Source organism: Lutra lutra, chromosome 1, assembly GCF_902655055.1.
Source record: "Lutra lutra chromosome 1, mLutLut1.2, whole genome shotgun sequence".
Lineage (NCBI taxonomy): Eukaryota > Metazoa > Chordata > Mammalia > Carnivora > Mustelidae > Lutra > Lutra lutra.
Window position 1 is genome coordinate 164,636,229 of NC_062278.1, and position 558,953 is coordinate 165,195,181.

Sequence of the window (558,953 nt, forward strand, 5' to 3'; positions counted from 1 at the left end):
ATAAATAAAAGCTAAATAAGTTTCTTGACAGTTTTGCAACCTAGGACCGGCTTCTTCTTAAGCCAAGTCTCCCTCTCTCAAATGTAAACATCCAGAAGGTTGGTGCCTGTCTCCCCTTCTCCCAGGAGTTTAAAGCCAGGCCCCAAGATGCAACTGCCTGCTTGTCAGGGGATAGGAAGAATTTTACTTTTCCTTTGGATAAGGACAACTAGCTTGTGTATGGTGGTTTGTGCCTGCCGGGCTGTAGGAAATGGTAAGCTTTGCGATCTCTTTAGTAGATCGCCTGAGAGGCACATCACAGATTGGTTCAATGCTTGTGCAATAACGAAACTGTTTTCTTTCTCTTCTCCCTTTGTGGAGAGGTTTTCTGGGTTTACAAGAGTTTGTCATTATTTTCCCAATAGTATGTCACTATGTGTGTGTTTATACATGTATAGCACTGACTGGTGTGTGTGGGGGGGGCGGAGGCAGGGAATGGGGATATGTGGCAAGAATCCTAAGAAACTGGTACAGCACATCCCTCCAGGACTCTGGAACTGGGAGACTGGGATCAGAGACAGAAGGGAGAAACCATACTTTTTTTAATATACTCTGTGTGGCAACTGAACTAAGCACATACTTTGTCTTTCAGAAAGATGCATAATTTCCCATCACTTTGTACTGCCTGCTGGAGGTTTTTCTCTATATGATTAATGAAAATTGACCCAATAGCAGCTCCCTACAGCACCCTACATGCTCCAGTCATTTAACCTCCGAAGAGCCTGCCAGCCCTGTGAGGTAGTTGCCGCTGTTATGTGCAGTATTTTAGAGACAGGAAACCTGATGCTTGTCCAAGGTCACAGGGTTGGGGACACACTGACTCGGGATTCACACCCAGACCGGCCCCTGTGTGCCAACCACATGCCCGGTGTCCCTCCAACTCGGGGTCTTGGTGGCAGCACCCATCAGCTGCTTCCTGGGGACCTAGAGCCGCCAGCCTGGCAGCTCTGGCTCTGTGCTGGGAGCCACCAGACCAGACTTTCGCAGTCCAGAGTTTCAGCTCTCCTGGCTCTCCCGCGCCTGGTCCAGCCCAAGTTCTGCCTGCCGTGGTTGTGGGTCAGACAGGAGCCAGCTGCCAGGTGGGATGTGAAACTCAGTGGAGTCAGGACTCCAGAGCCAAGAACACTAATTACATCAGGCTCCATGGAGAAGGGAGGTCGAGCTGCCAGGATTGCTCTTTGGTTCATTTAAAACCAGAAAGGAGGAAGGATGGTAGCATATTGAGCAGGAAAACCCAAGGGCCACCTGGAAAACAGACTTGGATCTGGTGGCTCCAGCCCCAGACCCCTGTCTGCTCAGGCAGGGAAGGGATCACTGTCCCGTGGATAAGGGCTGCTCTGCCCAGGCGTCAGGTGCCAGCTAGCAAGGGTCAGCTCAGCCAGCGCCACACCTCCCGCGCCACCTTCTGGGGGTCTTACTGCGCTGGGGCTTCAGGCCAAGCCCCTCCTGGGGCGCTAGCCCCGCCCCGCCCCGCCCCTCTCCCGGAGCCCGCGGCTCCCCCAGGGCTGCAGCCAGCAAGAGACAAGCGGTCAGTGAAGCAGCTCCTCCCCCTGGTGGCTGCACCGGATGCCTTCCGGCGCCCGAGCCCCAGACTCCAGAACCAGGCTCGCTCCCCAGGCCCCGGCAGTCAACTTGCAGGTGCAGAGCCCGCTCCCGACACACCCCCGACCGCGGGGATCAGGAGAAGCAAGATCAGGAGTGACGAAGTGCCTTAGACGTCGTCTGGAAAGAGGGCACAGAAATAAGGTCTACAAAGTGATAAGCAAAAAAGCTGGGGGGGAAAACAAAAACAAAAAACGAGCAAGAGGGGTGAGCTGATGTCACAGAACGGGAAACCTGAATGGCTCATAAGCAAATGACAAGGTGCTCAGCCTCACTAGAATTCAGAGAAAAGCAATTCCGGCCCAGAAGAGATGACTTCGCAACCCCGCATTGGCAGAAAGCAGATGGCAAGAACGAGAAGGCTGTCCTGACCCCGCATGGCCCCACCCCCACTGCCCCACCGGGCACTTAGGGGAAGCCTCTTTGGAGCATGGCTTGGTGCGGGACATCTCCTAGGTGCACACCGGCGAGAAACCCTTGTCCACCAGGCATTTACAGCAGCACTCTTTGTAGTAACCGGCAGGGTGTCAGAAAATGACCCCTATGTCCCTCAACAGGAAGAATGGATGGCTTCTCTAGGTGCCTTCAACCCTCTGTGGAAGTTAGAACAAACCAGAACGTTCATATCTGTGTGGATAAATCTCAGAAACATTGTATTGAATAAAAACAAGCAAATAGAATTATAGATCCCACAGGAAACTATTTCCATAAAGCTTAAAACATGCAAAATGATGCTGTCTATGGCTTAGAGATGTGTACATATGTCATAAAAGTTGGGGTGCCTGGGTGGCTCAGTGGGTTAAAGCCTCTGCTTTTGGCTCGGGTCATGATCCCAGGGTCCTGGGATGGAACCCCTGCAACGGGTTCTCTGCTCAGCGGGAAGTCTGCTTCCCCCCCCTCTCTTCCTGCCTCTCTGCCAACTTGTGATCTCTGTCTGTCAAATAAATAAATAAAATCTCTAAAAAAAAATAAATAGCACAGATGACAAAGATCCACAATGATCTCAGATAGGGTTGTGTGTGGGGAGAGAGAGAAACGTGATGGAGAAGGACCCAAAGCAGACTTTAGGTTCATCAGAATGTTTCCCAGACTTCAAGGATTCCCAACCAAGTACATGCCACAACGTCAGGATTTGTTTAGCCGAGTGATGGTCACACAAGTATCAGTCGTATTGTTCCCTATGTTTTCCTATCTATTTAAAATATATTTTATAAGTGTACAATATATTTTTAAAACATGCTTTGGAGTGGGACCTACATAGCATTCCCTGGATTTGACCCTAGCCTCCCACCCCCGGCTGTGTGACATTGGCCCAGCCACTTAACTTGTCTGAATCTGAGCTTCCTTTTCTGTATTAAGAAGATAGTAAGACTACCCTGTCAAAAGAAATGATAGGGTCAGTCATTGAGCAAATCATATGGCTCGCCTGCCACTGGCCAGGCACACTGCTTGACCATTCCAGGTTGGCTCAGAGGACAGGACAGCAGGACCCCACAGGAGGCCAAGCGGGTGGCTCAGGAGACCCCTAGTCTCCCACCTTGGGGGCCCACCAACAATAGTAGGCGGCATACCAAGATAAAAGCTCACCAAGCCCTCTGGCAGAATAGTCACTTCTTTTTCAATTCCCTTACAGTCCTTCCACATGTGTCCAGGAGACGTCTCCGTGGATCTAACATGCTTCCTATTTCTCCAACACAAGCTCATCTCCCTTTATACCAGAAAGATCGCAGGCCCCAGCCTTAGAGTCTCTGTAGGCAGACATCTAGGGAAAACATAACGGTCCTACTGGTTTCCCCTCCTCTCCAAAAGTAGGGCATTCCTCTGAAAACTCACACAAGACAGAATGGCTTAAAGCAAGGAGCAATCACCATTCATTTATATGGAAAATTTTTTAGCATATCCAGATTCAAAAAGTAAACTCTCTAAGGCTTTTCTGATACCTCAGGACATGTCTTGCTAACGGATGCACAGAGTGAATCGAGATAAGGCGCAGATGCTCAGGGATACGGGCTTGATGCTGAGACGCTGAGCAGAGATCTGGCAGAGGGCGCTGGGCGGCACCTGTCTTGCTGCTCTGAGCAATTATTCTATCATTAGAATCATAGGAAAGAAATCACAGGAGGGAAACACAAAAGAAGTTCTGGAGAATCCTGAGCTTGCAGAAGCTCTCTCCAAAGAGCCAAAGCAAAAGGGCTTCAACAAACAGGAAGTAGGGTGTGCATTTCGGATGAAGAGGACAGGGCATTTGAATTGCATTAAAAATGCAGTCCTTGCACTGAAGCCTCTACCGTAGGCTGATAGAAAGAACTCTCTAACAGTGCAGAGTCCCAGTCAGAAAGTCTAGGGAGAAGCCTGAGGATATGCATTTTTCTGTGTACCCTGCCTTCTCCCTAACCCCAACCCTTTCTCTTCTCTCTCTCCACACCCCATCCAGACTCTCCGGCAGGTACTACATGGAACCTGCTTTGAGAAACACTCCAATAGCAGTCTGTCCCTGTGGCCACTCCCAGTCAGGCCAGTGGGACTTCTGAAAAGTCCACAGTGCCAGAATCTTTGTGTATGGGCCTGCCATCCCCTCATCCCCTAAGATCATGAGTTCCTTGAGGATGGGGACCCAGGTCTGGTCACCTCACATCCCTGGCCTAGTTTGCGCAGTCTATAACAGGACTTCATACATGTTTGTGGCAGAGGAAAGGGGTCTCTTGGAGTGACACACCGCTTTGCCCCTGGCTTCTCGGCTTGCCTCTCCTGATGCAGAATTTCCACCCTGTGCAGGAGCTGGGACAATAGTTATTTTCAGTGTATCATGCCTAAGGGAGAGCCTCTACTCCATGAACGGGAGCTACATGGAAGAAAGGAGCCTTTAACTTGCGGCCACACTCATCTAGAATTTAGCCTCTGCAACAGGTAGCTGAGAGGCAGGGAGAGGTTCGGGTGCAGAAGAGTTAACACTGAAGTCCTCGCTGCTTTGGAAAGGGCTTCTTACAAAGTTGTCCTTGCCCAGCATCTGGCAAGTTGGGTTTGGAAGGTCCCCACTCCCCGGACTGATAAGACTGGCTCATTGTGCCTCATTGTTTATGCAAACCCACATGCTTTACGCCGAACACCTGACTTCCTTCTCAGAGTCTAGAATTTTGCTATGTGCTAGGCAGAAGCTACCTACGTGACCAATCTCCAGTAAAAATCCTGATCACTCCATCTCTCCTGAGCGCCCCTGACTGGTGGCATCCCTCACGTGTGATAGAGGACATTGATTGTGTCCTGTGTGACTCCGCTGGGAAGCTGGTGCCTGTTTCCACTGGGATCCATCCCCCCCCACCCACCTTCCTGTGTTCTTTGCTGACTTTGCTTTGCCTTCTTTGACTGTATAAGTCCCAGCCATGGTATGAGTACTGCTAAGCTGTGTGAGTCCTTTCAGCAAATCACAGCATCTGGGGATGGTCTTGAAGACCTTCTGACATAGGACTGATAAATGCCGGCAGCCGGCCCCTCCCAGGGAGAAACCAGAACCTTGAACTGGGAGCTGGGAGGAGCTGGATCCTGGGTTCTGGCTGCCCCACCTGGAGCAGAGCTTCTGTTGTCAAAGCTAAGAGGGTCGGGGAGGGAAGGAGTCGTGGTTCAAATGTCACGGACTCATTGTTCTTACCCTGTTTCAGGAGGTTTTCTTGAATAAACGGTTCTTCCTTTGCCATGTGCCCTTAAGACAATTTCCAGAGCCTTTAAATGATTTCTTAAAAGATTTGCCCAGTCTTGCTTTTTTAGTGGATCTAAGGAGCTCCTCGCGCTTCCATTCCAGAAATGGAACTCTGAGCATTTTTTAAATAATTTAAAGTTTTTTAAATGGGGCCAATATCTCTAAAAATGCAGAGAGTAATGTAACAAACACTTATCTTTGACAAGGTGAACAGTTGGCCACATCCGCTTCATTTCTCAGCCTCCCCAAACCCATTTTTCTCTCTCCCTTCCCCGAGGTAAGCACTTCCCTAAAGCTGGCATGAATCCTTCTCCTCCACATTTTTACCCATTTACTGCACATATATTATAAATATTATATCCTGCGTGTGTGTATTACCATCAGCAAAACCGAGTATCATTTTGTGCTCTAAACTTCATACACATCTTATCAGATTTTACATGCAGATCTGCAACCTGATATTTTCACTCGCCATTACAAGTATGAGATTTATCCCCGTGAACCCATGACCCACGTAGGTCTAACTCCTCTTCTAACTGCTATAAAGTACTCCCGTCATACCAAATGTAGTCATCTATTTGGCTACTGATGGTTATTTAATTGATTTCCAATTCTCTGCCAGTCCCAGCCAAGCTTCCTGGTCACCCTCAAGGGGCAGGTGCTTCTCTAGGGCAAATATCCAGGTGGGGACCACTGAGTTGTGGGCTCTCTGCATCTCAGCCTGCAGCCTGTATTTCCAGATGGGGCCAGAGTCACTTTATCAAACCTGGACGTGAATGGAGCTCCTTCTGGATGACAGGCGCCTTCTGAGGGCCCATACCTGCAGACACTTTCACCTGTGATTTCTTTAAAGTTCTTGAGTGAAACCAAGACCCCCAAACCAATCAATCATCCAAAACCATGAAGGAACCCAGACCCTACAAGGGAGTGGCAGCCATTGTTTGCACCACGCGTTCAGAACCAGACACGTGCCCTGTTACACCACCTTCCAACAACGGCCTAAAGAGCATTTTCTACATTTTGTTGTAGCTGAATCTGAGGACCAGGAGAAGCTGTTGGCTCGAGCAAGGCCACCATGAACAGAGCCCGGCCAATAACCAGACACACACCCCCAGGAGTTCTTTAAGCAGCACCCTGGGAAGAAGGAAGGAGAACTTGAACCCAAAGTGGCCAAGTTCACCTGTCATGTAATAGCTCCCTTTGGAATACAGCTGATCAAAAATAGTTACTTACGCATCCTGCCAATAGTCCTACTCCTGGGAGTATATGTTTTTTAAACAAAATAGTGCATACACCTGATCAAAAAGAGTTACTTACGCTTCCTGCCAATAGTCCTACTCCTAGGAGTATACATTTTTTAAACAAAATAGTGCATGTATCTACCAAGAATCATGTACAAAAAAGTTCATGCCACTCTTCATTATAGCCCAAAAATGGCAACTACCAAAATGCCCTTTGATGGTAGAATGGACAAATATATTTTGTATATACACAACAACATACTACACAGCAAAATGAATTAATAAACTAGGGGCGCCTGGCTGGCTCTTGATCTCAGGGTTGTGAGTTCAAGCCCCACATTGAGGATAGAGATTACTTAATAAAATAAAATCTTAAAAAGGAAAGGAGGAAGGGAGGGAGGAAGGAAAAAATAAACAAAATCTTTTAAAAAATAATTAATAGACTATAACTATAAGCAACAATATGGTTGAATCTCACCAACAAAATGTTGGTGAATGAATCTCACCAACAAAATGAAGAAGACAGACACAAACGAGTATATATAGCAATATTTCCTTTCTGTAAAGTCTAACAATAGGAAAAGTCATTGCACAGAACAAAGATCGGCAAACTACAGCCCACAGACCAAATGCTGCCCAAGACTCTGTTGTAAAGTTTTATTGCCATCCAGCCAAGTCCATTATTTACTGTTGCCCTGTGGCTGCTTTCTTGCTACAAGGACAGTATTCAGTAGCTGCAACAGAGACCCTCTAGCCTAAAAGGCTTAAGCTATTTACTGTTTGTTCCTTGCAAAATGTTTTCCAAAGGGCAGGGTAGTAGCTATCCTTAAAGAGGTGGTAGGGACTAGAATGGGCTTCAGGGGCCCTCTGAGGTACGAATCATGCTTCTTTCTCTTGAGCCGTGTGCTGGTCACGTGGTCGCATTCACCTTGGAAGACTTCATTTCGCTCTGAGCTCATAATTTACACACTTTTCTGTATATCTTTTACCAAAAGTTCACCCCAGAATTCTCTCTGCTCCCTCAGGACACTCCTCAGAAATGAGAATCAAAGAATTAAAAAAAAAACCCACTAGGCCAAAGAGAACAAGAAAGAGATGGTAACAGGGGAAAGATGTGAATGGAACTTCCGAATCTGGAAAACAGACAAACACGGAGTCATTTCGTCTTCCTCTCTCTGTCTGTTGTGTGCAAGGATGGGGCATGCAGAGGGGGAAGCGTGAGAACTGGAGTGCCACGTCCCTGGGAAGGCAGGCTTGTGCTGGGAGAGGCTGAAGACAGGAGGATCAGGGGCCAAAAATGTCCTTCATCTATTGTCGCCCTTGCATGAGTTGGGCTGCTCTGTAGAAATCTGGGTTGGAAATCAAAGTCTGTGCGGGCATGCCTCCCCAGCCCTCTCACCTGGGTGACTGACCTCCCCAGACAGGAAAAAAGACGTTGCCTCGGGATAGGTTTGCCCTATTTAGCAAATTTTAAAAAACAAGATACACAACTAAATTTGAATTTCCGATAAACACCTAATAATTTTTTTTAGTATAAGTTTGTCCCAAGTGTTGCATAGGACACCATCCTAAAACATTCACCATGGTTTCTCTGAAATTCAAATTTAACTAGGAATCTTGCGCTTTATCTGTAGACCACACTACATCTAGGGACATGAACAAGGGGACCCTGGATGGGGCACAGAGGCCCAGCAGAAGACAGGGGTTTGCAAGAGAGCCTGAAGTCCCGAGCCTCTTCCCCCACTCACCTACCAGACACCCAGCTGCCAGGGCTGCACCCCACCCTCCCATTTCCACTAAAGGATTCTGGAGGAAAAGAAGTAGACACACATGAAGAACCAGCCATCAGAATGACTTCAGACTTCTCAACAGCAGTGGGGACAGCTTCAAAATTTTGAAGAACAAGTATTTCTAACCCAGATTTCTACATAGCAACCAAGCTTCCCCACAAGAGTGAAATAGGGGTGCCTGGGTGGCTCAGTGGGTTAAAGTGTCTGCCTTCGGCCTGGGTCATGATCCCGGGGTCCTGGGATGAAGCCCCACATCGGCCTCTCTGCTCGGTGGGGAGCCTGCTTCCTTCTCTCTCTCTGCCTGCCTCTCTGCCTACTTGTGATCTCTGTCAAATAAATAAATAAAAATAATTTTTAAAAAAAGAAAGTAAGATAAAGACTTTTCAGTCCCCCAAGGACCCACACAGCATGCCTTTAAGATGTGAGAGAGGAAGTAGTCCACCAAACCAGGAAGTTCACTGGGAAAGGGGAAGGCTTAATGTCCAAGAAATGAGACTCAGCCCTGAGGAGGCATAAAGGGACATCTCTGTGAGGAGATGGGCACCAGGACACCAGTGGGCTGCAGGCCAGAAGGACTCTAGTCCAAATAGGAATCCAACGAGCAAGAGGGACATCTAAGCAAAGACCCTTACAGGGTACCTGATTCTTCCCTCTACATTGAGCGTTGTCACTGAGCTTGTCCAAGAATGTGAGGATAAGTGAGAGACTGGCACTTACAAAGTCAAACAAATGAAAAAAGTAGTTAACTCGCAGAGGAAAACATGTGTGAGGAAGGAAATGGAATCATAAAACACTATTTTGCTGGGAACAACAGGTACGTAGTTGTGATGACAGTAGCATCAAGCTGACCAAAATGGGGACACAACTATATTGGGAACAAACATGGTGGGGTTGGTGGGGGATGTGGAAGAAGGCGGAAGAAAGCAAACCTAATCTTCAATGCGAGCAAGTCAGTAGAAAGGGTCTAAAGTTGGGGCAGCTGGGTAGCTTGGTCAGTTAAGCGTCTGCCTTCAGCTCAAGTCATGATCTCAGGGTCCTGGAATCGCCTGCATCAGGCTCTCTGCTTGGCGGGGAGCCTGCTTCTCCCTCTCCCTGCCCCTCTGCTTGCTTACATTCTCTCTCTCTCTATCTCTGTGTCAAATGGATAAATAAAAAATCTTAAATAAATAAACAAACAAAAAACTTTTTAAAAAGTCTTCCAGGAAAAAGAAGCACGATCTGAGGAGAAAACACCAGTGGAGTTCACATACTGGGCAGGGCTGGAGGCCATCCAAGGTCAGGTGGATTCATGGTCAATCCAGTCTGCCCAGTCCCATTCAGCCATGGACCAGCGCAGGGAAAGCATAGTTGAGATTTTACCAGACACATGCTTTGAAAGACAGAGGTGCGAGGGCATCGGTTCTTTCTTGTGCTTTTGTATTTTTGTATTTTGTTTTGATCACCACAGTAAGTCTGAAGATTTACAGAAAGGGTCTTTAAGGGAGGAAGGGTGACCTTTCTTCCTTCTCCCTTCCTGCGGGCTACCCTGCAGGAATAGGGCTGGCCCTTGAGTAGCCACATTGGACCACGAGGCGCCACACGTGGCAGAGCCCTAAGATAGAAGGAGCCTGGGTATCTGAAACCATGCAGCCTGGCAGGGACCCTGGAAAGGCTACTTCCAGACTTCTCAAAAATGAAAGAAATTAATCTTACATGGATAAGCTGCTTCTATTGGAGGTTTTCGGTAATAAGCAGCCAAGCCTAACCATAACTGAACACAAACACCATCGAGGACCATTGAGCAACAGACAGGAGAGCTTTAGAAGCCTGTGGAAGGTGAGCTGGACATGCCACTAGGAGGGAGAAGGAGCAGTTAGAGATGCATGTGTCCTGGCAGACAGTGAAATGCCCAAACAAGGGCGGGATGGGGGAGAGGTCAGTATTGGGGTGGAGGGGATGATGACAAGGGGACAGGTTAAAGTTTCCAAACCTGGGCATTGTCAAAGTGATGGTTGGATTAAGCACAGTTAGGAAACAGGACAAGGAAATTATGAAGCAAGATAATGACCTTGATTTTCCTTTCTTATTCACGTCCTAATTTTCTGATTTCTTTTTAGACCCATGCTAATTTTCACTGGGCTCATGTTAATGAAGAGCTGCTTTTAACAAAACTCCAGGGGCAGGGTGGGTAATTTGGGGGGCACAGAGAGGAGCTATTAATTATGAACTGCTTTAGAAAGTGCCCAGTGTGCTAAGGACTTTACACACTTACGCTCACCGAGCTCTCGCAGCCCCGTGGTGAGGGAGTCCTATTCCATTTTTCCTCTGTACTGGTTCAGGAGATTCTGATTCACAGGTTGAGTTGCTTGCCTACTGTGTCAAAGTTCATCAAACCTGGGTTTGAGGCTGGGCCTTCTGACTGCAACACCTGAGCCCCTAATTCCAACAGCATAAGACTCTCCCTTAGATTTATCTCTCTGGGACTTTGTCCCAAGCCTCTTCTTTAAGGGGACAGTTATGGAGGCATGACCTCAGATTCAGCAGACCTGGGTCCCAGCTGTGCTGCAAAGGTAGCTAATTCTTCCTATGATCCTATCAGCTAGGTTCCCCCAGGATTCCAGGAAGCAGATGCTGAAATAGAGATAGGAGCACGCTATCGGGGGTAATTCCTGGGATGGGGCAGGGAGGACCCTTGGACCTGGCAGAGGTAGAAATAGAAGGCCCTTGAATCACAATATCCCTAGGAATGGACTTGAGCCATGCCAGGAGACCACTGCTTGGCTCAGAGGCCGGGGCAGCCCTGCAGGAGCTCACCGCAGGAGGTTGGCGGCCACCCACTGCTCAGGGAGCTCTGAGCACCCATCTCTGCCCTCTGTACTCCTCAGCATGGCCTGCACCAGCAGGGAATCTCGGTCCTTCTACTACCATGAGGGAGCCGAGAACTACTGACTCCAGACTGCCCCCCTGAATGCTGTGTCTCACCCCAAAGCTGTAGGCTTAGAAACAATTTGAGTAGCCAAAAGCTGGGAGCACCCCAAATGCCCATTGACAGGTGATAGATAAACCAAGTGTGGTTTATACACACAATGGAGCAGTGTTCACCCTTGAAAAGGGCGACTTTCTAACACAGGCTACAACACGGATGAAACTTGGACATTACGCCAAGTGAAAGAAGCCCACCCCAAGAGGATAAACACTCTCTGATCCCACTTACATGAGGTCCCTGTAGTGGTCACAGTCCTGGAGACAGTAGCGGGGTGGCTGCCAGGGGCGGGGGCAAGGAGGGATTGGGAATTACTGTGTAATGGGGTCCGAGTGTCAGTTTGGGAGGGCAAGAAAGTTCTGGAAACGGATGGTGGGCATGGTTGCACAACAGTGTGAATGTGCTTAACACCAGCGAACTAGATGCTAAGAAATACATTCCTTTCATGCATCCGGGTAAAACAGTTAAGTTTAATGTCATGTGGATTTTACCATTATTTAAAATAAACTAAGAAACGATGTTGCCTCCTCTCAGGGTTATTGTGCAGGCCACATTAAAGGAGGTAATAGACATTAAGTTGCTGGGCCAGGCGTCCTGGCTCAGAGCAGGTGTCTGTCGGTGTAGACCGCCCCTCCTACCCAGTGGCTCCATTGTCCAGCCCGGCACAGTGAGGGGAGAGGGAAGAAGCAGGCCTTTGATAAGAGGTCGCACCAGGACCTCTTGACCCACAGGGGGACCTGTCCACCAGCCCACAACAGACCAGCTTTTCCATGGGGCACCTCAGGGCTGGTTTGAGGCCTGCAGGGGAGACCCTAGGAACTGCAGGCAGCCAGTGACCGTTTCCACTAGCGCCCCCTGCTGCCTCCCTCTCCTCTCCAAGTCAGCGCAGGGCAGGGCCTGGGAGCCCTGTGGGAACAGCTGGTTTGCTCCACCCACGTCCTAGGTACTGGTTAGTCCCACCCACCTTAAGGTCCTCCTGAACACGCAACCCTCTACAACCTGTGCAGAGAGTAACTTCCTATGGTTTGCCTTAATACCGATTCTCCCTAAAGGCAGAACGTGTCAGCACCGGCCACATGTCCCCAGTGTGGGCAGGCCAAGGCAGCAGACAGGGGCATGTGAGCAGGGCCCGCTCAGGAGGGCCCCACAACAGGTGGCCGAGTGACGGTCCCTTCATCCTGGGGGTCTCATCCTCACGTGGGGAGGGGGCAGCCCATGCTTTTCCCCTCATCCTGGGAGGGGTGCCCCAACCAGGATATCAGGGTGGGAAGGCAGGTACAGTGGGAAAGAAGGGGCAGGAGACCAGAGCAGGAAGTAGACAAGCCTGTCATGGGATCACACAGATTCTCCCACTTCCCGCAAACCCAGGAGAAACTACTTTTTATCTTCCTCTCTAGAACTGACCCAGGCTCCTGCACAAGCTCCAGCTCATGGGGAGGAGGGGGGCGGAGAGAGGGACGGGGTTGGGGCAGGGGGAGCCATTCAGATAGTGGGATGGTTTTCCTCTGAACTGGAAGTTTAAACAAGTCCTCTGTGCTCCGTCTCTAGGTAGAATCACTCCGGCACCAGGTTCCTGTCCTCCCTTCCCGGCTCTGGTGGGGTACAACGGTGGTTGGTTCAGGCTGCCTCAGAGGACAGGCAGCCTCGGACCTGCCTGTGGCCTCTAGCGCCCCTGCTGTCCAGGTGAGGGATGCCCCTGGCTGTCCCATCCCCAGCTGGAGTGGAAGGCCAGATAGTTCCTGTTTTCCTCTCCTCCCTCATCCTTTCTCTCTCCCCTTCCCCTCTGCCCTTCCCCTCCCTCCCTTCTCCCCCCTATCCTCTGCCCACCCTCCTTGCTCAGGGCCCAGTATGTCCCAGATAGTCCATCCAGCCCCGCTTTGATGTGGGGTCCGTCGGACCCTGCCGGGTCAGGCTTACTGTCCTTCAACTCAGGGCCTGCTCCCCCAAAAGACTGGAGGAAATCTCAAGGGTGCTAAGGAGCCCCTCGCACTGCCCAAGGTATGTTCCACCTTGTCAGCATGCTGCCCATCCCCCCCATCCCCCCCCAGAAGGACCCCTCAAGGTACCCCCGCAGGGGGACAGAGACCGAGCTCTTTCCCCACCCCTCCCTCCATCCCTCTCCTCTCCACCCTCCGCTGGCCTCGCAAAGCAGGAGGGCCTCTTTTTCATGAAATTAGACTGAACACTAAGACTCTGGCCCAGCCTCACAGGTAGGTGTCCCCCCAACACGGAGCAGGTTCTCAGCTGCCTGCCAGTCTGGATTGGTGACACGGGAGCTAAATGAACTAGAAAACCCTTTCTCGCTCCATAGTGCTGGCTTTCAAGCCTATTGTCTCACTGCAAACATCTATTTTTCATATCAGAACATGAATGTAACCATCTTTTTCCTTTGGATACTTTTTTTTTTTTTTTTTTTTTGTCAGAGAGTGAGAGAGAGCGAGCACAGGCAGACAGAATGGCAGGCAGAGGCAAGCAAGGAGCCCGATGTGGGACTCGATCCCAGGACGCTGGGATCATGACCTGAGCCGAAGGCAGCTGCTTAACCAACTGAGCCACCCAGGCGTCCCACCTTTGGATACTTTCTGTAGGAATTCTGATCTCATCCCAGACAGACCTCCCCAGAGAGAAAGCTGTGGGCTCAGTAGTCAAAAGGGAAAGACAAAGACGTCAACATTTTTCCAAGTATGACCTCCGTGCCTGGTTTCCCATTGTTCTCCATTGTTCCCCAGCCTTTGTTGCTTTTGGAAGAGCAAGTGGCAATGGATATTGAGAACTGGGAGCCGAGCCTGAGTGGGGCTGCGTCTCAGACCCTACAACTCGTAGCAGCCTTGCTTTCTTCAGCCCTTCACCTGTGCAGCAAACATTGACAGACAGCGGACAGACAGACAGAAGACCCCCCAGTGCTGAGAGCTCCCATCCCCTAAACATGAGACCTCCCCACACAACCCAGTAGAATGCCATCATCCTGCAGAAAACCACAGGCCCCAAGCACCAGAAGGATGCTATGTGGGTGGGTGGGGGAATATTCTAGAAGGCTTGGGAGCTGGCCTTGTCAACAAAGTCACCCTAATTGCTAGATGCATGTCCATGGCCCTATTTTTTACCTCGCTGAGAACTATGGGGCCTTTTTTGTTTAAAATATCACGAGGCTGGGGTGTCTGGCTCAATTGGTAGAGTTTATGACTCTTGATCTCAGGGTTGTGAGTTCAAGCCCCACACTGGGTGTAGAGATTACTTAAAGATAAAATCTTTAAAAAATAAAATAACATACCATCTGACTGATATCATTTGTTAAGAGTCAAACTAGGTACAGTCTGTCTTCAAGAAATGTGTTTATATGGATCAAAGGGGAGCCTGGGTGGTTCAGTCCTTTAAGTGTCTGACTCTTTGATTTCAGCTCAGGTCCTGATCTCAGAGTTGTGAGATGGAGCCCCGCACTGGGCCCTCTCTCTAAAAAACAAAATAAAGTGTTTATTGCTTTGACCTAGAAATTCTCACTTTGGGGATTCTATCCTAATGACTTAACAGGATATGTAGGCAACATTTTAGTCATGAAGACATTCATCCCAATGTGACTGGGATTTATAAGAGGGAAAAAATGTGAGCAATCTAAATCTACCATTTCAGGGAAATCTTTCCATAAACCGTGGAGGCTCCTTGGCTGTTCCTCCCATGGGCATAGTATTAATATGAAGCTAATGAAAAAACTGTTAGTGACAGGAGGAAAATAATGTGTGAATTATTGAAAATATTTAGAGGACTCATTTAAATATTAAGATACTTTAAAATTTACAATGATTTAAGAGATTATATAACAGCAATATACAAAATAATATGTGGTCACAATTATATTAAAAGTAGGTAAGGAAGAAAGACAGCGGAAACCAACTCACATTAGAGTCTCTCCCAATGGGTTATTAAAGGAGATTCTCAACCATGTGTTCGTATTTTTATGTATCTTCCAATATTCTCTAATGCCCTGAATTATTTTATAATTGGAAAAAAGCGAACCAGCTGTGTTCTCTGATTCCTGAGGCCCTTCGGAGTCTTTCTGAAGAGACAGGTCAAGCCTGAGTTGGTGCCTCATGACTCCCCTCGTATGCAGACCCCTGCTAACTGGGCTACGGGTGGCTGCCAGGACTTGGAATGTCACACAAGCAAGGTGACAACAGGGATTGGTTTTGCACTATTGTTTGGCACAGAAACCTTGCCTAAAGGGTGATGTGGTTAAATTTACCACGTTGCTCGTGGACCAACTCAGATGGAAATCGAGGAGAACAGATGGAGAGAAGCACACAAATCCTAAGCACCCAGAGGGGTGGATTTCCAAACGTGCGCACACCCACTGCCCAGCAGCAAGAATAAGAATCAGATCGTGACCAGCCCCCTAAAACCCCCATGTCCCTTCCCAACCACTGCCCTAATGCCCGAAGGTAGTCACTACCCTGAATTTATAATATCGTGGATTACCTTTCTATGTTCTTTTGGGGGGGGGGTAGGGGCAGGGAGAGGGCAAGAGAGAATATGGGGCTCAATCTAACGACCCTGAGATTATGACCTGAGCCAAAATCAAGAGTTGACCGCTTAACCGACTGAGCCACATGGAGTCCTCAGCCCCTGTGTTGGTCTGACTAGCCCAAGTCCACCATGCTGCAAGGAAGCCCAGGCCACACAAAGCAGCTGCAAATACTTCTGCTCTGTTCCACAGCCCCTGTGGAAGCACCAGCTGACGGTCAGACACGGGAGTGAGAAGGAATCCAAGTGAGTCCAGCCCCCGGCTGTCAAGCCATCCCTAGCCAGGATGACCTGATAGCTAGGGAGATACATAGCTAGGTAGATAGATAGATAGGATAAACAAATAAATAAATTTCAAATGAATTTCAAATTCAACAAATACTTCTTAGGATATGTCTCACAATTCCTTGTTGTTGACCTGAAATTCAACTTTATTTTTTTTTAAGATTTTATTTATTTGAAAGAGAGATCACAAGTAGGCAGAGAGAGGCAGGCAGAGAGAAGCTGCTCAGCAGAGAGCCCGATGCGGGGCTTGATCCCAGGACCCCGAGATCATGACCTGAGCTGAAGGCAGAGGCTTAACCCACTGAGCCACCCAGGCACCCCTGGAATTCAACTTTAACTAAGTGTCCTGTATTTTATCTGGCAGCTTGGCCCCCAGCGGCCAAGTTTTCCCAGCAGAGGTCTCAAACACAGAGGAGCAGAGCTGAGCCATTCCCACAGTGACCTGCCCAAATTCTCAGAACTTACTTGCACAGCAAAATGGTTGTTTTAAAATGCTAAGTTTTGATGTAACTTGTTCTTCAGCAAAAGTAATTATATTAGAGGAGGGCCTGGATGGTTCAGTTGGTTGGGTGGCTGGCTCTTGGTTTGGGCTTAGATCGTGATCTCAAGATCATGATCATGATCTTATCAAGATCTTATCAAGATCAAGATCATGATCAAGATCTTAGATCATGATCTCTTAGGCCATGAACTCAGGTGGTGAGTTCCAGCCCCATGTAGGGCTTGGTGCTCAGGTGGCAGTACGTGTGAGATTCTCTCCCACTCCCTCTCCCTCTGCCCCTTCCACTCATGCTCTCCCCCCATCAAATAAATAAATCTTTTTTTAAAAAGTTGTAAGAAAACAGAAAATGGAGAGGCAATTAATACAATGCCACAGGGGAGCAAACAGATCAATCCAAGAAGAGGGACTCTCTCCAAGAAGATATGGCCCCTTCTCTGCCACAGGTCAATGGCATGGACACATCTACAGGTGGGGGAGGGAGGGTTCGAATTGTTCCACCGATTTTTCTGTTTCTTTGTGAGCTCTCTGGCATCCTTGCCCATCCAGGCCAAACTTATGGAAGGCATATACAAGTTGACCTCATGGTTCGCAACAAGAGCCTTGGAAATTAAAGTCATTACCGGTGTAACACTTCATTTATTCCTAACATGGGAGAATAAAGATTCTCTAGTAAGCGTAATTACTAGACCAACAGTATTTAACTGATACCGTTGAGAAATACATAAAATCACATGTGTGACTAGATCATAGTGAACTGCGCTGTGAGAGCTCTCTCGTTAGTGACTTGCTTTATTTTTATCAGAGTGAATTCACCCTTTGCACTCTGAAGGCGGTTTCTTGGGAGGGAATGAAGGTGTTACAGAGGGTAGATGCAAGGTGCTGCCCACAACCCAAGGGACTCCCACCACCCACAGACATCTCGGCAGAAACAACACTGGGACTAGGTGTTCTGGAGGTCTGGAGTTTATCTTACGATCAACACACTTTTGTATCTGGGACCTGAATTTATACAAAATACACCTTACAATCCCCTGTAAGAAAGCCTAACTACTGTACTAAACTGAAACCCCCGTTTTGGGTCTCGTGGTCATCAATATGACTACTCGTTATAGATTCCCTTCTGCTTGCCTTAGGCTTGGTTTGCTCTCACTTTTTTGTGTTTCTCTCAGAAAGAATCATCTCAATTGTCCTATCTTTGTGTTTGTGGATTCTTTCTCCTGCAGTTGAAATCTGCTGTTGAGCTTCCCTGTGGATTTTTTTTTTTTTTTTCATTTCAGTGACTGTGTTGGGGTCCTTTATCAAAGGAACGAGACTGAGACAAAGTGAAAGCTACACAAAGTTTTATTCTATGCAAAGCATTAGAAGTCAGACTGACCAGCCAGGGCTGCCTCCGAAGAAAGCGATGACCCCTCAGTCTTACAGGCTAGTTTTATAGGGCACAACCGCAGACCTCTACGTATGTGGCTTTGGCTGATTGGATGTTTCCACCTGTTTAGCCTTGTTTTAGGTGTGTGTTTTACTAACAGTTACCAGAAACCAATATCAGTAACTGCTGAGGCGTTTATCAGACAACAAAATGGCTACCTAGGCAACATGGACACTATGGCTAAGCAGGCCCAGGAAGGCCCTAGGGGTTTAACAGGTTTTAACTTGGAATCAGCCCCAATATTCCCCCCTTTTCTTTAGAGATTAGTCAATTTCTTGACTCTTCAGCCAGTTCTATGTCCTCCTTTTGTAAGGGGTTATATTGAGTTTGTAGGACTAACATTTTATCGCCCCAATTCTTTTTTTGTACAAATAACATTAGGGCATTAATAATGCAGGGGCCAAAAAGTAACACTAGTATTAGTAAAACCAGGGGGTCTGTAATTGCTGATATTAGGGAAGTCATCCATGGAGACCAGTTGAACAAACTTTTATATCATCCCTGGGAGTTCTTGCATTGTTGTTCGCACTCATCTACCCAGAAGCAGCATTTCTCTCCCAGGGCTATGCAGAGCGCCCCCTTCTTTAGGAATAGGATGGAAACCACATGCTTTGTTCATTTTATCCCTGCAGTAAGATGTTGGAATCCCTCGGGTCCTTCATAGGATGACAGTAAACAGTCCTTTCTAATAAGGCTCCAAGTTTTCCACTTGGTGGTGGCATATCCAAACCAAGTCTCTGGGTTGGTAAGGATGTGGTTCCACCTCTGTCTCCGTCTCAGTGTAGGCAACTCGGATCCCTGCGTGGGCTCTTTTTAAGACAGACTGTAGTGCCTGCAGTGACTGGAGTACAGACTGATCATTTTTGCTAGGGTAACCTCTTGTAGCTGTGGGCAGAATGGAGGGGGTCTCCCAAACATTATTTTAAATGGGGTAACCTTGTTTAAGTACGGTGTACACCACGCCCTAAGGAGGGCGAAGGGAAGGAGATCCACCCACCGCCAGTTTCCAGAATTAACTTTGTCAAGGTTTTTTTAAGAGTTCGGTTTATTTTCTTTACTTGTCCAGAACTCTGGGGCTGGTAGGCACAGTGTAGTTTCCAATTAGTGCCCATGGCCTTGGCCAATGTCTGTGAGACTGAACTCACAAATGCAGGGCCATTGTCTGTCCCAATCGCAAGAGGCAACCCAAACCTAGGAATTATTTTTTCTAGTAGTTTTGGGTTTTTTTGGCTACCACTCCTGCCGTCTCATGTTTGGCAGAAAAAGCCTCTACTCAGCCTGAAAAGGTATCCACAAAAACTAATATATACTTGTGTCCATATTTTCCTCATTTTATCTCTGTAAAATCCACTTCCCAATAAACTCCTGGTTTTCTACCTCTTTCTCTTTTTCTCTTCCCATCTTAGTTTCTCCCGCATTTACCGCCTGACATTGAGCATATCTATCAACCACATCCTCAGCCATACGCCCTAAAACTGCTTGCCCTGAAACTGCTTGCCCATGAGCTCTTTAAGCTTGCATGTTTCTAAATGAGTGCCCTGTTGTATTTGGCTTACTAATTTTTCCTAGTCTTCAAGGAAGAATTACCTTTCCTGTTTTAGTCTTACACCAATCCCCTTTATAGTCTAATTTAGTCCATTTTTGTAAATATTTTTTTTAAAGATTTTATTTATTTATTTGACAGAGAGAGATCACAAGTAGACGGAGAGGCAGGCAGAGAGAGAGAGGGAAGCAGGCTTCTTGCTGAGCAGAGAGCCCGATGTGGGACTCGATCCCAGGACCCTGAGATCATGACCTGAGCTGAAGGCAGCGGCTTAACCCACTGAGCCACCCAGGCGCCCGATTTTTGTAAATATTTTAAATCTTTCTCTGAATAGTCTGGTTTTTCTGGTAGGGCTGGAGCCAGGAGTGTAACCAGCTCTTGCACTGTTTCTCGGGCTATTTGTTTTGTGGCTCCATCTGCTAGTTGGTTTTCTTTTGAAACCAGATCAGTCCCCTTTTGGTGCCCCGGGCAATGCATAACAGCCACCTCTTTCGGGTCCCAAATAGCCTGGAGGAAAGCCAATATTATTTCTCTGTTTTTAATTTTTTTTCCTTCTGCTGTTAATAGGCCCCCTTTTTTTATACAATTTTTTGGGGGCCCAGGAGGGAGAGTAGGGTATAGGGGTTAGGCACCATCAGGTGGATATATTTAACCCATTTGTTGATTTCCTGCAAGTTCTGAACAGGTAGGTACTCCCCAGTCTCGGCCTTTTAGACGGGGCAGCAAAGGTGTGTTCCATGGAGACTTGCAAGGAACTAGGATCCTGTCTCCTTGGAAGAAGTTAATGTGTTTTCTGATCCCTTCCTTTGTTTCCCAGAGGAGGGAGTACCATCGGACGCGAACAGCTGTGGCCATCGCTTTTAACTGTATCACTACTGGAGGCCGTCACTTGGCCAGGCCACCGGGCTTTCCTTCTGCCCAGACTTCAAGAAACTCGATCTGTGGGGTTTGGTGAAGGCTTCCCTCCCCTGTCTCCTCTGGTTTTGAGACTGGCTCATAAGGTAAGTGTTTATCTACTGCTGCCACAAGCATCTGCACAATGGGCTGTCCCAAAGTCACAGTCATGTCTCCTTCCAAGAACTGAATGTCAGCCCATAGTTTGTGGAGGAGATCTCTTCCCATCAGGTTATACGGGGTATTAGGGAGGACCAAGAATCGATGCTGGACCTCTCCCAAGGCCAAATTTAAAGTCCTTTTTGTTATTCATTTATGTCTTTTTGTGCCATTTGCCCCTTGTACCAGACTTCCTCTCTAGATAGTTTTTCCATAGGCTTTAGTTATGATGAAAATTGGGCTCCCTCTCCACCAAAAAAAAATCAATTGATTTTCCCCTTACCTCAATTTTAGCCCGAGGTTCGGGGAGGGGCTCCGAAACATGGCCCCTTCAGTTTTTGGTGGCCAGCATTGCTGTTTTTCTTTTAGGGCACTCCTTGGTCCAGTGTCCTTTTTCTTTGCAGTAAGAACATTGGTCTGAATCTAAGTCTTTCCGCCTGCTTTTTCTGTGCTTAGGCTTTTCTTTTCACTGACCATCTCCTACCTGCCTTTTCCCTTTTTACTGACCTCTTTTCCCCATGTAATGCCAAAACCTTAACTATTTTTCTAGTCTGTTTTTTATCTTTTTATGTATCCCTGTTGTTAAACATTTTTTCTGCTATTTCTACTAACTCAGTCAGGTTTTTCTTTTCAAATCCTTTAATTTTCTGAAGTTTCCTCTTTATATCTGGGGCTGGCTGACTGGCAAAGGCAATACTTATTGCCCTCTGATTTTCGGGTGCCTCAGGGTCGATCGGGCTATACATTTTATAGGCTTCAATAAGCCTTTCTAGAAAAGCCCCTGGAGACTCATCCTTACCTTGAGTCACCGCACTAATTTTAGATAAACTTACGGGTCTCCTCGCAGCCACACGGAGGCCTCCCAGCAGAGCCTGGAGGTAGAAACGTAGGCTCTCCTTACCTTCATCAGAGTTTGGATTCCAGTCAGGGGATTCCTTTGGGCAAGAGTCTTCCATTCACCGGGGATCAAGGTCCCATGTTACTAGTTCTGGAAATTTTTACCCATTTTAGTTTAATATATTGTATACCTGTATTTTGTCCTGAAAGTCCTTTATATGAATCTCCTTGAAGATGAAATTTATTTTACAAGAGAATCAAGATTTTGTTCAAGATTTAAATCTTGGGGAAGTTGTTAAAACCTTTTAAAACACATGCCTATATAGGATTACAGATGTTTAAGATCTGATAAAACAAAACATAGAAACTGGTTTCTCTGGGCAGGCAAAGAGAAAACCATTTACATTTTCTTCTCAACAGCAGATTAATTAATTCTAAGAAAACTTTTCCCTTTTAAACAGAGAGAAAACTAGCTTTTTTATACTAGTGTCTCTCTTTTTTTCTTTTTTTATTTCAATCTTAGTCTGTCCTGACCATACCTAAAATTTTTTTTTCTGAAGATTTACCTTCACAAACCTTTTACAACTTTCTTTTGCATTCAGGTTTTGTCCCAAGCCATTTCCTTTCAAACAACCATCTCATTTAGGACAAAATTACTTTTTATCTTTACCAAAATGCATTTCCATTCCTTATCTTTCTTACATATCTGCTTTCCCATATACAGAGTTGTTTCCCTTATTTTCATCAGTCTTACAGTTAGCAGAATTTTGTACTCTTAGAAACAACTTAATCTCTAGTGAAGATTAAATATAAACCAATTGTGAACTGTTACAACAGAATTCTTTAGATGGCAAATTTATCAATCAGTTAAGCGCAAAACATGTTTACCAACAGATTTAAATATTCTTAGTTTTTTTGAAGTAAGAAGTCAAAAGTACAAACCTACATCAAGTACTCAATGTTTTATCATTTTATCCCATTTAGTTAAGACTTAGATGTCCATAATTTAATTCCATTTGTTATCCAACCAAAACTTTAAACTTTCAGGTTGCCAAAGACTTTGAAAGCTATTTTAATAATTACCCATTAAAACTTTGAGATAGACAATTAGCCATCAGTTCAGTTATTTCTTAGCTAACAGATTTTAACAAATAACATGAGCTTATTTGACCTTCAGTAAACTTTGATTGAAGTTTCACGTTTACTGCTGTTAACTTTAAAAACATGTCTATCTTAATTAAACCAACAAACTTAACTTAGTTCGAATACTGATTTACGTTTCATCTGGGCCCACTCCACTTTTAATGTTTACCTGAGACACGGGTGGGAAGATCTGGAGTGGGGGGGGTATGTCCAGGGGCTGCTTTTCTTGCTCCTTGACAGTGAAGAGGGAAGGAGCCATGGTGCAGGAAGCACTGAGGATGGTCTAGAGGCCAGTTATGTAGGCTGCACCCAAGTTGGTGCAGAAACAGAAGGGGGAGACAGAAGAACAAAGTGCCGCCAGAAGGCAGAGAAAGGGCTCCCAGCCTTAGAGGCCATCAGCCCCAACAGAGGAATAGACACCATGCTTTCCCGCCAGCAAGGGGGGAGGGGCTAGGCAGTCCACATCAGGCCAGAGAAGACAGGGAATTTCCCTGAAACAAAGGGAGTTTCGGCAGCTGCTTAGGAATATTCCTTAAAGTCTCTGTCTCGAGTTAGACTAACCACAGTTGGCTTCAGTTATAGCCATTAACACAAGAAATGAGTAAGGGAGAAGCCCCACATCTATTAGGAGGAACAGAGAGATTAAAGTCAGAGTCCCCTTACTCTCTGCTTGCCCCAGTCCTTCAAACACAACAAACAACATAACAGACAACAAAAAGACAAGACAAAGACAACCACAGACCCAGCGGCCAGTGGGGATTTCTTGGTCCCCTGCAAACACCCGCTGATGGGGATTTTCTCGGTCCCCTGACTGCCTAGGGGGACCCATACCCCCCGGCTATCTCCCAGTGGAGGGATGGGGCATCCCTGCATCCATTCCAGCCCTGGGGAGCAATGCTGCATCCAGGTTCTCCCTGGTGGGCTATACCCTGAAGCTCTGCAACCAGACAGACAGACCAGATCTCACAGAATAAAATCTCGAGATCTTACCTCCAGAGGCTTTTCCCAGAAATTCTGATGCTGACTCAGTTCTCATCATTTGATCCCAGACGAGCCCCCAAATGTTGGGGTCCATTATCAAAGGAACGAGACTGAGACAAAGTGAAAGTTATGCAAAGCTTTATTCTATGCCAAGCATTAGAAGTCAGACTGACCATCTAGGGGAACGAGACTGAGACAAAGTGAAAGCTATGCAAAGTTTTATTCTATGCCAAGCATTAGAAGTCAGACTGACCGGCCAGGGCCGCCTCCGAAGAGAGCGACGACCCCTGGGTCTTACAGGCTAGTTTTATAGGACACAACCACATACCTCTAGATATGTGGCTTTGGCTGATTGGATGTTTCCAGCTGTTTGGCCTTGTTTTAGGTGTGTGTTTTAGTTACGGTTTAGTTACGGTTACCCGGAACCAATATCAGTAACTGCTGAGGTGTTTATTAGACAACAAAATGGCTACCTAGGCAACATGGAGTCACTATGGCTAAGCAGGCCCAGGCAGGCCCTAGGGGTTTAACAGGTTTTGACGTGGAATCGGCCCCAACAACTGTATTTATTTTACTCCATAATTTCTATTTTTGCAATTTCCAGCTCCTTACTGATATTTTCTATGTGGAGAGATAGTGTTCTCCTAGTTTCTTTTTAATTTTTTAGACATGTTCTAACTCTGTTCATGTTGAGAAGAGCTGATTTAAGGTCTTTGTCATGGAAGTCCAACATCTAGACTTCCCCAGGAACAGCTTCTATGGATTGCCTTGTTTACTGTGTATGAACGGTATTTTCTCTTTCTCTCTCTCTCTTTTCTTTTCTTTCTTTTTTCTTTATTTCTCTTTCTCTTTCTCCCTTTCCTTCTTCCTTTCTTTTCTCCTTCCTTCCTTCCTTCCTTTTTATCTTCCTTCTTTATGCATGTTTTCAAATCTTTGTTGAAAATTGGATATTTTTTTTCATCTTTTTAAAAAATTTTATTTATTTATTTGACAGAGAGCAAGAGGGAGAGAGCACAAGCCTGGGCAGGGGCAGAGGGATAGGGAGAGGGAGAAGCAGAATCCTTGCTGAGCAGTGAGCCAGACATGGGTCTTGATCCCAGGACCCCAAGATCATGACCTGAGCCAAAGGCAGATGCTTAACCAACTGAGCCACCAAGGTGCCCCGAAAGTGGTATATTTTAAACAATATAATGGGACAACACTGGAGGCAGATTTTGTCCCTCCCTAGGGCTTATATTTATTGTTGTTATTGCTTGTTTAGTGGTTTATATGAACTAATTCTGTCTTCTTTGTTGTGGTGTGACCACTGAAGTCTGATGAGTTAGCTGAGTCATCAGCCCTGTGGTTAGCTTAGTGGTTAGTGGTCAGTGTCAGTGGATTAGACAGGGATTTCCTTAAGCACATATTCTCACAATCTACACAGAGGGGTTCTCTGCATGGGCAAACCTTCAACATTCAGCTGGTCAGAGGATAACTCCACCTGACCTTCCACTTCCTGCTGGGGTAGATACTCAAGGTCAACCAGATATTAGAGTTTAGGGCCCTTCATGTCTTTGCTGAGCACATGAACAGCCATAATCACGGGCATGCTCAACCCATGCATGTGGCCTTCTGGATTTGCAGGAATATTTCAGAGCTTTTCAAAGCTGCTGTGAAGGACCATTCCCCAGTTCTGCCCTTTAAGCTTTTCGGCTAACCTATTACTTGTCTCAAGTGTTATTTGCTACTTCAGGCAGTTGTGAAGTTGAACACTTGCCTGTACATGTTACTGGGGAATGTCCTTAGGGAAAAGGTTTTTGGCACTGGGGGTTGCTGAGCTCCAAATCAAGTCAAATAAAGTGGGTCTTTCAAGCGGGGCCTTCTGGAGACCCTCCAGACAAGTCAAATATTGGTAATTCTCTTGGAATGGGGCTTCCAAGGAGCTCCACCCCATTCTTTACCCTCCAGTGACTGCCAGGCTATTGGTTTTCATCATGACTGCACCTCCTGGTCTTCCCCGTTACTGGAGAGTTGGGGGCAGCAGGGAGAGGAGGACAGGCACATGAAAACACCACAAAGCTCACTACTTTTTATCATGATCCAGCTGTTTTTCTTGAATAAATGCTCACCCAGATTGTTGCAAGCCATTGGCTACTTTTCAGAGCTCCGAATAAGTTGATTTTTTTTTTTTACCATTTTTGGCAGTTTTCTTGTTTCTTTCATGAAGGAAAAAATTGGGGGAGGTCTTTACCAATTGCACTGACATCATTAGAAGTACAGGTTTAACTACCATGGATATTGTTTTTTCAGGCGATGTCAAGGTAGTAAAGGGGACAGGAAATTACCAGAGAAAGACATTGACAGCAACAGGAAATGAGAGCTGCCACAGGAAGAAAATGCAGACATATCACTCTGAGCCAGCAGTGTGGGGAAAAGGACTCCCATCTATCAATTGCTCTTGAGTCTATTCTTATTTCATCCCAGGTATATTAGTTTGTTAAGGCTGCCACAACAAAATACGGTAGACTGTGTGCATTAAGAGACATTTACTTCTCATGGTTCTTGGGGGAGGAAGTCGATGATCAAGATGTCGATAGAGTTGGTTTCTTCTGAGTCCTCTCTCCTTGGCTTTAAGATGGCTGTCTTCCTGCTGCCTCCTCACATGACCATCCCTCTATGCGGGTGCTTACCCAGGGTCTCTCCATGTATCCACACTTTCTCCTCTTACACAGACACCAGTCAGATGATGGGTGAGGTCCCACCCTAATGGCTTCATTTTAACTCATCAACACTTTCAAGGTCTTACCTCCAAATACAGTCGCATTCTGAGGTACTGGGGGCTGGTCAGGGCTTCTGCATAAGAATTTGGAGGGGGGGGGGCGCCTGGGTGGCTCCATGGGTTAAAGCCTCTGCCTTCGGCTCTGGTCATGATCCCAGGGTCCTAGGATTGAGCCCCATGTCAGGCTTCCTGCTTGGCGGGGAGCTTGATTCCCCCTCTCTCTGCCTGCCTCTCTGCCTGCTTGTGATCTCTATCTGTCAAATGAATAAATGAAATCTTAAAAAAAAAAAAAGAATTTGGAGGGAATGAATAGTCTTGTCAACAAATGGTGCAGGGACAATTGGATATCCACATGCAAAGCAGTAAAGATGGACCCCTACCTCACACCACAAACAGAAATTAACTCAAAATGGATCTGAGAACACTTAGAACACTATAAAACCCTTAGAAGAAAATGGGTGTAAATTTTCTTGGCCTTAGACTAGGAAAGAATTTCTTATGGTATCCAAAGCACAAGCAAAAAAAGAAAAATAGGTAAATTAGATTTCCTCAAAAGAAAAAACTTTTGTGCTTCAAAGGTTACCATCAAGAAAGTGAAAGGACAATTCTCAGAAGGGGAGAAAATATTTACAGGTCATATATTTGTTAAGGGACTTGTATCAAAAATCTATTTTAAAACTTTTGTAACTCAAGAGTAGAAAGGCAACTCAATTTAAAAGTGGGCAAAGAGGGCACCTGGGTGGCTCAGTGGGTTAGGCCACTGCCTTCGGCTCAGGTCATGATTTCAGGGTCCTGGGATTGAGTCCCGCATCGGGCTCTCTGCTCAGCAGGGAGCCTGCTTCCCTCTCTCTCTCTCTCTGCCTGCCTCTCTGTCTACTTGTGATCTCTGTCTGTCAAATAAATAAAATCTTTAAAAAAAAATAAAAAAAATAAAAGTGGGCAAAGAATTCGAATAGATGTCCTCCAAATAAAATATACAAGTAGCCAAAAAGTGTTAAAAAGAAAATTCTCAGGATCATTAAAGATGTTCACATCACTAGCCATCAGAAATGGAAATCAAAACCTCAACAAGACACCACTTTACACCCACAAAGATGGTAATTTAAAAAACAGACAATACTAACCATTGGGAAAGATGTGGAGAAGTTGGACCCTTGTACATAGCCAGCAGGAATGTAAAATGGTGCAGCTGCTTTGAAACATAGTTTGGCAATTCCCCAAAGAGTTCAACATGATGATACCATATGACTTAGCAATGCCACACCATGTATACATAACTGAGAGAACTGAAAACAAATAGCAACACAAAACCCATGCAGTGACAGCTAATGAGTATGAGGTTTCTTTTGGGGGTGATGAGAATATTCTGAAGTCAGGTAATGGTGATGTTTGTACGAACATGAGAATATATTAAAAGCCACCTTCAATGGGTGGACTTTACGGTCTTTGAATTTTATCTCACTGTACCTCTAGAAGACCAAATAGATTCTGTCATGTTTCTTTCAAGGTAAGGTGGACACTAGGACCCCTCTCATGGGGGTCCTCTCTGACTTACTCCCCAGCTGCACTTACTCCCCATCCAGGGCCTCCTCTGACTTACTCCCCAGCTGCACTCTTGAGAACGGAGGTTGCCATTAAGTTAGCTGGACAAGTGAGGAGGCATGCTGAGCTTTTTATAAGCGTCATATCGAGTACCACACCAGTGCTGGCTTGGATCTGACATCGGGACAGGGGATGTTTCCCCAAATCTAAGTGTTGAAGGCCAGAGATAACCACTGCAAATGGGTTTATTTGTGATTGATAAACTGTTTTCTTAAAAAGTATCTGGAATTAATTTGTTTTGAAACAAACGACTTTGTGAGGACTCTTGGCCCTCAAAGAGGTGTTGATCAAGACATCCTGTAGGGCACCAGAGTGGCTCAGTCGGTTAAGTGTCTGCCTTCAGCTCAGGTCCTGATCTTGGGGTCCTGGGACCAAGTTCCACATCAGGCTCTCTTCTCAGCAGGGACTCTGCTTCTCCCTCTCTCTTTCAAATAAACCAATAAAATCTTTTAAAAATCCTGCAAATAAGAGACAGCAGACAACTAACTCTCTTTGAGGCCAACATGGTTGGAACAAAAGTGCTTGAGGTCCTTTCCAAAATTATGAGCTTCTATTTTCACAGGAAAAATCCAAGAAGCAGTACCATCTGACCTTGACAGGACCCTGGAAGATGTCTGTGCTACCACACTCAGATTGTGTCTACTGAGTAAATAAATAAACCACATCCTTCCAAAGCTTGTCAATCTGACACATTTCGCAATTGCTATATTTGCTTCAAATTATTTGGAAGAGGTAGAAGATGCTCCAGACTGTTTATGTTTCTGTCCCTTTCCTAGAGCCTAAGGAGAGTAAATGAGACAGCTGGTAATAGTCTCAGCTCCAGGGTTCTGGTAGGCAGTTTTTATTGGGGGGGGGGTTGGAGATGGTTTTTAAAACTGAAATGGTCTGTCCTCTCCCTCTGCCTCCCCTCCCCTCACTGGAAGACTGTAGTAACTGTGGATCCTGAGATTATTTTTACAATGCTGCAGCGAAGTATCTCCAAAGGATATGGTTTCCATAGGTTTGGGTCCCTGAGTCATTCAGTAACACTGGACAAGTTCCTTAACCTAAGTCACAAAGTTCTTTGCAAAATAGGTTAATAATACCTGCTTCACAGTGTCAGTGAGGACTGATCAGTGCACGTGAAACAGGACTGCTGCACTGCCACCCCCAGGTGACATCATCCTCATCGGAGTCTGTGACTGGCCTGATGGGGAGGCCAGTGGCCCAGCCTGTGTGGCCCTGAGAGGCATTCCTACCTAACAGTGCACACGGTGCACAGCAAACAGTAAGTGGTAGCGAGTGCAGTAATGATTATTATAGTCACTTTTTCTTGCAAGAAAGATGAATTTGCCTCTGGATGCTTCATAGAGGCTTGGATTAATAGCAAAAAGGAAATTAGCAAGCATTAGGCTGTCCAGACCTGTTATTTTGTTAGGTGTTCTCATGTGTGTTATTCCACTTAACCTTCACAACCACTCCATAAGGATATTATCAACTCTCTTTGACTGATTAAAATCTGAACTCAGGGGTGCCTGGGTGGCTCAGTCAGTTAAGCATCTGCCTTTGATTCAGGTCATGATCCCAAGGTCCTGGGATCAAGCCCCACATTGCAGGGGGGAGTTTGTATCTGATCAAGGGAATGTCTGCTTCTCCCTATCCTGCCCTTCTCCCCTCTCCTGCTCTCTCTCTCTCTCGTTCACGCTCTCCCTCAAATAAATAAATAATCTTAACAAATAAAATAAAATTTTTAAACATAACAAAATAAAAAAAGAAAGGAACAATTTCCTCCACAGAAAAGAGAAAAAGAACACATTCCATTTGGCAAATCTCCAATCCAAAACTCAAACTCTAGACTTGTATCTAGGGTAATTCCTATGTTAACATCCTACACCACGGTTGTCTCCCAATATCCATTCTCCCCTTCGTCCGAGGTAATTCTGATTTGTAGCCAGTACATAACTTTCTAGGAAATGACTACATTTCTCAGCCTCCTTTTAAGTGTGGTCACATGACCAGGTGTTAGATAATGAGATGTGAACTGAAGTTATGTGCTCAACTTCCAGGTTGTGTGTTAAAAGGGAAGGCATGCTGGGGCTCCTGGGTGGCTCAGTGGGTTAGGCCGCTGCCTTCGGCTCAGGTCATGATCTCAGGTCCCTGGGATCAAGTCCCGCGTCGGGCTCTCTGCTCAGCAGGGAGGCAGGGAGCCTGCTTCCCTCTCTCTCTCTCTCTCTGCCTGCCTCTCCGTCTACTTGTGATCTCTGTCAAATAAATAAATAAAATCTTAAAAAAAAAAAAAAGGGAAGGCATGCCAGATGTAGATGCAGTGATGTGCCATGATGGATTTTGTGGACAAGGATGCCACTCTAATGGGAGGGGAGCGATAAGACAGGCAGAGCTTAGTTCTATACTGCTACCCAGGCTTCCTTTGGTTTATTGTACTGTCTTTTGGAATCTCTGCAGCAAGAGCCAAATTTACATCCTAAGTAGTACAGTAACAAACTTGCCAAAAGAACAAGCCCCCTCCATTCAATCTTTCTACTTCTTGAACCACCACTCCTCCTTCTCCTCACCCTTAGATATGGGTGATACTCTCACTCAGGGTCTTTCCTTATATCTGGTTTCTCTCTGTACTTTGTTCTTTGGAAATCTCATCTACTCTCATAGAAGAGGACTCCAAACCCTTCTAACCCTAACCCATCTCTCAACACCAGCTCTGCTTACCAACCTCTCCTCCCTGATATGTACCACCAGCATATCAAACTGTATGTTTAAAATCAAGCCGTGGTTCTCTCTCTCTTTCTCACACACACTCATACACTTGCCCACCCACCATGGAGGTGAGGGTAGGCAATCTGTTCTTTTCCTGATTCCTTTGATTTAGTAAGTGGAGCAAATGACACCATCATCCTGCCAGAATCCAGGCTTAAAACTCTAAAGCAGGGGCCCCAATTTCAAAACCTCATAGAGAGCAGGCAAGTAACAGGCAAAGGTAGAGATGATGGAGAGCTGAAGAGGTCAGGACTGACTTAAAGGGAGCAAATGCAATGTGGCTGAATTCTCACAGGTTGGAATGTAGATGCAATGCTGCAAGGTCTTCTGATTTTTCAAGAGAAGTAAAAAATTTAGATTTTATGCTGTATGCAATCTCTCTTGATTTGTAAAAAGACAACAAAAACTATCTCCCGCAGAGATAGGCAAAATATAGTAATATAAATATACAGATCAATATGCAAATCAAAATTTCAAAACATGTCTTATGCTATTTTCCAAATAAACTATATTACAAAATGACTTGTTAAAATATAGTTTGTGGCTTTGGAGAGCAGTGTGGAGATTCCTTAAGAAATTAAAAATAGAGCTTCCCTATGACCCTGCAATTGAACTACTAGGTATTTATCCCAAAGATACAGATGTAGTGAAAAGAAGGGCCATCTGTACCCCAATGTTTATAGCAGCAATGGCCATGGTCGCCAAACTGTGGAAAGAACCAAGATGCCCTTCAACGGACGAATGGATAAGGAAGATGTGGTCCACATACGCTATGGAGTATTATGCCTCCATCAGAAAGGATGAATACCCAACTTTGGTATCAACATGGATGGGACTGGAAGAGATTATGCTGAGTAAAGTAAGTCAAGCAGAGAGAGTCAATTATCATATGGTTTCACTTATTTGTGGAGCATAACAAATAACATGGAGGACATGGGGAGATGGAGAGGAGAAGGGAGTTGAGGGAAATTGGAAGGGGAGATGAACCATGAGAGACTATGGACTCTGAAAAACAATCTGAGGGTTTTGAAGGGGCGGGGGGTGGGAGGTTGGGGGAGCCAGGTGGTGGGTGTTATGGAGGGCACGTATTGCATGGAGCACTGGGTGTGGTGCATAAACAATGAATTCTGTTATGCTGAAAAGAAATAAATATATACATATAGTTTGTGGCAAAAAAATAATTTATCAGATCATTCCAGTAAGGGTAAATCATTTGTTTATATTTGGAAATTATTCACCTTTTGGTGCAGCTGTCACTAAATTTTATCCCGTATAAGTCATGATTTGACATAAGGAGCAACATCACATTCTTCCAGCAACTTCTCCATTAAATTGATAATCACTAGATGAGTTAAATAGACAGATTTTCTCAACATCAATGATAGTTCAGTGTTGAATCCTCAGCTTCTGATGAATAGCAGTTACATTTAAACATTTTCCAGACTTCGTCTGAGGCTCTTCTATAGTCAGTAGTTATGCTAGTGACTAAATCACAAAAGTCATTTGTTGAAATACCTTTTAGTGAGTTGGCTTAATTGTTCACCCTCAAACTTCAGAACTGCACAAACCAGCTGGCCAAATTTCAGTTAAAAAAATTGAAAAGTTCATTACATTTTTCACATTTGTCCTCAAATACCTTTTCATATTATCTGTTGGACAATCTTAACAGTTTTTCAATTGAAATTGGTACTTTGCTTAGTTTCAAACAGTATACCTATTTTTTTTTTTAAATATCTCTACCTTCCACTTCTGTTTCAAAGTTTCCTTTATCTCTTTATGTTATGGACAGAATGTCTCCCCAAAATTCATATTGAAGTCCTACCCATCTCTTTAACGTGATAATTAGAGTTAGATAAAGACACAACATGGAGGTCATAATGATTAATGTTCTATTAAGAGTCACTGGAGAGGGGCGCCTGGGTGGCTCAGTTGGTTAAGTGTCCGACTCCTGACTTCAGCTTAGGTCATGATCTCAGCGTTGTTGACATCTCTGGTTCGTGACACTGAACACCACGTTGGGCTCCGTGCTGTGCGTGAGGCCTGCTTGGGATTCTCTCTCTCTCCCTCTACCCCCTACCCAACTCATACCCTCTCTCTCTCTCTCTCAAACAAAAAAACAGTCACTAGAGACCTTGTTTCCTCTGCTCTCCACCATGCAAGGATGCAAGGAGAAGTCTGCTGTCTGCAACCCTGGAAGAGGGCTCTCACCGAAACCTGCCCCATACTGGCACCTTTATCTGACTTCTAGCCTCTGAAATTGTAAGAAATACATTTCTGTTGTTTATGAGTCACTCAGTCTGTGGCATTCAGTTATAGCAACCCTAACAGACTATGACAGTTTACATACATCCTCCTGTTTCATCTATAGTTCACTAAAATATCAGCCACAATAATTAAAGCATTTTTCTCATTAAGCTGAAACATATTTTGACATTTCCGTGAAAAATATCATTTATTAAAGCCAAAACACTTCAAACATGTTTTTGAAATCACTAACCACTCTGTTTTCTCTGACAATGAATATACAGAATTTACTGATTTCCAAACTGCTTTTGAAGCTCTAGCACTTCAAGCTGTCCATCAAGGTTTGATTTTCTTTATGTAATTTGCAGTTCTTTCTGATCTTTATTTGATGTGTGATAGTAAATACAGCATATTGAGGAAAACATGAGAATTACTTGACTTATATCTCGTATTGCTTTACCCAAAATTAGTTAAATTTGATAACTTAGTGCCAAGTTAATACATCCAATTTTTTTCTAAACTTTTGGCTGAAACCCGAGACTCTAATATTACACTGGTACTTTTTGTACAAAATCCAATGACTTTTTTTTTTAATTGTCGTACAATACTCCAATGACATTTTTATGGAAATATTTTTCAATGAAATATAATTTTTCTTGCCCAATACAAGTTTCTTATATTGAACTTGGGAAAAAAGTTCAATACACTGTATTAAATGTGGTTCTCAACACCATCAGATCAACAAAAACCCTTATCTTCAAAACCACAAAATTTGTATTATAAGCAAATTATCCAAACACCTTAAGTAAAACAAAAGAAGTTTCTTTGATGGTGATTTAAAATGATCTGCCTGGGTAGAAGGGCTAGAGGTTCAATCAACTGCCAATGGCCAATCATTTAATCAATTATGCCTATGGTAATGAAGTCTCCATAAAAACCCAAGAGGACAGGTTTGGAGAGCCTCCCTGTTGGTGAAACATGTAGATTCAGGGACAATGGCCCACCTGGAGAAGGCAGAGAAGCTGCGTGCCCTTTTCCACATATCTTGCCCTATGCATGTCTCCCATCTGGCTGTTCTAAGTACTCCTTTTTATAATAAACTGGTAATCTAGTATGTAAAAAAATTAAATGAACTGCCTTGATTTGTTTTCCAAAAAGTTTTCTCATCTATGTTTTGCAACAAGTGGGTCCATAGTACCCAAATCCATATCAATAGTGTTCCTTTAGAAATTCTATTAAAGGGGCATCTGGGTGGCTCAGTGGGTTAAGCCACTGCCTTTGGCTCAGGTCATGATCTCAGGGTCCTGGGATTGAGTCCCGCATAGGGCTCTCTGCTCAGCAGGGAGCCTGCTTCCCTCTCTCTCTCTCTCTGCCTGCCTCTCTGCCTACTTGTGATCTGTTTCTGTCAAATAAATAAATAAAATCCTTAAAAAAAATTCTATTAAATATTTTCATAAAAATGCCCAGTTATATAGTGTCAAAGATTTCACTTGAACAAGTTTTAACAGCATCCTGATGAATTAAACATTTAGAATTTAATCTTTAAACACAAAACTTTTTTTTTTTTTTTTACAAATTCTAAAGAGAAATTTTAATAATTGTGGACTATTTTGCCTTTTGTCAATCTGTCCCAAACATTCTTTTTAGGTTACTAAAAAATTAACTTTTAAAAAAATTAACATATAACATATTATTGTTTCTGGGGTACAGGTCTGTGAATCATCGGTCTTACACAATTCACAGCACTCACCATAGCACATACCCTCCTCCCAATGTCCACAACCCAGCCAACCCCTCCCTCCTACCCCATCCCCCAGCAAACCTCAGTTTGTTTCCTGAGATTAAGAGTCTCTCATGGTTTGTCTCCCTTCGTGGTACCATCTTGTTTCATTTTCTCTCTCCCTAAACCCCACAACCCCCCGCCCAATCTCTCAAATTCCTCATATCAGAGATATCATATGATAATTATCTTTCTCTGATTGACTTATTTCGCTAAGCATGATACCCTCTAGCTCCATCCATGTCGTCGCAAATGGCAAGATTTCATTTCTTTTGATGGCTGCATAGTATTCCATTGTGTATATATGCCACATCTTCTCTACCCATTCATCTAGTTGATGGACATCTAGGTTCTTTCCATAGTTTGGCTATGGTGGACATTGCTGCTATAAACATTCGGGTGCACCTTCCCCTTCAGATCACTACATTTGTATCTTTAGTGTAAATACCCAGTAGTAAATACAAAACTTTTGAGCACTATTTGCACCCAACTTTTCTGTCACTACCAAGTGACAGAAGTCAAATTCTTGGTTGGAAAAAAATCAAGTTATTTTTCATTCCAGATTACTAATTTTATATAATAAAGTTTATTTAATATTAATATTTAATATTTAAACTTTAATAATAAAGTTTATTAATATTTAATAACGTTATTTAATATTTAATATAATTTAATAATTTTGTGCAGATTCTTGCACCACACCAAAACGGACAACAGGTGTTAGGCCGGGATTCACTACTATTATAGTTCCTTCTTTGTCCTGTGAATTAACAAGATTCGTGTTTATTATATATAAAAGTCTTAAAATTTTATCTAGATTTTCTCTTCATTCTAGGTATTGGGTTTTAATATTTTATAAATAACACCGTAAGTGTATAAAACACTGCACAACTACTTTCAAAAGAATTACAAAGGGCCAAGAATAAAATTATTTTAAGCCAGTGATTCTCCTGAAGCGATCAGTATTTTGTTCACATGAGCAACTTAGCCAGTCCCTTCAGTGACACAGATTAAACTATGTCATGAAGATTTCTTGGATGTAGCTATATCATTAATACCATTTCCAATGGTACTAATATCCTAAAACTATCACCAGTGAGTTTATATTAAAATTTATATTAACTAATTGTAACACCACAATTACTATAATACCCTTTACTATTAGGTACTTCAATATTTTAACCATCAGTATGGTTCAGGATGCATACTGACTAAATCAGCTCTGGTCTGTCTGCTGGATTTAGTCCAGGGGCTACAAGTTTAGCCTCTGACCAAAACTCTAGAAGAGATTATCACTGGGTCCTCCATTTCAGAAGCAGCTCCACAAGCAGCCTCCGTGGTCACTTTTTTTGTGCGGTGGATGAATATCTATCACATGCTGTCACACCTGCACCATTTCACTAATTAAAGTTACCGGCCTGCCTCTGGTAGTCATTGTTAACTTCCCACCTCTGGGTTTGGGTCTCAGAAAAAGGCTCTCTGTCCTACCAAAATTTCTGAGGTAAAGATTTGCAAATCCTGGCTACACCCTAGAAATGGGAGGGAGGGGGCAAATAGAAATAGCAATCCCCAAATTAATATTACCCAAGAAGCATCTTGCCACATCTGCACCTCCAACTTAGATCAGTCCAGGTCATGATTTAGTTCCCTGAAACCTTCCCTAATCCCCAGCCAGCATCACCCACCTCCTCTTCCTCTAAATGATCAACATAAAGTCTCTCTCGTCTGTTTTAGAGCACTCACCACATGCTACCCTGTAAATTATACATGGCTCGAAAATAAATTCAATTCTCCGTCTAGCATCCCCACCCACTGTCCCCCAAGAACGTTAAATAATATTGTTTCCCTTCACATAGCCTTTGCTGCAGCCAAACAGGGCATTTTCCCCCATAGATCTCAGGCGGTCATACCGCCATGCCTTGCTCAAAAGGTTTCCTCAACCTGGTGCACCTTCCTCCCTCATTTCTTGTCGCCAGAATCTGTCAAGGTTTAGCACAAAATCAACTTTCCTGGGAGGCCTTCCTGGATTCCCCAGCCCATTTCCTGAGCTGTCCCAGTTCTTCTCTGATCCTATCTTCCAGGAATTCATCCCATTCGTCCTCAGATGGCAGGGACTCGGCAGGAGTCATTGCCGAGACCCCGTGCCCAGGGCAAGCCTCCGGGTTTGCTGAATGACTCAATAAACGAGGGTGTTCCGTCGGCCTCACCAACCAGGCACCTACTAGGAGCCGGGCATTTCAGCCTGCGCTGGGACACTGGCTCCGGATCAAAGGAGCTTACGTTCTATTCACTAAATCAGAGTTCTAAGTACTATGAAGGGCATAGAGTTGACCTGGGACACCGCCTTACTCGCAGGGCTTTGGGCGCAGCGGCTACTGCCCTTTGCCTCAGTTTCTCCACCAGACCGCAACGCCCGGCCTCTGTAGCCCTTTCACACCCTCCGCCCGCGCGTTCCCGCTTGGCCAGGGCTGCGCAGCCGCACACTCCCAATCCCGGCGTGGCCCGCGCCCCGCCCCGCCCCGGCGTCTCGCACCCTCTTCCCGGGAGGCCCAGGAGCCCCGCTGCATGCCGGGAGTTGTGGTCTCGGCGGCGACGGTGAGGGTCCGCGGCTGGCCCACAGCGCGTGGCAGGAAGCGGAAGCAGCCTGCGTCCCGCCCCCAGCTCCGCCCCGCGCCGCGCCGCGCCGCGCCGCGCCGCTCGCCGCGGTGCTAGCACTGACGTGTCTCTCGGCGGAGGTGCAGCGCTCCGGAGCGGGCTGGGCCGCGGACAGCCTCACCTCACTTGGAGTGGAGCGGAGCCGAAGGGGGACCCGGAGCCCGAGCAGCCGCCGCCATGGCGAGTGAGTCCCTCAGGGCAGCCCCGGCAAGGCCGGGAAGGATCAAAATGCCCCTTCCCTTCACCGGTCCAGACGAGCGGCCACCCTCCAGGCCCGCCCGGCTCCCCTAGACCGTGGCCCGCGCCCCCGGCCCTTCTTGGGGGTGCCCGCGAGCCCCCGTGCGCGGTCTGCTCCTCTGGTCCCTGCTCCTGCTCACGCTGGGCGGAAGGCTTCCCCAAGGGAGCGGGGAAGGTTTTTACGTGCCCTAACTCTGCTTTTGTCTCTCCCATCAAAGTCAAATTTCTGGAAGTCATCAAGCCCTTCTGTGTCATCCTGCCGGAAATTCAGAAGCCGGAGAGGAAGGTAAGTTCCCGAAATCGCCGTCCACCGAGGTTTCATGAACTGTCTGGGCGCCCGAAGTTTACAGTACAATTAAAAATGGCTTCAGCACGCCAGATGGGAACTCTGTTTCGCACCCCTTCCTCCTGGCGTGTAGCGGTGTGTACTCCTGAGCTCTGTCGGAAGGTGACCTGGTTGTGTGGGAATTTCCACCGAAATTATGGTGCTGTATTTGGAGCATCTTTTGAGGATATTACTCCAGCAAACAAAGCCTCCGGTTTGCTCGGTCCCAAAAGTGGAACTCGGAGATGAATGAATAAGGCCCCAGAAGCCTCAGGATACTCGGATTGAGTTTCCTTTCCTTCTCCACCTCCAGCACGAGCGCTTCGTGGCTGGGTTTTTTTCTCCCCCCAGGAGGTTTTGGTATGCATGTGCTAACAGGAGGTAAGAGCAGTCCCTTTATCCTGTGCAAATGAGTTAGGACTCTGACAGTCTGCATAAAAGGTACAGAGAAAAAGGGCGTTTTTGTGAACCCTGCTTTTTACAGCAGACACATTAAAACATGAGAAGATAAAAATGTAGAACCTTTATCAGAATTTCCGCTCCTACACAGCTACAGCCCAGGATAGCAAGTTTTGCCAATGCTGGTGTAGCGGTTAAACCGTGGGAAAGTTTTATTTAGATTCTTGCATTCAAGAGAATGAATAGTGAAAGATTTTTGCCTTTAGATTCTTTTACGACTGTTGTTCATGAATTCACATACACATCTTTGTATTAACGTCAATATGGACACTTACATTCTTGAAGCCTCCCCCTTTTTTTTTTTTAACTTGAAATCATTTTGTGTAAGTGTTCCACACACGTGCCCTTTTCAATGGGCAGAATACAAAGTTGTCCCTTCTACCCCAACTCCCTAGCATAGCAGAAAGGGTATATGGCTCTGGAGATAGACAAGCCTGGGACCCACCCTTCACAAACCTTTTAATAGCTGTCTGACCTTGACCTTGTAACTAAGTGTGGTAGATGGAGCAGTGAAAATATGTGCAGGTTGTAGCAGTGGCTCAGGAAGGGATTAATTCTGGAAGATGTGGTTTCTAGTGGTTTTAATGGAAGAATAGAAGTTTGGGGTTTTTTGTGGGGTTTTTTTTGTGTTTTTTTGGTTTTTTTTGAGGGGAGGGAAAGGAATTCCAGGTATAAAGAATATATGTGTGGAAAGCAGACAAGCAGGTGGGAGGGTGTTAGCTGTCGTTCCATATTGCTAGAACATAAAGGGTGATGGGGAGCAATGGAAGGGCCAGGTGATGAGAAAATGTTTAGAAGTCGGTAGAAGATGAGAGTTGTCTCAAAGCTTTTGTAACACAGGGTATATGGGGTGGGCTCCCTGCCTCTCCAGCCCCAGTACTTATTATTACATTGTTTTACCCTTAATTCTTAGCAAATACACTGTCGAACTATCACCTATTGCAAATTAGTTAACCTACAGCATTGCAAGATTTTATCAATTTCAAAAGCTTTTTGATGAGAAGTGATTGTTGGCTAATTCAGCAGCTATTTCAAAGGTAAAGAGCTATTTCAAAGGACTCGGATCAAGAGCTTTTGAAGTTTTGCTGTTGAATTTGGCTGCATCCAGGAGAGGAGACTTGGTTATTAAGAAATGAGGAGTCTTATAAAAATCATCTACTCTTTTTTCCCACGAAGAATCCTTTCAACACAGGCCTGTTGTGTTCCTGGTTAGCTGGAAGTGGTGTTGCCTTCCCTTGGCCTCCTAATTTCTTGGTTTGGTGAGATGACAGATGGGAAGGGGAGCATTCTCAAGAGGAAGGAGGGTTCTGTGACTTCACCCCAGCTTCATGTGGGGTGTCATACCCTAAGTGCCCGCCACCTTTGTGTGGTGGTCTCCTTGGGGCCTGCCTGAAGTGGCAGTCATGGAAGACCTCAACTTCTGTTCTGACCAGAGAGCCAGACTCTTTCTTGGAGCTCATGTAGACTTGGGACTACTTCTCCCATCCAGTTAAAAAGTACTTTTTCAGAGTACAGTTCTATTCACTTCATGCTGTCACTCACAAGGTATTTTTCCATATCAAAATCCTCAGTCCACACAATAGTTACAGTGTTTTTTTAAGCCCTTTAAACCCCTTCTTGCAGGATAGGCAGGAAGTACTAGGGAAGGCAATCAGTTGAGGCAGAACACCTGGAAAAGCTGCCAGCTCTACTTGGTACCAGTGGGACCTTGGGTGGGGATTCTAAATTTTCCTGATGGTACTCACTTGTCATCTATAAAATAATTCCCAGTAGTCACTTGACCTACATGTGTACCCACGGAGATGTGAAAAGTAGGTGCTGTTAGTAGGCACTGAGTAGGTTAAAGGTGTAACTCTCCCTGCCTCCCCCCCCAGTATTTTTTATTACATTGTTTTACCCTTAATTCATAGCAAATACACTGTCGAACTGTCACACATTGCAAATTAGCCACAGAATTGCAAGATTTTATCAGCTACAGAACCTTTTTGAATGATCACTATCTTTGGCTCCTTGTAAGGTCTGATCTGTTTTAGGAATCCCTTGCTGTTGCAACATTGTTCCATCTGGGGTCTGATCCTAAACTGTTAATTCTGGTGACTAAGAGCACAGGTTTTGCACTCAAAACTCACTTCAGCTGTGAGATTTGGGACACGTTAGCTTTCCTAAGACCATTCTCTCATTGTAAAGATAACATTAAGTGACATGAGGCTCCAATGAAATCGTACGTGAAAGGTCTCTGTATGCCTGTCTTGTACGTAGAAAGCCTGCAACACACATCCTTCCATTTCAGTGCTTATGTTTGGCACTCGGTTTGGAGTGTTCAAGGCTCACTTCTCTGGTGAACCAGAGAAAGGGGTCTAATTCGAGTTCATGTCTATGAACTTGTCTTTGTAAATACTGCCTTAATGCATTGTCTTCCACTATAGATTCAGTTTAAGGAGAAAGTGCTGTGGACCGCAATCACCCTCTTTATCTTCTTAGTATGCTGCCAGGTAAGCGCAGTTCCTGTTCCAGAATTGGGGCGGGGCGAAGAGCAGGCTGGGGGTCAGCGTGCTGACTCCTTTTCTCTGCTTGTTTCCAGATCCCGCTATTTGGTATCATGTCTTCAGATTCAGCTGACCCTTTCTATTGGATGAGAGTGATTCTCGCCTCGAACAGAGGTAGGACTCTGGCCATCTGTACCTCTCTCCAGTGTGGATTTGACTGGCCTCCTTCGGTTAAATTACAGGCTTCGGCTTTATGTGGAATTCAGAGTGTTAGGGAGGAATGTTAGCGTGCTGTGCTGAATAGCCTGAGCAGATGGCCAATTCAGCGCTGCGGCATTTGAATGCAACACAAAACCTGTAAGAACAAGATAAGTCTAGGTCATGGAGGATAAAAAAAACATGGAAAAACTAGAATTTTTTAAACAGCTGAAATGATGACATTCGTACCGGTCTTTCTTCTGTTTTGATAACATTCTTTAGAATATGTAACTTATTTCTGAGCTACATCTTCATATCTATAGGTTGTATATACGTGTCCAAAAAAATATGTAACGGTGTTTTGTATACTCTAACCCATTTACCTATGGGTGGGGAGGATTTGAACATTTATGTTGATACTGCTTTTGATTAACTCGCTTTCTAAACATTTCAAATTAAGTTCTAAATCAGTTGGAAGTATAGCTCATTTTAGCATAATGGAAATAGAGGTTTATTCACAACTAGATACAATGGTGCAGACCTTCTTTCCAAACTCCGGAAATTATTTGAATGTTATCCTTTTTTTATTAACTGATGAAGAGATGAACCTTATCTCTGTAAAACCAGAATGTATCTGTTTGGGGTGAATTTAAAGGCTGTCGTCTATTTAAATGCCACGTGACTTCCTAAACAGAATAAGATGTTGCATGGCAGAGTGAATAGAATGAGTTGAATTATACGCTAATCGTTGATATTTGGGGATTAATTTTGAAATTAAATGCTGCTAGCAAACTGAAACACATCAGATTTGTATACAGGGCACACCGTTGAATTTTGCTCATTCATTTTCTTAATATTATGTGTTGCTTTTCCAAGCTCATACTGGCTGTGTTTTGCCTTGCTCTTTCTTCAAGGCACATTGATGGAGCTGGGTATCTCTCCCATTGTCACCTCCGGCCTCATCATGCAGCTCTTGGCTGGTGCCAAAATAATTGAAGTTGGTGACACCCCAAAAGACCGAGCCCTCTTCAATGGAGCCCAAAAGTGTAAGTGAGATTTTGAATAATGTTCAGATGTCTGCAGGTGAGAATTCAAATTTGCTCTGAAGTTTAGGGCATCAAAATAGGTTTTTTTATACGATGTAACCTCCTTGGCCCACCAACCCTGTAGGTGTACTGTGGGCTATGTTAACGAGAGAGCACTTAGATAGAGTCGATGAGGCGGGGTGGTGGGTGTCACCGGGTGTCATGGAGTGGAAGGAGCAGGGCTTGGAGGTCTCGCCCTCCACCAGCCACAATTTCCTTACCACTTAGAAGGAAAACTTCAGAGCTATTTTAAGACTTCATTTGAATAGTGTGTATAAAACCTCTTTCAGCGCCTGGTGCACAGTAGCTACCCAACACGTGGTATTTTCTCTCTGCTCAGAGTTTGGAAGGATTCCACTTAGGGGATAGGGATCCTTTCTGTCCAGCTCTGTGGTTTCCTAGCTCTGTGACCTGGGATGAAGTTAGATGACGTCTCTGAAGTCTCAGTCTTTTCATCTGTAACAGTGAGGATAATGTATTGCTTTATAGCAAGTAATGTGTTACTGGTAATAGTAACCAGTTCTCAGAATGAACCACGTGCAGCCTCTGGTTGTAAAGCGAAATGCATTAATTAGGAAATGACATTTACAGTTGCCTGCACAGCCTTGTTTTATTCCACACCAGCATGTTTTAGAGATCTTCTAGAGTTAGTAGGTGAAATGACTGAGCAAGAAAGACTAATCCAGTTCAGAGTTGTCAGTATCAGATACAAATCAGGATGTAAAATATACACATGTATTATTTTTCAAAAGCACAAATTAGCTGTTTTCTCTTTATTCTTGAACAGTTTTTTGAAATTTTTCTGTCTCAAGATATCTGTTTTATTAGGCACTTTTTTAAAAAGTTAAATAGAAATTATTTGATGGGCATTTTGGAATAAAATTGTATTTCATGCACAAACTAAGCAGAAAAGCTGAAATTGAATCCCAAACCCATCTAGTATTGTGGAACCAATAAAAACATGTGGATTCCACTGTGCCTAACAACAGAGACTAATGAGCTACAAGAAACAAAGATGTGTGCATACAAAAAGGAATGTACCTCGTTGGCCAGAAGAGCTTTGTGGCTGAGGAAACGGAAGTAGTAACTAAATTGACTGCTTTGTGAGTTTTTCCTTTAGAACTATATTAACTACAAGCTGAGAAGGGATCATTTTATCCCAGAGATAATATTCAGTGTGCTGGACTCAGACCCAGATGATAGGCCTGGGCATGTATTCAAGTTAGGGAGCTCTCCAAAGCCTAAGTGACCTGACTTGAGTTTGGGTGCTGCGCGTTGACACCATCACCGAATCACATGCCTCTGGATGTCATCTTCCCTTGCTCCCTGACTCTCCTTTCATAAGAACTAGATTAATGGGATGCCTGGGTGGCTCAGTTGGTGAAGCATCTCCTTTGGCCTCAGGTCATAATCCCGGGGTCCTGGAATCCAGCCCCGCATTGGGCCCTCTGCTCAGTGGAGAGTCTGTTTCTCCCTCTCCCTTGCTTGTGCTCTCTTGCTTTCTCTCTGTCAAATAAATAAATGAAATCTTAAGGGAAAGAAAGAAAAGAACTGTATTAGTACATTTCAACTCTTTCTCCTGCCGTCACTGAAAGGAAAGTGATTTTGGAGAAGCTGGAATTGAAGAGGTTGCAGGCTTTTGTTAGAAGGCATTTGAGTACTTGTACTCAGTACTCTTGTGCTTTGGCCATGGAGCTGCTGAGAGTTCCTGGATTGAGCTCCTCGCAGGCCATGCCTGCATTCTACATCTCCCATCATCGTCCTCCCCAGTGCCTGGCACACAGTAGGTGTTCCAGAACTGTTTTCTCCAGACCGTGTAATGTCCCACTTTGAGAAGACCGTTTTCTTGTGATTCCAGTATTTGGCATGATCATTACCATCGGCCAGTCCATCGTGTACGTGATGACAGGAATGTACGGAGATCCTTCGGAAATGGGCGCTGGAATCTGCCTGTTAATCACCATACAGGTCAGTGCGGCTCTAACGTGTCCCTCCTTCTGAGTAGCTCCTCACACTTAGACTTCCCAAATGACAGATCTGAGGTGGGCATAACAGAAGCATGAGAAGAAGCCAGGGCCCCTGTGGTGGCCTTTCCGAGTTCACCAGAGAAAGGCTCTACTGTCCAAGGTCTACCCTGCCTTTAGTGTTGAGAAGCAGAAAAGCTTGGTATTGCAGAAGGAAAGGAACAGGCCTTTGAAGAACAGTAATGTGCAGTCTGTCTGGGTTGCTTTATTTTATTTTTTCTTTTTAAATTTTCACAGCTCTTTGTTGCTGGCTTAATTGTCTTACTTTTGGATGAACTTCTGCAAAAAGGATACGGCCTGGGCTCTGGGATCTCCCTCTTCATTGCCACTAACATCTGCGAGACCATCGTGTGGAAGGCGTTCAGCCCCACCACTGTCAACACTGGCCGAGGTAAGGGCCCTGGCCTTCCCTGGGGACAGGATTTAGTAGAAAGTACCAGCATGTGCAAGGCAGGAAACAGAAGTTCCCCCATTCCCAGGAAAAATCAAGTTGGTTTTAGGTACATCTCTTCTGATTTTCCTGTGTGTATCTGCAGAGTTTCTGTTTTTTGTTTTTTAAAGTGATCTCTATCTATAGAATTTTTAAAACACAGATAGGTCTGTGCTCATAAAGATGTCCAGCTTGCATTTTTTGTGTATTTCATGAACACTTGCCATGTTAGACTACATAATTTTGCCTCGTTTTCCTCAGCGCAGTGTGGACTTCCATTGCAAGGATGAGGCAGCATTTATTATAGTCTTTTGACGGACATAGAGGTTGTTTCCAGTGTCACTGTTGTTGCAACAGTGAAATAGTGCACATCCTCACAGGTTCATCTTTTCTTGGCAGTCGCTCGCAGTGATTAAGCAGAAATTATGGAACCAACGCACTTGCTCCGATCTGGAGCAGTTTTGGGAGAGAGGCCTGAACTTGGAGCTCACTAGGTTTAGGTCCTGGCTGTTGCTGGTAGAGGTTAAATGGCCTTGGGCACATTCCTCTGCATATCAGCTGTGGGTGCCAGGATTAATGAGAAATAATATGAAATTCTGTGAGGCCTGGCTCAAGAGTAGATGCATGTTACGTGTGAGTGTTGTATGTTATGCCTACAAAGAAGAGAATCTTGTTACAGGCAGTGTCTTTAATGAAACTTCCTAAATATTTAGGGAAGTGTGACTTACAAGGAAAGGAAAATCAGGTTTTTTCATCACTAAATATGTTACACACTCCAAGGAGACTCACGAGAAATAAATATTCGTGCGTGTTTGAGTATTTTTCTTCGAGATGAATGCTGGAAACAGTCTCCGGTGTCCAGAGACCACAATATCTCACTAGTGATCCTCGAAGCAGGTCCCTGGACAAGTGAAGGCCACAGGCACCCAGTAGATTACAAGGGAACCACAATATCTCACTAGTGATCCTCGAAGCAGGTCCCTGGACAAGTGAAGGCCACAGGCACCCAGTAGATTACAAGGGAACCACAATATCTCACTAGTGATCCTCGAAGCAGGTCCCTGGACAAGTGAAGGCCACAGGCACCCAGTAGATTACAAGGGAAAGAGCGTAGCTTGACATAGGAACTGTCAGAAGAGCCTCGGAGAAGAGGGACTTGGTTCCTCCCCGGGTACCTCTGGAATTGTAGGAAATTCAGGACAAATTGGGAGAAAGGAGAGGGTGGAAGGTAATATTTTTCAGGGATGGGTGTGAAAAGGCAGGCGGGAGGAAGGATCATAGGGGTTCAGGGGTGTGAAGACTGTCACTGTAACTGGCCTGGGGGCAGAAGTCTGAAGTCTGAAGATGCGGCACCAGAGTTGGGGCCGGGAGGGGAGGAGTCAGTAAAGGTGCAGAAGCCCCAGCCGAGGAGCCACCTTCTACTGGGGAGCTGGCCAGTGAGGCAGTGGGGGTTGGAGCATGGAAGGGGTGATTCAGCCTGTACTGGAGGGGAAGACAGGCGGAGAACACAGCCCGGTGGCTGTTCCATTGTCCAGCTTTGGCCAGCCAGCCGGTCGTGGAAAGCACAGACCGAGGCACGAGGTGCTAAGAGCGTAATAGACGGGATAGAGGAGGTTCTTTCAAGGGTGATGGAAAATCACAGAGCAAAGTTGGGTTTGTTTCTGGCTTTAAAAGTGTGGGCTGTCGGCTGGTCGTGTTTGAGACTGAGCCGGAGAGAAGCGCAGCTGGGAGGGGTCACTCCAAGCCGCTCGAGTGGCCATTGAGTGTTGCCATGAGAGCTGTGGGTTCAGGGGAGAGGGAAGAGTGGGGTCCCGAGGACTGGACCCTGGAGGAAGGCACAGGTCACGAATGTCACAGATCTGTGAAGGGCAAGTGGGAACAGCTCAGATGGGATTAGTGGGACCGTGCAGGTACAAAGCTGCCTCTGTGCCTGAAGTAACTCTTCGCACTTGGAAGTTCTGTCTTGTTCCCAGAGATGCAACAGGTGGCAAATTTTAAGAAATGATGTTAAAAAGTAGGAGAACTAGAGCTTACCCTTGGCATTGCCCTTCACTCAACAAATACTTTACCTGACATCTGTGAAGGGTCAGGCACTGGGAATACGGAGTGAGCTGAGTGTTCCACATAGCAGGTGTTGGAACAGATACCCAGGGGACCAATGAGGCAGAGAAAGAAGATGGAGATGCTGGGAGGGTTGTCACAGGGTTAGTCTGGATGATCAGGAAGACCCCCTCCCAGCATCCCCCTACCTTGGAGCAAAGTCCTGCAGAGGGTAGGGAGCCTTGCAGCTCTGTGGGGGAAGAATGTCCCATTTAGAGGGAACAAGCAGCTGCAAAGGCCCTGAGGGAGGAGTGTAGTGTTCAGGGTCAGCATGTGTGGCTGGTGCAGAATGAACAAGGTGGAGAGGAGTCGGAGCTGTTGTCAGAGGTACGGGAGTGGGGGGCGGTGTGGACGGAGGGCAGAAGGGAACAAGTCCTTCCTCCCCGGCAGCTGGGGCAGCGGCCTCTGAAGGCCTGTCCTGGCTCCTGCTCTGAGATCCCTGAACCCTGTGCCCTGGGAAGGCAGTATTGTCACAAGCCTGGGAGTGGGGGTGCATGGGGACTGAGCACAGCATCACAGGGTGAGGTAAGGAATTACAGACCGTTGGAACAGTGTTTCTTTCACAGAAGCCACATTCCAGAAGAGGTCAGTGGTGGTCCCCATTGGAAGGTTGGCCTGAAGCATCCTCTTTTTTTTTTTTTAAAGATTTTATTTATTTATTTGACAGAGAGAGATCACAAGTAGGCAGAGAGGCAGGCAGAGAGAGAGAGGGGAAGCAGGCTCCTTGCTGAGCAGAGAGCCCGATGTGGGGCTCGATCCCAGGACCCTGGGATCATGATCCGAGCCTAAGGCAAAGGCTTTAACCCGCTGAGCCACCCAGGTGCCCCCTGAAGCATCCTCTTAAAATGGTTTGGGAACAGAGCAGGTAGTGCCAGCCACCATGTGTTCAAAACTTGAGCACATGCAGGACAGTGCCAAGGCACACCTCATACCACTGTTACTGGTACCTCCAGCCACCCTCAAAGACCATGGTTCTAGACACAGCAGTAGCTCAGGCATGCAGGCTGCCTGAGTATGTCATGGCGTAGACTGTCGTGGGTTAGCAGAGATTACACAGTAACGCAGCGTTCTTGTTATCTGCTTTAGCTTTGGTTTGTTTAACTCTATAAACTTCCTGAAAATTAAGACACCTCTAGGCCTTACTAATGCCCTGTGTGCCCCAAGTTCCTCTCACTTGTCCCTCTGCTCCCTGCTCCTCAGGTCAAGTACCCAGTCTCGTTCTTTCCCTTCAGTCTTTGGGAAGCTCAGTCTGCTTCATGGCTGTGGTTTCCCGGCTCATACTGGCTGCCTCCTTCCACAGCCTCTCGGGGTAGGGTATCAGCTCAGACTTGGATCAGCCATGCGGGGGGCACACATGTGGTCCTTTACACTTGACCATCAGTGTCAGGAGCAGAGCCCGAGCCCCACCTGCCCATCAGAGCCGCAGATGCTCGGACTGCCCAGGCATTTCCAGGAAGAGAATCTGGCAGTGTGGAGGACCCCTTCAGTGTAGGGCCCCTTCAGCCAGAGTTCAGCAGACCCCGCCTTTATGGTTTTGTAACTGATCGTCATGCCACATGTCCAGTAGCCGTTGACGACTCATGCTGAAGAACTGAGATGAGTTAAATCAAAAGGTAGAATAGCCCTTTCTGCAGGTTTGCATTATCTACAAAAGCAGTAGATGAGAGAACTCTCTCCCTGGGGTTATGGGAGTGAGCACTGTGAAGGGTAGGACTTCGTCTTTTTAGCTACTGAGAAAATCAGTAGAGCCAAATTTAGTTGGTGGTTTGTTTGTTTACCACACACATCCTCTCCTTCACCAACAGGAATGGAATTTGAAGGCGCCATCATTGCGCTGTTCCATCTGCTGGCCACACGCACTGACAAGGTCCGAGCCCTTCGAGAGGCCTTCTACCGACAGAATCTTCCCAACCTCATGAATCTGATTGCCACCATCTTTGTCTTCGCAGTGGTGATCTATTTCCAGGTGCGTCCAGATCCCCGTGTACCAAGTTTTAATGGTCTGCCTTTATGTGTCAGCATGCCTTGGCTTACGCATCCCTCACCCACACCCTGGCGGGGCCTGTCCCATCCCATTGTATTGAAATGAGATGGCGTTTAAAGGACGTAAAGCCCAAGGCGAGCAGGATAGGTGCCTCCCACCGAGTCAGGGGACTTGCAGGAACACACGTGAGGCAGAGCTAGTATTTCTGGAATCGTGTTCCTTTGGGTTGGGGCTGTCAGCAGATAGAGAAGATATTAAGTTTTAGTTCAAGAGAAGTGAAAAGCAAGCAGACTAACACCTTCTCTCTATCTTACCCAGTTTGTACCATAATTGCAGGCAGGAGCCTCATCTTGGAAAAGGCTTTCCTCTTACCTTTCAGATGATTCGTCTGTGTCACTTGCTTCTGAACAAGAGAGTGGCACTGCTGGTCACTTTTCTGTAGTCGGGCTAATCTTTGTATTTTTTGATCAGCCACTTTGTATTCTAATATTTATTGACAAGAAGAGACAGCAGTTGAGAGAGTAGTTGAATGCTTGTTGGAAAGGTATTTAAACCAGGCAAGCGCTTTTTCCAAGGAGCAAATGACTCTGTTCCTTTGGCTGAGACTCAGATGCCTCATTACCAATAAGTGGACTCTTTAGGGGCTTGGCAAGTATGCGTTTGGAGCATGAAGATTTTTTTTTTTTTTTAAAGATTTTATTTATTTATTTGACAGACAGAGATCACAAGTAGACAGAGAGGCAGGCAGAGAGAGAGAGAGGAGAAAGCAGGCTCCCCAGGGAGTGGAGAGCCTGATGTGGGGCTCGATCCCAGGACCCTGGGATCATGACCTGAGCCGAAGGCGCCACCCAGGCGCCCCGAAGAATTTATTTTAAATCTTACATATTCTGAGTCCTGTTCTAGGCGTTGAGAGTTTGTGAAAATGATATAAAAGAAACCCTTCCTCCAAGGGTTTCTGAGGGAGAGGTCATATTCATAGAAAATCTTGGCTTTGGGGCACCTGGGTGGCTCAGTCAATTAAGCGTCTGCCTTTAGCTCAGCTTCAAGGCTCACAGCAGGCTCCTTGCTCTTCAAGGAGCCTGCTTCTCCCTCTCCCTCTGCCTGCCACTTCCCCTGCTTGTGCTCCCTCTCTGTCTATCCAATAAATAAGATCTTAAAAAAGAAAAGAAAAAGAAAAGCTTGGCTTTTCTGTGTATTATCGGAAACCTCTTAAACAGCTGTTCTGGGATGCGAGGTAGATGCTGTGGTGGCATGGGTCTTGGGGCCACTGAAAGTATAGGCAAGAGAAGCACTGCTAGAACTTGAGCATGTGTTCTTCAGGCTTTTCTAGTATATTCTATATAGAGCTGGATATAATGTGCTGGATTTTGGTTTCTGACAAAAGTAGGATTATCTCTGCTGGGCTTTGGTGCAGTTTTAAGCCAGTATTTCTGGGACACCTTTTTTTTTTTTTTTAAGATTTGTATTTATTTGAGAGGAAAGAACAAGAGAGAATGTGAGAGCACACGAGTAATGGGGAGGAGCAGAGGGAGAAGGAGAAGCAGGCTCCCTGCTGAGCAAGGAGCCCACCATGGGGCTTGATCCCAGGACCCTGGGATCATGACCTGAGCTGAAGGCAGACATTTAACTGACTGAGCCACCCAGGCACCCCTTCTGGGAACCTTCTGTTCCGATGCCCTCAGGTGCAGAGGTGGGTAAGGCAGGGGAACCACAGCCCTGGAAGCGATGCTTGTAGCCGGCTCCCTGGCAGCTGTCCCCAGCCGGGCTGGGTTTCTGGGCAGTGAGGCAGCGAAGGGCGTTCCACTCTGTTTGGTGTCTCAGGGCTTCCGCGTGGACCTACCCATCAAGTCAGCCCGTTACCGAGGCCAGTACAACACCTACCCGATCAAGCTCTTCTACACCTCCAACATCCCCATCATCCTGCAGTCCGCCCTGGTGTCCAACCTGTACGTCATCTCCCAGATGCTGTCCGCCCGCTTCAGTGGCAACCTGCTGGTCAGCCTGCTGGGCACCTGGTCTGTAAGTACGGCTGCTCGGGGCTAAAACCGTCAGTTTTAGCGCAGGTTGCAGGCTGTGCACCTGTGCGTCTCACTATGAGCACGTATTTCATCCATAGGTATTTGCTGATCATGCCTTTTACACATTCAGCATGTTCAGTTCCCTTTTTATTGAGGGAACTGTACTATGGGCCCTTGAGCAAAATCGTCATCTGTGTCATCTGCTCAAAACCATTTCTGTCCTGATGCGGAGGTACAATGAAGCGGCCTTCACAGGCTTTGTGCGTAACCTTTCCAGGATACTTCCTCCGGGGGCCCGGCACGTGCTTATCCTGTTGGCGGCCTGTGCTACTACCTGTCCCCGCCAGAATCCTTTGGCTCCGTGTTAGAAGATCCCGTCCATGCCGTGGTGTACATAGTGTTCATGCTTGGTTCGTGTGCGTTCTTCTCCAAAACCTGGATTGAGGTCTCGGGCTCCTCTGCCAAAGATGTGAGTATATAGAAGTTACAGCGAATTTCTTGAGAGGAGGTTAATCCAGGAAACAGTAGTCCTCACCCATTCGGGGTCTGAGGGGTCTCCACCTGTCTCCTCTTGCTAAGAAAGTGGTCTGTGGACACCCGCAGATGCTTCATGCTCATGGTGGGGCAGTTGTGAACCCTCGGTGGCCAAAGATGAACGCCAGCAGGAAGCCAGCGCTGTATTGGGGAAGCTAGAGCCACAGTGTGCGGTCACACTTCGCCCCGTGACTTCTCTGCGGTGAAGTCAGAGTTACCTGTGTGAGGGCTTAGGGCGCAGAAGAGGAAAAGCTGCGAGTGTTGAGCCCCACCAGGAGGCATCCACCTTCCTTCAAGTTCAGGTCTCCGATTTAACGGTGTCTCCTTGGTGGGTGTCATGCAGGTCGCAAAGCAGCTGAAGGAGCAGCAGATGGTGATGCGGGGCCATCGAGAGACTTCCATGGTCCATGAGCTCAATCGGTGAGTGCTGGCCCCCGGCCCTCAGACTCCGAATTTGTGGTTTCCTTCCACACCAGGTATCCTGATCTGGCTTAGGGGTTTCCTATCCGTTAATTCCTACCCTTGGGTAACGAGGTAGAAAAGACCCCTGTGTCTCTAATTCCTCTACGCTCTTGCTTGATGCTGGAGACTGGGGATAGGGTAATAAAAGCATGCCGTCCCTCTCCTCAAAGAGAGAGCCGCCAGGGAGTGAGACAGAGGCATGTGGCTCTGCGGGTACAAGAGGGTGTGGTAAGGATATGGGCAGCCAGCTGGCTGCTGGGGAAAGGGGCAGTGTCCAGGGTCCCTTTAGGAGACCCAGTGCTAGAGGCAGAGCCACCAGAGGGAGGGCCAGCTGACTGCTGAGAGGCCGCGGTGGGAGTGTGGGCTGGGGGCAGGAGGGCTCCAAGTGCTGCAGGAACCTGGGGACGCAGAGGAGAGGCCGGCCGCAGCACTTGGTGACCAGCTGGGTGTTGCGTGCAGGGCAGAAGAGAGCTCTAGGCTGGCCCTTGGGGTGCTCATGGGGGATTTGGCTGTCTGCACCTCCTCTCCACTTACCATGGAGCTGCCTCGGGCAGCAGGGGTGGTGGTGTTAAGTATCTCAGGCTTTTCAAGCCTGTCGCGACTACTCGTTTCCTCCACCACCACTGGGAAGCGGCCGCTGACAGTACCTACATGGATGAAGGGGCTGTGTTCCCACAAAACTGTTCCCTAGGTCAGGGGGCCAGCCAGGCTTGTCCCGCTGCCCATAGCTTGCTCGCCTCACCTGAAGGAAGCAACCACGGGAAAAGCCAGTGTTTCAAGTTTCAGGTTGTTTTCAGATCTCTAGAGGGGTGGTTTGCAGTTTCATTCGTTCAATTCCTCTGCGGCCTCTTGATTTACACCCACCATTCAGTCCTAACAGATTGCACGCCACTTAGGAAATTTTAAATTTTCTACTAGCCACTTTAATTAAAAAGGTAAAAATATACATGAAACTCACAAAACCTTGTGTGTAGGCTATATCTTAAAAAGAAAGTAAAACGAATCTGAGTAAATTTAATGATATATTTTATTTAACTCCCCATGTCTAGAATTTAATTTCAAGTTGTAGATAACATGAGGAAAAGCATCGTAAGATATCTTATATTCCTGTCTTCAAAACCTCATGTGATGTCTTTAGCATCTCGATTTGGAACTAGTCCCATTTCATGAGCGCTGTGTGGCTCATGTGGCACCTACTGTGGCACCACAGCCCTAGTCCAGACCATCAAGGTGTGTGAGTGGTGAAGGTTCAAGGAGGTAGTGGAGTGACCCTGGAGTCAGGATCTTAAATCAGATGTGGGCATGTCCGAAGCCCTGGTCCCTTCCCGAGGCCAGGCCGGGGCTAGGGGTCTGCATGGTGGCTCATGGCTCATCGGCCCCCTGTCCCTCAGGTACATCCCCACCGCCGCAGCCTTTGGTGGGCTGTGCATCGGGGCCCTCTCCGTCCTGGCCGACTTCCTGGGTGCCATCGGGTCTGGAACTGGGATCCTGCTCGCGGTCACGATCATCTACCAGTACTTTGAAATCTTCGTGAAGGAGCAGAGCGAGGTCGGCAGCATGGGGGCCCTTCTCTTCTGAGCCACGTCTCCCTGGACCAGGAGAGGGGCCCTGCCTGGAGTTGCAAGGGAGGGGGACAGTGAGGCCCGTGGGGTGCTCATTGCAGGAGTGCTGCTACAGCACCGGGACTTTTGTTTAATAATGTTTTTGAATTTCATACTCTTTCATTCCACTTTGTAAAGTGCTAGAATTTTTCCAGTTTGAAATTTTGCTTTTTATGCTGGCATTGGCAGAAAGAACGGTAGGAAGGAGGTTTTATGGAGCTGACTGACAGAGGTGGGGACGGCAAAGGACGGTCCCCAGGTAACTTTTTTTTTTAATCTTTGCACGTGCTCAGTGCCGTAGGCGGCTGCAGTGGTCTGAGCTGTTCCCCTAGCATGGGAACTTTTTGAATAGAAGCACAAACCTCGTAGCTGTGTCTCCGTCTTGGCCATAGGGCACGAGGCTGAGAGCAAATCATGTTTTCTGGTGGACATGACTCACTGGTGAGTCCCTATCACAATCAGGGGTTAGAATACCTGGCTTCAAACTGTTTCTCTGGAAGACACCATTGTTTTCCCCTTTTATAAGTAGTTTTTTAGGAACAAGCCTCTTCGAAAGAAAGGGATGGGTTTTCCAGAAGACACTCTTGGGCCGTCTGTTAATTTTTCTGCATGTGCCTGTTGGCTATTCTCGTTGACTGTTCTGGTTGGGCTTTTGAGGCTGAAGAGCACGGAGTCGGCTTGGCTCCATCGTGTCTGGCTGGCTGTCATCGGTTTGTGTCCTCTGATGGAGCGAGGCCAGGATTCTCCAGGCTTATGGAGTTGGCGCCTGGCCCAGACGGGTGGACGCTGCGTGACCCTTGAAGTGACGTGTGTCTGTACCATCCTTCCGGTTGTCGCCGGACGGGCCTCCCGCTCGCCTACAGCAGCCCTCACATGGAAAGACGGTGGCTTCACTTTTACAGGCCACTGTGCCTTCCAGGCTGAGAACGTCCCATCATGTTTATAGCACTTTGCTTCACTGTGCCTAGGACCAAATGCATGTTAAGTAAATGACCAGATTCCACCTGTCCTCTAGCTTCAGTCAGCACCGCCCCGCAGAGAGGAGGGTGCAGGCCCCACATCCGTGGCAAAATCAGGGTCAGAGAGCTTAGGTCTTTGTTTTTGTTTTTGTTTTTTAGTAAGTTGCTCCAGCCTGTGACTGGAAAAGACTCATGGTGATGTCTAGAATGAGTTCTGTTTGTGGTAACAGGGGACCTAGGGTTTAGGCAGCGGAACCTTTTCCGAGGCCGGCAGGGAGGCTCCTCGGACAGGCGGTGCTGGCAGCAGGGACAGCAGAGTCGGGCACCACAAGCCTGAGGAATTCTCCCTGGAGGAAGCCCCAGCTCTAAGGAAGCACCCGGGGCCCTGCGGAGAGAGATGCCCCACCAGCAGCCGGCACACGGTGGCCTTCGAAGCAGAGCCATGGTCACGACTCAGTAGAGCTGAGTCTGAGCTCCTAGGACACCTCACTCACAGCGCTAACCAGGGAACAGACCAACCGAGGGACAAGAAGCGACTTGCCCGAATCCACCTGGCAAGTCAGCAGCAGAAGCAGGATGGGCCCGACAGGTCTGTTGACCCCTCAGTCCAGGGCATCCCACCATATCACACGTGGCCTTGTCAGACCCAGTCCTGAGCAGAGACTCGATGCTCCCCCCGCGGCACGCCATCTGCTCAGCCCCACCCGTGGTTACGCTGTGGGCACCAGCCTTATGGGTGGGGCCCTGCGTGGCTCGTGCTCTGTGGTCTGTGATCACAGTGGGTAGGGGCTGACCCCAGCTTCCAAGGGACTGTCACTGTGGACGCCAAAATGGCATAAATGAGTTAAGGTGAATAAGTGACAAATAAAGCCAATTTTTACAAGCCACTTGGTCACGTTCTCTTGGTTTACAGCTCCCAAGAAGGCCGGTGGATGCAGAGCTGGGGTGTGTGAGGCATGGTCGAGTCCTGCTTTGGCACAGGGCACCCTAGGTCTCCCTGGGATGGAAGTGCCTCCTCAGGAAGGCATTTTGCCTGGGAAGCTGCCTTCTGGTGGCGTCTGCTGCATTCCCTGGCTTCCGGTGAAGTGAGACGCAGATGACTGGCTGCTGCAGGGCTGGCATTCGGGCAGCCCCAAGGCCCTCCCAGGAACACGGGAGGGGACTGGCGTCTCACTTGTGACTATGGCCCACCACGCTATCCCTGTGGCCCACACCACCCCATCCTTGCAGCCCAGGCCAAGGGGTACCGTGGCCCTCGGCTGCAATGGTGGGCATGCCCGCACATCCAGTCCCTGACCAGCCAGACCCATCACAAAGCCAGGAGGGTTGCCACCCTGCCCTGGACCCTAGCATCACGTGGATGGTGGTGGCAAACAGCAGCTATGCAGGAGTCTTCCTGAGGGTTTCCACTCTAATGAGAACAGCAGACCATGTTTCCAGGATGACATGAGGAAAACACTTCCCACTCACCTAGACCTGGATTTAGAAGCCAACATGCTTGTCGCAGACAAGGCCTCACCTCAAACCCTCCACCACTGCCGCCAGCTGGTGCTTCTTCAGTGACTCCCAAGTGACAGGTGAGCAGGGCCTTCCTCCTCAGCTGGGTGTCCCAAGGACAGCCTTAGGCTTTGTCTTAGAAAACTTCGGATTTCCGAGATGGCCTTGGGCCAGGGCACTGAGACCACGAGAGGGACGGGTTGGAGCCTGGCCCTACAGAAGCCACCTGTTGATGCTGCACCAAGGCTGCCCCCAGACAGGGTGTGTGGCCCTCTGTCCCATGCTCCCTCCCCCCCGCTGGCCACAGGAGCAAGCTCGGCCCCAGTCTGGAGCTGGACAAGCAGCCACTGTGGAATGTCGAGCCAGGCAGGGGGCCAGGCTCTGACCCCCAGGGAGGCACCGCCCCCTTCTTCACTGCCAGGAATGTGGTTCCGGGTACCAGGCTCTGCCTCTGCTCACCACGCTGCTACACGTGGCCTCCTCCCACCCTCAAGCCGCCAGAGGCCTCTGGGGAAACAGCTCTTCCCCATTTGGTACAGAAATGGAGATGCAGTGTGCCCAGCTGTCACATAGCCACTTTAGTGGCAGTGTCAGGACACAAAGTCCAAAGATACTGTTCCTGCCCCACATTCCTGCGAAGCTCTGGGTCTGCCTGTGGGTACCTCTGTGAATGGTATTGTTGGAACCAGGAATGAGGGGCTTAGGAAACCTGCCACATTCCCAGGAGCTTCCCCATGCTGACCTTATCTGGGAACCCAGAGGGAACCCGCCCTTGTCCGGGGCATCCTCGGGCCCAGCTGGTGCCCCTGCTCCAGTACTCTACCTGTTGACACCCCTGCCCCATGCCCCACCCCATCCTGCTCCTGCTGAGAGCCTGTCCTGGGCCCAAGTCCCAGCCAGGCTGAGAAGTCAAGAACTCAGGCGCAGTGGGGAAGACAGACAAGCCTCTGATCCCTGCCTGGAGAGGTAGCCCACGTTCTAGGGAAGAGCGTGGCTTGCTGAGGGCCAGGGCTGGGCATGTGACCACCGTCCAAGGATCAGCAAAAGCTCTAGTACGAACTTTAACACCCACCAGTGCCTGGTTCTGGAGAGTCCCAGGAGTGCCCCCTTGGTGGCAATGTCTTCCTCACTCCCCTACCCCAAACATTCTGGGGCTTTCCATCACCCTGCCCCAGAACTTTTGGCCAGCACACCTCTACATCACCCACTCCTTTCCTCTCAACACGCATCATTGAGCCCCTGGGGGTAAAGAGGTGAGGATTTAATTGTACCCTCGGAGAACTCGCGCCCCAGCAATGTGCATTCTGCAAAGTCTACTGGGCCTCCAGGCTCTCCCCAGTCTCTCTCAGTTTTTGTTGGCCTGGCAAATTCCTGTTCACCCTTCAAAACCCGGCTCAATAAAGCTAGAAATGTCTAAATGCCCATCAGAAGGGGACTGGATAAATTCTGTTCTGGACTAGAACTTGGAGGACACTCCGTACAGGCTAGGAGGAGATTCTCTAAGATGTGCTATTTTTTTTTTGAAGATTTTATTTATTTATTTGACAGAGATCACAAGTAGGCAGAGTGGCAGGCAGAGAGAGAGAGAGGAGGAAGCAGGCTCCCTGCTGAGCAGAGAGCCTGATGCGGGGCTCGATCCCAGGACCCTGGGATCATGACCTGAGCCGAAGACAGAGGCTTTAACCCACTGAGCCAACCAGGTGCCTCCAAGAGTGCTATTGAGGGAGAAGAAAACTGCCAAGAAGCAGAAGAGCGTGTGCCACTCTGTGTTTAAGATGTTGGAGGGGGGTAGATCGTGCATCGGGAGCAGGTCTAGCAATTTCTCGGGAATCTGAACATACACTCTTCCTACCTACACCTGGCTCTTCCACTCCTGGGTATTTACCCAAGAGAAATAAAAATCTGTGCTTATACAAAGACTTCTGTGAGAATGTTTGGGGCACCTGGCTGGCTCAGAGACACCTCTTGATCTCCGGGTAGTTGAGTTCAAGCTCCGTGTTGGGTGCAGAGATTACTTAAAAACAATGTACATCGCATGCACATTCTTTAATACCATTCGCTATTTTATGAGAATATATTTGATGAATATTGGAAAAGAATTAAAAATAAGACTGGCATCTCTAACATTTTCCTCCTTAAAAGAAATAGCTTATTCGTGAAAGCTGAAAAGTGAGAATGGGCCAAACAGCCAACAGGTAAACGGATGAGTAAAGGGTGGTTCACCCAGACAGCGGCATCTCCAGAAATCAGGACAAACCGCTGATGCACACCGGGGGCGTGGGTGAATCCCAGGAGCAGGGGCCTGAGGGACTGAAAGGAACCAGTCACAAGACAGCACACACACCACGCGATCCCAGTCCTAAGAAGTCCCAGAGCAGGGCAAGTTTATCTATGGTGAGAACATCCTGAACGGTTTCTCTCTCTCTCTCTCTCTGTCTCTAGTGTGTTTGAGACTCCAAAGAGGCACCAGAGAGCTTTCTGGGGCAACAGTAACATCTTTGATAGGGGTTTGGGTTTCATTTGTCAAAACTCGATGGATTGGTCCACTTAGGATTAGTGCATTTCACGGTGTATAAATTAAACCTTAAAAGGAAAACACGGGGTGCCTGGGTGGCTCAGATGGTTAAGCATTTGCCTTCAGCTCAGGTAATGATCCCTGGGTCCTGGGATCAATCCCAGCATTGCACTCCCTGCTCAGCAGGGAGCCTGTTTCTCCTTCTACCCCTCGTCCTGCTCGTGCTCGCTCTCTCTCAAATAAATCTTTAAAAACACACACACACAAATACTGAACTCTAGGTCGCTGTATGTATGCTACAGTATTTAGGCATGAAGTGTAATGGCCACAACTTGATTTGGAATGAATGAAAAAAGATTAGATGGAGTTGGATGCAGGGAAGGCTGGAGAGCGTCTCGATGATATGGCTAGTCACCGTACAGTTCCCTGCAACCTTTTACATTTGAAATTTTTTCGTACACATTGGGAAGCACACTATGCACGTGGCACTGGGTTGTACACAGAGAATATCTCTGGAGGGTTATGCCGGTGTAAGGCGGGCTGCTTCTGGAGAGGGAAGACAGGATGGCTGAGGGCAGGGGGACAGGAATATTCTTCACTGTGCACTCCTTTTATTTTTTACATTTTGAACCATGATCTAAATTATCCACTTAAATATATATGGATATATATATTTTTTGTTATTGTTATATATTTTTATATAGTTTTTTAATTATATATTGTTATTATTATTATTAATCCCAGCTCAATAATCTTTCCCTGGCTGCCCTATTCTCACAGCCACTTTTGGACAGACACTCTCTCCCTGCCCGCCCTGGCCTTGGCCTCCATTGCAGGGAGGCAGGCTGGGCAGCTGTGGTTCCGCTGGGATCTCAGACCCTAAGGCCAAGCCCGCCACCCTCCAGACCGGGCATGAGGCGCGACGGTGGGCAGGCGCTGCGCGCATCTGGCCGCGCGAGGGCACTGTGGCTCCGCGGTCACGGGCGCAGCGCCGCGGTGGGGAGGCTCTCCAGAACGCCGGGAAGCGAAAAGGGAGAGGGACTGGCGTTGTCCCCAATGTCGCTCACCCCTGAGACATGGCCGCCCACCAAACAGGCCGCAGCTGGGCCCTCCTCCCGCGCTGCCTTCGGTCACTCCGGCCACTCGGGCTTCCCACCTACTAGGCCCCCTGTCCCTGCTATCCCTGGCCTAGGGCGGCTGGCCTCACCCTGAGCTCCGGTCACCTCCTCTGGGAAGCCCTCCTAGCGCCTTTCTTAGCACCAGGCCCACGGCTCCTTCCTATCAGTTTATCGGCGAGTGGGTGTCTCTGAGGCTGACTGTCCCAGGCGGCCTGGCTCTTTCCCCAGGAGAGGCGGGGGGACAGGTCACCTCCAGCGCATCAGTGGACTTCGGCGCTGGCAGTCCGCCGGCTCTTCTCCGCAGTCACCTGCTGTGTCGGGGGCAGGACAGACAGGATGAATGAACTCAGGATGCCGAGCTGAAGCGGGGCGTCCTGGATTGGGGGTGTCGCTCAGGGGAGCTCTGTGAGTGTACCCTTCAGGCGTAGGGCTGAGGCGGGAGGCACAGGGGCAATCACAAGCCTTACGATTTGTCCCCTGGGCCATGCGGATCTATGCGAGCATTTTGAGTAGGGGTCTGACTGGGTCACACCTGGGCATTTCCAAGATGGCTGGGACTGTGGGGATAGACCTGCAAGGGCCGAGGGGGCTGGTGGCCCTGGTGGCAGAGGCCTGGGACAGGTAGGGGCAGGGAACCGAGGTCACATAATCTGTCTCCCCGCCAACTCCCAGCCCGCAGGGCGCTAACAGCCGGGGTCATGCAGGCTCCTGTATGACGGAGGCACGTGGGCCAGAGCAGGGCTTAGCGACACCTCTGTGCCCGCTGTGCACATCCTTGCCCCAGCCCTCGTGACTGGGTCCCCCACACGCGTGTCCTGGGTCCTGCCTGGACCGGTGCAGACGCGTGACCAGCGTGTGCCCCCGACCCACACTCTGGCGCTCCTCGGTGACCCCCGCATCCCGGTAGAAGAGTGCGGTGTGCGGGGCGCGAGGCCCATGGCAGGTGGCACGCCGGGCTTTAGGGGCCCCAGCCGGCGGGCCCCAGCCCGCAACCCCCGCCACCGCCGCGCGTCCCTCCGCTGCGGGGTCCACGCGCCCGCGCCCTCCCCGCCGCTGCCCGCGTCCCCATTAATCACGCGGCGCTGACGGCGCCGATCTGCGCACGGGCGGCGTGACGGGGACGGTGACGGCGGGTGACGGAGCGGGCAATCGGCGGGCGCCCATCGGCCCATCTTATCGCGCCGGCCCAGCCGCCGCCCGCCGCGCGCCGCCCATTGATCGCGCCGGGCCGGGGCCGGGGGTCAGCGCGGGCCGGGCCGGCCTGACAGCCGCATCCATCGCGGCCCAGACGCGCGCTGATGGCGGCACGGGCGGCGCGGCCTGGCCATTAATCACTGCGCCTGCCACCGAGTGACGGGGAGGGGCGACGGGGCCAGCCGGGCCGACAGCCAGCCCCCGCAGCCGGCCCACCCCTTCCCCGGCCCCTCGGCCCCGCTGCGCTGCTGTCCCTGCACCCTGGGCTGCCCAGTCACCCTGCGCCGGCCTCCCGCAGGTCCCCGGGGAACAGCCGTCCCGGGATGGATGGGAGGGGGAGGCGTGGTGGGGCCCCAGCAGGTGGGCCCAGGTGGATGGACCCCGGTCTGCTACCCGGCTGGACGGTTTCCCAGAGACCAAAAGGTAGGGTTGACCTGGTTGAGTGGTTGTCACTACTTGGCAGGTACAAGGGGGCAGCCATTTCTCCACTCCCACTGCTCCCACCTTGGCTGGTCCTCGCTCAGGGGTTGGGGAGCCCAAGGGGCCCAGTGAGGGGCAGCATATTGTTTCTGGAAGTTGTGGACACCGAGGGAATCGTGTGCCCTGACCGGTTCTCAGCTCCGGAGCTTGTTTGGCCCTGAGCAGGGGCTGGTTCTTCTGGGTTTAACAGAAGGGTCCATCCACCTGGGATTTCTAGGCCTTTTCAAGAGGGCGGCCTGAGATGGGGAGGGGTGGAGCCTAGCCAGCTTCTGCCTCCTATTGGACACACTGTGACCTTCTCTTTTCCCAGGAGGGACAGGGATTGGGAGCTCCCTGAATTTTACTATCTGGAGTGACTGAGGCAAACACACACCACCTCACCATGTCCCCATACCCATCATCTACTGGGATAGACTGCCCCCATCTTCTAGAGGAGGAAACCAAAGCTCAGAGGACCAGAAGGGCCGAAGGCCTCATCAGGACCAAGGGCCAAACCCAATCAAAGCCACATCCCTGTGTGCCATGTCCCCAGAATCCGCTTGCTCCTGTCTTCCACCTGTCGCCTGTCTGGGACCCCTCAAGCAGTTGCTGCTCAGGTGTGACCAGCTGACATCCCAGGGCTGGCTGTGGCAGGCACGGAGAACCATCAGGTGACCAGTGTTTACTGTTTTCCTGGTGGAAGCCTGCTGACCCTGAGGTCAGAAATGGAGGCCAACAGGGAGTCCGCCCCCACTGTTGTGCAGCTGTTTTATTAGAAAAACGTTGAGGAATGTTTGCTAACCAAGATGTCCCTTTCTGGTGCAACACCAGCATCTATCTATTCGGTTCTAAAAACACAGTATCCTATGAACCAATTTAGGGAGGGCACCCTAAGAGGTGTGATGGTATTTGGGAAGGTATTTGGGCTGAGAAGGAGGGGGACAAGCAGTCTTCCCAGCGAGGGCTGGGGACATTGTCTTTCAGGAGCCCTTCTGGCATTCACATGGCATCTCCAGCATCTCCAGGACCATTAGCACAGGACGGGGAGCTGGGATTTACATGCAAACACTCCTTCCCCTCAGCCACCCAATTGGCTTGCTGGGGGGCCCCCAGGAGAGTCCCAGCCCGGAGCTTGGAATACCAGCCTCTTCTAGGATCAGCCCCCACCCTGACTCACTTTAATATTACCACAATTTTTCACACTGGAGCTGAAATCGTGCAAAAAATGGGGCTGCTGTAATTGTTGTTAGATTGTGTGTCAGCCTGATAAGATGTAACAAATATTTTCCTCCCCACCAGGGTCTGTTTCCCTCTTGGTAATGGATGGAGAAACTTCTCATAGTCCGCGAGGGATCGGTCGTAAAAACTTCGCCTGGAAGATTAATGTAATAATCACAGGCCTTGCTGGAAAAAATAGGAGGAAAATTAAAATAACCCAACCTTCCTACCTATCCAGAACCATCTCCCTCACTGAAGCACAGATGAGTGAGGTGGGCCAGCTCCTGGGCACCACCAAGGCCAAGATCCCAGAGGGCTGTGACCACACCCCTTCCCCCATCCCTCCTCACTTGGACTGACTCTAGGACCTAATAGGTCTTCCCACACCTTAGGTGTCATTCTTCTTTTCTACCACAGCTTGGGTTGGGAGGCAAGAGGCCAGAGGCACAGGCACAAAGACAGAAGATCTGGGTAGCCTGGGCAAGACTGCAGTGCTCAGCCCTGATTTCAGGAAGCGTCCCACCATCTCCCGACTGGACCGGGTCTCCCCCCACCCCACCCCCCAAGGCCCCATGCAGGCACCTCCCTCGGGGTCCAGGCCCACAGAAGATCCACTCTGATCACACAGCTTAGCTGGGTCCTTCCTGGGGATGAGTGTGGTCAGGGGACTCTTGGGGAGCTAGATGGACACCCATGTCTGCTCTCCTGCCTGGAGTGGTCTAGACATGCTCAGGTGGCTATCACTCATGGGACAGCAGTTATGCCTGCCCCACAAGGCCCTCAGGGCTGACTAGGATTAAAGCCCTGACTGGATCAAGATACCCATCTTGGTGGGTCCCCTCTCCTGTCCTCTGGTGGGCAGAAAGCCAATACTGAGCCTTCACTGAGGCACCACTTCTGTGGCTAAGCCGGCCGACGAGGACTGGCCGGGGCAGGGGCAGAAAGCTGTGTTCACCCTACCAGATGAGACGTCCCACTGTGGCATCTGTCCGTCAGGGCTGCCGCTGCTCCTTCCTCTCAAAGGGCTAAAAGCTCCACTCAGTGGGCTGTGTCAAAGGAACACAGGAGCTAACCGGAAGAGCTCTCAAGGGTCGAAGCTGAACCAATCGGAGCCACAGAACAGATAACATAGTACCAGATTATAACCCCAAGTGTATGATAAATATCCCGGATTCATCTGGATACAAGTGATTGAGTAAATACACAAATGGGAGCGAATGGGGAGACCAGTTACCTCCTGTGCAGAATGCCAAATAATTTATCCAGATGTCCAGCTCTCAGGAGCCTGGGTGGCTCAGTCGGTTAAGCGTCTGCCTTCAGCTCAGTTCATGATTTCAGGGTCGTGGAATTGAGCTCAGCGGGGTGTCTGCTTCTCCCTCTACCCCTCCCCCCTTGTCATGCATGCACACTCTCTCTCTCAATAAATCTTAAAAAAAAAAAAAAAAAAAAAGCGGGAGATGGAGCAAAACTCCCCAGCCTTACATGTGGGCTGTGCTTAGTGACTCCTTCCAAAAAGGACACTACGGAGCGCGTGTGTGACCACAGCCAGGTGACTGCGACCAGCCATTGACAGGGGAAGGTCACGCTGATGCACACCCTTGGTGTGGTGTGATGGCAATGGCACTGCACCTCTGTGGTCTGCCACCAAGAACCCAAAACCCTGAGAAACCATAAGGGACACATCAAACCAACCGCGCTGTGGGATATCCAACAGAACGCCCAACCGGCACGCTGCTCTCCGTTAAGGTAGTGAAAACAAGGAGCATTTAAGGAACTGTCCAAGCCAAGAGCAACTGAAGAAGGTGTAAGGGTGACATGTACTGTGGCATCCTGGGCGGGATCCCGGGCCAGAGGAGGCTGTTCCAGAACCCAGGAAGGGTGAGCAGGGTACAACATATGAACACTGGCTCCCTAGCTGGGACGAGGAGCCATCCAGCCCTGCAGGATGTTAACATGAAGGAAAGCGGTGATGGGGAGCTGGGAGCTCCCTATTCTACCTTCACAACAACTCGGGGCCTCTAAAACTGTGCCAAAGTGCAAAGTCTATTTGTAAGAAAAAATTACGAGACAGGTCATCAAAATAACCTCGATTTATTAGAAAACATGCCAGGTGAGGCAGGGTTCCTTCAAAGCAACAGCAGAAGTTAGGATAATTTAAAAAGCAATCCTTTCCACACCAAGCAGGTGCTGCCCAACACGGCCGAAGGGGACAGCCCGTGCACAGAGCCAGCCTCCTGCTCGCGGGTGACACCCAGCCAGGCATGCCCGGAGTCTCTTGCAGAACACCCAGGCCGTCTCACTTCATGTACTTATCCTGCTGGTCAGCCAGGATTTTGGCCGAGGACTTGGCATCATAGAAGAGCTCGCTGATCTCCTCGACGTGCTCTTTCTCGATACTGTCCTTCCCATTGATCTTGGCCAGCAAGTTGGCTGGGGTCAGCAGCTGCACTGAGTACCTAGAGTGATGGGGGCCAAGGGCAGGGGTGAGACAGGGCCACAGGTGGGAGCCCTCTCACCACACCCACAGGACCTGCCACGGTGACTCCATGAGAGAGAAGTCACCAGCACAACACATCCTAGCCCCTAAATCTCTGTCGGCCTCAAAGTCCCCCGTAACTGCAGTAACAGCACTGCTCTTCCGGGAGACTGAAGGAGCCCCGGGCGGCTCAGCCGGTAAAGCGTGCAGCTCTCAATCCCGGCATTGTGAGTTCGAGCCCCATATAGCTGGTAGAGATTACTTAAAACCAAAATCTTTCTGGGATGCCTAGGTGGCTCAGTTGGTTAAGTGTATCTTGATGTCAGCTCAGGTCTTGGTCTCAGGGTCATGAGCTCGAGCCCTATGTTGGGCTCCACACTGGGCATGGAGCCTACTTAGAAAAGTAAATAAATCTTTTTAAAATTTTTTTATTTATTTTTTATTTATTTATTTATTTTTTTTTAAAGATTTTATTTATTTATTTGACAGACAGAGATCACAAGTAGGCAGAGAGAGAGAGAGAGAGAGAAGCAGGCTCTCTGCTGAGCAGAGAGCCCGATGCGGGGCTCGATCCTAGGACCCTGGGATCATGACCTGAGCCGAAGGCAGAGTCTTTAACCCACTGAGCCACCCAGGCGCCCCAATAAATCTTTTTTTAAAAAGGAGGGGGAATCACAGACTGTGGGCACACAGGTGCAGGCCAGGAATGCTAAGGCCCAGACCCAGCACACGGCAGGCAAATGAACACACAGCCAACTAAAAGCACGTTCCCCACATGAAGACATGAAACTCCGGGAGTTCTCAGAGCACCGCTCCACCCAAATGAAATGGCTCGCAGTTCTGCCTGCACCTTGGAGCAACCAACAGACTCAAAGGGAAACAGAACTAGGGACTGGTTAGGGGCTGGGAGGTCACGGTTTCATAAGCACTAAGACGGACATCCTACAGGCAGTGGGCTTTGGACCACTGGTGAACAGTTAGGAGAGCAATCCACACTCGTCCTTCCCCCTCACTTGCACCCCCTCCCTGCCCCCCCACAGCCTGGAGAAGAGCCCCAGGGGAGGGGCCAAGCAGGGCCTGGCCGCTGAGCCATGTGCCTTGGACCCTGATCTCTGGGTCGTCTGTCACCTGCACCAAGGAAGCTAGCAAGCTCTCCACACAGGGGAGCATCCGCTGCAGGACAAGGGGACCTAACCCATTACTCTAGCTCTATGAACCCCTTCACTGGAATATTCTGCATTTGAAATCACAGTGCCCAGGACAAGCCCCATCAGAGCAGTGAGGACAGACGTGGTCCTGTGTCCTGAGAGAGGGACTTGCCTTTATGTCCCAGAATGCAGCCCCTGGTGGCCCCCCCCAGGGTTCTTGGGCAGGCCCCAGCAGGTAGGAGGCAGGTGGGGAGCAGCTCCAAGCAGATGCGCTCACCTCAGAGTCGTCTTGGTACCGATCTCCCCCAGGTGGTTCAGCGCCTCCTCGCTGATGTTGATTCCTTCTGTCTGGGCTCGGATTTTAATGATCTTTTGGAGGAGAAAGACTATGATCAACAGCAACCGGCCTCAAGTGTCCCCTTTATCAAGTGCTTTAAAAGCGACCTTGTCTCATATATCTTGTCCTGCACCACCGATGCCAAAGAGGCCCAAACCTCTGGAGGGGCAGAGAGCTGGCCTCCACCTGGGGCTGCTGGCCTGGCACACCTTGGGGCACAAGCCACCCCACGCCCTTGTGAAGAGCTCACAGCTGGGGCTGGCAGTGCCTAGACGGCAGCTGGTACCCCTGGAGGTGTACACCAGGGGGGCTCAGCTTCCATCTCTCCAGCCTCCCTGATGCAGTCAGTCCCAGGATCTGGAGAACACAGGCCCCTCCGAAACCTGCCTCCCTCCAGGGCTCTAACCTTCCTCCCCAGCCTGGGCACCACCACCTATGAGCACTCAGGCAGGAAGAGACATTTTTTATTTGCTTGATAAATACGATGGTTAAATAAATCAAAAAAGTTACTTTTAAAGATTTACCAGCCCTCATAACATCACCGGGAGATATCTAATCTCTCATGGAGAGGCTGACGCTCGCTGCGGTGTGAGGACCCCGGGGAAGCTGGAGGGGAGGCGGGCCGGCGGCGGGGCGGTGGTAACACACGCGGCCCTGGGATCCTGCGGGCGCGCCGGCGCTGAGTGATAAGGGGCAGCCGGGATAATGATGTTGTGTGTTGGGGAGCCGAGATAACTCGAGGACTTCGAGCCTCATATAATACGGGAATTTTTCACTTTGGCAGCTTCGTAAACAAGATATCAAGAAGCCCTTGTTTAAATTAAAGCCATAAAAACAGCCGAGGTAGAGGCATAGGAAATGGGAAAGACTGAGACCTCGGCTAAAGCCTTGCAAGGGGCAGAGAGGGAGGGGCGGTTTAGGAGCCAGATTCCTCACACCCGGCCCGTGGCTCTGGGGCAGAGACCTGCTGGCAACTCAGTGCCTGGGAACTCCGGTGAGGGCACCTCGCAGGTCAGCTGCCGTGACCGGGAAAAGTCGTGCTCCCGAGGGAAACCGGGTCCTGCAAAACTGGACCAGGCCAGGGGCCACGCAAGCCAGGGAAGGTGGCCTGTCTGCCGCCAGCCACTGGTGCCACCAGGGCAGAGGGCAGGTAGTTGTAGGGAGGTTTCATTCGGTCCAAAGAGACTCCAAACTTAGACTTCTGTATGAAATGTCCCAATTTCTAAATGTTGGCAACTTGTTTGAGTCATTCACAATCACAGCACTGGCTACAAAGAACTTCTCATTCAGCCAGTGGGCTGCTGGCGTCTGACCTCCAGCGAAAGACTCTGCTGTGCATGAGGAGTTCCACCATCTAGGGGATAAAGCTAAATGCCGCTGAGAAGAGGGAAGTTACGGGATGGTCGTAAGGATGGCACAGAACGGAGCAGGAAGAGCGATCCCTGCTCCTGGCTCCGGCCACAGGAGGCCTCTGACCACGACAGCCAGAGCCAGGCAGGTTTGGGCTCTAACAGAAAAGGGCTCTTCCCTGACAGCTGGGGATTAAGGAAGACTCCTGGTCCTGCCAAGAAAAATGTCCCAGGGGGGCCTTCAGAAACTCTAGGGAGATGCAAATACTGAATCAGGAAGCCTTCAGTATTACTGAGGGGAGTACATTCAGTGATACTGAAGGGGAGAGCTTCAGCCCAGAGCATCTGGCCTTCAGCAAGTTGCCCAGCATTCAAAGTCGGGCTTCAGGAATGTCAGGGCTGCTCTCGAGAGAGAGAGAGAGAGAGAGAGAGAGAGAGCAGGTCAGAGCAATCCCAAGAGCTTCTGCTTCAGACTGCTCGGAAACGGACAGTTCATAAATTAGATCTTTAATCATTTAATAACCTGCAGGGATAGTTTATGAGGGTGTCGGTACTGATGGCAGAGTACACAAGTTACATTTACTTTGTTTCTTTAAAAACCTACCCAGGCTAAGTAAAAATGCTGAGGTTATCCCTTGAACCCACCAGAACAAATCAATGTGCATCCGGGCAGCTGGTCTGACCTCTGCTCACCCAAGAGAAAGCCTGAGAAGAGGCCCTCCTGACTCCGCCAAGAAGGGAACCAGCCCAGGAGCCAGAGGCACAGCACGGAACATTCCAGGACAGCTCGGACCCAGTATTCCAGGGTCGAATGGAGGCAACAAAGGTGAACTGGCTCTGCATGGAGTCCCAGCTCCGCAGCTTATCTCTGTGACCACAGGACCCTCGCTGTTCGGGAGCCTCAAAGCCTGCTTACTGGGAGCTGCTGTAAGGCCCCCAGCGGGTGACAGTGAAAACCTTTAAGCCATTAGTAGCTGTTAATAACTGCGCTGGGACAAAGAACGGGCTCAGTTACTGTCACTTAGTCCTCACAAAAACCTGGAAAAGAGAAAGCAGACCTTCTGGAGGATGAATAAGGCCAAGGATCACAGAGGTGCGCCAATGGCTGAAGTCACTCGGCCACGAAGCACCTCGAGCAGGTGGGGCTGCCTCTCCTGGCAGGATGACTCTTGTCCCCACAGCAAGGATGGGGGTGGCGATCAACTTTTCCTTTGCTTCTGCCTCTGCTTCTGTTCAACAAATGCTTTGCCTTCAACCCAGTTTTCACCCAGGAGCTAGAGACCACGATCTGGTGACAGGGCCCCAGTAAGGGACACTCTTGTCCCAAACGTGCCCACAGCCACCCTGCACTACTACCACGCTGGCGGTCTCCAGCTCTATCACCATGGCACTTGGCAGGTGCTGGTCAACAAACATCTGAGGGGCCAGGCTGGGGGGCCACAGTGAGCAGGGGGGCCACCAAGGAGTGCCCTGGAGAGGCCCTCAGAGCTCCAAAAGGAAAGGCCCTGCTGACAAACTGCCACAGGGAGTCCACCCCTCAAATGAGCTATTTCTAGCAGGCGGGAGCTGGTGGCGCAGTGAAGAAGAACATGGGCTTCCGGACCAGGCAGCCTGGGCCCCAGTTTGTCAGTCCTGTCACTTACTGGCCACTGACAAGCATTATGAACTTGGGCAGACGAGTGGGCCTCGGTGTCTGCATCCTCATCTTTAAGAATGACAGTGATAACAGCTCTCCCAACTCACAGGTACTGGGGATCGAATGGAATCCTGCTGGCTAAGTGTGTCCACAGGCCCAGCATGACATCCAACAAAGAGGGCCTGCGCTCTGTGAGAGGCGAGGGTGCAGGCAGGGTCCGCTGAGACATTAGTGCAGCCCTGGTCCACCTGGTCTGTGGCCACATGGAGCCCACAGTGAGAGACCCGTGCTGGCAGCGAGACCCTCCAGCACAAGGATGGGCAAGGCAGGGCAAGAGCACGGCAGTGCTGCCCCAGTGGGACACCAACCTAGGGTACAACCCACTGCTGGGCATGTGGCCTGGACTCTGCACCCAGGACTTGCCACTCAGGGACTGAGCCATCCACAGGAAGAGAGGGGATCCAGGACTACCTGGCAGTACCAGGAAGGGGACTAGAAATCTAACTGTAAAGCACCTGGGCACATGGTACTCCAAATCCAGATCAAGCAAAAGATGAACCCTATGGGGAAAGCTGGGATGGAGCCCCTTTGGGGTAAGGCCCGACCACAGACACCTGTCATCTCCCACCCTCAGGCCTAACACAAATTTAGGTCGCAGAGAATTCTGAGCATACGCTCTGTGTCAGGTATACCTCCTTCAGCCTCTTATAGGTTGGTTTTGGGACTACCACTTCCAGGTGCCCCTCTAAGCTGGGACCCCGCGTCACCATCATTTCTATGGCCTCCACAGCCCCCAGGAAACCCACCACTAATCACACTGGTTGCAGCAGACAGGCTCTCATGCTGCTCCAGGTTCTGTGCCCTGTCGGAGCCAGCCTGCTGTGGGTTCTGGTGGGACCGGGCACTTGGCTTTGCCTAATCAGCAGAAGAGCCCTCGGACAGGGCCTGGCCTAGACACCAAGAGTGATCACTAAATCATATCTTACTGCCTCTGTCCTACAGCTGGTGGCCTCCCTAATGGCTGTCATCAAGCTAATTTTTTCACAATCCCTTTCCTAAAGTTTATCAGAATGGCTACAGTAGCAAAGACAAGGGCCAGGACCCATAGATGGCTAAGGTTTTGGGACACCTAAGGCATAGTCTCAGCCCACCCATCTTCCGGATGGGAGGACTGAAGCCCCGGAGTACTGCAATTTGCCCAAGGCCAGCAGCTAAGTGCCAGGACGGTGGCGGGAGCCAGGTCTGCTCCATGGAGACCTTTCTGTAGAGCATCGGGGAATGCTAGGAACAGATGAGGGGGGAAGAGGGAAGGGTTGGGAGGGAGTCTCACCTGTTTCATTTCCTGTGGGGTATACAGCATGGTCCGGATGATCATCACACGGTCCAGAAGGTCAAGGGGGATGCCATGAGGAGAGGTGATGTCCTCAGTACCCCTGCAAGGGCCAGAATGATCACATCACCCAGGCCTCTCTGAGACCAGAAACTGGAGACTGGAGACATGGCTGAGGTACTCACCATGACACTGTAGGCAATTCACATCCTCAGTCGACGCATGACCACAGAGTGAACCAACTAACATTCAGGTGGCGTCAAAAGCAACTTCGTTGTAGCAAATATCAATACAACAGGAAATTGGGGAAAGAGAAAAAAAGGCCACCTAAAATCCTATTGAAAATACTCATATAGGGGGTGCCTGTGTGGCTCAGTGGGTTAAGTCTCTGTCTTCAGCTCAGGTCATGATCTCAGGGTCCTGGGATCAAACCCCACATCAGGCTCTCTCAGTGGGAAGCCTGCTTCCCCCATCTCTCTCTGCCTGCCTCTCTGCCTACTTGTGATCTCTGTCAAATGAATAAATAAAAAAATCTTTAAAAAAATAAAATAAGTAAAATAAAATACTCATATAAGGGCGCCTGGGTGGCTCAGTGGGTTAAGCCTCTGCCTTGGGCTCAGGTCATGATCCCAGGGTCCTGGGATCGAGCCCCGCATCGGGCTCTCTGCTCAGCAGGGAGCCTTCTCCCCCCACCACTGCCTGCCTCTCTGCCTACTTGTGATCTCTGTCGAATAAATAAATAAAATCTTTAAAAAAATAAATAAAATAGTCTTATAGATATTTACCAAATTTTCATAGAGATACCTTTTTTTTTTTTTAAAGATTTTATTTATTTATTTGACAGACAGAGATCACAAGTAGGCAGAGAGAAAGAGGAGGAAGCAGGCTCCCCACTGAGCAGAGAGCCCGATGCGGGGCTCGATCTCAGGACCCTGGGATCATGACCTGAGCTGAAGACAGAGGCTTTAACCCACTGAGCCACCCAGGCGCCCCTCATAGAGATACCTTTATAAGTCACATTAAGTGTGTAGTTTTGGGGTTTTTGTTTTGCTTTTGTCCATGTTGCTTCAGTCTTAATAACCCATCAAGGGGGCACCTGGGTAGCTCAGTCAGCTAAGTTATCTGCCTTGGGCTCAGGCTGTGATCCCAGGGTCCTGGGATCGAGCCCCATATCCCCACATCGGACTCCCTGCTCCCTAGGGAGTCTGCTTCTCCCCTCTGTCTCTGCCCCTCCTGACTGCTCGTGCGTGCACATGCTCTCTCTCATTATCTCTCAAATAAAATCTTAAAAATAAATAAATAGCCTATCGAGTATTTTCCTTAACCCAAACCGTTGGGCATTTAGGTAGTTTCCAACTGTTGCCATTATTAATGATGTTTGATAAATAATTTCATGCATACAGCCATGAACATTTCCTCAGCAACTCTGAGTGCCTGCTATAATCCTGAATACGTCTGAGAATCTCCACGGCTACACGAGTAATCTGATCTCAGTGCACTGTAGCCAGCACCGGGTATGCTAATTCTTAAATATTTTGCTGCTTTAATGGTTTAGAAAAAGAAAGGGTGACACTTTGTTTGAATTTACATTTCCTTGACTACTAATGAATCATTTCAATGTTTCCCTTATATCCATTAATTATTTTCTTTCTTTTTGGGAACTGTCTAATCATGTCCTTTGTGCCTGTTTTTCTCTCGAATCCTTAGCCAAGTCATAGGAAGGGTGGCCCAGGAGGGAGCCCTTCCAACCTAAGAGGCCACGAGACACCAGCTACCCAAGAGGACATGTGCCAAGCAGAGCTGGCGGCACATAAGGCCGGCTCCAGCCGCTGTGTCTGAAGCCCAATGCACTAGGTGCCCCTGCCCCAGCCTCCGGGAGTCATGGCGGCAGCCACTCCATGTCAGCACTGACTCTAGCATTCCTGAACTTATCCCAGACTGCACAGTCTACCATCGTAACTCATCAGTAGAACACAGAACAAGGCAGGTCATTTGGGTTTAGTTGTTAATATTATCAGAATATTCAGTTTCAGATATAAGCGAGCTTTCAAGAAATAGAACTTCAGTAAAGAAATCTAGCTGTTGAAATTCTAGCCAGTCAGTTGAAGTATAAATGTATACTGACTATCGCAGGCCTAAAACACTTGGAGGCACACTACAAGAGCGTGCTAAGTGAAAGAAGCCCGTCATAAAAGTGCAGATGTTGTAGGATTCCTTTGGGGGAATAGGGAGAAAAAGAAAATTCATAGGCACAAAGTACAGTGAAGGTTACTGAGGACTTGGGAATGGGGAAGCCTGGACTCACTGCTTAATGGGCACAGTGTTTGCAGAGACGGGAACGTCTTCAAGACAGGTGTATACTTAAAAAGAACTCAAACTGCAAAAAGAACTCAAACTCAAAATTTCCATTACAGAAATTTTCCCAAAATAAAAACAATTCAAAGAAAGAATAAAACGTTTAAAATAAAAACATTTAATGAGTAATTGTTACATCTAACATGAAAAAACAATTAAGACCTTTAAAAATAAACAGGGAAATAGACTAGTAGCAAATATAAACTTCAGAGAAAACAAATCTCACCCATCAAAAGATATTTCCAAAATAACAAGGAAGATTATAAAGATTAAATTCTATCATGACTCAACTCTCAGTGTTTGGGATGCCTATGATCTTCACATTCAACTTCGTATTCAAAATAACCTTTGAAAACGACAACTGATTTTCAGGTATCTAATTCTGTTTAGGTGGCAAGTTTGGTTTTTTTAAGTTCTACTTGGGATTTCTCTTAAGAATTCTTTAAAAGATCTCAACTTTGACATGTTAAATATCCTAAACTCTGTAACACTCATGGTCAATCATCTTCGATTAGGTTGTAATAACAAAGACAAAAAGTCTGAAGGAAAAAAGGTTAAGGGCATCTGGGTGGCTCAGTGGGTTAAGGGTCTGCCTGTGGCTCAGGTCATGATCCTGGGGTCCTGGGGTCCTGGGGTCCTGGGATCAAGTCTCACATCACACTCCCTGCTCAGCAGGGAGTCTGCTTCCCCCTCTCCCTCTCTCCCTCTCAAATAAATAAATAAAATCTTAAAAAAAAAAAAAAAAAGAAAAGAAAATTCTTAAAAGAAGAAGAAGAAGAAAAGGTTAGAAGAAAAATGAAGTACGTCTAATCAAATGTCAAAATTTCTCATGGGGGCTTGAACCACAGCAGACGAGGGGAGCAGCTGCAAACCACCAGCACTGCAGAGCAGTCCCTGGGTCTCCACGAGGTCAGCCTGGATGAGTGAACTTATGTGAAGATGAGAAACAACACAGAGCTTCGAGACAGATTATATGCTTCTCATCAACATTTAAATGTGGTATTAAGAGATGTGGGAGAGACTGTGACTACCACAGAAATTAATGAGGACACATGCGAAGAGACAGGTGAATCCACAAACTGGAATACTGCGATGCTCTTCGTCTACGCAGACCGTGTTGCACAAGCTGCCCCTCCACCAAAAGCCGGCTGGGACAAAGAATTTACCATGCAGGGGACACAGGAGAGTTTGTAATGACTGCCTTCTTAAGTACAGAAGACACTGAAAAGAGAAAACTGCATAAATTTTGATATTAAGAACCAAGGATTCTTCTACTCCTGAAATGAGCTGATTTGCAGATAACCTACAAATTCTTTTTTTTTTTTTAAGATTTTTTTTTTATTAGAGAGAGGGAGAGAGAGTGCACGAAGAGAGTGCACAAGCAGGGGGAGCAGCAGAGGGAGAGGGAAAAGCAGACTCTCCACTGAGCAGGGAGCCTGATGGGGGGCTCGATCCCAGGACCCTGGGTTCATGACCCAAGCTGAAGGCAGACGCTCAACGAAATGAGCCACCCAGGCGCCTTAACCTGCAAATTCTTAAGCTAAAGGGCATCTTTACTTTTCTCCAACCTTTCCAATAAAGTCATTCACCAAAACTCTTTTTCTGGAGCTGATCTGCTCCAGTTTTGTTTTTTTTTTTCCCAGATAATTTCTGATTTTCTTCTTTAAATTTAATTTGATATTCCCTTTTTTATGCAAGAAAAAAAAAACAAGAAAAAGAAAAAATTCTCATGGTTTTGAATCCACAAAACCAAAAATTTAAACAAGAAGTTCCACTTAAAGAGTGCCGAGAAGGGCGCCTGGGTGGCTCAGTTGGTTCAGCCTCTGCCTTCAGCTCAGGTCATGATCCCAGGGTCCTGGGATTCAGCCCCGCATCGGGCTCTCTGCTCAGTGAGAGCCTGCTTCTCCCTCTCCCTCTGCCTGCCTCTCTGCCTACTTGTGCTCTCTCTCTGTCAAATAAATTTAAGAAAAATCTTTGGGGAAAAAAAAAAAAAAAAAGAGCGCCAAGCATTCTTCAGGAATTAAAGCTGAAACATTTGTCCAAGCTCTGAATATTAGGTACAAAGTTTCTTTTAAGAGACATATTAGTAAAAAATGGTTTCTGGGATTCTTTTCTGCAAAAGTCCCACAAAAGGGTCTGTCACATCACTTGCTAAGTGGGTGAGGGAACTGAAGCGCCTCTCTCCCAGTGCTGCCTGCATGGGTGGTGAGCCCGGAAGGAGCTCTCAGTGCAGAGCCCTCACTGCCTGATGAGGCTGCCATAATTGTCATATCACCAATAATAAACTGTAATAATTACATTTTGGTTAAAACTGCAGATTCGTTCTTGTACCCAGAGGCTCCTTTCCAGCTCTGGTGTCAGCCCAACAGGCCATTTGACAATTGCTCAGATTGCGTTAATGCCGTGCCTCTTCCATAGATGCAGTTTTGTGCTGCGACGTCACAGGCCTAATTCTCCTAGGACTCCAACATGGCCTGTCTGCAGAACAAGGTCACCACGCATCTAGAAATGTATCCTACAGCTACACCTACAGGTGCAAAGGGTTGACTCCTCTGTGAATGCCTCTATCTAACGACTACAACTCAGGGCTCACCCGCTGACACTGCGGACATTGTAGACCAATTAATTTTGTAGGGGCTGCTCCTGTGCATTGTACAGGATATTCAGCAGCCTCTCTGGCCTCAACCCACCAGAAGCAGCAGCATCCACAGTCGTGACAAGTCAGAATGTCGCCAGCGGAGAATCACTGCCTGACTGCTGCTTTACATGACCCTGCAGCTGCAGGGACACAGACACCACAAAGCTTTTCTGATGACAGGAGACACAGCAGACCCGGGCAGGGAGCTAAGAAGGAAACCATTTGCTTTTCTGAGGAGGCTGCCAGGGAGATTCAGTGACGAACAAGTGGTCCCGAGACAGCCAGACATCTACATGCAAAGGAGTGAAGCTGGACACACCTCTTATACTACACACAAAACTGACACAAATGATCACTAACCTAAATGTAAGGGCTAAAACTACAGAACTCTTAGGGGAGATCACAGATCTAAGTATCTGTGACCTTAGAAGGTTTCTCAGATATGAGACCAAAACACACAAGCAACCAAAGAAATAACAGAAAAACTGGACTGCATCAAAACTTAAAGGCACTATCAAGAAACTGAAAAAAACACCCACAGGATGGGAGGATATATTTGCAAATCATACATCTACTACAGGTCTAGTATCCAGAATACACAAAGAATTTGCTAATAAAAAGACAACCCGAACAACAAAAAAAGAATGGGCAAATGATAGTAATAGACAATTCTCCCAAGAAGATATGCAAATGGCTGAAAACACATGAAAAGATGCTCAAACTCAACAGCCAGATGCCCGTCAAAACTACAGTGGATCACCACATCACACCGCTTGGAAGGCCAGACTGTAAAAGAACGTACTAAGCGTCGTCTAGGATGTGGAGAAACCGAACCCCTCAGACGCTGCTGGCGAGAACAGTGCAGCTACTGTGCAACAGCCCGGCTGTTCCTTGAGAGGTTAAAAGGAGTTCCCATCTAACCCAATAATTCTACTGATAGGTATGTCCCCAAGAAAAATTAAAACCGAAGTCTACATAAAAAGTTGTACACAGATGTTCAGGCAAGAGTATTCATAACAGCCACAGAGCGAAACAACCCAATCACCCAATGTCTATCGACTAACAAAACGGTCAATGTGCGACTAAACGTTCCATTTTGGAATACTATGTAGCCTTAAAAACCCACAAAGGCTGACACGGGTTATGGCACGGACGGACCGTGAAAACACTATGCTCCATGAAAGAAGCCAGGCACCAAAGAGCACAGGGTGTGCGGTGCTGTTCATACAAATTGTCCGGAGAAGGCAAATGCATAGAGAAACTAGATGAATGGTTGCTGGGGGCCGTGGGGAGGGAGCGTGGGGGAAACCAGCTGGGGGTGAGGCGTGGCAGCAGGATCACTGTTGGTGGGTGAAGGATTTCTTTCTGGGGTGACAAAAATGTTCTAAAATGGATAGTGGTGATGTCTGGACAACTTTGTGACTAAACAAAAAAATCCCCTGAACTGTACACTTTAGATGGGTGAATCGTACTGTATGTGACTTCTATGTCCATTAAGCTGTTTTCTTCAAATGTATCCTCTTCTGCCTCAGGAACACACTGAGTGGAGACCATCCTGTTTCTTAAGTTTTGCTCTTTGGTGCAACACCGTGACTTGCGGAGAGAAACTCCTGCAAAGACTCCTTAACCCCGGGAGCTATTCCCCACAAGAGAAGAAGACCTCCCAAGTCTGGGGAGCTGGGACCAAGGCCAGGCTCTCATTTAATGGCTGAGGGTCCTGGCACAGAAGGGCCTTCTTAAGGCGGCAAGGGAGGGTGCCCAGGGGTGCCCAGGAGAGCCTGAGGCCTCAAGGTGCTCCTGTAGGAATGGCTCCCCCTCTCCTGTGCACAAGGAGACAAGACCTAGAGGAAGAGGGGGCAGTTTGCACTTTCACAGCCATTTCCTGATGGTGGCGGCAGTGACCTGCACCAGCTCAACCCCTCTTCACCCCCCACACCATCAAGAAACAATGCAGAAGAACAGGGGTGGCAGGAGCTTTGGAGCCAGCCGACCCTCAGACTTGTGGCCCTTTCATGTCACCTCCTGTGTGACCTTATTTCCACCTCCCTGGAAATAAGGTCACCTGCCTACAGAATCGTCAGGATGCTTGAGATTGCATGGGGTAACCTATGTAGAGTGCTGTGGACCGTTTTGGGCACAGAGAAAGCACTCAGTTACAGGCAGCTCTCTCCCTCCTCTTCCCTTTCCTTTCAAGCTCTGAAGGTCAGACACAGTTTTGAAGGGCAAGGAAGGTCAATAGTTCCCTCTAGAAGTAAAGTCTACAGGGAAGCAAGTCAGATGTTGCCCAAACTGTGCCAATATTCCAGAAATGTCATCACTTCACATCTTGTTGGGAGCATGGGCTCTGAAGTCCAACACCCTAGATTCAAATCCCAGCCTTATTGCTGAGCTGTATGACCTTGGCCAAGTCCCCCATCATGGTGGAGCCTCGGTATCCTCATCTGAACAGTGAGAACACCGGTGCCTTCCTCAGTAAGTTGAGGTGTGACCAGCAGTGTGCACAGAAGGTTCAAAGAATGGGGCGCCTGGGTGGCTCAGTGGGTGAAAGCCTCTGCCTTCGGCTCAGGTCATGATCCCAGGGTTCTGGGATAAAACCCCGCATTGGGCTCTCTGCTCAGCAGGGAGCTACATCCCCTCTCCCCCTTCATCTGCCTGCTATTCTGCCTGCTTGTGATCTCTGTCAAATAAAAAAAAAAGGTGCAAAGAAGGAACAACTCAGTATATGCTGGCTCTTATTTCTACTGTTGCTAACTGCACATCATTCTCAGCACTACAACAAAATCCCTACCAGCTCCAGGGCTTCGCACCAAAACCCTCATCTAGAACAGATGCCCCGATTCTGGTTGCTTCAGCAGAGCTGCAGAAAGCACCACTCCGAGCACCTTCCTCCCACTGGGGTGACTGCAGTCTGGCAGCCGTGGGCAGTCAGAGCCCCCAGCAGCCCTCGGTGAACTCTCTCTGGGGATGCTGGGGCCAGTTTCCCAGGTTTCGGGCTGACCAGAGCTCCATCCCCACTGAGCATGTCCTGAGTTCAGAACCACCTTCCTGGGTACTTTGTCCTGGGTGGGACGGGTCTAAGAGAAGGTACTCTGAGTCCTAAGAGTCTGCTCCTGTCAGAAGATGCTAGGGTCCACGGGCATCTGCTGGGCTGGGTGATCTGCTGTGAGACAGAGGAGCCTGTTAGCAGACCTCCCCAGCAGGGGGCGCCATCGGCCCAGGCTGAGCCTTTCATCAACTTCCACACTGAAGCCAGGCCTGACCAAAGCAAGCACAAGTCCAGCAAAGCTACAGGGTCTATGCGACAGGGGTGCCAGGCTCGCGAGGCACCAGGCCACAAACCAGGATTCCAGAGGCTGCCCAGGCAGCCAGCTCCTCTCACCAACGGCTAGCCTGGCCCTGGAGCAAGCTGCCTTCTCCCCAAGAACGCAGAAAACACCTGGGATGATGGTCTTGTCAAGACACCAATACAGGAATTCAGAGTGACTACAAGCTGCTTCCACATGAACTTGAACCATGTAAGCAAATCCTAATTCTGTGCCAGAGCGATCACCTGAGAGGTGAGCTGCCCCTGAGCCAGCAGCACAGCTCTGGAACAATCAACGGAGACAAAGCCCTGTCAAGAGCCAGCTAAAGTCCTGGATACGACCCACCTTCATTCAGAGGCCAGTCTAGGTGAATCAGCAATTTGGGTTCCTAACTTGGTCTGACTCCAGGTCTGTGCTGAGATACCCATGGGCCTTGGGGTCTCTTTCTAGATTCCTACCACCCCTACTGCCGGGAGCACCCCGTGAAGAACAGGGCTCTGTTCTACACTCTCCCTGGCAGGCTTGGAAAGGGCTTCTCGCTACCCCGCTTCATGCCCCAGCACTGTTGGGACCAGGCCCCTGCATTCAAGCAGGAGCACAAAAAATCAGAAGAGCGAGAAAACTACCAAGGACGGGGCCTTCGAGAGCTTGGAAGATAGTGTGTTGTCTGGGGTTCACCTGCTCGTTTGCAGAGTACTCAGGAGAAAAACAATCTCCAGAAAGTCCTCTGACCTTGAGCATCATGCAGGCATGTGCCTTCCAGGCCTCAACATCTACCCTTCCCAAAGGCAGGCCTAAGGGGGGTACTGGTGGGGGAAGGGGCAGGCACCAGTGTGGCTCCAGGAAGGTCTGGGACAGAGAGAAAATCCTGGTTTTGTTATTGCTTTCATTATCAGAAGGCTCCAGGTCCTCAGCCGATCTTTCGAATCAGGAGTTATTCTGCCATTCTGTTTCTTCATCTAAAACACAAAGCCACGAATACTTACCCCCCACAGCTAGTATGAGGATAGAAATTCACATACGTAAGGTCACTCTAGGCCAGCCTGTTGACCTTGCCTTTGCTCATTCCAACGGAATGACCGAATCACACCACACTGTAACCCCAGAAACCATGCAGGAGGCCCTCATATTTAGTTAACAGGTGACTGTTGCCTTTGGTGGCCATGATGGAACGTGGCTGATGCATGAACTGCCTGTGAAGACAAGCCACTTTGGCGGGTTGCTCTCAGAATGAACATGATCTCCCTTCACCTTCATCCTGACTCATGACATTATGGGTTGAAAGTGATCCCAGAGGAAAACATGAATCCAGATGGAAGGCGGAAAAGCCCCACAGCCAGCAGGGAGCCACCCTACCTGATGACACAGTTGCCTCGGTTGGATGCAAAGATGACAATGGGGGCAATAGAAGATTCCAGGGCCCGGTGCAGGTAGGTGAAGCACTCGATGTCCAGCATGTGGACCTCATCAACAAAGAGTACGCCTGGAACCAGCTCGGCGATGCCCTGATCAATGTACTTATTCACCACCTTGTTAATCTCCCCTCGAAGTTTGTCTAGGAGACAGTAAGAAGACATAGGCAAGGTCAGGTGGGGAAGAGGTCACCTCTTCTCCTCTTCCCCCAGCCCAATCTGATCCAAAGCCAAGTGGGGGGCCCACTTTAACTGCTAACTATACGATCCCAGGCAGGTTACATCCCCACTTCAGTGTCATGATCTGAAAATGGGGATAATCACCACGGAGAAGTCACAGAACTGGCAGCCTCCCTTGCCAATAGGTTATTAAGCCCGCAAATGGCTTTTACAGTTTTGCAGAGGCGTGCATCCCCTGGTCACTCTCCACTTTGCCTTATTACTCACACCTGCCCACCCAGGGCCCTGCCACATCCCAGAGACACAGAAGTTGGGGAGCCCTGCGTGAAATGAGTTTTCATATGTAAATTGTCCTATTCTGCACTCAGCAAATGACACTTTCTTTTGGCCCTGTAGGACAAAGCTTAGGTTAATTAACTTTCAATCAAGTGCCTAGATGGAGGAATCAGGTGCGCACAGAATCCTTTCCGGAAAGAAGCCTGTGAGGAATGCAGGTTTTGAGGAAAGGTCCAACTTCAGAGCTCTAGGGGGATGGTTGTCTCAAGAGTTACATGAGGTCAGCTAAGGTCACCTTTCTCGTTCTCCGAGCCGGCCCCTGCACTTCCACGAGGGAGCTGCTCACAAATACAGAGCATGAAGACCTGCTGCTGCATCTCCCACCAAAGCCAGGAGGCTGGGATGCGCAAAAGAGGAGGTCATGGTGGAAACACAGAAACTGCTCTTGGCAACTCTACTAGAAAGGTTTCAGATCACGCCACTGCCTCACACGGAACAGACAACAGAGGCTTTAATGTCTCACATTTTAAAGTGACAGAGCTATAGGTGGGGCTTCGAAAAAAAGACGGATATAGCAGTTGGGAAGAGAAGCAGGGTACACTCAAGGTCCACAAGGAAGCAGCAACATTCCTGCCAGGCTCTGGGAGGTGCCCAAGCAGCTGAGCCGGGCAGGCTGCGAGCGGCCTTGTAGCTACAGGGTGAGGGGACCTGGGACCGAGGCCGTGGGGCCTGCTGTGCTTGGGAGTGCCTGGCAGGAGCCATCCTGCACAGCCGGAGTGATACCATCCCCGTTTCCAGGACCTCAAAGGGACCAGAGATTGCCACAGTCTCCATCTTCAAAGAAGAGAGCGAGGATACTGAATGCACTCAAGAGGGTGTGCCAGCATCCGGGCCAGATGGCATATGCTATGCTCTACTGAGAGCAGCCTAAAGCAGCTGTAGACAGCAAGGGGTAACTCAGGCTCCGAATGACAAGGAAGAAAGAACCGGTCCCAAGGCATTTCCTCAGGTCCAGAAAAGCCTTACACAGTACATCAGAATCCAGGGCCCTAGGTTCTGGTTTTTGCTCACAGGCCTTGCTATTTCTCTTACCTGTGATTTCTGTCTTCTTCGGCTTCATTAGCTGGCCCATCATAGACAGGATGTCTTGTCCCCCCTGCAAAACAGAAGACTCACAGAGTCAGTCCTGCTTTCTGAGGCAGCTGCAGAAGTTTCACTGCCACCATCACCACACTGCTTCCCAATGTCAACCGGACACGGGCTCCTGGGTGTGGAGGCCCCAGACACCCTCACGGCAAAGCGTGAGGAGCTTCTAAACACAGAGGAATTTTTAAGAGGCTCCCCTTGGCCTGCAAGAAGGAGCACAATTTCTTCATGGGAAGTCCCAGCTCTATGAGGCCTGCCCCAATCTCCTTCTCCAGCCCGTATCCTTTTCAGATCCCGAATTCCCTGATTAGCACACAGGACCATACCCTTCTCTGAACACCCGTGCTCTTGTACGATTCAGTGCTTCTGCATTCTAGTCCGCCTGCCAGGAAGCACGGTCTCTCTTCTGGGAAGCTCCAGTCACCCATCAGAGCTCAGGTCAAACACCCTCATGGGGCATCCAACGCCTACCCTCTGCTGATGCTCTGGTTCCCAAGGGGACGAATGGACTGTTGTGGGAAGCAACTCATCTGTGTTCCCACGCCTCCCCTCTCTAGACTCGACTGCACAGTCACGTTCAGTGAGTCCTGGCCTAGAGCTGCGTGGTCGGGAAGCTGACCCCGCAGGACGGCCGGCTGCTAACATGCTCACCACCCACCTCGCCCTCCCACCAGCCCCTCCCAGTGTGGGCCACAAGAAGAGGGGCTGTTCTGTCACCTGCCTAGCATTTCGGCAGCGCATTCTGGCCAGGCTCGGGGACAGAGGTGGAGGTGCTCACTGAACGCTCAGCTATAAATGTAGTGAGTGTTTCCTGAGAACCTGCAACATGTGATGCCGCAGGGTAGGAACCATTAGGCTCGCTTCACAGAGGAGGAGACTCAAAACCAGAGCGCCCTAAATCACAAAAACCCAGGGACACCAGCGAGGTAAACGGCCGAGCTCATTAGCATCGGAGGGACACAATCCCTGAATTCCAACTCTTGGTCTAACCAAGGTGAAGGCTCCCGGGAGACTGGCTTGGGGACAGCAGTTCCACACATGGAGGGACCTGTTGTCTCCAAAATGATTCTTCAGCAATCCACTGGCCAGGGCTCTAAGCAGCTAAACACCCAGGAATCAACTTTTCGGTCAGAAAGCCTATTCCCTGCTAGTGCAGAGATGGACTCTTTAAGGATGAAGAGGAAATCACACTGAAGGACTACCAGCAGAGGAGAGCTGCGGTTTTACAATCATACATCTCGCAGAGACGTCATAGTCATACTGTACTTGCCCCACATTCTACTAGTCAAGGCATAAGGACCCATCCAGTTGGCATGAGGAGCAGACACAACTCCCGCTCTGAGCTAAAACACTGAAGATTTGCTAAGCAGGGGGAAAGACACAGCTTTGTCAGGCTTTCAGAAATCCTGCAAAGGGCTCAAGAACACTCCTGCCCTCCACCATTAACGCCCAGAGAATCGCAGGCATGAGCCCGCTTGCTGGAGGGAAGCCACGGAAGAAGCTGGCTAGCGCCGGGCCAGAGGCTTGGCTGGGACAAGAAACAATACACATGAAATCATCTGTGACTAGAGCATTTGAATTGGAACAAAGGAGTCCCTCGTAGCTCATGTCAATGTTAATTGCTGAACATTACAGATAGAAAAGGACCGTCTGCCCTAAGAAACGGCAGCAAGACTGACAATTCATTCCCAGAGCTTCCACGCGCACACAAAAGGGCTCGTGCGCCAGGTCATGCCGGCCTCAAAGCGGTACCTGCGGCCGTGCGTTGGCCACATCCAAGTCGTGCAAGGTCACATCCTGGATGATTTCTTTCTTCTTGTGCACATCCCCCTTTGGCAAGGGGACATACTCTTCTGCTTCAAGGTCGAATTCGGTGGCGTAGGTATCACACCTGCCCTGCCTCTGCAGAAAGAAAGAAACCTGAGTGCCCGGTGAGTGGTGGCTGCCAAGTCCCCAAATGGCAAAGCACTAAGTGAGATAAAAGTCTCCATTCCCAGCCACGGGCCTGACAGCCTACTTGACAAACTCCAAGTGCACCCCACGCCCCCGCTGCCAAGAGAAGGAAGCTATCTGCTCATCACCGGGCTCCAAAAACCCAGTTGAAAAACACCCGATACTTTCTCCAAGAATCTTTTCCCCCACTCTCTTTCTTTTAACTGTATGCAATTCCTGATAAAGGGCAAATCCAGTAGATTAACTGGAGACAGAGGGAGCCGTTCAGACTCTTTTGTAGGTGGGGATTTATCGTATGATATGAAGTATTATGCTCATCCATTAAACAGTGAGGAACACTGTACAGGACACTGAAAATCAGATATAAAAAGAATGCCAACTAATGCAGCATTCCTTTCCACATGCATATATCTTGAGAAGAAAATACCAAAGAGATAAAAGGAAGATTAAACACACTGCACACTTCAATTTGAAAATGACTACAGTTGTTCTGCTTTCTCAGCCGGTACTCCCCCTCTAAACAGGCTTTAGTATTTTTCGAACAGACTGTCTGTTTTAATCATGAGAAGGTTAAAGAATGAAGATAAAGGGAAAGCAAACTTTATTCAACGTGGAGGGGCAACTGCTGACCTTCCCTCAGCATCCCCACCAGACGCCAGCCCCTCCCCGCACCCCATACCCCCTGAAGACAGCACCCCCACCCCCCCTGCCCCCATCACCTAGGCCTCCTCATGCGAACCAAGAGTGATGTTACCTTCACGGCCCCGCTGTTGGCTTCAATATAGATCACATCTCCAGCCTCTACCCGTTCTTTCTGCAAACTTTCAAAAATGCTGGGGTCCAGCTTAAAAGAAAAAAACAAAACAAACCCAAATACATTTAACTCAGGGAACTGTAATACATACAGTATCTATTTCTGACATGCTGTAAGGCCCCTTTCCACAAGAGACTTGAGGTAGCTGATGACTATGGAGAAAGTGTATCTGTGCAGGGGTTGGGTACGTGTGTGCATCTGTGGATATGTGTGTGTGTGTGTGTGGATGTATGAGACAACTGGCTTTGGGGATGTGTGTCCTAGAGACAGCAGGAGAGTGAGTGCACACAAGGGGAACACGAGGAGAGACCCGTTATCCTCCTTCCTCTTACTCCTGAGGTTGCAAACTGACAAATATGGCTCTGATTGCTTTCGGGTGAGGTCCGCACTGTCTGCGTGATCACAGGCCCTATGACCCCTTTTGAGATTGTGCTCCCTTCAGCTCCTCTCCTCCTCACCTTGGGTGGGGGTAGAACTTCCTGCATGTGAAGCACCTACTGGAACCTGCTTGCTCTTCGTGGCTGGCACTTGGTGGTCCTCTGATTTTGGACAAGGCTCTCTGAGCCTCAGTTTCCTCATGTGTACAACAGCACCCAGGTGTAAACATCCAGAGGGAAACACAAAGCAAACCTTCTGATCCAAATCTCTGTCCGCTCCCCAGGGCCTGCCTGCTTACACCTCCAGGAAAGGAGGAAAGCATATTTTTGACCACAGCTTTTCTTCTGGTTGTCCAAATTCAGGCTATCCTTCATGTTCAATATTCTAAAACAGCATCTTTTGTCAGGACTCAGGATTTGAACATAAGTTTCCATTAAACTTCAAGGAGAGCTGTTTTTCTCAAACTTTATATTTATTTTATAATGTGAAAAAGACTTGGGCTTTGTCTCAAACAAAATTAGAGAGTAAAATTCAGGACTCAGTGAAAGAAGCCAGACACAAAAGAACACATGCTGTATGATTCCATTGATACTGAAATGTTCAGAAAAAACAAATACATACAAACAGAAAGTGATCAGTGGTTGCAGGGCATGTGGGTGGGAATGGGTGCTACTGTCACCGGGCAGGAGGTTTCTTTCAGGGTGATGAAAATGTTCTAAAATTGAAAAAAAAAAAAATAATAATAAAATAAATAAAATAAAATTGGACCGTGGTGCTACCTGTACCATTATGTAAATAGACTAAAATTCCTAGAGTTGTATGCTCAAGATGGGTGAATTTCATTTAAAATTAAAACTCAATAAAGCTGTTAGAGACAGCAATCACAAGAGTAAACCCGGGGCTCTGTGTCATTGGCAGGGTAGGGCCCCGGCAGCCTCCTAGAGCATAAGAACAGTGCTTGGTAAGCCCCTGATGCAGGGCCTGGCACGAGCGAGGCGCACAATAATGATGGCAAGTATGATCATTCTCCTTTGTAATTCAATACCTACACCAAGGATCTGAGCTCCGTTTGTCCAAATACCTTGTACATACACTCAAAGTAACTAGAAGTACTCATTTGGGAAGAAAGAAAAATTTGTTTTCTCCCTTAGGTTATCTTCTTGAAGAAAGTGTGCAAAGCAGCCCGGTGGAGAGCTGGAATGTAAGCTGCGTGCCTTACTTCAGCTCTCCTACACTGGGGAGTATTCCTTTTTTTTTTCCTCAAGCATTTTAATATTGGTTAATTTCCCAAATGAATTGACTGAAGATGTAATTACTGGAGAAGCGGCAGATCCTACCAAGAAATCTAATTAATACAGAATGGGAGAGATGAGGGGGAGGTTTAAAAGAGATATTTGCAGAGGCAAGCTCCTGAGATGGAAACCCTGTTAGGAAAAAGAAAAATGACCCTCTGAAGAAGTGACATTTTTATGATCTCCATAAAGCAGTGACCAAAAAACCACCTTAAAGAATCAAAGAACCATAAAATCCATAAAAAAACATAAAAAAAGGAGAGTGAAGATGGAGAAATTATATGGTCAATCTACCACAGTTCGCAGAGGGGCAAACGGAGGCCCAGAGAGCTCGACTGACTCCCAAAGGTCCCCCAGCAAGTTGGAGGGTGGACAGCATAACAGCTGAGACTCGGACAGTCCGCTCTGCCACTTAAGCAGCTGTGCAAGCCTAGGATAAGCGCTTAACCTCCTGATGAGGCCTCGGTTCCTTCATCTGGAACATGAGGGAAATTACACACACGGCACACATACATGTAGAAAGCTAGACATGACAACAGACGAAATATCTGTTAAAGCACTTAGCCTGGGCCTGGCACACCCAGCAAATAAGAGCTGAGATGCTATTATAATTATTATGATATTGTTTATTATAAATAAGGCAAAGCCTAGGGGTGCCTGGGTGGCTCAGTGGGTTGAACCTCTGCCTTCGGCTCGGGTCATGATCTCAGGGTTCTGGGATCGAGCCCCACATCGTGCTCTCTGCTCAACAGGAAGCCTGCATCCCCCTCTCTCTCTGCCTGCCTCTCTGCCTACTTGTGATCTCTGTCCGTCGAATAAATAAGTAAAATCTTTTAAAAAATAAATAAATAAATAGATAAGGCAAAGCCTACAATCCCAATTGTGGCGTTTCTCTAACTGAAGGCTCTCACAATAACATCAAGAGTTACCACTTCTCAGATAACTAGGCGCTACCCCAAAGCTACAACTTCTATATCCTTCTAAGAACTCTACAAGATAGGCAATCATTATCCCCACTTAATGGATAAAGAAACTACTGCTCAGAGATTAAGTCACTTGCCAAAAGCCACACTGGTGTCAGCAGCACAGCCTGGTCTCCTTTTCAGACTTTGCCGCACACTCCAAACCACACTCCTCCCCTCACTGGGCACCCCTATACCCAAGGCTGACAGGACAAGTGTCCGAGGAGAGTGATGGAGGGCCTCCCACACCGCCACCACTATGGCTTCTCCACAAAGCCCTGGCTGAGCAGAGTCAACTGAGGCCACTAAAGTTTCTAGGCCCTGACACATAAAAGGAACTGCAGTCAGAATTCTGTGTTTGGTCCCTTGGGATGTCCATCCAGCATCTGTTCTACAACTCTTACCAGATGACTCAATGCTGCTTCTTTCTGTGAGCATGAACATTAATCCGCAGGTTCAGAGACAGGGCCAGGGCCTTTGACACATGGTCAGATTATGGAATATAGGATGGCAAAAGGTAGACACGACTAGCCACACAGCTCACGTTTTAACTTACTGCGTCCTAGGAGTCAATGGGAAAAGTAAGAGCTATCCTGACTGGATCTTCTTGTGTACTCACCCTGTTCTAGGTAGTGCTTAATACACATAACATTCCCAAACAGCCCTCTGATATATGATCACCCAGACCATACAGAGAAAAGTGAGACACAGAGAGGTTACATCACTTGAACAAGGCCACACAGTACTGAGAGATTCTGAGGCAAGACAAGAGTCCACACACAGGTACTCACTTTCAACTGTTTGGTTCCTTTGGCTGTTTTAAGTCCTATGATCACATGGCTAATGGTTTTGCCATACCCTCCCATGGGGTTCTCTGTCTCACATGGAGTCAGCTCTGTGACTTCGCCTTCATAAACCTCCTTGGTCTCCTTTATCCGCAGCCCTGGAAGAGATGGCAGGTGAGCCCTGGTGAAGCACAATTCTCTCTCACATATTCACATTCTCTCTCCTTACTCAACAGCCTTTTTAGCCACAAAACTTCCGTGTCACCAAGACCGACAACTCAGCCTTACTAATGCCCACTCAAGGGTATCACTCTGGGTAGAAAAACACTACAGACATAAACGTAACCTGGAGGAGCTCTTCAGAATGTGGAAAAAATTGTATTTCAACTTTCCAAAAGAATTTTCTAGGTTCAAATCTAGAACTACAGAGACAAGCTAGCATTCTCAAAGTTGTTTCTGACATCGGCTACACCTTCACGGGGAGAAATTCAGCTTTCATCTCTAACCCAGTCTCTGAACCCAAACCCTTCTACTCCACTAGAGCAGCAGCCTCCTATGCCCTCGTTTTCTGCCAATTTTGACTCTCGAAAAAAATTTAAAACCAATGGAATAACTACCCACATCCTTGTGACACAATCAGGCCTAAGCTAGGTATAATTAGAGGTCCGTGCCAACAGCGAGTGATATGTGACCTGCCCGGTGCCCCAGGCCTTTGGCTGACCCTCAGGGCACACCCAAAGAAAGACCCAGTTTGTCATTCCATATTTGCAATGGGTTGGTTGTTTTACAAGTTTTCCAAGGCCACAATTTCCAAAGCAAACCCTCAATAATAAAGCACAATTTTCAGATTAGAATATTAACAGCGAAGGCAAATGTCTCTCCTTGTTCTAAACATCAAGCACATTAGCTGTTCGATAAATGTTGTCAGACAAACTAAGAACTATTAGCAAATTGATTTTTAAAAATTTTTTTTATTTATTTGTCAGGGGGAGAGAGAGCGAGAGAGAGAGAGAGAGAGCACGCACAAGCAGGCAGAGAGGCAGGCTGAGGCGGAGAGGGAAGCAGGCTCCCTGCTGAGCAAGGAGCTCCATGTAGGACTCGATCCCAGGATCCTGGGATCATGACCTGAGCCGAAGGCAGTGGCTTAACTGACTAAGCCACCCAGGCGTCCCAGCAAATTAATTTTTAGAACAAGATCTCAGTGCCTTTTTATTAAATGTTTTCACTGCCTGAAGTACTTCCCTCCTTTTTGGCTTTGCCAACTCCCCAGTTCAAATACCTACTCCTTTCTTTCTTTCTTTTTTCTTTCTTTCTTTCTTTCTTTCTTTGACAGACAGAGAAAGCACAAGCAGGGGGAGCAGTAGGCAGAGGGAGAGGGAGAAGCAGTGGGGCTTGATCCCATGACCCCAGAATCATGACCTGAGCCGAAGGCAGACACTTAGACTGTTCCACCCAGGCGCCCCCAAATACCTACTCCTTCTAGAAAGCCTGCCTGACACACCTTCTTCCTTACCCTCCAGATGACTCCCATGGCAACCTGTGCCTCCTACCCAGCACTCATACATGGGACTGCTGGCACTCAGGAAACCCGACTCTCCCTCTGCTAGACTGTCAACAACAGCCACACACATAAGTGAATGAATGGAGGAAGTTACTTGAGGGGGTGGGAGGTGTCATCAGGCAGAACATCTAGTACCCAAGAAATAGGTCTACAGATACTTCCGCACATTCTCTGTAATGAGCTCTCTAAGGAGGTTGCCAGGTGATGCAAGCCCGGGTCCACCATAATACCCCCAACACTAAAACCGAGGTCTAGTCTGGATCAAACCTTTCTGACTCCTCCCAAGTAAACACAGGCATGTCCCTGCTCACTGGTGCAGGGGGACAGGGAGGAGTGACTGGAGGGGGCACAAGAAGCTTCTGGAGTGCTTTTCTAAGGAGCTTCTCAAGTTCTAATGTGTCTCTTGATATCAGTGCTGGTTACATGAGTGTGTTGGCTTTATGAAAACTCATTGAGCTAAACATCTAGGATTGTGGTTTTGTGTGTGTGTGTGTGTGTGTGTGTGTGTGTGTACACACCCATACGTATATATTATGTTTTAATAATATGCTAAAATAACAAAAAGAAGATTGGGTTTGTCTAACAAAGCATGATAATTAACAGTAAGTAAAGGTTTCCTTACAACAAGTAAACAACTGTATACCACTGAACACCGCTTCTCTGAAAACACATGTGCACACACAAGCTCTCCCAAATTCCCAAAGTCTCGGTGTCAAGGGACACAAAATGCTTTTCTCCAAAACCACAGAAGTATTACAGGTAAGTAAGCCAATAAATCTGTTTTCCAAGGATTCTACACCAAAACAAAATCATTTTCTTTTTTTTTAAATATTTTTATTTATTTATTTGACAGCGAGAGAGAGCAGAAGCAGGCAGAGCAGCAGGCAGAGGGAGACGGAGAAGCAGGCTTCCCGCTGAGCAGGGAGCCCAAGACGCAGGGCTCGATCCCAGGATCCTGGGATCATGACCCAAGCCGAAGGCAGAGGCTTAACCCACTGAGCCACCCAGGAGCCCCAAGAAAATCATTTTCAATCACTGTACTTGCCATCAATCCAGAGGCAAGGAGGGAAACATCCTTGAGTCAAACTAGTTGAAGATGCATCCAGAAGGAGTCCCTACATTTAGGGAAAGCTGCAGGCCACACCAGGAGGAGCACGCTATAAACCTCTAACTGTGGCGGCCTGCATAAGTGGCCTTCCCACCCGGTCTACAGAGGGCACACGTGTCACTACCTCATTTCATCCTACACTGGAATCATGAGGACGAGAGGAGGGGCCAGGACATCCCAACCCAGCCCTGTGAAACAACCAGAGTCAGCACTCCAATGTCCTTTTACAGATTTGACAGAGGGAGGTCAGCTCTAAGAGATGGGGTCAAGGGTCCTTTCCTCCCTCACAGTAGACCCCAGACTAGAGTCCAAGTCTTTGGCTCTGACACCAGCTTCTTCCCACCACGCCACACCACACCACACACCACAGGGCCCCAGTGGCTGACAACCTTTCCCACAGCACTCGGCTCTGTCCTTTCCCCTTCAGGTAACATGTGCCCACTGACCTCAGGAGTCCCTTTCTGCCAGCCCCTGGGTGTGAGCCTAGTCTCCATCTAATTTATGCTTTGCCCAAAGGAAAAAACAGAAATGTAAGGGAAACCCATAGTTAAAAAGATATAAAGAGGGCGCCTGGGTGGCTCAGTGGGTTGAGCCTCTGCCTTCGGCTCAGGTCATGATCTCAGGGTCCTGGGATCGAGTCCCGCTTCGGGCTCTCTGCTCAGCGGGGAGCCTGCTTCCGCCTTTCTCTCTCTGCCTGCCTCTCTGCCTGCTTGTGATCTCTGTCAAATAAATAAATAAAAATATAAAATATATATATTAAAAAAAAGATATAAAGACACATATCAACCAAATAAGGGTCTATCATACAGACCCTTATTTGTATCCTGATTCAAATAATAATTCAAAAAATTTTCAAAAAAGGAAAAACACACTAACACGGGACAACTAGAAATCTGAACACTAAGTAGTTATTTGATGACATCAAGGAATATATTGTTCATTTTTTCTAGGCATGACAGTGGTACAGTGGGGTTTTCTTTAAGTCCTCATTTTGTAAAGATGCATGTGGAAATATTTATGGATGAAAAAGTAGGTCTGCAATTAACTTCAAAGGACCTGGGAGGGGAATGATGGGGGCTATAGATCAATCAAGATTAAGTATGAGCTGAAGCCTGGTGATGGGACCAGGAGGGAAGGTCATCACTTGACTCCTTTTTGTACATTTGAAACTTGCCGAACCAGAAGAAAAAAAAGAAAAAAGCAATGAAATACTGTTCTACAACCTACAGTTAAAAGCTAACCATGTGAGCTTATGAGGATTAGAAGAGCAGGAAGATTTCCACTGCAAATAGAGGTGTAAACTGATACAAATACTTTAGACACAACATGGTATCATCTCCTAAAGTTGAAAGCATGGATACCTTATATTCCTGGAACTCCGCCCCTTAAGGTATATACGCACCAGGTATGGGCGTGCTACGTGCAACAATCCTGATGAATCTCACACACCATCCCAGACCACCTAGTACCCAAGTATTTTGGAAAAGTTATTTTATGGAAAAGAAGCCAAGCACAGAATATATACTCCTATACCTCCTGATTACATATATGAGGTTCAGAAACAGGCATGACTACTATAATGTTAGAAGTAAGACAGTCATTAATTTGGAAAAGGAAGGACGGAGATTGGGGGTGGACACAAAGGGTACTTGGGGTATTGGCAATTCTCTTTCCTGAATGGGTGCTGACTGCAGGGGTTTTCAGTTTATGATAATTCACTGAGCTATACACTTATGATCCATGCACTTTTTTGTTATGTACACACAAAATGACCAAGTCACTTTAAAAAAGAAAAATTTAAGTAATACTAGTGAGACCTGGCAAAGGAGGAACACTGATGGCTTGCATTTAGAAAACAGTATTCTACAGCTCAGCTGGAGTCTACATCATCGTTCTCTCACTCTCCAGCATCACGACAGGCCTCTACAATTCTTCAGGCCCTGGCTGGACTCAGACCATTTGCCTCTGAATCTCAGGGGTTGGGACTGCCATCATCATTCATTTCAAGCTCCCCCAGTGATTCTAATGTCCAGCCACAGCTGCAAATCACTCATTTTAGGAGTAAAGAACTCCATCCTACGCACAATGTAGGGCCGTAAACTGCTTCTGATGACAGGAGGCCCAGATACGGTTCAGGTGTGCTCACCACCAAGCCACCTCTGTTCCGATATGGAAACAGCCCAATGGCACAAAGAAACACGGCCAACGGTGTCAGACACTTTCGATCACTTCCCACTTTTAAACGTGCTTGTTATCTTATTACTGGGTCGGTTACCTTCTTTCCCCAGAAACCCAACCAGGACAAAGGCTCTGAGATGTTAAAGTTAAGGAGACGTTCTGCTCTACCTTCATTCAATCTGATAGCCTACAAATGGAAGTTTTGGAATGGCCCCAAAAGAGAGGCTGTGTTTCATTCCTGCCTTTCCAAACTCTTAGTTCCTAAACATCAAGACAAAAATTTTTGAAACCTACATGAATGTATCAGAAGACTGTGACATACTCGGAAAATTCTATACTTTTAAAATGAACATTGATTTTTTTTTTAAATCAAAACTTTTATATCCCACAGAGATAAATGCCTTCCAAAGGAATGCTCCCTCTATTTCCTGTTAATGACCATGACATGAAATTCCTTGAGTGGGGAAGAAAGGCATTCCCGTCTCTCACTAGTCCCCGTATTTGTTTAGAAGTCGCTGTGTGCTGACAAGCAGGCAGGGGATGTGGTTGACGGACAATGAAAGCGGCTGTTAGCCAGGGCAGGGGCCGAGCTGGCGCTATCTCTGGCAACGGCAACACAAATGACACAGGTTTCATCTGCTGGCTCAGGTTTCTAAATCCCTGACAGGGACCTTCATCACGTCAAGGAAACAGCACAGACTCCTTGCTTTTTATTTCTGGTCAGCTTACCGCTTCCTCCCCACCCCTCTGCCAACTTCACAGGAATTCAAAGGCTGAGGAAGATGGGCAGGGTTCCTTTTTGAAGATAGTCAATGGCCTGCCTTTTTATTCTGTGGCAGGATCAAGAAATTCTCTTTACCTCACTGCCATCAAAAGAACTGCACTGCCGCCTCCCCTCAAAAATGGCGGATCACAAAGCAGATGCCCAGGAAATGTACCTCTATTTTTTCCAATTTAAAAGCATTAAAGTTACTTTTAAGTGACCTAAACACATGCACGTATGTAAAAGTCAGTTTTGTCAGATTTTGTTGATGTCAGAAAAATACTTTTCAGTAAATAAAAATACATCTTAGATGTACTCGGATATTTGAGTCAGTTATAGTATCTTACAGTTTATCTCATGAACTAGTAGTTGAACAAAATCTTTGGCACATGTTCCCTGAGGCTTTTGTTTTTTAAGATTTTATTTATTTATTTGACAGACAGAAACACAGCAAGAGAGGGAACACAAACAGGGGGAGCGGGAGAAGGAGAAGCAGGCTTCCCGCTGAGCAGGGAGCCCGATGTGGGGGTCGATCCCACCCTGGGATCATGACCTAAGCCCAAGACGCTTAACCACTGAACCACCCAGGTGCCCTGTTCACTGAGTTTTTAAAAAGGACTCAGAAAGATTTTAAACCCTGAAAAGGGTCTTGCGAGCCATGTCCACTGTTATTGAAGATATGATGCAAAGTTCAAAGACAGCAGGACACGCTAAGAACACCGGCTGAACCTCACAAACATGAACACTGCTCAAAAAGCTACACCTGCAGTAGGTTCCATTTAGATAAAAGGTAAGGGGCAAAATTCAGCCCCACTGCTGTTACCGGCCCTGATGCACACAGAAGCGCAAACACACAGTTCTGGCACCCTGCGGGTTGGCGTGGGAGAGGTGAGGGGCTATGGCCAGCCAGGGCCTGGCAACAGCTGCGTGCTGGCCCTACTCTGTACTGCGAGCTGACTGGTGACTGTGTTTACCTCATAATTAATTGTTAAACTACATGTGCGTTGCACCTACTTTTCTATATGTACATGGTATTTCAGTTTAAAACAGCCACCAAAACAAATGCAGTGTTTCCAGTAACAAAGATTTCCAGCAAGGAATATTTTGCAGTTTAAAAAACCCCATATCTACATAACACAAACCTTAGCCTACAGACACGGCTCACAATCCCTCTGGCTTAGAACAAGAGCCCTACACTGGGGTGCTTGCAGGGACACGGTGAATGTCCAGGAGCAGCGCAGGGCCCCCCGGGGCCAAGCCCACTCTGCCAAGGAGCGCCTCTCAGCCCCAACCTGGCTCAGCCCCAACCTGGCTGTCACTCACTGTGTGGGAATGAATGCTTCTCTCCAAAAGCCAGAAAGGAGGATTTTATAGGACATTCCCCAACTTCTAAACACTGGCAACTAACTCCAACTCTGTGGGGCGCCTGGGTGGCTCAGTCATTAGGTGTCTGTCTTCAGCTCAGGTCATAATCCCAGGGTCCTGGGTTCGAGCCCCACATTGGGTTCCCTGCTCAACAGGGGGCCTCCTTCTCCCTCTCCTGCTCCCCCTGCTTGTGTTCCCTCTCTCTCTCTCTCTCTCTGTCAAATAAATAAATAAATAAATAAAATCTCCAAAAATTAAAAAAAAAATAAAAGCCCTGTGTAAACCAAACAAAGTATATCTATTACCAGAAACACACTGAGGGCTATCTTTAGCTAAAGGCTTCTGTTTTCCACCAGCTTTACAGTCCATCCCCTTTCCTCATTCGGAAAAACTTTACTATGCATCCACTCTGTGCCAGGAACTGGGGCTGCAGTGGCTATTCTATCCACAGCAGACATTTAATAAATACCCAATCTGCTCCTCTCCATTCTTTCCCACCCCCCAACATGGCCACCTCTCTTTCTTACATACCATCTAATCCTTCAGGGAATTCTGTCAGCTCTACAACCCACTACATCCAGAATCTGACCACTTCTTATCACCTCTGCCATCACCACCCTGGCCCAAGCCCCCACCATCTGCTCAGACTCCTCACAGTCACCCTGCTGCCCCCCTCACTCTCCCCACCGTCCACTTTTCCAGCCCCCAGCCAGAGGGATTCTTGGACAACCAAAACTACTCTCCAACTGCTTCTCCTTTCACTCAGCGAAAAATGCAAAGCCCTAATCATGGCCTCAGGCCCTACATGATCATACCCCTGACCTAGACTTTAGCAGTCTCGAGGCAAGGACTGTGGACTAGACAAATCTACTCTTTCTTACTTTCTTCATTTCCTCAAAGTTTTCTAGCAATTTTCCTTCTTAAGAATGTTTACCTTGGGGGCACCTGGCTGGCTCGGTTGGTGAAGTGTTTGCCTTCAGCTCAGGTCATGACTAGGGTCCTAGGATTGAGCCCCGAGTCGGGCTCCCTGCTCAGCAGGAAGTCTGCTGCTCCCCCTACCCACCTCTCAACTTGTGTTCTCTCCCTCACGCTTTCTCTCAAATAACTAAATAAAATCTTAAAAAAAAAAAAAAAGACTATTTACCTTGTTTTGACAACCAAAGGGCCTGGAAAACTGTACAGGCACTCTGACAAGTGTTCATAACCCATGACTCAGCAACTGTATCCTAAAGACAGATGCCCACGTATGCAGACAAACATCAAGTAGTTTCTGATATCTTAAAAGGAATAAGCTATTTCTACACAGATATGAGGGAAGCTGGGATTTTCCCAGAGCTAGTGCAACAAAAATGGGGCAAGGAGACTGACCCAGACATCCTGGCTGACAAGAAGTAAATATTTGGGAATGGCCATTTTCTTTTCACAGCATGGGTTCTAGAACCAGATACAGGTTCAGACTGCAGTCCTGCTACTTACTAGCTGGGTGACTGTAGACAAGTCATTTAACTTTCTGAAACTCTGTTTCATCAGATGCAAAATGAGTCAGAGAACTTTCTCTTAGGAACAAAAGGCTATAATCAATGTTGGAGGAGCCCAGCATAGCACAAGCACTTGATATGGTTGCTCCCAGTCCCACGAGGGTGGTACCATAAGCCTGAAATCTCTGCCTATCCCCACATGGTTTCTGCACTCTCTGACAGGCCACAATTCTGGCTCGATATCCAGGATCAGGGGCATTCCAGCATCACGACACACAAAGCTTTTGGCTTAAGTCCAAGCCTTTTCAGTGGACAGTCATCTCTAAAAGCATAAGGCTGCCAGGAAAATCTGACTTGTTTTCTAAAAAAATCACTTCACAGCCACATGTATTTTGTCAGGTGAGAAACCCCAGCCCCAAGCCAGGGCCCACACATTTGCCAATTGCTAATTGAGTTAGAAAAGTTGGGTTCTTGTTTGGCTTGCAGAGATAACACTAATGATGCCAAAAGAAAAATGGTAGTACAGCAAATAAAAGTCATAAAGGCATTCATACAACAAAGCGGCTTCAGAACACTGGGCAAGTGAGAACTCTTGCCACAGACGCGATACTCACCAATGGCTCTGCGGAAGTTCTCCATTAGCACCTCCGTCTTCTTGATCTCTGTGGAGTAAACTTCACTTCCCACCATCGGGCAGAAAGGGACCTTACTACCCAGCTCCTGAGCAATAGCCAGAGCTAGAGCTGTCTACAGAAAAAGTGGAAATGCACTTGTTTTACATTCTTGAAAATAGAATAATTCAGAAACATATGCTATTAAAAAAAATATGAACCAGGAAAAACTGAAAATCTAGTCCTAGTTGTAACATCATTTGACGTTTTTCACACAATAAATGCTGAAAGACTTCAGTGGACAGGCAATTTATAACCCAAATGGCATCTTTAATCATCCCTGTAATTACAACAGTTAACACTCACTGACACTTACAGCGTGGCCCCAACTCTAAGTGCTTCACGTGACCCTCTACTCACCCTACGAAGTGGACACTAAACTCTCCCCACTTTACAAATGAGGAAACGGAGGCATGGGAGAGATTAAATAACACATCCTGGGAACCATAATCTAGAAAATGGCAGAGTGGGAACTTGAGTCTAGCAGTAGGTTCCAGAGATTGTGTTCCCGTCGTAATCAGTAGTCTTCTAAAACACTTTCCTCAGTATCAAAACAGGGCCCTGTCCTAATTGCTCTAAACACTACTCCAGGGTGGTTGTTTTTTTTTTTTTTTAAAGATTTTATTTATTTATTTGACAGATCACAAGCAGGCAGAGAGGCAGGCAGAGAGAGAGGAGGAAGCAGGCTCCCCGCCGAGCAGAGAGCCCGATGCGGGGCTCGATCCCAGGACTCTGAGATCATGACCTGAGCCGAAGGCAGCGGCTTAACCCACTGAGCCACCCAGGCGCCCCTCCAGGGTGGTTTTTATAGGCACAGGAGGACACCAACCTCCAGCCCATCAGAAAACCACTCATCAAAGAATGAATCACATGGCATTCGCTTTGTATTAAGTGGCCCGCACACGGTGAAGAATGACATGGGAGCTAAGTTCTGAAGTTATGAGCTGGTCCTAGGTTACACTTGAACATGCCCTTGTAAACTACAAACTGACTTTGAGTCAGAGAGCTACAGTGGCAGATGCTAAACACAGGCAGACTTAACAGTTGCACGGTCATGTATCGAGTATGAAAGTCCAAATTACCAGAGCTGGTACAGGACAGGGAAATGCCATGGGGTCTGAATGCCTGTTTTCATCTTTGCTCAACTTTGAAACAAGAGCCTGAGTAAGGTCAGTTTCCAAGGTGTACAGACTAAGCAAGCAAGCAAGCGTGCACTGAACAACAGAGTAAATCTCTGAAACTGTATTTTAAAACTGGCCCAGTATTGGTTCCTCTTAAAAGGAGCCTTTTCAATGCCATTTCAGTGGTAGTTTTAAGACGGTAGAATATGTTAGAGGATCAGCATGTAGCGTAGCACAAAAAGCACTGGCGGGGGTCACCTGGGTGGCTTAGTCAGTTGAGCAGCTGCCTTTGGCTCAGGTCCTTCAGCTCAGGTCGTTGTCCCAGGGGCCTGGGATCGAGCCCCGATGGGCTCCCGACTCAGTGGGGAGCCTGCTTCACTCTTCCTCTGCCCCTCCCCGTGTGTGTGTGTGTGTTCGCTCGCTCTCAAATAAATTTTTAAAAAATTTTTCTAAAAAAGGACTAGCAGGGGCGCCTGGGTGGCTCAGTGGGTTAAAGCCTCTGCCTTCGGCTCAGGTCATCTCAGGGTCCTCGGATCAAGCCCCACATTGGGCTCTCTGCTCAGCAAGGAGCCTGCTTCCTCCTCTCTCTCCGCCTGCCTCTCTGCCTACTTGTGATCCATCAAATAAATAAATAAAATCTTTAAAAAAAAAAAAAAAGGACTAGCAAGGGCGCCTGGGCGGCTCAGTCGTTGGGCAGCTGCCTTGGGCTCAGGTCATGATCTCAGGGTCATGGGCAGGAAGCCTGTTTCTCCCTCTCCCGCTCTCCCTGCTTATGTTCTGTGTCTGTCTCTGCCAAATAAATAGGTTAATAAATCTTAAAAAAAATTAAAAAAAAAGGAAAAAAAGGCATTAGCAGGCAGGGCAAAAACTGGGTTGTAGTCCCCATTCTGCAACTAATTTTCATGGCAAATCTCTGGTGCTCGATTTCCCCACCTGCCAAATCGAAGTCCTAGGTTAAATCCTAAGTCACCAATCAGTCGCCCACAGCCTGGTTCTGTTTCACCCTGCTGAGTCTCATACGTGTTTTTAAACTCAATTTGTTGCCCGGTTTTTAATGTTGGGAAATTTCACATAAAAATCCAGGTATTTGCTTCTTTTGAGGAATGAGGTCTATCCACAGTGAGCTCTCATTACCATGTCATGGCCCCTGGTGTGGGTCTCTGGAACAGCTGCCACCTTGGGTGAGGGCAGGCGACTCTGGCCTCTCTCGTGCTTGTACTCAGGCACTTCCCTCACCCCCATGACCTGAGGGGGCATCTGAGTTTATGCCCTTGGGGCCGACACCTCTAAAACTGTTTTTCTCTTGGACTCTAAAAGCAAAGGGAAAGTCTCTGGAGCGTGACAGGGTACAGTGTGAGAAGCAGACTCTAGTACCACATCTACCTTCTATTCAAACCCACCTCCTTCTCGGCCACTCCTCTCTCACCCAGGTTATCTCCACAGGCCCTGCCTCCACACCTTCAGCTGTGAACTTCAAAGACAGAGACTATATCTAGTTCAATGGCATCCCCCCCATCCTCTACCTAATACAGAAGAGATGATCAGTATCCTCCCACTAAAGTAAGACAACTACTTGGTTAAGAAGTGCTTCAGGTGTGTCTAGTTTCTTCCATTTAATGGTTCCCAGAAGGTAGGTATACAATATAGCTACTACACCCACATCTGTGCTAGATGGTGCTCGATCACTTGCATGAGGTCTCACTGAATCCTCCCAACTAGCCTATGAACTTGATGATCTAGTATTTGATACTGTATTTGATAGATTTAGAAACTGAAACACACAAACAACTCACCCCAGGTCAGTTACCAAGCAGCAAAGCCAAGATGCAAACCCCACACCCCAAGATATGATTTCTTTGTGAGCACCCCGACGTAAGTGGCAAGCGGCACACAAAAAAGAGGCCGTTGCCAAAAGAACTCTGAAGAAACCAATTTTCAATCTGATCTGAACATCTCCTTTCTCCAGGGCCTAAATATAAAGCCCCATTATTAATAACGTGAGGTCCTCAAGAGTGGATTTTCCAGACGAACCATGTATCTGCAGCTCTAGAACAAGCACATTTCTGCCTGCCACTTAGCGAAGCTGCCTGAACCATGGGTCCCACAGTGCACTGTAAAGTAGGAGAGTTACCACACACCTTCATACACGTGGAAAGGGACTACAGTGCTGAGAACTTCTCTTATTTCCTAGGAGGAAAATGCTACCATATTACAAAAGGAACAAAGGAGGCACCTGGGGACTCAGTTAAGCCTCCAACTCTTGATTTTGGCTTAGGTCACGATCTCAGGGTCACGAGATCAAGCCCGGAATCTGCTTGTCCCTTTCCCTCTGACCCTCCCCAGCGCTTGCACTAGCACATGCGCTTTTGCTCTTTCTCTCTCTCAAATAAATAAATAAAAGGAATGAAGAATTTATGCTACCAGGAATATGACACACCAGAAAGAGCCACGAAAAAATCCTTCCTGTTACAAAACACCGAGAAATAAAGAAATAATAATAAAAAATCCAGGGTAGTAAACTACCGTCACCTGGAAAGTTCAGAAGGTTTGACAGAAAGGAGAAGCTTCAGCAAGATATAATGGTAAGAGAAAGCCCTGGATAAAACGGAGGCCCGAGGGACCATGCATGAGTAGAGAAGTTGAGCCGTAACAAAAAACACCCGGACGTACAAGGTATAAACTTATCCATCCTGCCATGGCTCTGGGTGAGGAGAAAAGTCTCCACAGCATGCTTTCAGCCTTCAGATTAGTCTTTACAAGGCTCACCAGAAAACCCATGCCACAAAATTCACTGCAAGTGCCCTGGGTAGGGCAGTCGGGCCCCTCACAAGCACTCTCAGAAGAAGCCTCGCAGACTTGATCAGCCAAACATGAGCTCATAAGCAGACAGAAAAAAATGAAGACACTGAGTCATGAACAAGGAATAAGAGGTTATCAAAAATAGCCAGATTAAAAAAAAAAAAATCCATATTTTGAAGGAAAAAAAAATTCGAACTTAAGAGAGGGATATTCCTTTTTTACCAAAAACAAAACCAAAAGCAAGCTAATACATGTGGAATGACAGATTTGGAAAATCACCGTTTAGCAACCAGCCATGTGGTAACTGATACAGCAATAACCATGAGGGAGGGCTACACCCTTACAGTGAAAGGATATTCGCAACATCTCAGTGCGCCACTTCCGATTACTAATTAATTACAAAGGGAACCACGACCTTCACAGCAGAACTTGGCCTCTGGCCCACCTGTCCTGTCAGCTCCTGCTGGATGCAGTGGGATACAACATCGCCAGTGCAGGGTTCCATTAAGTGTTTAATGTTTCCTACTGATGAAACAATCAGACAATCACTGTAGGCAGCTATAGGACCTTCTTACAAAAGAACTGTCCTGGACTCCTTCAAACTGCCGATGTCAAAAAAGAAAACAAAATGAAGAAAGGCCGGGGAGGGTAACTGCTTAGGTAAAAAGAGACTAAAGACACAATTATATTCTGAATTTAAAATATAAAAAATGAAACAACCCCAACCTGGAATGACTTGGAGAAATTTTAATATACACTAGGGATCAGCTAATCATGTTAGCAACATTAAATTTTCTTAGGCGGACACTGGTACTTTGGTGTCATAGGAGAATGTCTTTGCACTGACTTTCACATGGTTCAGAAATAGCGAAAATGCAAATGTTACAAAATATTTACAATTACTTACTTACATGTGGGGTATAAAGGGGATCATCATCCCATTCTTCCAACTCTGTTTAGGTTTCAAATTTTTCAAAATGAAAAAAAGAAGAATATTCCATGGGTTGAATTAAACAGCAGCTTAGTTATAGCCTACAAAACAATTAGAGTGGAACAGAGGTCTAAAGAATTGCTCAGAATGCAGCAGAGCCAGAAAGAGAGAAAATATGAAAAAGAGGCTGAAAGACAAAGAAGACAAAATTAAGACGCTCTGGCCCAGGGTTTCCCAATGTTGGCACTACTGGAGCTCTGTGCTGGATAATTCCTTCCTGTAAGGTCCATCCTGCGCACTGCACGGTGTTTGGCAGCACTGGTGGTCTCCGCCCATGAGATGCCAACTGCAGTCCCTGCCTAACCAGCTTCTGACAACCAGGACTGTCTTTAGACCTGGCCAATGTCCCTTACAGGGCAAGACTGCCTGGGGCTGAGAACCTCTGCAATTAGACATCATCTGACTGGAGTTCCAGAAGAGCACAAGGAGAAGAAGGAAAGTCAGTGTCTAAAAAGAGGTGAACCTCTTTTTAGAGGGCACCTGGGTGGCTCAGTGGGTTAAGCCGCTCGCTGACTTCGGCTCAGGTCATGATCTCAGGATCCTGGGATTGAGTACCGTATCAGGCTCTCTGCTCAGCAGGGAGCCTGCTTCCCTCTCTCTCTCTGCCTGCCTCTCTGCCTACCTGTGATCTCTCTATCAAATAAATAAATAAAATCTTTAAAAAAATAATATAAAAAAAATAAAAAGAGGTGAAACTGTAATGGTACTGCACCTCACAGTGACGAGGCATCAAGAGACACATCTCATAGTGAGATACCAAAACCAAAAATGTCTCAGAAACAGCCAGGAAGACAAAATCCTCAAAACTAGACTTTCAAAAGCAAAAAGAAAAGCCAACAGGTAGCAAGCATCAAGAGAATACAGAATACAAGAGAAAACAGCTCTCCAAAAAATTATATAGCCAACATAAAGATCTTTCAAAACAAGGGCAATAGGGACACCTGGGTGGTTTAGTCATTGAGCATCTGCCTTTGGCTCAGGTCATCATCCTGGGATCCTAGGATCAAGCCCCGAATTGGGCTCCGTGCTCGGCAGGAAGCCTGCTTCTCCTTCTCCCACTCGCTCTGCTTGTATTCCCTCTCTCGCTGTGTCTCTCTATCAAATAAATAAAATCTTGAAAAAACAAAACAAACAAAAAAACAAGGGCAACAAAATACTTAGGAACCTGAGCTGGCTTCCAACAAACTTCTAGAAGCAATTTCTAAATGATGTACTTTTAAGAAGAAGAAAAATGGAGGGAGAGGGAAGGTCTCAGATATAAGAAGGAACAGTAAGCAAATAAATGGTAAATACATTGAACAACCGGATGTTGCCTGCAGCGAGATCATTAAAGCTCACAATTACATGGCACTTGTTTTTTTTTTTAAACATTTTTTTTTTTAAAAGATTTTATTTATTGACAGAGAGAAATCACAAGTAAGCAGAGAGGCAGGCAGAGAGAGAGGAGGAAGCAGGCTCCCTGCTGAGCAGAAAGCACGATGTGGGGCTCGAACCCAGGACCTGGGATCAGGACCTGAGCCGAAGGCAGCGGCTTAACCCACTGAGCCACCCAGGTGCCCCTAAACATTTTTTTTAAAGATTTTATTATTTATTTGACAGAGAGAGAGATCACAGGTAGGCAGAGAGGCAGGCAGAGAGAGAGGAAGGGAAGCAGGCTCCCTGTTGATGCAGAGAGCCCAATGTGGGGCTCAATCCCAGACCCTGAGATCTTTACCTGAGCCGAATGCAGAGGCTTTAACCCACTGAGCCACCCAGGCACCCCTTACAATGGCACTTTAAAAGCTCCTCACGAATACAGTACTTCCTCCTCTGTTGTAAGAACCAGTATAAGATATACCATCAATTCAATCACATGATTCAAAGTGATAATTCAAGTCATTATCTCACAACTGACCACTGTCTGAAATGAGGCGCATGCTCCTTCCGTAAAGGTGAAGATCCCTCCCTCGGGTCCCCACGGCAAGTCAACACCAGAGCTGGAATTTAAAGCTTATGTCCTTTACAAACACAATTCCAAGCTCCTACATTCCCACAAGTGGCCCTGTTGAGGAACACGCATGACTCGGACTGGGGACTCTGGTCCATTTCGTGTATCTGCCCAGTCCTCTCACAGACCCCCAACAAGCCTACTTGCCTCCTCTGCCTGGAAGCCCCTTCTCTCCCCCTGCAAAGCCAACTCTCTCCCAACCCTGCAGGGCAAATGTCAAGTCTGGACCCTTTCTGCTTTACCAGGCCTCAGTACTACCTCCAGCTCACATCGGCTGCATTTAAGACATTAAATATATAATCGTATATTTATTATGATTACATATTAAAAAGTATAGGTCAGTATCTCACAGCTTAGTGGTCAACTGAAGTATTTTGTGCTGTCATGGTTTCCTCTCTCTGCCCTGGACACTGGAAGCCCCTTAAAGATAAAAAGCATCTAATTCCTTTCTTCTTTCTTTTTTCACTATTCCTCACACAACCTTCAAAAAAGTGGACACTGACTGATTTTCTTTCCCTCTCAAGTAAGATGTCATCCCCAAGATTTAATGAAGTCCTAGGCCAACAGAAATATATTTCCAAGGCAAAGGAGACTGGAAAGAGATAAAGGACAAATTCTAGACACAATGGAGGCCCCTCCAAAGACTTCATCTTCTCTTCTTTGGAGGTCAGCCAGGATAATTTGAATTTTAGGAGCACGGATTTTAGATACTCAATTGTATTATTGCACATTAGTTTTGCAAATATACATATAACCAATTTAGCTAAACAAAGACTAGTTAAGACACGAATTCAATTTGGCTTAAACATTAAGATCATTCTCTTGGGTAGATTTGAAAAATGAAAGAAAATGAGTACCTTGCCATTCCAGGAGGTCCTGCCAACAAGACAGCTCTTCCAGCCATTTTCTTGCTTTTGATTAATTCTAATATCACACCACATGCTAGACACCACAATAGAAAGAAATAATAAATCAGTATTAAATGTTCACATGGGGATAAAGTCCAGTTTCTGGTCCAAACAATTCACATACATTCAGCCAACACCAAGCGCCACTACACTGCAGGCAATGTTCTAGGTATTGGGAGCAGTGGAGGGTGACAGAAAAGCAAGCCTTGTGGGTCTTGCAGCTTATGGTCTAAGTGGAAGGGACACACACAAAAACATGGTAGACAATCACTACTATAGGAAGCATGGGTGGCTCAGTAGGTTAAGCCTCTGTCTTCTGCTCAGGTCATGATCTCAGGGTCCTGGGATCGAGCCCCACATCGGGCTCTCAGTTCAGCAGGGAGCCTGCTTCCTCCTCTCTCTCTGCCTGCCTCTCTGCCTACTCATGATCTCTCTCTCAAATAAATAAATAAAATCTTTTTTTTTTTTAATCACTACTGTTAAAAAAAAAAAAAAAAAAGGCGGGGGGGTGGTAATGATCTGGGAAGGCCTCTCTGAGGACACTGTATTTGATATATGAAGCTCTGGGCAAAGAGGAGGCAGTGTTCCAGACAAAGGAAACCGCAAAATCAAAACGCAGGAATGAGCTTGGCATATCGAAGGGACAGAAAGGCTGCAGCGACCAAAGCATAGATAAAAGGAGAATGGGAAGATGAGGTTCAAGAGGCAGGCAGGGACCGGGACTCACAACAGGATTTCAGTCCATAACAAAGTTTGGATTTTAATCTACATGTAATGGGAAGTCACTGAAATGGTCTTAGGCTCTGCACCCCATGATGATTTCTTTTTAAAAGACCTTGATGGTGCTATGTAGAGAATGGTTGGTAGGAGTATTAGAGGGAGCAGTGATTTCTAGCTTGGGGGCCAAGGATAGACTCCAGGGACCCACACACATCCTGAGATTAGGAATAAAACTGAAAACAAAACTGTGTACATACGTTCCAGGGAGGAGAGTCACAGCTTTCACCAGAGTCCCCAATTAACCCCATTAAGGGTTAAGAATCAAGCATACAGTACTAGTTGGCCATCAGTTAACTCCCAGAATGTTGCAAAGCAAATGCTGCACTGAGGTTAAACTGAGAGCACCCTAAGATTAATCGAATGTCTTTCAAATCCTCAAGAGTAAATTACTTGGGGCACCTGGGTGGCTCAGTCGTTAAGTGTCTGCCTTCAGCTCAGGTCATATCCCTGGGTCCTGGGATGGAGCTCAGCATTGGGGTCCCTGCTCAGCAGGAAGCCTGCTTCTCCCTCTCCCACTCCCCCGCTTGTGTTCTCTCTCTCTCTCGCTTTCTGTCAAATAAATAAAATCTTTTTAAAAAAAAATTTTTTAAGTAAATTACTTGATGATTTGTTGTTAAACCTTAAGTTCATACTAACTCTGAATACTATTAAGCCATTTACAACACATACATACATATACATATATAAATATGTGTGTGTATATGTGCAAAATTCCACAAATGGGTTACTGATTTTTATATATTTAGAATATTTAACTTTATACAAAGAAAGCTGAGAGTCACGCTTACTGAACACATATCTCAGGACTATAAGGTGGTCTTACATTGACTTAATAACCTAATATATGACTTAGGGCAGGCCAGAGCTCTTCTCTCTGGGTGGTGACAGAGTCTTGGTGAACACATCTTATCTCCTCTACCACTGCCTTCCCATGGGGACTATGGAGAAGTACCTTGGTCCCACACTTCCACAGCCATTCCAAAAATGTGGGTTTAAAGAATACGTGTGGACGGCTGTATTCCATTTTGGGCTCAGTTGGAAAAGAACAGCGCCCTGAAGAAAATCCATAAGCTACTTTTCAGCTGCTGCCATTTCTAAGAAGAAAGTAGGCTACCCACTATGGTCCTTTCCCTAGAGCCCTGTGATATTATAATCCTCAGCATTCCTTGGGGAAGAAACTTTCCAAAGCGTGGATGTGTACTCTTACTGAAACTCTAGGACCTCTTCCATTTACTCTCTCTCTCTTTAAGCTCCAAATCCTTTCCAGTGAGATGTGTTCAGTGAATTCTAAAATTTAAAAAGAACTGGAAAGGCCTTTAAAAGATCACCTAGTCTAACTCTCTTCATTTTTCAGATGGGAAGATATTAAAAACCAGGGAGACTGCTGATATGACAAGAGTCATGCCAGGACCCGGAAGCTGCAGTGGGATGCCTATTAATTCAATAATAAATAAATACTGAGTCCTGATAATGGGTAAGATTTGGGTATTAATAATATTTAATCAATTCTCTTGTCAGGAAGCTCATATTCATCATCTCAGATGTTAAGAGCACGGATACTAGAGGGCGCCTGGGTGGCTCAGTCAGTTAAGCATCTGCCCTCTGCTCAGGTCATGATCCTGGGGTCCTGGATGGAGTCCTGCATCAGGCTCCCTGCTTAGCAGGGTGTCTGCTTCTCCCTCGCCCTCTGCTCCGCTGATTTCGCTAATAAATAAAATCTTTTTAAAAAGAGAGAGAGAGAGAGAAAAGAAAAAGAGCATGGATTTTGGAATCAGACAGGCTTGGGTTTAAATCCTGCCTCTATCACTACCCTCTGAATGACCTGAATGACCTACCTACCTAACCTGTGTGAATCAAATCTCCTCCTCTGAAAACAGTTCATAATAGTGGCACACACTAAGGGCTTAAGGGTAAAGTGTACCACTGTCTGCAACTTACTTTGAAATCCAAAAGTAGATTGATGGATGGATAAATGAACAGATGTAGGATAAACCAACAGAGTAAAATGTTCATTCTAGTATTTAGGCCCGTAGGTATTCACTATACAAGTCTTTTTCTTTGTTAATGTCTGAAAAGAGGCAGAGTAAAGTAGGCCACAATTATCAGGGTGGAGGTTGAAAACTGGACAACGGAATAAAGCTGCCTGGTACACAGCAAACATTCAGCCAGCATTAGCTATTTTCAGTAACAGATCCTCAGTAGCAGAAGCTGGTAAACAGAATTTCAAAGTCCCCCTGACCCCAGTCAATGTTTCTTCCTTTTTTTTTTAAAGATTATGCTCAAAGAGAAACCAGAGGCCTTTTCTTTGGCCCTTTCTTCTAGCCCAAACGGGCTAGGGAGGCAACAGTCTTAACCTGGTATTAAGTGCGGATGTCTGTAGCTACTAAACCACAGCAAGGCCAAGGGGCATGGATCTCACCTTAGAGCACAGAAGGCTAAAATGCGGCTGTAATATCATAGGGAGAGCACTGATTTGAGAGCCAGCAATGCCTGTGGATACAAATCCCAGCGCCACCATTACTAAACTGAGTGGCAAATGGGTAGGTGCAGTGACCTCAAATGGGAACCCTCAATTTTTTCATCTGCAATAAAATAATACAAAGAGCTTGAATGGTTTCATGGTTATAATGTAGGTAAAATGACTTGGCATCATTGCCACTTAAGAAAAGTGGATTTGATTGGAATGGTCAAAAAGGACGCTGCAGCGTGGTTGAAGCAGACTGCTCCTCTCCCTAATTCTCATTTCCCTCCTTCAGCCCCCCAAGCCCTGGGAACCAAAGTGAGTTTTCTAAGGTTGATCACTTCCCTACTTTAAAATCCCCATGGCTTCCCAATGCGTTCACAGAAATCCAAATTCCCTACCATGTCCGACAAGGCCCTGCGGGAACTGACCTCCACCAAAACGTAGTAATTATTCTATTTACCGGTTAAACGTTTACCGTCTCAAACCACACTAAAATGTAAGCTCCAAGAGAGCAGGGACCTTAACTAACTTCTTCCCAGCTTATCGCTGCGTCATGAGAGCAAGGCGCAGAGGAGGGGATTCAACAGCGATGTTGTCAGTAAGGTGAACCGCCCGTGAGGGGTCATCACCGGTTCTCCTGGAACTGCCCCTCTCCCAATCCCAGCGCGGACCTCCCTCGTCGTCCCCCGCCCCATAATCCATTCTCACCGCCCTAAGGAAAGGTCGGCGGGACATCGAAGCGCGCCCCCCGCCCTGAGCCCCCACTTCAGCGGCCTCTCAACTCCCCGGCCCGCCACACCTCTCGCGCGTTCTCCTGGCCCACGAGCCCCGAGGCCGCTTGCTTAGCCAGGCCGCTCTCGTCCAGCCCCAGCCCCTTTACGTGGCTGTGGGAGGCGATGCGCTGCGTCTTCGTGGTGCTCTTCACCTCCTCAATCTTCATCTTGCAGACGCAGGGAGCCAAAACCAGCGTGGAAAACCGAGAGGGAGCACCACACGCCCCGCACCTGGGTTACCATGCGGCTGTTACTAGGGCGGTTTGTCAAGGCCCGCCTTACTCGGCGATCCATTGGCGAGGGCGGGAACGCCTCCGCTCTCCATTGGCTCTTGGCTGTGCCCATCGAGGCTGCCGGTAGGGCTCCGCCCACCAACTTCCGGCTGTGTCTCGGGGTTGGCTTCCCCCGCAGCCGGCACTTCCTGCTCTGGTCCTAAGGTGAGAAGGGAAGGGATCTTATCCCGGGTTTGATAGTGCGGCAGTTGAAGTGGGGTCCTGGAGTCGGGTTCCTAATCCTGCCATCCTATCATCGCATTTGAACGTCATACCCTTCAGCTCAAGTTATTACCTCCGATTTGGAGATGAAGAAAACAAGTTTAGAGCTTAAGTTTTGACTTTTGCTTCCTTAACAGTTTTCTGACTCCCAAGCCTTTGCTTTGCCTCCGTCGGGAGGCCCCGCTCAACCAACCCCTCCCACCCTGGCTCTGCTCAGGATCCTCCCTGGAACTGTCTTCCTCAGCTTCTCCTGGCTTCCGTCCTCTCCCTTTATTTAAATGAAGTTGACAGTGAATATCATGTTTCCAAAACTCTACCTCCTTGTGAGGTAGTCCAACTCCTAATACAGATGGAGATGCAGGCTGAAGCACAGTAACTTGCCCCCACGTAATCACATCACTGCACAGCAAATAATCAGAACTGGAGAGCTTGACTGTGGACTTGAGTTTCCACAGCCTGTATCATCCTCATCCCATCCAACAACCTCAGATGATACAGTCAGCAATTGTCAGATTTGACACTCCCTAATGATATTCACACTCCCTACGATGTACTCTCCCCATCCATCCATTCAACAAACATTTGTTAGTACCTGCTATGAGCCAGACGCTGCAATGCACTAGGGATGACAATCTCCAGCATTGACAAGGGAGATTCTTAGGAAACTTGCAACGTGAGATGTGCAGGGACAGGTATATGCACCTGGTGTGCAGCCCCCAGAGCAGGGCCACCAAGAACAGTCTGGAGAGCCAGGGAAGGCATCACCAGGAGAGAGGACCTGTGCCAGATCCTGACCAATGGGAAGATGTCCTCAGGAGTAGTTGGTATGTTACTATTTTACAGATTAGTAAACTCAGGTCCAGAGAAAAGGAGGGACTTGCCTAGAGCTTACGAGAGCTTGAATTAGGTTTGAAACAGACCTGAAGTCAAATCCTACTGTAGTAGTTTCTGACTCTCACATCTTGTATCTATCCATTATTTTTGAATCTAGGTTTCTATTTGCAAGATTATTGGGTCAATGTTTGTCTCTCCCACTAAAGTGGAGGCATTGTGAGAGTGTAGACCACATTCATATTCACCATTTTAACCCAAGTGCCTGGCGCATAGCCTGGCTCATAATTAAGTCTTATGAATTCAAATAAGATTCAATACCAACACATACACTGTTAAGTCATGCAGTTTTGCTGCATGTATTTTAAACACTGGGTTTTGTGGGACTTGGTAATGATTTCTGTCCATGAACAAAAGCTTTTGTCCTTTTCAGAGCACGAAAGAACCAGGCAAAGCCTTGGAAGGCTGAATTTTTTACTGGTGGCCTATGTATGTATGATTTCGTCAACCCTAGGACTCTCAAGAAGGTTGCTTAGCACCTCATTGACTTTTTTCCTAGTCATAACTCATAAATAAGGAGCAATTCTTTTCACACCATAGAGATAAAAAGCTTTCCCCCAATTAGTATTCAAAGTGAAGCATTCTGTAGGACTAACTTCTTTCTTTCTCCTAACTTCACTGTTAGGAGAGAAGACCTTTTCTACATTTAGTATTTTAAGCCCCAGACTTTGGCATGAAGACGATTTCCTTCCAGAGGAAATGGGGAGTGAAGGTTGGGGAATAAGGATTTTGGAGCTCAGGGGAATCACTAGGAACACTTGATCCAGTGATTTTAAACCCACATTCTGTGGGGTTGTAGAATTCCTCTGTGGCCAGTATGTGGGGAGAAAGGGAAAGCTGAGGGAGCCAGATGCCATGCTCATGCCCACCTCCCCTTCCCCTAGAGCTGTTCCATCATGGATCTAGTCCAGCATTCTAATCTTGAAGATGAAGATACTGAGGCCCTCAGAGGAATGGAGTTTGTCCAAGATTACAGATCGAGGAAGTGCCTGACAAAGCCTAGACCCCACATCTTGGTGTAGAAAAAAGCCAGGCCTGGTGGCAGAGCCAGAAAGTCCTTTCATTTCAACAGATGACTGTGCAGCAAGCCAGTGTCCAAGATACACAAGGTGAGTAAAGGACAGGTGAGGCCCACAGTAGTGGACATATTTTAGCTACTCAGCATCCATCCTGCTTCTTCTGGTTACCATCAGTCTAACTTTCTTTAGAGAACAACCAGTCCCTACTTTGAATCCAAGTGGTTTGGATGGGTTGATCCCACCCATAGCTTTGTTTCAGGAATGGATACAGGACCCTGGCCTGGCCTATCAAAGTATCCCAACCCCCCCCCCAATGATGATTGTTTCAGAAAAATGAGCAGGCAGACCAATAACACTTGCGTCCTGGTATTTTTACTGGAAGTATCAAGAAAGAGACTTGAGGGGTGCCGGGGTGGCTTAGTCGGTTAAGTGGCTGCCTTCGGCTTGGGTCGTGATCCCAGGGTCCTGGGATCGAGTCCCACATCGGGCTTCCTGCTCAGTGGAGAGCCTGTTTTTCTCCATGTCCCTCTGCCTGCTGCTCTGTCTACTTGTGCTTTCTCTCTCTCTGTCAAATAAATAAATAAAATCTTAAGAAAGAAAGAAAGAAAGAAAGAGAGAAAGAAAGAAAGAAAGAAAAAGAAACTTGAGTCATGGGTTTCCAGGTCATCTTTGCCACTTTATGGGAAGACTCTGCCTGAGAATGAAGTCACAAAGGAAAAGAAAGCTGGTAGACATTCCTAATGAAATCCTTTATATTCTCAGATTCCGCCTTGCCCTACTTGCAGTGTAAATGACACTGATATTGGGACTTAAAATAGATTGAGTTACGTTTCTATCCGTGGGTACTGAAAATCCTTATCAATGCAATGACATATATACAAGTCATTGTGTGGACTGCTACATTCCAGCACTGGGCTGTGGGACACTCCCAGACCTGCCAGCATTCTCATTCCCTCACTTCCGTGACCCTTGCTCTTTCATCTCCAGTTCTTGACTCCACTCTTCTCCACTCCAAGCTTGATCATCTCAGCTACTTGTTTCTCAACCCCCTTCTGCTTCTTCTTTGCTTTGGCTTCTTTCACACTTGACCTTTGAACCCAGAAGCCCAGGTCAAGCCTGCCCCTGCCTTCACTGCTGCCTCCTGAAGGCAGAATAAAGAACTTGGTAATGAACTCTCACACGTGTGATCAAGGGTACAAAGACCATTCAGTGGGTCAATGGGAAAGGACAGTCTCTTCCACAAACTGTGCTGGGGAAACTGGATATTCAAGTGCAAAAGAAAGAAGTTGGTCCCTTATCCTACAAAATATACAAAAAATTAACTCAAAATAGAGCCCAAACCTGCTCTAAGGAACTTAACCTATAAAACTCTTAGAAGAGGCACACCTGGCAGCTCAGTCAGTTAAGTATCTGCCTTTGGCTCATGTCATGGTCCCAGGTGTCGGGATCAAGCCTGGAGTTGGGCTCTCTGCTTGTGGGAAGCCTGTTTCTCCCTCTCCCTCTGTACCCCCCCACCACCAACCACTGGTGCTCTCTCTCTCTCAAATGAGTAAATAAAATCTTCGAAAAAAAACTCTCAGAAGAAAACATAGTGGTAAATCTTCATAACCTTGTATTTGACAATGGTTTCTCTTTTTTTAAAATTAGATTTATGTATTTATTAGAGAGAGAGAGTGAGAACAGGGGGAAGGGCAAAGGAAGAGGGAAACTCTAAGCAAATTCCATACTGGGCCCATAGCTGGATGTGGGGCTCAATTTCATGACCTGAGCTGAAGCCAGGAGTTGGATGCTCAACTGCCTGCACCACCCAGGTGCCCCAAATTTGGCACCGATTTCTTAAATATGGCACCAAAGGCATAAGAAACTAACAAAAAAATAGAGAAGTTGGACTTAATCAAAATTTGAAACTTTTGTGCATCAAGGACTCTCTCGACAGAAGTGAAAAAATAACCCACAAAATAGGAGAAAATAGTTATTAATCACATTATTAATCACATTATTATATTCTTTATATTATTATATTCTTTATTTATATATTATGTTATATTCTCTTATATTCTTTATATTCTCTCTTTATATATCTCTTTATATTAATCACATTAGTTATTAATCACATTAATCTTCAAAGAAGAAGAAGAACAAGAACACGTATCTGATGAGTGTTTAATATCTAGGAAATAGAAAGGGCTCCTATAAGTCAACACACACAAAAAATGAACAACCCTTTAAAAAGTGAGCAAAGGGGAGCCTGGGTGACTCAGTGGGTTAAAGCCTCTACCTTCGGCTCAGGTCATGATCCCAGGGTCCTGGGATCGAGCCCCGCATCAGGCTTTCTGCTCCTTGGGGAGCCTGCTTCCTCCTCTCTCTGCCTGCCTCTCTGCCTACTTATGATCTTTGTCTGTCAAATAAATAAATAAAATCTTTTAAAAAAAAGTGAGCAAAGGACTTGATAGACATGTCTCTCAAGAAGATACACAGATGTCCAATAAGCACATGAAAAGATGATCCATATCATTGGTCATCAGGGAAGTACAAATCACTGAGATGCTTCTTCACCCCATTAGGGTGGCTATCATGAAGAAGAAGGAGAAGTTGGAGGAGGAGGAGGGAGAGGTGGTGTGGGAGGAGGAGAAGGAGAAGAACAAGAACAAGAAGGGGGGAGGGGAGGAGGAGAAGGAAGGAGGAAAGAAGGGAAGGAAAAGAAAGAAACAAAATAACAAGTATTGGCAAGGATATGGAGATGTTGGAACCCTTGGGGATTGCTGACAGGAGTGCATAATAGCACAGCTGCTATGGAAAACAATTCATTGCTCCTCAAAAAGTTAAACACAAATTTACCGTGCAACCCAGCAATTCCACTCCTAGGTACATATTCCAAAGAACTGAAAACAGTAACTCAGCAGATAGCTGTACACCAATGTTCATAGCAGCATTGTTCACAGAAGCTGTGATATTGTGATTTATAATAAGAAATACATATTTGGTCTGGCAAAAAAGAAACAAGAGACCCAAAATAGAGTCACTTGTGTTAAACCCCATGGCAGCAAACCAAGACTAATACTTAACTTAATTGCAGTTTCAAACCCTTCCAGAAATATGATTTTAACCAGTCAGTCTGGGATTATCTGGTTAACACTACTGAGATAATCTGCGTTATAGACCCCTGTCTTCCCCCACAGGAAGGAGACATGGCCTGAAACAATCCTCTCCTTCCTAGAAACTTTCTTTTTCTGTCCCCTTCTTCCTATAAAAGCCTTTCATTTTGTACAACTCCCTGGAACTCCCTTCTATGTGCTAAGATGGGATGTTGCTCAATTCATGAATCATTAAATGAAGCCAATTAGATCTTCAAATGAATTTTGTTCTTTAACAGGTCTTTGCACTGTTTCTGGCATCAAGCTCCTAAAGCCCTTGGTATTTCCTAAGTTATGAAAGCTCAAATGTCTATTATGTTAATAAGGTGACTTTTGGACTGCACCTTATGATGGGGGCTGGTTACCAGGAGAACCAACCAAGGGATTAAAGGGTCGGCACTTTCAATCCTACCCCCTGGCCTCCAGGGAGATGAGAGGGGCTAGAGGTTAGATCAGTTGCCAATGGCCAATGATTTCATCAATCATGCGTACATAAGCCTCCAGAGAAACCCAAAAGGACAGGGTTCAGAGAGCTTGATGAACACATGGAGATTTGGGGAAGATAATGTGCTTACACGGTGGGAGCTTTCCCCATACCTTGCCCTGTGTGTCTCTCTTCATCATTGATCTGTATCATTTGATATCCTTTGCAGTATTAAAAAACAAAATTCAGGGGCGCCTGGGTGGCTCAGGGGTAAGCACTGCCTTCGGGCTCGGGTCATGATCCCAGGTCCTGGGTTCAAGCCCCCCGTCGGGCTTTCTGCTCGGCGGGGAGCCTGCTTCCTCCTCTCTCTCTTGCCTGCCTCTCTGCCTACTTGTGATTTCTCTCTGTCAAATAAATAAATAAAAATCTTAAAAACAAACAAAACAAAACAAAATTCAACTGAGCACATTTTAAAGATGTTACTGGCTAGATTCAACAATTCATGAATCGGGCAGCGCCCAGTTAACAGAAAGGATCTCTGAGGAGCTGCACAAAATGAAAGACTTTTTAGGCAGAAGGGAGAAGGAATAAGGATGTCCCAGTTTAAAAAAAAAAAAAAACCCCAAAGTGGGTTGGTTATTGCAAGGTTACATGCTTTTAGGGGATGCAGGCTCCAACAGCCAGATTATCTAGCACCGATCAGACGATTCCTGATCATTGGTTTAAAATTCTATTTCTAGGGAACCTGGGTGGCTCAGTCAGTTAAGCGTGCTACCTTCAGCTCAGGTCATGATCTTGGGGTCCTGGAATAGAGTCCCTCGTTGGGCCTCCCTGCTCAGTGGGGAGTCTGCTTCTTCCCTCTCCCTCTGTGCTCTCTCCCTTTGTGTTCTCTCTCTCGTTCTCCGTCAAATAAATAAATAAAATCTTAAAAAAAAAAGAATTCTATTCCTTGGAGGACCAACACTAATTAAGTCTTGGTTTGGTGATGTGGGGCTTGGCATGTGAGTCCACTGGGGGCTTGTTGTCTTTAACAGTTTTCCCCTTTTTGATCAGATTCTCAGCCCACCCAAAGGATGTAATCAAAATGTAAAGCATTAGTGCTACTCCCAGCTACTGCTCTAGAATCCTGTGTTTTGCTGAATCTTGTATGGTATTCACAGGTCACATGTCAGGTTTACATTCTTTAGGTCTGTTGTTCTCTTTGTTCCTTACTGGCAGTGGCTGGGAACTCGCATTTAAAGCTTTGGAGAATATGGCACACCAAGGAGACTACTATGCCTTATTATAAAACAGGATAATTCCCCAATGTGCGGAGTGCTCTTCAGAGCCATGGTACCAAAGATCCCAGCCAATCAGCATCAAATAAGTCAAATACCCAGGTGAAAGAACCACTTTAAAAACTAATCGTCTTGGGACGCCTGGGTGGCTCAGTTGGTTGGACAACTGCCTTCGCTCAGGTCATGATCCCGGAGTCCCGGGATTGAGTCCCGCTTCGGGCTCCCAGCTCCCAGCTCCATGGGGAGTCTGTGTCTCCCTCTGACCTTCTCCTCGCTCATGCTCTCTCTCACTGTCTCTCTCTCAAATAAACAAATAAAATCTTTAAAAAAAAAAAAAAACTAATCGGCTTTGTTCACTGATCTTGCATTCCTACATCCTCACCAGCATTCAGCGTTCGGGAATGATGCCCCTTTCCGGTCATTGCCAGCCTAATTGGGATCCTTGTTATTTCAGCCTGAGGCTGATTTCTGGGGACGGAGCAGACAGATAATTTTGCTTGTAACTTAGAGGTGGTACAAAGACCTAAAATTAAATAATTTTATTGATTTTTATAGTAGGAACATTACTCCCTTTCTAATTCTCTTTCAACAAGTCTTAGGGCAAGAGTATAACTTTAACCCTTTTCTACCACTTGCTCATCTCCCTAAGGACTCTGCAACCAAGGGTTTTGTTCTGCCTACTTATTGCAAGTGATAGTTTTCTGACGTATAGGCAAATCCTTTGATTTAAGTTGAAAAGCAGGTTACTTTAAAGGAACATGTTAAGAGGTAGGTGGTACCTGGATGGGATATAGATTGTGAAGATGGTGCACATCACTGGGGCTGAAGGAAACTAACAGAACAAGGATCAGCTGGCCGGGAACAGAAGGGTCCTGCATTCCTGGCAGCACGGAAGCCTCCTACTCTGGCTTCAAATCCTGATGTTTTCTGAGCAAGTTATCTCTCTAGGTCCACTTCCCTGTGCCATCAGACAGCAGTAACAACACTCACATATAGGATTACTAAGAAAATTAAACAAGATCTTTTACATGGCGCTCTAGTGTCGGGAAGGGCACAGAAAGTAGTATCAGAGCCTTGGAATACAAAGGGATGGACTTTTGTCTCCCCCTTAATATTTTCCTTCTCTGTGTGTGTCCTGGACTTTTTTTGCCATGCTTTTTTAAAATTTTTTTATTTTTTATAAACATATAATGTATTTCTATCCCCAGGGGTACAGGTCTGTGAATCGCCAGGTTTACACACTTCACAGCACTCACCATAGCACATACCCTCCCCAATGTCCATAACCCCACCCTCCTCTCCCAACCCCCCTCCCCCCAGCAACCCTCAGTTTCTTTTGTGAGATTAAGAGTCACTTATGGGGGGCGCCTGGGTGGCTCAGTGGGTTAAGCCACTGCCTTCGGGCTCGGGTCATGATCCCAGGTCCTGGGTTCGAGCCCCACATCGGGCTTTCTGCTCAGCGGGGAGCCTGCTTCCTCCTCTCTCTCTGCCTGCCTCTCTGCCTACTTGTGATTTCTCTCTGTCAAATAAATAAATAAAATCTTAAAAAAAAAAAAAAAGAGTCACTTATGGTTTGTCTCCTTCCCAATCCCATCTTGTTTCATTTATTCTTCTTCTACCCCCTTAACCCCCCCCCCCATTTGCATCTCCACTTCTTCATATCAGGGAGATCATATGATAGTTGTCTTTCTCCGATTGACTTATTTCGCTAAGCATGATACCCTCTAGTTCCATCCACTGTCGTCGCAAATGGCAAGATTTCATTTCTTTTGATGGGTGCATAGTGTTCCATTGTGTATATATACCACATCTTCTTTATCCATTCATCTGTTGATGGACATCTAGGTTCTTTCCATAGTTTGGCTATTGTAGAGACATTGCTGCTATAAACATTCGGGTGCACGTGCCCCTTCGGATCACTACGTTTGTATCTTTAGGGTAAATACCCAGTAGTGCAATTGCTGGGTCATAGGGTAGTTCTATTTTCAACATTTTGAGGAACCTCCATGCTGTTCTCCAGAGTGGTTGCACCAGCTTGCATTCCCACCAACAGTGTAGGAGGGTTCCCCTTTCTCCGCATCCTCGCCAGCATCTGTCATTTCCTGACTTGTTAATTTTAGCCATTCTGACTGGTGTGAGGTGGTATCTCACTGTGGTTTTGATTTGTATTTCCCTGATGCCGAGTGATATGGAGCAGTTTTTCATGTGTCTGTTGGCCATCTGGATGTCTTCTTTGCAGAAATGTCTGTTCACGTCTTCTGCCCATTTCTTGATTGGATTATTTGTTCTTTGGGTATTGAGTTTGCTAAGTTCTTTATAGATTTTGGACACTAGCCCTTTATCTGATATGTTGTTTGCAAATATCTTCTCCCATTCTGTCAGTTGTCTTTTGGTTTTGTTAACTGTTTCCTTTGCTGTGCAAAAGCTTTTGATCTTGATGAAATCCCAATAGTTAATTTTTGCCCTTGCTTCCCCTGCCTTTAGTGATGTTCCTAGGAAGACGTTGCTGCAGCTGAGGTCGAAGAGGTTGCTGCCTGTGTTCTCTTCAAGGATTTTGATGGATTCCTTTCTCACATTGAGGTCCTTCATCCATTTTGAGTCTATTTTCATGTGTGGTGTAAGGAAATGATCCAATTTCATTTTTCTGCATGTGGCTGTCCAATTTTCCCAACACCATTTATTGAAGAGGCTGTCTTTTTTCCATTGGACATTCTTTCCTGCTTAGTCCAAGATGAGTTGACCATAGAGTTGAGGGTCTATTTCTGGGCTCTCTATTCTGTTCCATTGATCTATGTGTCTGTTTTTGTGCCAGTACCATGCTGTCTTGATGATGACAGCTTTGTAATAAAGCTTGAAGTCTAGAATTGTGATGCCACCAACTTTTTTGCCACGCTTTTTTTCAGCAGCAACAGTACCCCAGGGAACCCACAGAAACTTTAGGGAGTAGAGGCGGAAGTCAGGCTGGAGACAGGGTCAGGTTAGCAAGGGCTAGTCCTCTGTATCCTACTGTAACTCTTCTGGGGAACAGGTTTTCCATTTCGGCAGGCATGTCCCACTGCAATGGGGGAAGCTAGTGGCATCTACCGAGTCCCAGTGTCAGCCTACGAAAACAGCCAGAGCCTGCAGCTCCTGAGGGCTTCTAGGGCTCTGTCCTACTGGTGTCAGATGCACATTGCAGTCAGAGGTCAGGGTAGCCTGCATGAAAGCAGCAGGTCTGAGCAGAAGACAGGCACTGAGTTTGTTTATGGTGTAAGTCTTAGTGATCCTTAGGTCTAAGATGTGGAGCAAGCCTGGTAAAAGCCTCTGATCAGTTGGGAGAGAATTAGAAGATACTCATTTGTGTAATAAAGATGAAAATAGACTCAGACCTCCAATTAAATGCTTGCATTCATTTCCTTTTGCTGGGGCAACAAATTAGCACACACTCAGTGGCTTAAAACAACATTCATTCTCTTAGAGGTCCGGAGGTCAGTCTCCAAAATGGGTCTTAGTGGGCTAAAATCAAGGTGTTGGTAGAGCTTCTTTCCTTTCTGGAGGATCCACTGCAAAATCTTTCTGGCAAATCCACTGCCCTGCCTTTTCCAGCCTCTGGAGGCTGCCCACATTCCTGGGCTCGCATCCATCTTCCATCTTCAAAGACAGTTATGGCCAGTGGAGCCTTTCATGACACCATCTCTCTGATTCTGACCCTCCTGCCTCCCTTTGAAAAGGACATTTGTGATTTGAGCAGGCCCACAGGATAATCCAGGATAACCTTTCCTTTTCAAGATCCTTCACTGAGTCACACCCGCAAAGTCCCTTTTACTATGTGGGGTAAAAGATTGTAGGACAGGGATATCTTTGGAGGTCCATTATACTACCCTAGCCAGGCTCCGCTCCTGGGAGCCCACCACAGCCCAGACTGATTTCTACAGGTTGTAGTCCGGTGTCAGGGGACACAATTTTGTATTGCTTGCCCTGGGAAACAATTCCAGGCTTTCCTCCCGTTGTGCCAACTGGATCGCATGCTCCCTACCCAACAGTTGCTACCGCCGGACCTGAGTCTTAGGCTCACGCTGGAAGTAGAGGGGAGGCAGTCTCCACAGTGACCTGGAGAAGAGGCGGTGTGATGCCTCCAAGGAGAATCAAGGAGCCTTTCAGAAAAGGAGGGAGTAGATTCTGGCCAGTATAGACTATAATAATCTTGTAAAACATTATCATGTCCATGCATGGATGGAAGAAATGGTCACACAGCCAGCATGAGCTAGGGCTCTGATCTGAAACTATGTGGGACCAATTCTTGCCAGGACACCCTCTTCCTCACCCTGTGGCTAGTGGCATCAACAGATCTGTTTAGTACTGGGAATGGCATGCAGCACAGCTGATGGCCCAAGTGACAGTCTTATCTGAGGTTAGTACGGGGCATATTGAGGAAGGTACATGGTTAACAGAATCGCTGGCAAGGTAGTTACCCTCAGAGAAAAGGGAAATTTCCATTTCACTCCTAAAAGAATCTTTAGAAGCCAAAACCTAAATCAAAGAGCAAAGTATAATAACTTCCTCTGGGCAAATTTATAATTAATCCTGGATTAATTGGCCTTAATGAAGTTGAATTAATTACTAGCTGCTTGTAAAGAACTTTGAACTACCTTAGTACAAAATGGCATTAAAGAAACAGAAAGGAACCAGCATCGCATTAACATTAAGAACAAATCCCAAATAATCACAATTCTGCAGGCGTTTTCCTGCCAATCACTTCCCAGGGACCGTGCCCAGCCTGTAGAACTGTATGAGACCCAGCAGTCTGCTGCAGAGGGGCTTGTATTTGTGGGCTAGAGGTTTGGGGGGGGGGGTGAGTCCAGTCAAGAAACACTTAGGGAACATTTGCCTGTGTCAGACCCTGGGCAGTCAAAGATGTGTAAGGAACCCTCAGCCAACTAGGATTGGGGGTGGCAGGGGCTGGGAGGACTTCAGAGCACCAGACTGGCCTAAACCAAACTCAACTCAGTGGGATGGATGTCAGGATAGACAACTTTGCAATAGTGAGGCATAGTGTGATTTTTATCTTGCTGGCAACAACATCCCTACTCCCCCCAGCCCCGGCCCTTGGAGTGACCTAATGACTGACACCTGCCTAGCAGAGCATTTTATGTCTGTGCTTGGTGCAGGGACACACAACTTCATCTGGGACACTGAGACTCAATGTGGGGACTTGCGGTTGCTGAGGATATAAGCTTGATGGAGCTGGCAGCTATCCTGTCATGAGGAGAGAGCCTGCCTGCAATGGAAACAACCCAGAGGGGTGAAGAACAAAGCTGGTGGCTTTGTGTCATCGTCTGAGCCCCCAGATGAGGCTGACGTGAAGATGAGCGCTTCCTCTAGACCTTTTAGTTTGGTCGATTTATTGAACTTAGCAAACACTAATACAACAATTACTCTATGCCAGGCGTTGTTCTAGGTTCTACACAAATACCAATTCATCTAATCCTTGCAACCCTGGGAGTTAGGGACTCTTATGTCCTATGTCACACATGACAGAACAGAGGCACAAGAGGTTTTGTAACTTTCCCAAGACTACGCAGCTTTCAGGTGGCAGGGTAGGATTCAAGCATGAGCGGACAGCCCCTGGTGCCTGTGATTTTAGCAATAGTGAATAGCCAGTGAATCTCCTTTTATTGTTTTTCGCTTTTGCTTCAGTCAGTTTCATGGAGGATTTCTGTCATTTACTAAAACTGTGACTAGTGAGGGAGATATGGAGGAAGCTTCCAGAAGGTGTGCCAGGCAAAGGGCATAGCTGGTGAGCGAGTGCAGGGCAAGCTGGATCAGCATTGTCCATTTGCAGGATCGCAGAGGTTCACGATGGCCGGACCAGAAAGGGGTGGGCCTGGGGCAGGTGGTGAGAAGTCCATCCACAGGCAACAGTGCGGAAGCATTTACGACTCTTCCACTGACTAAAAACAAAAGGATCTTAGTCCCACTGGTTCCTTTAGGACATTATTTTTATATTTAAAAAATATTTACTGGGGCACCTGGGTGGGTCAGTCGTTAAGTGTCTGCCTTCGGGTCAGGTCATGATCGCAGGGTCCTGGGATCAAGCCTGGCATTGGGCTTCCTGCTCTGCAGGGAGCCTGCTTCTCCCTCTCCCTCTGCCTGCCATTCTGCCTGCTTGTGCTCACTTGCTCTCTCTCTCTGTCAAATAAACAAATAAAATCTTTTAAAAAATATTTACTTATTTATCAAATAGGTAATACTTTGGTCTAATTTAAAAGTCAAAAATATCGGTGCATTTCTAGTAAAATGTCTTCCTGTCCTTTGACGGATGAACGGGTAAGCAAATGGTGGTCCGTCCACTCAGTGGAACACTGCTTGGCAATGAAAAGGAACTCAGAGTGTGGTTACATGCAGCAACATGGATGAATGTCAAATGATTATACTAAGTGGAAGAAGCTAGACTCAGAGGCTACCTACTGCCTTCTTCTATATATATATTATTCTGTGAAAGGCAAGTCTTATAGGAACAGGGACATAGATCAGTGGCTTCCAGGATTTAAAGGTATGGGAGGGTTTGATCCCAAAGGGGTTACTCAGAGGGTTGTGGAACTCTTTGTATCTTGACTGTAGGGGTGGTTATGAGCCGGCATTTGCCAAAGTTCATAGAACCATCTGCCAAAAAGAGTGAATTTTCCCGTTGCCGTGATCCAGGTAAGAGAAGACCGCTTTAGCCAAGTGCTAACAGGTGGTTGGATTCTAGGCATTAAAGCAGCAGGATGCTTTCATGAATTGGAAGCATCTTGGGTTGAGCCAGGGTTTGCTGCCTGAGCACCTGGGAGGAGGTTAGTCCTCACGAACTGAGATAGGGCTGCTGGTGGGATGGGGAGAAGCGGAGGATGAGACAGTTCATTCCTTATATTCAGTTTGAGGTATCTGTTAGACATTCGGGTTGCATATATAAGCTGTACATTTGAGAGTTGATGGCTCTTAGAGTCATGGCCAGTTCAAATGATTTGGATCACCAGGGAATGAGTGCAGAGAGAGGAAATAAGAGGACTGAGCTCTAGGGACTTCCTGGGTCCATCTTCTGGGATACGCTGGTGTGTATGCCTTGCAGGGCTGTTCTATACTGTTAAGCAAATATAGAGAGGGTGTGCCTTTCTCATAAGAGTAAACATATTATACATATGGGTGTGTACCTTGCTTGTTTTTCAGTTACCAATATGTCTTAGACATGGTTCCCAAGTGGTATAGAAACATTGTTTTTGTTCTTTTTGAGGGCTGCATGATATTCCATTTGGTGGACATGCCATAATCTCTCTCTCTCTTCCTGTTTAACATTTTTACTATGGGGCGCCTGGGTGGCTCAGTGGGTGAAAGCCTCTGCCTTCGGCTCAGGTCATGATCTCAGGGTCCTGGGATCGAGCCCCACATCGGGCTCTCTGCTCAGCAGGGAGCCTGCTTCCCCCTCTCTCTCTGCCTGCCTCCCTGCCTACTTGTGATCTCTCTCTCTCTCTGTTAAATAAAGAAATAAAAAATCTTTAAAAAATAAAATTTTTATTATGGGGGCTCTTGGATGGCTCAGGCAATTAAGTGTCTGTCTTCAGCTCAGGTCATGATCCTGGAGTCCTGGGATGGAGCCCCATGTAGGGTTCCCTGCTCAGCAGGGAAACTGCTTCTGCCCCTCCCCCTGCCCCTTCTTTCCCACCTCCTCTTTCTAATAAATGAATAAACAATATCTTTTAAAAGTAAATAAAATTTTTATTATGGAAAATTTCAAATGTATAAAAAAACTAGACAGAAAAATAGAATGAATCCTCTCCCCACTCTGACCCATTACCCAACTTCAACAGTGATCAATGTGGCTAATTTATTTCATCTGGACCACAATACGCTCACTTTCTTCCAAATTATTGTTTCTTGGTAATTTGTTATTTTGATGTAATTGCAAACTTACCCTAACATCTATTTTTTTTTTAGTATATGTGTTCCAAAGTGAGCACCATAACATCTATTTTTAAGGATATTTCAATTGTGTATAATAATTTATTGCTGTAAACAGTATAGTAAAGAAATACTACAACATGCCTATTCACAAAGAACACATTCCTGGGTGCCCCAATGGACAAAGTTTGGGAACTGGAATGCTTTCAGAGCATCTCTCTTAAGAAATGGGTCCTGAGCACCAAACACAAATCCCAGCATTGCGAAGATCCTTTTGTTGGGAAAGTCTCCTGGCCTTGGCCTCTACATTTCTGTTATGTGTGTCTTCTTTTTTTAAAGACTTATTTATTTATTTATTTGAGAGAGTGAGAGACAGGGAATGAGCAGGAGGGACAGAGGGAGTGGGAAAGAGAATCTGAAGCCGATTCCACACTGACCATAGAGCCCAATGAGGGGCTGGATCTCACGAACCTGAGATCGTGACCTGAGCTGAAATCAGGAGTCGGATGCTTCACCAACTGCCCCACCCAGTGCCCATGCCTTTCCCTTTCTGGCCCCAATTCCAGTGTGTGGGTTTTCCCACATCACCAAGCAATTGTCTAACACCAGCTGGGTGTTGTTAAAAGACAGAAACTTAAACATATTAGCAATTTATAAGAGTTTGAGCAAAAATTGATTAGAAGAAGGCAGCACCCTATCTAGCAGATAGAAAAAAGCACAGAGGAGCTGTATGAAAGACTTGTATAGGCAAAAGGGAGCAGGAACAAGGAAGTCATACTAGGCGAAAAAGATGGTTGGTTATCACAAGGTTGCCAAAGTTACTTTCCTTTAAGAGATGATGAGAATCTAGTAAGCTGATTACCTAACTAGTGCTGATCAGGTGATTTCTCATTGACTGGTTTAAGATTCCACTTCTGGGAGAGCTGAAATTGTAATGAAGTTATTAGTTCTCAGCTCGTTGACATAGGGCTTTGCATAAGTGACTCCATTTTGGGCCAGTCGTCTTCCTTTTACTTGTGTCGTTGGGGTTCAGGGCAGACTGCCCCCATTATGCCAGTTTGACTTTTGGATTATTTTGAATTAAAGTTCCTTAAGAAACAGTGCAATAAGGACATCATGATCCTCTTTTATCTCCCTGAAAGCAAGAAATAAATTTCCCATGTGAAGGGTACCTGGGCAGAAGACATCCTTATCACCAGAGATAGGGAACTGAGGGTCCAGAATGCTGTATATATAAACCTTGCTTACTCCTTCACTACTTTGCTACCCCAAGCTCCAACTTTTTTCTCTTGTCAATTCTTCACAGATTTATTATTTCTTTATCTAAAAGGTAAAAAAAGCTGCCTGCTTTGGTTACTTCTTTGAGTCTTATATTCTTATGAGTTCTCATAGGTACAACACTAAATTTGCTTAGTTAGCCTGTGACTCCCTCTTATGTCAATTCAATGATTAGGCCGGCCACAGAACCTAGGTAGGAGGAAGGGAAAAGTTTTTCCTCCCCTACAGTGTCCTACAATTCAACTCAATTCTGCCACTATTTACCTGGAGATCAGTTCCACATGTTAAGGGTTCAGCCGTATGATACTGCCTCCACCCCTTCAGAACCCAACAGGAAACTCAGGTTGTCACCTGTGCTTCTGAGGACCAGCTAGCTATAGATGGGACGTTCCAATGATCCTCTCCTCAGCTTCAGTTAATTTGCTACAGCAGCTCACAGAACTCAGAGAAACAACTTAATGGATTGCAAGTTCATTACAAGAGGATTTAACCCAGGAACAGCCAGGTGGAAGAGATGCATAGGTCAAGGTATGTGGGAAGGGACATGGAGCTTCCATGCCTTATCTGAGCTACCTACTTTCCTTGAACATCCAAGCTCTCTGCTGAACGCTGTCCTTTTGGGTTTTTAGGGAGGCTTCATGACCCAGGCATGATTGAATAAGTCGTTGGCCATTGACGACTGATTGACTCTCCAGTTCCTCTCTTCTCCCTTCTCCAAAGGTTAGGGGGTAGGACTGAGAGAGTTCCAACTCTAATCACTCAGTTGGCTCCCCTGGTGGCCAGCCCCCAATCTTAGGTGCTTTCCAAAAGTCACCTCAGGAACAAAACAAAAGATGTCTTTCTCACTGTCATCACAGGAAATTCCAAGGGTTTTTGGAGTTCTGTGTCAGGAGCAGGAGGAAGACCAAATAAATATTTCTTACTATAAATCACAATATCACAGCCTATAACTGACTCTCCAGAGCTTTTGCCTGTGATATTTTAGAAGACCACAGGTTGACTAAAACCATACATGGAAAGACATTTTCAGAGTAAGCTTACCATACAGTGTCTTCTCTTTCTGTACTGCTATTTTGTGTGCAGGCACCTAGCAGTAACTTTTCCACAGGTGAGTGCCATGTGCCTGACAAACAGAAGTGGCCCTTCTCTAAACCCCTGCCCTAAGTCTTCACTCTGTGTTGTGCGTGTGTCTCCTAGAGCCGCATTGCATGGTGTTAGCTATCCCAACACGTGTTCTCCTCTTCTCTGGGATGCATGGGGGATTGAACAAACCATGTCTGCTCCTCTCAGGGACTCTGTTGCTAATATAGGGCCTGTACCCCAGGAGGCATCAGGGAGCAGTTACTGCTGAGTATGACTATACCCTGCTCATCACAGAGGGCAAACTGGCCGCTAGGCAGAACTGAATGGATTTTGTGCTTGGCTACCCTTAGTGTTTAAATGAAAAGCTAAATTAGTGGCTGACATGTAAAAGATTGCATATAGAAATTTCATATAGAAACACTCTCTTCTCTTGAAAAATGGGAAGATGGGCCATATTGGGCTAGTGTTCTTGCCATTCCTACCTTGTATCATTTGGCTGGAACTGAGCGGTGGCTTCCTCAAGGCAGGATGCTGTTCTGATCTCCAGTCTCCATACTCAAGGGCATCTTAAGCCCTGCTAATCTCTCTTCTTGAGTCATCAGCCTAGCCAGTGAAGACCCCTGTTGGTGACCCCTGGCTGTCGGCTGTGGCTGACAAACCTTTTTAGTGGCTCCAGACACTTCAATAATCGTGGGAGAGTCCTGTACCCTCTCCAGTAGGAGCACATAGCATAACATTTTACATACTATCGGGGGCTCTGCAGCCCCTCCCAAGGCCAGGCTGCAGACTTGCAGGGCCAGAACTCCAGGGTCAGAGATGACATCTTTTTCTGCCACCTTCCAACAGTCTTTTGCAGAATCCCCCGGCTGGCTCCTGCTCAACATTCCAGCCTCAGCTCTGTCAGCAACTGGAGACAGGCCTTCCTTGGCCATTCATTGTAAAATTAGCTGCCCTCCCTTCTCTTGGCGCGCTAGTCCTTTTAAACTCTGCTTTAATTTTGCCTGGAAGTCTTCCTCTCTGAAATGGTCTGGTTCAGACGTTAGTTCACCTGTTTACTGTCTGACCTTCACCCCCGCCCCAATACAGTGTAACACGGAGAGAGCACCGTCTGTATCCCAGCGCCGTGAATAAGCAGTGCCTGGTACCCACTAGGCACGTAATAACAGCCTTTCGAATGAATGGATGGACGGGACGGATCCCCCCGTTCTCAATTTCCTTGAGGCATCGGGTGGCAGGAGCCAGGTGAGACAACAGCCCAACAGCCGGCGACCTCGGCCAAGTCCCGACCCTGGAGCCCCCTCCTGCTGCGCGGTACCAGGCAGCGCCCGCGGACGGCGAGAGGGCGGAAGCTTCGAGGCCGGAACGGGCGTGCCCGGCGCGCGGGTTGCGGGGGGGCGGCTTAACCGGCCGGACCGCAGCGGCGGCCGCGGGAGGGGAGGGCCTGCGGGCGGCGGCGGCGGCGGCGGCATGGCAGGTCGGCGGGTGAACGTGAACGTGGGCGTGTTGGGCCACATCGATAGCGGCAAGACGGCGCTGGCGCGGGCGCTGAGCACCACGGCCTCCACCGCAGCCTTCGACAAGCAGCCGCAGAGCCGCGAGCGCGGCATCACGCTTGACCTGGGCTTCTCGTGCTTCTCGGTGCCGCTGCCCGCGCGCCTGCGGGCGGCGCTGCCCGCGTCCCCGGCGGCGTCCGGAGCCGAGCCCGAGCCCGGCGAGCCGCAGCTTCAGGTCACGCTGGTCGATTGCCCCGGGCACGCCTCCCTCATCCGGACCATCATTGGCGGTGAGCGCGGGCCGGGGCGGGAGCCGGGCTCGGGGACGCTGGGCGGAGCGGCCGGGCCCCGTGTCCGAGCTCGCCCGAGCCGCTGCCGGGGAAGGGGGACCGTCTCACCTCCCGGCAGGGCCCCGCCCAGGACGCGAGAGGTGGACGGGGCTCGCCCGAGTCCCCGCGGGCAAGCGATCGGGGGTTCTGGGACCCGAACTCGCGGCCGGCTGACGTGGAAGCGCTTCCCACCCAGCACAACCGCGCAGGAAGGTGCTTCCTTAGTGTTGGGTTTATGGTTTTTGGTTTCTGTTTTCAAGAGGAGTTTGTAGTACACGAACAAGTCAGAAAACTCCAAAAGACTGCCAAAAGGGTCTATATGAAAAGTGCCAACAGAAGAAGTCTGCACTCATCCGTTCTTTGGTCTCCTGGTTCCCATTTCTAGTCAACCACAGTCAGCCGCTGTCCCAGTTCCTTGTGTCATTTCAGAAAAACTCCACGTAAAGACAAGCATACCCGTGTTGTACGTAAACCCCCTCTTCTTTCTCTTCACAAAACGGTAACGTCTACACTGTTTTAGTCAACACCAAGGTCTCCATACCTGCACACAAAAGCTATATTATTATTATTTCTTAGAGAGGGAGAGAGAAACCTAAGCAGGCTCCACGCCCAGCACAGAGTCCCGGTGGCGCTCCATCTCAGGACCCTGAGATCATGACCTGAGCAGAAATCGAGTCTTAGCGGACTGAGCCACCCAGGCTCCTCAAAAGCTATATTATTTTTAAGGGTCATGTAAAAATCCCATCGTACAGCTGTGCCAACGTTTTCTTAACTCTTAATGAAGGACACTTAAACATCATTTTCAGTTTTGGCTAATGATGCTTCAGTGAATTTTCTAGAACAAGACTGGTGGGGGTGCTGATCTGGCTGTAGGGTATGCTGCTGGAACTGAAACTGGCTTGGGCAAAGAGCACATGCATTTTCAGTCATGAGAGGTACTGCCAAAATGCCCTCCAAAGATGTTCCATTTAATCAATTTTTAATTACAAGGTAATACATGAATACGTTCTGCTTGTGAAGAAATAGAACTTTTCAGATTAGGTTAAGGTCCGGTAATGGTCCCTCCTCTTTCTCCAGAGGAAGCCACTATTATACCTTTGTAGCTTACTTTTCTGGGTACGTTTTTACTGCAATTAAATCTGTGGACAGGGCTTTAAAACATGCTCTGTTTTTAGAGGAAAATGATAAAATAATAGAAGCGTATGGCACAAAAAGGTAAACAGCTAAAAGAAGTCTCTTCTTCACTGCTGACCCAAGTATTTGGTTACTTTCCTGTTTTCCACTGCCTTGTCTTTCCTTCCAATTCTCTACACCTACAAGCACATACGGGAATATATATTGGGCAGATGGTTTTATTGGCTTGGTGGCAGATGGCCTCATTGGTCGCTGGGCATACTGGGTCCCAACTGTAGTGATGAGTGTATTAAGTACTTTAATCTTTGTTACCTCCCGGCTGTTCCATGTTGTAGGCAGTCAGGTCATTTCCCCATTTACAGTAGAGGAAGTGGAGGCTCAAAGGAACCTGCCCAAGGTCACACGGCCTAAAGTCTTCTACTCAAGTTGTGTGTCTGTCATCAGATGAATGTTAAGGGTCCTGTGATCCTCTCTACTCTTTTCCCCTTTCCTTAACAATTCTGTTTAGTCGAGTCCAGGTACATCTTCAGACATATACTCTGAGCCAGTCTGGGTTGGAGATGGAAGAGCCAGGTTAAAGTAAAATAAGAAGTCACTTTTAGGGTTTTTTTGTTGTTTGCTTTTTTAGTAAATAGTGTAGGTGAATAGTAAAGGGCATGCTTTTGAAGTAAGAACTGGGCAGGAGACCTAGCTTTTCCCTATACTAACTGTGCCCTTTGAACGTGATTTTGGGCCTTCCAAACACTGGCAGATAGCAACCACACAGCTCTTTATTGGCTTTGCTTTTCTGCCATGTTTGCCACTTCCCCGGGCAGACTCTGCAAGGAGTGCAGTGGTTACCATTTAATAGTTGAAGAAATTGGGATATAGGGAGGCTGCTGGTAAGTGGCACACCAGGTCCCCCTAGTCCCAAAGCTGGAGCTCTTTGCCATGCTTCCTCAGATCACTTTGTACTTCCCCTGCACCCCTTCTAATATATCCATTTATAGAGAAGCACTTTGTAGGACAAAATGTTTCAGGTGCCAGCCTTATCCTATATAACCAAATTTTAATGACTCTTAAGAACTTGGCAAGTCCTTAGTTTAGACGGCAAAACTGTAAAAGAAGAGGAATATTTTCTCTTCTTATAGGTACATCGTGGCTCTTCTTTTCTCTCATCTCCTGAGTGAGGAGACTTTCTGTACCTTCTTTTCTTTTTTTTTTTTTTAAAGATTTTATTTATTTATTTGATAGAGAGACACAGCGAGAGAAGGAGCACAAGCAAGGGGAGTGGGAGAGGGAGAAGCAGGCTTCCTGTGGAGCAGGGAGCCCCATGCGGGCCTGGATCACCAGGACCCTGGGACCATGACCTGAGCTGAAGGCAGATGCTTAACAACTGAGCCAACCGGGCATCTCTTTCCTTACCTTCTTACAGGCTTTAAAATGCAACCTGAACACAGTGGGATGGTGAGACCACGGCTGCCACTGTCCTTCTTTCCATAGATCAGATTCTCACCCTTTTCAGAGAAATGAGAAAAAATGAGGGAAAGGGTGCCCACATTTGAGTACCTGTTCTGGCCCACGCCTATTGCTAAGAACTTGCATTTGTGCAGTAGCCCCAAGTGGTGGGAGTGTTAGGCCTATTTTTCTGATAAAGGAACTGAAGCTTGGAAAGTATAAAGTACCCTGGGCTGGTGTTTACCTAACTCTGCCTCCCCTAACCTGGGTCTGGTTAACACCTTTAGTTATCCTCGTGGCTCATAGATCCATAGCCGTCTTTGCCTTTTTGAGATGGCCCCAGAGGCCAAATCCCTGCCTCTGACAGCTGCTCTCCTACAATGCTGGACCTTCTCAGGGACTGCCTGCCCTCCTCTTCCTGCTCCTCCATTTCCATACAGCAGGCCGAGAACTCTCATGTCAGCCCTCAGCTTCAACACTTCCCAGCGGCTCCTCTTTGTGCTTAAAATGCCAGCCTCTTCTCTGTGGGCTGCAGAACCCACGATCTGGCCTCCGTCTTCCTCTGAGCTCATCCCTTGCTCCCGACCTTCAGTCTCACTGCCCTCGTTTTTACTTATTGAATGGGCTAGTTTTGCACCTGCTGTTCCCTCTCTTTGGTACATCCAGCTCCTCCTTCATATCTCAGCTCGAGTGTCCTGTCGAGAGGGCTCTTCTGAGCTGCCCAGCCAAAGTATCCTCAACTCTCTGCCCCATGTGCTTTCTCATGTCCCTATTTTACTGCCTTACAACCCTTTTCAGTATCTGATAACTCTCTGTGTGTTTCCTTGTTGACTGTCTCTGTCCTCCATGAGAGCAGAGTAGGAATCATGCCTGGCTTATTTACCAGCATATTCTCAGCGTTTGGGCCAGAGCCAGGTGTGTGGTAGGCATTTGGTAAGTCTGAATGGGGGAAGCTGTGTCCCACTTCCTGGGCTGGATGGTAAAAGTGAGCAAAGAACTTTCTTCATGGGTTAGTGGACAGAAAGCAATCAGCATGGGGCCTGGCTTATAATCGATACATTATGCATGTTTCTTATTTCTCTAGTCTAGGAGCTAATGGCAGAGCTAGGGAGAGGGCACTGTCCAATGTGCCGAGTGACCTATCAGAGCTTTTAGCATACAGGATAAAAGCAGGAATAACTCAGCTTTGCTGGGCAGTGGGGTATAGGGCATGATGGGGGGAAAGAAAAGCTTTCCTGGCGGAGGAAACGCTTGTTCAGGGCTCTGTAGCTTAAACCTTCCTTTTTGTCTGTTCAGACTTAGAGGTAATGACCAGCATTTAGTTGTGGCTAGAAATCAGCATGGGGTGTGGGGAGGTGTGATGAAGATGAAGGTAGAAGGGCTGGTGGGCCAGAGCCTCTAGAGTGCTGAGTGTTGTTGAACTTAGATTAGGTTAGGCCCTTAGCATAGATTTCTTTCTTTCTTTCTTTCTTTCTTTTTTTTTTAAAGATTTTATTTATTTATTTGACAGAGATAGATCACAAGTAGGCAGAGAGGCAGGCAGAGAGAGGAGGAGGAAGCAGGCTCCCTGCTGAGCAGAAAGCCCGACGCGGGGCTCGATCCCAGAACCCTGGGATCATGACCAGAGCCGAAAGCAGAGGCTTTAACCCACTGAGCCACCCAGGCGCCCCTCTTTTTTTTTTTTTTTTTAAGGTTTAATTTATTTGACAGAGATCACAAGTAGGCAGGGAGGCAGGCATTGGGTGGGGGAAGCAGGCTCCCTGCTGAGCAGAGAGCCTGAAGCGGGCTCGATCCCAGGATCATGACCTGAGCTGAAGGCAGAGGCTTAACCCACTCAGCCACCCAGGAGCCGTATCTTAGCATAGCTTTCTTCTAAGGGCCTTGGCGGCGTTTTAAAGCAGGGTTGTGACAAGATCAGGCCTGAGCTTTAGGATGATGCAAGAGTCCCAGGCAGGCAATGCACCTGCACTTGGAATTGCTGGAAGACTGGGGTCTTGTTAGAATTCCTGGCTTGTTGTGAGTGATTTAGACCCCTTGCTGAATACATTAGCCCTAGTAGAAGGAAATGAGAATGATTGTCTCAGTTCTATGATGATATCTCTGAAGTTTAATATATCTTATATTAAAGCCAGTTCTCGTTGATTCTCTTGCTACCCCCCCCAAAGTATTTTCGCTACCCAAAAGATTCCTTTCTTAGCTTAGAGAAAATTGGGCTTTATCTGCTTGATCCATGTGGCCATAGAGAAAACTCCGTGGTACCAGGGGGAGGTTAATAGTGACAGTAGTACTTAGCTTTTATTTAGTGCTGCCCTTAAGCTGTTTTTTCCCCCCATTTAACACTCAAAGCAATCTGGTGAAGTAAGAGGTGATATTCCCATTTTACAGGTGAAAAAGCAGGCTCAGAGAGGTCAGGTGGGGAGCACAGTTCCTAAGTGTCAGGGCTGGGTTTGAACCTGTGTTGATCTGACCACACAGCTCCTCCTCAGGCATTCTCAATGGGAATGAAAAAGTGTATCCGTCCACTCAGGCCCCCTATAGTAGTGTTTCAGGGCAGTATTTTTCTCTAATCCATTTTGGAGTATAAATCTTTCAGGGCTAGAACTTCAAAAAGATTCAGTAATGTATGTTTTAAAGACTTGGGTGGGGGTGAGGGACTTGGACCCATCCTCAATCTAACTCTGGCAGGAAAGAGGAGAGCTGAAAAATGCTGGTATCTTGGCTTGGCAATTTATAGTCCTCTTGTGGCTGCTAGGATTAACAGTGTATTGTCTCCTGGTCTTTTGTTCCAGTTGTTAATGAACAACAGCTCTTCTGCCACGACTTGTCGCCCTGATCCCTTCCCTCCTCTGCCCACCATTTAAGTGGTGCTTCCTGCCTGGCTTGGACCCTCTCTGGGTCCCTAGGTCTTTCCCTAGCTGAAGCTGATGAGAGCTGCCACAGCCTTGTAAGTCTGACTCAGTTACTCTCTTTGGAGGGAAAACATTCAGCAAACCCCCCTGGGGATATTAGTCTCTGCAGCCTGGGAGGAGACCCTCTTTGTAAAACTTAAGCTACTTTGCCTTCTGTTTTTCCAGCTCTCTGCGCTCTTGGTGCCGATGCAGAGAAAGTGCTTGTCCCTTTGGCTTGTTTTATTAAGTCAAGCAGGTTTTTTACATTCCCGTTTGGGCACCTGCACGTAATGCCCAGAAAGCAGTGCAGTAGTCACAGAAGCCGAGACAGCAAGGGGCCTGGTGGTACACGGAATTTGGGCATTATGCTAGTGTAAAACCAGCCAGCCACACAAAAAAACCGATTTTGGTCTTCTTTACCTCAGTCTTTTTATGAATCTGCACAGCAATACATTGTTATGGTCTGGTGTTCATATATATGTGCCCTAAAATATTGGGACGTATTTAAAGGAGTTGATACAACTGGAAATGCTTCTTTAACCTAAACTTCTTTAGCTCCTAGAATCTTCCAGGCCTTGCTTCCCTGTATCTTCATGCTCACTCCAGGAGCGCTGCCTTTGATTTTTTCTTCTTTGTTAAAAGGTGATGTTACCGTAACAGAAGATTCTTGTCTGCGATGCCAATTCTGGGATGCCTTCAACCCCTGAGTGAAGTGAACCCTGACACTGGTGTCTCTTGTGTTAACGTGCTGACAGCCTCTCTGTCCAGTAGGGAGTTGGCTGCATGCAGTGCCCAGTGTGCCTGTTTTCAAACACAAGTTTTCTGTTCTGTCTGCTACCTTGTCACTCTCTGACCCCTCCCGGTCTCCTTCCAAGTTGGAGCGCCTTTTGCTGTCTCTAGGAGACTCTCAAGTTCAGCTTTGTCTGTAGCCGTGCGCCTGGTGCTGGATGGCAGGTGACTTTGCTTTGGTTTGGGTGACAGTGTGGAGGTAACATAACATCGGAGATGCAGCTTGAGTTTAAATTAATGCAGAATATTCGAGCAGGAACCAACAGGAAAGAAAAATGGAAGCAGGTAGTCATATTTCATTCTGTGGGGTACATTTTTCTTCTCATGGGGCTTGCCCTTGAGAACAAAACATATCAAATGTTAAATCAAAGAATATTTTTGTAGTCATGCTAGGAATAGAAAATAATGCAAAGACTTTGCCTTCTGGAGGGAAATATTTTGCTGGAAGGTTATAATCAAAGTCAGAAGGAAATCATGGCTACAGCTTTTGGTAAAGCTGTAATCATTTAAAATTAATTGCTTTTAAGCAATTTTTACTTAGCATCTCCTTTGTTTTCTATCTTCTTTGTCTCCTGGGTTTTTCTTCAAAAATCACTTCATCCAGGTTGGAATAAGATTTGGGCAGGCATCCCAGGAAACAACCCTTAAATTAATCCCTGAGACATATTCCCTGCTCAGTCGTTTTTTTTGTTGGCTAGAGCCTCAGACAGGCTAGGAGTGAGGCACCCTTGTCTTGGAGCGTGGGTCCGTTCCCTTTGACCAGCAGGCCTTTCAACTTGTGCTCAAGGTGACAGTGTCTGTAGCACTGGTGCTGGGTGATCCGGCAGCCCTTGTCCTGGTGAGGTGGAGCCTGACATTTCTGAGATGACCTCAGGGTGGGGCGAGGAGCAGGAATGAACCCTCCTAGGGTCAGATGGCACCTTGTGTCTTTCCTGCTCTGCTGTAGTGGCTGGCTTCTCCTTATTCAAGTATTCCTTTTAGTCTAGAAGTATCTAAGGGACAGAGACAACATCTGAATTATGTCAGTAGCTCTAGGGCCAATCCAGGGCCTAGCACATAGTAGATACCCAATAATGCCTGTAAACATTTTTATTGAGATATAATTCACATACCATAAAATGAACCCATTTAAGTGTATACTTTGGTGGTGTTTAGTATGTTCCCAGAGTTGCATAGAGCCTTTGCCACAAACCAAGTTGAGAATATTTTCATCAGTACAAAAAGAAGCCCCAGGGCGCCTGGGTGGCTCAGTGGGTTAAGCCTCTGCCTTCGGCTCAGGGTCCTGGGATCGAGCCCCGCATCGGACTCTCTGCTCAGCAGGGAGCCTGCTTTCCCCTTCTCTCTCTGCCTGCCTCTCTGCCTACTTGTGATCTCTGTCTGTCAAATAAATAAATAAATAAAGTCTTAAAAAAAAAGAAGAAGAAAAAACCCCAGGCTTATTAACAGTCACTCTCCATTCTCCCCTCCCCTAGGCCCATGCAACCACTGATTTACTTCATGTGCACAGATTTGTGTTTACTGGACATTTCATAAAAATGGAATCATCCAGCATATGGCCTTTTGCATCTGGCTTCTTTTGATTGGTGTGATGCTTTCAAGGTTTTCCATGTTGTAGCATGGAGTAGATACACGTCATTCCTTTTTTAGAGAAATTTTAAAAAAAATTTATTTTTAATTCTGATAAAGTAAATATTACATAAAATTTGCCATCTAACCATTTTTTTTAAGGGGAGGAGAGAAAGAAAGGGAGAGAGAAAGGAGCAGGGAGGGGTAGAGGGAGAGGGAGAGAGAGAATCTCAAGCAGACTCTATGCTCAGCAGGTAGCCCATCACGGAGCTCGATCCCAACACCCTGAGATCATGACCTGAGCCGAAATCAAGAGTCGGATGCTTAACTGACTGAGCCTTTTGTGCGTTCCAACTGTTTAACAATTTTTAAGTTTACAGTCCAGTGACATCCATCTCCAGAACTCTTGATCTTAAAAAACTGAAACTTTAGGGGCGCCTGGGTGGCTCAGTCGGTTAAGTGTCAGCCTTTGGCTCAGGTCACGATCCCTGGTTCCTGGGATCAAGCCCCGCATTGGGCTCCTTGCTCCACAGGGAGCCTGCTTCTCCTGCTTCCCCTGCTTGTGCGCATGTGTGCACTCTCTCTGTTAAATAAGTTAAAATCTTAAAAAAAAAAAAAACCAAAACTGAAACTCCGTAGCCATTAAACAGTGACTTTCCCTTCTACCTCCCCAGCTGTATTCATCCCTTTTTACAGCTGAGTAGTATTCTAGTATGTGTGTATACTGTTTTTTAACCTGTTCATCTTCTGAAGGACATTTGGATGGTTTCCACTTCTTGGTGATTATGCCTAATCCTGCTGTGAGCATTTGTGTACAAATCTTTGTGTGGACACATGTTTTTATTCCTTGGCATATACCTAGGAATGGAATTACTGGGTCACAGGGTAGCTGCTTCTACTTTTCTACATATATTGTACACTCTGTTTGGATGTGAAGGCAGATACAGACGTGCCTGTCTTCAGGGAACTCAACGGTCCAGAAGACCAGGGAGGAGCAGGAGGCAGTGCCAACAGCCAGTTAAGATGGAGAGTCATAAGGGCTTCATAAAGAGGAGCTTAGGATATGAGTGCCTCTGCCTGGGACAGGCAGGAAGGGCATCCCTCAGGAGGGGACCCTGGGCAGGGCCTGGAAGGATGACCTAGAGGTTTCCAGGCAGAGGACAAGAGAGGGCAGAGCAGACCCAGGGTGCAGCCTGAGCAGTCGGAGGTATGAGAGCAGATCTGGCTCAAGAAGCAGGCAGGCAGTCAGTGGGGGAAGTGGGAGGAGGTAAGGCCAGGGCATAAGGGTCATGGGCAAGTTAGGAGGAGGGGCTGTCTTGTCAGAGCTTTGAAGGATGGCTGGGATTTTCCCAGTGGGAATAGGAGAGGCTTTCCCGCTAGAGGACTCAGAGTGAACAGGGACATAGGGGCAAAGGGAGGGCAAGAGTGTGGAGCTCACAGGGAGGCAGCAGGATATGAGGCCGAGCTGCAGAGACCCTGGGGCCCCAGAGCTCAGGAGCTTGGAGAGCCTGTAGTTGGAGGCAGGTGGATGGTTTTTTTGTTTTTTTTTTTTAAAGATTTTATTTATTTATTTGACAGAGAGAGATCACAAGTAGACAGAGAGACAAGCAGAGAGAGAGAGGGAAGCAGGCTTCTTGCTGAGCAGAGAGCCCGATGCGGGACTCGATCCCAGGACCCTGAGATCATGACCTGAGCCGAAGGCAGCGGCTTAACCCACTGAGCCACCCAGGCGCCCGAGGTGGATGGTTTTTAAGCTGGGAGATCCTGCTGGCTTTTGAAGAGTCGGAGGAGAGGGCTTGTGCCAAGTGCTCTGGGGCCATGCATCCCTCTCCTTATTCTGACGGAGGCTTCCAGAGCCAGCTAGAAGAGGGAGGGAGAGCAACCACAGGCAGAATGGACACTGTGAAGAGGGATGGTGTGGCTCTGGGGGTGCAGACATGGCAGTGCAGACTGGGGGCTGAGGCAGGTCTGCCTCTCTCAGGGAGAGAGGGGGAATGGACACTTTGGGAACTTCTGCTGTCTCACTGGCCACAGTTCTAGGCCCTTTATTATCTCACTCCACCCTGCCAGCCAGGGGTGGGAGAGTTTCCCTCTCCATTGTACAGCCCACACAGGCGAGAGTCCAGAGGTCAGTAACTGGCTCAGCAGGGGTCTAATCCAATTTGATTTCAGAAAACCTGGGTTGCTGGGAAGCTGCTCTCAGACCTTAGTTCACGCCTACTTTGGAAGGAACTATGGCTCCTGAGGAGCGGTTTATATACAAGTCAATTTGTCAAAAATAGAGATTTCAGCTTCCATTCTCCCCTGGATTATTTGAGTTTTGTTTTTTTGTTAATTGGGTCTTTTATTTTCTTGTGCTGTGCGATTAGGCTCCTGCTGCTTTGAAGTGGCCTTGGTTGGGTGGGGAGAGAGTGGAGAGGACTTAGTTAATGTGGTGATCCTCTCTTGGCAGGAGAAGAAACAAGTTTTGCTGTTAAGAGAGAAGTTGACTTTCCCTCTTTCCCTATCTCCTGTGTTGTGATGATGCCTCTCTTGTCTTGGGGCCTTCAGGAAGACTAAGATAATTTCCTTTGTCTCTAACCTACTTCCTGAGGATATTTATTTGGTGGCATACACAGGTGCTACCTAAAGATAAACCTGACTTTTTTCTTTTAAAATTAGTGCTTGAAATTGCTAGCATTGACCTGCGTGGCCTCAGGAACCTGCTCTAGCTGGCCTCCTGGCTTCATCCTTTATCATAGATTTATTGGGGTTGCTTAAAGCTCAGCGAGGGTCAGTGGCTTGACCTTGGTCATCTGACACAGGGACTAGAGCTCTGCCTTCCCAGTTACATTGCAGTGTGGCACTTAAGAAAATAGCTCTGCTTGTGGTCATTTCTAGGTGATTTTCAGGGCCTTATGCCATAAGCACCAAAGACCCTCGTGTGTGTGTGCACATGTGTCTGCTCAGTGTTCCTTAGTCTCTGAAATGATGACCCAGGGCATGTTCAGAGATATTCCTCAGAACTTATGCTCTAGAGAAAAAAAGACTACAGAAGAAGACCTCCATTTCTTGAGCATTTGCACAGGCAAGTAGGTAAAGACCAGGAAGGGAAGCTGGTGTTCGCCAGCACAGACCTTGTGCCCATCAGCCATCAGCGTGGCTAAGAGAAGCCTGATGGACACTTTGACTGCGAGGGACAGTTTTTCCAGAAATCTCTGCAGGGCCTTGCTCAGCACTGTCCGACAGAGGGGATGTGATGATGGGAACGTTCAGCATGGCGGCTCTGGGCACGTGAGGCCAATGAGTACTCGCGCTGTGGCTAGTGCAACTGAGCAACTGGACGTCTTAATTAAATTTCATTGGAAAGTTCTAGACCTGTGGATCCATCTGCTTATTGGGCCAGTTTCCTCATCAGTGAATATCACAGGCCTCAGACCCCACATCTTCAAGACCTCCCTCTTTACTTCCTTACCTTCCTGGGGAATGATACCTCCACTCTCCTGAGGCACGACCGTTTCTTTTCCTCTCTTCTCTTCTCTCTTCCTCCCTTCCATCTTTGCTTTTTCCCTTCCTTTTTTCTTTTCTGTTTTTTTCTCTTCTTTCTTTCTTTCTTTTAAAGATTTACTTATTTATTTTAGAGAGAATGTAAGTGGAGGGGGCGCAGAGAGTATCCCAAGCAGACTCTAAGCTGAGCATGGAACCCCGTGTGGGCTGGGGGGTTGGGCAGTGGCGATCCCATGACCCTGAGATCATGACCTGACCCAAAACTGAGAGTCAGATGCTTAACCGACTGAGCCACGTAGACGCCTCAGGGTATGACCTTTGAAATTATCCTCAGTGTGTCCTCCTTCATATGAGTTGGTGACCAAGTCTTGTCGCTCCTGCATGTCCTCTGACCTGTGTGTCCTTGCCATCACTGCAGCTGCTCCCTTAGGACAGGCCTCCATTGGTGCCCAGCTGGATGAGTACAGTGTTCCTTCACGGTCTCTCTGATTCCAGCCCCCCCCTTAAAACTATCCTCCCCTCTGTAGCCAAGAACTTTTTCTAAATTGCTAATGTAGTTATTTTACCTCCCTGTTTTAAAAGTCTTGCATTGCCCTCCATTGGCAGAAAGGCCAAATTCCTCAGCATGTCTGATATCAGCCCTTCATGATGGCTCCGTGTCTCTCTGTCTCTCTTTGTCTCTCTCAGGACTCCTGGCTTAACGAACTACTTGCAGGTCTCTGGACAGATCACACTCTCTTGATGGCTGTGTCATCAGGCAACATGCCCTTCTCAGGGAAACCTCAGTGTTGGCTTTCCCCAGCCTCTATTAGGTGACCATTATTCGAGGGCCTCTGACATCCTATATATACCCTAGGATCTCATTTTCTCCCCATTGGTTGTCATTTTCTGTTTACCGGGTTATGTTTTCCACTGGACTTGATCCCCTTTGAGGGCAGGAGCCTGTTATCATTCACCTTCGTGTGCAGGGGCCCAGGACCTGGCCTGGCCCCGAGTCAACCTTTGGTGCATGCAGATACGAGTGAATGAACGAACGGCTGGATAAGGGGTCATTTCCCACTGCCTGCAGCACTGACCCACCCTCTTGGGGGGCCTGGAACCAGTGGCCACACAGAGTTCACAGTGGAGGAAGCCTGCCTTGAGGTTAGACAAGTTCATCCTTCAGTGGAAATTCAGTCCTCGTATTTCATTTTCAGGCCACTTTGCGTAGCAAAGTAGTTTAACTCGGAGCAGATTTCTGCCGTGCTGATGGTTAATTTCATGGCCCACAGAGGGTCAGCACACTAATGCCGGGAACACGGTGACCTCAGTGCAGCTCACCGCACACGGTGAGGGCCCGGCAGCCCTGTTGTTTTAGAAGCAGTTTTCAAACATCCTTCAACGGGCTGATTCTGAGTTAACAGGGGTGACCTTTTCAAGACCATTTTTAAAAGCTGTAACATAGATCCCTCCCAGACCGTATATTTTCCTTTCTCCACGCAGTTCAAAGGGGCTGGGTTGTCTCATAGGTTTTTGCCAGCAATCTTCAGCTTGACCCTGGTTGTTTAAGTCTGCCGGAGGAAATTTGAACAAACTTGTACTTTGGTAATTCTTCTGCCTCTGTGAACCTTTAACCTTAAGGTTTCTTTCAGAGCCGGGGGCTGCATTGTCACCAGTCGTCCCTGCTGGGGCTTTCAAAGGGCATTGTCTAGTGCGTCTGTTTTCACTTTGCTACTGGAGTTCTTTTGAGGAAGGGTATTAATTCAGACCTGATTCTGAGACAGGACGAGGACTTTTAAACTTGCCCCAGAGCTTGGATATGGGGAAATGAGCATAATGCAAGCCTGTGGCCCGTGCCAGTGATGTTCTGCAGATAGGCTTCGAAGGTGAAGGGAGAAGAGGCCCTCCAGAGGTGGATTGGGCACGTTAGCTGTCCAGTGGGTGACCCTGGCTCTGCCTGGTCTGGCTTGACAACCTGACAGAAAGAGGTTCCTCTCTCTGATGGTCAAGCTTTGGGCCCAGAATTCCTCCTGAATGTATGCCTCCTGGAGCACCAGTTCTTATGAACCTGGGAGGGCAGATGTGAACTTGGGGTTCACATACTATTACAGAATACTTGAAGGATATGACACTTATGGGGAAAGAGAAGAGGGCTCCCTGAGGCAGGAGGGTAGGGATGTGGTGGTGCTGTTCCCGCTGGCTGCCCCCAAGACTCCTGAGTCACCTTCAACAGATAGCTGATCTCACCGTTTAGTTCTTCATGTGTTCTCTTGAGGGAAAGCCCAAAAGACACCTGAAAATGTGCAACATCACAGTCCTAGGCCCCTGTGGCCTTCGGGGGCTGGTGTCTGGGCTGTTGCACTGTCAGAGACCTGACGTTCCTGGTCTCTACCCGGGCAGCAACTTGTTTGTTCTGTCACCTACTCTTGCAATAGGCTGGGGGCTGTCTGAGCACCTGGCCTGGTCCCTCAGCTTTCTTTCATTTCTTTCCCCAAGATTCTAGTGTCCTAGGGGGCCCCTCTCCGTCAGATCAGACACTGTAGAAGGAAAGTTGTGTCATTCCATCGATCAGTTCATTCAGCAGGTCCAGAGTAATCTAGAGCTGGGAGTTGGGTTTGGTTTCCATTGGTGGGCAGGGAAGAAGGCTGAGCACCTGGGAGTGGGGGAGGCAGGTGCCACGGAAGTAAGCGGGATCGCGCAGCCCTGGACATTGGGACACTGCTACGAAGGACAGTGCACAATGCCCAGAGACGACAGGTGGATGTGCGGGGCCTCTTTTATCTGGAGGCTGGGGAAGGCCTTTCTGAGGAAGTTATGTTTGAACAAAAATCGGAAGGTTGGACAGGAGCCGTGGCAGCCCCTGGAGTGCTGGGAAGGAGTGGCACGCGTGAGGGTTTTGAGACGGGAGGAAGGTGGGGACTGTGGTACAAGTGAGCGGGTCACTCTGGCTGACTGTACGGAGCTGTTTTCCACAGCAGACCCCCAGTGTGGGGCTGGTGTGTTGGACGAATGCGTATACTTGAGCCGCAGGCAGCTTCACCGTGGCTGGAGGATAAAGGATCTGCATGTCTTGTCATTCTGAGGTGAGGGCCAAGAGCAAGGAGGAGGGACACCACCAGCCTTCTGGAGGTGAATGGTCTCCGTGTGGCTGACCTTTGGCTTTTACCCACCCTCAGAACTGTCCGTTTCTGGTGCCCCTCATTTTCTTCCCATGGTAGAGGGAGGGGCCGAAGTGGGCATAGGAGTTGGCAGATAATCATGGCATAAAGTGAACCAGTCTTCCCTTCTCTTTGCTTGTGTTTGGCCATTTTACATTGACTGCTTATGAACTATAAGCCCGGTGAAGGTTAAGGATACATTCCTAAAGCACTAAACCAAGCACTGGACATCAGAGACGGTTAAGTGAAGTAGCTGAAGTCGCCGGTACCCAGCCCACCTTCTGAGACCTGGTCACAGCCCATGGAACACATGCCCCTAAATCTTTATCTCCATCCCGTTTCCTTTGGGGTACCTGTTGGATTAAAGGTAGTGCATTGGGGGCAGATTTTTGCCTTCTCTTTCTCCACCAGAAATGAGTTGAGCAGGAGATCTGGCCCATCCTGGATTGTGCCTAGAAGGGTACAGGGGTGGTTTCAACATTTTGATGGTTTGTGGTTCAGAACTGAAACTGGAGACCCATTTAGAGAAGACCAGGACCTTTCCCTGGAGGTTCCTGCCAAGGAGGCCTGGCCTGGCCCCAGACTTGAGTGGGTATTTTTCTGCCTTTGATTTTTCTCAAGTTGTTTAATAAGGGACAGTAGTAGTTCATGTCCTTTAAAGCTCTCTTGAGATACCAATTTGGTCTTCTGGGGATAGCCATGTCCCCAGGTTGGAGGAGAATGTTTCCAGGTGACTCTAACAGGTTGGGGTTTGTCAGAAAGAAGCAGACCATATCACTGAACCTTGGGGGAGTCCTTTGAGAAAGAGCAACCTGGGTTCTTCTTGCCTATTTTCCCCCCTCTGGAATCAAATGGAATCTCTTTGCCTGGCAGATAATTCCCAGATTAAAAAAACAAAACAAAACAAAACAAAAAACACTGTATACTTGTTATTGTAGATTCATTATCTGTTCCTAAAAGTTTTTAGAAGTACATAATGAGAAAACTTGTCACAGTAACCAATAGTTTCTTTTCGAGGAATGAATATTTTCTAGGAAAGATAAGAGGCAGTTATTTTTGGTTTGATTTCTTCAGCTGAATCTTTCTCTCTTCCTCTTTATCTCAAAATCTGTCTCAGAAGGCAATCTGGGGACATTTTAGCAAGCGCCCTGGTAACAGATGTGTGTCATCCTTTTCCTGACACATCTGCAGGCCCCGAGAGGCAGCTGTACAGTTGCAAGCCGGCCCCAGGGCGGTAGGTGGAACCCATCTCCACACCGACTCCGGGACTGTTCGGTGCACAAGAGGGCAGTGTTTGCTTACGGTCCTGGATGGAGATGATCAGTGTGTAGGTTAGCAGGTCAACATAGTTAGAATGACCTCGGACTTTTTCAAGACAAAATAAACCGTAAGCCACAGCCATGATGGCTTCCCATAGATGCCTTTCAGCGCCCGACCCTTCCGAAAAATAGCTGCTTGCTATCTTTTCTTTCCCTAAAAAGAAAAATATTTTTACTTTCAGCGTTTATTTTTTATTTTTTTTTAATCAAACGAAAGTACGGTTTGCAGCCTTGTACCTACAATGGCAGAGGTTAAAGAGTGTTGCGAAAGCAAAACCACTGCTTTCTAATTAAAAACCATATGGAAAGGTTTTTGTTTGAAGCAAGGGGTCAAATGTATATTCTGCCCCCTTCACATCAGTGTAAAGATTATCTGACTTAACTTTGAAAACATTTGAAGACGTGGGCTTCAGTTATCAACCTTTCTCTGCAAGTTCATGGTATTAACCAGAGCAAGGCATTTCCAGGAGAGAAAAAAGGTGATCTCCCTGCCTCCCGGGGGCACAATCTACTATTTGAAATAGGCCATGTCCGCTTTTGTATAAGGATTGGCCTGCGTTCAACTCTCCCGTGCTCTTCGGTACAGGCTTTCAGGCCAGAAAGATGTGTATTAATGGGCAGCCCCTGTCCCGCTGGATTGCATTCTGTGCCAGAGTTGGGGGCTCGCACCTCTTCTGTTCCCCCCATCCTGGAACCGCGGGTCCCAGGTACCTGCCACACGTTAACACTCGTAAAAGCTTAGCGTATAGCAACAGTGGCCGCCAGGGCCAGTGCCCTGAGGAAATGCCAGAGATGATGGCGGGCAGGATGGTGAGGTGGAAGGGACTGTGCATTCCAGTGGCAGTGCCCCTTCACCTCTCTGAGCCCGTTTGTGGACCCAGAATGCAGGTGGTTATCTTGCTTGGGGTGGTTGTAGCTGAAAAATGGCCGTAAAGCTTGTGGCACGTAGTAGGGAGCAGTTACTGTGATGTTGATGCCTCTGGCTCTCACCCGTTTATAAGCCCGTGGGCATGGGGGATTGTTGGACATGACGCTAGGGACACAGGCACGGACGGTCGTCCTTTTATTTGATTCACTAAGCGTGTCTGTTGCTCAGCCCCTCTTAGCATCTGCAACAAGACAAAATGAAATCTAGGTGGGTGGGGGGAGTGCTGCGCTGCCGCCTCAATCCTCTGATAGCCATCAAGAAAAGCTGGGTTCCCAAGCTTAGCCCTATATGAAATCAGATGTCTTCTTCTAATCTTTTCTAATCGCAACATAAATCTTCCAAAGTGAGTGTGTCTATAAGATAGATGCCGTGTACCCTACGGAATATATTAGTATTTGTGACATCCTCACGGTCGTTAATTGATCAGTGGGATTTCATACAGAATTTGAATTTGACAGCACGGAGGGAGGAGAACCATGGGTGGCCTTCTTGTTTGCTTCCCCATGAAGCTCCTGTCCTGGCTTTTATTAGAAGGGTCTGGGTAGGAAGGGAAGGTTTTTGAGCTGCAGGCTTTCAAAAGAGGCTCACGCCATGTTTTTCCAGGAACATAATTTCTGAAAAATGCCGGGGCCCTCAATTTCCAAAGCAGCCTAGTTTGTAAGGGGAATGAAAAGTTGTTTCTGTGTGTGGATTCTGGGTTGTTTTCCATCTTCACTCCCTAAGGCAGGGTTGGCAAGCGGGGAATGGGACAGATGTTCCTTGGTAGTAATTTCCAGTCAGATTCTTGAATGCCTTGTATACTCTGGGTCACCGTCAGCTCATAATGGAGCAAAATTGAGTGAGAATTCCTGCAATGAAAGACGTGAACGGCACACCGGCGAGATATGATGGTAGAGATAGAATGCATTCTGTGAGAAAATATTTCCAGTGCTATCTGTAAAATTCAGATTGAATAACCATTCTGAAGTGCTCCCTTTTAAAAGAGTTTCCTTCCACAAGCATTGCAGGCTGAGTAAATACCAATAATTTTTATTTCCCTTCTCCTTATCGTTCCCCCTACTGAAATGTTCCTGCACAGCCTATCTGGTCTTTTCAAGTGAGCATCAAATGATTAGTGTCAGCTTCCAATTTGAATTATGATCTGCATTTCAGAACACAAACTGCTTCGCGTTTGCATTTGGAGGTAATTATCAATATTTACCAATACCGTGGAAGAGTTGGAAGTAGAGGAAGTGCCTCTGGAAATGGAGTCCCCAGATGAAGATAGCGCCGGGGGTGGTTTGTGCCCGTGTGTGGAGGATGGCAAATGGGCTCAGAGGCCTTTCTCGCTCCAGCCTGATCCACAGTCTCTCGGTTGGATGAGGGTTGCCACGCGCATCCAACTGCACAGCGGTCTTTTGGGGTTGGGAGCTCTGAAGAGGGTGGGAAAGCTGTTCCTGCCTCCTGTAGAAAATGCTTGCTGTGACCTCTGCTGTCAGAAGCGGTCCCCTCTCTTGTTTCCTCAGGGGCTGCCCATTGGCCTGGTGGGAGTGCCCTCTGGTGAGAAGGTCCAGAGAAACTGGAAGGCTGCTTTGAGACCTTTGTGGCCTGAGCCCCCCGCCCCCCCCAGCAGCCTAGAAAGCAGATGAACATGAGTAAAATATGCTGACATCCCGCATAAAATACAGTTTATACATACGGCTGTCTGCATTGACTCCTCAGTGTACCGCTGGCATCTTCTGTCGTAGCAGACATCTAATTCAGCTTGGAGTAATTCTAGTTTTTACCATTTGCTTTCTGTATTTTGGAGCCAGGAAACGTTTTTAAGTTTGCAAACACTGTAAACTTTGGTCCGTTGCTTGTCATGCCTAATTAATAGCTGCCTTTGGGAAATCCAGAAGGAGGTTTCAGACTTCGTCTCACGGAACTTCCCGGAGTGAAGAGGCTGCAGTGCAAAGGCCTGTGCTCCAGACTCAGAGAGGCAAGATTTAAATGGGGGATTTTGGCCCTTCTACTAGCTTACTGTGTGACTGTGGACATTTTGCTTTTCTGAACCTTAGTTTCTTTGCCCATTTGAAAAGAATAATGCCTACCTCTGGAGTTTGCTATGGAGCTTAGCAGTAGCAACTGTGATGCAGTTAGCCTCCTGGGTGCCTGGTAGAGGTGCAGGGAATGGAAGCCGCGCTCACTCGCTCACTGCCACTGTGGCCTGTGGACCGGCACTGGGAGGCTTGGCACTGGAGCGCCTCTGCTTCTGAGTTCGCTGGGGAGAGTCAAACACCCTCAGCATTGCAGACAGCAGGAAAGAGCACTGGAATTATGCAAGAGCTATGTTTCAAAGAAGGAAATGAAATTCTTGAATTTTTTAAGGCAAAGAAGAGGAGGGAAAAAAATAGATTCATTGTTTTACTTGGCTTTTCAACAGGATGCAGGACAAAGCTGGCCTCTCTCCTGTCTAATGTCATCATCGGCATTCTTTCTTTCTCTTTTTCTTTCTTTTTCTTCTTCCCCTCCTCCTCCCCCTCCCCTTCCTCCTCTCCTCTCCTCCCCTTCCTCTTCCCTCCTCCCACTTCCCTCTCCCTCCCCCTTTCCCCCCACTTCTCCTCCTCTTCCCCCTCCTCTCTCAACTTGTACTGCAACAAAACCCCCTTTTCTCCCAAGTCATTTTGAGGTTCCGAGCCTGGGATTAAATCTCATGCTGTGGAGATGCTCTATTGCTAGGAATAGTTCCTCTTTCGTGGTCTCTAGTCTTAAATTCTTCACTATTTCCTGTTGTTTTTTCCCCCCCCCTCCAACGAAGGTGCCAGGTGCCAGCCCCATGGCTAGTTTCAGAGTACAGGCTGTACAGACGGGCAAGCAGGAGCTCTCGGCAGTGTGCTCTCATGGTCCCACTGCTGTGCAGCCAGGGTCGTAGGTGATGGGGCAATACGGTGAGCAAGGTTTGAAGGAAGATGGGCACGGGGATGGAAAGTGGGACTGACCTCTGGTGAAGCTGGACTGGTGTCAGGCCAGGTGGAAGCTGACAGATGCTAGAGTTGAGGGGGGAAGCTCTTTGGGAGGGCTGATAAATTCAACAGCTGCTCACCGTTTAATGAGTACCAGCAATGTGGGCTCTGCCATCCTGACACAGTGCAGGCTTTGGAAAGCCCTAGGAAAAGACATGGTTCCTGCTTTGGGGAATCTCAGTGCTGGGAGAAGCTTGCTCAGCTTGTTTTCACAACTTGAGAGAATGTGGGTTCAGCGGTGAGCCCCGGAGGAGGCCCACGGTTACTCCTCTAGCACCAGTCATGTGCTCATTGCAAGGGCCTGGATTTGCACCGCGTCCTTCTTTCCTTAACAGTGCCTTGTGACACCTGTAGCCGTGCTTATTTATAAGGAGTAGCAGAAGGAGCTGGGTTCAACGTGCCAGCCTGGGTTTAAAGCCCAGCTCTGCGCTTAGCTTGTGATGATGCACTACTCTGAACCTCTGTTTTCTCATCTTCACAATGGAGAGAATCATCTCGCGGGTTTTTTGTGAGAATCCCGGGAGGTCAGCTGTGTATAGAGCTTACCTCTGTGCCCGCAACCTATAAAGTACTCAACAAATGGTGTTAGCTCTGGGATCGTAACTATGATTTGATTTTTTAATCTTTAAAAGAGTGCTCATATAAAAATAAATTGTCTGTCAGAAGTCTCACTTATTTTTGGTTGGGAAGGCAGACTAGATGGATGGCATCTGATACCCTAGATAATGTATGATTTTTGTCTTGTTTTTAAATTGGCGAGGATGTAGCTGGGGTGAAACTAAATGAACACACTTGAAGTCATCAGAGTATCAGTACTTAGCTATGCCGATATGGCTGTAACATCGTGAGTGCGGTTGGAGTTGAGAGGAGGAAGGCCCTCGATGGGGAAAAGACAGGACGGAAACCAGAATAGAAATGTGGATGGTATATTAGAAAGCAGTGTGTTTTGTCTGCCGGGAGAGATCAGTCTGCAGGAAGCCTTGGCTTGTTTGTGCGTGGAAGCGGATGGGTGCCGATCACTGCTGCATGCAGTTGTGGCCCCGAGTATGTGACTCAGCTTTCCTTGAAATAATTGGTGTGTCAGTATTAAGGGGGAAAAAAAACCCCCACAGAATAGCACAGCATGAGTGCAAACATGATATAATTTTTAAAGCTTGAGGTTTAAAGGCTGAGAAACTGAATTTGAATCCTGGCTTCTGCATTTCTTAGCTGTCTCATCTTGGGCAGGTTACTTCACTTCTCTGTGCCCTAACTTCCTGCAGAATAGAAAAGAACCATTTTAAGGATTAGAAGAAATATATCTGGTCCTTGATAAGCCTTTAATAAATATGGTTATTGTTATCACTGTTACTCTTCCCACTGATAATAAAGGCTCTTAGTCCCTTGTGGCTCTACGTTGCCAACTATAAATGTGGGCTTCCCTGAAATGCTGTAATTTTTTTCTTTAGTGTAAATGAACATACTAGAGTGTTGATTCAGTGTTGCAGAGAGGTTTGTAAAGGAATTTATATGACCACATTTTGGAAGGCTCTTTTTCGTTAACTCCTTCTTCTAAAACTGGGACCAAATAAAAAAAAAAAAGCCCTTACTAGTATAACATATTTAGAACCTGAGCTAGACCTATGTGTACACCCAGGGACAAATTCAGAAAACCTTAGTTTTTCTAAAGACTTGTTAGGAGTGCCCACCTTTCAATTCGAGGAAACAATTTTTCTTTCCGAGTTTACTGTTTATTTTTGGGGTATGCACATTTCCAAATATATCAAATATAAGTGATACATTTTTTAAGTTTTTAAACTAACAATAAAACATTAGACCTTTGCAGGGAATTTAAAAAGGTCTTGTTGACTTTCAGTTTCCCTCAGATTTGCATGACTCTGAAATTCCTGGAAGTTTCACATCTCTAGCTAATCCAGCAAACACTCTGTTTAGGGTGGTAAAGAACTCCCTATCAACCCAAATCTTACCACATCAAACTGGAAAGAGCCTCCCAAATTCTTTCATTTTGTGTTTTACTGTAACACGGATTGCTTAAACTAAGTGGGAAATTGGCTGTGAATTTTTAAAAATATGGAGATACTCATTTTTGTCAAATTTGTCTTAGAGGAGCAGGCTCAAGTTTGTTTTTATAAATGGGAAAATTGATTTGCAAAAAGATGAATGAAGAGTAATACACAGGAGATGACACGTGGCCCGTTTAGAATTTGATTGGAGAAATCACAGCCATAAAAAACGGGTTGACTTTCTTTATGTAAATGATAGGCCATCTGGTTCCCAAAATCATGCTTATTGACGTAAACACCCTGGACTTCAAGGTGAATTTCAAACTATTGGATTAGTTTATCTGCGTACTGGTACTTTTGTAGAACCCATGGCAAAATAGTATACCATAATAAATGCATGTACAGCAAATAAAACGGGAGTTCAGAATCACGAGTCATATAGTAAAAATGTGTGGTCTAAGTCATGTTCAGTGAAGGTTTTATTATTTTGGAACGAGGTCTTTTCAGTTGTCTTAAAGGAATGTCTCTTTTTGGGCAGATTTGAAATATGAAAACCATTTATTTTCTTACAAGTGAAACATTCAAATACCATGTTTTCCTATGCACTTTTCAGCATGTAAAGCGAAAATGGAAGTAGTTTTGCTAGGTAACTTGTATTTTGGGGGCTGAGGAGAAGCACTAGAAAATTTAGCTCCTGAGTATCCGTTCTTCATAAGAAGGCAGTAGCATCCAGACAGATTATCATGTCAGTATTTGCTGAGCCATAACCAGATTTTGCTGCTGTTGTATTCAGACTCAAACTTAGTCTAAAAGTGAAATTTCTAAATGAAACTTTTTAAAGGTGGGTTCAATTTGGGGTAGGCAAATCGGTAGAAATAGTACATAACTCCAAGGACAAAATGGCACTTTGCTTTTTCCTGTTAAACTCCTTTACTTGTTGACATTGCAGAATTCGTAGTGAATCTTTACAATGGGACATTTGTGATTCCAGAAGCCCAGAACCCTGAATGAATTCAGATGGACTTACTGTTCTTTTCCTGTGAGTCTCGGAACCTTTTTGCTTTAACACAGACCAAAAGACTGCCTTTACTGTTCGTACTTCCTTACTCAGTTAAATCTCCAAATCCCTGTTATTATTATTGTAATTGTTATTGTATTGTAATAATTATTGTTACGATTATTGAACAAGCTCTGGATGTTTGGTTTGAAAAGATTCCACCGAGCATTTTGATTATGGTGATTAGTGTGTGGCGTGAGGCCGAGCAGTGGAGCAGTGCAAGGATTTCGTGTATGTTTCTGGGGCATTTTCACCGCTGATACCCGGGAGTAAGATTTTTGTTTTTACAAGCCAGAAGGGTTGCTGTGAATTTTAACATTTGGGAATCACAGCTTTAATTCTGACTTATTCTGGTGAAATAAAAACAAGCCCTTGATACTGTTTTCATCTCTTGAATGAATGAGACCTATTTCTGATTCCAAGTTTACTGAAGCAGTCTCTCCGTTTCCCCAAGTGCCACTTCCCAAGGTGGACAAAACGCGTTCTGTGCACAAGAAATGTGAGATGCTGGCTGCTTGGGGGAGGAAGGGGGAGAGGAAGCTGTTTGCAAAACTACTTAAAATAAATTTGAGGGGTCAAACATGGAACACAGTTGCAAAAGAGAAAGGAAAAAAATGCCTTAGGTCAGTTCAGCTAAAATAGCGTAGGCATTCACATTGGCTGGAGGGTTGTGTATTTCTTGCTAATCAGATACAATCGGTACAGATAATGCTGGAGTATCTGAGGCTAGATCTCCTAGCCTCTATATCAGGGAAATTAACCTCAAGGGGCATGTTTTAAAGGGTTGATTTGGGGGAACAGATACCATTTGGAAGAGAGATGCAAGCTGTGTTTACCTTGTCCGAAGAGTACGCAGACTTGAGTCTCGCTCCCTGACTTGGAGCTTGTCTGTCAGGGACAGCCCTGCTTTGGGCCGAGCTAGACGGGCTTGCGCTAGCACTTCATTTAAAAGCGATCGGTACTTTTAAATTAAACATGCAAAGTTATCTTGTTGAGGCATTGAATGGAAGGTTGCTGGATTATTGAATTTGGCCCACAATTTAGCCAGTTCAGCAGGGATTTTGGGGTCTGAAGCAATTAATATGCAAGTACATTTGAGTCAGCAAGGTAAGAGATTACTGTCTTATCAGGGTAAGAAAAATTTCTCTTCCCAAGATCCATACTTTTTAGGCGGTAGATAAAACTCATTGTTTGAGGTTCATGTTTGAGAGTGACCACCTCATACTGCTAGATTTTAACCACCAAACCACACAAGAGGGAATACTTGCCTTATGCTCAGCATAGAGGAGACCCCAGTTTCCTTTCTCATGATCTCGTGTTCTTTCTTTCTTTCTTTCTCTTTTTCTTCCCCCTCATATAGATTGGAAGAAAACTTCATTTTCTTTGTTGAAAAAATCATTCATGGAACTGATCAAAGCACATAAAATGTTTTTGTCCTGTCAGGCTGAATACTTAAAAAGACAAAAATAAAAAGGATTTCAATATGTGGCTAAACCCTTGTCTGTCCTATAAATCCAGATGTGCTCCAGCCAAATTCTCGTGCGCTCTCCTGACCATAAGGACCGACTCGGGGTAACAGCTATTTCTTTGATAAACCCCTTCTTCTTCTTCTTCTACAGGGCCAGAGCCCTTGTACCTGTTCCTTCCCACCTGGCAAGCAGCATGACTTTTTTGTTGTGTGACACTCAGCTTTGCACACGGTGCCTGTGCAGTCTTGGGGTGGAGGGGCGGTGATTAATACTGTTTGCTTGTCTTTAAAATGGGGAAAGTAAAACCTGAAAGGATGGTGAGGCTGGCATGAGAAGACACATGTGAGGAGCAGACACAGTGAGTGACAAGCCTGCGGCGCCAGCTCTGGGCGTGCCCCTTCTTCTGCTGCTGCTGTACTCAGTGCGGGACACCAAGCCCTGCAGGAAGCGGGGGCATGGCAGGCCTGTGATAGAAGCAGCGGGAGCGCTGGGTCCAGGAACTGGCAGGCACTGGGAGCCATGGGTAACCTTGGCTTAGAAATTGTTGCTTTATTCCAGACGACGGGGACACCTGGGTGGAGCAGGAAAGTTTGTTCAGCCTTTGAAAAGCACATGTGATGTAAAAAAATGAAAACTAGCAAAAGAATGGCTCATGGAGTGGCGAAGTCCTTTATTTCCGTGTTTTCTGTGGAGATCCTTTCCTTCTGGAAGCGTTGACTTGACTATGTGCCTTACTTCAGGAATTTGGGGACCTCAGCAATTTGAGGGCAGATCATTCATTCCTGGGTAGCAGGGCCTGGACTTCCCTTCAGAGGGTATGGCCTTGAGTGGTTGAGGGGCACTTCAGGACATGGCCCTGGCACGCCTGGCTGATTGACCATGTCTTTTGGGCAGGTGACATGGGAACCCAGCCTGGGCGTGAGTGGGTGTGTGGCCTGGCTCCCTGGTAAAGGGCCCTCATGGTTTCCTATGAGGCCCTGCCTCTTCCATCCAGTGTAACTGCCTTTCTATTGCAGATGAAGGATAAAATACTTGGGAGAATAACTTTCATTGTTTCCATTCCCAAATCCTTCTCTGTGTGTGGAGAGCATTCTGAGCTTGTCTATTTGTTTACTGTCCTCCCATCAAGACCCATAGCCTGTGCCGACATTCTTCAGAGCAGATCACATGCGCTTGGCAAACGGGTGGGTCTTCTGCACACTTTTTTTGTGTTTTCAGCCATGGTCCTTAGTTCTTGAGGGATATTGCCAGCCTCCATCCTGATTCCAGATTTAGAAGGAAAAAAAAAAGATGCAAAACAAAACAAAAAAGAAGCCTTGATATAAAATGGAAGTGGAACTTGGCAGCGGCTAGTGGAGATTGTGATAAGGAGTTTTGAAGTGTCTCTCCTTTGAAAAGTCTTTCTTGTCAGAGAAGTACTTCTCTCCCAGCGTGTCTGACCCTTACCGATGCCCCAGCTGGGCTGATAGGGGTGGGCTTCTCCTTACTCTGAGCCTAGGTGTCTGTAATTTCAGAAAAGTCCTGAGGAGTATTTAATGAAACAGGAACAATGCAGGGATAATGTTGTAAAATCCCTTTTTCTTTGTTTTGTTTTGTTTTTTTTTTTTTCTTAATGGGAGAAACTGCCCAGACTACATTTATGGATGGTAGCTTAGGATAGGCTCTGTGCCTGTTACTCTAAATTATCTCATTTAATCCCAACAAGAATTCTGGGAGGAAAGTTGGTTTGTTTGCTTTTTAAATATATGAGTAACTACCCAAAACTATACAGTAGGAAAGTAAATGATCCAGGATTTTTTGAAAAAGTATTTATTGTGTTTTTGATTAGGTAATACATGCAGTGGCAGAAAATTCAAACAGTGCTAAGAGATACACAGTGAAGAGTATTTCTTTCTCCTGTTTCAGTGCCCAGTCTCTAGTTCTCCTCCCCGACAACATACCAGTTTGCATTTATGAATATATTCTGGAGATGGATTTGTAGCAGTGTGTAATACTTTACTTTACTGTTTCTGATGGCAGCATACTGCCTCACCCCTCAGGCTAAGCCTGTGCTATCTCAAGCAATGCTGAATGGCCTGGGCTATTTTATCTTCTACATTTGTGGGCACAGACGCTGGGATGGATTCCCAGAGACACAGCCCTGCCTGGAACCTGGGTTTCCTTACTCCCTTATTTCCTTACTCTCTGTGCAGACACCATTGACCACTCTCTTCTCAGTTGGGGTTAGCGTTGTTGTCCTTGCGCAGAGGACTCCCACCAGCCCAGCTGCCATCAGAGCTGTGGCGCCAACTTCCACTTTGGCGCTGCACCTGCCTCCAGCCAGCCCCTGTGAGGGCTGTGGTCTCCAGGAGGTACCATTGCCAGAGAGAAGGAGCAGCGAGAGGACTTCTTAAAAATTTCCCCTCTGTTTCATCCTCTGTAATCTTGTCGTTTGGAATCTCACTGGCCCAGGCTCGAATTCTAGTTTTATTCAATTAGCTGAGTGACCTTCGGCAACTTCCTTAAATTAACCCTTCAGGTTTGTAAGAAGTAGAATTGGTGCTCCTTATACCTGCCTGAGAGTTGCTGTGAGACAGTAAATAAACACTCCTGCTGGTGGGTAGTGGTGAACATTACTGAGCTCTGTTGTAAATTGTTTCACCTGTGTTGTCCCATCTAATCCTGATGAGCCCCCAGTAAGGTAGACACAGTTGCAGTCTTGTAAGAGACTGAAGGTAGAGCCCTTTCTGAGAGCCATTCACGTAACAGTGGCAGAGTAGACATTTGATGCCTAGCTTTTGCTCCAGAGCCCACGATCCCCACCACGAGACTGTGTGGGCCTGCCATGAATGTGGCCAGTTCACTGTTTGGTTATGGTTCTCTACTCATTGCATTGTGCTCCTAGCAAAGCTTAAGCTCTTCTCTTCCACTTTTATTGCCAGAGATGATCATTTCATCCCAGAACTCTTGGAGTTTTGCTTCTTACCATGCTTATCAGGAATGTGACAGGGAACGAGTTACATCATCTCTTCACATCTCGTTTTCCATCTGTAGAATCTTCTCGTGTCATGGTGAGGACCCATGCATACATAGCGGCCCAGACAGTGCCAGGCATGGGGTAGGTCCTTGGTTAATAATGGGTTGGTTCCTTTTTTTTTTCTTTCTTCATTTGGCTGATTCATAGACTACCAGAGAGAAATGTGAGTGTTCCTCAGATGTTCGTAGAAGGACCTGCCATTAAGTTGCTTCCTGTTCCTTGTCCCCGTGGGAAGCAATTGCATGGAGTGGTAACTTCAGGAGTGGGGGTGCTGTTGGGATTGTGAGGTTGAAGAGTGCCTGACTGTGAAGACAGGCCTTCTGTAGTGCCTGAGAGGATGCCGAGGACTGCTGGCAGGGGCAGCTGTGCAGAGCACCAGGCCTGTCTCTGTAGTAGCTTAGCACGCCTTTGTTGCTCCCCAGGGAGGTGGAGGGCTAACTGGAGAGGCAGCACAGCATGAAAAAGGGGTATTTGATTGGTCTGGCCTTCCAGATGCCCTCGAGTCCCACCAACAACTACTTTCATGTTTTCTTGGATTTTCTTCCAGGCTTTTTTTTTTTTTAAATGGTGATAAACTATATATAACATAAAATTTACTTTCTAAACCATTTTTTAAAGACTTATTTATTTATTTATTTATTAGTCAGAAAGAGAGTGAGCACAAGCAGGGCCTATGCGGGACTTGATCCCAAGACCCTGGGATCATGACCTGAGCTGAAGGCAGATGCTTAACTGACCGAGCCACCCAGGTGCCCCTCTAAACCATTTTTAAGTGCACAGTTCATTGGCGTTAAGTACACTCACATTGTTGGGCAACCATCCTTAACATCTGTCTCCAGAACTTCTTCATCTTCCCAAACTGACACTCTGTCCCTGTTAAGCACTAAGCTCCCATTTCTGGCACCCACAATCCTACTTTCTATCTTTGTGAATTTGACTACCCTAGAGACCTCATGTAAAGTGGAAAGTTACAGTATTGGTCTTTGGGTGACTGGCTTATTTCACTGAGCACAGGTTTATCCACATTGTAGCCTGTGTCAGAATTTTTTTTTCCTTTTTAAGGCTAAATAATACTCCATTGTATGAATATTCTTCCAAGTTTTTAAAGCAAGGTTAGATATATAAACATACATATATACTAACCAGTATATTTATTTATAGTAGTCACATTTTGTATTTTGCTTTGTCTCACAACATTATGATTTCTACATTATTACTTCATTTTTGTGAGTATTGTTAGTGACAACAGGCTATTTTGAATCTCCTTAAAATGAAGGGGATCTACTTCCTTTCCTTTTATAGAATTAGTTATGTTAACTAAGCTCTGTATTTCTAAAATGAACATTTCTCAGGGATACCAGGAAGTTTGTGGTCTGCTCTGTCTTACTTTCCTTCTGAGATACCTGGTTGCCCTGTAAGCTCTTGAGAATGGGTTAGCAGCAATGGCTGTGTTTTGTGTCTTACCTAGACCTGGTAAGAAATACAGGTCCACCATACCTTGCTTATAACTCTAAAACTCAAAAAACTCTAAACATAGAAAGTGTTTTGGGGGGGAGTTTGGATGCATGCCTCGTCTGACCTGAGGCCATTTATGGCTTCTATTTTTCCCATCAAGTGTGAATATTTAAATGTTTGATTCTAGAGAATGGCCCCATCCCTGTTAGGATATTACATAATATATGATATATTCTTATATGCACTGGATCTTTAGGGGTAATGTATTTAAAGTACTTTATATGCAGATTTTTAGTTAATGGTATAACGTGGACATCTTTTATGACGTTAGTGTATAGACCATTCCATATCTGTGCTAAAAACTTTTTATAATAGCTTTACTGAGATATAATTCACATATTATACACTTCAGCCATTTAAAGTGCCAATTCACTGGCTTTTAATGTTCACAGAGTTGAGTAACCATCAGCACAATCAATTTTAGAGCATTTTAATCACCCTCAAAAGAAACACCATCCCACAACAGTCACTGCCCATTTCCTGCTTCTCCCTGCCTTGCAACCACTAGTCTACTTTCTGTGTCTATAGGTGCATCTATTTTGGATGTTTCCTGTAAATGGAGTCATATCAGTATATGGCTTCTTTTCACTTATAATGTGAATAATGCTTACCTGTGTTTTGGTATGAAGCTATACTTCATTCCTTTTTATGGTCAAGTAATACTCCATTGTATGGATAGACCACATTTTGTTGACTCATCAGTTGATGGACATTGGGCTTGTCTTTACTTTTTGGCTATTACAAATAATACTGCTGCAAACATTCATGTACAAATCTTTGTACGGGCATACCTTTTGGGTATATACCTATCTAGGAGTAGAATTACTGGGTCATAGTCTAATTATGTTTACTTTTTGAGGAGCTTCCAGACTATTTTCCACAGCAGCTGCATGTTTTATGTTCCCACCAGTAAGGTGTCAGGGTTGTAATTTCTCTACTTCCTCACCAACACTTGTTATTGTCTATCTTTTTTTTTTTTAAGATTTTATTTATTTGACAGAGAGAGAGATCACAAGTAGGCAGAGAGGCAGGCAGAGAGAGAGGGAGAAGCAGACTCCCCGCCGAGCAGAGAGCCCGATGTGGGGCTCGATCCCAGGACTCTGGGATCATGACCTGAGCTGAGGGCAGAGGCTCTAACCCACTGAGCCACCCAGGTGCCCCTTGTTTGTCTTTTTTGATTATACCTATTCGGAAGGGTGTAAAGTGGTAGCTCACCGTGGTTTTGATTTGCATTTCCCTGATGACTTGTGATGTTGAGCATCTCTTCAGATGGCCATTAATGTATCTTGTTTGGAGAAAGGTTTGTTCAGCTCTTTGCTCATTTAAAAAAATTTATTTGAGAGAGAGAGAGTGCGTCATGGGAAGAGGCAGAGGGAGAGGAAGAGAGAATCCTAAGCAGACTCGGCGCTGAGCATGGAGCCTGACATGGGGCTCGATCCCACGACTGTGAGATCATGACCCAAGATGAAACCAAGAGTTGGACGCTCGACTGACTGTGCCACCCAGATGCCCCTCTTTACTCATTTTTAAATTGGATAATTTGTTTTTTTAATGTTGAGTTGTGTTTTTAATATATTCTAAATAATCAAGTGTATTATTTCCAAATATTTTCTCTCATTCTGTGGGTTGTCTTCCCACCTTCTTCATAGTGGCCTTTGAAGCACAAAAGTTTTTAATTTTGATGGGAGTCCAATTTTTTTTTTCTTTCTTTCCTTTTTTTTTTTTTTTTTGTGCTAAGAAACTACTGCTTAATTTGAGGTCACAAAAATGTATGCTTATATTTTAAGCCTATCATATAGTTTTAGTTCTTACATATAAGTCTTTGATTTATTTTAGGTTAACTTGTGTATGCGTTGTGGGGTCAGGGTCCTGCTTCATTGTTTTGCATGCAGATTTCCAATTGTCCCAGTAACATTTGTTGAAAACACTATTCTTTGCCCCAGAGAATGTGTTGGCACTGTTCAAGGACCAGTTGACTGTAAATGTGAGACTTCCATGTACTCTCAGTTCTGTTTCACTGATCTGTCTCTCCTTATTCAAACTACTTTTTAAAAAATTCTGAATTCTGGGGGCGCCTGGGTGGCTCAGTCGTTAAGTGTCTGCCTTCAGCTCAGGTCATGATCACAGGGTCCTGAGATCAAGCCCCGCATGAGCCTGCTTCTCCCTTTCCCCCTGCTTGTGTTCCCTCTCTCACTCTCTCTCTGTCAAATAAATAAATAAAAATAAATTCTTAAAAAAAAAAAAAGTTCTGAATTGTGAAACACATTTGCCCCCAGAATTTTGGAGACTAGATAATAATAGATTGCTTTTGCCCCATGGGGAGGGCCCTGTTTTCCAGCTTCTCAGACATCACTATATTTACCGTCCTTGCCTTTCTTACAATGTGTTCTCCATAGCACACCTGAGAAAAGCCTGGGAACAGAGCTGAGGCTCATTATAGATTTTCTGACATCCACACTATCAGTGTTTCAGCATGATAATGCCATTACTTTTAGAATCCGAACCTTGAACGTGGATATAAGGTGTTGTAGGTACCAGCTGGAAGGTGGAAGCCCTCAACAAGTCCCCTATCTTTGAACACCCCATAATGCAATTGTGGGCATGCAGGGACCATATCTGAGCTTAGTAACCTTGACCACCCCCAGCTCTATCCATGTTTAATTGGTCCAGGGGTATATACTTTTACCAAGCTGGAATAAAAAGATGTTCTTACCTGTGAATTTGTTTTTTTAAAAAAATATTTTATTTATTTGTTTGAGAGAGAGAGCGAGCAGAAAACACAGTGGGGAGGAGGGGCAGAGGGAGAGGAAGGAGCAGACTCCCTGCTAAGTGGGGGAGTCTTATGTAGGGTTTGATCCCAGGACATGAGCCACCCAGGCGCCCCTCCCCTGTGAATTTGAAACATGGGAAGAAGAGGCAGAGCAGCTAGGAGTCCTGGGAAATGAGCGTGTTAGTAGAAATAGTTTACTAGACCACAGAGAAGGCTGTTGAGGTCCTGAGAGCTTTTCTGCTTCTGGGCTTCTCCAGAGGTAGCCAGGATCCTTCTCATAAATCCCCCTCTTTGCTTAAAATTAGTCAGTCTGTTTCTGTTACTCATGAGGGAAAACAAAACAAAACAAAACAAAACATCAGTACCTCAGTGAATGGGCCATGTAGTGAAGAGTGATGCCACCCATCACCAGATACTCATTTAGCTCCTGCTGAGAGTGGAACATTTTAATGCTTAGGCACTGAGGGCACCCTGCCAGATAAAGGATGGCCTTGCCCTTTGCCTCACACTGGGTTGGAGAATAGAGGATAGACTTGTAAAGCAAATGTGCTAAGTATCACATAGATCTGTCTAATCGAGAACCCAAAAAGTGCTATGGGAGTTCCCAGGTAGGAGAGTCAAGGAAGGCTTCCCAGAGGAGGTGGCATGGGTGATCTGGAGTCTGCCCAGTGGCAATGGGAGAAGGGTCCTGTCTGTGTAGGGGCTCAGGAACAGGAAGGATGAGGTGGGTTGGGCTCCTCAGAGATTTCTGTGATTGAGGTTCAGGTGTGAGCAGCCAGTGGTGAGCTGTTGAAGCAGCTTGGGAGTGGATGATTAAGGTTCTTGTATCTTGGGTCGAGACATCTAGACTTAAGTCTGGAGGCGGCAGGACCTCTTATGGGGTTTTAAGCAGGGAGGGGAAGATCGGTGGTTTACAGAATTCGCAGCGGTGTGGGTGGGGTGCAAGGGAGAGAGGCCAGGAGACCGTTTTGGAGGCACGGCTGTAGATCAGGGTGTTGGGGCAGGGATGGAAGGGAAGGGAGGAGGAAACCCAGGTTAGGAAGTGGACTGATGGAGGGACAGTGCAGTTTGAAGCAGGGGAGGGGAGAAGGAATGGTGCTTAGGGTGCTTAGGGACCGAATGGGTGTGAGTTGGGAAGGGGAAGAATTCTGCTGCAGGATGATGAGGCCTGGCTGGCAGGCGGGACTGGGGGCGCAGGCCACGGCAGCCAGCCTCCGGCCCCTCTTTTGTGGGCTAGATGAAAGGGGCTCCATTTGACTTTGTTTTATGCCTATCAGGTGCAGCTTTGGGTTTCCTGGCTAGCTGCCATGCGGCCCCCAGGCAATAGCTTGGCGGCCTTGGTATTGTTGACCCTTTGTACTGGATGGTGAAAGTATCTGCCTTGCAGACCAGGCCCTGGAATCAGGTATTTGGAATGCATAGCTAATGCGTTCCACTCCGGACCTTTGGTATTATTATTCCACAGTATCACATCTAATTGACTATTTCCAAGCGTCCTTGTATATTTTGACTGTACAAGCAAGGAAGGTTGCCAGCAAGCCCCTCTTTGCTCAGGCTGCCTCATCTGCAAAGTTTGCTGGCACCACCCCTCTTCACAGGCTGCTGCTTTGTTCTTCTAAGCGCTTATCCATTCCTCAGCCTGCCCCACCTGTTGTCCTTCTGGCCCTCCTCACCTCGGGGTTGGATGTGGGGCAGTTGTGTGCAAAGGACCGCCTCAGCCCTAGGACTGCGCACTATCTCCCCCATGTGTGGGTCTGTGTGGAGCTGGACGGTGAATGGGGTGAGGCCCACAGGCACCAACGGAGCCTAGGCCTAGTGCCCAATGCCTTGGCACGGGGATGGCAATGAGCAGGGCTCCCAAAGTTGGGGTACCCCCACCAAAACGGGGCCAGCGATGGTATTTGGGGCTGCCCAGATCAGGTGACCCTGAATCTAGTGAATGACAACGATGTCAGGGAGAGAGGACCGTAGTGCAGACTCTGTGAGCACCACCCGTCTCCTTCCCTGACCAGGAATTAGTGGCTCACAGAAAGCAAAAGCATAGCAGCATCATTGAATTTATTTTTTCTAGGTGCCTTCTTATTTTGGCATGCCATTGTTTTCCATTTGTGGCAGTGTGTAAAGACCTATACAAACCATTTTTCGAGTTTTTTTTTTTTTATTGTGGTAACATATACATAACATAAAATTTACTGTTTCACCTATTTTAAGTGGATAAGTCAGTAGCACTAAGTCCATCCCCAGGGTGGTGCAACCATCACCACCATCTAGTTTCAGAATTTTTCTGTGTCCTCACAGTGAGACTCCATGCTCATTAAGCAATAACTCCTCATTCCTCCCCGCCCCAGCCCCGAGAAACTACTGATCTACGTTCTGTCTCTACGAATTTGTCTCTGTAGGTCCTTCAAATGAGCGGAGTCATGGCCTCTTGGGACTGGCTTATTTCACCGAGCATAAAGTTTTCAAGATTCATTCACGTTCTAGTGTGTGTCAGAATTTCCTTCCTTTTTAAAAAAAATTTTTTTAAAGACTTTACTTACTTATTTAAGATTTTCTTATTCTTAAGTAATCCCTACACCCAACCTGGGGCCCAAACTCAACAACCCCAAGATCAAGAGTTGCCTGTTCTTGACTGAGCCAGGCACCCCTGAATTTCCTTCCTCTTTAAGGCCAAATAATATTTCATCATATGCAGAGACCAAGTTCATTTTACCGTCTTCAGTTAATGGACGTTGGGTTGCTTCTACCTTTTGCCTGTCGTGAATCATGCTGTGATGAACATGGGCATGTAAGTGTCTGTTTGAGTCCTTGCTTTCAATTCCCTTGCCTACCTACCTAAGCGTGGCATTACTGGGTAAAATGATGACCTTTGCTTTTAATGGAAAAAAAAGTGGGTTTTAAAAAAGCATGGCAAAATTAATTGTTTAAAGAAAAATATCAGGAACAGCATGGGAGTCCTTATGACACAGTGGAGAAGGTGGACCTGGCCTGGGGGATGGCAGGTGCAGTAGGGTGTCTCAATAGCTTGCGTAGAACTTTGGCTGCTCTAGCTATCATCCATGTGGCCTTGGGCCTCTTGCATCCCCTCTCAGCCTTAGTCTGTCCATCTGTAAAATGGGGATGATGCTTCATTCCTATCCAGGTTGCTGTGTGAGTCTGACCTGTGTGTGTGTGTGAGAAGCTTGGCACATTGCACTGTGGTGCCCCTTACTCCATGCTCTCCCTGTGCTGGAGACCCCAGCGGCTGCTGCTGGCGCGGACCTGCTCTTCGGCAGACTCAGGAAAGGACACACATGCCGTGTTCTGAGCTGGAGCCTCCCTAATCACGGTCTTCCACTTGCTGCCTACTCCTCCCTAGAACCGAACCCAAAGCAGTCAGGGATGGGATCTTCCCAACCTTTACAAATGTGTTTTTGTAGTGCTTATATACCGTTAAGCCAATTTTATCTGGGGCTTGTTTTTTTTCTTCTCCCTCTTTAGTTCCCTTGTCTTTGGACTCATTTAATTAATGGATTAATGCTTTCCACAGTATTTATTGAGCACCGTGATGTTGGAAGGAGGAGCTTTTGTTTGATGGGGGGCAGGGCACCTGAGATGTGGAAGCCACCCCCCACTCCCCACCCCCAGAACTCTTTTCCTGCTTGGGTACAAAAGAAAGGAAGTGTTGAAACTGTCAGGGGGTAGTAATAATGGAGACATTTTTCCTTCTTGCAGAGCCTTCTCACTTACCCAAGCTCCCGTGCTTGCTTGTTTGGTTGCATGAGTGCGTGCGGCACTGTGGAAAGGAAAAGATGGGTCTTCGTCTAGACTTAGATTTTGGCATCACCCCTTACCAGCCACGTGATCTTACAGCAGTGTGGGAAGGATGTCACCTGCCTTCCAAAGGCCATGGTGTGGGTTACATGGGGTGGTGTGTGTGACGTGCCCAGCAGGGTGACCGTACTCGGGAGGCCCTTGCTGATGGGGACATACCGTGTCTTCTTCCTCGGCGCCTCATTCTGTCTTCCTTCGGTGTCACTGCAATAACTCCCCAGTCAGATTTGGGGAAATCAGTAGAGGTTGTAATCCTCGTGGCCCCTGCTTTGCCCCCCCCAAGGTCGTGTTGCACTGTCCGATGGTCGTCTCCAGATAAGCTGCTGAAATACAAGCAGCGCATGCCGGCGATTCAGTTACCGTTGCCAGCTGGGTCCACCCAGCAGATTCGGTGGGGGGTTCCTGGGCCTGGGACAGAGTTAACGGGCTGGTGCTTCGGGAGGGGTCTGCTGTGTGTGACCCCTAGCATGGGTGTTGGCAAGGGGCCATTTTCCTGAATTTCTTCATTTCTTTAGGTATTTACTTATGTTTCTTGCAGATGATCATTCATCTGATCATCGGGATAATAGTAATGATTTAAAGACACTTTTTTATGAAGTGAATTAACTTCACTGCTTTTCCCCCGGTCACCATACCCATGTGTTTTATACATGTCACCATGTAGGACTCCCTATTACTCAGTCACAGCAAGAGGAAGCCACTTGCCTGAGGTCACACACGAGTTCACAGGCCGGGATTGGAACACAGCCTGTCTGACTCAGCCATTTCTCCAAAGGAAGAAGAGATTTGGTGTCAGTGGGTAGGTTTTCCTTCTGGAATGGGAGGGCCGAAGGGAAGGCAGATACGCCTTTACCTGAGACTGAGTGAGACTGAGCCGGAAACACTAAGCAGCTGAGTTCTGTTTATATGTCACGTCCCTCTGAGGAGGTCTCCAGGAGACTGATTCCTTCCGGGGCTTGAGTGAAGAAGAAAACAGTGCAGCCAAAAACTGCTCATGAGTTTAGGCCTCTGCAAGGCTGCCCTGATCTCGTATCCCTCATGCTGGAGTCGACGGTTCACATTCCCTCTTTTCCCCGTCTTCCTTTTTAGGATGTGAAATCTTTCCAGTTTGTAAAACACTCAGGGCACCTGCATCGTGTGTTTGATGGAAACCACCAGTCGGAGCCTCTCCGGGCATCCTCCTGCCTCATTCAGGACCTATCCTGTCCTGTGGGGACAGGGACGGCCTCTTGAGGAAACACCTATGGTTCAGATGCCTTTGTGGGCAGCAGGGGCCCGCAGGGGCTAGTTGGGAATGTGACGGTTGTTTTAGAAACAGGTTGCTAGAAAGCTCTGGCTTGGCCCAGCCTTTTTGGAGACTAATTGTGGAAAATCTATCCAGAGCCTTAAATAAATTCCACTTTGTGAGTTTGTAATTCATCTTCTAGGACATAATCTGAAATTGGCCTGAGCTTTATGCTCAAAGATGTTCTTCCCAGCATTACATATAAGAGCAAGAAATTGGAAGCCACCCAAATAAAGCACATTAAGGTATTTGTATAGCCCATCCTTAAAACAATATTTCTGAGGAAATTTTAAAAACATGAAAAATCACATAAATATAATGCTAAATGAAAAAATGGGGAAAATACTAGGAAGACAAAAATTTAATGTTAACAGCGGCTAACTTTAGGGGATGGGAATGTAGGTCACTTTCCGTTTCCTTTTATAGAGAAGGTGTTTTTCCCAAGGTTTTTTTCTTTCCCAATGTTATTTTCCAAAATAATGTCATGAACGTTAATAGTTTCCTCCACCCACCCCCCTGCAGTTACATAACAATCAAAACACATCTCCAGCAAGGAAGTTCTCACTCCTCATTTGGGGAGCTGGCTGCCCAGCTGAGGCATGAAGATGTGGTCAGCTCATGCTGCTTGCTCCCTGAGCTCCTTCTCTCGGCACCGGGGGCTGCTTCCCAGGAGCCAGCATTATGATTAGTATTTCACACAATCTTCATGTCTGTTGCCAGTTTGGGGTACTTCCTTCCACCCAAACTCATTTTAAAGTTTAGGGGCCAGGCTATTCTGTGACTTCGGGAGTTGAGGAAACATGAAAGAAATCTGCCTTCTTTCTATTTGTTTAAATATTAAAACATTCAAAATATTTTTCCCCTTCTTTCAGATAACCAGAACACAACAGACTCTCTATTGGTGTGCTTCATGCTAATGGACAGGGCAGATTTTTTTTAAAGGTTTTATTTATTTAAAATATAAATAGAGAGAGGGATCACAAGTAAGCAGAGAGGCAGGCAGAGAGAGAGGGAGAAGCAGGCTCTCCGCTGAGCAGAGAGCCCAATACAGGGCTCGAGCCCAGGACCCTGAGATCGTGACCTGAGCTGAAGGCAGAGGCTTAACCCACTGAGCCACCCACGTGCCTCTGGACAGGGCAGATTTTAAAGAAGTATTTAAATAGCTCTTGGAAAATGGTTATTCATTTGTTTTATAGTAGAAAACCAAGCCTGTGTCTTGTGGCTGAGCATAGCATTTGATGACCAGCAGAAAAAAGAACATTCCAAAGTCAAACTTGGAAGTGCTGTCATCTGCAAGTTCTGTTTCATTTGGTGGGGTGTGTGTGGCCTCATAGATACAGGTGGATCCTGGTTGGGTTACTCTCCTCTGAGTCTCAGTCTACTTGTCTTCACGAAGGGCTTAGGAGTGCCTCTCATTCACATAAGTAGTTGCTACATGAGTGCTTCCCTCTGTCAGTTGTGAAGATGGCTGAACCTTCCCCGTACCCTTAGAAGATAGTTTGGGGTTAGGGCATGGGGCCTGGGCATGGGGTCCAGACTGTAAAGCTGAGGGACTGGCCATGAAGACTTTCCATGAAGTCTGGGACTGGCGTGTCAAGATTAGTGGTGAGAGAGCCCTTTGAGAAACTGGGAAAGCTCTGGCCCTTTTCCCCAGCAAAATGTACATGACGGTTTCACCAGACCTTCAAGAAGCAACAGTGGCCTGGCTAGGCATGGGTGATGGGCCGATCTGTGTGGCCTCATCGCTTTTCTGGGAGGGCTTGAAATGTGGGGCTCTGATATCCATGTGGGTAGGTCTGTGCCGTATCCAGGAGAACGACTGAGAAAGTTTGTCTCTGCCTCTGCTTGTTGGTGTGAGAGTCTGTATCTAAGGGAAAAATAAAAGGGAAGCTAAACTCATTTATAGTTCATTGTCTTCGAGCGCCCGTGTGCGTGCACGCACACACACACACGATCCCAGATCATTTGTAAAGGTTCTGAGCAAAATGAAATTGTTTATTTTTGATTAACAGAATGATGGACATAAATACAAGATTTTTCTTGGCTTAGGTCTCAACATGCATATTTTCTGATTCTACTACATATGTAGAATTTTTGTGTAAAACAAAAGTGAGTTGGTATGTATATGGGTGGGATGTGAGCTGTGATACAAGAACACAGTGGCCCTTTGTATAGTTTTTAAATACAAAGTTTTTTTTTTTTCTTTTTCCTGATCATAAAACTATTATAGATCTATTTCGGAAAATTTGAATAATAGGCAAAACCATAAGAACAAAAATGGTCATCTGGTTTACGTGGCTGAAATTACACATTGCCTGTAATTTTTTTCTGCTGTTTTATAAATTTAACATTATATCCAAAGCATTTTCCCCATACCATTAATCACTTTATGTAAACACTGTTTTTTTTCAAGCCTGTAGGAGTGCCATTTATGAATATAGTTTCTTTAGGCTTGTGGGTGTTGCCACAGGCATATAAGCTTTGACTCAGAAAAAACCTGCCTTCAAAACCTGTGTCTGTTGTTTCCTGACCTGGTTGACCTCTGGAGCCTAGGTTTCCTTATCTGTGAAATGGGGACAGAATGAGTCCCTTGTGGGGTTGCCGAGTGGCCTCAGTGAGAGTGGAGTAAAGAGCCTTGCACACTGGCAGGTTCCAACTAATGGTAGCTGCTGTTCATTATTGGTGGTGACGGGGGTGCTATCTTACAGCTCCCCGGGAAGAGTTCAGAACAAGCAGCCCAGCTCTGGTCTCATTTTTTTTAAACAAACTCTTTTTTTCTGTAGCTATGATGCCTTCTCTTGCATTTTCCCCCTTTGTGTTGGGTGTTTATGGAAGCTGCTTTACATCCTTTTTGCAGTAAGGCAGATATAAATAAATAAACACTTAACCATTCCCTCTAGTGTCGGACATTTAGCTTGGTCTGATTACTTGCTGTCGTAAATAACATTGCACAGAATATCTCTGTGCATCACAGTCTGTCCCCAGCTGGGCTATTTCCCGGGGCTAGAATCCTGGCAGTGGTATTTCAGGCTAGAGGACGTACACATTTTGACACCTCTGATCCAGATGGTCAGGTAGCTTCTTAGCAGTCTTGACCACAGAACACTCCCAAGAGCCATCATAGGAGAGAGGACCCACGTCCCCGGCTCCTTGACGTCCCGGGAGCTGTAGCTTTCTTTTCAAGCCCCTCCCCGCCGAGGCCCAGGAGAGCAGCCACCTGATGCTCACCTGGCTGCTGGGCTGTGTGTCATGATGGGTAAATGGAGCTCTGGCCTGAGGTTGGCTCTGGCCTCCCCCGCCCTTTTGGTAAATCTTATTTCTGATGGGAAGGCAGTCCTGTCGCCAGCCAGTCCTGCCTGCCTCGGCTGCCCCCTCTGCTAAACAATGAGCACATTCAGACCCAACTCGTGTTTTCAGTTATTAAAAAACGGAGCCGTCTGTCTCTGCCTGTGACTTTAATCTTTAAGCCTTTATTCCCTCTCCCCCATCCCCCTTCCCCTAACCTTTTGTTTGTGCAGTTCCGAGCTCCGGGATATGTGGGTCCAAGAGTTTCTGAATGTATTGTGCCCTGCCCTGGCAGCTACAGATGGTTGTAGCCCTGAGCGATGTTATTTCAGAGTAGGCAGGAGGGGGAGGACTGCGGACCAGAGGGAAGGAGAAACTGAGAGGCCGGTTCCCCTTGCCTCCAGCAGTCATTTGGACTTCACAAAAATGATTTATTTTTATATCGCTCTGGAGTGAGTGCCGCAACTCCCTTCTTTCCCCATTTCCAAGTTTGGTAGACACCAGTTGTCTTGGAGTTGCTTAGTCTTAAACTTTATGTCTTCCTGTGGCCTCTTAGCATTTCCTCCTGGGAAGTAGTTCTTACGGGTGAATTATATATATGTATATTTCAAAAAAAAAAAAAAAAGCACAAATCCCAAGGAAGGATCTTTAGTGATAATCTCAAGTCCCCTAAACATAATCAGAAAGTACAGAACACAAAAGGTCTTCAAGAAAGGACACTCTTCTGGCAGCATTTGGGTCGGGAGTGTCTTCTAGCACAGGGCCGGCCAGAAAGTTGGATGTGAAAAACCAGCAGAGGGGCGGAGGACCTGGCTGGCAGAGAACACGGATGCCAGGTCTCTTGTGGAAAGACACTGGAGCCTGAAACGACCTGGGGTAAGGCTGTGCTGAGGGCACTCGTGCCTAAAGAAGGCTCTTTCTCGCAAATGCAGCACTCCTCCTTCTCAGCCTGCCTTTGCCGCTTCCTCCCAAGGGTCCCACCAAGGCCAGTGGGTGCACTTAGAACCTGGGCGTGGAGGGGCAGGCCTTAAGGGAAGCTCAGAGGAAGGAGACCTTTTCTTAGGCTTTTTTTTTTCTTTTTACATATGCATTTTTACACGGGAACACACCCTGTTTGTTTTTAAACTTTTTTTTCCTGACTACAAAGTTCCTGTAACATTCTAGCATTTCATAAATGCTTTCAGACAGAAAGCCTCCCCAACCCAACAGATGGGTTGGTGCATATTGGCTTTTTTCATACAGACCTGTATTTACCTCATATTAATGTGTTAATATTATCATTTTTAAGCATATTTTTAGATTTTACAGAGGGGCTATCTGTACTACACCTGCTCTCTTGCACTTTGCTATTTCACTGCCTAACAATATCGTAGACATCTTCCCACAGGCGTTCAGATAGTTTAGATTCAGTCTGTTTTAGTGGCTACAGGATATTCCCTTGGGTGCATGTACCATTCAGCCACACTTAAGGGGCGACCACTTAGGGTGTCTCTTACCTTTTGCTAGTGAACATACCTTTTTGCACCCTGGTGGGAATATTTCTGAGGGTTTCTGTCTTATAAGTGGAAATTGCTCGGGTAATTACATTAAAAAAATTTTTTTAAAAGATTTTATTTATTTATTTGACAGACAGAGATACAAGTAGGCAGAGAGGCAGGTAGAGAGAGAGGAGGGAAGCAGGCTCCCTGCTGAGCAGAGAACCCGATGCGGAGGCTCGATCCCAGGACCCTGGGATCATGACCTGAGCTGAAGGCAGAAGCTTTAACCCACTGAGCCACCCAGGCTCCCCTGGGGTAATTACATTTTAACAGATATTGCCAACCACCCCCACAGCTCCTCAAAGGTCGAACTCTTTATATTTGTTTTATAAAAATAATATTTTAAGTGAGTTGCCTTCAGGGAAAAGGAAGGCTTTGTCTAAAATCTCAGAGCTTCATTTATCTTATGATTCTCTGTGTGCCCTGACACACCGTCACACACACCTGGGTTTGCAAACTTGAATTGAAAAGCCCAGCGTGCAAGGTGAGTGACCTTTTATGTATTCATCCTATATTTATTGTGTGTCTGCTGTGTGGCAAACTTCAATTCTGTGGTGACAAACAAGAGGGGAAAAAATTGGTGTGATCACTGGGCTTTGGGCATGTGCAGTGGAACTTTTCGAAGCTCGCCAGGGGATTCTGATGTGTGCACAGGCTTGGGAACCACTGCTGTAAAAAGTTCTCTTTGCCCCTTCCCCACTCCCCAAGACAATCACTCTTGTGATTTTTGCCACTGTAGAGTAGTTTTTCCTGTTCTAGGAGTTGGTTAGTGGAATCATAGGGTATGTACTCTTTTACTCATAATGAGATTCATGCATGTTGTTATGGGTATATAGTTTGTTCCTTTGTAATGCCAATCCATTTGATGAATATCCTACCATTTGTTTCTCCTTTCTCCTATTGGTAGATACCTGGGTTGTTTGCACTTTTGTGCTGCTGCGGATATGCTTGTTCATCTCTTTTTGTAGATACCTGTTTTTAGTTCTATTTGGTAAATTCCTGGGAGTGGAATTACTGGGGCAGAGGGTGGGTATATGTTTCATTTCATAAGAAGCTGCCAGAGTTTTTCCCTAAGTGGTTGTGCCATTTTACACTCCTTCCAGTGGTATGAGAGTTACTGTGTACTGCATCCTTGACAATTTTGTATTCTGGTCTTTAGAGTTTAAAATTCTGGAAGGTATGTGGTGGTACCTCCCTGTGTTTTAAATTTGTATTTCCCTGATGACTAGTAATATTGAATACTTTTCAATATGTTTATTGGCTATCTGTGTATGTTCTTTTATGAAGCATCTTTTAAATCTTTTGCCCATTTTAAATTGGGTTAAAAGGTTTTTTTTAAATTATTGAGTTAGGGGTTTCTAGGTGGCTTAGTTGGTTAAATGTTTCTGCCTTCGGCTCAGGTCATGATCCCAGGATCCTGGGAGTCCTGTATTGGGCTCTCTGCTTAGTGGGGAGTCTGCTTTTCCCTCTCCCTCTGCCCCCACCATGCCCTCTCTCTCTCTCTCTTAAAGAAATAAAATCTTTTTTTTTTTTTTTAAAGATCTTATTTATTTATTTGACAGAGATCACAAGCAGGCAGAAAGGCAGGCAGAGAGAGAGGGGGAAGCAGGCTCCCTGCTGAGCAGAGAACCCGATGCGGGGCTCGATCCCAGGACCCTGGGATCATGACCTGAGCCGAAGGCAGAGGCCTAACCCACTGAGCCACCCAGGTGCCCCAAGAAATAAAATCTTTAAAAAAATTCTTCCATTATAGGAGTTCTTTATTTAACATGTTTACCAGTCCTTTGTCAGATATATATTTTGTAATGATCTGTGGCTTGCCTGTTTGTCTTCTTGATGTCTTTTAATAAGCAAAAGTTATAAATTTTGATTCATTCTAATCATTTCTTTTTCTTTTATGGCTATCACTTTCTGTGTCCTGTTTAAGAAATCTTTGCTATTGCTGTGAAGGCATTCTACTCTTTTTCTTTTTTCTTTTTTTTTTTTTAATTTTATTTTTTATAAACACATATTTTTATCCCCAGGGGTATAGGTCTGCGAATCGCCAGGTTTACACACTTCACAGCACTCACCATAGCACATACCCTCCCCAATGTCCATAACCCCACCCTCCTCTCCCAACCCCCCTCCCCCTAGCAACCCTCAGTTTCTTTTGTGAGATTAAGAGTCACTTATGGTTTGTCTCCCTCCCAATCCCATCTTGTTTCATTTACTCTTCTCCTACCCCCTTAACCCCCCCATGTTGCATCTCCTCTCCCTCATATCAGGGAGATCATATGATAGTTGTCTTTCTCCGATTGACTTATTTCGCTAAGCATGATACCCTCTAGTTCCATCCACGTCGTCGCAAATGGCAAGATTTCATTTCTTTTGATGGCTGCATAGTATTCCATTGTGTATATATACCACATCTTCTTTATCCATTCGTCTGTTGATGGACATCTAGGTTCTTTCCATAGTTTGGCTATTGTAGACATTGCTGCTATAAACATTCGGGTGCACGTGCCCCTTCGGATCACTACGTTTGTATCTTTAGGGTAAATACCCAGCAGTGCAATTGCTGGGTCATAGGGTAGTTCTATTTTCAACATTTTGAGGTACCTCCATGCTGTTTTCCAGAGTGGTTGCACCAGCTTGCATTCCCACCAACAGTGTAGGAGGGTTCCCCTTTCTCCGCATCCTCGCCAGCATCTGTCATTTCCTGACTTGTTAATTTTAGCCATTCTGACTGGTGAGGTGATATCTCATTGTGGTTTTGATTTGTATTTCCCTGATGCCGAATGATGTGGAGCACTTTTTCATGTGTCTGTTGGCCATCTGGATGTCTTCTTTGCAGAAATGTCTGTTCATGTCCTCTGCCCATTTCTTGATTGGATTATTTGTTCTTTGGGTGTTGAGTTTGCTAAGTTCTTTATAGATTTTGGACACTAGCCCTTTATCTGATATGTCATTTGCAAATATCTTCTCCCATTCTGTCAGTTGTCTTTTGGTTTTGTTAACTGTTTCCTTTGCTGTGCAAAAGCTTTTGATCTTGATAAAATCCCAATAGTTCATTTTTGCCCTTGCTTCCCTTGCCTTTGGTGATGTTCCTAGGAAGATGTTGCTGCGGCTGAGGTCGAAGAGGTTGCTGCCTGTGTTCTCCTCAAGGATTTTGATGGATTCCTTTCTCACATTGAGATCCTTCATCCATTTTGAGTTTATTTTCGTGTGTGGTGTAAGGAAATGATCCAATTTCATTTTTCTGCATGTGGCCGTCCAATTTTCCCAACACCATTTATTGAAGAGGCTGTCTTTTTTCCATTGGACATTCTTTCCTGCTTTGTTGAAGATGAGTTGACCATAGAGTTGAGGGTCCATTTCTGGGCTCTCTATTCTGTTCCATTGATCTATGTGTCTGTTTTTGTGCCAGTACCATGCTGTCTTGATGATGACAGCTTTGTAATAGAGCTTGAAGTCCGGAATTGTGATGCCACCAACTTTGGCTTTCTTTTTCAATATTCCTTTGGCTATTCGAGGTCTTTTCTGGTTCCATATAAATTTTAGGATTATTTGTTCCATTTCTTTGAAAAAAATGGGTGGTACTTTGACAGGAATTGCATTAAATGTGTAGATTGCTTTAGGTAGCATAGACATTTTCACAATATTTATTCTTCCAATCCAGGAGCATGGAACATTTTTCCATTTCTTTGTGTCTTCCTCAATTTCTTTCATGAGTATTTTATAGTTTTCTGTGAATAGATTCTTAGTCTCTTTGGTTAGGTTTATTCCTAGGTATCTTATAGTTTTGGGTGCAATTGTAAATGGGATGGACTCCTTAATTTCTCTTTCTTCTGTCTTGTTGTTGGTGTAGAGAAATGCAACTGATTTCTGTGCATTGATTTTATATCCTGACACTTTACTGAATTCCTGTACAAGTTCTAGCAGTTTTGGAGTGGAGTCTTTTGGGTTTTCCACATATAGTATCATATCATCTGCAAAGAGTGATAGTTTGACTTCTTCTTTGCCAATTTGGATGCCTTTAATTTCCTTTTGTTGTCTAATTGCTGAGGCTAGGACTTCTAGTACTATGTTGAATAGCAGTGGTGATAACGGACATCCCTGCCGTGTTCCTGACCTTAGCGGAAAAGCTTTCAGTTTTTCTCCATTGAGAATGATATTTGCAGTGGGTTTTTCATAGATGGCTTTGATAATATTGAGGTATGTGCCGTCTATCCCTACACTTTGAAGAGTTTTGATCAGGAAGGGATGCTGTACTTTTTCAAATGCTTTTTCAGCATCTATGGAGAGTATCATATGGTTCTTGTTCTTTCTTTTATTAATGTGTTGTATCACATTGGTTGATTTGCGGATGTTGAACCAGCCTTGCAGCCCTGGAATAAATCCCACTTGGTCGTGGTGAATAATCCTTTTAATGTACTGTTGAATCCTATTGGCTAGTATTTTGGCGAGAATTTTTGCATCTGTGTTCATCAAGGATATTGGTCTGTAGTTCTCTTTTTTGATGGGATCCTTGTCTGGTTTTGGGATCAAGGTGATGCTGGCCTCATAGAATGAGTTTGGAAGTTTTCCTTCCATTTCTATTTTTTGGAACAGTTTCAGGAGAATAGGAATTAGTTCTTCTTTAAATGTTTGGTAGAATTCCCCCGGGAAGCCATCTGGCCCTGCGCTTTTGTTTGTTTGGAGATTTTTGATGACTGTTTCAATCTCCTTACTGGTTATGGGTCTGTTCAGGCTTTCTATTTCTTCCTGGTTCAGTTGTGGTAGTTTATATGTCTCTAGGAATGCATCCATTTCTTCCAGATTGTCAAATTTGTTGGCGTAGAGTTGCTCATAGTATGTTCTTATAATTGTCTGTATTTCTTTGGTGTTTGTTGTGATCTCTCCTCTTTCATTCATGTTTTTATTTATTTGGGTCCTTTCTCTTTTCCTTTTGTAAGTCTGGCCAGGGGTTTATCAATCTTATTAATTCTTTCAAAGAACCAGCTCCTAGTTTCGTTGATTTGTTCTATTGTTTTTTTGGTTTCTATTTCATTGATTTCTGCTCTGATCTTTATGATTTCTCTTCTCCTGCTGGGTTTAGGGTTTCTTTCTTGTTCTTTCTCCAGCTCCTTTAGGTGTAGGGTTAGGTTGTGTACCTGAGACCTTTCTTGTTTCTTGAGAAAGGCTTGTACCGCTATATATTTCCTCTCAGGACTGCCTTTGTTGTGTCCCACAGATTCTGAACCGTTGTGTTTTCATTATCATTTGTTTCCATGAATTTTTTCAATTCTTCTTTAATTTCCTGGTTGACCCATTCATTCTTTAGAAGGATGCTGTTTAGTCTCCATGTATTTGGGTTCTTTCCAAATTTCCTCTTGTTATTGAGTTCTAGTTTCAGACCATTGTGGTCTGAAAATATGCAGGGAATGATCCCAATCTTTTGATACCAGTTGAGACTTGATTTAGGACCAAGAATGTGATCTATTCTGGAGAATGTTCCATGTGCACTAGAGAAGAATGTGTATTCTGTTGCTTTGGGATGAAATGTTCTGAATATATCTGTGATGTCCATCTGGTCCAGTGTGTCATTTAAGGCCTTGATTTCCTTGTTGATCTTTTGCTTGGATGATCTGTCCATTTCAGTGAGGGGAGTGTTAAAATCCCCTACTATTATTGTATTATTGTCTATGTGTTTCTTTGATTTTGTTATTAATTGGTTTATATAGTTGGCTGCTCCCACATTAGGGGCATAGATATTTAAAATTGTTAGATCTTCTTGTTGGATAGTTCCTTTGAATATGATATAGTGTCCTTCCTCATCTCTTATTATAGTCTTTGGCTTAAAATCTAATTGATCTGATATAAGGATTGCCACTCCTGCTTTCTTCTGATGTCCATTAGCATGGTAAATTCTTTTCCACCCCCTCACTTTAAACCTGGAGGTGTCTTCGGGTTTAAGATGAGTTTCTTGTAGGCAACATATAGATGGGTTTTGTTTTTTGATCCATTCTGATACCCTGTGTCTTTTGATTGGGGCATTTAGCCCATTAACATTCAGGGTAAGTATTGAGAGATATGAATTTAGTGCCATTGTATTGCCTGTAAGGTGACTGTTATTGTATATTGTCTCTGTTTCTTTCTGATCTACTACTTTTAGGGTCTCTCTTTGCTTAGAGGACCCCTTTCAATATTTCCTGTAGAGCTGGTTTGGTATTTGCAAATTCTTTCAGTTTTTGTTTGTCCTGGAAGCTTTTAATCTCTCCTTCTATTTTCAATGATAGCCTAGCTGGATATAGTATTCTTGGCTGCATGTTTTTCTCATTTAGTACTCTGAATATATCATGCCAGCTCTTTCTGGCCGGCCAGGTCTCTGTGGATAAGTCTGCTGCCAATCTAATATTTTTACCATTGTACGTTACAGACTTCTTTTCCCGGGCTGCTTTCAGGATCTTTTCTTTGTCACTAAGACTTGTAAATTTTACTATTAGGTGACGGGGTGTGGACCTATTCTTATTGATTTTGAGGGGGGTTCTCTGAACCTCCTGGATTTTGATGCTTGTTCCCTTTGCCATATTGGGGAAATTCTCTCCAATAATTCTCTCCAATATACCTTCTGCTCCCCTCTCCGTTTCTTCTTCTTCTGGAATCCCAGTTATTCTAATGTTGTTTCGTCTTATGGTGTCACTTATCTCTCGAATTCTCCCCTCGTGGTCCAGTAGCTGTTTGTCCCTCTTTTGCTCAGCTTCTTTATTCTCTGTCATTTGGTCTTCTATATCGCTAATTCTTTCTTCTGCCTCATTTATCCTAGCAGTGAGAGCCTCCATTTTTGATTGCACCTCATTAATAGCTTTTTTGATTTCAACTTGGTTAGATTTTAGTTCTTTTATTTCTCCAGAAAGGGTTTTTATATCTCCCGAGAGGGTTGCTTTAATATCTTCCATGCCTTTTTCAAGCCCGGCTAGAACCTTGAGAATCGTCATTCTGAACTCTATATCTGACATATTACCAATGTCTGTATTGATTAGGTCCCTAGCCTTTGGTACTGCTTCTTGTTCTTTTTTTTGTTGTGAATTTTTCCGCCTTGTCATTTTGTCCAGATAAGAGTATATGAAGGAGCAAGTAAAATACCAAAAGGGTGGCAACAACCCCAGGAAAATATGCTTTCAGATAGTGGTTGATTTTCTGTTTCTAGAATTGCTGTTCTTCTTCTCTTCAATCTCCCATTGGATTTGTAGGTGTTTGCAATCTTTAGATAAGCTATTTAGCTGATCTCCCGCTACCTGAAGTAGTCTCAGCTGCTACTTCTCCGCCATCTTGACTCCTCCTCCTCCTACTCTTTTTCTTTCTGAAGGGTTTATGGCTTTAGCTTTTACATTTAGGTCTATATCCACCTTGAAATAATTTTTGTATATAATATGGGGGGGGAGCAAAGTTGATTTTTTTTCATACGGCTCTCCAGTTGTTCCAGTTCATGAAAGTCTTTCCTTTTTTCATTGACTAGTTTTCTTATTGAACAGTTTTGTTGCTTTTGTTGAAAAGCAACATTTTAAGTGTGGGTCTATTTCTGGACTCTGTTCTGTTTCATTGATCTGTTTGTCTATCCTTGTACCAATACCACACTGTCTTTGCTGTAAGCAGCTTTATAAAGTTAGTTTTGAAGCCTAGTAGTGAAAGTCCTCCAATTTCGTTCTTTTTAAAGATTGTTTTAAATGTTCTAGGTCCTTTGCATTTTCATATAAATATTAGAAGTAGATTTTCAGTTTCTGCACACACCCACACACCCACCCTGGGTTTATTATTAGAATTACATTGACTTTATAGCTCAGGCTGGGAGGAATTGATTCATAGCAATATTGAATTTTCCAGTCTATGAAATTTATTTAGGTTTTCTTCTTTCTTTCTTTTTTTTTTTAAAGATTTGATTTATTTATTTAACAGAGAGAGACACAGCGAGAGAGGGAACAGAAGCAGGGGGAGTGGGAGAGTGAGAGGCAAGCTCCCTGCTAAGCAGGGCGCCTGATGTGGGGTTCAATCCCAGGACCCTGGGATCATGACCTGAGCAGAAAGCAGACGCTTAATGACTAAGCCACCCAGGAGCCCCTAGGTTTTCTGTAAGCATAGTTTTGTAGTTGTTAGTACAGAGATCGTATACATATTTTGTTGAATTTATTCCGAAGTGTCTTACATTTTTTGATGCTCTTGTAAATTATTTTTATTTGTTGCTAACGTGTTATCATAATTAGTTTATGTATATTGATTTTGTTTCTTGAAACGTTGCCAAATGCTATTAGTCCTACTAGTTATGTAGACTTTTTAGATTTTCAAGATAAATAACCAACCATGTCACCTGTGGATAAGATAGTTTTGCATCTTCCTTTCTAATCTTTGTGTTTTTTAATTCTTTTTCTTGCCTTATTGCACGGTCTAGAACTTCCAGTAAAATGTTGAATAGAAGTGATGACAGTGGACTTCTTGGCCTTGTTTGGATCATGGAAGAGAAAGTACTCCATATTTCTCTGTGAAATATGATGTCAACCATGAATTTGTCATAGATGTCCTTTATTGTGTTGAGGAAGTTCCTTTCTATTCCTAGTTTGCCGAACATTTATCTTGTATAGTTGTTGAATTTTGTCAACTGTTCTTTCTGTGTGTTTTGAAATGATCATAATTTTCCTTCTATTAATATAGTGAATTACAGTGACTGATTTTTTTTATATTAAACATAAGAAGCTGTAAGTTTCCCTTGAAGTATTGCTCTGTAGCATGGTTTTAATGGGTTGATCTAGATTTTTATTTTTCAGGAGTGGATTATTTTGCCCATGGATTAGCCAATAGGTGGATTACAGATTGTAGCCGGTCAGAATGCACGGTTATGCCCGAAAAGTGGAAGTTTGAGATAGGAAAACAGCAGGAATGGCAGGGCTTTTGTTTGTTCCATCTCTGACATTCTAGTGGAATTTGTTGGCGAAGTATGATCTGATTTTATTTTTAGCCATTTAGTAAAGCTTACCTTATGGGGAAGACCATGTCATCCACATTTGTCTTTAGGTATGCCCTAATTCATGGTCTTGGATTATGGTAGGCTATTTCTTTAAAGCGATGACATTGTTTCCAGTTGGGCAGAGGAAGGTTGAGTGCTGGAAGATACCATAGGAAGGGGATGGACACCGGTCCAGGGACTAAGGGAAATGAAGGTCAGCCAGCATTATCACCATCACTTCTTGTGTTCTAGGCACTGACCAGATGCTGTGCACTATTAACATGTAATCCTCTCATCGGCTCGTGATTCAGTTACAGCTGAGGAAATATAGGCCCCTGGGGATTAGATTATCCATCAGAGGTGACATAGTGACCAAAATGGGTCTAGAGCCCAGGTCTGCCAGACTTCAAAGCTGTTGGACTTTTCCCAGGTAACATCTACCCTTTCATATTGTGGAATATCAGAACATCTGAATTTTGGAGAGAATCTTTGAGCTTTAAGGATAAAGTTGTAGCAGAGTTCCCAAGATAATCCATTAGTTGATACCATCTATCTTAGTGATTTAATAATAGAGCTGCTGTTACACTTGGCCTGTTGAATGCCAAGCTTGGTGCTCCATAAGATAGGAGAAAACCTAGTTTTTAGAATAAGTCAGTAATCGCAGGAATTCTTAGCATGAAATGTGGTTGCCAAATGTAAATGAGACCCCAGAATTATTTACTTGTGGGATATGGTTCTTTAAGCAGGCCATAAAGCAGATCTGTGAGGTGAGGCCTATTTTCTCGACGACTTCCATATTGCAGAATCGGGTGATACATTCTCAAGGAACAAATCCTTCGTTGAGTGTGGTTAACTTTGATAAGGAAAGAATGTGGAAGATTCCACAGGATAGTGGGATAGGAGTGTTAGGAGGACCGGCTCTACCCTGTACCATACTGCCTGGGTTTGCACCATCACTTGCTTTGTTCTGTGATCTTGGCCCGGTGACGTAAAAATTTGTGCTTTAGTTTTACTGTCTGTAAAATAGGGAGAAAAATGTTTACCTATTTAGAATAATCATTGTGAGGATTAATGAATTAGCATGTATGTAAAGTGCTTAAAGCCTGGTGCATAGTCCACTCTCTCCCTGAACATTAGTTATTATTATTGTTATGTATACTACTATTTCTGTAAGTATAATTGTGACACTTAACTTCTTAATCTTCAGCAGGATCTCCTTGCCCGCTTTAGTTTGGTCAGCCCAACCAAGAATTGCCCCAAGCTAGGTGTTCCCCTCCTTCTCCTTGTGTAAGGCAGGGCAGGACTCTATTCAGAATTTTTCCCAGTACCAAACAGTGCCACATGCTTAGGTGGCCTCCCTGGAGTTGCTTTGCTGAATCATTATCTGTTGTTAAAGAATAAACTGCTCTTTGCCACCTCCTCCCCTGGGAGCATCTGTGCAGCCACGCGTGTGTTAGAAACAGGGTTGGACAGCCCCTCCACCCCCTAGCAGTGGGAGATGAGTGGCTGGCCCCATCTGGAGGTACCCCTGCCCTCCAAGTGCATTTTAAGTGTGCCAAACAGTCTGCATGTGATGAAGACTTTCCCAGGCTCTGGAGAAATCCACCTGGTGAGTTTTGCCTGACCAGGTAACAGATCAAAACTTAATTATAAAAGGCAGGTTTAATCTAGATGATCATGAAAGGAAAAGAGCACACACAGTTGTCCCACTTCCCTAGAAGGTACTATTGTTCCATGATAGCCTTTCCCTGGAAGACCTTTTCAGTTTGAAGCTGTAGGTTGTCCAGCAGGTTGGATTTGTTGCTTGCTAATTTTGTATGATTTGACACATAGTTGGTACCGAAGAAGAGTTGGTTGCAAGAATAACTTAAAATTCATTAAAATAAGGGATGCGGCCCCTTCCTCCCTTCGTTTATCCCTCTGTTTAGTCACTTACTAATGCATTCATGGGTTTGTGTGTTCATCTGTTCCCCCCGCATTTCTTACTCCCCTCCCTCCTCTGAGCCAGATAGGACCTAAGCAGAGCTCAGGGACTCAGATGTATGTAACAAGACCCCAGCCCTGGTGGAGATTTTCCAGTGCTGCTGAGCAGCCTGTCAGCAGAGGGGAGAGCCCCGGGCAGGGAGGAGCAGGGGCTGAACCCCTGCAGATCTGGGATGATGGAGGGGTGCCTTCCAGCAGCACATTTAATGCCAGCCTAGTGAAATCTGCCTAATAAAAGAGTCCCCAAACCCTAGCAGGTGGTCTGCTGATTTGGGGCAATATTCGTCTGTAAGGAGCTTTGTCCTGTAAACATTTTATTAGACCATAAAGTTGCCTTTACCCTCTCCCACATTTACTAATGCCAAAGAAGGCTGAGCATACGCTTCCATTTTTATGAAACTCTTGCTTTTCCAGAGGCTTATTCTTCCACCTAATTTATTCTGTGTCCTCATCCCACAGATCTGGTTTAATTTGCTTGACTGGGATAACTGTCTGCAAGGGAGGGTTTTCCTGGACTAGGGAGATGAGCTTGATAACTTCCGGAGGCCCCTGCCCGCTGAGGAATTTGGGAGTACAGTACAATTATATGCCTCTTAAAAATGATTCTTCTTGTAAAAAAAATTACTGATAGCACAGCATTTTGGGAGTGGAGTGGGGTGTCCCCAAGTGTACCAGCCCATTTGGAACATGTCTTTGTCTTTGTTCTCCTTTTTCAAGTAGACATAATGACTCTGAGTATTTTACAATGCAGCATAATGCTGGTTTTCGGAATCCCTGCTAAAGATGTAGGGGGATAAATGCGAAGCTTAAATCACCCTAGTATTTAGTTTTGCATCTCTAGTGTTTCTTTAAGGAATATGGAACTGGACAAAGGAGTTGGGTTATATGAGACATTCTGGGGCACCTTTCTGGGAGGGATTGCCTGCAGAAATTAGGCAGAATCTTCCTTTCTTTTTGGCTTCCTAGTAGTGTTTATGAAGCCTGTGTTAGAATCCTCCTAGGTCTCCAGGAGGAGGCAGGAGTTCCTCAGTGTCGTTGGCTTGCTTGGAGGTATTGACCAGCCGTTAACCTTGAAAAATTATCCTTGTTTTTATCAGGCACGTTTTGAATCCGAGCATTAGAGGAGGGGGTGATGGGATATTCCCGTCTCTGCTGTGGGAATTAACTTGGCTTGGAGCATACCAGTCACTTCTGTCCACGTATGCATAGAACAGGAGTCTATGTGGAAAACTGAACCTCTTGAGAAAGGACGTGATGAGGGTTTGACATTAACAGCTGTGTAAAACAGGACTGCTACCGATAGTTTCTCTAGTGAGAAGACCTTTGGAGATGAGGGGCGGATGTAGATAAAGGTGGTTGCTTGGCTGGTGTTCTTTCTGATCCTCACGATGACGAGCAAGGTAGGTAGTTTTGGCTCCGTGTCGCCGATGAGCAAACAGGCGCAGAAAGTGCGGCACTGGAGTTGGAACACCATCTTCCTCCCTCTGCTTATCTCAGGGCTGGTCAGGAGACAGAATGGAGTAGGATCTAGACAAGGCTTTCCCCGCCCACTCAGAAGTCCACCTGCAAGGGGGCAGCTGGTCTGCTAGGAAGAGTGGTGGTGGGCAGGAGCCCGCACTAGGCTCAGGCTTGGCTCTCTGCACTTACACTGCCCCACATTTGAATGGGCCCCTCCACAGCCTGAGTTTAAGAAAATTGAATCTTTGAACATCCGAACAAGAAAAGAGTGCATTTATTACTATAATTCAGGACTTTTTGCTTAATTTTAAAACTCACCTTGAGTAAGAGCCTTATACAACCATGTTTAAAAATGGTGGGCCCTCCCTCCCTTGGTTTTCCTTCCCCTCTCTCTCTCCCTTCCTTTCAATTTATGAATCAGTTGTCATTTGACCTCAACTTCCCTTGAAAATGAGTGGGAGCTTGGGGAAGGTTCTGTGGAAGCAAGTCTCTGGAGTGCGTCACCTTTTTCTGTTGCCCCCCACGAAGTTTATTTTAACTGGGAACTGTGGAGAGGAGCCAACCTTGTTTGATTGTAGTGTCAAATGAACTCAAGTTTCCAGGGAGCCTGGGACTCTTGGGTGCCAAGTTAAGGGGTCCAGGACTTTTGGATCTGTAAAATCATAATCTCACAGAATCCTTTCCAAAACTACCTACCTCTCTCCTACAGACACATTCTTTACGCAAACATACACACGTGGATTTAAGCAAAATAAAGATAAAGTAAATTGGACCTTTGACTCAATGTGTCTATTGGCGTTTAAAGATAGAATGCAGGGCGCTGGCTAACAAAGCCTTTTTTCTTTGTTGTTGACAATTTGTGCTGAGCATTCCCCAGTTAGACCTGATAGTGCATGGATCGCTCAGTAAAGTTCTAGAGGAGGAGGTCCCTTTTAATGATCATTAAACCGTTCCCCGAGTATTTTTGACAGGTGCTGCAGACAGTTTCAATACTCTTCTGGCTGCTGAATGAGCTTATGGTCGGACTTCCAGGCCTACTATTTCTGGCACCCCATATCTCAGTTGTGACAAGGGTGCCAGGCTGATGGCAGCCACAGATCATCTGGGAAGTCAGCCTGCCTGTTCATCTCTTTTTCCTTTTTGGTAAACAATAGATTTCTTGTCTCAAGAGCCTGAATTGGCAGCACTGGGAAGACTCCAGGCAGTTGGGTTTTGGCTAAGTAGGAGAAAGTCATTTCAACAAGGCAGCTGTGACACCTGGGACTGCCTCACCCCTTTCTCTGTCACGCAGGTGTTCCAGCAAAAGCTCATATCCCCTTTGGAGACTCAACCACTGGTTGGTTGGACAGGTGGCCTTTTTGCCCCATTAGCACCCAGGTGTCGTGCTTGCAGATTTCACTCTAATAGAAACCAAAGTTCCTTGACCTCACTGAGCCTCACTGTTTCACTCTGTCCTCCCCCCTGCTTCCTTTTCTTCATCTGTCCATGTTCTCATGTGTTTTGGATGCCGCTAACTCAGGAGCAGAAAGGATGACTAAGATGGTCCCACTTTCAAGGGGCTCCCAGTCTGGAGGGAGAGGGACTTGCAGCCAGATAAGCTGTTTACTGAGTGCTGTGGGGGAGCGTCACCTTTACCTTGAGATATGTCAGGTCTAGTGCCTGTGCCCAAGGCGGTGTGTTGTCTGGATTGCCCTTGAAAATCCTTTTGGAAGGGGCCATGTTGAAGGTGAATCTCTTGTTTCTCAGCTCTGTGTGGGCCAGTTTTCCCCCAGTGTTGGAGTGGATTGCTCTGGCTGTGGTTGAGCATAGATGAAGTGGTTGGCTAATGGCTGAGAGCCATGCGAGAAATATCTGCCTTTTAAACACTAGAGTCTCAGCTCACCCAGTAAGATGGCCACCCTGTGAAAGGCCTGTGAGACCAGAGACAACTCAGGGATCACTTGGCACATCACCTTATTGAAGGGGGAAGGACACAAGTCCCGGTGCTTTCTCTCTCCCTTTCTTTCCTCATTGAATTCTTACAGTTACATTCCTGTGAGTTAAATACAAATGTGATGTGACTTCACTAAGTCTTTTAGTAGCATGAGAGGAACAACTTATTTCATGTAGGGAGGATGGGAAGAGTTCTTAAAGAAATGACATTTGAATAAATTTTTGAAGGATGAGGCAGGAGTAGAATTTGAGTAGATGGGGAAGAGGAGAACATTCTGGGCCAGTGTTTCCCAGAGCACACTTCATAGAACATTCATGACATGGGATGATATGTGTTATGGAAAAAGAAGAGAATTGGTCTGAGAAGTGCTGGTTAAACAAGGCTCAGTGACCTTCCCCTTCCCTCACGGGACTTCTCAGAGCCTTTGATTATTAACACTGTAGTGTGTTATGAATCTTAAAGAGCAGGATATGGTATTTGGTGTTTCTCAAACTCACCTTGGAGGCCTGGTTTAGGCAGGGTAGACAGCACATGCAGAGTCATGTAGGTTTGAAAGACCATGATCAACTCAGGCAAATGTGAATTTAGGTGTCTGAGTAGAGAACATGTGGGAGGGAAAGGCATTAAAGAGATTCAGGGGGCTTGGAGAGAAAGGATCAGCTTCCAGATAATTGCTTTGGATGCTGTGTCAGTCTTTCTCAAACTATAGTCCTTTTATTTTATTATTTTTTAAACTATAGTCTTTTAGAACCATCTTCATTATCTCTTATCTCAATGCCATGTACATTCTGATTTAATATTTTTCTTTGAATCAATTCAGTTTTTAGATTTTAAATAATCATATGGAAATTAATATCACCAAGACAACTGGAAACCTGTGTCGTTCCCACAAATAGAGTAAACATACATGTGGGCACATGTGCACACGCATGTGCGCGTACACACACACACACACACACACACACACACAAACAGTTGTCAAACTCTAGCCTGACACAGGCTGTGAACTTGAGCCATGATTTGCTTTTGTGAAACGGGAGGTTAGGACATTTTAGAAAGGTGTCACATAGATCTTGTCCCCATTTGAGACTTGCTCACTGTTCCATTAGAAAGTTTGAAAGAGGACCAAAAAATTCATAATTTTCTTACAGTATAATGCCAGATCAATCTGTCACTCAAAGAATCTCCCACTTGGGGATATATTGCTCTAGGCAGTGGGGGACTGCTGAACAGTTCTATAAATGAGTACCTATTCATGCTTTAGAAAGACGGTTTGTGCAGTTCTGTGGGTGGTGGTTGGCATGGGTAGTGCTGGAAGCAGGAAGGCTACAGCTTAAGAAAAAAAGAAGTCCAAGAGAGATGGAGAGGTCTAGGCTTTGGGGCTATTCTGTAGCAGGGGAGGAGGGACTGTTTCATTGTTTAGCAGAAAAAATGGGCAGGACTTGGGGATGAACGATGGAGAAAGGGGGTCCCAGAGATGGCTTGGTTTCCTAGGTAGGGCATAGTGGCCTGAATTGGGGCTGGGACTTAGTGGAGAGGCAGGTTTGGGGGATCAAGGAAGCATATTGACTTCAGGGCTTCTGGGGGAAGTCTCCATGGAGATGTTCCGAGATGTCCACCTTGAAATCTCTGGTGGTAGAAAGAACAACAGATTTTAGATTTTAAGATAAATCTGGGTTTGACTCCTGGCCCCACCCCAGCATCTCTTGGGGCCTTAGTTTTCCCTTTGGACAGTGAAATTACAAAACCCAACCTTAAGGATTGCCGGCAGGGTTACTGGAAGGGAGGGTGCCTGGGACAGCACGTGGCACAGAGCAGACGCCCAGAAATCAGGAATGATGATTTATGGTTCCTTCCGGCTTCACAATCACTTTTCTGAGTTTTTAGAAAAAGCTAGCTTCAAAACCAACAGATTGTTATATGTTTTCTCTGGAGTGGAAGAAGCAATGAGTCCACATGTGTGAGGATGCTGGGCATTATTGTGGTAAGTGCACAGTTTAGTGTAGAAGGCACAGGTTGCTGACCTTCATCCTCTGATGAGTTGCTCATTGTGTTGCTGGGGTTCAGAGGCTCGGTTCCACCAGGCCTCACTGACATTCTTCCTTGTCCATTTCGGTTTGCTGCTGCTCTTACATTAGCAAAAACAAAAGGGCCTTGCCAGTCTGCTTATTGGCTTCACTAACTGCCCAGTGGCCTAAGACAGGTATAGTGGGGAAGGTGTGATTTGCAGTCAGATGGCCTCTGTCACTTACTGGCTGTGTGAGCCTGGGCAGTAGTACCTCCTTAAGTGTCTGTGTTTCATTCGCAAAAAATTACTAATGCCCACTTTGCAGAGTGGTTGGTACGTTTTGAGATAATATATGCAGAGAGCCTGTTTAGTCCTATGTGTAGCTGTGTTATATACTTCCAGTACAGGTATTACTGTTCTTAGTTATCTGTCATCTGTGAATCTGCTCATGATAGACAACTTCTCACCTCTGTAGGGATGTGGGGAGGTGGGTAGTAGTATGAAAGCCTTGGTCCAGAGATAATGCTCTCTCCCTTGATAATGTAACATATAAAAATCCAGGCTGGCCAAAAATAAAGTTACATATACTGCTTCTCACTAGGAGGATGTTGGTGTAGAATGGGACTTTAGAAGACACTTCCAATTTTCTTTTGAGGTTGTGGAAGGGTCAGGAGGTCAGGGGATTGGCCCAGCTTAGATCTGAACAGGGGCTGGTCCTGACTTCTTCGTAGGTATTCCTGCCACTGTCACTCAGTAGCTGAGTCATCTTTCTCTTTTGCTCTGTCTGCTTCTCCCTGTGTTGGTCAGAGACTGGCTCCCGTGCCTCCCAAGAGCTTTGTGGGCCTTCAGGTCCTCCGCTTTTCAGGAGAGGCCCCGTAGAGCTCTCGCTGCACCTGGAGCTCTGCCTCTTGCTGATACTGAGTGCATAAGGTAATGACATGAGGCTGCCCCAGAGACGGATTCAAAACTCATTGAGAATCCCATCCCTAGAACAGTGGTTAAAAACTGTGTCAGCTTAGGGAACAGTTGGTTTAAAGACATAGGAATTTTGCTTTGTCCTTCTCCTGTTTGGTGTTTGTAGAAAGGCTTGTAAGGAAAATAGAAGCGTGTTTAGAGGTATACTTTCTATCCTAGTTGAGACAGTGGAATCAAGAGCCAGGTCGTCTCTGTGGACTTTGGATGTTGAGCCAAAGCCAATACGATGAATGAGACAGGAGTGAGTGGAGGGAGTGTTGGGAGTTCCATCTGGCTCCCAGCCTCCCCAAGCAGGCCAGACTGGTGCTGCCATGTCCGCGAGCTCCCTCCAGGTCTGCTGTCCTGTGAGCACGGCATCCACGTGCGAGGGAGCAACGTGCAGCCTGCACACACCAAGAACACCGGCATCTGTCCTTGAGCTGGTGTTTTAGGAGGAACTCTGGCAACCTTCACTGACCCCTGGAGAGGTCTGGCCGTCATACCACACCTTCTGCACCCGGATTGCCTTGAGGGAAGGCCTTGGCTAGGCAGAGTGACTGGAGACCGAGGAGCAGGAATCAGAGACGCCAGTTGGGATAGCTGTTACTCATTGGTTGTGTGGCTTGGGCACACCTCTTCACCTGCCACATGGAGTTGGGGATTCCTCTAGTGAAGGGTCTGGGAGCCTGGTAGCAGGACAAGGGGAGAGGGCTTGGCATGTCGTGGCATGAGGTGGTATAGTGGAAAGTGCTTTTGCAGTCTAGCTGATTTAGAGGATTTGGGCAGGCATCATCATCTCTAGAAACATCAGTTTTCTTATCTGTACAGTGGGAGTGTGGCATTTACCTCAGAGTAGACCCCTAGCCCAGTGCCATCTGGGACTTGGCAGAGGTCACTGACAGGGAGGTCTTGATTCCTCCTGAGGAAGGAGGAGCTCTGGAACTGTGGGTAGAGCGGCTCCATGCAGTGGCGGGGGCCCTTGGGTTGCTGAGCTGGGGGGTGGGGGGAGTCAGACCAAGCCTGGGTGAGGACCAGGCTGGACTGAAGTGGCTTCTCATAGGCAACGCACAGAATAAATCTTAAATTCTGAGGACCATCAGACAGACACTTTCAGTCTTTTTTTTTTTTTTTTAAAGATTTTACTTATTTATTTGACAGACAGAGATCACAGGTAGGCAGAGAGGCAGGCAGAGAGTTGGGGGGGAAGCAGGCTCTCTGCTGAGCAGAGAGCCCGATGTGGTGCTCGATCCCAGGACCCTGGGATCATGACCTGAGCCAAAGGCAGAGGCTTTAACCTGCTGAGCCACCCAGGTGCCCCAGACACTTTCAGTCTTGAAAGTTACATTCTTATTTTAATGTATATTAGGAAAAAACCCCCAAATACCTGTAATTTTCATGGAAGGTTTGGTTTTCTTTAGCTTTATTTTTTCAGTGTAAAAAAAAAAAAAGTGTGTCAATTTAAAGAAAAATATTAATAAACCAGGCAAGATTCTTCTTCAAGAATGTAAAATTTGTGAAAGGAACTCTCCCCACCCCACCCCGCCGCCCCCCTCCAGAAAGGGCAGGCGACCATTCTAGACTAAAGGAAACTAAAGAAACCAGATCTGGAAAAAAATAAAGAACATTTGTGATAGACACTATGGGGACAATTTGGGTAAGTTTGAATATTGGTGGTAAGTTAGGTAATATTATGTCACCAGGGGTAAATTTCTTGATTCCCAATTCTTGGAAGATAGATGTTAAGGATTTAGTATCACAGTGTCTATAACCTACTAAAAAAATGGTTAGGGAAATATTTATGTTATATAAGTTATATTTATAATATATATTATTATCTATTACATAATTACTTATCTACTGTATTTGTGTCACAGATGTGCACATATGTATGTGGAGAGAGAGAAAGCAAATGTAGCAAACTGTTAACTGTTGGTGGCAACTTGGTGAGGGGTACACAGTGTTTCTTATTCTGTTCTCTCAGACTTTGTATACGTTTGAAATTTCTCAGAATACAAAGTTGGGAAATTAAACAACTAAAAGTAGCAATAAAGATGTCCCCCAGGAGGAAACCCTCCTGTTGTTTGGCATTGTACTCTGCGTCAGGCTGAGCCCCTTGTGGGGACAGATGGCTGGTTGTCTTCTCCTCTCTCCTTCAGCCACACAGGCCAGGGTTGCTTGCATCTCAGGGACTTCACACTTGCTGTTTCACTGGCTCACACCACTGTGCCTGTTTTGCCATTTTGATCTCAGCTCTAATGTGACTCTCTGAGTGAGGGGCCCCCAAACTTGCTTTCTAATAATGTTGCCGGTCCCCACGTCACTGTCACAACATCAGACTTCAATTTCTTCATGGCATTTGTCCCCACATGAAATGACCTTTGTAATTATGTGGTATTGTTTACTGTTCTCTCACTAGAATATAAGCTCTTTGAGCACAGAATCCTTAAAGAAGAAAACAAGACCAGGACATACATGGCGGCTAGAGCAGAATTTGTGGTGGTGGCACAGGAGTGACTAATATTTGAGAACCATGGTGCTCCAGACTTTCCTTTAAGTCCTTTTGGAGTCCTTGCTGACTTTTCATTTCTAGAACATATCTTGAATATTATATTATGATTTGATAAGAAAAAATTTTGACCTAAGAAAAATCATTCAGTGACATATCACTAATATAATGTAAGCTGGTTAGAAAATATGATAGGAGATTTAAAAAAATCAGGTTTCTCAGTTACATAAAATGAGATGGCTGAATTAAAAATTTTGTCTCAATCAGTGAGGCAGAATTCATTTAGTAACTATTTGCAGCCATCAGTTAACATATGTACTCAATAGACAATGACCTAGTGCAGACCCAGAGGCCGTCAGTTGACACTAGAATATTAATGATGTAATGTAGAATTACAGAAATACCTGAGGTGTCTTTATTCCCAGGAGGGAGACTGGAAGTTATTGTGCTCTGTGTCACCTGAAAGCTATAATTAAGGGGCTCTTAAAGAAGCTGGTGGGCCACAGTTAATGGCTGTGTATAACTCTTAGGGCATAGTTATGATGGAATGATTTCACAGTCTGGGGAGGGAGGGCAGCGGCAGAATTGCATAACAGAGGAAACCTTAGTTGAATGTGGGTATGGAGGAGATGAGGTAGCCAGTGAAGAACCGAATTAGAAGATGCAGCGTTTCATTACTGAGGTTGTAATAATGTTGGTGATATTCTGTACCAACAACCAGCCTTGAAATGTAGCTTATTCTCCACCTCACCTTCTTGCCATGTGAATAGTACTCGGACCACACATTTGGACTCTAAATTATATTAGGGTTTTTAACATCCCTAGTTGGTTCATGGACGTATGTCTAGTTTCAAGGTGAATGCAAGCCCTTGGATGTTTGGGGATGAGGCATATGCTCCTTTTTTACATCTGCAATGGGATTGTGCACACAGAGGCAGCGGGGCCTTCCTTGGGGGAAAGGACATGGGTTTTGGAGTCAGAGAATTTGGGTCTGGATCCAGATTCTACTACCTAGTATCTGTGGGACTTTGGGTAAAATGGTGATGATTGTCACAGTGATGGCAGAAGTTAACTAATGCACTGGTCCTGGTCTCTGAAGTCAGGGTAGCCATAATGGGCGCTGTTCCTCATTGGTGGGTCAGATGAGAGAATGCATATACATGGTTTGATGGCATGGAAATTGCTTTGAAGGTATTAAAATCACAATAGTCAAGTTGAATTGGGTTGTCAAAGCAGAGATTAATACAATGAATTTGTCTAAATCATCTTGGGTTGTAAAAGACAGAAATTCAACCCAAACTTCTTCTTAAAACCAGGAGGGTCATAAAGGCCAGTTTTAGGTACAGCACACGACCTCAAATGATGGGGTCAGGACCCTGCCTCTGTTTCCTGGGTGTCCTTCTCTCATGTCAGCTGATTTCTCAGGCCCACTGGCTCCCATGAGATCGTGGAATGGCCATGGCTCTCCAGGTTGACTTTTGTGCTGCCACGTCAGCTCCTCTGGCAGAGAGAGAGATCTCTTTCCGGGAGTCCCAGCAGAAGATGTGGGAGAAACTGAGTGGCTGGATCTGGGTCCTGTTTACACCTGAAGCTGGGACTGGAGTTCCCACCCACTGAACAGTAGGGACTGAGATGAGGAAAGGGGTGACCCCAAGGGAAGAGAGACTCTGACCAGTCAGTTGAAGGAGTGCTGGGTCTCCACCGCAACAGGAGATACACAGCTCCTCTATGGCTTTCTGCATCTCTCAAAGTAGGAGCTTTTCTCATGCATCACACAACCTAAAAGATCTACTAGTCCCCATTGCACATCAAGCATTCTGCTATTTTTTTTTGCTCTGGAAATGTTGATAAAAACTGTCCTGTTTAGTTGAAACATTGCAAAAGTTATATGGGAAAAATAAACAAGTCTGAGACTCTGACCAGTTGTGGAATGGAGGAACATCAAAGCTTGGCCTGTCACCAAATTCAGCTTCCATTGGGGTGGCTTCATGTCCACTAATAGGTCTGTAGACCTGGGGTTTTAGTTTGGGCTTGATTGGTTGCAGGAAGCAGAAACCAGCTCAGTGTGGGTCTGGGAAAAGGGTGAGTTCAGGAGAAGCAGAGCAGTGCCTGGTCTGGACATGCCAAACCCAAGTTGGAGCAGGTGGCTGTCCATACCGGATGGTCACAGCGATGTAGCTCGGCCCTCTGCCTGCCCCAGCCTGGACACCTGCCCACCCATTCGCTACTCCACCCCTTGACTGGCCCACTTGGACCTGCCCAGGGCCTCTGACAGCTGTTGGTCCATGAGATCTGCCTCACAGCCTTCACCCGTGTTCAGCTCACCAGCCCCATCTCCCAGGAAATCCCTCACAGGGTCCTGCAGAGGTACGGAGCTCGCAGAAACCATAAGTCACTGGCCAGTTTCTGGGAGGCCACTCTCAGGGCTGCATGCGGTCCCGTTCACTGTGACTGATTTAGGGCAGAGGGACTAGAGGAAGCTTGGACTCCTTTGGCAGCAGAGGCGGGCTTGACAGTGGTCCTGAAAACTGGTTCAGATGCCTGTGAGCAGATGGAAACCTCTGGCCCCCGGGATGGAAGTTTACCATATACATAACTCCAGCATTTTACTCTACTGTTTTAGTAGGTAATGAGTGCTATTATGAAGTATTTATATGTATTGTGAAATAAATTTCCTTATCCCAACCTTGGAAAGCAGCAGAGGAAGAAGAAAATAAAAATTCCCCATCAGTCCCCCTCCAGAGATGTTAATAATGATAGCAACTAACGTTTTTATGGCTTTTGCTTGGTGCCAGTCAGCACTGTAAGGGCTTTTTATATGTACTCCTTGAATTCTCACAGCAGAAATAAGAGGTTGGAGGACATGCTGTTATGCCCATCCCTAGTTCTGGAACAGAAGTCAGGTCTGTGGTGGTGAGGGGGTGTGAAAAGGACACCCAGCCTCCAGGGGCACTGATGGAAAGCCCCGGTCTAAATGTCACCCAGGGGCTGACTGAGTGTTCAGCGGGTGCTTGTGTGGATATCGTTCCAGGTGGAGCACGGGTGGGGTGGAGGTGGTGTGCCGTCCGCCCATTGAAAGCGGTCATGGCGTAGCCCAGCACAGGGTCCTGCCTCCCTCACCTCCCCCTGCCCCCCACCAGCCCCCAGCAGAAGGTGCTTAGAGGATTACTTGGTGAGACAGTTAGATACATGCCTTGGTCCTCCAGTCTGGCTCCTTAGGCCCCTCTGCCTTGATGCCCTCTGGGCCTGCTCACCTGCCCTCAGGACCTGTGCAGATTAAATGAGTGTCTTGGAGTCTGGGAGCCAGTGGCACTGTGCCAGCTCCCCTCCCCCACCTCCCACTTGCACAACTGCAGTCTTAGCCATAGGCTTCTTTCCACTCTGACCATGATCACTGTCTCAGAGGCAGGCTTCGGGGGAAATGTCCACGTAGTAGGGAGAGGGGGAGTATGAGTGATGAGGATGAATCAAGTTATTAGTTATTATCCCATTTATTGAGCACCCTCCATATTTCAGGCTCTGTGCTTGGCACTAGGAAATCATTTCCACTGCTCACAACTCTCTCACATTGTACAGATGAGGAAACTGGGGTTCAGAGTTGGGGAGGGAGGCTTGCTCAAGGCCAGGCAGCAGGCCAATGAGAGCTGGTGTTGGAATCCAGATCCCAGTAAGGGGCAAAGACCAAGAGTCAGGACCACAGTGCACACATGTTTCTTTTAAGCCAAGTCTCCTTTTAAGGTTTTTTTGTTTTGTTTTGTTTTTTGGTTTTTTTTTTTTTGCAAATAGCAGTGACAGCACAGAACTCCCAGGGGTTGTACTTTGCGTGCTTCAAGGAACTGAAATGCAAGAGGGAAAAATGACAGGAAAAAAAAAAAGACCAACCACAACAAGCGTCACGTATAGGCCTCTTTAGTTGTCTCTGGCCCCGACACAGACATAGATTGTAAGAGCCGCTCCGGAAACAGCTGGTAACAGGACACCGTACTTTCAGCCTTTCTTCTTTCATTGTTGCCAGAAAAATAATCAGCTCTATATCTTAAGTGCTTGATAAAGTGGTCCAGACACCAGCTGTAACTTAAAACAATTTTTGTTTTAGTTGCTTTTAACAAACAGATGCGCTGGCTTTCTGGCCCAAGCTCCGTGTCCCGGTCTTAGAGTGGGCTTCTTAAAGCTGCTCCACTGTCTTGATTTGTGTCTAAGCCTTTCCTTAGAAGTATTCATTCAGTCATTCTTTTGGTACGTTTCCAGAGGCTTGGGTTTGGGTTTTAAAAGCGTGATTGTGGACTGGACGTTCATTGGTGCAGCAGTTACTGACTGTGTCCTATGTGCCAGGCTCTGTGCAGGGGCAGCGGGCAGACGGGGTCCGGGTCCCAGTCCTCCCAGAGCAGAGAGCCAGAGGAGAAGCCAGTCATGGGAGTAAGTAAGCACCGAGCCCCTCCTCTCTCCAAAGGTGACCATTCCAGCTCTTTCACTTGATTGTTTTTCTACAATCTTTAAAACATGTTCATTGTGCTACTCTTTGTTTTCCTTGGTTTTAGATACTGTCCGTAGACTTCCTCCTAAGGAAGACCAGAATTCTTCCCCTTTCCATCTGCCCTTTTCATATGACTTCAAAAAGCTCAGGGATCCCTGTGCACTGGGAATACTTTGCAGCCCAGTAGAACCTACCACTTGCTACCAGGAAGCTCACAGACCAGCAGGGAGATGGACCTGTGAATAGGCCGTGATGAGAGGCGGGGAAGGCCCCATCTAAGGAACAGGTGTTCTGTATTAGATCTGAGGAAAGGGTGGGCGCTGAGATCTTCGGTCAGCTCAGCCACCTTGAGTGTCCTCCTGCTTCAGTCTGGCCATGTGCTTCGGAGTAGGGCACCACCCCCCAACCCTAGTGCCATCAGGCCTGCCACCATCCTTTACCATCGCATGCAGCAGCAGCTCCCCACCTGGCCTCCCTGTTCCTACCCTAGCCTTTGATAACCCACCATCCCCACGGGACCACAGTGGACTTTAAAAAAAGGCTCATCACTCTTCCCCTTAAAAAACTGCCATGGGCCTTCTGTTGTAAATAAAATAAAATCCAAGCTCCTGCTTTGCGTTAAGGACCCACATGACTCAGCCCCATCCCGTCACCCTCCATTTTGTTCACTTTGTCCAGCCACTCAGAGCTATTCTCCCACGAGGGCCGTCTCATGTGCTCTCTCCTCTGTGGAGAGCGCTCTTCACATTATCTTCCAAGAGAACCTTCCTGACTGTTCTTTTTAGAATACTGCCGCATTGCACCCTGCTGCTCTATATACCATTGTACTCTTGTATTTTCTGCATAGCTTTGATCTCTTTGTAAAAGTATCTGCAACTCACACTAGAATGCAGACTCTGTGAGGATAGGGACCTGGTTCATTTTGTTAAACTGCTGCAGTGCCTGGTCCGCAGTAGACACTAAACTGAGATTACTCATGAAATGGGTCTTGAAGGGGTGCTCTTTCAGTGTGGCCCGTGACCTAGCACCAGCCTACCATCGGAGCTCATTCGGGAAAACACTGGCCTAGGTATACTTCTAGAGTTGTGTGCTTGGAGTTCGGGATTTCTGCTAAATAGCACTTTGAGCAAAAAGTGCCATTAATAATGGCAAACCCCCCTATAATACCTGCTGTGGGCACTTCGTCACGGTTATGTGTATTTGTCGTTACTACCCAATGGGATAGGTACTGTTCCATCCACATTTTGCAGATAAGGAAACCAAGGACAGAGAGTAATTTCACAGGGTCACTAAACGATAAGCCGTGGCCCTGAGATTTGAAGGCAGACGTTGTGGCTCCAGAGTCTCTGGTCTCACCCAGAGGTGCCCGAGTTGCTTTTGGGCGTTATCTTTGGAGTGGAGTGAACTGGATGCATTACCGCTCTAGCGGAAGAACCGGGCATAGTGGTGGTAACTCCCACTGACCAAGCTCTCTCTGTTAGGGTGTTTCTGTGGCTGTTGCTCTGTGGCCAGTGATGTTATTGGTGCAAAGGCATCCACAGACATAGAGGACATAAGTGTCTTCCATAAAAAGGGCACTGCAGGAAGCAGGAGACACCACAGCCTGCTCTCAGATAGAGGCGTGACTGGCCTGATTCTCCTGTGTTCCCGTGGGGACATGTGGCTCCACCTGCTGCTAGCCACACAGTTGAGGACCCCCCGGGTGTGAGAAGCCCCCTCCCTTAGCCATTCTCCTTGGGACTTCTGTGCTCTACTGGTGCCCACTTCTACTTTGTTTCATGCAGCTCTGACCTTGTGCCTGCCCAGAGTAGCCGGTAGAAGCAAGCCCAGCCAATGGATGAATGCGTACTGTTGACACTGGGCAGAGCAAAGGTTGGTTGGCCGGCAGCAGACCAGGCTTTGGGCCTGCGTTCCCTCTGCGGCACATGGTGCCTTAGTGCCAGTTCTCCCCATATCCCAGTGGGTGGGTGTTGCGCCAGAGGAGTGGCCCTAGACTGCAGAGCTGGTGGAAGCCAGGTTCAAGTCCAGGTCTTTGTGGCTTGGAGACTTTAGCCCAACTTCAGTTATAGTTCTCTGCTCACCAGAATGACTTCTAATTACTTTGTAAATTTAGTTTCCATCAGTGTTTTCCAGTGGTAAGAATGGCATGATGTCAGGTCACCCCACAGTGTGCCACACCTGACCCCCTACACTTACCACATTCCTTCGGACTTCCTGTAACATGGGAGGCCATGCTGCAGAGATCCTTGTGTCCCAGACTCACTGACATGCTGGGTGAAGGGAAGACACTCTAAGAGAAGCAGACATGGACAGCTAGGTTCAGAAGCTGGAAAGGAACATCTTCTGGGCTGGGTGCAAAAAGGAAGTCAGATTCACAGCCATGAATAGGACTGGAAGCCAGTGTTTCACAGGGGTATCCAAACTGCAGATGTGAAGGGTCACCTCGTAAATTAAGAAAAGGAACCAGGAAAGTTCTCCTCCAACAGGTCAAGATTAAATTGCTCACCCTGGAAGGTGAGCTCAGGAAGAGCTCCTGTCATCCAGGAGGGGACAGAACTCCCGACTGCGTGCACCTGGATGCAGGGTTCATATTCACATCATTGGTGCTTCTAGAAACGCTGAGCCAAGAAATTAATGTCAACACTGGTGAAGCCATATAGCTCTGGCCACCAGAGCTTCTGAACCCACAGGGCACCTTAGTCACACACATACAGGACTTCTCACAGAAAACAGTGCTTGCTGGGGATGAATTTACAGACAAATCACAAGACATACAAGGAGAATTACCACCATGAAAAAGACATTCTATAGACACAAGTGTGAAAATTCATATCCTACAAACTAGAAACCATAAACCAAAGGGGCTTTAAAATAAATGTTTGAAATGTAAATGAAATAATAGAATCCATAGTGAGATTAGGACATTATGAAAAAAGAACAGACAGATTTGAAAAAGAGCCAAAAAGAAATTCTAAATATTGGAAATGCAGTCATTGCTCTATACTTCCAGATTAATTAGCTTATTAATACTTCATGGGAGCCAGTGTATTTAGTTTTATTCTTCATGTGTTATTTTTTAAAAGGCTTTTCCTCCTTAATATGGAAGTAATTTATGCATATTGAAAATCTGGAAAATAGAAGGAAAAATAAGGAAAAAATAAGAATGTAGTTACTCAGGATAATTCCTATTAATACTTTGACATGTTCTTTTTTCTAGTAGGAATCCCACTGAATATAACATTTTAGACACTGATTTCAAAAGTTTTTTGAACTATGAGCCTTATTCTATATCATTCGCTATTCTTTGACAACATACTTAATGGCTCCATAGTATTGCATTGTCTCGTTCTGCTGTGTTTATTCACTCTTCTTGATGGATATATGCATTGTGTATAGTATTTCCTAGTCTAATAACACTATGATGAGCATTTGTTGGTATTTCAGATTATTCCTTAGAACACATTATGAGAAATGAGGTTCATTAATAGGTAGGGACTTGTATTGTGCAGTGGGGCACGGGGGGCATGGAGGGCAGTGATATGTGAACATACTTTAGCCATATTGTTATATAATAAAGAATGTAGTATTTGTCCTGCGTTCCTGGGATGGAGCTTCTAAAACCACTGAGATTTCCCCAGGGACTGGAGCATCCTTGATGTTCATGGTGGTCCTTTGACCACACCCGACCTCATGTGAAAGGGAAGACTCAGGATGGGCTGGTCATGCCTGAAAGATCATCTGTGTGATTAGACGGTTGGGGCTTTGGATCCAGATACCATCTTGACCTCTTGACCTCTGGGGAGGGGAGAGGGGCTCGAGATTGAGTTCATCTCATGGCTAATGATTCAATCACTCACACCTATGTTAATGAAACCCCAATAAAAACTCTGGGTACTAAGGTTCGGTGGACCTTCCTGGTTGGTGAACAAACTGATGTGCTAAGAGGATGACATGTCCTGATTCTGTGGAGAGAGACACCTTCCTAGATCTTCCTTCTGTGTTTTTTCATTTGGCTAGTCCTGATATGTATATAAATCCCTTCATTTTAGAGCTGTAATTGTAAGTATAGTGGGTTCCTCAGTTCTGTGAGTTGTTTTAGTGAAATATCTAATTTGAGGGGTGTTGTGAGAACCACCCAGATTTGCAGCTGGTGGATCCAGAGTTCATATGGCCTTGGGACCCCTGAACTTGTGGCTCGTGTCTAAAGTGAGGGCAGTCTTGTTGGGGACCTTTCCCTTAACTTGTGCAACTCACATGTATGACATATATATTTCCAGTTACTTTCCAGAGTTCATGTACAAAGATACACTTTTATTAGCTAAGAGAATGAAAGGTTGATCTCTGTGTCTCAGTATTCTCATCTGTAAAATGGAAAATTTAACAACATTGGGTTGTTATGTGATAATCTTTGTACAGTGTCTAGACCAGTGCCTGGCCTATTCAAAGCAATCATGAAATTATGTACTCATTGTGGGAAGATCAGCAAATACAGCTGAGAAAAAAATGAGAAAGAAGAAATCATTTCAAATGCTGCCACCCAACCAAAGACATCAATCAAAATAGGGTTATATCTTGTATTTTGAAAATTCTGTTCTTTTAATAGGTTAGTATATCCCTTTTACATTTATTATTATATTTTTGGTCTTTTGTCATCATGTTCAATTTTTAAAAACTATTTTCTATGCTTCCTTGCTCTATTCTTTTTTTCTCTTACTTTCTTTGTGATTTTCTCTAATTTTTAAAATTTGCATAGATTTGCAGCTTATTTTATTTGCTTCAGAGGTAGTAATGGTTTGACCAGTAGTGACTTCACATCTCTAATAATCATAGTGGAGCTTGGATTTCTCAAGCTTCCAACTTATAGAACGAAGCCTTACTCTGAGATGTCTTCCTGGGTTTGGTTTTGTTCTGCTGCACTTATTTTTTCCTTAGTTTTAGTGAAATCATTTGTAGTATGTATCTCTTCCTTCAAGAATTATAAGCAATACAGTCAGTATGTAATAGGCACATAATTTTAATGAATGGATAAATATCACAGTTCTTTAAACTCCATTCTATATTTAAATGGTTTCCACAGCTATCCCCAGCCCTTTTGTGCATGCTTCCTCATTCTCAAGTTCTTATTTGGATTCATCTCTTCGTTTCTAGAGTCTGTCTTTAGGAAGGTTTTTTGATTGTTTACTGGCTTATTTTTTTTTTAATTGTATACTTGTTTAAAAAGTTTATTTTGTTTTTAATAATCTCTGTACCCAATGTGGGGCTCAAATTCACGACCCCGAGATCAACAGTCGTGTGCTCTACCAACTGAGCCAGCCAGGCACCCTGATTATTTACTGATTTTAATGAAAAATTGCATACGTACCCAAGGTAGAGTGAATTCCTGTATACTCTTTGTGCAGATTTAACAGTTACTAAGATTTTGTCATGATTGTTTCAGCTATTCTTGTTTTCCCTGAAAAACAAATTTTAAAACAAATTCACAAGATCTCAAGTTATGTTACTCCTAATACTTGTATCTCTCTCTAAAAATACAGGTATCTCCTTGCATAACTCAATGTCGTTATCATAGCTAATGATAGTAACAGTTCCTTGGTATCATACTCCATTCATATGCCAATCTTCCCAGTTTTTTCAAAAAATACTTTTAAAGTATACCAACCCCCAAATAAAAGGGATAGAGACCCATGTATCCCCAGGTCCTGATGTTGGTGAGGAACCTGAGGTTCAGAGAGGTAAATTGGCCTCCTCAGGTCATCCGCTTGTGTTGGGACTCGAGTTCGTGCCTGTTTGTGAATTTTGTATTTTGTGCACCATGCCTGGCTGCCTGGGCCTTCTTGCCCCTAATGGGGTGAAGCATCTAGCCTCAGCCTAAAGCCTCAGCCCACAGGTTTAGGGCCTAACGCTGGAAGAGGCTGATGTGAAGGCGAGCACCACCCAGGAAGCCTCACACCAGCACAGGGCAGTTCCTAAGCTGGGAGATGGCATGGGTGCCATGGGGAGGCCGTTCCAGCCCCAGTCTGGCCAGTGTGATTTCTTCTTTGGTTCTGTGTCTACTCTTGAGGACCCCATCCTAGGGCAGGGGCAATGGCAAGGTCCCCTGAAATGAGGACACGTGGCTACAAAGTGCTCTGAAGGGTTATGGAGGAGCATGGCCTCTGGGATCTTGGCTTTGTTGCTCATTCAGTGTGTGCTGGGCATGTTCATTGACCTCTCTGATCCAGTTTCTGCCTTTGGAAGATGGGATTACAGTGCTCACCTTTGCAGGATTGTTGGGAAGACTACGTGAGCGTAGTTGAAAGCTTCCCCAGCACGTGCCAGGCAGAGTGGTTGTTTATAGATGTGAGCATAATTCCATTTCTCTCTGCCAGGAAGGATGACAGAGCATTGCGTCAGCACTAGCCATTGGCCGCGCCCCTGCTGCCGAATACCTCCCACAACCCTTTCCTCACTCCCTTGCTATGGTACAAGGTGGTCTGGTAGTCAGGGGCCCAGCTTTTATGGGGTGTCGGAGAGAAGAAGGGAAGGACAGTGCAGAGTGCTCCATACTTGTCCTGCGTGCTTTCACTCCTCTCCCACTGGTCTGGCATGAGGCCGTTTCATGGACAGGGTGCTCGACTAGTCTGGGAATTGCCTCGTTTTCTTCTCAGAGTGTTAATGGATTATTTCTAGTTTCAAATCGAGAGCCCCAGTCCATTGACGCAAGAGATTGGCAGAGGTTGTTCTGTTAGGCTGTGTGGGGGGCAGAGCCCTGCTCAGAGTTGGGGCAGGAGCTCAGGGGCTATGGAAATGCTCTTCACCAGTGAGTTCGCGGAGAACACAAAGGAAATGTTTGTGGTCCTTTTGGAGTGACTGGAGTAAACATGTACCTCACCTAGAAGGGAACTGGGGGCCCAGGAGCTTGACAAAGCTAGAGGGCCCATGCAGTGAGCCACATAAAGGAGGACATCAGAACCAATTGGGCTCGAGAGGGCCTAATAAATTGTGTCCCTCACAAGGACCCAGCCTTTTCTGTTCCCTGGGTGGGCCACATGTGCTGCGCTCTGGAGAAGATTGGGAACAGCTGTTGCCGTTGAGTCATATCTGGTCCATGGGCCAGCGGCTGGCGCCTCTGGTCATTCCGTCCTTTTTCACAGAGCTCTAGGTGATTTGGCCCTCTCCCCAAAGATCCTGGGGAACTGCGTACTCAGCATCCTCCTTGAGGCGCTGGCAGCTGGGGCTTCCGTAGCCTCCTGCTGTGTCCTCTGCCCGGAACGGCCTCTTCTCTGGGCTTTCCGGCCTCCTCCCTCCCTCCCGTTGATAAATTCCCCTCTTCTGTGCTTGCTTAGCAGGAACTGCTAGTCTTACTTTGATGTGCTTCCCTGTGTTGCTATTTCGGGCGCGCGCATGTGGGCGTGTGTGTGTGTGTGTGTGTGTGTGTGTGTGTGTCGCCCCCATCAGACTGGGAGCTCCTTGAGGGCAGGGACTGGGACCCTCCCAGAGGACCGCATATAAATGTGTGGCCTGGACCGGAAGTGAACTTTGATTTCAGTTCCTGGGTAGCTTGGCTTGCAGTTAGGTCCTGTAGGAGGGGTCCTGGGAAATTGGGACTGGGGAGGGAGAGCCGACAGCCTCTCTCCTGTCCTGCCTGCCGCTCCACTGTGGCATATTCAGTAAACTTCTGTCTCCTTCGGTTAAAAAATAGTGGGGAGGCTGAGCCCCCCAGTAGGGCCTGGTCTGCCCTCTGGGCCCAGTCCCTGTGGCCGCTGGCGCCAGGCCCTCACACGGTGGGTTCTGCAGGCCACTCTGTGGTGAAATGTGTTCCTCCTGCTCCATCTGAAATGTGACCTGCCATGCCTTCTTCAGTCCCCTCCGTCTCCGTCCAGAAAAATGTCTAATTGTATCTTGAACTCATTTACATTGCTTGCTTCAATGGTCTCACTTGGCAGCTGAGGCCATATGCTAATTCCACCCTTTTCATGAAGGAATTTTGCTGATTTTACTTACTTTTTATGGTAGATTTCCCCCCTTCTTTTCTTTCTCTCTCTCTTTTTTTTTTTCCTCCTGCTTCCCCAGTAAACAGTTTCCCAAGTCCACTCTCTGAGGCTCAGTGACTCCTCAGTCTCAGTGTGTCACTCAGCAGAGCTCCAGGGCCTTTCCCTTCCAGCATCTTCAGCTTGGGACTAGTCCCGAATGCCCTGCCTTGGTTTCTGTGCTTCAGAGGAGGGGCTCTCTGGGGCCTGGGGACCCATTTCTACAAGGGCCTGTTTGTCTGAGGCCACAGCAACAACCATTGTTTCTCGGAACAACCAGAATGCGAGTCCAGAGAGTGCCCTGCCTGGTTGCCCTGCCGTGTGAGGGATGGTCCCCACTTGAACAACGGTGGAAAGGGTCTGAGGCCCAGCTCTGCCTTTGTAGCAGCGGACGAGTTTGCTTACCACCCTGAGTTCCGTCTCTTCATTCATGAGGTGGACATGTGAGGACCCATCCCCCCACTAGGGGTTTGCTTGGCATCTTCTCCAAGTGAACGCAGCCCTCAGCAACCCTCAGGCCCCCTTTCTGCAGGTCCCGGACCACCTGATCTTCAGGCCTGTGGTCCTGGCCTTGGCACAGTTGCTTCAGTTGCTCAGGTTTTCTTCCTTTTCTTTCTGTTTCTGAGCAAGCACACATATGTTTTTGGAGTGCACTAGAATGTCACCACTGAAGAGTAGAAGAGAGTCTCTGAATTGCTAATAAAGAGGACATTCTGCATAATTTAAAGGCTTAATCCTCCTGGCCTCACAGTTCTTTTTACTCTATAAATATTTAGTGACAACCTACTCTGTATTGCTGGGTGTGAGGGATTCTGTGGGGGAGAAGCCAGCCTGGTCCCTTTCCTGGTGGGTGAGGCTTTGGGGAAGCCAGTGAATTGCAAGACAGGACTCTTCTGGGCAGTGTGGGCACTATGGGACCCAGGACCACCTCGTCCAGACCAGTGAGAGTTGGGGAAATACCTGGGAGTGACATCTGAGCTGAAATGGGAAGGCTGAAGTGCCAGAAGGAGGGACAGGATGAAAAGAGTGCTTTAGGCTCCTGTCTTTGTGCCAAGGCCAAATCTTGGGGTGGGCAAGAACGTGGCTGGAGCAGGGAGCGTGAGGAGGCATGAGAGTGGTGGATGGGGCTGGGAGGTACACTGGTTGGGTTGGGGGGACAACCCACTGCCCTCCTCTGTGTTCCTCGTGGGAGCCCTGGTCTTCCCACTGCTTTCTCCACACAGGGTAACACGGTGCCTTTATTTTTTTTATTTTTTATTTTTTTAAGATTTTATTTATTTATTTGACAGAGAGATCACAAGTAGGCAGAGAGGCAGAAAGAGAGAGAGAGAAGCAGGCTCCCTGCTGAGCAGAGAGCCCGATGTGGGGCTCTATCCCAGGATCCTGAGATCATGACCTTGGCCGAAGGCAGAGGCTTAACCCACTGAGCCACCCAGGGGCCCCAACATAGTGCCTTTAGAAACTAGGGCTCTGGGAGCAGAGTTCCTGTCCCTGCCACTGACTAGCTCTTTGATTTGGGGCAAGTGATTTAAACTCTGTGCTTTGATGTATTCGTCTGCAAAAAGGGGGTGTTGATAATTCTACCTACATGCTAAGAGGACTGAATTAAATGAGCTAATGTGTACATAGCACTTACAACAGTGTCTGGCTCATAGGAGCATCCCATTAAATGTTGGCTCTGAGGACAACGCTCATTTCTCATGGAAAGGGCTTCTACCAAAGACTGAGTAAGGACAACTTCTGCCCTACAGGAAATTCCAACTAGTGTCTCTGAGGTTTTCCTGCTTCATTCTTCCAGGAAAATCATTGTCTTAAGTTATTTTCGGACTTTCTATGCACTGGGAGTATTTTGAGACTCAGTATGGAAACCTGTGCTTGAAACTGTAGAAAGAAACTCCACCAGTGAGAAAATAACACATCAGGCAGCATTTGCAGCATTTACTGCATGAACTGCTTCAATGCCAAGGTGGGCACTTTTCTGTCGTCCCCGTATAAACGTATGATGTTGCTGGACTGTGACAGCTGTACCAGGCAAGGGCCTCAGTCCAGAATGTTGGAGCTTGGGGGCCCAGCACCCTCTCTCATCTGGCCTGGAGGAGGCTGAGGCCAGGGAGGGACCATGCTCGCCCTGTGGCCCAGCAGGTACAGGTCCAAGCTGAGGTTTGTCTGACCCCAAGTTTGTGGCCTCTTGTCCCCCTGTTCTGGTCCTCTGGGGCCTGATGACAGCAGAGGGAATGCCACCCTTTTCTTCCAGGATGAACCCTTCGTGGCATCCGCCTTCCCTACCCCATCGAGACCAAATGTGGGACATAGGAGCCGTTGGCCATGGGGCTGTCAAACCTCCCAGCTCTGCCGACTGATCTTGAGTGCTTTTCTGATTCAGACAGGTAACAGCCAAAGAAGCTGGATGTTTATTCTGTTTCTTCCAACTTTCCTTTCTAGAGAAAATTCCCTGCACAGATCTCACACTGGGGATCTGTGGGCCAGTTTTGGCCCATAGATATGTTTTGTTTGGGCCATATAGTTTAAACATTTTTTTGAATTGGTTGTCAACATTTAAAAATTGGCAAATTTCATACAATAGTCCAGATTTTTGGCTTGTCTTAAAAAATCAGAAGATTTGGCAACTCCAGGCCCACATTCCTGTCTGGCCATATGGGCTGGAGCTGAGGAGCAACTGTCCTTCCTAGCCGGGGCACTGGCATTTCAGTTCCCTCTAGACTCACACCTTGTCTTGTTCCTAGCCCACGTCACTCACTTGAGGTGCCTCCCCCAGGCCGTCAGGCTTTGACGTTTGGGAACGCGGCCACTCACAGTCTCCGTTCCAGGATGGTCCTTTGTCCAGTGCTAGAATTGGTCAGAATGAGAACTCACGTCCAAGAACACTGGTAATTATCACTTCATGGTTAAGCATCTGCTGTGTGCTAGGCCCTGGGTTATGAGGTTTGCACTCATGATCTGTGAGGCCCCACACTGCCCTATAAATAATATATGATTCCCCATGCTGCAGATGGGAAAGACTGAGGCTCAGAGAAGTAAAGGCCCTTGGACAAGTCTCATTAGGCATGCAGACAGGGGAGGCTGACGTGGGATCCAGGATGTTCCCTGCAGAGCCTGTGTATGTCTCCCGCTCGTACATCTGGCCCTCATTCTCACTGTGAGCTGCACACCTGCCCTTGTTTGTCCTCACATCTCTCCATAGGAAAAGAAGATGTGTGTACCCTGAAACGCAGGGCCTGCCTGCTCCTAGAGATGGAAAGACTCCTGGTTAAACTTCCTATAGAGTTTCCCTTCGGGATTACAGGGTGCTGTCTTCCAAGAGGAATTCTCTTGGGTGCCACTTCAAGGGGGAGGCCTGGTGGACCACAAGCAGCCTCAGATCAGGCAGACCCAGGTTTGGCTGTAACTCTACCGTGACCTAGCCATAGGAGTGGAGCCATCTGGCTCGAACTGTCTCTGCACCCCTCACCCCACTGGCCGCTTTCGTTTTTTGCCTCCCTCCCATCTTCCCTCTCCTGCTCCATGCCCTCCTCCCTCACACTTAGTGAGCACTTTCTTTACTCTTCTGAGCCTCCACTTTTTCATATGTAGATGACTAGTGCCTGGAACTGTGACCAGCAAGGTTTAGACCCTCAATAACTTTTAGCCAGCATGACTGAACCGTGAGCCTCTTGCTCATTTTCACATTGGAAAGCACACTGACAGGGCAGAGCCCTAGGGTTATGGAGTTTTAGTGAAAATATTGACTTAAAACGTAGCATTTTCCCCCTGGGCACCTTGGCCAAAGCATTGGGAAAACCTGGGATACACTGAATTACCCAGGTCCCCGTAACGCTGGGTCCTCCTGTTCTTGTGGACCGGGTACCTTCTTTGTTGTGAGCATTGTGTGAGGCGCCTAACTTCCTCAAAGGTCAGCAGTGGTTTTATCTTCATTTCACAGGTGAAGAAACAGGCCGAGAGAGTTTAAGTATTATGTGAGAGACACAGCAGCTGGTAAGTGGAGCTTAGATTCAGACTTAAATCCAAGCTGACCCTCCCCAAAGTTTGTGCTCTTCACCCTCCACTGGGGGGCCTGACTGTAACCTCTGCCCCCACACCTGAGCGAACCCAGAGTGCCAAGTGACCACGTAACAGAGATTGAGGAATTCTCTGTCCCTCGTAAGGTTTCGATGTTTCTGGCTGATCACCAAGTCTCAATATTGATTCGTACTACTTAGGTGGGTGGCGGTGGTTGGGGGGAATGCTCCCTGGTTTAATTCTGAAATTCTGAGCCGCCTTCCTGTGCTCACCCTGCTCACCCCTAAGAGAGACTGGCTGACCCACGGGGCGGGGTCTCGTTCTTAGGGGAGGTTTGTGCTGTGAAGTTTGCCTCGGCCGCTCTAGGACGGTTTTTCCTTATAATTTACATTCCCATGTCCACCTCTTGCTGTTTTGTCCAGAAGAAGTTCTTGCATCCATATTTGGTGATTTGTCTCTCGGTTTCCCTCCCCCCACTCCAAGGTGTCTGCCAAAATCCTGTATAATTCGTATCATCTCCCAAGCTGTTATAGTATATGAGGGCAGAGGATAATTTCGTTATTTTTGAAAAAAGATTCTCAGCACAAGTAAGAAAGGAGGGGGGAAGTTTTCATACTCACCGCATGAAATAGACAATATTTCCTGAAACAGGAGATACGAACCTCAAAGAATTTAAAATAAAACATTCATTTTATTATTTTTTTAAAGAAGGAAAACGAGGGGGGAAAAGAAGTAGAATAGTCAGTCTTTTTATCCTAAGTACAGATGAAATTGATTAAACCTTAAAGACTGGCCTCCGCACACCCGGTTTATTAATTGAAGAATTTCCTCTTACCCAGAATGGGAAGTTCACATTAAAATCGAGCTTGCCCCTGAGTGGCAGTGACACTTGAGAACTGAACATTTTCCACAATCCTATTTTCTCTTCGGTGCTAGAGGAAATCCTAAAATGGTTAAAATGTGGGGGGAGGGGGCTTACAGGGGAGAAGGAGCAGAAACCGTACATTTTAAGGAAGCCTTCTTTCATTTCCTTGTAAAGCATGAAATCAAATTATAGCTCATGGCCCACAATTATTTTATTTCTACATTTCAAATTCCATTTTCTGCTGCTTTTCACTGCTCTAGAACAGGAGTTGTACTGTTGTGCAAAGTCAGCTAAAAAGATTACCCTAGATAGACTACAACACAGTAGCTTAAAGAAGCAAACAGGCAAAACTCCGTTAAGTGGGGAGTCATGGCCCTGCAGAACCTGTGCGCCAGCCTCCATCCAGAGAGGGGGTGGCAGAGGCCAGCGCTCTTTTTGGCCCTTTGGTCCGAGGGAACCTCTGCTCTTGTTGCCTCTGCTCCTCCTGAGTGGGGGCAGTGTGACTGGTGTTTACTCCGGAGCCTCCTAAAGGTGGGCCACAGGCCTGGTGATGAGGAGCTGGTTGATGCCTGGCCCGTGATCAGTACTGCCGCTTGCCAGGGTTGGAAGCTCATGTCTGTTCCAGTTGTCATCTTGTCCCTCCCATTTTGTCGGAGGGAGACTCGCTTTAGTGCTAGGATGTCTCACGAGCTCTTGCTGGTCCCTTTTCGGTGATGAGCAGGCCTCTGATTCAGAGCTGGGGCAACCAGCATTACCTAGTTGGCGTTCAATAGCATCGCACCCCATTGCTTTGTGTTCTCGGTCTATTCATCTTCATGCTTAACTTCTACTTATGGCGAGTTTCGCGCATTTATTGTCATGTAAAGTCCTTTTAAATATAAATGCATTTGAGTTCAAAAAAACGACTTAGCCCACATAAGTAAATAACCGTAGGCATGGCAGAGATCAGTGGTGGTGCGTGGACAGGGAACCCTGGTGTAAGCCGTACTCCCTCCCTGCAGCCCGCCAGCACTGTTCTGAACATTTCTGGCAAAGAGCCCTTTGACTGTGAAAAGATGTCATCTGCATCTTTACTCACCCTGCCTCTCAGGAAGTTCTTATAGATCTCTCTGAGTTCCTTAACGCTTCCCTTCAAGATCACCTCCTTTGTATTTCCTTCCAATGAGGAGCATGGGGTCTCAACCTCCGAACTTGGCACCTCCTGGTTTCCTCTTCCCTTGGCCTTGTGGTGGGCACATGCTGTGTGGTAGCATACTGCTCTGCGTTGGACTTCGGGCCTCCAGTTTGCTAGCTGAGCAACTGTGGGAGGGTCACTTCAGATCTCTCCAAGCCTCAGTTTCCCCGTTTGTAGAAAGTGTTCATTAATAATAATAAGTTCCTCCTTCTGCACTGTTGTGTGGATTGATTGAAATCGTGTGCATGGGGTAGTCTTGGGGATTCAATGGCTCTTCATTTTCTTTCTCCATTTCCCCAACTTCCTGACACTCCAGTAATTGTTTTATTTATTTTTTCATTTTGAAATAATTTCAAACTTACAGAAGACCTAAAATAGTACAGAAAACTCCCACATGCCCTCCACTCTTTAGTTATGCTCAGGACCGTCTCTGAACATGTTGTCTGGTTTTGGTGCACCCGGGTGTGGGGGTTGCTCTCCAGCAAGCCTGAAAACCGCTGACTGGGGAGTGAGGACAAGTCTCTGGTTCCTGCATCGATCTTGCAGAAGGACAGAATGTCATTAACGGAACATCGTTATGACCCCTAGACAGACATAATGGGGTCTGCCTCTATCTCTCTTCTGCCCCCATCCCCCAACATGGCATTGCTATAACTTGTAGAATCCAGTCCGGTCCTTTAAGGAGAGAGAGTTTCCTAGCAGGAGAGATGCATGCCAAGAATGGTGTCTGAGATGCTTTTATGTGTACATAGGTATTGCATTAAGAGACATTAAGCACTGCAAGAGAGTTATTCTGTTTTCGGGGTTCTTTAAATCCTCTGAGTCCATTAAGGAAAAGGTGTCTCTCTGATCGGTGTCTGGAGCTTTAACACCAACATTGTGAGCTCCATACCTATGGCAGCAACTGCGTCTGCCTAGAATTTAATAGTGTTTTATTTTTCATGTGCTTGTTTTTGGTCCTTTTACTTAGCTTAGGTAAGTAATTGTTTTTAATTTTTAATTTTTAAAACAAATTGATTTTGAATCAGTATTATATGTGAGAAGTTTGAAATTTAAAAGGTACAAAAGCAAAGGCAGTAAGAAGTAGATCGCACATGCACCCCAGTCCCTGCTTACCTGGTTTACTTCGCCAGAGAGAAATAACTGTGATAAGTTTCTTCTAAAAATTCCAAGGACAGTGACTTCAGGCAGATACTTTCTCATGCACAACCTGTAGAAATGGCAGTATACTGGGTACGCCCTGTTGGCAAGACTTCCACTCAGGGAATAGAACTGCTCTGTGCTTTTTAGTAGCTGTGTAATATTCTGTTATGTGGTCATGCTGTAATGTAGGTAACAGCCTCCCTCCTAATGGGCAGCTAGGCTGGCTCCATGTTTGGGCTACTGCAGACAGGTTGCAACAATGGCCTTGACTGTGCCTCATTTGCATGTGGGGTGTTGCCAGATCACAATACACACTTTCAATGGCTGTTGCCAGCATGGCCTCCAAAGAGGTTTTGTCAGCACATGTCCCAAATGGACAGAATTGTCTGTCTCTCCACATTCTTAGTGGCAGGGTGTCGTCAGTGTTTGGAGGGATGACTCCAAACACTGGACCGGAAGAGCTTGACTTTGAATTCTAGCCCTTTCTTCCCAGTCCTGTGGCCTAATCTCATCTCTGAATAGGGGTAGCGAGGCAAGGTTGTGTGGAGGTTGCTAGGTGTCAGTGTATGTAGTCAGCAGCACCTGGCAGGGCAAGGACTTATTACTCGTCTGGCCCTTTGACTGTGGGATTATTTTGTCAACCCACCAGGTGAAAAAACTAGAACCTTAGCGTCATTTCTGTTTGCATTTTTCTTGTTATTGGTGAGGTAGGACATCTTATTATATGTCTGAGCTCTGTGTATTTCTTTTCTTTGCCCTTGCTTCTTGTCTGACTTCCCTCCAGCTGACCCAGTCTCCTTGCTGGTGCTTGGACACCTGGACTCCCTGACACCCCATAGGGTCTTTGCACCACTCCCTCCCCCTGCCTGGAATGTTCTTCCCCTGGTGAACTGCCAGGTCCTCTCCTCCAAGTCCTGGCTCAGATATCTCCTTCTCAGTGAGGCCCATCCTGACAGCCTGAATTAAAATTGTAACTCTCCTGCCTCCTGTGCATTCCTGAGCCATTTTTTTTCTGCTCTCCTTTCCCCAGGACTCTTAACCATCCTCCCCTCTCCTGTGAGACTCACGTATTATATGTGTTGTTGGCTTTTAGCCCTACTTCACTGGCTGGCGAGTCCCTCTTGTAAGACTGTCCTATGTCCTGATCTCTGGTGTGCCAAGCATCAGTCTACGGGCCGGCAAGTAGGAGGTGCTCAGTGAATACCCTTAGTGTGAGCTCTCTGTAGAGATTGCTGCCATTTTGGATTGGGTCATTGCTCTTTTTTTTATCAGTTTGAAGGAGACTAGTCCTTAGTGGCTAGTGTGTCCCTAGTCCTGTTGGCCTTTATCATACTTTTGTCTATGCAGAAATGTTTGATTTTTATGTTGTTGAATTTGTCAGTCTTTCATTTTTGTTTTGTTTTGTTTCTTTTCTATCTTTCTGGGTTTTGTGTCTTTCCTAGATAGGTTTTGTTTTGTTTTAATATCATAAAATTTTTTTTCACATGTTTTCTTCCAGGACTTTTATGGTTTTATATTTTTATTTTTAAAGCTTTGGTCCTTGGAAATTTATTTTGGTGTGATGTGTGAGGTAGATCCTCAACTTTAGTTTTCTCTAGACGACTGCCTGCTGTCCCCGTGTCCCAGGTGAGTACTTCTCCCTGCCCCCCCCCACCCCCTGGTTGACACATGTGAACAGGGAGGCCCAGAGAAGGAAGGCTACTCACCCTGATCTCAATCTCATGGGATAGCCCGTGAGTCTATCCGCACCATTGCCCTCCCTCAGCTCTGTGGGGCTTTTGCCACCAGTCGCCAGCGTTCATTGTTTTTTGGCTTTTCCTCCTTTTGGCGGGGGCCCAGCACCTCTATTTGTCTGCTGTCTTGTCCGCAGCTGTGTATTTGTTTCCTTGGCCTCTTACATGGGCTCTCTTTGTTGTTTCCCCTGTTCTTCCACTGCTAACATCGCTCCCATTGTTCTCCTCCCGGGCTTCTTTAGGTGCTGATGAATGCCTCCTTTCGCTGCCTCCTGGAGGACCATGCCTCTGGTTTGGGATGCGTCCGCGAGGACAAGGACGCTGGCGGCTTGCCTTTACACCTTTTTAGCTCTCCTTCCTCCTCCCATCCTTAGGGCCTTTCCCGCTTGCTCTTCATGATGCTGGAGAGTTCCCAGGAGATGCAGCAATGGCTGAGAGGCAGCTGGCAGTAGAAAAGGAAGACATTTTTAAGTTAGTCAGCCCTGGGTTCTAGCCCTGCCTCTCCTGTTTACTGTGATGTGATGAGACCTCAGGTTTCTCTGTATTAAAATGGGAGAGTCTCCTCCTTGTGGGCTTTGGTTAGGGCAGAGCAAACACACATCAAGTGGGGCTTGTGAGCCCGTGTGCCTGTTAGGAGCTTGCAGGTGGCATAAATGCCAGGGTATGAGGCAGTAGGGAGTTTGGGGACAGGGAGGGTTGTTAATGTGCTGTGGGACTTTGATGACTTATTGAAGATGTCCAGTCCTGCCTGCTCAGGTTCTACTGCTTGGGTGTCTCCTTGCTGGTCTGGTGGAATTTGGCAGGATGTTCGTGGAGGACCCTACCTTTGCAGGCTGGGTTAGAACAATAAGGACTTTCTGCCCACTGAGGGGCACAGGGCTTGCAGCTATTGGCTGGCACTCACCAGTGCCCCTTGTGAGACTGCTGGATTGGGGCAGGTATTGGTAGTGTTTGTTCCATGCTGCTGTTAATATTCTCTGTTCTTCTCAGCCTTTAAAGGGCATGGGGCCTTTGCAGGAAGGAGATGGTCCCTTTGGAGCTTTTATGGTGCCAGGAATCATGATACAAGTACTGATATGATAGCAGCTTGTGTTTACTGAGCACTTAGTATGTGCCACGTGCTTTGCAGGCCCTTGCCTCTTAAGATGCTGGTCTCTGGGTTGGCAGGCTACAGGGGAGGAATCCCAGACTCAGAGAAGTCAGGAGGTCTGTCTGCCTGAGGCTGCGAAGCTGGCCGGGGGGAAGTGGTGCCTGCGCTTGGGGGCTGGCCGCTCAGACTCCCTGCCTCCCTGCCCTGCATCTCTCCCGTGCCTGCCAGGGCACTGCAGGTGGGCTTTCAGGCTGCTGCTGCTTTCCTCCCACTAAAGGGCAGCACCCCCCACTAAGGATTATTTTGCTCACGTGTCCCACTTGCAAGTATGCCATCCCTCTGGGCTGCCTCCGACCTCCATGTCAGATTTTCCACCAGGTCCATAGGAATCAAAGTGGACGTATGGTCCCTGTTTTACAGTTGAGGAACTAGAGCTCAGAGAGGGTAAATAGTGTTAAGAAACTTCCCTTTGTCTGAAGATGTTCATGAAAACGATCATCTGGGAGGAACAAGGGTCATGGGCATTGGAGCCTCTTCCTGTGACTGGGACCTCCTTGGGCTTTGTGGTCCCGCACAGGAGGGGCTGGGCCTGGCCAGCGCCTCCAGTCTGTTGGACACCTGGCATGACCTACAGTGGGCGGAGTGACCATGGCAATTGTGTAGTGGCATGGAACATTGCCAATGTGTGACTACAGTGAGGGAGGCAGGTCCTGGAGAGAGGTAGGGAGGGCGAGGAGAGGGGCTGGCAGACAGTGTGTGTAAGTCAGACATGCCGCCTAGGCCCATGGAGGCCAGGGGGGCCCCACACCTGACCACTCGGCAGGCTCTTCCTTCTCCATACCCCACATCGGTCGGTAACCTCACTCCTTTGCCCACATGTGTTTGCCGGGGAGTGGGGGGCTCCTGGACAGGTGGGAGCAGTGTGACTCTGAATGTGAGGCTGGGCTGAGAGCTTGGCTCAGCACTGACAGCCCTAAATGCAGCTCCGCTTTGTGAGGACTCTGCTGGCCTTACCCCTTTGAGTTCCCTGCCAGCCTCTTGCAGTGGGCATCTTTGTTTAGATTCTGATTTATGGATGAGGAAGCGGAGGCCGCCAGTGGGGCTGTGGTTTGAATGTCTGGTTGGGTGCCTCCAAGTCCTGCTCTCACCTCTTCCTCCCACATGTGGCCCTTGGCTCCCCACCTGGACACTGATCTTCTTTGCTCAGCTCCCTCCACTTCCAGACCCTCTGATTCTGTGCTGAGGAGGGCAGGACAGACATCCCCAGTATACTGATGTACACTCTATTGTGCCAGTAGGAATCTGAGAGGGGGGAAACCAGGTCACTGTACTTTGGGGACAGTATGCAAAGGGAGGAAAACTGAGATGCACAAAAGGGACACACACCTGAGTGGACTCTCCATAAGGGGGCCAAGTGACCGCCATGTGTTGGAAGTCTTGACCCCTCCTGGCAGAACCTCAGGGCCAGGGCAGGTGAGCCTGTATTGGTGTCAATCCAATCGTGGGTTTTCCTCATAGCTGGACAGCTTGGGGCAAGTTATTTAACCTGTCTGAGCCTCAGTCTTCTTGCCCATGAAATGGAGAAACAAGTAATACGTTGAATAAATGAATTCAAACAACAGCAATAATGACAATTTGGATTGTAGAGCTGCAGCTCCTCCTCCAGCCCTGGGCCCCGAGGGGCACTTCAGACCCCTGCTCTGCTGTTCTCCTACACCCAAGGGGCATGCACGTGTGTCCCCAACCACGTACAGAGTGTGGACACGGGATCGCTCAGGGCCACAGGATGCTCTGGTAGAAAGAAGTTGGTGGGCCAAGTTCACATTGCTCTGAGTCCTTGCTCCTGACCTTGACTTGGTCACTTCACCTCTCTGGGCCTTTGTTTTCTCATCTGTGATAACCACACGGCAAAGTTGAGGTGCAGTGAAGAGAAGCAAATCTGTAGACTACCATGTGCATGCCACAGTGGAGTTGTAGAAGGAAAAACAATCAGCTGTTCACGTTATTGAAGATTTCCTATGGCCTAGGTGCTGTTCTGAGCCCTCCCCACGTGACGTGTCCTTTAGTCTTCACTGCGGCCCACTGGCTGGGCTCGTTCCCGTCCTCATGCTCACAAAGCTCGCAAGGACACTGAGGCACATGGAGTTCTGATGCATTCGGCACGTGGGTCATAATAATAAGATAGACATGGCCACTCGAGTTGTATATCGTTGATGACAATATACTTACGTTGTTTATTGAACATTTAGTAAGTCACCAGTTAAAAATACATTTCTCTTCATTTTAGGTTTAATATTATTTTCTCCTTTTTGGGGTGTTCATAGCTTTTGATGAAAAAAATCAAATTTTATGGTTAAAGATGTGATTTTGAGCTTGCTAAAATGTTTCTAGTTTTATGTTCTGTTTCTCTAGCTGAAACATTTTTCTCTGAACACACATTTTTTTTCTGGAGTCTTAGAAGGAAAATTACATTTCACAGATAACTTACACTTTGTTAAATGCTGACCTTTGTAAGTTTTTCTTTATTTTTTATTTTTGAGATGATTAAGATGTATAATCTACAGAATTGGAAATTACAACTTTTTAAAGTACTGAGAAACTTTAACCCTGTTATAATTATTCTGCAAACCTTTAAAGGGATCTATAGTCAGAACAACTAGATGAAAAGGCCTGATAGTCAGAAAAATATAGAGGATCATTTGTAAGCTGCAAGTTCCTGACTTGTGTTTCCCGCCCACTCGCTCGCTGTGCCCCTCTCCTCTCAGAATGGTTTCCTACTTCGGGTTCGTGGGAATTGGGAACGACACTGTTTGATTCATTTTGTGGCAATACTGGGGATTTTGAAAAAGACAAGACGGGCCAGTTATGTCACTTCCTGTCGTCTGATCAAAAGTTTGATGAAGAAGCGGGAGTGACTGAGAGCTGCTGCTGGGCAGTGGGCAGAGTTGCCTGCTGCTGACCCCTGGTTCTCAGTGGGGCCTGTCAAGTCGCCGTGACCTCTGGTCTCCTTAGAAGTGCCTGATGTTGGCTGTGCTGCAACAGGTCTGCTGGAGAGCCTGGCCTTTTGGAGCAGAGCTGTGTGCCTCTCGCAACAAAGGCGGCTTGTAGATGCTGGAGTAAGGCCACAGAGGAAATCCTGACCAGCCTGAGTGTTTGGGGCCTGGCTACACTTGTCTTCCTGGGTCTGTCAGGCCAGTTTCATTTCTGTCCCCAGGAGCCCAACAGGCATCATCAGTGAGCTTGGCTAAATGCCGGGAATTCATGAGTCCTTCCCTTTCCAGCCACTGGGCCCAGACAAAGGCATTCCTGGATAGTGTTATATACCAACAGGGAACTGAATCTCCGAGAAAGAACAGAGTCGGGACATGGGGGGAGCTATCATTCGCTCAGTTCAGCCCAATAAAGATTGCCCAGGCTGTGCCTGAGCTGGGTCTTGTGCTGGGTGCTGCAAATCCAGACCGACAGCCCAGGCTGCGGTCTGTAAGCTCTGAGCATTGGTGTCAGCAGGGAGGAAGGGCCGGGGGCAGGTGAAGTCTGAGTAGGGGAGCAGGAGCAAAAGCAGGGCAGGGAAGGGTGAGAATAATAGTGGGGTGTGCCTTGATGCTTAGTATAAAGCAGGGAGTAGGTGAGGACTGTGGGAGAAGAGGCTGGAGAGGGGCTGGGTCCCCATGCGGAAGGAGAGGCCATGTGGCACGTAGGTGGGAACAGGTGTCAGTGTTCAAATTGCTCCTCTAGCACCTACTTGCCAAGGGACCAAGGGCAGTCACCGAACTCCTCGTCTGTATAGTGGGGTCGGTGATAGTCTGCGTTAGGTAGGGAATGATGTTTAGGTTCTAGAGGGAGACCAGGCAGTTGGAATTATTCTTGAAAAGTCCTTATGTCATCCGTGGGATAGAGTAGCCTTGGCTTTGTAGGCACCGCTTTGCCCACTAGAGTTGGGGGGTCAGCTGGTCGGGTGCTGCGACCGTTTTGTGTGAAGGTGGCTCTCCCATCTTCCCAGAGAATGGCTCACAGGCTGGGAACCCAGGGCTTTCCTTCTCCCACTCACCTGCATGCTTTGTCCCACCCTCCCTCAATACCTGGCCACACATCCTTGTGACTGGTGACAGATTTGCTTTTGGTGGGAGGACGTGAGGAAAGGTCACATCTTCTGGGGTGGGCTAGGCTCGCTTGCTCTCTCTCTCTCTCTCTCTCTCTCTGTGTATTCACATGTGTATGCATATGCCCCTGGGGCAGGGCAGGGAGCACCAGGAAGGCCTCTATGAGGTGCACCATGGTGCTCAGTGCAGGGAGAGTGTACCTGGACTGCGAGTTCGAATGGGGGCCCAAAGTCACACCACACGTTCCCTTTCAGTAAGAGGACAGCGAGGGCTCTTAGCAGGGGAAAAGCACAGATCAGTGTTTTATTTCTTTCTTTAGTTGTGTACTTACATAATTTTGTTTATTTCTGAGTGGATTGTACATGCCTCTATTTAAAATTTAAAGGTATATGGGGCTCCTGGGTGGCTTAGTCGGTTGGGTGTCTGACTTCGGCTCAGGTCACGATCTCAGGGTCCTGGGATTGAGGTCCCACATTGGGCTTCCCGCTCAGTGGGAAGCCTGCTTCTCCCTCTACCCCTCCTCCCTGCTTGTGTTCCCTCTCTTGCTGTCTCTTTCTCTTTCAAATAAATAATAAACTTAAAAAAAAAATTAAAGGTATGGAAGAGGGTACCTAGGTGGCTCGGTCATTTAAGCGTCTGGTTCTGGATATCAACTCAGGTCATGATCTCAGGGTTGTGAGATCGAATCCTGAGTCAGGCTCCATGCTCTTTGGGGAGTCTGCTTGAGATTCTCTCTCTGTCCTTCTGCCCCTCCCCCCCCTCATGTGCATGCACACTCTTGCTCTCAAAAAGATCTTCAAAAAAAGGTGCAGAACAACATGAAAAAGTGCTCCATATCACTCAACATCAGGGAAGTACAAATGAAAACCACAATGAGATACCACCTCACGCCGGTCAGAATGGCCAAAATTAACAAGTCAGGAAATGACAGATGCTGGCGAGGATGCGGAGAAAGGGGAACCCTCCTACACTGTTGGTGGGAATGCAAGCTGGTGCAACCACTCTGGAAAACAGCATGGAGGTTCCTCAAAAAGTTGAAAATAGAGCTACCCTGTGACTCAGCAATCACACTACTGGGTATTTATCCTAAAGATACAAATGTAGTGATCTGAAGGGGCACATGCACCCGAATGTTTATAGCAGCAATGTCCACAATAGCCAAACTATGGAAAGAACCTAGATGTCCATCAACAGATGAATGGATAAAGAAGATGTGGTGTGTATATATACAATGGAATACTATGCAGCCATCAAAAGAAATGAAATCTTGCCATTTGCGACGACCGTGGATGGAACTAGAGGGTATTATTGTGAGCGAAGTAAGTCAGTCAGAGAAAGATAATTATCATATGCTCTCCCTGATATGAGGAAGTGGAGAGGCAAAGTGGGGGTTTTGGGGTAGGGAAGGAAAAAATGAAACAAGATGAGATCGGGAGGGAGACAAACCAGAAGAGACTCTTAATCTCACAAAACAAACAGGGTTGCGGTGGGGAGGGGGGTAGGGAGGGGGTGGTTGGGTTATGGACATGGGGGAAGGTATGTGCTATTGTGAGTGCTGTGAAGTGTGTTAATCTGGCGATTCACAGACCTGTACCCCTGGGGCTAATAATACATTGTATGTTGATAAAAAATAAAAAATTATTAAAAAAAATAAATGACGAACATGAAAAAAAAAAGGTGCAGAAGAACATGAAGTCAGGTCTCCTTCTAACTCCATGCCATCTCTGTCACCTAGCTCTTCTCCCAACAGACAACCAAAAGTTAGTTGTTTCTTTTGCATTCCTTCAGACATGTTTTATGCATATGGAAGCAATCACTCACAGCACACATACACACCTTTCCCCACCTTTTGACACAGATGACATTGTTCTGCTGTTTGTTCTTGTCACTCACTTCCCCTTTGAGACTGTTCTGTAGTAGTAAATAAAGAGCTTCTCCATTCCTTTTCATGGCCGGATAGTATTCTACCGCATGGAGGTAACAGTATTTTTTTTTTTTTTTTACACGTCCCCTGCTGATGGACATTTGCCTGTTTCCCAGCTGTACCTACAATAAGCACGAACATGTATGTGGTGTTGGCTGGGTCAAAGACCATGTGAATATTGATGGCTCTTTCCGAATTGACTTTCGTAGAGGTGGTACTGACTGAACCTGGCTCAGTGTTATGAATCAGCCATATAGTTGTAGAAAGTTCCTTCTGGGAGGCTGTTTGGATTTCACAGGGACAAGTCCCAGGGGAAGGACAAGTTTTTCCCATTAGGGGGTGGTTGATGCAGGCCTGATGTGTGCATTATGGGGTTTGGGGTCACAATAGAGATGGAACCCAGAGATTTGGTAGATATGAATGGGGGTCTTATCAGGTGAGGTTTTTAGGCCTCAGTGGTTGAAAAGGTATAGGTAATGGAACCAGTATATCTCCCTGTCCCCCCTCGTGGCTGTAGCAAGGTCTAGGCCCTACTGCCTGGTAGGATAAGGGAGATGCCAGTGCTGGCTTCTGTGAGCACTGGCCTGCCCCGCCAGGCCCCTTTGACCACAGCTCCGCTCTGTCCCTGGGACAGGGTGAGGTAGAGAAGGGGCTGGTGAGGGCAGAGCAAGGGGTGGGAAGGATAGCTGGGACACTCTGAGGCCTGCCTAGAGCCGAGACACCTATTCTTTCTCCCGGGAGATGCTGGAGGAACAGTACAGGTCAGAGGTGACCAGGAAAGAGTGCTTTAGTAGCGGAGCTAGGCTCCCTAGTGTCTGGTGGCCTTTGGTGCCCGTTGGTCTAGAGCAAGGCGCCCCGGGATTCTGAGTCCCACCTGCATCTGAAACACTGGTTGTGGAGACTCGGTGGTTGACGAGCGCACACCGTAAATGTGCCAACAGGAAAGACTGCTTCTCCTCACCTTCCCTCCTTTCCCAGGGGTGAGCTTGGGTCATGGGTCACCCATAGAGCAGGCTTCCTCGGTATCACCATGATGATAATTGTGTCCTGAAAATCCCTTCTGGGGCGAAGGGGGAAATATCTGCATATTCCTGTGTACCCAAAATAGCACCTTTTTTTTTTGGTAAAACGACTTCACATCCTATTTAAAAGGACACATCCCCTTCATTAGTCTCCCCAACGTGGGTCAGGACAGTTTCCCTTCATGGACTCCTCTGGAATTTGTCCCTCTGCTGTTGTTCAGCTCAGGTGTGGCTGTGTATTTAGGGGATGCTCACAACCAGGCATGCATACGTCAGGTAGAATGCACACACACTACACACACACACACACACACACACACACACACATGCATGCACACACATATGTATAGACAGACACACACACACACACACGCTCACATACATGGTATTCACTGTTGAGGTAGCTGAACCTTGGCTTGCCCCTACCCTCCCTGAAAGAGCAGGAGCTTCCCACCCAGAACAGAAAGGACAAAAGAAGTGAGTAGCTATAACGGAGCCATGGGTGGGAGGATCACAACTAAACCCAACTCCCGTGTGCGGAAGACCCAGGAGCCACAGAGGAGACAAACCCCATGCCTCCCCGTGAGTTTTCCAGTCTTTCTATCTGCTGTCTTGGCAAGGCAGATTTCTAGGCATTTGCCAAGTCTACAGCTGAGATTTTTCCTGCTTGGACATTTTTTCCTTGGTAGGATGGAATGAAAATGAGAAGATTGAGGCAGTAAAATGGGTGGGTTTGGGAGTTCCCTAGCCCTGCTGCATGTTGGCTGTGGGGCTCTGGGTGAGCTGTCTGTGTCTCATGGACCTCAGTTTCCTCCTCTCCAGATGAGGTGAGACGCCCATCCCTCATGGTGGTTTGTCATGAGGACTCCGTGAAATCAGGTGGTCAGAGTCCCTCCCCTGCAGCCGGGGCTGGGAGCTATGTGGTGGTCGTTCCTTTCCCACCCCACCCACTTTTGTCTTAATACTTTAATTTGGCTGATTTTGCTTAACCTCAAACATCAGGCCACTTTCTGGAGAGTCCTCTCCCCCATTTCCCTTTCTAACCTTGTTTTCTCTTTCTCCTTGCAGGGGCCCAGATCATTGATCTGATGATGCTGGTCATCGATGTGACCAAAGGGATGCAGACCCAGTCAGCAGAGTGCCTTGTGATTGGGCAGATTGCCTGCCAGAAGCTGATCGTGGTGCTGAACAAAACAGACCTCTTAGCTGACGGGAAGAGACAGGCAGTGATTGATAAAATGACCAAGAAAATGCAGAAGACCCTGGAGAACACCAAGTAGGTTTGTTACTGGATGGAGCGTCCGCTTGTATAATCTGGCTCTGGGGCACACTTTATCTCATTAACACAGATTGGGCACACAGGTGCCAGCTGTGGGTCCTAGTGAGTGGGATCTTGCCTGGCACTTACTCTCATCAAGGGCAAAGGTGAAGATGCCGTTGCAAGAGACCGAAAAATACAGAAGCATAAGGAAATTTAGAAGTTGATTTTCTAGGTAATTTCCTAACGAGACCTGTTGGGGGGGTTCTTCTCTGCACAGCATTCAGAAACCCAGGCAGGCTCCTTGCATCTTTCTGCCTTTCCAGTGTGGGGTGGCGTAGTCAGGCTGTAGCCAGGCTCAGGCACTACTGTGTTCACGTTTGCCGGAGGGTCCAGAGTGTCAGGAATTCCCGGACCTAGAAGAGGCACACACCCTTTCCACAGATTCTGTGGGTGAGGGAGGACTCAGTCCTATCTGCTTATGTCACCCATGCCTTGGTGTCAGAGAGGCCAGGAAACAGATCCCCTCACCATCTGCTTAGCTACAGCTGGGTTATCAAAGGGGGCCATTGGAAACTGGGAAAGGCAAATCACAAAGGACCTTCGTAGTATTTCTGGCAATGGCTTTAGGATTTCGTGTTGTAGAAGGTAGGGAGTCCTTTTTTTTTTTTTTTAATTTAAAGATTTTATTTATTTATTTGACAGAGAGAGATCACAAGTAGATGGAGAGGCAGGCAGAGAGAGAGAGAGAGGGAAGCAGGATCTCTGCCGAGCAGAGAACCTGATGCGGAACTCGATCCCAGGACCCTGAGATCATGACCTGAGCCGAAGGCAGCGGCTTAACCCACTGAGCCACCCAGGCGCCCAGAAGGTAGGGAGTCCTTAAAGAGTTTGTGCAAGGAAGTGGCTGAAAGGTTCTCCCATCCAGAGATGGCTGGCAGCAGGCGGAAGGATGGCGTGGTGACAAGGATCCGGGGGAGCGGAGAACAGACAGGGAGAGGCAGTATGGTGGTGTTCCCAGGGAGAGAAGTGTGGTCTGCGTTCAGGCTGTGGAGGGAGGAGAGGCTGACTGGGGAGACCTTTAGCAGGAGAAGCAACAGGCCTTGTCGAGTGATTGACTCTGCTTATGGTCCATGGGGGTGGCAAGGTAGCAGTGCTGCTGGGCACTGTTGCGGGGGAGTGGGAGGGTGTGGGGACTGTGGGACAGAGAGCCGCCTGCTCGTTCAGGCGGCCGCAGGAGTGACTTACTCTGATGTGGTCAAGAAAATGAGAAAATGTCCTTGTTGAGCACAGAGTGTTGGCAAACCTCATTGTTTTATCAATTCCTCTCTTCCTCTGCGGGCCAGCGCCTTTTGATCAATACTAAATAGCGGTCACTGGGAGACAGCGAAGCTTCCTCTTTGCTATGCAGCCCGAGACAATATCCTGCTCCTTCCACCTCTCCTTCTCCTGCCTGTGGAGGGCAAGCAAGTAGAGAGTGTTTTTGTTTCCCCGTCATAAAGATTGATATGCCTTCCCATTTATGATTTTTTTTTCAGATCTAACACCTGCAGCTCTCCCTCAGAATTCTCAAGTTGGTTAAATTAAAGCTCCAGGCCTGTGAATGGGCCAAATATGTCATAAAAGATTTCCTAGCGCTGCCTTTTGTTAGCAAAATTCATCAATCCGATAAAATCGACACATTTAGATAAGTGTTGCATAAGAATTCAGACTTTGTTATTCCCAACGGAAGTGGATATGAGACTGTAAAAAGGAAGATAAAAAATTATATCTTCTTTTTAGTGAGTTATTTGATCTCCCTGCCGTTTTATTTACTTGTCAGAAAGGGGAGAACAGGTCCTTTGGACTCCTGCATAAAAACCCAATACAATGTCAGTATCATTTGCTGTATAAACGGGACCTTCTGCGAAGGGATTGGGATACTATTAAGGGTGAATTAATATTAACTGTTTCGATTGGTTAAATTTAAGGCAAATTCTGACTTGCATTTTAAATTACTATTCCTATTTTAATTTATTGCTTAAAGGTCAAATTATGAACTTAGTCACACATCCAGGGGAAATTATCCCCCTGAAACCTCTTCTGTCCTCATTCAGTGCCCAGAGGGCAGGGAGAACAACTCCTACTGGAAAGGATTTGCCCCCCTGCCAGGTTGTAACCAGTAGGTTCAGGATCCTTGGGGCCAGCCGAGTTGTAAGAGAACATTAGCTTTCACCTACGTGCAGCAGAGAACTTCAGATTATTTTAAATGACCATTTCCTTTACTTATGGTCCCTTATGAAGTAAATCCTTTGTAAACGCTGCTCCAAAAGCAAAGAAACTTTCTACCTAAAAAAGAAAAAATCTAGACTGATGAATTATGTACGTATCAAAACCTGAAAACATGAAACCTGTTAAAAACACAATTTTTTTTCCCATCCAAAGAGCAATTGAAAGAAAGTTGGAAAATAGAGAAAAATGATTAAAAGAAAGAGGAAACCACCCAAAGATGTCTTTTCTCAGAATAGCTGCTGACATTTGGGTTTATTTCATTCCTATCTTTTCACTGTATATTTATATTGACCCCTCTTTTTTCTCCACATTACGTAGATTATAGTAAAATCTGCATAACATAATATTTATTATTTTACCCATTTGCAAATATACAGATTCATTGGCGTTAAATACATTCACAGAGCTGTGTGCCTATCAGCACTGTCTATGCCGAAAACTTTTTCAGAATCCCCGGCATAAACTCTGAACCCATTAAATAAGAACTGTTCCTTTCCTCCTACCCCTCTCTGCCCTCCACCCCGAGCAGCCTTTATTCTGCTTTCTGTTTCTTTGACTTTGCTTATCCTAGGTACCTTACAGAAGTGGAATCCTGTATTTGGCTTTCTGCGTCTGGCTTATTTCCCTTAGCGTAATGCTTTCGGGGCCCATCCTTGTAGCCGGTATCAGAATGTCATTCCTTCTTAGTGCATAGTATTCTACAAAGAATACAAATAGTATTCTACAAACAAAATAAGGTTTGTCTATTCGTGTATGGATAAACGCTTGGCTTGTTTCCTTTTGGTTATTGTGAATAATGCTGTCTGAAATTGGTGTATAAATAGCTATTCAGGTCCCTGCTTTTTCCCTTCCTTTGGGTCTATACCTAGGAGCGGAATTGCTGGGTCATGTGGTAGTTCTGTGTTTAACTTTTTTGAGGAGCCACCAAACTGTTTTCCACAGTGGCTGCACCATTAAACATTCCCACCAGCAGTGTGTGAGGGTTTCCATTTTTCCACATCTTGCCAACACTTGTCATCCCCCCCTCCTTTTTTTAAATAGTTATCCTATAGGGTATGGAGTGGTATCTGTTTCCCCGACCCCCTTTTTGCTGTCCCCCCCCAGTTTTATTGAGAAATAATTGACATACATGAATATATGTTTAAGCCATGACACCGTGATGGTTTGATTTACATATGTTGTGCAATGATTATCACAGTAGGTTTAGCTAACATCCATCTTCTCATAAAAATACAATAAATAGAAAAGAAGGGGGAAAAAAGGGAAAAAAATGTTTCTGTGACAAGAACTCCTAGAACCTCCTCTCTTAGCACATCTCCTGTATATCACGTGGGAGTGTTAGCTCTAGTCATCACATTGTACCTGGGACAGGTTTATCTTAAAACTGCAAGTGTGTATATTTTGACCACCTTCTCCAGTTTCCTCTCCCCTGCCCCCCCCCCGCCCCCAGCCTCTGCTTCTGGTGACCACAAATCTGCTCTCTTTCTGGGTTTTGCTTTTTTGTGGTTTTGTTTTTGTGTTTTTAGATTCTTCAGATAAGTTGAAATCGCACACTATTTGTCTTTCTCTATCTGACTTATTTCACTTAACATAGTGCCTTTGAGGTTCATCCGTGTTGTAGCAAGTGGTGGGATGTCCTTGTTTTTTTTACGGATGAATGATATTCCATTCTATATTTACAGATACCACAACTTCTTTATCCATTCATCTGTCGACAGACACTCAGGTTGTTTCTATGTCTTGGCTATTGTAAATAATGCTGCAATGAACATGAGGGTGCAGATATCTTTCCAAATTGGTGTTTTCATTTCCTTTGGATATATTCCCAGAAGTGGATCATATGGCAGTTCTATTTTTAATTTTCTGATGTTCCTCCATACTATTTTCCATAATAGCTGCCACAATTTACACTCCCATCCACAGTGCCAATGGGTTCCCCTTTCTCCACATCCACACCAGCATTCGTTAATCCCTTGTCTTTTTGGCAGTGGCCATTCTAACACATGTATGAAGTGATATCTCATTGTGGTTTTAACTTGCATTTTCTTAGTGACTAGTGATGTTGAACATCTTTCCATATACCAGTTGGCCTTTCAGATATCTTCTTTGGAGAAATGTCTGTTTAGATTCTTTGCCCATTTTTCAATTGTGTTTTTGTTGTTGTTTGTTTTGTTGTTGTTGTTGAATTGTAGGGGATCTTTATATATTCTGGATATCAATCCCTTGTCAAATATATAATTTGCAAATGTTTTCTTCTATTCTGTAAGTTGACTTTTTACTTTCCTTATAGTGTCCTTGGAGGCACAAAAGTTTTTGCCTTTGATAAATCCAATATATTTATTTTTTCCTTTGTTGCCTGTATTTTTGGTGTCCTATCCATGAAATTGTTGCCAAATCCAGTGTCATGAAGATTTTCCCCAGTGTTTTTTCTAAGACCTTTATAGTATTAGCTCTTAAGTTTAGGTCTTTCATCTATCTATTTCTATATGTGGTAATTTTAATATATGGCATAAGTTTATATGTAGTATAAGTTAAGGGCCGAACTTCGTTATTTACATCTGGCTATCCAGTTTTCCCAGCACCGTTGAAAGGATTGCCCTTTCCCCTTTTACTCTTGTCGAAAATCAATTGATTATACATGTGTGAGTTTATTTCTGGCTTCTCTGTTCTGTGCCATTGGTCTATGTGTCTGTCCTTTTGCCAGTACCACACTACTTTGTGTGAGTTTCAAAGTCAGAATGTTGAGTCCTCCAGCTTTCTGCTTCTTCTCCAATATTATTTTGGCTATTTGAGGCCCCTTGCAATTCCTATATGAATTGGAGAATCTGTTTTTCCATTTTCTGCAAAAAATGGTTGTTGGAATTTTCATAGGGATCTCACTGAATCTGTAGATCCCTTTGGGTGGTACGAACATCTAAATAGTGTTAGGTCTTCCAATCCATGAACATGATGCCTTTCCATTTGTTTAGATATTCTTTAATTTTCCTAATCAGCATTTTGTAGTTTTCATTATGTAGGTCTTTCACATCCTTGGTTAGGTGTATTCCCAAGTATTTAATTCTTTTAGATGCCATTATAAATGGAGCTGTCTTCTCAGTTTCCTTTTCAGATTGTTTTTAGCTGGAGTTCAGAAACAACTGATTTTTGTGTGTTGATCTTGGGCCCTGCGACTTCGCTGAATTCAGTTCTTCCTTTTAAACATGTAGTTGTGGGGCGCCTGGGTGGCTCAGTGGGTTAAAGCCTCTGCCTTCAGCTCAGATCATGATCCCAGGGTCCTGGGATTGAGCCCCGCGTCGGGATCTCTGCTCAGTGGGGAGCCTGTTTCCCGCCCCCCTCTCTCTGCCTGCCTCTCTGCCTACTTGTGATGTCTGTCTGTCAAATAAATAAAATCTTTAAAAAAAAACCATATAGTTTTAATCATGAGCTATTTGCATTTTTGATTTCAGCTTTCATTACTTAACATTTTGTATAGCCCTTCCTCATGTAAGCATCACTCCACTGTAGGCCCTTTAGATTGGTGTAAGTTTTCCTTCTTATAAATAAACAACCCTGGGGTGAACATCTTTGACCATCCTTAAATATTTTCGGGTTTTTTCCTTCTGAGACATTGAAGGTGTGAGATTACTGGACTGAAGGGCACGAGTCCTTTCAGACCTGTGATTGTGCACTCCCCTATTCTTTTCCAAAAGGGTTTGCACTTTTTACACAGATGTATTCACAGCTACCTTTGGCTTCTAATTTTAAAATATATTTGAAACTTAGTTGGGTAGAAATGGTATGTTACTCTTGTTTTAATATGTAATTCTGTAATTGAGGGGGACGTTAAACATTTTTCCTTAAGTGTTTTAAATAGTTGTGCTTTTGTGTGTTTGAATTAGGCCTATACATTTTGTCTGTTTGCCTCTTGTGATTTTAATGCTTTCCTTTTGATTTTTAAGAGTGTTTGAGATTAACAAAGATGTTGTTATTAATTAACCCTTTGCCTGTCATGTTTGCTACAAATAAGTCTTCAGCATTTGTTGGTTGTCTTTCCATTTTAGTTGTTTTTTTTTTTTTTTTTTGACATGCAGAAGTTTCTAATTTTTGTGTAGTCAAACTCTTTGATTGTTTTTCTTTGTGATTTCTTTATCTCTGAAAGCATTTAAAATTACTCTTGCATAAGCATTTATCAATGTTAACAGAAATAAAAATAGAAGATAAAAATGTACCCACAATCTCCCCGGTGCATCAAATTAAAGTGTTCTTTCCCCAGGATCCCTGTCAGTCTTTCCCACATGTACATAATTTGAGGTAGTTGTTATCACAACATTGACACTGTTCTGTGTTCTAGGCTTTTCTGTTTATTTTCCCACTAAATGTTATCATCTGACAGCATCCTTGATGCATCTTTCTCCCAGACTCCCTCTGTTTCCTCCTGCTTTTTAAACACTTTCTGTTTCCTTATTTCTGTTTTAGGCAAGGCCATCTGCTGAGAGCCCACCCGGGGCTCCCTTGGCCCTGCCTCCCTCCCTGGAGTTGAGTGGAATGCCAAATCTCAAGTGATTGGGCGGCTGCCCAGCTGACTTACAAGGTGTGTGTTTCCTACTGGCTCTGTGGCTGACTAGCTGTGTGGTCTTGGGCAACTCGCTTTATCTTTCTGAGTTGGTTTCTCTTCTTTTGAGCTGATTAAGTTTTAGCCTCACAACATTATGTTCTGAGGGAGCGTTCGATGGCACACAGTAGGTACTCAGCCATCACAGCTGTAAGGTGTGGAGCACCTACTGTGTGCTTAGTGCCCTACCAGGGATTTCCCATAGTAACGGGGAGGGGGGGAAAGGCTTTGTGTCTGGGTTGACAGGTTAGAATACTAAAGTATAAATACCAGCCATTTTGAATTTCACTATTCCAAACCGACAACTTACACAAGTGTCCCCTGCTTTTCGAAGTTTGCATTACACCACTTGGCTTTCATGCAAGACCTACCTTATTAGTACGTGCTTTTGCTAACTGAGGGAAATCCGAAGAGGATTTTTGTTTTTATGAGAAAAGACAAAAAGCAACGATAGTTTACAGCGTCTGCTTCGCAGCTTGTCCTTAGAGTGGTGCTGCCAGGCCCCTTCCCTGGGAGCTACACTCAACATCTCAGCCTCCAGCTGCCGTCGCTTTGAACTGTGTCTCTGAGCATCTGTGCCTTATGTCGATTTATTTTGTACATCTGTAAGTAGATGTGTCCTAACGTATCAGAAGAACCTAGGAGAGGTTATGTTTTGGGTCTGGGAACGCTCATTTTTCTATATAAACGAATGGTAATTGCTTCTTTACTTTATGCCATTTTGCCTTACAGAAGGTTTCAGAGGAATGGCCTACTTTCAGAGACTGGGGAAACCTGTGCTTTATTTCTTTTTTGTCTTTTACATGAGTTACACAGACATGCACGCACACACACATGCACGCACACTTTTTTTTTTTTTTTAACTTATCTTAGATCGTTTTTCTGTGTTGTCGAAGGTCAGCCTGCATGCACAGTCAGCATGTCTGAGCTTGGTTGGAACTGTGATGTCCCACAGCTGTGCGGGGAGCCTGGGGGAGGTGGTGGGTGCTGGGAACAGGAGGAGCATTTGAATGTGCTCCAGGTCCTGCCTGCACTGCTGAGCTGTGGGGCTAGGCCCAGGGCTCTTCCTGACATCTCTGGTTGGAGCCTCTTGTGCTCCTAGAACACAGACACCAGTCTGGATCTGAAACTCAGGCAAGAGGGGCCTCTTGTCCCCTTAGGGGCTGCTGAACTTTACTTCTGCTTCTAGAAGCCAGGATCTCCAGTGTGTGGCGTATTCAGGAAATCAGCAAGGCCAGCTTCTCTTGAGCCTGGGAAAGGGCCAGCTACTCAGCCCAACACGCCGTTATGTTTTGTTACAATACATTGCCCAAAAGGGTTTGGATAAAAAATAATTGAATTTCCGAAAGCTTTATGGTTAATCGCTGGAATTCTTAGTGCATGCTTTTAGCCTTCTCTGTCCCTCTGGGCCTCAGGCTCATGGAGTGTAAGCAGAGATGATGCACATGTACTGGGCCCTGCCTTGTGGTTGGGTCCTGGTTCACTGACTGCCGTGGCTGAAGTCCTCCCTCTGGACTGAGAATGGACTCTTCCTCTCCTCCGTCATGGGAGAGGCCTGGACTCTGGACTCCTACAGACCAGCCACTTACTCCCTGGGACCCCTGGCAGCCCCCAGCAAGTCCCTTGGCTTCTCTGAAAATAGGGGTCAGAGCCCCTGTTCATGGGGTGCTGAGATCACATGAGAGCACGTAGCACGGAGCTAGCACAGAGCAGGCTGTCCACTCCTTTCCTCTCCGTTTCTTTCTTTTTCTCTTGTGTTTCTTACCTTCTTTGTCTCTCTTCCTTGGCGTTTTTATTTCTTCCCTCACTATTTCTTTCTTTATCATTCTTTTTCCTCCCTCCTTCCCTCTCCAAAGTGTCTCCTTTCTGTCTGGGCAAATATCTCAGTTCTGCCACTTCTGTGAGGGCAGCATGCTCTGTCTGGGCTGCTCTGGAGTTGAGTGGTGAGTGGGTCACAGGTCCTGTTTGGAATCTCTCCTCTGAACTTGCCTCATTTTGTCACACTGACCTCTGGACAGCCAGTGGCCCCTGAGAACTTGCTCTTTAGGGAGCTCCAGCGTGTCACAGTTACTTCCTTTCTTCTTCTAAAAAAAAGCCTGATTTTTTTTTTTTAAAGGACATGGAGTCAAAGACCAACTGAACCAAGCCCCCCATGTTCTAAAGAGTGTACTTCCCATGCACTCGGGCAGGAAAGACCAAGGGTTGGAGGAGGTAAGAGCAGGAGATTTGCTGAGCAGTTCAAGAGGAGAGCTGAGTTAGTTTCCTCAGAGTAGCATGGGGGCTTCTGAGAAGGTGAATTGGCTTCTGGTCTGGGAGTCAGGAATTGGAATTGGTGTTACATTACGTTATGTTACGTTATGTTACGTTATGTTACATTACGTTACGTTACTTACTACTTATTTTATGTTGTATTATGTTATGTTATTATTTGTTTAGAGAGCGAGGAAAGTGCGTGTGCGTGCACAAGTGGCAAGGAACTGAGGAAGAGGGAGAGACAGAATTTTAAGCCGGCCCTGTACCCAGTGGGGAGCCTGACCCTGAGAGTATGATCTGAGCTGAAATCAAGAGTTGGGTGCTTAACTGACTGAGCCACCCAGGTACCACTTGAATTGGTTTCCAAAAGTCAAGTGATAACCAAGCAGGGGCAAGTTCAGAATACATGATGCAGGTCAGGGCACAGACCACTCAGGAGGGATGCTGGCAACTAGTGGCTGCCCTGGTTCTAAGGACTGTTACAAGATTCCCTACTGTGCTTTCCACACTTTAGCTTATTTTGGGGTGGGAGACAGCCCTGCAGTGTAGGTCATGCTGTTTTCTGTAGGACAGGGAAATAGAGGCTGAGTGAGGTGGAGTGACAACTCAGCTGTGCGTTGGAAATTAGTTCTATGGTCCTAGGCTTCTTGCTTACAATCCCATTCTTTCTGCCTTGCCTCAAGTCGTCTGTCACCAGGGTTAGCTTTGGATAGGCAGAGGAAGGAAGGGGAGTGGGGGCAGCAGTAGAATAGAGTTTGGCACTAGGCAAAGACTTGGGTTTTTACCTGTGTTTCCAGGGGGTTTGGTGAGTTGAGTCAGTGTGAGGAGGCTGGGGCAGACCATAGAGGGGCCTTGTGGACCAGCCTGGATGCTGGGTTTCATCTGGGACAGTCATGGAGTCCCTGAAAGTGTATAGAGGAAAAGGCTGATACCTCAGAGGTCATCACAGGTCATGACAGGAAGGTCATTGCAGCCATGGTCAGTGCCTGGTTTAGGGCCATACACTGACTTTGGAGAGTAGTTGGCCTGGGATGGTAAGGGCCTGACCCAGGGTGGAACTTGTTGAGAATGAAAATCAGGGGATGGATTGGACCCAGATCCCAAGAGAAGAGCTGATCAAATGCAGTGACGGAGGAACACAGTGATGACCAGGTAGCCGGTGATGGCTTTAAAGACCAGAGAAAGGTTGTTCCTTGATCAGAAACCAATGAGGTAGGGTTGGGAAAGTGCTTGCTGGCAGAGAATAGGACATGACTACAGTGCTGGAAAGGGTCCTTTCCTGCAGACACAAATATATGAACCATCCACAGAGGAGCCTTGACACAGGTCATCAGAGTGTGGGGAGCTCCTGGAGGACAGCAGTCTTGGGGGAAAAGAGCTGGACTCCCAGGGTGCTCTTGGGAGAGACTTGGCAGTGAATAGGGAAGGAAGAGCGGCTTCTCGAGGAGGCAGAGGCCCTGATGGAGGACCATGGGAATAAAGACTTGGGGTTGTAGGTGAAGAGGTTGGGGAGCCAGCTGACTGATGGTCACAGATGAGGAGAATCTGAGGAAAGAACATTGACCTGACCACTGGAGAGTTGCTATTGACCTTTAGGAATTTAGTTCTCTTTTGTGACCCTTCCCCCATTCCTCTTAACAGTTAAAGATAGTACTCTCAGTTGGTGCCCCAGACCCTCTTGCTGCATTGCTTTGGGAGCCTTTTATTTGTTGGGCAACCTTCACGGAGGCCAGTACAGAGGAGATGACTTAGTATATATCCCCTAGCTTGAATGGGGAGACAGAGTGATATTGTAAGGAAATCAAGCATGAGCTCCTGGTGAGTAAACAGAACTGATAGTGATTTTGAAATGTGAGTGGGGAGAGTATTGGGTATTGGGTATTGATTGAAAGTGGCTGGGGGTGGATGGTGTCAAACAGCAGGGTTTCTCTCCACCCCAAGAGAAGAAAAATGTGTAATGCAGAAAGGCAGCAGGTATGAGTCTAGAGACAGTAATGGAGGGGTTGGTAAAGGGAGGCCAGAGGATAGGGGTCAGATAGGGGTTTCCTTTAGACATGGTAGGGAGACCAGGGAAATAATGGCAGAGTTTTTCTTGGACTCTTGCCTTCTGTTACCTCTTGTTGGACTGGGTCCTTTGTCCTCCTTCCCATTGGGTGTCAGGGTGGGGAAATGTAAAGGAATGGCTAAGGGTCTTGAAGAAGCTTAAGAAAGTGTTATTATTCACAATGAGGGATTTACATTATACGTCAGACAAAAGAAGTCTGAAGTTGTACTTGGATGTGGCAGAAATTCATGGAGAGAATTTTGGGAAGATGACAGAAAGTAGAAGCATAAGGAATCTCTTTCCCTATCTGCATAAAAATTGTGACGGCAGAATATGTCTGATATAATTATTTTGGAACATTGGAGTCTTGAAGACTTGCAAGGAGAAGGCTTAGACAATAAATTGCAATTATTACAATCAGTTTTAGCTCTTGGAACAATAGCAGCTATCCATTCCCCGTCCCTCAGTCTCATGACAGGCACCTGTGCAGGTGTTCCCAGAGCAGCTTGTACACAGCTCGCAGGAACCAGAGTGGGCAAAAATGCCTCTGTTCTGCAAATATCAGAGCTCTGTGCTCTGATCACATTGCTACTTCTGATCACAGAGGTGCACACAGATAGGCAGTCATTATTCTTATATATCCCTCCATTTTTACAACCCCCCCCCCTCGAGCTGAAGTGATTTCTGAAGGATTTGAAGGACCAGTGCCTTTTTTCTGGTACCCCCTTCATTTTTCAGAAGTCAGACATTAAACACTAAGACATTCAGAAACAATTGCAAACATATAGGGGGGATTACAAAGTAACCATGCACACCCAGGGAGAGGCTCAGATAAGACTTGAGAAGACTTTATACTTCAGGCTGAGACATCCTGCAATAATAAAAAGAAAAAATAAAGCAAAACTCCAAGAGCAACCACAAAAAAACAGAAAGAATCTGATTTCCAGAGTTACCATATTATTTGACTCAAATGCCCAGTTTCTAACAAAAAATCAGAAGGCATGTAAAGAAGCAGGAAAGTATGACCCAGTCAAAGGAAAAAGAATTGACAGAAAATGTCCTCGAGAAAGATCTGATGGTAGATATACTACACAAAGACTTTAAAATAAGTATCTTAAAACCATTCAACTGAAGAAAATGTGGAGAAAATCAAGAAAGCAAATGTATAAACAAAATGGAAATATCAATAAAGAGATAAACTAAAAAGAAACTGAAGAAATTCTGGAGCTGAAAAATATAATAACCAGAAAAAAATATCAGTAGAGGGATTTAAAAATGGATTTGAGCAGGCAGAAGAAAGTATTGACAAACTTGAAGATAGCACAGTGGAAATTATCAGGTGTGAGGAACAGAAGAAAAATTGAAGAAAAGTGAACAGAGGCTGAGGGACCTACGGAACACCATCAGGTGGGCCAACATACACATTGTGGGAGTCGTAGGAAGAGAGAAAGAAAGGGGGCAGGGAGAATATTTGAAGAAATGATGGCTGAAAACTTCCCAAGTTTTATGAAGGACATTAATATAAACATCCAAGAAGCTCAGTGAACTCCAAGTAAAATGAACTTGGAGACTTACACTGAGACATATTATCCCAAAACTTTCAAAAGTCAAAGGCAAAGAGAAAATCTTGAAAACAACAAGAAGTGACTTGTCACACACAAAAGATCCTCAATAAGATAATCAGCAGATTTCTCGTCAGAAACTATGGAGGCCAGAAAGTAGTAGGCACACTATATACAAAGTACTAAAGGTGGGGGAGGAAACCTGGCAATCAAGAATCCTATATCTAGCAAAACCATCCTTGAAAAGTGAGGGAGAAATGAAGGCATTCCTGGATAAAGAAAAGCTGAGGGAGTTTGTTACCACTAGACCTGCCATGCAGAAATGCTCAAGAGTTCTGCACAGTGAAATGAAAAGAAACTAGATAGTAACTTGAAGCTCTATGATGAAATAATGATTTCGCATGGACAACTGTAAAAGTTGTCATTATGGTGGTGGTGTGTGATTCCATGTGTTTTTTTCTACATGACTTAATAGACTAATACATATAAAAAACAAAGCAATGATTTGTCTGAAAGCTAGTAGTATTGTAACTTTGGTCTGTAACTCTACATTTTGTTTTCTATGTGATTTAAGAGATTAATATATTTAAAAGAATAATTAGTTTTATGGTTTTGAAAAGATGTAATTTTTTGACATGAACAAAAGAAAAGGATGGGGTCAGAGCTGTATAGAAACAGGTTTCTTTTATGTTACTGAAGTTAAGCTGGTATAAATTCATATTAGAATGTTGTAACTTTAGGATGCTAAATGTAGTCTCCATGTTAGCCACAAGGAAAATAGCAACAGAATATACACCAAAAAAAAAAAAAAAAAAGAGAGAGAGAGAGAGAGAGAGAGAAAGTTAAATATTTCACTACATAAAAAAACAACTAAACACCAAAAAAGACAATAATGCAAGAAATAAGAGACAAAAAAGCTATAAAGCATATCAAAAACAAATAGCATAATAGCAGAAGTCCTTCCTTATTAGTAATTTCTTTAAATGTAAATGGTTTAAGCTCACCAATTAAAGGACAGAGATTAGCAGAATAGACAAAAACACATGGTCCAACTAAATGTGCTCTACCAGAGGCTCACTTTAGAGCTAAAGACACAAATAGATGGAAAGTGAAAGGATGGAAAAGGATACTCCATGCAAATTATGATGAGAAGAGAACAGGGGCACTAATATTAGGCAAAATAGACTTTAAGTCAAAAAAGATTGTAGGAGACAAGGAAGGACATTATGTATTAATAAAAGGTCCAATACAGCAAGAAGATGTAGCAGTTATAAACATTTACATCCCTAATGACAGACCATCAAAATATGTGAAGCAAAAACTGACAGAATTGAAGTTAGAAATAGTTCCAGAACAGTAGTCAGAGATTTCAAAATCACAGATTAACCAGACAGAAGATAAGAAAATAGAGGACTTAACACAATAACCCAGCTAGCCTAACAGGCATATACACTTGATCCAACAACTATAGCATACATGTTCTTCCCACATGCACATGGGACATTTTCTAGGATAGGCCATTTGTTAAGCCACAAATTAAGTCTCAATAGATTTAAAAAGGTAGATATCATACAAAATGCCTTTTTTGACCACAGCAGGATGAAGTAAAAAATCAGTAACAGAAGTCAGATGGGAAAATTCACAAATCTGTGGAAATTAACCCACTTAAACAACCCATGGATCAAGGAAGAAATCATAAGGGAAATTAGAAATACTTAAAGACGAATAATAACCAAAACATAATATACTAAATTTATGATATACCATGAAAACAGTGTTATGGGGAAAATTTATAGTTATAAATTATTATGTTAAAAAATAAGGATGACTTGAAAGCAACAATCTAACTTTACAACTTACAGAACTAGAAAAAGAAGAACAGACTAAACTTAAATATAACGTAAGGAAATTATTAATAAAGATTAGAGAAGAGAAAAATGAAACAGAGAAAGAAAAGCGATAGAGAAGATCACAGAAACCAGAAGTTGGTTTTGAAAAGAGTTAGCTAGATGGACTAAGAAGAGAGAAGACTCAAATTATTAAAATCAGAAATAAAAGTGATGACATTACTACTAATTCTATAGAAATTAAAAGGATTATGAGAAAGTACTATGAACAGCCAGACAAATTGGGTAACCTAGATGAAATGAACAAAGTCGTAGAAAAACAAAACCTATGAAGACTAAATCATAAATACATCAACAATCCGAATACACTTATAACTACTAAGGAGATTAAATCATTATTCAAAAATCTCTTAACAAAGAGAAGCTCTTGACCTGATTCATTGGCAACTTCTAACATTCAAAGAAGGAGTAACCCATTTTTCCTAAGATTTTCCAAACAAACTGAAGAATACTTTTTGACTCATTCTGTGAGGTCAGCATCACCTTGACACCAAAGCCAGAAAAAGATACCACAAGAATACTGAAGACCCAAATCCCTTATGAACATTCATGTAAATATCTTCAGTGAATGTTAGCAAACTGAATTTAGCAGCATACTAAAACAATTATACACCACAACTAAATGGAATTTATTCCTGGAATGCAAAGATGGTTCAACATACAAAAAATTATTTAATGCAATATACCATATGATCATTTCAATTGATGCAGAAAAAACATTTTACAAAATTCAACACCTTTTCATCAGACTAGGAAGGGAAGGAAAGTATAATCGGTGTAATAAAAGCCTACATGAGGGGTGCCTGGGTGGCTCAGTGGGTTGAGCCTCTGCCTTCAGCTTAGGTCATGATCTCATGGTCCTGGGATTGAGCTCCACATCGGGCTCTCTGCTCAGCGGGGAGCCAGCTTCCCTCTGCCCCTGCCTCTCTGCCTACTTGCGATCTCTGTCTGTCAAATAAATAAAATCTTTAAAAGAAAAAAAGCCTACATGAAAAACCCATAACAAACATCATATGCAATAGTGAAAGAGTAAGGTTTTTCCTTTAAGATCAGGAACAAGACAAAATTACCACTTTTTGCCACATGCAAGATAGTACTGGAAGTTCTAGCCAGAGTAATTAGGCAAGAAAAGGAAATAAAAGCACCCAGTTGGAAAGGAAGAAGTAAAATGATCTCTTCACAGATGATATGATCTTACATGTAGAAAACCGCATATATTCCACAAAAACCTATTAGAGCTTATGAATGAATTCAGCAAAGTTGCAAGATATAAGACCAACATGCAAAAATCTGTTGCATTCTTATACTTTAACAATGAATAGTCTGAAAAGTAAATTATGAAAAGAATTCCATTTGTAGTAGCATCAAAAAGAGTAAAATACTTAGGAGTAACCAAGGAGGTAAAAGGCTTGTATAATGAAGGCTATAAAACATTGGTGAAAGAAATTTTAAAAATCGTAAATAAATAAAAACACATCTCTTGCTCATGGATTGGAAGACTTAATACTGTTAACATGTCAGTTCTACCCCAAGCAATTTATAGATTGAACATAATCCCTATCAAAATCCCAATCACTTCTTTTTTTTTGCAAAAATAGAAAAACCCATACTGAAATTCATACAGAGTCTGAATGTTCCCCAAGTAGCTGAAACATTCTTGAAAAAGATGAACAAAATTGGGGAGTTTATACTTCATGATTTCAAATTTTACTACAAAGCTACAGTAATCAAAGCAGTATGGGCACTAGCATAGAGATGGACAAAAACAGCAATGGAATAGAATAGAGAGCCCAGAAATAAACCCTTGCATATATGTTCGGGTGAGTTTTGACAAGGGGGCCAAGACCATTCAGTGAGGGAAGGACAATCTTTCTACAAATGCTGCTGGGAAAACTGGATAGATAGCCACAAATAAAATAATGAGGACGGACATCATATCAAACATTAGCTCAAAGGGGATTGAAGAACTAAATGTAAGACCTAAAACTCTCAGAAGGAAATTTTTTAAATTTGTACATCAAAATTTATCAACAGAATAGAAAGGCAACCTACAGAGTGGAGAAAATATTTGTGAATCTATATATCTGAAAGTAAGAATATGTAGGTAGAACTGTCTCCTAAGAACAAAAACCAAGTGACCTGATTCAAAAATGGGAAAGATTTGAATAGACATTTTTCCAAAGAAGATGTGTGAATAGCCAATAAGTACATGAAAAAATGCTGCATCACCAGTCATTAGGGAAATGCAAATAAAAACTGTAATGAGATACCACCTCGTATCCATTTGGATGGCTGGGGTAAAAAAACAACAACAAAAAAAAGTATTGGCGAAATGGGGAGAATTGGAGCTTTTTTGCAGTATTAATGAGATGTAAAATGGTTCAGCTGACATGGATAATAGTATGGGGGTTCCTCAAAAAATTAAGAATAGTTATGTTAACTAAAGTGGAATTTAGATAAGAACTTATAAAATTTAAAAATAGAATTACCATGCAACAGTTCTGCTTCTGGGTATATATCCAAAGAATTGAAAGCAAGAGTCCCCAAGAGATATTTGTACGCTCATGTTCATAACAACATTATTCATGATAGCCAAAAGGTGGAAGCAGTCCAGGTGTCCATTGATGGATGAATGAATAAGCAAAGTGTGATACATACATAAGTACGTTCCCCATAGAATATTATTTACCCTTAAAAATTAAGGAAATTTTGATACATGTTACAACATAGATGAACCTCAAAGACATTCTGCTGAGTGAAATAAGGCAACAAGAAGGCAAGTATTGTATGATTCCATTTATGTGAGATAGTGTAGAGTAGTCAGAATCATAGAGCCAGAGTAGTGTTGCCAGGAGCTAAGAGACGGGGGAATGGGCAGTTGCTGTTTAATGGGTATGGAGTTTTTATAAGAAAAAAGAACTCTGGGGGCACCTGGGCGGCTCATTTGGTTAAACGTCCCACTCTTGATTTCAGCTCAGGTTATTATCTCAGGTTCATGAGATTGAGCCCTGCATCAAGCTCTGTACTCAGTAGGGAGCCTGCTTGAGATTCTCTCTCTCCCTCTGACCCCTGCTGTGCTCTCTCTCTCTCTCAAATAAATAAATCTTTAAAAAAAAAAAAAGAGCCCTGGAATTGGATGGTGATGATCACCGCACAACATTATGAATGTATTTTATACCTCTGAACTATACACTTACATATGGTTAAGACAGTAATTTTTTTATCATGTGTATTTTACCACTATAAAAATTTGGGGGGAAATGCATGGAGTTGTCTGAGAAAGTCAATTCTTTTTCAGTTATCTTTAAATCTCTTCTGTTGAATTCAGGAAACCGTCTGCGCCTAGTCCCACTATGTCTTCAGCAGTTCCCTAACTTTTTAACAAGGCTCAGAGCCTTCAGCAGGAAGTAGTATCTAACTAGGATTTAATCGCTTTCTTTTGCTTTCTCTGTGTTTATTTTTGTAGCTACAGTAGTAGATTTCTTGTCCTCTGTAGGGAACTGTAGTTGATAAATCAAAAGTTGCTTAAAGCAGAGAATTAGGAAAGATGACACAGTCAAACCTTACATAATATTTTAACTTCCAACACATGCATTAATAACATCAAGAATGTAAGTTGCTCCGGGGGAACTTACAAGGTTCTGAGCATCGTGCCTCCCCTTCCTCATGAGCACTACGCTGGGGGCAGTTAATCCAGGCTCGTCTAAGCCGTCTTGGCCATGTGAGTGGTTTTGCATTCCGAATTCAGGCTTGTCTCCTCTTCTTCTTGCTGTTTTGTTTGGGCATTTTGTTTGTGATTTCTGTGTCACCTATAATTTCAATTTTACACAAATTAGCCCTCCTAATTCGTATGTTATCATTAATTCTTTTGGTCTGAATTCAGTAAAGCAAGCTATATTCTGGATGTTCTTGGTCAGAACTTGTGTTTTTAAAAGCTCTAGGCTTTGTTGCTTTGCCAGTTTTAAAAAAGTCGTAATTTGCAAGTTCCATCTGCAAGACCTTAGGCAGCTGCGGTCATCATTTTGGCTTTTTTTCCTCTCCAGGTTCGGCATGCACATGTGTGCGTGTGTGCGTGTGTATGTGTGTGTTTGTGCATGATTGCTTCTCTTGATAGCATCTTACAAGTTAGAATAGTCCCACCAGTGTGTTAGACTTGTTCTCCAGTTGAGTTTCCTGGAGAAGGCCTCAGCAAATAGCTTTCGTTCTGTTATGTCGGAGCATCAGACAGCTTCTTGCAGCCAAGGCACTTGCTGCAGGAGCTAATGGCCTTATTACATCTGTCACTTGCTGGAAAATCTTCTACCCGGCCCATCTTTTCTTCCAGTTTGAGCCCACTGACTGGTGCTCTGAGTTCTTTTACATATAAACCATACCCAAATGCACTGTCTTACTATTTTGGTCTGCTTAATGGGAAGCACAGTGTGCTCAGCAGTGTGAGTGGAGAACTTTCCTGTGTTTGAACAACCTCCTCTGAAGTCTTTTTTTTTTTTTTAAGATTTATTTGTTTATTTATTTATTTGGAGAGAGAAAAAGAGTATGGAGAAGGGGAGAGGGAGAGAATCTCAAGCAGACTTCCTCCTGAGTGTGGAGCTGGACACGGCTCCATCTCATGACCCTGAGATCATGACCTGAGCACAAACCAGGAGTTGGAGGCTTACTGGACTGAGCCACCCAGGCGCCCCACCCCCTGAAGTCTTTTATGATTTTCTTATTCACATCTAATTTATCACCAGAGTTTAAAGAGATTTATCTGTGTTGCCTCTTTCTAGATAATTCAACTTAGTTCTCATAGAAATAGCTATTATGGGACTGTTTTAGGATACTAAATTGAATTAAAGTAACACAACTGGCATTAGCAAGTTTATGCCGTAACTGTTGTGCCTCCTGTTCAGCTTAAAAGTCAGCTGGTGAAGGCAAATACGTGGGGTGTCCTAGACTCTCAAGCATGGCTGTGAGCCTCACGCCGTCTGCTGGGCGTGGACGTTGAACATACACCAGGCTTTCTTTCTTTCTTTTTTAAAAGATTTTATCTATTTATTTGACAGAGAGAGAGAGATCACAAGTAGGCAGAGCAGCAGGCAGAGAGAGGGGGGAAAGCAGGCTTCCCGCTGAGCAGAGAGCCCAATCTGGGGCTCGATCCTAGGACCCTGAGATCATGACCTGAGCCAGAGGCAGAGAGGCTTAACCCACTGAGCCACCCAGGCGCCCCTACACCAGACTTTCTTTAGGCACAGGTTTTATGGAGCAGACGGAGTGGCTGTCCTTGCAGGGGCTGGTGATGGGAGGGTCTCTTCTGTACCTTTTCTTTGTGGCAAATGATACCAGTCTGCCTTTTAGATAATGCAAAATTATGTTTTTCAGTAAGTGGTTTTAAGTAAGAATGTAAATTGTTTTAAAAGAAAAGCCTTGAGAAATAATAGCTTACTTAGGTGGTGTACCATTTTGACAAAACTTGAGAAGAGGGTATGGGACCAGTGAGCTGTGTGAAGGTCACACTGAAATAGAGGCAGGAGGGAATGGAGCAGAGCAATCCAGCCCTGTCCTGGTGGGTGGGAGCACTGGGCTCCATCTTCTCTTCTTATGTTTCAAAGGAGCCGTGGTGACATCTGACACAGCAGCCATTCCCCGAGGAGGGAACCCTTTGGCTTTTGTGGAGGTCGTCCTGGGGATGTCCAGCATGGTGGGAAGGACGGAGCTCTGGAATAGAGCTCCTTAATTCTGCCCTTTAGAAGCCTTTTAACCTCTCTGTGCCTTAGTTTCCCCATCTCTAAAATGCCAGTTTTATCCCTCACATCATTACCATGAGGATCAAATGGGGTGATAGAAGCATTTAACTAAGTGCCATTCACATCATGTTCAACTAATGTTGTGGAAATGTTAACAATTGTTCTTCCTACCTCCAAGGCTTGTTTGAAGGATGCAGTAAATTTATGTCTTTATTTGAAAGTGATAGCAAACTATGAGAATATTGAATACTGTCATTATAGCTATCACCTTTCTTTCATTGGTTTGATAACTAAAATTACTAAAGGGCAAGGATATTGTTTATAGGACTGTTTATAGGACTTAAATATGTTATGTTGCCTGATCTTTGAAGATCAGCCACTTTCCAAATTCCCATGGATTCGAGAAGAGGCATACGACCCTGACTCTAACTCTCTTGATATTCTCAGGTGGGTGGTAAACCCAGAGTTGGTTTTAATCACAGCCCCCCACTCATTAGCTATGTGACCTGGAGCAAATGACAGACTCTAGCCAACTTAGGACTCCCTTCTGTAAACCCGGAGGAGCAGTAATAACAGCCACCTTGTGGGGTTGTTGAAATGAGGAGTGCAAGGCCCCTCAGCACAGGTGCTGGTACCATTGGCCCTTGACCTCGTCCCTTTCCCTCACTCCCACTGTGTTGGGACAGTGGACTGTCCCAGAATTTTTAGAGTCTGGAGAAGGTAAGGGTACACCTACTGGAGGAAGCAAAGACCAGAACGTAAAGTGGTGTGGAAGCATTCACTAAAAGCACACTTAGTAAATAAACAGATGGAAGATGTTCAACATTGTATGGCTTATTAAGGAAATACAAATTAAAATGAGGTATGTATAAAAAATAAGGAGCTTTTGGTGTACGTTTAGAGAAATAGACATTGCAGATAATCACTGTGTAAAAAAGGTAGCAAACCTTTCAAGGTATGTTCTTTTCTTTTTAATGGAGATAAAATTCACATACCGTAAAATTCACCCTTTTAATGTGTACAGAATTATGCCAGCATCACCACTATCTGATTTCAAAAACCCTGTACCCATTTAGCAGCTGTTTCTCTCAGCCCTGGGAACCACCAGTCTGTTTTATGTCTCTATGGATTTGCCTATTCTGGATATTTCATATAAATCACACAATAGGTGATCTCTTATGTCTGGCTTTTTCACTTATGGCGTTGATGGACATTTGGGCTGTTTCCAGCTTTTGGCTTTTGTGGATAGTGCTGTTGTAAACATACATGTACATGTATTTGTTTGAGTACCTATTTTCCATTCTTTGGATTTATACTCAGGAAATTTCTGGACCATATGGTAACTCTACATTCCTCTTCATTTTTGAAGCTTTTTTTTGCGGGCGGTGGGGGGGGCGCGCAGAAACAGAAGTCTTGGTTGACAACGACTACTACTACTACTACGACTTCTTCTTCTTTTAAATTCTCAGAACTTTGAATATGTCATCCCATTACCTTCTAGCTGCCATGGTTTCTTTTTTTCTTTTCTTTTTTTAACTTGTTCATTTATTCGTTTATTTAATAAATACCTATCAAGTATCTGCTATATGATAGGGTTTTTTTGCTTTTGTTTTTGTTTTGTTTTGTTTTTAGGTATTTGGTATTGGCTCCATGGTTTCTGAAGAGATCAGCTGTTACTCTACTTGAGAATGCCTTGTGCTAAACGAGCCACTTCTCTCTTGTTGCTTTCTCCTTGTCTTTGGCCATTGACAGTTTGATTATGATGTGCCTGGGTCACATCTCTGAGTTTTTCTTACTTGGAATTTGCTAAGCTTTTTAGATGTCCTTCAGAAACTTTGGAAGTTTTTGAAGCTTATTCGGATCATGCCGCCCTATCTTGTCTTTGTTTCTGGACATCTCAATATGCACCTGTTGATGTACTTGATGTTTCACATATCTTTGAGGTTGTGTTCGTTTCTCTTCTCTCATTTTTCTTGAATTTCCTTAGGTTACATAAACCAAATTGTTCTATTTTTAAGTTTGTTGATTCTTCTGCCTGCTCAAATCTGCTATTAAGCTCCTCTAGCAGATTTCTCATTTTAGTTATTGTATTTTTCAAATCCAAAATTTCTAATTTTTTTATAATTTCTTACTTTTTTGTTATTTCCTCTTTGGTGACACATTATATTCATTCTTTCCTTTAGCTCTTTAGACATGGTTTATTTCTCGAACAAATTTAAAATAGCTGATTTAAGACTTTTGTCTAGTAGGGATTTCTCAGGAACAATTTTTATTACACTCCAATTTTTTCTTGTGTATGGACTATACTTTTGTTTCTTTGTTGTATTCTTATTCCTTGTTGAAAACTGTACTTACACAAGAATATAGTGTGGCCATTCTGGCCATCGGATTCTCTTCTTTACCCGTACTTTCATAGTTTGTTGTTAATTTGGTTAGTATTACACAAATTACTTTTGTGAGGTAATTTTGAAAGTCATGTGTGACCACTGAAGTCTCTGCTCAGTTTAGTGGTCAGCTAATGATTAGAGCTTTTCTTAAATGCCTAGAATCTAAGTCTCCCAATCTTTGACAAGGATCTCTTTGTGCATATTGGGGCATGCTTTCAGTGCTCAGGCAGGCAGTTGGCAACTCTGCCTTGGCCTTCACTTCCTGTTTGCATCGAATCTCAAGGTCAGCCAGAGGTAAGAACTTAGGGCCTTCTCATGTCTTTCCTAACCATGTACCATGCTTTTGCCCATAAATAGCCTTCTAGTTTCCCAGGAAACCTCCAAACCTCTCATGGAAGGTTTTCCAAAGCTCCCATGGAAGCTCCTAGCTTTTCGTTCTAAGCTGTTTGGTCCACCGATTTACCCAAACTGTTATCCTCCCTCAGGCAGCAGTGGTATTAAACAATTGCCTCTGATTGTTTTCAACAAATGCCCTTAAGGAAAAATAAAGATAACTTTGCAAGTAGAGTCTTCCAAGAAGGAAGGAAAGGAAAAATAATGGCAATTCTCTATGAAAAGGGCTTTGATGGAACTCAGACCTATTCTGCCCCCTCAGTGGCTGTCAGGCTGCTGGCTTCCATTCTGATTGCAGATGCTGGTTATTAGGGCTGCTGCAGAGTTGGGGAAGAATGGATAGGAATAAGGCAAGTTAAAATGCCACAAAGCTCTTTTATTCTTACCAAGATTCAGCCATTTTTCTTGAATAAACATTCCACAGATTGCTGCAAACCTTTAGTTAATTTCTAGAGTTCTGAAATAGTTGCTTCTGATGATTTTTTGCCCATGTTCTTTATTTTACAGAGGAGAGTCTGATTGTCCTTAATCCACCATTTTGCTGATTTCTCAATGTATGTTGAGTCTTAGGCTTATACCCCATGAATTAATCCCAAAGCAAGGGAAGAAAAAGCCAGTCATGTCCACCATCATGTTTACCAGTGTTATTTGTGATAGTGAGAAATTCAAAATGTTCTAAATGAGTAACATTAGTGGGGAAAAGCATATATATTCTGGGTCACGCTGTAATGCAGCTGTATAAAAGAAAGAGGAGGCCTGGGCAGTAGGATTAAAACATGGAAGCTGTGACCCTTGGTTCTAGAGTCAGATGGGCTGGGTTAGAGTTTGGCTCTGAGATTATAATAAATGACTTGTAGCAAATTAATTCATCTCTCTAAGCCTCAATTTCTCATCTGTTAAATGGTGGCAGTTCTGTAACAGTGCTGAGAACTTTCACAGAAGGTGTCCAGGTGATATGCTTGGCTCAGCCATTCCTAGCACCTAGAGGATGAATATACAATGCATATTCCTGCCATCGTAGTGCCCTTTTTTCTAACCTTGGTTTTTCCATGCATTGCCAAGGGATCTTTTTTTATTTTGGTTATCGCATATGTGAAATTTCACATCCTTATAGTTTATTTGCCATTATATCACTGTTGTTGCTATCATTCAATAGAAAATTCTTTATAATACATGATAGAATTATGGGTTGTATATTTTCTCTTTTCCATTTTATTTTATTTTTTTAATCAATGGAAAAGATAAAAGTATACTTATAGTAAGAATCTCTTCTTAGGGCACTTGGGTGGCTCAGTTGGCTAAGTGACTGACTCGGTTTCAGCTCAGGTCATGATCTCAGGGTCCTGGAACCCCGGGATCCTGCATCTGGCTCCGTGATCAGTGGGGAGTCTGCTTGAGGATTCTCTCTCCCTCTGCCCCTCCTCTTGCTTGTGCTCTCTCAAAAAAATAAGTAAATCTCAAAAAAAAAAAAAAAAAAAGGAGGAGGAGCTCTTCAGGAGGGTCGGGGCAGGATTACCTGCCATTAGACGCTGGTATGATAGAAGTATGTTTTCCAGGTGCGTTTTCAGGGACTTGAATTTTTTTTCCCCCAAGATTTATTTATTTGATGGGGAGAGAGGGAGCACAATCAGGGGGAGCAGCAGGCAGAGGGAGAGGGATAAGTGGACTTCCCGCTAAGCAGAGAGCCCAATGTGGGGCTCGATCCCGGGATCCTGGGATCATGACCTGAGCTGAAGGCAGACACTTAAAAACTGAGCCACCCAAGTGCCCTTTCAGAGATTTTTTGATAAACCAGTATTTCCTGAGTCTCTGCAGGAGGCTGGGATGTACTTACTGGTCTTCTTCAAGGGGGTCTTTTATTCAGAGTCCTGGGGGCTAGGGTTCACTGCTGCCTCCTCAGAGTGGGTTGTGAAAGTGGAGGTTAAAACCTAGGAGCACCCTCTTAAATTTTATCATTCATCCTTAGGATTTCCCTGTGGGGCCTCCATTTCCTCATCTGCTGCTCATCTGTGCTGATGATCTCTGTAACTCGGCAGGGCTTGTTTTTCCATTTCAGGTTCCGAGGTGCACCGATTATACCCGTGGCGGCCAAGCCTGGGGGGCCAGAGGCCCCTGAAACGGAAGCTCCACAGGGCATCTCAGAGCTCATTGAGGTACTGTCAGCTTGAATCCAGGCTGGCCTGGGGCCCCAGCCCCACTCAGGCCCCTTGTGTCCTGCTAAGTGTGAAACGGAGAGAAGGGGGAGGCACCCCAGCAAGAAGACTCTGAGCTGTTCCTTTAAGTCCCACCACACCTCCCCCAGGCACCTACATACCTTAGCAGACCCTCCCTCACCCCCATCCTAGAGTGAAACCAGAATAGAAGCAGAGGCCTCACTCTCTAGCCCAAGGTCCTGCTGAGCTATCCACACCCTTATAAGTCCTTCAAAAGAACGTGTCAAACACCCCTACTCAGACAGAGCAGCTCCTGCCTCCTGGGGCTTTGGGCCCTGTCTTCCGTTCCAGGCCTTCAGACTGGGCCAGTGCCTCATTGTGTCCCACTGGCTGGTGGAGACGGGCCCAGCAGCAGAGCAGCGAGGCCCAGGGCCTTGTGGGCTCCCTGAAATAACGGCGCTTCTGAGGCACAGGCTTCCTCCAGGCTCAGTGGTGATAGGTACGGCCGGGAGCCCAGCCAGCACAGGGTGCCCAGGGCAGCCAGAAGACGGGGCAGGGGTGGGGGTGGGGTGATGCTGCTGTGAGGCCGTGACAATGGAGACCAGTGTCCCTCGCTGAGAAGGGTGGCATGGCGACTGTGGGCTGGATCCTCGGCCCACCACCTGCTCTTTGTGTGGCTCTAAGCATGTGACCTGCTCTCTCTCACCTAGCACATGACCTGCTCTCTCTCACCTCTGTCCTCTCAGTTGTAAAGTCAGGAAAAGAGCACTAGCTGTGGAGTTGGCGTGCAGGTTAGATGAGGTTAGTAGGTGTCCTGTGCTCAGAACGGTGCCGTATCAGAGTTTGCTCTGATAGTGATCTTTACATGCCTTTCACAAGGACCATGAACTTTCACAGTGGTGCTGGGAGGCTAACATTGTTTATCCCCATTTTACCAAGGAGGCGTCTGAGGTCCAGAGAAGTTAAGTAACTTGCCCAAGGTCTCACAGCAAGTGTGGTGGAGCTGGCATTCAGCCCCAGATCAGTTGCTGGGTGTCTTTGGGGTCCCCTGACACCTGGACCCACAGAGCTGAGAACAGATGAAATCGTGTGCACTGCGACTGATTCTGTGATTACACGGTGCTGCTCTGACCGACTTAGTAGAACAGGCCTTTCTTGGCTGAGGCTTTTGCTACTTTTTCCTCTCCTTCTGAGAGCTCTTGATCAAGGAGCCTTGGACAGTTGTTTTTACTAAAGCAAAATTCACAAACACTGCTATGGAAGATGTTTGTGTATTCCTTTAAGAAGCCTCTGCATAAATCCCAGGCCAAGCCTGTTTTGAAACTGTAGTTTTTTTCCCAGAAGAATTGTTATCACAAGGCTGAGAGTTTGGAACATTCACTGCCAAATACTTTTTGACAGCTTCTTTCCGAACGAAATCTGAAAGCCTCAATAAAAGGAATAATGTGGTCTTTATTTTCATTTGTTTATTGGGAATTAGCTCTGACATCTAAGAGCACATAGTCCGCATGAGGAAAATGGGCTGGCTGTGGTGGAAGCGCGTGGAAGGAGAAGGAGCAGCAGCCCCAGACTGAGAGGGCAACACTGGCCCTTGGCAGACATCAGGTGGTCCCCCATCTCTGCCTCGGCCTGGAGCTGTGGCCTCCCCCCTCCTGCCCTGCCCAGGTGGCAGCCCTGCTCACCCGGGTCATTTGGTTGCTTGTCTTTCTCTCAGGCACCATGCCAGCTGCTGGAGATCCTTGGAAGGACTCATGGCCCTAGGAGAGAGACAAATAAACAAAAGCTCACAACAGTGTGTTAACGGGTGATGGGGGCGGGGAGCACAGCCGTACAGAAGGGGCAGAAAAACCTTCCCAGAGGCGGTGTCTCTCCGGAGAAGGGGAGGCAAAGCTGGCTGGGGAGCTTCCAGGGCCTGCCAGTGGCTGGTTCCTGCTGTGAGAGGCCACGTGGTGGGGGATGAGGCCTCCACGGTACCTAGGGGCTAGCCAATGACACATCTTAAATCCTGCAGGCTCAGAAGGCTGGGAAGGCATGTGAGGTCAGATGGATGTGCCTCAGGCTGTCCTGCAGCGGGCTGCCGCTGCTGCTGAAGTGCAGAGGAGGGTCCCGAGGCCGGCCTTTTGGGAGCCTGTTGGTTATCCCAACGAGAGCAGAGAGGAGGTTTCTCCAGATGCCCTTGTCCTTCGTACCCAGAGGAGCCAAGGGCACGATGAAAGTCTGGAGTGCCACCAGGGACCCGTCCACTTCCGAGCGGGGCCAGCTTACCCAAGGACTACCCTCACCCTCAGCCCTGCTCTGCCCCACCCTGTTCAGCTCCCCTCCCTGGCAGCACATGGCACCAGCACTCGACGTCTCTTTTCTAGCTCCTGACGTCGCAGATTTCCATCCCGAGAAGAGACCCCTCAGGGCCGCTGCTCATGTCTGTGGACCACTGTTTCTCCATCAAAGGCCAAGGCACTGTGATGACAGGGACCATCCTCTCAGGCTCCATCAGCCTTGGTGACAGTGTGGAGATTCCTGCCCTCAAGGTCAGTCTTACCTTGTCCTTCCTTTTCATTTGTCTCTCTAGTGGCGAGCAAGAGGGTCGGCCCCTTTGCCTCTCCAGTGGCTGAGCTACTGGGCCAGGTCCCCAGGGCTGGCCCTCTGGCTCTGCTCTGCTCCATCTTCTCTCCTACCTTTCCTGAATTCTAGAACCACCACTCTCCCTAGTTCTCATAACAATACCCACATGGGGAGGCCTGTGACATGCCATGGTGAGCCTGCCAAGTAGGTGTTCTTTGTAGATGAAGTGGAAGCTCTAGAAGGTGTTGTGGGCTCAGGATCACGTGATCAACAAGTGAGGGCACAAGGTGTGCGCCTGCCCTTTCTACAAGCTCCGTACGGCAAGCTGGCAAGTATGCGCGGACTTCTCTCTGGGTTCTTTTTGCCTCGCCACAGCAGTTTCAAATTAAACATAGTTACAGTCTTGTGTCGCTCAGACTCCTACATTCTGGAGTCTATCCAGAAGAGTTTTATACTCGTAGTGACCACTGGTAGATACCATGTTATCCCCTGGAAGACCTGTGGGCAGCTGCGTGTCTCCCTGTTGCCTCCGCCTCTGGCAACTACCAGCCTGGCTCTGATCTCAGTGCTGTTCAATGGCCTTGATGGTTCCCATCTGTAGTGGGCTTTTCTTGTGGTTTTAGTTTACTGGAGAAGAAGCACTTAGAGCCTCCTTGACCACCCTTCTCTTCAGGGGGAATAAAGGGTGGGGAACAAGGGCTAGTTAGAGCCAGGCAGATCCTATGAAGACATCTGGGGTCCAGGGTGGTTGTCTAGTTCTCAAAGGAACCTGGAGTGCAGGGACATGGAGGCGTGAACTTGGCCCTCTATACTGCGCCAGGGACAGCACCAACTGCTGGATGCACTCACAGCCCTGGGTCAGTGGATTCAGTTTGCCTGCTAACTGGGAGTTCCCCCTGGAGGGCTGTCTTGAGACAGATTCTAAGGTTGTCTGGCTTACTAGATGTATTAGAGTCCTCCTCAAAAACAGAGTGTGTGTGTGTATGCATGTGTGTGTGTGTATATGTGGGTATATTTTAAGGAATTGGCTCACGTGATTATGAGGCCCAGCAGGTCTGAAATCCACTGGATAGACCAACAAGATAGAGACCCAGGGAAGTAGTTCAAATCTGAAGGCTATTGGCTGGCAGAATTTCTTCCTCTTCCAAGGAGGTCAGTCTTCCTGTTCAGGCCTTTAACTGATTGGATGGAGTCCACCCACATTATGGAGGGTTAATCTGCTTTCCTCAGAGTTTACTCCTCTTAATGTTAATTTCATCCAAAAAATAGCCTCACAGAAATATCCAGAATAATGCTCGACCAAACATGTACATACAGTGGCTTAGCCTAGTTGACACATAAAATACCCCACCACCCTGTGGGGGAGAACCACAATGACAGTGGCTGCCCTGAAGAAGGGGAGGCCAAGGGGCACCCATACCTTGTGTTGGCCATTCCTGGTCTAGGGTAGCCTGGGAGGATGTAGGAAAGGGGCATTTCATGGCTGAGAGGAATGACCAGGGCTTCCCCAGGTAAAGGAGACCTCAGGTTTAAATCACCCCACTCTACTCATTTTATGGTGGTGTGGCTGTTGCTTCCTTCTGCAGGGCTGGAGTTATTCGGGAAGAGTCTCCTGACCAGGGAAGACCAACCTCAAGAAAAGCTTCCCAGATAGCCCTGAGACTGGCCAGGTTCCAGGGCTCCCTGGGGTGGCAGCAGGAGCTGAGGGACAATGACCCTGCCCTTCAGAGTCCCAGGGCTTCCCCTGACATAGGCCCCGAGTTCTAGGGTCATAATCCCCTCCTCTGCTGGCTCTCATTGATCCTCCTCTGAAGACCGTTAGTCCTGGATAAACACACCACTTAAATAATCAAATCCGTGTTGTGCCAGGGACTAAAAGTGTAAATCTTAAAAAAAATAAAGCACAAAATTATGAAAATAAACCAAACTTATATTTAACAAAGTTAAGATTACTGTAGTGCTGTGTGTTAATTCTTAGCTGGAACAGAGAATGAATCAAATGTAAATTTCTTTGCCTTCTGGGTGTTCCCTGAGGCAGATGCTGAGGAGCCACCCTTGTCCAGTGTCCCTTCTGCGCTGGGAGGAGACATGTTTGCAGCCTGGGAGAGCAGCCAGGAACAGGAAGGTGGTGTCAGGAGAGGTTGCCGTGGGACATAGACTTGGAAGCACAGTACCTGAGGGACTGGTGTTGGATGATAAGATCAGTGGCCACTATGCTGGACCAAAGCATGGGATGAGGGAGGGCCGAGGCAGAAAGAAGCAGCCACATTAACCTGACAGGAATGTTTGAGTGGCGACATGTTCTGAGGTCTTTGGCCACTCTTTTCATCCTTATGAAGATGGAACTTGTCTATTAGGGTCCCATTACTGATATGTAGTCCTAGGGCACATGGAAGGTGCTTGGCAAGTATGAATTTAATTCTCCTCTTGCTTCTGTTCACCCGTTTCCCCTAGCCTACCTTTTAACTCTCAAATGCTGTGCTATTCTCTAATTTACTGGTCAGGGAAAGCATGACTTATAAGTAGCAAACTTGAATATGTGAATATTTCCAGTCAAAGTGAAGAAAGTGTAGCCTGGTTTCTCCTTTGCTGCTTCAAGTAAAATGTGAGAGGAAAGGAGGGAACTGAAGGTGGAACTGTTAGCAAAAAGATACCTGCACTTGACAATTTGGGAGATTCTCGGCCTTTCCAGATTCCAAACGGTGCTAAAAGTAGGGAATGCACTTTGAAAAAGCATGCTCTGGAGCAGGGCCTTCAGTGAAGCTGGACAGCCTCTGCTGTGGAGAATAGGGATGTGACTTGTGGATCCATTCAGACATCTTAGCAGAAGCCAGGACTAGAGATGGGCTTCTCCAGGAAGGATCTGTGGAGAACTCTCTTTTTTATTGGTGGGGATCCCCTTGACATACATGAGAGACCCACGAGGTTTTTGAGAATGTTGTATCCAGCAAAAACACTGCCAGCCTGGACTGAAAGAGACAGACCTGACGAAATATTAAAAAAAAAAAAAAAAGGCAGTTGGACTTCTGGTATTCTAATTGTAGGAAATAAACTGATAGAATTACTCAGCTCTAACTCATGTTCTCTTTCAAGAAAAAGGAAGAATGACTCCAGGGCCAGAGCCGTGGACACAAAGGCAGAAGCCAGAGAGGGGAGCCCAAAGGCCAGGGCCGGGGAAGCCTGTGGGCCCAGAGCGTGGAGGACCAAGCCACAGAGGGTCATTTTCAGTCCAGGAAGGCTAACAGAAGTTGCTCTGTTGGATTTCAAATTTGCTTGGGTCCAGTGATCTCTGTGTTCCCTTCATTTTTCCCCCTGTACCTATATTCTATTATATTTTGTGATTTTTAAAAATTATTTTTTAATTAACATATAATGTATTATTTGCTTCATGGGTACAGGTCTGTGAATCATCAGTCTTACACAATTCACAGCACTCACCATAGCCCATACCCTCCCCAATGTCCATCACCCAGCCACCCTATCCCTCCCCCACAACCACCCAGCAACCCTCAGTTTGTTTCCTGAGATTAAGAGTCTCTTATGGTTAGTCTCCCTCTCCCATCCCATCTTGTTTCATTTTTTCCATCCCTACCCTCCATGACCCCCCCACCCTGTCTCTCAAATTCTCATATCAGAGAGATTATATGATAATTGTCTTTCTCTGACTTATTTCACTTAGCATAATACCCTCTAGCTCTGCCTATATTTTAAAGCAAAAAGTCTGTCTTTTAGTTTCACACATCCACAGATAGAGAGGCATTTGGCCCCAGGATGGGTCATATCTGTGCCTGATTAGGTGGGTTTGATGATATTTTTGAGCTGATGATATTTAGATGAGATTTTAGACTTAGAGTATGCTATAACAGGGGTGAGAAATTGGCGATGTTGGGGGAAAGTATTTTGCACATGGGATGGATGTGAATGAAGGTTTGGGGACTCGAGGATGGACTGTAGTGGGTAGAATTGTGGCCTACAAAAGCTGTGTTCCCCTAGATGCTCAGAAATGACCTTCTTTGGACTATGAGTCTTTGTAGATGTAATTAAGGTAACAGAGGGGACCAACCCCGCTGACATGTGGATTTTGGACTTCTGGCCATCAGGACTGCGAGAGAACACATTTCTGTTGTTTCACGCTACCAGCTTTGGTCATTGGTTTAGGGCAGCCCTAGGAAATGAACATGGATTTTGGATGGAAAGGACTGAAGTCAGAACACACCTCACGTCCTTTGCAGTTGTGGGCAGGTCTCGTCACTCCTCTGAGCTTTGACTTGGTCGCGGGGGACGACCGGGGTGCTGTGGGGGGTGACACAAGGTGTACACACACGGGTGGTACAGGTTAGTGGTGGAGTCAGGACTGCTGCGTACAGATGGCCAGCTCTGTTCCTTCCTTCCTTTCCTGTAACTCCCCCGCAGCAGGTGAGAAAACCTAGGCCCAGGTCTGTTAAGCAACCAGACAGCAGAGCCAGCATCTGAAGTCATTCCTCTGGCTCCAAAGACCCGGCTGTATCTACTATATCCACTGCCCCTGGGGCCCCAAAGAGACGCCAGGGCCGGTGGCATTTCCTCTCTGGGGCCAGACCCTCCCACCTCCAGAGCAGCTTCGTAGGTGAGCCTGGCGCCCCACTGAGGCCTCTCCTGGGCCACAGAGCCTATAAAAACACATTTCAGAAGCTCCTGAGGTCCAGAGCTCCTGACCTCCTCTTGCCCCCACTTTCCAGTAACTATAATTGGTGGCCGGTGCCTTTCGGGCACTGGGGACATTGCAGGGTGGGGGCTTTAAACTAGATGGCCCTCCTCCCCAAACCTGGTGACATCCCCGTCAGATTTCACTAATCAACTTGGACACATCTGACCGCTTGAACTCCCTCAGAGGCAGGGCACAGCCATTCCAAATAAACAGTCACATTCCCCTCCTGGCCAGGGCTGGCCCGCCGGAGCCAGTCAGACCCTGGCCCCTGTCTCTGCTGCCTGCGTCCATTCCCAGCTGGGGCCCATTAGCCGATAGAGGGAATGTTGGGGGAATGGGAGTGGAGGAGAAAAACCAAATCCCACTTAGATCCCCAAATGGCGTGAACACCAGACATCCCAAAATTCGCCAGCCTCTTTCTCAGGCTTTTGGTTCTCCCGATCCCTCAGCCCGCGAAATCCGTTTGGTCACATCTGATCTGGGGATTTCAGGCTAGTGATGTTTCCAATAGCAATTGGCTACCGGGGTTGACATGTCCGAAACTCTCAGAGCCACAGACCGCAGGGGAAGAGAAAGACAGTTCTGGGAGTTGAGAGGCAAATGCTCGGCTTCTCTGTATCTCACTAATTTATCCCAAACTGAAGTCTCACCTTGGTCCAGGGCCTCTGGAAGAGGGGCTCTGTGGTGTGCTGACAGTAGGGATGGCAGGCAGGAGGTGCCTGGCGCCATGGAGGTAACTCTGGTAACTCTTGTCTACTATATCGTTGCCATTCAGGATTCCTTTCCTGTGGAATGTCTCTTGTGGGGTACAGTTGCAGTAAATGGCAGGACAGCTCCCAGGTTATAAGGAAACTGTTCTTTTCAGGGCTGCTGAGTGCGTTCTTGAAATGAAAATACACTTCACAGCCCACACTGTCCACCGTGAGTCCATGTTCATTTTCCAATGATGGTAACAAACATCTAAATAGATACCTATTTACTTGGCAGAACTGTTTGAGAAAAGTTCAGAATTCGACAGCATATTCCTCCAAATCAGGTCCATATTCAGACTTTTTTTTTCTTTATAAAAACCTCCAGAAAGGGAAAAAAAAATTCTTAAGTACCACTAGGCCTTGTTACTCTTACCTTTGCCTCCACCCTTGGGCACTGATCACAGGAGAGAGAAAGCTATGACGTCTGAAAAGATGTATTTTCTCACCCCAGCAAGCCCATGGCTGTACCTCTGCCTTCCCTTACTGCTTTCCCCAACTCCTAGCAACCCTCCTTCCCTTATCCTTGTTTTTCACCTGGAAGCCTTGGTGGTGGGCCATGCCCCTAACCTGGAGCACGTGACCTCTTTCCTCATGAATCCCTTCATGCCTTCCTTGGATAGTTAGCTGCTCCCTCGCATGGGTGCTCTGGGTCCGCATTTAGGCGCTTCCTGGCACTATGTCTGTCTCTGTGTCTGTTTCTGCCTGTGTCTCCTGCCATACTCATCTCCTGGAGGGCAGAGGCTGGGTCTTCTCTGTCTCTGTGCCCTTTGCGCTCATCCTAGGGCTAGGCCCAGAGGAGACCCCAGAAACTGTTTGATGCACAAAACAGTAGGGAAAACCCGATAAGGCAAATGAAACTCTTTGTTTTGTAGCAGAATTTTGATTCCAAGTAGATAGTGAACGACCAGAGGACTGGGTTTGGAGCAGCTGCTCCCCCTGCCTCATGGGTCTAGATGGAGAAACCTGGAGCCGGGCAGCTGGCAGCTTCCTGCTCTGGCTGTCTTCTCTTCGAGGCTTGCATCTTGATGCTTCCCTGGTGAGCAGTGCCAGAGATACTTCTGGGTCCCAGCGTCGGCATTTTCTGGGAATATATACCAGGAGCCCAGGGCTACAGACCTGGATTCCTGAGCCACCTGTGCAGATCAGCTGTCAAGACTGAGCTCCCTCTGCTTTTATGTCTTTTATCAAAAATGTAAAGCCTGGTCTTCATCCTTCCTCATTTCCTGTTTCAGAAGATCTATAAGGAAGGAAGGCTTTCTCTGAATTCGCTGTTTTCACGGTAGTTGGCTTTGGTGTGGAAACTCCTGGGAGTTCATTCTCTGGACCTGGAAGTCACATGTGCCAGGGGTGTGGAGCTGACGAAGCAGAGGGGGATAGAGAAGGAGAGAGGGGAGTGAAGGAAATGAGGAGCGTTTTGGAAAAGCCAGTGCAAGGAGGGCAGAGGCAGGCGTTGATCAGGAGGTACCTATGATCCGATCCCCTTTCACTTGGTGTCCTGCCTCAGGAGGATCTCTGTCATCAAGTCCTTGCCCTCCACCCAGTCCCACTGGGACTGTGACCCTCCCTGGCTCAGGTGCCCGCCCCCACCCACTGATGGAAGGACAGACAGCAAGGGCTTTGCAGAGCCATGCTGTGTCCTACTTCTCCGCTGGTGGGGCCCTCATCTCCGGGATGAGATCTGAAGTGCCCTGTGTGGCAGAGAGCCAACTGTAGTCTCACCGTTGTCACCTCCAGCCCCAGTTGCTTTCTGGTTTTTTTGCCGCCTCCCCTACCCAAAGCACCAGTTTGTTCTCTGTATTTATTTATTTTTCCTAAGAATTTCTTAAGAATTTTTTTTTTATTATTATTTGAGAGAGAAGCAGACTTCCCGCTGAGCAGGAAGCCCGATGCAGGACTCCATCCCAGGACCCTGGGATCACGACCCGAACCGAAGGCAGACGCTTAACCAACTGAGCCGCCCTGACAGCCCTTTCATGAGTCTACTTCTTGTTGCGTGTTTGTTTGTTCATTCATTTCTTAGAGTCCACACATGAGTGACATCAAGGTATTTGCCTTTCTGGGTATGACCTCACCTCTCTCACTCCAACCTCAGTTTCTCATCCTAGAGCCACACCAGATCTCTCATGCTTGTCATGTCTTTGGCAGGGCTCTGGTGGCAAGTGATGGAAATATACAACCCACACACTCCTGGTGGGACAGGAAAGGGGCAGGCTGGCTTCCTTACTGAGAAGCTGGGTGGGGCTGATGCCTCCCTCCAGACTTGTTCTATGTGGACCACTCTCCCAGGCCTTGTCCCCAAGTCCGTTCTACCCAAGTGCAGCCCCTCCCTTGCCAGTGACGGGTGACCCAGATCTGGACAGTGAGATGTGAAGGGAGATTTCTGGGGGAAGGGGGGGTTCTCCTGCAGGGAGGGTTGTGACATTTGAACCCTCCAGGAGGAGTGCCACAATCTGACTGGGAGGGCTGGATTCCACATCCACCCCTGGAGCGGGGGTGGGGGCTCCTGGGAAGAATGGGCCCCCAAGGAAGTTGGGGTAATGATGCTAGGAAGTAAGCATCAAGGAGGCAAAGCTGAGGAACTTGGTGTTCGTTCTTACCTCCTGCTGCCTCGACAGCCCGCTTCTGGTCACAGAGGGGCTGAGCTGGAGTCCCTCCCCCTCACTCACTCCTGGGGCAGTTACATCACCTCCTGGGGCCCGTTTTTTTGTGAGCTACTCATGAAGATTCAAGGACAGTCCCATACTGTGCTTGTAACAGGGCCTGCATACGGGGATAGCTGTCTTTATTATTATCACATGCCACTCTGAATCTTGTCTTTCCCCCATTCACTGTGCCTTTTTATGTAGCCCCCAGAGCTCAGTACTCAGGGGTTGGATGACCTAAGGTCAGCATACCCTGCCTCTGCTCGCCGCCCCCCCCAACCCTAAACACCACAGCTCTGCGAGACCTTTGCCTCTGCCCCACGTTCCTTCTGGCTTGGGGATCAGAATCACCATCTACAGCCAAGTTGTAATATCCTGTTGTCTCCCTAACGAGGCCCTGAGGAGGAAGGACAGGCGACAGTCGAGGACAGAGATTGATCTCAGAGCAGGCGGGGAGCTCAGGAAGGTTTCTCTGTGTAGGTGCTGTTGTCAGAGACGTGTGCCCAGCATCCTAAAGACGTAGCAGGCTGGAGGAGGCTGCCTCGTTCAGAGACTCTGTCCAGCTGGTCCTCACCCCTCAGTCACAAGTGACTCATGTGCCATTCTACATCAGCCCTTGGAGAAGACTGCAACTTCCACTCCCAGAAGCCCTGTCTCTCTTTTGTTCGTGTGTGTGTGTGTGTGTGTGTGTGTGTGTGTGTCTTCCTTTATATTCTGAGAGTGGTTTTCGTCATGCCGATGTGTCCCTCTCCAGAGAGGGTGCTGACACTGGCCACCCACACCGGGGCCTGATTGCTCGGATGCTGGTGGCTGGATGAGGAAGGCTGGCGCGTCCGGCCTCACTGGGGTCCAGCTTCTCTTAGTTTAGCCTCAGATGGTTTCTGGAAGTATGAGTTCCGAAACCCAGCACGCTATTGGGCCAGCATGGGGAAGGAGCGCGAGAGCAGGTTGTGGCTGTAGGATTGTTTGTTGGCTATCATGGAGTGGGACTGTGTCCCAGGCTCAGATGTAAACCCTTTTTATGTATTCTTCCTGTGCTTCCAGCAGCTCTGTGGGAGGTGCTGTTGTCCTCTGTTTTATAGGGCATGCAACGGAGACACAAAGATGTAAAAATCTTGTATAAGCTGGGGCGCCTGGGTGGCTCTGTTGAGTAAGCATTTGTCTTCGGCTTGGGTTGTGATCCCAGGATCCTGGGATTGAACCTCACATTGGGCTCGGAGCCTGCTTCTCCTTCTGCCCCATGCTTGCTCTCTCTCTCTCTCTCTCAAATAAATAAATAAAATCTTAAAAGTCTTCTATAAGCCAATCAGTGGAGGACTCTGGAGTGAAAGAAACTCTGTCAGCCAGCATCTAAGATGTATGCCCACCCCAGCTCTCTGGGCAGGCATGAGGAGGCCACTGAACCCCATAACCCTGTCTCTCTCACATCAAATGAAGTCACTGTGGTGATGAACCAGGGACCCTTGGAGAAGAAGATCCCGGAGCCAGGACCCTCAGATCATGACCCTGAGCTGAGGGCAGACGCTTCATCGACTGAGCCACCCCAGCGCCCCCAGCTTATAGATGTTTACGTCTTTGTGTCTCTAGCCTGTGCCCTCTAATTTGGAGGCCAGCTTTAATAAAGATTTTATTTATTTATTTGACAGACAGAGATCACAAGTAGGCAGAGAGGAGGAAGCAGGCTCCCTGCTGAGCAGAGAGCCTGATGTGGGGCTCGATCCCAGGACCCTGGGATCATGACCCAAGCCGAAGGCAGAGGCTTTAACCCACTGAGCCACCCGGGTGCCCCTGGAGGCCAGCTTTAGAGGCACTGCTTCATTCTGCCTGACCTTGTTCCTGGCTCCACGGGACCCTCCATTAGGGAGCTGGAAGTGCTGGGGCCGTCCTGAGGGCGGTTGTGCAGGTGGAGGGCACAGCTAGCTTCCAGGACCTGGAAGGTCCTAAACCTGTGACAGCGGCTGTGTCTGATCCCGAGCAGCCTCAGCATTCCCCACAGTCCTCTGCAGAGAGGATGCTGGCGCTCTTATGCCTCAGTTGGAGCAAGGGAGAAATGGCTGCTACAGCCCCAGTGCTGTCCTCTGCAGAAAGGGTGACAGCCTGTGGCGGCTGTGCAACCCCACTCCAGCTTCGCTCTGCCCCCCTACAGAGGCAGGTCCCCTCGGTAAAGCTGCCAACTCATCTGGTTATACCTGATGTATGTTTCAAGTCTTGTGGTCAGGACCTTGAGGGCAGGTAGAGCCCCAATTGGGCCTGGGCTGACCTGCAGCCCTCCTAGCCCTTCTTGGGGATTCTGGTGCCTGAGGCCACATAGAAAACCCTGGCCCCATCTGACCAGCTGCTTCCCCTGATGGCAGGACTGAGCACTGGCCCTCTGAAGCTTCCTGCTAACTAGCATTCTTGTTAGGCTAGATGTACATCTTGGGATCCAGCCTTCTCTCCGGCCCACCTAGAAGCCTGAATGCGGGCACCCCCACCGCCTGGCTGTGCCCTGGCCTTCACAGCTGAGGGCAGTATGGCGGGGAAGTGAGGAGCAGGGTGCGGAGCACCACTCTGCCTTGGTTTATGTCCCGCACACCAGCTCTATGACCACATGAAAGCTACTTCAGCTCTGTGCTTCAGTTTCCCCCTCTGTAAGGTGTGGGGATAATGTTACCTTCGGCGGGGAGTTAGCGTGAGGATTAAACGGGTTCCATAGTGTCTTTCCAAGTGCCTAGGTTCCAAGGTGTGCTTGGTAATCATCGCCTGTTGTTAGCACTGCAGGAAGCCTCAAGGCCCTCGTGCCCTGGCTGGTGCCCTCCAGGTGGAACCTTGGTGATCAGATGGCACCTGCTGGTGGCCAGGTGGGGAGCAGACCCAGAAGGGGTAGCTGTGGGGTAGGAGGGGAGTGTGGCCGGCTTACAGACCTCTCCTGAGGAAAGTGTGGGTCCCAGCCCACAGTGGCCTCACAAGACCCACAGAGCAGCTGTGGCACACTGCTGTCCCCTGCAAGTCGTTGTGTGAAAACTCCTCCATTGTATAAAAGCTTCTGAGTAAAATTAAATCCATTTATTGTTTCAGGGAAGAGACTGTGATTCAATTAGAACACTCACGAGTGCTGTGTTGTGGCCTAGGCACCGTGCCAGGCAGTCCCTGCCCACACGCCAGCCAGGAGACCAGGGTCTGGGGTCCTGGGTATGAACGCTCAGTTCTGTGACCATGGGCAGGGCATTCCCCCCTCTCCTGCCAGGCCACCTTCTCGAAGTAAGAATCTTCCTCATACAGCCATAATTGCTCCTGAGGGCCTCAGGCAGCTGATTTCCCAGTGCTATTGGCCCCACCACAGTCAGGTGAGCACCACGGGGAAGTGCTCACTCGGCCAGGGTTGCTGGCATAGGTTCTGGAACGAGGGTACGTAGATGAATGCGGGCTTACCAAGACTTCGGGGGTGCTGTGGTTCCCTCCTTGACTGAGGGCTATAGCCAGTGTGACGTGCAGACATGTCCCTGAGGGCGGTGGAAAATGTGAGCTGGCAGCAAGACTGAGAAGGCAAGACCTAGAACACTGGGGGCCCAAAGGGGCTTCCTCTGTCAGGAAGTGGGCACCCAGCCAGACTTAGAGCACCAGCTGGAAGCGGTCTTGCTGCAGAAAACGCTCAGTCAGCAGACAGTTGACTAGTGCTAGGCCGTGCCCAGTGCAAACATGGGTGCCACCTGACCCACAGAGGAGTGTTTGATCTTCAGCCTCAGGTCCACTGCCTTCTCTCTCCTAGGAAGCAAATTCTGGTTCCCGCAGAAAGTGTGGCCATGCAGACCCTGTTTGACCACGGAGACTGTGCCCCCATGAAGCTAGCCCTGCCTAAACTGCCTGCCCTCAGTGCCGCTGGCCCACCTCCTGTGAGGTCAGGTGCTGAAAGCTAGCAAAGCCCGGGCTGACCCTTGGGGAACCTGCTCAGGGGGTGGGTGGCATCAGGGTGGTGGGTGGGCAGGTGGCTGTCCCCTCATGTGAGAAGGGTGCCGAGTGAGAATGGTTTCTAGAACATGGAGCAAACAGTCCAGGAGAGCTTCTAGCCCTGCTTCCCTGATAGGGTGTGTTGAAGCTGAGCCTCAAGGGACAGGGCTTTGCCAGGCCATTCCAAGCAAAAGAGTAGCACGTGGTGAAGCCCAGAGATGAGAGCATGCCTGGTACATCTGAGGGAAACATGACGTTCATTGTGGCAGAGTCTGGGAAGAGGAATGCCCAGCACGTGGTTTTGGTGATCTTCAGAAGATCACCAGAGCTGGGCTTTGGGCCTAAGGAGGGTGTTCCAAAGGCCACATCTCGAAGAGGAGGCTGTGACAGAGTCGTTTCCTGTGGTAATGTCCCATGTGTCTCCAGAGTATGCCTTGTCCTGTTGGGGAGGCACTACGACACCTAGAAAGTGAGCTTGAGAGAGGTCATCTGGGTGTTCTGGTGCCCTGCTCCTCTGCTCTGGGGCCTGTGCTCTGGCTCGTCTCGGGCCCCTTCTTGCCCTCCACATACTCCTGGTTTGGGACCTCAGGCTTGGTCCCAGGCCCTTGCTCAGTGGTTGGAATAAATCCCTCACATAGCCTCTGCTCCTGGCCTTCCTCCCCTTGACAGGAGTTCAGGGCCTGGCAGGGGTCTAATCCATTATTTCTCACACTCAGTTGGGGTGAGGGTGGGCCATTCAGAATCGCTGAGGATGCTTGTTAGAAAATCTTGTCATCTCCCTCCCCACCACCACGGGAACCAGGGAATGAATGTTTGCGCTGATCACCTGAGGTTATTCTTATTATTAGGCAGTTTGGGAAAACTGTGGGCCAGGGTTTGGGCTCTGGAGTTGGACAGACCTGGCTCACGTCCCTGATTTGCCTCCTCATCTATACAGGGAGGAGGTGTGGGTTATAGTGCCTGCTTTCTAGGGTCGCTGTGGTAAGTAGGAGATAAAGACCTCACATAGAGTGGCCAGCATGTTCATTCAGCCCTTCTATTCAGTACCTACTGTGTGCCAGGTGTAAGGCTAGGTCATAGGAATAGAGTGTGGATAAGGCAGGTCACATTTCTGTTCACACAGAATTTACCTTCTAACAGTAGGGGGTATGGGCACATAAATGGCCTGTTAGACCTTATGGTGAAGAGGTTGAGAACAACAGGGGTTGGGGGCAGGGCACAGCTGCTGTGAGGGAGAGGAGGGAGGAAGGGAGGGGAGAAGATGGAGAGATCATCGAGGGCCTTGGAGGCCATGGCCAGGGTTTGGATTTGACTGTGAACAAAGAGTTTACCAGGCTTCCTTTGCTCTTGGTGGAAGGAAGCAGGGCCAGGCTGGCCAGGGCACCTGTCCCTGCCCCCTGCCAGCCTCTCTGACTTGGCACCTCAGGGAAAGACAGGGCAACCTGCAGCCCATGGTGAGCATTATGCTGAGCCCCTAACCATGCTGGCAGTCTTCTGGGACCCTTTCATTTTTATTTTTCTTGTTAAAGGAAAGTTGAGTGTTTCCTGAATGTGCGTAAAGCCAATGCACCACTTAAATTGAATATTTATAATTCCTTTCTTTTAAAAAACAAAACAATAATAAAAATACCATAAACAGTTGCTTTAATTGTTCACAGGCCTCAACTTGTAATAATCGTGGGGAAAGGGCAAGTGAGATGTCTTATTAAAATAAAGGCACTTGTCTGCTTTTGTTTGAAGTTTTGCTAAAATGCTTTATTATAACATGTTCATATTTAAAAATAAATTCTACCCATTCAGAGATTTTTTTTCTTTCTTTTTTTTTTTTTTTTTTTGTCTTTCCAAAAGTATTTAAATGAGATGATTCTGGGTGGGTAATTCGGAGAGTCAGTGCCAGCCTTCGTGGGACGGAGCAGACTGTGGCACAGCTATGGCCCCTGCCCCCTGTCAGACCGCATGGCCACCTCCTTGGCTGCCTGTTAGTGACCAGTGTCTGTGAAGACATAAGGGCGGGTAGAGATGAGGATGAGTCCCCGGTCTGTAGCACTGCCTCTGCCAGCCCCATTCCCAGCGTGTACTCCTTCCCGACACACTCACACATGGGTCATGCGTGCCCTTCGGGGTCTTCGCAGGACACAGTAGAGAGAGCTCTCTGAGGGCAGAGAGCAGAAGACCCCACCTAGGCTGAAGGTCAGAGCAAACTTCCAGGATCTGAAGGAGGAGGAGCACTGCTCGAGGAGAAGAGCGGAGGCGTGGGCATACAGAGTGTCCCAGGTGGCAGGAACAGCAAGGGTAAAGCCATCTCCTGTGGTGGGAGACCACTCAGTGAATTGGAAGGCCTGCAAAAAAGATATTTCCGCTGGAGCTCAGAAAACAGAGCCCAGGAACAAAAGGTGCTGTAGGGGTGGGGGAACAGACCCCGCAGGCTCTAGAGATGGTAGTGTCTTCAGTAATGCAGACAGTTTTGAAGGGTGGACTGTGTACGCGTCCTCTGTGTACACACGTGTTTATTGTGTGTTGGAGAGACAGCCAGCATGGAGGGTGGCTTCCAGGGGCCCAAGAGGCCCCGTCAGGAGCCTGTTGTAGTGGTACAAGCCAACTGAGGTCACCTGGGCCAACTTGGTGGCAGTACAGCAGGTTCTAAGGTGGAATCCACGAGACTGGGCAGTGGAGTAGCTGTGGGGTAGGCGGAGGGGAGAGGCCTGTCCAAGACATCTCCCAGACCTCTGGCTGCAGCGGCAGGCTGGGCAGTGATGCCGTTACTGACCGGGGAGCCCTGGAAGGTCTGGGGGCAAGGGTGGAGGCGGAGATGGGAGTGTGGGCTGGGCTTTACTAAGTTTGAGGTGTTTGGGGGCCTCCAGTTGGAGCAGTGGTCTAGGAAGCACACTGCTACCCGGGGCCCCAGCTCAGAGAAGTTTGGGAGCAGACATGAGTTCGTGAGCGGTTGGTGTACCCGACCTTTGCGGCTGGGGCCTCTGGTGAAGAAAGATAAGAGAAGTTAAAAAGCAAGCTTTCGCTGTTTCTTCTAAGGTTTTATTTCTGATGCTTAAATGCTCCCAACCCTGCTCTTGTTCTCGGCTTGGGAGCCTTCCGGGTTCTGAAAGGTGAGGGGTCTGAGTAGCTGAGGCTTTGGCATTTGGGGACAGAAGGGAGGGTATTTGTGGGGACAGTTGCCTTTTATCAGATCACAGACACCAGGGCCAGCCTCCAGAGGAGCTGCCCCCGGTCCCCCGCAACCTGTGCCAGCCCAGTGTGCAAAGCACCCCGCAGTAGGGAGGGCCACACCATGCCCCCCCCAGCCTCCAAGATGCTGCCGCCGCGAAACAAACGGGGTGACTGGGCGGAAGGTCAGGAGTTTAAGAGCTTGTTTTATTCAAGACGGGGTAAGAGACAGGCGGGGAGCGCGCGGGTTTTATATGTGGATCCTGGTATTTTCTTTTGAGTCGGGGCGGAGAGTGGTTGGGGCAGGGAGGGAAGGCAGCCCGCCAGAGGGAACGTTGCCAAGCAGAGCGCCGCTAATGCGAACCAGAAGGCAGCAGCCCATCTCCTGGCCGGGCTTAATGCAGTCCTTGCCGGCAGGCGGTCGGGCAGGCAGGAAGGCAGCCTGGGCAGTGGGCTGCTTAACCCTTTGGCTGCTGGGCCGCCGGTAGGCTCCCCACCTCAGCGCATGGACGTTGGCGCCCTGTGATTCTCGGTCCAGCATGTTATAAGATGTTGAGTGACATTGCTGGCCTCTTCCCAGCAGATGACAGTCGTACCTCCTCCTCCAGCATTGACCCAAAGTGTCTCCAGACATGCTCCATGTCCCCTGGCCCTGGTCTGCACCCCTTAGGGGGTCGTCCCTGAATGCGCCACTTCCTTCTGTGGGGGCACTGATCCTGGCGAGTGTGTGGGGGACATTTTCGCAGGAAAGAAGTGGCCACAGGGTCCCAGGGGAGGTGGGTCTTGCCCAGGCTTGCATGGCTAGTAGGCACTGGGATGCAAACTCCTGTATTCCCGGGGTGGAGAGCTGGTCGTGTACCCCCTCTCTCCAGTCCCCAGGCACAGTCGGCTGGGGTGCCAGAGGACCCCATAACAGGATCTCTGATTGTGAGTGGGGAGTGATGAAGCATCCTCCCTCCTTGCTTCCTGGGAGGACCGATGACTGAGTCTGTTCTCTCTGCCTGCTCTGAGTGCATCCGCCCAAGGAGATGTGCATGGGGTGTCTGCCCCGCAGAACGGCTTGTGCCGAGAGCGGATGGAGCCGCACTCCGTGTGCCTGGGCCCGTGGGCTCGTCCAGCCATGCCACACCACGCCACCGCAGAGGACATGACCTCAGCATAGGTGGAAGACTACCGCTAGAACCACCACATCCACGGTGGCAGAGATTTTTGTCCGTCTGTTCCTCCGCCCTTAATATTTGGTAAATAAGTAGGATACATGTATTGTTAAGTGAAAAGCACGTCTCGGAACCATGTGTCTGATTGGTTCCGTTTATGTAGGAAAACTGTGTACATGTGTTTGTATATAGATGCGTCAGAAGACCTGAAAGGAGACACAGCCAGCTGTGAATAGTGGTTACATCTCGGGGGAGTGAGGGAAGGCGGAATTTAGGGGCTGCAAGAGAGCTTTCATGTCGTAGCCTATGCAGTTAGTGTTCAGATCTTTCACAATGAGCTTATAGTCATCTGTCTCATTTGTGGCTTTTAGGAAAGAAAAAGTACAAAGAAGCAGAGAAAGAGCAATTTGCTCTACCCATCCCTGCTTCTCTCTCGCTTCCCTTGCGCCCTCACCCCGCTTGGTCCTGGGATAGCCATCCCCCCCCCACCCCACCCCCGTGGACTAGCTCTGCTACTGGGAAGACCGCCTCTGCCGCAGGCAGCTGTAGCGAACAAACAGAATGAAAGGGCCCCTGCTTCCTGGCCTGCAGCAGGACGGGCAGTCACCTGGGTCCCCCCCATGGATGACCTCCGCCCAGCTCCCAGAGCCCTGCCCCTGGCCTCCTGTGTCTGCCTAATGTGCTCCACAGGGGCCACAATCCCCACCTCCAACCCTCTCTGGCTGTTTTAGCCCCTTTCTCCTGGCCTTCGGCCCTTCCTCCTCCCCGCACCTCTCTGCTCTCCCCACACTCCCCTGTCAGAGGTGCACAAAAGGCCTTGCTTTACGACCTTTTTTTCCTGCTGCCTTATTGCCTCCTGCACTTCAGCATATACAGATACTCTTGTCCCTTTCACAGCCATGGCCGGCCTTCCTGACAGTACCCAGGAAGACCAGATCACCGTTCACCTGCTCGGCCTCAGCCTCGGCAGACTGGCTTTCGAGGTGGTAACAGCGATAAGCTTCTACTTATCAAAAGCCTCCTCTCTCTCAGGTACCATAGCAGATTCTTTCCTCTCACTTCTCCACGACCCCACGAAAGATGGATTTAAACCCCCATGTAACAGGTGAGGGCAGACCAAGACCCAAAGGAGTTAGGTCATTTGTCCAGGCTCACATATCTCTGACATAGGTCTGGCTCCAGAACGTACACAGTCCCCTTTGGGCCTGCAGGCCTCTACTGTGAGCCCGTAACCATTTATAGCATCTTTGGATTGGAGCCCCCTGATTTGAGCCCTCCCTGTCCTAGCTTTCACTGGCTCCCATGGGGGTCCCTGGAAGTGTCCTTGCCCCTTCCAGCCATGCTTGGCCTCAGGCTCCACAGATTTCCTGGGTCATCCTTTGTCTTGGCTGAGCCTGTGGCACCTGAAGAGAGGAAGGGTTTGGTGTGACGTGGTGTGGGTTCTGTGGCCAACTCCAGCCCAGCCGATGTAACAACGGTGCCCCAGAAATGTGCTTTGTGGGCAGATGTAAGCCATGTACTTTGGGTGGGGGGGAGCAATGAGACAGTGACGAGAACGGCCCCTTTGGAGGTTCTAGAACCTCAGGGAGCCAGGCAGCGGAAGGGTTTGGACCTGACATCAGGAAGCTCTGGGGGCATTTTCCCTGTGGCAACAAGAGGATGGAGAGGAGTGTGCAGATGTGCTCTGTGTCTTGCTGAGCTGGTGGTGCAGAGTCTGGGGCTAGCATCATGGGGCTCTCTGCCCTTGGAGGGCTTGGTGGCCCAGCTTGTGAAACTGTGCGTTCACCTGCTCGGTGAAGTACCTGCTGTGAAAGGTGACTGGGTGTTCTTCTGTGGGCCCAGCACCATGCTTTGGGCCTTAGCCCTTGCAATGGGGCCCTGAGTTGGCAACTCCAGCTCTGTGGTCCTCAGTGTTTCATAGTTCAGGGTGGGTGGGAAGCCATGAGTCCTGTTGAATGAGTGGTAGAGTGGGGTCCGAAGCAGGCAGTTGCAGACCTGGCTCTGTCTCGGCCCTTGGGTCTAAATGGATTTCAATAGCAAATGCCGTGGGAACTTGGCCATCTCACCCAGTGAGGACTCGGACTCTCCAGTGGTGCTGCCCCCTTGCTCTCACCATCACCTGCCCTGCTGGGCCCACTGGGCCTGGCTGGCTGGAGCAAGGGCGCCTGGCTGGAGCGAAGGGAGGGGACTCTGCCCTTTCCTGCGAGCAGAGTCCCAGCCTCCTGTCCCTGACTTGTGGTCTGAGCCAATGACCTAAATGAAATGCCAGTAACCAATGGCGGGAAGTGGGTGGCCTGTCCCGTTCCAGGCCATAAGTGCATCAGTTCCAGCCTCCTTCCCGGCTGCCGGCCTCGGTTCACAGGGAGCCCTCTGAGGGGCTTTTTGATGTGCACCGTGGATGTTTGGCTTGACCAAGTTTGTTTGCTTAAGCATTACTCCTGCCAGTTCATTCGGACCTTCTCTTTCTTTTAAAAATATGCTGCTTGCCAAAGGTTATTTTGGATCTGTTTTTGTTTATCAGGTAGAATTGTTCCAGCACAATTGAAAGCAGACCCGCATGTTGACACGCGCTCGAGCAGCTCTCCAGGGCACGTGCATACAGGCTCACACAGGATCTGTGGAGAACAGTCCGGGGCCCCAGAATATGCATGACTCCTGAGCGGGGTAAGGGGAGGTCCCCTCTCACACTGGGGACTCGTAGCTAGAAGGTGTTCATCCTCTAGGTGGTATAGCAATGGCAAGATTTTAGGCACAGAGAAACTAGGGTCTCTCACCTCTTGGGAGAGGCAGCCTGGTAGATTTGATGTGGCTGGCTTGAGTGGACCCTTGTCTCTGCCATGGCTATCTGTGGACCTACCTGCTCCAGGCCAAGGCTTCCTACTCTGGGGCCAACTCACTCCACCTCGCAAGCCCTCTGTGAGGACTGTGCCGGGTGTTGGTGATGGCTCCAGGAAGTAAGCAGGGCTGTCTGCAGTTGGCAAGGGTGAGGGAGTGGGGTGTGGAGCTCTGTCCTTGTGGTTCCAGTGTGAGTGAGTGGCCTTCTCTTGTGGATGCAGGTGGATGTTTCCTGCCGGAAGACGTGCCGTGAATTTCTTCCAAAAACCCGTCTGTCTCCATTGGGACCTGCTGTGTGTACGCAGGGCTACTCAGAAAGCCCTTTGTGGTGCTCACTCTTCCTTGCTCCCTGGGCCCCATCGTACCTGGGAGGCAAACAGAGGAACAGTGGTTAAGGTTACCCTCTTTTCTACCCCAGGCTGGTGGCTCAGCATGTCCCTGGAAGGGGGCATTGTGCCCAGAGGAGTGGGCATGTTAGCTCATGGGTGTTTGGTTCCTGGTGATAGAGGCCAACTCAGGTGAGAAGAGAATCCACCTGTCTATATCACTGATAGGTCAGGGTCCTCCTGCTTTTAAGCACAACTAATCTAGAACTTGAAGGCTTTCATCTTCTCCCATTTCTTGACTTAGCTCTGCTCTGTAAGGCTTTGCCCTTAGGCCGACTCTCCTTGTAGGAGCTGCAATTCCACTTTCTCTGACCTTATGTCTGGCCTCTCTTTCCTGGTGATGCCACCAGAGTGTGGGATCCCCAGGACTCAGGGACCACCACTATGAACCACCGACAGGGCAGTGGGGGCCCTGCTGCCCATGGGCAGTCTGCCCTGGGCTGGCGACAGCTCTGTGATACTGCCATCACCCCTGGCCAGCAGGAGTCCCTGTTCCATTTCTAGTCTTAGACTAACCAAGGTACTCATATTGGGAGTGGGGAGAAAGCTTCAGTCCCCCCAAACGGTAGAATGAAACTCACATTGTAACATTTTTTCAGATTAAAAAATATATAAATAAACACTTAGCATTCAACATTGAACACTATTGAAAAGGATATTAAATGACCTGTGGTCCCAGCCCCTGGAGAGAAGCCTTGATGCCCTTTGTCAGCAGCCCTCCGGAAGTTCTGCCGAGTCCACAGACACGTGGACCCAGTGTGACATGACTGGCCTCTTATTAACATGCTGCCTTATGTCCTCTGTCCCCTCTACTCCCGCACGACCTGGACATCATCCCTTTTCAGTAAATAGAGATCATACAGTCATGAAGCTGACTGTAAAGCACAAAAGTAATTAGGTTTTATCTGAGTTTGGGAATCTTTCTAAAATGTATTTTATGCTCCCCTCTTTCCTCGAACTACACAATTCTTCCTAGAATACCGCGTCTAATTTCATCTCTTCTTGATGACTCTGCTCCTTTTGATGAGCCAGTCGATAGGACAGGATCGGAGCCATTGAAACGTATGGGCTGTTTGTTCCTCTTGACGGCTCCGTGCAAGTGGGCCCTGGACCTTGTGGTGGCCTGTCCAGTAGCCGCACGGCATGGCTGCCCTATTCCAGGAGCCTCGTGGAGGCTGAGGTGCGAGCGTGGCGTCCGAATAGGGCTTCTGGTGCTCTTCAGGTTGCCTAATGATGAGGCAACCTTTCCCATTTTAGATGCACCCAACCTATGGTAAGACTTTGTGATATAGTGGGTACAGGGCAGGAGGAAGGGGGAGACCTGAAGGCGACTCGGTGGTGAGGTCGATGGTGGCACTGATGGTGTGGGAAGACCAGGTGTGGGGGGAAGAAGGAGCCCTCTTTGTGCCGGCCGTGGTGCCCGAGGGACACAGATGAGAACATGGTGCTCGGTAAGTGCTGTCCTAAGCAGGAGTCATCCTTGTTGGCTGGTCACCAGAGTGATGGGCAGGGTCATATTAGCAGGAGAATTTAAGGGGAGAAGGCCTGGCATTTTGAAGGACTGTGACACGTAGTGACTGGGTAGAAGGGGACGAGCCTGTAGAGAGAAGACCTGGCCCAGGAGGCGTGAGGAGAGAGAGAAAGCAAGGATTTGGAGGCTCTTTTGTCCCTAACCCCTCATCCCATTATACGTCCCCTCCTCCCCCTGTCCTCCCCCTCCTCTTCCTCTCCCTTCAACCCTTTCTTCCTCTCCTCCCCTCATCCATCACCATGCCCCCTTCCTCCTTGTCTGCCTGCAGGGTCATCTGTGCTGGTCCATCCTCTCCTCACTCGGGGCACTCACCTGCTCCCTCTGAACCTATAGTTCATTCTCAACAGCTTCGAGGTGGTTTTCTTTCTCATACAAGCATGTGGACGCCAACCCAGCTCTCCCAGCACACACACACACTTAGGAGGCTCCTGTCTGGCCTCAGGGCTGGTTCACATGATCCTGGAAAGTACCTGGCACCCGGCCACTTGCCACCCTTTTCCAGACTGTTCCCAAATCTGCATATTACCTGTACTGTCATGTATTTCCTGTTAGTTTAGCCAACACGCTTTAAAGATTTTTAATTGATTTAAAAAGGGAACTTAAGAGTAGCCATGAGTTCATGAGTCTGCTCTGCCAGTTATAGTCTTTATTATCTGGAATTTGGTACAAATACTTCTCTCACATGTTTGTATTCACAAACAACATAGAACATTGTTTAATTCGTTTTAAAGCTATGTACAAATGGTAAGGCCCTCTACGCGTCCCATTTCAGGCTTACCTTCCTGTTCATCACATGATGTTAAGCTTTGTATTTGCTGATAGATATGGTTTTGGCGTGTGAATTTCTACTGCCATGCAGCGTTCCGTTATGACTCGACTATAGTTCATTTATCTGCTCTTTTGCTTGATGGACATTCCAGAGCATTTTGTAGCCTTCTCTTACAGCTCCTGCACACACACTCTCTCTCTTGTCTTTTTGGGGCCCGTCTCCAACCTCATTTCCCCATTGGAAGCTCTTTCCAGGCAGAGTGGGTGTCTTTATCATAAAGGTTGGGTGGGGACGTGAGCCTTACCTCCATGAGGGTGAGATCTATGCAGCTCATTTAGAATTCTTTATGGGAGATTTACCTCTTATCTCTGCTTATGTGTTCGGTATTTATTTTTATCTCTGGGCCATGGGTATGTCTTTTATGCTGTGGGTTATAATCCAGTACTATATTCTTTTGCTACTGGAATTGTCCCAGCCTTGGCCACTGGGAGCTCCTCCAGGCTGGCTCCTTTGGCCCTTGCCCTGGTCCCATCCTTTTGTCTTTGGAGCATTTCCTGATTTTCTGGAACCACAAAATATTCCAGGCTGCTCTCGTATGACCCCTGTCACAGCGTTGGAACCTGCCATTTCTCTGAAGGGGTCCCATTCCTTTTGCCGGAGAATGGTATCAGAGACCAAGGTCTGGAGCCAGCTGGTAGTTGCTATGAGGGTATCGTCGTTTCTAGGGCCTCTCAGCAGAGAGTGGAGATGTATGTGTGTAGCTAACCCATACATGCGTGTCTACAATTATAGACGCAGATGTCGCTCTCTGCCCAGATCTGTGTCAAGCTACACACGAGTTCATTCTGGTATCTCTGCCGATAATCAAGTACACAGCGACCGTTCTAGCCTTCCCTCACTTGCCTGTACCTCCCTGCTCCATGGTGACGAGCCTGATACCCACCGACCACTGTCCATTTCTATGTTCGGCCTCTCTACCCTGGGCAACTTTTATTAGAGCATGAGTCCCTGCCCCAGGGCTTGTATTGACCACAGTCACCCACGGGTTCCTGAGCCCCATGGCAGCAGGAACATTGCTATTCACGTAGACATTTTAAGGAGCAAACCCTGAAAGCTGATTTGGCAGATAAAATGATGAAACATCCACCTTTACCCTGGAGCCTGAACTGCCAGCAGGCTGAGGAGGAGATCAGGTTGGGAGTGATGCAAAGGAGAGCAGGTGGGTGGGCCTGCTCGGCCTGTTGCTGCCAGGGGCTGCCGTCGAGGGCCCAGAGGCTGCCGTCGAGGGCCCAGAGGCAGGGCACAGGATGAGGAAGGACCGAGACCAGGAGTGGAATCAGGGAGCCCTGGGAAGCCTAGGTCCTAGCAGACAAATTGCATTTACTAGGAGAGATCGAGGGGGCTGGGGAATAGAAGCCGGTTAAAAGGTGCACAGCCCTCCGTACTAGCTTTGGCTTCCTTAAGGCCTCAGCACACCCTGGAGTGATTGCTGTGGGAAATGGGGCTAGTTGTAGACAGAAGGAAGAAGGGATGGTGTGGAGGGCTGAGGAAGAGGGCTCCAGAGCTTGGCCTGCCTGGGGGAAAGTCAGCCCACAGGACAGAGGCATCCAGGGGTCAGTGAGGACAGGTTCCCTCTTGGGTTACAGCCAGGTGGAGATTCAATAATTACAGCATTTAACTTAATGTTTTATTGTTTAAAAGAAAATAGGTATAAATAAATAAATAATGGTATAACGTTCTCACAACAGGAAAAAATCCAAACTATACAAAAGACGTAAGGAATGTTTTTCACCCTTGTACCATTTCTAGTTTCTTTCCAGAAATACTGCATGCACATTCAAGCATATCCATGTACATTCCCTACCCCCTATTTTTTCTTTATAGTAATGATACCATAATACACATTGTTTTGTACCTTGCTTTCCCCACCACCACAAAAAGTCTGTCTTGGAAGATAATTCCATGTGAAAACAGATGGATTTCCTTTTTCTTTTCTTTTCTTTTCTTTTTTTTTTTTTTTTTTTTTTAAAGATTTTATTTATTTATTACAGAGAGAAATCACAAGTAGGCAGAGAAGCAGGCAGAGAGAGAGAGAGAGGAGGAAGCAGGCTCCCTGCTGAGCAGAAAGCCCGATGTGGGGCTCGAACCCAGGACCTGGGATCATGACCTGAGCCGAAGGCAGCGGCTTAACCCACTGAGCCACCCAGGCGCCCCTCTTTTTTTTTTTTTTAACCACCATCATAGCAATAGTATGTCCAGATGCCCCTTCATTGATACTGGTGTTCTACTGATGGTCACATCTGTTGTTTCAGACCTTCTATTAGACTTCTCTATTTCTTGTCTTAATGTGTACACTTATGGCACACGTGTGTGTTGTGGTTACTTTGGGTGAGAGGTTTTTGGTTTATAAAACATTTTCACAGGACCCCTGCGGGGCAGCTTTGGCAGATACTCCAAAGACAAAAATTGAGACCCTGACGAATGATGTTTTGTTCAAGGTCAATGGGAACTTGAGCCTGGGTCTCCTAACTCTACCTCCAGTGGCCTTTACACTATCTTCTAGAGCTGAGGGAGAAAGAATGTGTAAATTCGTATGAAAGTCATATATGCATAGCAAAAGACTGAGTCCTGTCTCTGTCAACAGTGATCTGGAAATTAGGGGTCTGTGCCTCAGGGCTGTTGCTGAGGTGACTCATCCCTGGGATGCTAGCACAGGGCCAGGCCCAGAGCAGGGCTCAGGAATCCCTTGTTGAACACATGTGCACCCCTGGGTCCTGGTATTTGGGGCCCACTGTGGCCATTGGCTTCGGGAAGTACCAGCCTATTGGTATGTTGGGGTTAAATGGGGGACCTCTACGTTATCCTTCTCAGGGGCAAGTGTTTATTTCACCGGAAGTGTCCACATGGAAGTGTTCTGGCCCATCATTGTTGTAAACTGGGTTGCTGTCAGGAGACCCAAAGATCTGCCCTGTCGGACGAGGCTAGCACAGATAGCTCAGGCATCTGCCAGAGGCTTAGTAAGTTATATGTAGCCAAGGGACCCCTATTTGGAAACTTGCAGCTCCTCTTGGCTTCTTTTGTGCCTCAGTGCATGGGACTATCAAGGGAAGGTGATGGTGATTGTCCCTTGGTAGCCTTCTCAGCCGGAGTAGTGACCTACAGAGATGAGAGGTCAGAGTATGACAGTGGAAAGGGGTGAAGGGGATATGCGCCAGCTTCCTTACCAGTGCAGGGTAAGTACTCCTCAGTCCACGCCCCACATATTTTCCCTCCTCAGGCAGCTGCGTCTTAGCCATTTGGGCCTAAGAAATGCTGCCATTTTCTCTTGATGCCACCAGTTAGCCTCTTAGAAATTTCTCTAATGGCCCGAATGCTGGCCCCTGGATGTTCCAAGTGTGGATGTCCCCTCTGTATAAGAACCAGTTTACAAACACCTGGAGGCTCTGTCACACCTTTCTTTCCACATCCTGCACATTTTCAGTGCCTTCCAGAGTCTTTCCAAGATAAAGGTTCTGGAGTTGGGTCCCACCCTCGGGTGCCCTCTGGGGCCTGGCAGGGGCTAGATGGAGGGAAACAGCACACCGAAGACAGGCATTTCTATGCTCTATGTAAGGAACCTCAGTGCACCCAGGAGCCACTGCTCACCGTTCAGCTACAGGGGAATGTAGCACTGGCATAGCCATAGCTTGCCGTTTCTAGCTGAAGTCTAGATCTTCATGTGAGGTCTCCTGTTTTTAAATGTCAGCTCAAGGGGTTTTTGGTGACACAGTGTGCAGCAGACTGTCCACAGCCTGGATCCTGCCTTTGGGCTATGTTTGGGAACCTTTGCTCACCCCTCTGCACCACCCTTTCGTCCATTTTGAGGACAAATGTCCCCACATTACTGGGGGCCACCAATATGGTAGAATAAACTGTTGTTCATCTGTTACTATGCTCATTGGTCCTTCGATTATCTCTTTGAAGTCACTGCTTAGTTCCTTGACACATTTTTATACTGGGCTGTTTCCCTTAGAGTTGATTTGTAGGGGTTCTTGTAAATTTGGATATCTGTCCTTTGTCAGATAATGTAAGATTATTTCTCCCAGTCTGCAGCTTACTTTTCCATTTTCTTTTTTTTTTTTTTTTAAGATTTTTATTTATTTGACAGACAGAGATCACAATTAGGCAGAGAGGCAGGCAGAGAGAGAGGAAGGGAAGCAGGCTCCCTGCTGAGCAGAGAGCCCGATGCGGGGCTCCAATCCCAGCACCCTGGGATCCCGACCTGAGCCGAAGGCAGAGGCTTTAACCCACTGAGCCACCCAGTCGCCCCTACTTTTCCATTTTCTTAATGCCATCTTTTGAAGGTTTCGATTTTGATGAACTTAAATTTATCAGTATGTAATTAACGGCTTGTGCCTTTTTTTTTTCTCTCTCTCTACGCAATCTTTGTCTTTGCGCACCCCAAGGTTAGGAAGATATTTTCCTGTGTTTTCTTCTAGAAGCTTTATAGTTGTAGCTTTTATGTTTAGATCTGTGTTCCAACCCATATTAATTTTTTTTATTGTGTGAAAAAGGGATTTTTTAAAATGTTTAATTATTTTAGCATTTATTGAAAAGATTTACCTTTTCCATTGACTTGCGTTGGCATCTTTGTTGAAAAAAAAAAATCAAGTGCTGAATTTGTGTGGATCTGTTTCTGGACTCTGTTCTATACTCTTGAACTGTCTACTTTTATTCCAGTCTTATGCTGTCTTGATTACTGTAGCTTTACAGTGAATTTTGAAATCATATAGTCTGAGTCTTTCTTTTGTTCTTTAAAAATATTGTTTTAGGGGCGCCTGGGTGGCTCAGTGGGTTAAGGCCTCTGCCTTTGGCTCGGGTCATGATACCAGGGTCCTGGGATCGAGCCCCACATGGGGATCTCTGCTCAGCAGGGAGCCTGCTTCCTCCTCTCTCTCTGCCTGCTTCTCTGCCTACTTGTGATCTCCATCTGTCAAATAAATAAATAAAATATTTTTTTTAAATATTGTTTTAATTCTTCTAGGTCCTTTGTATCCATATAAATCTTCAAATTAACTTAATTTCCTTTTTTAAAAAATGCGTATTGGAGTTTTGATGGTCATTGTTTGGAGCCTATGGAACACTTTAGGGACAGTAGTCCAATCCATGAACATAGTGTATCTTTTCATTAATTTAGGTGTTTCGTTTCTCTCAGCAACTTTTTTAGGGTCAGGTGCAAAGTCGTGCACATCTTTTATTAAACTTATTACTAAGTATTTTATTTGATGCTATTGAAAATGATTATTTTTGCCTGGTTGGCTCAGTTGGTTAAGCGTCTGCCTTCGACTCAGGTCATGATCTCAGGGTTAGGCTCCCTACTCAGCAAGGAGTGTGCTTCTCCCTCTCCCTCTGCCCTCTCTCCTCACCACCCCCAACTTGTGGGCTGTCTCTCTCAAATAAATAAATAAAACCTTTTTTTAAAAAAGTTGTATTTTCTTATTTTCTAATTCTTTGCTGCTAGAATACAGACATAAAGTAGATTTATGTATTTTGATGATAAGTTCTTGCAACCTTGCTAAGTCACTAGATCTAATACTAGTTTTGTGGAATCCTTAGGATTTTCTTTGTAAACGACTATGTCATCTAGAAATACAGTTTTCCTATCCTTTTTGCCTTTTTTTTTCTTAACTTACTTGCTAGGAACTCCAGTACAATGTTCAATAGAAGTGGAGAGAACAGATTATCTTTGTCTTCTTCCTGATAGTAGGAGAAGTGTTTACTCTTCCCCCAGTAAATATTATGTTAGCCATGGGTTTCTTCATGTATATTCTTTGTCAGATTGAGGGAGTTTCTTCCTATTCCTACTTTGCTGAAGTTTTTTTTTTTTTTTATGACAAATCGATGTTGAAGTTTATAAAATGGTCTTTCTGCTTCTACTGAGATGATTATATGATTTTTCTCTTTTATTCTGTTAAGGTGGTGAGTTAACATTTATTGATTTTTAAATATCAGACCCACCTTGCATTCCTAGAATTAATCCTAATTGATTGTGAATATTATTCTTTTTATATATTGCTGGGTTTTTTTTTTTTTAGCATTTTTGTGTTCATTAAATATATTACCCCATAATTTATCCTTTCTTAAATTGTCTATGTCATGTTTTAGCATCAACATTATTCTGGGCTTATAAAAGAGTTGTAAAGTGTCTACTCTTCTTACATTCTCTGGAAGAATTTGTATAAAGTTGTTATTTCTTGCTTAAAAGTTTAGAACAGTTCACCAGAGGAGCTATGAGGATCTGTGGATTTGTTTTTTTTTTTTTTAATTAGAAGTCTTTTAAATATGAATTTATTTACTTCAATATGTATATGACTGTTCTGATTTTTATTTCTTTGTGTATCAGTTTTGTTGTTATGTTTTTATAAGGAATTAACCTATTTTTGTCTATTTATTGAAAGCTTAAAATGAATCATAAAATCCTCTTATTGTCCTTTTATATTTTTTGGAATCTGTTTATTAAATCTGTTTGAGAGAGAGAGAGATGGAGAGCATGAGCAACAGAAGAGGTAGAGGAAGAGGGTGACAAGCAGACTCTTGCTGAGTAGGGAGCCCCATGCTGGGCTTGATCCCAGGACCCCGAGATCACAACCTGAGCCGAAATCAAGAGTCAGCTGCTCAACCAACTGGGCTACCCAGGTGCTCCTTGATGTCCCCAGTTTATTTCTGATACCGATGATTTGTGGGTTTTTTCCCCCTCTCTCTTTTTTGATCAGTTTTGTTAGGTATTGATAAATTTTATTAATATTTTAAAATAACCAATTTTTGGCTATGTTGGTTTTCTTTATTGTTCATTTGCTTCTATCCATTGATTTCTCTTCTATCTTATTTTCTTTTTTCTACTTTCTTTGGGTTTACTGTGCTGTTCTTTAGCTTCTTGAGATGAAAGCTTAGGTCCTTGATTATCAACCTTTTTAAAAATATGTAATTTAGAACTATAAATTTTCCTATAAATACTACTTTAGTTTCATCCCGATATGTCATATTTTTAGTTAATCATTTGGTTAAAACTATTTCAAAATTTTTATTGTAGTTCCTTGTTTGACCCATGAGTTATTTATAAATGTGTTGCTTAATTTCCAAACATTTGGGGATTTTCTAATTAACTTTTGTTGTTGACTTATGCTTTTATTCTGCTGTGGTGAGAGGGCAAATGTTTGGCAAAACGGTCTTTTGAAGTTTGTTGATAATTCCTTCATGGCCTATATGATGACTCTGGGAATGTGGATTAATCTGGTAGGTGAGGCAGGTGCTGGGGTCCTAGGAGAGGAGGGTTGTGGATCATAGGGGACCAGCTCAGAGTAGAAAGGGTTCCTGTGGGGCCATCTCTCGTTCCTCCTCTAGTTCTGTGTGTATCTGCTTCTACTAGACATCCATATTTGCTGCTGCCTTTTCAGACTTCCCTTATAGTATCACAGGGCTTCAGTAAGGATCCAAGCTTTAGGATCAGAAAGTGCTGCCTTAGAATGACTTCTGTCCCTTTCTGGCTAGGTGACCTTGGAGTAAATGACTTTACCTTTCTGAACCTCAGTTACTCTTCCTAAAACCATAATGGGAATACCTTCCCTATGGGCTTGTTAGGAGGATTAAACGAGATACCTGTTAATGCCTTTCATAGCTGTTGGTTTTATAAATGGCAGATAGTTTTAGTAGTAGCAGTACTCAGAGAATGTAGGAAAGCTTATGTGCATAGATAGCTGTTCTCCGATTTGGGCTATAGACAGAAGTGTCTCTTCTACTATTGGTGAGAAGGCTGCTCCCTGCCTGTGGCTGTGGCCTTGGCCCAGGGATTCAGAAGGGACAGGCAGCATAGAGCCAGGGCTCCTGTAAACTGGCTGGCTGGTGCTCGCAGGGCTGTTGGGATGGAGAGCCATTCACTGTCTTGCTGGGGTGCCTTCACCCTGATGTTTGGTGAGCAGACAGCCCTCCTTCATATGGGGTCCCCCCAGGCCTAGGTAGGAGGACATTCTCTCCATCCCCCCATGAAGATTACCAGGAATAGAGTTGGCCGACGCCCTTGGAACCTGGCATTTGAAGTGCATACAGGAAGACCTCTGTCTTCCTGAAAGTTTGTTCTAGGCAGGGGAACCTAGAAGGGAAAAGTGAATTCAGACTTGCCATGTCTGAACCTTTAAAAAAAAAGGGGGGGGGGGGGTCAAGTGTTAGGCCTCTAATAATGGTAGGTCAGTGCTCTGCTAGGCACAGAAGGTGAGAGTCTTTAGCAGGTCCCCTGGGCCCAGTGGCAGGGACCCAGACCCAAGGTAGATACTGGCTCAGTTGTCAGAGCTCACAACCTTATGGAAGGGAGAGTGCCAAGAGAGTACAGCCTCTGAACATTGGGAGTGCACTCTGAGTGGGGGATGCCAAGGGAAGAACTGGTTGGCTTTCCTGGAAATGTAGAGGGCGCTCAGAGGAAAGTGACAGGTGACTTCCACCTGAAAGACCAACAGGAGCTTGCTAGGTGGAAAAACAAGGGAAGGGCATTCCATCAGAGGGAACAGCATGTGCAGAGACCCAGAAGAATGTGTGTAATAGCAAAGACCGTGTTCGGACATTTGACCTTTTGTCTGAATCATAACTGTTACAAAACAAAAACAGAAACAGTCCCTCCACTCACGTTGCTGCCATTCTGACCAGGACTTGGCCTCTCGCATGTACCTCCAGGCCTGTGCTGGGTTCGCAGGGAGGGCTGGTCCTGGAATGCCTGGGAGGGCGGCTGTGGTCAGGCCAGCAGCAAACCGGCATTGGGCATGTTGCTGGCTACAGGGTGCATGTTGTTGGTCCAGTGCTAGAATGTGCTCAGTTGAGGGTAACTGTCTCATTTGGTCATCCAGACTCAAAGGAAACAAAAGGAGGCCCATTCAAAAGGCTGCAACTAGCTCCAGGCACCCTGAGCTGCTTTCTGAGGCAGCCCCTCAGTGCCGCCCTTGGGGACGGCGAGGCTCTTGCCAGCTCCAGGGGCTGGGGTGACTCCCAGGCTGCCTCCTAGGGTCCAGGCAATGGAGGAAGCAAGTTCACATCTGTCACCTGTTTGTAGTTTTCATAATTTTCGATTTGGCATTTTGATCAGTCTGGTTTTGGTCAGGGAAATGCATCCGTATCTCATAACAGGAAACCCCTTTTGTGATCTTTACTTCAAGGCATTTTTCTCTCTCTACTTCCCCCTACCTTTTTTTTTTTCTTTTCTGGCAAAAATACAGACCTAATATGATGTGCATCTTATTAAAAGTTCAGCATAATTTTATTGCCATTGGTTTGTTTACAAAGTAAACAATTCCAAACTGCGTAACATGGCCTTCCTACAGTCCCTGGTCTTTTTTTTTCCCCCCCTTAATCTTCCTTGGGGCTGGGGTTGGGGTGGGAAGATGGAGAAGGCTCTGAGCTTGGGAGAAGTCATGTGGCTCCCGGCTGCTTCCTGTCCAGAGTCACAGTGTTAACCAGCAGAGTCCCAGTAACTGATTCTGATCCAGCAGACACCCCAGGTTGTAGTGGGAACCACTATGAACTGGACCCTGCCTTCCCTGTCAATATGAGATTCTCAGTGAAGGGTAGGAACCCAGAAGTTCTCAAACCTTCCTAGCCCAGCCACTCTCCTGCCCACAGAGTGTGCCCATGGAAGGATGGGAGTGGGGAATAGGGGAAAACAAGCCAAAAGGATGGCTTGGGTCCAGCCCAAGTATGTGCCAGTCCCCTCTCTTGAGTACATCAGCCTATGGGGGAGGCCTAGCCTTTCCCCCTTGATGGAGCACACCCCATCAGCCGCCAAGAGGAAGAGGAACAGATGGGGAGAGGTGAGATTGGCCCTGGTCCCTAGAACTGAATTAGTAGCCTGGCAGCCTCTGGAGGAGAGGGGGCAAAGCATGAGACGGTTGGGTCCCCTCTGATAGTCCCATCATACCTTCTCACCTTCACCTGAGGCCTAGTGGCACACTTGGATATGCTGACTCAGGAGCGCGCGCGCGCACACACACACACACACACGCCAAAAGTCCCAACCCTGGAAGGTATAGTCCATATAGGATCCTAGAATTCAACCCACAGGATTAGACCTCCTGCCCTCAGTAGGGAGAAACGTGGGACAGAGGCAAGAGGAAGGTGGGAGTGTGAGTTGACCATTCTGTGCAGCCAACACTATAATACACCCCTTTGACCCTGACCTGACCATCGTAAACCTTCCCTCCCCCCAAAGTCCAGTGTTCAAGGCCGTCTCGTCTGCTCCCCACCTCCACGCACCTTCCTTCCTTACAGAAGGCCTATGTTCCTTCTCCCAGTTTGTACTCCCTCTCCCACGGAGGACCTTCAGTGAGCAGCTTCGGGTTCTCCTCCTCCACTTCCTGCTCCCTCCACCCACACACTTCCACCTCTGTGTTCTTCTGGCATCTACTGCTATCTTGCTGCAGTGACCCATTGGTCTTTGTGGCCCTGGGAGATGTGAAAGACCACCTGACTCCCAGGCAGCACTCTGTTAAGTACGTATTGGCCAGAAGGCCTCCAGTGGGGTGAGGGAAATGTTACCTCTCCAGTGCCTCCCATCCTCCAAGCTGGACTTCATGCTCCGTAATCAGCCAGGTGAAGGATCTCTCAGAGCCCAGAGGTTTGGCAAAGCTTCTGCAGCCTTTTCTCTTAGAGGGAAATACAAATGGGAGATGGGAGGTATTGGTGGCCCACTGGTGAGTTAGCAGCTTGGTGCTGGCCATTGTCCTTCATGAGCACCCTCCTCCTGGAAGACCCAGAAGCAGCATGTAGGCATAAGGGCATGCCAACTCGGGCCTGATTGTTGGCAGCAGGGTCTGGGAGGGGTGGTTAGGGAGGTGTGAGGGGAACACCCAGTGAAGGCCCTCAGTTGCTCAAGGGAGGAAGGCTTGTGAGGGCTCACTGAGATAAAAAATTGAAAGTCTAGTACAGGGCGCCTGGGTGGCTCAGTGGGTTAAGCCTCTGCCTTCAGCTTGGGTCATGATCTCAGGGTCCTGGAATCGAGCCCTGCGTCGGGCTTCTGCTCAGCAGGGAGCCTGCTTCCCCCACCCCTCTCTGCTTGCCTCTCTGCCTACTTGTGATCTCTCTCTCTCTGTCAAATAAATAAATAAAATCTTAAAAAAAAAAGTCTAGTACAAAGTAGTTGTTCAGGAGCTTTCCCTTTCCCAATTGCCATTAGGTTTTTTCTAAAAAATTTTTTATTAACATATAATGTATTATTTGCCCCAGGGGTATAGGTCTGTGAATCGTCAGGCTTACATACTTCGCAGCACTCACCATAGCCCGCAGTCCCCAGTGTCCATAACCCAACCACCCTCTTCCTACCCTCCACCCCGCAGCAACCATCAGTTTGTTTCCTGAGATTAAGAGTGTCTTAGTTTGTCTCCCTCCCGATCCCATCTTTTTTCAATTTTTTTTCTTCCCTACCCCCCACACCCTCCACCCTGCCTCTCAAATTCCTCCTGTCAGAGAGATCATATGATAATTCTTTCTCTGATTGACTTATTTCACTCAGTATAATACCCTCTAGTTCCATCCACGTCATTGCAAATAGCAAGATTTCTTTTGATGGCTGCATAGTATTCCATTTTGTGTGTGTGTGTGTGTGTGTGTGTGTGTGTGTGTGTGTGTGTGTGTGTGTGTGTGTGTACCACATCTTCTTTATCCGTTCATCTGTTGATGGACATCTAGGTGCCATAAGGTTTGATGATAACTTTCTTGAGAATGATTTTAGGGGGAAAAACCTCTCATGGAGCTCCTTTCTGGCTTGGTTCCAGAATAAGCTCTCTGCTCTGGCTTCCTTAGTGGGAGGAGAGATTGAAGAGCCTTCCAAGCTTTGAGTGGCTAGCAGCTGCCACGGAGAAAAGCAGCTCCTTGCATAGTGTCGCATAGTGGGCATAACTCCCCAAGACGGTCTTGAGTTTATAGTTAGTTTTACTCCATGTACCACAGCGCTTCTGGCCTCACTCGCATTGTTCAAACATCCTTGTCAGAGGACTTCGTAGGACTGCCCTAGATCCGGTTGTGAGCCTTGTTTCTTTTGACTCTCCCATGCTGTAAAGTAATGCATTTTTGAATCACTGAAAATACCAACACATAAACACATGAGGTTATAAAATTAGGTTTTTGCCAGCTGGTTCTATGAAGCTAGTCCCTTTGCTTTCCCAAATGTTGGGTGGGTTCAAAGCAGGTTCTTATCTCAGTTCTGCTCGGAACTCTAGCCTATTAGCTCCCAGATGACCCTGCTAATTTCTCCCAGTGCTTGCTGGGTGTTGAAGGGGTATGCCTCACTGGAATCCAGGAGCTGGAGTGGGTTGAGAGCCCTGGGGCAGGAGGGGAGGACACCCTTGTGCAGGGAGTGGGCATCCTCCAGTTTTTGGCAGTGTTTGGCCAGATGTACTTGCAAAAGCTTCTGGAAATCACCTTACCCTTGGGACAGAGGGGGCACATGCCTGGATCAGCTCCTCTTGCTCCCTGTGCCAACATAGGTCACCTGTTCTCTGGCATACCATATCACTCAGGAACTCTTTAGTTGGTGCTCTAAGAACACCTGTTCATGAACACTCAACACACCTGGTGGGCTTAGAGAAAGGTAATGGGAAGCCAGTAGCACAGACCTAGATTCCAGTTGAGACCCGGCTGCTGGGTCACTCTGTGGTGCGGTCCTTTCACTTTTGTGACCGTCACTTTCCTCAGCTCCAAGAGGCAGCTGATAACGCCTGCCTGCTCCACAGACATGATCTGACCTCCCATCTTTTTCATACAGTTACTGTGAGGATTGAATCCGAAGAGACGTAAATATCAGGGCACACTGGATGCTGGAGATGTGGCCTGTGGTTCCTGTGAGCCCTATGCCTTGGGGCCTGGACCATGGGTCTGCACCATTTCCCACCATGCAAGCTCCATAGCTTGCCGTGGTTTGGAGTCAGGGCCAGGGCAGGGGGGTGTCCTCCCTAGTGATGCTCTCTGGTGGGGATCAGCTCCCCAAAAGAGCTGACCCCAGCTCGTTGTTGTCTCCTGAGTCTGGGTGTATGCTAGAGCTAGCCCAGAGACCCCTGGTGGGACAGTTCTTCTGGCCACTTCCACAGCTGCCTTTCTTCCTGTCCCAGAATTTTCCCCATTCTTGACTTTCTGGGTTTTTTTTATCTCCTATTCTTGACTCCAACACTGTGTGCAGGTTGGCTTTTTATAATCTCACTCCTGGATCTTGATAGGCTGGGATGGTGATAAAAAGCTATTAGAAGGAACTATGTTATTAATATATTTTTAATGGCAGTTATGTAAGTTTCCTATCCCTGTTCCTATTGCTACTGTAACAAATTACTACTAGGTTCATGCTACCATTGATTTAGTAGCTTAAAACAACATGGGTGTTTTTGCCTACACTTCTCGAGGTCAGAGTTCTGAAATGGGCTAAAATCAGGATGGCAGGGCTGTATTCCCTTCTGGGAGCTCTGAGGGAGAATTAGTTTTCCTGCCTTTTCCAGCTTCTCAAGGCCACCCACATTCCTTGGCTGGCAGCCCCCTCCTTCTGCAAAGCCATTTCTCTCTCCGTGAATTGGGTTTGAGTCTCTCTCCCAATGCTGTCTCTGGTTCTGACTGTTCCACCCCTCTCTTCCCTATTTAAGAACCTTGTGGTCACAAGGGCCCACCCGGGTAATCAAGGATAATCTCCCCATTTTAAGGTCAGGTGATTAGCAGCTTTAATGCTGCCTACAGCCTTAATTCCCCGGTGTCATGTACTGTAACATACCCCAGGTCCCAGGGATTAGGAGCTGGACACCAGGGGGCCATTACTCTGCCAGCCACAGCGGTAGTATTACTTGTCACAGAACCAGCTGTCATTTCTGGAGTGCCAGCTCCGTATGAGGCAATGGACATAAATTCCCGCTAATTCGTTCAACCGCCTCGTAAGGAACTGACAAAAGTCCTGTTTAATGCAAGAAGAAATATTTCATAGTGCTGGCCCAAAGTTTCAACTAGTAAATGGAAGGATCAAGGGATTCAGACCTGTGTGCTGTGCTGTCCGAAAGCTGTATGCATGTGTGTACACATGTGCCTGCCCATAAGTACACAGACATCCTGTATTGACTAATCCTAATGCTGTAGGAAAAGTGAAAGTCCCTTTTCATACCTTTTCCAAAGTTTGGTAATTTGAAAATTCACTCTTGCAGATATTTTCTATGCACATATAAACAAATATATAATTTAAAAAAAATAAGTAGACTGGGACAACTGGGTGGCTCAGTTGGTTACGTGTCTGACTCTGGATTTCAGCTCAAGTCATGATCTTAGTTAGGGTCATGAGATCGAGCCCCGCACGATCTATGCTCAGTGCGGAGTCTGCTTGGGATTCTCTCTCTCCCTCTCTCTCTGCCCCTCCCCTCCACTCACACACACTCTCTCGCTCTCAAATAAATAAATACACCTTTAAAAAAAAAAAAGCAAAGACTGTACTGCATTTACTGTTCTATGCTGAGACATTTTTTTCTGTAACTTCTTAAAAGCCGTGAAATACTGCATGCACCTTAAATTATTTTCTGTTGTTGGATATTTAAGCCGATTCCAAGTTTTTGCACTTAATCGTTGTAGTTAAATAGGGATTAATGTAAAATTCTGTACCTGGTTCTCCCAAACCCAATTCACGGAGAGAGAAACAGCTTGCAATCAGCACAGGTGGGAGTGTGATTGATGTGTCCTAGGAGCCTAGCTTCTGGCCACCAGGCTAGACCATGTGACATGTGTGGTGTCCCATCCAGGGGCCATGCCTTGAAACAGACTTGGCTGAGTTGCAATAGCCAGAGGAAGCTTGGAGTAGAGGGTGGAAGGGTGTGCACCGGGGGGGCCTCCAGCTCCCTCTGTGTTGGGTGCCCTGGCTTCCAGCTGTGCCGGGCAAGCACCATTGTCCTGGCCCTTCTGTCTGCCTGCTGAGTTCCCACTTGACAGTGAGGGCTTGGTACACCTCGTGCTTCTTCTGTGGAACTCTGTCCTGCCTTGGCAGTGAGCTTCTCCTAGCCTTGGGCTCAGCACAGCCGAAATGTGAGGGGATGGAGTGGTCAGACTTTGCAGCTGCCTGTCACAGGAAGCCCCACTCTGGCCCTGGGGAACTCATTCCCAGCAGTCATCAAAATGGAAAGCGGGGTGGGAGGTGGGGAAGGTGTTGGATTCCAGACCTGTGAACTCAGACTCCCCACTTCTGTTCATGACACTGATTCAGTGTCCTCTTGGGCCCCTTTCTTTCTCTTCTTGTCCTTCGTTTCCTTCGAGGCAGCCTGCTTCTCTCCGCGAGCTGTGGTAGCATCACTTACTTCACTTCACAAGCCAGAGAGCAGCAGAACTCGGTGGGTTGAGAGTAGGGCAGCAGGAGGGTCTGGTGCCTGGAGGGACTTCAGATTCTGTCCTTTTGTGAGGAAAGGGTGGGTGGAGAGGCTACCATGGTCCCAGGAAAGAGGCCCACGGGGGAAGGGGACTCAGCAGAGGTCCCCGCTGGGAAGGTGGGCCTGTGGGCCTGTGTGGGAACAGGCTGTGACAGGGGCCCCGGGTAGCTGCTAACGTTTATGAAATGGAGTGAAGATGAATTTTTCTCATCGAAGTGGAAAAAGTGCCCGATTTTTATCAGCCCAAGTTGGTTAGAGTGTTAGTTAAGTCATTTGTCAAAGCTCATTTAGTTGTCAAAATTAAAATCATTTCCCTCCATTTCCTAGTGGATTGGTTATAATGATAACTTTCTTGGCACGACATTTATCATCCTGGACCAAAGGCAGGGGGTTGGGGGGTGGGGACGGAAGGTATACGTGGGGTGATAGGACTCTGTTCCTTTTGTGGTAGAAAGATGCTATTTTAATAATATTTTATTTTTGCTATCGCTTGTAACATTAGTGTTCATTTAGCTCTAAATGTGGGCCTGCTTTTAAAGCAGAACAAAACCGGTGGTCATAGGAGGGAGAAGGGATGAGGTTGGTAATTGCCCCCCATCTGGGAACGCTGATAGCAGGAGAAGTTGACCATACAGGCAGACTGATTTAGTACCCTGATTTCCAGCCATGAAATTTTTGAAAAAATAGAAAGTCCTGATATAATTATTTTAAGAAGGTTTGGCTTATAAGCAAAATATCTAAAAATATTTTATGCAGAGGAGAAATGGTCCAGTATCACGTTCCTCATAATCCTTGATTTTTCTAGAAGGCAAATCACGTATATGGTTAGAACTTCGAACAGCACGAAAGTTACAAGTGAAGGGTGAAGGCCTCTTCACACCACTGCAGACCCGTTCCTGTAACCAGTATCAACATTTTTCTAAATTTTTCCTAGAAAAAATTGTATGCACAAACCGGTACATACATAGCTCTGTGTGTGTGTGTCTGTGTGTGTGTGTGTGTGTGTGTGTAAAATTTCCTTACGAATTATACTCAGGAAAAAAACGCTTGCTTCTAATTTATTGTAATCTTAGAGATATTTTTCGGCATGTGTATTCACGTTTCTCCCTCTTAAACGTTTCATGCATGTTGTGTTATGTGGATATACTATATTTTATTTAACCACTATTTAGCCCTGTTGATGGACTATTGCCTTTTTCAAAAATTACAACTGATGCTTCATAGACATTCTATTTTATATATCTTGAGGGACTTGTGTGAGTATATCCATGGATAAATCCTTAGCAAGAGGATTGCTGGATCAAATGATCTAGGACTCTGCATTTTAGTTTTAATAAATATTGCCTAATTTCCTTTCCTAAAGTAATGTGCCATATCTCCAGACTTCTGCCCAGATGAAGCATCATCAGTCACTTTATTGCCTGACCTGCTAAGGTGGTAGTATTTCCTTACGGCTTGATTTTTTGTTTCTTTCATTTATGAATGAGGCTATTTTCACATATGTTTATTGGCTACTTGTGGGCCATTGTCCATAAGTTACCTGTTTCTGGGCTTGCCCATTTTTGTAGTGGGCTGTCATTTTTATATTTATTTGTATAAATTCTATAAAATGAAGAAATTAGCCCCATGTCAGTTGTGTTATAAATAACAGTCCTCCCCTGCCTTCTGTTTTGCTAATCTTTTGTTTGGCTTTTTTTTCCACTTAGAAGTTTTACATATTTATGTGGTCTGATTCATCAGTCTTTCATGACTTCTTTGTTTTCTATCCTGCCTAGATGGCCTCCAAGGTTATGATTCACCCATGCTTTCTTCTGAAATTTTTCTCATCCATCCATTTGATTGTGCTTAATCTTTTACTTTATTTTGGTACAAGGGGAAATGTGGTATCTCACTTTACTTTTCCCCACCAGTCATCAGATAACACCACCACCATTTCTTGGTAATTTCCTCTTTTACCTACCCCCAATTTGAAATGTTACTGTTGTTACCAACTATTTAAATCCATCTCAGTATTGCTGTTGTTGTTATTTTTCTTGTTGTTCCATTGATTTGTTCACTTTTTCCACCTGTGCCAAACTGTTTCTTTCTTTCTGAATATTATAGCTTCATATTAATGTATTTTTAGCTGGTAAGGCTAGCTTTTGCCTCACCCTGCTCCCATTTCCCCTGTTGCTTTTTCTTAATATCTTTGTAGTTATTATTTCATGTTTATTTTTCAGACAAACTTTAATAAAATTTTTAATTGCCAAAAGTAATTTTTGATATTGTAATTGGAATTGAATTGAATATAGATTAATTCAAAGAGAGTTTACATCTTTATGATCTTGAGTCTTCCTATCTGAGAGCACTGTGTATCTTTCCATTTACTAAGAGTTTTTTAGTTTTCTTCAAATAGATCCAGCACATTTCTTCAGTTTCTACCTAGGCATTTCATCTCTTTGGTTGCTATTATCAATGGGATCTTTTCTTATTGTAATTGTAATTTGTCTGTGTATAGAAAGGCTGTTGTTGTTGGGTTTTTTTTAACATTAATGCTGTAGCCCACCACTTTACTGAAACAGACTTCAGTGTTTCCCTTATTTTATTCCATTGGCTCTCCTGAGTTTTCTAGCTTTATAATTCTATCCTTTGCAAACAGTGACAATTCCATTTTTTCCTTTTCAATATTTAGACCACCAATTTCCTTCTCTTGTCCTACTACATTGCTTTGTATTTCCAGTGTCATGTTAAATGGTAGACATCCTTTTGTTTATAAATCTTTTAAAAGATTTATTTTAGAGAGGGGGAGGGGAAGAGGGGGAGAGAAATTCAAGCAGACTCACTGCTGAGCGTGGAGCCTGAGGCAGGGCTCCATCTCAAAACCCTGAGATCATGACCTGAGCCAAAATGAAGAGTCAGACGCTTAACCAACTGAGCCACCCAGGTGCCCTGTTTATAATTTTAATGAAAATGTGGCTAATATTATATCATTAACCAAAATGCTAGCTTGCAGTCTCATGTATCTTTGTTCTCATGATAAAGAAAATTTCCATTCTTGTTTTTTTTAAGTCAAGAATTGCTCTTGAATTTTGTCCAAGTCCTTTTCAACATCTTTTGGAATGATTCAGGGTTCTTGTCTTTGACCTAGAAACGTGCTGCTTTACATTCACAGGTGTTCTAGTCTTGAATTCCAGGACGTATCCTCCTGAGTTGTATTGTAGGATTCTTTCACTCCACCACTGAATTATATGTGCAAGCATTTCAGTCATCATGTTTACATTAATATTCATGACTGAAATGTCTAGTTGACTGTTTTTTGTCCTGTCAAGTTTTGTTGCCGGTCCGAAAGGATTCGGAAGCTCTCCTTCTTTCTTCTTTTTAAACAGCTTAAATAGTTACCTGTACCTTGAAAAATTTGGAATCAAATTGCAGTTTAAGAATTTGTCCCTGGGGTTGCCTGGGTGGCTCAGGGGGTTAAGCCTCTGCCTTTAGTTCAGGTCATAATCTCAGGGTCCTGGGATGGAGACCCGCATCGGGTTCTTTGCTCGGTGGAAAGCCTGCTTCCCCCTCTCTCCCTGCCTGCCTCTCTGTCTGCCTGTGATCTCTCTCTCTGTGTCAAATAAATAAATAAATCTTAAAAAAAAAAAAAAAGGAATTTGTCCCTGAGGGGGACGGGGGGCACCTGGGTGGCTCAGAGGGTTAAGCCTCTGTCTTCAGCTCAGGTTATGGTCTCAGGGTCCTGGGATCGAGTTCCGCATCAGGCTCTCTGCTCAGCAGGGAGCCTGCTTCCCCCTCTCTCTCTGCCTGCCTCTCTGCTTGCTTGTGATCTCTGTCTGTCAAATAAATAAATAAAATCTTAAAAGAAAAAAAGAATTTGCCTCTGGGGGCACCTGGGTGGCTCAGTCGGTTAAGCATCTGCCTTCGGCTCAGGTCATGATCCCAGAGTTCCAGGATCAAGCCCTGCATCAAGCTCCCTATTCATCCTCTCCCACTCTCCCTGCCTTGCCCCTTCTCTTGCTGTGTCTCTGTCAAATAAATAAATAAAATCTTTAAAAAAAAAAAAGAATTTGTCTTTGAAACTATCTGAACTTGATGCCATTTGGGGATTAAGCATTTTGATAACTTTAAGGTGTTTTCTTCATGTTCTTCTTTCCAATCTCCACCTCCTCTAGGGATAATTTTGGAAAACGTGCTTTCCTAGAGAATTATCTATTTAAGTTATATCTTCAAATTTATTTGCATTGAGTGTTGCAAGTAAACTTCATTTTATTTTTTATGTAGAATCATTGGCTATTTTTTATTTCTAATTTTGTGTATTTTTTACCATTTTTTAAGAACTTGCTTTTGCATTTCTCAGTTCTACTATTCTCTTTTTTAACTGAATAATTTTTATGATAATTTTTTTAAAGATTTACCTATTTATTTTAGAGTTGGGAACAGAGGAAGAGTTGGTTTTTTGTTTTGTTTTGGTTTTGGAATCACACACCTTCAAAATATGAAGCACAAAATATTCAAGAAAATGACAATATACAGTATATGAAACAGCACTGAGTTAGACTGAAAAAATAAATGCCACTAGGGTTTTTAAGCCCTTACTACAAAAAAGCATCTTTTTTCTTTAAAGAAGCATCTTTTATACTTTTAAACAAGTTGAAAATATGGTTAGTAATGGTCTGTTATAATTTTTGATAGCTGTCGCCTTTAAAGCTTTGAGTTCTTAGTATTTTGGTCTATCCACTTTATTTTTTTTTAAATTTTCTTAATTTAAATTCAATGAATTAACATAATGTATTAGTTTCAGAGGTAGAGGTCAGTGCTCCATCAGTGTTATATTGAATAATTTGTGCTCTTATGTTTGCTCTGTGACACTCTCCCTGGATTAACGGTTCTTCTAGCTTTCTGACTCGCAGCTACATGTCTTGATCTCGCGTGGTTCTCTAGCCATGGAAGCCTGCGAATGTCCTCCCAGCACAGCGTTTGTCACGTTCCACTATATATTGGGTTGTTACTTTCTAGATAGTCTGCACCTTCCATTTTAAGTCCTCCTTTGACTCAGGAGTTGTGTAATGGCAAAATCCTCTTCATTTCCAAGTTGGTTTTTTTGCCTATTAGTTTTGTTATGCATTTAGAGTTTTTATTGCACCGTCGGGGGAGAATGTGGCCTGTATCATGTCAGCTGTTTGGAGTTTATTGAGTTTTCCTTCTGGCTTAATATAGGATTTTGTAAATGTTCCAGGGGCTTTTAAAAAGACTTACTCTGTTACCAGGATATAAAGTTTGAGGTGAACACACACACACACACACACACACACCCCTTATGTATCATCTGTATATGGATCTTAATTCAAGCTAATATCTTACTTGGTTCAGATCCTTCAATATTCACAGGGGTGAATTGGTTGTTTTTTGGGTTTTCTTTCCTTGCAGTTCACACTTTATGTATTTTGCTCCTCTGCTTTTTGGTATGTGAATATTTATGACTCATATCCTCATTGTGAATTAAACCTTCATTAATCATCAGTGGCCCCTTTGACTCATTTAACCTTTTCAGCCTAGAATTCAGGCTTGCTAGATTTAAAGTAGGCAATCCAGTTTTTCTTTTCGTTAGCATCTTTATCTTTTATCACTTTTAACCTTCTGGGTCATTATGGTTTATTTTATTTTTTTTTTTTTTTAAAGATTTTATTTATTTATTTGACAGAGAGAGATCACAAGTAGATGGAGAGGCAGGCAGAGAGAGAGAGAGAGGGAAGCAGGCTTCTCGCTGAGCAGAGAGCCCGATGTGGGACTCGATCCCAGGACCCTGAGATCATGACCTGAGCCGAAGGCAGCGGCTTAACCCACTGAGCCACCCAGGCGCCCTCATTATGGTTTAGATGTGATTCTTTTTTTTATAATACATAGTGACCTTTTGAAAACCAAAATGAAATTGTAAAGACATACAAAGCTCTTTGAACCTCAGTACCCCCATCTGGAAAATGGGTAGTTTTTGTAGCTGCAAAAGATTTCACCAAGATAAGGTTCATGCTACTTAGTCTATATACATTATGTCACTTAATTGGCCTAATGCTATCCTTTAGAGATTACTTCTTATTCCTTTAGACAGATAAGAGTAAGACCCAGGAAGGTGAAGTTTCCAAAGCTGCACAACTGATGGTTTTTGAACTATGATTCATCCCCAGTCCAGGGCTCTGTAATTCCAAAGTCCACATTCTTTCTGCTCAGCCTGTATAGCCACTGTAGCGCCGTGGATGAAACCCCAGGTCACCCTGTGTGACATGATTTCTGGCTTTTCAGACGAGTTGTGGCAAGTAGGGTAACCTAGTAACTAGGCTCATTTTTGTACTTAATTGAAACCAGACTGCAGTGGGCTCAAGGGTCAAGCAAACAGTCTTCTCGCCAGCACCCTCCTACCCCACCCCATCCTCTGAGAGCGAGGCCAGTCTCATGCTGGGTGTGGGGGCCTGGCTGCACGCAGGGCCATTTTGCCCTTACCCTTGGCCCTCCCCAAGCCTTCCTCGAGGCTCACAAGCACCCTCCGGACACTTTTTCCAGCCTCAGCTCCTTGTGACATTCAGAGACAGCAGATGGAGCCAGAGACTTGGAGAAAAAGGACACCCAGTTCAGAGTCCATGTTTCCTGGGGCCAAGGCCACTGTGCTGAATGTGGAGGAAAGAGCTTGGTTCATGGGAGGGGGGTGGGATGAGGGGGGCTCTGTTTGGATCTTGTTGTGGCAGGTGATATCTCAGACTGTCAGTGAGGAGGAGGTGTTCAGGGGGCGTGGTTAGAGTGAGAACCTCCTGGGAAGTAAGACCTAGCTCCCGCAAGCCCAGCTTGGCGTCTGAAAGGCCCTTACAAAGCACCCTGAGGCCTGGCCTACGTTCACTTTGTCTCTGTTCCTCTGTGGCCTGGCTCCAAGCAGCATTCGGTGAGTGTTGGCTGGATGAACGGGGAAGGAACTCCCTGAGCTGCCTTATTTGAAGCAGGGATAGACCAGGAGGTGTGTTTAGACTGAACCCTGGAGCATCAGCCCTCAGATCTAAGACGGGCACTAGGCTCACCACTTCCAGCGCTGTGAATGTGGCCATCACTGGGTCTCTTCGGGCATTCTCTGTGAAGCAGAGATGATGCTGTTCACGGGGTGGGGCCCAGCTTGTTCCATTTGGGGGGATGATGGGGATGTTTTCAGTTGTGCTCTCTCTATGGCAGGGAGGAGGAGTACTAACCCACTGGTTCTTTGTAAGATCAGCATTTCTCCTTAGTCCCTAAATGGTGAGGCCCAGGCTGTGTGTGGTCCCACCGGTACCTGGAACTCACCAGTAGTCTGTCTCGCCACTTGAGCTGTGTGGCTAAGAGTAAATGGCCCAAGGAGTTGGAACTTACAGCAATTTGCGGACATGCTCTGCACATGCTGATAAGTACAGTTGGAGAAGTGAAGCTGTCTGTAGCGTGTCCAGGTCTCTGCCATTCAGACCCTGGGCTGGCCTCAGAGAAGGGGCCAGATGCCAAACTCAGGCACAACTCTGCCCGTGTTGCATGGTGCCCGGTGGCTCAGCTTCATGCCCACTCAGGCTGCAAGAGCCAGGCCATCTATCCAGGAGGGGGCCAAGCCAGGTTCACTCTGGCCTTAGTGTGTGCACCAGACTGGATTAGGTAAGTATGGGGGAGGTATAGGGGTTGTGAGTCAGGAAAAGACATAGCTTTTATTGAGTTCCTACTGTGTGCCATGTGGTGAACTAGGCTTTCTATATACTAATCCTCAAAAGAATCTTCCAAAGCTGGTATTCTTATCCTCTCCCTGCAGATGAAGCAACTGGAGCTATTGCCATTACATTGCCCAGCATGGGGGTGTCAGGGCCAGTAGGACTAGTCTTGTCAAAGCCCAGGCTTTCCCCCGCATGCCAGTGGTTCTGTTCTTTGGAGCTGGAAAGTGAAGTATTTCAACTGGCATTGGTTAAGGACCTACTGTGTGCTGAATAGCCAACTGGAAGCCTGCACACAGTATCTCATTTGAATAGACTGGCTTTGACCATGAGTAAGAGGATGAAATTGAACATTTATTTGTTCCCTCATTAATTCTCCGTAACTGCTCACCGGGGATTGAGGTGGACTGGTCTCAGGTGGACAGTGGAGCAGTCTCCTGCTTACTGTTCGGTGTTTCTGGCACAAGACTTGGAGAAATCAGAGTTCCGGGATGGAGCAGGAGTTAGGGGTCAGTCAAAAAGAGGTCACAGAATTTGGTGGAATTGTCTTTGTTCCTGAAAAAATCTGGGACCTTTGAGGGCAGATGAATGTGTTTGGGTGAGTTTCTTTTTCAGGGATCAGGATCCATCTGGGTGCAGGTGTATGAAGAAAGGGTGAGAACCAGTCTGGGGACAGGGACAGGGCACTGTAGCAGGGCTAGCGGGGGGCAGTTCTGAGCCACAGGTCCTTGCAGGAAAGACAGCCCAGGGGGCTGCCGCCTAACACTGGGTCATTTAGAGAAGGGATGGGGTTGGGGTGATAAAGAAAGCCTCAAAGCAGGAAGTCAAGGGTCAGGACCTTCCTGGAGGAGAGAGGGTCAACACACATTGGTGAGGAGAGGAGGCAGGCAGTTGTCCTTTGCTGAGAGCTTGCTGGGTCCACGCAGATGACAAACAGGCTCACTGAGCAGACCCTCAGCTGCTCTTCCAGAGGCACCTTCTCTGCTTTTCACCTGGGGAAACAGAGGTTCAAGGAAGAAACTTGTCCAGGATCTCACAGCTAGTTAAGTGGCAGAACCAGGATTCAAACTGCATTTTTTACTTGTCAAAAGACCATCAGTTCTGTCCCTAAATCATTGTGATTTTAGATGTAAAGATTCCAAGCAGCTACTTGAGGATCTGTGGCAGAGGTTAGGATAAAAAACAAAAACTGGGAAAGACACATTGCCTGAGGAGTGAGGTATAAATTCGAATCATCTGAGGGTGCTCTTCCTGGCCAGAGCTGCTTGGCCCCCTCCACCTGGAGAGCTTCTGGGACACCCTCTTTCCACTTGAGGAGAGCAGAGATGCTTCCTTGGAGGCCCCCGGGCATATGGCACCTCCTCCAGGGTCACTCACCTGTTCTGGATCTCCCGGCCGAGCCTGGCTTGGCCTGCAGAGACGCTGGATGCCACATTCGGGATATTATTCAAATGCCATCTTTTCCTAGCTGTGACACCCATTGACCCATTTAAAATAGACACACTGAGAGAAGGAAACTGAAAAGCAACACAAAGGACCAGTTGTTTTCCCAGCCACGTACACTTCGTGCAGCTTAATGAAGTCGTAGCAGAACCAAAGGCAGTGTGCGGTATCTGCGCTTTCCAGGAAGAAAAACAGGTGTCACCGTTATCATCAGGATGCCCTTTGGCCACAACGTTTTGAGGCCATCTGAGGCTCCGTTGAGAACATTCCCATGGCATGGTCTTTGATGAGCCTTTCGGCAAGGTTAGGAAATTAGGACTCAGCAGAGTTGTGCGTTTAATTAAAGACGGGAGAAAGTTGCAGACTTCCTATGTTTTCTCTTCCTTCCCCTTGCAAGAGAGGGGCCATACAGAATTGCTTCCTGCCATCCCTTGGCTCTAGAAGCCTCCCCCTACTCTCACCCTGGGAGACGCAGGGTTGAACTGGAGGCCACCAACAGGGATGCTGCTGCCATTCACCTCGATTCCAATGGGGTTGTGGATTTCCCCTTGACCTTGTAGTTTGACTCATTAAGAGGTCCCCAGATTCTACAAGGTCAGAGCTGGTAGACTGCCTCTTAGCACGCTTGCGCCAGTGACCTGGCCCCTACCCCTGATGCCCCCACTCCCACATCTGCAGATAGGGAACTGAATCCAGAGGGCGAGGGCTGTCGCTCATTTCCTTGTAAGCACACGGCCATGCAGCGTCGGCCCACTTGACTTCCCGTCACCCACAGCAGAGGTCGGTTTCATATCCTGACGCAGCACACATCCAGTGGAGAGCATGGAAGTCTTACAAAGCAACATATTTGCCTCCCGGTTTCTTTCACATTGTGCTCTACTCCATTCTGTTTTCTTCCTTTTTCAAGAAAGAACAGCTGGTTTTGACCCTCTGAATTCTCAACTCGTAGTCTGAAAATGTGCGGCCAGGAGGAGGCACGTGGGCTCTGCGCATCCCTGCTGCTGCACGGATGGGGTCTGAGGGTCGGGACCCCACGGCCACCTTCAGCCGCGCCCTTCCACTTGGGCCGTCAGCCGTCCCAGCTTGGTGGTGCCCTGGGGAGGCCTTGTGTGGCAGCAACACTCTTCATGGGGAAGAACCCACTCAGTGAAGCTTTTGTGTTTTTTTTTAAAGAGTCTAGGTAAGGCTGTAAACTACACAATAATGTGAACTAACTGGAGAAATAAGTTAACAAAGATTATGTATAATGTAGGAGATCTTTCTCTAAGAAAATGCTAAAATTTAAAATTTGGATTCACACTGAAGTCTTGTGAGAGGATAGTAATGTGTTTTAGAGAAGGATTAACAGCGAGATTCTCTTTAATTGTATGGTCCCTTCGTTCGTTAACACTGTACTTATTTCTATAGAAATTTGACCTTTTGGGGCGCCTGGGTGGCTCGGTGGGTTAAAGCCTCTGCCTTCGGCTCGGGTCATGGTCCCAGGGTCCTGGGATCGAGCCCCACATTGGGCTCTCTGCTCCTCGGGGACGCTGCCTCCTCCTCTCTCTGCCTGCCTCTCTGCCTACTTGTGATCTCTGTCTGTCAAATAAATAAATTTTAAAAATAAATAAACAAAAAAAAAAAAAAAGAAGAAAAGAAATTTGATCTTTTGCTGTTCACAAAAGTGGGCCCGTGGGCAGCACCCGGCCCACAGGGAATGCCGCATGTTCACCCTGCACGGCGTCCACGGTAGTCGGGGTTCCTGCTGGTCGCCCCGGCCCACTCCTGGGGCTGCGGCTGTGCTGCAAAGCGGAGAGTCCAAAAGGCAGAAGAGGAGCGGAGTGCTCTCCCCTCAGAAGAGGGGAAGAACCACCCCCACACCAGTACGTGGCCGATCCAGACCCATTTTTGCCTCTTTCCTTCTGCTTTCACACCACAAAACCCCGTGAAAGAGGTGCCATCACAGGCCTTCTCCCTCTGAGATGGAGGCCTTACGGCGCGAGGAGCTGGCCCTGGGCCTGAGTTTCACGTCCGCCGTGCCTGCTCTCCAGGCCCAGAGCCCCTTCCCGGGCCAGGCCCTTTTGTCTGTCCATCTGCTGGCCGCTCCCACATGCGGAGGGTGGGGTAGAGAGATCCTGCTGCCTCCGTGTCACCAGACTGCTCTGGGATAGGGAAGCTTTTGTTTGGTGAGCACCCACCGGGAGAAATACTGGTGTTCGGAAGAGGGTCTGCCCTCACCCTCTAAGGAAGGACAGAGGCGTCCTTGGTTGTTGAAAAGTGGAATGCTCCAGCTAATGAGGAACAGTTGAGAGATGGGTGGGCCACCATCCTTGCGGCAGGCCGCCGCCTCACCTCAAGTCCTGACCTGGTGCAGACGACAGGCAGGGCTGCTGGTGGGCGAGGCTTCATCTCCCAGCACCTCCTGGTTGCAGGACAGGCCCATGGGAAGGGCCCTCTTGACTCTCTCTTCCCTTCCCCTTTCTCCTCACCATTTAGCTGTATCTTTTTATAAACAAAGACTCAGAAGACAATTTTCTTGCTCTGCCGTATATTCTAAGATTTCTAAGCCCCTCTACAAAGAGGTAGTTCCCCGGGCAGACGGCATACTTGGGGCGAGCATCAGCTTTGGATTCACAGCTCTTGGTCGAAATCTCGGGTTTACCATTTCTTGGCTGCGTGGGCATGGTCCAGTCACATAGAGCCCATAGTTCTCGTGCCCCACCCGGACATCACTTCTTCATCACAGCATTGCCGTGAGAATGCCCACTTTAAGCACCTGGCATATCGTAGATTCTGGATAAAAGGCAGTCCCTCCCTAGCTTTGTGACTTGGGATAGGATGTGTATTGGCAGTCACTGTTCTCAGCTGTCGAACATCGAAAATAACAGTACCTACCTCACTGGTGCGGGTTGTGATGCATTACTGCCTGTAGAGCACTCCCTTAGCCCAAGGCCGAGTGCGTGGTACGTGCTTCATGCACATCACTCTTACTGTCTACAGAAAAAACAAGTGTGTAGCTTTATCCACGTGCCAGGATCTTCTAGTTGAGGATGGCAATTAAATTCGTCCGTGGTCATGGGGAGATGGGACCTTCTTATAGTTTACATTCGGGAAACAGGGCCCCTTGCTCCGGGTCCTGTGGCTGGCAAGTTGTAGGACATGGAGCCAGGGCTGAGGGCCAAGCTCTGGCTGCTGCAGCCTCTGCTTTGTGCTTCCAGGAGGCAGGACGTGGGCTCTGAAGGAGGAGGAGAGTCAGTCTGCCAATGGTACCATGTGTTGTAGCCAATCAATCATTTGGCAGAAGTCCTCCTTGGCCCAAGGTCCCTGCATAGTGTTAGTGCTCTGAAGGGCGAGGATCCATTTCTAGGAGCCCATACACTTACCTGTGCCTCTAGGGCCACCTCTACTGCCAGGGCAGCTGAAACTGTGGGCCCTGGCTCAGACATACTTTTCAGCATCTTTTCTTCTTCTTAGTTGATGACCTCTTTTTTTCTGATTATAAAAGCAATGCATGCCTATGGGGAGAATGCAGAGAAGAATAAGGGGAAAAAGTTGACCATAATTCTAGTGATCATTTTTATATGAATTTCCTTTAATTCACTTTCCTATGATTATATGCTCTATATTTGCATAGCGGAGATCACGATATTTAATTTTTACTTAATATCATGTCACTGTTTCTGATGCATTTTAACACCACTGTTTCACAAATATGTCTCATATTTTTCAAAGCCTGGTTCATTGCTGTTTTTATTGGTTGCATAATGCTATGTTTATGTTAAATGTTTTCTTTCTTAAATTGTTCTAAATTAATTTTCCTTATGCAAGTAATCCATGAAGTACATCTTTTATGATACTGCTTCTTGCCTTGCTGGGAAAGGAAAGCCCTTCTCAATCACCCTCTTAACTCTATAGTCTCTGGCACAGAGGTATTGCTGCGTGTATGTGGTTTTATTTTTTGAAGAATGATGTTTATTTGTTGCTTTATTCAATTATAATAGAAATGCATACTTGTGCAGAGTTAATACACCATCACCTCCTGTTGAAAGTTATAGTTTCCTAAAATTCTCTTCCCCAGAAAAGACCAATGTCAACAGCATGCTCCCCTACCCTTTTTTTTTTTTTTTAAAGATTTTATTTATTTGACAGACAGAGATCACAAGTAGGCAGAGAGGAAGGCAGAGACAGAGGAGGAAGCAGGCTCCCCGCTGAGCAGAGAGCCCGATGTGGGACTCGATCCCAGGACACTGGGATCATGACCTGAGCTGAAGGCAGAGGCTTTAACCCGCTGAGCCACCCAGGCGCCCCACCCCCTACCCTTTTTTATCTACATACAGCATACACACGTGCACACACACAAACACACATGCTCATACACATATTTAGGAATAAAAGGCCAAAATTGGCTTTTCTTACATGCACTCTTATGTTCATTTAACATGCAGTGGCATCTTCACCTGTGGCTTCTGTCTTCATGCACTGCTTTGTGATCCACAAAAAGGAGGTGCCATTGCTCTTTTGCTATCCTGCACGATTGTCTTGCAGACTGTTCCAGGTGTTTCCGGCCCTGGGGAATGCTGCACAGCCCCTCCATGTGGGCAGTGTCATTAGGGCTATCTCTGACTGTCGGGGCGGCTGTTGGCTTGGCCAGTCGACCTGCAGGCACACTGCCATGTAGGCCTGAAGGGTGTGGGACCTAGGGGACGTGGGGCGGGGATGAGTGAGCACTGTGTGCGCCCAAGGGCCGGGTGCCGAGGAGCCGGGGCTGGGAGCCAGAAGGCTGGGGCCCTCCACCCACCGCCCGGCTCAGTGCCGCCAGTATCCGTGAACCAGGGCACGGCCCTCCCTCAGCGCTGCTCGGTGCCATCATTTTCCCCTCCCGTGACATACGACAGCGGGGAGTTGAGTGGTTTGTTTCATCTCTTCTTAAGAAAAAGTTAAATTTATAATCCCAGCCTCGACCTTCCTTGTAACTCATGTGCTCATCCTGTTAACTGGTTTAATATATGGCACCACTATTTCATTAAACAACATACAGGAATAATTAGTTCAGCAACGATGCCTCAGAACAAAAGCCCTTGATTTAGTTTAACTTTATAAGTTGCTCTCTTTTGATGTGCAAGAACACATCTGGGGTCTTAAAGAAAGCAGAAAGAAAAATAGAAGACGTTTAGTCAGGCTGGGGGTTAGGGTTTTCCAAGTGCGCAAGTAACCCTTTGGTCCCAGGCCTCGCTAGCACAGCGGGAGCCCTGTCATCGGCGCGCGCCACTGGTGTCGGGGACGAGGCCGGCCACAGTGGCCATCGCCAGCCCCGAGGAGGCAGTGCACCTTGCTCGCTCCCACACACACTCTGCTAGGTGTGCTCCCCCGGCCCAGGCCTGTGCCCCGTGCTCTCTGGGTGACTTCAGACCCTCATTCTGTTCTTTCGTTCACTCGGCCGACATTGACTTGACATCTGTTGTATGCCAGACACATGGCAGGCTCTCTGGATATAACTGGTGAACAGGACAAAGTCCCACCCCTGGAGCCGGCCTTCTGTCTGCCCGTCACAGTTCCTCCGTCTGCTCCACTTGCCCTCGTTATTTTCCCCTCCAGCCCTTTCTCCACATGTGCTACCTCGGGGGCCTTTCTGACTTTTATACTCCGTTACGTCCCACCTCTGCATGACAGCGTCTCGTGGCCGCCTCCTGCCACAGCCGAAAGAGCTGTGGGGCGTTGCCCTGCCTGCCGCAGCCTCAGCGGCAGCCGCTCTTCCCCAAATGCTCTCTCCCTGCCTCCTGATCCGTGTGCGTCCTGCCCTCTTCATCCTCAGGGCCCCCGTACAAATGTCACTTTCTCCCTGCATTTCCGCTCCAGGTTCCCTACCAAATGGTAGCCATGGCTCCTTCCTTGCCACCCTGGGACAGTCCCCGCCACGGTGCACAGCAGCAGGTTGTCAGGTGTAGGGAAGCTCAGGCAGCTGGAGGGTTCTGTCCTGTTAGTCCTCGTGTCCTTAGACCTGGCATAGTATAAGGCCTACAGCAGCCTCCTCCTCAGACGGGGCTGTGTGGCCTGGTGTGCCCAGTCTGGCCCCGGCACTTTCTGGTGGTTTGACTACCTGTGAGAGTCTGTGAGCCCTTGGCTCCTTGGCCCTAAAAGCTGCCTGGCAATCCCTCCCCCACGGACTGTTGGGAGTCAAGGGCATGCTTGGGAAGGGCCTCGTTGGATACCCGAAACACAATAGGTGCTTAAGAAGTGGTAGTGCTGTCCTTTGCAAAGGTTTTCTGGACTGAATTTCACACAGATTTTGTTCCAGTTGGGTTTTCAGAGCCCTGAGATTAGCTGAGTCAGATTAAGTGACTCTATCTCTGGCTTTTGGTTTCCAGGGAACCAGGTTTTGTGGCGGGCAGGCAGGTGTCCCGTGTCTGTAGGAGGCCAGCAGTTTCCCTGAGCTCCCTGTCACAGCACCCCCACCCCTGCCCTGCCACTTGATTTCCTCCCCACCCACCCCTCCTGCCCCACCTCACCCAGGACAGCGAAAGGCACAGGACACTATTCTCGCCCCCTCTACCAGCAAGGCCTGGTGGGAGGTGTTGGACCCTTCTTCGCCAGCCTCGCTGCAGGCATTTACTTAGCCTGGCTGGACCACAGCCAGTCTGTGGGTCAGCCCCTGTGCCAGGACCACCCTAGGCAAGATAGGCGAGAGCAGCCGCCATTCTGCAAGTCAACATCACCTCTTTGGCCAGCATCCCCGCCCCTGCCGAGCCGTTCCAGTCTTCGCCCATGAGGTTGTGGGCTATCTCCCGTGTGCTGTCCTCCTGTACAGCGCGTGTTCTGACAGGCACCACATGCATGGGCTGTCCGTTTGTGGCCACTGAGTGAGCCCTCTGGGCCAGGCACCTGGCAGCTACATCCGGGTTCTCACAGCGGCCGTGAGAGGAAGGTGGCATTTAACGCCTTTGTAGAGATGCTGAGGCCAGAGAGGCCAAATGACACGCCCCAGGTTCAACTCCGCGAGACGGGTTTGAAGCCAGGTCTGTCTGGTTATGAAGTTACCACTCTCAAGCCTACTCGGAAACTCTCTTCAGCCATCAAAAAGAAAAGCCTGGGGTATTTTCCCACCTTCCCACCTGGAACGTGTTTCCGTTCTAAATGCTGTTCCTGTTCCCGCTCTGTGTATTTTCCTAGGTCCGGGCCCCACCCCCCCACCCCTCAGCCCATTTTCTGTGGCTCCTGACCCTCAAGGCAGAAGCATCAGGCCAGCGGACAGGAGCCTGCTTACCCTGCCCGGCTCCCTCACCGGGGACAGCAGGCTTCGGGAGGCTCTCCTGTAATCTCTCTATCCACACAGCCCTCATTTTAATTTGCAAAATTGAACCCAGATCGAGAGCAGTAAAGCCAGAGGACGGTAAATATTCATGCCTCAGTGAGCGAGGGTGGCTCCATTACCGTTGTGAGATTGGGAGAATTACCTTGGGGATTATGTATATTCATGGGCCGATTTTTATTTGCGATAGAACATGACTCGCATTGGCCTGTGTGTTACCCGTTCTACCCCAAACAGACTTTGCACAAAGCTTATGCCCTTAAGCTTCTGAAAGTCATCTCAAGTGGATTGCCCTCTCCTCCAGCTTCCTAGGAGATGGGTGAGAATAATAATCACTCCAGCACCCAACCAGGGGCTTCCCGTTTTTCTCTTGCTGCTATAAGACATGGTATTATTCTTGTGTCCGGGTTGCAGATGAGGAGACTGAAGCCAAGTCTCGTGCCGTGTGTTGTTTGTATGGCCGTCTCCCCACACCGGGCTGTTACCCGCTACCGCAGGCACTGTGTCCCGTTCTGTCCTGTGTGCCTGGAGCAGAGTGGGTGCTCAGAAAGTGCCTGCCGAGTCCATGCCCATCCTGTGGGCCTGCTCTGCCACTCGCACCCGGACTTCGGACCATCTCTCTGGTGCCTAGTGGCACGGGTCTGGCTGCTGCAGGCACAGGGCTGGGTCTCCGTGCTTGGGGGCGTAGCTCACAATACCCGGGCCTCAGCACGAAGCAGGCTCAGCGGACCACAGCCTGCCACCTGTTTTTATAAGTAAAGTTTTTTGCTGATGGCTGCTTTTGTCCCAGAATGGCAGACTTGAGTGGTTTGCAGCAGAGGTGATCAGGGCAGGCAGAGCCTGAAATATTTACTGTCTGGCCTTTTACAGAAAAGTATGCGAGTCGTGGTGCACAGGCCTCGAGGGAGGTGAGCAAACAGCTGCGTTCATGTGGCTCTTTCGAATCCTCTCTTTGATTTCATGCTCATGTCAGTGAAGTCGGGGGGCTTATCCTCACTTACCAAGGATGAAATAGTCTAGTAGTAGTAGTGTGAGCGACTGAGCTTTACTGAGCAGTGTCTGCCCCTTACGATGCCACACTCATCGTTTCATGCGGGCTGTCTCCGTGTGACCCTCGCGCTGACAGAGCAGAGTTGGTTGCAGTGCGTCGCCTTGCCCCGGCCCTTAAGGTGGGTGGTTTGGAGCCGCGACCCAGGCACCGAGCTCAGGAGGAGCGGGGGTGGTGGGGAGCTCAGGTCTGGAGCTGGCAGAGCAAGAGTGACTTGGATTCCCTTTCTGCCCTGCATGCCCCCTCCGCCTGTGCAGTTCCTCTTGTCCGTCTTTGCTGGCCTACACCTGTCACCTTGTGGGAGCTCTGACTCTCCAGGCTGGGAGGGTGCCGCTTTTCCATCCCACCCTGGGACAGCTTATTCCCTGACATTTTCCCATAGTTCTCACTTACACGTTTAAACTGATTTTCGTTAACCTTAACAACAGCCCCTAAACTTGTCAGATAATGGTTAATGTCGTTATCCTCCCCCGAACCTGCTTTCTGGGCGAGCACTTACAAATTCATAATAGCGTTTGGAGAAGAGCTTCTCTCAGCTCCGCATGAAAGGTATATATTGTTGGAGTCTGCACTTAGGAGTAGTGCGTGTGAGGTAAATCTCTCCAGATACCCAGGAAAACACTTGTCAGCCCCTAGCTTGGCCTTTGGAGTGATCCCTGGCATATGGAAACTGAAACTGCTGCCAGCCACCACACCTGCTCTGAGTCCCTTGGGCCACCCAGCTTCTTGGGGAGCTCCTCCCCAGGATGGCGTCTTAAGGGCCAGGTGCAGCAGCACTGAGGGCCTTCCACGTGCCTCGGCTGAGACCATTGGCTATCTGGCTCTGGCTGGAGTTCTTTGTGCAACGGCTGCTGGTGACTTGGTGATTGTAGCGCCTGGCCTGAGTATAAGAGCATTTGACCTTTGTTACCTGAAGTGCCGGAGCAATCGAACCTTCCAGATGCCATTTTCTGCAGCTCCCCCCACACTGACTCCCCCCATGCCGGGTCTTTTAATTTTCCTCTTTGAATCGTAACAGCTCTTTCCTGAGTTATAGGGACTGTGCTTGGGCTTCACTCTCGTCGTTTTGAGTTCTTGCCGGAGCCTTGCAGGCACTGTCATCTTCACTTCACAAACAAGGAAGCCGGGGCCCAGCGGTAAAGGGGCCAGGCTCTCCCCTAGCTGGGAAGTGGCAGATCTGGCCAGCATGGTTCCCTGCGAAGCTGGAGCGCTTCCTGCCGCACTGGGAGCCACATAGGACTACCTTCCGAGGCCGGCCCCTGGGACAAATGCCTGGAGACAGGCATTCCCCTCAAAAATCCCTTGGATGATTGCCAGGTGGGATGCCAGCCCACCCCTCAGTAGGGTCGACCAGGGTTGGGATGGTCACGTTCCTTCCGTGCAGTAGAAGGTGGGGGCTTGGACAGCAGGTGCATATCTCCAGATGCTGGCACCTCCCTCGGCAGCGTGCAGGTGCTCGCGGGGGCTCACGGGGCAGGGGCTCCTGCCGCAGCTCCATGCGCTCTGGGGCCGGCGGTCAGCCAGTGAGTGCCTGAGCCTCTCGCCACCCCTTTGAGCCTTTCCCGAGGCCCTCAAGCGCTCGCATCCCTTCAGTTGAGTGCCTCCCTCCCTTGTGCCTTGTTTGCTCCAGGGCCAGGGTGCTGGGACAAATGCCACTGTGTGCCACGGCCAGCGAGTGTGTTTCCATAAGGGCAGTTAATTCCAAACTTTATTTTTATATTTAAAACAAAAGTGGATCAGGTGCCTGGGTGGCTCAGTTGGTTAAAAGAAACATGGATCTTTTACATCCAGAACACAAAAATTTCCATGAATCTTAATGTATAAAATTTTAGGACTTCCAAGAGATTCTGTGCATCTAGCAGACAATTTTCAGGCAGTGCCCTCCATTTGCTCTCTGCAGTTAGGAAAGACAGAAGCAGTCATGTTGTCTTCAGGGAATTGTGGGCACCTTGGCCTGCTGGCATCTCAGCAAGTGGTCCCCCCGCCTAAGGAATGGGGATTATCCTCGAGGCTCCAGGTCCTGTGGAAAATGCAGGCTTCCTATGCGTCAGTGGGCTCCTTACTCCATTGTGGAACTGAGAGCTTTCCCTAGGAGATCCCAAGGAGGAGGAAAGAAGGATCCAGAGGGGGAAAGTTGCTCCTCTATTTTTGGACACCCACCTCCTGGCCCATTCCATCCTGCTCTGCCTGACGGTGAGCTCCAGGGCCTGCTTGCTCATAAGCAGTACAAGGCTGTAGGCCCAGTGCCTTGGTCGGCCTGGCACACAGCAGAGCCTTCATCATTGTTGGTGGAATTAATTCTAGGTGATGTATTTAAGTTGAAAAATGGGATATTTGATGTTTGCCTTCAAAGTCTTTTTTCTTTTTCTTCATTCTACTACTGAAGACTAAAGACAAATTTGGAAAGCACAGAATAGTATACAGAAAACAGAAAGGAAGAAAAAATCTTTGGTATGGGATACCCTTCCCATTACTGTTTTAAGATTTCCAAACGTGAGTCTGCCTCTCCTCCTTGGACTGACCTTATTTTGATTTTGTTTTGTCATTAGAAGGTGGCTTCATGACAGAAAGTGACAGAGGCCAGTCAGACAGTTTTCCCTGTCACAGGCAAGGCCCAACCCCAGACCTTCCCCACCTTCCCTGCTCTCTGTCTGAAGGTGGCCTTCTTCTGTCCTCCAAGGGGACCTGGGCTCCACTGCCACTACTGCCGCCCCTACGCAGTAGCCTCTGCCGACACCAAGGCATGCCATGAGCACTTACCAGGGCCGGGCCTCTGTGCTCTGCACTCGGTTGTAGCCTGAGCTGTAGGCCACCGAGCTTGCCCTTCATAGTCAGGCCTTGCTGGGTTTGCATCCTCGTTTCCCCATTTGCCACCGAGTGGCCTTCAGCAGGTTACCGACTCTGTGTTCTCATCTGTCCAATGGCTGTGACGGCACCACCGAGCTGGCGGGGTGGTCGTGAGGTTGGGTGAGAACACACAGAGCGGCCGTGGGATGCCTCCTGATGCAGTCCAGGCCAGGGCGTGTGGCTGGGGAAGAAACCTGATGGTCTTTCTGCAGAGATGACACCTCGCTGCAGCCTGGTGGGATGGAGCCTTCCTTTTTCCTTCAACTGAGGTTTTTTAAAGCCTTTCCTCCTAAATCAAAGCAGCATGTAGTCACTCTGGGAATCTCTGTGCAGTATGAAGAAACTGGAAAACAAAACTCACCGAGAGGCCTATCACCCAGAGGCAACTGCTATTTACAGTTAAGGTTATATTTGAAGTATTTTTTATGCCTTGATTAGTTATCCAGTATTAGAGAGAGAGCATATTTCCGTGCTGATAAAATTGCCTCATGTATTTGATTACTTACATGACGTCTCATCCTCTATTCATTTAGCCATTTGTCTACTGTTGGGCAGCTGGGTCGTCACCGTCTTGTGGTTATCCTGAAGAAAAGTGAAGGGAATATTTTAGGGACCCATCTTTGCCTTCCAGAGAGTTTCCTAGGGGTGGGATTCTTAGATGTAAAACGGAGAAACAGCCCTTTTAGAAAGGTCTGGACCGGGTGATCTCGGGTGGCCACGAGGGTTGTGGTCATGAGCAGCGTGTCTTGGTCCCCAGGCCACTTCCTGAAGAGCAGGCACTTCCCTTTGGGCACCTGGGTAGAGCGAAGGTGGGTTGGCTCAGGTTGAGGACCAAACAGTTCAGTGTCTTCAGAGTGCCTATCTCTCAGGCCCAGCCTGGGGTCACCCCACTCCCCACCCCCACCAGCTGGCTCTTGGTCTGGGTGCAGCACAGAGCTGGGGTTGTTCGGAGCGGTCTCATCCCCCTTTGTGCCACTTTTCCCTTTTATTTTGTAGGAGCTTAGAACCTTGTATCATCTCTTTTTGCCCTCCCCCTCCTGGCAGGTGGCGTGAGTATTTCCATAGGTTTTAGGAGAAATGAGAGTCTCCCATTCTGGGCCAGTTGCCTCAGCCAGAGTCCCCCGTGTCTCCTCATGTGGAGAAGGGAGGTTGGGCCAGGTTTAGTTAGGGGACCTGTTGGCTTTGTGTCCTGCCGCTGTGGCTTCAGGCTGTGGCTAGGGAAGGTGAGACTCAAGTCTGGGGTTACAGAGCTCAGCGGGGAGACCCGGGAGTGTGTCTCTCATTCTCCTGCTGCCCCTCCTGCCCTGCCCACTTCTCCTTACTGCTCCTCCCAGCCCTGCGCCCTCACAGAGTCTGGCTCAGAGCACACTGTCAGTCTTAGTTGAGTGAATTGATTGGAATCTGATTGTATTAAATTTAATTGACTAGAACGTCTGTCTTTTATTTTTGAAGAATTAATTTTTAATTATATAACCAGTTTATGAATGCCTGCATGTCCCAAAAGTGAAACTTTCCGCTTAAGGGGAAAGGGCCCATTCTGTCAGACCCATCCTGGCCTCCAGTGTAGAGGAGCCCCCTGCTACTTCTTCTGAGTGTATCCTAAACCCTTCTTTATGCAATACAGATAGTTACGTGAAAGTACATGATACCATTTTGTAAATGTAACATGCCGTGTGGTTTTTGCACCTTTTCTGTTTCTGCCCAGTATTGGCCTCCCTGTCACTACAGACAGCCTGGCCAATGTACGCATTTGTGAGTATGGATATTTCATGTTGGCTGGTGCCATGTACCATGTGCCGTGGATGGGCTCTGGCCCACTGCCCAGTCTACATGGAGGTCTCGTGCTCACGTGCATAGGTTTCTTCCCTGGGAGGCATCCGCAAGTGAGAACCCCAGCCTTGCTTTTCCTGGAACTCCATTGCACGGCCTATTCCCGAATCCCTTCTGTATTGGCAGGCGCTGCCTCATCAGGACAAGCTGCACAGATGGGAAGAAGGGGCCCCTGCCCCCTCAGAGCCCTGCCCCAGCATCAGCTTCATCTTGTTTTGAACCCCACCCTGTAGAATTCTGCCCACACCTCCCGGCACCTCCTTGTACTTTCCTCACAACCCCTTCCCCATGCCATTCCCTCTCCTAATCTCGCTTGCACGGCATCATCCCTCAAAATCCGACCCAGACATCACCCCTCTCTGCCGGCCCCCTGAGACCCTCTCGTGGCACTCAACACACTGTGTTCGAAGTAGTGCTTTATATACCTGCTCCCCACAGTGAGTGTGGCATCCTAGAGGGCAAAGACCGTGGCTTCCCGCATGTCCCTGTTGTCAAGCACGGGGCCTGCCTGCCAGCAGGGGCTACTAGTACGTGTGTTGCGGGAATGCAGGTGGCAACGTTGGCAGACCCGGAAGGGTGCCACTGTGAAAGGTGCATTAAGTAAGCAGGAGCAGAGGCTCAGAGTGAGCTGGCGCATAGACGCGGAAGGAGGCCAGGCTGGAGTGGAGGGCTGGGCTGAGTGCCAGCCAGAGGGACGTGACACCTAGAGCCTGGGCAGGCTTAAGCAAGGGCATTGTAGGACCCAGGCTCTCTACCAGGGGGCTGGCCTGGCAGACACATGGGGAAGGTTGACTGTTGGAGGAGTCTGTGTTGGAAATGGGGACCAGGAATGGGAAGAAACTGTAGGTATGGGGCAGGAATATTCTAGGATTTGCTACTTATGGGCAATGGGAACTTTTAAAGGATGAGGAAGAAGCCAGAGTCTGAAGTTTGGACCATGAGTTGGGGCTGGGGCCACCACATTCACTGAGGACTTGGCACTCTCCAGCTGCTCCATTAGATAGCGGGTGCATGCCACCTCCTTAAAGCTTTCACAGAAGCCCCGTGGCCTAGGATGTATTAGCTCCGTTTTACTGATGAAGAAACTGAGACTTGGAAAGGTCATGAAACTTGCCCAAAGCTCAAAGCTAGAACATAGGGCCTGGTGTACTCACCAGGAACAGGGGTCATGGGGCAGGGAGAGTACTCACAGAGGGCTGAAGGAAAGGGGAGCCTTGGGACCCACCCCTTTGAGACCCAAGCCTGTCTGGTTCTCTGTGCAGGCCCACACGCACAGGTGCGGTCACGCTTAGTTCTCCGCAGACGGCTTTTCTGAGCCCTGCCCTGAAGACAGAGCTGGCTCCCTTGGCTTGCCTCCCAAGGATTCCTTACCCCCCAAAAAGCCCAGGGATGTCATTAAAAACAATTAAAGCCCCAGTTGTATGGAAAACAGAAGACTCAAACATTGGTGTAATTCAATTTAAAGTTTTATGGGATGACAAATGCGTGGAGGGTGGCTGGGAGGAGGAGCATAAAGCTTCCTGGCAGGCCCCTTGTCACTTTTACGGTTCTCCATTGTTGCAGCGACTGGGAGGTTCATAACTGGGGTTTGTTGGCGAGGTTGCTGTGGAGGAGCAGGGGCCTTTGCTGGGCCATGTGGTAGGAAACCAAATCCGTTCCCTTCCTCCCTGGCTGCCCTCCATGTGGTAGGCACCCTGTGGGGGACCAGAGGTAAGCAGAATAAACCCAGCCTATGCACGGGCAGCTGTCTGTGTGGCACAGGGACCCCGTGGAAAACAACAGAACACACAGGCACATGGTGGCAATGACCATAAGGTGCTGCGAGTGCCATGAGGAACAGTGTAGGGCACTCCAAGCCCCTGAGCGGGCGACCCAAGCTGGTCTGGGTGGGAGAGATGTGCAGGTGGGGAAGGTGCACGTGGGCCCTGCTGGGGGTGGGAACTTGACCTGAGCACCCCGGGGCCAGGAGGAGAGCCGGAGTGGGCAGACATGCACACAGCAAAAAGCCCCATTCCAACTCTGACCCTAGAATTGGGTCTTTGCAGGGGGTTAGTTCTGTGGCCCCTCAGGCTCCTGAGATCCTCTTTTCCTTTTCATATAGGGCATTCCTTATTTCTTAGCAGGGATCTCGGAAAGGAAGTTCTCCTTGGCTCCCTCCCCTCTTTCACCAGGGGACAGCTGGTCTCTTGTTGAGGCCCCAGTGGCATTTTTTTTTTTTTTAAGATTTTATTTGTTTATTTGACAGAGAGATCACAAGTAGACAGAGAGGCAGGCAGAGGGAGAGAGAGAGAGAAGCAGGCTCCCTGCTGAGCAGAGAGCCCGATGTGGGACTCGATCCTAGGACCCTGAGATCATGACCTGAGCTGAAGGCAGCGGCTTAACCCACTGAGCCACCCAGGCGCCCCCCCAGTGGCATTTTTGCGCAGAACAGATCCCACCTCCGGTCAGCCAGGTGGGAGACACCGCCAGGTGGGAGGGGAAGTGTGTCGAGTACTGCCAGGACTACGTTTCCTGGCACCCGTGCTCAGGGGGCAGGGAGCCCAGGAGGAGAGAGCCAGCATGGTGAGGAGGGGCCTCCCCAGATCTCCTGCCCCTCATCTCTTCCCCGCCCCTCCTCCAAGAGCCATGTGGGCTCAGGAGCATGTCCATGAAGCCCCTGGGGCCTGGCAGGGTCTCAGTAGACAAGGGGCTTTCACAGTTTATCTCAGGTGAACTAGAAGCAGCAGAGACTCTGAGGAAGCCTGGCCCTAGAAATGCACATAAAGACAGCAGTGGGACACCATGCCTAATCCAGCAGCCTGGCAACAGTTAAAAGCCCACGGCACCAAGTGCTGGCAAGGGTCTGCACTGCCCGTGTGGGTAGAAGCTGCCCACTTCAGAAAGCAGTCAGTGAGACCTGCTGACACTGGACTGTGGTCCGCACGCCAGCCTTCCACCCAGATAGCCATGCTAGAAAAATGCTGCGCGTGTGGAAAGGACCACATGTACAGGAGGTTACTCAACATCATCTCTTGCAGCAAAAACAGCAACTCGTGTCCATCAGTGAGGGCATGGGTAAAAGGTGGGAGCTTTCCTAGAAGAAATACTGCACAGTAGTCAAAAAGACATGTACAGAGATAGCAGCATCTCTAGCTAGATAGATACATGCTAAATAGATACAGAGATGGGGGTCTCTCTTTCCCAGGATGACTGGATATCAGAAACATAATACAGAAGGAAGGAGACAAGTGGGAGTGAAGCAGTAATTTGGGACAATTAGTATAAACTAACAAATATACAGTTCAGGAACACACGCATGGGACAAAGTGTATAAAATAGAAGGATGAAAGTAAGTGCAGGGAGTCGAGGAGGAAAATGGGACTAGAGGTCTTCAACTCGCTGTCAACGTGAAGCCCGAGAGACAGGATCTTAGCAGTCAGTCTCAGGTGGTGGGAACACAGGTGGTTCTGATGTCATCTGATTCTCCGTACCTTTTGGGATGGTTTCCATTTCTCTAAAAAACAAGTGGGTGAGAATGGAGTCCCCAGGATGCCTGTGGTGCTGTCTTCTCGCAGTCCCAGAGGTGGTGCCGGGGGAGCTGGGGTCGGTCCCAGCAGGGGAGGCACTGGCAGCCCCCGGGGGCCCACACCGCCCTCTCCTTGTGCAGAGGCCAGAGTTTGGCTTTTTGTACGAGATGCAATTAATGCATTAGGCAGGGGTGGGATGAGGGGGATGCCTTATCTGTCCCCAGCCTAGCTCGAAGAAGAGGGAGAAATAAGAGCAGCCAAATTGAAACCTTATTAAACAAAATTGGTTAGGTCTGATGGAGCCAAACCTAGACTGATCTTTAAAAGCTTATTTCATTTTTCCCCCTCCGGTCTGAACCTCTTTGAATTGAAGTAACTGATCCTGCTGTAAGCTTATTAGTGTCAAACCTTGTGTGTTTCTTTTCCTCTCCGATTTACATTTTATTAAGTAATGATGAAGTTGCAAGGCCCCGACCCTCGCCTTTGGCACAGCCAGGAGCTTCCAGGCTCATTAGTGGAACAAAAATGGATAATAGAGGTCCAATCTCATTACAGCCAGGACCATTATTATAAAAATCTCTGCACATCAGAAAAACTGCTAAGCACAGGCTATTGTCCACTCCTGTCAAGCATCTGTTGATTCCGTAGAACGCTGAGCGGGCCCTAAACACTGCTGTTCCTCTGCAGTGTATTCTGATGTCGTCGGGCCCCTCCATTTCTTACCCCGCACAAGGAATGCTGCCAGAGAACTCCCTGCATGTGAGGGAACCTCAGTGCAGTGACTGTAACTCATTTGGACTTCCATGGTGGTTTTTCTGGCAAGATCTAGTGAAAGAACTTGGGTTTTCCTGGCAGGTAGATCTGGATGCTGTGGATGAATGTCTTAACCTCTAGGACCTCAGTTACCTTGTCTCTAAAATGAGATCGTTGTTAGCCACCAAAAAGGCTGCTCAGGTCTGTAGAGCATCACGTGTAGGTATCCAGCCAATGTCAAGTGTCTCTCTGTGCACCTTCTGTACAGCTCATGGGGTAAAATCGTGAAGTCCAGCATTAGCTGGGTACCACTCTTCCATGCAGGGTGCCATGAAGAGCAGAGATAAACGCTCTGTGCCTCCCACCTTGAGTAATTTCTTTGGGAGGTTTTCAGTAGGCTCCAAGACAGAGACCAGGTCCTTCTGAGTATAGCACCCCACAGAGTCCTCAGGATGCTGGGTAACTGCGCTTCAGATGCTCAGGAGACCAGGAGGGGTAACTGAGCGTGTCAGGCCTGGGAACACACAGAGGGTTTCTTTGCCCTCCCATCGGCAGACAGTTACGTAGTATCTGTCCCCTGCCGAGCACCGTGCTACCCAAACCTAGACACACCGGTGGCTAGGAGGGAGCAGAGCAGTTGAAAAGTCAGGTCTGAGACTGTCTGCCATGCTTGGCCAGGAGGAGGCTGTTGCTGACTGTGGCCAGGGCAGTCATAGTAGCCTGGGCAGGGGGAGGGAGGGACTGAGCTGCCCCTGTCCCCACCACTCCCAAGTCTCAGGGCAGGCTGACTTCTCCTCACCTTCCCTCCACCCTGAGCAGGGTCCTCTCACGGTGGATTCTTCCCTCTGTCCCTTCCCTGGAGCCATCCTTCTGGTTCTCACCACATGGGCATCCCCATCGTGGGTACTCCAGACCTGAAGCAGCCTGACAGGGTAGGGCTGCTCTGCCCCCAACGCCAGCTGCCCAGGCATGGTTTCTGCTCAGCTGGTCCAGGCACCGGGCTGCAGGATGTCAGGCCTTCCTTGCAGTCCCCGCATTCATTGTCCCAAGTCTCAGCCTCTTTGCTCTGTGACCTTGGAGACATCCAAAACCTCTGTCTCTTCATCCATAAAATTGAATGTAAAAATATTGACCTGCCTCATAGAGTTTTCATGAAGAATAACTGACCCAGATGATGGTAAAGCCTCTTTGTTAGTCAGAAAAGGCCAAACTGCTTAGCAAGCATGAACTTGAGTTTTAAAAATTGTTTGCTTGCTTGATGTATTCCTTCCTCCCTCTCTCCATGGGTCCATCCTCCCTTCCCCAGAAGTACTTGGTGCCAGAACGTGGGGAAGGGCAAGAGGAAGAGACGCGGCAGCCACCGTCCCCTGTCTGAGCTGAGCTCAGGGAATGGGCTGGCCTGGTGGTCCCACACACAGACGCCTCCCTGCTCTGCCACCTGCCTTCTTCGCGGCTGTCCTAACTGTGCCCCACCAGAGTGACCTGAGTCCCTTGAAGAGGCTTGGAGGGCTCCTTCCCCTGGGTGATCTGGAATATCCCAACCCCTAGCTAGCCTTGGTGCCAGCCCTGCTCCCATAGCATGGCTGTGTACCTCCGTGCGCCTTTTTGGAGCTATGCATCCCAGACCCAGACTGGAACTCCCTCGAGGGCAGGGACAGTGCTGCACCCATCCGTGGCTGCTCTCATTCATTCCACAAATGGGTGTTGAGGGTGTCCATATGTCTGGCACTGTGCTGGGCACTGAAGATAGACACAGAAGTTAAAATAAAAACAAAGCCCTCACCCTCGCCCTCATGGAGGTTAGAGTCCAGTGTGGGATAGACAGTCAGTAAACAAATATGTGATACGTCACATAGCGACGAGTGCTATGAAGAAAAGTGAAACAAAGAAAAGAAGACAGGGATGGGGAGCTCTTATCACGGAGTGAAGGATGGGCTCTGAGAAGGAAACATTTGAGCGGACAAGGAGACAAGGAAAAGAGAAATAGGGCATCTGAGGGAGGAGCATCCCGGTCAAAGTCACTGGCATGTGTCAAGACCCTGAGGTACGAGCACACTTGGCATGTTTCAGGAGCAAGAAGTAAGAAGGCTCATGTGACTGAAGTGACGTGAATGGAGGCTGCAGAGGAACTGTAGCAAATAAAGTCAAGAGAAATGACAGGGCCCGACTGTAGGACCTTGGGGTCCTAGCAAGGACATTAATTATACAGAGGGAGATGGGAAGCCAGTAAAGGGCTTAGAGGCGAAAGTGCAGAGTCCTGTCTTAGGTTTAAGCTGCTCTGTGGGGAACAGGCTGCCGGGGAAGGGGCAGTTATCAAAGCCAGGTGGGCCTGGGACGAGTATGGGCAGGGGTTGCAGAGAACCAGGCTTGGGCACTGGCCCTATTTGGAAGGTGAAGCCTGTTAGAGCACCCGATGGCTGGGTATGTGTACGAGTCAAGGTGGACCCCAAATTTTCACACAAGCAGCTGGAAACACAACAGCTACTGTTTCTGAGACAGAAGGAAGGAGAGGAGTCTTAGATGTGGGAGGCTGGAGGTACCTACCAGACCTCCAGGTGGAAAGGCTAGAGGCAGGTGTGTGAGTCTTCCTTTCCCAGCCCCTGACATCCCCCTCCAGCCTCCACCTCTCCTGCAGCTCCGACCTCTGTGCTCACCTCCTGCCAGCTGCCTCGCAGGCCTCTCCCAGGCCCGGATCTCTCAGCCACCCCTCCTCACCGCAGCACAGGCTGTTCCTCCAGCTGGGTCCGGGGAGTCCTCATGTGCCCGTGTTTCTGTCGTCCCCACATCCGGTCTGTCAGCACACCCCAGCATGGTACTGCATGGTCCCTTCCTTGCTTTCCCTCTTTCCTTTCTTATTTCTCCACACCGTGTAGCCACCTTGTCAAAGTGCATGAGAGCACATGTCATTCCTCTGCTCAACCCCAGGCCCCCACTACCACTGGGGGGCTTCTAGTGTCCTCCTGGTGAAGGTGGTGGGCCCATGTCTCCAACCAGATGCCACCGCCCCCGGCCTCCACCCCTCCAGCCAGCCCACTGCCTTTCAGTCCCACCCCCCCACCCCACCACAGCTCATGTTCTTTCCTACCTCAGAGCCTCACACCTGCTCTGCTCTTCTCTCTGCCCGAAGCCCCTGTAGCTGGTTTCTTCTACTCCTCTGGTCTCCTCTTTAGTGCCACCTCCTCTGGGGAGCCCTCCCCGTTGACACAAAGGATTGCATCACCCAGTTACTCTCTCCCATAGGACCTCGCCCGTGGTTTTGTAATCTGCACTTCAGTTGATGACTTTATAAGCTGCCCCACACATACCTCTTCCCCGACCCCCAGTGGTAGACTCCAGAGTCGGTTCTGCTCACCCTATATCACTGCAGGGCCTACACCTGGTCCGTGAGAGGCTTGATAAACATGTGTTGAGTGAATGCCCTCTGCCACTCAACTTGAATATCAGTAAATCCGAGTGAGCTGTTGAGTAAATGGATGGACTCTCTCAAAGTTGGCCCATAAATGAAAGGAAAGCCTGTTTTTTGTTTTTTTTTCCCCCGTTCTGGAGTTGGCAAAACTTCTTCCCCGTATTTTTGGTGTCCTCCATGGTCTCTTACATTCTTGAAGTCTGTCTTGTAGAACGGAGGCTTGTCGGCGAGTCCGTGTGCTGATGCGGCTGCACGCCCCCACCAGAGCCCACAGTCGTGCCTCGCCGCCCTGTCCCCATCTTTATCTGTTTCACAATTTCCTGTCTGGGCCCTTGAAATCTTGATTTGCACAGTTATTTGTCTTTCTGCTCTTCACGGTGCCCTCTTAAGGCATTCTTTATTATTTCAGTCCTAAGAACGCGAGCCCCGTTGAAAAGAACATGCTTTTAATGAAGCCTGCTTGGAGATGGACTTGCTAGTGGGGGTGGGGGTGGGGGCCGACAGTCGGGGATGGGGGGGCTGCGATCCCGGGGAGCATCTGAAACCAAGAGCTCACTCAGGCCCTGGCGCTCTGGAATCTCTGCTCCATGCTTTCTTTGCCATGGGGGGCATTTCTCTTCCAGAATGAGATGCAGCCATTCTCTTTGGATGGCCTGGGGATTTCACTGGGTCTCCATAAGCAGCGTCTGTCAGCCGCCCTTTACATTAGGCCCCAAGATGCAGCCATAGGAACCTGGATTTAAAAGGGGGGAATAAGCAAGTCTGATAGGCAAATATTAAGAAATCTGGCCATGACAGATGTTGGAGAAGACACGGATCCATCAAGAGTCTCTGGCCTGTAGCTGGATGAGTATACTGGTACTTTCTTTATTTAGAAGACATGAGCCCTCACTCACCCCTGACCCAGAAGTTCTGGCCCAGGGCCCCCGTCTTCCAGAACCCTCCCTGTGCTGTGCATCAGGCAGGATTCTGGTTTGAGAGGGAATTCATTGCATCATTTTCCAGCAAAAAAAACTGGACTTGACCCAGGTGCGCATCCACAAGAGGCCAAATGGGTGGGGGGTCTGTGTGTGCTGTGTGACATACAGCATCAGCAGCAAATGAGCTGCAGGTGTAGGCGGCACGGGCACAAACTCCCAAGTTCAAACACTCAGAAAACAAATCGAAGTATTGATTAGGCATATGTACTACATATGTAGTGAGCCTCCGCACAACCGTGTACACATATATCTAAAAAGAAAGGAATGCCATACACCAATTCAAGAGAGTGGTTGCCTCCAGCTGGGAGGCGGGCAGGAGACCTAGGTGGGGGAGGAGCACAGAAGGACAGTGAAGTTATGGGTGATGTTTTAGTTCTCAGGGTGGACGATGGGGCCCTGGATATTTACTCTATCGTAATTTAAGAATGTGGAGGCACAGACTGTAGAACCATGAAGCAGCGAAGGCAACACAGGAATTCAGCTTCAGAGCAAGCCAAGCAGAGTAACCAGCTCGGTCTGGAGTGAGCAGGGAAGCTGTTCCAGGAGGTCTCCTGAGATGAACAGGAATTTCAGGTGGAAGAAGTCCCGAGGAGAAGGGTCCTCACAGGCAAAATACACATGTGGTTCTGTATGTAGGGAATTGTTCAAGCTGCCCCTGGTTGTGGCTTCGGGTGTTGGGAGAATGTGGAGAAGGCCATGCGGAGAAGCCAGGCAAGCAGAAGTCCTTGATGGGGCAGCCAAGGGGGCGTTAAGAGCCCCTGACCTTCCCTGAGCAGCTTCCCCAGTGTGGGGGGTGGGAGGGCGGCAGCCAGGGGGCCGATTCCCTATAGAATTTCACATGACCGGAGGCTCTGCCTGCTCACAACAGCTACGCCCAAAAGGTTTGAAAGTAGTGATGTGATGAGGGGACCCCGTGTAGTGGTCAGTGCCAAGGGAATTGCATCATCCGACATGTTTTAGAAAGCTGGCCTGGAGAAGGGAGACGGGTGGGATGGGGGCCAGAGGACAGCTCACCGGGCAGCTACAGGCTTGGGGTGGGTGGCGGGGGGGAAGAGCTGTGATTTGGGGCCTGCCTCGCTGGACAGACGCTTAGTGTAAGATAATATTCTCCGGTTACTCTGAGGTGCATTCCTGAAAATCTTAGTTTCCCGTTGCCCTTGTAGACCATTTCAGAGATGTTTTATGTTTCTCTTTGATTGATCTTGGCTGTGGCTTTTGACACCACACTTCTCACTTTCTCTGCCCCCTGACCTCTTGGTTAGGTAGTTAATGATCTTTAAACAAACACTTGAGTATTATGGCTCTCCAGGAAAGGGCCTGGCCTCCTGCGCCCAGAGCAGCTCAGCATTCTCCCTTTATCCAAGGAGAAAACGAGTGCTCCACACACCCGGGCTTTGCAGATGGGGGTGCTCGACAACCTAAAAGCCAGAGTGTCTTTAACTGAGCCAGTTTCAATGGCAGGTACTCTGAAATACATTACCCATTCCTTTGCTGTGCTAAGCGTGATCTCATCTCTCCGACAGTGGATCTTAGTAGGAATGTTCATTGATTTACGCAAACATTTATTAGAGCCTTTCCTATGTCTGTTCCTGATTTACGAACTGTGGGTGCAGAAATCTGCCTGGTGTAGTAGTTGGTGTGGTGGTTTCCAGAGATAAGATCAGGTTACTCCTTTGCCTAAACTCCTCTGCCACTTCCAACTTGCCCTCTCCTCCCTGCCCTCCCTGCCCTCCCTGCCCTCCCTGCTGCAGCCCTCCCGCCTCTTTGTTTATTTCTCAGACCCACAGAACCTCCATCCTGGGCCTGTACATTCATTAGTTTCCCCGTTCAGAACTCTCTTTTTCTGGACCTTCACATAACTTCTTATAATCGGGTCTTAGCTGAGTCATCACCTCTATAGACGTCTTCCCTGGCCACCGCTCTGAAAAGCCAGATCTCCCCTTACACACTAGCCCTTCTCTATATATTTTATATATGTATACATATTATATGTAATATAGTACTCTATTATATGTATAGAATTATGTTAGTTATATATTGACACACAAAGCTTCATAATTGTATCAGCACAAACTTAATATTAATGTATTTGTAGTTCTGTTGCTGTTTCTCACTCTGTTCCCACCACCAGAACAGTCCCTGTCACACTGTAGTCCCTCATTGTGACCTGCCTGGAGAAGCGCACAGGCTCGTGGGCAGATCGGTACAGAATAGGCAGTGACAGCAGAGCAGGCTGTGTATGACTCAGAGGAGCTTGGAGTCGCACCAAAGAGAGAGGGACAGACCCTACCCACTGTGGGTCAGGGTAGACTTTCTAGAGCAATGGGGTTTGGCCTGGGCTTTCAAGGACAAATGGCCATAGTTTGGCAGGCTGAGAACCTGGGGGAGCCATTCTGCATGTGGTGACAAGCCTCTACAGAGGGCTGAAGGCAAGAAAGTCCTGGAATGGGGTCTGGGGTGGAGCAGCGACTAGAGGGACAGAGGGAGCTAAGGTAGCTGAGGATTTGGCTGCCGTGACCACCACCCGCATCCTGGACCAGGGGACCCCACGAGCCTCATGTTTGCAGGGTGGAGCTTGTTCTGGCCAGGGGGAGTCTGAGCTCCCCAGAACTCTTCTGGGGTGCCATGCCCGGGGCCAGGTTGGTGTTGGCAGTCCTGGGATGGGGACTTCTCCAGCTGGAGGCCCTCCCCACCAGCCTCAAGGCTCTTCGTTTCCTGAGTTTTCTCTTTTGCTGCCCCCCCAGGTGGTGAAGAAGGTGAAGTCCATGCAGATGTTTCACATGCCTGTCACCTCAGCCATGCAGGGAGACCGCCTGGGCATTTGCGTCACCCAGTTTGACCCCAAGCTGCTGGAGCGTGGCCTGGTGTGTGCCCCCGAGTCCCTGCACACTGTCCACGCAGCCATCATCTCTGTGGAGAAGATCCCATATTTCCGGGCGCCCCTGCAGACCAAAGCCAAGTTCCACATCACTGTGGGCCATGAGACGGTCATGGGCCGGTTGATGTTCTTCAGCCCTGCCCCCGACAGCTTTGACCACGAGCCTGTGCTGGACTCCTTCGACTTCTCTCGAGAATACCTCTTCCAGGAGCAGTACCTAGAGAGGGATTTGGCACCAGTGGGGACGGACAGTGATGAGACTGACAAGAAGACGGGCCAGGCCGCCGAAGGCCGCTGCCCACGGCAGCAGTGGGCCCTTGTGGAATTTGAGAAGCCTGTCACCTGCCCTCGGCTGTGCCTGGTGATTGGCTCCAGGCTAGATGCGGACATTCATGCCAACATGTGCCGGCTGGCCTTCCACGGCGTCCTGCTGCACGGCCTGGAAGACAAGGACTATGCCGAGAGCTTCTTGCCCAGGCTGAAAGTGTATAAGCTGAAGCACAAACATGGCCTTGTAGAACGGGTAAGCAGTCCCTCCGCCCATCATCCTGACTTGTCGGGCCCGGGTGGCCGGGATGGACATGTTTGGGGTCCATGATGAGAGCCAGGAAGACCTCAGAGGTCTCTGGTCCCAACTTCTGAGGTTTTAAAACAAGGAAACTGAGGCCCAGAGTGGCTGAGTGGCCTCCATTCTCCTAGCCCTCAGTCATAGAGCCAGGGCCTGCACCAAGGCAGGGGAGCCCCACGGCACCTGCTCCTTTCTCCTTCAGGGGTGGAGGTGGCTGTGTAGGGCAGAGCAGCCCGGGCCCTCACGCTAACTGTTGCGACAGCAGCATTTCGCCTGGGCCGGAAGCCAGTGTTGTCAGTGGCCTCCTTGAGTTCCAGGTAAGAGGCCGGGCCTCGCCCCTCCCAGTCTGATGACCAGGCCCTTGCTCTCGTGTCCTCAGTAGGAGCTGAACCTTCATCAGGCAGGGTGGCTGCTGGGTCACATCAACAGAGGGAGCATGGCTGGTCCTTGTAGGGCAGGCCTGGGCAAGTGGGTCCTTAGCCTATGGGGTGGGGCCTGGCCAAGCAGGTCCTCAGCCTGTGGGGTGGGGAGTGTGGGGAATGATGGTGGCAAGGAGTGTCAGAGGGCAAGAGGTGGGAAGGTACAGGAAGGGGACACAGTGGAAAGGGGACACAGTGGGAGGCCTGGGCTGCTGGCTTCCTAAGGTTTCAAGGTGTCAATACTGGATACAGGTCTCTAGCCATGGGTGAGCCAGTCTGGTTCACAGGCCTTTCACGAGAGGGGGCAAATGCAGTAGCCTAGACCCAAAGGAGGTCCTGAAGTCCTGGGATTGCCTTCTGTCAGGTGGGCCCCATCCCCCCGCTTGTCTCTCACTGTAGGTCTCAGTGGGAATCCCTGCCTCCTGGGCTTTAAAGAGATGGGGAGAGAATGTCCAAACCTCACTCCTCCCCGGCTGTGGGCCCCTGCAGGGCAGGCCAGGCTGTGGGTGCTCCTGGGACTCCTGTCCAAGCTGGGTGAGCACGGCTGTGCTGAGACCCCAGTGTTGGGAGGCCCTCAGCAAGGCTGCAGTTCCGTTCCTTAAACGGCAGGATGAGGGTTACCCCTCTGGGTGCAGGGCCCTGCCCACATCAGCATGGGCCCCAGCGTGGGGTCTGACCCTCACCAAAAAGGCACTCAGGAGAAAGTGTCAGGGCCTTGGGGACCAGCCGGGGTCGGGGCTTCCAGTGCACCCCCGACCCTGTCTCTTTCCCCTCTCTCGGATCCCCACGTTTCTCCTCTGGAACTCTCACTGCAGAGGCTCCTACTCACTCCCTCCTTCTCTCAGGATTCTTCCTAGGACTCAGGCCCGATTCCCTTCCTCTTTTGCCTGTGTCTAGACCTGCCCTCTGATGGGAGAATCGGTAGAAGTTGCTTACTTACCTACTTACAGTCCATCTGAAACTCAGGATCCTTAGCTCTGTAATCTCAGGCCTCCCACTTTGAGGCCAGCCTCACCTGCTCAGGCGGACAGGCTTGGTCACCCTGTGCTGCTGCTGGAGTCCTGGAGCTGGAGCCATGACTGCCCCCACCCCTCCCCCCTCCACCCCATCCACCGCTGTTGCTGTCTGTCCCTCCATGAAGGTTGGCTTCCTCATCTGCGGAGCAGCAGCCTAAACTCCCAGGGCTGCCAGGAGGGGTCAAGGGCCGACCACGGGGGCCACTCAAAGGCTCCCTCAGCCGCGGGCCAGCCCTGAGATGCTGATTGAGGACGAAGGTGATAAAGTGCACGTTGCTCGTTTGTCTCGCTTGATTTATTAGCAGTCTTATGAAGTATAATTATTCTCTGGTGAAATATCTGTCATGGAGTAATGTCCCACTGGTGAGTTCATAGATCTAATTGCCCCACACAGGCCTGCTGGTGGTGGAGCAGCAGTGACTTCCTTCGAGAATGAGGAGTGTGGTTTGTGAGGAGCAAGGAAACATACCATCGAATGCCTCTTGCCTCCTAAGGGGCCATGGGGGGGGGTGGTCCAGGAGACGTGCTGAGCCAGAGCCAGCCCCTACCACCAGGCTGGGGTGTCCCTGGGGCCACTGGCCTTATCCTCCTCAGTCCGGAGAGGCCAGAAGTGGAGGCAGAAGAGCCCCAGACTTGCAGGCAACAGACCCCGCGCAGACAGTCTGAGCAGAAAGCCTCCCTCTCATCAGGGACTGCTTCAGGCAGGGCTATGGCTGTGTGTGGAGGAGTCTGAGACTGGGGTCCTGCAAGGAAGGAAAGAGCACAGCACCTGAGTACCCCCTACCAGCCCCTTAAGGCTCTAGCTGAATGGACACCTGTCCTGTGTCACAGGTTTGCTTCTGGGCCCAGGAGCAGGAATACACCTGCCTCCCGCCCCCCTCCAGCTGATCCCTACTCTTTTTACTTAGCACCTACTGTGTGCCATTACGGGCTCTATACCTTATTTTGAAGCCTTATAAAAATTCAAGGAGGAGGTTATTATTTTCCTATGCACTTTTTTTTGAAATTATTAAGTAGATCACTTTCTTCCTCCTAAAATTATGTGTAAATATTTGGGAGAGGTAATATATACACATGTTAAAAAAATAATTCAAACAACATGAAAAGTTACTCCAAAAAAAAAGCTTGTTTTCTTCCTGCTCTGAACTTAGGGCCCCTAAGGGCCCCTTTGCAAAGGCAGCCATGCTGGAGACCAGCTCAAGACATGTGAAGCAACCTGCCTAAGGTCACAGGATGATCAATTCAGAATTTGAACCCAGCACTGACTGGCCTCTGAGCCCTTATCTCTCCAGCATGTCTGTTAAATTCTTGCCCAGTGAGCTGAGAGGCTAGTGTGCTCTCAAGAAGCTGGAGTCTCCTTGGCAAGAGACTTTTCTTCTTGGTCAGGTTGGTATGCATTGAACTTCTGGGATCACACAGCCTGGACTCAACCCTTAGCAGTACCATGTAACAACTGTATGCCTTGGGCAGCCATTTTACATCAACAGGCTCATTCATTTGAGGAGAAGACTGTCTCCACCTCACGGTGAAGTGGCTTCATATCTAAGAGTTAAGTCTAGCTCAGGGGAAACAGGAAGGAGGTTTCCTAGTACAGCTCACAAGTAGAAGGCTGGACTTACTCCAAAAGGCAGCCCCATTTGCTTTGAGCAGGACCCAGAGTACACAGAGATTTTCAGATCACTTAGTTGGCCACAGTCTTTGCCATGTGTCAGACTGGTCAAACGTGGAGGCCTGGGCTTCAGTCCCAGCCTGACCCACTCCTAGTTGGAAACATGGGCAGGACCAGGGAATTTTGCAGAGCTGCCCCATGGGGTGGGATGTCTACAACATCCTCCATTTATAAACGAGGAAGGCCCAGCCCTATACGGATATATGTTGAATGGATACTTTCCATCTGGACAGACTTAAGGCATATAGTCCTTCTGAGCCCATTGCCTAAAAGACATTCATGCATATGTCCAGATGTTTACTTAGCTCCTATGTGTGTGAGGCACTGGGGAGACAGCAAGGCAGGCAGAATTCTTGTTCGCACAGGGGAGACTGGCAAGGAATAGTACCTTAGATGTTTTCAGGTAGTGGTAAGTTCTAGAAAGAATGTAACAGTGAGATAAATACAAAATGCTGAGGACAGTGCTTGGCACATGAAGAGGCCAACTGTTAACCCTCCCCAGGTCTTCTCTTACTTCTGTGCTCTGCTTCACTTGCTCACACTAGGGGATGGGTCCAACTCTGCAGATGTGGCTTTACACGGTGGTGTCACCTACAGTATCTGTGGCCCTTGGGCCACATCCAAGCAGTTGCCCTTGCCCCAAATCTGATCATCTTTAACAAGCTTCTTTTCTCTGGATACTTTATACACTCAAACACGATTTAATTAACTTACCACCAGCAAATGGCTTTCCTCACTTGGCTAGCAAATGAACCACTTGGAAACTTACTTTGATTGTAGCCTATTCTCTCTCTCTCTCTCTCTCTCTCTCTCTGTCTTTTTGTTTTGTGAAGAAATGCTGCTGTGATGAGATGTATTGCTTGAAATTGTCTCATTTTTTTTTCTGTGAGCTAGGATTATTGTGATGTCAGTATATGCTGTATTTTATTAACACAGTCCATAAAAAACACAGAGCTCTGCCATGTAATTCGATAAAATAATAATCTGCACCTCACCAGGCATTAAAAGTGTGACATTTGAAGTCCACTTTTCCTGTTTTGACATGGTGCCTGTGCACTGATAATAGAAATGAATAAATAAAACATATGGCTGGGTGAGCTGCTGTGAAGCCATCCCAGAGTCATGGCACCCAGGACCTCCTAGGTCTCTGTCACAACTGCTCAACTCTGACACTGGGGCACAAAAGCAGCCATAGACAAGGTAGAATTAAGTATGTGTGGTGGGGTGCCAGTAAGACTTTATTGATGGCACTGAAATTTGGATTTCTCATAGTTTTCCTGTGTCGGGAAATATCCTTCTTTTGATGTTTTTCAAGCTATTGGAAAATTGAAGAACCATTCCTAGCTTGAAGGCCATACAGAAACAGATACTGGGCAGCATTGGGGCCTCTAGCAATAGTGTGTCCACTTCTGATCTAAATGATAAATAGAGGACTTTTGAAACACATTGAGCATCCTGCAAGGAAAAGTCTAATCACCATCTACAACCACAGGTACTCAACTCTGTCTACAGTCCTCAGGAATTAGGTCCTGAGAATGGAGCTCAGGTTAACAGAAATGCTCCAGAGGTCTCACCTGAGGGAGAGAAGAAGGGAAGTGAAGGTGTTCTAAGGGTTAGTCTTTCTAGGGAGAGGGATTGGGAAAGGGGGTTAGAGCCTGTGGTGGTGAGGGAGATGCTTACTATCCCATTTTCAAGTGAAAATATAGAAAGATGTGTCAGATTATAAACACAAAGAGGAAGAAACTATGAATGGAACTGGAAAGTATAGCACTTCCACACACACAAAGGAAAAACTGGAATGTATTTGATTGAATCAACAAAAATGAGGGAAACAAAAACATAAATAATGACAAAAAACAGAAGGAAGTCATTATATCTGTCATTATACTAAACATGAATGGCCAAATTCTCCTATTAATACAGAGATCAGTAGTTTGGATTAAAACAAATATGCCATTTATAGGGAACACACAGTGGTAAATGAAGGCTACGAATAAAAGGATAGAGAAACGTCAGGTTACTGAACAAAAAGTATGGGTGGTAATTTCCGACAAGTTAATTTCAGACAAGCTAGAATTTCAGACAAAAATACAAAGATAAGGGGAGACATTGTGTAATGATAAAGGGCATGGTTACAAACTTGCACCTACTAAACATGTAGAAATAAAATCTGTTAGAAATCCAAGGAGAACTTGGTAAAAAATGGAGTCATAATTATACTGGGGCACTTTAGAATGCAGATTCTGAAATTAGACAGGCCCACTGAACAACAGATAAGGACACCAAGTCATAACATGATTGCTATGCTTGATTTCTAGATAGAAATTTTAAAAATACACTTCTCTTTTTTTCCATGGAACATTACAAAACTGGACTTTCAGTAATAGTCATTCAAAAAAATATTTGTGGAACACCTGTGTGCTATTTTCAGGGCCTGGGATATAGCATGAGTAAGAGAACAAAATCCCTGTCCTTGTGGAACTTAGGTTCTGGTTGTACCTGTGGCCACAGAGGAAAACCCTAGTAGACTTTTAAAAGTAGAAAACATGAGCCATTAAATTAGAAATGAAGATTGGATATAGGCACACTGATGTTGTGTGTGTCTGTGCATTTGTTCATTGTTTCATGTGTTTGCAACTTGGAAATTTGCAGGCAGCAAGTTGCTTTTCGTTTGGCTTTTAAAAGGCTTTTCCTCCTACTGTTACATAATGTAGAACCCCCCCCCCCCCCCCCCGTAATAACTTTTTCTCTTTTTTCAGGTTTTTTTTTCTTTTCTTTTTTACTTCCTTTGATCCTTTAATTACATCACAAAGAAAGTCTTAGATTCCCTTGAAGGTGATTTTAACACTCCTGTGTTCCATGTTAATCTGCCTTTTGAACAGGTAGGAAAACAGGACCAAGATACATCCTTCCAGTAGCCAACAGTCTGTGACTAGGATCCAATTCACTTTTTTAATCATATTTACTTTACCATCAGGTTCCTGTTTATGGTGACTTTTGTTTTCTCTCTAGGGTACGAAGTGAAGTTTCCCTTTAAGCAGAGGTATTTAAAGAGAACAATTAGGTAAAGGCTCTTTCTTCGCAGGTGTGCAAAGACCTGGTGAAAGTGAAGGGGGGTGGAGAGTGTTTCTCAGCTGGAATGGAGCTGCTAGGCCATGCTCCAGAGGTCCTTACCTCGTAGCCACATGAAGGGTCACACCCGCTGCCCCCCTCTGAGTGGGCCAGAGTCACAGGAAATGTGTCCTTCCTACGAGGACAGAATGCCTGGGGCATTCAGAGGGGCTGCAGGGAGCAGGAGAGGAGCAGGGTCTCCGCTGGTGGGAGGGAGGTGATCTGGTAAGGGAAAAGTACAAAGAGCTGGTGACTTTGACCTGGGCCTTGTGACTGGTCAGACTGGCAGGACTTGGGGGTCCAGGGCCAGGCACTGTTTCTGCAGGGGCCCAGAGGTCTGGCCCTGGGTGTTTGGAAAAGGGCCCTCAGCCCAGGGCACCCAGCAGCTGGAGGATGGGAAGGGAGCTCCAAGGGGCAGGTGGGCTGACAATTGAAGCCACCAGCAGGGCCAGCGATGCAAGCTGGGGGCTGGAGAAGGCTGGGACTTCATTCAGATTGTGCTGGAGAAGTTTTCTGAGTGGGGTCAACCGGGGCAGCCTGCAGAGTGGGTATCCACTCAAGGTCCCCAGACTTGTCCCCTTACCTGACCTGCATACCCAAGGCTCCCTCTGAGCCTGGGTACCCCAGCTTGAGTCGAGTGGTCTGGCCTGACTGAAGCCACTTACTCTCTGGGGCCCTGTTTCCTCATTTGTAACAATTGCCTGGGCAAAGGTGGGGCCTCTGAGGGCGCCGTGCCGAGGACACAGAGTGCTGGGCGCTGCAAGCCTTGCCGTGGTCCACTTCACACCTCTGACTGCTCGCACACCCCAGGGGCCCTCCTCACCTCCCTCCCTGCCTCAGAAGCTTGCATGGCTCCACCCATATAGTTTTTCTCCTGAACAAAGGTGGTCGTGCCAGCTCTTACTGAAAAATCCCTTCAGGCCCTCCTCATGGCCAAGGCAAAGACAATACTCACTCCTTAGCTACCACGGCTGGCCTGCCACGAATTGGGAAGTTGGGTCTCAGGGTGCGGCAGGCCAGGGAGGCAGGCATGCAGGACCACTGGGATGCCTCTTTGCGACCAGGGCTGGAAAAGAGCAGAGGAGGAGACCAGGTGTGGCAGGGTCTGCAGGCCGAGGCCATGAAGGCCCAGGGAATTCAGGCTCCAGCCAGGGCCCCAGGGGGATGTTGGATGGCCCCCATTGTGAGACTTTGGGGGAGTCTCTTCCACACAGTGTCCTTACTGGAAAAACAGGGCTTATACTCCCTACTCCATGGGCTGGTGTAAGGCAGGAAGATGAGTACATATAAAATGCTGAGCTCTGTCCCTGGCATGGTGGGCCATTGTTAAGCAGTGACTCTCCTCATTGCTATTTGTTTGGACTTCCCTGAGGGCACAGATGCCTGGGTTCCCAGCTGTGGTGGTGGCAAGACGCTGGTGCCCACGCCCCTCCTGTGGTGGGATCACACCAGGCATGCCGACCGTCCTGGCTCTGGCACCCTGGCGCCGGATGGGGCAGGCCTTAGGGCTGGGCCGAGGAGCCTGCGGCATCGGCCCGACCAAGTGGAAACACGCAGACGCCACCGGGAGCTCTGGCCGGCTTTGAAGTCTAAAGCGGTGCTGCCTCCCAGCTCTTGGCTCACCCCGCTCCACTGCTGATGGCTTGTTAAATGTGCCCAGGGCCCTGGAGAGCATGTGGCCAGGGTGCAGTCCGGCCCTGGCTCCCTGCAGCCCTTTCTGAGTGGGGGGCCATCTGACAGACCCCTGCCTGGGGGGAATCGAGCACGGCCATCCACCTGGCCCCTTAGGCCACTTGGCTAACCCCTGCTGTCCCGGGCCCTTGTCTAGCAGGCCAAGGGCCATGTCAGTTCCCAGGCCACTCGAGAAAACAGAGGTACCCCCTGAAGCCAGGGGAGATCAGACGGCTGTTCTAGTGCTCTGGCCCTGGCCCAAGCCCTCGGCCCCTCGCCTCCCTCCAAGTGTCAGCGTCTGAGACCGGAAAGTCTTGCTTCAGCCACTGAAGGGCAGTGAGCTTCATATAGATAGATAGATAGATTGCTTGATTGATTGATTGATTTATATATATTTCCTCCACAAAAATGCAGCTGCCTTGATGAGCTGTGCTTTGATACCTCCTTAGGCACTCCAGACAGACAGCTTTACCTGCATTGCTGCCCGGGGGTTGCTGGACAGAGCCAGGGAGGGAGGCTGGGGGGATGGGGGTGGGGCGCTGGGAGGCGCAGCGTGCTACAGACAAGTGGGGGCCTGCCCTTCGCTGGGACTGAGGAAGCCAGCCCCACTGGCTGGAGAGGTGGGACAGAGGTAGATACCTCCTCGGCTGGGCACCTTCTGTGATGCCCAGAGCCTTCTCATTGGGCCTTTGCAACTCACTTTATCAAACGAGACGAACTGAAGGCTGCTTTCCTTTTGCGGGTTGACACTATGGGATGGCAGTGAGGTTGGTTGTCATTCACAGCAGTCTTTCACATTGGCACGCTTGCCTCTTCTCACAGCAGCCTTGAAGGTGGACACATTCTCCCTGTTTCCACTAGAGAAAACACTGAGGCTCAGAGAAGTGACATGGCCTGCCCTAGGTCACCAGCCACCCTAGCTTGCAGGCCGCTCCAGGGCTCCCTGCTCCCTGCCATGGCCCTGTACTGGCAGGGAAGAAAAGGCAGCCTCTGGGCTAGATACCAGAACAACAGCGTCGCTGTTCCCCCCTGGGGAAATTGTCAGTCCTGGTGGCCATCAAGTGCTCTAGCAGAATTATCACCCTCTGCAGGAACCTTGTCGGGTTACCTTGGTGATCCAGGCAACTTCTGAGCTCTTCCATCGCAGATCCCTTCCCTGGCTGCTGTCCTCCGCAAGGACCTCACTGTGTACGAGGGAGAGAACCAGAGTCCCAAGAGCGGCCACTGGCATGTAGTCTCTGTGGAAGTAAATGTCCACATCCTTGCTTTTCTTCAATGAGCTAACTCTCCATCTTGTGGTTTCTGAGTATGTCTTAGTTCTTGCCAACACCAACACCCCTAATCCCGAAAACAGAGGAAGAAACTGAGGGTCAGGGAAGTCCCTTGCCCAAGGTCATATTGCTGGAAGAGGCAATCCAGACTCAAACCTTCCCAGTCCTCCCCACAGCCAGCGGAGCGAGCATCTCAGGGCCCCACCGCACAGCTGGCTGTCCCTCTTTCCTTGGTGCCACTTCTCCAACTTGAATTCAAATAGCCACTTCAGGACTTGGGTACTTCCCAAGCCTCATCATGGGAGCCGGGCCCCAAGAGAGACACACACATGTAATGACATAATTATGTGCACTGGCAGCCAGGTTCCCACTTGGAGGCTGCGGACAGTAGGGACTCGCCTGGCGTGGAAGCGAGAGCCTGGGCTTCCATGCACAACCAGTGACTGCTCTTTGGGAACTCGCCCTCCGGTGACTGAAGGCTCATAAGCGAAGCAAAGTATTCATGCAAACAGTGAAAGTCCCCACTTAGAGCTATTGTTGTAACTGCGCTGGCCCAGGTTCAGCATTGTTCCCGAGGAGCAGGGCTTGCTGAGTAAGTCCCACATGCATTGCCTGTGGTTGACGTCACAGTGATTGATTCAACATGAAAAAACCTCCAACGGTCCTCTGAAGGTTTTTCCTCATTGGATGTGCTGGTGTCTGATCTCTGAGGTCTCTCTCCTTTAGCTGGAAGAGTCTATAGTTTGGAGACGAGCCCAGCCACTGGGCAAGCACACATGTTCTAGAAATGGATAGGGCCAAGAAAATGCATTATCTCCAGCCCTCTGCCCTCTAACGCCCAGGACAAATGATGACCCCTGGTCTTCCAGAAGCTCCCCAGAAATGCTGTTCTCAGTGCCTCCAGCAGGAAGGGCTACCATCCCTTGCCGTAGCCAGACTTTTAATGAGGTTTCTCTCAGCGATCATTTGTGTGTCCCCTCTTTGCACCACACCCCTGGTAATATCTGGAGGGTTCATGTTCTGGGAATGCAGAAGTGCACTTAGGCCAACGCCTGCCTTCCAAGACCACCCTTCTTCCAACTGGGGCGGCCCGTGCCGACAAGCTGTGGCTGGGCCGAGACCCACACATAGGCTTTGTCCTGCCTGTTCCGATACAGCCCTCTGCCGGGGGCTCCGCTGCCCACAGGGGGCTATGGAAGAGTACCGTGGTCTGTTGGCAATGTCTGCTCTGCTCACGTCTGTGTGTGGCAGCCAGTGGGGCGGGGGACGCAGGACCTACCCTGCCCACCCCCACCCCCACCCACCTTCCTGTGTATGGTGCAGCGGGGTGGGTCCTGAGGGAGAAAGACACTCTGCCCAGGGAGCACAGGCCAGGCCAATGACAACTGTGTGTGAACCTGCTGTAACTCTCTTAACTCACTTTGTGGGTGGGGAGCTAAGGCCCACAGGGGTTAGGCCATGGGCCAGAGTCTCCAAGACCACAAGACCAAGACTTAGAGCCCAAGTAGCCTGGCTCCAGAGCCCAGGCTCTGGCCCACGGCATAAGCAGGAGCTTAGCATTCCCTCTGGACTTGGCCCTTTTGTGTGAAACCTTAAGAGCCATGTTGGACGACAGCATTCAAGTCTGTTCTTAGCTGCTGCTTCTGGCTAAACACCCCCTCTCCTTCCACCGTCCCTCATGCCTGGTTCCCCATCCCCTTAGCCTTCTTTCTTTCTTATTTCCAGTATGCCCATATCTCCCAGGTTGTACTAGAATTCACCAGAAAGGTAACTTGCCTCTTGGCCCCATAACCATAGGTGGAGGAAAGCTTACCCTCCTTCCAACCTCATTTTGTGGATGAGGAAACTGGGGAGACCCTGGGGGGTCTGCAGCTTGCCTCACTGGTCTTCAGTGCATTCTGGGCCTGGCAGCCTCCACCCTGGGTAACCCCGGAACAGACCAGAAGCACTTCAACAGCCACGAAGCCAGCCCCCTTCCTGTTGCATCGTGCCCACTGGGCTGGCAGGTCATCCTTGGCTGGGTGGTTGGGCTGCACCTCACTTCCTTCTGTGTAGCGGCCAGACTCCATCTGTCTTCCTTCTCTGCTGGTGGCTCCTCCAGTGGCTTGGTGTTTTCAGGAGCTGGGACTGGCAGGAACGGGGCTGGATTTGCAAGCCAGTTTGGGTCCAGCGGGTCTTGGCATGGCTCAGGGGAGCCCAGAGGGTGGGGAGTGCCCTGGCTGGGCTTGTTCATTGCCGCCACACCTCCTTCTCCTCTGCTCTCATGCCATGGGGGTGAGTGTAGGGAAAGCTGGAATGTGTGACTCTGGGTAAGTCATTTCACTTTGCTGAAATCCTATAGGACTTTTCTGAAGATTCACTAATTCTGTGGAGGTGCCTCTCCCGGAGCATGGCCGAGGACAAATTGTGGCTCTCGTCTGCTTCGGGGGGGGATGGGAGAGGCGGTGCTGAGAGCTGGATAGTCTGAGGGAGGAGTTTGCTGCCAGCTTCTCTCACTGTCCTGGCAGCTCATGTCCATACTGCCCATCTAAGCCATCTTCAGGCTCCTGGAAGGATCCTCCTAGGCTGCTGGAAATGACAGCACAGACCATCAGCAGGCAGAGGGTGGGGGTGCCAGCGTTCCCAAGACCACCCTGGGTTCCTGACAGTGCACCGAAGGCCAGCCTTCTCACCTACGTTGCCTGACCCTATAAGTGGAATTGAAGACACAGAAGTTACCAGGAGGGGACATTCCACCACAGTGCCATTAGGCCTTCTGGCCAAGTATAAAGAGGAGCGACATGGGCACTCCCTTTGAACTTGAATCCTTTCTAAACCACCATTCCAGCCCCAGGGAGGCCACGAAGTGACAAGCAAGAGGGAGCCTCCTCGGACCCCTCCTCGAGGGTCAGCAAAAGCTCATTTGCTCCTCACCTTATCCCGGATGCTTAAAAAAATATTGTGGTAATGTAGGTCAGTGAACTGACCAGCCCCACACACCGGCAGGACTGCAGGGCCCACCAGCCCGCACACTGGCCCCACTTGGTCAGATGAGAACATAAGAAGTGCCGGGAGCCCCCGCTTCCCCAGCCCTAGGCTTTTGTTTATGTAGCACTTAAACCAACTTTGGGGTCGTTGCTGTCTGCCTTTAAAGCCCTGAAGCTTTTTGAAGTTCCCCTGTAGTTAATAAAATTAGTCTGCCCTCCTTGCAAGTCCTTGGCTTGGGGGAAGATGGATCCTTCTCTCTGTCTGTGGCATTTTGCTTTTTAAGTTAATATTCCATAACCAAAAGGAAGAGGGAGGGCAGGGGAGAAGATGCAGTAGGAAGTCTTCTGAAATGCCCTCTTGCTAATAGGTAGCATGCCTGCCCCCCACCTCATGGCCCCAGTCACGATGAAGCCCAACTTCCAGACCCATTGGAAGGCCAAGAGATGGCCCACTGTGCTCCAGGAATGGCCGGAACTGGGGCATGCGGGGAAACTAGGTGCAAGACGAGGCTGTTGGCTCCCTCTCAGATGAAACGTACCACCCCACCACAAGTCCACTCAAGTGATTTTCTTTGGCCCCAAAGAGCCGAGAGTCACCTTCTGTCACCAGCGTCTCCCTCCCCATCCGTGTATCATGTGCATATGTACTGGGACCTGTCGTGGTTCAGGGCCACATGAGAGAGAACTCCTGGTCCGTCCAGTGAGGGACACAGGCCAACTACCTGTGATGAGACAGAGCGGTCAGGCCTTGGGACAGAAGGTGGCTGCCGTGTGGGGAGGCTGTCTGAGAAGAGCTCATCCAAGCTGAGCCTGGAAAAACTGCTTGGGGTCTGGGGCAGGTATAGAGTTGGGAAGGGGGTGGGGGAATGTAAACGTGTTCTTTAGGTTCACCGCCTTGATGATGGTCATGGTTTCATGGGTAGCTGTGTATCTCAAATTATCAAGTTTTACCTAAAATGTGCACATGCTGTTATGTATCAATTATGCCTCAATGAAGTGTTAAAAATGAAAGCCCACAGGCAGGACTGAGCATTGCACATGTGCCGACGATCACAGTTAAGCATGTGTTCAACTTTGACTTAGACATTCAAGGAGTGCACAGAGAGTAAGTGCTGTTTACATGCGGGAAATGCGGCTGTGGAGAGCAGAGACCTGTCTCTGCTTTCACAGAGCTGGGTCCTGTTTGGGAAGAATAAACGAGTAACAGATAAAGCTCTGGTGTCATCTCAGGGAACGATCTGTGCTCTGAAGACAGACAGGACCAGGACATGCCAAGGAGCGAGGGCCAGGGTGCAGGGGGACACAGGCATGAAGGCCTTGACTGGGGCCCTTGCTGGGCTCCAGGGGCCTGCCCAAGATGGGGACCCCCTGTCTGCCAGTGAGCAGTCCAAAGGCAGTGGGGTGGAGGGAGAATATAACTACCTCCAGAAGGAGATGCACGAGCCCCTTGAGGCAGGAGCTTTGATTTGTCCTCGGTGACATAGCTGGGTGCAGGGTAGGCTCTCCATAAGTATTTGTAGGGAGAAAGGAAGGAAGGACATTCTGAATTTGGGGTGAATTCTCTGCCTGGATTGCCCATTGGGTCCCTCGGGTGCCTTTTATGAGATGATTCTCTAGGTAGGTCTTAAGCTCCTCGTGCAAGGACTGTGTCTTTTGTCACTTCTCAGCCAGCCATGATGCTGGGGACAGGGCTTGTGTCTCAGCTGGCTCTGTCTCATGGGCCAGCAAAGGCCTGGAACCCACCCATCCTGCCCAGAGTGCCCTGGGGCATCCCAGCAGCCCCAGACCTGCCTGCTTCTCCAGCTTGGGGAGGGGGCGGTGGTCGGTGCAGCCTCACTCTTCCTGAATGCTGCAGCACAGGCTTTGCAGAAGCCCGCCGCGCTTGGCTTTGCGCTTCCGCTGCGCCGCCGGCCCTGGCAACTACAGTTCTCTCAGGTCTCGCCTTGAACCGCCCTGAAGTAGTAATGAAAACCCCTTGTAGACAGGAGTGCTCGAGGGCTCAGTGGGGTCCTCCCTAAATGCCTCTGTCTTAGGCTGGGGTGCCCCGAGGCAGTCTCTTTCTCCTAAAGACAGGCGGCCTCTCTGCAGCACAGGCTAAGCTTGGGACAGGAAGTGGCCCTGAGCTGCTCTGGCCACGGGGAGCATGGAATGGCTAGGCCGGAGCCATCGGGTCTGTTCAGCTAAACATCCTGGGCCCCTGCAGTAACCCGGGCTAGGCTGCCAAAGGTGAGAGGCAGCCCTGCCTCCCGGCCTCCGGCCAGGCTGGGAATGGAGCTCCACGTGCAGGCCACTCTGGTGGGTGTGGAGACAGGACTCCTGGGAGCCGGGAAGCCCGGGAAAGCATTTGGGGCTGGTGACATCTGCTTGCCCTCGCTCCCCGTGGCCTGCAGGTCACGGCTTCCTTCATTTCACCCAGCAGCGCCCATAGATGGGGCAGAGCCCACAGCAAGCCAGCCCAGAGGGGAGCTCTGCTGGATCCGAGTCCTGAAGGACGAGGAGGAGTTCATGTGTGGGAAGGAGATTGGTGAATTATAAAGGGCTGTGCGAGTGGAAATGATTATTCTTATCGTTATTTGTATCCGATTCATCCATCACCGGGGAGAGGAGGAATGCAAGTACCTTTTATCTGGTGCTATGAATCAAATAGAATAGGATATGTTTTTCTAAAAGGGTTTTAGGGTAAATGGGACAGTTTCTGCCTTTCAAAACAATCCATCTGGGGCCCTTGGCCAAACCTTGGTGTCTTGGGCTGAAGTGAGATGTTTCCGAGGTGGAGGAAGCCCAGCCCACGGGGGTCCCCCATGAGCCTCAGCCTCAGGAGGAAAGCATGTGGAGACAGCAGGTCCCACCGCCGGCAGCACTTCTGGTCTCCATGCTGCTCCCCAGGCTAGTGCCTGCTTAGGCTCAGCCCTGGTCCCCAGAAGTGCCCACGCTGGTGCACAGGGCCTGGAGAGCAGGAGGAAGCCACCCCCATTTCCCAGGGGCAGCCGTGTGGGAGCCAGCATGCCAGATGCCAGGTGGAGCATGGGTCCGCTCCAGAGTAGAAGCAAATCTCAGGATGGAGCTCTGTGTTAGCCCTTCTGAGGTCATCTGGGAGAGGAGCTAGTCTTTAATACCTAAGAGCATGTGTGCGCGCGCACACACATGCACACGCTCCCTTTCTCTCTCTTTTATGCAGAGGCCTGGCCCCTTCCTGGCACAGGCTCTGGAAAGGAGCCAGGCAGGGAAGGGGAGGCCAGCCACCTGGTTGCGGGGGGGCGGTCTTCAGGCCATGCCATCTACTATCAGGGGAGAGTGACACTTTAGCCTTCCCCATGCTCGGTGCCTGGGGAGAGGTTCAAGGGTGAGAGTCAGGTGCAGGCAGGACCATTGTGGATTCTGAGCTCCCTCTGCCCTGGGAGCTCTGTGACCTTGGATGGATGGCTGAAGTCTGCCATGCGGCAATTTTGCATCTGTAAAGTGAGGAAAGAGTGCCTCCCTCCCATTGCTGTGATGCTAAGTGTGATCCACATAATGTTTTCGGCCTGGCAGCAGCCAAGGCTCAGTGGAGGTCAGCGGCGGTGGTGATGGGGGCTGGTCACTGCATGGCTCCAGTGCGTTCCATCATCCAGGAGATGGGCAGATCACCCTCGGTGGGGTTGGGGGGTAGGGGGGTAGCAGCAGTGGACCTGGCCTCCTCCAGCACACACTGATGCTCTCTCTGGGGCCGGGTGTGTGGGGACAGGTGATGGATGACCACAGCGTGATTGGCCGCTCCCTGTTTAAAAAGGAGACCAACATCCAGCTCTTCGTGGGCCTCAAGGTGAACCTGTCCACTGGGGAGCTGGGAGTCATTGACAGCGCCTTCGGCCAGAGTGGCAAGTTCAAGATCCACATCCCTGGTGAGTGCAGTCCCTTCCTTCCACTGGCAGGTGCTGTGTGGGCAGGGAGAGATGGTGAAGACCATGCACAGACAGTGCCTCTTGACTTAGGATGCTCAGTTCGCCTGAGCTGATGCACAGGGCCCAGCCCTCTCAACATCATGGTCTCTGGTCTCAGGCTTGTGGCTAGAGAGCCAGGGCAGGTCCTGGGGGTGGGGGTAGGGGTCTGGTGTAGAGTCAGCCTCTGGTCTGAGCCAGGGTCAAGGTGTGAGTCTGAGCTCCTGCTCCATTGTAAACCATACAGGGGTGACCTTGGATGAGTGACCTGGCTTGTCTGTGAAAGGCAATACTGATCCTGATCCGGGAGGCGCTTTGGAGGGAGAGTTGGTGAGAGAGTCTGCTGGGGCCTGGCATGCTGCCCAATAGCCAGTACGGTTTCCCAGAATATGAGTTGCCACCTACTTTTTTGCCCGGTGGAGAACAATAGGAGCTGAGCCTCTATGCGATCTGACTTGGGGACTTGTCGGTGGTGGGGTCAAAGGTGTGCTTTTGCTCTTGGAAATAGAGCCCTGGGATCCCTTTAGTCCCTCCCTCCCTTCCATCACTACTGCACTCACCCCACACCCATCTTCTGGGGGTCCTGCCGCTCCAGGCAGGCTGCCACGGTTGTGGGAGGGGACAGGTGGGGACACATTCCGTGAATATCTACTGTACATTGCAGAAAAATAAAGCAGGGAGAGGGTGAGAAGCACTGCGTGTGCACCTCTGGACAGGGGCAATCAGGGAAGACCTCTCTGAGGAGATAACAGTTGAATAGGGCCCTGACCAAGGGGAAGGAACACGCCATAGAAGAGGCAACAAGTGCCAAGGCCCTGGGTTAAGAGTGAGTTTGGGTGTGCGTTTGAGGAACGGTTGTTTGGCACGAACTGGAAGGCGTGCGGGATGCCACTTTCCTTCACCAGCATCGTGTTAGGCCACTTCTCAAACACAGCAGAATTGAAGTCTACGGAGAAACTCTGACTTCACATCAGCATGTGGCCGTACTTTGCTTGTCTGCGGGACTCTGGGTTTTAGTCTGTGAGGGTTAGAAAGCCACGGGGAGGTTCAGATCAGGTCAGCAACATGCTGTGGGTGTGTAGCTCCTTGAGTGAAATCTCCAGGTCGGGTCGTGCCCTGGAATGCCGAGTCCTTCCGCAAGCCCAGAGTGTCATGTGTGGCAGTTGCTCTCTTGTGAGGAAGCGTAGCAGGCACCGGAAGCTTGTTTCCCCGCGACACTCAGATCTACTTTGACTGTACCCTGAGGCCTCTGTCAGGGTGGAGTTCAGCTCTGTCAAGATTGGAGATACTCCTTGCGGAAGGCAGAGTGGCCCACCCACAGGCTTCAGGCTCCTGTCCTTTCTTCTCCACTGCTCTGGTCATTACCTCAGCCAGACCAGGGTCCACAGTGCCCTGCTCTGGGTTCCAACGAGCACACACAAGGCATGAGCCCAGTGGGCCAAGGTCCTGGCCTCAGTTCCCAGGGTCCTGGGCCTGTACCTGTGGGGGCTTACTGAGAAGGAGGGGTACAGGACACTGGGAAGGCAGGAGGGGAGCTCCCTGGAGTTGGTGGGGGGCATGCCCCAGAATTTGCATCCCTCCCCCAGCTGGGGGAGCCTGCTGGTCCAGACAAGGGAACAAGAGCACTGTCTGTTGCCTTTTTGGGGGGTGCGTAGGATCATGCTGACATTGCCCTCAGCTCCCCTTCCTTTAGCCCAAGGCAAGCTCAGAGTTGAGGTGTCCCCAGAACAGGCCAGAGTACAAGAGGAGGCTTGTCTGGGGGCCCTGGGTGCTGGGGTAGGAGTGCGGGGAGGGAGACACAGTGCCGCTGCTTCAGTCAACTCAAGTTCACATTCCTTTGTTAGGTCAGTGTTGCCTTTTTAATAGGTCTGCTTCCTGTTTGTGGCTTTTAAGCTTTTTATTAAATATAACTGGTCAGATTCCTTCATCCCACCCACCCACTCCTCACCCCCTCCTGCTTGTCTTTTCCTGCCGATTCCTCCCGTGAAGAATTACTTTTAACCTTTTTGAAGTGCATTAATTGTGAGAGAATCTTCCGTGAACCTGAGACGCCCAGTGCCAGGGGGAGGAGGAAGAGCACTGCTGGCCGCAGGCTGGAAGGGCCAGGCCGAGGCCTGGGGCTTTGGCCCTGCAGGATCTAAGGCTCCCGGAGCAGGAGCAGCTCAGGGGAGCCTTCCCAGCCCACAGACTGTGGGTGGGGCTGGGGTCAAATGTGCCCTCTGGGCCTCAGTGCTAGCCCTATAGGACAGCACAGTGGGCAAGGCAGACTAAAGGTCATCTGGGTGTCCTCCTACCTGCCCTTACCCCCCAGGCCGCGGTTGCTCCCTGGGACCTCTCACTTCCAGGGACATGGTCACATGCCAACAGGGCCAAGCAGGTGTGGAAGAGACCCTGTTGAGCGAGTGGTGGGGACCGTGGTGGCCGGCTACTCAGGTCTCTTGCTGTAGGCCAAGAAATCTAATTTTATCTGATTTTATTTTCACGTAAACTTCCTGATTAAAAATGTAAAATCATCCAAACTAAACGACACATAACTTTGGGCTGGGTTTGGCCCATGCCGACTTGTAACTCATACTTGCATTTCAGGACCAACACTTACTTCCTCAGGTTCACGAGTCAAAGATGAACCATAAAATGGAAATGGCCACGGAGACAAGGGTCCTGACACTAAGCCCATGGCTGCCACCAGAAGATAGTGTCTGAAATCAGAGGGGCTAAAGGAATAGCCCCATCCTGATACCCAAGGAGCTGACCCAGAAAGTCTTGGTGGGGGTGGGGCTCAAGGTTAGGAAGCCCCGCATTTACACAGCTGCTCCCGTCAGGAAAGCGGCCTCTGCTTGTAAGTCCTGGGGGCGCTGGGCGGCCTTGCAAGATGAACTAGGAGCCCATTGCGTGCCTTGCTACAGAGAAAGAGTGGCTGGAGGACTTTGCAGGCAGAGCTGAGGTTCCTCCCTAGGATCCCGCCCAGGGCACAGTGTCTCTGCTTCCCAAGTGCTGGGCGCCACATTGTGGAGCCAGGTCTGGTGGCCTCCATCTTCTGGCCTCCATCCCAAGTGGGCCTGGGGACCAGAGGGGCTGAGCAGCTGGCCCTTCCCTGCCTGCCCGGCCAGCCCCAAGAAAGGGGTCAGGGCTTCAGGGAGCTGGACGCCATGGGGTCCATGTGGGGGTGGAGAACCCTCCCCCAATGTGGGGTGGCTTAGCCTGGGCTGCCATTGCTCACCCTGGCGAGTGCTTTCCTGCAGTTCCCATCCTCCACTCCACACCAGCATCCCAGCCCCACATGCCCCACTCTGCAAGGGAAATGAGCTCCTTGATGACTTCCTGCCAGAGAAGACTCGAGGGCAGGAAGGCACTCGTCCCTCATAACAGCCACGAGCCACTTCTTGCCAACTCTAGGGGAGAAGTGAACATGCGCCTGCAATTTTGTCTTCCAGAACGATGCCTCAGAAACCTAGAGTCACCAAGTAGTTTGATATGTGTACCCTGGTTGGACGTAGCAAGCTTTTTGAGTGACCCATCTCCCATCAGGGGCTCCTAGGCCTGCCAGCTGCGGGGGGCAGATTGGATGTAGTCTGGCCTAGTAGCACAGGTGGGGATGGCCTGCAGTGTCCGTGTCACTGGAAAGCCCTAGGCCCCAAGAACCACTGGTGTGACGTGTGCATCACTGCCTCGAGTCAGGTGACCGCACAAATCCCCGGTGAAACTGACCGAGTCACGGAGCTCCAAACAGACGCACCTTGGAAAAGCCTGAGCTGCGGTTACTGAGAACCACAGCTGCTGGTGGCCACGGCGAGGACCTCGTCCTCTCCCTGGGCCTGTCCTGCCCGCCGCATCCCACACTCCTCGTACCAGTCAAGAAATTGACCTTGCTGTGAGGCAGCCAGGCCCTTAGTCAAGCCCAGGAACAGAGGTCTTGGACCCCACCAGCTGGCACTCAGGATTCTCAGATTTGGTGATCTTTAACACCCTTCCTACTTCTACTAATCACAACTGAACAGACTCTACAGATAGAAGAGGAAAAGAAAAAAAAGAAATGTACGGAGTTGTACTCGTGGTAAGAACCCAGCAGGAGCTTCTGCATACTGCCCTTCAGGAGGAACACCGCTCAGGAGCCATGACAGCTGTCTGAGGGGGGCCCTGTGAAGCCCCAGGAAGCCTGGCACCCATGGCACTGGAGGATCGCCATTTCACAGATGAGGACACTGAGGCCTGGAGGTTAAGCAATGAACTTACCCAGCGTTACATAGCAGGATGAGTCAATGGGATTGAACCCAGATTGCCCCACTGCCGACCACTCTGCCCACGACTCTCCCTAAGCCCTGGCTCCTCACCTGCAAGGCTGGTGGGGAGGTAAGAATGCAGCTGGGTTCCTCAGGCTGTGTGGGAGGAGGGAACTGTTGTAGCCATTCTGCTGGGTGGGGCCTCTAGCAGAGGGTCTGAGAGATGCGACGGGCAGGCTGCCCTGTGGCCCCGTGGCAGAGCAGTTGCATGTCTGGAGAACCATGGCCTGTTTGCCTCCAACTGGTGTTCTGAGGAGGGTCCCTAGGCCATCCGGGCTTCAGCTTCTGCCCCCTGAAACCACTTCCAGGTGTTCACGGCTTTCGGTGTCCCATCCCAGTCCAAACCAAAGGGGATCGTTTTCCATACTGCTTGCACACATGAATAAATGAAGTGTATTCAGGGGAATGGGCTGGACTGGAATGAACAAACAAGTGAACTCAGACCTTTGGGGGCCAAGGAGCCTGGTGCCTGGTGTGCTGTGGGCCTCCCCAGAAACATCTCCGAAGCAGGCAGGTGCTAGCGTCGTCAGACCCCTTCAGCACGGCCATCTCCTTGTGAAATGGCTTTGGGCATTCTAGGTTCTTCAAAACAACTTGAAAGGGAGGGTGCCAGTCCGTCCAGCTCTGCAGACTCCAGTGGATGCTCAGGGCTGGGGAGGCAGAGACCATCTCCCCTATGAGAGAGACAAAGGCACAGACCAACAGTTTGTAGTCAGCATGGTGGGTGTCCGTAGGGGCACGGGGCCAGGAACAGGGTTGGGAGAATGGCCGTCCCAAGAGAGAGAAAGGGCAGACTTCCCAGAGGAGTTGCTGTCCAAGCAGGGATTGGGAGGAAAGAGGAGAAGGAGGTGTGTGGAAAGAGCTGGAATCAGATATGTATTCTCTGGAATCCTGTGGCCAGTGGGAGAAGCCATCCATGGGTGGGGAGGGCAGGCCCCAGCCCTGGCTGCCTGCTCTGGGCTCCATTTTCTATGCCTCTACTATGGCTGTGGGAATGCTCCCCTCACCTCCGAGGGCCTCATTCCTCCCTCCCTGCCCGGACCACTCTGCAGGCCCGAAGGTACACCTGATTCCAGACCCCACTTCGTGCCCCTCTCTGGCACTGCCCAGGGTACTCGTGCAGGAGGAGGCCAGGGCCGAAAGGACAGATCCTCTCCATTTAACCTGGCTCTAACCCCATTCTGCGGATGGGGAAACTGAGGCCCCTTGCTCACAGCAACACAACTAGAAAGAGCCCTGAGTCACTGCCTGCCTCTTCAGTCCCCGGGGAGACTCACAGTGGCTACCAGGAACCAGGGGTGCAGAGGCCCTACCGGCTCTTTTCTCAGAAGCTCCTCCCCAGCACTCCGTTCAGGCAGACCGCCCTAGCGCCCGTGTGCTGAAACAGCCTCCCCTTTGTGTCCCCAGGCTCCGGGGACAGCCCCGCACCTCTGTTCGTCTGTCTCTCATCAGCTGTTTATCAGGCTCTTCAGGTGCCCAGCCCACTCCACGTCCCGGAATGTGGCAGAGGGCAAGGAGGTTCTGAGCACTGGCTGGGGAGGGAGAGTCATGAGGTACTCCATCTCGGCCTGGGCACCCCACGGGGCAGCACCACATCTTCCTCCACACAGACTCTCAGCATCCAGCTCCGCCCAAGAGGGTGGGTGGACCAGGCCAGGGCTGGAAGGGTCCCTTGGTACAGCACAGGGCCTGGCCTGCAGAGACAGGCAGCCCCTGGGGGGGGAAGGGGCAGGCCATCCCTACCTAGAGCTTCAGCTCCCGGTGCCAACACCACGAGTGATTCTGATTTCCAAACAGGCAGTGGGGATTAGATCACTAAACTCGGCCTGCAGTATCTGGCCAGTGACAGGGGCTTTGTGAATGGTAGCTGGGGTTGTGTGTTGCTTTCACCCACCAGGCACCTGCCCTTACCTGGGTTCCCACATGCCCACCGAGGGGTCCCTGACCCCACAGCAGAACAGGGAGAGTTACCATCTTTCAAGCTGAGATTGGCTCGACTGCCAGGACCCCTCCCATTTATTGACCCTGGAATGCACTTTGCATTTGGTCAAAAGCAAGGATTATACATTTCCCTTCCGATTGAATGCAGAATCCCAGGTGTCCCCCTTGGCCTGATCAGGTGATTGGTGAAACACTAGACACATGGCTTCTAAGAGCTGTCTAGGGTGTTGTCTGAAGCTGGATGGGCCAGCAGCCAGAGGGAGTGGGGCTGCCTGGGGATGCTGTAGCCTGAGGACCCGCAGCAGGGATAGTAGCCATCCAGGCAGACGGCGGGTAGGCTGCACGGTGGGGAAGATGCCGGCAGTGGCACAGACAGTGGCTGGTCTGGAGCCTGTCACTCTGCACCGGGAAGCGCCCCACGTCGATAGACTGCCCCATCCTCTGCTGGCTGCTGAGCCCAGGGAGGCAGGCCCGGCTGCACCTGCATTTTACGAAGGAGGGACCCAGACCAGTATGGAGCCCACGCGGCTTGCCTGAGGTCGGATGGCAGGAGGAGGAGGCCTGGGGCCGAGTGCACCAGTGGCCAGAGCACACACTGAGCCACAGCACACCTCACCAGCCAAGCTAGAGATGGCTGGCCAGGCGGGATGCGCAGTCACCTGGCATGAGTGCACACCTCCTCTGTCTGGTTCTTTACTCTTACCTTCTCTGCCCCAGCAGCAGTTCTGGGCTCTGGGCACACAGGCTCCGAGAAGACACGGACCTGCTCTGGGAGCTCACAGTTGATCGTTCATCTATTCAGCGATGAGTGTTTGAGTCCCTCTTATGTGTCATCCCTGTGCCAGGCTCTCGAAGGACCCCAGTGAGCAAAAAGCCCGCGTGACCCCTTTCTCATGAGGTCTGCGGTGTGGTTAGGTGTGGGAGCCTTATGGGCTGCTATCCTAAATACCACAGGCTGGGCGGCTTAAATTAAGAACACTGAGTGTCTCGGTTCTCGAGGCTAGAAGTCTGGGATCAAGGTGTTGGAGGGGCTGATTTCTTCAGCGGCTCTGCGTCTTGGCTCGCTGATGGCGGTCTTCTCCCTGTCTCTTCACCTGGCTGCATATCTCTATCCTAATTCCCTTTTCTCATAAGGACACTGATCAGATTGGATTAGGACATACCCTTATGACCTCATTTTACCTTAATCACCCCTTTAAAGCCCCTGTCTCCAAATACAGTCAAATCCTGAGGTGCATGGGGTTAGGACCTCAAGGTGTGATTCTGGGGGACATAATGCAGCCCATTACATTTGGGAGACGAATGGGTCTCCCAAACATTTGTAATTTGGCAGCCGTCCCCAAGCTGTGCAAGGAAGGGGTATGGTGCTGGGAAAGCATAGAGCAACACTGATGAAGTCTGGGGTCACGAAGGCTTCCTGTGGTGGTCGTACGGTATGGGGCCCCAGAGGGTGAGTGGGAGCCCTTTGAGCTGTGTGGGGCAGTATCCCCAGCAAGGAGGGGCCCAAGTGGAGCTCTGAGGCAGAAGATATCAGCATCTTCAAGGATAACTGGGCCCAGGAAACTGGCAAGGGATGGGAGGTGGGGGCATGGGCAGGCAGGGGCCACCACGTGGGGTCTGGCAAACCCCACAAGGCTGTTCATCTCTACCCTAAGGCAGAGAGGAGTTGTTAGAGGGCCCATGGTGGGATGTAATGTCAGATTTCCATTGCCAGAGATCCCTTGATGCGGCATATGAAAGGTCATCTTCCTGCCAACCCTAGGAAGGAGTACCCCCATGTCACAGCTGAGGCTCGAAGAGCCATGCCCCACCCCACTCCACTCCCACCCACACACATGCTCTTCCCAGGCCCCAGGCTGCATGCACAAATGTGTGTTAGAAGCCTGGACAGCAGGCAAGCAGAAGGGACCCTGCGGTGATGCTGAGGCTTGCCTGTCCTAGGCAGATGCAAAGGGGCATGGGGCCGTGGGGGGTCTGCCCCCGAAGGGCATGAGCAAGCTGAGCAGATGCAGGGAGATGGCATCAGAGATATGGCCAGGCACCATGGGAGGAGGAATTCGGGTCTACGGGAAGCCACCAGAGGCGGGTCTCAAGTGAAAGTCTGACTTGATTCGATTTGCATGTTTAAGTGATGCCTCTGGCTACCCTCAAGAGAATAGTTCAAGGAGGGCCACGGGGAAAGCAGCGAGGCAGAAGTCTGTAGCGGTACACAGTGATGGTAAGGCCTGTGTCACATGCATGGGAATCCAGAAAGGCTTCCCAGAGGAGGAGATACTGGAGCAGAAGGTAGACCCCATCAGTGGACTTCCCCAGGCCAACCACAAGGAAAGGGGAAGGCGGTGCTCAGAAGCCTGAGTGTTCAGGTGCCTTTGAGGATTGTAGCAGGAAGGGCCACAAGCCAGCGCCACCGAGGGCCTCATAGGCCAGCCCTGGCTTGTGGAGTGAGCCCTGCTGTGCTCACTCCAAGCCATTCCTGCCTCCCCTAGAGAGGAACCTTGGGACCATACAGGGTCCCCACTAAGTGCCTCACCTGCAGGCTTGACTCCACAGCTCTTGGCATGCCCCCCCACCTCAACTCAGGATGTCACAGAGGTGTTCTCACCACATCCAGAAGGATGGGCACAGGTCTGCATGCAGCAGAAAGGTAGCTCTCCAGCCCCGCTGCCCAGGCATTCCTGCTGGCCTTGAGTGTAGGCACAGGCATGTACCTGGACCCCCAGCGTGCATTCTTACCCCGCAAGACAGAGCCCTGACCTCTTCCCACGGGCCCAGCTCACAGACATTGCAAGACGGTGGCGCCCCAGGCCAGTCCTCAGCCCTGAGTCCAGGAGCTGGGACCAGCTGCTTGCTTATGTCCCTGCTGAACGATATGGAAAGAGAGGCAAAGCCTTGGAAACGAGGCCCCAAGACAAGCTCAGCAGCAGGGCTGGAACTGTGCCCGTCACCTGCCCAGCCATACCCCTGGCTCTATCAGGCACTCAACAAAGCCAGTGTGACGGGAAGACTCCCTTGTCCAGCGCCTCACCCGGTCAGGAAGGCAGGCGGCCCAGCACCGGCTGCTCTCCCACGGGCCCACCCTGCTGGAGCTGGCTGGCACTTCAGGTGAGCTCTGGAAACAGGGGAGTTAGAGCTGGGCCTCCAGTGGCCTGCATCTGTGGGCCTGGTGGCCCCTCATCACTCTATTAGCTGGGAGAGTGGGGCCTCCAGGACTGGCCTCGGCTCAGGTTTCATGCAATTTAAAGTGTGTGCGTAGGGCCTTGCTGCCCTTGGGCCGGGCCAGGACAGTGCCACCACTCAGCCCAGCCCCTGCTCCCATCTCCAGCTATAGCGGGTTATGGCAGATGGTGCCAGAAGTGCCTCCTGTATGAATGAGAATTGATGAAGTTTTCCACCTTGTGTTTTTAAGAAAGAAGCGTTTAAGCATCAGCCATCCATGTTCTAGATACAGGAGCCCCGGAGGGGAAGTTATTTGGGGCAGCCACTGTTTGCCCTGGATGAATGCGGCTCTAGTGATCCAATCTTGGGGTGCCATGAGACTTAGGCCAGTGTACAGAGATGCCCGGATCTGCCTGCCATTGCTGGCACCCAGGCCTGGAAACGCAGGCCCTTCCAGGTGGGGGCTGTGAGGCTGACACTGCCCCATCGCAGGGACGGACACCACTCGACTCCATGTCAATGTTGCTGGACTGCAGCACAGCCACAGAGTGATCAGATCTTCCCAGATTCCCAGAGTTTGCAAGAGAGACTGAGGATCTGGGTTTTACATGGGGCCATCATTTCTAGCCTCTGTTGGGGCCAGGTCCCTGATGTGCTGCCTCTCCTTCCTCCCGCAGCCCCCACCCCTTTCCCTGAAGGGTCCAGTGAGCTCAGAGGAGCTAGATGACCCGCCCAGCAGACCCTGGAGTCCCCAGACAGAAGTGGGCATGTCTCATGGTCACCGTTCCGTGCAGAGGCATCTGGAAACCCAGCAAAGAGAAAAAGCGAAAACTCGTCTTGGTGCCAAAGGGAGGGGCCCTGAGAAGGTCTGAGGTTGTGGGTATTGTTGCGTTCCCATAAATAGGCCCTCGCACAATAGGCCATTAGTTGTGTGTTCCCTCTGGGGTTTGAAATGAAACTGGTTTTCTTTTCCTTTAAAATGTGCTCTCCCCACCCACCCACCCGGTGGCAACTGTAGACTCTGGCACAGATTCCTGGGCAACCTCAGTGACCTGTCCTTGGGGCTTCATCAGTGTACTCAGCTGCTGCCTCCAGAGCGACCCCTGCCAGGTCCAGATTGGCTTTTGCTGAAAGATGCTGGCAGGGCTCAGGCTGGTGTGCGCTTGGCATTTCCTGCCCCCTCTAGGAGGCGGGAGCAGGGGACCTTCAAAGAGCAAGAGCTCTGGAGATGGCCAGACCTGAGTTGGAACCCTGGCTAGAATATTACTGACCTTTCGGGGCCTCGGTGTCTTCATCTGTAAGGTGGGTTATTTTGAGGGTTTCCCTACCCAACCTTTCAAATACTTCTAAGTGTATGGAGAAGTTGGAAGAATAGTTCGTTGAATACGCATACTCCCTTGGATTTCACGCTTGTTGACGTGTTATCAACTTGGTTTTCTGTGTGTGTACTGAACCATTGGAATATTAGCCGTGGAACGCCTATGGCACCGGCGTACGTCAGCGCGTGCCCCCGGGAACAAAGGCATCCTAGACAACCACAGTATGATTCCCTCTCGAGAAACTCAAAGTCTGTCTAAGACACAGCCCACTTCCAGATTCCCCCAGTTGTCCCAATAATATCTTTTAAAACTTTTCCCTGCCAGAGGATCCTGGGGAGGCTCCCACCCTGCATTTGGTTGTCGTATCTCCTAGGGCTTTTCAGAGAGTCCAGCTGACCTGTCGGCCACGTGCGCTTTGGGTCAGTCTGGTATTTTTCTTCATGACTAGGTTCAGGTGGTGTGTTTTGGGAAGGAACCCTACAGAGGCGCTCTCCTGTTCTTCTTAGTGCATCCCCTGGGACGCAGGTGACGTCAGCCATCATGGGGGACAGACCTGTGATGGCTGGTGACAGTGGTTGTTAGCAGGAGCAAGGAAGAGACAGAGACAGCCCACAGCCCAGAGATAGCTGGTGTGAAGGGGGCTCAGAGCTACACAGCTGCTGAGCTGTGTCCTGCATGGAGGAAGGGCACTAGGAAGTCCCTGGAAGTCAGGGTTAAGGTCCTGGTCTGGCAGCAGTGAGGCTGGCTCTGTGGGGCCCAATGCAGGAGTGTCCTGCCCCTTTCCCACAGCCCTGTGCAGGCTAAGCCAGGGCCTGTGTGGGGAGGAGCTGCTGTTTCCCAACGCCCATATAGTCCTCTGTCTTTGTCTATCTGTCTCTGTCTGTCTCTCTGTCTCCCTCCCACCTTTGCTCCAGCCGTGGCCCTCTCCTGTGACTAGCAGCAGCCCTGGACACAGGGAACTGGTTTCTGCCCCTCCCTAGGAGGGCACTATGGCAGAGGTGACCACCACCAAGAAGCGTGACAGGGGCCCTACCTGCCATGGGGAAGGCAGGATGGGGTGACCACTCCTTTCCAGAGTGGGCTGGGAGTTTCCACAGATACAGTGAATCTTGAGCTGGCTTGATGGTGCAGGAATCTTCCCAGGTAGAGAAAAGGAGGAAAGGCATTCAGGACACAGGGAACAGAGTACGCTAATGCCCAGAGGCTAGAAGGAGTATGGCATACTCACTTCTTCTAATGTGTGGGACGTTGTTCTAAGTGCATTATATGTTACTCATTCATTTAGTTTGGTGTGTTTAAAATGGTGATTTTGGAATGGTTTTTTAAAGCAGTGGATTTTTTTTCCCTCAAAGTCTTGCACGTCGCCAACCACAGTTGAGCCCCTGGAGATCCCTTCTTGCTCCTCACTTTCAGTCCCCAGACCTGAGGCCCAGAAGCCTATGCTTGGCATCTGGCCTTTGTCAGGGCAGGCCTCCTCGGTGTCAGCACTGCAGACATTTGGGGCTGGGTTGTTCCCTGTAGTGGGGGCTGGCCTGTACGTGTAGGATGTTCAGTGGCATCCCTGACCTCTGCTCACTGGGGGCCACTAGCACACCATGCTACCCCGCCCCGCGTGTCTCCTGCAGGGCAGAATCACCCTCCACCCCCTTTAAGAACCACTGATCTAAATAGATGGTAGAAGCCACAGCAGCTGGTATACAGGCAGGGACCTGGGAAAGCTCTCCCAGGCAGCTGGTTGGACAGTGAGAGACAGAAGACCCCAAGCCTGGGGCAGTGAGGATCCGGAGAACAGGGCAGGGCGCAGGGCAGACAGGCTGCGGTGACTCTGCACCTGCTGGGTTCAGAGTAAGGATGAGTGAGCAGGGGGCATCCCAAACAGACTCCACCTAGGCCTCCCACAGGAGAGGCTTTCTCTAGCCTGACATGTGCCAGGAGTACAGCACCTTTACCTGGATTCTTACAAGTTGAGTGTTTAGCACTCTCTAAAACTCCAATTTTTTACTAGTTTGTGAGGTTTGCAGGAAATTTGTATTTTTCCGTACGAATTTATGCTGCCTAAGTAAAATCATCAGAGTCAACAGATTATTTACTGTCATGTTTCAGGCAGTGCTCAGGGGAACTTTTGTGACTGGCTAATAAGTACTATCACCCCCAGAAAGCCTTAATATAACAAAGAACCAGAAGTCTTAAATACCCAAAAGAAAGTCCCAGAAATCAGAAGCCAGCTCCACATCCTATCATAGAACAATCTTGGCTCAGGCAGTTCTGCCCGATCTCATGTCTTAATCCCCAGTGCCCTGGACTGCCGTGACAGCTGGTCATGTGCCCCAAACCTTGAGACCTTGAAGGACTCCTGAGTGACAGGAACCTCCCTGTGCACCAGTGCTCCCGTATTCCGAATCTGCCACCTTAACCGAAACACTTCATACATATTCAGAGCGCCTTGGTAATCATTGTTATTAACGAAGGGGTGCGGCTGGCCTTCCCAGCCAAATGCTAGAGCACTGAAAAGCCTGCGACCAGAGGGCCAGGCATAGCGCAGACCGGTACAGCCTCGGCCCTTGCTGTGTGCCAGACTGTAAGGTCCTCGATGCTTTCCGTAAACTGTGCAATTGTGGTTTTTGCAACAGTCCTTGGAGTTGGGAACTACTCATAGGTTAAATTGCTTGCCCTGGGTCTTACACTTAGATGACCCTCTGACTTCGGGGGCCATACTCGGCACAGCCCTCCTGGGAGAGACTGCAGTCAGGACAGAAGGGAGCCAGCCCGGCTCACGCTTCTGTAAGTGATCCACACGGACTCTCAGCAGTGTGCCTGTGAGGTCCGCGCTCACCCAGGGCTTGCTGCCACTGCTGTGACTGCTACTCCAGCAAATGCTGAGCTTTCCCCGGGCTCCTTCCACTCAGCAGGTGTGCCTGGGGAGGGCAGGGAGAAGAGCAACCACGACACTGGTCACCGCACCAGTATGGGCCATTGCCATCCCAAGGCTGGGAATTTGGTCGCCACTGTCTTGCTTGGTCTCTGTGGTATAGGTGTCTCCATGAGGCCCTGCAAGGTCACAGAGCTGGGCACCGGAAGGGTAGCTAGATCTGGACCCCACATTGTCTGACCGCAAAGCCCAGTCTTGATGCTCAGAGAGAACTGGGAGACAGCAAGGTGTAGAGCCAGGCCAGCCAGAGCACGGACAGAACCTGGCACCCAAGTTGCTTTTCATTTGGGGCTCATCTCGCTTTTGCCCTCATTCTTCCCTGGGGCCCTCTCTCCAGGCCACACAACCACTTGAGTCCAATGCACTTGGTGAGCTGTAGGTGGCCATTGGCTTACTTAGGCAGCTTCTGTCCTCATGGGTGGCTCACACAGGGCCCAGCCCTGGGCCAGAGGGGGCCGCTGCTGCCTGCTAGTGACTCAGGGACTTGCGGCTGCTAGCTGAGGCTCCTGTGGCCTCATGTTTGTTTAATTATGGCTCAAAGGTTGAAGTCACTGCCGGCCCATCTCCAGAAAGTTCTTCTGGCAGAAGCTGGGTCTCTTCCAGATGGGAGCAACCAGAAAGACCCAGATGCCATGTGTTAATCCTAATCACTCGTTTATGAAAGTTGCGTGGTCTCAGAGAGAAAGCTTAAGAATCTGGAGGAAAAAAAAATGCCACCTAAAGTCTGCTCACCCAGTGGCATCCCAGGAGACTCCTGGTTACCTCTCCATCTAGGACTTCTTCAGGTGTCATTTGGTGTGGGCAGAAAGAGCCCAGGGTCAAGAATGAGAGTTTAAGCACCACCTGTAGAGACCTCGGAGTCGCTCCTCTGCCTCCCTGGGCTTGTGTCTCCTCTGTGGAGGAGGGCCACTGAGAGCACAGCATAGAGCCGTGTGTGTCAAGAACCGGCTCAGAGTTTGCTGTGGAAGAGAGATCCAGTCAGGGCTAGTGCTGCTGCTTGTGGTACCGCACGGCTCAGGCGGCTTGTGGTGGTCTTCCCTTGGGGCCATCTGTCGTAAGAAGCCCTTCATGTCGGTGCATAAGCCACCCTAGGCCTCACTCCTGAAGGCTGTGTGCTGCTGTGCTGTGTAACTGGCCCACAGTTACTTCCCCCTCTCCCTCCTGTTAGGACCTACGTGTTCTTTGATTTCTCCCATTGTAGCTAACATCTGGAGTCATCTTTGAACTTTCGCATTTTCAGGCACTGGGCTTCAAATTTAGGCCATTCTGTCTGTGGACACTTCCTCCCTCTCCCCTAGATTAGTTTGCATGAGCAGATGAGGGGCGACTCAGGGAGATCCCATCACAGTGCCTGGCGGGAGTAGGGGCCCAGTATAGACAAGGCAAACAGGGGCGTGACGGAAGTCGGCCAAAATATGCAAGTTCCTTTGGTGTTTCTGATTTAGTATAAGAATTTTTAAATGCATGCATGGAAAACACTTAAATATAGTTATTACTGTGTGCCATGCATGTTCTATGTTTTGCTTATAACAATGTCATTTAATCTTCACCACAAATCTGAAGGGAGATCCTATGATAAAATTAACAGTTACTTAAGTTTTAATTTTACCAGCGAGGAACAGAAGCTCACAGAGGTGCAGGAACGTGCCCAAAATCACACAGCCATGGAATTCCAACACCGGGATTGGAATCCAGGCTGTCCGGCTCCAGGGCTTTTGCTCTTCCCTCTCTACTCTCCACCTCTGACAGTTCCCCCTCTCATCCACCCACTCCATATGGCCTGATTTCAGGGCCCAGGTGAATTCCAGAAGTTTCAGTTTTGGCTTGACCCCTCTGGGGCAGCTAAAGGAATGCCCTGGGTCTCAGTTTTTCTATATAAAAATGGGGAGCGTTCCCCACCTTCAGGGTTGTAATGGGTAAGTTGAGAAAATGTGTATGACGTGCCTGGATCCCGTTAAAGGCCAGTGAATCTGAGTTTCATTTCCTCTGCACAGGGGCAAAGAGACAGTCCCTTGGGGAGTCAAGCATAGAATACGATCTTTAGTATTTGTGTTCAGTGAAGTTTAGTATTTGTGATTCCCAGGAGATTAGTAAATGTACTAACTCTTCAGACAACATCTTCTGGCATCTGGCTGTTGGATGAGTGCTCACTTCTGTGGCTTCCGTCACCGCTGCTCACTGGCCCCCGACCTGTAGTCCCCTGACTTGTCATGGGAGTACATCAGGCACTGGCACATGGAAAGCGGCTGTGCCCGCAGAGTCCAGGCTCTTCGCATGGCATTTGCTTCTCCCCGCTCTGCCTCCTGCCAGCTTCCTCCTCCGCTCCTGCCCTGTCTTGGCCATAGGCTGCCCTCCAGCCTTTCATTGGACCTGCAGTGGCTGTCCCTCATTCTGCTGTCTGCGCAGGGTCCCCTGGGCTCAGCTCAGATGCCACTTCCAGTCCTCCATCCCTGCCATCCTCCTGCAGTGCCACAGTCCCCTCACCTCACAGACAGCTCTGGATCCTAGCTGTGTCCACCCCCGGCGCCCTGCTGTACAGGGAGCAGGTCAAGGGGGAGGTCTTTATCTTGCCTGTCTTTGTCCGTGGGGCGAGTGAGCAGGCTCGTGGTACTCCAGGCAGTCACCTGGACGGAACTGAGAAATGGACTGGCTGAAGTCTCCGTTGCAGGTAACAGGACCTTAATTCATTGACCCACGTGCCTGAAAAAGTCCAGTGGTGGTGCCGTGCCCCAGGCATGGCTTAGCTCCCCGGGCTCAGCCCTGCGCTCCCTCAGATGGCTGCCCCCAGGTAGGTTCTCCCATGGGTGCTCTTCCCAGCTGCAAGGCTAGTGGGGAGAGAGACAGATTCTCTTCCTGGTAGTCCCACCAAAGTAGAGCCCCATGGCCATCCCCAAACCAGCACCCTGGCTGGAGGCCTGCACACGCCCACTGGCCAGCCTGCGTCATGGCCCCTCCTGGTCTCAGGGTGGCCCCGGCTTCCCCAAGGAAGACCAGGGGCTGCTGCAAAAAGCAGCAGAAACAAGTATTGGCTGCGGGCGGGTGTGCCAGGTGACAGTGCCAGGCTGTCCTCGTGCTGGAGCAGCCTTCCCTCGCCCCTGACCTCTGCTCAGCCTCGGGAGAGTGAAAGGTACCCTTCACAGGGCCCTTTTAGCTTTCCCTGGGCCCCTGGGCTGCTGTGGCCTCTTGCCTGTCTTCCTGGGTGCCTCCCCCAGGCTGAGGGCCCCAGCTGAGTCCCTGTGTCCCCAGTGCCCCGTCCAGGAAGCTCCAACTAAGCTCTGTTTTGTCACGTCCATGCACAGTGGGCTTTGAAAGAACCATGTCCCCTCAGCTTTTGCAAACCTTCCCTCTTCCTATCGCAGTGACCGGCCCGATTGCAAGGATAATGTCCTTTATTCTCATCAGCCCTGGCACGCTGACTTGTGAGGTGGAGAAGCCATGAGGCTATCACAGTCTGTCAGTTTGCCTAATCTTAGGGTTTCAGAAGTCTTCAGCAGACCAGGCAATATTTGTGACTCTTGAGAAACAGGACAGAATTTCCCCCTTAGAACCCATAGTGGGTATAGGAGATTGTTCTGGCCCTAGACCACCCTGCAGGCCTCCTCCTGTCCCAGCAGAGACACGCCCTCCCACACACAGTGTTTCCAAATGAGATGTTTTAGGTGGTTTGAAACAAAATCACGGCCTATTTTTTTTTTTTAAACTTAAAAGTTATAGTGCTATTCATCAAGGGAAGTCATGTTTAAAGAAAATTAAAAAGAAGGGAAACAGGTCTCCCATAGTCCCATCATTAATATTTTCACTTGGTTTCCTCTGCCTTTACTCTGCAAAGGCTGCTTTTTATGTAGTCGAGATGATACAGTGTCTACAATTTTGTATTCCTGTTCTTTCCAATCAATACTCTTATGCAAGCTTTATTCCTTGTTGTTGTGTTTTACTCTGTAATCTGCAGGGGGTTGAGCAGTGCATTGGCCAAGAGCCTGGGTCCTGGCCTCAGACCAAAGCTTGGGCCACAATCCAGCACCTTCACTTACCACGTCTGTAACCTCAGGGAAGTGACTGGACATCTCCGGGCGTTGGTTCCCTCCTCCAGAGACTCGGGATAGCAGGTGTGCCCAGTGTGGGATGCACCAGGATCTAAGTGCACAGTAAAACGTACAAGCATATATCATGCTCAGTGCCACCTCCCCGCCCTGAGCAGGACCTCAGGTTACCCACACATCTGTCACACATTTGGGTGTTGACAGCTGCTTGACCATAAGCATTGCTGGCCACACCTTTGTAAATCTGTCTTTAAATATAGGGTGTTTCTCTTAAGATGGATTCTCAGAAGTTCTGATTTTAAAAAGAAAATACTGTCCGTAAACCTTTAAAATGTTCTGGAAAGTTCCTGGCAGAGTGATTTTCAAAAATCACTTTGATTTCAAATTCAAATTTTGAATTTTCAAAAGTGGCCCAGAGTGATTTTCAAAAGTGGTCATGTTATACTCCTGTCGGCCCCGTGTGAAGGCGTCCCCTCTGTTCTTCACCACCTGCGCCAGCACAGCCTGCCCCGCAGGTTATTTATCCTTGCTATTTTAACACATGGAAAATGGCATCTCAGTGTTTTCATTTACATTTCTTTGGTAACTATTTTGCCGTATCTAAGTTTCTTTAAAGAGATCTAGAAAAGAAGGTAGAGGAGAAGCAGGTGCAATTTACAGCCTGGCGTGCTTACTAAGATCTGCCAGAGTTCTCTACTTTAGCCTCCTACCCTGGGGTCTGAGTACCTCTTAGATTCTGACCTTCAGATCCCCAGAGTGTTGACTCTGTCCCTGCAGGGGTCTGTACAACCATCTGCCCGACAGACAGCCCTTCTTCCACCACGGCACCCACATCTCTGGTCCAGAGGTCTCTCTCACCCAAGGCAAATCCTTGGGTGCCAGGTGCTGAGTCCTGAACCCAGAGCTCAGGCTCTCTTCTCAGCTGCTCAGCGCCCAGGAAGGCCAGCTGCGTCATGGACAGGCGGCTTCATTACCCTTCTGGCCAGGGCCCTGAAGGAGATCAGTCTGAGACAGTGCAGGAGGCAGCCAAGGACTTGGGGCTGGCGGCTTCCCTGAGCCCTTCAAGGATGAATCACCCTTTGCTAGACTCTGGGACCACCTGTGAACCCCCTGAGGGCAGGGTCTGTGTTAGATCTCTGCATCTGTACATCCCAGAGTCCTGCACCACCTGAGGAAAGCAGGCAGGCTGGCATACCCAGCCAGCTGGGAGGCACAGAGGTAGGCAAGGGGGCTTGGTGTGAGGCTGGAAGGGGGTGGGATGCCTGGGGCTCACTGCCAGGCACTAGAAAGTCACTGAGGTTGTTGGGCAAGGATGATGGTGGTTGCTGCTCCTCCAAGGGGGCTAGCAGACTTCCAATGGGAGCCCCGAGAGTGCACAGCAAGCATGGCAAAGCAGGCACAGGGCAAGAGGTTCAGGCAGCCCCCTGTATCCCGAGCTTCATCCAGGCCAGCTGCTGGTCCAAATGATAGCTGACTCCCCCATAGACTGGACTGACCCCAGCTCTCCCCACTTCAGCCCCACGGAGGGGGGGCCCAAGGCCAACTTCATCAGGGCAGCTGTGGACAGCCCCCAGTGACCCTGAGGGGAGGGTGGGCTCTGCCCCAGTCTCAGGCACTCCACCAGGTCGTGCTTCACACAGCAGGCCTACCGGCTAGGGACACTCTGGAAAGCAATGGGCTGAGAGAAGAGAGACTTGAGGAGAGGTGAGGGGTGAGAGCGGAGGCTTCAGAAACTCCCTATAAAAATGAAAACAAGCCATCCATCTTCCTCACTGGCGTCTTAGCCCGACGGTGGCCTTTGTGGATCTTGCCCCATGACTGTGGGGAAGCTGAAACCCAAGCCCTGCAGCAAGCTAGCTGCTGCCAGCCCCCCACTTTCTAAGCGGGACCGCCCCTGACGAGGGCCAGCCTCTCCTGGAAGCCATCCTGACGGAGGAGCACCTTTTACCAAGAGTAGAGAGCACTTTGGGGTGTCTTTTTTCCCCCCAAACCAGTGACCAACCTTCTCCCCCTTTGGCCATTGAAGCATTTCAAAGCAATTGTAAAAATTATATGAACCCCATCGAAGAACTGTTACAACAATGTTTATACCCAGTGTTTGAAACAAAGACAATGATATTATAAATAATTGTAGATGATGAAGATAGGCAAGGAAAAATAACATCATGAAAAGAATTTTACAAGACGGACCGTTCACAAAGATGGATGGAGTAACACAATACGTTAAAAATATCTGCAATTAACATAAACACAGCGTAGTGGACAGGAACCATCTGCTGGCCAGCCTTGCCCTGGGCATGGTCCCATGTCCTCCCCATGGGGTGCTACCCGGGGCTTCTCACTGTGGCCACAGTAAGAATGGGGCTCCCAGGAAGAGGTCCCTCTGGGTTACGTGCCCCGGCCGCACACAGAGGCCCGTGGCTGGGGACCCATTTAGAAGGGTGTTCACGAACAAAAGGGAAACTGAGGACTGAGACAGTCTCTTGGGGTCCTAGAGCTTCCTCCAGGAACCCTGCCCTGACCGCAGGTGAGGTGGAGCGTCGCCAGCTGTTCCCAGGGCACCCACGGCTGCAACACTGCCCCGTTTCCCCAGGATGAGAACAGGTCTCGTGGCCACTGGCGCTCCTCGGGCCCGGTGTGTAGGGAGCCAGGGGGGAATGGCACGTGCGGCAGCCAGTGCCAAACACTCGGCTTGACTCGCTCACAGTCGCTTCACACCGCTCACCTATGCCCGGTCGGTTCTGGGGACAGCTCTGAGGCTGGCCTCACTCTACCCAGTGGACACATGAAGAAGGTGAGGTCCGAGGAGCAAGTGGCTGGGCAGGGGTGGCCCAGAGCACAGCCCGGGACCTCATAGCTCACATCCCTGAGTCTTTCCTCCTTTTCATCAGTATTCGATTTTCTTTAAAAGAAAAAAAAAAATTGTAACCCTGAAAAGCTTGGGCCATACGGAATAAAATGGAGAGCCCTGAAACCAGCAAGATCAAACAGATGTGAGTGTCTATCCCATGCTTCAAATCTCTCACAGTCCCCCCCCTCTTTAAGAACTAGAACAGTTCCGGGGCGCCTGGGTGGCTCAGTGGGTTAAGCCACTGCCTTCGGCTCAGGTCATGATCTCAAGGTCCTGGGATCGAGCCCCGCATCGGGCTCTCTGCTTGGCAGGGAGCCTGCTTCCTCCTCTCTCTCTGCCTGCCTCTCTGCCTGCTTGTGATCTCTCTCTGTCAAATAAATAAATAAAATCTTTAAAAAAAAAAAAAAAAAAAGAACTAGAACAGTTCCACTAAAGCGAAAGCCTTCACACCCCCCTCAGATGGGGACCTCATGCCCACATGCATCTTCGTGGTCTGCCTCCACATGATTGCGTCCAAACAGCGTCCACGGTTTCTGGGTGTTTAAAGTTCTCACCTGCGTGGTCTCGCACTGAACCGAGCGTTGACAGAGTCCGCAGTTCTCGGGGACTTGTCCGACTGCTCTGTGTTATCCCGCAGTCGGAATGCATGGCAGGGGGTGCACCTGTCACCCGTCTGGGAGAGATGGGCCATTTCCATCTTCCCCACTGCTGAGTAGCATCAGAGCTTATCTGTAGGGAGGCCCAGGGAAGTGCGGTTGTCTGGTCCTGGAACACATGCGGCCTGCCGGCCTCCCCTCTGCCCTCACTCCACCAGCCCTTGCCCTACCCCGCTTGCCACTTCTTGCCACTGAAGGAGGCAGTCACTGGGTTCTTGGAGCAGCTTTCTCCCCACACGGTCAGTTGGCCTAGTTTCTTGGAAGCCCACGGTTGGCCCTAAATATCAGGCTTTTGTGGGAATCCCTCCAGCCCCCGCAGGAGAGCAGAACTGGGAGCTCTCATCAGCTCTTAGAGGTGAAGGGAAACCTGGGCATGCAGTTGGAGATTGGGCCCCTGGTTTGCTCCATCTGATTTCAGCCAAAGGCCATTTCCCATCTGTAACTTGAGGTCAGATCTCTGTGGGTTCCTAAGCCTTCTGGGTGGCCGCTTTGTAGAGCTGGAACCCATCGCATTACCTAAAGGAAGGGAAGTGTGTGCCAATGAGGTGAGCTGGGGTCTGGAAGCACCTGTCTGAGCCAGGCCTGTAGCTGGCCCTCCATGAGCACTCATCTTCATTGCTGTTGGGAAGGGCATTACTGGTGGCTGCAGACTGGACACAGGAGCCAGGCCCTACAGTTTCCCTGAGGCAAGAGCTGGTTTGGGCAAGGCGAGGCTCTGACCTGAGGCCTAAGCCATGTCGGACATGGCCTCTAGCAGCCCATCCAGGACCAGTGGGTCCCTCGGGGGAGCCACGTGCACTGCCCCTCCAGGCTCTAGAGTCCCAAGGCTTGCTCATTCAGTGTTGTTCACCTCTTTTGTGCTACACCTTTGGCTCAAGCTGGGGACTCAATGGCAAGAGAAATCACTCTGTGCCTGCCTTTCCAGAGCTCAAAGGGATGGCCAGATGGCCCTGAGGTAGCCCATGCTCCTGGACAGATGGGCACCACAGAGGAAGAGAGCAGGTCTGACAGGAAAAGGGCAATTTCACGAGGCTTCGATGAAACCCAGAGGACTTTAGCTGTAGCGTTATAGCAAGCGGGTCTATGCAAAGGCCCTGAGGTAGGAAAGGCAATGAACAGCAGAGCGAAAAGGCCCAGTCGGCTGGGCCCAGGAGGAGGAGTGAGCTGTGGGAGATGCAGGGAGAGTGGTTGGCCCACTAAACTCACGCCAGGGCCTGGTGTGGACCTGGTCCACAGCGTCAGGATGGGAGAAACCATTAGAGATAGGCCTGAGCATTTGTCTCTGTGGGGCCACTTCCCAGGGGTACTAACACTCATGCCCCCAGATTGTTATGAAGAATAAAGCCCCTGGCAGTCTTTGGCCTCCCGGTAAGCCCTCTGGGTTGCTGTGGGAAAGAAATCTAAGGCCTCAAAGCAGGAAGCTCCCTTCAAACTCTCAGACCTTGAGGTGCCTCTCCCGGGGAAACAAGGTGCCAGCTGGAGGCTAGACCTGAGGCCTTGCACCTGCCGAGGGTAAACACTGTAGCCGGGAGCCAGAACACACAGCTGAAGGGGAGGCAGCGCACCCAGAGCTGAGATGCGTGCCCAGAGCTGAGATGCCGGCAGCTGTGATCAGGCCACGCTCGTACCGGCTGGTGAGCGCTGGTACCTGCTGTGACTGGTACGGGCTCCGAGGGAGACAGTACTATCTGCCCCCCACTCCCATGCCCCATTCCCACCCGAGGGAACATGGAGCAGCAGGGCCTTGTGTGGGCCGTGCACATGTGCAGACATGTCTGGTTCTGCGTGCCCACAGGTGTGAGCGCGCATCTGTGCCCGTGAGCGTGTATCTGTGCCCGTGAGCATGTGTGAGCATGGTTTTTTTTCATGGAAGGGAGGTGAGTGAGAGGCCAGCTTCCTGACAGGGCAGTTATAAAACATTCATAAAACTTTTATTGGACTTGCCACCCTTCCAGATAAATATTTTTCGATTTTATGGGCTTGTTTTAGGGCCCTGAGCTTAATCATGGCTTTGTAGAGGCCTTTTAAAAAAATTAAATATTGTTTTGGCAAAAGGAGCCCCCTTCCCCCCCACCCCTACCAAAGGCAGCCTGCACTCTGAGCTCATAAATTCCTGCCACTCTCAACTCTTGCCCTTTCTCCCTCCATGTCCTCACAGCTGTACTAGGATGAACCTAACAAAAAAAGAGCAAAGAGGGGAGAAAGAGTGAAGAAAAAATAACTCCTCCTCCCTCTCCCCCCACACCATCTCCTGCCCCACACTCCTCCCCAGCCTCGTGCTAGGGGGGCACCGGGCCCAGCTCATGGCCGCCGGCAGAGGGGGCAGGTGGACCCCGCCTGCTTCCACCCTCAGAGGGGCAGCTGCCGTGGCTGGTGAGGATGCTCTGTGCCCAGCCCCCAGCCCCCAGCCCCCACCTCCTCACAGCCCCCTCCTCCCACCATACCAGCCTCCTTCCTGCCCCACAAGGTCCTTAGCGAAGCCCCCACTAGCTCCCCCGTCCAGTGTTTGCAGCCAGCTCCTCCTGGTCCTCTGGGCCTCAGACCAGCCTTCCCAAGCACCCATCCAGGACAGCACCCCCACCCGGCACCCGGGCCGTGCCTCTCTGCCTTGGTGCGCTTGCTTCACAGCGCTGTCTGAAATGTGCTCCTTCGTTTATGTGTTGGTTGCACAAGCCTGTCCCCCTCATGAACGTAGGCTATTCACTGCTGTGTCCCCCACACCTGGAACAGAGTCTGGGGAGTAGTAAGTACTCAAAAGAGATTTGTGCCCTGGACGGCATCTACATGGTAGATGCCAGGGTGGTCGTGTTTGAGGTGTAAGAATAAAAATTATGACTATTGTTCAGACCTCATTTTGTGCTGGACGCCATCTGAGTGCTTTACATTCTAGTAACTCGCCTAGCCTCACAGCCACCCTGGAGTGTAAGTTCTGGTACTGTCCCCACTTTTCAGATGAGGACACTGAGGCGTAGAGAGAGTCCAGTGTCTTGCATGAAGCCACACAGCTAATCTGAGCCCGCACTGGGACATGGGTCCTGGCAGCCCGAGTGTACAGCCTGAGATCCGGCCATCACACGCGGTTGCTGGGGGAGAACAAGAATGGGAGAGCCAGCGAAGGCCTTTCACACCACCGCAGCCTGTCCTGAGCCCTGTCCAGCTGGCGTTAGCCAGAACTTGGGCCAGAAGTGCTGGGGCTGCAGGTCAAGGGTGGGGGAGCTCAGGCTCAGAGGCTTATCCTGCCGGATCGCCAGTTCGGGGGCCTCCAGGGCACAGAAATAAGGGGAGCCAGTCTCAGGTGAAGGAAGCAGTGCTGGGCAGGGAGACAGAGTAGCTAGGGGGCCCCCAGTGCAGGCAGGCCTGCCGTGCCCCACTGCTGCAGGGTGGCAACAGGAGGACAGGTCCTCTGGCGTTTCCAGACAAACTAGAAATTCAGAGTTGCATGTCAGGTGTCCCAAGTTTGAAGGTGAGGGGGTCATTCAAATATTTCAGAAATCTGTGGAGGCTGGTTTCTGCTCTCAGGCTGGCATTTTTCCCTGTGATCTCTGATGAGAGTGTGAGCCCCAGGAAGCAGGGCCCAGGGGCCTCTGTGTGCGGGCATAGAGAGAAGCAGTAGCTGGGCTAGCTCAAGGGGAAGCCTTCTTGGAGGAGGTGACACTAAGCTCAGCCTTGAAGGAGGGTGGGAGTGGACAGGGGACAACTCTGGGGAAGGAAGTTCCAGGCAGAAAGAGCCATGGCTGTGTTCTGGAGAAAGGACACTCTTGTTGCCCAAAGCACATGGACTGTGGAGTAGGGGCTGGACGGGGCATGGGATGCCTCGATACCGGAAGAAGTCAGGGATCCCCCTGATGGATGGTGGGTCCGTGAAGAGGCTTTGACAGGAGGCTGAAGAAGCCTCACGTGCACGCACACACACACACGCATACCAGTTGCTCGCTGGGAAAGAGTCGAGGGTCTAGGACCCAAGGCAGCTGGAGGCCCCTGTGCCTGCAGCTGATGCCGGAGAGGGGCTGTGTCCAAGGTTAAGAATTCGTCGAGGGGCAGTGTCTGGAGAATAGAGCTTCCACTCCTTCCCTCGGCGGCCACTCCCCCAGCAGCGGTTGGTCTGAGTGCACCTGGGATTTTCTTACCCTTCCCATAGTCTGGTGAGGAAGGCAGTGTTATCCCATTTCACAGAGGAAACAACTGAGGGTGGTGCAGGGCACACAGTAGCATCAATGCCAAGGCAAGGTCCTAGGCCTCCCAACACCCCCATGCTGCCTCCCCACTCCCACGCTCCCTGGCAGCCCATCTGGGGTCTTGTTTGAATGTGACAGATCTCCCTACCATTGTGACTTCTGCAAACCCCACAGTGCTCAGAGATCAGAGAAAGGGGCACTGGGTGGCAAAGGCACAGCTTCTGCTGTCTCTGCCCCACTCCAGCTCACTCCCTCCAGCATCTCCCCAGGCCACCTCGAGGCATGGTGGGAAGTCTGGATTCCTCCAAGCTTTCCAGACAGCCCCTGGAGTTCACCATCCAAGAGTGCTGTAGCTCAGCCTTGAGCTAAGACCCAGTTCTAGAGCTGGTGAGGACTGGCTGGGCAGTGGTTGCTGGGTTGGGGGGCCCTTACCCTGTCTGAAGGGGCAGCCCATGCTCGCCCAGGCCACTTGCTACCCTGGGAATATGGGCCCACTTTTTAAAATATTGGCAGCCTACCCACAATTTTGAAAGGACCTCTAGGGGCCACACTAGACCCCCAGAAAGCCAAATGTGACTTCAGACATAGAAGTGTATGGGACATCCTCAACACAAGAAGGCTCAGTGCACCCTGCCACGTGCCAGTCCCCCTATGGTATGGCCCGTGTCCCCCACACAGGCTGCCAGTTTCACAGGCACTGCCTTGGTAGCTTTGAGTCCCTTTTTGCCAAAGTCATCGGCCAATCTTGGAAGTCAGGAGAGTCTCAAGCAGGGTCACAGCCAAGCTCCAAGTCTGGCCTTGAACCCAGGGCTCCCAACCCCCAGGCCACGGCTAGACAGAGGGCCAAGAGACAAGAAGGCTGAGGCCTGGGGCCATGGCCCCGGCAGACATGTCAGTCCAAGGAAGGAACGCCCAGGAGACAATTCAGGCAGTGGTACCCCTAGCCTGCGGCGCAGGTCCTCCCTGGGGTGTGCAAGAGGATTCAAGATGGCATGCAAACAAGTTGACAAAGAGTGTCGCTCGTCATGTGTCTGCTTTCACCTGTGTTCCACGGGGACAAGGGATACTGGGTTTCCACTGATGGTAGCCTATAACGTTTTGTGATTGAATTAATGAGTTGATTTAAAGAAGTATTAAGTTAAAGAAGGGGGTTTTGATGGTGACAAGGGGCTCAGGTGGCCTTTACAGAGCAGGTGAAATTTACAGCAGGGAGAGAAGGAGTGCAGATGAGCCAGAAGGCAGGGTGCTCTGTCCCTTCTGCACATGTCCCCATGAATGAATGAGCCATCAGACACGCCCGCCTGTCCCCTGCAGCCCCCAGCCCACTTCTCTTCCCCTAGCCACATAGGCAGCTGAATGTGGGACCTGGTGACCGCTGAGACTCCCAGGAAGAGCTGTGTGATGGCATGTGGCACCATGATTTCAGAGGGCGGCAGGCTCTGTGGGGGCTGTGAGCAGAGGCCAGGCCATGGGTGTTCTTTCTGCAGCCGTCGGCAGCCCTGACAGCAGCGGGTAGCAGGCCCAGCCCAGGCCGTCAGATACTGCCTTCTTCATGAGGGCACGGGTGCCTGGTCCAAAGGGGCCACACCTCTCTTCTGGGCACCCTTTACCCTTCCCTCTGCCACTGGACCTTGCCCTAGGGCCATGGGAACTGTGGATGGTTTGGTTCAGATCTGGTTCCGCCTAGGAAAGAGGCAGCAGCTCTGACCCCCCCTCCCCATATCCTGGCAGTTCTCACTGTTGCAGCTATCTTTAAGAAAAGGAAGTAAGTGGCTCAAAGGGGATGCCTCGGTGGCTCAGTCATTCGGCGTCTGCGTTCGGCTCAGGTCATGATCCCAGGGTCCTGGGATCAAGCCCCGAATCGGGCTTTCCCTCTCCATTCACCATTCACCCTGCTTGTGTTCCCTCTTTCACTGTCTCTTTTTCTCTGTCTAATAAATAAATTTTTTTTTTAAGTGACTGAAAAGAAGGTGCTGTGTCACCAGACGTGTGACCGTGTCTGTCCCAGCTGGCGTTTGAGACAGTCATTGGTCTTCTCCTTGTTTCATCTCCAGGGTGGGAATGGAGGGCAGTTCTGAATCACTTCTGCGTGGTCCAGGCCAGATGGGGCCCTGCCTATACCACTGAAACCTTCTCTGTCAGCTGAGTGGAGCAGAGAGGGAAGCCCTTGCTCAGTGCTACCTTTCCACGGCCCACACAGGGAGGACCATGGCTCTCATTCCGTAGACATGGCCGTGAAGGCTCCGAGAGTCATGAAGCTGGCGTGAGGCCACCCTCCACCTCCTCCCATCCCTGTCCAGGGCTCTGGTAGTCCTGCTTGTAGGACTCGTCCACACAGCACAGAGGACTCCCTGGAAGAAATGGTCTTGGCTGGCCTTTGCCAGCTGTGGGGTCAGGGGAGGCACCGAGCTAACTGTCTGGATCTAAAGAAGGTCAGGGGCAGAGACCTGGGGCTCAAGTACAGTGTGTGGGTCAGGCGGCTGGGAGGTAGGCGGGAATGTGCTAGATCTGGGAGGCAGGAGGCTCTGCATCAACCCAGCCTAAGAGGACAGAGCCCCCCCCAACTATTTCCCCAGGACCTGGGCCCCCCTCAGACTGCCCAAAGTCATTTGAGTGGACACTCCCACATTCTCCCCTCCCTGTTCCGCTCAGCCCTAGAAATTGCTAGCACAGGGGGTCACCCGGGGGCAATGAGCAAAGCGCTGGTCCTTTGTCTTGGACAGAATTCCTCTACGTTCCCCCCTCCGCTCCTCATCTGGAGCCCCTTCAAAGCCTCAGTGGGACCCTGCACTCCCAGCCTCTGCACCACATCCGTCGGTCTGACCCACGGGGCAGAGGGACACTTCTCGGGTGGCTGCCTGCCAGGTCTGGAAGCCTACCGCTTTCCCAGCTCCTGCTGCCCATGCCTGGGCCTGGCTGCCCTCAGGGTCTCAGCCACAGTCCACCCACCCACATGTGGCGTGGTAGTTATACTCCCTGGAGTTGGGGTAAGTTCACAGTGACCTTCAATGGCGACAGCCAGAGTGGTCGTTGTCCCCAAGAAGGGATCTGGGAGAGAATGTTGTGACCCCTTGTTTCCACAGCTCTCTCCCTGACTTGCTATAAGTGTTTATTCACTCCCATCATTCATTCATTCATTCATTCAGAATCCACACAGGCCCATGTTGACCCCCATGGCTTCTTGTGGCCGGCCCTACTAGGCTTCTCACTCTCCCCGTGCCACCACACCAGCCTTAAGTCACTTCCTCCCAAGCTTTAGCCTCTTCCCTTCTCTGGGCCTTTCCACACACCATTCCCTCTGCCCACAGTGCTGTACCCCTTCCTTCCCATGGCTTCCTTGTGTACCTCCTTCAGGTCAGCTTAAAACGCCACCCAGAGGCCCCTCCTTGGCTGGGTCAGTCAGTACCTCACAGTCCTTGCACTCAAGGCACGCTGCTCTTTCTTTCTGGGCACGTGAGAGGTGCACTGTTGCCAAATGGTGAGAACACACGTTCTCAAGCCTAAGCCCATCAGGAGTCCAGCTCCTCCACTTACTTAGCTGTATGTTCTTGGGCAGATGACTTCATTTCTCTAGGCCTCAGTTTCCTCATTTCTAAACGGAGCAATGAAGGACTTTTGCATAGAGTTGCTGCGGCTAGAGGGCCTAATGTGAGTGCATGTTTAGACGAGAACAGACACCGAGCTAAGCCAAAGCACTTGTTAACTTCTGATGTTCTGGTCCATTCTCCTGGTAATTAGTGGGTGTGAGCCCTGTGAGGATAGGGACCGAACCAACAGGCTCTGGTAAAGGTTGAGGAAATACATGCGCCAGACCCTGCTCGGGCCTGAGGCTGGGTGGTGAGTGCCTTACAGCTCCCCTCCCCGCAAGGAACTCACAGCCTGGAGAGAAAGCCCTGCAAAGGCAAGCAGGCAAATGCAGACTGGGGGCCTTTCCAGAAGGCATCCAGAGGAGCAGCCCTCACAGCTTAGCAGGAGAAGGCAACAGAGTGGTACAGGGCGCCCTGGGTGGGTTGCAGTGGTGTAGCTGAAGCTAGGGACTGTAGTCTTTCCTGAGACCCTGGGGGTTGGCAGTGAGGCAGGGTAAGGGTAGGCCCAAGAGCCTAGAATTCATCCAGAGGTGAGAGGGGTCAGCAGGAACATCCACCACGGACTCTCCTGTTTCCAGTAAGGGACCAGACTGGCCTGGGCCTCCCTGGTGCCGTCTGTCCCAGTCCAGACCTCTCTTCCGAGACCGTGTATTTTCACGTGGTGTGGCTAGACTGTCTGGCAGAGGGAGGCCAGCCCTGCCCTCTTGAGGTGCTCATGCCCTTTAAGCAGGTGTTCTCTGAAACCTAGTCTACAAGACAAAGTAGAAAAGTGAGGGGGTAATCCGATCTGCTTTTCTGATACAAGGCAGAAGGTTCCCTCAGGCTCTCAATCTTCAGACCTCCCCAGTCCATCTGAGACCGCCCCTTTTCTGTATTGTAGGATCAGAACCCTCAGGATCCTGGGAGTCTAGCATGCACAGCAGGACCCATCCCAGGGCAGGTGGCACTAGGAAGACAATGAGCTTGAGCTAGCCACTTAAAGGACAACTTAGCTGGGCAGAGGCACTGGGGAAAGACTTCCGGGTAGGGGGTCAGCGGGAGCTGGGGGCTGAGGCCATTCGCCGTGTCCATTGACCGAGTCAGAGTCATGGGAAGAGGGGCAGGAGAGGTGGGCCACTGGGGAGGAGCTCCATACTGGGGTCGTTTATAACCCGAACTGCAGAGGGAGTACAGGGGTTCGGGTGGCAAGGGGGCTTAGTACCCCCTGATGATTGGTACTCATCCAACAGGGACATGGAGGGCATCGAACCCTTACACAGCCTCCACCATCAGCTCCTACTTGGCACCCTCCCAGCCGTCTAGGACACAAATACTCTGTTCAGCCCTAGTTACCAGATGGTGGGCCAGCCCACAGAGCTCCCGTGGCCATCCTGAGCCACAGAGTGGTCAGTGGCAAAGCCATCCCTCTGGGGAGGACCCACTCGGGCTCTTGGGAACCCACCCCACCCTCCCGGAAGGCGTTGGCTGCCTGCTCACAGGAGGCCCCAGCTTATAAACGTGGTCCAGTTACAGGAACATCGGGAGGGCATTTGGTTTTCATTCAACACAGTGATTTCACAGGCCCTCCCTGACAGGGAGCAGGCTATGGCCGACCTCAGGAGAAGGGAGTGTTGGAGTGACTCCAAGAATCCCATCTCCCGCTGACTGTCTGACATGGTCCGGGCCAGGCCTTGGGCCCGGTGCTTGTCTGGGTTAAATCCCTCCTCGGAATCTGGAGCCCAGTTGATCTGAGCTGGGGTGGCCGTGAGCTGACAGAACAAGCAGGGACAGCGCACAGGGACATTATAGCTGCCGTCCTACACCATAATGACAGCCACCAGTGTCTGGGGAGGGCTCGATGAGCTCTGCCAGCACCCTGACAACTCAGAACCGCCTTGGTAAGCGGGGCCACCAGTGCAGAGAGAAAGCCAGGCACCTCTGGAGCTCCTCCTACGTGCCACCATCCTCCTCTTGCATTAATCCACGTATCGACCATGGGTGATAGGGACTGTGCCCATTTTACAGATGAGGGAACAGGCCCACTGCCTACCTTGAGAGTAAGCACACAGTGTACTCGTGCTCAGCCCTCCGCCCATGCGGATCCGATCCCACCCTCTTTTCCACGTTGCTGGCCTGCTGCTCAGACAGCCAAAGCTGGGAGTCAGGCGGGTGAGGTGGCTCAGTGTGTGGGCACAAGCGAGGCGCTGAACACCTAGATTTTAGTCCTACAGGCAGAGAAGCCAGGCACAATAGGCATTTTAAAATAGAAGGCACTGGGCCTAGATTTTCTTTGTATTGTCGCAGCTACCCGTGTGTTGTGAGAGTGAGTTCCCTCCTGAAAGTGCGGGGCGGGGGATCTCCTGCCTCCTCAGAGAACTCGGGTATGATTTACTTTGCTCTGGCAAGTCAAGGTCTTGATGAAGACAAATGCGTGGGGCTTGTTCAGAGCAGGGGCCTGAACCTCTGCCCAGTGAAAGAGCTGGGCGGGCTGTTCCAGCCTCAGGGGTGCAAACAAACGGGCTAGTGTGTGGAGGCCTGTAGCTTGCCTTCATTCCGTCTCCCACCCTCCCTCGTTCTGTGGAGGAGGTGTAGGAGGTGTGAGGCGGGAAATGGGGAGAGAGGGGAGAAGGGACGGTCTAGGATCAAGCACCGCGGAGCCCATGGCCCGTGTCCATGTGTGCATGTGGAACACTGCTGCTGGGCTGGGTCCGGAGGAGAGGAGCCCGTGGAGCCCATGGGAGCCCGTGCAATTTTGATTTGATTTTACCCCGAGGCGGGGTGGGGGCAGCCATGGGCAGGAGCAGCAAGATTGACTCGGTGGCACAGAGACTTCCGGGTCACTCATTTCAGACGCAGAGGGGCCTCGGGGAACTTTTCCTCCCTTGTCTCTGTGTTTGGGGACCTTAGAAGGGTTAGAACTTTGACTACCAGAGAAGCAAGAGTGGCATGCGCAGACCTTTGTCAGATTCAGAAACCTGACCAGAATGTTCATTCATTTGGCTCCGGTGCCTGGTCCCTAGAGAGACAGCTGGCCCCAGTCTGTAGAGCCGCAGAGCTCCCTGCCCTCCTGCCAAGCACCATCAGCACCGTGGCCAGCCATTTTCATGGGGTCGAGTGGCGTGTCTCCCCACTGGAAAGTAAGCTGTGCCAGGCCCAGTACCCAGTACAGTGCCTGACACGAGGTAGGCACTCCATAAATACAATCGAGTAAATGCATGAACAGACTGCATACCTTGTGCAGACTCCTGAGCTTCATTTCATCTCTGAAGACTGTGGCCGCTGATGTGCTCATTGCTTCCAAAGGGTCAGAAATGAAGTTGTCTCCAGCCCCAAGTTCTGCCCATCTCACGGCACCGTCTTCCTCCATCTGCCCAAGAGGCAGAAGGGCCCCCACCCCTTCTGGGTTGGCCTGACCTCCTCAGGTGACCCTCAGAAGTGCCTCCATCCTTGAGACACTAGGCCGTATGCCCGCTGCCCTGCGACCTTGCCCAGCTCTGTGCCCCGGCCAGCATGGCTATGGGCTTTGGGCAGAGCCAGGCCGCATAATGGAGGCCCTCTCACTCTCTGAGTGCCCGGGCCCTTCTGCTCAACTGTTATGCCCCCAGCCACACCAATGACCACACCTGTGCCCCACCCACTTATTGGAGGGTGACACAAGATGCTGGGGGGACCTGGCCCAGGCTTGCTATCTACAGGGCACTGAGTGCCCCTGGCTGGTGTGGGGGTGCTGGGACCCAAGAAGGGGGTGGTGAGTCTCACCAGCGCTCTCCATCTCCTGGTGCCCTGGGTTTCTCCTGGTCCATCAGGTCTTCAGAGAAGAGGAGCTTCCTCAGAGCCAACCTCAGGCCACCTCGGCTCCTGCCATCACACCCACACAGGTGCACGTGTGTGGTGGACACGCACCCATGTGCCCAGAGCGGTGTGTGGCAGCTCGCTCCCCAGCACCAATAGCCCCGGCACCTGATACTTAAGGCCCCCACAGACTTTCTCTGAAAAAACAAAGCAGATGAAGGTGTCATTCCCAAGGCTGGGAAAGGCACGGCCTCATCGGCAGGGCCCCTTCCTGTGCCCGGCTCTCTGGGGCTCTGAGCCACATCTGCTCACAGCCTCTCTGAGGGGCTCTTCCCTGCTCCCTGCTAGAGCAGGGGGGTCACTTGGCCCATTTCACATCGTGGAAACTGAGGTTTATGGGGCCATCTCCCAAGTACCCTGCAGAGCCCAGAGCTCCTAGCCCAGGGACCTTCCGATGGCTGGCTGTGGTATAGGGCCATGCCTGGGAAATGGACCATGGTGACAGCTGTTCTGTGATACACATGCTCCCCTTCCCAGGCGGAACCCCTCACGTGTTCCTACTGGCACAGAGACCCACCACGGATACGAGCTCAGATCCATCAGTGCTGTGCCCAACCTCAGGCCCCCCAGGCTCCTGAGGATGGAGGAACACTTGGTTGGAGGTACCCCAAGCCAGAGCCAGACTCAGGAGAGGGGAGGCCTCCTGGATGGAACATAACCTCCCCCCAGGCTCTGATGAAGGATCTGAGCCCCGTGGCCTCCGGGTGATTAAATCCTGCCCAGGGCAGAGCCAGAGACGCTTTTTGGGAAGAAGGAGAACACACAGCAGCAGACGAGGGTCCACACCAGCCCGTTAGCAGGTGCGTGGGGTTGCACAGAGCCGCAGGAGGGCACCCCATCCCTGTCGTGCCTGCCGAGAACCCCTGGGCCAGTAGTGATGGCCAGCAATCCAGAGACGGCTGTGGTATAAAATGCAGGGGAAAAGGACCAGGACAAGGTGGGACTAAGGCCGCAATGCCAGTTGTGGGCGCCTGTTCCATGCCAGGTCCTGCACAAGGCACTGGGGACCCACAGTCATGTGGGCACGAGGGTGGAAGGGGTGTGAGCTGGCCCAGGTTCTGGTGCCCACTGTACACAGCAGAGAGCCACCAACTGGCCACCATGTGCACGTACTAAGGGTCTAGCCGGCCTTTGAGGGCACACTAGGTATTGGTGTGGCAGGTGGGTGGTCAGGCAGCCAAGTCTGGGACCCAGCCGCAAGGGGACATGCGTGTGCTCACAGCCCTGTGTGCCCGTGTGGGAGCATGGGCACGCCTGTGCTCACCCCGGCTCTAGTCTTCACAGGTCGAGGAGGGGGTGAATCCTCGGAGCTCACAGCTGTCAAATCAAGAGTGTGGATAGGGACGCCCAAAGCTCCCTACCCACCCTTGCCTGTCAGCCAGAGAGGACAGCCAGCCCCGGCGCCCGCCCGCCTCTCTCTCTGCTCTGGAAACAGGGCTGATACAGTAATCAGGACGCCGCATATGGGCCCTAGAAGATGACTGCTCCCCGGGCCTTTGTTCGCCTTCATTATTCTGGATGAGGTTTTTTTTTTTCCCCAAGTCATAAAAATGACATTTTTAATATGTGGAATTTTTTTTTAAAGAAAAGCAATACGAAGAAGACTTTTATTGTCAATAAGCTCTACCTTTTAAACCAGTTATCTTAGTTTCTGCTCTAGGTATTTTAATTGAAGATTAACTGCTGTTAAAGAGTGTACACATTTAGGGAGTGAGTGTTTGGAGTATTAAAATTCAGCTCCCTTGGTGGTGGCGACCGTCTCCATGAGGGCCTCTGGGAACCGTGCCCCTCCCCCACGGCCGGCCTCAAGGGGCCATCCATGGAGAAGGGCATCTGCACGAGGGGCAAATCCAGGTCTCCATGGAGGGATAGGTTGGACAGAGTCCAGGAGCAGCCGCTGGTCTCCTGGAGGCAGCTCCCGCCGTCGGCCATACTTGGGTCATTCCTCATCCTGACCGAGGAGGACACTGACACTCAGAGCAGGGCAGTAAGGCCACCATGTCCCATGGCCTGGTGTCCAGACCTGGGCCATCTCCCCTGCCTGCCCCATTCTCACTAAAGCCTGTCTCTAGGAAAGCTGCTGGCCCTGATCACGGTCCTCTGACAATTACCTAGACTGACTAGGTGGCCATTGTGTTCCAGGAGCTAAACAGAACCCACCAGAGGAACAGATCCCACCCTCCAGGACGTCTCTCAGTCCAGAGGCTTGTGTGTGTGTTCACACATGTGTGCATGCTTGTGCGTGCGTGGGTGTGTGCGTATGCGTGTGCACATCACTGACAAAGTCAGGCTCATCGTACCAGCAGGAGGGTGACATTCTGGAGCGCCGTCTGGAAGAAGGGGGACCCATCTCCTCCGGCTACCTTTGTAAAAGAGCTCAGGATCCAAGTAGTAATGACAGTGTGTGATCACTTGTTTGCCACTAGCTCTGTGACCTTGGGTGAATCATTCTGGATCCCTGGGCCTCAGCTTCTTGGGAGTAGATACTGTGTCCTCTTTGCACAGGTTAAGGTATGGAAAAGTGCTTTTCTGATCCTTCCCTGGCCAGGCACCGTGCCAGGCTCTGGGATCTAATCTCTGTCCTCAGAGAGAGTCATAGTCAGGGAAGTGAGCTCATGGACAACCATGACAGAGGCCATGTGGCGGCAGGCCCAGGACCTGAGGGTGGTCCCAGGGGCACCAGCACTTGGTGCAACAGGGCCTGAAGCTGGACTGAAAGCTTGAGCTCAGCCTGCCACGTCTTTGCTGTGTGATGTTGGACTCGTACTGACTCTCTCTGTGCCTCTGTTTCTGTGTGTATAAATGGAGTCAGCACCCAGAGAGCAGTTGAGAAGTGGAGGAGCAGCATGTACAGAAGCACTCTGAGTGGGGCCTGGCACGTGATAAAGGCAGAGTGAGTGCTAGCTAGGCTTACCACTGTTGTTCCCTTCATGATTATTGAGAACTGACTGGTGCCCGTTTTGGGGGCCAGTTGGGCTAGGCCGGCCTCACACAAGATGGTCTTTCTGCTTCAGATCCCCTCTCTGCCATCTAGGCCACCCTCAGAATCTGTCAAGGCAGTGGGCCAAGTTCCAGCAGTCCCCGCTGTTGGAACCCAGAACAGACAGGCATGTAAGGCGTCATCCCTGGAAGTCTCTGGAGAGAAGGTCCCCACCTGGCCCCGCCCACATTGCCCCAGGCTGGGAGGTGCCTACTGCCCAAGTCAGAGTGGTTCCCAGTCATGCCAGTGCCCTTGCCTTTTGCCATCTCCTCCCCACACTCAGTGGCAGTAGCCTCAGCTCCCTGTGCCCCACCCCCACCCATGGCATGGCCGTCCCTGTTCCTTTGTTGCCAGTGAGAAACAGCAGGGCCCTGGGGTGGCTAGGCCCATGGCTAGACTCTCAGGCCAGCAGCAGGTGGACAGCTTTGTAAAGCCACAGGCTTGAATGCGAAGTCCTACTCCCCATTTGCCAGCTGTGTGACCTTGGGCAGTCAGCTCCCCTGCCTAGAAAATGACTTACAGGATGTCTGGAAGCTTGAGTGAGATGCCATCTGAACCCACCTGGCTGGGTGGTGTGTTGAGGAGGACACTAGTGTCCTGTGACAATGGTGACAGAGGTGGAGGCAGATGACCTAGCCCGTCCCCTACCCAGCCACTGACCTGTGAAGCCTGCCTCACTCCTGCTTCCCCACCTAGAAGCTTTGTCAGACAGCCTAGAGGGCCAGCCAGGAGTCCCTGTGGACACTACTGTCCAAGATCTCCTCCCAGAAACTGCCATTCAGAGACAGCTCACCCCAGGCTGCAGTCACCAGCACCACACCCCGCCCCTGCCCCCCATGTCTGGCACACCCCCACTCATGGAGCACTTGGCACATTCCCTTTGAACAGTCAGGTCCCCACCCACGTGGTTATACCCCCTGTGCTGATGGGGAGTGTGAGCGTAGGGCTTGGGACTAGGGTCCAGGTCCCCTGGGTGCTGAGGCGCAGGCCTCTAGATCTAGGCAGATGTGACACGTTCGGAAGGAAAGGGCCAGCGCATTCCTGCCTCCTCGAGCAGCCCGGCTGGCGGTTGGCCAACCTCCCGTTCCCCAAGCCTCCTGCAGATTGACAGGGCCTGACTCAGTTGCCCAGCAGTGGGTGGGTGATTAGGAGCCAGACGGACAGGGGGGTGAACTCTGACTCTCGGTGGGTGGGGGGGGGGGTCACCCTTGGGAGAGAGGCAGCTGTCAGGGCCCAGCGCACTGATAGATGAGGCAGAGTGCAGGCGGGCTCGGGTCCCCTTCCTGGGACCCCTTCCTGGGGTAGCACCCCTTCCTGGAACTGCCAGCCACTGCTGTAGGCTGCACCTGTCTCCTGAGGACACAGGGTCTGGACTTGAAGCCGTGTGGAAGGCTGTGGTCTTCTTGGAGGAGAGAGATCTGGAACACATCACAGGAGGCCGAGCCAAGATGCTAACTAAGCCTTTGGCCGAGAAACCAAAGGAGTGAGGTTTGCCAGGCAGACAAGTGTTGCAGCTCACCCCAAGATGAGAGAGCACCGGGAAGAGCCAGGGCAGGGTAAATGGGGAGCCCTATGTATGGGTGAGTGATGGAGGTGAGGACACACTGTGTCTGCAGGAGGTAGTTTGGGAGGAGCTGGGCTAGAGGAATTTGGACCCTTGCCTGAGGAATGGCTGAAGATTTTGAACTGGGAGGGGTGATCAGGTTTTCTTTTTTTATTATTAAAGATTTTATTTATTTATTTGACAGAGAGAGATCACAAGTAGGCAGAGAGGCAGGCAGAGAGAGGAGGGGAAGCAGGCTCCCTGCTGAGCAGAGAGCCCGATGTGGGGCTCAATCCCAGGACCCTGAGATTATGACCTGAGCCGAAGGCAGAGGCTTAACCCATTGAGCCACCCAGGCGCCCTGATGATCAGGTTTTGTTCCAGAAAGATCTCTTCAGCAGGAGACCCACAAGCAGATCAGAAGGTGGCACTGGCAGGAGAGCAGCGTGGCAACTCATGCCAGGAGGCCAGCACCCAGGCCCCAGTGGCAGCATCCTGCTCCTGCAGGGCCTGGGGATCCCTGAGGGAAGGGGTTCTCGTGGAGTGCCACGCCAGCCAGCGCTGTGCAGACTCAAGCAAGGGTTTGAGCCCTGCCTGAGCTTCTGGGCTGCACATGAGGAATGCCCTAGGTGGGATATAGAGTCCATCCTGGGCGGCAGGCACGACAAGCCTCGGTGACCACACCCACAGTCACTTCAGGGGGATGAGACCATACCCCAAGTGAGCAGGAATCATGCCGGGGCTGGGCTGCCCCTGGAAGGAACAAGTGGGAGCCAACATCACATGGTGTTGAGTAGTTTAGAATGCCCCCCAGCCGCCCCCTCACTTTCCCCCTGTGTGACAGCAGACTTTCCTCCACCTGGACTGCCCATCTAATCATGGAGCCTCTGATCCTCGAGACCAAGTCATTTCCTTTCTCAGGCTGGTTTTGTTTTTGCCTTAAAACAAAATCCTTCCTTCCCCCATAATGCTCTGGGTTTCCCTCCCCATGCACCCCCAATCTCCAAAGGCTTGACTGCATTATAATTTCAATTTACATGGTGTGGGAAAGATTTGTGCAAAGGGTCCTTTTTTGTTTTTGAAGAATTCATCATTGCTGCTAAGAAGCTTAATATAAATTAAAGGAGGAATTAGGCAACATTAAGACATCAAAATGGGGGTGCGGGCGCCCGTTGCCTCGCCTCCGCCCAATCAAAGGGGCCGCGAGGAGCCCATCGAGTGTGCGCTCGAGAGCCTTGGAAAGAGCGCGATTCCAATAAAGGGCCTGTTCAGTCGCCCGCCTTCCCCTAATTCCCTTTGTTGTTGGGACAGCGGAATACATGTCTGATAAAAACTTAATCACCTTATCTTTTTAAAGCAAATTGCATCTTTGTTTACATATGGGATCCATAGCAGGAAGAGAAAGGAGAGAAAAACAGGCAGCTTTCCCAGCCCCAACCTGCGCGTTCAAGGCTTGCACTCCCCTGGATAAATGCGGGAAAACCAGGGCTGGCGAAGAGAGGTGGGAAGGTTCCGTTAGCCACTAGGCAAAAAGGTGTCACTAGCACCTCTCACAGATGAGATCAGGGACCTGTGCAAAGGGAGCCCGCTGACTGGTGTCCCCAAGGGCTGCCCTCCCGGCCATTCTCCCCTCTGTAGGCCCTCTGAGTGCCAGCTTGCCTCTGGGCCTTGTGCCAAAAACCAGGTTCCTTGTCCTCCTTGGGCCTCTCCTCTCCCCTGGCATGGTCGGAACCAAGCTGGTACAGGGCCCGTGCCACTCTAGGCCACTGGCTTATGGAGGGATCTGGGTTCAAATCTCAGCACCACCACCAACTGCTGTGGGGCTGTGGGCAAGTGCAGCCACAACAGCCCTGTGTGAGGCAGACACAAAGGGGCCCTACTGCCCAGCCTCCCCCTCAGGCATCCATCCTGCCCAATGAGACCTCTGAAGCGCCGTGCCGCCCATACCTCCCGTGACCACTTGTGACCTCTCCGGGGCAACTTCGTGAACAGGGCAGGCAGGCAGAGACCCCTGTTCCTTCGGGTGAAGTTTGACCCTGCAGCCCACTGGGTGATGGAACAGCCGTGCTGTTTGAGGAAGCTCAGCCTCGCTGATGGGTTCCCTCCTTCGGGCAGCCCATCCCTCCTACTCACAGGCCGAGCACCCAGTCTGGACTCTGGGACTGGCTGGATTCGAGGCCCTCCACAGCCATCCATCCCAGCCACCCGCAGAGTCAGCCCAGCCCAGCTGCCAGGCATGTCCCTCTGAGCTCCCCAGGCCATCCGTCATCACCAGGATGCTGACCCCAGAAAGGACCCCCCCGCCCCTTGCCCCCGCTCTCTTTCCACCCTGTCATCTCGGCTCTTTCCAAAGCTGCTTGTTCCAGGAGGGGAAGCCGGAGTGGCTGGACTTGGCTACAACCCCATGGGGCCACCAAGGGGGCCCATGACCCCAAGCTGCTTGCAAGGGCTCCGTTCCCACTGGGGGGTGCAAGCCGCCCACCAGCGTGGAGGCCCCTCTTCCAGTCTGGCCCCCGACATGAAAGCGACGCCAGCAATTGGAGGCAATTTGCCGGCCTTTGATGGCCATGTCGGGGCGGCACCCGCGGCCAGGCCTTGGGAAACAGTTGTGCTTCCCGCATTCTTCCCTGATTACCCCTGGCCCAAGCCAAGACCCAGCAGCCTCCAGCCCACTGTGCCTTTGTGTGGAGCTGGCGCTTGGTGAGAAAGGCCAGCCCGGCCCTGGGAGAGTGTTCTCAAGGAAAGCCACGACCAGCAGCGTCACCCCGGGGGTCATGCCGGCCCACCCCCACTGCATCCTGGCCCCGGGCTTGCTGGGGAATGGAGCAGGGCAGCCCAGCTCCAAGAATCCTGAAGTTTGGGGAGAAAGAGCCAGAGACGTGTGCTGAGGGCCTCTGAAGTAAGGGCCACGGTGTGAACTTCACACACATAGCTCGTTTCACTCCATGCGCACCCCGCCAGGTATGGAGCCAGGCTCCGGGTCACAGGGGGCAGGGCGCCCATCGTCTGAGCCTGGGCGTCTCCTTGGGCCACCAGCTCACAGACAGGTATTTCCTAGTCTCGGAGGCACGGGCTCTGCAGGAGTGTTTTTACTTCTGCTGCCCTGCACCCCTGAGCCAGCGCTTTCCCTTTGCCTTCATCCATTCAACACTCCCTGAGCCTGTCTGCCAGGCCCTGTGCCAGGCACTGCAGGGGCCATCTCCTCCCAATCCCCCTTACAGGCCACGAGGGAGAGGGATGCAAAAAACATGCCAAGTAGGGTTCCAAGAGGGATCCTGCTCAGCCCAGGCAGGTGAGGAAAGCCTTCCCACGGGGGTAGTGGCAGAGCAGGCATTAGCCAGACAGGAAGGGCAGGGAAGGGCGTTTCACACAAAGGGAGGTAGTTGGAGGCCCTGCTTGATTTCTCCTGGCAGAATGGGAGTGGGAGTGGGAGTCAGAAGAGCGTGAGGGGCAGAAGGAGGCACACACACTATATGACCCAGGGTCTTGGATGTCGAGTAAGAAGACAGACTTTATCCTTTTGGTGGAACCCAGTCCAGAGCTGCGCATGAGCCTTCGAGCAACTCCTCCACGGCCGGGGGCGGGGGGCAGGACGACAGAGAAGGGCCCCCTGGGGAGTGCCCCAGAGGCCTCCTACGCCAGGACAGGGCAGCAAGGGTGGGGAGTGGGGGGTGGACCCTCAGTAGGTTGTGGAAGGCGATGCTCTAAGCTGGTGCCCTCTCCCCTCCCCTCCCCGCACCGGCGTCAGAAACCAAGGGCTTCTGGCGGCCGTGGAGGAGCCATGAGCATGGCCCCAGGTTGTGCTCAGCCCGCCCTTCAGCAGGCAGGGCCAGATTGCTACAGAGATGACCCCTCTGGCCTAAAGATGGCAGTGAGCTTCCTGGCCCACAGCAGCAGCTCTGAGAGCCTTAACCAGGACATGCAGGCAGACCTGGTTGAGGGGGACGCCCCCTCCCCTGCCCACCCTCCTGGAGCCGTGTGACCCTCCCCGCAGCCTCCCCATGTGCCCACGCATCCGGCAGCCAGACTGCGCGGGGCGGCACTGTGGTTCCTCTGGGCTCCGGCCTGGGTGCAGGAGAGTTAGAGCAGAAATCTTCCAACAGTTTGTATTCCTGTGGGGTCTTTTCCCCAATTAACTCGTACATTTGTCTTTATGACTTTAAACTCTTCTCAGGGGTCAGTTCATCTCCTAGACTATCTTGCCCCAGCAAACACACGCCAGTCCTATCCTGACTGCCCTGCTGTGGGTCTCAGCGCCCCTGGAACTTCACAGGCCTCCACGGTGCACCCAGACCTCAGCACCAGGTCACCTCACCGAGCCCAGCTCTGCCTCTCCAGACCTGTGTGACTGGGGGGCCGGTTACTGGCCTGGACCTCAGTGTCTTCCACACTGTGCTGTGAGGGCTAAGTGCCTGCATACCTGGGGACATCTATGTGTACAAATCTCAGGTCCTCGGTAGGACTGAATGCCTGGAATGGGTTGCTGGGTCCATGCGGAGACCACTGTGAGAGCTTCGTAGCCACTGTTTGTTCCTCGGTGGTATTCTTTGAGGCCCTCCTCTGAGCCAAGGATCCTTCTCGATGTTGGGCTTCCAGCTATGCACAGAGAGACAAAATCCCTGCGGTGGTAGAACTCATGTTTGGGTGGGCCAGACGACCGACATCAGAATGAGGAACTTGCAGCGGTATGTTGGAAGGTGATCTTAGCTATTGGAAAAACAGAGCTGGGTGGAAGGGGTCAGGGCAGCTGGAGTGAGGTGGTCAGGAAGGCCACGCTGGGAGGTGACATTTGCACAGCAATTAGAATGAGGTGGGCCTGGGAGCCAGTGGAACTGCTGGGGCCGATCTTCCAGCAGAGGAACCCGTGAATGCCAAGGCCCTGCGATGGGAATGCAGCTGGTGTGTTGGGGTGAAGGGAATGAACGGTTCGGGGACACATACAGGCCAGGTCACATCCGAGCAGAGGTGTGCAGAAGCCAGGAGCTCCAAACATGCTCCCCACGTTGGGGGCCATTCCAGGAGGGGCCACACATAGCTCTCAGACCTAAGTGCCTACCAGGGGGTGCTTCAAAGGGAGGTCCCTAAAAGAGGACGATAGCTCTGTGAGAGCAGGATGGTCCTGCTTGCCCCTGTGTCCCTCAGCCTATAGGAAGTTGCAGGAGCCCTGAGGGATGCCAGGCAGGTAGACAGTTGGCATTTGGCCGCCTCCCTCCCCACTCTGAGCCCCCCAACAAGGTCTCTGGGACCCTCCCTGGTTTGGGTGCCTGAGGTGTCTGGCACACAGGGTGTGTTACATGGACATGGTAAGCTGGGGTCCCCCTGCAGCCCCACTGGCCTGCAGCCACACGTCCTCATCTGTCCTCAGGCATCATGCTCATTACCCTGCCAGTACTGGGGACTCAGACTCCCTCTGCCTGCAGACCCTTGCCCAGGATCTCCGTGCAGCCAGTCCCTGTCACCTCCACCCACCCAGTCCCCCATCCCCCCAAGCCCCCCCCCCCCATTCAGAGCTCTTCCTCAGAAAAGTTAGCCCTGGGCCCATATGACCTGGCCACCCTCCCCTCCCAGTGACAAGGCACTTTTGCTTCCTTGACCACCTTGGTGGCTGTCTTGCTGGCTTGTTTCCTCTCTGTCCCTTCTGAGACTTGTAAACTCCGTGGGGGCCAGGCCCTGGTCTGTGTGCTCACCACCCTTGTCTCCTGTCCTGGAGCACTGTGTGAATGTTTCCCTGGGAAAGATGCAGGCCCAGGTTGGGGGAAGCTCGGTGAGGGCAGCAGTTCTGACCCCCCCCATATCCCGACCTGCCCTTCGCTTCCCTCCATTGGCTGTCTGGCTAAGGGGGAGAAAGGCCAGCAGAAAACAGAGTGGCTCCTGGGGACATTTGCTCCAAATCCACAGTTGTGTCCAGGCCACCCCAAAATGGAGCAGAGGCAAATGAGCCTGACCATCTCAGAAGAGCAGTTCGATGGCCACATCTTCGCCAGTGCCAGAGAGATTTTCTGGGTCTGCCTGCTTTGGGCCATGTGAGGTATACCCGGTGTGTAACGAGAGCCAGCGCGGGCGAGATGGACCGCCGATTGGGCCACGCCTGTCTCCCCAGCCCCGCGCAGACGCCGGGGAGCCCCGTGCCTCTTCAGCCATCAGACCTCCTGGCACCAGAGGGAGACAGGCTGCCCATGCCATTTGTCAGGGTCTGGTGCCAGCCACCTTCTCTGTTTGCAGAAGGAAGGCTGGGGCTCCAATCTGGGGAGGCAGATACCTGCAGGCCTGGCGCTAGCTTGGGGGTCTGGCCCGGGGCCATTCCCACACCCCATTCCAGAGGTGCGCTATCCCGCTGGGTGTGGAGCCTGCGATCAGACACCGTGCTGCCCAGCCAGAGGACGGCTCCACTTGGTCCAGGTCCCGCAGGCCCCCAGCATCCCAGAGCTCCATCCACATCAGCCACGAGTCCCGGCCTTCCTGGGGGTGCAGGCTTTGAGAGACCAGCAGTCTCATCTTTGCCTCTAGAAGGGAGACCAAGTCCCCTTCCAGGAGGTAGAGCTACCCCTGGCTGACTCTCTAGTGTCCCTCAAGGGAGCCTTCTGGTCACCTTTCTAAACCTCCATGGTACCCTCACAGCAGGTATTCCCCTGCCAAAGGTGGACCCGCACTGAGTGATGGGCTGGGGAGCAGTGACCCGCATTGGCCAGCAGCTGCAAGTCCAGAGTTCAGATTCCTCACTGTGGGGCCTGGAGGCAGTCCGTGCCCTTCTGGGGGCTCTGTTTTTGCCTCTGTACGAAAAAGGGGTTGCTTCAGCAAACATGCATGAGTGCTTCGCCTAAACGGAGTAATCCACATACCCCAGCCACCAAGAGCTCCCCACCTGGTGGGGACAGGATAAGCAAAGGCACTGAAGCCTGACACCAGAGTACCACTTCTGGCTTCCTGGGGAGACCACAAACACCCGGCCAACACTGGGCCGAAGGACAAGGCCCTTCAGGCGCTGACAGACAGATCGGGTACAGCAGGGCACGCAGGGAAGGGAGCCCTCTGCCTGGTGCCCAGCCCCCGCTTCCCACCAGCTTTGGACTCAGCCTCTGGGTCCACTGGCCAAAACAGCCCCTCTGTGCATATTAGAAGGAAGTGGGGGGACACAGGCCTGCCAGGACCCCTCTTGGCAAGCACAGTGTGGGCTGGGTTCCACCTCACTTGCCCCTTGCCAGGAATGAAGGTTATGTACCCAGGTCTTCCAGTAGTCGCTCCCGGAGCCACCGCCCCCTGGGCCTCCTTGCCCCATGCCAGTCTCACAGCGCCCCCTCCGCTCACCCCCGCCACAGCCCTGCCAACTTGCTCCCACCGGCTTCCCTCAGCAGGGTTGTGAGCAGCCAGCTCCAGAGCGCTCTGCTTTTACAAAGCTGGTCTGAGGCCTTGGTCACAGCCTTGGAGCCAGAGCCTCTCCGCCTGTGCTCAAAGCAGCCGACTCTCACCTTGGCCAGCAGCCCACAAAGACGCTGGGCCATGCTGCTACCGAGCAGTTTCCTCAAAAAGACAAGCCCCAGAGAAAGCCTAGTGTTCCAGGAGTGCAGCCAGGTGCACAGAGATGAGCGAGCCTTCTTCTGTCGCCAAGGTGGGGAACCGTGTTCCAGGCAGAGGGAACAGCCTGTGCAGAGGCTTGTAAGCCTGACTGCAGGGAGCCCAGGAATGGTCACGTGTTCCTTGGGGCGTTAGGGAATGCACAAAATCAATGGGTGAAGCAGCTAGAAGAGCTGGGGCTGGCTTTAGGGTGTTAGCAGGGGTCTGATTTCCACTCCGTCATTTGGCTGAAGAGAATGAACATAAAGTCTGTATACTGTACATAGTGGAGGGAGTGACGAGAGGGCACTGGTTTAAAGGAGCCTGTAAAATGTGATGGAAACCGGTGGGGGCTGCTCCCACCCCTGCATGGAGAGACAGTGTATGCGAAAGCCCAGGGAGAAGGCTCCCCAGCAGGAGTGCCGGCTTTAGGGAACAGGAATCAACACCCCAGCTGCTCTCTCCTCCCACCCTCTGATCTGTTGGGACTCCCACTGGCTGAACCTAACCTGCAGCCAGAGGGCACAGGAGCCTATATGCTGTCTGCAGAGGTCCGCCTCCCAGGCACACAGAGGAGCAGAGAATGGATCTCCAGGGACAGTTGGAGAACACCTAGCCCAGGGAAACTCAAAAGTCAGTTTCAGTGTACGTGTTTTAGCGTGAGTGTCCTGGGAAACAGTAGGACCATTTAGAGCAGGAGAAGGACGTGGCCAGTAAGTGTGAGGCTAATCCGCATAGAGCCTGAGTGCAGAGTGGGTGGGTGGGCAGGGGACTGGGACACGGAGGTGGGGAGCCCTGCTGAGCTCCAAGCTGGACAGGCCCCTGATGTGGACCAGCATGGTGGGGGAGGGGCTGGAATGTGGGATTTAGGTGGCAGAGTGGACCCTAGGACTTGGGGGTCCATTGGCTGGGCAAAGAGGCAGAAGGGAGTGAGCCCAGAGTGGCACCGGGGTCCTGGCCTGGCCTAGGAGAGAGTGAGGGTATCACTGAGTTGGGGGAAGGAGATTTGAAGATGCGCCAGCATGAGCGGGTGCCCATCTAGGGCAGAGAGCAGCAGGCTGGGAGTGGCAGAGTAACGGGCTCTCTTTCCGTGCCTTGCAGGTGGCCTCAGCCCGGAGTCCAAGAAGATGCTGACGCCCACCCTCAAGAAGCGGGGCCGAGCCAGCCGAGGAGAAGCAGCCAAGCCGGAGGAGGGGGCCGAGCGGCCCGAGCCTGCACAGCACGTGACTGTCAGCCTGTCTTTCAAGCGCTACGTCTTTGACACTCACAAGCGCATGGTCCAGTCTCCCTGAATGTTCCTGTGACCTTGCCCAGGCCCCCGGGCTGGGCTGCAGTGCCAAGCATCAGACCAGATGTGCCTCGCCCTCCTTTCGTGTATCCCTCCCCATGACACTGCAGATGCGGGCCCTGGGCCTGCACTATGCCCCGGTGAGAAGCCTGGGGAGTGAGGCAGCAGCGGCTTCAGGGCCGAGGCTCAGAGGGTCTGTCCTGGTGCCCTCCGAGCTTCTGGGGGCCAGCGTTTCCCAGGTCGCCCCGCAGGCAGCCGTGGGAGGGCTAATCCACACCCTGCCATAGATGGCCTGGCACTTGCCGGCTACAAATAAATGCCCCAGGGCGTCTGCCCGCTCTGCTGGTCTCTGTGATTTCACCTGGAAGGGCACCCCATGCCCGTTCCTGAGGGGGAATATCAAGGGAGTTAAGCAGTTTCCCACCCAGAGAAGAGCTGGAGGAACCAGAACTCAAAGCCCAGTGGGAGTGGGCTGAGGAGTTCACAGGGTGTCAGGCCCCTAGGCCAGGCTGGGTGGCCCCGGGGGTGTCTCCTGGGCCTTAAGGGACACGGGTTCTCTGGACCGCCAAGTCCGGAAAGGGCTCTGCCAGGAAGGGCCCCCGTGGAGTGCTGGGGAGCCACGAGGTATCGGGCGAGGGCATCAGGTCAGAGGCTGGCTGGAGGGATTGCTCCCCCGTCTAGCAGGCATAGAGGGAGCACCAAACAGGAACTAATTCTGGGGGCAGATCCACAGTGGCGGGGGGGGGTGGTGGTAGATGGGGGCGCTCAGCCATTGCCTGGTTCATTCTGGCTCCTCTGCTTGTGTGATCTTGGCCCAGTCCCCTGACCTCTGTGCCTCGGCACCCCCATGTATAAAATGGCTACAGAAGCAGCTGCTTCATGGGGTCGTTCGGGTACTGGGTGCCCTGCTGCCTGCTGCATTACCCACAGCCCTGGCAGTAGGACCAGCACGCAAGGCCTCACTGCTGGGAGGAGAGGGGCCTATGAACTCCTCGTAGTGGGGCAGGCAGCTCCAGGGCCCCGCTCTGCTCTGAACTGGCCATTTTTCTAGGACCTCTGTCACAGTGCCCATGCCCACCCACACCTTTTTCCCTGCCTCCCACATGTCCCGCAGACAGCACCCCTCAACACCCAGGGGAGGAGGCTGACTCAAGTGGAGGACACGGAGACACAGAGAAGAGGAGGAGCTGGCCAGTGTGACTCCTAGAAGCCTTGGACACCCCCCCCCCCACCAGAGAGTGCGGGCCGGCAGCCTGCTCAGGGAGAGGCCTCTATCAGGCCTGGCATCAGAAGAAACCCGAGTGCCCGGGTTGGGCCAGGACACAGCCTTTGAAGGAGAAGCGCAGCCAGGGTGGGGGGGGCAGGGGCAGGGGCCAGCAGTGTCCAGGGGCATTCCCACAGCCGTGTCCCCCTGCCCCTGGCTCCCCAGCCAGCTCTATGTGCTGTAAAAGAGAGGGCAAGCCCCCTACAGCCTTTCGCAAACACATAAACTCGCTAAATTGGCGCTTCTACCCATAGGGGTGTCTGGGAAACATCACCTTAGTTGTAGGTGTTGAGGGTGGCGGGGACTGGGGCTCAGCTGACCGTAGCCTCAGGTAGAGCTGGGACTCAAATCCAGGCTCTGGAGGATTCCAGACATCCCCACGCCCCTTGCCTCAAGGCCTTGGGTGTATCCTTGGAAAAAGGCGCCTTCTGGGGCCCTGCTTTGGGCAGGGGGGGGGGCAAGGGGCAGTGCCCCCCCTGCTCCTCCCCCCACCTGCCCATACAGAATGAAGTCATGGGTAGGCGTCCTGCCACGGGCTGGGGCAGGAGGGGTGGCCGTGATTGGCAGGCCCCCAGACCAGCAAGGCTAATGCACCAGCAATGAGATAAGGCTTATCTGGAAATGTCCCTGGAATCGAGACTCTGATGGAAACAGGCTTCTGGGTTAATATATTTTTGATAGATAAAGTCTCGTAAACGGGAAGCCCTGGGGGCCCAGGGCAGGAGAAGGGGCAGCTTCTGTTCTCCCAGGCCTCCTGCCCTGCCCGTGCATATGTGCGTGTGTGTTTGGGCATGGGTCTGTGTTCTGGGGGTCTGTGGCTGTCAACAGCCGGGTGTGTGGGTCTTAGTGTCTTGGGTGTGTGCATATGTCCTCGTGTGCTCAGGGAAGGCAGTCTGTCAGGCTGTGGCTCTCTGGTGTGTCTGTGCGGGAGTGGGGTGAAGAAGAGGGTATTGGGAACAGTGTGCACAGGGTGGTGATGTGTGTGGGGGGCCAGTTTGTCCCTTGGGCCCCAGGGGCCTGCAGGTGGGTAGGGCCTGGTTCCCGGAACCTGGTGGGATGGGAAGGGGGAGCATGGCCCCCATTCTGGGGACCCAGAGCCCCCCTCAGGTTGAGCCAGGACCTCTCAGTGCCAACTCACCCTCAGGATTGATCCAGGCCTCGGGCCTTCCCCACCTCCTCTGCCTTTAGCTGGGCTTTAGCCTTTCCAGCTCCCCTTCAGGAGACCAAGGCCAGTCCTGCTCACAGCTTCTCTGCTCCTAGGTTAGCCATGTCTGTCCTCCATAGCCTTGACAAGTGAGACGAGGCCTCTCGGTGAGGGACCACTGGGACAAGGCCTTGAAGAGAGAGTAGGAGTTTGCCAGGAGGAGAGGTGCCATCCAGCAGAGGGCACAAAAGGCGTAAGGCCTCAAGGAGAGCACTGCAACAGGCCTGCATGAGGAGGGATGAGGTCATGGCTCCCAGGCTCCCCCCAGCGCGTGCCGGGCCTCCAGAAGCCTCCACACAGGCAGCCCTGATTAAAAAGAGTAATTAGCGCTCAGCTGATAACAGAGTGGTACCATTAATTAGCGGAGCTCAGCCAGCAGTGGCGCTTGATTGCAGGGAGGCAGCGGCCAGCAGCTAGAAGACGGTGGGGGGTGCGTTGTGTTCCCTCGGGGAGAAGCTGACCCCAAACCCGGGCTCCTCTGTCTGTCCCAGCCCCATTCCCTTGCTGAGAGCCAGCGGTGTGGGCAGAGAAAGTAAAGACGGCAGCTGGGTGGGGCCGGAGGCCTCAAAGGCTGCTCCAGTCGTCTTGAAGGTTGTAAGCAGGTCAAGTGCATCAGATCAGAATTTCAAGAGACCTCTCTGGCCCCAACTCCATGCCAGTTCTGAATGTCCAAGGCCTGAGGTCAGGACCCCCTCACCCAAGAGGCACAGAGACCACAGGGGTGGAGGAGGGCTCCCAGGATTGGTTTTGGTGGTCAGTTGGCCAAGGAGCAGGGGAGGGGTGAGGCTGAGCCCTGGGAGGAGGAAAAGGGCTTGGAAAGTTTTGGGGATTCAGTGTAGGTGGATGGAAACTGGAAGCAGGGATAGTTTTGGAAAGAGGCCCGAAGGTCGTTCTTCCGCATTTATTAAGCACCTCCTGTGTGCTGGGCCCTGGGGTCACAGCCCGGTGCTCCCTGGATGCGGTGGGGCGGGGGCAACCTGGAGCCCACGCGGTGTGGCTGTGACCCCTGCCCTCACCGTACTCCCGTGTGCGGCTCAGCCATCAGGCGGGACAGGCTGCCCTGCGCCCCACCCCTACCTGGGCCAGCAGGTCAGAGGTCAGGCGTCCCAGAGCCTCCCCGTGTGCCCCACCACGAGGTATTTATTGCTCAATCCCCTCCCCACGCCCTCCCATGTTATCACCATCACTGGGGCTGGTGGGGAGACAGCACAGCAGAGAAACGGCCACTTCCCGTGGCCACAGCTGGGCCTCTAGATAAAGGCCAGCTGGGAGCCCAGACAGACCTGGGGAGGCTGGGTAAGGGGCCAGGTTCAGCCACCTGCCTGGCCCCTCAAGGGACATCGCAGAGACTCGGCCCTGAGCCTCCAGGCTTCCAGCACCATCCCAACCAGACAGGGCTAACTGCCCCCCTGTTCTGTGGGGGCCAAGCCTCTGCTCCCCTGACCTGCACAGCCCTACTCCCTCCCCACTTGGGCCCTGTCAGCTTTCCTGGGCCCACTGAGCCCCACCGAGCTAAGGAAGGTGGCCGGGCCATTTGGGTTGGTGAAGGCCGATGGCCTCCCCGCCGGTCTCCCTTTGCTCCCTCCAGCACCACCTCTGTCTCCCCGGGTGTCCACATCCCTCTCCCTCCAGCCCAGTGTACTTTTCTCACCTGCCACACCCTGAGGCCGGGGCTGGGCCCTGAGCCGTGGGCAGCCTGCTGAGGTGGGTGCAGGTGGGAGGGGCAGGCTGGGAAGCGCAGCTCGGTGGACCGGTCCCTGTAAAGGGCACCGGGGAGTTCAGGTCACCCTCTCCTCGAATCCTTTCTCCCTGCCTTGTCCACCTCAGTGTATGCCCCCAAGCTGTGACCTCATTCTCCTCCCCACCTCACCCTTCAGCCTCTGAGGCCCCCCTCACCTCACCCCACCTCTCAAGTTCCCTCCAAGGCTGAGAGGGCCCTGAGGGGCTCCTTTCTTGGAAACAGAAAGGCAGGTGGGGGTCAAGCCAGGTGGGGTGCAGAAGCCAGGCCTCCCCCCGGTGCTCCAGGGGGAGGCCTCGGAAACCCAGATTTCCCAAGGGTTCCAGAGCCAGAGTCTAGGCTAGGCCACAGAAGCCAGACCTGACCCATTCTGTGTCCTCCCAGTTCACTACCCAAGCAGGACCTCCCATACCAGTTCCTTATGCTGCCCCTAGACTGTCATTGTATGACTACTAACCTCACCCCCACCCAAGATCACCACCCCCTCACCTCCTCCACCAGCATCACAAGGGACCAGCTCAGATCCATGTGGGGGAGACCTACATCCAGGGGGAGGACGCATGAGGTCACTGGCCAGGAAGGGGAGCCATACGAGGCCAGGGGAGGGAAGGCGGAGGCAGGTTAGGGATGATCAGGAGATCAAGTTCTCTGCTGGCCTTGGCACTGTTTGGCTGCAGGAGGGAGCCGGGAGGGAGAGGACCTAGGGTGCCTGGGCAGCCTCTGAGGGGTCACTGAGCCCACTGTGGGCCAACCAAGCAGGGGGGCTGGGTTTGAGCGAGTCCCCTTGATGAGCTTGGTGTGGACCCCTGAGTCTGCCCTCCACAGCCCTTGCGGGGGTGGGGGGTGCATCAAAGGCTCAGGCAGTGGCAGGGGAGCCCAGAAAGAAGGCAGAGGAGCAGCTGGAGAGGGAGAAGGAAAGGCAGGTGGGGGTCAACCGGGGAGGGGCTGCAGGCAGGGTCCCACCAGAAGCAGACCAGAAACCTCTGGCGGGGGGGGGACAGGTGGGCGTGGGCGTGAGGCAGGACTGTTGCACAATGAATGTGCTGTGAGATGAAGCAATTCAGTCCCTCATCAGATGTGGGGCCGGATGATGGGGCAGGTGATAGCCCTCAATCAGCCGCATCTCTCTAGTTCTCGGTATTCAGCAGGGTGGAGGGAAATGCACCCATGCTGACCCCCCCCCAGGCCCTTGGGGTATCCCCAGCAGCCTGACTTCAGAGCCTCCCTGCTGGGCTGAGTCCAAACTCATCAAGGCCCAGCTAGGGTCCCCTCCTCCATCTCCCCTGAGGGAGATGGCCTTTGCCCTCGGTGCTCCTTCTGCCCACCAGGGCCTGGTTTCAGGTCTGTCTCCTGTGGGGCATCAAACAAGCTCTCCTCACTCACTCAGTGCCTCAGGGATCCCCTCACGGATGGCCGCCAATGGCCAGAGTAGGAGGAAGAGGCTCAAAGGATGGTGGTGCTGACACAGGAGGCCAGAGCTCAGAGGCTGGTGGCCTGGCCCTCCTGGCAGGGCCACCCCCTGGCTCAGGGATGGGCTGGAAAGCAAGGAACCACTCTGGGGACCCCTGCTCCCTGGACTTGCTTCACAAAGGGGACACTGAGACAGGGGCAGCTTTGGTCCTCTGCCTCAGTCCCCCAGCACCAGGAACCCTGTGGGGGACATGGCCGCTGCCAACTCCCAGCCCTGGGCACAGTGACATGCCCAGCCCGGGTCCCAGTGCATGGCTGGTCCTGGTGCAGTTCCCAGGGGTCTGGGTGTGGACACGCTGGCTAGCGGACACCCATCACCCCATGGACAGCCGGGTGGGCTGCTGATAAGGAGAGACGGTTGTCAGAGTCACGGGATGCCACTGATAAAACAGACAAGCATCTCCCAGTGACCGGAAGGTAGTGGAAAGAGGCCCAGTTCTGGGGATGCCCACATCTTGGGTGGAAACACTGAGGCTGCTGGTTCTGGACAGGGACACTCCCCCCACACAACCGTCCTTCCAGCCAGCAGCCCTCACCAAAGGCTGCTTAGTGTAGCCGGGGGACCCTGACCTGGAGAGGGCGGGCCAGGCCTTGAGGTCTTGTAGGACCTTCTGCCAGGCCAGTGGCCCCACCCTGCCCCCGCCTCCCCTGCCCCCACCTTCCCTGCCCACCCACCAGGCCCACTACAGCCCCAGAACGCTCCAAACAACCTTCTTGGGACTCCCTAGCCTGACAACCTCTTCCCACCCCTGCACGTGTGCTCACACTGTGCACCTGCCCAGAGCACCCTTCCCACCATGCTCCTCTCCTGCTCGTTCTTCCAGGCACAGCTTGACCCTCAAACGATCCAGCCAAGAAGAGAGGATTCTGGGAAGCTGCGGCTGTTACAGAGTGGGGTGGGCGTGGCACACTCTCTCTCCCGAGACACGCTACAAGGTGTGAATCGTCACCCTCATTTCCCCTGGGTGACTGAGGCCCAGACAAGCCAAGTGACAAGTCCAAGGTGAAACAGCCTGCAGGGGGAGGTGGTTGGGCCGTTGGAGACTGAGGCCTGGCTCAGGGGTGCTCAGGTGGGAGTTTAGTCAGGCCCTGTGGGGAGGCAAGCACCAGCCACAGGAGTGCACTCCGCCAGCTGCCGGTGATCTGCAGCCCCACACGCAGCTCCCCTTCTGGCTCTGGCAGGGAGGGGCTCTGTTGTTCCAAGGACTTGCACAGGGTCCCCTGGGAGTCGGTGGGGGATGGGGATTGACACCAGGTCTGAGGGGGTCCAGAGCCCACGTCCTGCCCAGATGGTGCCACGGCCTCCCAGGACAATTCCTGTATCTTGTTGTCCTCGTTCTCTGTACACAACGGCTGTTTCCACTTCACAGGTGTCAGGGAGGGGACGGTCCCTCAGCAGGTCACAGGCACAGAAGCCCAGGTCTCACTGGTTCTAGGATCCCAGCAGGCTTCCTCCACACCTCCAAAATGTGGGGGTGGCAGGGGCTGGGCACGTCACTGGGTTCTTTTTCTGGAGCCCTCGGGAACAAGGCCCTGTCTTCCAGCTGGGGTTGCTGAGTTGGTTATTAACTTGAAGCTGCTATGATCATCCTGTCACTCTGAAGGCAGTGAAGTTCACACCACAAAAGAGGGACATCTACACTGAAGAAGACTGACAGAGAAATGAAGAGAAACAGGTTCCTGAAGGCATCAGCTGAGCACCTGGATCCAGCTATGTCTGAAGCCCATCCTCTCGTTATGTGAGGCCATAAATTCCCTTTGATGCTGAAGCCTGTTGCAGTTGAGTTGCTGTTTAGGACTCATTAAGTGCACATGGGCAGGATCAGTCCGCAATGACTCTTGCCCATCTGGGACATGCCCTGGGTCCTGGGCTCAGCTGCAGATATGCAGGAGCCCATGTATCCCCATGTGTACCTGTGGATCCCAGTCCTGGCCCCCTGGGAGTCTTTTCCCATAGCCAATACTCGCATCTCAGCTGTGGGACCTTTGGCAGTTCCCTCCTCCCAACTGTACTTCCTCGATGCATCCCCTTTCATCCCCTCCCAACACAATTACCTCCTGTCCTGGGATGCTCTACCGGCCTCCTCTGCCCGCCCTCCTCAGCAGCCCAGCAGGGTGCAGCACGAATCAGCACCCTGGACCTGGATGAATTCGAACAGCTGCCCACCTGCTGTGCTTCCTGAGACCTAGCTTGTTCAGTGAGCACACCACTGAGATGGCTGGGGGTGGGCTCTTATCTGTTCCACGCGGCCCTTACATTTGTAACATTTTTACTGCCAGCATTTTCAAATGGCAGATTTCATATAAAAATACCGATTTTCACCACTTACTAACCTTGACCTTAAGCTACTTACTTGTGCCTGTGTTCCCATCCGAAAGCAATAGCGTCCCCTCTATCTCACACCCTCCTTGGCAAGTCCCACAGAGTTAGCCTCAGCACCTACCCAGACTCGGTCCCTCCTTACCCTGTGCCAGTGGTTCAGACCGATGCCAGCACCTCTCACTGGTCCCTTGCTCCGCCCTCGCTCCTGTGGTCTGCTTTCACATCAGCCAGAGGACGGCTGTTCACACCTGTCATAAGCCTTTCTCCTGTGAAAACCCTTCCAGGGCCCCCACCTCCCTCAGGGTAAAGCCTACACACCTGTCCTGTGGCCTCCTGGACTTCCTGTCCCACTGCCCTCCCTACCCCCACTGCTCCAGCTCCACTGGCCTCCCACCACAGGGCCTTTGCACCTGCCATTCCCTTTGACACCAGTCAGCCTGCTCCCTCCCCCTGCTAAGTGAAGTTCTGTATGGGTACCTCTGTAAAGTTTACCTCCTAGACTCCCCATCCCTCCTTTAGTGTTCTCACTAATGATTACTCCCTTCTAACACACCGAATGTCTTGCTTATTGACCTCACTTGTTGTCAGTGTCCCCCACATGAACATTAGGTCCAGGGACAGAAGTTTCAGTGCATTTGTTCACTGCCATCCCCAGTGCTTGGTGTAGCACCTAGCGTACCTGCCAGGTGCCCACCCTCGTGCATTTGTGGCCTCCGGGGATTGGACAGCTTAGTCCATGTCAAAGTCCTGTGGGTCCCGGCCATGAAGCACATCCCCGGCAATGGAGCTGGTTCTGTCACTGGTGTTTTTGCTGGCCTGGCCTCTATGCCTCCGGCAACCTTGACCTTCAGGGGTGGGTCATGTGGGGATGGTCCCAAGAAACACCAGCAGGACAGGGAGTGAGTAAGGAAAGGGCAGAGACCCATAGGCTCTGAAAGTGGGGAGCTCCTCCTGAGGGGTTGCTCCCCTAGAACCAGGGAACCAGAGCATGAACCCCTAGGGCCAGCCACTGCCCATCAGGGCTGCTCCCCTTTCCAGCACTGCCACCCTGCAGGAAGTGGGGCAGTGGCCCTCCCACCTGGTCCCCTCCTCCCCCTCCTTAACTCCCCATGGCCCCTTCCCTGCCACTGTCACCCACACAGGCCTCTCCTGCCTTAGGACCCACTGTTCTTTCTGCCAGGGGCGCCCCTTCTGCCCAACCTTGCCCTGCTGGCTCCTTCTCTCCACTCAGGTGTCATCTCAGAAGGGACCACTGCCCACCCAGTGGGAAGTGCTCCCGTCCTTCTCATCCACAGCCCCTGGTTTAGTTAACTGTAGCACTATTTCACATTGGTCCCCTGGTTGTCGTAGGGCTTCCCCACAAGAGCACGAGGCTCCTGGCAGCACAGGCCTGTCTCTGCTTCACTGCTATGTCCAGCAAACAGAGCCCAGAACAGAGCCTAGCACACAGCAAGTGCCCCGTAAGTGTAGGCTGAATGTCGGGAGAATGTATGAGTCCAGCCTTCGCAGCAACTCATTGGGGGGGCGGCATCTCCTCCAGGGGGTCTGCCCTTGACTGATTCAGGCCTTGCCTAGGGGCTCAGTGCACTCAGAATGGGTCCTTGGGCCTTCTTGAGGGGACGGGAGCCTTCAGATCACAGAGGAAGGTCCTCAAGTTGGAGAAGACAGAAATGGACACCCACATCCGCAACTGGCACCCAACTGGGCCTCAGCCCCCTCCCTTCCCTCTCCCCTCTCCCACCCAGGCAAACCTGCTAAGGGCAGTTCCGAAGCTGCTAGCTGAGACCACAGCTCCCTGAGCATGTCTGTTAATTGCTGTCCTGGAGGCTGAGCTACGAAGGAGGGCGGGCCAACCTGGGAGGGTACATGAGCAGGGCAGTCTGCAAGGGTCCGCTGCAAGTGGGGCTTAGTCTGATCACCGGCGGCGTCCTGAATGGGCCAGGGTTTGTAGGGGGGCTCCGCACCAATGAGTGTGTGCAAGGCTGGGGCACCCGTGAAGAAGCCTGCACACCTGGCTCGCCTGCTCAGGTAGGTCTGATCCTGTCCCTGGGCCAGGCCGCATGCACACATCTGTACAGAGGCACAGGTAGGTGCCCTCTGGTACACGCTGGGGGATCCTGGAGCACACAGGAGTGCAGGTGACTCTTGCGAAGCCTGACAATGTGTTTGGTGAGTCTGTGTGCAGGTGTGTGGTGCACGTGTGTGAGGCTGTGCACGCGTGTCCCTCACATGCAGCCTGAATGAGGCCTGGAGGGCTTTAGAGCCAGCCGGACGTGGTTCCCTACCCTGCCCACTCCAACCATCATCCTCTCCCCCAACTTTCCTGAAACACAAGCTCTTACCATCCCAGCCTCATAGTTGCTGCCAGAATGGGGAAGGCCACGTGCGCAGGCACTGAGTCGAGGGTCACTTCATAGTCTTTGTCACCCCCTCCCTTTACCTGTTGCCATTCCCCACTCCATATCTGGGCCCCAAGACCAAGCGACCCCAGTGACCCTCCCCCAGGACGTCCCAGGCCGCCCGTTGGCTTCACCCGGTACAAATTGAAGCTACAAGAAAATGCCATTTTGCATTGGTCAAACTGGTAAAAACGGAAAAGTGTGATGATAGCACGTGTGGGTGAAGAAGTGGGGGGACGGGAACGCTTACCCATGTTCCTAGGAGAGGACATCCGCGTCGCCGCTCCGGAGAGCATGCTGCCGCGACCAGTGACTGTAACACACTAGGGCCCGGCGGGCGGGACCACTCACGCGTGCGCATGCGCAAGGAGGCAGCGCGGGGACCGCAAACAACCTACTCATCCGCGTGGAGTGGCCCCCAGACAGCGGTGGGTGGCATAGGGTGGAATGAGCTCCGAGAAACGCATGGCTCAATCCCCAAACACGTGAAAAGTTGCAAAAGGATACCTGCGGAATGAACCGTTTCCTGCTTAAAAGAAAAGCCATAAAGCAATACACCGTGCACCCTGTGAACACAGGTCTACGTATTTAAGTGCATGGGGAAAGGCGAGCCAGGACGCTCTCCAAACCCGCAACCGGTAGCTGTCCCTAAGAAGCCACAGGAAAGGGCGCTTACCTTTTAGGTTTTCATTTTGCTCAAAGAGGCCAGGTGGCGTATTAGTCATGAATTAAAGATGAACGAGGGACAGGGCCTTGGGAGGCACAGAAGCGTGGCGGTCAGGGAAGTTACACAGAATCTTTGCCACACACACCTTGTGACCCTGTTTTCTTGAAGACCAGCTCTCCGGGCAGTCCTGAGTCTGAAGGGTGAGGCCCCAACATTCCTCTAGGGCTTCTCCCACTCCCTGCTGGACCCCGCCCCCAGGTTCCCCTGCCCTGAAGGCCCAGGCATTTCCCAGGACCCAGATCTTTGAGATCCCGCTGCTCCCACCCCATTTTGAGACACCCCCCACCCACCCAAATCCCTAGCAAACGTGACTCTGGCCTGAAAGAGTGGCCTGGGATATTGTGACCTGTGGGGCCAGGGATGGTCACTCTGGGTGAGTGTGGGAGTGAGTCTGAGGTCACCTAGGGACCCGGGGCCAGGCCAGTAACTCACCCAACCCTCACGCTCCTCCCTCAAAGCTGCTGCTCCAGGGCCAGGGACTGATCACAGGAGGAGCCCCCCCCCCCGCGCCCCCAGGAGCCAGCCAGCCAGCCCCCATAGGGCTTGTCAGACCTGGGGGTTCTTGCCTCTGCCCCATGCTGGGGGTTGGGGGTAGACAGTTGAGACCCGGAGACAGAGACAGCAAGAGACACACAGAGGAAAAGAGGGAGGCAGACACGAAGAGAGACAGAAAGGAGAGAGAGTGAGAGAGACAAAGAGATAGAGTCCTAGAGGCTCCGAGCACCTGGAGGGGGGCTACCGCCACAGAGACCAGCTCTGGGAGGAGAGGGAGGAGCGGGTGGGGCGGCCCTGCTCTGATTGGCTAGGACTAGCCGCAATTAAAGCCCATAATTGATTCCCTGGGATGACGAGGATCATTTCAATGCGGAGAATTAAGGTTTTCTTCCAAGATGGAAATAAAGATTAATTTGCAATTTCCTTCCTCACTGCACACAGGAGAACAGCCCCTGCTGGGAAGAAATCTCAGCCCTGGCAGGTGGGCTGGGGGTGGGGTGGCCTCTGGGGCCTGGACCTGTGCACAGCCTCCACTGGTGGGGAGAGGGGCTGTGCAGCCCTGAGACGGCAGCCTCCAGGCCTCTGTGCGCCCAGCCCTGGACCAGGAGTGGCCCAACCGGCCTTTCTTGGACTCGGGGCCTCACTGAACCTCGGGCTTCTGGCTCTTCAGTGGTGCTCTGGTGCCTGGAGGGCCTTAGCCCCCCTTTGGAGAGCGCCTCCGCTCCCTGATTCAAAGCACAGAGGGTGGGCACTAGGACTCATCATCCCCCAGTGTGGTCTGGTGTCCAGAGAGCCACGGTTGGAGAGTCCCTGAGAGGGGACATGGGAAGCCCCCATACGTCCTGTCTCCCTGGTGGCTCCTTCTTCAGAGCTGCTGGCCTCCTCCAGCCACCCCAGGCAGCAAAGCTAACTGAGCCCCCAAATCTAAAACAGCCCCCCTTCCCTGAGGAAGTTATACATGCTGGGGCCCAGAAGAGTTTCCTGTCCTCTTCAGCCTGGGCCCCCACAGACCCCCCCCCACCCCTCACCCTTCCCTGGGGATACTCCCAAACACAGCCACATATGAAAGGTCCAGAAGGCAGGGGCCCCCAGAGCCTCCACAGGCCCAGCTGCCCTGGGACCACCCCTCAGAGAGCCCCCCCCCCCATTCTGGGAGGGTCAGAATACCAGCCGGAGCCAGAGGAGGGTAGCAAGTGGGCCTACGTCCACGTGTGCCCCCCGGAGCCAGTAAGGCGTCCTCAGGCCTTATCCCCACCCAGGTGCACTGGAGTGGGGGGAGCTGTTGCTGGGTCTGCCCTCTCCATGCCCACACCCTGCTCATGCGGGTGACAGATTTTGTCTCCGAGTCCTGGCCAGTGCAACCTCAGAGCAAACACAGCCTGTCCTACAGGCTTGCCTTCCTTCCAGGGCCACCCCTGACTCCTAGGGCCCCACATGAACAGCCCACAGCAGAGCTGGGAGGAAGCCTGCCGTCTCTGCCTCTGGTCTTCTGAGATCTTGTCTTCGCAAGTTCTCCGGGGCTGTGCTCTGTACCCCCTGAGCGGGGCCTCCAGGATCCCTGAGCATGTGGACAAGGCTCCCGGCTGTGCTGTGCTGTGCTGTGGGCCCTACTCTGAGAAACCCCACAGTGCCCGGCGTCTGTGCCCTGCCCCGCTCTGCCCAAGTCAGCCAAGGGCCGGCCCCAGCCCGTTGGTGACAGGCGAATGGACTGAATCTGGCCATCGTGCCTCTCGTGCCAACTTTTCCCGAGGGTGACCTCTGGATGACCTCCGGCTCACACAGGGAAGAGGAAGAGGATGTTCCTCTTGGGCTGCCTGGTGGCCTAGGCCTCTCTCACCATCTCCACGGGAGACTCGAACCCCCCTCCCAGCCCACCTGCACACCCCACATGCTCAGGACCCCAGATGGCATCGCGTCTCCGAGCCCAGAGTCACTTGGAGCGGGCCAGGTCCCACTGGTGGGGCATCCCTCCGAGTCTGGCTTCCCTTGACACACCTCCAGGCACAGGGCGCTCCCTCCACATCACCCCAGCCAACTGAGAGCTGAGAGAAAACAGCAACTCTGCAGAGTCACAAAGACTAGATGCCCAGCTCTGTGCCAAGCACCTGGGGCCACGATTGTCTCTCTGAGATGCTCTGGTGGCTTTCGGTTCTACCCTCTGGACCTGCAGCTCCACTTGTCCCCCATGGCCCTGGGACCATGCCCCAAGGCCAGCATCTCACCCCCACCCCCACTGACTCCCCAGAACTCTGAGCAGAACCATGCAGAACAGGACTGTCACCTCCAAAATGCTAAGCCTTCAGGTCCCTTGCCTTCGCCCTGCACACCCTCAAATGCCTCTGGCTGCTGTTGGTTGCTGGCTTTTGTTCATTTGTTCATTCATTCCTTTGACCAAAAACTGGACCGAAGTTTCCTGAACCCTTGCCGGGGACCTGGGGCAGCTTAGAACACCCTATCCCGTGACGAGGGGTGCCCAGGAAGGCTGGGAGAGTTGCCATCCTGGCCAGAGGCCCACAGATCCTTGCCCAACCTCTACCTTTGCCCACCCTCTACACCATCATGTCTGGAGTCTTGGGCCCGCCTCCGGGGAGACCACGCCCAGCGCTAGCCCAGGACAGATGCCCAGATCCTTCCTATAGTTTCTTCTTTCCGTACCTGCCAGATCTGCCAGGGGCACTGGGTAATCAAAGAAATCACAGGGCACCCACTGCAGGCCACCTGCACCCCAGTGGTCGTGTGAGTGAGGGGTTGGTCCCCAGAGCCCACACCAACCACAGCAGCCCTGCCTTTAACAGCACAGACAGCTCTGGGATCCAGTGAAGTCTGAAGCAAGTGTCTCACCCTCTCTGTGCCTCAACAAAATGAAATGAATATTGGGAGCCGCCTCACTGGGTAGGGGTGAGCTCGTAAAAGGGGTACACAGCCAGTACTCACTAAATGCTCTACGGCCACCACTTGGGAAACCAGTTTGGGTGTTTCTTAAACAAATTAAACAGTGTTACCGCCAAAACGTGGAAGGGACCCAAATGTTTATGAATAAACAAAACATGGCATACGGTATACCCGTGTACCCCTGGGTAATTAACTAGAAGAGTATTCAGCAATAATCTGGTCATACAGCAGAATGAGACGCTGGTACATGGGGAAACCTGAAAAACACCGTGCTAAGGTGAAGAAGCCAGGCACAGAGATCACATAGTGTGTGCTGCTTTTTTATGAACTGCCCAGAAAAGGCCAACCCACAGAGACAGGAAGTGGCTGAGTGTGTGCCTACGGCAGAAAGAGGATGGGATGGAGGAGGTATAGGTTTTCCTTTTGGGGTCATGAAAGTTTTCTAAATTTGATCATGCTGTTGGATGTCTAACTCCCTGAATATATGAAAAGCCATTGAGTTCTACACCTGAAATGAGTGACTAGCACGTTATGTGACTTATATCTCAATAAAGCTATTTAAAAAAAAAAAAAACAAGTTACTTTATGGCCCAGGAATCCACTCCTAGATATTTATTTACACAAGAGAATTGGAAACATCCGTCCACACAAAAACATCCGCACCATGATTCAGAACAAAACTTGGGAATAAGCCAAGGGTCCATCACCTGATGGATGGATAAATGTGGTCTCTCTATACAGTGGAATATTATTCAGCCCTGAAAAGGAGGGGAGTGCTGACTCATTCTACACGGCTGAACCTTGAAAATATCATGCCGAGTGAAAGAAGCTAGACCCAGGGGCGCCTGGGTGGCTCAGTCGGTTAAGTGTCTGCCTTCAGCTCAGGTCATGGTCCCAGGGCCCTGGAATCGAGCCCCACATCGGGTTCCCTGCTCAGCGGGGAGTCTGCTTCTCCCTGTCCCTCTGCCTGCCGCTCCCCGTGCTTGTGCTGTCTCTCCCACGGATAAATAAATAAAATCTTAAAAAAAAAAAAAAAAAGGAAGCCAGACATAACAGACCACAGATTATATGATTTCATTTATCTGAAATGCCCAGAATAGGCAAAAGTATTAAAAAAGAAAAAAAGATGGAATATTATGTAGCGGTAAGAAGGAATGGAGTGGAACCTCGAGGACATCGCGCTCAGTGAAAGAAGCTAGACACCAAAGGTCAAGTACTATATGATTCCATTTACACAAAATGTCCACAACAGGTAAATCAATAGATGCAGAAAGTTTCTAGGTGGTTGCCAGGGTTGGGGGGATCGGGAGCAGGGGGTGGGACGGGAGTGACTGCAGGTACATATGTTGTCCCTCTGGGGGCACGCGGAAGTGTTCTAAACCTAGTGGGGATGGTTGCACACTTTGTAAATATACTTAAGACACAGCATCATATACTTTAAGCGGGGAGCTTCATGACATGTAAATTTTATCCCAATAAAACTGTTTTAAAACAGAAACAGGACTCTGGGGAAACCCCTGCATGGTTTGGTGCTGGGCCAGAGCCTGCCCGGGCGGGGCACCAGTGCACATTCCCTGGAGGATGAGGGGGCAGAACTGGACGGTGGTCAGGGGAAGCCGCGGCGCCCAGCATCCACAGACGCTCACACAGGCCCCCGGCCTCTGTCCCTGGTGGCCCCCTGTGCCGGCCAAGCCTCCGTCTCTGCTTCTGTCCAGTGGGTGGACCCACGCGTCCTCCCAGGGCTGCAGGAGGGGCCGGCGAGACCCTGCCGTGGAAATGATTTTGTTCTCTTTTTTATTCTTTTAATTTTTTTATGATTTTATTTATTTATTTGACAGAGAGAGAGAGAGAGAGATCACAAGTAGGCAGAGAGGCAGGCAGAGAGAGAGAAAGGGAAGCAGGCTTCCCTCTGAACAGAGAGCCTGATGTGGGGCTCGATCCCAGGACCCTGAGATCATGACCTGAGCTGAAGACAGATACCTAACCGACTGAGCCACCCAGGTGCCCCTTGTTCTCATTTTTAAATGAGCTTACGGTTTGCTGTGTTTATTAAGGAAACAGTTCAAACAAGCAAAAAATGCACAGCACATAAAGCAATGAGCTCCCATCCCCCCACACCAGCTCAAGAAATAAGAGGTGATGGGGGTGGCTGGACCCTCGGGCTCCATGGTCCTGGCCCATCCTGCCCGTCCACGTGACACACACCAAGTTTCGCTTTGGGGCTTAGGGCTCGGGGGGGCTCACTGAGGAGATGACCTTGCTCGGAGGTGGGGTCCCAGCTTGATGGAGATGGAAACTTGGTCCCTAACAGGACTCACCTGCTCCTTTTTCCCCCCAGAAGGCATGTGGGACCCGAGGGCTCCATGACTCTGATCAGTCTACCACTCTGGGTTTCAAAACATGCTGTTTTGAAATACACGGTAAAAATCACCTTCTAAAAGTACAGTTCTGTGAGTTTTGAAAAACATGAAGAGTTGTGCAAACCACCCCCCCCCCCCAGTCAAAATACACAGCAGCTGCCCACCATCCTCCAGGCGCTGCTGGACCCCACCCCTGCTCCTGGTGGTTGCTGGGCTGGCTCCTGTCCCCACATTCGTATCGTCACTGGGCTGTTTTCTGTCCCGACTTACATCACCTAGAATGTCCCATAAACAGAATCCTGTCATGTGTAGCTTTCTGAGCAAGGCTCCTTTTGCCTGGCAGTTGGGGTCCTTGCCGGGTGCTGTGTGTGTCCACATTGTCTCCTGTGGTGGCTGCGTGGTATCCCAGCTCGTGGGTGCATCCTGGTCCATTCGTCTGCTCACAAGCTGAGTGACATGTGGCTAGTTTCCAGTTTGCGGTGATTATGAAAAGGCTTATGGACAGATTCATTTATAGATTTCTGTGCTAACCTGAGTTTTGACTTCTCTTGAGGAAATGTTTGGGCTGTAGGGTTAAGATACTTTCTAAGTATCTGCCTGTTTTCCAGTGGGCTTGTCCCAGTTTACCTTCCCACCTGACTTGACACTTGTAGTCTGTCAATCAACATATTCTTTTTTTTTTAAAGATTTTATTTATTTATTTGACAGAAAAATCACAAGTAGACAGAGAGGCAGGCAGAGAGAGAGAGAGAGAGAGAGGGAAGCAGGCTCCCCGCTGAGCAGAGAGCCCGATGCGGGGCTCGATCCCAGGACCCTGAGACCATGACCCGAGCCGAAGGCAGCGGCTTAACCCACTGAGCGACCCAGGCGCCCCTATTCTTTTTTTTTTTTTTTTAAGATTTATTTATTTATTTTAGAGAGAGAGAGAATGAGACAAGAGAGCACGAGTGGAAGGGACAGAGGGAGAGAGAAACCCCGCTGAGCACGAAGCCTTATATGGGACTTGATCTCACAACCCCAAGATCACGACCTGAGCCGAAACCAAGAGTCGGACACTTATCAGATACCCACTTATGGCCAGGCACTGAGCTAGGCCAGGGATGCAAGCGGTCAGGATGGGCAAGGCCCTGCCATCCCAGGCCTGCCAGCTAGTCCAGTGGGGAAAGCAGAGAAGATACAAGAAAACTCATGAACCCGGAAGATCGTGTCGGGTGGTAAAGGCTCTGAGGATGCAAAGGAGGAGGGGATGATCTGGGAGGGCATGCCCCAGGAGGTGACTTTGAACTGAGGCTAGGGATGAGGAAGACCCGTCCAGCCCAAGATCCCGGGCAAAGGGTTCCTGGTAGGGGACTGAGCAGGTGTAAAAGGCCCTGAGGCAGGCATGTCAGGATGCTGGGACTATGACGTATTTACTGGAACTCATTGTGTGCCGAGAATGTGCTAAAAACCTTAGATACACCTTCCTATTCAATCCTGATGGCCGCCCAGAGTCGAGGGACCACTGTCATCCCCAGCTTACAGCCAAGAGACTGTGAGGTTCGGAGACCTGTCACCTGCCTCAGGACCATGAGGGGCACAGCCAGGATTCGAACCCAGTGGGACTCCCAGAAGTGTACCTAACACCGGCCTTCGGACCTTCCCTGGAGTCCCTCCCTGCCATCCTGCTGTGTGACCCCAATGGGACACTGGCCCTCTCTGAGCCTCAACCTTCTGATTTGCAAAACTGAGCAGGGTTGCCTGCCATGAAGCCTGCCATGGGAAATGTCTTGGCACGGTAGTGCTGGCGGTGGGCAGCGGGTACACGGCTGTTGCCCCATCGTGGTGACAGTCGTCTGGCCCCTGCGGTGGGGGAGCATTGCGCTGCTGCCCGGTGCCGACAGAGGGCAGGAGCGGCCCGCGCCTCCACGACTCGGCTGGAAGCGCACAGTGGCGTGGCCGGGCGCAGCATTGGTCTGGGGACTGGGACCAGCGCCTTTGGACGCTGCACTGGGTCATGCCCCAATGTACCCACAGGACGCGGGCACCCCTGTTAAGCATTCCTGTGTGTGGGTGTAAGATGGGGACGACCCAAGGACAGGCCCCCAGTTAAGGATAGGGTTAGGGGCCCAGAAGGCGTTAACGGCGCCAGTGTTCCAGGCCTGAAAGCCTCTGCTCTCAGACCCACCCAGCGCTGGGCCACCCCCACTTCTGCAGCTGAGTCCCGGAGAGGGGACCTCACCGCAGCTGCCCCCCCTCCCCCGACCGTTCCAGCTCTCCCTGCATGGGACGAAGGGGAGGCTTCCTCCAGGAAAGCCGCCTGCGGAACCCGGGAAGACTGGCCTCCGGTTGCAGGGCTCTCAGCAGGTTCAAAGCCTGTGAAGTGCACTTGAAACGTGGCCAGCTGAACTGAGATGAGCTGAATGTCTGACACACCGCGGACTTCAAAGCCAGAGTATGAAACACGGAGGCTGAGCTATCACATTCATCGTTTTTTTTTTTTATATTGATCCCATGTTGAAATGGCAGTAAGTGGGATATACTGGGCTGAATAAAAGATTAAAAATGAATTTCACTTGTATTTTTTCAAACGTAGCAGCTGAAAATTGAAAACTGCGTGTGTGGCTTTCGTTCATGGTTTGTGTTCCATTCATCTAGGACAGGCTTGTCAAAATGTTTTACATCTGTGAGCCCATCTAATACTCATCTCGTCCTCCCTGTGAGGACTATACTCTTCTTATCCCCATTTTACAGATGGAGAAACTGAGGGGCCAAGAGGTAACACGACTGGCCCCAGGCTGATCATGAGGGGCACAGTCCACAGGGGCCCCAGCTGCCCCACGCCCAGAGATGCCCATGCACACGCATAACACACACAAGTGCCCAAATGTGCATCACGTGTGCACGGGTATACGTGTAACAGATGGGCCAGGGCACAAACACATGCCACCTATGTCCCAGCTCATGTGCATGCTAACGGTACCATGTGTATCCAGTCCCGAGACAGCCTCACGAGCACACATGTCCCCGTGCCTGTGCGCGGCCCCCTGCTCACACACACACACACACCTGCATGCCCCAAGTGCCATCTGGAGGACTTTGGGGGTCCTGCTGCCGGGCCTGGTGGTCTCCCTGCTCCCCCAGGCGTGGACGCGGGGGGCCCGGCTGGGACTCCGTCTGTGTCCACAAGAGCCAGAGAGGAGGTGAGCCTGCCCAGCACCCTGCCCTCTGCTGCCTGCCCTGCCCTGCCTGCCACCAGGCCGCTGGAGGCCCTTCTTCCCGGCTGCAGAGCATTTGCATAAAGCTCCCCAAGCCCGAGGATCGCATTACATGGAGGCCCGATGATAATCTTTGTTGAAATAATATTTAACACATGCTGCACTTTTAATTAACTATCTGAATAATCTCAAATTAATACCAGAGCTTTAAAAATAAGTTTTCATTTTCACGTTGGGTAACATAATAGTGGCCCGGCTGGCCCGTTTCCCCCTCCTTTGATTTAATTAAAAGCCCTTTTGTGCGTCTCTTGTCACTTCAGGAACAGACAAAAGCAACCGGGTGGGCAAGCCGGAGCTCCTGGCTTGGGGGTCCAGGGCTTAGGCCAGGGCTGGGGTCATGGCTGCTCAGGGTCCTCACGACAGCTCTGGGCTGGCTCTGGTGTGGCCATCACACTCCCGTGCACAGGGACACTCGAATTTGGTCACACACACACAAGTGCGAGTCGCCTCTCTTACACCTGGACCGGTACCCCACACCCTGACATGCCTGTCCTTGTGCTCAGGTGGCCCGGTCCCAGGAACAGATCAGCTCCCGCTGACCCTTCCCACCCCCGCAGGTATACACACACAAGTCCACACCCATGCACACATGCACCATGGTTTGGATATGGACAACTAAAGCCGGTCTGGGCTGGGGTTCGCAATTTGCTTTCGGAGTCCCAATCTGAGAAGACCAGAGGCTGCCTGGCCCGTGTCCTATCTCCAGCTGACTCCTGAGCGCATGCACATGTGAAAGTGTGTGTCTCTGTCCCTGTTTGTCTGTCTCTGTGCCTCTGTCCCACGTTTGACACATCTAGAACCAGAACCAGGCAGGCAGCCCCCGCCGGCTGGCCAGTCCAGTTTCCACTGAGCCCAGGGCCCCAGCTCTCTCTCCTGTGTTTCCTCCTGGCTCCAGAGGGGCAGGCAAGGAGGACAGTTTTCTCCTGGGGTCTCTGGCTCACTTCCCACGGGGGAACCACATCCTCCTCCTCTGATCAGAGACAGGCCGAGGGAGGCTTTCCTTGGGCAAGTGACCCCAACTGAGGCCCTGTGGAGCCTTAGTTTTCTCTGAGAGGTCCAGTCGGAGAGGAAGCTTTCTTCTCCGGGCCCCTGAGGCCCTCAGGAACTAGGCAGAAAGGGGGCACATGGCAGACCCCACTGCTAAGATTGGGATTCGTAGCAGGGGAAAGTGAGATTCATTTGGTTCTGAAGCTAAAGTCATAAATGGCTGAGTGGAGAGCGCCAGGGTATGAGTCCTGTGGAACCTTGGGCCAGGGAGCTCGTGCCTCCCTGGGGCCCAGAGACTGTTCTGAGGCCGCCTCACTGGGGTTAGAAGCAGGCATATTTCCAGTTTCCCCCCCACACCTAGTTTATTCACCGGATCAGCCAACACAGAAGGGGTGGGAGCATGCTGAGTGAACACTCTGGGCCACACAGCAGGGAGGTAAGTGTCCTGACCTCACCAGGAGTCCACTGTGGGGTAGGAGGGAGCTGGGCTAGAGCCCCAGCAGTGGAGGACCGGGTGGGGGGTGGGGAGTCAGCCTGTAAGCTCTGCACCCCACTCTCTCCCCCCACCACCCTCCAACCCCCCACCACCCTCCACCAGGGTCCCACCCCCAGCCCTAGGGCCCTGGTCCTGGGACATAGAGCAGGAGCAGCAGAGCAAGGTCCTGGGAACTAACTGCCCTGGGGGGGGGTAGGGCTCCCCCTCTCTCCACGCCAACCAGTCCCTTCTGGCTCAGGCCAACCAGTCAGCCCTGGTCAGCCAGGACCCAGTGGACTCCCGCCCTGAGGACTGCCTGGAGGGGCCCGGCAAGCTTGCTCCCACCTATCGCACACTGGCTAGCGAGGACAGGCTAGACCACTCGGGCACCACACCCTACACTGTCTCACACATCCACACAGTCACTCACAACTGCATTGTCACAGACATGCATGTTCACTCACACGTACCTATGCACATGTGATCCCACGGTAACCCAAGACAACCCACGCAAGGAAGCATGCAGGGTCCCGGACGGCTGGCACATACAGATGAGTGACAGTCATGAGGTTGGCTCTGGAAGTCTCACCCACCTGCTCTTCCACCTGGGCCATCAGCTGGGGAGGCTCCCTATGGGGTGGGAGCCACCCTACCCTTGCCCTGAGCACCCACCATGCTCCGGGGTGGGGAGGAAAGGGGCACTGTGCACAAGCTCCAGGAGTTCTCCCAAACCTCAGGGAGGACAGGGGTCCCCACTTACAGTCAGGGACACAAGCTCAGGCAAATGAAGCAGCTCAAGGTCACACAGGGACAAATTAATGGAGCCAGGCCTGGAACTCAGCTCACCAGCCACCCCACTAGCCAGCCCACCAGCTGTCCCTAGGAGCCCTGAAAGGCTGACCAGTGGGGTCCTGATGGGGGCAAGGCTAACAGGCAAGTAGAGGCAGGGCTGCATCTGGAACACGAGTGGGGGGAGGCAGTGACCACAGGGCAGCGTCTCTCAGCGGACTCCGAAGACTCAGAGCCCCAGTTCCATGGTAAGACTCCAGAAGCTGGAGTGAGGGGTCACAGAACTGGAAACCACCAAGGCTTTTCCCCCCAGTAAGGGAACTGCAACCTGGCCCCACGGATCCCATGAGCCCTGCAGAGGGATCTGTGCTCCTGTGCACAGACCAGAGTCTGATGCCTGGGAGGTATTCAGAGCAGAGGCTGAAGACTACAGACCAGTCCTCCACTCACTCCTTCGCTCATTCAGTCTCCCAGTGCCTGGAGATGCAGGTGCTGTCCCAGCCAGTGTGACAAAACGGACCCAGGCCCTGCCCTCCTCCAGCTGCCATTCTCCAGGAGCAGACAGACAGTATGCAGGCACCAAAGAGACTAATAATGTCATTTCAGACCGTGATCATTAGCCACTCAGGGAGAGCTTCTCCGAGGAGGTGACATTTGGGCAGAGACTTGACTGATAAGAAGGAGGCAGCTCATCCATGAATCGTGGGAGAGGATCCCAGGCAGTGGGACCACTGAGGGCAGAGGACCGGAGGACCAAAAGCTCACAGGAAGGAGGCCTGGGGAAGGCGAGGGTTGGCAGAGCCTGGCCAGGAAGCAGCCTGGTAGAGACCGGGGCAAATAAGGCAGCCCACACCCCCATCTGAGGGGCAACTGCTCAGCTCTACCCCTGCGGGACTGAGGACCCAGTATGGCCAGTGGCTTCAATGTTGCCAGAAAAGCTGGAAGTTTAGGTTTTTGCATAAAACCTTCTGATTTTTCAAATGGCCAACTTTTTCTGAAACTAGCCCTCGGGCCTCTGGTTGGAGAGCTCAGTAGGAAGTGAGGGGCTGGATTCAAATCCTGCGCCCTCATAGTCTCCAGCTGCGTGATCTTCGGCTGGTTGCTCGCTCCCTTGGGTGCCGTCATCTGTAAAATGGAGCTAATCGTGCCTAACTGATGGGGTTGCCATGGGGGACTGGATACCTTGCGTGTCTTCATTCATTCAGCAAATATTTACTGGGCAGCTACTGTGCACGTGGGACAGTGCCAGGTCTGGGGGACCGGGGCACAACAGCGAACAGAAAACAGAGAAGTCTCTGCCCTGGTGCCTCTTACAGTTCACGCGACACAGAAAATGAGCAGCAACGGAAGCAGGAGCACATGTGTGTAGAAATGCCACAGAGCAGAGAGGGCCGAAGAGAAGAAACAGGGTGAAGAAGGATGCGAGGAGAGTTGAAGGGGTGGGTGGCCGTTGTAGATCAGGTGGCCAAGGAGGGCCTCACTGCATAGGAGGCATTTGAAGGCAATGAGGGGGTGAGGCACTGAGCTGTGAGGGCAGAGTGCGCTCCAAGTGGGCCTGGGGGGAGAGGGGACATGGCTGCCTCCTGGAGGAAGAGCCTGGAGACCATGTAGCTGGACTGCAAAGAATGGAGTCGGAGCTCGGGAGGTGGGGGTTGGAAGGAGATCGGTGAGGCCTCGTGGCCGCCATGAGGACTTTGGCTTTGCCTCTGAGTAAGGTGAGAGCCACGGGAGGGTGTGGACAAGGCAGGGGTGAGGTCCGACTTTGGTTTTGACAGGATCCTTCTTGGGGCCGCTGGGGCAGAAGCAGGGAGAACATGAAGGAACAGTCCCGGTAAGAGGTTATGGGGGCTGGACCGAGGAGCAGCAGCGGCGCTGGCAGAAGGTGCTTAGACTCTCCAGAGATTTCGAAGATCAAGCCGGCAGAGAGGGATGCGGGGGTGGGACACGTGAAGGACGCGATGCCCATGCCGGGATCCGGTGCAGGCACCTGGAATACAGAAGGGCCATTTCCTGCGATGGGGAAGGTGAAAGAGCGGGTTGGGGAGGGTGTGGGGCTGGGGTGGAGCTGCTGCGAGAGCAGCCTGGGCGGGGAGGCGGGGAGGCGGGGGAGGGGGCGGGGGGGGGGGGGGGGGACAAGAGGGCCCAAGAGGGCCATTAACAGAGGGCCTGTTTGAGTCACAGGGAGGAAGTGCGGACCACAGCAAATGTAGACGGCCGAGAGCAGCCTAGAATGGATGGACGCTAACAGCGTTTGTCATTTGGGGTGCCAGGGAAGGAAGGGGGGCTGGAGGCGGCTCCCAAAAGCAGGCCGTTGGACGCGACACTGTTGATCCCGGGGCCCCGGGCTCCTGAGGGGTGTCTCAGGTCTCAGGGACTCGGGCGGGCCTGCATCGCCTCTCCCCGACGCCGCTACGGCCTCCCCTCCCCACCCTCCCCTCCACCCCGCCCCGTACTCGCTCCCCGGCGCGCCCTCCCTTCCCCCTCGCCACCTGCGGGGTCGGTCAGATCCGGGCCTTTGTCCCGCGCCGCAGCCCCGCCGCCCCGCGTGGCGCCCCCCGAGCAAACACAGCTGAGCGCCGGGGCTCGCGTGCCGCCCCCGCCCCCCAAATCTTTGGACCGCGGGGCGGAGGCTTAGCCGGGCAGCTGCGGGCCTGCGGGCGGGGCGGGGGCTGAGCCCGGCCAGGCGCCCCCCGCACCGCCCCTCCCGCCCGGGCCGCCGGCCGCCCCTTTGTCATGCAGATGACCCGCTGGCGGCCGCGCTCCGTAATCGGCCGAGCGCCTCCGCACCCGCAGCTGACCTGGGGGGGAGCCGGGGGGGGGGGGGGGGGGGGTGGGGTGGGTAGGGTGGGGTGGGGTGTGAGGGCGTCTCGGCGCCCAAATCTGGCCCAGGCAAGCGGGGAAGACCCGCGTTATCCTCCCACCGCCTGGACACCCGATCTCCTTGATGCTGGGCCACGTGCTCAAGTCGCTGGGCTTCTCTGGGCCTGTCTGCTTCCTTGCATTCCAGGCAAAGGAATCTGCGGGCGCTGGGGCCTGGAGGCTGGGGAGTGGAGGCCAAAGCTCCCACTGCATCAGTGTGGAGCACATTGGGGAACAGCCCTCCTCGCTCCTGTGCCTGGGGTCGCCCAGACCAGCAGAGCAGGCCCCCGCCGACCAGACCTCTGCAGGCCCTGTGGGTCCTTGAGACTCCATCCCTGTGCACGCAGGCTCAGTCTTCCCGCCTGTGCTTTGAGGGCTGTAACTGGCAGGGAGAAGGACCTGGTGAGGCTCTTGGCCTGACTGCCCTGGGGTGTGGGCGCCTGGCACACAGTGGGCATCCTTGGTAATGGCACCGAGCTCAAGATGACAGAACCCCCTACACCACTCCCTACCCCTCCTGGCCCCTCCAGTGATAGCTGGTGTGGGTCCTGGACTAGGGACACGCCCACTTCCCCCAGAGCAAAAGATTCACCAAAACAGACGTGACCAAATGGAAAGTTATTTACGGCCTGGTATCAGGAGTTGGGCCTGGGGCAAGACGGGGGAAAAGAAGCATTCCTTTAGGTGGAATTGGGCCTGGAGAGGCTGTTGTCCCTGGAGCGCCCCATCTCCCCATTTTGCAGATGAGAAGCCTGAGGCCAGAAAGCAGCAGCAACTGGTGACATCCCAGCCCTTGTCTTTGCCTGCAAAGAATGGAGGCCTGGAATTCCTACCAGAAGATACAGAAACAACCAACATGCATAGACAAGCTGCTTGGAGGCCAGGATGTACAAACAGAGAAATGTCGTTTCCCACCAACCAGGTAAAAAGCAAGAATACCAACAGCTGCTGGGCTGGGGCCCCCTCCTAGCTTCCACGGCGGGTCCCCATAGGCACCGCAGCTGGCACACGGCTTGTCAGTGGGAATCATCCTCAGAATCCTGTGGAGCTTCAGTCCAGTGGCTGTACTCCCAGGAATTTATAGCTAAAAGGAGCCAACAGGACAAGTGGGTAATTGTGCTTATTTAGGGTGGTAAGACTCTAGAAGTTTCCCTCGGGGCGTGGCTCTGCAGGCAGATGGGAGAGAGCTCCAGTCCCAGGTCGGCCATGTGTGACCTAGGCAACTGACCTGTTTCCTCATCTGGAAGATGGGAATCATGGCCACACTGATCCCCTGTGCATCAGCCCACCATAGGCAAGGCCTTCACCCCAGGGCCTGTGAGGAGCCCACAGAGGACAGATTTACATGAAGGAAAAGCAATCTTTTTTTTTTTTTTTAAAGATTTTATTTATTCATTTGACAGAGAGAGATCACAAGTAGGCAGAGAGGCAGGCAGAGAGAGAGGGGGAGGCAGGCTCCCTGCTGAGCAGAGAGCCCGATGTGGGACTCAATCCCAGAACCCTGAGATCATGACCTGAGCCGAAGGCAGAGGCTTAACCCACTAAGCCACCCAGGCGCACGAAAAGCAATCTTTTGATGTGAGGAGGTTATTAGCAGTCTCGACAAATGGAGCTGAAAAAGTTCTCTGGGACTCAGTTTCCCTTTCAAACAAAGGAAAATTGGTGTTGGGAGCTCCAACGGGGTAGCTCCTAGGCTCTCCCCAGTGGCCCTCTGTCCTGACCCCTGCCTTCCCTCACCCCAGTTCTGAGAGCTGAGCCAGGAGTCACCAGCTCAGGCGAGAGGGCTGGAGAGGGGGAGGAGAAGCGAACCACCCACCACCTCCACCCCAGGCCTTGGCCCTCTGGCTCCAGCGAAGGCCTGGGGAGGATGGGGGTTTATCTCACACACCTCTAGGGAGGGGCCTTTATGACCAGATCCAGTTTCTGGCAGGACTGGTTTGTCCAGGTGGCCCTCGATGGACAGCCGAGATAAGGTCTGTGTGGATGGCTGGGCTGGGCCAGAGGACCCAAGTTGGGCAAAAACTAGGTGGTGGCCGAGGGCACAGCCTGACTCAAAGGTGGGAAGGGGTCTGCCCCCAGCTTGTCCCAGCTGTCACCAAGCTTTCTGGAGCCATGCGGGAGCCCTCTCTGTACCTCCTGCCCTCTGCCTGCAGTGAGAGGTGACCCTGGGAAGAGGCCATCCTGGAGCCGAGCAGTAGAGGCCCGAGGTCACCCAGGCAGGCCTTTGTACAGGGAGATGATGAGGTGGGAAAGCCAAGAGGCAGTACGGACTGAGGTTGCCCCGGTGCAAGATTGTGTGGGATTCTGCATTTCCGGTAGGCACAGTTTTGGTTGCCTCTGTGCCTGTCAGGCATTCCCAGAACCGCCCCCGGGCCTCACTGGACCAGCTTGGTTCTCTTGGGCCAAGGCTCTCTTGCTGTCTCTAACTTCGTGTCCTCAGTAGTCCCTATAAATAGTCCCTTCGTGAAACCCTTCCACCTAGTTCGCCTGTCACCTCTTTCCTGTCAGGACCCTGTCCAGTACTACATTTCTGGGATCCTCACAGCCTCAGGGAGCAGCTGTGGTCGCTCCATTTTATGAGGAGGAGCCCCCTGGGGGGCCCAGAGTTCCTCCTGACACAGACTTCCCTACTCACACAGACCTCGGGGAAGGGCAGGCCCACGTGCTGCATGGCTGACAGGGGAGTCTGAGGAATGAAGTCTGCGTTTGTGCTGGAAATCTCTGAGGGAGGTGGTTCCAGGGAACAGGGGAAACAGGGGAAGGGGAGGCAGGGAAGGGGGGAAAGCCAGCAGACAGACAGGCTTTGCTGAACCACATCAGGGGGATACTGACTCCACTGGGCCGTCTGCAGAACCTTGAGGAAGGTCCTGAAAACTGTCCACCCCCAAGAGGGACAAGAGGGGACACGTAGCCAGAGGCTTGCTCCGCATTGCTCGGGGCTGGCCCATTGGCCCCTGTGCTTCCCGGTTTATGTAGCTGGGGGCCAGGCAAGCCCCGCAGATGGTCCTCATGCGGGGGCCAAGAAGCCACGGGCCAGAGCAAGCCAGGCCATGGTCACCTGTGGGAAGTGGGGTGGGGACAGCAGGGAGTGGTCACCACAGTGCCACTGTGGCTGGCATCCACCAGGCAGGAGCACTTGACATGGGCCACAGAGTCACCCAAGACAGTCCGAGGTTTAAAAGAGGCTCAGTAAGGCCATCATTGAAAAGATCGTTGCAATTCCCAGAGGAGGGGGCACACGGCACCCCGAGGGGCTGCCTGGGGAAGCAGGGGGTCGGGGGTGGAGGGCAGCTGTGGCAGGACCCTTCACTGTGGCTTCCTCAAGAAAGAACAGGTAAGCTGGGTAAGCAGGCTTAGGGTGCTGTCTGGTTTGAAGCCTAGGGCAGTCCTGAGTTGTCTGGGACCAGGCCTTGGGGATAGGGTTGGGGGAGCTCATGGCTCAGAGTGTGAGAGCCCACTAAAGGTGGCTGGGGCCATGGGCTCTGGATTGGCTGGTTTGTGTTTGAAAAGCACCCAGGGGCCATTGGAGTACTCTCTAGGAATTGGCCAATTCTGGGAGGGGCAGTCCCTCCAGGGTCAGCCAGGCCGGAGGTCAGAGCACCAGACACAGAAAACAAAAGCCCGCTCGCCTTGCCCCTCCTCAGTTCCACCTAGGGCCTTTTTTAGGTCCATGTGTCCCAGGGTCCAGTTCCCCATGGTGGCTGGCCTCGATCCCTGTCAGATTTTAATACGGGGAATAGTAGAATGAGCGATGGTCCCTCGTGCTGCTTGTGGTCCTGCTTGGTCCAACGGATACCCACCATCTCCTTCTCCCACCTGTTCTGGATTCCTCTCACCTTCAGCCAGCACTTGCACTGCTCTCAATTTGCCTGGTGGGATGCCCCGGCTCTTTCCCAGGGGTCTGCCACAAGGCCTTGTCCTACATGTCCGTTGGGCTCCGGGCATTCTCATGTAGCAGAGGACAAGCCCTCAGCCCTCAGGATGTCCCAGACCAGCACCGGAGCTAAGCCTTTAATGGGCCAGTCCTCTCAGGTGGGCTGTTTCCGAGTGATGTGACCAGGGGACATATGGTTGCGTTCCACGGTCACCTCCTCAGGGTACGATGGTCCCCAGTCTGAGACAGTGTTGTGCAGGACATCAGGGCTCCTTGAGAGAATGAAGCCCTAATAACCTAAGGTATGTGTTGTATGTAATGGTCTAATTTCTCTCCTGTGCTTCTAGAATGGTCCTAATGATGTACTACTCTTAGGTAAATTGAGCCAATAATCACTGGAATCATTTCCTGTGTGCCCAGTGCAGATGGGAAAACAACTGAGAAGCCATCTGCCCTGGCTGAAAAAATATGGCCATCAGACCCGTGTGCGCCCCTGGGCGGTGATGCCGGTGGAGGTACGGCAGCCCCAGAGGCTCCCCAAGAGGGTATTGGTGCTGGTAGAGAGAAGCTGCCGTCCTCTCGAGTGGAAAGGATGCAGTGCAACCAATTTGCCATCAGGTGGCCGGCCTCTTCAAGGGGTGACCACATCAAGGACCCGGCATTGTTCTCCACTGCTGGAAGGGAGACGTCTGCCACAGTGGGGGCGGCATGCTGGGCCCCACGCACCGAGTCTACCCTGCTGCCGCGCCTCCTCTGTTCACAGAACCACTGTGCCAATGCCAGAGTGGCCCCAGGGCAAATCAGTTTGGGCCTGGTTGTCACCGTTCTCCTCCAGGCTAGATGCACGCATGCCACGCCCACCCAGGAATCGAGTCCCCAGACCTCCTTGGCTCGGGTCTTCCCTTCTTCCAAAGATGTGACCAACCAGCCAGGCTCCTGCCTATTGCCCAGAGTCCACACATCCCTGTCCGTCAGGCTGCTTTTCCCTTTTCCTCAGCGAGCAACTCAGCACTCCAGGGCCATCTCTCCCCACCAGTCTCCTTGAGGGACCTGCCAGAGGGATTGCCCGATGGCAGAGGCCCATAATTGGTTGCAGGCCTGTCTGTGAGCCTGGCCTTCATATTTTCTCCTCCACCCTTTGACCTGAGGGCCCCCTTCCCCCGGAGCTACAGGTGGGCAGAGGCAGTAGAACCACAGAGATCAGGACTGCAGGAGCCCAGCCTGCCTTGTCGCTGGGCCCGTGCAGAGATGCACTCAGCCCCGGCCTGAGCTCCCCCATCTGCCACACCATGGATAGCTGCTGGACCCGGCCGCCTTATGACGAGTGGATCTGACGGTGACCATGTCCAGTCACACGGTCACATGATGCCCATCACCAGATGCTCAGGCCCTCCAGGGGCCCTGGAGCATTCCAGAAGCTGGGCTCCTGACCTAGCTCTGCTTCGGCATTCTGAGCGTTTACATAGCAACCTCTTACCAGGGCTGGCCCCAGCTGCACCTGGGGCCGTGTCTACCACCATCAGATCTGCAGGTCATATGACTACAGAGCAGCTTGACCACAGTCTGAACCTTCTGGAGAGAGAGAGAGAGAGAGAGAGAGAGAGAGAGAGAGGATTCTCTTGCTCTGGGCCCCTCCCATGCAGTCACCTGATGAGTGGGTTGGGGCTGCATTTCCAAGGGTGTTGTCTGCTGCATCCTGGGGTCCCTTGGTGCTGGGGCCTCTTTCTTCATGGTGGGAGGTGGGAGGGGCAAGAGCCTGTCCTCGCCCCCCAAAAAGGAGTTCCCAGGATGCCCCAGGCCTCTGGAACCTTACAGTCTTCACTGATACGGCAAGCCTCACGTGCCTCAGGAGGATAATAAGGGTGCTTGCACAACCTGAGTACCGTGACGTCATCGGGAGAGTGGACCAGCATGACAATTGGCACATATCCAGACCAGCAGTTCCTTCAGTGGCATGTCAAGCTTTTTTTTCTCTTGGATCAAATCCAAGTGAAACTAAAGGCAATCCTTTAACCCTGGGAAGCCGCCGTCATCATAGGGTCCATTTCCACACCAGTGACCCAGCTCCATGTTTCCGAGCCTCTCAGGGAGGTGTCTGGAATTATGCTCCTTCCCAGGTTGGTGACGATTGCTCTGAGTGGTAGGACTCGGGAATGGTGATTCAATTTTGCTTTTCCATTTTTCTGTCGTGTATTTTTTTAAAATAAGTATGTTAAATTTTTATTAAGTAACATTTTAAAAATTCCCTATGTATCCTGTAAGCCTCAGGGCTGCAATCAGGAGCATTTAGGTGGGGCTGGTTCTGATTGCAGAGACTAGCACTGAGCCCAGGGAAGGATGTCCCAGAGGCGGGTTGAGGGTGGAACTTGGCCATGTTTTGGGCCCAGCTTTATATCAAGGAGGCATGATCAGGTGTGGGGGGAGGTATTGGAACAGTCTCAACCTTCTAAGAGCTGGGATGCGGGGAACTGGCCGGAGCCCCAAGGAAGAGCAACATCCAGCAAGCAGCCCGGAGGTGGGAGAAGGCTCCAGTGTCATTAAAGCAGACCCAGTGGGCAGGAGGAGCCACAGCAAACATTTATATGTGTTCTAGACTCCTTATCCATATTAACTCGTTCCATTTTCCAAACAACCCAGAAGGAAGAGTCTATGGCTATCCCCATTTTACAGTTGAGGAAACTGACTCAAGGGACAATTTAATAACTTGCCTGAAGGAAAGTGAGGTAGGAATATAGCTCTAGATAGGGGCCAGCATGAATGCACTTATGCATTTATTATTTTTTAAAACAAATATTTCCACATACCCGGTGCTGTTTCTGGTATTGAAGAAAGAGAAGTCAGCAAACACATACCCCCATCTAGCCCCATATCCTTGCCCTGAAAGATGCTCCAGTCTAGTGGAAGAAATATGTGTTCAACATGTACGTGCACAAGCATATTGTTACAAACAAAGATACTTGCCACAAAGCAAATAACAGGAAACTGACCTGGCTCAGAGTTCACATTCTGGGCAGAGGAAACAGCATGTGCAAGGGCCCTGTGGTGAGCAAAAGGTTAGCTCCTTAGAGCTTCCAGTGCAAAACGTGCAAAACGGAAAGTGTGAGCAAGAAGAGTTTGGTGGGAGATGGGAACCAAGATGTGCTCAGGAACTCCATTTCTTAGACCCTCATAGGCCAGAATAAAGAGTTTGTATTTTATGCTAAATACATTGGGAAGCTATTGGAAGGTCTTCTCTGGGGACACGTCAGTGCTACATGGAATCAGGAGGCAAAGGGGAAGCGGAAAGACCCATGAGGAGGCTAGTAGAGTAAAGCGAGTGAGAGATAATGGTTGCCTGGCCCACAGTGATGAGAAGGGAGAGAAGAGGCTGCCCCTCTTTGGAGCAGACTTCCTGGAAGCCCCCCACACTTCTCATATCCCTTCAGCGGGGGAGCCCGGGAATTGTGATCTTTGTTCCATGTGACCTTGTACTCACTGAAGAGTCTGGTACCCTGTTTATAAGGAAGAAATGAGGGCAGGATATCGAGGCAGGCATCCAGCAGCCTTGCCCCATGATGTTAGAGTCGATGGTGGTGGTAATGCTGGTGGTGACAGTGGTGGCAGAGGTCAGGTATAGGCGATGGTGGAGGTGGTGACCAAGTCTGTGGTGGGCATGGTGGTGTCCCTGATGGCAGGTCAGTGATGGGGAAGGTGAGGATCCATGTGGGAGTGGTGACTGTGAGGTGATCACGATGGTGGTGGTGGCAGAGGTGATGGTGATGTCTGTGGTGACAGGGATGGCCATGTTGGCACTGAGTAGGTGACAGTGTTGGTGGTGGTGGTTGACGCTTGTGGCAACAGGGTTGGTGGTTATACTGGTGGATGTGCTGGTCGTGATGGCATGAATGGCATTTGCATTGGTGGCGATGACAACCTTGTGCTGGTGTTGACGTTGATGTTGCTGGCGGTGGTCAGGATTTCGCCGCGACACGAGTCATAATGGCTACAGTGGTGATGGGGTTATTCATGGTAGTAGAGTGATGCCAGTGGTGCAGATGATGACTTTAATTTCTTGATTCTCATTTATGCCCAACCTAGAGGTTGGATTGGTCTTTTTTTTTTTTTTAAGATTTTTTATTTATTTATTTGGTAGAGAGACACACAGTGAGTGAGGGAACACAAACAGGGGGAGTGGGAGAGGGAGAAGCAGGCTTCCCTCTGAGCAGGGACGCCAATGCGGGACTTGATCCCAGCACCCAAGATCATGACCTGAGTCGAAGGCAGGCACTTAATGACTGAGCCACCCAGGCGCCCCTGGATTGGTCTTCTCCTGGCCTTTTCACTCCATTCTGAATAGTACTCCTCGTGCAAAAACAGACTCCCCTCCCCCACCAAAGTCCAGGCTTCCCTTTTGAGAGCCAAACCAGCCGCCCCTCCTCCACTGCCACCATGATGTTACATCTCCTGAGCTCCTCCTTGTTCACTGAAGAATTTGAAACCCAGCCTGCAGACCTCCCCTGGATCCCAGGGCATCCTGTCTTCCTGGAGGATTATAATATCCACAGTCTGTCCCATATCTGGCCTGTCAGTTCCAATTTGAAAGACCTCCTGCCTCTGGGCTCTTAGACGCTTCTCTGGATCCCTTGTTCAAACAGTCCACACCCTGACCACCATCTCCTTTCTGCTGTACCATCTTTTATCCCAATCATGTTATTAGATGTCTATTGGTGGTAAAAAACCAGTCAGTCAATCAATCACCCCACAAGCTGGCAGCTTCTAGTCACAACAAACATGTATTATTTCATGCAGTTTCTGTGGGTCAGGAGCCCGGGAGCTCAGCTGGGTGGTTCTGACCTCCTGTCTCTCCCAAGGTTGCAACCAAGATATTGACTGGGGATGGGGCTGCTGCTGCCCCAGCTGGCCCGCTCACCTGAACCCAAGTTGATGCTGGCTCCTGGATTTATTGGAGTGTCCTCAGAACGTGACAGCAGGCTTCCCCCAGAGTGAGTGACCCAGGAGCAGAAGATGGAAGCCACTGTATCTCTCATGACCTCCCCTCAGAAGTCACACTCTGTTATTTCCAGAATATTCTGCAGGTTCTGTGTATGAGCCTATACCGTGTGGGAAGGGACCATACATGGGCCTGAATACTGTGAGGCCATTTTAAATATTGGCTCCCACAGCTGTCCACTGTCTATCTTCTTCTCACCTGGTTCAAAGCAAGCAACCCCAGAAATATCCATCCTTTCTTCTCTACTGGTGCTGTGGAAGAATTGTCCCTTCCACCCAAGACCATTCTGTTCCCCCGGCCTTGGACCCAGTCCCCTGTCCTTTCCAAGGACCATTGCAATTACCAATTATCAGTGCAATGGGATTGCATTACCACTCAGCCCTTGCCCTTGGCCTCTCTGTCTTTCTCCCCGCCATCACACACTCCTGTTTCATGCAACTGTGTTCTTTGCAGCAAAGCTGAAGCATCCCCAGGCCTCTGTTATTTTTCTGTTGCCCTCCCTGAACCCCTCTGGCAGGGACAGTGGCATTCAGATACCCCTTTTTATCCTTTATACCACAGACCCCCTTGCTGGCCTTCATTCCCGTGACCTCTCAAAATCACGCCCCACACAGAGGAACCGGGGGTCCTTGGAAACAGGTCTGGCTCTGGGTCAGGACAGGAAATATTCAAGACAAATCTGGGGTGTCTTATCATGCACAGTGCAAAGGGAGTGATCAAAGTCTGTGGGGTGAAGATGGGACTCGGGAGCTAACTAGCAGGGGCTCCCACACTGGCCAACAGTGGAACAATTAGAACATCAAGAAAGTCTGCAACAGACTGAAATACAAAGATGCTAAAAAAAAAAAAAAATTCATGTGCCTAGAAGGGTAGCTGAAAAATGTTATTTGTCAACACTGGGTGTGATAGAAACCAATTTATTATTCCAAAAAAATTTCCATAAAGGGAAGAACAATCATCTATCTTCCATTTCTTCTATGAACTATTTCTCAGAATAACCAGTTCTCTTTAGGAAAATTCTAGCTAATAAATGAAAAGGAAATGCTAGAATTTTACTACTTTGCAACCCTCTAGTAGTGGAATTAGGCATGATCATCAATGGTTCTTAAAATTATTAGTGAAAGGTATGTGGGGCGCTTTATAATGGATTGGCCAAGCTGAGAACTCCCGAACCATTGGCCAGTCCTAATGTCATCAAAAGGAAGTGATCAGACACAGGGTATCTCCGGGAATAATAGCTTAGGAAGGACACAATGCTTTCTTTGCAGCATCCTTGCCCAAAACTCTTGCCTCGATCTGATCAAGCCTCTGGACCTATCTCCAGCCTCCAGAACTACAGGAAACACAGGCCTCAGAGCAACACGTGAACACCACAGGCACACAATTAGCAAACTCCAAAATAGGGCAATCTGTAGTCAAATACCACTTTCTCCAAGTGAAGTGAAAGGAAAAACAGGGGGAAGAGGGATTTGTAAACGTAAGAGCTTAAAAGGCATATTAGTCAAATGCAGTGTGTGGCTCTTATTTGAAAGCTGTTTTGAAGAAATGAAAAGTAACTAGGGAAATTTGAATAATAACTTGAAATTTGATGAAGATTTTTTGCTTTTTAGGTGTGATAAAGTTTTCGCGATTACGTTTTTTAAGTCTTTATCATATCTTTATGGACGAAATAATATGATAGCAGGGATTTGCTTTAGAATAGTCCAAGGTTGGAGGAGTGGATGGGGATAGAGATGAAACAAGACTGGCCGGATGCTGTAATTGTTGAAGTTGCGGGGGATGGCTGATGGAGACCCATGACACTGTTCTCTCCCATTCTACGTATGCCTGGCAGCCTTCATAATAAATATTTTGAAGATTTTATTTGAGGGGCACCTGGGTGGCTCAGTGGGTTAAGCCTCTGCCTTCGGCTCAGGTCATGATCTTGGGGTCCTGGGATTGAGCCCAACATCAGGCTCCCTGCTCAATGGGGAGCCTGCTTCCCCCCTCTCTCTCTGCCTGCTGCACTGCCTACTTGTGATCTCTGTCAAATAAATAATTAAAATCTTTTAAAAAATATTTTATTTGAGAGAGAGAGAGTGTGTGTGCACACACGTGCGACTGAGAGAGAGAGAATGGGAGCGGGGCAGAGGGAGAGAGAATCGCAAGCAGACTGCACTGAGGGTGAAGCCTGACACGGGGCTCGATCTCATGACCTTGATCTCATGACCTGAGCTGAAACCAAGAGCCACCCAAGCACCCCCATAATAAATATTTTAAAGAGAAAAAAAGATTGTTCCATCCCTTTTTGTCTGCTATGGCAACTGAGGAGACAGCTGCTCCAGATGCTGCGAGCTGGAGGAAGCCACCCGGCTGCGTCCCTGAGTGACCATGTGGAGCAGAGCCCCCACATGCCTTCTCCTGGCCCTTGGACTCACATGTCCCTCCTGCCATCAAGGCTCTGCACACGCAAGGCTCTACACCTGATGCACTTCCCCACCCACACCCACCCCGTGAATTCCTACCTTTCTGATCTCAGAGCAGCTTTCTCTCATCTTCCTATCTGGGTCAGATCCTCCAGACTTTCCCAACATCCTGACTGTCTCCTGCAGCACCTCTTTCTGTTGCAGTCTTAAATGTCCATCGTGGCTACTAGGTTAAAACCTCTCTCCCTCCCTGGACCATTATCCACTTGCAGGTAGAAATAATCTTTGCTCCTCATGGTGTTGGGAAAGCCCACAGTTCTGCCTGTCAACGTGGGAGGCACGCAAATCTTCCTTCGAGGAAGTAAGTGAAGTAGTGGTGAGTTGTGATGGTCTTTGGGCGCTGGTGATGGGAGTGATGGTGATGGCAGTGGGGGTGGCCTGTGGTCAGTGGTGACAGTGGTGGCAGCGGACGCTCTAGTGGAGGTGATGGTGGTAGGGGCAAATGGCGGCGGTAGCAGTGTGGTGATGGCAGCAGGGTTGGTGAGGGGATGATGGTGGCAATGGTGGTGTTGGTGATGATGGTGCCCACCCTCCTCCACACACATTTGGCCAACAGATCCATGACCTGATTCACACGAGGATGGAGCACTGTCAGAGCTGATTGCTCCAGTGGCAGTAACCCAGAGAGACCACCCCTCAATCCAGGAGCTCCCCGGGCTCCTGGCCTTCCCCATAGGTATTGGGGTTTCTCATTCCTTTGACCCAGCCTGTCCCCCTTCAGTAGAGCCTCTCCCCACTTTTAGCTGCCATTAGCCATGATGGGTTTTTATCTCTTATCACCAGTTAACTCTAACTGGAGCAGAAGGGGATAGAGAGCAATGGGCTGAGATGAAGCCCATTCCTTCCCACTCTCCTCTGCCCTTCCTCCTCCTCTCTCTGGCCTTGGGGTATCCTTGGACGTATCTCCATATCTAATCATTCCCCAGGCGATCTCACCCAGGTCTTGACCTTTCTCCTGAACCCCAGGTCATGTCTCTAAGTGGGCTTCTCTAACTCAACTGCCTATCATGCGTGTCAAGCTCAGTCTGTCCCAAACTGAGCTCTTGATTTCCCTCCACAAATCTGCCCTCCCATGGTGCTCCCCAGCTCAGTGAATGACAATTTGGCTTTACCACACCAGAGACCTTGGAGTCACTCTTGACCCTTTCTCTCACCCTTGCATCCAATCCATCATCAAAGCCCATCAGTTCCATCTTTAAATACATTCTACCAATTGTACCATCTCCATTACTATCCCTCTGCTGCAAGCCGCCGTCCTCTCTCACCTGGAGAGCTCCTTCCTAGGCTCTTTTCTTCCACTCTGATGCCCCCACAGCCTTCTGGCAGCCAGAGTCATCTGTTGGAAATGTGTTGGCCCCTCCTTGACGTTGAACCTGGTGATGGCTTCCCATCACCTGACAAAGTGCTGATGAGTTTTTGTATATGATCTGGCTACTTCTTCCACTACTTCTCACTCCATTCTCTGCTTTTTATGTACTCATTTAGTTTTAATGTAGATTATATTTTGCTTAAGGTTTCTTTTTTTAATTTATTAGAGGGAGAGTGCACATGTGTGCATGTGCATGCACACACGCACACACACATGCATGAATGGGGGGTGGGGAGTGGGGAGAGGGAGAAGTAGGCTCCCCACTGAGCAGGGATTTCCAATGCAGGGCTCCATCCCAGGACCCTGGGATCATGACTGGAGCCAAAGGCAGATACTTAACCAACTGAGCCCCCCAGGTGTCCCCATTCTTTGTTTTTTAGTGAATGCTGCTGCCTCAGGGCCTTTGCACATTCTGTGCTTGCTTCAGGGAATGCTCTCCCCAGGACTTATGATGGCTTAGACCAGTGCAATGGCAGAGAGCATAGAGAAGAAGAATCCACAGGACAAAGAGTCTGAGAGGAGGGAGCTCAAGATGATTTCCAGGTGCATAGGTGGGCCACCAAATGGATGGAAAGATCACCCCTTAGAAGGGACACAGAATGGGGATCAGATCTGGGGAGGAAGGTGCCAAGTTCATTCTTGGCACTGGGCATGAGCAGCCCCATGGGCCATCCAGGAAGAGGTTACTGGGGTGCAGCCCAACAGATTCATGCTCTGGAGCCCAAGGCAGAAAGGAGAACAGGGAAGCAGCGCCTGGGCCAGGAGCCACTGCCATGGAGAGCCCAAGACAGCCACCCCCAGCCTCACCCTTAGATCTGAGCAGCACCCACACTCCCGCCTCAGCCGGGCTTTCTGGTAGAAGATCCAGCCCAGCAGCAGCAAAAACAGCGGCCAAGCAAGTCTGAACAGAGACGGCGCCACTGATCCCGCTCGGTCAGACCCGTGGATGAATCCACAGGCCAGCCTCTCCCAGCCAGCCACTGGCGGGTGATCAATAAGCCTGATTAATAATTAACTTTTTAATTACGTGTCAATTTAAAACAAGTATGGGAAGCAGTCACTTCCTGTTAAGGTCCTTGCTTTTCTTTCCTAAAGGGACTCTGTTGAAGGCCTGGGCTCTAAGGCCATGTGGGTGGAGGGCCCCGCCAATAGTGGGAAGGGACCCCATCCCCTCCCCCTAGCCACAGGGATCCTTGAGACACCAGCCCTGTCTCCTTTAGCCATGCCGGGGGACACTTTCTCCACTCAGCAGTCACTACCATGCAGGGCAAGCTGGAGACAGAGCAGGAACTGTCCCCAGCCCCCGGGTGCCAGGTAGAAGACCTTCAGGGACCTGCAAGTGAAGACAGACTGATTCCTGTGGTCCCAAAGGAGGGAGACACGGGGTGGGGTTTCCACGGGCCATAAGAAGGTGGCACTCTCCTTGGCCGTGATGGGGAAGGGTTGGAAGGATGCTCTGGGGGTGGGAGCCACAAAGCTGGAGGCATGGCAAGGGATCAGAGTGGCAAAGGGCAGCCGGAGCATTTGGAGAAGATGGTTTGTGCATACCCTTGCTGCCACCCCAGAACCCCACGACCCCAGGGGTTTCCTGACCGGCTGCTTGGGTGACCGCAGGCATAACCACGGCGCCTGGGGGGCCAAGTGGCTGGCAGTGCCAGGTTCCTGCTTTGGGGTGTGACAGCACGGTGTGGTTGGCGGTCGGGGTGGCCCTGGCCCAGTGCTGCCCAACTCCCATGCTTCCCAAGCCCTTGGAGGAGAAGCCCGTTCCACCGGCCAGATCTCACCAAGCCAGGGAGTGCCAGGGGCAGAGGACAGGGAGTCAGGCAGCTCTGGAGGGTATGGGGGGCTCAGAGATGTCATCTGAGATCACAATCAACCTTGGTTGGACCCCAGACCCCTCGGAGATGCTGATGGAGGCTATGCTCAGACCTTTTCTTAACGCCACACTGCCCCTTCACATGTCCCACAGTCTATCGGCATCCTGGGATGCCCACTGGGGACTAGCTCAGTACTGTGATCCTGGGCCTTCATCAAGACCTGTGCCCAGACCATTCACAGGGTTCAGTCGAAGGGATGAATAATGCCTGGGCTTATCGGGCAAGCAGCAAGGTCTTGAGGGTGGCCCACGGGGTGGAGGGGGTGCTCCCAGTGCCAGGGGAGAGGAGAGAGGGACAGCTTCGGCAGATGGAGAAGCAAGTCCCAGACAGGGGTGTGGGACATGAGCCGGCCCCTTACCAACCTCTCTGTCCCCGTTCTCTCTCCAGGCCCTGTGGTGGACCAAGTCACAGCCCCCGAAGATGTCCCCGTCCTAAACTGCAGAACCTGCCTCTTACCTTAGGTGGCAAAAGGGAATTTGCTGATGTGATTAAGAGTCTCAAGATGAGGAAATCGTCCTGGATTATCCAGGTCCTTCCAGTGTAACCACAAGACTCACAGAGAAGCAGGCAGGTCAGAGTCAGAGCGATGCGAGATGTTAGAGAAGACGGAGAATGAATGCGTCCTCAGGCTAAGGAATGCAGGCAGCCTCGAAGGACACTGAGAGAGTTTTGCCCCAGTCTCCAGAAGGGACCCAGCCCTGCCAACACTGATTTTAGCCCAGTGAGACCCGCTTTAGAACGCTGGCCTGCATTGTGAGAGGATAAATGTGTGCTGTTTTAAGACCCTAAATTTGTGGTAATCCGTGATAGCAGCCAGAGAAAACCATTCCAGTCTCCTTCCCTGAGAAGTCCTAAAGAAAGGGAAAGCCATGGATTGCAAAGGAAGAGACATCTAGAAGTAAGGAGAGGGGGCGCCTGGGTGGCTCAGTGGGTTAAAGCCTCTGCCTTTGGCTCAGGTCATGATCCCAGAGTCCTGGGATTGAGCCCCGCATCGGGCTCTCTGCTCTGCGGGGAGCCTGCTTCCTCCTCTCTCTCTGCCTCTCTGCCTACTTGTGATCTCTGTCTGTCAAATAAATAAATAAATTTTTAAAAAAGAGGTGATTTTAAAAATCTCTACTTAAAAAAAAAAATAGAAGTAAGGAGAGGTATGAGCAGCCGCCTGAGGGGCCTGGGAGGGTGGCTTATGGGGCAGCAGGAAGCAAACCCACTCCCCTACACTCAGGCCAGCCCCAGTGCCCCGCAATCCCAGTTCGAGGGGAACCGCGTAGCGGATAGTAATGCCTCACTTGTCAGATAAGGAAACTGAGGCTCAGAGGGCTAAGGTGACTTGGCCCAGGGCTGGATTGTCCTCACTCTACCCACTTGAACTCTGGCCGGGCTGGTGATAAAAATAGGTAGCCCAGCTGAGATAGGGCTGAGGCCTTCGGGTCCCTGGGCTAGTAAGCAGCTGTGCTGTCCCCAGGGGAGAAGTCCCAGCCCAAAGACAGCAGGAGGCTGCTGCTCCAGCCAACCTGGGAGCAGGCCACACCCCTCTTCCTCCTATCAGGTGAGCTTGAACAACTCACTCCCCGCCCTGCCCAGGCACAGCACACCCCCCCACCCACCCCCCCCCCCCCCCCACCCCCACCCCCCCCCCGCTCCAGGTCTCAGCTTCCCCTTCCGCTCAATGGGGTGAAGTTCCCCACCTGTTGGAGCCCGCTTCACACGCCAGGGAGGGCAGCCACTGTCCACGAAATGCTGTGGACAAAACGAGAGCTATTATGACATGTGTAAAATAATGCCCATGTTGGCTAAAGGGAAAAATAGAGGGTGCCCGGCTAGCTCAGTCGGTAGAGCATGAGACTCTTAAAGGGAAAAATAGAAACACGTACCATACAGTTTTCCATAATGTTGGCTGTGACACTCAGAAAACTGCCACCAGCGAATTCTCTGGGGAGTCAATTGTGGGCCGTGTCTGTGGGGGTGTTTTTATTTTATATTCTATATGTTTTTAATTTGTTATAATAGGCACGAGCTACAAAAAATAAATTTCAGATTTGTCATACAAACTTGTCCGTGGAGCATTGCCGCAGACATAGAAGGTGGTGGAAGTCTTTGAGGCTGTTCCCAAATACTGCTTCTCACTAAAGCCCCTGGGAAGGGGAGTCAACCTTGCCTGCTGTCACCCACCGACACGCCTCCCCACCCGGGTCAAGAGAGAGAGAGGGCAAGTCCAAGCAATAAAAAGAAGCCCAATAGAAGGACAAATCCTGTATGACTCCGCTCCCATGAGGTCCCTAGAGTCACCAGACTCACAGGGACGGAAAACAGGATGGTGGCTGCCAGGGGCTGGGGGAGGGGAGTGGAGAGTTGGTGTTCAGTGGGGACAGAGTGTCAGTTCAGGGGGATGAAAAATTTCTGGAGATGGATGGTGGGGTTGGTGGCACAACCATGTGAGGTTACTTAATGCCGCAGATCTGTGCACTTAAAATGGCTAAAGTGGTAAATTCCGTGTTATGTATATTTCACAGTGACAGCAAGCTACTTAATGAACACATCATCACCTCCTGTGGCTAAAAGAGGGAAGTAGGAGATGGTAAGGAGGAGGCTGGAACCAGGGGTCTCCGCAGGTGTTGGCCCTTTGTTCTGGGTCTTGAAGAGGAGTTTGGAGACCTCCACCTGCGTGCACAGTGGGAAGTTACAATTTGTCCTGAAGCCAAAAGATATTTTGTATTTTCCTGGAAGCCATTTTGGGGAGTTTGGACTTTAGCTGTCCAGGAACAGATGATGGGAGAACAAATCAGGAATGATCATGGCCTTCAGTGAAAAACAAAGTGACTTGTTTTTTTCTGAGGATGGGAGCAGGGGAGTGACAAGGTCAAAGGAGCTGTCACTGAGAGGCCACCTCCGGCACCAAGGTGCTGGCAGCCCAAAACCCAGGGAGGCGGCCAGGGCGTGGTCAGGTCCACCGTGGAAGCTCCCCACGATGCGGGCCATCAAGGGCGTCCTGCACACAGTAGGTATACGGATCTGAAGTCTGAGCCTACCTTGGAGGTAGACAAGGCAGCATTCCTGAGCCCCTTCTGACCTGGGCACTGGACAGAGTGGCTCTCAGCTCCGCTGGTCTGATGCAGAGTCCTGACCAGACGGAGGCAGATAGTCACGGAAGGGCATCGCCGGGTCCAAACAGGCTGGGGTCTGAGCTGCCCAGTCTTAAACTGCTGTCTTAAAATTGCTGATTCGCTGTGGGTTCCCAGAGAGGGGCCAACAGCTGCAAAGGCGCCCAGCCCCAGTGGAATGTGCTAGAGCAGGGCGGGGGCACCAGAGTATGGAGCTGAGACGTGTCCCAGCGCCCGGGGAAGGTGGAGCATAGGCAGTGAAGGCGGCAGAGCGGAGCCCCACATCTTCTGGCACCTTCGCAGGCCTGGCACACAGGGGGTGATGGATTAATATTTGTTGAGTAAGTTACAGAGGGAGCTCTCTTTCCAAATTCCTGTCCTGTAAAATGGGCGGGGACTTGCAGTGATGGGAATGACATTTGGAGAACAAAGCATACAGTAGGTGCTCCGCACCTTCCTTCCATCCCCAGGAAAAGGCCAATGTCGACTTGGTAAGTTTATGTCCTAAAAGCTAGACTCTGGACTAGGGTAGCTCTTTGGTAGAAGGAGCTGCTGTGTCAGTTCTGAGCCGAGCTTGGGACGCTGCCTGGCCAGGGAGGAACTCTGGGGTCTGGGACCCTGTCGTGGAGGAGGGGCATGGAGGGGGGTCTGAATGTCCTGCCAAGCCCCTGGTGGTGGTGTTGCCCTGGGAGGCCATGGAGGGGCTAGGCGGCCTGGCTCAGCAGGGCCCTGGAGCAAACGGTTTAGGTGCTTAGCCAGGAGGCTGTGGGCAAGACCTCCTTGTCATCCGTGTTGCAATCACCAGCCTTGCCCCGAGGCTCTGCACAGCCATCACTGGGCCACTACCTCCCAGGGTCTCTCGGTCTCCGGTCTCCGTGTCTCCCAGCACTCAGGCATCTTAAGCTCTCTCCCCCAGCCCCTTGACACCTTTGTGCCCCTGTGCTTCTGTATCCCTGCATCTCTTGGGTCTGTGGGTCTCTCCTTCCTTCTCCCCATGCCCTGCTCCCCCATCTTCCTGCCCATCCCCACCCCACCCACTGAGGTCCCCTCCAGCCCACTGTGTTGCCCTTATCTGGGTCCAGCCCCTGCACAATTGCTGGGAGCCCATCCCCATGACAACGGGGCAGATGGCGGCTGCGATTAGCCTCTCTCCCACCCGCCAAGGCTCAATCCGTCTTTGAAATTAAATCAGCTGCGATAACATCGACTGGCCAGAGGGAGGGAGGGAGGGCAGAGGCTGCCTGGGCCCCACCCAACCCGCCCCAGGCCCTGGGTGCAGGGGGAGAGGATGTGGAGGGCAACAGCAGCTTCCAGTGTAGCTGTGTGACCTTGGCCAAGTCTCTAACCCTCTGAGCCTCAGTTTCCCCATCTGTAAAATGGGGACAAATAGCCGTATCTCTTTCTTGCTGTGGGTGCAAGTCCGTCAGGGAATTGTGTGGACAAAGTAGGGACCCAGTAGGGTTAAGAACCTTGCCCCCGCCCCGAGTCCATGCAGAATCCAGACTCTGGTGGAAACACCCCAGTGGGGGTGATGCTCCCTGGCCAGGCCTGAGGCTACTGCTAGCAGAGAGGTTGCAGACCTGGCTCCCCACTTGTTCTGGTAACCAGGGAGCATTCCTCCCCTGGGCTTGGGTCCCCTGACTTGTAAAATGCTCCAGGGTCACTGAATCCTAGCGCCAGAAGGACACACTGGGAAGCCATCTTGTCCAACCACTGATGGGGAGCCCACTCCTTCCCCATAGGATTTGGGTCCCTTCAGACAGCCAGGGGCCCAGAAGGGATGTAGGGACCCTGGAACGAGGGGTGGAGGAGGGGGAGCCTGCCTACGTCTGAGGTCTACCTGCGGAAGTGGCATCTGGGAAGAGGCTGTTGGTAGGAGGTAGCCGGGCAGGGTGGAGCGGTGAGGGGTGTTTCAGGCAGTGAGGGTAGTATGTGCAAGAGACCTGAGGCAGGACTATAGCACAGAGAGTGAGGGGGGCATGGGGAGATGCATAAAGACCTGAAGGCAGGTGTGGGGAGAGGGATGCATGGAACTCCAGGAGGAGGGTTCCAGGCAGGGGGCACAGTCAACACAAAAGTCTTGAGACAGGAGCATGACAGGTATGTGTGCTGGATGGGGAGGTCGTAGGTGGGGGGCTGGCGTAGAGCAAGTAGCGAGGAAAGCCAGGGATGTCCTGGGGGCCAGATAATGCAGGGCCTTGTAGCTGCCATGAGGACTTTAGCTTTTTACTTGGAGTATCTCCTCAAACTGTTTTTCACAACATCCTTCTGGCTGCTGGGATAAGAACAGGATGAAGGAGGGGAGGGGGGGAGGCAGGGAGACCGAGGAGGAGGTTGGCACAATGCCCGGGGAGTGATGGGGGGGTCCAGGAGGCAGCAATGGGAGTAAGGAGCTACATTCTGAAAGTGGGCCCTTCCCCCCTTAGGAGCCACTTTGAGGCTGGGCCAGGAAAGGGCCCTCCACGTAACCCCCGCCTTGGGGCACTCTTGAATCAAAAGGCCCAACCAGCCTGTCCAAGCCAGGGTGTGCGGGCTGGCTTGTGGGGGCTCTGCGGGCGCCCCCCTCCCCGGGCTTCCTCAACACTACAGTCTCTGCACCTGGCACACAGCCAGGCCCAGAAGGCAAGGCTCCCTCGGCCAGACTGTCCTGTTCCAGCGGGGCTTGGTGAGGCCTCCCCAAGGAGGCAACTTGGAGCGAGGCCCCCAAGGATGAATTTAGGAGGCCCACAGGCGATGAGAAGGGAGGCTCAGGCGCAGGGACAGAAGGCACAAGACACAGACGCTGGGCAGTCGGTGCCCACGGGCGGGTGACATGTGTGGCCAGAAACACAGCAGGGGCCTCCAATGCCCATTCAGGGAGTTGAACTTGATTTGGGGGGCCCATCCCTAGTTGCACATCAACCTGTCTGGGCTCGGGTTTATCAATGTGGCAAATGGAGCTAAGGGCTGAGACAGGATTCAGCAAAGCGGTTATGGACACGGTGCATGCTTAGCCAGGTGATCGGCAGCCTGGGAGGAGTTAGGAAGGGGAATGTCCACACCTACCGTAGGTCCGGGCTGGGGAGGGAAAGTACGGGTTTACTGTGCCAGGCTGGTGAAAGGATGGGAGTGGAGACAGCGACTTGGCCCTGGGACCCTGAGGGCATTTAGGCACCAGAGCCTTGCAAGCACCCAGGTCTGGGCAGTGCACCCAGCTCTCCACCACGCACCCAGCCCCAGGACCACGCAGCCGCCTGGGCCGCTGGGCCATAATTGAATTGGCCCAGCAGCTGTCGGAGCTAAGCGGACCCACTTGACGCAGCCGTGGTTGGCCAGTAATTGGTGAGATTAGCAGGTCGGCAGGGGCACAGGTCAGGTGGTTAATGCTGTAGTTGGGGCTTTGATGAAGTTAGTCCCATTGCAGGGCTGGGAGCTAGGGTGCAACCTTCTGTGCGTCATGGGGGCTCTCCTGTTCCTCCAGTAACATGGTTAGGAGACCTCCAGCTGCTGGCCTGTCCCAGGGGCTCCTGGAGGCAGGACTCGGGAAACCAGAGGCTAGGCTGAGCCTGGAAGTGCGGCCAACAGCCAGGTCACCGACTGTGTCCCCTTGGCCAGGGCACTTGGAGCACCTGAGGGGCTTTGCAACCCCTAGAGATCTTGGGGGTGATGCCTCTTGACTTCCTAGAAAAAGGCTTCAATAGGTTCCCTTTGGGGAAAAGCACCCAGGCCACTTCTAGGCTTCCAGCCCTGCCTCCCTGCCACCACTATGGGTGTCCTTCCACCTAGCTGTCCATCTGGAAATGGGGATGAATCCTCCCAGGTCTATTTTTTACCAGGTCCCGCCCTCCCCTCGAGGTTTATGGCCTCGCAGCAGCTTCTCCTCTCATGATCTCCACAGGCTATCCCCTGAGCACACCCCTTGGTTCTTGCTGTTCCCTGGAACAGTGTGCTCCCACCTTCTTCCATTTCCCATCAGTTACTGGATGGATACCTACAACTTGCCAGACTGGGAGTTGAGATGCAAAGATGAGCAAAATCTGCTCAGGTCCCCCAGCCCGATCGGCACTCACAGCACCTTTCCTGGCCACACTCACAGTCCCCTCTTCCCAGCCTGGGAACCAGACACCCTGTCACTAACTAGCCTTGAACCCTGGCACGTGGAATCACCTCCATTTCTGGCTCCACTCCAGCCCCCCAAGGAACAAGGAGTTGCCAGCATGCCAGTCCTTCAGAGATGCACACATATGCACACGCAGGCACACAAACATGTACATGCACACGCATACACACACAGGCACACTGACCTTGGTTGCTGTACTTATTATGGTTATTATGGTTATCTTTACTGTTATTATCATTTGAAAGGTAAATCCTTTGGAGTCAAAACACCTGGGATGAAATTCTGGCTCAGCCACCTGCCAGCTACGTGACTCCTCTCTCTGAGCCTCAGTTTCCTCTTATGTGACATGGAGCAGCAACCAGTCTGGGACAGTGTGGGCATTAAATGGCACTGTGTCTATCTGCCTTCACCTGTTCCTCATTAGGGCGGGGTCTTTGAGTTTACTGTTCCCCTGCCCAGAAATGCTTTCCCCCCAGATGGTCCATGGTCTTCATGGTCCATGATTTCACTTTCACTCCCATTTCCTCCTCAGGAGGCCTCCCAGAAGCACCCGACAAAAACATTCCTGTGCCCACACCCTTGACTCCATCCTTCATCTACGAGTTACCCGCCTGTGTTTCCTCTCTAGCATTCATTACGACTCAGGACAAGGTTCTAAATACCTGCTCGTTTTCTGTCTCCCCAGTAGAACATCTGTCCCATCAGGCAGGGATCTGTTTCGCCCATTGCTATATCCCCAGCACCTAGAACTGTGCCTGGCATATAGTAAGTGCTCAATACATATTTCTTGATTTGCACTGAAGTAAAAGGGCATGACCCATCCGTAACTTGGGATTGTTTCAAAATAGAAGTATGCGTAAACAGTATTTTTAAAAAGACTGGCACTCTGTGGGCCCACAGGTAATCAGGACTCAGCTTTGTCACCCCTTCCGTGATTGGAAGCTCACTCCCCTTAGGTGAGTTGGCCTTGCTCTGACTTAGAGAAAGCCCCAGTTCCATAGGACTAGGACCTGCTCCTTGTGACACCCAACCCTTCTGGTGACTCCTAGGCCTGATCCCTGGGCCTCAGACTCATCTGCTCTCCTGGCCTGCAGGAGCCTTGAAGAGACTTGGGGACAGCAAATGGAATCCACGAGGCTGCCTTTCTCCAAGCTGAGTCTCCCCAGCTTCTCCTAGGATGAAGTCTTCAACCTTCTCCCCACCCTAGCCACCCCTTCTGGACCCACTCCAGGCTGCTCCTGCCCATCTCCCCAAGCAGGGCCTGGAGCTGAACACAAAGCGGGATCAGAATTCTGAACAGAAGAGCTATCCATTCCCCGAGGGCATATGCAACTTCCTGGGCACTTCCTCATTAACACCTTTGGTCACACAAAGCTTGTGGCCCACTAAGATCTCCAGCTCCATGTCCACACATGGCTGACACAGCCAGGTCTCCCCAGCCTGACTTCCTCCTTCTCTTTAAAGCAGAATTAACGATAGTCACTCCAGTTTCAAGGGTTGCTCATCTTATTTCTGATGTGGACAATAGTTCTGCAGCCTCCCAACTGAGCATGTCTGAGAACGTAAAGTCTGCGCCTTTTGTGGCTCTTTCAAAGCCTTCGTGCCTCATTGAAGACACAAGGCTGAGGACAGAGCCCTGTGGCCCAGTTTATATAGACCTCAGTCAGGCTCAGACAAACACATACAAGCACGCCCACACAAACACCTTCATACAACAAGTATTTACTGAGTATCTGCTCTATTTATGCCTTGGGCTAGAGGCCGGAGGTAAGCAAAAAACAGGATCAGAGCTCCCATTTTTGTGGACCTTATGGTCTACTGGGGCAGCAGACTGAAATCAACCACCCTCCCCTTCTCTGTGCTATACAGATACAGACAAAAATGTGTGCACGGTGTCCACACACACATGACCCTCAGGCTACAGTACCCCCCCACTCCCCACCCTGCACCATGTGGGGTTACTTAAGGGTTATTTGGGAAATCACACAACAGGGTCCCAGTCCTCAGAACACCTGCCAGGAGGCCTTTGTATGTGTCCATGGTCTGGTCTGCCTATAGCTGGCCTCACTTTCTCTCCTACTTGTCCCTCTGTCCACAGCCCAGGAAACTGCTCAGAAGATGCCCACCACCGCTCTGGCTGGTAGAACCCACCACTAGAACACCACGCCAATAGCCTGCCCTAAAGTCCAGCCCAGGGGCCCAGCCATGAGCTCTACAGAGGCAAGCAAAAGTCTTCACCCCAAACTGTATTTCTGAGTCCTAAACAGTACCCAGGACCTCCCATCTCCTGCTCCAACAGCCATTTCCTCCCAGTCAGTCCCGCTCTGGCCTGCCTGGGATTAATACACATCCCCCAATACCCCAACACAGACACACACACACACACTCTCTCTCTCTCTCTCTCTCTCTCTCTGACAGACACACACACACACACACCTAGAAATATTCATTCTTCTAATGCCAGACATTAGAAGACATTCTTCTTAGTGCCAAACATAGCTCTAGACTTTAGGGATACAGCGAGCAATGAGGCAGGCACAGGCCCTGTCTCCCTTGGACCTGCAGTGTATTCAGGAAGGCACACATCTCTTGGTAGTTCCGCAGACAACCCTAAGGGCTGGGGCGAAACAGGTGAGGGACCTTTAGTGTGGGGTAAGTGGAGAACTAATTCAGAAGAGTGGTGGGGAAGGCCTCCTTGAAGAACGGATGCTTAAGCAAAGGCCTCAAGATGAGAAGGCATAGACCAGGGAGAATAGCATGTGCAAAGGCCCTGAGGTTGCAAGGCATTTGGTTCCATGGAGGACTGAAGGGTTGGCCAGTGTGTCTGGAGCTCAGAGAATGAGGGTTGCAGGGAGGGGAGACCAGGAACGTATGTAGGGCCAAGCCACCATGGCTTGGCCTCCCTGGGAGGACGAAGACTGAGGTCTTTACACTTAGAGCAGAGAGAGCCACCGCAGGCTTGCAGCAAAGCGGGCAAAGTGATGTGACTTGGGTTTGGCAGGTTGGCTGCCTGACAAGTCACCAAGAGGGCTGGGAGTGAGACACGGAGCTGGAGGCATATTCCCTGTCAGAGAGCCGATGGCAGGCACAGAGGCACAGGGCTGGGTTGAGATGGACAGATGCCAACCCCGACGACACAGACAAGAGATCACAACAGATCACCCACACATGCACCACCTCCCACTAGCGCAGCCTGGGCAGAACGGGCGCCCGCGGGCCTTAGCATACACACTCTCCCGCACGGGGGCTGCCCCTCTCAGCAGCCTATCAGGTCCCCACACCCCACACATTGGGGCCAGTTGTTTCCATGAACTCCCTTGGCACGTTTATTAACCACCAGCCACACGTGGGCGGCCCATGGGAGCGGCCTCTGGGGGGCGGCCAGGTGCTCACTTGTTGTCTACCCACTTGAGCTGCTCCTTGCCGTTGATGGTCACTGACTTGAGCTGCCCGTCCTCCTCCACCTCCACGCGCTCCTGCCCGTTCTCCACGATGCGCTTGGTTGTGACCTTGTGCCCATTGACCATCTCGGTGGACGACATCACTGACTTGAAGCCGGAGCTGCCGGCGCCCGAGCCGCCGAAGGACGTGGACGAGAAGGTGGCGCGGTTGGCCCCGCCACCCCCGGCCCGGCCCAGGGTGTCGAAGGACGAGAGGGCTTCCATGAAGGCCGGAAACTCACCAAAGCCCGCTGAGAAGGCCCCCCTCAGGCCGTGGCCCCGGCCCGCACGGTCACTGTTGAAAGGGACATCCCAGAAGTCAAATGAGAAGGGGTCTAGGCCTCCAAAAAACTCGCGGAAAATGTCCTCGGGGTTCCGGAAGGTGTAGCCTGTGTCGAAGGGGCTGCTGTAGTGGGTGCTGGCCCCGCCACCAGCCCGCCAGCTGTCACAGCCTGCGCGGTCGTACACGGAGCGCTTCTTGGAGTCGGACAGGACCTCATAAGCCTCAGACACCTGCTTGAACTTCTTCTCGGCCTCCTCCTTGTTGTCGGGGTTCTTGTCAGGGTGCCAGCGCAAGGCCAGCTTGCGGTAGGCCTTCTTGATGTCCTCCGGGGAGGCACTCGACTGCACCCCCAGCACTTCGTAGTAGTTGGCCATGCCGAGGGGAGGGCGGGGGCAGAGGTGAGGTGGGCACGGGGGCCCGTGGACTCGGAGGCGGCAGCAGCTGGTGTGGGTCCCTCAGCGGGGGCCTTGCTGGAATCTGCTGGCTCCGGGCGCGGCTCTGCCCGGCGACTTTACCTTTTCATAGTACCAGCTCTCAGGGACGGGTGGGCGCCTCCACTGAGAGGGGTGGGGGGAGGGGGACACTGCCACAGTGGGGCCAGGCCAGGGGCAGACACCCCCTGCAGAGCGGAGGCTGGGCCCTTTGTGACATCAGCCCCATGGGCGGGGCAAATCCCACCCCCAGCTCTGCACCAGCAACCCCCCTCCAGCCCTGGGGCACACTGGCCTGCCTCTGCCCACAAGGGCAAGGTTGAGGTCAGCACTTTGGCTGGCTGAGAATTTGGAGCTCAGTCATGCTGGGCCTGTGGGCTGAGCTCCCTGAAGCCACGGAGCAGAGACAGGGCCAGCCGCAGGATCTGGCCAAGGTGGGCAATGCAGGTTGGAGACCGTGGTCAGGGGAGGGGAGGGAGGGCTTCTTGGGACAGGTCCACTTAGCCCACTGGCAGGGTTCTTGGGATGGAGGGGGAGCCCCAAGTGGGAAATCAGGCAGGGAGGCGGGAGAAGGGGTTCATTCGGGTTCATTCTTCTTGTACCCCTTCATCAGGTCAGATCCTCAGAGGTAAGCCCCACAAAGGCAGGCATGTTCATCGGTGTCTAAGACCTTACCTGGAAATCAGTAAACGTTTGTTGAATGAACGAGGCTCAGAGACACGTAGGATGTACTCAAGGTCACGCAGCACATCTGTGACAGAGAGAGAGGCAAACCCAGCACTGTCTGAAGACAGCAAATAAAAGGAAGCATTCCACTCAGGTCTGGTAAGAAAAATCCAGATAATAAGTGTGACTAGTGGGGCGCCTGAGTGGCTCAGTGGGTTGAAGCCTCTGCCTTCAGCTCAGGTCATGATCCCAGGGTCCTGGGATTGAACCCTGCATCCGGCTCTCTGCTCTGCGGGGAGCCTGCTTCCTCCTCTCTCTCTGTCTGCCTCTCTGCCTACTTGTGATCTCAGTCTGTCAAATAAATAAATAAAATCTTTGAAAAAAAATAAGTGTGACTAGTGAGCATAGTGGGATGAGTGGTGGCCCCCCAAAAGCTAGGTCACTGTCCTAAGCACTGGAACCTGCGAATGTGATCTCCTTTGGAAAAGGGGTCTTGTAGATGTAATTAAATTAGAGATATTGAGACGAGAGCATCCTGGATTTTGTCGGTATGTCCCCAACCCAATGGCAAGCATCCTTATGGAGCCACACAGAAGAAGAGGGGGATGGCAAGGCAGCACAGGGAGAGCCTGCAGTTACCAGAAGCCGGAAGGAGGAAGTGCAGCCCTGCCAATAGCTTGATCTTGCACTTCTGACCTCCAGAATGGTGAGAGGTTGCCTTTCTGTTGTTGTAAGTCACCCAGTTTGTGATAATTTGCCATGGCAGCCCTGGAAAGCTAGTAAGGTGAGTGAGTTAGGGACCAGATGTTCCTAAGTATTTACATTTCTTTAATTCTTGCCCCAATGTTAGATCATATTTAGAAATAGTAATTAACTGGGCGCCTGGGTGGCTCAGTGGGTTAAGCCGCTGCCTTCAGCTCAGGTCATGATCTCAGGGTCCTGGGATCGAGCCCCGCATCGGGCTCTCTACTCAGCGGGGAGCCTGCCTCCTCCTCTCTCTCTGCCTGCCTCTCTGCCTGCTTGTGGTCTCTCTCTGTCAAATAAATAAATAAAATCTTAAAAAAAAAAAGAAATAGTAATTAACAGTACCAATTGAGAGCTAGTCCCCACTTCCCCTCACTGCATTCCTGTTAAGATGGAACACATGCTAAACCGTCTAGGGACCGCACCAGTGAGGAGCAGAGCTATTGGGATCACTAACTCTTACCTAAGAGAATGTTCTGTTCCTCTTCCTTCTCTCCCCCTTCCCTCTCTTCCCTTTCCTTTTCTTCCTCCCTCCCTTCCTTCTCTTCTTCCTTTCTATAGTCCTTATCCCTCTCTGTATTCTCTCTCTCTCTCTCTCTACTCCTTCCATACTCATCAGTGCTGGGTTCCCAGCACCTAGCAGAGACAGCAGATTCTAGCCAGTCCCAAATGCTGGGAGGAGTGAAAGCAGAACCTGGAGACACTTTACAAACCTGACTTAGAGTGACAGACGCAGTCACCCCCCCAACCCACCTCACCGGGAGCACGACCCATCCGCCGTGCCCCCGTCCATCCACCCCCAGGGGCTAACACCTGACACACATCGCTTGGTAGAGGAAATGATCAGCAAGGAGCAAGTCCACTGGGGATACAGATGAAAATGTTCCTGTGTTTTTGTAACTACATATCCATCACTATCGTTAGAGACACTCTCGACAGGCTTGTCCACTGGAGCGCGGGAAGTCTGCCTCCCCACACAATTCTCCACGATGACTGTGGGGATGGTACGGTGGTGAACCAAGCATCACTAAGACGAAAGAGGTGATTAGGTTAGCGGTGTTGACATGGAGCCGGTGGTGAGAGAGAGAACAGCCATGGTGCTGATGGTGGAATTGATAATGGGAGAAGGAGGTGCTGGTAGTGGCAGCAGTAGTCATGCCTGGGGTGGGAGAGTTAACATGTGGAGGTGACGGTGGAGGGGATGGTAGCTGGAGACCCGTGGTGGTCGAGGTGGTGTTGATAGTGATGGTGGTGATGGTGGAAGTGTGACAAGGAGGTGACGAAAGGGTTGCTAGGGGCACTATCGGGGAGGTTGGCCATGGTGACTGTGGTCCTAGAAATGGTGACATTGGTGGCAGTGATAGGGACAAAGGCAGTGGGGTAGTGCAAGCTGCGTGTCATATGGCTTTGCTTCAGTAATGACCCCCACATCTCGGAGCCTCATGACAGACATTTCGCCCTTGCCTACTTCGCCTGGGCTCCAACTCACTGTCTTCTCCTTCTGGATCCCAGATGAGGGTGTGCTCCAGTCTGGAACATACCATTCTCATGGCAGGGAGGGTGGGAGCTGGAAGACACATGGAGTATCACTGAAAACTTCTCCCAAGATGTGATATGTGTCACCCATGCTCACACCATGTGGCCCAGGCCAGCATCAGTGGAGCGGATAGGGAATGGTACTCTGTTCAGGAAGGTTCTGCAAGTCTCCAGCAATAGCTCAAGAGGAACGATCTGCTGAGGAAGGGGGCAATCCTGAGGTGTGCTGCTGGTGATCGTGGGGCTGATGGAGCTGGTGGGATTGGTGGCCCGGGTGCCACCGGCGATGGCAGTGCTGGTGCTGATGGCCATGCCATGTGGCTGAGGGGATCTGTGACAGCCATGGAGGGAGTTATGACAGTGGGAGTCACGGCGTGCTCTAGCAACAGTGCTGACACCGATGGTAATGACATGGCAGACATGGCATCTACCTCCCTCCTTTGAAGGTCTCCTCCATGCCTAGAGAGTTAGGGAAAATTCTCCAGAATCCCCTTACCTATGTGGGTCCCAGGGGTAGTCTGCCAATGCACATGATTTGGAAAGTGAAAGAGAAAGAAGCTGAAGGCAGGTGACGACTGGAGGTTTGCAGCAACTTCCAAGGCCATCCTCTGAGACACCCCAGCATCAGAGCTGCAGGCTGAGCTACTCTGGGGAGCTTCCTGGAGTAGCGTGAGATTCCAGCAGCTTCCAGGCCAGGTCTTGAAATCCACTCGCACTAGAGCAGCGATGACTTGTGTCCCTGATCTTTACAACCCTGGGTCGTCCCATGGTTGCAAAAACTTCTATTAAATAGTCTTCATACTTGTTAGAGTCACCAACTGTGCGATATGGTCACGGTGACAGCGGCTCCGAGGGAGGTGGTGGTGGTGGTGGCGCGGGCAGTTTCGTGGTAATGGTGACAGTACAGACAGTGGTGACCTGTGTGATGGCAGAGGTGACAGAGGGGATGATGATGGTAGTAATGAGAAAGGAGGTGGTCAGGGTGGAAACGGTGGCATTGCAGGTGATGGGGACAATGGGAACGGTCGTCATGGTAACAGTGGCATTGGTGGAGGTGAAGGTGGTACAGATGATAGTGATGGCCGTGATGCTGGTGACGGTCTTGGTGGTGATGAGAGTCATACTGGTGGTCAAGACAATGCAAATACTAGTTGAGGTGGAGGAGGGCAGTTATAGTGACTGATGGTGGAGGTGGTGTCAGAGGTGACATGGTGGCCATGGTAACAGTGATGGTGATGATGCTGATCATGGCGACAGCAGCAATGGGCATCGTGGAGGTCATGGGACGGAGATCCTGGTCTAGGTGATGGAGGTGGTGTCAAGCGGGATATGGCAGCGATGGCGGTGGCAGTGATGGTGGCAGTGGCATGAAATTGTGATGTAGTGTGGTTGGTGATGATATTGGTTGAGGTGGAGTGGTCGTCATGGTGCTGATGGTGACAGTGATGATGGGAATGAGGGGAGTAGTTCTGGTGATGACAGTGAAGGGAGGGTGGCTGGTATGTTGCTGGTGATGAGGCAATGTGACATTGGTCAGGGGCGGAGGTTGGCAACAATGACATCACCACAAGTGAAGCCTGAGGGTCCCCTAACAAGGTAGTTGGAGCAGAGTGTGGGTGGTTACATCAAGTTAAGAGACAAGGGACCCTGGGGCGCCTGGATGGCTCAGTGGGTTAAAACCTCTGCCTTTGGCTCAGGTCATGATCCCAGGGTCCTTGGATCCAGCCCCGCATCAGGCTCTCTGCTCAGCAGGGAGCCTGCTTCCCTTCCTCTTTCTCTGCTTGCCTCTCTGCCTACCTGTGATCTCTGTCTGTCAAATAAATAAAATCTTAAAAAAAAAAAAAAAAGAGACAAGGGACCCAGGATGATGAGATGCCCCAAAGCCCCACAGAGACTTCCCCTCAACCCAGGCTCCCTTTGCCCTGTCTTGCCTGAGAATTGTGCTTTTGCCCACACTTTCTAGGGAGGAGCTTTCTTGGCCACCCAGCTGGATCTCTGCACCCTGCTGACCCCAGGTCCTGTCTCAGCCTGAGGTCCCACTCTGGGGTGGTCTGTAGGAGGTAGCTGGGATCACACAGCATTGGAAACCTCCTAGCTTTACGGCTGTCCCAGAGCTCAGAGTGAAGAAGGAAGGCTTCTGGGATGGGCGGACTACAGGGAGGGAGATCCCAGCTCCCCATGCCGAAGGTACCCTGAAGATAGGGGCTCTCTCCAGTTTACCGAGGGCGAGGTAGAGTAAGCTTCCCACAAAGGCAGGTGTGGAAACTGGCACCATGCAGAGCTGATTTGCCCTTCTGAAAATGGCTCTGATTATTCTCCTCTGAAACCCACCACTGAAAGTGTCAGCAGCAGGGGCTTCTGGGGTCCCTCCAGAGTCTCATGGGGAGATAGGGACGTGCAGGCATGACGTTAGCTCAGGCCCCCATGCTCCTGACTCTCACTGGCTGTTTGCTTACTTTCCCTCTCTGAGCCTCTCTGTCCTCATTCGTCAGTGAGGTATAGAAACTCTTCCTTTTGGGGCTAGCCCCTCTGGTCTGCACCCTCTGATCTTCCGGGTCCCTGTCTCAGGCCCACCCTAAAGCCTGCCCCCTGAGCCATGGCCTGGTTAGAGAAAGAGGATCTTGGGCGACCAGGTGATCTCAAGCAGAGCCTAATTCGGGGCACGGGGAGGCCCAGAGAGGGCAGAGCACACCCAAGGTCACACAGCGGTCCCAGGAACCCTCCCCAGGCGAGCTGATGGAGGCTGATTAGGCAGCCAATTGGTATTCTGAGCAGCCAGAGGCCCCTCTCTGTCTCTGTAATTAATGGAGTGGCTTTTTAAAAGGATTCTAATCACCCTCGATCCTATCTTCTTATCACTAGCGTTCCTAATTAGATGATCCTGGCAGTCACTCTGCTAATTCCCTCCAGTCTCATGCAGCCCTGCCCAGCTTGGGGCAGCCCACCCCACCCCCGCAGTCCACCCTGGCCCAGCCAGATGGGCAGACCGGACCTTCTCTCCCCTCAGGGCCCCTGGTTCTCTAACTGCATTACCTTCAGGATGGATGGGTGACAGCGATCGATGGGCCACTGGATGGACAGTGACAGGTGAGTGAAGGGACTGAATGACGGACATCTATGAGGGTGGATAGATGGACGAACAGAACACTAAGAGGTTCAGAGCTCAGTCTGTCAGGTCAGAAAGCTCTCCCATTTACCAGCTGTGTGTTTTGGGGGAAGTCACTCAACCTCTCTGTGTCTCACTTTCCACATTTCATCTGTAAAATGGGAATAATAATAACATTTCCTCATGGGGTTGCTGCGAGGATAGCTTAGAGCAGAAGAAACCCTGTGTACATGGGTTTGCTAGCCTAATGATAGCAATGTTGATAATGAGTGGAGAGACAGATGGAAGGACAGATGAGTAAAGGGAAGGAGTGGTAGATGGATGGGTCCATAGAAGAATGGGTACAAGGTTAGGTGGACATATAAATTGGTGAGCTGATGGAGAGCTGGTCAGGGGGTGGGTGACTCAACAGGTTGAAGGAACAGTGAGTGCTCAGTGACAGACAAGGAGGCATGGGAAGTGGGGAGAAGCCTCTCTTCTTTTCCAGAGGGAAAAGGATGATCTTAGCTCTGGTCCCAATACAGACATGGCACAGTCCTACTTTCCCTCCCTAGGACATCCAGGGCAGTTTCCTGGTCAACCCTTCTGGCCAGTGGAAATGGGGGCCCACTAGGTCCTTTCCCCCACCCAGATAATACCCTTCCTGGTATGGTGGCCCATGTGTCTGAAGGCTCAGACCTAGCCTATGGTGGGGGTTTACCACCTGAGCAAGGGCATCATTTGTGGGACCCTGAGTTCCAAAGTGTGCCAGCCTGTTAGGGTGGCCACTCTCCTCTCCCCACCCACAGTGCCCTAGTTCTCAGCACACCCCCGCAGGGAGCAACCCTGGGCAGAGCTCTGATCCTACTTCCAACAGCTAGTCCTCACACACATACCTCTGGACCTCTGCAGCTTCTAGGGCTTCCTGGGTCTTTCTGGAAAGAGTATAGAACAAAGAAGCCTGAAGTATCTTCCAGAGTCAAGGCCTACATGCATATGCACACATTCATACCCACAGTCATCCACCCATCCACCCGTCTACCCACCCAATCCTCTGTCCATCCATCCATCCATCCATCCATCCATCCATCCATCCATCCACCTACCCATCCATCCACCCATCCATCCATCTACCCCCCCCACTAATCCATCCATCCATCCATCCATCCACTCATCTACTCATCCAACCACCCGTCTACCCACCCACCTACCCATCTATCCATCCACCCACCCACTCATCCAGCCAGCCAGCCCTTCATCCATCCACTTCACATGTTTCTTGAGCTCCTATGCATGCATGTACTATAAGCCAGGCACACTCTGGGTGTGCAGGCATGTATATGCCAGTGAACACGCTAGCCAGGGCTCTATTCTCATGGAGTTGCCAACTAGTGCGGGAGACACAAGAAACTGATAACGAATACACATTAATTTTTTAAAAGATTTTATTTATTTATTTGACACAGAGAGAGAGACCGTGAGAGAGGGAACACAAACAGGAAGAGAGGGAGAGGGAGAAGCAGGCTTCCCCCTGAGCAGGGAGCCCAATGTGGGGCTTGACCCCAGGACCCTAGGATCATGCCTCCAGGCGAAGGCAGATGCTTAACAACAGAGCCTCCCAGGTGCCCCACGAATACACATTTAATACAAAGTCAGGTAGTGATAGATGCCATGAAGAAAGAAAGAGCAAGAGGGCTTAGAGTGATGAGGCTTCTCTTTCAACAGGGTAGACTGATATAGCCCCCCACAACTCCACACATGTGTCAGGCATCTGCGCCCCTGCACGTATGCACACACCTGTACACTTGAACACAACTGTACACACGTGCACACAAACACACCCAGGTCTCCCACGAAGCCTGCAGCTCTGCTGTGCCTGGGCATTGGGCTATGATGTCTCCAGAGATGCCCCTACCCAACCCAGCTGGGGAGATCTGGCCCACATCTCTGGCAGAACTGTTTTCCTTCTTCCCCACCCTGGCCTCCTCAGGCCCGCACACCTGGAGCCCAGCGCACATCTGGGTTGTGCTGGGTCAACTAGAGAAAGGCCTAGGTGACTTCTACGCAATTTGTCATTCAGATCCAGGAGTCTTTCCTGTGCTGGCCTGGGTGCGAGCTAGAAACAGAGCAGATTTAGCTGTGACCCCCTTCCCTCCATCCACAGAGGGCTCTCCCAATCTCAGGCTGTGGGAAAGGTAGCAGACACACACAAACATGTGAAAACATCTGAGCCTTGCATGACCAGTTCAGTTATGTATTTCTTAATAAAGCAGGAGCCTTGAAATGTTGGGGCAGCTTCACACAGAGGGGCCAGAGGGAACAAAGCCTCGTGGGGTGGGAGAGCGCTTGTCTGTTGTCTGTTGTGCCTGGGACTGAGGAGAGTGGGGGGATGGGAGCTGTAGAGGGCTGGGGACTGCAAAGATCATGTAAGGCTCAGATGCCAGACCCAAGCTGGGGAGCCCTTGGGAGGATTTGAGGCACAGGGAGAACTTGATCAATTGCATGTTCTAGTGAGATCTCTCTACAACGGTGATACTCCCCTTCATACCCAACAAACAGGTAAAAAGGTCAAAGTCTGACATCACCAAGTGTTGGCAAGGATGTGGAGCAACCAGAATTCCCATACCCTGCCGGTGGGAATGTAAATTGGAATGACCAGTTGGGAAAATGCCTTGGCCTTATCTCATAGATGTGAAGGTGCCCAGTGCCTGGACTAAGTGATTCCCCCGTCGGCGTATGTTCCCAGAGAAACGCTCACACATGGCAGAGGGGTGGATGCAGCTGCCTCTACCCTGTTTAGAATGGAACCCAGGAGGATGGGTAAATACACTGCATTATCTTTAATAGCGTCACAGCCATGAAAAATGAATGGACCAGAACGTCATGTATTCATGTGAAAGAATGTCAGCAACGTGACGGCAAATAACAAAAAGGTAAGTCATAGAAAAAAATCGACCATTACGATACCATTTATATAAAATGTAAAAACATGCAGGGTGATCTGTAGTGTAACGATTCATGCATACCTAGTAAAAATATAACACACAGGGGAGTGGTAAAGCCCTGGCTGCTTCTGGGGAAGGAGGCAGGCAGGCAATATCCCATAATGTTTTCTTTCTTTTTTTTTTTTTATTCATTCATTTTTTATTTTTAAAAATTTTTAAATTAATTTTTTAAACTCTTCATTAACTACTTTTTTATTATGTTAGTCGCCATATTGTACATCGTTAGTTTTTGATGTAGCGTTCCACGATTCAGTGTTTTCTTTCTTAACTTGAGGGTGTCAGCGGGACTGCGGGTTGCCTCCAATCTGGTGGGCGGGACCTGGGGCTTGTGTATAACCAATAGGATATGGCAAAGGGGATAGGACGTCATTCCCAGGATTGCGGAACATTATCTAAAACTGGCATGTGTTGGCCACTGTCTGCAGGGTGTCTGTGGCTAGCTTTGGAGGAGCAAGAGGCTGTGAGTCCCCCAGCTGCAAGACCGCTCTTGTGCTAAAACCTGAAAACGCTTAGGAGCAGAGCAGACCCTTCCCTAGTCGAGCCTCTGTTGAGAGGCTAGACCTGGTCCCACAGCTTGACAGAAGGCAGGCTTGTGGGACCTGAGGCTGAGGACCCTACTAAGGCACGCCTGGGCTTCTGACCCACAGAGGTGGTAAGATAATCCACGTGTGTGGTTCCCAGCAGCTAAGCCTGTGGTGATTTCCTATGCAGCACAGAAAACTCATACTGAAGGGTACTGGGGCATTTGTTATGGTGTTAGCTATATTTTGGGGGTATTTGAAATAGTTCAAAATTGAAATAAAAAGCTTAAGAAAGATCAGGAGCAGGGGCACGTGGGTGGCTCAGTCGTTAAGCATCTGCCTTTGACTCAGGTAATGATCTCAGGGTCCTGAAATTGAGCCTGCATTGGGCTCCCTGCTAGGAAGGAAGCCTGCTTCTCCTTCTCCCACTCCCCCTGCTGTGTTCCTTCTCTCGCTGTGTCTGTCTCTGTCAAATAAATAAATAAAATCTTTAAAGAAAGAAAGAGAGAAAGAAAGATCAGGAGCAGGTGAAGGGATGGTGCACAGTGGAGAAGACAGCCCAAAGGGTGGAGTCCGGATGGTACCAGTGGTGATGGGGGGGGCAGGGGGGCTTGTGTAACAACGTCCCCTCCATTCCTAAATTAGGAGCAAAGGGAGGGGCCCATCCCAGCATCTCCTCAAAGCCTGGGAAACCTGGATCCCAACTGCCAGATCAGCACAGCGGAACCTGGGTGGGGAGGGGCAGGGAGAAGGAGCAAGGACAGCATTTTCCCAGAGTTCCCCAGGGAGCCCTGCCATGTGGGCTGGGGAGGGCCAGATGGGACGGTGGAAGGAAGCAGCTGTACAGGGTCCGCCAAGCCCCCTCTTCGAGGAGGAGACCCCCCCCAACCTGCCTACCAGTGGGAGTCATCCTGTTCTGTCCCCTCTCAGGAAGACCCCCATCCCTGCCTGGGCCTCAGTTTTCCCAGCTGTACAGGAGGGATGATCTGTGGGGACCCTGACTGGTTGGGGTCAGGGTAGGGGAGAATACTGAAGCACTAACCAGGTAACCACCGGCACTCCTAGGGACCCTGACAGTTTGGGGAGATGCGTGGGAAAGAGAAACGGAAAGGGCAGGCAGCTTGCCCAGGGTCCCCAGACATCCTGGATTCTAGGAGTGGAGAAACTTGTGGGGGCTCAGTCTGAAGCCCAATGGGCTGAAATAGCATTAGCAGAAGGTCTCTTTGCTAGGTGGGCTCTCCAAGAACTGAGGACCCTTTGCCTTCCTCATATTATCCTTAAAACACCCTGCAAGGTGTGGTCTTATTTTATTGGTGAGAAGTCAGGATTCCAAGAAGTTAAGCCACTTGCTCGGGGCTGCACAGCAAGGAAGAGGCAGGTATGTCTGACCATAGCCTGGCCTTATAACCTGAGTGACGTTGCTTAGGGACTGGGAAGGCCCTGAGGTGCTCAGGGAAAGAAGAACTCAAATAAGGTTTCCTCTAGGATCTCTGACGGGGTTTTGAAGGATGAAGAGGAGCTCTCCAGGCAGGTCTGAAGGGAGAACATCCCAGGGAGAGAAACCAATCAGAAACAAGGCAGAGAAAAGAAAACAGGTGTTTGTCATGATTATTCTTTATGTCAAAACAGGAACACATGGTCACAACATGTTAAAGTAATAGCACAAGTGTCTAAACTGAAAAGTACCTCCCCTTGCCACACCCTCCACCTGCCACTGCCCCTGGATGATCATACTTCTCCAAACTAACAACTATTCTTCACTGGGTATGTATCTTCCCTGATTATTTTCTATATCTACACAAATACTTTCATTTTATTTATTTTTTTAAAGATTTTTATTTATTTATTTGACAGAGAGAGAGAGAGAGAGAGAGAGAAACAGCAAGAGAGGGAACACAAGGAGGGGGGAGTGGGAGAAGAAGAAGCAGGCTTCCCACCGAGCAGGGCTCCCTGGAATCATGACCCAAGTGGAAGGCAGATGCTTAACAATTGAGCCACCCAGGCGCCCCTCTACACAAGTATTTTTAAAGCCAAGAAAGAGTCATGCTTTCTATATCCTCCAACTTACTTCCCACCTCCCCCAAATGCCCTGCACCATTTTTTTTTTCTTTTCCTAGTGTTTCTGTGAGGCGCACCTGAGTAGGGCTCGCTGGGGCAGAGAGCTCGCAAAATCCTGGTCGATGTTCCTGCCAATGGCACGTGCCCAGAGTCTACACATCTGCAGCCCTTCCATGTCTGCTAAGAGACGCAGACAGTGGTAATTTGCATGTATGATTTGCATGTACTTGATCCTTTCTGGGAGGCGGAGTACCTGTCGGAATGTTGGAATGTTTATTTACATTTCTAATGGGAAGGACCTCTTGCTGTGGCTTTCACTTGTTTTCCTCTTTTTTTGCAGTGACTGTTGGTCTTTTTATTATTTACTGTGTTTTTGTGTTTGAGTTTTTGTGTATTTTGCAAAATTAACCCCCCCCGTTCTGCAATAATCACTATCAAATATTATTTTTTATCATGAAAGCTATTAAACCTTATTACAGAATTGCTGGGAAATGGGGAGAATAAAGGGGAAAGTATCTATGACATAGATATCACCATTTGTCAATGTTTGGGGACAATTCTCTCCCCTTAGATGCTGTAATCACTGTCGTCATCCTGTTACACATATACCTCTATTCTGCGACTTGGCTCTAAAGGCATAACCTTCAGGAAGCATTTGAAAGTCTTTGCAGCGGAAATCCTATAGTTCCCTCTTCTCCCTCTCTCTATTGTGGTAAAATAAACCTAACATATAATTTACCATTTTAACCATTTTTAAGTGTATAGTTCAGTAGTGTAGTACCTTCACACTGCGATGCAGCCAGCCCCACCACCTGTCTCCAGAACTTTTTCATCTTCCCAAATGGAAACGCTGTCCCCATGAAAACCCAACTCCCATTCCCCTTCCCCGCCCCCTGCAACCAGTGCCCGACTTTCTGTCTCTGTGAATCTGGCTACTCTAGGTGCCTCCTATAAGTGCCATCCCATAGTATTTGTCTCTCTGGTCCTGGCTTCTTCCACTGAACACAACATCCTCAAGGTCCATCCACTCTTAGCACGTGTCCGAATTTTCCTCCTCTTTAAGACCAAATAATATTCCATGGTGCATCTAGAGCACGTTTTGTTTACCCTTCGCCTGTCGAAGAACTCTGGGATTGTTTCCACCTCTTGGCGCTTGTGGGTAATGTTGCAAATAAACATGGGTGTGCATGGGGTACCTGGGTGGCTCAGTGGGTTAAGCCTCTGCCTTTGGCTCAAGTCATGATCCCAGAGTCCTGGGATCGAGCCCCGCATTGGGCTCTCTTCTCAGCAGGGAGCCTGCTTCCCCCTCTCTCTCTCTCTCTGCCTATCTCTCTGCCTGCTTGTGATCTCTATCAAATAAATAAATAAAATATTAAAAAAAAAAAAAAGCCTCTGCCTTTGGCTCAGGTCATGATCTCAGGGTCCTGGGATCGAGCCCTGCATTGGGCTCTTTGCTCAGTGGGGAGTCTACTCCCTCACCCCCTCTGCCTGCCTCTCTGCCTACTTGTGATCTCTGTCTTTCAAATAAATAACATCTTTTAAAAAAAAATAGGTGTGCAAATACCTGTTCGAGTCCCTGCTTCCAATTTTTTTTGGGTATATACTCTCCCTGTGCCCTTTGGTTGAACATTTAGCTTGTATCCTGTCTCCTGGTTTATAAACAATAACGTCCCAAACATCCCGTGTCAGAGTTTCCTGCAAAAGGTATTTGGATGAATACTCAACATTCTTGAGTCTTAAAACTGGGATTATCTCTGAGCTCATTCCAAAAACACGATACCAGATTATGCTTCCATGCCCTCCCTGCTGCAGATGCTTTTACATCTCGCATGTTCAACAACTTCCTTTTCCCTCTTCGGTTCCTAGAAAGGCTGACCTTTACCTTGAGATTCGTGGTCCCTCAGTTATCTGTGGGGGAACCAACCTAAGTGATCCAGGTGGATTGCCATGGTTGGTTTCAAGACTAACTCTTTAATAAATCTTGAATGTGTGATAGGCTATGTGTGATGATGTCAGGACTCCCAACAGCATCCCCAAGACCCAGGCAGGTATGGGCATAGGGGGCGTGGTGGAGATGGAGGCTGGGAAAGAGGCAAAAATGGCCCCTTGGGCAAACCTTCTGCCCTTTTTTTAGGTGACGTTCCTAATTTAAAATCGTTTGCAACTCACCCATACTTTTTCAAAACACCACACAGCCAAATCAGAATTTGTGGGCTGGCTGGAGAAGACCACATGCCACTGGTTTCAGATCTCTGGGTTAAGTGTACACCCAGTGAGATGGTGACCAGTTAGTTGTTCCAACTCCACTTCCTTGAATAACCCTCCACCCTTGCATTGATCCAGGATACCTCCTTTATCATCCATTATCTTGTGTCTGTTTCGGGCTTACTGGAGTCTGAGCATTGATCTCCTTATTCTTACAGTAGAACCACAGGTTTGAAAGGTTGTGATTTTAGAATCTTAATATTGGATTAATATTGGATTAATAACACATTAATATTGGAATGTGTTACACACACACCTCACTTTATTTTTCCTAATTTTCTGACTTGTGCTGGTCTTGTTAGTTTTTACAAATAAACTTTGGAATCACTGTATCATTTTGCCTATCCCTCCTTCCCCAACATACACACACAGTGGACTTTTGATCTACTGTCTGGTGCTATAAACTCACTCACCTAGGGCAGCCCACTGGCCTTAAGAGGGGCTCCTTGTGTGCTTCCCACCCTCTCAGGGGAGTTTGTCCTTCTCTTCCATCAGGTGGATGGCAGGCATTCCTCCCAAATCTTACCTCCCTCCCCCAGAGCAGTGTCTACTCTGGGGCCCTGGGGACTTGGAAGGCTATTTGCCTTCCCTATTTCTAATAGTGGTCACCAGGAGGTGGGAGCAACTTTTGGAGAAGAACAGAGATGGTCTCTACAAATTACAAAGTGGGGGTGTTGATTTCTTCCTATAGAAAATGGGAATAAAAAGGTGGGCTTAGAGGCATCCCTCCCTGCAGGAGGAAGGGAGGAGGGGACCCTGGGCTGGGCCAGACCCACCTGGGTGCAAACAGATGGAACAAAGGCCAACCCACCCCAGGCGCCCTGGCGCCAGGCGCCCCACAGAATCATAAAGGCACCATCTCCCTGCTAAGGCAGCCACTTGCGACACTTCGACACTTCGACACGACACTTCGCCTGCTTTGCCTGCCTGCCCGCCTGGCCCTGCCTGGGAGCTTTAAGGCCACAAAATCGAAACTGTTTACCCGCACAATGACTCTGGGCTGCAGGAGTCATTGTTAGGAGCTGATGATTCGATGGGGGAGGGAACAGAAGCTGCAGAGGCAGGAGTGCCTGGGGCTTGAACTTCGGGCCTCCAAATCGATAAGCCTCCCGGTTCCCAGTGGTCGGTCTACCACTCGACACCATCCCTACCACGGCTATCACGGCCTTCCCCAGCTCTGGCCGCTCGCTGCCTTTGTCAGAAACAACCCCTGCCCTCGCAGAGCTTCCTGGCGCCAGAGACAGCTGATTCAGCAAGGCAAGATGTGTGTGCTTCATCCAAACCCTAGAATGCCAACAACCAACAGGTCAACAAACACATGTGGGATAAGGGAATGAATCTATCCGTGAGACATTTCGGAAGCACCTACCGCGGGCCTTGAGAGACGATGGAAACACTAGAGTGAACAGATCCAGCCCCGGCCCCTCTTGGACCTGACATTGCAGGGAGAGGGAATCCGCTCATCTCCTTGCTTCTTGCTGGCGGCTTCTGGCACCTTTGACAGTGCCTGCCACTGCGTGCTCCAAAAATACTGGTTGGTGTAGGAAGGCGCTATGACCAGGATAGTAATAGAGAAATGGGGCAGGTGGGGGCAGCTCTGGATTCTGGCCTTTGGGTCCAGCCACACTGTTGCTCTGGGATCCAGACTCTAGGCCCTGAGCTCCACATCCTTGGCACTAAGTCTTGGGTTCAGAGCTCCAGGCTCTCGGCTGGGGATTTGAGGGTCCATGCTCAGGACCCTCAGGCTGAGTTCTGGGCTCAATGTTCTGTGATCTGGATTCTGAGGTCGATGTTCTGGGCCCCAGTTGGATTTAAGTTCTAGATTCTGATCTCCAAGCTCTTAGTTCTGAATTAGAGAGGGACAGACTCTGTGCTCTGTGTTTTGGGTCTGGTTCCTGAGTCCTGGGGGATCGGTCATGCACTCAAAGCTCTGGACCCCAGATTCTGACTCTGGGCTCTGGAATTCAGGCCAGGTAATAGGATGACTTGCTGGAGGCCAGGCAGAGTTATTGTGTTTACCACATAGAAGGTGAGCTCCCCAAGGGCAGGAATTCCTGTTTCTTTCATTCAGTGATATAGCCCCCACACCTAGAAGAGTGCCTGGTGTGTAGGAGGCTTTCAACAGGCAGGCAGACGTGCACACCTGAATACATGATCATCTAGACACACAATGCTGCAGTCAAGAGCCAGGGCATGAGAGGGCAGAACCATCCCTGTCCTCACTGTGGCCACAGCGGACGGGAGGGGAGGCTGGAGTGCTGGGAGCTGGGGAAAGGCCAAGAGGGCCACCATGCTTTAAAACGGGCAGGCCAGGACCCATCCAGCTACACACCCAGCTGGTTCCTATCTGCTCTGGGTTTCTATTCTGCAGGAAAAGGATGCAGTCTCAGGTTTGCACCTTCTGCACTGCCCTGATGGGCTGGGGTATCTGGGACCTCCTAGGAGGCCTGTTGTCCTCCACAGAACCCTTGCTTCCCTGAGTCCAAGCAAGCACCCTGCCAGCACCAACAGTCCAGGATGGGAAGAATGAGAGGAGGGGCTTCCTGGACCACGTGGATGTCAGGGCTGCCAAGGAGCAAGGAGGCTGGCCATTAGAAATCCTACTCATTGCAGACCCAGAGTACCAGAGACGGTGATTAGAGCCAAAAAGGGTCATCAGGGACATATGAATAGAATGGCTAGTAATTGGGGACAGTAGCATCGTGGGAGATAACATCATTCAAAGACATCATCAGAGAGGTGGTGGTTGTACACTGAGGATCAGGAGGTCCTGGTGAGCAGTATGATCATTGATTGGTTATATCATTCCTCGTTGATCATGGACATGGGAGACTGAGGATGTGAGCAGCAAGAGTGTTACCTGGTCCCCATATCCTTGATGACTGAGTGTAGGGGAGACAAAGGTGATCACATTCAATGACCATCCAGAGATTCAGGTGGTGGGTGAGCTACTGGGCACAAAAGGCGGCAATGGTTAGAGAATTTAACGACCAGAGACCCAGGTGGCTGGTGATACCAATGATGAGGAGGCTGGCAGTCAGTGCTCCTGGTGATCAGGATATAAGGGATACTGGTCATCAGGGACTTGGAAGATGAGACTCCACAATCCTTATGCTGGACCCTAGCAAGCTGAGTGATGAGCACTGGGGAGCCAGGGATGTCAGTAACCAGAATCACTGGTGACCACATCGACAGAAAATTTGATGGGAAGAAGATCCCATGATTAGGGACATTGGTCATTAGGTATATTGTTGGTTAGAGATGTTGGTGAATGGAGACAAGTGATCAAAGTCATTGCTAAGGAAACATTGGTTATGACAATAGTGTGATTGGAGATACTGGGGAGAAATATGAGTGATCAGATCTATCAATGATTGGAAAAACATCGATCCGTGACATTGATGGTCATGCTTCTCAATGAACTAGGACATTAATGATTGGGGGCGTTGGGGACCAGTGCATTGGAAATCAGGAACATGAGTGATAAGATGCTCCAGTGATCACAAATATGGTGAATGAGGAAATGCAGTGGTCATCAGAGATGCTTGCACCAGACACACTGAATATTAAAAGTTTATGAATAGAGATGCTGATCAGGAATATCGCTGGTAGGAGATACTCATGGCCAGGTATATTACCAGTAAGCCAGGACAATCACTGAAGACACCGGCAATCGCATTTTGTGGCTGTCAGGGACCGGACACGTCCCTGATCAGAGGCATGGATAAAATATTGGTGATTGAGTGTTGGTGATTAGTTGTTAGTAATCAGATGTCTACAGTCACAAGCTCCAGCAATCAGACATGTCACTGACCAAGAATAACAGTCATGGTAGCTATGTCCAATGACCACCTTTGTTGAATGAAGATGATGGCAATCAATGACATTGGTGATCAAAAACATTGGTGACCATATTTGTCAATGAACAAGAATATTGATGACCAGATAGCTCAGAAACAAGAGCTGATCAGCATCTGGGAGGAAGTAGATGGGGGTGGGGGTGGGGTCAATCCTTGTTGGGTTCTATGAAAGCCCCAGGAAAAGGATCAGTGTGTAGACCAAAGGCTGGAGAAACCACAAGCCTCCCCGTGCTTCCCCAGTATCCACCCAGACACCAGAACAGACAGGGCCCCATCCCTTATTCCAGGAGCCCTTCTCTCCAAATCACTGAACCCGAAGGGACCGCTAGGACTGACTGCCTATCGCCACACCCAGGACTCAGCAGCCCAGGAGCCCACAACACCGGCCAGAGGCATTCACAAAAAGTATTTTATTATTCTTAACAGTATTCACTTTAAAGGAATAGGAGGATAGCATACAATTTTTTACAGACAATATATAAATGTTGTACATAATTAACAATAACTTAGTTCACTAATCCAAAATGAAACAAGCCAAATAAAACATAAAAACAGAAAATACTGCGGATTCTTTTTCTTATGCGGATACTAGTACAAAATAAGTTACTTCTGGCTGTGGTGCCCCCCTCCCCCCCCGCAGCGATCGCCGGGGCTCCTATTGCACTTGGTCGACTACCTTGGCATGATCCTCTTCCCCAGGGCCAGGCCTTTGCCGGCTGCCACACCCCACCACCTCCGCATACAGAATCTAAGCTCGGACACAGTTATGTACAGCTGTACCTTGGGGAGGATCCAGCCAGCCACAGCAAAGCGGAGCAGAACCCAGGCATCTCCAGGGACCCCAGCAGGGTCATGGCCTCTTGCTGGACCCACCCCCAACTCCTGCCTTCGCCACCTGCCAGACCAGCCCCTGGAAGCCAAGAGCAGCCAAAGCCCCTCCCCAGGTCCCCGGCTCCCCGTCCTAGGGCTGTGGGATCCAAGTACTTTTCCAAAAATAATTGTGAAGCTACAGCCTTGGTTTGTAGGTTTTATTCCTTTCCATAGCAAGGACTTCCGTGGCAACGTACAATCGACTGGACCCAAAATGAGTTTAAAAATAAAACAACTAACTCCTCAGCGAGTTAAGCTTATGCAGTCTTTGATATATATATATTTTTTCTTTTGTCTCAGAGTGGGAGGGGAGGGGGATTGAGGGGTGTTGCAGAAAAAGGATGTATGTACAGGGGTTCACCTGGCTGGGGCTCAGACTCATTAAGGGGACACGGGTCACACCAGCTTCGGCCTCAGAGCCAGGGGAGCGATCTGGGAGACATTTCCCCTCTCAAGAAAATGTTGTTTCCTTCCTGTGACCCAGCCCTGGCCTGGGAATCAGCGCAGGACCGCCCCTGATTGTCTCTGCCCTCCAGGGCCTGGCCGCCAGGGCACGCACCGCTCAGCCTCCCCAGGCTGCTGGCCCGGCCACACCGGCTCAGCCCAACCTGGGCTTCAGCTGTTTCAGGAAAGGAAGCCAGAGGAGAAGGTGTGGGCCACGGGCCCCCCGCCACCCCACACACCTGCCCCCAGAGCCCCAGCAAGCAGATGGGCCAAGCAGCACTTGGTGCAAAAGAAGACCCAGAAGAGAATTTGGGGGGCAGCTCAGACCTCCACATCTCCCTGGTCCTTGTTAGAAATGAGAGCACAATAAATTATTTTTGCCTAATCCCTTTTCTTCTAAAAACGGTTTGCTTTGTGTGTCCCCTGCTCCCCAACCTTCTTCTCTTTGTAAAGTTGTCTGTTCTGTTCTCCAAACAATTGTCCATGATGGAAACCCCACCTGGGCAGTAAGCCGGGCCAAGGCTGCCTCCCAGCCTGGGTGAGGACCTTCACAGTGACCGTTGATGGCCAAGGGGAGCGCCCACAGGAGAGGCAGCTTGGGGCTCCAGCCGGGCTGGCAGGAGTGGCATCAGTCTTCAGGAAAGGGCAGGCCGCTAAGGGTTTGGCCCACCCTGCCTAGGGTCACCAGCCTTGCACTGCCAGCCACCCTCTTGGCATCTGTCTGTCCGTTGCCAGGGGGCTGTCCCTAGCCCATGGCGGTCACCATGCTGGATGGGTGGGGGTGGCCAAAGGAGAGGCTGGAGGAGGGGTGGATGGGCGTAGGGGTGGGCAAGATGTGTCCCGAGTGGCTGAAGGGCGGGAGATGGCCCACAGGTGCCATGTGTCCGGCCAGGGCAGCGGCGCTGAAGGGGGAGGCCTTCTCCTGCATGCACTTGGACAGCTCCTCGAAGCACTCCGCACCTTTCTTGTTCTTCTTGGACTTGGTGGACATCTTCCGATTCCTTGTCTGGATCCCTTCCTTCTTCATGGTCAGCGGCCTGTTCACCTGGAAGCAACCACAAAACCTTCAGGAAGTCCAGTTCCCTGAACAAGAAACCAACCCCCAGCTTCCACATGGGGCAAAGACAGGTCTGGGCCGGGGACCCCACTTGCAAACCCCCCACCCCCGCTCATCTCTGTCTTTCCTGCCAGCATGCTACCCTGTCAAGAAAGGTGCTTTTCCCTGTCTGGGACCTGCAGGGCAGGGCAGGGGCCCTGAGCCCACTAAGTGCCAGCACTGCCCCCCCACCCCCGCCATAGACATGACCAAACTCCATGCCTACTTTTTTTTTTTTTAAGATTTTATTTATTTGACAGAAATCACAAGCAGGCAGAGAGGCAGGCAGAGAGAGAGGAGGAAGCAGGCCCCCCACCGAGCAGAGCCAGACTCAGGGCTCCATCCCAGGACCCTGGGATCATGAACTGAGCTAAAGGCAGAGGCTTTAACCCACTGAGCCACCTAGGTGCCCCTACTTTTTGTTTTAAAGAGGCACCCCTTCCCCGGACCTGCAGCCCCCCGCCACCGCCGTGGGGGACACACTTCCAGCCGGCTGGTCCCCTCTTATGGGAAGGCCTTCTGGCACTGGGGTGCGGCAGCCGCCTCCCAAGCCAAGCCACGCCGGAGATTGTGGCTGCCCCCCGCCGCTCCCCCAGCCCCGCGCACCAGGGAGCACAAAGAGCAGCGGTCCCCGGGGAGGGGCGGGCCAGGCTGGGGAGGGGTGGACTCACATTGTGCAGCTTGTAGTAGAGGCCACAGGCGTTGCAGACAGGGTCCCCGTTGGCGTTTCGGCGCCATAAGGTGGTGGTTGTCGTCTGACAATTTGCACAACAGGTGCCCGCTCTCCTGGCGGCCGACTGGGAGGGGAGCGGCGGCGTCAGCAGGCTGGGCTCCCACGCCCCACCTCGACCTCCCTCCCCGACCCTTACCCCACCCCCCTACCCTCCCACCCCCGTCCCTGCCAACTGAGCCCGGGAGCGGGAAATCTCACAGGGGAATCCAGGCATCTCAGAAGCCGTGGAATTTTAGAATTTGGGACCTAAACCAGCACAGAACTTAGAATAAAGAACTCTCAGAAGCCTGATCTCGGAATCAATGGAGTTGCAAGAGCTGAAAGGACACATTAGCCCCCGCCCGGCAACCATCGAATGGGGAAACTGAGGCCCTGAGGAGGCTGGCTCAGTCCCCCTGGAGCTCCTGGGTCTGACTCTGCAGTCCCACGTGAGTCCTTTCAAAATCCACCATCCTGCGTGTGACGCGCCCCCCCTTCCCCGAAGAGGCCAGGCAGGGACGTCAAATGTTTAGGGAAGTCTAGAGCTGCGCCGTCCAGTACCATAGCCACTAGCCACTGGGAATGTTCGAATTCAACCCAACTACAATTTAATAAAATTAGAGCTTCAGTTCCTTCTCGGGCATTAGCGACATTTCAAGGAATCAACGGTCACGACCACAGTGGACAGGGCAGGGCCAGAACATTTCCATCAGCACAAGGCTGGTCCGTCTGGCATCCTGCACCCCAAACTACACGCTGCTGACTGCCCCGCAGCCCCTCAGGGAATGCAGGCCAGAGGTGGTCTGGAAATGAGTGTCTGGTTTCTGAAGGGAGCTGAAGGCTCCTAACAAGGGAAAGTAAGAGAGTCTTGACTGAGAAAGCAGATCTCCTCTTGTGGGCCCACCAGCACTGCCCCCCCCCCAATATTTTCCAAAGAACCGCAGGCAGCAGGACAGGGGGTGGGGAAAGGAGGCCGGGAGAGGCTGGGACGGCCCTCGGCCGGCCGGAGCTCCCTTGCTGGGTCGCTGGGTCGGAGGGACCAGCCGACTGCTGCCTCGGGGGCGGGGAGGGTGAGGGTGAGTAAGCAGCCTGGAGCTGGAATTCTGACTCAGGGGCCAACACCGTATCCTCCACCCCTACCCCCACCCGGGCCCTCACCCCACCCTCGCTGGGGGGGTGGGGAGGGCGGAGAAGGGGGGCCCCCAAAGCAGCAAGCGATTTAAGCCTCGTAAATCACTTCGCCCTGAAAAAAATATATTTATTATTCTTAGCATTTTACGCATTATTTGCAGAGCGGAGGGTATTAGAAATTTCAAAACAGCCCAGCGAGAGGCAGGACTGAGCCGAGGAGAGGCTCTAAAACTCGCGGGGTCCGGAAACAGATACGCGGAGTTTCCTTATCTTCAGGCAGCAGATGTCCGGATAGGAAACTCCGGCAGGAGATCCGAAAGGGCATTTTTTTTAAATCACTCAAATGAAAATACACAGTATAGGTGACTCCATGGAAAAATAATAAAGGGCAGGTTTTTTTGGTGGTTGGTGTGAGTGTGTGTTTTATTTAAATAAGCGTGAGGAGCTTGTGTGCTGGGCTACAAGGAAAATTACTTCATGGCCCTATTTAGAAAAAAAAAAAGAGTTAAACAGAGGCCAGGGGACGGGAGTTGGGCCCTTGGACACTCAACGTTGGGGATTCCTGAGCTTGGTGGGGTGAGGATACCTGGTTGGTTGCGGAGGGGGAAATCTGGCCCGGGGCGGGAGGGGGCTGGAATCTGGCCTAAAAGAAGGGCCACCCCAAATGATTTTAATGATAAAAGGATTTCAAGAGGCAAAGCAGCTGTCTGGGATGGGTTTGGTGGTGTTACTATTATTTTTTAAATAAGCCGCTGGCCGGGCCCAGGTTGGCAGGTTCTCCCCAGCCACCTGCTGCTCCGCACTTACCAGTCTCCGCTTGGGCTTGATTAGTGGCCGGTTCTGCCCGTTCATCTTGTGGTAAAGCCCGCAGGCGTTACACAGGTAGTGCCCGGTGCCGTCTCGCCGCCAGAGAGGGGTGGCCGTGGCCCCACAGTTGACACACTCCCGGCCTTCTGAAGGGGGACAAGGAGAGACAGCGGGCCTGCCTGATGGACAAGGTCGCGGGAGAGAGCCAGTGGGCAGGCGCCGACCAGGCAGCGGTCGGCCTCAGCCCGGGCTGCCTTGGGGGGTGACTTTTAGTTCCAGCCCTAGGCAGGAAGAGGGACCCGGAGGAGGTTTCCCCCCCGCAGGAGAGGAGTTCAGAGAGTAGCTTTACGGCCAAAGCTCCATCTTCAAAACCCTCTCTCGAAGGAAGGGAAGCAGGGCAGGAGGGAGGAGTGGGGCCAAGGCCCCAGGGATTCTCGGCGCGACAATGAAAGGGTATTTACAGCAAACTTTGCCGAGGGCAGGGCGGTGGCAGGAGTGGCCCCGCTCGACCTGGCCGGGCCTGGGAGGGCTCCGGCTCGTTTTCTGGTTCTGCCTTTTTTCTATCTTCCCCTGTTCCCTAGCTGTGTCTGCCACCTCCTGATTCTCAGCCCTCAGCTCCTACCCTCCTTCTGTTCTCCAAGCAGGGGAATTCCTTCTTTCTCCCCAACTTCCCTCTCTTCCGCTGGGGCCCTAGAATTCAGTCCCGGACTCAGATCGAAGGTGGTGTTCTTTAAAATAAAAGAAGCCGTAAGCCCTTTCGTTTTTAAGCCAAGTAGACTAAGCGACCTTGGTCTTCAGTTGATGGTGTGTTTTTTGGTTTTTCTGTTTGTTGTTGTTGCTAAAAGACCATCTGGAATTCAAATCGAATGGGTAAAGCAAACTTGGGAGAAGGGGCTAGTTAAAGGCAAGGCAGCTGGCCTGAGCGGAACGGGGACCCTAAGGTGGGGCTGAGGCGGGTGCCCAAGGTGGCGGCAGCAATCAGGCCAGGGAGCTGGACAGCCTGGCATCATGCAGCCCCTGGGAAAATGTCTCCCCATTTAGTTTCAGCTAAATTGTCTATATATATGGCCAAGGAAAGGTTCTTAGACTCAGGAGAAAAAGTTTAAAAAAAAAAAAAATCTTCCTCTTTCTTGGCTTACAGGGATCGGGAAGGAGGCACTGACAGCCCGGAGCCCCCCATCAGCCCTGGTTTCTGCTCTATTGCCAGATTCTTGGACAAACCAGCTAGGCTCCAGCCTGTCTCCGCAGAGGCACCTACACTTCGTCCCCCTCACTCCAGCCTTCAGGGAGGGACAATGAAGGACACGCCAGGGGGCAGGGAGCAGGAACAAGTCCTGGGAATGTTGCTTTGGGGGAAATCTCCCAGGGAGATTGGGAAACATCAAAATCCCAAGATTGGACTGATTGAGTTGGAGAACCAGATTCCTTGAGGGTCTGGAGCATCTACAGTGCTCCCACAGCCTGCACACACACTCACAAACACACGTACGCACAGCCTCCCTATTGTCACTTGCGTACTGCATTCTCATAAACTAAGTCAAGAGGCTGTTCAAATTTTCACTTAAGATCCAGGGAAGGGAAGGGGGAATTCCCGTCCTGTGTTCTGTCTGGTAGTAGCCACAACCTTGAAAGGGAGGGTGAGAGGCGGAGAAGGGAAACAAACTTTGTGGACCCCTCAGAACAGTTAAGAAAAGGGCAAAAGTTTGAGGGCTCCCTCTCTCCCATTCTGGAGTCTCAAACATCTGTTGGAGGCTATTGGAGGGGAACATGACCCATCCCTAGATCTGGAAGACTGACATTGCCCCATCTCCCATATCATAGCCCTCCTCCCCCCAACCATACACACAAAAGCACAAACCATCCTCACTTCCACAAGGTCCCTGGCGCTGGCCTTTACCTGAGCAGGAGCGTGCCTTGCTGCGCTGCTTAGGGGTGAAGCTGGAGGCAGGGCCACCCAAGAAGCCTCCAGGGTGGAAGAGTCCGCTGCTGTAGTCGTGGGCAGCGGCCGGCACATAGGACGGGTAGGTGGGGATGGGGTGGTGTGTGGCAGGCTGGGTGCCCATGGCAGCCAGGCCTGGGCGGAGGGGACTGCCGCTTTCCATCTTCATACTATCAGTCAGTGACACCTGGTACTTGACGCCATCCTTGTCCTCCCCCCGGGCTGCACTACCCCCTGCGGAAGAGGAGGCTGGAGAGGCAGCCCCGGTGGTGCTGGGGTCGGGAGACACTTCCTTAGGCGGAGTGGGTGGGAATCCAAAGAGGTGGGAGCCCGAGTGGGCTGCCGTGGGAGTGAGGGAGGCCACAGAGCTCCCGCTGCCTCCCGCACTCCCACCCCCTGCCCCTGGGTACACAGAGAGGGGACCTCCAGGGCCTCCGGCCGCTGAGGGGTGCAGCGGTGTCTTGGAGAAGGGGCTCACGGTCCAGGGATTGTGGTGGTGGGCTGCAGCGGCGGAGAGGGCAGCTTTACCCCCGTCGAGCCAGGGCAACCCGGGGCTGTGCAACAAGTGTGGGCGGCACATCTGGCCTCCTGTCAGGCGGGCTGCAGGAGAAGGGAGAGGGGTCAGGGTGGGCCCAGGCTGAGCCGCACGAGGGCTCTGATGTACAGGACCACAACTCCCAAGACAACCAGCAATAACCTTCTTCCCAAAGAAAACCAGAAACATGAAACCCCAACTGGCAATAATCAAGAATGTTCAGTCCAGAGTTAAAGGACAAGTGGCACAGAAGGAACCCCACCGGATTGGGGCCTGGAGGGACCCCCCCCACAAGCCAGCTGGAAATGGGCAGAAACCCTAGGGTACCCAAACCCTCCCCCAAGAGTCTGCTGCCCCCACCTTTCCCCGCCCCAATTTTTCAGTTGCTCCGATTCCTGCGGATCTCACATCCGGGAAGCAGGCAGCGGGGCCTTCCTCCCCTCCCGCGCCGGGCGCGCGTCGCGCCGCGCCTGGGCTCGCAGTGACCCACTGGCCGGGGGCTCACCGTGCGCGGGGCTGTAGGAGACGCGTGCCCGCGCGTGGGCTGGGTTGGCGTAATAGGGGTTGCCTTGCGAGTCTAGGTGGTTGAAGAAGACGTCCACCTCATCGGGAGGCAGCAGCTGCGCGGGCTCCATGTAGTTGTGCGCCAGGCCCGGGTGATGCGAGTCGGGGTGCTGCGCATTCAGCACGGCGGGGTGCGCCATCCAGCGCGGCTGCTCCGGCGCCACCTCCATGACCGGCAGTGGAGGCTCGGGATCTGGGCCGAGGCGGTGGCGGCGTCCCTGAGCGGCGGAAGGGGGCGTGAGGGGCGCCGCCACGGCCTGACACCCCCAAAGTCCCGCCACGCGGAGTCCCGCACGCCGCTACGCCTCGGGCGAGCTCAGCGGAGGGAGAGTCCCGGGTGGGAGGAAAGCTCAAAGCTCAAAACGAAAGGAAGGCGGAGGAGAGGGTTCCGCCGCGCAAATTCACATGGTGACCCCCGGTCCCAGAGCCAGGCATTCATGCACGCCGGGTCGCGCAGGGGGACAAACCCCGACAGCAGTTACCCCAACAAACACATACGGAGTCTCACTTTAAGTCAGACACTCACACCGACCCCCCCCCCTTCCCGGTACACAATCACATAAACACAGACCAAAAGTTGGAGACAGGCGCCTGGGCACCCACTGGGGCACATGAGCCCAGAGACACGCACATATTTACACTTGGCGCCAGATACACATACCGACTTGACGACCCCCCCACTCCCCGCAAACACGCACACGCAGCCCCAGCGGCTGGGAGCCAGCCCCCTGCGTGCACTCCCAGGAGGCACAATCAGGACCTCTCACCAAGCCACACCAAAGCCGTCACCCGCAGCCTGGGCCCGACCTTGAGCCCCGGAAGAGACCTCTCAGAGCTTGGCGCACCCCAGGCCCCCGGCTAGTTCTCGCACCCCAAACTTACACACGCAGCGCCGCGGGGAGGAAGGACCGCGGCCTCAGGGACGGGGGATCAGCACCGGCGGGAGCCCGGGGAGTGGAGGGCTCAGGAACCGCGCTTCGGGCGTCTGGGCTCACGGGGTAGGAGCGGGGGACAGCGCGCGCCTCGGCCTCAGGCCCGCCCGGCTCCGGCCCCTCGGCATCCTCCGGCCGCCCTGGCGCCAGCTCGCGACTCCTGCACAGACATGAAGCGGGGGCCGTGCACGCCTAAGAAGCCCGCGCCAGCCAATCAGGGCCGCGCGCCGCCCAGCCTCCGCCCCCCATTGGCTGAGCCCGCAACTCCGGTCCGCCAGACTCCCGGACTGACCCGCGGGCCTGCCCCCCTCAGCCCGCGGGCCCCCTCCCAGCGGCCCCTGCTGCCAACGCCCCCCCGCCAGGACCCTCACCCCACTAGCCAACTGCTTCTCCCCTTCTTGAGGACTCTCCTGGATCCCCCTAACCTCAGGGCCCTCCTCCCAGTAACTAACCCCCAACGGGGGACCCCTCCCCGGGAGCACGGGTCGTGCGCCCTTCGGGTGCCTGGGTGTCCTCTCCCTGGGACCCCAGCCCTTCCACTCTCTGATACCACCTCCCAGCTGAAGTCTCAACTACCTACAGAGGCCACTACTCGGGCTCTGGCTGGGCAGGGGGTTGGGAGGACAACTGCGGGACAGCAAGAGCAGTGAGGGGCAAGAACTATGAGACTCGAGTGGGCACCTGGGCCTCGGACAACAAGCCGCTTAGGACTGAGCTTGACCGGGTGGAGGTGGCCTGGCTGGCGGCTCCAGAGAGGGGGAGGGGGCGTCCCCTTCCCGGGCGTGGCCTTCGCAGACCAGCGGGCCGAACTGCCTGGGGCGAGGCCACGGAGACCCGGACTGGCGCCGGCGCCGGCTCGAAGGATACGCCTCTGGGCAGGAGGAGGCATTTTTCCCTCCCGGGGGTCCCTGAGGCGGCCCCTGGGGAGAGGGAGGCGGGAGACTGAGAAGAGCGTCCCCTAAGTCACCTGGAACTGCTCGACACACACCTCCAGTGCAGAGATCCAGCTCTGTGGGGGGAGTGGGCCCCGTGCACAAATCTCCTTGCTCTCTCCCATTATACAGACCGAGAAGACCGAGGCTCGAAGGGAGCCTACGGCCGACGAGGGAGGCGGGGGTGGGTGGGTGAGTGTCGGAAACAAAGAACTTTTGGGGGGTTGAGACAGGTGCGAGGGTAAGGGGGAGGAATCGCCCTCCTCCAGCCCCTCTCCCTTAGCTGAGTCTACAGCTCTCGGAGTTAGGAGCCCAGAGGGATCCCAGGTGGGTCCGGGACAGGGGAGAGGGCGGGGGTCTGGGCCACCCCCGGGAGGGTGGGGGGAGGGGCGGCGGGATTGACAGTCGGTAATTGGGTAACTGGAGGCGGCTTCTCCGGCCGGGCGGCCCCGCCACCGCGACGCCGGGCCCCTGACGTCACCCGATTCGCCAGGAAATGAACTTTTTAATAATCCGAGGAGGGAGGAAAGCCTTCGGTCCCCTCGGCTCGGGGGGCTCCCGGCCAGGCCCAGCTTCGCGGGCGCGCCCCAGTCACCCTCTCGCAGGCCAGCTCTGGGCAGCGCCGGGGTGGGGGGGTGCGGGCACCGGCCAGGGGCCTCCTCCTGCCTAGGCGTCCGACTGTCCGTTCATCTGTCCGAGGCCCTGGCTCAGGTAAAGACGCGGGGCTGGAAGCGCGGAGCCCCATCTAGCTGGGAACCAGCGCGTCCCGGGCGCTTAGGGACCCTCCTGCTACGGCGACCCGCTGCGCCTCCCGCTCCGCTCTACTCCGAGGCGCGCGGGGCCCGCCCGGGCTTCTCAGAACTCCGCTCGGCAGGAGAGGAGCAGGAAAGGAGCCGGCGCCAGCCGGGTAAAGCGCGCTGTGGCCGGGGAGTGGGAGCGCGACGCCGCGGGCGCCGGGCCTCCGCGGTCGGGCCAGGCAGGTGATTGGCTTCAGTGCCTTCCAGTTCGCGTTCCCCGAAACGCGCGCGGTCTGACCCGGACTTGCTGCCTCTCTGTTCGTCTGTCTCTCCTCCCTGCCTTTAGCTTACGATTCTTCATCAACGCGTAAAATGCGGTCGTCAGAACCTCGAGCCTGTTTTGCGTCCCTGGAGCCTAGCGGGAGCTTATCAAAGACACCGCAGCCCCAGGGACAATCCCGGGTGTCCGACAAGGCTGTCCCGTCAACCTGAACCCCGGGACCCAGAGCAGGAGGCAGCCAGCAGTTTGCCGGCGCCGGGGCCGTGAACGCTGGAGCCGAGCGGAAGCTTTCGGTAAGGCTGGGATCCGCGCCTTGGCTCGCAGGGACGTGGCCGCTGCGGGCCCTCCGGAAAACAGGTAATTCGCTTTATTTCCCCCCAAAGGCGTAGTTCAAATGACCCCCATTCTGGGTGGGTCTGCAGTTTCATCTTTCCGAACCTGGCTAAAATACCCCTCCGGGGCAGCGTCTGGGCCACCGCAGGAGTGGAGGTGACCAGCCTGGCCGGGCCCCCTGCCTGAACTGCAGCTCCGAGCTGCCCGCTGGCCTGGCGCAGAACCGAGCGCGGGCGGGGATTTAATTACCCCGCTCGGCGGCTCAGAAAATCGCCGCGCAGAGAAGCTTAGCAGGGCGGTTAAGCAATGCTTGAGCAGGGGCCTCGGGAGATCCGCACCAGTCTCCCTTCCCGCAATCCCGGCCTAGAGGAAAAAAGGGGGGGCGGGGAGAAGGGAGCTCCCCCACTTCTCCTGAGGCCCCCAGGCTTGCCTTCCTCCAAAAGGCGGGCAGGCAGCCGGCTTGGCGGAGGCCTCCACTATGATTGGAGCTCCTGCGTTGGACACGGGACTGCTGCGTTCTCCCGCATGAACGAACCCGTCTGGGAGAGAAAACAGGGACGCCAGGCAGGAGAAGGCCCAGATGGCCAGTAAAACACCCCCCACTCCAGTCATGAGTGTACATGTATGCCAGACAGACCAAGGGACACTAGCCAGGCATCTTGCCCAGTAGGCAGCGGATACCATCTTATCATTTGAACCCAAACAAACGACGGGGAAGGATCAGGGAGCCCCCCCCCCCAATCGGCTGGGATTGCGGGGGGCATCCTTGCACGAGAAGAGATTTATTTCAGTTTACAGCCTCGGGATTCGGGGTCTCTGGAATGCCCTCAGAGGGACGCCTTCCCTTTTTCATGTTTTTTTGTTCGTTCCCAAGGGTTGTTGCTTATAGCGGGTGCTGCCTTTTGATGGCACTGAGAAGCTGTCACTTTCCTTACATAAGAACAAGACTTCGAGAGGGACTGGGGAAGGGTAGCAGAAGAACTCAATTTTCTAACTGCCTTTTTCGAGTGGCCTGAGATTCCCCGAAAAAGCATGGGTCGTTGGTGCGGCTTGAGAAGCTTTCTCTGGGGAGCGGGCAGCGCAGGGATCCGAGGCCGGGTTCTATAGGGCCTCACCCGCCTGGGCCGCAGCCCTCAGCTGCCCTGTCTTCCCCATCCTACATCGCCCCCCCTCTGCGCCCTTTGTTTAAACTTCCGCCATCCAGGGTAGCCCTTCTGGGACCATAAGTTGGCCCTCTCTTTGTAACCTAATTCTTCCCACCTTTTCCTATGGGCATCTAATTGGCCGGCAGTGGAGGGGAGATTCAAAGAAACCAGTTTGCTTAGGGACCTGCCTTCCGTATGGATATTGAATTGTCAATCCAGCGACCTCCCAGCCCCACGCTGGCAATGTGCCTTGAGGGGTACTGAGGAGGAAATGGGGACCGCTTCAGCCAGAGGGGCTCGGAAGTCCCCATTGGGCAAGGCCTCAGATCTGCTAGGCCTGCCGCCATCCCTCCAGAGGGGTTCTGCAATGGAGGGAACAGGGCTCCAACAGCCCCTTCGCTGGTTGCGGTTCACTTCCAGGCCCCCAGATGTGAAGGCTCCCACTCCTCTGGCCTCCATGATGGCTCTCCCATCCCTTACGTCTTTTGGGCCTTTTTGAATCGCAAAACCCAAGGCCCATCTTCCGAGAAGTCTTGGCGCCCTGGGTCGAGGCGCCTGGGAGATCCTCTATCTCCTTATCAGGTTGTAACCACCTACCTCCAAGCCGGACAGCCTCCCCCACGGGCCCTGCTGAGACCTGCAGCAGTGGGCGGCGTTTTCCCCTGCTTCTCGAACAGCCACGGTTTATTGTGGGTGCCTGGCGGCCCAGCGGCCGGGCAGCATGACAACTGGCAAATCCGTTTCGTTAGACGCAATTTGTTTGCAATTTGTCAACCCGGCTGGGAAACGCTCTCCAGACGCATTGCCCTACCTGGTTCTCGAATCCTGCCTACTCATAAACGAATCCCATCGCTAGGTGCCTGTGTAGACCCGGAGCTCACCGCCAGATGTTCCCGATCCCCGGGAGACGTAGCTTTTTCCAAAACAACGAATTTCCTTCCGTGTTTTCCGGGAAAGGAGCGGCCGCCACTCTCGGGGGCCCCGAACGCCGGATCTTTCCCCTCGCGGTTGGGGCAACCGGGAGTTCAAGCCTGGCCGCTGCTGAAGAATTCTAAATGCCGGGCGTCCAGACAGACCCAGACCGCCGTCTACGCCTCCCGGCGGCAGATCCCGGAGCCCGCGGCGGCCCTATTCTTATTGAAATCCCACTAAACAGATTCCTACTCCGGCTTGGGGCTGGGGGGAGACTTCCAGACCCGGCGCTCTCCCCCACCCGCACCCCAGCCACACAGGATAAAGGGCCGCGGGGCGCGGCGCGCGGGGGCGCACGCAGGAGCGAGCCGGGTTAAGCCGCGCAAAGCCGGCGCACGGGACCAGTCGGCAGGTGCAGCCGCGGCTCTGCTGCCCGACTTGGGCGCCTCAGCCGCGGTGGAGCGGAGGTGGGGGCGGCCGAGACAAAGACCTCAGCTCCGGGGGCCGGGAGGTGGGGCGCTTTTCGAGGCACAGGGAATAACCCGGGCTCTCGGCCTATGTATGGCTGAATCCGAGAAATGGGAAAGCGGGAGGCCCGACGCGGGTCTGCTGTCCTCAACTCTGCAAATACTCCCTCAGGATTAGGCCCCTGTGCCCTGGGGTTCGAGCAGCTGGTAGGACCAAGCAAACCCCGAAGGCCACATGTCAGGGGCCACTGGGCTAGGCAGATCGCGTTTAGGGGGCCGGGTGGGCCAGACCTGGGGCCTGGAAGGGCCTTGGTCAGGCGAAGGTGGGAGAACTTACCCAGCGAGGTGCGGCGGGCGGCGCCCCCGGGTGGACGGGGCCGGAGCGGAGCGGGGCGCTCAGCGAGGTGCGTGGCTAGGTGGGCCCACAGGACACCGGCGCGGGCTGGCGGCGTTCTCCAGCAGGGCCCGGGCGGCGCGCCGAAAGGCTACATGGTGCGCGGCGGGCCGCTTTTGTTCGCCGGGTGGCCGACGGGGGCCGGCTGGGGTGGGGGCGAAGGCAGCCAGGAGATAGAGTCTTGAGCAGCAAGCCCGGGCGGCGCTGGCCTTGTTACCTCCCTCTCGCTCCCGCTGCCTCTCCCTCCCCTCCCCCGGCCGCAGCGGCCGCTGCTTTTTATTTCGACAGCACTTTGAGGGGGCGGGAGCGCCGCAGGGGGGCAGGAGGGTGCCCAGAGCTCTGCCCCCCCTTTCCCTGGTCCAGCTGCGGGGCGGCAGGCCGAGGGCCGGTGGGCACTCAAGGCGCAACACCCTACTCGCCCATACTCCAGACTACTCCAGCCCTCTCAGGGGCGCACAAATGAGCACCCCTGCTCTCAAGGGTGTATGTTCAGAAAGTCCGGGACGTCTCTTTTTGGAGACTCTCCCGGGGGACCCTCACAAACCGTGGCCACAAGCGCTCACACACGTACACAGCTGCCTGCTCCTCTTCTCCAACCTTCTTTCAATAGTGCTCACGCACACACACATCTGTGCACACGCGTTAGTGCATACAGCTGTGGTTGCGTGGACATCCTCAGCGGGGAGATGTGGGTCACACCGGCATGCACACGTGCACACACCCAAATGTAGCTTGTGAATCTGGCACGCGCCGCGTGCGCGCGCATTTACGCGTGCACGCGCCTCTCTCTCTCTCTCTCTCTCTCTCTCTCTCTCTCTCTCACACACACACACACACACACACACACACACACCCCTCCCTCACTTCCAGGCTGATTCCGCTAAATGTAGACACATGGCCTCTCCCTTTCCCACCTATACCTCCACTTGAATTCTCCCAACAGCAGACCAGGGCATTGCAGAAGTGGGATGTGAGGTGTCTCCCTGGCCCATCCCCAAGGAACCCTCTGGCAGGAGGGAGCTAGGGAGTAGAGGGCTTGTCTTTGGAAGGCTAGGCAGAGGAGCTGGGTGTGGGAATCTTCCCGGCTAGAATGCTTTTGGGTTTCTGAGCTAGGAGAACCTTGGTATTGTACTTCCGAAGTCCCCACCTCAAAATTCAACTCCACAGTGGTTATGTGTGTGTGTGGGGGGGCGTGTGGTCCCATTCCAGCTGTCCTGGGGGACTGAAAGTGGCCTGGGGATCTTGGGCCCAAAGAGAAAGTGCTTTGCTTTGGAAGCGAGGGGAAAACTAGTGTGTGTCATAGAGAGGAGTGTCCAGCCCCCCACCCCCTTCTCTGTGGACATCTTCTATCCGTGGGTCTTTCTTTGAAGCTGATAGTGACTGTGTTACATGTGTTATTTGCTGTGTGCACACAGGAGAATATCTATCCTGGGTGCCCCTGTGTGTCTGTGTGCATTTGTGAGCACGTGGGAAGTCTGCAAAACTGAGTATATTAAAATGCCCATTTCTTCTTGTGGGTCCCTGAGAGTTTGTATATTGAGAGTCTGTGTTGTGTGGGTCCCTGAGAGTTTGTGTATTATGTGTGGCTGTTTCAGAGCCTGACCTCCAAAGTGCACATGGGAGAGTGTCTCCATGGAACTGGGTGTGTGTCCCTGAGGCTGTGTATCTGTGTGATCATTGTGTCCATGAATCATCTGATGGGAAGCAATCACATCCAAGTGCTTGTTTATAAAATGGTGTATGTCCCTATGTGGGTCGGTAGCTGTGCATCTGGGTATCCTGTGTCTATGAATTGGGGTGTTTGTGCATGTTTGTGTGTCTGCCTGCCTGTCTTTCTTTACCAGCATCGGCTCTCTGGTGTGTATCATTATATCTTTGAACTGATTACGGGAGGGTGGACAGTGTAGAACGTAGCCAAGTGTGTCTGCGGATCAGTGTATAGCACTGTGTATGAACTGGTATGTGTTGGGGTGGGTGTTTTTGTCTGTTTACCTAGGGTATGGGCATCTGTGTGTACAAATGTATCTTTGAACTATGTGTGTTACTCTACCCAGCATTACCCTGTGTCTGTTGTCTGGGGAGGAGTGTGTCCCTGGGTGACACACCATACGTGTGTCTTCCCAGATCACCCACCGTCCCTAACTGGCGGGGCATGCGGCCAGTGGAGCTTCAGGGTGCCATTTGTGAGGGCACTTTCTGTCTGTCTGTGGGAGGGGGAGATGAGCTGATAAGGCTTATCTGCCGACGCCAGCACCGTGCTGAATAACCGTTCTAATGAGGTGGCCTCGCTGGGACCACCCGCTCCCAGGGCCCCCAGCCTCACTGGGGCACAAGAGCAAATCCCCATGAACCCAGCAGGGCCGGAGTGTCTCCTGGGCCTTTTCTAGTTCTGTCTTGTTTCTTCAAAGGCGGGTTCCAGGTTTTACACTCCCACCCCACCTGCCATCTCCCCACTGGGCTGGGCTGGGCTGCGCTGGGCTGGCCAGAGCAGGCTGGAGCCTCCCAGCCTCTGGTGTGCAGTCAGGAACACAGCCTTAAGAAGCTAGGGGATGTGAGGCCACTTGATGTGGGGGGCCCTCTAGGGTGGGGGTAGATTGAGAGACATGGAGGCCCAGGGATGGCAAGACCCAGAGAGACAGGGAATGGGGGACAAGACAGGGAAATCGAAATTTTAAATCTTAAAAAGAAACTGGCATAAAGGGACAGAGACACCAGTAGGGAATGGAGGGGTGGGTTGGGGACATGCAGGAACAGACAAAAACAAACAACTAAAAAGTGGCAGAAAGAGTCAGAGAGAAGGGAACAAAAGCAGCCAAAGTGTTAACCAGAGAGGGAGGGAGAGACATGGACAGAGAGACAAGGGAGAGATACAGAGAGGAGAGAGAGAGCAAAACAAAACAAAAATAGAGAGATGGGAAGACAGAAGGGAACCAGGACAGGCCTTGAGAGCAGTGGGAGAAGAGGGAGAGCAGAAAGGACTCCAAAAGTGTCAGGGAAAAGTGGGGACGCGGCAGACAGGCTGGGCGGGATGGACAGATCGATGGAGGGACCGAGGCAATACAGAGCACCGCGCCCCACGCGAGCGCGGGAGGCCGATCGCCAGGCTGCGGGCCCGGAGGGCGCGAGCGCAGAGCCCGCGGGCCGGGCGGGGCACCGAGCCGCGGGCGGCGGCGACGGGCAGGGGGGTCCGCGCGGGGCTGCGCCGCTGTCCGGGGTAATTTTTCATCTCGGCCGGCTAATCTTTGTTCCCGGCGAAGATAATGAATAGCCAATCGTTATCTGCCCGGCTCCCGGAGGCTGCCCGAGAATGGGGTTGTACAGGGCTGGGAATTGTTTCCAAAGTGCCGCGGAATAAATGGTGTTCCTTATCTCTGCCTTCCAGATTATCGGAGCCCTTTCAGAGCGCGCACAACAAATGCGCCCGCCATCGAATGCATCATTTACCACCGCAGATCCGCGCGCTGATGGGCAGGCAGATAGCCGTCCGCGGGGGGCACGCCGGGCGCCCTGTGCCCGCGCCGCCTGCCTGCCTGCCTGCCTGCCGGGGGGTACCCGCCTGTGCGCCCCCGGGTGTACCCGGCGTGTTTGGATGGACATTCGCCTGTGCCAGTGGATGGGCACTGAACAAGAAAGGGTATTAATGTGCATGCGGGGATGTCAAAGAAGTGTGCTACAGGAAAGTGCAGATGTGCAAGCCCACATGCACATGCGTGGTGGGCATCTGTCCCTGGAGCTGGCCCCGCTGAGGCTGTTTGAGGGAGCACAGAGGAAGGGATGTTGCACGTGAGTGTGTAGGCATGCATATTACTTGGGGTGGGTAGACACCTGTGTGAAGGAGTGGGTGTGTAAATCTGTGTCTACAGGTGTGGTGACCGAGCGTATTGTGTACGTATCTGCCCTGGGTGAGGCTGTTTAGGAATGCACACAGGGTGCGTGTGTATGTGTATATTTGGACATGGGTGTGTTATTCTTCTGAGTGTTGTGTGCCTGCAGGTGTCCAACAGTACTCAGTGCTGTGGGTTCATACCGGCCTGTAAGCACACCTGTGACTGCTGGGAGTGAGTGCGCAGGGTGTCAGTGTTCACCCGGTGTGCACAAATCTGCACGAAGGCGGTTGCGTTGTTGTGTATCTGTCTGCCTGGGTGTGCCGGGGTGTGCTGCAGAAGGGTCAAGAGGGAAGGGCAGTGGTTGGGTTGTGCCTGCGCCTGCACGTGTAGGCTCCGTACACACGAGCTGGGGAGCTGGGACCCCTCTCCAGCCTGGGGTAGAGCCAGCCAGCCAGGAGCGAAAGGTGTGTGCGGGTGTGATAGACGCCAGTGTAAGGAATGGATGTGCTAAACGTTGTGTGCGGCTGTGTAAGGGAGAGGGGTCTTCAGAGGAGTTTGGGAACACCCAGGGGTCCCATCCCGCCTCAGCAAGCACGCCCTTCCGGGGCCCCACAGCCTCCCCGCTCCGGACCTGAGGAAAGAGACTGGAGCCCCGCCGCCCGAGGTCCCCGCGCCGTGAGTGACACGCGCCGCCGACAAAGGCTGTATTTTTCCAGGCTCGAGCCCCGCCCGCGTGCGCGCGGGGGCGCGCGCGCGCGCGATAGTCCCCATGGCGACGCAGATAGCGCCGCAGCCATTTTCCCTATCTCCCCGGGGTCTATTATACGGCGGGATTAGCTCATCTCCAGGCAGGTCAAACCCAAAGTCACGCAACCTGCGGCGCGGGCCCCGCCTCCCCGCCTGGCTGCCCCTCCCCCGCCTGAGGGGTCCGGTGCGGCCCCCGCGACCCCCGAGTCGCGGCCCTTGCTCAGGCGCAGAGCGCCACCTGGCGACCGCCGGTGTCCTCAGTGGGGTCCCCGGGAGCCGGCAGCCTGAACCGGAGTCACCAGACAGAAGAGCTGGCGCAGGGGTCCTTTCCTCCCTGAGGTGGACTCTCCAGAAGCAGGAGCTTTGTTTTGTCACTGCTGTGTCCCCAGGGCTGGGCTGACACACAGTAGGTCTCCATAAGTGCTTCCTTAAAGGATAGATGACTGGCAGGAAGTTATAGACCTAGCAAACTGTCAAAGGTCACACTGCTTAGCTGGCAACAAGAAATCATTTCTTAGAATGTATCCACTGAATTTAGGATAAAAGCCAAACTCCTCTGGAATCTGGGTAATAGCCTTTGCTGATCACTCAGACCTATTTTCCCCCTTTCTTGATCCAGTCATAGTGGCATTCTTTCTGTTCTTTGAACAAGCCAGAACATTCCCACCCCAGGGCCTTTGTGTCTGCTGTTCCCACTACCCAGAGTGTATACTGTCTCTGTTCAAATGTCACCCGTCAGAGAGCGAAACTGAGCCTTCAGACTTTTCCTTTAGAGTAAGTACTTAGCACAAGTAAACTAGTCTCCGTTCTGTTTGCACAAGTTGCCAGCTTTCCTGCCCCACTGGAATGCTAGGCTTCCTGGAGGAAAGGGAGTCAGTCTTGTTCCCCAGCAAGAGTCCAGGGCTGGAAACTCCTCTCGAGCTGATCAGTATCAGGCACAACTTTGGGAATGAGTGAATGGGGACAAGAGAAGGCCAGAGCAAGTGGGATAGACTGTGCCCTGCTATCATGATCATTTTTCCTTATCGTTAGACCATTCCCCCCTACCCTGCCCCTGTCTTTTGCTCACCCTGGCCCCAGGATGCCTGGCTCCACCAACCTCCCCTTCTGGTAAGTCCAGAGGGGCCTGGGACTTAAGGGAAAGAGCACCATGGAGGCCCCTTGGCAAGGCGCGCCTGCCTTGCTTGTGGGGGCAGAGAACACTTATCACCCTGTTTGTTCTCAAGGAGCCGTGGCCTCTCTGGAAAGGCCTGGGTCACCGGGTGAGACTTCACTCATAATACAAGATAATTATACCCAAATTGTCATGAGGAGGTGATTGCTATGGGGACTGTGAAGTAACTAGAACTAGGGGACTGTGAAGTAACTAGAACTAGAGAAGGCCACAGCCCCCACTGAACTTCCAGGCCCGTCTCCAGGCCAAGCCTCATCCTGCTCAGGGGGCTGGAGACAAACCCTGTGAGAGGCTTTGCCCAAGGACTTGGAGAATCAGCTCCCTGTTCCCTCAGAAGTGCCCCAATTCCCTCCCAGGAGAGGAGCTGTGGGTTAACACAGGCTCTTGGGCCAGGACTCCCCCCAACATATACTCATACCCCTTCTGGCTGGGCGGCCTTAGGCAAGTCACTTTCCCACTCTGAGCCTCAAGTCTGCTTCTGCAAACTTCCCTCCAGAGTTATGAGAATTACTCATAAGCATGTATTTAAAAGGAGTTTTGTGATCCAGGCTTTGAAAATTGGCAATCCAAGTCTCAGGGGTCCATGCAGTGACCAATTGTCTCTAGCATTTCAAAGTGGGAGATTTCACATAAAGAACTTCATTTTCAGCTTCTTGAAAATTTGGAAGATTGGCCTGATGATGTAATGCTGGATTTCTGTGTCACTCGCCTCCTGTGCCCTGGGTCTTCACCCACCCACTTCAGGCCCACAGGTCAGGGATGTGTCCCTCATAGAAATACCATTTGCCGTAGCTGTGTTGGTTTTGGTCTTCCTTCTCTGTATCCTTTGTGGAATTTCCAATATCTTTCTCCCTCTAGGTACTGTAAACCACTTAATAATGAATTAATTAATAAATCCAATCAACACTTTAAAATAATGTGTTCGGCCACACTGTTTTAGACCCTGGATATACATACAGTACAAATAAAAGAGAAACAGGGAACAGTCAGACATAACCACACAGATTAATACATCATCACAAATTGTGACAGAACTCTGAGGGGCAAAGAACATGTATTTACAGATATTGAATCCAAGCGTATTTGCAGAGGCCTACGTTGGGTCAGGTCATGTGCTGATAGGGGAGGGCATGGGACAAAACATGATATGGTCACTGTGTGCAGACAACTCATAGGGTGGTGGAGGGGTAGGCACATTAAGAGATTCTGTTAAGGGGCGCCTGGGTGGCTCAGTGGGTTAAGCCTCTGCCTTTGGCTCAGGTCATGATCCCAGGGTCCTTGGATCCAGCCCCACATCTTTGGCTCAGGTCATGATCCCAGGGTCCTTGGATCCAGCCCCGCATCGGGCTCTCTGCTCAGCAGGGAGGCTGCTTTCCTTCCTCTCTCTCTGCCTGCCTCTCTGCCTACTTGTGATCTCTGTCTGTCAAATAGATAAATAAAATCTTTAAGAGAGAGAGAGATTCTGTTAATTCCAGCCTGTGAGAATTGGAAACACAGGGTGCTTAGGGAGAGGCCCTTATCCTAGTCTGAGAGCATAATATATAAAGAGTGCCTACAAATCAATAGAACAAAAAATAAAAGAGAAAAAAATAGGCAAAGGGTGTGAACAGAAAAGGAACCAGAATTGGCTCTTAGATTGATGAAAACATGCTCAGTCTCACTCAGAAAAATGAGCATTTAAAATATGTTGAAAGGGGCACCTGGGTGGCTCAGTGGGTTAAAGCCTCTGCCTTCCGCTCAGGTCATGATCCCAGGGTCCTGGGATCGAGCCCCACATCGGGCTCTCTGCTCTGCAGGGAGCCTGCTTCCTCCTCTCTCTCTCTCTGCCTGCTTGTGATCTCTGTCTGTCAAATAAATGAATAAAATCTTAAAAAATAAAATAAAATATGTTGAAAGATTTGGGAAGAGAGAATTCCTAAAATTAGATTGTGGTGATGGTTGGAACTCCCTAAATTTACTAAAATTTATGAGATGTACATTTAAAATGAATAAACCTCATGGTGGGTAAATTATACCACGTAATGCTGTTTGAAAATAAACCCTGAAACACTTTGAGATACCATTTTATATCTATCAGTATTAGCCATACCAAAACATTTGATTACATACTGTGTCCCTACGGGACTAGGGAGACATATTGGTGAGAGTGCCAGCAAATGCACTCTTGGGGTGGGACAGGGAATGTGACAATATCATATTTACAAACACATTTATGCTTTGAACCAATAATTCTATTTATGGGGTATAGATATGCCCTCATGCTTGTGAAATTTGTAAGGAAATTCACTGTAGCCTTGTACTTGGTGGTAAATGATTGGAAACGAAAGATGCTCATGCAGAAGAGATGGTTAAAGTATTGTCATATAACCAAAAAGTAGAATGTTATGCCACTATCATGAAAGAAAAAGAAGAAAGAGATAGAGGAAGGAAGAAGAAAGGAAGGGGGGAGGCAGAGGAGGATGGAAGGGTAGAAGGAAGGAAGGAAGGAAGGATGGAACTGTTTATGTCAGGATATTGAATGATCCCCGAATAATTTTAACGGAAAAATAAAAGTGTATAGGAGTAAGTATGGTGTGCTACCATTTATTAAAAATGGGGATGAGAGGGGCGCCTGGGTGGCTCAGTCGTTAAGCATCTGCCTTCTGCTCAGGTCATGATCCCAGCGTCCTGGGATCGAGCCCCACATCAGGCTCCCTGCTCGGCGGGAAGCCCGCTTTTCCCCTCTCCCACTCCCCCTGCTTGTGTTCCCTCTCTCACTGTGTCTCTCTCTGTCAAATAAATAAACAAAATCTTAAAAAAAAAAACAAAAACGGGGATAGGAGAGAGTATATTTGTGTACATATTTATAGGCTTTCTCTGGGTGGCAAACACAAGAAATCATTAACTATTGTTGGCACGCACAAAAGGACGGAGGTATGGGTGGCTGGGGCCAGGGATCTGAGAGAAGACTTTTCACTGCGTAAGCTTCAGTTACTGTTGAAACTCCACAGATGAATAAAGATACAAAGATTAAGATAGAAATAGATATATACAGTTTCACATACTCACATATATAGCCATATATATCCCGTACAAAAAAACTACAGATTAAAAACCAAAATGGAAAAAAAAATTATTAAAAAGATAAAGAGGGAGAAGAACAGAACTTTGCCAAGAAAAGTCAGGACAGAAACTTCCCATAGCTGACCAGAATGGAGAGAAGAAAAGGATTCTCCTGTCCTTTTGGCCAAAATATAAACTGGTATAAATATTCTGCAGGTGGGCGCCTGGGGGGCTCAGTCAGTTAAGCGTCTGCCTTTGACTCAGGTCATGATCTCAGGGTCCTGGGATGGAGCCCTGCATCGGGCTCCCTCCTCAACGGGAAGCCCGATTCTCCCTCTCCCACTCCCCCTGTTTGTGTTCCCTCTCTCACTGTCTCTCCCTCTGTCAAATAAAGAAATAAAATCTTAAAAAAAAAAAAAAAGTGGGGCGCCTGGGTGGCTCAATGGGTTAAAGCCTCTGCCTTCAGCTCAGGTCATGGTCTCAGGGTCCTGGGATCGAGCCCCGCATCAGGCTCTCTGCTCAGCAGGGAGCCTGCCCCCGCTCCCCCCCTACCCCGCCGCCTGCCTCTCTGCCTACTTGTGATCTCTGTCAAATAAATAAATAAAATCTTTAAAAAAAAAAAGTAGTCTGCAGGTCATTTGGTTGTACCTTCAGCTAGAAAGTTGAATATAGAAATGCCACACGACCGGGCAAGTCCTCTTCTAGGCATATGAGAGCTCTCACACATGAACAAAAGAGATGTGGGGCAAGAATATTCGTGGGGCACTATTTGAAAAATAATAAGAATGGTAATTAAAATTTTTAAAGATAAAAAAGAAAGAAAAAGAAAAGGAAAGAAAAAATTTTTTTTCAAGATTTTATTTATTTATTTGACAGAGTGAGAGAGATCCCAAGTAGGCAGAGAGGCAGGCAAAGAGAGGGGGAAGCAGCCTCCCACCGAGCAGAGAGCCCGGTGCAGGGCTCGATCCCAGGACCCTGAGATCATGACCAGAGCTGAAGGCAGAGGCTTAACCCACTGAGCCACCCAGGCACCCCTGCAAAGAAAAAAATTTAAAGGAAACTCTGGATGCAAGCTAATGGCCCATCTTGAGAACACTGGATAAACAAATAGTGGAAAGTTCTTTGAATGGAATGCCATGCAGCAGTCACATTGTACAGACTGGCGCAAAGCACATAACGTTTTAGTCAAAGAAAGAACGGGCAGAATTTTAAACACGGAACAGTACTGTATATTGTTTTTGGAAATGAAGCATATGAAGTAACAGTACAGAAACATAAATGGAATTAAATCTTCTGCAAGATTTAAAAATAAGATCTGGGGGCGCCTGGGTGGCTCAGTGGGTTAAGCCGCTGCCTTCGGCTCAGGGAATGATCTCAGGGTCCTGGGATCGAGCCCCGCATCGGGCTCTCTGCTCAGCAGGGAGCCTGCTTCCCCCTCTCTCTCTGCCTGCCTCTCTGCCTGCTTGTGATCTCTCTCTCTCTCTCTGTCAAATAAATAAATAAAATCTTAAAAAAAAAAAAAATAATAAGATCTGGAAGGGAGCAAGCCAGGACGTGTTCCTGGGTGGGAAAGCTTAACGCCACAAAATGCCCACTCCTCCACAGTTTCTGTATCTGTAATTCAAATTAAAATAAGATTAGGGTGATTTTTTAATTTAAAAAACTGGGTCAAATGGACCTCAAAGATTGCATGGCAAAATAAATGCCCAAGGAAAATTGGAAAAAGAATGACCTGGGGTTTTCACCTCACCGAAAATCAGAACATATTATAAAGCTGCTATGATCAAATCAACATAGTATTGGCATAAGAGCAGACAATGGGAAAGAAGAGAAAACGCAGAAATAGACTCCAGTAGAAGTAAGAATGTAATGCTTGACAAAGTATTTCAAGTATTTCAAGTCAGTCGGGGGAAGAGTAGATGGTGAAATATTTGGTGCTGGCACAGGTGACTATCTATCTGGAAGAAAATAAAATTAGACCCCTCATATATCTAAATAAAGTCCAGATGGATTACAAATTTTAATGTGAAAAACAAATGACTTGCAAAGAAATTCCTGGAGGTGACACTTGACATCTAGCTGGGGGAGCAGAGGGTGAAAGGGCTCAGTGCCTTCTGGAAAGAGCAGCAGCTCAAGATGGCCGGGGTGGAAGGGGGAGGCCCCGGTGTATGGGAACCCTCCCCAAAGTCTGGTTACATCCATTACCGTCTTCAGAATTGTTTGCCACATCTCTTCACCACTGTGCTATTTCATTAATAATTTACTTTTTTTTAAGATTATATTTATTTATTTGAAAGAGAGAGAAAAAGCACGGGGTGGGGGGCAGAGGGAGAAGTAGGCTCCCCAGTGAGCAGGGAGCCCAATATGGGGCTCGATCCCAGGACGCCGGGATCACAACCCAAACCGAAGGTAGCCACTGAACCAACTGAGCCACCCAGGTGCCCCAGTCTTTACTTTAAATCAATTCCTGCTTTTATAAACCAAATTGTTTCTAAAGGGTAAATTTGTATTACTGCCAAAATCGCAGGTTCAATGGGCTCATTATATATTTTTTTAATAGGTTATTACCAAGATGAAAAAAAAAAAGTCTGAGTTACCTTGGTAGGATGGGTTAAATTGGCATATTGGAAATCACTCTGCCACCTTGTGGGCAGGAGGGACTGATTGGAGGGGTAAGATGGGGAAGGAGTGAGCAGGGAAGTGGCCAGAGCAACAATCCCTAGAAGATAGTGAGATACAAGCCAGGGTCTCCCACACCCACTTTCAGGGTGTCTTTTCCAAATCTGACCACTCCCCGCATCAACACAGCTACCTCCCTGCCATCATTTCACCTAGATTACTGGGTTAACTTCCTCAGTGGAAGTCCCCCAGATTCCCCCTGTCCATTCAGAACGCAACAGCTAGAGGGATCCTGTGAAAATGTAACTCAGACCCTGTCCCTGCTCCGCCCACACCCTCTCAGGGCTCCTGTCTCACTCAGAGGAACCCATGCCATCTCTTGTCTCTTTGTCTCTCACAACTCCTTCCCTTTGCTTGCTCAACTCCAGCTCAACTGGCTTCCTTGCTGTTTCTCAAACGTATCTGACACACGTCCACCCCAGGACATTTGCACTTGTTGTTGCCAGTGCCTGGATATCTACACGGCTTCTTCCCTTCCTTCAGGTTTCTGCCCAAATGCTGCCTTCCCCGAGAGGCCTTTCTGGTGAAGGCCAAGCCAGCTGTGGGTGACAGCCAGGGTCTAGATGTGTCCTAGAGACCTTGTAAGCTCTGTGCCGCATCTGGGCAGAGAGGCTCTCCCTAGGTCCTGGGTTTAGGGTCAAGCCTCCCTCAGATGCCTAAGCCACTGCACCTGAAGCCAGATACATCCCTGGCCTTTCAGTTACATGACCCAACCATATAGCCCCTCTCGTTTTCTTCCTTTAGCCAGTCTGAGGTAGGTGTTTTCATCTGTCACAAGAGAGTCCTAGTAATCCGAGCCGTGATAGAGGAAAGATGACCACAAATTCTCCATTACTGACAGAGACATCCCCTTCCCTTGAGCCTGGGTGGTCTCTGTGACTACTTGACAAGAGAAAATGGTGGAAGGGACACCAGGTTTCCAGGTCCAGGGCTTTGATTACTAGCTTCCACCCCCTCTCTCTTGAAACCCTCTCCATGAGAGTCCTGACCCGCCATGTAGAAAGTCCAGCTACCCTGAGGTCACCAGGCCACCAGGAAGCCAGAGCCAGCCAGTTGGAGCGACCGCAGGCAGAGAATGAGTCACCTGGTGTTGAACCATCCCAGCCCAAGCTCCAGGGATCAGTGGGCAGACAGGAGCCCTACCTGCTGCCTCCTGTCCAAATTTCTGACCCATGGTTTTGTGGGTTACAGTAATAAAGACTTGTTTTAAGCCACTAAGTTTCAGGGTAGTTGTTTCGTTGTTGTTGTTTTGTGGGGTTTTTGTTTTGTTTTAATGCAGCAATGATAAAGGGAACAATAGTTATCTACCACATACATTTACTGAATTGAGAAGCGAGTCAGAGAGGAGAGGCTGCTGACACACATCAGACTGGCTCGTTTCCTCGGGAATCCTTATGCTTGTCCAGGTGGGTCCCAGCCATTCAGCAGAACAAGTCCTGGCAGCCGATGGCAATACTAAAAAAGATGCTTGTCACAGGCAAGGTTCTCTGTGGCACCAAAGGATATCAAAATGTCCACAACAGAGGTAACAACATACCTGAAAGCAGCCCCATCTGGCAGTCCTCCCAAAAGGGAGGAGAAAGGAGCAAGGAATCATGGTAGAGCCCCAAAGTGGAGTCCCGAGCGCCGTGAATGTAGAGGACAACACCACGGTCAACGTGGATGAGCCTCGCCAAGGACATCATGAGAGAGAAGGAGGTCATGGAAGAACACATGTAGATAGTGTTTGAAAACTGTCCCTTTGGGACCGTCTATGCTTTTGCATGTATGTTTGTGCGCAGGACTGTGAATATAAAACTGAGGTCTGCAGCCCTTTGCAGAGGACTTAAGGGATCTTCCAAGAGTGGTGTTTTCGCCCACTGGGCAGGTCCCAGCAGGTGCACGGTTCCAGCACCAGCATTAAATGTCCTCGCGCCCAGCAGCTTGGAAGCACAGAGGATGTCACCAGTCGGACCCCAAGCTCCATGAATGGTAGCTAGTATTACTGCCATAGTAGATGCCCCTCATCTTACAGGTGGGCAGAGCCTCGGGGAGGGAAGCCGACTACAGAGGCCAGCGACTCATGGGTAACAAAGCTGGGAGTGATCCAGGCCTTCTGCCTCTTTCCACCCCTCAAAGTTACAACTTAATAGTCTATGCTTGTCATCCGGTCCAGGGCTTCTGGGGATAATTGTCCTCTCAGATGAGAGAGAAACATGAGGAGGATTGTCCTCTTCTCCCTGGTATGAGCTGCATTGGGCCCCCCCCCCATTCATATATTGAGGTCCTAACACCCACCCTAACATTTCTCTATGTGGAGACAGGGCCTTTGAAGAGGTGCTTTAGGTGAAATGAGGTCATATGAGTGCTCCCTAACCCATTCTGAGGGTGTCCTTATAACAACAAGAGATTAGGATCCAGACATGCGCAGAGGGACGACCACGCGAGGGCACAGGGAGAAGGTGGCCACCTGCATGCCAATGACAGAGGCCTCAATGACACCATTCCTGCTGACACCTTGATATTGGACTTGGGGCCTCCAGAACAGTGAGAAAATAATTGTTTAAGCTACCCAGTCTGTGGTCCTGGTTATGGAGGGCCCTACAAAACAAATACACGTTCTTTGAACAAACTCGCATGAGGACATGACATGTGGGCATGTGGCAGCTGCCTGGGGGGACATGTGGTAAGGATGAGGAGCAGAAAGACAGGAAGAGCCTGGATCCCCAAGGACATCACCAAGCTGCTGCGACATGCCTGGAACTCCCACCTCAGACTCCTTGTTCTCTAAGGAAACTGAAGTTCTGTGTTGCCTTAAAAGCGTTCTGAGCAGCCCAGATTTCCACCTGTGTGGTGCACAGTGGGCTAGCTGCGGAACCCCTTCCCACTGAGGCTCTTGCTTTTCTCTTCAGGTTTCTCTCCTGAGGACATCAAGGATGCCAAGCTGAGTTCAAATATCATCTCCTGGACAAAAGGGGCCTGGCCACGTGTGATCCTCCATTGGGTCCTAGACCAGGACAGAAATAGCTATAAGGATATTCCTGAAACAAGTGATGACATCTCAATATGGTTGTGGGGTTAGAGAACAGTCTTGTCCTGTATCACATTGTCCTGATTTCCATAAGTGTATTGCGTTTATGTTAAGAGAATATCCTTGGTCTTAGGAAACATACATTGAAATATATGATAGGAAAGAGGCATCGGGTGTCCAACATACTCTGAAATGGTTCACATTTGATCCACATATGTCTATGTACATATTAATACAGAATGATGACTGATAAAGCAAAAGGGCCAAGATGCAAACAATTCATAAATCTAGGTAAAGAGTATATGAGAAATTACATTAAAGTTAAGAGCTATCCAACATGAAAAAAAATCTCTTCTATAAAAATAGTCCTCCACTCTTCCTCCCCAGCACAGCCTCTCACCTTTTATGGTATATCCTGGGCCCATGCCTCTGGTTCTTATCTGTCTGCTGCACTTAACACCCAGCACTCAAAGACCATATATTTCCACAGATGTATATCCTGAAGCACACATTTTAGGTATTGCCTGGATTGCGTACATGTAAGTAGAAAGGGAATTCGTTGGTTCACAGAACTGAAAATCCCAAGGTGGAAAACTTGGGGTGGCTTGAATCAAGACACAGATGACATCCTTACTTCCACATACGCTCCTCTTGTTTCCGTGGTTGGTCCCTTCCCAGACAGGCTCCAGACTCATGGCTCAAGATGGCTGCAGCAGCTCCAGTCCCTACATCCTTTCATGTCCAAACCCAGTGGGGAGAACATGGGATCTCTTTCCCCAAGGTTCTGAAAATTCTCATCAGCTTTAGTTTGCTCATGTGTTCACCCCTGAAAGGGGCCTCTATGGCCAGGAGGACACAGTGGCCAGGCTGACCAGGCCTGAGCCAAGTACCCGCCCTCAGCAACTGACTGGGTCTGGCAGTGACCCTAGAGGAAGATCAAGATATGTCTTCAGAAGAACGGGAATGGACGTTGGATGGCAAAAAACACAGAAGCCCACTCAGCTCACATCTTGATGATCCAACATCCATAAACATCCTTCACTCCATTTTCATTCCTGAGGGAAGTGTAATAGCAGAATTACGGGCCCTGAAGATGTCCACCCTAATCTCTGGAAACAGAATTTGTCCCTCACATAGCTAACAGAGCTTTGCAGATGTAGTTAAATTTACTAATCTATTGACCTTAAAGTAGGGACTGACCCTAACTTATCCTGGTGGGCTCAATGTAATCACGTGAGCCCTTAAACCAGAGACCATTCCCCAGCAGGTGGCCGAAGAAGAAAGCCAAAGAGGAAGTTAGCGTGGGGTAGGCAAGGGGAAGAGAGATACCAAGCATGAGGAGGGTTCCAAGCATGATTACAGAGAAATATTGGCAAAGAACTGTCTTAGAATGTCCCAGTCTTAAAACAAATAACTGAATTCTGCCAACAATCTCAGCAAGCAAGGGGTTCTTCCTCCAGGCCCTCGGAAAAAGTCCAGTCTGCCAACATCTTGATCAGCTCCAGAAGACCTTAAGCAAAAATACCCAGTGGAGGCACCCTCTACTAGGACTTTGACCCACAGAAACTGTGAGACACTGAAGGCAGGCTGTTTTAAGCCTCTTGGTTTACAGTAAACTGTGATAGCAGCAATGGAAGGGTATAGAGGTGGCAACACACTGTCTCTTCCTGTCACACATCCGGTCCCAGGACGAGGATTCCAGTGATCCTGGGTTGAGATCTTAACTCCCCTGCCACCCCCACATGACTTGTGCAGAGAGGAAAGGAGAAGTATGATATCAATTCCCACATGGGAAAGGGGAGAGTCCATGACCACCGCAGTGGGCACTAGCTCATAGCACAACTCAGAATAATGGACACTGTTAGACATGCAGTTGCCCTATGACCCAGCAAAGCAACCCCAAGGTATGTACCCAAGGCACTTGGAAACATGTCTCCCCATTAACACTCATGCACCAACATTCAAAGCAGCATTGTTCATGATGGCCGAAAAAGTAGAAACAACCCAAATGCCAATCAACTGGTGAACAGATAAACCAACTAGTCTAGCCCTAACAAAGGAATATTATTTGGCCATAAAGAAGAATGAAATATGGATTGACGCTATACCACGGAAAAGCAGATGCGCGGTCAATGGGGATACCAAGATTTCTAGATTATCCAGAGTTATGCCACCAAGATCACGGTCTAAGTTGAGAAGATTCTAATAACTCCCCCAAAGAAACTCATTGGCAGTCACTCTCCACCTCTCCCTTCCGCCAGCCCTGACAACCACAAATCTACTTTTTGTCTCTATTACAAACATTTCATATAAATGCAACCATCCACTCTGTGGTCTTTGTGACTGGCATCTTTCACTGGGCATGAGCTTGGCAAGGTCATTCATGTAGAGCGTGCATCCTGACCTCTTTGCCACCTGCTTGGGCAGCCAGTTCAATTGCCCAGTTCTATTCTCTGAGAGGTGTTTCATGCCCATCAGTCTCCGTGGTCATGTCTGAGATGAGCTTTGGGGCTCTCATCTCTCTGGTACCCGGTTCCTGATGGTGCAGATCCCAGAAGATGCCAGACACTGGAGATTGCTCAGACTCCATGATAATATCACATAGTCTTGTGCTGTTTGTTTTTGTCAGACTTGAAGTTTTTTTTCTGGTAGTACAACCCAATCAGGAAGTCTCAGGTTTTCCCCCTCTATTTCTTTACAAAAACATATTATAAAGGATGTCAGGCACACAAAAGATTAAACAGAAAAATATAGAAAATGTACCCAGGACCCAGATCAAGCATGGAAACATCACCAATATTGGTGAAACACAGGAATTCACTCCATACTTGTACGAAAAAGTACAGCTTTTTTTATAACGTGGTAGGGAGAGATTCTCCAAGCATTGCACAGAAAGCAGGAAGTATAAAGAAAAGGATTGATTCATTGAACTACATAAAAAGTTCCAACTTCTGTATAGTGAAAGATACTACACACAGACTTAGAGGACAAACAATAGACAGAGAGAGGGTATTTGCATTGCTTATAACGAAGCAACAGTCAATATCTATAATATGCAAAGTGTTCCTAAAAATCCATAAGGAAAAGACAAACAACCCAATAGAAAAAATAGGCAATTCACACAAGAAGAAATATAATGGTCAATAAACATATGAAAGGAAAGCATGCCCTCATTTATAATCAAATAAATGATAATTAAAAACAACAATGAGGTACCATTGTTCATTTAGCAGATGGCCCACACACAAAACATTATACAAGAAACAAAACTGATAACATCCATCGATAGTAAGCCTATCAGAAAGCAAGCACCCTCTTCTGCTATTGGTGGGAGTATAAACTGGTGCAACTTTTAGTGAGAACAATTATCTAGGATCTATTTAAATTTAAAGTGTGCTTATCCACAGTCGCACACTTAGTAATATTTTATGCAGAAGTAGTAGCACGTGAGAAAATAAATGTACAAACATCGTTAGCAAAAGTATTGATGTGCTGATAGGGGACATTGTCCACTGTTTATTTCGAGTGGAGAAAAGCAAGTTATAGAATAGATATAATCCCATTTTTAAAAACCCTATATGATAATGTGTACGTGTGTTCTTTAGGGTTGTCTATGAGCAGCATCATTTGAATTCTAATAACAGACGTATTTCTTTCATAATCCAAAAGGCAATAAGGACTCTAAACAACCTGATAAAGAATGTGTAATACGTATGTGATTTAAAAATCATAAAATCACGTTTATTTTATTATTTTTCTTTTGTAGATGGTGCCTTTTGTGTCCTAGTTAAGAAACCTTTGCTTAACCCAATGTCACACTGATTTTTTCCATATGTTTTCTTCTGGACTTTTAAGAGTTTTAGCTCTTATATTTAGATCTATGATCCCTTTGAGTTAATTTTTCAGTACAGTGAAGTTCCCTTTCCCCATAAAGATACTCAGTTGTCCAAACACTAAAACTTTGTTACTCTATGTTTAAAAAGCAGCATTTTCCCCCACTGAATTACTTTGGTACCTTTGTAAAAAAAAAAAAAAATCAATTGACCGTATAAGCGTAGATGCATTTTGGGACTCTCATTGATCATTTCATTGGTTTATCCTTACATCAATATCACACTGTCTTGATTGCTATAGCTTTATAGAAAGTCTTGAGATCAGATTGTGCAAATCTTCTGACCCTATTCCTCTTTTTCAAGATTATTTTGGTTCTTCTAGGTTCTTTGCATTTCCAATAATTTTTAAAGAGATTTTTATTTATTTATTTTTCAGAGAGAGAGAGAGAGAGACAGCACAAGCAGGGGGAGCGGGAGGCAGAGGAAGAAGCAGGCTCCCCACTGAGCAAGGCTCCCGCTGCAGGACTCCATCTCACGACCCTGAGATCATGATCTGAGCTGAAATCAAGAGTCAGATGCTTAACTGACTGAGTCACCCAGCAGCGCTCAACATATCTCTTAATTAAGCCTGGATTTTTATTGGAATTGTAATCATTGTATAGATCATTTTAAGGATAATTGTCACCTTAATAATATGGGGTCTTTAACTCATGAATATGGCATATATCTCCATTTGGCTAGATCTGCTCTAACTCCCCTGTGAAAGATTTTATAGCTTTTTGTTCTGTTTTAAGGGCGCCTGGGTGGCTCAGTGGGTTAAGCCGCTGCCTTCGGCTCAGGTCGTGATCTCAGGGTCCTGGGATCGAGTCCCGCATTGGGCTCTCTGCTCGGCGGAGAACCTGCTTCCTCCTCTCTCTCTCTCTGCCTGCCTCTCTGCCTGCTTGTGATCTCTCTCTGTGAAATAAATAAATAAAATCTGTTCTGTTTTAAGATTTTATTTATTTATTTGAGAGAGAGAGAGCATGAGAGGGGAGAGGGGCAGAGGGAAGAGCAGGCTCTCCGCTGAGCAGGGAGCCCAATGCAGGGCTCTAGTTCTGTACTCCAGGATCATGACCTGAGCCGAAGTTAGGCATTTAAGAAACTGAGCCACCCAGTTGCCCCTGAGATTTTGTAGTTTTGAGTGGACACATCTTAGACTTATTCCTACATATTTTATCTCTGATGATATTGTAAATTAAGTTATTGTTTAAATTCCATTTTCTACTTTTTCATTGATAGTATATAGAAATATATGGAGGAGTGCCTAGGCAGCTGGGTCAGATGAGGGTCCATCTCTCGATCTCAGCTCAGGTCTTGATCTCATGAGTTCAAGCCCCACATTGGGCTTCACACTGGGCATGGAGTCTGCTAAAAAAAAAAAAGAGAGAGAGAGAGAAATATGTGGATTTTTGTATATTGATTTTTATCCTGAAAACTTGCTTTTATTCACTTGTTAGTTCTAGCAGCTTTTTAAAAATTATTATTCCTCACGGTTTTCTGTATACACAACCATGCTTTTGCATGTAAAGACAGTTTCACACCTTTCTTTTCTACCTATGTGCCATTTACTCCTTTTCCTTACCTATTACACTGGCTAGGACCTTCAGTATCAATGTTGACTAAAAGTTGTGATAGCAGACATCTATATCTTGTTCCTAATAATAGCACTGGGTGTTTCACATTTGAGTATGATGTTAACTAAGATTTTTCATGATGTCCTTCATCAGGCTAAAGAATGTCCCTTCTGCTCCTAGTTTGCTGAGAACTTTTATTGTGAATCAGTGTTAAGCTTTATCAAATGCTTTATTTGTATCTTTCAAAATAATCATATGGTTTTCCCCTGTTATTCTACTAATATAGAAGATTATATGAATTGATACTGGATATGAAAAATCACCTTTGCATTCCTGGGATAAGCCCCACATGTTAATGTTATATTATTCTTTTTATATGTTGTCATATTCAATTTGTTAAAATTTTGTTAAAAACTTTTGTGTCTATGTTCATGAAGGATTTTGGTCCACACTTCTCTTTTCTTGAAATGTTTTGTCTGTTTTGGGCATCAAGTTCATACTTGCCTCATAAAATTAGTTGAGAAGGGTTCTCCCATCTTCTATTTTCTGAAGTGGTTTGTGTAGGATTTATATTATTTTTTCCCTAAATGTTTTCTTTGTAGGAAGGTTTTATTTATTTATTTATTTATTTATTTATTTATTTATTTATTTTTTAAAGATTTTATTTATTTATTTGACAGAGAGAAATCACAAGTAAGCAGAGAGGCAGGCTGAGAGAGAGGAGGAAGCAGGCTCCCTGCTGAGCAGAAAGCCCGATGTGGGGCTCGAACCCAGGACCTGGGATCATGACCTGAGCCGAAGGCAGCGGCTCAACCCACTGAGCCACCCAGGCGCCCCTATTTATTTATTTTTGTAGGAAGGTTTTAAATGACAAAATCAGTTTCTTTAATTTAAATAGAGTGATTCCAAATTTCTATTCTTCTTGGATCAAGTTTTGGTAATTTGTTTCTTTCAAAGAAATTGTCCATTTCATCTAGGTTTTCAAAATTATTAGCACGAACTCGTTCATATTTCTTTTATACTCCTTTTAGTATCTGTCAGTATCAGTAGTGATATCTCTTCTTTCATTCCTGATATTGGAAATTTGTATCCTTTCCCTTTTTCTCTTGATCAAGCTAGTCAGTCATAGGCTTACCAATTTCACTGATCATTTCAAAGAACCAGATTTTGGTTTTCATTGATTTATTGTGTTTCTATTTTCACCTCATCAGTTTTCGCTCTGTTTTGTTTCCTTCACCTTAAGGTGAAGTATGTTTTTCTCCCTTTCTCCTAGGAGAAAAGTTGATCAACCAGAGAATCTGAATATATGCTTTTGTCTTTCAACTGTTGAATGGGTAAGCACACTGGTATAAGCATACAATGGATTATTCCTGGACAGTTGTTGGCAGAATAATGTCCCCACACAGATGTCCATACCCGAATCCCCAGAACCTGTGAAGGTGCTACCTTACAGGGCAAAATGGGCTTTGCAGATGTGATTAAGTTAAGGATCTTGAGATGGGAGATTTATTCTGGATTATCTGGATGTGTCCAATGTAATCTCGAGGCAGGGGGTGGGAGGGGTCAGTCAGAGGAGAAAGCTGTGTAATGTTGGAAGCAGTGGCTGGAATGTAGATAGAGGAAGAGGTTATGAGCCAAGGAAAATAGGTGACTACTAGAAGAAAAGTCCAAGAAGTGAATTCTCCCCTCAGAAGCCTCCAGAAGAAACCCGCCTGCCAACCCCTTGAGGTTAGGACCTACGAACTCCAGGACTATAAGATAATAAATTTGTGCTGTTTTAAGCCACTGTGTCAGTTTGCTACAGAAGCAATAGGAAACAAATACACAACAAAAAGGAATGAACTACTGATACACACAATGACACAGATGATCTCAGTTATGCTGGATGAAAGAAGCTAGACACCTGGTGGGGATGTGGAGAAATAGGGACCCTCAGGAACCCTGGCTGGCTCAGTTGGTGGAGCATGCAACTTTTGATCTTGGGATCATGAGTTCAGGACCCTCGTAGGACATAGAGATTATGTGAAAATAAAATATATTTTAAAAAAAGAAAAAAGGGGGCGCCTGGGTGGCTCAGTGGGTTAAGCCGCTGCCTTCGGCTCAGGTCATGATCCCAGGTCCTGGGTTCGAGCCCCACATCGGGCTTTCTGCTCAGCGGGGAGCCTGCTTCCTCCTCTCTCTCTGCCTGCCTCTCTGCCTACTTGTGATTTCTCTCTGTCAAATAAATAAATAAAATCTTTAAAAAAAAAAAAAAGAAAAAGGAACCTTCTTACACTGTTGGCAGGAATGCAAATTGGGGCCATCATTGTGAAAAACAATATGGAGGCTCCTCAAGAAATTAAAAACAGAATCACTATACGACCTAGTAATTCCACTGCTGGGTATTTATCCAAAGAAGACAAAAACACTAATACAAAAAGATACATGCACCCCTATGTTTATAGCAGCATTATTTACAATAGCCAAGATATGGAAGCAGCCCAAGTGCCCAACGATCAATAAATGGATAAAGAAGATGTGGTGTATATATACAATGGAATATTACTCAGCCATAAAAAGAATGAAATCTTGCCCTTTGTAACAATGTGGATGGAGTTAGAGGGTATTATGCTGTGTGAAATCAGAGAAAGGCAAATACCATATGATTTCACTCATATGTGGAATTTAAGAAATAAAACAATGGAGAAAAAGGGAACAAATAAGAGAGTGAGGCAAACCAAGAGACTCTTATCTATAGAGGACAATCTGATGGTTTCCAAAGTGGAGGCGGGAGGGGGGGTGGGGGAAATAGGTGAAGGGGATAAAGGAGGGCACTTGTGATGAGCAGGGGGTGTTGTATGTAAGTGGGGAATCACTATATTGTACACCTGAAACTAATATTACTCTGTATGTTAACTAACTGGAATTTAAATAAAAACTTAATAACAATAATAAAGAAGCTAGACTCAAAGGTCGTGTGTGATTGCATTTATATGACATGCAGGCAAAACAACAGGGAAAGAGATACGATTAGCACACCCCAGTCCAGATCAGCAGACCCACCCAGTTGCCCTTACCAACTTACGAGTGATAATAAATGGTTGTCATCTGAGGCCATTGACTCTTGGGGTGCTTTCTTGTCCAGCAGAAGCTAGCTGATTCAGCAATGGGGGTTGGGGAGAGGACTAGGGTGAGGCTCAGGGGCTTGGCACCGATCTTGTCCCCGGATTGCAGGAGCCGAGAGTGACTGAGGCTCAGGGTGGGGCCTGGGGACTAGTCTGCTTCTCCTTCCCTTAGTGAAGACTGCTGGAGCTGACCCTACCAGAGTCCCCGGCCTTTGCATACTTGGACAGCACCCCATCTCTGATACACCTGTGGTTCCCTGGCCAGTCCCACTTCCTGAGAGCCTGCCTTTCCCACCATAGAACTTCTCCCGCCCCTCAGGCTTCCCTTGTGCCTGGGGGACCTGCTGCTGATCCTGGGGGTGGCATAGCCCTAGACCAGGTTACTGTGGGTCACTTCTTGCCAGCACACAGCTCTGGACAGTGCAGTACCAGAGGCCACACATCTTTCAGAAGCCTCTATGGCTAAGGGAGCCGCCTCCTCCTGTCTATCCTCCAGGAGGACAGCCTCCCATGACACGGAGTTAGCAGGCCAAAGTTTGCAGGGCTGAGAAGCAGGCAGCTCTGCGGAAGCCCTCAGGCTGAGCCTACAGCAACTGGGTATGGGGGTCAGAATGGGTTCTTCAGCCAGAATTTAAGAGCGGGCCTTCATTGACTGCTTACTATTCTGAGGATCTTATCTCTGCTTTCTCATTGAATTCCTACAATATTCTGTAAGTCAGACACTATTTTATGCAAAGTCTTCAAATGGGGAAATTGTGGCACCAACAGGTTAAGAAACCTATGTGATAATATCACACAACTCTTAAGAGCACAGCCAGCATGTGAGCCCAGAAAGTCTTGCTGCACAGCTGGTACTCCTAACCATGATGCCACCTGCCCCCAGCCGCACATCTTAAATCTGACATACTTCCGGCTTCATTAAATCTGACATACTTCTGCCATTATTCCCCACGTAACAAGATAGAGGAAGGCAACCAGGGTCAAGGTTAACTCCATGACCAGCCAGTGGCTATGAGAAGCATGAGAAAGAGTGTTGAGGTTAGACCCCAGAGCCAGCCCCCTTTGGTTCAAGTCTGCCATTGTAGTACCTAGAGACCTTAGCCAAGATGGTTCACCAAGCCGTGCCTCAGGTTCTCCATCTGTGGTGGTGTTTTTCTTTCTTTTTTTTTTTTTAAAGATTTTATTTATTTATTTGTCATAGAGAGAGAAGCGAGAGCGAGCACAGGCAGACAGAGTGGCAGGCAGAGGCAGAGGGAGAAGCAGGCTCGCTGCCAAGCAAGGAGCCCGATGTGGGACTCGATCCCAGGACACTGGGATCATGACCTGAGCCGAAGGCAGCTGCTTAACCAACTGAGCCACCCAGGCGTCCCTGTGATGGTGTTTTTCATATCAAGTTAGCAAAGCTGCAGTCTTGGTTATTCAATCAAATGCAAATCCAGGTGTTGCTATGGAGGTGTTTCAGAGGTGGGATTAAAGTAGTCCATAATCGGTTGACTTTTAAGTTATCCTTGATAATTGGGTTGGGCCTGATTCAATCTGTTGAGGTGTTGAGAGCAGAACAAAGGTTTTCTAAAAGTCCCACCTGTTGTTAGCGGCTCCTGTTCTGGCCTGTCCTTCCTGACGACCTGCACCAAGGATTTGGGACTTGCCCACCTGCCCCAACATCACATAAGCCGCTTCCTTGCAACACATCTCTCTCTCTCTCTCTCTCTCTTTTTTTAAGATTTTATTTATTTATTTGACAGACAGAGATCACAAGTAGGCAGAGAGGCAGGCAGAGAGAGACGTGGAGGCAGGCTCCCTGCTGAGCAGAGAGCCCAATGCGGGGCTCTATCCCAGGACCCTGGGATCATGACCTGAGCTGAAGGCAGAGGCTTAACCCACTGAGCCACCCAGGCACCCCTGCAACACATCTCTTGCTGAAGATCTCCTACTGGTTCTTCTCTGGCTGAACCCTGGCTTGTGGACCACAGGTACTACCTTCTTCATAGGACAGTGGTGAAGAGTAAATGAGTTGATATAAATAAAGTGTCTAAAATTATGCCTGGTGTAAATTGAGCACTAGGAAACCACTCATAGTACAAGGAGTTTACAGAATGTAGAATTTATGATGATAGAATTTATGATGCCCAGATCAGACCTTGCCCGATTCTACTTCTGCTCAGAGGGTGAGGCCAAGGGCTCTGTTCGTCCCACTTAGGCTGGCTCCAGTGGGATGTAGAACACAGACCTTTACCTGGGAGCAAGCACTGACGCCTGTTAACACCTGTCAGCCCCCATATATGAGACGTGTGTCAGACTTCTAACCTACAAAACGATGAGATAATGAGTTTGTGGTGTTTTAAGTCATCCTGGGGCTCCTGGGTGGCTCAGTCTGTTAAGCATCTGCCTTCAGGTCAGGTCATGATCTCAGGGTCCTGGGATCAAGCCCCACATTGGGCTCCCTGCTCAGCGGGAAACCTGCTTCTCCCTCTGCCCCCTCTCTGCTCATGCTGTCTCTCTCTCTCTCTCAAATAAATAAATAAAATCTTTAAAAAAATAAATCACATGTTCATAACAATACTTAAAAATAACCACCTCACCAATCACCATTGAAGAGCACTAGGGAACCAACTCATTATTTTGAAAACTTTAAAAAAGGGAAAGAGGCAAGCATTTATTCTGTCTTTCCTATATAAACCGCCCCTCAGGACCTTCAAAGAGTTGATGAATGAAAGTGTGTCTTGGTAGAAGTATGTCAGCTCATGAATGATGAATGAATGATACAATTAGAATACCATCTATCTGCGTGTGATCAGTAATGAAGAAAAAGATCTGGATAGCTATCATCAGTGGCTACTAACATCACAAAAGAAGAGGCAACCAGATGTTCCGTGTCCCTGAAGGAAGTAGATGTCACCATCTATGAAAGAATATCCCCCCCAATCAAACCTGAATCTCATCAGGATCTAATGGGAAATAGAGAGAGGAACATGGTAAAAGACACCAACAGGGATGCAGATCAGCAAAGGGCAACACATAATTTACAAGGTACAAAAGAGGAGCATCACAGATTAAAAGAAATCTGAAAAATGTATCAATCCACCACAATATACAGATCTTATCTGGGTCCTTGTTCAAACAAATAAACTGAAAATAAGAGTTATGAGTAAGTCAGAGGGCATCCGGATGGCTCAGTCAGACATCTGACTCAGTTTCGGCTCAGGTCATGATCTCGGGTTTGTGAGATCCAGCCTGGAGGTGGGGGGTGTCCCACCCAGTGAGGCATCTGCTTCTCTCCCTCTTCTTTTGCCCCCTCCTCCTCCTTATGTACTCTCTCTCTCAAATAAATAAGCAAATCTTTTTTAAACAAAAGAGTAAGTCAGGACATTTGAAAGAGACAACTTGGAAAGAGAATGCTATTTCTCCTAAAAAGTCTTGCAGAATTATTTGACTCTTTAAATCAATACATATTGATCTTGGTTAAAATTTTTAATGTTGGATGCCTGGGTGGCTCAGTTGGTTAAGTGGCTGCCTTCAGCTCGGATCATGATTCCAGGGTCCTGGGGTCAAGCCCTGAATCGGGCTCCCTGCTTGGTGGAGAGCCTGCTTCTCTCTCTCCCTCTGCCTGCTGCTGTGCTTACTTGTGCTCTCTCTCTCTATCTCTCTGTCAAGTAAATAAATAAAAATCTAAAAAAAATTTTTTTAATGTTAAAGAAAGAAAAAAAAAGAAGATGAATGGAACGTTTTTGATAGTTATTTAACAACATCTAGTAAAGTTGATATTGAGATGCCTTTCTACTCAGCAGCAATATTTCCACAGTAAAATGTTAAGTACAGACCCCAGGAAAATGTTTCCCTACATATGAAGATGTTCATTGTAGTGTTGTTTATAATAAGCAAAAAGCACAAGGATGAGGAGAAAAGACAAAATATTCTTCTACTTTATCTGTAATATTTTTTTCTTTTATTAAAAAAAGCTGAAGAAAATGTTCCTTGTGGGGAGTTATTAGATTGCTTTTTGTATTTTTCTGTATTTTAAAAACATCGACAAACTAAAACAAAGTTTAAAAACTTTGACAAACTAAAACACAGATTAAATACAAATTGACCTGCCACACCCAGCACTGGATACTAAGAGTGTGGAGCTGGATAACACAGTGATTACCACCTCAAGGAATTCAAAATTTGGTGAGTCTCAGCCATCTCATGAATTTCCCTAGTGCCACAAGAAGAACAATGACATTGTAGTCAGGCGAGCCTGGGTTCAAAATCTAATATTGTCATTTATTAGCTGTGTGATTCTTTTGATGGACAATGAATTGCTCTGAGCTTTGGTTTCCACCTCTATAATATGAAATAAATAATAAGAATTTTCAGAAAAACTATGTGTAATGCAAACAGTAATACCAAGTGTCTAATACATAGAAGGTTCTCAATAAACAATAGTTGTTACTATGAATAGATTGTTTAGTCCATTGACTTCTCCTCCAGCTTGCACACCTAGAAGATATCTTGTAAATGTGGGAAGCTAGGCAATGCTGAGTATACTGTTGGATACCCATGTCAGACAGATCTCCATTCAAATCCTATTTCTATCACTTAGTAACTATGCAATTTCAGGCATGTCATTCAAATCTCTACTTCTTGCAGAGTTGTGAAGATTGAAGTGGAAACCTTGCCTTTCACAGTGCCTGGAACACAGTAAGCCCTCACTATATGATGGGATTGGGACACCAAGGATGGCTTCCTATTCCCCACACCCACCGTCACTTGTCACTTCCTTCCCTGCTCTTCAGCTTGGAGCCATCAGATGACTTCCAGCTCATCAGTCGTGCTGTGGCAGACTTGTTGGTTGCCTATTGTATTTGTTTCCTCTTGCTGCTATAACAAGTGACCGCAAACTCGGTGGCTTAAGACAACACAAAGGTCATTCTCCTACAACTGTAGAGGTCAGAAGTCTGAAATGAGTTTCTCTGGGCTAACCTCAAGGCATTGGCAGTGGAGTTCCTTCTGAAGGCTATGAGGGGAAAATCTGTCTCTGTGAAGCTTTCTAAGTGGCTTCTTAGTGGGGGCCTATATCATATTCCTGTATTCTCCCTTGTTCCATCTTCAAAGCAGGTCCCTCCAATCTCTGCTTCCTTGCTATGTTACTTCTCCTCTGAGTCTGACTCATCCTATATTCCTCTTACAAGAACTGTTGTGATTACCTGCGGTCCATCTGGATAATTCAAATAATCTCCCTAACTTCATCACATCTGCAAAGTCCCTTTTGCTATAGAAACCAACATTCACAATTCTGAAGATGAGGATGTGTACATAATTAGAGGCCATTATTCAGCCTCTAGAGAGAACACAGTCTCCTGGCCCTCAAAGATTCACATGCATCCCACACAGAAGATATATTCATCCCATCCCCAAGTCCCTACACCCATTAAATCCACTGTCAAACCCCAAATCTCACCTAAGTCTCATCAGCTTTAAAGTTCTAAATCTCAGGGCACCTGGGTGGCTTAGTGGGTTCAAGTCTCTGCCTTTGGCTCAGGTCATGATCTCAAGGTCCTGGGATTAGTCCCCGCATCGGGCTCTCTGCTTGGCAGAGGGCCTGCTTCCCCCTCTCTCTCTGTCTGCTTCTCTGCCTACTTGTGATCTCTCTCTTTCAAATAAATAAATTTAAAAATCTTTAAAAAAAATAAAGTTCTAAATCTCATCCTCTAAGTTAACTTTCCTGGTTCCTGGGGATTAGGACACAGATATATTTAGGAGGCCATTATTCTGCTACCATACTTATGAACCAATATTCTCCTCCATCTGTTCTTCCATTCAAATCCCAAATTAGCCTATGTATTGGGAAACCATGTACTTGAGAGGGGCAGGTTCTCTCTCCAGCCCCAGGGGGTGAATCTTAATCTAGCCTAGATTAATCCTCTAATAATTCCCTTCTGTGGCAGAGACTGCTCATTGTTCCTTAATTCCATTTCCTTCTTCTTCCTGTAGTAGCAGTACTGTCCCGAATAAAGCCTACATTACTCAACCTACTTTGAACCTGGGGGTGGACACATGATTCAGGTGAACCAATGGGGAATGAGCACAAGTCACATCTGAACTTCTGAGCTATGCCTTTAAGGGAAAGTGGAATTCCTCCTGTACCTCCTCCCTTTCCAGTTGGCTGAAACAAAGACATGCTAGGGAAAAGTTGGCACAGCCATCTCAGATCACAAAATGAAAGTCACAAGTTAAAAATGGCAGGGACAAAAGATAGAAAGAACCTGGGTCTCAACTCATTGTGGACATAGAAATCAGCCTAGGACTACCTCCTTAGACTCTAACTTGAGAGAAAAATAAACATCTCTTTTGTTTAAGCCACTTCTATTTTTGGATGTTTGTTACAACACTAAACCTGAGTCCTGTATTGACTAGGCATGAACATGTGCCCTAATTGTGGCCAACTGGATATGGGAGGTGATTTTCTGGGGTGCTTTTGGAAAATGTTTTCCTCTTTCCAAAGGTGCATAAGGAAGGTAGCCTGTCTCCACCTAGCTTTTGGACATTGCTGTGTAAGGCTATGAATCCTGCGGCTGACGCAGCCATCCTCTGACCTTGAAGAACCAATCCTACAGATGAAAGCTATCCTGCCAAGGCTGGGAAAGGGGAAAGAGGGGAAAGTCCAGGGGTACTGGATGCTGTCCCTGAGCCACTGTATAAACCAACTCAAGAATGCCTACTTCCAGACTCCCTGTTACATGAGATAATGACTGTCTGATGCTAAAACCATCTCTAGCCAGTTTTTGTGTTGCTTCTAGCCAAAGAAATTCTAGCTACTTGGAGAGTTTCCTCATCAACTTATGGGCTCAACCAAACCATCCCAGGCTCCATGCTAGAGGAAGCCTCAGGAATTTGCATTCTTCCTGCCTTGGTCCAAAGTGCTGTGGCTCCTCTAGGGTCTTCAGTCTTCATCATATCCCTCTCTGGCCAGGCCTGCCAAGGGCTATGAAGGCTCCATTCCACCCAATATCAGGATTTATTAGGCACCTATCAGTCCATAGGCTATATGTGAGCTCTTAAATTTCCTGCCCCTCTTAAAGGATCTTTGGGTGAATTAAATTAGATAATGGATTATTTTTAAAGTTTGTCATACAAAGGGCTGATATCCAAGATCTATCTATCCAAGACCCAAGAATTTCTCAAACTCAATACCAAAAAAAAATTAATCAAGTCAAAAATTGGGCAGACGACATGAACAGACACTTCTCCAATGAAGACATACAAATGGCTAACAGACACATGAAAAAATGTTCATCATCATTAGTCATCAGGGAAATTCAAATCAAAATGACATTGAGATACCACCATACACCAGTTAGAATGGCAAAATTAACAAGGAAAGAAACAACAAATGTTGGAGAGGATTTGGAGAAAGGGGAAACCTCTTATACTGTTGGTGGGGATGCAAGTTGGTGCAGCAACTTTAGAAAACAGAGTGGAGGTTCTTCAAAAAATTAGAAATAGAGCTACCCTATGACCCTGCAATTACACTACTGGGTAGTTACCCCAAAGATACAGATGTAGTGAAAAGAAGGGCCATCTTCAACCAATGTTCATAGCAGCAGTGTCCACAATAGCCAAACTGTAGAAAGAGCCAAGATGCCCTTCAGCAGATGAATGGATAAAGAAGATATAGTCCATATACACAATGGAATATTACTCAGCCATCAGAAAGGATGAATACCCAACTTTTGCATCAACATGGATGGGACTGGAGGAGATTATGCTGAGTGAAATAAGTCAAGCAGAGAAAGTTAATTATCATATGGTTTCACTTACTTATGGAACATAAGGAATAGCATGGAGGACATTAAGAGAAGGAAGGAAAAAATGAAGGGAGGCAGAAATCAGAGTGGGAGACAAACCGTGAGAGACTATGGACTCCAGGAAACTAACTGAGGGTTTTAGAGAGGAGGGGAGTGGGGGATGGGTGAGCCTGGTTATGGGTATTAAGGAGGGCACGTACTGCATGGAGAACTGGGTATTACACGTAAGCAATGAATCTTGGAACACTACATCAAAAACTAATGATGTACTGTATGGTGACTAACATAACATAATAAAAAATAATAAAATAAAAATAAAAAAATAAAGTTTGTCATATGTCAGTTTATACTACTAGAAAGTGAATTCTTTTTTTTTTATATGTTATTTATTTATTTGAGAGAGAGAGAGAACACAAGCAAGGAGGGGCAGAAGGAGAGGAAGAAACAGACTTTCTGATAGCAGGAAGCTGGACATGGGGCTTAAACCCAAGATTCCAGGATCATGACCTGAGCCAAGGGCATACACTTAACCAACTAAGCCATGCAGGCACCCTTAGAAAGTGAATTCTTGAGCACAAATGAATGACAATATCTGTATAATCCCCAGAACTTATGACAGGGTCTAACACCAAGCAGATATTCAGTAAATATTTACAGATGAATTTTAGATATGATCAGCCAGGCTACAGCAGTTTTCTCTAGGTACAATAATTGGTTCAGGGTTGGCTGAAGCCAAGCAAAGTGAATCCCAAGACTTTTGCTTAGGCAGCTGGAAATTAGATTCACTTTCCACTCAACTCCTCAACTGTGGAAGGTTCTTAGTCCAGAACTGCTGCAGCTAACTTGCCACACAAGAGGAAAGACTGCTTGAGTACAAAATCTCAGACAGAAAACTAACAGGGTTTTGATGACATAATTTAAGGCCAGAATCAAACCATACCTGAAGACCACTCAGGTTTTTCCAATTACATGAAGCAATATCTCCTCCTCCTTATTTTATTTCTTAGGAAGGTTTGGGATTCCCAACCGCTGTGATGAATAACAGAATGCCACTTGGTAAATAGGTGAGCCCATATGTCTGTATGAAATCACTCCTGCTGGACAGTTTAGAAAAAGTGCTGATGGCTAGTACGGGCTTTGCTCTGACTGGGTATGGTGTGGTAAATAATCACTTTTGCTGTGGAAATTAAGAAGCAATCAGAGGGGTGCCTGGGTGGCTCAGTGGGATAAGCCTCTGCCTTCAGCTCAGGTCATGATCTCAGGGTCCTGGGATCGAGCCCCACATCGGGCTCTCTGCTCGGTGGGGAGCCTGCTTCCCCCCTCTCTCTCTGCCTGCCTCTGTGCCTACTTGTGATCTCTGTCAAATAAATGAATAAAATCTTTAAAAAAAAATAAAAGGCAATCAGACGGGGTCACCTGGGTGGCCCAGTCAGTTAAGCATCTAACTCTTGATCTGAGCTCAAGTCTTGACCTCAGCTCAAGTCTTGATCTCAGCTCAGGTCTTGATCTCAGGGTCATGAGTTTAAGTCCTAAGTTGGGCTCCATGCCCAGTGTGAAGCCTACTTTAAAAAAAAAAAAAAAAGGCAATCAGATGGTTTCCTTGTTCCAAAAATGTTCTAGAGGATCTAAAAAATAATTCACAAGTGACTATAACCAAACCAAGAACATCCAATGTTCATTCTACTCTTCTGAGTAACCTCCCCTTAGAAAGTCAATTGGGCACAAATATGTCTTCAAATTTGTTCTTTAATAGCGAGTTTCTTTCTTTTGCCAATCAGAGGGTACCCTTTGTAATTTAAGGCAGTCCCAAGACTGCCTGAACAAGGGTGGTCAGGAGAACATAATTGGCTGGAGTAGACTAGCTCAAGAGAGCGGCAAAACCACTAGTTTGAATGGCAAACGTCTTCACCCTTGAGTACAGCAGGACTGTAGGCTCCACATACTCTCCCAGGTTGGGTCCTAAGGTTCCAAGAGGTGTATTGGTGAGCTCTGAAAATTAGCATCTTGTGAGGGAACAAGGGAAGCAGGATGGGGCAGAGAGAAGATGGGCTATGGCACCATCACTACAAATACTCAGCCAAACTCATGGGGAGATCTGGGGTTGAAATGGCCTTCAGAGTTGTCCCAAGTTGGAGCAAGGGAGCTGAGACTTTAGACTCCTACCCTGGCCAGTCCCCAAGAAGGGGGTTTGGCTTTTGGGAGAGGTAACTCTCTTTAACTGAGAGTGGGTTACTGGAGAGGAACACAGAGATAGCCATTAGCAGCCATCTCTCCAGGCAACTGGGGAGGCGGTGATGTGGGGATCTTCCTAACACTTTACACTGTCCACTACACTCCTGACTCTGCCAGAAACCTTGTAAGGATGTGGGAGTGTCCCTAGTCCTCTCCATACTTGGCTCCCTTTCTCAGAGATCCCTGGCTTTTACTTTTGGGATCATCCCCCAATCCCTGAAACACCAGTGCCCAAGGAACTGTGGGCAAATGGCCAAGCCTCAAGCCCCCTCGGTCAGCCCCTCACAAGTGTCCTTGGTGCTTAGGCTGGTGTGATTTACCCTTCTTTTGTCACCCAGTGGACCCCTCATTCTTTCTTCCTCTATCCTCAAAACTCACTCTGGAACTCACCGTCTGCCATGCCTTCTCTGAATGATACACCTGTGGATCCTTTCTTGGCACATGCCCCAGTAGGATTCTGCCCATGAACTGATGGGTGAGGGGTCTCCTTCCAATGGAACTTTGGGGGCTTATCTTCACATAAACACCAAAAAGAGCTGTTGGCATGCGATGGTGGCTTCTCAGAAGTGCTCGCCTCCATCTGGCTGTTTTGCGGAATTCATGGTTCCCCTCCCTGGTTGGGGGATAGTGGGTCCCCGAGAGCCTCCTGCTATGCCCAGCAGGGGACTGTATGCATGGCAGGGAGTGAGGAGCATGTCCTGTGGCTGGCAGATTCCTGGGAGGCACCATCAGTTGTGTTTCACTCTCAGACTTCCTCCGGCCTGTGTGGGAGGCCTGGCCATGCCAGCCGACACGTGTGGCACAGCGGGCTGGGTTGCAAAATATATCCGGCATGGCAGTTGGTGAAAGAGTTATGCAATCGCCACCAACTTACGGAAACCACCGTGAGATGCTTTCTGGGAGGAGAGACGCCTGGCTTTGCCATCCTGGCCACAAGCTGGGGTTCCACGCTGGGGCTCTGGAGTGGCCCAGCCTGTGGGGTGTCAAGAACCATGACAGATCTTCCCCGAAGCCACCTGGGAGCATGTGAGCTGCAAGCCCCAGCATTGCTGGCATCTTCTCCCTGAGGGGCTCTAGTCCACTCCCTGCTTCACACTCTACCAACTTGCGAAAACAGTCTAATCTGGTTATCAGCTGCCCCTCGGACTCCCAGAACCTCCACAGGAGGTCCCACCTTACAAAGGGACAGGGCCAACCTTGGAAGAGAGTCTGGAGGGGATGTTTTTGGAGGGAATGCGGAGGAGAATGGAGACCCATCCTGTAAGGAGTTGAAGTGGTTCATTGTGGAGAAGGGGACCTAGCCAGTGACTCTATGGCTCTGCAGGGCTGTCCCAAGGTGGGGGGAAGCAAGTGGCATTCAAGGCATCGATGACAAAGCTAAGGCCCATGAAGAAGTGACAGGGAGACAGCCAAATGCCTCCCAGAAATAACTTCCTCCTGTACAGAGCTCTCCATGGACAGGATGGAATGACAAAAGGGAGTGGCCTCATTATCATGAAAGGAACTAGAGAACCACCTGCCAGATGTCACAAAAGTAAGCTAAGCAGCATCTCGGCCCCGTCGTGGAGGTGCCACCCCCCTGCACAGGCCATGATCAGCCATTCCTGAGAAGTAGCGTAATGGAAGGAATTTGGCAAATCAAGCAGGGAACTGGGTGAGGAGTCCGCCCCACCCCCGGCAAAGCCCCTCCTGCTCCCCTACGCCCCCACATCCCCCCCCCCCACCATGGAGAAACGGACTAAGAAAGGGCTTTGAAGCAGAACCCACCTGAATCTGAATCTCAGCTCTGCTATTTACCCTCAGTGTAACCCCAGGAAAGTCATTTACCTTCTCCAAGCTACAGTTGTTCCTCGGATGATGACAGGGGAGGAAGGACAGGAGGGCCCCTAAACCAATAAAAGTTGGTTTTATTTCAATCTCACCACCTGGCTGCCTTAAATCCTCAAACCGAAACCGTGTTCCTAAGGATCACCACCTTCAAGGATGGCAAAAATGACGCCAGGTTGGAACGCAGGCTTCTAGACATCTTCATATGTCCCCTGTCCGTGTGTCCGTATACTCACTGAGGGGCATGTGACAGAAGCTGTATGCTTTGCATACTATTCTTCACCTTGCTTTTCTCACCCAACAATATATCTTAGAGGCCTCTATGCTTGAATATAGATCTACCCCATTCTCCTTAACTGCCTGGTTTAGGGAACGATTATACCGTGGTTTATTCAGCTCTCCCTCTGTGAACGGACGCTGAGGTTACTTCTATTTTTTTCACCCTTACAAACAGTAAACATCTCCACTGATGCCTTCTAAGGTGTATAAACAAAGGTTCCATTGGCAAAGAAGTGGAACCCCAATGTCGGAGAGTATGTGCCTTTGTAATTTTAACACGTATAGACTGGTGAATGTTCATTAATAAATGAACACAGTTTTCAATTCGGTTACCTTAACCCCAGAGGCAAATTTCAGGCACTGTGATTTTTCTTCCATGTTTAAACTGCCATTAAAAGTTGCATACAAATGGAGTGTATGCTTCTTGTAAAAAAAAAAATAATAATAATAGATACCCGGGTTTGTGTGAGTTTTTTAAGTACAAGTCCCTTTCCTTCTTATTCCATGCCTTCTCCCAATTGTGTACATACACTTCAGATCATTCGCTTTGCATTTACAAAGAGCACATAAACACGGACTTTTTCTTTTCTTTCTTTTCTTTTTTTTTTTTTTAATTTATTTGACAGAGAGAGAGATCACAAGTAGGCAGAGAGGCAGGCAGAGAGAGGGGGAAGCAGGCTCCCTGCTGAGTAGAGAGCTCAATGCGGGGCTCTATCCCGAGACCCCAGGATCATGACCTGAGCCGAAGGCAGAGGCTTTAACCCACTGAGCCACCCAGGCACCCCATGGACTTTTTCTTTTTATATGAATGAGATATAGATGGATAAATGTAAAACGTGATTTTCCACTTTACTGACATAACTTGGACATCTTTCCATGTCAGTATATGCATATCCTGATCTCTACTTTTTTTTTTTAAAGATTTTATTTATTTATTTGACAGAGAGAGATCACAAGTAGACGGAGAGGCAGGCAGAGAGAGAGAGAGAGGGAAGCAGGCTTCTCGCTGAGCAGAGAGCCCGATGCGGGACTCGATCCCAGGACCCTGAGATCATGACCTGAGCCGAAGGCAGCGGCTTAACCCACTGAGCCACCCAGGCGCCCCTGATCTCTACTTTTAATGGTGGCATAGAATTTTATTTTAAGAGGCATCATAATAAATTTACTCAGTCCCCAACTGAGGGACCTTTTGGTGGTTTTCAGTCCTTTGCTATCATAAATGTAGCCGTAGTGAATACCCTGGTACATGCATCTTTGTGTGCTCTGAAAATACATTGAACTAAAATAAGCAAAATTAATCTTAGAAGTGTTTGAAGATAGGAGTTAGAAGACAGGAAATTGGTTACTTTTGGCAAAGGCCAGTGGTTAGAAAGGGACACAACAAGAGTTTCCAGGGTGCTGGCAATGTTCCCTTCCTTGATCTGGGGGCTAGTTGCACATGTGGAACTGTGCAGTCTGTGACAATTCAGCAAAATGTACGTTTATGGGGCACCTGGGTTGTACAGTCGGTTAGGCATCCAACTCTTGGTTTCAGCTCAGGTTATGATCTCAGGGTCATGAGATCCAGCCCTACACTGGGCTAGGTGATAAGCTCAGAGTCTGCTTAAGACTTTCTGCCCCATCCCCACTGCGCATGCACGCTTTCTTTCTAAAATTAAAAAAAAAGTACACTTGCAAGTCATCCATTTTTCTGTATGTACATTATACTACAACTCAAATTTTATTTTAAAAATAAGTGAAAAAAGAATACACTTATGTTTTGCTTAGAAAAGCAAGATAAAACTGAAGCTTTGTCACAAGTTAAATCCTAATTTGTGCAAAACTTGCAAAATGAACACAGTGAAATAATTTGCTTACAGATGTTGGACAAGTAATTAGGAGACGCATAGGCTGAGATGGGGCTGAATTTTTCCACTGATTTAAGAAGCCCAGGGGGTTAAGAAAAGCTTTCCTAAAAAAGTGACGTTTAAGCTGAACCCTGAAGGATAATGAGATGTTTCTACTGTCTGGTTTTTCTCTTGGGTTTTCAGTCACCTGTATTCTCATATGCCTGGCAACTTTTTTTTTTTTTTTTAGATTTTATTTATTTATTTGAGAGAGAGGCAGTGAGAGAGAGCATGAGCGAGGAGGTCAGAGGGAGAAGCAGACTCCCCATGGAGCTGGGAGCCCGATGCGGGACTCGATCCCGGGACTCCGGGATCATGACCTGAGCCGAAGGCAGTCGTCCAACCAACTGAGCCACCCAGGCGTCCCAAGCCTGGCAACTTTTAATTGAGTGCCAGACATTGTTTTGAAAAATTGTGGTTAATATAAGGTTCTGGGTGACATTATTCTTCAGAAAGAATTTGCATTTACTTCTGGAATAACAGCTAGCAACACTTCCAATTCCAGATCATCCTAATCCAACCATGGAGAGGGTTCAAAATTAAGCATTAGTCCCTATGAGGGATGGTCTATTTCTGGTTCACTCTTTTTTTTTTTTTAAGATTTTATTTATTTATTTAAGAGAGAGAGCAAGCAAGGGCACAGGAGCAGAGGGATGGAGGAGCAGACTCCCCTCCCCGCAGCCCCGCTGATGTGGGATTCGATCCCAGGACACTGGGATCATGACCTGAGCCGAAGGCAGCCACTTAACCGAGCCAAAGATACCACCCAGGTGTCCCTGGTCCACTCTTACTTTTAACAGCAGTTCAGTTGAGAAATAATTCACATATCACACAGTTGACCCATTCAAAGTGTAAAAGTCAATGTTTTTTAGAGTCTTCACAGATACATGCAATCATCAATGCAGCCAATTTTAGAACATTTTTAAAACCCCTACAGAAACCACATAGGATTTACCTATCACCTCTCTTACTACTGCCACTCCCCCCAACCCTAAGCAACCACTAATCTACTGTCTACATAGATTTGCCTATTTGGATATTTGATATGAATCGAACTATATTATGTATGATCTGCTTTCTCTCACTTACCACAAATGTTTTCGAGGTTCATTTGTGTTGTAATACTGTATTAGTACTTCATTTCTTTTTATGGCTGAATAATATTCCATGGTATGGATAGACCACATTTTATTTATTCATTCATCAGTTAATGAATACTTGGATTGTTTCTACCTTTTGGCTATTATAAATAGTGCTTCTGGGGTGCCTGGGTGCCTCATGGTTTAAAGCCTCTGCCTTTGGCTCAGGGTCCTGGAATCAAGCCCTGCATTGGGCTCTCTGCTCAGCGGGGAGCCTGCTTCCTCCTCTCTTTCTCTCTGCCTGCCTCTCTGCCTACTTGTAATCTCTGTCAAATAAATAAATAAATAAAAATCTTTTTAAAAAAATAGTGCTTCTAGGGGCACCTGGGTGGCTCTAGTCGTTAATCATCTGCCTTGAGCTCAGGTCATGATCCCAAGGCCCTGGGATCGAGCCCCGCAACAGGCTCCCTGCTCAGTGGGAAGCCTGCTTCTCCCTCTCCCACTCCCCCTGCTTGTGTTCCCTTTCTCTCTGTGTCTCTCTCTGTCAAATAATAAATAAAATCTTTAAAAAAATAGTGCTTCTATAAACACTTGTATTCAAGTTTTTTTTTAAATCATAGAGACTTTTTTTTTTTTTTAAAGATTTTATTTACTTATTTGACAGAGATCACAAGTAGGCAGAGACGCAGGCAGAGAGAGGCTGGGAGGCAGGCTCCCCGCTGAGCGGAGAGCCCAATGCAGGGCTCAATCCCAGGACCCTGGGATGGTAACCTGAGCTGAAGGCAGACGCTTAACAGACTGAGCCACCCAGGCGCCCTTGTATTCAAGTTTTTGTGTGAACATGTATTTTCATTTCTCTTGGGTAGATACCCAAGACTAGATTTTCTGAGTCGTATGGTATTTAGCCATTTGAAGATCTACTAGACTGTTTTCCAAGGTGGCTGCTCCATTTTATATCCACACCAGCAGTGTCTGAGTTTCCACTTCTCCACATACTATTGTCTGATTTTTTTTATAATTATAGCCGTCCTAATGGGGGTGAGGTGGTATCTTGTCATTTTAATTTGTATTTCCCTGAGGACCAGTAATGTTGAACACCTTTCCACATGTTTATTGGACATTATATAGCTCCTTGGGAAAGATGCCTACTCAAATCCTTTGACCTTTTTTTTAAAATTGGTTGTCTTTTTACTACTAACTTATAAGATTTCTTTATCTATTCTAGATACAAGTTCCTAATCAGATACACGATTTTTAAATATTTTCTTCCATTCTGTGAGTTATCTTTTCATTTTCTTGATAGTGTCCTTCAAAACATAAAATTTTAAAAAAACATAAAATTTTAAAATTTTGATGACTTCAATAGAAATGGTTTGTTGTTTCCACCATTGCTCATGCTTTCGGTGTCACAATTTAGAATCTATTGCCAAATATGGAGCCATGAAAATTATCCACATGTTTCTTCTAATAGTTTTCTGGTTTTAAGTTTTTTATTTAGGTTGTTGATTGGTTTTTGAGTTGGTTTTTCCATACAGTGTGATAGAAGGGTCCAAATTCATTCTTTTACAGGTGGCTATCCAGTTCTTTAGTACCATTTGTTGAAAAAAAAAAAAAAACTATTCTTTTTCCAGCTTGGCAACATTGTCCAAAAACAATCAACCATAGACACATGGGTTCAATTCTAGAGTCTCAATTCTCTTCCATTGCTCTATATGCACCTGTCTTTATGTCACTGTGATACAGTCTTGATTACTATTGCTTTGTGTGTTTTTTGGTTTTTGGGTTTTTTTTTTTTTAAAGATTTTATTTATTTATTTGACAGACAGAGATCACAAGTAGACAGAGAAGCAGGCAGAGAGAGAGGAGGAAGCAGGCTCCCTGTTGATCAGAGAGCCCGATGTGGGGCTCTATCCCAGGACCCTGGGATCATGATCTGAGCCGAAGGCAGAGGCTTTAACCCACTGAGCCACCCAGCACCCCAATTACTATTGCTTTGTAGTAAGTTTTGAAATCAGAAAATCTGAGTCCTCCTACTTTGTTCTTATTTTTCAGGATTATTTTGGCTATTCTTGATCCCTTGCAATTCCATATGAATTTTAGAATCACTTTTTCAGTTTTTACCAAGAAGTCATCCGAGATTCTGACGGGGATTACATTGACTCTGTAGGTCAATTTAGAGAGTATTGTCATCTAAATAATAGTAAGTCTTCCAATCCAGAAACATGAAATTTCTCTCCACTTATTTGGAATTTACTTACTGTCTTTCAACAATGTTTTGTAGTTTTCAAGGCATAATTTTTGTACTTCTTTTGTTAAATTTATTGCTGACTATTTTATTTTTTCAATGGTATTGTCAATTGAATTGTTTAATTAATTATATTTTTGTATTGTTCTTTGCAAGTATAGAAACACAATTGGTTTTTGTATATTAATTTCATATCCTGCAAGCATGCTGAATTTGTTTATTATCTATAATAGTCTTTTAGTGGTTTTCTTAGGATTTTCTATATAAAATGTCGTATCTGTGAATAGAAATAATTTTACTTCTTACTTTCTGATATAAATCCATTTTATTTCTTTTATCTTCTAATTGCTCTGGGTAGAACCTCTAGAACAATGTTGAATAGAAGTGGCAATAGTGGACATTCTTGTCTTGTTCTTATTCCTAGAGGGAAAGTATCCAGTCTTTCACTATTACGTATTACTGTTAGTGATGGGGTTTTTGTAGATGCCCTTTATCAGGTTGAGGAAGTTCTTTCTATTCCAAGATTGTTTCGTGTTTTTATCATAAAAGTGTGTTGCATTTTGTCAAGTGATTTTTCTGCATCTTTTGAGATAATTGCATGTATTTATCCCTCATTCTATTGATAAGTTTTATTTCACTGCTTGATTATTGGATGTTAAACCAAATTTGCATTCTTGGATAAATCCCACATGATCATGGTACCTAATTCTTTTATATATGTTGCTGAATTCTGTTTGTTAGCATTTTGCTAAGGATATTTGCACTGGTATCATAAGACATATTGGTCTGTAGTTTTCTTTTCATGTAATGTTTTTCACTTTGATATTATGCTGGCCTCATAGAATGAGTTGGAGAGTATTCCCTCCTATTCTATTTTTTGGAAGAATTTGTGAGGAATAGGTATTAATTTTTTTGAAGATTTTATTTATTTATTTATTTGTCAGAGATCACAAGTAGGCAGAGAGGCAGGCAGAGAGAGAGAGGAGGAAGCAGGCTCCCCGCTGAGCAGGGAGCCCTTGTGGGGCTCGATCCCAGGACCCTGGGATCATGACCTGAGCCAAAGGCAGAGGCTTTAACCCACTGAGCCACCCAGGAGCCCCTAAGTATTAATTTTTTAAATGTTTGGTAGAATGCACCAGTGGGGTCATCTGGCCCTTGCTGCTTTTCTTTGTGGTAGTTATTTTAATTACTAACTCAGTCTTTTCACTTGTTAGAGGTCTATTCAGATTGTCTATTCCTTCTTGAGTCAGTTTTGGTGCTTTGTGTCCTTCTAGAAATTTGTTCATTTCATCTAAGTTGTCTAATTTATTAGCATGAAATTGCTCATCATATGCCTTTATAATCCTTTTTATTTTTGTAAGATCGGTAGTAATGTCTCTTTCTTTTCTGATTCTAGTCATTTGAGTCTTCTCTCATTTTTCTCTTGGTCAATCTAGCTAAAAGTTTGCCAATCTTCTTGATCTTTTCAAAGAACCAGCTTTTGGTTTTGCTGATTGTCTCTATTGTTTTTCTATTCGTTATTTTCTTAATTTCTACTTTAATCTTCATTATATTGTTCCTTTTTCTTGATTTAGGTTTCATTTGCCCTTATTTCCCCAGTGTCTTAAGATGGAAGGTTAGGTTATTGATTTGAGATCTTTTTTCTTTTTTGATATAGGCATTTGTCAGATATGTATATTTCCCTCTAAGACTGCTTTTTTTCCCTCTTGACATGCTGCGTCTTTGTTTTCATTCACCTATAAGTATTTTCTAATTTCTCTTTGATTTCCTCTTTGTCCTGCTGGTGATACAGGAGGGTATTGTTTAAATTCCACATATTTATGAGTTTCTTAAATTATTTTCTGTTATTGATTTCTAACTTCATTCCATTGTGGCCAGAGAGCTTACTCAGTATTACTTCTATCCTTTAAAATTTACTGAAGTTTTGGGGCACCTGGGTGGCTCAGTGCGTTAAGCCTCTGCTTTCGGCTCAGGTCATGATCTCAGGATCCTGGGATTGAGCACTGCATCAGGCTCTCTGTTCTCCAGGAAGCCTGCCTCTCCCCCACTCTCTGCCTGCCTCTCTGTCTACTTGTGATCTCTCTCTCCTTGTCAAATAAATAAAATCTTTAAAAATAAATAAATAAAATAAAATTTACTGAAGTTTGTTTTATAACCTAGTTTATGGGCTTTCCTGAAGGATGTTCATGTGCAGTTGAAAAGAACGTGTATTCTGCTGTTCTGGGGAATATTCTATAGATGTGTATTAGGTTTAGTGGTGTATAGTGTTGCTGTCTTCTGGGCTTTTTGTTTATCTTCTGTCTAGTTGTTTTATCCACTATCAATAGTGGAGTATTGAAATCTCTAAACATTATTGTTGAATTGTTTACAACTCCCTTCATTTATAGCAGTGTTTCATATACTTTGATGCTCTGTTTTTAAGTACATATATATTTATAATTATTATACCTTCCTGATGGATTGACACTTTTATTGTTATAAAATGTCCCTCTTTATCTTTAGGAACTTCTTTTGTTTTAAGTCCATTTTGCCTATTTGTGTAGCCAGTGCAGATTTTGTTTGTTGTCCATATGATACATCTTTTTTCTTCCTTGTACTATTAATCTATCTGTTTCTCTAAATCTAAAGACCACAAAGAGTTAGAGGTTGGTATTTTTTTTAGTTCAAACTGATGATCTCTGCCTTTTACTGCACTATTTAATTCATTCACACTTAATGTTATTACTAATATAGCTAGATTCACATCTGCCATTTTACTTTTTATTTTCTATGTGTTTCATATCCTTTTGTTCCTGTATCCTTCCTGCTTTTGTTTGCATTAACAATATTCCTAAGGTAACATTTAAATTTCTTTAGTGACATTTTTACTGTATGTTTTTGAGGTATTCCCTTAGTGGTTGCTCTAGGATTTACCATCGGTTTTTGATTTATACTAACTTAATTCCAGTGAGATATAGAAATGTTACTTCTATAAAATACTTTTCCCTTTTCCTCCTTTTTTGACATTATACTACATATTATATCTATAAATGTTCTAAACTCAACACTACATTGTTTTAATTATTACTTTATATAATGTCATTCTCTTAAAGAAACTGAGAAGAAAGATCAAATATATATTTATAAATTTAGTTGCATTACTCTTCTTATTTATCATTTTTTGGCTCCCATCATTTGTTCCTGTGGATTAAGTTACCATCTGGAGGCATTTCCTTACCCCAAATACAGCTTTGTTCCACCCATCTCTTTTGTGCTATATGTTACATTTTAAGATGGTAGAGGCCCAAAAATACATTATTATATACATATTGTTTTACACAATAGCTTTTTAAATAAGAGAAGAAAAGAAATATCATTTATACTCTTTCTTTTAATTACATAATTATTTTGTCAGTGATCTTTGTTTTTTGTGTGGATTCAAAATACTGTCAAGGGTAACTTGCCTTCAGCCTCAAGAACCTCCTTTAGTATTTCTTGTAAGGTAGGTCTACTGGCAAAAAAAATTCTCAGTTTTTGTTTATCTGATAATGTCTTTACCTCATTTTTACTTTCAAAAGATAGTTTTGCTGGTTAAAGGATTCTTGGTTAACCATTTTTTTCTCTGTCAGTTTGAATATGTTATCCCACTGCCTCCTGAACTTCACTGTCTGATGAGAAACCAGATGTTATTCTTATTGGAATTCCCTTGTAAGTAACGTCATTTTTCTCTTGCTGTTTTCAAGGCTTTCTCCTGTCTTCAACGTTTTTTTTCAAGTTCTTTTTTTTTTTTTTTTTAGTACTGTCTACACCCAACATGGAGCTTGAACTCATGACCCTGAGATCAAGAACCACACGCTCTTCTGACTTAACCAGCCAGGCACCCCATCCTTGTCTTTGATTTTCAACATTTTTACTGTATAATATGTCTGTTTGTAGATCTCTTTGCATTTTCCTACTTGGAATTATTTGAGCTTCCCAGACATACAGATTAATATATTTTCAATAAATATGGGAAGTTTTCAACCATTACTTTTTCAAATATTTTTTTCTGCTCCTTTCTCTCTCCCCTTCCCTTCTGGTACTCCCATTGTGTGCATGTTGGTGTGTTTGCATGGTTTTTCTGAGTCTCTGTTTATTTTTCTTCATTCTTTTTTCTCTCCCTATTCATTAGATCAATCACGTTATCTCTATCAGCCTATCCTCATGTTCAATGATTCTTTCTTCTGCCAATTCAAATCTACTACAATTGAGTTCTTCCTGTGAATTTTTTCATCTTATTTTTACTTTTCTCCAAAATTTTACTCTTTTACTACAGAATTTTTGTTTATTTTTTAAAAATTATTTCTCTTTGGGGCACCTGGGTGGCTCAGTGGGTTAAGCATCTGCCTTCAGCTCAAATCATGATCTCAGGATCCTGGGATCGAGCCCTGCATTGGGCTCTCTGCTTGGCAGGGAGTCTGCTTCCCCCCCACAACCACCTGCCTCTCTGCCTATTTGTGGTCTCTCTTTCTCTCTGTCAAATAAAGAAATAAAATCTTTTAAAAAATTATTTTTCTTTATTGATATCTTCTACTTAATGCAACATGCAGCATTATTATTATACTTCCCTTTACTTCTTTAATCATGGTTTTCTTTAGTTTCATGAACATTTATAATGGACACTTTGAAATCTTTAGTTTCTATTGCCTTTCTTTTTCCTGGTGTATGGGTCATACTTTCTTGTTTCTTTACATTAGCCATAATTTTTTGTTGGAAACTTGACATTTTAGATGACATATTACAGCAATTCTGGGTACTGGTCTCTGTGGTACTGTCTCCCTACTGTTTCAGACTTGCTATTTTTATTCATCTGGGGGTTTTGGGGGGTGGGTTTTTTTGTTTGTTGGTTTGGTTCGTTTTTTAGTGTTGGGTTGAATTATATTAGTGAAGTCATCTCTCACTGCCATCCTGCAGTGTGAGGCCTCTGATGTTGCTCCTCAGGGTTTGCATCTTGAAGATACCCACAGTCACTCTGGGATAAAAATCATGTGGGCGGATTTCATTTTGACTGTTTCTTTCCCTCACCATATCCAGCTGCTAAGCTTCACTAATCAGGGTTGATTGTTTATTATTTTCATCAATGCCTTGGGGGCATAATTGCTCCACAAATTCATCCAATCAATCCAGGCTTCTTTGAGGGAAATAATATGTAGTACAGAATTTAACTACTTGCCCCAAAATACATCTGGCCTTTAGCCTCAGCCTCTGGGAGAATCAATTATTGCCTTGATAAGGAAATGGAGCCAAATACCAGGAAGAGTTCTCTGGGTGTCCTTTCTCTCCCATATTTTAACTTTGCAATCCCTCATTGCCATGATAACTCTTCAGAGAGATGTTTTTTAGATATTTGGTTCACATTTTCTAGTTATTCTCAGAGGAAGGGTTGGTCTGGAACAATATAATCTACCATTGATAGAAACTCAAACTTCAGCGATTACCAATGTAGATGGGGAGGAAGACTTGAGTGGAAGAATCATTTAAGAGGTAGGATAAATAAGACCTATTGATTGGTTGACTATATGTGAGAAGACGGAGAAGATCAAGACAATATGGGGGTTTCTGGATCTAGAAATTTCATGGTTACTGGGGTCCTTCACAGAGACAGGGATCCAGGAAGAGGAGCCATATGATGAAAAGGAGAGAGAATGAATTCAATATTGGATATTCTGAATTTAAAATGCCTGTGTACATTCTAATGTCCAGGAAGTAATGCAATATTGAGGTCTGAAGTGCAAGAGAGAAGCCTAGCAGGGACAGAGAGATTTGAAAGTTATCAACAAAGAGGTGAGAACTGAAACCATGGGAGTGGATAAGAGGGTCAAAAGAGAAGAGGAACCAGGGAAGATCCTTGGAAGACATTGACTTTTCAGTGATGAAAAGAAGAGTTGGCTCAGAGAATGAACAGCCAAAAAATCAGAAGGAATTTAGAAGAGTACAGAGGATAGAGAAGAAATCAAAGGAGTAGGGAGGGATCCACACAACAGATGGTCCAAGCAAATCAGAGAGGTACTTTCCAGAGACGTCTCAGTGATAATGGAGGCAGAAGCCAGATTTCTAAGGCTCATGGAGTAAGCAGGTAGTAAAGAAATGGAAGACAGATGGTAGACAATGGTAGACAACTCTTTTCAGAAGTTCCTAAGAGGTATTTGTTGAAGATCTCTATTCTACTGAGTTCGCCTACTATAGAAATTGTGTATGCAGCATTCCTGCAGTCTACATTGGATGTTTTTGCTCTCCCACCTCCCATTGCCCTTTTAGGCCCTTGAGAGAATTCCCATGATCATGGCCTCATTGTTGAATCCAACAATTTGTTTTTTCCCTCAATGTACCTATTAATTCAGTATCATCTAACACTTTTAATCATTCATCTCTACCTCTGATCCAAGACAAAACTTGTGGTGGTTTTAAAATATGAGTGCGCATTCTTTGACACTCTCCCCCTTTAACCCTTTTCCCATGAGTATGGGAAGGCTTTTGGCTAGTTCTATTAATAAATTATGGTGGAAATGATACTATGGAAACTTAAATGCTAGGTCATAAAAGGTCATGAAGCTTTCTGCCTTGTTGCTGGAACCCTTGGTCCCAGAGTGCTGAGGCACCATGTAAGAAGTCCAACGATCCTGAGAAGTCCAACCATCTCTCTGCCACACAGAAGAGGCCATGTATAGATGATCTAGTAGACAATCATACCTGAGCTCATACTTCAGTCTTTCCAGCTCAGGTTCAAGGTACATGAATGAAAAAGCCCTCTGGGAAATGGATCCTTCAGCCCCAGCTGTTCCAGCCCTGCAGCTGTCAGAGTTACTCCCACCCATTCAAGTCATCCCAATTGAGGGCCTAGATATCCAGAAGCAGAAAAGACCCACTGTTCCTGTACAAATGTAAATGCATGGCCCACAGTGTTCAAGTGCATTATAGAAAGTTGTTTCACATTAGTGTATTTTGGGATGGTTTCTTACACAGCAATAGATAACTGGAACACCATTTTTTTTCTCATTTCTGTTCTTCTAGACAAACCATTCTTTGTCTCCTAATCCTACACAGCTACATAGATTGTGTTCCACCAGCCAGAGTGTGAAGTCCTCCCAAATCAGTAATGGAGCCTAATTAGCCCTAGACTAAAGGCTGTTCTGAACCTAACAAAGCTTAAAAGCATGTCTCAAAAGAACTAAATTCTATCCCAGAACAAAGCCACAAAATATTTAAAGAAATACAAAACAAACAAAATCAAACACACAAGAGCATAATAATTACAATGCCTGTCATGCAATCAAAAATTACCAGGCACACAAAGAACCCAAAAGGGGGGGAAAAAAAAAAAAAGGCAAGGCGAGAAAATAGTCAATAAAAACAGACCCTGAAATAACACAGATGACAGAATGATTTGACAATGGTATTAATAGGATATTTGAGTGTGCCTGGGTGGCTCAGTCTGTTAAGTAGCTGCCTTTGGCTCAGGTCATGAGCCCAGGCTCCTGGGATCAAGCCCCACATCAGGCTCCCTGCTCAGCCAGGAGGCTGCTTCTCCTTCTCCCTCCCCGTGTTTTCTCTCTCTCTTTCTCTCTCTAAATAAAATCTTTTTTAGAAAGACCAAAATCAAACTTCTACAAATGAACAATACCCTGAATAGGGTTAGCAGCACATTAGACACTGCAGAAGAAAAAGAAGGCAGGAAAAGAAGATAAGTGAATGAAGAACAGAGAAGACAGAAATCAATTAAAATATTATACTTAAATACAGTTATTTCAATAACCATATTAAATGTGAATGTTTTGCATCCTAATTAGAAGGTAATGAATGTCAGATTGGGTAAAAAGGCAAGGGCTAGGCCCTTTATAAGAAGTCACTTTAAAATATAAAGGTTACCAATAGATGAAAAGTAAAAGAATGGAAATATATATACATAACACTCACACACACTTTTTTATAAAGCTGGTGATTATATTAATATCATACGAAGTAGATTTCAGAACAAGGACTATTACCAGAAATTTAAAAAAATATTTCATAATGACAAAGGGCTTAAACGATCAAAAAAAAAAAAAACCCATAAAAATCCTAAATGTCAAGGCCCTAATAACACAACTTCAAAATACATGAAGCAAAACCTGATGAGCTAAAGGAGAAAATGACAAATCCACATTTACTGTTGGAAATTTCAACATACTTCTCTCAATAACTAATAGAAAAAAGTAGACAGAAATTCAGTAAGGATATGGAACAGGGGTCAGCAAACAGATCAGCCTTGCTTTCATAAATAAAGTTTTCTTGGAATGCAGCCATGCATATTTATTTACATATGGTTGATGACTGCTTTGATGCTATGATGCCAAAGTCAAGAGTAGTTGCAACAGAGATGGTATGACTCGCAAGGACAAAAACATTACGCCCCCTGATAGAAAAGACTTGAATGGCATTACCAAATTGACCTAATTAACATTTTTAGAACATTCCACACAAGGACATCTGAATACACATTTTTTTTCCAAGTACACATGGAACGTTTACTGAAACAGATTGTATTCTGCATGATAATACAAGTCTCAATACATTTACAAGGATTCAAATATTTTCTCTGCCCACAATAGAATTAAATCAGAAGTCAATAACTAACTAAACAATACACTTCCAAATAACCCAGGAGTCAGAGAAGAAACTACAAAGGAAATTAGAAAATATTTGAATAACAGAAATGAAAATAGGACATATCAGAATTTGAGGCATGCAGATCAAATAAGACTTTCCTAGGCTGCCCGTGTATTTTAGCTCAGGGACGCCATGATCACTTAGCCACCACTGAAGATTTCTGTGGACCAAGCATCCTACTTCTTGCTCTGGCCCAGCTGCCCACCTTATCTCTGGTGATTAGGTGCCACTGCCCATACTCTCTTGCTTCCTCGAATCAGTCAACTTCCCCAAAACTTAGTGGCTGAAACACCAGCCTTTCACTTTGCTCACAATTCGGTGATCAGCTGAATAGTTCTTGCGGTCTGAGTGGGCTCACTGAGCCTTTCATGTGCCTGTAGTCAGCTAGTGGCTGGATGACCTAGGACATCCTCCCTCACGTATCTGGCAATTAGCTGGCTGTCAGCCAGGGAGACAGGGACAAGTGGGCTCCATGTCTCTCATCATTCAGCAGGCTAGCCCAGAATTTTTAACCGGAGGCCAGGTTCCATAGCAGGACAAAAGGGCAGACAAGCTCCAAAAGGGCAAACGTTTTTCAAGTTTCGGCTTGGGCCACCCTTGTTACTGTTCTGTTGTCCAAAGCAGATTGAACATTGGAAATTAGATACAAGAGGTGGAGAACCAGACTCCACCTGGGAAAAGCGGCAGAGTGATACAGATACAATAGGAAGAATTTGTGGCCATTTCTACCATCCAGGCAGGGAGCTCATTGCAATGGGGATGTCTCCCCTGTCATCACCATCCTGCAGAGAATGACCATGACACAGCCTTTCAAAATTCTGATGTTCCCCTCACCAGTGTATTACTCAAAGTTCTGGTCAAGAAAATGTCCAGTGGAACCCCCTCCCCAGGGGTCATTGTTAGGGACCAGATGAGTATTTGCTGAAATCTCTCAATCTTTGCCAAAGCTCTAGCTGCAAAGGAGCCTGGAAAAGGTTCTTTTCTTGCTTCCCAACATCTTCAGTTCGGGAAAGGATGGCAGAAGGCAGTGACACAGATGCCAGCTTCTCCCTCTTGACCTCGAATCCCAGCTCCCTGAAGCCGTATCACCAGAGTCCTCCCACCTGCTGACTCAGGCGAAAAACAGCTATAGCCCAAACCAACCCCAATGTGAGCAAGGCAGCCCCCATCCCTTGTCCAGGCCCCTCCACCCAAGAGCGCACACTCCCCAAGTCCCAGAACTTACAATAATAATCACCTTGGTCACCAGCCCCACTGTGTTCCTCAGACTATGCTCTGTATTCTAAATATATCATCTCTCTCAATCCCCAAAATTCCCTCAGGTGGGGGGCACACTCCATTATAGGGGAGATAAAACTAAGGCTCCAAGAGATTAAGTCACTTCCGCAAAGTCACCTACGATAGAGTAACCAAGCTGGAATTTGAAACCAAATCAAAGCGATAGGAAAGCCTCCCCATTTTGCCGCACAACATACATAGTTCTCATTTCCTACCTCTGGAGTCCCTACCTGGAGGACCAGAATGCCAAGGAAGGACCATGCTGACCCACTGCCTCAGTGCCCAAGCTATGGATGCCTGCACTGGGTCCTGTAATCAGCCCTCTGCAGAGGCCCCATCAAACCCCCCTCTGTGGCCCACAGACACACCTTGGGTGAGAGGAACACATTCCTCTCTCCAAATTCCTAGAGGAAAAACAAATATGTGATTGTTGGAAATATGCTGTAACAGCCAGACCTCCTCGAAGTCAGCTATGTAAATGTGAGGACATTGCCAGTTCTATTTCCCCTTGCTTGCAGAACAGTTTTCCTAAGGAGAATCCTCCTTAGGAATCCTCCCCTAGAAGGGGAGGAGGGGCTGACGTCACCCCTCACACCTGCCCCAAGACTATATCATATGACCCATGCCTGGCCAGTAAGAGTCCAGATGATTGGTTCAGAGCCAGACATACGACCCAATCTGAGCCAATGGCCAGTCAGCCCTGTGTTGCTGGTTTTTTTTCCCCCTGGAACTAATGGGAAGAGGAAGTTCTTACACCACAGGAATTGCTGAGCTTGTTAATGATGAGCCTAAAGCCACTGGAACTACCTGCCTGGCATAAAGAGAAAGCCTCCAGGGAAAGAAGCCAACACAGAGGTCCTGGAACCAGCTCTTCCTGAAACTGGAAAAGTTTTCTCTTTTCTTTTTCTTCTTTTCAAAAGAATGAGTTATATTTCCAGTGTCACTTGTCCTGAAAATTTTTAAAAGATTTTGTTTATTTATTTGACAGAGAGAGAGATCACAAGTAGGCAGAGAGGCAGGCAGAGGGAGAGGGAGAAGCAGACTCACCACTGAGCAAGGAGCCCCATGTGAGCCTCAATCCCAGGACCCTTGGACCATGATCTGAGCCAAAGGCAGACACTTAACCAACTGAGCCACCCAGGTGCTCCTGAAAGAGTTTTCAATCACATAAATTGATTAGGGCATTAATTGGGTTTCTGTCACATGCTGTCAAATGATCCTGTTGAACACAATAAACTATGAAAGTCAAGTCAGGGTTCCATTTGTTTTGAAAGGCATAAACTTGGCCCCTTTCTCATCAAGTAAGCAAATAAAATCCTCCATACCCAGAACCATCATTCCAGTCATTCTGGAACCTTCCTAGGGCCTTGCCCAACTTTTTCCTGACATGAACAGTCCCCCTCCCCGCTTACACACACACACAAAACATGGCATTTCCTTAGCAACAATGCTGGCCCCTCCCACCTCCATTGATACCCAGTCTGGCCCTCGAGTTGTCCTTCAATGAAGACCAGGTCTCCCCTCAGAGGGACACGGGCTCAGGGTGTGGGGCTGAGCAGAAACAGCCTTAGGCTGATGGTCACCAAACTGTGGATCAATGCACCTATCAGTAGAACACTTTTGAGCAAACATCCTAATATCTATGTTATTTACATCTTTTGTGACATTATTCGCATTCTATGTATTAGTAATGCTTGAGTAAGTCCTCATTTTATTTTTTTTTTTTTTTAAGTCCTCATTTTAGATGACATTCAAATAGAAATTCTCCAATTGTCTTCCCCTGTCTTTCATGTCCTCTCTGGAGACCTCAGGAGGAGGGGGTGATGGCCGGACTCTCCTTCCCATCCCCCAAGTTGTTTTCCAAACTTTCAATATTGTGAGTAAAAGGAGGGGCCCTGACAGACATGGGGGTGGGGGGAAGGGCAGGCTGAATTACCCCATGGAAATATTGGCGTCCTAGGCTGGGGGCAGGGTGGGCCCAGTTTCCAGGAAGGGTATGGGCAGGAAGCCAGGCAGGAAGGGGCTGGGAGTTTCTGGAAGGGCAGCGTGAAGGGGCCTGGCAGGCTAGTCCGTGGGCCTCACTGCACAGCATTTTCAGAGATGGGGAATCCTTGGCACTTCCGGGCACATGCCAGGGAACAGGTGGGGGAAGGAGGGCAGGAGGGTTCCTGGCTCAGAACAGGGACAGAGGCGATAGGCACCTCCTCAGTGGGCTTCCAGGAGGGGTGGCCATGGACAGAGAGGAGAAGGTGGGCAGACTTGGAGGGGCAGTGACAGGGGGCACTTGGGTCTTCCTCTGAGCCTGGCCCCACCCACCCACGCTCAGTCTGGGTGGGATCCTTGTAAGACATGTCCTTTCGGCCAAGAGGGTCCTTGGAGCAAAAGGGAACAGAGAGGATGGCCAGAAGGGCTTTAATTAGTTAGGGGTGGGGAGTCAGAGGATGGTGTTGTCAGGCTGGAAAGATCCCCAGGCAAAGAATCTTGTGGATGGGCAGGGAAGGAGCTGCTCCATGGGGGGGTCCCTCTCTCAGACTTCTGTGGCTCCTATGACATCTGCTCAGGAGGTCCCTCCTTGAATATATTAGTCAGGTTATAGGAAAGAAACCCAAAGTAAGAATGGTGTAGAATATAGAAGTTCGTTATTCTGTCTCTACTAGTCTGGGCATAACCTTTCTTGGCAGATAATGTTGGTGGCTCCATGGGCTCCGAGACCCAGGCTCCCTCTGCCTTATTGTTCCACTGCCCCTGTGTGGTCCTAGATGGCCCATCTCCACAGCGGCCTTCCAGGCAGCCAGATGGGGGGAGGGCCGAAGATGGTTCACAACCTATCCTGTGACCACACCCAGCTAAAGGGATATGGGGATGTGATCCCAGAAGGTGGTCAGGTGCTTCTGTGACGGTGGAAAGAGGAGAGAAGATACTGGGGGCCAGCTGGCAGCCTATCCTAGATACCTACAGTACTCAAGGTCACATAGGAATGAACTTCTTCACCAGTGTCCTCCAGACAAGAACTCTGTTTGCCTCCAAGGGGAAGCAAACACAGGGATGGTCATTACAGGACCACACATGCAGAAAGAGCTCAGTTTCCCCAACACAGACCTCTCCGCCCACGAGAGGAAACGACTCCCCAGCAGCCCCTCTGGCCTCTTGTACCCCAGCCTGGCTCCCCGTACACTGGCCCCAAGCACAAGGAACCCCAGATATAAGCCTCTGGAATCCATATCCTCTTAGCACCTGAGGCCGAGTGGCCCCCTGTTCTATCCTTCATCCACTCGTCTGTGCAACATATCCTGAATGCCTCCCAAGCCCTGGTCTGCCCTCAGGGGTCCCATCACCTCCAGATCCTGTGCTCCCCACCCCTCCACCTGATAGTACCTGGTTCAGGGTGGAAACACTAGCCAAGCTGCTCCAGCCGGGGCGAAGAATAGAACTTCGGCAGGCAACTCCCAGACAAAGATTTGAACCTGGGGAGATGAGAGCCCTGGAGTGGCTGGGGCCAGTCATTACATGGTGGGGAACACGTTCCTGAGGGGGGACCCCATGGAGAAGAAAGCAGATGTGTGATGTCTGAGCCCCTTGAAGCAAGGGCTCCCCCAGACAGGAATTTCCAAGTAAGACACCTGTCTCACTGCCATCAACGCAAGTCTCCAGAAGGAAGCAGGCACCTCTCTACTTCAGGCCCAGAGCCTCCTTCAGAACCGTCGGGGAGGCGGGGGTAGGGTAGGGTAGGGGGTATGATAGGACACAGGTCAGGGTCCTCGTTCTGGCCTCGAGGCCCAGGCTACCTCAGTGGGAGGCCTGGCAAGCGTCCCCTCCTTACATCTTCACCTTGGAGTTTAAGTTGACCTTGCGTCTCCAGGAGCGGTCCTCCCTCTGAGCTGCAGGAAAGAGGGTCGATGCCCCAAAGAGAGGAAGTGGTTCAAAATAGGCTGGGGGAGCCGTCGGAAAGGCCATCCAGGCAGGAAATGCTCTGGGAGTGGGGAGGAGAACGGCGGGGTTCCTTCAGCAACACTGTCCTCTTGGAGCCCCTTCCCCCGGGCACGAGGGGCCCCTGCGTCACGGGCATACAGTCTCATGCACAGACAGGCCTCGTTGGTGACTGTGCACACTCATAGGTAGGAGTTGCAGTGTGCACTCTGAAAAAAAGCGCAAGCTGTCACGAGGGCATAGGAGAGGGGCCTGGCCTGACACAGCAGCAGGGAAGGCCTCCCTGAGCCAGACGCAAAGGCCCTGGGGTCAGGGTTCATTGCAACAGACACCATGAAGTGGGCCGCCAGTGTCTGTGCCCACCTCCTCTGTGGCCAACATTGTAAACGCAGAAATAGGCACGCGTGAACTACATTTCCCAGAATCCTTTACAACAAGGGTCAAATTAGATTCCACCAATCAGGGGCACTCGTGTGTGATTTGGAAGTTTTGGGGTTTTCTGCTGGTAAGTATGGTTTCGAAGATGATGGGTCTCGGCGGGGATGGTCCAGGCTCCAACTTCATGGGGCCTCGATCAGCAGCTACAGCAGCTGAAGTGGCTTCTGATCCCAGTTGAAAGGCTCTGCACTTGAACTAGCAGTTCCCATGGTAGTTACGGATCGCCTGCTCCCCGAGGGTGGCCCAGCTGGGGCCAGGTTCTGTCATGTTTTCTGCGATCATCCCGGAGGCTCCACCAGGTCCCCCAAAGTAGCACCCAACTCCCTGTATTAAGTCTCCCGCTTAAAATACCTAGAGTGACTTTTGTATCTATAACTGAGACACTAGGCAGAGAACCAAAGAATGGTCCAGATGAAGTGCCTGGCAGGAGTGGGACAGCCTTGCTGCAGAGAAGGGATGCGGAGAGGCAGGGGGCCTAGTTGGGAGCTATGACATGGTATGACAAAAGCCTGAACGAGGCAGGGACGGTGGGATGGAGCAGAAGGGAAGGGTAGGGGTAAGAAATAAGCCAGACTTAGTAACTGTGGGCATGAAGGGCTCTCCTTGGACCGATGAGGTTCCATGACTCTTAGGAAGCAAATAAAGCAGTGTAGTGCCATGGGGAGAGCAGGGCCTTGGGGGTGCCAGGTAAGACAGCTCTGACCCCCAAGCTCATGTGGCTTATCTTCCAGCAAGGGACACAGATCAACAAGCGGATAAAATTATTTCCAAAAGTGACAAGTGCTACCGAAAAGAGGGTAGCTTTGGAATACAATAGTCAATAGACCAATAAATTGGTCAAGAGAGGCCTCTCAGAGGAGGGGACAGTTGGGTTGATAACTGAAGGGTGAGAAGGCAGCCATGGGAGGCTCTGAAGGAAGGACCATCCAAGCAAAGGGAATAGCCAGTGCAAAGTACTCAGCTCAGGAAGGGACATGACGTGGGATGCCTGGGTGGCTCAGTCAGTTAAGTGTCTGCCTTCTGCTCAGATCACAATCCCAGGGTTCTAGAATCGAGTTCCGCATCAGGCTCCTTGCTCAATGGAAAGTCTGCTTCTCCCTTTCCTCTGCCCCTCTCCCCACCTGTGTGCATGCTCTTTCTCTTTCAAATAAATAAATAAAATCTAAAAAAAAAAAAAAAGGAGGAAGGGACGGGACGTGTCCAGGGCTCACACAGAAGCAGGATGGTTATGATAGATAAGCAAGAAAAGAAGAGAGGAGACGGGGTCCCAGAGGAAGGTTGGAAAGGGGGTAAAAACTCTCAGTCAACCAGAACCTTTGATTAACCAGAATGTTCCACCCTTCCTGTTCAAGCATTAATGCCATTAATTTGGCAAATGAGTGAGCCATGTGTTAAAGGGTCACCAGAAACCAGACAAATAGTAGGAAAGACGTGTAGCTGGGAAGGGGACCAGAATCCAATAAAGATAGGAATCACTGGCTACCAAACACCAGAGTGGGGCTAAAATCCCTGTCAGATGGAAGGAAGAGAAGAGAAGGATGGGGGTGAAGGGAGAAATCTTCCAGAGGATTCCAGGTCAGATGCCAGATGAAGCAGGACTTTTCTGGTGGCAGGTGATGACCTGACCTCAACCGGCCTAACTAAAATGAGCATTACTGACACAAGTAGCTGAAAACCCAGACATGGATTAAGCCCAAATTAAGGGTTCTAAACACCATCACTGTTCCCATATTTTTCAGTTTAGCTCACCTTCTCTGGTGGCCTCACTCTCCTCCTGGTGGAGAGATGGCTGCCATAGTTCCAGCCCTCGCGTCTATCTGCTCAGCCTGGAGGCCATCAGAAACAGGAATGCCTCCGGTTGACTTGGATCAGGACCGTCTCTGAGCCTATTGCGGTTGGCAGGGGAATGCAGGGCACTGGCTAGCTGTGGCTGGGGTGGCCCACCCCCAGAGCCAGCCAGGGCCAGCCCCAGGCAATCACTGGGCCCACAGTGTGGGCGGGGAGGGTTTGTTCCCAGGGGGGATGGGGTGAGTTATCGAAAGAAGAGGGAACGGATGCTGGTCCACCAAGGACTTCCAACAAGAGCCACAAAAACTCTAATACCACTACTAGTCTCCACCATCACTGCCATTCTTATCCACTGAGCACTGGCTCCGCCTCTGAACCCTCTGAGCACTTCACATATATTACCTTCGTCAGCGCTGCTCCTGACCCCTTAAGGCAGGGGCTCTTCATTCCCTCAGGCAACAGTTGTTTTTCAGGTACCTTCTAAGAACATTGCCTCTGTCCCAAGTGTCAGGGACACCGCAGGTTGTGAACAAAGCAGGAAGCCTCCCCACCTTCAACCTTCCATGCTGACCTTCCAGCAAGAAGGAGCTCCATCAGCAAAGTTCGTGAAGGCTGGAAATGCCTGGGAGACACTAAAGCAGGAAGGGGAGCAGGGGAGGGTTTAAACAAAGAAGTGACATTTGAGGAGAACTCACAGGATGTGAGGAAGCGAACCTTGGTGGTATCTGAGGGGAGCACCTTCCAAGAAGAGGGAACAGCCATTGCAAGAGCCCTGGGGCAGGCCTGGGCCTGTGTGTATGAGGAGCAGGAGGAAGCCCTGTGTGGAGGGTGGAGAATGGGGGAGAATGGTAGGAAAGGAGGGAAAGGAGGAGAGAAGAAAGGAGGGGAGGACTTTCCCTCTGGATGACTCAGGAGCCTGGGGAGAGTTTTGAGCAAAGGGGGTACTGGTTAAAGTGGGATCCTGTCACCTGCCCTGGGGAGAAGAGGTTGTGTTTGGATCACAAAGGACCCAGGCAGGAGGTGGGGAGCCCAGGGAGGCCTGGGACTGAGTGGCAGCAGGGGATCAGAGGTCAGATTCCATGCATGGTGAAGGCAGAGTGGGCAGGGTTTGCAGGCACACTGGGTAAGGGGGTAAGGGAAAGAGATGCCCATATACACATGAGAAAACCTGGGCACAGAGGCTTAAGAAATTTGATCTGGGCTCTGACTTCACCTTGGTGGGCTGTGTGCAATCAGGGCAACTGCCTGGCTGTGGGGGCCCCTGGAGGAAGGGGCTCCCTACAGTCCAGCCAGGAGCCGAGGAGTAGAGGTTGCCCAGGCTTTCTGGAGAGAAACCCAGAGGGACAGAGAGCAGAGGCTGGTGTGTTTTTCAGGAAGGAAATCTTCGCTGCTGTAACAGTCTGGGAGTCTCAGCTCAGCCCAGCAGTCCGGCCCGCCAGGAAGCGCCCCCTCCCGCCCAGCTTGCTGGTCCCGAGGCAAACACTTTTGAGGACAGGAAGGGGAGAGGTGAGGTGAGTATCAAAGCAGCTGTGGAATTCAGGGGCGGGCCAAGCAAGGGGGTCCTTGCCATCTTAAGTGCTGGCTGGTGACTTCCAAGACCCCAGACCGTGAGCAGACAGTGGGTTGGGGGTGGTGGGGGTGGGGTGACCCAGCCCAGGGACTGGCCCCACAATGCATAGCATTACCCGGGCCGGAATTCCTGCAGGACGCTTTGTTCTAGATGGCAGCCCTGCTAGGGCCATCAGGCCTGGGCTCTGGCCGGGGTGGCAGGCCAGAATGAGGCCTCAGGAAGCTCTCAGCCGGGTATGGGGCTGGGCACTGCCCCGCGGTCCTGCCAGCCCTTCTGCGGGCACCCTCCACCCCACCGGCGCGACAGCCCCCCTGGGCCTCCCGCCCTGGAGCCGCCTGGAAACTGGGCCCAGTCCAGCCGGACAGGCTGTGTTAACTCCAGCTGGGGGCCTTCGTTGAGGCCACCCCAGTTTCCTGCAGCCGTGCCCACTGTCTACAACTGAGTCCACCCGTCCCGCTTCCCTCCTCCCTCACCAAGCCTCCCCCTCTTCCTGCCCTGCCCCTCTCCCCAACAGCGCAACCTGCCCTGGAAGCATTCCCTGTATGGTTCACAGTAGAAACTCTGCAGAATGGCTCCAGGCTGTGTGACGTCAGGAAAGCAACTTAACCTCTCTGTGCTTCAGCTTCCTCTGCTTTACAGAAGGCCACCGGCTCCCCTGTAGAGGTAGTAAAGCAGGGGCATCCAGGCCAGGAGGAACCCTCAGCTTTGGGGAACTGATTCAGAATCATGCCATCAGAAACATCCAGAGGAAAATCCTGTTACATTCAGTACTGAGTTTCGGTGTTACTTTGATTTGTGGAATTTTTTAGAACAAAGAGAAAGCCAGGCACTGTTCTAAGCTTGTTGCCTGTACAGAGGCACCACCAACGGCAGCAGCTTCCCACTCTGATGAAGGAGGAGACTGCACCACACACAGGCGGACAGGATGCCCAGAGGCGGGAAGTTGCAGAATTAGAATTCAACCTTGGCATTCTAGCTCCTGGTCCACGCTCATAAGCGCTGCTTTGCACCCCCAAGTTCTTAGGGTCCCTGAGGTCTCATACCTTCCCTTCCCCTGCCACCCTCAGAGGAGTGAAGCCCCCATCTTTACAGAGAGAGAAGGTTATTCTCCAGAACTGTATAAGGCGGGTGTGTGTGTGTGTGTATGTGTGTGTGTTTGTGTGTATGTAAGCACACATGTGAGTGTATTGTGTGCATGCACGTATACGTGTGAGTGTGTGCGTGTTTGAGCAGGTTGTGGGTAGAAGTGTGTGGCGTGGGTGAGAGTGTGTGCTGTGTGGCAGGTGGAGTGTGGTGTGTGTGTGTGTGTTTGAGTGGAGGTATGGACGGCGCACACGTGGGTGTGCGTAGATGTGGGGTGTGTGTGAGCGCGTGGGGTGTGATGGAGGATGTTGCGAGCGCCCTGTGCTCGCGTGCACAGCAGCCTGGGGAGCTCCTGAGAGGAGCTAGAAAGAGGGAGTAGGGCAGGGGTGAGGCCTTGGATGTGCCTGAAAAAATTAAAGAGCGATTAGTCAAAGCTGAATTGTTTTTCTAAACTCCTAATGCAAACAACATGTGGGGCAGCGCCCAGATGGTGCCCGGGAGCCCCTGACAGGGTCCTCAGGAAACAGGTGCTCCTGGAATGTTTCCTGCCGCTGGGCTGTGGCCGGCCAGTGAGGTCGCCATATTCTTTATTACCGTCAGGCAGGGCCCAGCTGCAGGCCCGTCCAGCTGGGTGGAAACCCACAGCCGCCGGTCACAACAATGCTGGCCTCAGCTGGGACGGGCCCCATGGCTCTGCCAGGCCCCGCATTGCCAGCCAGTATGAGGTGTGTCCTGGGCCAGGGTCGCAGGGTGTGGGAGCCGTGCTCTCTTGACTCCACGCAACTGCCCAAGAGTCGGTCGTGAACCTCTTTAATCTGGAAAGCTATTGCCGATTATTCTCCCAAAGTGTTGGACCAACGCACAGTACCATCAGCAGTGGGTGCTAGGCCTTGTTTTCCGGCGCCTTCTACAAGCCTGGAGTACTCTCAGTCTTCTTCATTCTGGTCAGTCTGATAGAGCAGGATGGTATCTCCCAAGAAGAGGGACACAGTGATGCCCGTGTTTTAGGAAAATCATTAGGGGTGGCTAAATTGAGGACAGACTGGGGGATAACTAAGATTCCGTTCAGTCACACACACACACACACACACAGAGTGTGTGCTTCAGTGACTTAAATAAGGATGTATTTATCTCACGTAAGGGGAAATCCAAATGCTGTCCAGTGTCTGGAGGACGCCTGGGCTGAAATCTCTGTGTATCTCTTTCCTTATGGTCACAAGATGGATGCTGTCATTCCAGCCATTAGATCCACATTCAAGACAAGGGAAGAGGGAAGAACAAGGGAAGGAGAGGGAAGAACAAGGAAGGAGAAGGAAAGGGGAAGAATGAGGATGGGTTAGAGCTGAGTCCAACTCTTTTTATCAGGAAAGAAAAGCCCTCCTCAAAGCGACCCCAGCTGATTATCTGCTACTCTATTACAGGCAGAGGGTGGGGATGGATGTTGGGCAGCTGACCGCTGGTGTCTGTCACGATGGGTTCCAGCATACCGGCTGCCAGACATTGTTGCTGTGGGTCAACCTGGGCCCTGCCCCACCTGGCCCTGCTCAAGTGAGCCTCCAGCCACCAACTAACAGCCATGGTTGGTCCTGCAACCAGCGAGAGTTCAGCCTGGAATAATACCAGGAGCTTCTTTCCAGCTCAAGGTAGGCCTCAAAAATTGTTTCCAAGCTTCTGGTGAGGGATACAAGGCCACTTCCTGCCCAGTGTGGGAGCCAGTTAGTTGGGTCTCAGGCTTCTAGAACATTCCATCTGTCTTGCTCTCTGACATGGAAAGAAAGTCTAACCTTGTGTCTAGGAGACACACTGGCTCCCACCAGCCCTTTCCCAGCGTGGAATCCTGCCTTGAGCACCCATCCTGGCTGTACCAACTGAATAACAAGCTGCTTCTCCGACCATCTGCTCTGCCTGTCCATGCCTCTCTCTTTCTCGTGGCTTCCTGATACTTCCTGGGCAGGTGTTGGCCATTCTGCCCTGGACACTGCTGTCTGCATGAGCTGTGGCTGTCCTGCCATTGCCCCAAGACTCTGGGCCCAGCCACACAGTCCCAGAATGCCATCATTCTTTCAGAAATATTTTTTTTTAATCAGAAGAGTATGGGGCATCTGGGTGGCTTAGTTGGTTAAGCATCTAACTCTTGATTTCAGCTCAGGTCATGATCTCAGGGTCATGAGATCCAGTCCTGCATGAGGCTCCACGCTCAGCCTGAAGCCTGCTTGAGATTCTCTCTTCCTCTCCCTCTGCCCCTCTCCTACTCACTCACATGCTTATGCTCTCTCTCTCTCTCTCTCAAAAAAAAAAAAAAAAAAAGTGCATGGTAGGAAGAGGTGCCTAGGGGTCTCAGTCAGTGGAGTGTGTGACTCTTGATCTCAGGGTCGTGAATTTAAGCCCCATATTTACTTAAAAAATAAAAGAGTACATGGGAATTCCACTTCCAGCAAAATGACAGTGGGCAATAGGCAGTCATCATTCTAATAATAGCTGGCACATCACACTTACTATATCTAGACACTATTCTAAACATTTTATATGTTTGTTCATAGTGATCCTCTGTGGTGGGAATATGAGTCTTTCATTTTTCAGATGAGAAAACTGAGGCACAGAAAAATTAAGTAGCCTGCCCAAGTTACACAATTATGAGTAGCTTAGTATTTCCTAGAATTGGTTAAAGTATAATAAACATTCCTTTCAATGCACTGCAGATCTTGTAGGAAGAAAGGAAAGAATGGAGGGAGGGAGAGTAGGACGGAGGGAGGGAGGAAGGAAGGAAGGAAGGAAGGAAGGAAGGAAGGAAGGGTAATTCCTAAGGCTCAAAAGTGAAGGAGTATCAAAAAAGTGAAGAAAGTGACTTCACAGTGGAGACGCCAGATAAGCATGACCAGGTGCTCAAGGTCAACACCCACAGTGACAGACCATGTTGACAGCACACTCCCGTGATCTGACATGATGACAATGACCCTTTACCCCTGGGGTCTTCCTCCCCAAAATCACTAACATCTTCCAATAAAATTGCAACGCTTACACAGAGAGATTCCATACTTCCCCACCCAGTTCCCCTTATTAGTAGTATCTTCCATGAGTGTGGTACCTTTGTTACAATTAATGAACAACACTGACATTATTATTTTAACTAATAATTATTAACTAATTAATTATTAACATTATTATTAACTCAAATCCATACTTTATTCAGATGTCCTCAGTTTTACCTAATGTCCTTTTTCGTCCCAGGACCCCATCCAGGGTGCCTGTGGCATTTAACCCTCTCCTTAAGCTCCTTTTGGCTAGCTGAAAATAAACAGTGGGGATTGACAGACAGATCAATAGATTGATCGATTGATAGATTCACTATGATCTATAGTGTTTTCCAATTTCCATGGTGTAAACTCTCCCACCACAGCCCATTTCAAGCTACCAATGAGATGTCACTCAACAGATTGCTAGCCCACAATCAACTCTTGCAAGCTGATAGGAGCTGACTCGGGCTCACCACTGCCTCAGCACCAAGAGAAGAAAGAGTTACAAGAAAGAATTACAAGAATGAAAGAGTGTCCACCATATTAAATGCTGTTGACCTGCCAAATTAGATAATGACCTCTGCAGTGATGGGTATAACATTTTTTTTTCTTTTTTTAGTGATCTCTTCCCCTAACATGGGGCTAGAACTCATGACCCTGAGATCAAGAGTCACACGCTCCACCAACTGAGCCAGCCAGGCACCCTGGATGTGTATGCATTTTGCCACACAAAAATGTTAAATCTCGTTCAGACAAGAGGCAAAAATAATATGACTTCATACCCTGTTTGTAAAGTCAAGTTCTCCCCGTACAACCTATTAACTAGACAGTGAAAGAGAATCAACTGTCTAGCTCGTTTATTTTCAACTTTTCCTCTTTCTTAGTATATGTGTTAAGGCTACAATTTTCCCTCCAAGCATGGCTTTAACTGCATTCCACACATTTTAACATGTGATATTTTAATCATCATTCATTCAAAACATATTTTTAATTGCCATCCTGGTTTTTTTTCTTCTGGCCCTTAGGGTTTTTGTGGGTTTTGAGTATTGTTTAATTTCCAAATATGTGAGGATTTTTTTCGATAACTTTTAAAGATATTTTTAAAGATAATCTTTATTTATAACTTAATTATCTTGTGGTCAGAGAACATAGTCTATTTTATTTCAGTTCTTTGAGGCTTTTTGAGATTTGCTTTCCAGTAAAGTACATTTTTGGTAAATCTCCAATGTGTGCTGGAAAAGAATGTCTATTCTAAAGTAGTTGTGTTCAATCTACTGTATATGTCCAGGAGGTCAAATTTGCTGACCATGTTATTTGAGTCCTCTATATCCTTACTGATTTTTCCCCTGCTTATTCTATAAGTTACTGAGAGAGGTCAGAGTGGTATTAACATCTCACACTGAAATTGTGGACGTGTCCATTTCTTCTCATCTGTTTTCCATCGTTTATTGCTTCTTTTGGTTTTCAATCATATGGTCTCCTCTGTGCCTATGCCTAGCTACTTTTACTATGTACTTGACATTAAAATCTTTTTTTCTTTAGGGGCACCTGGGTGGTTCAGTCGGTTAAGCATCTGCCTTCAGCTCAGGTTATGATCCCAGGGTCGTGAGCTCGAGCCTCACATCCGGATGCTGGCTCAGCAGGAAGACTACCTCTCCCTCTCCCTCTGCTGCTCCCCCTGCTTATTCTCTGGCTCGCTCTCTCCCTCTCTGTGTCAAATAAATAATAAAATAAAATTTTTTTTAAATGTTTATTTATTTATTTGAGTGAGAGGTAGCGGCAGTGGGGAGAGGCAAGGCAGAGGGAAAGAGAGAATCTCAAGCAGACCTGAGCTGAGCATGGAGCCCCACATGGGGCTTGATCTCAAGACCCTGGGATCACTACCTGAGCCAAAACCAAGAGTCAGACGCTTAACCAGCTGTGCCACCCAGGTGCCCCTGGATACTTCAATTCTCAACATTGTTTGTAGAAATAATTTGGGGTCTAGAATGTTATTGTATTCCTCCAGAAAGATATTGAAACCTTTCTCCCAAAAGGCATGAAAGGGGTTAAACATCCCCAGAGAGGCACTGCTAGTTCCTTAGGCGCTAAATCCTAAGTCCAGTTTTAGGGTTTGAGATCCTTTGGCACTGACGAGCAGTTCCTGCGAGGAATAGTCTAAGCCCGCCTCCATTTCTCCCTTACTCCCAGGGCAAACTGCTTCAGGATCCTGACTTACAGCCCAAGCAGTAGATCAGCTCTCACCAACGTTTCTCTTCCTAGCCCCACCAACTGTCTAGAACAGTGGCTCGGGTCTTAGCTACCTCTTCTGAAATTGGCAAACACCCTCATGGAAAAGTGGTCCCAAATGCTGAACTCACTTTTCTGATTTTTTACTTTATATTGGGTGCTGGCCCAACAACGCTTCACAGTGCTTGTAGCTCTCTGATGCTTTCAAGCAGGCATTTTATTCTGTTTTGGGTGGTCCAGTTTTTCTAATCGTCTTCTGTGAAAAGGTGGGGACTGATCACTTAGTCATCTTTACAAAAATCAGAACACTTACCTCTTTCTTCAAAGGAAAAAGCCATGACTTTCTCTCACTCTCTTTTTTTTTTTTTTAAGAATTTATTTATTTGACAGATAGGGAATGATCACAAGTAGGCAGAGAGGCAGGCAGAGAGAGAGGGGGAAGCAGGCTCCCCGCTGATCAGAGAGCCCGATGCGGGGCTCGATCCCAGGACCCTGAGACCATGACCCGAGCCAAAGGCAGAGGCTTTAACCCACTGAGCCACCCAGGTGCCCCAAGCCATGACTTTCTATTCCATAGATATACCCTATCCTAATTCCCAAAGAGATTTCTTGCATGATGTAATAACACCACTGATGAGAATTTGCAGGAAGGGCATTTGCTCTTAAAGGCTTTTAATGGCATCTAGAACAGAACTAGCAACTACCAAAATGCTAATGCATGATTCCATTTACACACACACACACACACACAAACACAAACACACATACACACACACACATTTTAAGCCAGTGTCATCTTCCATTCTAACAAACTACAGTTATCATTAAACCCCTTGAGCATGTAGGCAAGATGGAAATAGCACTGCCACTTGGTGACAGCATGTCTTCATCATAGGCAAGGTAGCTAAAATGGAAACAAAATTCTGAAAGCAGGTCACTGGGAAGGACAGTGTCACTACGGAAGTTTGAGAGCCAAACCTCTGCCTCAAAATATGACAGGGAAAGAAACCTACTGAAGATGGATTCTGGAGATCTGCTGAAAAGAAAGACTCAGCAACCCCCACCCTCGGCCCCAGCCAGCACTTTCTCTTCCTTACACCCTAAGCCCCAGCTCAGTCCATTTGCCCACTATCTTCACCCCTTAGGGAGGGAACAATTTCTTTGTAACTGAAACTGTAAGAGCTCAGGAGAAATCTTGGTCAATATTTGAGCCATTTCCTTACATTCAGCCTCATTCAAGGTCCCTCTTCTTCACTGTATTGTCCTAACCCACTTTCCCACTGATGTAAATACTATTTCTAGTTCTTGTCCTAACAATCAGAGAAATTTTGTGTTGGAATCACTATTGGGAAATCTCCAGTGACCTTTCACGCTAAAAAAAGAGGAAGGGGAAATTCAGAGACTTTACCGGCTTGCCCAAAGTCACAGCCATTGGACACAGAGCCAGGGTAGAACTGTCACCTCGCCACTTCTTGCTGCTCTCCACGTTGCCTCTTGCTCACACCACTTCGTACCAGTCCAGGGGCTCTGGGACCCTGAGCCGTGGGTGCTGGGGCTGGGAAGTGACTTCCCGGAGGCACTTTCAGTAGAGTCTGCAGAGGTTTGGAGCACTGGGCTGGCGGGAGGAGAGGGGAGGTTTCAGACTCTTCTGGAGCTGATGAGTGTGTTACACGTGCAACCCGTCTGTGGTCCAGCATCCTGGTGCCGCCTGCCAGCACTGCAAAGGGGATGCAGCTGGACATCAGGCACCTGGCCAGCCAAGCAACTTGCAAGCCTACAGATTGATTCGCTCTCGAGCGAGACCTTTGCAGCCAGACAGACCCAGATCCAGACCCTGGCTCTGCCATTTAACTAGGTGTGTGACTCTGGGAAAGCCACTTCACCTCCCTGATGCTCCCTTTCCTTCTCTTGTACCTTAGAGACCATACACTGTCCATCCACACTGTGAGAATAACAAGGAATTCTATGGAAATCACCTAGAACCATGCCTGGCTTATAGCAAAGGCTCAGTTAATGTTGGCTGTGGTAACAGAAAAGGAACATCGAGAAAAGTTTTATGGCCCATGGGAAGGATGTGGCTAAGCCTGAAATAATCATTTCTCAGGGGTCTAGCCCAGACCAGGCATTTCTCGGTAACTGCCAATGTCACTAGGACCGTGACCTTGTGCTAAGCGGGTGTCATGGCTCCATCGCAGAGTTGAAGATACTAACCCTCAGAGAGACTCAGTGACTTTCTTTCCCAGCCGGCAAGGGATGCAACTGGAGTCTCAACCCAAAGGACACTTTATGTATTTTTTCTCGTTTAATCCTCTCAACAAGCGGGGCTGATTGCTACTGTTAGTTCCACCAATGGGCACAGAAAGCAGAAAACTCCCGAGCAGTGGCCAAGTCAGGATTCATACTCAGAACCTGCGGGCTCCAAAGTCCTTGCTCCGATGCCTGGACGAGCCCACTGACGGTGCCACAGAGCGTTTTGCAGGACAAAACAGAGATGTGTGCTGGTGTGCTGGAGAATCAGCATGACTCAAGCCGTGGGTTGGCCAAGGGAGGGAGAGAAGCTAGAACCTGACATGTGGATAGAACCTCCAAGGCTCTGTCCCAGGTACAGTCCCATCTCAGTGCCTTGTCTCTGCTCGGTGACGGGGGACTCCCTGCCAGCCTGCTCCATTTTTTGAATAGCCTTAATGCATCTGGAAGCCTTTAGTTGAGGAAAAGTAAACGTTCTGTTGCTGGCTGTTCCCAGTTCGGCCACCCTGAGCCACACAGATTTTCTTTTACGTGAAATAATGATAACAACAATAAACACATGACGGCGACTAGTTATTGAGTGGGTACAATGCATCTTGCTGTGGGGTGTTTTTTTTAAGGATTTTATTTGTTTATTTGAGAGAGTGAGCACGAGCGGGGGCCGAGGGAGAGGGAGGAACAGACTCCCCACTAACCAGGGAGCCCAATGCGGGGCTCCATTCCAGGACCCCAGGATCATGACCTGAGCCAAAGGCTGATGCTTAACCGACTGAGCCACCCAGCCGCCCCCAGGCTGTGGGGTTTTTGATGTATTATCTCATTTAGTGTTCGAAACTCACTACCCTGCCCATCCCCCTACTCCAACAAAGACAGGAAGTTCCCAATTTATGAACTAATTGTGTTCCTAAAATTCTTTCGTAAGGCTGTTGTTTGGATGGTGAAACCGCTTTCCCACATAAACAATGTTACAGACAGAGGGCTGTGGGTGACCCAAGAAGCCCCTCAGAGCCGGGCTTGCCCATCGCCCCCCAATGGGCCCACCAGGCAGCTACTGTGAAAGAGAACTGAGTAAGTTTAGCTACAGTGGCAATCATTCTTTAGGGCTGGGAAAAACTGACGTCGGGGGGGAAAAAGATGTTTGTTCCTCTTCCACGCCAGCTGCTTGAGGAAGCACAGGCCTGGAAGCATGCAGCCAACTTTCCATGCTGGGTGGGCAAGGCCTGGGAACGGGCTTCAAAGTCAGTTCACCTCCTACTGACCATGCCAAGTTCCTCTCTTACTGACTGTGCCAAGTTCATCTCTTACTGACCATCCCAAGTTCATCTCTTACTGACCATCCCAAGTTCACCCCCTACTGACCGTGCCAAGTTCATCTCCTACTGACCATCCCAAGTTCACCCCCTACTGACCGTGCCAAGTTCATCTCTTACTGACCGTGCCAAGTTCATCTCCTACTGACCATCCCAAGTTCACCCCCTACTGACCGTGCCAAGTTAACCTCCTACTGACCGTGCCAAGTTCATCTTCTACTGACCACCCCAAGTTCATCTCCAACTGATCGTGCCAAGTTCACCACCTACTGACCGTGCAAAGTTCATCTCCTACTAACCATCCCAAGTTCACCTTCTACTGACGGTACCAAGTTCACCTCCTACTAACAGTGCCAGTTCACCTCCTACCGACCATCCCAAGTTCACCTCCTACTGACAGTGCCAAGTTCATCTCTTATTGACGGTGCCAGTTCACCTCCTGATGGTGCCAAATTCACCTCCTACCGACAGTGCTGGTTCACCTCCTACAGCAACAGCCCAAGAATTCTACCCCAAGAATGGCCCCTGGTGGTGGAGACGGTGCGGAGCCCAGAGGAGTCGGCCAGGCCTTAGCTTTGCTTCTTACACCATGTGCGGCTCTGGGCAAAGTGATGTCTCAAAGGGTCCCCAAGTGGAAAGCAGGGACAGCATAGTCCTTTCTGACAAGCAGGAAGGCTTCGAGGAAACAATGTGTGGCACATAGTAGGTGTTCAACAAATGCTCCCTCAGACTGTGAGAAATCATTCAAGTTCTACAGAGCCCATGCTGGGAGGAGAAAAGAAGAAACAGGGCTAAGAGAGGCCCCACATGTCCCGGGCACTGGGCAGAGCCCATCATCGGAGGAGGTAGGTTTCTCTGATCTCAAACCCTGCCCAACAATGAGCTGAAAATAAGTGGGGAAGCAACTGAAACAGAGGTTGCGGAAGGACCCAGGACTTTAAAACAGGACAAGAGTCACTCTTGGGTCAGTGAGGACAGCCTCGAAGCCTGCTGGTAGCCTGAGAGACCAGGAGGTAACTCTAGGCAATAGCTGACATCACAGGCAGACAGAAGCAGCCTGAACAGGAGCTTAGCCAAGTGTTTCTCAAACTAGGGCCAGCGGCAGTCTCCAGGCTCATTAGCACACCATGAGCTTTTAGCTTCAGGAAGGCATTCCGATAATCATGTGTATGGCCACCCTCTAACTGAGGGCAGCCACGAAATTTCACCAGCGACTGGCTCCTGATAGGCATTGGGCACAACTCCATAGCTGTAGGATGCTAAGAATGAAGGTGGGCCCAAGACATAAAGGAAGCCTCCATGACCAGAGAAGGGCAAGCAACATTTGTGCGTGTCATAAAAAAACGAAGGCTTGCGGTCGTTCCGGGGAGAAAAGCATAGGAAAACTGCGTCATCACAAGTGGCCAAAGAACGTGCCAGATTCCACGGAGTCTGCACAGAGGCAGCCAACACCCTCTTCCTGTCCCAACCAGGTTGCCGTGAGACACCATCACCCAGAGCTGGGAGGCAATGCTGTCCATTTGATTTTCATTAGTCTCATCATGTTGATTGTATTTAAATGCATCCATCTGTTCTGTTTAATTGCGGTAGCAGGACACAGGGCCCGGGTTTAGTTTCGGATGCGCACAATGTGACAATGTTACAATAAAGCTAAAGTCACCATAGCCAAGAGGTGGGAGCCACCCCAGTGTCCATCAGCGGATGAATGGGGGAAGTGTGGTCTGGCCACCGCAGGGAGTACTATTGAGCCTTTAAAAAGGAAGGAAATTCTGATACATGCTACAACACGGGGGAACCGTGGAGGCGTTATGCCCAGTGAAAGAAGCCGGACACCAAAGGACAATTCCTGCGTGATCCATTTACACGCAGTCCCTAGAGGAGTCGAGTGCACAGGGACCGGAAGTAGGGCAGTGGCTACACAGTGGGGTGGGGGGTCTGTGTTTAATGGGGACAGAATCTCAGGCTGGGAAGATGAAAAGTTTCTGGAGATGGATGGTGGGTATGGCCACACAATGATGTGAATGTACTTAGTGCCACTGAATTTCGTTCTTCAAAATGGTTAAGATGGCAAATTCTACATTGGGTGTATTTCAGCACGTTAAGAGTAAACAAAATAAAGCTGAAGTCAACACTGGAAAGGGGTGAGTTTTTTTTTTCTGTGGCTGTTAAAAGATGGCCACACGTGAGATTTCTGGGGTTATCTCTGGGAAAATAATCTGGGCCCTAGGGCTCATCCCTCCGGGGAGGATTTTTGGGCTAGAAAGTAGATTGCTCGCCCATCACTGTTTCTCTCTCAGCCAGACCACACAAGAAAGGCAGCTCTCTGTGCCTAGACCAGGAATCATCTACCAGCCATTTACAGACAGGCCTGTGCATGACAATCACCCAGACCACCATCACAATGAAGTCTCCTGGGCCCTTCCTGGGGCCTGCTGGATCTGACTCTCCATGGGGAAGGCCTAGAATCTGTGTTTTCCACCAGCTCCCCAATTGCCTCTGAATGCTCAGACTAGTGGGATGTCGGGTCGGGGAGTGGGGACAGAGAGGCCTAGAAGAACCCAGGTTTGCAGTCGCCAGGTCCATGTGACTTTGAGCAGGCCATCTGGCCTTCTGGGTCTCAGCATGCCCTCTCTGAGCCAGGCCCAGAAATGCTTGTCGTGGAGCGCTCAGTCTGAGGACGTGTGATAACGTCCACAGGGTACCAGGTGCGTGAGGGACGCTCGATAAATGGTCAGAGCAGTTAGAATTCAAGAGCCAGGAGAAGCCGACCCAGCTGGCACCAGCAGGGAGGTGAGAGCCGAGAATAGCCGAGCGGTTCAGCCTTTTCCTCCAGAGCAGCTCCCTTACAGAGGGCTCATTCCAAAACACACATGTGTTTCCTGGAGGAGGGAGCACCTTTAACCAGGGACGTGGACATAGGTTGTCACTTTAGCTCTGAAAAAAGGGACAGAAGTCATCAAAGGGAAATTCCCTTGTAGAAATCAGAACAGGGCTATGGGAAACCCCTGTCCTCTTTCTCCCTCACCGTCCTCAGCCCCATTCCCAGAATTGGCTCTGCTTGAGTCTTACTCCCAAGGGCAGCCTTCCCAGGAAGAGAAGCACCGCTCACCCCCACTGTGCAAATCCTGCTGTGTGTTTTAAGAAAATCATCTGCCCTCTCTGAGCCTGAGATCCTCATCTCCAACTAGGGGGAGAAGGGTAACAACCATTCACTCATTCCAGAGATTTTATTGAGCACCTACTAGGTTGGGCCCTTGACTGGGGCAGGGAGACCCCAGTGAACACAAGACAGCTGACAGTCCAATAGAGAGCGAGGCTTTATTCAAATCATCCACAAATATCTAATTGGGAAGCTGCTCGGAGGTCTTCAGGAAGATGTCCAGGACCCTAGGGCTTCAAGGAGCACAGCTAGAAACCAGCACTTGGGAGGGATGCAGGAGGAGGTGTCTCCAGGTGGCCGAGTAGAGTCTCATCCCACTGTGGGCACTCAAGAAAGGGCAGTTCCCATCCCTGATGTTGTCATCTCTCTCTCTCCAGGAGATAAGAAGGTGCCATTTCAACTGGTGGTGGGGGTTGAGGCGGTGGGGACTGGGGCCAGGTTCAGTCCCGGACTCATGTGTCCTGCAGCTGGCAGATCCCCTGTCCATCTTGACTGAGGGTGTCCCGGGGGCTGCGAGTCTGGGGGTCACTGGGAGGTGGGGACATGCTGATTCTGGGCACGCTGACTCTGGAAACCAGCTCGCAGCAACGGCCGATTATCTGATGGAACGCTTCCTTCATCAGTGCTAATATCCATGTACTGAAACAATGAAAGGGTTTCCTATCAGTTCCAAATAGGACGTGAAAAACTCTCAGTGCTAAGAGTAGAGGATGCTAGAATAGGCAATGGGAAACGCCTGAGTCACCGGAGGGCCGCTTTGATTCCAACGGCCCAATCGTTGAGAAGGAAGAGAGAGAGAGTGGTTCATTAATGGTCAGAGGGAGGGGACAGGAAGGACTGGCCCTTCACATGGGACCTCCCCACGGGGCCAAGCACAGGAGAAGCTTGGCAGTGGGGATGATACCCAGAGAAAGCAACGAGCTCACAGCCTCAGAGCACGGTCAGGAGCCACAGTCCATGGGCAGGTCTGATTTCCACAAATAAAAGCTTGCAAGGAGGAATTTCCAGGACCTATTTTTCTCCAGATACCTGCTTATACCCAGGAGCTAGACAGCCACAGGGCTGGCCCAGGACAAGGAAGCCTTCCCACCCCTGCCTTGTCCTGGGGCTCCAGGCAGCTGTCTTGTCCTCCCCTGTGGCTCAAATTTTCTTCTTCTTTCTTTTCTTTCTTTCTTTTTTAATACTCTTCTGTTTTTGTTTTTTTTTTAAGATTTTGTTGTTGTTGTTGTCTATTTGACAGACAGAGATCACAAGTAGGCAGAGAGGCAGGCAGAGAGAGAGAGGAAGGGAAGCAGGCTCCTTGCTGAGCAGAGAGCCCGATGCAGGGCTCGATTCAAGGACCCTGGGATCATGACTTGAGCGGAAGGCAGAGGCTTTAACCCACTGAGCCACCCAGGTGCCCCGGCTCAGATTTTCTACAGGGAAAAATGAGAGAGTCATACATACAGAGAGCTCTGCAGGCCCCATTTCTGGCCAAAAGGCTTGCAGAGTGGATCTCCAGCTCCCCTTGGGTTGGACACGAAACCTTTCCTTTTCCCTTGTCTAAGAATGCACTGGTCCATTTTGCTCCAAAAGGCAAAATGTGAACAGGCGCCAAGCAAAGCAGAATGGTTACGAACTTCGTGGCTGGTGCGTGCGCTCTTGCCTGTCGTCAGAAAGTAAGCCTTCTTTTACGGTCAAACCACAGCCCAGGTTAATCAGGCTTAGAACGTAAAAAAGGAACCTTTTGTCCCTGAGCCTATGGGGATCTCATGACCTTGCACTTCACTCCAGGGAGCCTGCCAGGGTCTAGCTTACATAATGATGATCTGTGGGGTCAGAACTTACTGTCATTGATCACTTTCCTAATGGTTCTCTCTTGCCAGTGATATTGACAGTACCCATCCTTAAGCCTCCCGAGTGAGCCTGGAATGTTTGAACCTCTGCGTGAGTGGGTAACTTTCCTCGGCTCACCCGATCGCACTCTACTCCCGCTCAGTATTAAACAACAGCTTCTAGGAAAAACCTTTGGGCAATGTGCTGATAAGCACACAGCTCTTGTGCATAGTAGGGGCTTTATGAATATGCATCAGGTGAAACTGAGCCTAAGGAAACTGACTCAGCATGTGTCATCGGGGGTCTCCTTCCCCAGGAAATGCATGTCTTAGGGAAGGCTCCTTGGGCTCAGTTCCAGCAAGAGCTGGAGACTCCTGAGAGAAAGGGGCCTAGCCCAGCCCCAAGCTTAGAACAATGCCAAGCGCTCAGCACACTGCAGGTGTGTGTGTGCTGGGAACTTCTTCCTGAAGCCTCTGAGGTCAGGGGCCAGGGCCCAGAGGGCTGGCGGCATTTATTGTCCATTGTCCCGGGCAGGGACAGGAAGCACTTTCTGTTCCCAATTGCTTGGGTGGATTAATTTACAGTGGGGAGCTCAGGGTTGCCGCGCCAGCACCTGTTTTCCCCTCCAAGAGGCCCACTTCCGGCCTCAGAGCGTTTTCAGGAGGGGTCCCCCTCAGCACAGACATGTCCTCCTCCAGAGCCCCTCTGGCTGCTGCCTCTGCCAGGTTCCCCTGTTGCCCTGTGGGGCACCAGACCCCAACCAGGCTGCAGCTGAGGCCCTAGAGGCCCGAGGGCCTGCACTGCCCTCCGAGCTGCCTGCTCTCGGGGGAAAGTTTAGTCCTGTGAGGTACATACCACACTGGTCCAATAAGAAACAATGACATCTAAACCTCAGTAACAGTGTCTTCCCTTTTACTGAGGATCCACTCTCTCTCCCCAGTTCAGTTAGGTGACGTACGCAGGCTCCTCTCACTTTCATTCTGTGAGTCCCATTTTACAGATAAAGAGACTGAGGCTCAGAGAGGCTAGCTACATAGATCATAAAGAACTGTGGTGGGATGGGGCGCCTGGGTGGCTCAGCGGGTTAAGCCTCTGCCTTCGGCTCAGGTCATGGTCTCAGGATCCTGGGATCGAGCCCTGTGTCAGGCTCTCTGCTCGGTGGGGAGCCCGCTTCCCCCTCCTTCTTTACCTGCCTCTCTGCCTATTTGTGATCTCTCTCACTCTGTCAAATAAATAAATAAATGAAATCTTAAAAAAAAAAAAAAAAAAAAAAGAACCGTGGTGGGGTTCAAACTCAAGTCTGTTCAGGTCCCAGACCTCTCTCTCAAACACTAATGTCTGCAGGAGCCAGGCAAAGCACCCAACTGGGAGATGTTGGCAGACCCCGCAGTAACAAGGAGCGGTGGGAGTGAAGAGAACTGGGGGACACACGGGCCACCTCCAAGGGACAGCCACTGCTCCCCGCTCCAGCCTGCTGTTGCCATGAAGGAAGCTGGGCGCCAGGCGGGGGGCAGATTTCTGCGTGGAACCTCCACATTTTTCCATGTTAGTAGCTCGTACAATAAATGTCTGAACGCTGGATAAGGGAGCAGAAGCCCAGCTTCGGGGGACGCATTCCCGCAGGCTCTGCTTTGCACTTCCGCTCTGTGCCACGGAGTGCCTACTGTATGCAGGCACTGCCCAGCGCTTCCCCCACAGTGATTCATTCGCTCTCTCTGTGTCCTCTCTCTGCAGCAGGGGCACTATAGGGTAACTGGGCCCGTCAAGGGAAACCAATGGGACGTCGGCACCGCACCATTCCTGGTTTGCTCACTGCATCCCGGTCTTCCCCGGTCAGATTCGCATCACTGTTCATCTAGGAGGCAGGGGAGGAGTTTTGGATGGGGACGCTGGTCTGAGGTCATTTTCATTTTTCTACAATGGCCCTGGGAGCGTCACCCAGAAGCGCCCCCCCGCCCCCCGCCCTTGCACACCAACCACTAGCCAACATTGCCCAGATCGGCCAGCTTGTTCCATTTTGCTTTGAGCATGATGCCCATTTTCCCAACATAAGCTCAGCAACCTGATTCTGGTGGCCCAACATGGTCCCACATCCCCCCTCTTTGCCCAACTGCCCCCCTGTCCAGCAGCCTGCCCTTTGGAGGGCTACAGCCGCCCTGCTCGCCCTGCTTCTTCCCACCCTAGGCAGGGTGGACGCATTGCCACATGGCCCCAGATCCAGGTTCGCCTGCCGTCCCCCTGAGTGACAGGGCTGCCCTTTGTGGAGGGGGGGATTAGAGGCGGGCTGGGGGCCCCCGCAGCCCTCGCCAGGATGACAGGAGACGTCAGCCCAGCACACACGAAGCACAGCCCAGAGCGAGGAAAGCCTTGACAGGCCTGGAGGGGATCCAAGAGGGAGCATGAGGGAGGGGGGACACTCTCCTCACACACAAAGGCCGGGCCTGTCTTCACACCTGCGGGATGAACAGAACCCAGGGGCTGGGGGAGTGGTGGGGGCCACGGGGGCATGAATAATTTGCTCTGAAAGAAGCATGTCACAGGGAGATAGCTCAGCCAGACACTTCAAATAAAGGCGAGCAGCCACAGTGACAGGGGACATTCTTTGCCACCGATGCGCTGCTGGGACCTAAGTGCTGAGATGTCATGAAAGAAAAGCGCCTTGAACCCTTCAGAGTTATTTTTATTAAAAAAGGGCGGGGGAGATAGAGGGGAGAAAAGTACCACCACCAAAGCAGGGATGAGCCAGTGAGCCCTGAGAAAGGGCAGATAATGAATTCTGGCACCTTAATTTTACCTTTGTTAGGAAGATCAACGCTTCCTGGACACCCTGAGAAGCACCTGGAGAACCAGGTCTGCTCCTTTCTTCCTGCCTCTGCACCTTCAGCCACGCTGCTCCCCCAGCCTGGGTGCGCGCCCTCCTGCCACCTACCCCGACTTCCAGAACCAGGTCTGAGGATTTCTTCGTGTGAGGACCACCCCCGCCAGACACCCCAGGTTCTTGCTCACTCCTCCCCAAACGTCCTCATTAAATACTCAGCATGGGACCTTATCTTTTGCCATATTGACCCCAGCCAAGCTCTCAGAACAAGGATTCTGTCCCGTTCCGTTTCTTGTCCCCCAACTTGAGCACAGTCTCCTGTCCACAGTATCCAGTGTATTTCGCCACATGCAAAATGTCAATTGATGAGAACAATGACAGTGGCTTCTTTTTTTTTTTCAGGGAAGGGGGAGATGAGGCAATGAGGCCACAAATAATAATATTCTAGTGAATAACCGACCCCCTCCATGTCTGTCCATTCATAAAAGAATAATTAAATAAATTATGATAGAGCCTATTATGGGACTCCTGTGGGGCCACTCGGACGAGTGAGGCTAACCTATGTATGTTCGCGTGAATGGAGGTCATGGAATTCAGCGAGAAAAGTTTAAGCATGGCATATAAAGCCCAGGAAAATGTGAGGAGCTTCTCCCCAACCATGAACTGGGGCTACCTTCTCAGACTCTGGCTTTAGAGGGAGAAGGAGGGCTGAGGGATATTCACTTTTTTAAATACATATTTGGGTGTATTTCACTTTTTTACATTGACTATGTATTACTTTTGTGACTTAAAAGAATTCTTAGGAGAGGTGGGTGGGGGGATGGGGTAACTGGGTGATGGACATTAAGGAGACACGTGATGTGATGAGCACTGGGTGTTATACCCAACTGATGAATTATTGAACTCTACATCTGAAATTAATGATGTACTATACATTGGCTAATTGAATTTAAATAAAAATTAGTTACTTAATTGAAATAAGATAAGAAGAATTCTTAATCCACGTGGTTTAGCCAGAGCTGAACCTTTCCAGGGCAGGTGCTCCAAGGCATGTCTTTGCGCAACAAAGAAAGAAGAGGAAGGAATCAGGAGAGGGCTGCCACAGCTCCAGGACTGAAGAGGGGATGACAAGGGATAGGTCACCACTGGTCTTGGCTGCCAGTACCCTTTCCAAGGACAGTAAAAGTTTTACCTGAAATCCTCGGGGAAGATAGCTGCTTATGCCTCATAGGCCAGAACAGGTCACACGGTCACCCGAGCTGCAAGAGGGGCTGGGAAGATGGAGGCAGGATTGCCATGCAAAGCTTAGACAGAGAATGAATTTCCTCTAGTCCAAACAGCCTCCACGCTGTGTACTTTTCCTCCTGTTTCAAGTCTATTGCAACTTTCTCTCTTCTCTTGAAACCAGAGGTTTCACTCCAAAGGCAAAAAGTTCACAGCTAATGCCTGTCACTGCTCACAAAAACTTCCTGCAGCTACACCCTGTGAACTAGTTTCTGTTGACATTATTCAGCAATATTTCTTTTTTATTATTATTCAGAATTCTGCACTTCAGTCTTGCCACCAGGAGGGGAGAGACTGCCTGCCTGAGAAGGTAGTCAATAGGGAAGAAGTCAGAAACCAAAAGCTGGGGAAACTTGGAGTCCTTTGGACCCAGTAAAGCCCCCAAGTCAGTCATGCCCCAAACTACCTCTGGCCTTTTTTTTTTTTTTAAGATTTTATTTACTTATTTGACACAGAGAGAGATCACAAGTAGGCAGAGAGGCAGGCAGAGAGAGGGGGGGAAGCAGGCTCCCTGCTGAGCAGAGAGCCCAATGTGGGGCTCGATCCCAGGACCCCGAGATCATGACCTGAGCTAAAGGCAGAGGCTTAACCCACTGAGCCACCCAGGAACTCTGGCTTTTTTTTTTTTTTAAGTTTTATTTATTTAACTAATCTCTATACCCAACATGGAGCTCAAACTCACAACCCTGAGATCAAGAGTTGCATGCTCCTCCGACTAAGCCAGCCAGCTGCCCCTACCTCTGGCTTTCTAAATGAGTGAACCAATAAATTACTTTTTCTCCTCTTTATGTCAGTTTGGGTTGAGTTTCTGTTTCTTTTTTTTTTTTTTAAGATTTTATTTATTTTTGAAAGATGAGTGAGAGAGAGAAAGTGTGCACGTGCAAGTAAGCAGAGGGGCAGAGAAAGAGAGAGAAGCAGGCTCCCTGCTGAGCAGGAAACCCAATGTCGGGGGCTCGATCCCAGGACCCTAGGATCATGACCTGAGCCCAAAGTAGATGCTTAACCAACTGAGGCACCTAGGCGCCCCTGAGTATCTGTTTCTTAAAACTAAAAAAGTCCTGACAATCCTAGAAACAATCTAGAGCTGAGTTTAATCATGTGCTCTGGCATAGAACAATTTCATCCTGATTGAGGGTGTGTATGTGATGGGTCCTCTCAAGTCTGTGTAAAACTCAGATGTCCACTGAGGTCACCCCCGGCCTTGGGAACTCAGTAGGATTGTGTCACATCATGAACTCTCTGTCCATGGTCCACCAGTGCTCTCGCCAAGATTTCTACAGGTCTTCTGGGGTTTCTATTCTCTTGATCATCCATGACTCTTATTCTCACTCACATTGACTCTTATTCTCACTCACCCCTCCATGTCTTGTGTCTTCCCTCCTCTCCACACTGCCCTGGAAATGAAACTGTGCCTTTTTCCTTAATCCGCCCCCTGTACTCCCAAAACTGCTCACATAAGATACTGGGACCTTGGATTTTACTGAGGCTTTAGTGCAGTTTAAATAACAGCAATGTAAATCTCAGTCAGATGGGGACATCTTAATCAAGAATATTTAAAAAGAGTGCCTGGTGGTTCAGTTGGTTAAACATCCTGACTCTTGATATCAGCTCCCGTCTTGATCTAAGGGTCAGGAGTTCAAGCCCCACATTGGTCTCCATGCTAGGTGTGGAGCCTACTTAAAAAAAAAAAAAAAAGAAGAATTCATAAGAGTAATTAAGAATCCAGCGACAACCCCATCACCAAGCATTTCTTGTTGCATGTTTTCCCATGGGCCCCAACCACCCCATCCCCTCCCCTCTTTTCCAGCTCCCTGCCCTCCCAAGTTCTAGCTCATTTTGTAGGAAAGAACATAGCTCTCTGTTCTCATCTCCTTCCAAACCACAACTCTTACCCTCCTGGTGAAGAAGTATTTTCCTGAATAAAGAGGGTCCCTCCCTAAGAAGAGCTCTAGTGCTGGCTATCTATATTTACTATCTGTCTCCAGGCCCTCATTTTTCTCTCATAAGTACCAGAGTGAGCTACATGTTTAGGGATCGAGGATAAAGAACACAGTTCCTGAAACAGGAAATAAACCAATTTGATTGTGCAGGAGAAATAAAAGCCCATAGATGCTTAATCTGAGCAAACAGATAGATTCACATACCAAAGCAGATCTCTGGGCAAAGGGTCACCGGCTTTATTCTCTTTGGCATTCTCCCACAACGCCAGCAGGCAACACAGAAGTGACAGAGACCTGGCCCCTGGTCCTCTCACCATCCTCATGGTAAGCATTGAGACATTCAGAGCAACTTACTAATAGCGTCCCTCCACTGAGGACCTCATGAATGGTGGCAATAAGAGTTAAGCTTCCACACGTTGGGGAAACAAGGTTGGGAGCAAGAGCCATCTCAGTGAAAGATGGCGGAGCTTCCTTGCCAGCCTCCTCCCGCATTGACCTGTGACCGCATTAGGGTCAGGTCCAATCTACAGGTTCTGAGGCTGTAGGAATTTTGCCTGCAGAACATTGGGGAACTCCGAGGACATCCCAGGTGCCTTCTTGGGGGTCTCCTCACTCATACTGCCCACCCTAGCGCCCCCTTGAGGCCCTGCTCCAGAACGTGCTCTTGTCATTTCTTAACAAGACAGCAGCCTAATTTGGTCTTTCTGACTCCAGCCTCTCCCCTGCCCTCCCTGCCTCCACATGGCCACAGTTTTTTAAAGCACAAATCTGATCCTATTTAAAATACACAAATGAGGGGCATCTGGGTAGTTCAGTCGGTTGAGCGCCCGACTCTTGGTTTCACCTCAGCTCGTGGTCTCAGGGTCCTGGGGTCAAGCCCCATGCCAAGCTCCATGTTCAGAAGGGAGTCTGCTTGGAATGGCCTCTCTCTCTCTCTCTCCCTCTGCCCCTGCCCCACCTCTTTCTCTAAAATAAATAAATAACTCTTTTTAAAAATCAAAAAAAAAAAAAAATACACACATGAAACAAAGTCCCAGATGAGTCTCCCTCCTGACCTGCCCCGACCAACTGCCCCAATCCTTTCTGTCTCAAAGTGCCCAGCTTGCAGGCAACAGCAGCTTCTGTCTTCCTGTGATCCTCCCACCTGGGCCACCTTGGACGCCCAAGTCACTGCTAAAGCAGGGTGTCCTTCAAGAGGTTCCTGTGGAGTCTTTTAAAATCTTTTCATTCAAATGCTGCAGCCTTGCTTCATCATCCCCTGATCTTGGACCTCTGTGTCCAACTCTAGCCATGTCTTCTTGTCCCTCAGCACAATCCATGGGAAACTTGCCTTTCCACTCGCTCCAGGAGGCTTTCTGATGCCTTGTCTCATGCACCACAGAGAACCCCCTGACCCCCTGATCAGATGGCGCCATCAACCGGGGAGTTTTTAAGGCCATCCTGGCTGAATTCCTCTGGGGTTGGGTATTTTAGGAAACTCTCCAAGGTGATTCTGATGTGCATGCAGGGTAGAAGGCCCTGGGGGAAGAGCAGGGTGTGCTCAGAGCAGCCATGGGCTAATGTAATTCCTCTGTCTGAAGCAGGCAGTTAGCAAGTCAGCCCTCGCAAAATGAAGCACAGCCTGGACAGTTAGCATTTTTTTGTCCTCAGTAACTAACTCTCTGGGGGTCTATTCAAATAAGTGGATTGAATCAGTGAGACCCTTGCTCCTCAAAGTGTGGTCCGTGGACAGGGCAGCATCAGCACCACCCAGGAGCTTATTAGACGTGGACAACCTCAGGCTCCCCAAGCAGATCTTCTGAACAGAACCTGTATTTTAACAAGATCCCCAGGTCATTGAGACACGTTCAAGTCTGAGCAACCCTACTCTGAACTTGAAAATGCTGAAGGACAAGCCCATGTATATTCCTTCTTTTGGTCGATGCTCAAAGGAGTAGGCCGGAGTGAGGTGGCCAGAATGAGGCACTAAGGAGCACTGGGAACTGTGGCTAAAGAAGGCCCCAGAGCTGCAGCCTCTGCCCACTCTTGCCAGTTAGGATCCAAACCCTGGGGACTGCCAGAGACTCTTCTTCAGGAGAATCCTGAACTTCAGGTCTTCTTTAGGTGAAATTCACTCCCCTTTTCGATGTTTCCCTAGAACACCTCCCTAACAATTTCTGCAATTTCCTTGCTTGGAGCATTTATTGTTTCTTATCTGCTCCCTTCTAGAATGCAGGGATGGTTGTCTCTTGTGCTCACTGTTGTGTCCCACGGACTTCGAACTATCTCTGCAGTTAGTAGGTGCCAACAAATAGATGTGGAAAGAATTTACTGTGTAGGACAAGCCGGAGCACGTCTGGGGCTGACATGGAGCCCGCCACTCCAATAGCTTTGTGCAAAGGAAGTAAGGTCACGGTCCTCTAGCAATGGCGCCTGGGCCAGGAGGCCCAGAGGCCAAGAATCTCATCCTCAGGAGACTCTAAGAAGCCATCCTTCTCCCTTCCTTGTAGGATCATAGGCATGGAAGAGGTCCTGGGAGGAAGGCCTATGGAGAGTCCCCCTGTGAGCCTCTGAAGAGTGCTCTCACGAGAAACCAGCCAGATGGGGTCTGTGAGATGACCCAGAAGAGGTCGGGGCCCTTTTATCCAACCCTCGCTTTCACCTTACATCTAGACTTTTTGATATTATCTCCAAGTAAGGTTACACTTACAAAAGTTTTTTTTCTTAAAGGCATTCATCTGTGCAATGTAAACACTTATCAGATCCCTCAGTTGGCCACAATGCTATTCTGTCTTGTCTTCATTGTTTAATATTCTAGAAGCTTCTCTCACTTCTAGAGAAAGGGACCCTGAATAGAGATCATAGGGCCCTTAGGAGATACTCTCTTCCTTGTAGCTCTCTTCTCCCTGCTGAACGGAGTGTCCCTGTCAGGGGACCCTTGGGCCTTCATGCCATGCCCCTGGGGCCTGCCTGACCTGGAGCCCCTCAGAGAACCTTGAGAGAACTGAATGCAAGCCAAGTCTCCTTTTGGGGGAGAAGCCCATCCCCAAGCCACTGTTCCCTCAGAAGCCTTCAGGGCTGGTCTGGACATAGAGGAGAGGGCCCAGCAGTGCCCTCCAGAGCCCAAGCTCTTGGCTCAGCAGCCTCACTGGAGCTGGGGCAGCTCTTCCCTGAGTAGTGGCTGCCCCCATGAGGGCAAAGATGGCAACCAGGCCTATTCCTGTGCAGGAGAAGCTGGCCAAGGCAGGTGACCGTGGAAGAGGAATGGAGGAAATCTGGGGTGGGGAGCTGTGTGCAGCCCACCAGGATGTGTGGGCCCCAGAGGTTCCTGCAGGATTTATGAAGAAAGATACGGCCAGACTGCCTGTGTGAGGAGAGGCCTTTAGTGGAAGAAGATGAGCCTCGGGGGTGCTCTACGTGGCAGGACAGGGAAGGGGCCAAGTCAGCTATGTGAGAAGTTTTATATCTTTGGTATTTGTTGCTTGTCTTTTTGTCTTTTTACCTTTGTTATCAAAAACCTCAAGCTTTTACCAGAGTAAACAGAGGGTTACAATGACTCCTTGCATACCCATCAACCCAGGCCCGATGATCAACTCAGGGCCAATGCACTTATACATATTTTAGTATTCTTCTCTGAAGGAAAAAGAATTTCTAGAACAGAACCATAATACCATTCTCATACCTTCAAAAAAAGAACCTTATTTGCTTGATATTATCAAATATCGAGTATTGTGGGTTGAATCATATCCCGCCCCACCCTACCTACCCAGAAAAAAGAAAAAAAAGATATGTTGAAATCCTGACTCTGAGTGCCTCTGGATGTGACATGATTTGGAGACAGGGTCTTTATCGAGGTGATCAAGATGAAATGAGGTCATTAAGGTGGGTCTTAGTCCAACTTGACTTGTGTCCTTATGAGAAGAGGGAAATCTGGTCAGAGAGAGGGAGATACCAGCGTGGAGAAAATATCATGGGAAGAGATACAGGGAGAATGCCGCAGGAAAACTGGAGTTCTGTTGTCATGAGCCGAGGAATGTCGGGGCAAAGGGAGCTGTAAGAAACAAGGAATGACCCTGACCTGCTGCCTTCAGAGGGGGCGTGGCCCTGCCACCATGTTCGTTGTGGACTTGTGGCCTCCAAAAGTGTGAGACAATGAATTTCTGTTATTCTAAGCCACCCAGTTGGCAGCCCTTTGTTAAGACAGCCCTAGAAAACTAATCTGGTCAACGTTCAGATTTCCAATTACCTCACAAATGTCACTATTTTGTTTAGTTTATCTGTTGAAATTGAAATCCAAACAAGGATCACTGGTTGTGACCGGCTGATATGTCTCTTAAGATTTATCTCTTCAGACGAGTTGGCAATTTATTTATTAAAGAAACTCTGGTTGTTTGCCCTGTGGGGTTCACAGTGTGGATTTCGCTGTTGGCATCTCCTTGGTGTTGTCTCGACCTCACTACACATGGGGAGTGTGTCTACAGGCCAGCAGCATCTGCATCACCTGGGAGCTTGTTGGAAATAGGGAGCATCCCAGGCCCACCCCAGACATGCGGGATCAGAACTTCATTTTCACACACATACCCAGTGATTCGTGCATGCACTGGAGCCCGAGAAACACACAATTCATGCTCTTTTATCTGCTGCATTACCTAAAATTGGTGATTGGAGCTGGACGCTTGATCACCAAGACTATGTCGTAGGTAGTGATCATTCCATCAGGAAGCACATTGTGTCCCTGGCTGTCTCTCTGTTATAAAGTCAGCAGAAGTTGATCATCAATTCCTAAACCCATTCATTCATTAGGGTTGCAAAATGATGCCATTCTAATTCCATGATTCCTCTTCATTCATTAGTAGGGATGCATCCATAAAAAAAAGCTTGTCTCCTCTACTATTTGATTACCCAGTGGTGCAGTAATACAGGAAAGGAAAGATAAATGCTAAATTCTTTCCCTCTTGTGTACCATTTTTCAAAATGATGGGTAGCTTCCCAATGGTGACAGTGAGTTTTGTTATTTTGGTTCTGTTTTTAGCATCAAATACATGGATTTAAGCATAAGTGCTTACAGTCCATTACCATTCTTATTCTTGATGTTCAGGTGGTTGTCCAATCTTGGGCTGGTGGGATCATTAAAGTTGGCTCCTGAGTCTTTTTAACAGAACCCCAGTATAACCCTGGAAAACAAAGCAATCTTGTGCGACTGGTTGTTCCAGACTCATCTTGTGCATCTCCTGTCCTAGAGCTGGAATTAGCCATTTCTCCATGGACCTCTAGTATCATTCAGTGGAGAAGCGTGTTTAGACACCACAGTTTGAGTGTAGGGGTGTTCACAATGATGGGTTGGTCTTGATTTGGGGTTTTTTGTTGAATAAAACACATTTAATACTTTAATACAAAATAAATGAGCTCATACTTCCAACAAAATTCAACACCATGGGATTTTTAACTTAAGATTTTTAGTTTGGATAAAGAAGTATCTCCTTTCTCCCAAGCAATGAATCCAAGTTCACAGTAACATCAAGTATGAAAGAATTAGGATGCCCCATATTTGTTCATTTGCCTTGCCCCCCGTGGCATGATCGGACATGAAAGGATCTCCAGTCAGTGTGACACCCCAAGTGCTCCAAAGCTATGCAGACTGGCTGGGGAGGAGGGAGGCCTGCAGGATGACAGAATTGGCTGAGTTGGGACAAAATGACATGAGACCTTTAGGGTCACAAAGAGGACAACAGAAGGGGAGGCTCATCTCAGGACTGCACAAAACGGAAGGCTTAGGTAGGAGACCACAGGAGGGAGAAGAAAGGCCCAGGGATGAGACATCACCAGCCTATGAAAGGGACTGCGGTTGGGGTCCTTCATACTTGAGTCCCACCAGCACATAAAAAATTAAAGAAATGCCAAACATGGTTGTATAAATTAGAATATATTTTAAGTGTTTCCATTGAGCAAATTCAAGCCCTTATGAGAAAAGCTGGCCACAGTGTAATTGTACTCACACAAGATAATTAGGAGATTTATACAAATAGGTATATATTAATCTGGAGTCTCTATAAGGAGTGAGACCAATTATGAAACACAAATTTAAAGCCAAATGAGGAACACCATCTTCTTTCAACCCTGTCAGTGGATTTCCGTGATTTTATGTTTGACTTTTTAAAAAGGTCAAATTTAATAAACCATCAAATTTAATAAACAATCAAATTTATTTTAAAGATTTTTTTTTTTTATTTGACAGATAGATCACAAGCAGGCAGAGAGGCAGGCAGAGAGAGAGGAGGAAGCAGGCTCCCTGCTGAGCAGAGAGCCCGATGCGGGGCTCGATCCCAGGACTCTGAGATCATGACCTGAGCCGAAGGCAGTGGCTTAACCCACTGAGCCACCCAGGCGCCCCAATAAACAATCACATTTAAATAAACTATCTTTTTTGAGCAGTTTTAGGCTCAGAGCAAAATTGAGTGGAAAGCTTAGAAAGCTCCCCGGTACTTAAAAAAACAACAACAACAAAACTGTCTTCAAAAGTGGCTGTACCATTTTGTCTTCCCACCAGTAATAAATGAAAGTCAGTATCACGCTACATCCTCGTCAACATTTGGTGTTGTCAGTATTCCAGATTTTGGGCATTCTACTAGGCCATTCTACTACTAGTAGTAGTATCTCATTTTAATTTGCAATCCCTGATGAAAGATGACGTGGTGCACCATTCCATATCCTTCTTCGCTGTCGGCATACCTTCTCCAGTGAGGTGTCTGTTCAGGTCTTTTGCCCGTTTTTTAGTTGGTTTGTTTTCTTACTGTTGAGTCTTAAGAGTTCTTTGTGTATTTTAGATAACAATCTTTTATCAAATCTGTCTTTTGCCAAGATTTTATCTCAGTCCATAGCTTGTGTTTCATCCTCTTGTTGTTGAACTGTTTTAGGGAGAATGTTGAAGTCCGAGTTTGAGAACCCCCCCCACAGGCAACATCAGGGTGATGCCCACCCTCTCATGCCCCGTGGTCCCTGAGGGGTGAGGAAGGACCCATAAAGGAAAGAACCAGACCTCACAGGGAGCAGGGAGGAGGAGGCCCGCAATGGTAGAGTCTGTGGCAGTCTCCTCTCCTGAAGGAGATGTGGACATGGGGGGAAGCATGGAGGGGAGCTGCATGTGAGGAGAGTCGAGGCCCCCTCTGAGAAAAACCAAAGTCCGAGGAAGTTGAGAGGGTGGGGGAGGTGAGGAAACTTGGAGGCAGCCCGCGCACAGGCAGGGAGACCTGATAGGAGACAGAGTTCAAGGGAAGCTGTTGTCCCCGAGACTGGGGTGACACTGCTGGGACATCCTGGAGGCAGATCCACATGGACTTTCCTGCACCAAGGCAGATGGACCCCAGAACCAGTCAACCAGTAGGACCAGGAGATACCAGCAGAGACGGCACAGCCACAACGCCGTCACCAGGGGTCCTTCTTGAGCCACTCAGAAAGCTTGTCAGAGTGCCCTCCTCAGCCCATTCCTCACACAAGACCACCACGGCACTTTCAACCAACAGTCAGATCCTAAAAGGGCCGATAACCAAATGCCAACGTCAGGTTTTGCTACGTTCACCGATGCCACGCGTCCTGGAAAAACCCACAGTCCAAATCCAAACCCTTCCTAGGGCCCCATGTTGGGGAGTCGCATTCCAGGGAGAACCTTCTTTAGAATATTCCCTGACTGGACAAAACGGACTGCGTTAAGGGCATGTCCATGAAACTGTTGGCACTGGGTTTCCTTTTTCAAAACCCACACCACCAAAAATAATCAAAGACGTAAGCATGACCCGAGGCTGGAGCCCAGCTGCTCTCTTCAGGCCTGAGCTGTTGCCAAGTTCACACAAATTCATCAACTGTCAAAGCAGAACTAGACTCTATCTCCACCGCCCCAGGAAGAACCAAGGCTATCATCACACCCCTGATCATAAGATCTCAAATCAGAAACCCTAGCCACATTATCTCCGCTCGCATCTATCTGGAAATAACCCCAGCAAGGAACCTAGATTCTAACAGTCCTAGTTCGGGATGACCTTTCCGAGTCATGAATGCCAGGAGATCTCCACAAGATCTCAGACTTGGTACCCCTCTTCTGGGAGGAGGGCATAAGACAAGGAGGCTGGAAAAAGTGAAAGGCAGAAAGGAAGTAAGATTAACATTGAACCTCATTCTGAGTCACTAGTGCAAATGTCACTAGTAGGAAAAGCACTGACTCATACATCCCTGTGACAACTGGGCACAGAGTCTCCCTGGGCCTCGAGGACACTCAGCCTCTGGAGCACCTGGGATTCTCTGCCCCTAAATGCTTGAATCTGTGCCTGTCGCTGTGCCCGGCCTTCCACGGCTGGAGTTTCTCATCTCCCGCAGTACACATGGAGGACACCCAGAATCAACCTCAGGGGACAGAAATAAGAGACTCGTCACAAGTGACAGCACAAACACTGCAATGGAATACTATGCAGCTGTAGAAAGAGGAAAGAGACTCTATCTCTGAGACATTGTTGGGGAGACCGATCAAGGTGCAGAATCCATTATTATTCAGCTGTTAAAGAAGAAGAAGAAGAAAAAGAAGAAGAAGAAGGAAATCCTGCCTTTTGTGACAACACAGTCAGACCTTGAGGGCATTATGCTAAATAAATCCGAGAAAAAAAAACAGATGCTGTTATGCTCTACTTAGGCGGGGGATCTAAAAACAAACAAAAATGAAAAACAAGAACTGAGTTCATAGATACAGAGAACATATCGATGGTTGCCAGAGGTAGGGGGTAAGGGGTGGACAAAAATAGGCCAAGGGGGTCAAAAGGTACAATTTTCCTGTTATAACATAAGTCCTAGGTAGTACCGTACAGCGCGGTCACTGTAGTTCATCACATGGTATTGTAGATTTGAAAGTTGCTAAGAGAGTAGGTCGTAAAAGTTCTCATCACAGAAAACAAATTCTGTAACTACGTGTGGTGATAAGTCATTTTGCAAGCTACATACATATCAAACCATTCTGTTGTACACCTGAAACTAACATAATGTTATATGTCAGTTAGACTTCAATAAAAAAGGAGGGGGAAAATAATAAATAAACATTAAAAAGAAAGAGGGGGAGAATTTGTATGCCTATATGCTTGTATGGGAAAGCCGTCTCTAGAAGAATTCCCGGGGAACCACAAACACTGGCTGGCGCGTCTGGGATAGGGTCGATAGAAGCAAGGGACTTTCCCTGTGTGCGCTTTTGTACCTTTTGGATCTTAAATAACATGAATGTGTTATCTTTTAAGACATATTTAGGTTTAAAGGAAGGAAATAGAAATGATCTATACGTAAAGACCTGGAGAAGATATAAAAGATCTTCAAATGATTAATAGCTGCTAACAGGGGTCTAGTGTGAGTCAATCTGTGTTTTTTGCTTTTGTTTTTTTTTTTTTTTTTTAATAAAAAGGAACATTCGCATATAGACTTGTAAATATGTAGAAAAGGACTAGAGGGTTACACCAGAAAACAGAGGCTCCCTTGGGGAGTCTGGAAAAACAAGTGTTATACTTCCCATTGTGTCTGTCCCCTTCTGTCCTGTTTGATCTTTTTAACTAAACATGGATGACTGTTCTAATAATAGTAATAGTAATAATGCGCTGGTTGAGGCAAAAGGAAAGGTACGTGGATGCAACATGGTCCTGAGTCGGTCCTGGTCCCGCTGTCCCAGCAGCGCGATGGTAGCCATGTCACTCAGCAGTGGGCCACCCGGGCAGACCTCCAGGACTGCGGAAAAGCTCAAACAAGGAGCCCAGCGCTGGGAAGTTCTCCGTCTTTACAAGCCCATCATGAAAATCCGTGCATGCAAGGCCAACCAGAGGAAAACTGTGAATCCCTGATCGGCTGAATACAGATTTCCATTTTTATTCGTTTTTTTAAGATTTTATTTATTTGTGCTCGCTTCAGCAGCACATATACTAAAGATTTTATTTATTTATTTGAGAGAGAGAGGATGAGAGAGAGAGACCATGAGATGGGGGAGGGTCCGAGGGAGAAGCAGACTTCCCACTGAGCAGGGAGCCTGATTCGGGACTCGATCCTGGGACTCCGGGGTCATGACCTAAGCCAAAGGCAGTGGCTTAACCAGGTGCCCTCACATTTCTCTTTTCACAAGGGGACATGCGTCTTGCAGCTTCACGAACTTAGCCTTGATTGGGAGAGTTTTTGAGCGTCAAGAGTGCATGGGGTTAAGGAAACGGGCACCTGCAAGACAAAAGAGGACAATCAGGGCTTCGCCACCCTTGTGATGTACGCTATGTCCTCCAAGGGGACCCCAAAGGAGCCATGGAGGGGCCTTCTTTTCACAGGGAGTCAGGACTGAGAAGCAGGCCTCCGCGCAGGGAGGCCCAGTCCAGCAGAACAGAGGGTAGAGGGAAAGGAGGCTCCTGCCAAGGAGTTCTTTGTCCACTCCCTTGGATGGGGACAGAAATTTTAGGGTCTCCCACCCAGGAGGCAGGCCCAGCTCGAGCCACAGCCAGTGCCTTCAGACAAGTGGCTCCTGCTCTCAGAACCTCGGCCTCCTTGCCTGTCCAAAGGGGTCTGCGCTGGGACCTTGGCCATGGGCTGGGGCTTAACCCAACACGGGGCTGAATGTCCTAACAGTGTCTGGCATGTGGTGGGTGCTCAGGAAATGTGCTTGCTTGCCTTCTCCACAGAAAAGTGATGGAGCAGAGTTCTGTAGTTTGGGAGGTATCCCTCACCTAGTCCTGGAGCCCCTTCCCTTCTGGCAGGAATCACACCCAGAAAGACAAAACTGTGCTCACTGAAAAACACCACCAGCACATCCTCTCACAAGAGAAGCTTTGTTGTCAGTCCTCCAGAGTACCGGCTGGCCCACTGTGAACACCAGGGCTAGTGAAGACTGGCCTCTGCCTCCTTCCAGCTGTGTGACCCCAGGCAAGGCCCTTAACCCGTCTGTGTCTCAGTTTCCTCATCTGTAAGCTGGGACCAAGAACCCCCAAGACAATTAAATGAAGATGATATGGATGGAAGGGGCTTACATTTGCTATTATCAGTCCCTTTGGTTAAAGAACTAGTATCTGGTCCACTTGCTGCCACCTGAGGACGTGGACCGACATCCCAATGGATTAGAGATGAAGGGGTGGTCTTGGGTGGACAGGGGGGACACTGTGAGTGCTGGGCACATGTCACATGGAGGGAGGCCAGGAAGGCCTCTCTGTGACCTCATCCAACACACCATGTGCCCTGTTCGACCTCAGCAGCATTTCAAACACCCCCGAGCCAGCGGGTAAACACTGAAGGATGCTGACATTCTGTTTCCACTTCTGAAGGCCTTTAGACTGTTGCCCTTCCTGTGGTGGAAACATGGCTCTTCGTATCCATATCTCTATCAAAAATTGGAAAATGGAAAGTAAATCAAAGGGCTGTGAGTTTTACTTGATGGAGTTGAAGAATATTCATAGAGTCGGTCTGCAGACACGTGTCCTGTTCACTCATGTGCGTGACCAGCTGTACCACAACTGCCTCGTACCGTGGTCCAGGGTGTGCACTGCTCATCTCCAGGCACGGCACGGGGCAGGGGGGCATCGGGTCATAATCTGTGACCTGCATGGTCCGACACAGCAGGAGGCTTGGTGTTGGCCAACTCAGGTGGCAGGGCCCTGGCTCCCTTGTCCCCAGCCCTATAGTCACCTCATTCTCCTGTGTACTCTATAGTCCCCCTCTGTGGTGTGCATCTTTCTCTCACGAGAAAGCCCCAGGACAGGGCTGAGGCTGGGGCTGGGTCATACTCTCCCAGGACCTTGAACTTCCTCAAAGTGCTTTAGATAATGCAGTGAAGATGACCATCAGCGGTAATGACACCCAGGACCTCGGCACTTCCCATAAGCCTCTGAAAAGTGATCTAAGATCCATCTTCCGATCTGCAAAACCCCATGGTTAGCCTCCACAAACAGGAATTCCCTTGTTTAAGGCCGGGTCTCACACCATAGCTGCCATGAACCATTAAAAAAAACCCTTATCTCTCCTGCCCCATTCCTCTATTTCTGGAAATCTAGCCTCAGAAAGTCATAAAATAAAGAAAGAGAGGGAAAGAGGGATGAGGGAGAAAAGGAAGGAAGGAAGGAAAGACGAGGAGAGGAAAAGTTACATCTGTGAAAATGTTCGCGTGGCAAAAACACACCCAGATGGTCACAGTGAGTATGCAGTTTTGTGGGGAAAGGTTTTGTTTGCTTGTTCTGTTCTTGTTATTTTGAAAACTTCACGCAATGTTATCTTAGTTTCATAGTTCAAAGGAAATCAATGGAACCTTAAAACTGGAGGCATCTCAAGGACTCTCGGCTACCCCCGCAGAACCCCATCACCACGCAGCTGGGGTCCAAAGCAGACCCTGGAGCGAGAATGCGCAGGTTCCTAGCCAGGCCCCCTCCAGTCCCCTGCTGAGGGTCGCTGGCAAGCTCCTTGACCTCTCTTTGGCCCCATTTCCTTATTTTTAAAATGGGCACAATAGTAATATCTATCTTGTAAGGTTGTTGCAAAGACCAGATGAGTTAGGAAATGTACAAGTGCATAGAACAATACCTAGCTCTTAATAACTCCTTCTAAGTTATTAGTAGTGATAACAGTGGGTTGTGCAATCGTTTCTGACTCACCAGCTCACCCCAAACCCTTTCCATTCTCTAGGATCACCTTGCCTCCTCCCACCCTCAAACACATACCAAGCCCAGCTCTGCCCCGAACTGCCCGCAGCATTCACCTCCAGCTCCCGGGGACGGGTGAAGGAGGAAAGACTGGGTGCTGAGGGCCACCCGCATAGCCACCCTGCACCCCAGCTGCCCCCTGCCAGACCCTCTGGCCCTCATCCCCTTCAGCTTCCCTAGGCTCTGCCTCCAACGAGCTCTCTGTCTTCAGAGCCATCTCTTCTCAGCCTGTCCCCACCTTTATGACCATCGTTCCTCAGTAAAACTCCGATCCAAAGTTAAACAGCAGAAGGACACTCTAATAAATTTCATTTTGTATGCTGACATATTTCAAAATCACAGATCTCATGTCACCCCAGCCCCATGGGCTCCAGGACATGTCTTGAAAAAAAAAAAAAAAAAAAAAAAAAAAAAAAACAACATCTTTTCATCCATAGCTGAAATCTACTCTCATTAGCCAAATAGTATTTCCCTGATGCTGTCTGACAGTTCAGAGGCAAATTCAGAGTCATCATTCTAAATTTGTAATGTTTCTGTTCATTTTTTTTTTTTTAAACTTCGTCAGACATCATTGATGGGGACCGGCAGAGGTATTAAAATGTGTGAAGGGGCGCCTGGGTGGCTCAGTCGGTTAAGCGTCTGCCTTCAGCTCAGGTCATGATCCAGGGTCCTGGGATCGAATCCCACATTGGGCTCCCGGCTCAAGAGGGAGTCTGCTTCTCCCTCTCCCTTTGCCACTCCCCCCTGCTCGTTCTCTCTCTCTCTCTCAAATAAATAAATAAAAATAAAATAAAACATGCAAAGACCCTGTGGGGCAAGTCTGGGGGGCAGCGACACACCCTACCTCCCCAGGGTGGGGGGAAGCTAGAGAATGATACGGCCATGGCCAACGACTATTACAGGCAGGGTCTTCTGATCCTGCAAAACTACTCCAAGGAGTTTATTTTATGGGTGTTTTTCCTGTCGACCAAAGATGCATCCATGAGGCCAGCGGAGCCCAAGACAGGCACACTTGAAATATCCATCACGCAGAACTGTTCGTTCAGTCATGATGGTGACGTGATCTGGAGGCTTTAACCAGTCCCGGGAAAAGTAAACATGGTCCATGACCCTCAACTGGGTCTGTCTGAGGGGGAAGCACTCAACAAGGGACATGATGGGGTCAAGTGGCAGGACAAGGTGACAGTAGACTGGAGATAAGTACGGTCTCGAGACTAAAACTGTTGTGTTTACGGAAAAGACTATCACCCTTCTTAGGAAATGCACATGGACGTCTCTAAAGACTACTTACGCAACTTATTCTCAAATGGCTTCCAAAAATGTGTATTATATATGAGTAATATACATACTACTGTGTGCTTACGTATACCTAGAGAGGGAGAGAGGGAGAGAAGAGGGGAGAGAAATAATAATGTAAAATGCAAACAACGGATGAGTTGGGGTAAAGGGTATACAGGTGACTTTGATAGTACTCTCAGTCTTAACTTCTTTTGATGTTTGAATTTATTCCCCAGGGGAAAGTTTAAGCACAAAAATAAGAGAACAGGGCAGACAGCTATAACCAATATTCACAATCTCCCACAGAAAGGGAAGAAGGAGGTGCAACAGACCATGTGGGTCCCCTCTGTTGCTGCTAACAGAAGGATAGGAAGGACCTGAGCGGGCAGGCGTGCCGACTCCCTAGGGAAGTGCTCAGGAGGACAGTAGAGGGGGTGGGGAGGCCATCTTCATTTAAAGGACAAGAAAAAGAAATGGGTGTGGGACCTCAGGATTCCTGGGTTTGTTGGGACCATCCTGACTCCAAAGGCTCCCTCCATCACTCTTGGTAGTGCCCTCAGACAGAGCCAGCTGTCTGGGAGTCCCCAGGTGGGACTTGTAAACTGGGAAGCCATAGTTTGGGCCTGTAGCCAGATGGCCCCATCCAGCTCTATCCTCTCCTCCGCCCTGAACAGGAAGGCAGGGCTGGACTTAGGCGCTCAGGACCTGGAGCCCCTTTCTTCATGGGCTGGGCTGCCACTGAGCTTGGCCACAATGGCTTCACAGCCACCCCCCATCCAACTGCTGACCCCCCCAACCCCCACTCAGGGTGCTCAGGCCTCGCCTGGACAATGTGGCCTGGGAGCATCATGCTGAGCAGAGGGCCCAAATCCCAGACCCTTGTGGGAAGGATATCCTATGCCGCCAAGGCCAGGCTCCACTATCACGTCCCACCCAGGGCTGGGGCCCCCTCACTCGTGGTCGGCAGGAAGCCCACAGAGGAGAAGATGTGATTGGCTCGTGCAATCCCTGCCCCACTCAGGCCCTCCAGCAAGGCAGCTTCCTAGAGGAAGAATCAAAACATTTCAGAGGATTTTTGGGAGCAGG

At 49.3% G+C, this 558,953-nt stretch overlaps 5 protein-coding genes and 3 long non-coding RNA genes across 9 annotated transcripts; 5 read left to right on the forward strand and 3 right to left on the reverse strand.

Moving 5' to 3' along the window:
• The first annotated feature begins 37,420 nt into the window (after positions 1 to 37,420).
• On the forward strand, positions 37,421 to 55,192 carry SEC61A1 (SEC61 translocon subunit alpha 1). The gene is made up of 12 exons (XM_047743193.1): positions 37,421 to 37,587; positions 37,859 to 37,926; positions 40,851 to 40,916; positions 41,006 to 41,084; positions 42,023 to 42,154; positions 44,052 to 44,161; positions 44,455 to 44,608; positions 48,553 to 48,713; positions 50,553 to 50,750; positions 51,027 to 51,218; positions 51,627 to 51,703; positions 53,137 to 55,192. Exons 1-12 carry the CDS (start codon positions 37,581 to 37,583, stop codon positions 53,321 to 53,323), a joined length of 1,431 nt encoding a protein of 476 aa, XP_047599149.1. The 5' UTR covers positions 37,421 to 37,580; the 3' UTR covers positions 53,324 to 55,192.
• Positions 55,193 to 64,378: 9,186 nt separating this feature from the next.
• RUVBL1 (RuvB like AAA ATPase 1) lies at positions 64,379 to 109,281 on the reverse strand. The gene is made up of 11 exons (XM_047743203.1): positions 109,052 to 109,281; positions 104,958 to 105,043; positions 97,146 to 97,278; positions 88,085 to 88,236; positions 84,602 to 84,691; positions 83,647 to 83,796; positions 81,841 to 81,904; positions 80,237 to 80,435; positions 70,583 to 70,685; positions 66,208 to 66,299; positions 64,379 to 64,762 (listed from the first exon to the last, which is right to left on the reverse strand). The coding sequence occupies exons 2-11, from the start codon at positions 105,039 to 105,041 to the stop codon at positions 64,603 to 64,605; spliced, it is 1,227 nt and encodes a 408-aa protein (XP_047599159.1). The 5' UTR covers positions 105,042 to 105,043; positions 109,052 to 109,281; the 3' UTR covers positions 64,379 to 64,602.
• Positions 109,282 to 127,970: 18,689 nt separating this feature from the next.
• Positions 127,971 to 382,204, forward strand: EEFSEC (eukaryotic elongation factor, selenocysteine-tRNA specific). The gene is made up of 7 exons (XM_047743216.1): positions 127,971 to 128,322; positions 220,201 to 220,408; positions 245,581 to 245,677; positions 248,041 to 248,205; positions 318,998 to 319,654; positions 335,547 to 335,703; positions 381,680 to 382,204. Exons 1-7 carry the CDS (start codon positions 128,007 to 128,009, stop codon positions 381,868 to 381,870), a joined length of 1,791 nt encoding a protein of 596 aa, XP_047599172.1. The 5' UTR covers positions 127,971 to 128,006; the 3' UTR covers positions 381,871 to 382,204.
• A 25,643-nt stretch (positions 382,205 to 407,847) lies between these two features.
• LOC125087376 (uncharacterized) lies at positions 407,848 to 413,116 on the forward strand. The gene is made up of 3 exons (XR_007123425.1): positions 407,848 to 408,024; positions 411,324 to 411,491; positions 411,740 to 413,116. It is a non-coding gene; the product is annotated as an uncharacterized LOC125087376 (long non-coding RNA).
• Positions 413,117 to 432,223: 19,107 nt separating this feature from the next.
• Positions 432,224 to 433,225, reverse strand: DNAJB8 (DnaJ heat shock protein family (Hsp40) member B8). The gene has a single exon (XM_047707749.1). The coding sequence runs from the start codon at positions 432,969 to 432,971 to the stop codon at positions 432,264 to 432,266; it is 708 nt and encodes a 235-aa protein (XP_047563705.1). The 5' UTR covers positions 432,972 to 433,225; the 3' UTR covers positions 432,224 to 432,263.
• A 65-nt stretch (positions 433,226 to 433,290) lies between these two features.
• On the forward strand, positions 433,291 to 438,147 carry LOC125087471 (uncharacterized). Its single transcript, XR_007123445.1, has 4 exons — positions 433,291 to 433,462; positions 433,642 to 433,853; positions 435,365 to 435,487; positions 437,938 to 438,147. It is a non-coding gene; the product is annotated as an uncharacterized LOC125087471 (long non-coding RNA).
• A 13,018-nt stretch (positions 438,148 to 451,165) lies between these two features.
• Positions 451,166 to 465,243, reverse strand: GATA2 (GATA binding protein 2). Of its 2 annotated transcripts, XM_047743230.1 has the most exons (7): positions 464,942 to 465,243; positions 459,749 to 459,958; positions 458,808 to 459,084; positions 457,726 to 458,367; positions 455,829 to 455,974; positions 453,850 to 453,975; positions 451,166 to 453,127 (listed from the first exon to the last, which is right to left on the reverse strand). In XM_047743230.1, the coding sequence occupies exons 3-7, from the start codon at positions 459,034 to 459,036 to the stop codon at positions 452,828 to 452,830; spliced, it is 1,443 nt and encodes a 480-aa protein (XP_047599186.1). In that variant the 5' UTR covers positions 459,037 to 459,084; positions 459,749 to 459,958; positions 464,942 to 465,243; the 3' UTR covers positions 451,166 to 452,827. The 2 variants fall into 2 exon arrangements, with proteins under 2 accessions (XP_047599186.1, XP_047599193.1); XM_047743237.1 differs by lacking the exon at positions 459,749 to 459,958.
• LOC125107811 (uncharacterized) lies at positions 460,640 to 472,004 on the forward strand. The gene is made up of 3 exons (XR_007129663.1): positions 460,640 to 461,441; positions 461,814 to 462,104; positions 468,381 to 472,004. It is a non-coding gene; the product is annotated as an uncharacterized LOC125107811 (long non-coding RNA).
• The last annotated feature ends 86,949 nt before the right edge of the window (positions 472,005 to 558,953 follow it).

Coding starts and splice junctions, on each gene's coding strand:
- RUVBL1 (XM_047743203.1), bottom strand. CDS start 105,041: ATGTGGTGTGATATTAGAATTAATCAAAAGCAAGAAAATGGCTGGAAG. Junction 97,279..104,957: donor GGACCTCCTGGAATGGCAAG/GTACTCATTTTC, acceptor CTTTTTCTGTAG/ACAGCTCTAGCTCTGGCTAT. Junction 83,797..84,601: donor CCAACAGCGGGGCCGTGAAG/GTAACATCACTC, acceptor TTCTTTCTGCAG/AGGCAGGGCAGGTGTGATAC.
- DNAJB8 (XM_047707749.1), bottom strand. CDS start 432,971: ATGGCCAACTACTACGAAGTGCTGGGGGTGCAGTCGAGTGCCTCCCCG.
- EEFSEC (XM_047743216.1), top strand. CDS start 128,007: ATGGCAGGTCGGCGGGTGAACGTGAACGTGGGCGTGTTGGGCCACATC. Junction 248,206..318,997: donor TGGAGATTCCTGCCCTCAAG/GTCAGTCTTACC, acceptor CTGCCCCCCCAG/GTGGTGAAGAAGGTGAAGTC. Junction 335,704..381,679: donor GTTCAAGATCCACATCCCTG/GTGAGTGCAGTC, acceptor CGTGCCTTGCAG/GTGGCCTCAGCCCGGAGTCC.
- GATA2 (XM_047743237.1), bottom strand. CDS start 459,036: ATGGAGGTGGCGCCGGAGCAGCCGCGCTGGATGGCGCACCCCGCCGTG. Junction 458,368..458,807: donor CTCCTACAGCCCCGCGCACG/GTGAGCCCCCGG, acceptor CTTCTCCTGCAG/CCCGCCTGACAGGAGGCCAG. Junction 453,128..453,849: donor TCTACTACAAGCTGCACAAT/GTGAGTCCACCC, acceptor GGTTGCTTCCAG/GTGAACAGGCCGCTGACCAT.
- SEC61A1 (XM_047743193.1), top strand. Junction 50,751..51,026: donor GCCTGCTGGGCACCTGGTCT/GTAAGTACGGCT, acceptor TAACCTTTCCAG/GATACTTCCTCCGGGGGCCC. Junction 51,219..51,626: donor CGGGCTCCTCTGCCAAAGAT/GTGAGTATATAG, acceptor GGTGTCATGCAG/GTCGCAAAGCAGCTGAAGGA.